Source organism: Typopeltis vanoorti, chromosome 10, assembly GCF_054136105.1.
Source record: "Typopeltis vanoorti isolate ZY-2024b chromosome 10, IOZ_Tvanoo_1.0, whole genome shotgun sequence".
Lineage (NCBI taxonomy): Eukaryota > Metazoa > Arthropoda > Arachnida > Uropygi > Thelyphonidae > Typopeltis > Typopeltis vanoorti.
Genome location: NC_143558.1, coordinates 76,344,227 through 76,886,717, shown reverse-complemented (window position 1 = coordinate 76,886,717; position 542,491 = coordinate 76,344,227). Strand labels below are relative to the sequence as shown.

General features: G+C 35.8%; 3 protein-coding genes and 1 non-coding gene across 13 annotated transcripts; 2 read left to right on the top strand and 2 right to left on the bottom strand.

Annotated features, from left to right (window-relative positions):
• Positions 1 to 20,844: 20,844 nt before the first annotated feature.
• 7B2 (Secretogranin_V domain-containing protein 7B2) lies at positions 20,845 to 68,562 on the bottom strand. Of its 3 annotated transcripts, none has more exons than XM_090399369.1 (7): positions 68,468 to 68,562; positions 41,307 to 41,651; positions 35,001 to 35,129; positions 32,531 to 32,736; positions 29,182 to 29,232; positions 25,018 to 25,065; positions 20,845 to 21,309 (listed from the first exon to the last, which is right to left on the bottom strand). In XM_090399369.1, the coding sequence occupies exons 2-7, from the start codon at positions 41,644 to 41,646 to the stop codon at positions 21,238 to 21,240; spliced, it is 846 nt and encodes a 281-aa protein (XP_090255495.1). In that variant the 5' UTR covers positions 41,647 to 41,651; positions 68,468 to 68,562; the 3' UTR covers positions 20,845 to 21,237. The 3 variants fall into 3 exon arrangements, with proteins under 3 accessions (XP_090255495.1, XP_090255494.1, XP_090255496.1); XM_090399368.1 differs by lacking the exon at positions 25,018 to 25,065 and adding an exon at positions 24,123 to 24,191; XM_090399370.1 differs by lacking the exon at positions 25,018 to 25,065.
• Positions 68,563 to 173,144: 104,582 nt separating this feature from the next.
• LOC150102523 (uncharacterized) lies at positions 173,145 to 433,902 on the top strand. 4 transcript variants are annotated; one of them, XM_090399320.1, is made up of 21 exons: positions 173,145 to 173,283; positions 175,520 to 175,585; positions 180,907 to 181,067; positions 184,303 to 184,455; positions 212,819 to 212,905; positions 219,577 to 219,709; positions 227,398 to 227,420; positions 245,919 to 246,014; positions 258,205 to 258,455; positions 279,174 to 279,348; positions 305,215 to 305,301; positions 310,202 to 310,261; positions 317,094 to 317,170; positions 334,723 to 334,789; positions 345,575 to 345,603; positions 354,841 to 354,910; positions 365,068 to 365,145; positions 373,311 to 373,364; positions 396,631 to 396,743; positions 404,733 to 404,766; positions 433,285 to 433,902. In XM_090399320.1, the coding sequence occupies exons 4-21, from the start codon at positions 184,318 to 184,320 to the stop codon at positions 433,375 to 433,377; spliced, it is 1,665 nt and encodes a 554-aa protein (XP_090255446.1). In that variant the 5' UTR covers positions 173,145 to 173,283; positions 175,520 to 175,585; positions 180,907 to 181,067; positions 184,303 to 184,317; the 3' UTR covers positions 433,378 to 433,902. The 4 variants fall into 4 exon arrangements, with proteins under 4 accessions (XP_090255446.1, XP_090255444.1, XP_090255447.1 ...); XM_090399318.1 differs by lacking the exon at positions 180,907 to 181,067; XM_090399321.1 differs by lacking the exons at positions 175,520 to 175,585; positions 180,907 to 181,067.
• Positions 353,865 to 353,936, bottom strand: TRNAQ-CUG (transfer RNA glutamine (anticodon CUG)). The gene has a single exon. It is a non-coding gene; the product is annotated as a tRNA-Gln (tRNA).
• A 39,683-nt stretch (positions 433,903 to 473,585) lies between the features above and the next one.
• Positions 473,586 to 540,086, top strand: LOC150102522 (chloride channel CLIC-like protein 1). Of its 5 annotated transcripts, XR_016548922.1 has the most exons (4): positions 473,586 to 475,145; positions 498,137 to 498,210; positions 517,039 to 517,603; positions 539,681 to 540,086. XR_016548922.1 is itself a non-coding variant. In XM_090398937.1 (3 exons), exons 1-2 carry the CDS (start codon positions 473,611 to 473,613, stop codon positions 498,204 to 498,206), a joined length of 1,605 nt encoding a protein of 534 aa, XP_090255063.1. In that variant the 5' UTR covers positions 473,586 to 473,610; the 3' UTR covers positions 498,207 to 498,210; positions 539,681 to 540,086. The 5 variants fall into 5 exon arrangements, 4 of the variants coding, with proteins under 4 accessions (XP_090255063.1, XP_090255062.1, XP_090255060.1 ...); XM_090398937.1 differs by lacking the exon at positions 517,039 to 517,603; XM_090398936.1 differs by lacking the exons at positions 517,039 to 517,603; positions 539,681 to 540,086 and adding an exon at positions 529,068 to 529,550.
• Positions 540,087 to 542,491: the final 2,405 nt, after the last annotated feature.

Below are 542,491 nucleotides of genomic sequence, written 5' to 3'. Positions count from 1 at the left end.
CCGAAACCTTCCAAGTCAGGCCTGTCCAACAAGACTGGATGTTAGAGTAATCCTTAGCGGGTTCACAGAAGAAACAACTCGGTTGGATGAACTTTTGAAAACCAGTGAAAACTCATCTGATATGCTCTGGGAAGAATTCATGGTTAAAATACAGGCCAAGAAGTCTGGTCTCAATTAGAAGATGAAAAAACCCATGGATATCAGATTCAACAGGGGATAAAATCGAATGGCGAAAGTTAGAGAAACAAAGAGACCCAGGAACTGACAAATATTAGATTACATAGAAGAGTCATCTGGCAGTACAAGAAAAATGTTTATGCTAATAAATGCGAAGAGAGAGAGAGAGAAAGAGAGAGAGAGAGAGAGAGTTGAGGAGACATGATTATAAAAATTTGTTTTGCTTAGTTCGTGACCTAAAGCACATATTTAATCCCAGATTAAATGTCATCAAAAACAGGAATGGGGCAGTGCTAACGGAAGAACTGGAAATCAAAACAAGAAGGAAATAGTGATGAGATGAACTGTGTAGCCAGGAGGATAACAAACTTTATAGGAGCCTATCACCAGGAAAATTTCAATTTGAAACGTTCTTCACTAAGTCATGAGTTTAAGTGAAGAAGGTTTAATCTTAATTTAATGGCTTAGTCTAGACATTTATAGATTATTTTATGCAGCCATGGAAGGCTTTTGATATGTGTGCATATCAAGAGCCTGAAGGACAGTCTGATAGACAAATGCCATCTGTTTGGATTAAATCAGTCTTTCTGAAAGTTTAATCTAAGCAATATATGGAACGAGACTATGCAGCGTACACTCGTTCCATGGCGTAAGAAAGACTTAGTTTGAATTCTGTGATTTAGAGGAATTTTTGTAGCTTTTTTTTTTTTTAAGATGAATCATGAATGTTTGGTATGAAAAAGTAAAGTATGATTTTCTTATAGATTTTTGTTGTTGTAAATTCTCCATTGAATACTGCTACTCTTCAATTTTTCAGAAATTTGGACTGAACTCCCTCGTGTACATATTTTCATAAATAAAAAACGTTAACGGATTTATTTTATTTTTTTTATTTTCATAATGAATACCTCTTAGCATTAATGTTTTAGAATTTGGACAGCAGCAAGCTCTCGTGCGAATCTTCCGGTTCCTTCGCCAGAAGATTCGCAACTATGGAGAGTTTATGTGTATAATAACGACACAAGAACAAGGTAACTTCCATTATTCCCTGTTCCTAATAATGGCTAGTATTATTGTTAAACAACATTCTGTGGTCGATATTTTCCGAGCTGCTGCGTTAAAAATCTGATTTTTCTTTCTTGAGAACAGAGAATCTAATTACCGTATTTTTCTATGTATAAGACGCACCTACGTATAAGACGAATCCTACTTTTTCGAAACCAAAATTAAGAAATCAATATTGCAAACATTTAAAAACAGAACATATTTGATTTTTGTTATTATTCAAACTTTGAATTTCAAAGTATATTTAGTACTTAGGTAATATTTTTAACATGCATACTAAGAATACTTTTGCGTAATTGATGCCTTTTAACTTGAATTTTGAAGAATATGACAAACGTTTTTTGTTTTTTTTTCAGACATTTTTATTGACTAGTGCTCAAAATATTGTTAATGTACTTACCCCATCAACAAGTTGCAGGCGCATGAATGCTTTCAGTTCTGATTGGTTTATTCAGAATCAGCAGTTAACACGTCAATCGACAGAGTTAATAAAGGCTAGGGATTGGCGGAAGCCTGTTCGTGGAGACAAGGTACCGGCAGTTTCTCCACGGCAATTGCGGGTTTCTCAACCGGTTACCCCCGTGTATAAAAAGATCCCCCCACCCCCAATTTTTGGTCTAAAAATTTTAGAAAAAAAGTATCGTCTTATACACGGAAAAAATGCGGTAGTTTCTCAAAAACTCATGTGACTCGGATTCCAGTTGAGAAAATGAGTAGAACGGATTATTTGGCTGTTAGTATCCAGAAACGAGTCCTTCATATCTTTCTTCTGCCGAATTGTGATGCTTCCAAAATCATTGACACATGATAGGCTTAGCTTTTTTTGTGATAGTTAAGGGCCTGGTTGACGCCGTTCTCCATTTAGATATTTTATTTTATTTATTTTTATTTTTAATGCAGAGCTCATAGTAAATACCTGCCGATATTTCTGCTCAAATCATTACTAACATTATGTTCCAACGGAGGGTCGTGAATAAATTCACATACAAGGAAAGAGAGCAAACAAGACATAAGAAAGTCCTATGGACTGGATTGTGATACCTTCACATTGGTTCAGTATATAAGAGTATAGAGGTAATCTGAATATTACAAAAAATAATAAATCCACTTACGCCTTTTAGTCCTGAAAAGGATAGACTAGGCCATTTAGTTTTCTGAAACAGATAAATGGGCCTTTTTTTTTTTATCTAGAAACTCCGGTTTTCAATTTTTCAATCCTGTAACTCAGGTACTAAAATATATTGTTAGAGTTATGGATCTAGAAATGGCCGTAGTTGTTTGCCTGTTTTGGTGAAAAAAAAAAAAAAAACAGGAGGGAAACCTATTATCTCGTATGAGATCTGATAACTTATCTTGAGTTATACATTAGATAGATATACCATTTGAGCAGGATGCAAATTTGGTCGTGTTCAAATCACGTGAGGTGGGTGTAAAGCTGTAGCTTTTCTCAAGCAACTCCTTCTTTTAGAAATTTTTGCTTAGACAGATACAGTACTGTATATTCTCGTATTTATATACAATATCAGTTGGAGTATCAAAGTTGGATATGATTTGAATTTTTGAGTGGAATGGCAAACGAATACATCCTGTCAGCAAAAATGATTTCCATTATTTGAACAGTGCAAGTATTTGAACCAAAACAACGTAAACACTCATCAGACCGCAGCGAAGAAGAAGACAGATTACAGCGTTCATATTTTTAACAAATGTGGTGCAGAGAGACATGAGAAAGGAGACTAGCTTGTACAAAATCAATTCCACAGAAAAGTAAACTTGCAGAAGAGTGTGATCTGAGATAACAAGAGAAGAGATAATATCCACAGCATATTTGGAAGAACTGGTAATAAAATGGTTAAGGATATTGAGAGTGTGGAAAAGATCATCTATTATTAAGATAAGCAGGTGGATAGTTATTGCTAACTGGAAATATCTCAGTATTTTTTGTAGGTTTACCAGTGTAACTGAATAATGGAACTCTCCCAAAGAATATCTCATCACTGTTTTGATATTTGGATAGCAGAATTCAAAAAGATTGGCGTGATCATCAGAGAAAGAGAGAGAGAGAGAGAGAGAGGGAAAGATCAAAATAGCAAATAAATATACCGAAATGTGAAAAGCATATTTGGCGACTTAAACGATAAAATAGGACCGAAAGTCATATTCTGTGAAGCATATTCCGAATAGTTAAGACAACAATGTTGATACGACTTCAATTTCTCAGAGCTACATTAGTTAGTTCGATTTTTTATGGCCAGGTGGTGCTCACAACTTTATGTACATGTTGCATACACTACGCTTGCTTTGGTTAAGCCACACAAGTTGGAGAATCATATTATGACAATGGTTTCTTTAATGGAATTTCGATATGTTATCTATGTTTGCTGCGTTTTGGGGATTCTTGCATTTCTTCTGGAATTTTGATGTCTGATATGTTTGATATTTTTTCTGTTGGTGATCCCTTATCTGCATTGAGCTTATAATTATACGTTTGACTAATGAAACAAAGGGACATGTAGTATGAGAGCAAACGAATTGTAGAAATGTCTTGTATATCAAGAAGACTCAACATACTGGCCACTGTGTGTGTGTGTGTTTGCATTTTCCTCCCAACTACCAATAGTAAGCCAACCAGGAGGTAATTATTTCCTACGTGCTCTATTGCAGCGCTTCCCAAACTGTGGGCCGAGGCCCCCTTGGGGACCGTAGGTTTTGTTGACGGGGGCCGTGAAATAATGAAAACAAATTGAAAATGTTTTAAGACTAAGTAGAATTTTTTTATCTTAAAAGAAACGTATTTAATTTTTATTATTTATTATTTCTTTTTTGTTATTTTTTATATTTTAATGGGAAAAAATCACAAATTGGTGCGGGTTCACAAATGTTGCTTCCTGCGTATTTCGGCGCTTAATGAATATTAGTAAATATATGCTTATTCATATAAGTTTCATTTCAAAGCAGAAATCTAAGAATTGCAGTTTCAAATATTTCACTTGGAATTGGTGTAGCAGTATTGAAACAAATCCATCACATTAAATTGTTGTTAAACTTCTTTTATGTTTTTAATTCTTTCTTTATTACTAATCGTTTTACGCTTCATGTGCTTGTACTGCAAATGTACAATAACAATATATCTATCTATATAAAAATATGAGATAATGTGCCATGTGTATATAAGATGTTAAAAATGTAATATTTGCATTTGATTTTTGCAATATTCGCTGTGTATGTTTTGTATTGAATATAAATACAATAAATATTATAATAATATATGTCTATATTACGATTTTGTTTCGAAGGGGGCCGTGAAATATTTTAATTTTTGCCTAAGGGGGCCCTGACATCCAGAAGTTTGGGAAGCACTGTTGCATATGATGCATATAGTACATGCAGCTTTCAAGTACTAATTAATATTTATATTTATATATCAATATTCATCTATACATTTCTATTTTTACATCTACATGCACATATTCCGACCTTTACATCCATTTCTATATTTATATTTTTCAATGGCGCACTCAGGATTTAATCTTGTGGGGGCGGAGGGGGGGGGCTATGACTGAAAATCTGCAATGATCGCCAATACATGATACCCGTGATCTCCTCTGGCCCGGCTTAGGTAAACGAAGTAGCTCGATCCGCCAGAGCACTACTTCGTTCGCCTTGTGTTCGCAGTGGCCATGATTCCCATGAGCTATATGGTATTTCGACCTTTTGTGACCGCTAATTCGTAATTAGTATAGAAATAGAAGACACAACACAACATAAATAAAAAATGAATTTTAATTAGGAAAAGATTTTTGGAAAATTTACTAGTGTTTTTTCCCTTTTTTGGGGGGGAGAGTGCCAGGGCCCCTTGTCCCCCCCCCCTCTGGGTGCGCCACTGATATTTTTATATATACATATATTTACACTATATAATCCACACGATATCAGTAATTTATGTTACATTACAACGACTAGAACTTGATCTTATTGGAAAAATTAATTAATTCTGAGTAATAATTTTGGATAAGTCTCTGTTTTGACAAGGACTCATCGAGGGAGGCTGTAAATTACCCAACCCAGCTATCATACTTAACCTACCCTTGAATTAATTCACACTAGATGCACTCACTACCCCTAAGGCAAATTATTCCACTCACTCACTGCTCTCTGGGAGAAAAAACCTAGCTCTTACCCCTTTCTTGACTGCAAATAAATTTAACTTCCATGGATGCCCCCGTGTTCTCCCTCCACCTTCCATATAACGAAAAATTTCATCAGCTAAAATGCTATAACACCCATTCAAAAGTATAGACTTCTATCATATCTAGGGATCCCAGACGTCCCGTAAAATATGGGATCGTCCCGTTTTTGGCTAACCCGTTCCGTTGTCCAGAGAAAACTCTTCAGGACAGCTTTTTGTCCTGTATTTTAGAGTTCAAGGCTGAATATCAAAATCGATCAGTTACAATTTCTATTCTATTACAAACATCGCTAACAATTTGATTTACTATTTGTTTACTTATACTAAGTAAAGTGTGTGCATAATAAACCTTACCACGCACACACTTGGAAAGTTAGAATTATTTTGTAAGACTGGCATATGTGATGGATGAGCATACTAAACTTTCACCCTCAGTCATAAGTGTCCCGTATTTTTTTCCAATGTACGGATCCCTAATCATATCACCCCTCTTTCTCTTGTTAACCAGAGTCTGTAATCCACATACTCGCAATCTGTCCTCATAATCTAAATCCCATAATCCGAATATAATCTTTGTAACTCATTCTACAGTTACAAATGGAACCCCGGAGACCAAATCTGCGCACAGTAATCCAAGTGTGGTCTTATCAAAGCCTTATGAGGCAAAATTACTTCCTTATCCTAACATGTCAAGGTTCGTTTCAAATTCTTCTCGAACAAATTGTAGGAGTTGGTTTAGTGTATTTAAACATCTAATATTTTAAACAAATTTTGTCTGCTAATTTCATCAACAGCTTCTCGTAATGAATAGAGTGTAAGTGTATTTCTTTTTGAAATTCTCTTCTCTTTTCCATTATTAAAGAGCAAAAGTTAGAGTCAATGCGCAATTAGAATTTTCGGAATCCATTTTTTTCCCTAGTAGTTTGGTTTCTGCAATACTGTTTAGCTCATTTTTTAATATACCTGCATACTTTCTATACCCTGCATCTAGCAGACTACTTCCCCTATAGTTACTGCACTCATCTTTATTTCTTTTTTTTATGATAAATTGAGATAAATATAACCACTGCTTTTTTCCAAGAGTTAGGAATCCAAAACTTATTAAAGAATTTCTGGAGTGTTTCATTAAATATTTCATGTGCATTTTTTGTACACTTCCATATTGTAATTTCATGTTGTTCTATTTATTATTTTATTCATTATATTTTTTAGTCCTGTATTGTAATATTTTATATTACATTCTTTTTTGTTTAATAAAGTCGAACTTTTCTATTATCATCAATCAGATGTTTTGAAACTAGGTTATCTATTTTTCTAAGTCTATTGTTTGTATAATTTTACATTTCGTTTATTTCTTTATTCATGTATTTTATTACTTTTTTGTTTGTCATTTTTGGATGTGGCTTTGATATATCATTTTCTAGTTGTATTACAAAATTGTCCAACCCCTATATTTTTCCCCTTCTTACTTCTCTTTTTGCAATAGCACCAATTGTTATTGTATTTCTGATTTAAATGGATTGGAATTTTGCGCTTCTTCTTATTATATTTTCTATTTCTGTGTTCTAGTTACGTAGTTCTATTTTTCTATGCTATTCACTGTTTACTCCTAAGCTTAGTGTTGCTGTTTTTGTCAAGATTTGTTTTAGATTTTCCCATTGACATTTGATTCTTGTGTGGTTTCTGTTTTTCATCAGTTCATTTTTCATATTGCTACATAGCATGGAAATCTTGTAATGAGCACATTTTGTAACTTTGTTGCTAGGCATTTTCTATTTTATTTATTGTTAGCCATTTTGGTTTAAATCGGATTTTTGCCATTTATCTTATAATGATAAGAGCATAATTCAAAACCTAGATATGCTCTTTCATCTCGGATTAACTCAGCTATCTTAAAATTTTTGCAAAAATTTACAATTAATATACAATACTTTTCTTCAGTTTTGTGTCATGATCATAATACTAGTTCTTTCCAGCATTTAGGTGGCTCTAAACATAACGCAGAGATTAAATTTCGCTTGTTTGGTATTTGCATGATTTCAGAAAAATGACTGAGCACAGAGTATCATAACCCGCAGTAAATAGAGTATACATTGAATGAAATAAGATTTTTGTAGAAAGAAGAAATGTGGACCCTACTTATATCCACATGATAAAAGAAATTAACAAAAATCAGACCACACAAATAACCCTATTTGATCAACCTATAAATATAGATATAAAGAGAGGGGTCCATCAAGGCGATGTGATCTCCACACATCTATTTACCAGCACTCTAGAATACATTCTGAAAAAAATAAACCTAAATAGAAGAATAAGCATAGATGGTGAAAAACTACAAATCCTTATGTTTGGCGATGATCTAGTACTGATATCCCACAAACCAGAAGACCTAGAAGAAATGGATGAAAAAATCTACACAAACAGCAGTAAGATAGGCTTAGAAATGAATCTAGAAAAAACAAAATGGATCAAAAACATCTACACAAGTTATAGTCACCTATGAATTAATAACATTCCTATAGAACAAGTTAACTCCTACAATTACTTAGGACAAACAATAAAAATGAATAACGATTTATCTGAAGAACTTGGAAAAAGAAAGCTGCATGGCTACCATTCAACAGACTAAAAGAAACACTTGCTGATCCAAATCTTGACATCCCTGCAACGGCAAAATTATTTAACAGTGACATTCTTCCATCACTCACATATGGATCAGAAACATGGAACACGACAAGAAAAGAAGAGACTCTCAGAATAACTCAGCATGCGATAGAACGTAGGATTTGAACATCAGAAAAATGGAACATGTTAGAAACACGGAACTAAGAAAGAGATCAGGCATAAATGATGTGGTAACTGCAATATATGAAAGCAAGATGAGATGGGCAGGTCACATTACCAGACTCAGTGATAACAGATGGACATATAGAATACTTAACTGGCAATCAAGAATAAAGAGAAAACCAGGAAGACCACCTACAAGATGGGAAGATCCAATAGCGAAATCTATGGGTAAAACATGGAAGAGAGAGAGGCTCAAGATCGAGATCGTTGGAGGCATCTTTGTGACATGCACTCATGGAGAAATCCTGAGTGAAACAGGCCCATTAAAGTAATCAAGGTAAGAATAAAGCTGATAAAAGACCACAGAGAGCAATGATGGAGTTTGTCTTTGATATAGAAGGTCAAATGAAAATATGTGCCGTTATGATCTTCTGATTAAGTTACCATCTCAATATCTTTCCTTTGTTGTTTGCAGTCGGGGTTACCATTAACCTCTCTGGTTAATCCTTTCTCTTCTGGAAATATATAGTATAAAGAAAATAACTTCTCCAATCCTCTCCAGATGGTTTTCCATAGGTTATTTCTGGGAAAATGTGATGAACAACATTAACAAATACTCCTTCAGAATGTTTGCTGACAATCAGTAAATATCCAGATCATTTCGAAGGAGCACAGAATTTAGTTGATCGATTTTTTCATTATTTTGTAGAGAAATAACCAGGGGCAGCTCGTGCATAGGCACTGCGGAACTACAAGCACCCCCAATTTTTCTCGATATATAAATATATTTATTAATTATTTATATTTGCTTGTAATATTTAATTTTATCATCAATAATCCTATACAATTCTCTTATTTTGTATAAGAAATAATAAAAATCTATCTTGTAGCACTTAGGAGGACGAAGAACTAGCAGCACTGTGTTTACCACACTGTCATATTGCTACGCGAGCAAGCATATGCACGTCATGGTGAGATGCGAGCTATTAGCGTAATGCGGCACTGTCCGTCGCGCAGTTCCACTGTTGTTTATATGCAGTGTGCGTCAGTAGTAGAGTGTTCGTAGTGCTTATCGTGTTTACACCATCTCTTTAAATATGTGTCAATGTCGGGTCTCCCGCGATGAGTCTTTTGACTCCATGGAGACACCGTTAAATAATAATAATAATAATAATAATAATAATAATAATAATAATTACAATTAAAGGATTTAATTGTAATGTCCAAAAATTGTAAATCCATTCATAAAAAAAAAAAAAAAAATCAGCTAACGCCTTTTTATTCCCGTATATACGGGAGTAGGCGAGGCCATTCAGCCCTATCTAACTTTTGGAGACTGAGTGGGCAGTTCAATCTCCACTGGTACCCAATCAGAGACAGATGGCCCAAGGCTATCACTAATTAAGCGGTACGCAGTGAAGAGAGACGGCTCAAATGTGCCGCCATCTCGTGGTCTCTAACCCTAACACAATATATTTAATGTCTGAAATAATGTGGGTTCTACGGTCGATTTTCTTGAGTTTACAGGACGAAAAACCCGAGTTTCCGGGAGGAAAAACCTGCTTGCCCGTGCCAGAGATCGACTAACTCGGGAACCGGTCGAAAAAAGGCTTAGAAAAATTTCCTCTAGTCGCCGACTAGACTCGAAAGGAATCGATTTTATTTTTAAGTAATTTTGAATTATACTAATCTGTATAATTTTATCGATAATAAACAATATTTTTTTCATGATACAAAACAAGAAGAATATATTTTAATTTTAAGTAATTTTTAATAAGGCCTGTGTAGCTCAGTGGAAGTGACACTTGCGTCTTCTGTGCTTGGTCTCTTCAAGTCAAACTTAAGTTCAAGTCTAGTTGCCGACTGGAGGAACTTTTTCTAAGCCTTTCTTCTGCTGATTCCCGAGTTAGTTGATCACGGGAAAGCGGGTTTTTCGTCCCGGAAACTCGGATTTTTTGTCCCGTAAACTCAAGAAAATCGACCGTAGTATCCACATTATTTCAGACAGTAACCTATCTTGTTAAGGTTAGGTACCAATGATGGCAGCACTTGTCTGCCAGCCTCTTCATCGGTGCCTGCTGTAATTAGTGATAGACATGGGCCACTATATCTGATTGGCTACCGGTGAAGATTGAACTGCCCACTCAGTTTCCAAAAGCTAGATTGGGTATAAAGGTCTCGCCTACTCCCTATAAGGGAATAAAAGGCGTTAGCTAATTTTTGATTTTTTTTTTTTTTGTAATTTTGAATTATACCAAACTGTATATTTTTATCGATAATAAACAATATTGTTTCATGTTTAATTTTTTTTTAAATTTTTACCATAATTTTGATATTTTATCCAAACATGTATACACTTTACTTACAGTGTGTATGTATATTTTGAAAGGTGCAGCACCCCACGATTTCAAGCCACGAGCAGCCACTGGTGATAAGCAATATCTCAGTTACTCCCGAATGCATGATTATTTCGAGACGGGGGGAAGGTTGGTTAAGACTATTAGAACGTCGTCATGATTGCCATTATTACTGTTATTTACTAGGTAACTAATAATGTTACAATTACTTCGTAAAAGAGCCTGCTTCTTATACGTGAGAAACTTCTTTGAATTAGCCTTCAGAATTGAAAGTCTTCACAGCCTGAACCAACATTTCAGACTGTGAATACAACAATGTCGAAATAACGCTTAATGAGACTTGGTTTCGACTGATCTAACAAGCTTGTATCGTTTCTGGATTTCTAAGAATCATCTGGTGTATACAGTGCCATTTGCGAATTTTTAAGAATGTATATTAAGTTGTAATCATTTCTAATTGACGAGAATGGGCTTTGTCATGGAAATGTTGACGAGGAGAGGACGATTTCGGACCCATCATATGTGTGAAAAGATGCCTACATGTATATGACATTAGAGAAAAACCGAGATCTGCAAGTTGTCCAATTATGTCAGGTAGACTGCAGATAAGACTATGCAAAAGAACAAATAGGTAGATTATTATGTTTGTACACGAATGCTAGGAGTATCAGAAACAAATGGGTAGAGTTTGTTGCCTTAGTCAATATATTGCAACCTCAGATTGTAGGTATTAGTGATACCTAGCCATCAGAATCAGACATACTAACTGGTATCTAGTTAGTATGTCATGATACACTAGTATCTGTACCCTTGACACTAGATACACTGGTATCTAGTGTCAAGGGTACAGTATTTTTAGGAAGGATAGGAGAGGAGGGGCCGTGCTGCTAATTATATCTGATGACTTGAATCCAGTTAGAGTTGAGACCTACGATTGTAGTTCTACCACTACTAACAATATTTCATGCGGCAGTAAGTTTGAAGCCATCTGGTGTGAAGTGGAATCTGAAAAGATCAATTACATAGTGGGGTTTTGTTACAGACCTGGTGGTTCAGTTGCTAGTGATGAAGATTTTGGAAAAATTGGTTAGACCTCGCATTCAAAAATGGGTTGATTGACAGTGAATCTCTACTTTGTAATAAACAACTTGGGGAAGGTCAAGTTTTAGCAACTTGCTCACATTCTATAACAATGTTACCATTGAACTAGACAAGGGGAATGGATACACCATGATACTTTTGGATTTTGCTAAGGATTTTGACAGAATACAGCATGATAGACTCTTGCATAAATTGGAGAAAATGGGTTTGGGTTATAAACTATTAGAATGGATAAGAAGATGGCTGATTGACAGATATCAAAAAGTGCTATATGGGTGATCTGAGTCTGCAAGATTTAGATAACAAGTGGTGTACCACAAGGATCAGTGCTTAGTCCACTGTTATTCAATCTGTACATTAATGATATTGGGAAGGATTTTACAAGCGACATTCAGCTCTTTGCTGATGATGCTAAGATAGGTAGGTAGGGTAATCAGAAATGCTGCTTATATGCAGTACTTGCAGAATGATTTGAATATTCTGGAATTATGGAAATGGGAAAATGGGTGTCATTTCATTTTGTCGGTAAATGTAAAGTCATTCGGCGTAATTCGATATCCCATGTCGTATTATATTGGTGGGATTATGCCAGAAGAAAGTGATGAGGCTAGGGATCTTGGAGTGTTAGTAGATAGAAAGTTGAAGTTCGGAGGCCCATGTGGCAAAGATTACAAATACAACTCAAATGATAACTGTAATGCAGAAACGAACGCCACATGTAAAGATAAGGATGTTATTTTTGCTCTCTTTACAAGGCCTTTATAAGACTTCATTTGGATTATTGTGCACAGGTCTGGTATCCTGGTTTCCGTTGTGATTCTGATATATTGGAGAGAGTACAAAGGAGAGCTGAGCGATACTTTCTGATAGCTTACATAAAGAAAGCAGCTTGATGTCTTCAACAACCACAAGTGTATACACATGTTCAAGGTTTACATATTATGATAGTTTAATCTTTATAAACACCTAAAGAATGAACAAAAACTAGAGTAGCCATCCTGTCAGAAAAAAAAAAAAAAACATAATACGTAAACTATTGGTAGGTGCATTACCAAACTACTAAAACATAGAATAAAATCGTACCAATTTGACACAATATGATGATTATAATAGAAAATATTGTTACAATTATATTCAGGGCCGTCACCAGATTAGATTGCACCCTGAAGCAAACAATTAAATAACGCCCCTAATGTGGATTATAAGACAAAAATGTAAGAAAATCTCCAATTGCTATTTTTTACAAGAGAAACATTAATGCTAAACGATTACGTAATAATATTAATTAAATGTTTGCTCTATGGGGGATATCGTACAATAAAATAGTTTATAAGCTCTTCTAAATGTAAATTATAAGCTATGTCCGCCTCTGTCGATATAGTTGCTAGACCAACCAATCTTTCTTGGGCCATTGCTGTTCGCAAATAATTTTTAATCAGTTCAAACTTGGAAAAACTTCTTTCAGTACTTGCTACGCTAACAGGAATTGTTAGCGTAGCAAGTACTGATACCGCAACATGGTTGAATGAGCTCCCTTATTAAGCAGCGTCGGGAGGCAGGCTGCGTCTATGCAACACCCTATCGACGGTACTAATTATATTTTATAGTTATATTATGTGTATATCAAAATATTTCATTTCTTATAACAAGTGTATTAAAGATATTCACTTATCCAAACGACTCTGCGAATAAAATGAGGGAGTTTTGAAAATATAGAACTGTAGGCTTCTTACTATAACTGTAGCCACTGAGTTAAATGTGAGTATTTCCATCCGATGAGATGCTAGACAGGGTAATTACCAGCAGGCTGAAACTCAAAATTCGCTAATAAGAAAGCAAGTTCCCTACAGGAAGAGTCCTTCACATATACTGACGCGAAAATTAACTTAGTGCGAACACTTTGTTAAGAACTTTTCTCGATTCTGCTAATCAATAAATAAATAAATTCTCTTTCTTAGATATGTGAGGGTGCTGCAAAATTTGAAGATCATATTCCGTTGGCGAGGAAATTTCAAATAGTCAAGAGTCCACTATCATATTAGGAATTTCTTTACTTTGATGAATAATGCTCGGCTTCAGCATTGAAAATCAGCATCAAAATGCGGATTTTCAATCCGCATTGAAATATGCGGATGCCCATAAGCCAATACCGTGACTATCCACATAGCAGCCTTTATAGCAGTTTATTTGAGATGTTCAGGAGTCAGAAATATCTGAAAGTTTTCCGGTTCTTCCCGCGAGCTGGCTTTACCCAACAAGAGGGATTCAACATGCTGTCGGTACTGGCTGAAGGAAATGCTCCTACCGTCAGAGAACTGCACCTGAAGGAATTTTTCTTTCAACGTAGAAGTGTATAGGTAAGTTGGAACCATCCATTCTCCAAAAGCCCAAAAGCCTTTTCTTTCTTCACATGCTTATTTGACTTCCTTAGATGGCGATGTGAATTGGTTTTTGCTTGTAAGCAATTTCGAACGATGGTATTATTCCTTAAAAATTAATAAAATATATAGTTCATATAAATCATTGTTCAGTGTATGAATTTTGAAATATCTTTGCAGGTCTGAGGAATTCCCTAATATTCTTAGCAAATTCGAAGCCCTTGAAGCCGTCTCGTTAAACTATATCTACTTATCCGAGAACTTGCTGATAAAGTTAGGACAATCATGCAAGAAATTGAAGCGAATCAAAATAAAATGCATACAGTTGAAGACCACCGTCACGTATATCGGGAGCGGGTCTGGGTGCAAGTGTGAAATATCTTGCAATCGCTCGTGATAGATATCAGCATTAGTGAGTATAAACATCTCTTATTGTCGAGATAACTTTCAGCGTTTTTACTTCTCAGACTCGTTCTGTCATTTTAACCAGTCAAGAGGAAACCGTCACCATACAGTGACGGTTTCCACTGAGGTCAGCAGAGGATATACTTATGATATATCATTCTCAATTTAAAAAAAAAAATAAGTAAATAAATAAGATTTATCGGTCATTATTCGCCTATCGGAACCTGGAGAACTCACTGCATGTTCTATTTTTCTGTTTCTTTCCCTTTCAGACGATGTTGTGGACGCCCAGGCTCTACGCAATATTCTTTGCCAAGGCATGCATCTCCGTGCCCTGAAGTACTGGTCAGTGTTCAAGCACCCCAGAACAGCTGCAAATGTGAATGCTTTCCTTTCCCATCTGCAATTCACGTTTCTCAACAGCTTGGGTAAGTACTGATCACAATTTTTTCTAATGTTCGCACTCTTCATTGGTTTTTATTGTGTCGTCTAAAATGGATTAAAGCAATTAAACATCTCATGCATGCATTAAAATTGTCTCGCAATTTATTTATTTTCCTGAAAATAGAGCAACATCTTGAGCTAAACATATATATGAATGTGCTGTTAATTCATTATTTATTTCTTGTTATCATTATTTATTTATTATTTGTTATTTTTATTATTTTTTTCGTATAGCGGAACTTCGACTCATGTACGAATGCAACATGCCTCTGCCCATAGCACAATTACTGGACTTGGTAGAAAGTTTCAAGAATTTACAAATCCTAAAATTGGGAAGTATCATGGCTGAGGAGCTTGTAATTGGTTTGTGTGAGAGACGCATACGGAATCACTCGAGTGAGTTAAAAGCCAAAATATTCTTATTTTTATCATTAACTTGTTTATCTTGTCCCTCGAGTTTATGTAATACGTAAATTTCATATGCACTTATTTTTTATTCTTTTATTATTATTATTTTATGATACTCACACCCACGAATGACTATTAGTCATTCGTGGGTGTGAGTATCATAAAATAGAATAAAATAGAATGACTATTAGTCATTCGTGGGTGTAGTACATTTTTTACTGTGGATGAGCTACGGATATTGTTTCTCTATTGTCATCAATTTTTATATATTTATGTATTTTTATCTGAAGATCAAACATGGAATCTTTTCAAACCACTTCAGGCCGGCAATAAACGGGGAAGTGAACTCACACCGGCCAATGAAATTTACTCCTGCGCTTATGCAAATGTTCTTTTAATTACGAATTCTTTTCCTAAATAATATATATTCGGAAATATTTACCAGAAATATGATTCGATCTGATTTGTTTTTTCTCAATTAGTTGAATATTTCGCCAAAGTTTAAAATTACATCACATAATCGCTGTTTATCAGATGTGATATTTTATTCTGCTTTATTATTTTTCCCTACAGCTTTATGGGCAGTATTCTGAAGCAACTTCGCTGTTATCAAGGTGAATGTTTGTCTTGCACTTGTGGACCTAACGCTGCCTAAAATTGTGGTTTCTGACAAGCCTGTAATTGCTTACACGGCAGAAAAAGAAATTATTTTATCTTCTGTGATAATCAAAGATCAAAAGCACTTCAGTTAGTTATTATAATCTAGATTCGGGACATTAGTTCTGCTTTTCTGTTAATACATTATTCTGATAAAAGGAATATTGTTTCTTCTTTACACTATCCATATAAAAACAACTTTATTCGTGAAAGGAAACCAGTTATGCTACATTTCGGCCGAATGAGGCCATGGACTCAGTAACAGCATCAATCTCAAGGATTATTCTCGAATCTCACTTGATACTGAACCATATGAAAGAGTAAAACTTCCATCTGCGTGTGTGTGTGTGGAAGTTGTACATAAACTCAGAAGGAAGTTCACTCTGGAAACAGACTTGAAATCTTAATTTCTCAAGTGTGTTATTCTTATGACCTCTTTATAGACACTATCCATGAGTAATTTCATATTTACATTGCTATTAATGAATGTCTTCTCTTCTTCCAGCATATCAAAGATTCAAATGTTCATCCATGTCCACAACGTTTCAATGATTGCAGAAATGAAAGCTCTGTCAGCTTTACTCAAAAGTGATCTACGAAATATTGGAGTAGAATCAATTTTTGTCGTAACTCGTCATAAATATTAGTAATAATTCTAGAGAAGCTCACCATTATTTATATTATTATTATTCGGACTGCAAAATCACTGACAAAAGAAGAAAAATACAGAAAAATGGTTGGTTTTTAATAAAAATATATGTGCGTTTATATATCAATAAAAATTGAAATTCGTTATTTCTAGTGGTTATTTTTTTATGTGCCGAAAAATAATTAGAATTTTTGAATATAAATTTCATTCAGCTCGTATTTTTATTATTAATATTCTTCAGCAGCCTAGCGGAGTAGAAATGGAACTGCCCCAATGTCAGCAACTCGCAAAGATAATAATAAATTAATTAAAAATTACAGCCTAAAATTTATTTTTAGCCTCACTTCTTCTGAAAGGTATACCTAAATAATCATGGGAGGATAGATGATTGTTGTTTCGCAGAAACTTCAGACTCTTTAGAGCTGTCACGAAATAATAATAATAATAATAATAATAATATGTGCTTTCGTGAGTATTTAAGGTGTGGAATTTATGAGAATAGTAATAAAACTGAAAAAAATAAAGGGAAAAAAGCAGTTCAGTGAAGAACCGACATATGAACAATATGTACCGTATGAATTTACATATGTTAGATACATGAGATAGGAAGAATATAATTCAATAAAATAAAATTTTGATTTAAATGTGAATATAAAAATATATAAAAAGACTAATGAACAAAATATTAGTATAGATAGAGAAAAAAACAGAGTACGTATTTCGCTTTTAAATTACAAATCATTATACTCGTATTATAATGATAAAAAAAAACATCAAATTATAAAACCAAAGATATTACAGTATATGTATAACCAGCGGCGGCACGTGCATAGGCACTGCGGAACTGCAGCACACCCAATTTTTCTCGATATATAAATATATTTATTAATTTATTTATATTTGCTTGTAATATTTAATGTTATCATCAACAATCCTCTTATTTTGTATAAGAAATAATAAAAATCCATCTTGTAGCACTTAGGAAGGTGAAGGAAGCTAGCAGCACTGTTTACCGCGGTGTCATATTGCTACGCGCGCAAGCATATGCACGTCATAGCGAGATGCGAGCTATTAGCGTAATACGGCACTATCCGTCGCGCAGTTCCACTGTTGTTTATATGCAGTATGCGCCAGTAGTGGAGTGTTCGTAGTGCTTATCGTGTTTAGTCCGTCTCTTTAAATATTTGGACATTAGAATTAAAGGATTTAATTGTAATGTCCAAAAATTGTAAATCCATTAATATATAATAAATAAAATCCATTCCTTTAATTGTAATTAAAGGAATGGATTTTATTTTTAAGTAATTCTGAATTATACTAAACTGTATAAATTTATCGATGATAAACAATATTTTTTCATGAAACAAAACAAGAACAATATATTTTATTTTGAAGTAATTTGGAATTATAGCAAAGTGTATATTTTTATCCATAATAAACAATATTTTTTCATGTTTCATTATTTTTTTAATTTTTAGCATAATTTTGATATTTTATCCAAACGCGTATGTATATTTCGAAAGTTGCAGCACCCCCACGATTTCAAGCCACGAGCCGCCACTGGAAATAACATAGGGACAATACATCTGTAGTTAAATAGATTTATATCTCTTTTATATTATGTTGGATATGGACAAGTTTTCTATGAAATTCATAGAAAATCCCAATTTTTTATGAATTTTTCCTGATCGCTCACCGATAGAAGAGTACAGAAGAAAAAAAAATCAAGTGTGAATTCTTTGGGAAGGTATTTTCCTTAGCGAGTGAAGTAAATGTTTTAACTGTATCACATTTTTGATCTTAAGAAATCCACCTTATATTTTAGAGACCAATCTAGATGTAAAGGCTTGGAAACTGAAACAGCAAACACCCTGTATTGTTGATGCTTTGGAAAGCACCTGTGATCACAATCAGTTTTGTTTTATTTTATTTTTTATATTAGCCTTACACACGAGAGATTTAAAGACATATGACACGATAGTGTCGTATGTGGGAAAACAACGGTTGTCTATGAAATGAAAGGATAACAAGATCTCTGTTCTTACCTCACGCAGAAGACGTTCACTTTTGAAGCATTTCGGTATAGCTGGATGAAAGTGTTTGGCATACTTATGGGTCATATGAAAATGATTGATTCCATTGAATAGACGAATGGTAGTTATATCATTAAATATAGACTAAACCTGAAATTTCGTTATTTGCTATAATTTCCAGAAATTCAGCAGAGTCGAAGCGAATTTATCTGCCTATTTCATTGTTTAAAACAAGTGTAGTCGATCAGGTTTCATATAAAGTTCTCTTCAAAAGTTTACATACAGTTGTGTGTGATATTTGTACCTCTCAAGAGGGAGGAGAACAGACTTTTGAGGACTGCATGCTCTCGTTCCCCATTATTTGCATACTGGCTTCTCAAGGCAGCTTCCTGCACATCAATCTTCTCTGGTTAGTTTTGACTGCCATTACTTAGAAAAGCTGTTAATTGTCATAGAGATAAACTACTAACATCTAACACAGTAAAATATTAATGTGAAATTAATCGACTTCAACCTGTGTGTGTGCGAAAGAGGGGGGGGGAATAATTCACATCCAATTAAATTAATTAATTTTCAGTAAGTGATCTTCTGTAATGGTGTTTAATCTGTGCAATTAACACTGCAATTTCAGTTTCCCTTATACTCATCTGGAAACTCATATTAAATTAAAAATTAAAGCAAGTTGCTTACCTTGTTTAATAAAAACAGTTTTATTCGTTTTATTAAAATGCTGTTATAAGCATGCAAATTTTATGTCGAATATCAGTAATTCATTTGATTAATGTCTTTCAGTACCCTTCAGTAATGTAGCATGCTTTCCATTTTCAAAGTTTCTAAATTGTTCAGTTTTTTTTGTATACTTGTCTGTTTATCTTTTTTGTAATTCATTTGCCTTGTTTTTATTAACATCTGCTTCACCAGAAACTCTCAAGCCAAGCGAATCAGAGCTCTCCATTTCTTTCTATTATCTCACATTTTTTTCTTTGTGAAACTTTTCCAGTTCAGGTTTATTTTTTCTAAATCTTCTCTTAGCTGGTTTTTCCACCGTTTTCCATGTCCCTCTCTCAGTCTTTTTCCCTTAAGTTTCATTTCATACATTCCTCTTGGTATTATTCTTTAATTCATTCTTATTATTATACTGCTTCAAGCAAGAGTTCGCAAGCATTTCTTCTTCCAACTTTCTAGTTCCAAAACATTCATAATATGTACTTTTCGTATTCTGTCTTTCCTTGTTTTTGTCAATCAACATTGTCCTCAAAATTGCTTGTATTCTACTTATGTTTCTTTTTGTTAGTTTCTATGTCCCTTCTACATAAGACAAAATAGGCAAAAAGTAACTTCTGTTAATCAGAAACTTATACTTCAATGGACCTCTCTGTTCCAAAGTAAGCTACTTAGACGGAAAGCTTTAACCTAGTGTAATCTTGGATTTCACTAGGATCCTAGGACTAGCAAAGACCTTGTGATCTTTGCTAGTTCCAGGAGGTCACAGACAGTTCTCCTGGTTATCTAGACATATGATGAACAATCCAGAACTTCTAGACAATTCCACCATTAATGTGTTGCAGGAAATTACTGTAATAACTAAACGACCGGATAATTTATAATACGAGCACTGCGCCGCGATAATTAAATTCATAACTACTCACTTCAGCTCTATTCAGCAGTAGTTATTACCTGTTCGATATACTTCATAAACTTCAGGTAAGCTCCTTATATTCCGAGGAGATCAATGGTACCTAAATCAACCAGACTAGTGAGATAAGAGCGATTCTTTTGGAATTGATCAACCAGATCACACATTTCTAGAACACCAAGTGAAAGGTGGAAGTTTTATAATAACTGGAACATAAAAAAAATTCACTTTGCTTATTTTAATATGGCGACCTCATAAAAAAAGAAAATCTTCGACAATATCGTTTCAAACAGCGGAAATTGTAAATTCCTGTTATATGGCTAGTTTAAATGAACAATACTTGTTCTCGATGTAGTGCAATCAAATCCAGATATGTCTATTAGCATGATAACTTAGATTTGAATAAATAAACAAGAACCAGTTTTAGTAGCTGTTTTACAGAACGTGACATCCATGGTTTGATAATTCATTTCATCTTCCCAACTAAAGAGCCGAGAGAGGTAGTATCGTTCAGGTAAATCATGTATATCAGAGTAAGTAACTTTCGGCAAAATATAATTTATTGCGTAAATCAAAAGCTTATATATTAATATACATCTATAAGACAGTGTCAGATATGTACATACATATATACATACTATACATATATGTATATATTGGAACTGTACAAAATTAAAACATTGATGCACATATCCAGTGATAACAAAATATAGTTACGATATTACAGTATGATTTAACCCACAAAACGGTACTTGACGGATCATAATTGAAATATAATTATTTACCCTACCGAGCTTACATAGAAATACAAGCATAGAAATTATACATTGATCATAAAGTGAATTTTAAAACTAAATAATATAGCATAATTCAAATGACAAAACCATATGTAATGTAAGTTCTGTTATTGATTTTTTTTTGTTTTGATTTACAGAAGAATATTCTGTACTACAGGGCATGTCTTGGAGCTTTCTTGGCAACAACTGGGAGTTTCTCTCCTTTCAAATATGGATTTGTAGCCTGAAAACATTAAAATCAGCCACTTTCATGTTTATGTTACCATAAATACAATCAAAATAATATAACGATTATTATTATTTTAAAAGTAAATATTAAATATATATTATTATATATAGTAAAAATTACAACTTTTAAATTTCTAATTTAATATGTTAATGACAAAAATATTTCATAAAAATATTTAATAAAAATAAAGGATAATATTGACCATTCATTCACGCTTTCCAGAATGGGCTCTCGTTGTCCCTTTGGTGGGGAGTCCACATTTTGAAATCAGTGTATCATTTTTTTTTTTTTTTGAGCGGATGGAAAAAAATGTTACACGAAGCCAAATCTAAGGAACAGAGTGACAAATGTAATTGTAATGTAGTAAAGTAGCTATTTGTATCCTAAACCTAAAGTGGCATGAACTTGGCCGAAAATACTTCATGTTCTGCTCTCTGATGTCTTACCCATAAAGTGTGATGCTGTCTGGCTTTTTATCATATGAGATTCATATAAACCCAATTAATGGCATAATAGTGCAGTTAATATATCTATTTAATCAACTATTTCTGTCACTTGCGTGTGGTTTATGTGCGCTTTGCCTATTTTGCTGAATCTGTGTTTCTGGAAAGCAAATCTTGTATCTTTACATGAAATCGGCTATTTCATCTCCACATGAGAAGCCCAAAGGTTCTTTTCATCCCAGTTCGAATCGAGGTATTTCCAAGCAAATGGCAACATCATCGCTACTGTACCACTGGACGAGCTACAGGGACTGCGTCATGTACAGATCTTCAGTTAAAATCGGGTAGTAAGAGCGTATGGAAATACCAAGATCCCACTATCATTAAAATAATTAATTATTGATCATTTCGAAACAAAACTGCGCACCTTTTCAAGTTGATGGTCATCCAGAGGTTATTCGCTCTTTAAAGTGATGGTGCCACTCAAAGACCAGTATAATTATTTCCATAAATCACGTTTTCACTAATCAGTTTTGTCAAGTTGCTTTATACTTTGAATGTCTAAAAAATCTGCACGAAACGAAATCGATATCACATAGCTAGCTGACACTGACATCGAAATATCCGATTTCTATACTTTTTAAACAGACCTCGTTCGTATTATAGGCATACAAACGTACTGTATACCTACAGTCCTCAAACTCTAACCTTTCACACCACGCGCTTACAAAATAATTATTCTCAACTTAATGTTGAATTCAAAGAATTTGTTGAAAAAAATATTTATATCGAGACATTTCCAGCTATAGTAACAATGGAATAAAAACAGTCCAATATTAAAAATAATGATCATAATGCACATACAATTTTCAAGGTCAAGTACATAAATAAACAACACTGCACTGTACTGTATATACTAGCCTGAAACAAATAATTTATTTTGCATTGAACTTAACCATCTAGCCTCCAAAAACTGCATTGTAATAATCTTGTAAATGTGCAGCTGAGCCTATCTACTCTTCTATTTACTGCATTAACGATAACCTAGTGGAAAACCTCAAAAACATCAACACATTTTATAACTATGTTAACCAAAGTAATTAGACAGTGGAAGCAAAACTGAAAGAAAAAAGGGTTGTTTTTAAAATTCGAAGTAAACATTTAATCGTCCTTTTCTTTTCAATTATAATAGCTTGCAATTCTATTTTGCAATTTCGTAATCTTATGCCAGGTTCTTGCGGATATCTGAGTGGGACTGCCTCTGAGTCTACAACAGTTCTACATCGCTAGAGGATTGTTTTTAAATATTTAAATAAATAAAGTTATTACAATGTTTTTTTAGTTTCTAAAACAGAAATTTTAGTAAGAATCGAATTTCCTCCTAATTACTCCAATTACATTATCATTAACAGGGAATTCTGCAGGGTAGCAAGCTGATCCTGATTCGAAATAATAAAATAATACAGTAATAATAAATAGTGCTTGTGATCATTGTTTAGAAGTTTCTTACCGACAACATCATCTTCCCCAACTGGTAAACTTCGTGAGAATTTTCTCTTTAAAGATTTCCTTGTTCTTTTCTATATCCTACTAGATGATTTCATTGTCTTACCATCATTTAAATGTATACACAATTAGTTAATAGTTTTATCCTTTTTAAATTAGGAATTAGGCTGGGACTAGATGATTTTAGGTCATTCTAAATTTACATTTATTGATTAAGAAATCAAAAATCTTTGCCCTTAAAGAGATGGTTGAGTGCCAGGCTTTGATCGTAATCCATCTAAAAAGTATTATCCTCTGCATTGAGGAACTTATCTGTGTGTTAATAGATTTGCGTGTGAGAAACAGAGTTATAATTTCTTTCAACAAGCAGTTGGGAAAACAAATAATTCAATAAATTCAATGATTCATTGTATTTATAAAAACGTTATTTTATAAATACAATGTAGTGAAATAACAAACAGTATACTATTAAATTAAAACACTTCTCTAACATAAAATACAAAGTGAAGTATTATTTAAAAGTTAGTTGATTGCAGTTACAAAAGACAAACTAAATAAATTATTATCATACAAAAGCATCATGCTATAAAAACACACTCATAGCTTTACAGAAAGCCGTGACAGTATTGCAGAATATTTCCACACACACACACACACACACACACACACACACACACACACACACACACACACACACACACACACACACACACACACACACACACACACACACACACACACACACACACACAACAGACATACCAGCATAAGCATACATGCAAAAGGAAATTGTGCAGTTAGATAAAGGCGTTAAAGCAAGTAAGGAGCCAAGAACAGGTTACTGTGAGAATCACTCACAAGTTGCCTGGCCTTGTGTCCTGACTTCTTCGCCACCTTCCTCAACTTGTTTAACTGGTCTTCATGCAACTGAAAGAGAAAAATCATGAACACTCCATTTCAGTAACAGATTAAATATTTAAAATGATGAATAAACGCCATATACATATCAATGATACTGTTACATAGACAGATGCAATCAGTTTAATGCTAAAAACTAATATGTTAAAAACTTTTGCCTTCCATCCCTTTATATTAAAATTTAAAATAGAAATATTAAATTAAAGTAAACATATAAATTATCGAATTACCTAAATGTTCTGTGCAGATGTAATAAATATGAAGTTATGATTAAGGCCGTTTAGTGGGATTATTATAGGAGAAGAGTGCACGGTTTCTTTTGCAAAATCCTTAAAGTCACAGTTCATGTGCACATTTAGTTTCGTTCTAGGACGCCAGGAGCGTTTACGAAGGGCAGCTGACGTAACTCTTACGAAAGGGACAGGATTTTTTTTTTTTTTTTTGGTGTGTATGGGGGGGGGGGAGTTAATCAACCCATCACAGCATTAATTAGCTTTACATGAAGACAAGTATTTCACGACTGACTGGCAGAACATTTATGTTTAACATTTTAAAGGAAGAGTGAAGAAAATTTAAGTCAAATTGTGGAGCGTTCCTGAATTTAAAGTTAGAAAATCGAGGACTGCGAAACCAGTGCATTCCATATGATACACATGTCGTTAGTTATTTATGATGTCGAATTTTTATTTTTTTATCCTTAAGCAATTTAATAATGGTATTTTTCTTCGTGAAATTGACAAACAATCCAAACACAAAACAACAACAACAACAACAACAACAACCACATCAAAGACACAACACAGTCTATTTATATTATAGTTTTCAAATTGCTTACATCAGCAAATCCCGACTTTTTTGAGTCCAATGCCTTTTCAAATGACCTCTATAAAAAGTGCTCATCAGTTTATCAATAGCACAACATTATAAAACAATATAATCTAAGTTTATGTCATATAAAATGCAGTCATACCCCGAAGTTACGCGGTAGGTGAGACCAACAAAAAGCGCGTAAGTCGAATTCGCGTAACTCGGGGTATAATTTTGCATTTCATTTATATATACAAACATACAAAATATTAGTTAATTAGGACCAAAGATTTACAAAAACGCCTATTTTTTTAAGAAATATAATTATGATTGTAGTTTTTCGTACATAAAAAAAAAGAAAGTTATTTCGATGTCGATGGTTTCATAAAATCTAATAGATTCGTCTGACAGTATAATGTCTTTTTCTTGTCACACAAAATTTCTTCATAGCAAGCTAATAGTTTTTTTTTATTCCTTGCCTTGTGGCTACAATTCGTTCCTCGTTAGAATCTATGTCCTCCAAAATCTGTAAACCTTTCTTTTATGATTGTTCTTATTGTGGATTCCTGTAGATCGAACTTCTTTGCTAGCTCACAAATTTTCATTCCGCCTTCAAAATCCTTACTAATGTTGAGTTTTGTTTCCAAAGTCAATGTTTTTCTTTTCTTGCTAGCTGTAGAAGAATCGGACTTGCTTCCTTTGGACGACATTCTTATTTTTTATGTGATAAAATTTTTATCAAGAACATAACATTAAACAATCGTAAGGTTTGTAGACTATAAAAATCGTGTATGAATGGAGACCGCGCGAAACACGTCAGTGCTTGTTCACATGTGCGACACTGGCGAATGCGGCCGGCGCCGGAAAGATACGACTAGTGGTGAGGCGTGAAGCAGGACTGGAATACGTACATATAAGAAACCGCGTAACTCCGGATTCGCGTAAGTCAGGGTATGACTGTAATAGGTACTATGAGCCAGTAATTGTATTTGCATAAGCATCATATTAAAAGTTTTATTATTATTATTATTATTAACATTTTATTATCTGAGAAATAATAAAATGTTAAAAAAAATTGTTATTACCGTAGTAAATAATATAACTGTCTATATGAAATTATGGAATTCTTACAATACATCTGCATGAAATTCATGTAATTGATACATATGCAAGTAATATTACATTTAGCCTTTTAAAGGAAGAATGAAGGAATCTAAGTAAAATTGTGGAGCACTGTAATCTGTAACCCTGTGTGAAAAGCTTATGGAACACCACGGTGTTCACACAGGGTTCTGTATTTGGACTGTGCGCGCGGTTAGCCTAGTGGCTGTGCGCTTCGCAACCATATGACTGGGGAAGGAGTGTCCCAGGTTCGATTCCCGTCGAAGACGTGAAGAATTTGAGGATCTTCCTCAGCTATAGCCAAGTTAGCCGGTCTTCGGCGCGGGCAGTAGGGTTTTTCCGCCAGTTTATCTGGCGTTTTTCATCCCGCAAGCAGGCAAACTGGCCCCCCTGAACACACACGGATCTACAGCCATTAATACTTAACCCCCCATGAGGGGGCTCAACTCTCCCCAATAGGGACCGTAGAGAAAAAGGGAAGAAACTCCATACGAATAAATAAATAAATGTATTTGGACTACTGCTGTATTGTTTGTATATTAAATTGTTTGAAGATAATGCAAAATTACGTAGAACACTATCAACATAATTGATGTTGATATTTTATAGTATCACTAGGGGGGATACACCCCCCCTGGCACCTATGGCGCCTCCCGTGTTCCGGACTGGTAGGCCGTTCCCATTGAATTCTGATGACTCAAATTTTGAAGACTCAACACAGGGTAGCCCCTGAGCGTCGAGTCTTCAAAAGGGGGACTCCTCCCCCTTGCGCCTACGGCGCCCAACCCCCCGAGTTACGGAATGCTAGGCCGGTTCTCCTTAAATTCTGATGACTCGAATTTTGAAGACTTTTGACGAAAGGGATCCCTCCCTCTGCGTCCCCCCCCCCGAGTTCTGGAATGGTAGGACGGTTCTCTTTGAATTCTGATGACTCGAATTTTGAAGACTCGACACTCAGGGTAGCTCCTGAGTTTCAAAACGTTCCAAAAAACGTGACATAAAAAGGTTCATCATTTTATATATATAGGGTAGATTTAAATAGACTGGGAGTATGGGCAAAGGAGAACGGATATCAATTTCATGCGGCAAAGTGTAAGATTAAGCGATTTGGAGCGAAAAGATTGCCAGGTGTGTACCATATTGATGGAACTGTATTCCAGAAAACTGATGAAGTCGGGTATTTGGGAGGTGTTGGTGGATAGGGAGTTGAAATTTAAAGGATATATTGGACTAAAAAAAGGACAAAAGGGCTAAAATAACATATAGGATTATCTGGGCATTGAATAGCACCTTGGTGTGCAGAGATAAGCAAGTTATTATTCCTCAGTGGATTACTGCGTGCACAGATCTGGTAGCCTGGGTTTCTTGGGAATGTGAACGAGGTGAAGCGGATTCAGCGGCGAATGACCAAGATGGTAGCAGGTCTGTGTGATTCTCCAAATGAGAAGAGAGTAGATATTTGTGAGTTACTGAGATTGGTTGATGGGCGGATGAGGAGGATATGACATAGACATACAGTACAAGTTGTTTAGAGGTTTTATAGGACTGATGTTGAAGAAATATTTGGGTACATGTAGTGGCTTTGCTAGAGTTTTTGCCGTCCGGGGCGGTCCCTGAGTTTGCCGCCCCTCTCAATACACACCGAAAATACTACAAAAAAAAGTCAAAACGACGTATAGGGTAAGGTTCAAAGTGCCGCCTGGGATAGACTGCCCCCTCTAGCTACGCCACTGCATGGATGTCATTTTAATGTGGCAAAGTGTAATTTTTTTTTTAGCCAGATCAAAAGTCTAAAACAAAAGTCACTCGAAGGACTGTGTCGATTTCATGGTTGTAGAAAGTTTTTTCCCCATTTGGTTATAAATTAATTAAAATTTGCCAATAAATTATATTATTGTTTAATCCGTTATACAGGTATAAGCAAACAAAGTTTTCTCGTGAAGTATCTTCACGACTAGGTTACGTGTATGTTGAGACTGATGAATTAACATCTTTTGACTTTTGAATTAATTAAACATTGGGATTTATTCTGGATCTGTTCCTGCTGAAGAGGCCTCGAAAAGGTCAAAATCAATCTGAGATGTGCTCTCCCATAATACATAGCATTATTTTGGTCCACAAGGAAGTATGCTTTGGATTATGAGATGCTAAGGCGATTGATGTGAAGTCAATACCTTTATAAATAAGTAGGTTAATTGTGAAGATACTTCATGCGCAAACTTTGTTGCTTACATTGGGTAATTGGATTGAATTGTATTACATTAGATTATGAGTTTTTACAATTTCTTGGAAAGTTTACTTCGATTGTTATGAATTGTTTCGAATCATGGCCTAAGCTGAGAAGGCTATGAAGCTGGTCTATTATGTCTGTTAACTGCTTGGCCTTCAGGCTGGTTGCCTTTTTCTAGATGAAAACTCGAGAAGAAAAACTAAAAACTACTACCTCCACATGAGAACCGACGAACTCATTTTCAGATATTGACTCCATTCTGAGCGAGATTGGACTTTGACTTCTTAGGTCTTCTCTCCATTGCAATTAATCTGAAAAAACATACGTATAAACACACTCTACCCTAGCATGGAATCGAGATCCTTTGGTCTTGTGCTGTATGGTGACACAAAAGAAATCAACTGTGCACCCTTGATCCGCACAAGTTTTATATACGAACGTTTGTTTAAATAAAATTATCAGAAATTATTGCATCGCCCAAGTTTAAATGGGAATGATTGCCCTTCCTTATGAAACATTTGAAAGATTTTAATTATTAGTAAATTTAATTACAAAAATTATAATGTTATATTATTTCTCAGGTTTAAACTAGTCAGTTATCAGCCTTCTAACTCACGGTACTTAAATGTAAACGGAAACCCCGTTGTTCTATCTTTTGACATTTGTTTCTTTATGTCACTGATGGCGGACTGAAATATCTAATGATTTCATATTATCAATAATGTCCGGTTTCCTTGTGCATTCGTGTTCGTATCTAAATTAAATATGTCACAATCCCTCTGAAGTTAAGTGTTTTATACGAGCAGCATTTTTAAAAACAATAGGATGTAATTTACCTACCTTAGGAGTAAAAAACTTTTTCGCCACTAGATTCTTATGTTCTCCTTCAATCTGTAAGAGCATTAGAATTTATCTTAGTTACATTGGTCATCCATGAGCATAACAATAATACAAAGAACAGAAGATATCTTAATAATCCCGCTTCATGCTGAATCCCAAAATTATACAAAAAGTCCTGTAACATGCAGAGCAATATATACAATTTAAGCAGTGGCTTTTGGCATTAGGCAATAACACGAGGTAAGATAATTATCAGTTTTTCCACTGAAAACTTATGTGAGAAACGCATGTTACATGGGTAAGATATCAACAAACAACTTGTCTGTCATATGAGGTTACAATAAAAAGAAAATGATGTTAGGAAGAAGAAAATTTCTGAAGAAGGGTAAATAAAAAAACTGCCTTCAATGTATTTATTAAAATTAGCATAATACTAAAAGAGTAATTTCTCAACAAGGTCCATGTTCAATGGTGTGCAACCTTCTGTGGAGGAAAAACAATAATCAGCTGAGTGGAATGTCACATATGCGCTGACTTCTTTTACTTCTTAATTGTTCAATATGATGGCCTTTGAAAGTTTATCTGCATGGCTCAAACTGGATAATATGATAAAAGATAAACTGGAGATGCTAAAAGATTTGAATATAAAAGATGCTGTATGGCCCTGAAAAAAATCTAGTTCCCCCCCACATTTTGGCTAGTTGTATGATCTGTATTGCATGTAATAACGCATTACATCTTGACAACAGCCTTCTCAGTTTAGTTCGAATCGCTAACTCCAGCTTGTCACAGAGAATCTTTCTAAATGTGCACTGTCTATGTTACATCTCCCTTTTCTGATACTACCCGAGGATTAGTTTTTGTTAATCCCAAGAATAGAACAATCTCTCTCAATTGAAAATTGTTATCTGAACATTTTCTGAACAGAGGATGTTTCCGTTTCCAGACTTGGGTTGTTTACTCTCCAGCTAGACACCATAATCAAGGGCGCTCATATAAATAGCAACTGATGATAATATTGAGACGTCTGTTCACTTAATCTTATCATCATTTGCTGATTTGGATATAGGAGATCTGATCGTGCTTCGTGACATTTGTTCTGTCATTCTGAGATCTGAATCCACTCTCATACATATTACCGCGCCAAACCTTTTTTGCTATACTGTACTGAAAGTCTTATAAATTTTGTACATCTTTATCATACACTTCCATTCACAGGGAAATCGAATCACAATGGATGCTCTTTTTACTTGATGCATGAAGTCACCGATTTGCTGTGTTTCACGCAAACAACTCAGCAAGACAACTGATAACGAAAGATCAACAACCGCACTTAGATAATGAGCTCCAACATTCACTTTTGCGTGCGCTTTCACAGTGGAATCACTCGAAAAAAAGTTAATAAAATCACACACACACACACACACACACACACACACACACACACACACACACACACACACACACACACACACACACACACACACACACACACACCAACTTCAGGGTGTCTTTGCAAGGAGTGCGTGTCAAGATTCATAGACAACTCTAATATAGCGTATTTAACTGAATTAAATAGTGTAGTGCATTTAGACCCTCCGTAGCTCAGTCAGTGTAGACGAAGCCTTTTTATCGGAAAGACCTGGACTCGATTCCCGTCCAAGAGGTAGGGAACCTAATCTGGTCTCTTTCAACTAAAGGTGAGTTTTTCCGGTTTCATACGGAGGTAGGGGAATTTTTCACCTGAAACTCGGTGTTTTTGTCTCCCAAATAAAGGCAAACCGGTTTCCGTGGACACACACTTCTACAGTCATAGAAATTGTTCTCCCTCCCCCCCTTCCAAACGCCAGATTCTGCGACAAGCCTGTTGCATGATTATGCGACTGTTTCCCACAGTCGTATAATCATAGCGAATCCTGCACCACGCGGGATAAAAGCGCTAAAGAGGAATTAGAAAAAGAAATGGTGTAGTGCATTTAAATGACAGAATTTCTCCTGAACATGCTGAGAGTAAAAGTAGCCGTGTGAACTTGTCATAGCAACTGTTGGTTTCTGAATCTGTCGAGGCTGAGAAAAGTATCTTCAAAGTAGATGCCGCGAAGAGATGAAGAAACACATCTCGAATAACTTAACATCTGATCTAAATAAGATCTTATTTTACAAACATGGGGATGCGTATCTTGATATGAAATTGCAGAGGACAGGATAGTATACCACTACCATTTATTTCTAAGGAGTTTCCGGTTACTCTCTCAGCGCATATTTTCTTTATATCGTAATTTATGACTATCGTAATAAAAGACTAAAAATTAAAAAGCATTAAAAACAGAGCTATAAGTGGAAACTTTATTCTGTACTTATTAGATATTAGACTATTATTGATAATAGTCTTCTGAAGTTTCCAAATTATAACAATATCCGCTTAAAAAAAAAAACACTTTCAGTCAAAGTTAAAAATCCCCGTAAGATTTTAAGTCTTGGTCTGTGATAGATATGCTTCACAAAATCCTCAAACATCTGGTTACTTATAAATAAAAGAAAATCTTAAGAACTGAATGAGATCCCTTAAAAACATAAAGACACTTTTTATTTTATTTTTGTTTTGTTTTCTTCTTTTTTTTTTGTTGTTGTTGTGAGACTCTTTTTCATAAAATAGAGAGATTCAGAAATATCTCTACACATATATTCGGATATCATGAAAAGCACTTTTTTTTTTTTTTTGAAAGATTATGTTTTAGGTATAAAATATCAATCTGATATATCTACCCAACTAGCCATGACCCGTTTTTTGTGACAGAAAAAGCACGTTGACTGGTAGGGTAGATATATTAAAATGAATATTAGTATTAATAAATTGTTTCTCATTTAATTCTTGTTCTGATCAGAACCGACTGTATGTTTTTTTTGTCGCCCCAAGCAATAACTTTAGCCACTCGAACTTTTTTTGCTGACTTGCTTTTTTTTCTTCAAAATTAAAAAAAAAAATGCCAACAGAAAAATTTGTATCCTATTAAAAAAAAAACTTTTGAAATAATTATTTTTTTTTATCATTTATAATTTTTAAATTAAAAAATGAAAACAGTAAAAACTTTTCGGTTTTAAATTTTTATAGCAGGAGGGGGAAATGTATTTCAGTATAATCATAGTTACAAAATTACAATACTAAAGACGTTATCATGGAATGTTGCTCTTGTAAATATGCAGCTCCAAGCATTCGCTTGCTCTTCTGGTGCCTAAAAGTCCGTCATAGCTCTCACAAGACACCAGTGTGCTATAGGACCTGCAACTTCTCATTGTATGGAGGAATGACATATTAAATAATTAAATAAATATAATATCTAGTGATTACCTGCATGTTCTGAACGATGCGATTCAGTGTTGAATCCATAAGTCCCTCATTCTGGATCGACCGAGCTAATGCATCAATTTCATTCTCCTGAGTGGTTCCAGGACAATCAAACATGTGTTCTGTATCACACATGCATTCCTGAGCAGCTTGATATTCTCGGCTAAAAGCTGCTGTGTTAACGAAGTCAATCAAACAACCGTCTTCAGCTGCAAAAGCAGTTGTACAAACAGTATTGAATAGGCAAAATACAATTTTTGGGGGGGGGGGAAATAAAAGCGAGTTTAAATAAATATGAACCGCATTGGTGAATTGTAAATAATCTTAAACTTGCGCATAGTCGCAAAACTGAAATTATAACTGTAGTCCATTGTTTGTTAATTTAGATCAATTTTAGAAAAAATCGCAAAGCGATTTATTTGTTTAGTTATTATTATTTTTTTCTGTCAAGTTAATGTTTTCGATGAAAGCCTAGTAGCCTAGCCTTGTGGATAAATGAGTCCAAGGAAAGAAGGAAAATAAAACTCAATAAATGATATAAAAGCAAATGACAATAAATAAATACCCCATCTTCCATTAACGTGTTAGGCTCGATTGTCTGTCACTGTCTGACTTAGTATCTTGGCTTGCATTAATTTTATTTTTGCTGTGATAGGACGATTAATTCTATCGTCACAGACTACTATGTCTGTCATTACACGAGTTCTTCGGCCGTCGTACAGTCTGCTTTACAAGAGGGAAAATTTTTAAAACTAATATTTAATATTATTATTTTTTAAAACCTAATATTTATTTATTTATTTATTTTAAATATTAATATTTAATGATTCATCATTTCCGTATTATCGACCAGTTTCGAAACCGTCATATGAGAAAACCAAGCGAGTTAAATTCGCTTTTCATCCAAAATAAACAACTTGTTTAAAACATGAATAAAAAGCAGTCCAATGGCATTTTTCTTGAGGTGTACATGGATGTCAGCCGTTCTGTAAGGGTTTCATTATGAAAACAAATTCGTTTCTCAAATAAATAAATAAATATATATATATAATAATTCCATGGACAGTTTATTATGTAAAGTTTTAAGAGAGCCTCAAAAAAAGATTACCTGATAAACAGTTCTGCGCATTCCATTAAAAATGAAATCAACAGAAGGAATGGAACGTTGATGGTTATGTGCTTAGCTACGAAGTGGAAAAAGAGGAAAGGCACAATGCTAATCTAACGTTCTCTAGGCTTTCAATCGATAAGCAGTTAGAATTTTTGAGGAGCGTACAAACGAAATAAGATTGCTGATACTTTAATTTGCCACTGTGCGCAAATTACTTTATCTGTTAAATGAAGTAATTCTGAGAGCGAAAAAATATTACCATGGCGTTAATAAATATATTTTTTCATTTTTATTAAAATTCTAATGGAAATACTAAAAAATTGAATTATTTTCTATTTTATTGAAAAAAAATTGTATTAATGTTTGTAAAAGGTGGATCTGTTTTTAGTAATGCATGACCGATATACTAATTTACCTAATTTTTATTTGTTCTTTTTGATTCAATAGGTTTCCCAAGTAATTTTCTTAATTGAATGCACAAATACTACAGGAAATTAATTTAAGTTAAATTAACATTAAATTGCGCACAAGAAAATGAACTTGTTTAAATAATAATAAAATTAATCTCCTAATGCTTTTTATTCTAAAGGGAGTATTCAGAATCTTTTTAGACTTAACTAACTTTTGGGAATTAATGGGGTGGTGGTCTCTACCCATAATCATGGGCGATAGTTGCAAGTTTTGTCAATTTTTCTGAGTTGCGGTTAAAAATCCGAGAGGAGGAAGAACCCCCCTCCCCCCCAAAAAAAAGATCGACTACCTTCTATTGAAAAATACACTTAGTAAAAGTTTTATGGTTTGTTACTCGACTTGGACCTGTTCCGGTCTTTTTCTGACTGCCAATAGCTACGAAAATCGAATAATTACGCTAGAGCTACACAGTTAAATGCATTTAATGAAAGATAGGCTATTCTCTAACTAGTTTTTGGAGAAACACTTCTTCAAATATAAGAGCTTTCCATATGGTGATCAAAACATTACAAGAAAAGAATGAATAGCAGCCAATTTTTATTTAAAAACTGTTTTTTTAAATGTTTTATTTTTTTTAAAAAATGTTTCTAATTTACAAAGCGAAGCTTTATGTGAGTTTAGCATTATTAATTAGCTCAAAAATATTAAGAAAATATGATTTATTATTATTATTAAAGCTAAGATTTATTAATTCTTTAATGTTATTTATTAATTTTCATGTTTCACGTTCCTATGCGTCACGTTATATCAAAGAATCATTAATATTAAAAAAACTAAATATTAATAATAATAAGGAACACATTTATTTTTAGAAAATTAAAATTAATAAAGGTAAGCATTTTTAATGCATAAATTTTAAAATACACTATAATTCATGAATTTTTCACCGACCTGAATATCCTATGGGACAGGGGTTTGGCGGATTGCAATAAGCAGGCAACACTCCGTCACTCTTAACCACTTGAACGTTTTGTACACTTCCATCGGGTTTCAGCCTCTGGAATCCTTCACCAGCGCCACCTGTAAGATGAAAAGAAGTTGATATAATTTCATTATATCAACTTCAGCGTTCAGAACTGAAAACAGAAATTTAAGTTACTTTTCTGTTATGAAATTCGGATTACACTAGTGGCAGTTTCGTACGATGCCAAGGTATTTTGTTTCGTTAATCTACTGAGGTGGATAATGTCCAAGTTTATAGCATTTCGTTATATTTTCCATGATTCAAAGTAAGCACACAAAATCATTTTGTTCAAGGTTTTTAATGTTGGTTGGGATAATTTCACCACTACCGTTCGAAGTATTAGAATTTCGGAAATTCTTCATTACAATTATGGAATGTTAATTATGGGGATAGGTTGGGAGATGTAGAGTCTGGTAAATCGGAAAAGAAGGCATGTCAATGATTGACACATATCAACCATTCAAAGAAACTTACCAGAACTGACTGATGTCAAAAAGTAGAGAAAAGACAGAGTTCGAAATTGCATAAATTGCATGAAAGGTACAGTGGGTAATAAGAGGATGGCAGATTTTTTTTTTTTTTTCATGATGCGTAGTCGGTAAATGGAACATTTCACAATGAGACAATAGGTCAGTTTAAGGCAACACATGACAGGTAACGTGCCTTTTAAGATATATTTCCTTCTCTTATTTGACTCAGATGCTTCTCTGACTCCATGAGATATTTCCGATAGCAAAAATATGAACGTAAATATCCAGTCTAACTATTCAAAACAAAACAAAACAAAAAAATGGACGTAAACAGTGAAAAATCAGATGAAAATAATGTACAGTAAGTATGATAAATATTTAAATATTCTTGAATGTAAACAACTGTGCTATGCATGAGTATTCCTAGCAAATAAATAAATAAATAAATAAAAATAAAGTACAATATAACTTAATATTTCATTTATTATGTAACTGTAGAATTTGATTTAATACAATAGAGTAAATAAAGTTGGTTCAGTAGGCAGCCAGTTGAATAAATTTATATGGAATAGGAGAGAAATTATTTGAACACCGCATAATTTACGGTGTGTTCAGACCAATTTTAACTAATGGATCTGAGAGCTAGGTTAAAAATAAAGCAGTTGATCAGACTGATTAGACTACAGATGACAAATATGAGAAATCTGAGAAAAACTATGGCTGTACAGATGGCAATAAGGACAATATCATATTAAAGATGATATCACAAAGCAACTGCACAGTGTTACTTTTAGAAAATGTGTGAACCAGTGGCGTAGCTAGGGGGGACAGAAGGGGAAGTCATCCCCGGGCGGCACTTTGCGGCCCGGGGATGACTGACCCAAGAAATCTTGTCATACTGTCTATAGAACAGCAATTGAGTGATGAAATAGACGTCAACAATGTCATCGACGATTTTGCTAACAGAAAAGCAAGAAACATAACATTTCAGAATGTTGGAATTGAAGTTTTCTTTCAAAAATAAACATAGTGTATTAATTTATTTCCCTGTATGTCGTTTTGACTTTCTGAAGTATTTTTGGTGTGTATTAAGAGGGGGGGGGGAAGCAAACTCAGGGACCGCCCCCGGCGTCAAAAGCTCTAGCGACGGCACTGGTGTGAACAGAGCTAATCTAAGGTCACTTAAGCAAAATGAGAGAAGAAAGGTTAGCAAAACAGTTGTGTGATATTATTTCTGAAAATCTCGCACGTCGGTTCTCTAACAAGTCAATATAGCATGTGTATTTTGCAGTGGGCGATGCAGTGGCGTCGCGTGTCCATTTAGGTTGAGCGTGCTGTTGGGTAACTTATGCAACTCGCGGTACAAAATTCACGTCAATTTGACCGTATGATTGCATTTTAATTGATGTATGAAAGTTTTAAGAGTGCATAGCGCATCAACGTTCATCTTAATTGGTCCAATGCAATTAATTGTAGGATAACTTCGAATACTTTAATTTATCAATTAATATAATTTTAAACATGGAAAGCATAAAGGTCAAATGAACGACAGCTGTTTCACGCGCGTCATTCATGTGAGATGCATAAAGGGTTTACGCTTCGTGATGAGATTAGATTATCATTGGCAAACACTAGAGTGCGACAAGGATAATTTGAAATTTGATACGATTTTTAAATACAGCCATATAATGCGCACAGAAATCGGAAAAAAAGTAATAATTCTTTTATCGGATTGAACCAAAGAAAGGCTGAAATAACTCGTTTAAATTACTTATTATACACAGGTTCCAACCTCATTCGACTATAATCATGCAATCGGCGAAAGCGCAAGTACATCGTCGACACTGTTTCCCATTGTAAATATGAGCAAAAAAAAAAAGTTAAAAGTTATAAATATATATTAAAAACTTCTCTATATCGGTGTCATAAACACGTCAGTTCACACTTCACGAACGTAAAACAGATTAAACTCATGACAAAATAAGAAAAACAAACAAAAACAACAACTCATGACAAATGACAACGCTCAATTGGATTGCTTCAGACAATAACCAATCATATCCTGCCTCGCCTTCTGAGTCGTTTAAAGCCACTGGAATTATAGGCAATAGGAAAAGATTCCGTAACACGTGTGCACCACAAGATAAAACAAATCTAAACAGATTAAATGGGGCAGTAAGAGCTGCACTCAAAGCTCATAGAGACCAAGTATGGGATGAAAAGTTATCCTCCATTTCACCTACTGATCACTCTATCTGGGGGCTACTGAAAAATATCAAAAACAAAGACAGATCCCTTCCCCCAATATTCTCTGACCAGGGCCTTGCTCACACAGATGTAAACAAAGCAGAAGTTATAGCATACAATTTAGAAGAGCAATGCAGGCCTTCGTTTGGAAACCTTGACTTTGACCACATATATAAGATTCACAGCAAGGTCAGACACTCACTCAAACTTCCTACCACCAGCACTGACCATATTGCACCAACATCACCTGCTGAGATATATGACATTATTAAAAAAATAAAGAACAAAAAAGCTCCTGGGCCAGACGGCATTACTAATCGGGTGATCAAACTTCTGCCCCGAAAAGCAGTAGTGCACCTGACCAATATAATAAATGCAATTTTAAGATTTCACTATTTTCCTTCCACCTGGAAACTGGCTAACGTAATTCCTATACATAAGCCAGACAAAGACCCACACCTACCACAAAATTATCGTCCAGTCAGTCTCATCTCCAATCTGGGTAAGGTTGCAGAGAAAGTCATCCTCTCACGACTCCAAACCTCAGTAAATGACCTAAACATCCTCCCTAAAGAACAGTTTGGTTTTAGGCAACACCATAGTACTACGCAGCAAATCCACAGAATTGTCGAATACATCACCACCAGCTACAACTGGCGCCAGTGCACAGGAGCTGTTTTCCTAGACTTATCCAAAGCATTTGACAAAATCTGGCATTTGGGACTCCTGCACAAACTTATCTCAGCCGGTACCTCACTAAAAATGGTTCATTTAATCCATTCATATCTTCAGAATAGATCAATGCAAGTAAAAATCAACGGTTCTACATCCTCCCAGCGCCACATCGTTGCTGGAGTGCCGCAGGGATTTCTACTGGCTCCATTACCGTTCTCTATATACATGTCAGACATCCCGCACAATCCGATGACTTCCATTTTGGCCCTGTATGCGGACGATACGGCAATACTAACTAGATCTCTCTCTCAGACCCCATTTCATTACTAGAAAGCTTCAAGAAAACATTCTAAAGCTGGAGGGTTGGTTCTCTAAGTGGAGATTGGAGGTCAACCCCCCAGAAAAGCTCAGCCATTCTTTTCTCAAAAAGGCCAATGTCTCCTGTAGGAGATGTGTTACTATTCAATACTAAAATTCCCTGCCAGACAGAAACAAATTACCTGGGTGTAATTCTCGACAAAAAAAAGCTATCTTTCAATCAGCACACCAAGTCTGCATGCACAAAGGCATCTAAAGCCATAGCTCAGATCTATCCGCTAATTAATAGAAATAGCAAGCTCAGCAACAGAATCAAATCGCAACTATACCAGATGACGATTCGTCCTATAATCACCTATGCCTCTCCAGCCTGGGGCCACACCTTTAATACTAACATTATCAAGATACAAAGAGTGCAGAACAAGTGCTTAGAATGATTCTGAACGCTCCGTGGTATGTTAGAAACAAAACTTCATAGAGATGCAAATATTCCCTATATTTTCTCTTTTCTACAATCCTTAGCATCCAAGTTTTTCCTAAAGACGTCCACACACCCCAACGATTTGGTTCAGCAAGCTGCAGCATACGAGGCAACGGACATATTCAAATATAGAAGACCAAAAGCTATATTAGCATTCCGTAGCGATGCATAATCTCCATGCCCATTCAGGGCGAGCAAACTGCTCATACATTTTATCCTCACTGTAACCACAACAGATAGCAGGGAATATGAAAAGCATCTTGCTTCACCCCTAAAGACATAAATGTCAATTGTCAATTTGACAAGTTGCGTTATCTGCACGTCTGTTTAAAGGGCGCTAAAAGGTGTCTGTATTTGTGACCGCACACCCGAGCTATTCACGCGAATGTGATGCAATGTTTACGCGTCAAAAAGTGTCCGCTTCATTAAGCATTAGTATACTGTTTAATTTTGGGAATCACGTAAAGCCGGGAAACAATTAGGGGAGTCTTTAACAGGAATAAATGCAAAAATATGATGTCGATGATACTGCTCTTTCGTGGGTGAGCACCACACACCCGGAATATTCGCAGCTGGTGTGATGCCAGAATGGCAGGGGGAAAAAAACTCAGGGTTAGTCCACCATCTAAGGAATTGATGCAATAAGATGTTGCTTAAAAATCGAAATATACATCTAACAAAATCGGAGTTATTGGCGCGCTGATAAATGAAAGACTACTTTGGATGAACATTATAGTTATTATAAATTTATTATATATCCTTCCTTGAGGATAATATTATGGAGTTGTTGACAGCTGTCAATAAATTTCTGATACTTTCTCGATATTGGTAAAAAAAGCTGTGGAAACAAAAATGATAACAAAAATAAATAAAATAAAATAAAGTAGATTCTTAATCATTTCGTTATCGTCAGGAAAAACCATACTACCACTAAAGACAAACATGGAAATTCGGAAACAATTACATAAATATTAGTTCCCTTAGCATTCTTGTTTAGTATACCGTTTATTATAAATCTAATAGGCGAAATTAGACTGTCTGCTGTACATATGCCATTTTGGCATATGTACAGCAGACAATGTTTATTTGCTCAGTTTTGGAACTCCAGTCGTCCGATTAAAACCAAAACTGGTAAAGATTCGACAGAGTGTATTTGAAATACTAAATACATTAGATTTCATTAAGTACCAAATTTTATGGTTTCTTGATTTAAATCAACACTGAGAGAACAGAAAAAGTCTAGCACATATCCTAATACTACATTTTGTTATATTCTACTTAGCCACATTTTGGTTATTACTCTGTATTATTTCGCAACCATTTGCCAAAATGTTCTCTTTTAAATGGTCTGATTGTCACTAGGATAAAGTGCGCAATCTTGAAATTTTGCATCGACGAGGTCACTGATATAGCGGAACTAGTACTGTTATATACGAATATAAAGACTAAGAAAAAAGAACAGAAGCGAATGAAGCATTTTCTCTTCCATTATGACTCTTCTGGTCAATCTATCATTTACAATAGTACCAGTAAAAGGCATGGAATTTGAATTTGATTACGTTCTCCTTATCCACTCTACTTGGTCCTTAGTTGTTTTCCTGTTCAAATCAAAAGTAATTTCAAGTGACAATGGTATTACGTGTTCTGCCACTCAAAAGTTAATATTTTTGGATGACAGAAAAAAAAAGGCATCAACTATAACTATAGATTTCTAGACATGCACTTTTAGAATGCCTCTAAATTACTCCATTGATTTATAAGAAGACTGTCGAAAAAATAATTAAATTTTTCTCTTTTATTTTATACAGAACGGATGAATTTTTGAAAAATGTTTCTTTTGTATAAAGACACATTAAACAATTGATGATGATTTATTAGCCATCGCCTTAAGAATCATTAAAATATTTGGATAACTAAGTACATCTGAAAGAATAAAAAAAATTAATCTTAAAGATACATTAAAACTGAATGTCCCGAAGAATGCTATGAATATTAATTTGAAAACAATGCTCAATGTATTCAATACGTTTAATTTCCCTTACCTTGCATATATTGATGGCCCCACAGAGAGCTGTGTTCAAGGTATTCTTGATCTCTTAATGAGGGTTCTCGTCCAAGTAGACCATCGTGACGTGGCCGAAACCGATCTGGATGAACATCAAATTGCTTAGCTACACGATTAGGAGGAAGCTGCGGCTTGGAATGAGATAGAGAAAGATAATCTTCTGGCTGGTCGCTCAGTTCTCCTCCCATTCGAGCTACTACCTCTCTTAACAGAGAGTCCGTTAGGGAGTCTAACTGATCAAACGATTTTGCAAAGACATTGATAGGAACTATAGCCAATGCAAATCCAAGGAGCAGAGAAGACACAGCTCCCTTCATTATAACTGTAACAAAGAACCATGTTTTGAAAAATATATTTAGCCATGATATCGCACTATTATTTTTCACAGTTTGATTATTTTTTAAAAAATGACTCGCTTTGAGCTAATATATAGTTGTGTGAAAATCAATCAAATTAAATAGTTCTCATTACTTCTTTATCATGATTCCCCACATAAATGTCATAAACGTTTTGAGTATCTATTTCAGTTTCTTCTTTTAGATAATTAAAAATAAAAAATAAAAATAAAACATATTTAATCAACCCACCGATATAGGAAAAGTAAGTAATGTTAAAGGTCTCAATCTGCTCTCTTTTGGAAATGAAAGGAGTAAGAGGATTTAGTTTATTTTTTGTTTTAAAATTTTTCTCGAATAATGACCAACTCTTTCTGAGTGTATTGTCTGAAAGTGTATTTTGATCCCTCTCTTTTATGCAATCTGAAAAATTAAACTGATCACATTATTTTCGGTTGTCTGTAATATTGATTTTTTAACACTTTATTATGTGTGAAATAAATCACATACATATAATGTAAATTTTAAGCAACAATACTACATTTTCTTTCATGTGACTAAAGAACTGATTGTAATTAATATTATTATAGTATTCATAATGTGCAATTGATATAACAGAATAATTCCTGTATTATTAGTAATAATAATAATATTAAAATAATAATTTACTATTGTAGTTCACAGTTACACAATAAAATATGATTGCGTGTTATTACAGTTTACATTGTTTTTTCAAAGTTTGACAAAATATGGTCATACAGAGAATGTATAATATGTACTATACAGAAAATATGATATATTACATATATTTTCTGTTTAGTACAAACCTATAGTATATATATATATATATATATATATAGTTACTATGGATGGTTATTTATAGTTTGCAATTGGATAAGTTTACGTTTTTTAACAGCATTTATAGTATAACAGTAAGTTATATATATTTTACAATTTTTTCTTTTTTAATGTTTTTAACTAACTACAGCACTTCAATATAATAAATAATTCTGTTTTTTTGTTGATCTTGGAAGAGATGTAATGTCTCTGCTTGCATCCTCGAAGCTTTTTAATGAGCTTATCTCTGAGGATAACACCGGCTAGAATATGTATTTTTTTTTATTGATTTGATTTCTGTGTTGGAAGTAGGCTGATGTTTGGGAGGTCAAATGAATGATCTGAAATGTCTGATCAAAGTGAAATTGCCAGTACGTTCTGATGTTATTGCATCTCTGTTGGTGGTTCACATTCATTTTTATTGTGGTCTCCTTTTTGAACTAATTAGGAGACTTTTTTTTCGCTGTGGCAGCCAATAATAATAATAATAATAATAATAATAATAATAATAATAATCGAAGTTGGCAGGCTGTGGCTTAAACACACTAAAATGATCCCAACAGTTATCGGTGCCCTTGGCGCAATTTCAAAGAAACTATCCAACTATTTACAGCAATTAAACATCAACGAAGTGACCCATATGACGTAGAATAAACAGCATTACTTGGAACAGTCCATATTTCACGACGCTACCTGACAGACTATTCTTAGATTCTTGGGTAAAAGCTGAATTGTTCTGTATCACCAGTCAAATTGTTCTTTAAATAATATCTTGTTTTGACTGTGTATCAATTATGTGAATAAATAATAATAACAATAATAATAATAATAATAATTCCTATAAGGCCTTCCATTTCCCAAAATAATAGGCGATCCCATTTGGCTCTAATTAATCTTTTTTGAAGAAGATAGAAGCCATACTTTAGACAACCTTTAGACAACACTAACAACTGCCACAAGGCTTTCAGTAATTTCATAGCCATATGGATAGGAGAATATTTTAGACAACGTCTGCCATTTCGCAATCGCAAACCTAACATTATATGTTACTTTCAAAAGAGTGAGAATTCGATTTTCTTGAATAACAGGGTTAAATATCTGGCTATGTTATATAAATATGCGCGTAAATCATATTTTTGAAAGTAATTCAGAATCGCATTTATAGAAAAAGTGAAGAAACTCTTAGTGAAACACAATTCGGCTTTCGGAATGGTTTTGGTACTAGAGAGGCCCTTTTCTGTACCCAAACATTGATACAAAAATGCATAGAAAAACAGAAATCTGTCTTTATGTGTTTCATAGATTTTGCAAAAGCATTCTACAAAGTCAGACACACTAACTTAATAGAAGTCCTTCAACAAATAAGGCTAGTCGAACAAGACATAAGACTAATAACAAATCTGTATTGGAATCAGTCAGCTACAGATGGCTATGAAATTACTGATAGCCTTATGGCAGTTGTTAGTGTTGTCTAAAGTATGGCTTCTACCTTCTTCAAAAAAGATTAATTAGAGCCAAATGGGATCGCCTATTATCAATTAGACAACATTACCACCAGTGATATTAACATCAAAAGAGGAGTGAGGCAAGGATGTGTGCTCTCACCACTCCTGTTCAACATATACGCAGAGGTAATCTTTAAAAAAGCATTGGAAGAATGTCCAGAGGGAATCACAATAAATGGAAAGATTGTTAACAACCTACGATATGCAGATGACACCGTGCTAATTGCAGATAACATTATAGATCTACAAAAACTCATTGACAGAGTATACATAGAAAGCCAAAGAATGGGAATAAATATAAACAAAATACATGAATAAATATAAACAAAATACAAGACAAAATACATGATCATCAGCAAACATCCAGCCTCATCAATGAAACTGACACTCAATGGGAAAAATATTGATCAAGTGTCAAGATATAAATATCTTGGTTGCTGGCTTAATGAACGGTGGGATCCAGAAATAGATATAAAGACAAGGATTGAAGTTGCACGGCAGTCCTTCATGAAAATGAGAACACTATTCTGCAATAAAGACCTAAACATGGAAGTCAGATGCCGAATGCTGAAATGCTGCGTGTGGTCTATTCTGCTCTATAGAGTTGAAACATGGACATTGAAGGCGACAACCATCAAGAAAATCGAAGCCTTTGAGATGTGGCTATACAGAAGAATGCTAAAGATATCACGGACAGAAAAAATTACCAATGAAGATGTCTTAAAATCCATTGGCAAAGCTAAACATCTTGTACAAATAATCAAGAAACGAAAAACATCATATCTTGGCCATATCATGAGAAACACAAATACCAACTTCTACAAACTATTTTGATAGGAAGAATTGGTGGCAAAGGAACTAGAGGAAGAAAAAGAATATCATGGTTTGACAACATCAAGACGTGGACAGGAAAGAGCAGTGCACAACTGCTCAGATTAGCACAAGAGCGCAGTTTGTTCGCCAAGATGGTCGCTGACCTTCGATAGAAGATAGCACAATAAGAAGAAATCATAATCGCATATATAAGTTTGGCTTCAGTCCCTTTGTTTGTGGTGCCATGAACATTGAACTCCCAGAGATATCTGAACATTCTGGACAATACAATACTTCATACTTGGTAGAGTTTCTACGAAACTGACCATGGTCTCTTTTAACAAGGCAGTGCACCGTGTCATAAGGTTGCTGCTATAACTGAGTGGTTTATGGACACGAACACTTGACTGGCCTCAACAGAGACCTGATCTTGACCCTATTGAACATCTCTAGGATGAACTTAAGCCTCGGATGAGGTCAAGTGACGTCCGTTCTACAACTGTGCAGAACCTTATTACATGCCTACAGGAAGAATGGTTCAAATTTTCCATTGATTGCTATCTTGTGCTTGTGGAAAGTATGCCACGTAGGATTGCTGCAGTCAACGTAGCAAAAGGAGGTCTTAAATCTTATTATGATGGGCGCCATCGCTGTTTCTGACACTATGGTGTGCGTTTACTTCTTTCCAAGTACTGTGTGTATAATTTCCCAAATTCTAATGTGAATAATGAGAAGAAATCCTATTATATTCTTAATTCAATTATTCGCATTTTCTACTCAGCCATGACCAATTTCAATTATTGGACGACAAAAACGGATGAATAAGGCCTGTGTAACTCAGTGGAAGCAAGGTTTGCATCCTCTGCGCTAGACAACCCAAAGATAGCCTTAAGTACAAGTCTAGTCGCCGCGCTGACTGGAGGAACTTTTCATAAGCCTTTCTTCAACCATTTCCAGAGTAGTCGATATCTGGTACAGGAAAGCTAGATTTTGCGTCCGAAAATTCAGTTTTTCTTTCCGTAAACTCAAGAAAATCGACCGTAGAACCTACACTATTTTAGAAAAAACGTATTCTGTGGTACCAAGAGATGGCAAGACTTGTTTGTCAGTCTCTTCATCGGTTGCCTCTTATAATTAGTGATAGTCTTGGGGCACAGCTATTTCTGATAGTCATCTGTGGAGACTGAACTGCCCACTCAATCTCAAAACGCTAGATAGGGTTAAAAGTCCTCTGCTACTCTCTATGAGAGAATGAAAGGCGTTAGCTGATTTTTTTTTTTGTAAGCGGGTAAACGAGGATAATAAAAATGAGTGGATGAGGGCTAAGCGGCAGCTCTTCATCAGTGTTCATTGTTCTTTTTTAAAAACTCTTTCATTCTACGACTATCGGATGTGCTCTAGGAGTTTTGTTTGTTTATTTAAATACCCTCAAGATACTGAAGCTTTCTGGTTAATTCTGGAGTTCACAATTGCTTACGGTCAATTTTTATGATTATTTTCCTCATCTCAATTATAGTAACTTTACATTGACTGCTGTGGGTTTCTTTTTCTGAATGATAATAAAAACTGTTTTTTCTTCTTCTTCTTCTTATTATTATTATTACTGAAAACAATTTATCGAAAGTTATTGAATGACAATTTACAGAAACAAATAAAATAATCAATTGCACAATGTATAAGAGTAAAAGTAATTGCTCGAAAATAAAGTTCTTCGATTCTGCAGTTCGCTGAAATCGTAACTTTTCGGATGGTGTGTCATCGAAAAGCTACAATTAATAAAAGCGTTTATTTGACATAAGTAGTTTGGTGTGGCATTACTTTTCTGGCAAAGAAAACTTTGAAAAGTTATAAATTGAGTGATATAACTATACGAATGCCTGATGCATTTCATAAAAACAAAAGGAGCGATTTGCAACCTCCCTCTAAACTGAAATATTGTTAAAATATTAGCTCATATTATCTAGATCCTTGAAGTTCTAGTATTTTAATTACGGATCATATATTTTATAAAATAAAAAAAAATGGAAAAAGTCATGAAAAACACCATGTTGAGTAAAACCAAAAACAACTTCATTCTTTATTGGTATAACTGTGGTGGTATTGAAGACAATTACTTAACCTAGACATTATTCTCCTTATATATGTTATGTAAGACGGGTGTGAGTAAATTTTATTTAGAAATATTTTTCTAAGTTTTTAAAAAGTTTCCATAGTTTGAAAATAAAATATAATCTGATAAAACTGTAGTTTGAATAAGCAGCTAAACTTCCCCATCCCCTCGAAAAATAGTTGAAATAGCTCAACTTTTTTTCCCCAAATCGTTCTTTTTTTACCAAAATAATTGGACACAAAAGTAGATTTAGTTTGTTTAGGTCGTTTCCTCTCTGTAGGTCCAAAATTTTCGAAACAAATAAACTATAACAAAGGTGCAAAAGAGAAAGAAAGAATGAGAGAACAGTCAGTTGTTAAAAAACGAAATAACAAAAATACTTTGAACTGTAAACATTGTACAGCCATATAAAATAAAGTGTAGATAATATACTAATTTGGAGGTAGTAATCATTTAATCTTCTCATACAATACTATCATAGTTTTTAAGATTCATTTTATCCGTTCAGCAATATGTATGTTATTACGGGATATCTATGAAAAAAACTGAAAAAGAGAGCCAAAAGGCTTCACTTCGGCAATGCAAAATTATTCAAATTAAGTGGATATTGAATCCAACATTATTTCATAGCCGAATATAAGTATAGAAACTTCAAAACACTTAATTTGAGTAATCTATGAAAAAATATTTTTATCTGACACTACCTCCTTATCAGACCGATTAACTCACCTCAGTTGGAAAGTTTGATAAATGTTCATTGTGTTCATGATAGGATTCGAATTCAAGTCTACCATCCCACGGGCATCATTGAAACCCATTGAGCTATGGAGGCCCAATGTTCTAAAACTGGACAGCATAATTATTAAGTCTCAATAATCACCTACTCATGTTATCTGTATTTGACCGAACAACAAGTCATTGAACGATAATTCATTGTAAAAACGATTGATCGCAAAAAAACAATTCACCGATTAGTTTCGATGAATTCCTTTCATAATTCATAGACATAGCTACTTTCCTGCTAAATATGGTTTAAAGTATCATTACCTAATTTTCAGTAATATTGCCTAAGTAATGTGATGTGACTGAATTATGAAAGGAATTTATCGAAAAATATCGCTGAATTGTTTATTCGATCACTCTTTTTATGACGAATTGTCATGCGACCAACCATTGGTTGGCGGATTGTTTATTCGATGAATTAGTTTTTTAAATGAATTGCTTAGATCAGAAAAGATAAACTGTCTTTGAGTAAACTGACTTTTGATGAATTTTCATGAAACCGATTTATTGACAAAGCATTCATAGCCACTTATGGAAATTCATTCCACTCATTCACCACCATTCGATCAAAAGATCCCCGACCTGCCATCCCTGTTAACCATTACTTCACTCAACTTCCAATGATGGCCTCTTGTTCTTCTACCGCCCGACATATATCGAAAAATTTCTGCTACATCTATTCTTTATAAACCTTTAGTAATTTAAAAGGAAAGTGAATATGATAGAAGCATATAAACTGCTGAAGGTTTCGATCTAAAAGAATAATAATCCTCTCTCTCTCTCTCTCTCTGAAATTTTATTTTAGCCAAGAACAGAGGTTTATCGATAAAATATGAAAAGATTTACCGTTTAGTTAATTGTTATTAATTATATTATTTTTCAATACTTGTAGAGAATTTTAATATTAATTATTCAATAAAGCTATCATATCACATCACCACTTTTCATTTATGGCAGAGCCGTTCAACAGAAGTATAATTAGTGGTACACATACCTGCCACTGAATTAGAAACTTCGCAGAAATCAGTGTTCCTATGGGCACTGGATTACCAATACCAATCCTCTTCATTTCCTTGCGCATAATTTGATGAGTATGGATCAGGAACAGCCTTCATTAAATGCTTCGCTGAATTGCTGCACACATGAAGTACACAAAAACTTTTGGACCTACAGAAAGGAAACGACCTAAACAAACTAAATCTACTTTTGTGTCCAATTAAAGTTTATCCGTACAAGCCTTCCAGAGGACAGCTATCTCGTTTTTAACAGACTGAGTGTCTTAGGCCACAGTTATTACACCTCTTAGACAGCAGTACGATTTATTTTTCCGCTGATTAAACATCCGGTATATCCCACCTTTTTGAGAAACTAGCCAGCTCTGCTTTTTTCAAAATCGTGACTCCGGCCAGACGAGCAAACCCCAATAAGCCGTTTATCGAACTCAGAGAGATTCTTTGTTTTTCTCATTGTGATCGACACTCTTGACGATTACTGACTATCATCATTCTTAAATAGTTGCCTAGAACACGTCACCACGTGTTCTAGGCTCACGTATTTAACCAAGTATTTCATATACGCTGAGTAAGTGATGTTTATGTATATCTGCATAAAGTTTTATAATTCAGTGGGAGGGTATGTGTACAGGCGATGGTATGTAGTAATAATTAAAGTTATTTTCGTGGAGTTTTCAAACAAAGCTTGTTACCTCTGTAGTAAGTTATCATCTACACTGATTATCATACATGGGTGGTCTTGAGAGGTCTCGGCCTAACAATGAAAAAACTAATTTATAATTTCAAAATTATTTTTATTTTTCAATATAATCTCCCTTAAGACGAATATATTTATTCTAGTGATGCTTATCATTATTCAGTCAGTGATGCTTATCATTACCATTATCCCGTCCCTGTAGTGGTTCTCAGTAAGATCTGCAAAATACCCCTTTACAGCTACAATCGCCTCTTGATTCAAAGAAAAACACTGACCAGCAAGGAAGAGTTTTAGTTTTTGGAAGAGATAGAAGTCAGAGGGAACCAAATCTGGGGAATAGGATGGATGTTCCAACAATTCATAGCGCAGTTCCATTATTTTTCCCATTGCCATAACACCATCGTTTGCAGGTTCACTGTCCTGATGAAAGATGTCGATTTTTTTTCTTCTGCAAGATTCTTTTTTCTAAGTTGGTACATCTGTTACATCTCATAAGCATCGTTGTGAAATTTCATATCGATGCTTATTTCGGTCTTTTCTCACGAAGTTTTTCGTCTATTCTGGTTAAAAGATCGGAATATTATTCTCCGGTTATTGTTTTACCCTTTTCAAGATAATTAATAAACAAAATACCTTTAGCATCCCAAAACACCGATTCCGTGACCTTTCTTGCTGATAGAACCGACTTTGGCACTGAAAGATCGGCTTCTGTCCACTGTTTTGACTTCTGTTTGGATTCTGTTGTGTAATGGTGAATCCAAGTTTCATCCATAGTAATACATCGATGCACAAAATCGGTTTTATTCTTGCTAAAACGCTCCAAGCACTGTTTTCATGTGAGTGCGTTTTTGATCTGCAGGGCACCCATCTTGCGCAAAGCGCTTTCATTTGCAATTCTTCATGCAAAATGTATCCTACACGTTCTTTTGAAATGCCTATAGTCTCAACAATTTCACACATTTTGACTCGCCGGTCATAAAATACCATATTGTGCTCTGATCAATTATTTCTGGTCTTGTTACATCTTTTGGATCATCTTCAAAGCTGGTACGGCCACGTTTAAACACGACAGCCCATTTCTTAATTGTCGAAAACGAAGGAGAAGAGTGTCCATAAACTATTTTGATCTTCGAATGAATTTCGTTTGGAGTTTAACCCTTCTTTTACAAAGAATTTTATAACCGCACGATACTCAATTTTATCCATTTCAAGGGATACAGACACTTTTGCTTCCGACAGCTGTATAAAAAAAACCCTACTTGATAGAATGACTTGAAATTTCACATCGATGCCTATGACAGATGTAACAGATGTACCAACTTAGAAAAAAGAATCTTGCCGATAGTGTTGCCATTTTTGGTTGAGGCCGAGAACGTTTCAGACCACCCACGTAGCATCTTTCTGAATGTTTATCTTGAGAAAAAAAATTATTTTATGTGAATAGTTAACTTTATTCGTTTTCAATAATAAAATTACATGTTTTTGCTGCTTATAAAATGGGTCAGTGGTATAATAAAACAATTCACATTCCATAGAAAAGAATCAAAATATTGAACTAATTAACAACCAAAAATTCAAAGATATATCAATAGTTTTAAATTCGAGAACCAAAACGTATATTTGAACTTCGCAAATTTTAATTTTAAGTTTTGATTCGACGACTATACAGTAATAATTAAAGTTAATTTCGTGAAATAATATTGTTTACATTTTTTTACCTATTCAATCCCAGTATAAGTTTTTTTTCCTATTCAATCCCCTCCACTGAAGTGATACTGTATCGTGATGATCCCGCAGAATCATCTTTGCATTCATTTTAATTAGTGAAATATATAATACACATTTTTATCGCTAGGTGACTCAGTATATAAAATCAGTTTGAATACAACGCTGATCTTCATATTAATGTAATAATAAAGCAAATAATACATCATTAACCATATACACTATATTTTTGTCTATGTAGTTGACTTATATAAGGAACTAATCAAATTGAAAATAATATCCCATTCGTTGTATATAAATTATGATTATAAATTACACTTACGTGTTTGTATTATGCTATTATCTTGCATATAAAAATAAAACTTTTGGGCTTCATGAATGCGCAAATATATGCTTATTTCAAGTTTTGTTCAGAATTGATCAACAACAAATCTCGCAACCTAGTGAGAGAAACAAGAAACGTATGTTGGCACGATCTCTTAATAACATTGTTGGAAGTTTATCAATATCAATATGTGCAATTCTTTGTTTGTTTTTTTATGTGCGTATTCGTTTTGAAGAGGAGTGGTGTTACGTGAGTTATTTCTGGCAAAATTAGTGAGTATTTCTATGTATGTTGAATATATTTTCCGTGATTTGAAACACTTATATTAAAAGCATAGTAGTAAACTGAAAATGCAGCTTAATATTACGCATGAAGTCGGCAAAAGTCTTATGACAGCAAATAATGGTTTTATGAATGTTGGTATATAATAATGTACTAGTAGTACACAGTTTAGCATGAGTATATATAATTCAGATCTGCTTATAGTCTGTCTCGATAAAAATTTATTGTTGATCTTAAAATTCAGATGCATTATAGCAACAATATGCAGATGTTGAGATCAGCATAGTCAGAATCTCATGTTATGGTTATGCGATAACTGCTTTCTGATATTGTAATACGTTAAGGGATTTGCGATTTTTCGAAGCCAAAGCTTAATAATTTTTATCTTCTCCTTCTGGAACAAACTTTCAGCTGGTCCTCTTGAGAGTTTCAATCTTGGTTACTCTACAGCTTGCTTAAGGCCTTCACAACATTTTTATTGGCTTCATAAGCTTTTTCCCTCCCCTGAATTGTGATCGTACTTCTGCTCTCTCTCTCTCTCTCTCTATAATTTTATATTTTTAATAAAACAATATAAAACAGTTTCATTTATTGTAATTTTACCATAACATTTCGGAACGAGGGAAGGCAGGAATCAAAATTTATTCTGTCAATAGATTAAACTTCAGTACGGTGGGAAACATCAAGTAACATTGTATAATAATTTCCAGCCTTGTGTTTCATTTTGTTGATGATAGTTCAAGACTAATTAGTTATTTAATCTTCGTCAGTGATAGACCACCCGAAGAAACACCCAGGTTTAATTCTAGTCGTTGACTAGAGGAACTTTTTTTAAAGTCTTTTTTCGATAGTTTCCCGAGTTACTCGATCTCTGGCAGTGATAAGTGGGTTTGTTCTCCCGTAAATTCGCCGACCTGGTTGTCGTATCCGCCCACCAGCCAAGAGGCTGCGGGTTCGAATCCCGCTAAGGTCATGGATGATTGTGATTGCCCTACTGACCAATTACCATATGTACTGCTGTGACATGTCCTGCCGCAGTATTACATTTGATATCTTTGTGGCATAGAAAAAATAAATCAAAAAATTAAAGATAGAAAGAAATTATATACTTGGTTTAATCCTTTATCCAAGTGTAAGCAAACAAAGTTTGCGCCTGAAGTATTTTCAGGACTGGGGTAACTCGTCACATCACTTGCCTTAGTATCACATAATGTAAAGTACGTAGTCGCAGGACATAAATCAGGCAGAGGGTGAAGCTTGACGCTTTATATATTCCCTGTTGTCTGTTTCGGGAGCAGTGATGGGAGAGATTTGTGAGCTATTTTAGCTTGCCCTAAGTGGGCAGAAGTGGTTACACGTCGTTGAGTGTTAGGATGGCTTTCGGTCTTTTATGTTTCCACTGGTCATTACGGTCATAGTTTCTGGTTTGTTGTATTAGTTGATTTGGATGCGTAGATGTCTGCATAAAGAATTTTTCTACTGTGGAGCGTAGTGGTGGAGAGATGTAGGGGGATATTTATGTCCCGGTGGATCTGGGCGTTCCTGATGAACCACGTTCCTGATGGCGTCCAGGATCATTCGCAGGCACTTGTTCTGTAGTCGTTGTAGCTTGAGGATGTTTGTCTTGGAGGTATGGCTCCAGGCTGGGGAGGCGTATATAACTGTAGGACGGATCACTCTCTTGTAGAGAAGAATTTTGTTTCTTGTGCTTAGTTTGCTGTGTCTGTTGATCAAGGGGTACAGCTGGGCGGTAACTTTTGAAGCTTGGGTGCATGTGCTCTTGATGTGGCTGTTGAAGCATAATCGTTTGTCGAGAAGTATTCCGAGGTATTTTGTTTCAGTTTTCCAGGGAATTTTAGAGTTGAACAGGGTGATGTTACCTTTGGGGGATGCTCGTCTTCTTGTGAAGAGTATCGTTGTGCTTTTCTGGGGGTTTAATTGTAGTCGCCAGTCTGTAAACCATTTTTCTAGATTCAGGATGGTGTCTTGTAGTTTTTTGATTCGAGATGTGGTTGGTGGGATATGGCTAGTATAGCCGTGTCATCTGCATAAAGAGTGATGGTGGATGTGACAGGATTTTGAGGGATGTCTGCCATATAGATGTTGAACAGGATCGAGGATAGCAGTGATCCTTGAGGAACTCCAGCGAGGATTTTCCGTTGGGTTGAGACTGTTTCATTGATTTTGACTTGCATCCTCCTGTTTGAGAGGTATGATTTAATCAGGTGTATCATGTTTAGTGGAATGTTTGTGATGATAAGTTTGTAGAGGAGGCCTTGGTGCCAGATCTTATCGAAGGCCTTTGAGATGTCTAGGAAGACGGCTCCGGCGTGCTGATTCCAATTAAATCCTGTGGTGATGTATTCTACCAGTCTGTGGATCTGTTTGTTGGTGCTGTGATTTTGACGGAAGCCAAATTGTTCTTGTGGAATGATATTTAGTTGTTTGACATGATTTTGGAGTCTGATGAGGATGATTTTCTCTGCTATTTTTCCTAAGTTGGACAGCAGCTGATGGGACGGTAATTTTCAGATAGGTGTGAGTCTTTGCCTGGTTTGTGAATTGGGATGATGTCAGCTATTTTCCATGACTGAGGGAAGTGCTGCCAGTTGAGGATGGAGTTTATGATGTTTATCAGATGTGCTATGGCTTTGCGTGGTAGTGCCTTGATGAATTTCTTAGTGATACCGTCGGGACCTGTGGCTTTTTTTGATCTTGAGGTGGTTGATGCCGATTATTTCGGTAGGTGAGGTAAGCATTATAGGGCTTGGATTGTCATCGGGATGATTTACTGTGAACTTGGCTTTACGATGGATCTTGTATACATGGGTGATGTTTAGGTTCTCATATGCAGGACTGCATTGTTTCTCTAGGTTTCTTGCTATGGATTCAGCTTTATCAGCATCTGTGTATGCATGGTGCTGTTCTGCTTGGAGATGGGGGAGGAATTTGCGCTTGTTCCTGAGGTTGTTTAAGAATTTCCATATGTAATGATCTGCTGTGGAGATGAGCTTGTTGTCCCATTGTTGATTCCCGTGGTTCTGGAAAGCTCAGATTTGTTTAGTCTGTTGAGGGCTGTTTTGTCCTGGGGAGCACGTGTGTTGTTGTATCTGTTTCTTTGTCTGTTTTTTTCCCCTTATTAAGTCCATGATTTCTTCCGGGAGACGGTTTTATTTGTGGGTAATCGTGGATACTGTGGCTGCTATTATGGCTTTATTGATTTGATTGGTGGGGTTGTTTATTGCCGTGTCTATTTCTTCCTTGGCTTTTATATGGGGAACCGGACCAATGTTCTGATAGCACTTTCCTAAGTTTCTCCCAGACAATGGAGGTTTGGGGGAGGTGACTGGTCTTTGTCCCCTAAGTGAAGAAGGATTGGGTTGTGATCTGATGATAATTCGTTCAGTGCTTGAATGCTTTACTGGTATTTGATGTTGTGTAGGATGGCGATGTCTAGGATGTCGGTTGTGCCAGTTGGGCTGTGGTGGGTTGGTTAGGTGGGTCCTGTTACGACAGCATTATTTAATCGTGTGTAGCTGAAGATGATACGGCCATTTTTATTTGTGGTTCTGCTGTTCCAGGAGGGATGTTTGGAGTTTAAGTCTCCAGCGACGATGATGGATTCATTTATACCCAGTCCAAGTCAGAAAATAGCAGGGTCTTAGCAGGGGAGTTGCAGGCGGTGTAGATTTTAAGTCTTCCAGTTGAGTTTGTGTGGACTTCGACACCGGTGAGTTCTAGGTTGGAGGTTGGGTATTCCATTGTGCCTGATGGAGTTCCTGATAAATATGGCTGTAACACCACCTCTGTACTCCAGTCGGTCATTTCTATACAGTGTGTAGACTATCAGTTTTGGATTGTCTGCAAGTCTTAGATGAGTTTCATTAATTAGGATGATGTCGGGGTTGTATCTGTGAGAGAATTCTTGATGCTCCAATGTCTTGTTTTTTAGGCCATTTGCGTTCCAAGCGGCGATCTGTAGTGAGTCTGGAGTAATCTAGTTTTATTCATTAACAAGCATTGATAAGATGGTTTGATGTTCTTTTAGAAATCTTTTTGTGGAGTTTAGTGAAGGGTTTGACTTACTGAAGTCTTGAAGCATGTTTGCCAATAAGGCTGTTGTCATCTTTGGAAGAATTTGGTCCTGCTGGATATCTTTGGATGGGCGGGCAACTGAGGGAGACGTCGACTCTGGTGCCTGTGGGCAGAGTTGAGAGATCTGTTTCCTTTTGTCTGTTTTGTTCTTAGGGTAGTGACTGCAGCCTCTGTAGTTTGCCGGGTGGTGGGACCCTGCAGTTCGCGCATTTGGCTGGTGAGATCCTGGGTTTTGAGCAGGTTGCTGTGGGGTGGTTTTGTCCACATTTGAGTCATTTGTAGTCTGCTCTGCAGAGTTTCTTTGCGTGTCCGTATTTCTCACATCTGTGGCACTGGCCCGACGAGGCTCTTTTCCTTAGTGGTTCAGTTGTGATTTTCAGACCAGAGATCGTTGTTATGTTGTATATGTTCTTGTGTGTGTGTGTTAGGTATCTCTACGAGTACTAGGGGCATTGGACTCTTGTCGGCCCGTAACATTCTGCTAAACTTGACAGGTGGGAGATCGTGGAGGCGGAGGTCTTCAGTTATTTCATCTGTGCAGATGTTTTCTGTTACTCCCCTGAGTACAACTTTTAGGTTTTTCTCTGACTTCAGTGAGTAAGTGTGATATTTAATGTCTAACTCATCCATGATTTTTGTGAGGTGTCTGTAGTCGCCTACTGTGGCAGACCGGATTTTAACTCCGTCGTCTACGTTTTTTGCCCATGAATAGCAATTTGGTGGTTTTGCATAATAGGCCTGAGGGCCGTCCATCGTTCTTTTCCCCGTAGTACAATTGGCGGGACTTTTTCATTGTTGGGTGTGGGGAGGTCAGTGTTGGGGCATCTTCTTCCATCCCCTCGTTTACCTGAGTCTCCGCTGTTTTACGCTTTTTTCGAGCATGGGTTTCTGTATGGTCTTTTGGTGTGGGAGCAGAGATTATCAGGTTCATCTTCCCTTCTTCCCCTAGTGTTGAGTTGTCCCCTTCTGTGGAGTCATCTGTCACTGAATATAGGTTTAGAAACCCTGGCCACTCTACCTCAAAATTTTCAAGTTTTTTGAGGAAGTCGAGCGCCAGCTTCTTATCCAGAGATTGGAAAAAGTTGGGGGGACTTAAACTGTTCATGTTTAAAAGTATTCAAATATGCTTACCTGAGAAATATATATAATGGCGAAGAGAACAGGAAAGGGCCAGAAAATTGCATCAAAAGTCAAAGTCTTACCTTGTACTCCACTATCAAAGAAGATTCACAAAATCTAAAACTCACTAATCACCACTGAAATCAAAAACATTCTTCGCAACAACAACCATCATGCCGGTCTCCATTCAAAACTCAGAATCACTCCCTTAATCATAATCCAAGTACGTAGTCGTCGCATTATGGTAAAGTCATATTTTCATATACGAGTAGCCAAAAGGTGTCACACCCTATTATTAAAATACTCTGAATTAGAGGTAGTTATAAGTTTTTTTCACTTGGTTATACTATAAATTAATGATACCAAGAAACTATATACTTGTTTACTTCAAGCGAAAACTTTGTTTGCTTACACTTGGATAAACGAACCGAGTATATAATTTCTTGGTATCTTTAATTTATAGTATAACCAAGTGAAAAAACTTGCAACAACCACCTCACTATTTTAATAATACGGTGTGACACCTTTTGACTACTCATGTATGAAAATATGACTTGAGCATTATTTCAAGCTTAGTATCACCTCTGGGTCTGGCTGCCACCGATGAGACTTTAATGAAGCTCGAAACTGTTCTGGGTAGTGACCCTTCCCATAATGCATAGTATTATGCATACCCGTATGGATATGTGCTTTGCCTTATGGGATACTAAGGCAAGTGATGTGAAGTCATCAGCTTCTATATACGACTTGCCCCAGTCCTGAAAATACTTCATTTGCTAACATTGTTTGCTTACACTTGGATAAAGGATTAAACCAAGTATATAATTTCTTGGTATATTTAATTTATAGTAAAACTAAGTAAAAAAAAAAACTTCCAACAAAGAATAAATCAAATCAAATCCCATGAACTGAAGAAAATCAATCATAGACTCTACACTGTTTTTAGATCATGACATACCATGCTAGCAACGTGATGGCAGCATTTCTTTGCCAGGTCCTTCACTGGATGGGACTTAAAATTAGTGATAGTTTTGGGCCTTTGGGCCAGCTATCTCTGATTGGCTAGCGGTGAAGATTATACTGCCCACTCAGTCTCCAAACAAATAAGGCTAAAACTGCCTTGCATACACCCTATAACGTAATAAAAGGCGCTAGCTGATTTTTTTAAACTTTAAAATTAGTTTTTCTTCTTCAGAGAAGAATTCCCAACTTTCATTATTGTTAAGGTTTTCGAGTTTTGATTTAATTTTCAAAACAAGTGATATATAAATTCGCCTTACCCTGTTTTTTTCTTTCCTTTTGTTTCCTTATTTTAAATACTCCACTCTGAATTACAGCTTTCTGCCGAAATTCAATGCGTACAAAATGAAGCTTTCAACGACCTTGCGCGCTCAGCACGCACGTACACACACACACACACACACACACACACACACACACACACACACACACACACACACAGTTAATACCTTTTCTCTTTTCACAAAATGCGCATGCTGATAACCGATAAAGGACTGACATGCTACATAGTAATTGACGCCTTCGCGGATTGTGACTGTAAATTGTGACTGTATTGTAAAATTTATTTGTTAAAACTTTGCTTTTCTGAAATTAAGAAATTATGTTCAATGCCTTCCTCAAGGAAAGAAAATATGAAATGAAAAGCACTAAACTTAGCTTTGACTCAGGAAATGACAACTAATTACTGTATCTAATATTAGTAAATATCACGAAATTTAATTACTAAACTTAATTGATGCTATTTTGATGAAAAAAAAAAACTTTTCTCCTTGCCTGTCGGCCACAGTTGCCGATTTCCGATCTGTATTGTTTCTTTTCTACTGATAAAAAGATAGTTTATTTATTTATTTTTTCATTCCCTTTGTTTCGTTTTTTTGTAACCAATGATTGCGGTCTTTTGTCGGAGACCGTAATTGGGCAATGAGCTTTCATTTGAATTGGATGTTTTAGGAAATTTAATCCGAATATAGCATGGAAAGGTTGGATGAACTTGAGAAGTTAATTTTAATATTTACCGGGCATATTGATTAGTTCAGCATCGAGGACTGCTCAGTAAACTGCATACTGTGGTCTGCTTTTTCCTTGTGTGATTGGGTAACTAGTTTCGCTCTCTCCCTCCCTTTCTATTTCTTTCTCTCTGGGTGCATGTATACCCAGAGCACGATTGCTGCCATTGTTTTGACTTTCTTGCTGTCTTCACCGTGGTTATTTCTTGTTTTCTATATATCTACCAAGCAAATATTGAAAATTATTCACATAATTTTAGCCATAAAAGTTAGTGATTTACATTCTGTCTTCCAAATCTAAATTTAATTTCCTGAATATTTAGATATGCTCGTAACATGTCACAGAGATTTCCTACAAACGGGTTAATAAATGAATTAAGGCTAACTTCGAAAAAAAACCCACTTAAACTATTGTATTGCTCCTACACTAAATTTTATTATCTATGAAATCATTTTACGAAAAAGCAAACGAAAAAAGACATAAGTAGAGGTTTTTTGACTAGATGACTTAAATTCACCAACACAAAATAAGTTTTACTAACTCATGATTATTATGAATATTATTACGAGTACTGAATACTCATAATACTCGTGTATTACGAGTATTCAGTTACGCATGTAACTACATTAGCAGGAAATTTAATTTTTCAGTAAATTTATGGGAATTGTTAAAATTTTTATACCCTTCATGTATTTTTTGTATTATTGCTAATTAAACAGTTCCGTACATACAATGCTTGGAAAGAAGTCAATGGACACCATAATGTGAGCGACAAGCAGCCATGCGGCCCATCCTTAATAAGATGTAGGACCTCCCTTCGCTGCGATGGCTGCAGCAATCCAACGGGACATACTTTCTATACGAGTACAATAGCGATCAATGGGAATTGTAGACCATTCTTCCTACAGGCATGTAACGAGGTACTGGACGTTCCAGTTCAACCCAGAGATGTTCAATAAAGTTGGAATCAGGGCTCTGTGGAGGTCAATCAAGTGTGGTGACGTTCATGTCCACAAACCACACAGTTACAGACACAGCCATATGACATTGTCTTGCTGAAATAGACAATGGTCAGTTTTGTAGAAACACCACAGACAGAGGTGTAGCCAGGGGGGGGGGGAGGTCTGCCCCGGGCGGTACTTTTAACCTTTTTGAACTTTTGCAGCTAATTCTAAAATACACTCTCCAGAACTCATTTCCAAATATTGTAATACTACTGCGAAATTTCTTCACAATTGTTGTGTTTCTAGTTGTGAGAGGAGTTTTTCTAAATAAAATTGATTACGAATTACTTGCATTACTATGAAATAGTCTTCGCCAATGTCATCGACGATTTTGCTAACAGAAAAGTAAGAAAAATAACATTTTAGAATGTTGAAATTAAAGTTTTACTTAAAAAATAAACATAGTGTTTTAATTTATTTTCCTATACGACGTTTTGACTTTTTGTAGTATTTTTGGTGTATATCGAGAGGGGCAGAAAACTCAGGGACCTCTCCGGGCGAAAAAAGCTCTAGCTACACCACTGACCACGGAGTAGGAAGCATTGCATTATCCAGAATGCCCAGATACCTTTCGGAATTCAGTGTTCGTGGCCCAACCAGGAAATGCAAAACCAAACTGAGTTGGGATTGCACTCTGGTAAGAGACGTTTTCCAGGCATCCGCCACACCCACACCCGTCCATCTGCTCAGTAGAGGGTGTAGCAGGATTCGTCGCTCCATAACACAGCTTTCCTAGCTTCCACACGTACCACTGCACATTCTCTTTGCACCACTGAAGACGATGCTACATGTTGGTTCAGTAATGTGGGGCTTGCATGCGGTCCTACTATGGAAACCCATGTTGCGAGCCTCGGTTCTAAATGTTTTTTGCAGCTTTGTGTTTCCACTCGATGTCGGGAACTCCGCATTCGACGTGTTAGACGACAAACGGCGATTTTTACATATTATCCTTCGTAGCACTTTATGGTCACATTCGGTGAGTGTGGTGGGTCGTGAGACCCATTGCGGGTCTCAGTTGCAGTTGACTCCTTGCACTTCCATCTCAGTATAGTATGGTACCACTGTTTGTTGACCTGGGGGTGACCTAATTTGTCAACAGTTTGCTGAACAGATAAGCCTGCAACATGGTATTCTATGACAACACCTCTTTCAAATTCCGTCAGTTCTCTTCTTGCTGCAGTTTCACCCGGACACAGATGCACTGACCTGGGAGCATCATATTCCTTCAATTTATACGAGCTACAAACACGTGACTCGTTACATCGCACGAAGCATCTTGTCCATGGGGGTTTGCTGACTAACGAGTTTTCAGAAATCAGTTATTTCTAACCAGTATGTTTCATTTTTATAGCAACCTATCTTTCTTAATTTTTCTAATTTTTATAATTTCTGACATAATGAAACATGAAATTTTAAATCATTAGATATTGGAAAGATTGCATTTTAAATGTTTCATGAATTCAAATGGAATTCTTGATTATCGTGAAATAAGGACACCATATTTTTAATGAATAAATTGAATGATCATAATACAGTATCTAATATCTATAACAGTATGTAGGCGAATGGTATCTATAACAGTATGTTAGCTCTGCCACAGATGACCTCCAGCGGACCCTGGATAGGTTTGTAGCTTTTTGTGCAGAAGCTGGCATGAAGATCAGTGTGGCCAAAACGGAAACATTTGTGATCCCAAGACAACCATCCCAGTGCGCTCTACATGTGAGTGGATTCCCACTGAGGCAGGTGGAGACGTTGAAATACCTTGGGTCCATATTCACGAGTGATGGAAAGTGGGAGTAGAGCTAGATACTCGAATTGGATCAACAAGCGCAATATTTCGGGAGCTTGGCCGTTCGGTAGTATTGAAGCGGGAGTTAAGCCAGAAGACAAAGCTGACTGTCTTCAACGCAGTCTATGTTCCCATCCTCACCTATGGTCATGAAAGCTGGGTCATGACCGAAAGAATGCGGACGCGAATCCAAGCGGCTGAAATGAGGTTCCTTCGAAGGGTTGCGGGGGCTGACAAAACTCGATAGGATCAGAAGCTCTGCAATTCCGGAAATCCTCAATGTTCAACTGCTGCTTCTCCGTGTTGAGAGGTCACAGCTACGATGGTACGGGCACCTATCAGAATGCCACAGGAGAGACTCCCCAGCAGGCCCCCTTTGCCAAAGATGGGAGGCCACGGGGAAGGCCAAGGACTCGCTGAGTAAGCTATATCCAAAACCTTCGGTGGACACTTCTGGAAGTCCCACCAGAACACCTGAGCTTGGTAGCGGAGGATGGTGACAATTGAAAGTCCTTCTTGCAGCTGCTTCCTCCACAACCCAATTAGGAAAGGTGGGCCTTGAAGGTGGATGGATGGATGGATGGATGGATGGATATATTACAATAAGAACCATTTGGCTAAAATACATTTTACGGCATTTATTTAGCTCATGAAGTGTAATTCACGCTTTCAGGTTCATTTATTTCTAAGCAATAAAATTACCATACAATAAAAATATTTTGCCATAAAATTACCTTATTTTCTTTATTAACTCGCAAGTTCTTAGGTAGTCTCATTTATTGTAATTCATTGGTAATCAGTGATTATTCCTAAAATAAAGTAGAACTATACCTTAGAAATATGAATATCTGTTTTCCGAATTTGAGGTTAAATGCCATGGAAGAAAAGAGTATGAAAAGGCTACAGAATATAGGCATACCTTCTATATAATAATTTAGTATAACAATGTTCTTTGCACTACAAACGTTTCTTTCCTAATGTCGAGTTTTCTCATTTCTATTTCGTTCGCACACCAGCTCTGCAGTCATCTTGCTACGTCTTGTTTACTAATATATTTTGAAATAAATTTTATTTTGTAGCATTTTCATGGTTTCATTTTTATTTTTATTACTTATTTTAAATCGCACTAAGATGATTTATTTACAACTAGCCTGCATCTGATTTTAAGTGATGTTAATTTGTGTTAATTCATTTTTATGCAGTATATATTTATTCGTATGTTTCTATTTGAAGCTTAGTTTTATATTTGTAACCAAAAATCAATCTCGAAATAGTGCAGATAGCAAAAGCTATTTTTTATTTTTATTTTTTGTAAAATATAATAGTTTCTACGATAATATTTCTAGAGACTTATAAGGCTTTTCTCCATGTTGTTTGAGAAATAGAGATCTCTCGAGAGGTCGCAAAACAAAAGAAAAACATAGGAAGGAAAGAGCTAGTTGGCCGGTACATAGTATTGGGTGAAGGATGTCAAACATTCCTTGGAAGCAAAGCTCATAGCGGAGCTTTTTCTTCACAGAATCTGCTCGAAACGAGTGTTGCTGAACACTTGAGAAACAGTAAAATTTATAATTTTTTATCAAAGTTATCAGCCGTATCGTGGTGTACTCTAATTCATCATTTCAGACATCTTGAAAGCTTTTCTTAGTTTTGGGCAGTGACAGCGAATGATAGCATTGTAATACTAAAACCTATAGATTATTTGCTAAAGAAGCACCCCTTGTATTAAATCATTGGCTTTTATTGCGGTTAAACATGAATGATATGCGTTCAAACATACATTGAAAAAGAAATTATATGAAAAAGGTAATTTTTGGCATACCTTTGGAGGATCCTCGTGTTTTCCTTAAAATTTTCGATGAAACAACATCGGGAAATATAAAATCGGTAAAAATATAATCTGAACTCTTAAAGCAATAATGAGCTATAAAAGGAGATTAAAGACCATCACTTGGATTAAAGATGAATTAGAGCTTTCTTCAGAAGAGAATAGAGCCTCCGTAGCTCAGTATAGATGAAGCCCTTTTGTTGGAAAGACCTGGGTTCGATTCCCGTCAGTGACGTGAGGAACCTTTGTCTGGTCTCTTTCGACTAAAGGTAAGTTAGCCGGTCTCCTACGGAGGTAGGAGGTTTTTTCGCCCGGAAACTCGGGTTTTTCGTTCCCTCAGAACAGGCAAATCTGCCCCCTGGACACACACATGGATTACAGTCATGAATACGTCCCAGCCGTATGCCGGTCCCGAGCCCGGATAAAATTTGGGGGGGGGGGGAGCAATGGTGAACTACCCTGTAAAAATCTCACCAGGGATACTTTGTGAGCAATACCAACAAAAGTCACCTACGGTGGGAAACGACTGAAAGGGAAAATCAGTCAGTCAGAAGATAATAGAGTAAAGATTAAAAATTATGGAAATTAAAAACAGAGGAATATATAAAATGGTGCCATGGTGGACTCATTTGAAGAATTAACAACTGAAAATTAAAAATAGGACATAAAAAAAAAACAATCTCACATTCTTAGGCCGTTCTGAATAGATGCAGATTTGGAAACACTTGAGGGGGAATGAAAGTTATTCCAGAGAGTTGATGTGGATAGCATGAATGAATAAGAAATCAAGGAAAAGAACACGCAGGTTTGTAAATATTGACAGTTTGCGACTGAAGTCAATGGGAATAATGAGTAGATCTGTTTCAGTTTTATAGGCTTTTCGGAAGGTAGAGGACTGAGGAGTGTCAGTTAGTTGAACAGCGCTGATAGAAGTATTTAGAGAATATAGATAATGGCATCAGGCCATTTTGTGAGATAACGGTCGGAGTAAGTTGCGAGAAGAGTCATCAATTGGCTGAAATTTCCTCTTCCAGATTTTAGAGAGGTTATTGGTGCACTTGTTCAAATGTGAAAATAGTATTTCGTAGTCGGATTTGGAATTTGAACAGTGTTAGCAGCCTGACAGGTGATAAATAACGTTCTAAGTTCTCGAAAAGTGCGCTAAGGTTTTTTGAACACTGAGGAGACTACGGAGATAATATGTTTGTGCCAAAAAAGCTAACTGTTATCTAAGAAAAGAGACCTGGTATAGGTATTATTTAAAAAGCTATGGAGGTGATTTCAGATATTGTCCTCGCCTCATGAAATATCCCATGGTATTTAAATTATTGATATGGAGAAAATAATCCGCTGAGCACTTCAAAATTTGAGAAAGTAGGGTGAAAGAGGTGCACTGTCGTCATCAAAACTGTTCTCTGGGTTTGGAATCGGGCTATTTTATATAGGAGAACGAAGTAGGCGGAAGAACAGAGCTCTGGAAAACTCTTACAATTGGTGGAGAAATATGAAAGAGGAAATCCGTCAATGATGACATAGAGAGTGAATATCCACGATGGAAACTGGCTACCCAATCAAAAAAGAGACCATAATATGACAGAGTTTTATCTCTTACTTCGAAATATCATATAAAAATGGATATTTTAACATTTATCATTCATTCGTGTCATTTGAGCGATGACATAAGCGTTGTAATTATTAATGCTCGAAATGGACAGAAGCGTTTGAAATTTTATGTAATGTTTCTCATACAATTCCAATTATTCAGAACTCCTTTCATTAGGACCTAGATTCGAAACTAAAAAAGGCACCAAGTGAACGACATCAAAGAAGACAACGTTTTTGTTCTTGCTAGTTCATTATGGTAATTCACTAATTTCGAAATTCGCTTCAGTTTATATTCTGTGTTCCACGTGACAATACACCAATCGAGGGCGAATGAATTCTTCGCCTTTTTTTTTTCTTTGGGATGTTTGCCCTTCTCAAATTACGTTGAAGTTCTTCTGAGACCTGTTTTTGTTATTATCCTGACAGGCATCACCGTTTACACTTTTTAACACATTGGCCTTGATTTCAAATTCGTGTCATTTTCGTTAATGCTGTACTGTTTAAGTTTAAGGGAAATGGTAAATCCCGTATTATTCTACAGCCGGATAAGAAACTCGGATCGAAATCCTAGAGTTTCATGCCGAAAAAACTATCGGCGAGCCCAAGTGTAAATAATCACTTGGGTAGTACAACACCAGGGCAACTCGGAGCAAAGGTGGAGCAAGATCCATCACTATCCTTAATATTCTCTCATAATGTAAAACGCAGCTCCTAGGAGATGTATTACTGTTTTACATTATGAGAAGAGGTCACTACCCAGACCGGTTTCAGCCCTTTTTGAGGTCTCATCAGTGAGTAGGTAGACCTGAAATATCAAGCTTTTAAGTGAACCGAACTTACAAATACCTCTACTAACGAATTGCTGAACTGGTGTACTTATATATTGTTATTACTACGATAACAAGCAAAAAGGCTATTTTACCGGCGACATAAGTTAAGTTTAAGGGAGATGGTAAATCCCGTATTATTCTACAGCCGGGTAAGAAACTCGGATCGAAATCTTAGAGTTTCATGCCGAAAAAACTATCGGCGAGCCCAAGTGTAAGTAATCACTTGGGTAGTACAACACCAGGGCAACTCGGAGCAATTATATACTGTAGTGTTTATTTATTTATTTTTATTACTGCTTCCTAGCAGTCTTGAGTGTAATGCAGTGAATGCTAAGGTACAGGGGTACCAAGTTTTTACAGCCTTTCTGAAATTAATTGAGTTTTATTATTTTTATTGTTACTTACAGTGGATTATTTTAAAATTCCCCATCTAAAACAGCCGGCATACTCTGTCTGCATTAAAAGGCAAACAGGTGAAATATACATTATAACCAGTATTATGAAAAAAAAAATTCCAAGTCTTGACAGTATAAAGTTATTGAGAAAGAACTAAACAATCTCAGCGTTCTTCTTTCTAAAAGAAGATTGAGCCTTGTTTATAAATATTTTGCGTATATGCGCAAGTAACTAAGATTGATATTTGTTATTACATTATGATTGCCATTTATGTATATTTTCAGGAGAATATTTCTGTTTACATTGGCTAAAAACAGTGTAACCATCTGTCCAAGACTGACTTTCTTAGCCTGCGCTATTCTATTTTACAGTGGACAACTTCATTTTTTATTATTGGTGCTGGCTGAGCACGGCGTGTATATATATGAGAGAGAGTATTATCTTTTTTTATCTGTCTACTAAGTACATAATTATGTGTTATGATATGACAATTGAGAGGACAATTAGATGTTTGACTAATAGATGAAAATCGGGTGTGTTTTGACACTATTTTGTTACCGCAGTAATTTCCCCTTGATTTATATATCACAATGAGTGGTCTGTTGTAACCAAGTAACTTTGCGTTTTTTATTTCCATGAAAAGGCGGAAACTTAGAGGACATTTATAGCCATTGATAGGATAAATTAATGTCTTATAAACCTTATTTTGGTAATAATCGACAGGTTAATCCTACCTGTAGAGTCTGTGAGAGTTGTCTGTTCTGCAGTAAGGGAAAATTTAATATTTTTAAGTTTCTCTCTAAAAATAATAAAAAAAAATTGTTTATCCTAAGAAAATATTGCATTATTTCTGATGAAAACACAGTGAATCATGATTTATGAAAATTTCCGCACAATAGGTCCCCTGATTTTTGTCTCTCCTTTAGCAAACAGGAGATGAACGCATATGGAATATTATTATCACGAATAAGTAGTTAGTGTAAGGTTAGAGAAATTATATTGTACAATATATCTTATATTTTAAAGAATCTAGAATAGTTCTTACTCAGCATGCGCGTTTTGTTTTGGCATACCTCTTTCCTTATATCTGTGTTTTCTGTTGAGTTTCATGTGGATGTTCTGTCTCTACCCTTCCCTATGGGTCACTCGTTAAAACCTGCTGAAAGCTACTGTGAAGTAGTAGTGGTAGTAATGTTTTATTATTAGTATGATAAAACTATAACTGACATCTACAACGTGGAACTTTTTAAATAGATTTTTAGTTATTCGCATAACGTGTGTTTGCATGATATTAATTGTCATAGTAAGCTATATTTCTATTTTCGCACTTATATTTTGACAAAATGCATTATATAGTGATAAACAGTGTATATATATATATATATATATATATATATATATATATATATATATATATATATATATATATATATATGCCATATGGAATCCAATCCTTAACTATTTATTTCATTATGGAAATATTAATTGCACGCAGTCAATGTGCGAGAGAGGGAGAGAGACAACTGACTGATGACGTCACACCTGCTGTTCTGCACACAGTCTGAAAGTCGTCTAGTTTTCTTCTTATTGATAATTACTATGTATTTAATATGTTAGAATTATCACTTATATCAACATTTTGCATTGACTTTATGAAGAAAACAAATATAGAAACTTCTAAAGGGTTCATAACCATATTGTAGTACCATTCCTATTTTACATATTACATAACTGACTACAGTTTTTATGGACTTTTGCTAATGGCAATTTTTTCATCTTTAACAGAATCTATTCATGAATATGATTTTGTGTAGAAAACATTTTGTTCGCTTTTCATAAAAATATCCCTATTAAGTAATCCCTCCTGTTGAAAATGTTCGTAGTATACTAAACTATGAAGTCAGTCGATCGCTATATCCTTATAGTATATCTACGCTATATTTGCATCTTTAATTAGTTATATACATATATAATTTCTTCACAATAAGTTAAAGTATTAATAAACAACAAACTCACCTGTATTCAGCAATGTTATGTTACTGGATTTCGCAGAATCCTCGCGCCGCTAAAGATGGCGTACAGTAAGTAGAATACAGGAAGCTGCAGCGCCCTACGTCACAATTAATCGATAATGCAGCAGGACGAATGTCACTGAGCTACGCTAGCGGTGTTAACAACTACGTCAAAGCAGCTTAGGACGCAGGAATGATCAGTATACTCTACTAACATTCAAGGGGGAAATCTAGTTCCTGCTTTTAGGCCCACCTTCATTTAAATGCCGCACATTTACACGCTAACTTATCATCATCCTTTATTACGAGACGAAAACCATGCGGGTCATATATGGGAGGCCTTTGTTGTTCTTTAATTATGTCGCTTGCTAGCAGACGATATTTACCACCCGTGTTCTAAACAGGCTTCGTACACCGATGCAGAGTAGATTAGATCCATACGCGAAGAAAGGATGTCTGATAATGAATCAGCTCACTCTGGGGGGTGCAGTGAAGGTGGTAGTTTATTCATTTAGTTGGCAAAATTTGTATATAAAGTGAGTTTGAATGGCGGGTGTGTCCCATAGGAGTTTTATTAGGAATAAAACCATCTCTGCGTGTATTTGACCTTTCCAAGCATTGAATATCCCAAGTTGTGAGTTGACACTGACATTGTTATAAAGGTCTACTGTAATGAACTTCTATTATTAATTAATAGTGATCTGACCTTTTATTTTCTTTAACGACTTTCTCTTATCTCTATGTAGACATTCAGCTGAAATTTCATTTTCTTGCAATAAACTGAGCCAGCCGAGATTTTTTCTTGCTCTTGGGAACAATTGAAACTTCAGCGGTTGTTCTGATAAATTATGCTCACAGGGAAACAAATGACAACATTGTCACTTTGTTTGAACACTTGCAAATATTAAATCAAGAATTTCATGCCGGAATTCAACTTTCTACGATGTTTTATATCTGTTGAACAGACACTACGTTTACATGCTTTAGCAATGTAATATATTTTATTTTTTTGTTTCTCTTGGAAGTAATAATTTAATTTATATTTTAGTTATAGTCTATACATCAACATTTAAATAATTGAAAATGTTTTCTAAAATTCTATAAAAAACATACTTCCTTTAACTGTTCTGTAGTAATGATATACTGCATTATGATAAACATCTCTCAAGCAATTATTATTAGCATACTGTCACACTGAATACTCTTGTTTTACGAATGAAGAAAATTTACACATTATTAGTCTCCAATTAAGGCTTCTTCGAATTAAATACTTTATTTAAGACTAATTTCATAGAATACCTTTCACTCACTTCTTTTCAGGCAGAAGCATATCATCACCCTATTTTTTTTATAAACTGTGCTTATGGCTACGTTTCCAAATACAAAATATGATTTCTTTTATTTCTGTACGATTGGACAGAACTAAAATAAAAATTTAAGCAGAAACACAGTTTCATTTTCATTATACGCCATTAAAATAATATAGTAAATAAACTCTTACTAAATTCAGCATTCTTAAAAATATGTACAATCACTTCAAACTATACATTAACCCAGAGTGTCTCTAGCTATTAGCACTTCTAAAAATCATCATTTTCATGTAGGATACGGACTTCGCGCTAAAAAAATCAAAATTGAAATTAAAAATTTATTAACACTGAAGAATTAGTACAAATACATATATAATGCAATAGTGATCCAACAAGTATTTAGAACAATATAAGTGATAATAGCAGATAGTAAAAGTAATAATTATATTTTAAAAAATGTACAATTAATATTCGAGTGATGATATGGAGATTGATAAGTTAAAGAAAAGACTTAGGAATAAAGAACAGAAAATGAAAATTGACTAGAAGGAACTATACAATGTGTGTGTAACCAAGGGCCATAGCCATGCTGGTTACTATAAAAATGCAAATAAAATAGTAGGCGTTACACTCTCTATAAAATAAAACCATTGTATCCATGAGGGTACACGTAAGATACAGCATATAACTGAGGCATAACATGTAACATTTAGAGTAATTTCCTATAATATGCGTAATATTTAGTCCCATAAGGTAGTCTCTCAATCTTTTTCTAACCACGTATTCTTGATGTTACAGACTATTTCGTTAGACAATTTATTCTAGCTGCTTGTTTCTAATTGCTCAAAACGTGTGAAAATTTCTTTGTATTACGAACTACCAACAAGTTCCACATAATCTCATTGTTATTTCTTACATATAGTTTAGTTTCTGTAATGACAAAACGGTCACTAGTTGAATATGCGAAGAGATCGGTAATAGCTTTGATTATTCTATTTTGAATTTGTATCAAAGGAAGCAGATTGCTGCAGCAATCTCAACCCCAACAGGCAATATCATACAGCAGTGTAGACTTTACCCATGAACAGTATAAATCATATTAAAAATTGTATTTTTTTACAAATACAGAAGAACACGTATATCAACTGTTATTATGCAGGAACGTTCTGTAATTAGCAGCGAAATTTAACTCCGGTGCTTAATGATCTTATGAGGGTCTTCCAGATATCAGTTAGAATTAAACCTTGATTTCTGTTGAGGTTGTGTTTAGAAACGCTCCATGCCTATTTAAAAGATTTCCGCTCCCGAAACATAAAAGAAGCTATAGCAGTCATCCGTTCTAAACGCAACCTCAATAACCGCAAACCTTAATGAAAATCAAGGTTTAATTCTAGCTGATATTTGGAAGACCCTCATAAGATCATTAAGCACGCCAGAATTAAATTTCGCTGCTAATTACAGAACGTTCCTGCATAACAACAGCTGATATCATACCCGCTCCATGCGTTTGATGTACGCGATCTTCTGTATTTGTTAAAAAAATATACAATTGTATTTGTTTATTCCTTCAGGAACAGTTTAAATTGTTTTGTATCTCTTTTATACACCCTGATGAAGCCAGACAGCTAAGTTGGCGAAACTTTTTTTTTTTTTTTTTTTACTTAGTATCAATTATTAAAATCCTTCGGCCAATATACAACCCAGTTTATATTAATTTCTTTAATTTCTTGTATAGATATTTAGTTTTATCGGTATTAATTTAAGGGCGTTATTGCTAAAAAAAAATGCGTATACTCTTATTATTTAATGATACTAAGTATTGTGGTTTCCGCGGCTGCCAAGCGTATCCAACTGCGCTTTGCAACTAACAGACTATACTGTGACAACCCAAATAAAATAACAGACATTACTAAACCTTCTATGATACTTTTGTGAATAAAAGTGTAAAATACTCTGCATATCAGTTCAAAACAAATGCTGGAGTAAGATGAGGATGCAACCTATCATTAGATTTATCTAGTTTGATTTTTGAGAACGAATTGTCATTGGTCGTCGACTACGAAGATTCCAAAATAAATATTATGATATTATTTATACTTAATAAATTTGAAAATTTGCAGAAGATAACTTCTTATTTCAAACTCAAAAGAAAATTTATGGAGTAGAGATAACGTCAAGATGCAAAAGACTTGAACTATATCTCAGTCTAAAAAATGTATATGCATTAAGAAAGATACAGTATAGAAGAAATATAAATAATATAGATAAAATAGGACTTGAACAAAATTAACTATAACGAGACATGAACATGAAACGTAGGTAAACCCTTTCTGCCTTTGGCACGATTATACGAGTTCGCAAAATCTAAATATTCCAGAATAAGGAACAAATTAAAGATGTATTAAAAGATAGTTGTTAGAGCAGAAATGAGTTGACTCAGAAATATGCAAGGAGTAACCAAAATAGATTTAAGCTGTAAATACGAAGAGGCCGCAGTGATAACAAGAGTATATCTGGAAAATGTTCAGTGACGTTATCGAGAATTCCGGAAGTAATTCATAAAAATGAAGATAAAAGATCAAGAAGGTGAAGGTGTGGTTTAGGTGAGAATTGCTGCCAAAGCAACTAATGCATTGAGACTGGCATAAATCTTCTTGTTGATTAGTATATTCTTGAAACACTGGAACTCCCATTGAGGAGAAAAGTCTCCGTCTCTCTGGTATGGGACCAGATATCTCGCCTTCAGCTGAAAAGTTCGTATGAAGACTCTTTGCGTCCTGGACGAAATTCGACAGAACTTTCTTAATGATGCGAGATAGGTAAGATTGTAAAGAGTTGATTCGATCTTATTTTTTTATTCACGTGATAGATCATAGTTATCTGCATATTATGTAATTACACTGTTGTCCACATAGCTGCTGAAAGATAATATTGATCCTGACCTTTAAAAAAAAACATATGGTTTGAAAGATGATAATGTTTGACAAAAAGTGTAAATATCTCGTATTTTGAAAATAATAAATATATATTCAACAAAGAAGCGTCTAAGAATTTAAATTTTTAGATAGTAGAAAAGAAGGTATATGAAAAGAAAGGTAAATCTTCGAACGGTTCTTGTTCTTCGTAGATCTTTTATTCTTCTAACAGGTGATTCATAATATTAATCTGATGCCGCTCGCTATGTTTATTTAGTCATTCTATAGAGAAATTAAAAGATTTTTAAGACTTCTCATAATTTTTATTATCCAGTCAACGTAAGTTTTATAGTAACTGTTCCGGAGCCTTAAATGTTAGAACATGCATAATTTTGTTCGCTTTATAAAACAATGATAAATATTTTGGATAGCTGATGTCTCCAGGTATCATTTACACTTTGAAACCTCGTATCTACTTCCGTGAGATTTGGAGTAAGTCCACGCTCTCTTTTACTGTTTAATCCTATAGATCTAAACCATTATAATCTCTCTTACCGATTATCTTAATTACCGATTATTTCTGCATATAAGATTGCTATTTCAATTTTAAAAAATCTGGCTATTTGTCTGTCCCTCTTTTTTTCACTTCCCGCATACCATCTTGCTGTCATGACCACATCCGGACTTGATTGGAGAATATCTAATGGTAACACTTACCACCAATTGGGGAGGTGCATGTGGTATTCAGCAGCAATGATATACTTTGCATCAGATACCGAAAAGCATGTTGCTTCCAACCATGTTAGTCACAAATGTCACACATCAACATCTGTGATTAGACACGTTGTAGGATTTATGGGAAGGTAGAGATTTTCAGTTTATGGGAGGGGTAGAGCAGTGCAGCAGTACTACTTTCATTAGTGCAGTAGGAATACCATTATGTTGTTCACAGATGACTTGTCCTTTAAAAGGATTGAAATCATCCAGAGAGTTAGCGAGGAGTTTATTTATTTATTATTATTATATGTTAGGCTAATTTCATTATTATTATCATCGAATATGTAAGAAATTGTTGATGATAAAAATCTCTTATGTTGTTTTTCCTGCATTGTATTTATACACCACGTTCGTTTTACGATAAATTCCAGACGGAATATTCACCTTTATATGAAAAATGGGATCCTTAATTAAAGCATATTCACAAAACTAGATCAATACTTAGATCAAGTTGAGTGAAAACATCGCCATATCAAATATGCGTGATAAATAGAAGGGTTGTGAGAATGTGTCAAATGAAGAATGGGTTACAGTGGTTGTCCCACTATTTAAAAAAAGTGCAACTTTTCACCTTCCGAACTGGAAACTGAGGAAGAATGACGACTCGTCAACTGGATCTAGATATTGGAGTAGATCACATTATAGTTATGTGTGAAGGATATATATATATATCGTCTCACTCGTTATCGATTGTTCCCTTGGTAAATATACCAGCAGGATTTTCTGGTTACTACATGTTTATAGAAAAAGGTTATCCATATAGAATATTATATTGAAAGAATATAAACCGTAAGTACATAAAGATACAAAAGGTGATTCTTGCACTATTTTTCTTTAATTCTGCTGGTTCTCAAAGTATCCACGCTTTCATCCTGTAGACTGGCATATGTCTCTGAGGAAACACACACACACACACACACACACACACACACACACACACACACACACACACACACACACACACACACACACACACACACACACACACACACACACACACACGTAGCAGACAAATACCTCATGGACTTAGGTATTTCGTCACTAATTCACAATGATCCAACCTCTCCCTCTCTCTCTGTTCATTCCTTTAGAAAAATATTAGCGCATTTGTGTGACAACTCTCAATGTGTGTAATAAAAATGTTCGCATAGGGAACGTGACGAAACTAAAATTGATAAGGTTCGGAAAGCAATATAACTGAAAAGATTCTGAAAAGAAACACGCTGAGATGGTTCAGTTAATTATTTTCAAGATTGAAAGCAATTCCTCCATTTCTGTTTTCCATGCCAGGTTTTTAGATATAGGCATTACATTTTTTTCTTTATTTTTCATTAAATTACTATGCCAGATACTTCACTGCTTTCCGCTATCTAGTTCAGCAAACACATTGCTGCTGTATAATTCATTTATTCTGCCACTCGCGAAGTAGATTATTATTCAACCCCTTCATGAATAAATTGTAGTTTTCTCATCTACTGAATGCTAGAACTGAACTGCGCATCAAGCATCAATACTTTCATGCCATAGGTGCGACTAATAAATATTAATAATACGTGAGTGCTTGGCGATAACTCTTCTATCAAATATTCATGACACAGTTTAAATTCCTCTTTTAGATCTGACTAAAGTTCGCAATCTTTGTTTGAGAAAACGAATTAAAGCAAAAAAGAAAGCCGTTTCTACATTTTGTAGAAGCCATGACGTCGGAATTCTGACAACTAGCCCAATGGGAAAAGCAGAGTATACACAAAACAAAGTAAACATAAAATATTAAATATTTTTAAGTGAACAAAGGCTGCTGTTATCTAAACAGTGTGTTTCTATCTACATTTTTGTTGTTTAAGACTATTATTCCGGGTTCGTGACAGGAAGACGTTGACAAACGAATTCAGAATAACCAGGAAATGTCTTCCAACAAACAAGTAAAAAGATACTGTGCATATGTGTGCGTGCGTGCGTGCGCGCACGCATGCCCGATAAATGTAAAATCTACAAACTCCGATTTGCATCAGTTTGTAGTTTCATATTTTATGTTATATTGTATATTTCATAATAGTCTGCATATAGCAATAATTTGTAGCGGTGTGACATGGTTCATTAGTCAAATGACGAAACCTCAGTTAACATATTCTCGCACCTATATGATTTGACATTTGGAAGCAGCTTTATTATTTATGACTAAAACCTACTGCAAAAGCTTCAATTTGGATATAAGATATCAAAGTAAGTTTTTTTTTTATTTATTCATATGGAGTTCCCCCCCCCCACCATTCCTCATCCGTACCTTAGGTCTGGTTGTGCCCTCCTAATGAGAAATTAAATATGTATTTTATGACTGTAAATCCGTGTGTGTGTTCACGGACCGGTTTGCCTGTTTTGAGGGACGAAAAAACACGAGTTTCCTGGTGAAAAACCCTTTTCTTCCATACGAGCTGGGTAACTCACTTTTAGTCGAAAAAGACCAGATAAAGGTTCCTCACGTTCCTGGCTGGAATTGAACCCAGGTCTTTCCGACCAAAGGGCTTCATCTATACTGACTGAGCGACGGATGCTCATTAAAGTAAGTAAGATATTAAAATGGAGGATATTATGGATCCAACCATATTTATAGCCAGATATAGAAAGAAACTTAAAAGCTTCGAAATTTACCAGAGATCATGGAAATACAATTCAGAGGTTATGGGAATAGCATACCAAGGCATCAGATGCTACCTAAAGGATACAAGCTGTCCAGGAGCCCATATATTCATCTTTTATTAGTGCTCTGCGGCTTTATAGCTATTTTGAATTGTTGCTTTTTTATCAGAGACCAGGCAAAAATTCTCTGTTCAGTACCTTAACAATCCTATGTCAGGAAGTTATCTTCATCATAAGTGAAGATACGGTCAGAGCACGTGTCTTTTAAGTTGTGCATACCAAGGCAACTCCAATGCCGAAGGTTGTATGCTCATAAATCTAATTAATTTCGAAACTTTTAAGATGCTTTCTATATCTGGTTATAAATATGGTAGAGTTTCCGTATCTTAGTTGGTATAGACAAAGCCCTTTGGTCGGAAAGACCTGGAATCGATTCCCGTGCGTGACATGTGTCTGGTCTCTTTCGATTGAAGGTGAGTTAGCCGGTCTCATAAGGTTTTTTTCACCCGGAAACTCGGGGTTTTCGTCCCTCGGAACAGGAAAACCTGCCCGTGAACCCACGGATCTACGGTCATAAAAAACACATACTTAATCCCTCACTAGGAGGGCTCAACCAGTCCTAAGGGACGATCGAGGAACGGGGGGAACCCGATACAAATAAATAATTAAATATGGTTGGATCGGCAATATCCTCCATTTTAATAATGCATTATTTACGTTATACGTATTTCTTTTGCCTTATGACACGGTTTTTTATGCGAGCATGCGCAAGAAATGTAATTTCTTTGCAAATTTGATACTTGATTTTGTTTTAAATTATTGGCAGTTTAAATCATTTCATTTCACACAGCCATTGAGATGCCTCACCATTGACACCTTCACACGCTTGAAAGTTCCTGACTGGTATCTGATGGCCTCCTGAGTATGTGCAACAGGTTTCTGTAATTCATGAACATTCTTTCACTTGCTAGAAGCTTCAGTAAATGGTACGAGTAAAGCATTTTCATGCAGGACCTTCCATATATTGCTTTGGCGACGCCCTCTTCCATTGCAATCAATTACCTACTGAGTGGATTTGTGCCGCTAGTTGCAGTGTTTTCTTTAGTTTCTGGCGTCTCACAATTCTTTGTCCCCTTTCTTCACGTCTTGGTTCAGAAAAACTGTACCACGCTCAAATAGGTGATGAAGACGAGTAAACATTGAAGAGCATGGAATTTCATAATGACCAAGGAAAAGCCTCTTTATAAAGCCGACATGTTTCAGGTAAAGTTCCGTTAGCACATCCATAATAAAAGTGCATATCAACCAATTCAGGAAACCTGAACTTACTCTCCATTACAAGCACGGACGTGTTACTTAGAAATACTAAAATAGAATCTGCCACTTGACTAGAAGGGCGAACCTGTTAGACTGAATGCAGACTCCAAGCATATCTTGCATGAGATTTTAGTTGTTTATAATCTCGTATTTATCAAGTTGTGCCTGTTTGCTTTGCATGTTGTCGGTGTTCATGCAGTACATACGAAGGGCTGTATCTTGGAAATACGAGTTGGCCAGAATCGGTTTCGTTCTATGTCCAAGTTTATCACAAAGACGTGGAATCATGCTATATACATATAGTATTGATTTAAAACAATAGTTTTATTGTAGTGATAATCTCAACACTGATCAGGTAGTGGATTACGAAAAAAGAGGGAAAAAAATTACCTGAAAATTTTAAGTTCATTTGCTGATTATAAAGTTACATTTCCTGACCATCCATTCATTAGTGATATGACAGCACTTCTCCAGTAAGCTAAGCTAAACCATAGCCTGTACTTGCATATATCATAAGTAACTAGAGCTGGAACAATATGTATATATTGTTCTTATCATTTTTGTATTGAAATATCTTATATCCTCTCTTATCTATTTCCTGATAGCATTGCAAAGTTCAGTATATTCTATGTTTCTTACACCATGTGCATCTTGCTTCATGTTTCTTCTTTTTAATATTAGGTCTTTAGTTTCCTTTTTTTTTTTAATTTGTCTATTTTTTCTCTTTTTGAATTCCCGGATAAATGTTGCAGTTGTCAATATTCGAAATTGGGTCTCCATTTTTAATGTCTTTTTTTTTTTTTTAATTTACCTGAAATTCTTTTTTTTCCCATTTGCAATCTTTAAGATGTTTCTGGTTTACTTTGTTTTAAATCAGTTTTTGTTTTTCCATTCTTAGGTTTATCACTCTTTTGCCTTGGACTAATCTATGATCTTGATTTAATCTTACTTTGTTTATGATATTTATGTCTTGTACTATGTATGATTTATCTGTTAATATAAATCATATATGTATATTCATTATTCAGTATAATCATTTCATTCTTGTTTATTCCATTTTGGGTGTCTCCAAGTCCATTTGTTTTGAAGTTTCTTAATGAAACAAATATTCATTATTTTTAGATTTCTTTCTTCTGCAAATTCCACTACATTTCTCACTTTTCATTTCTGGTGCGAATACCATTAATTCCCATAGATGCTTCATTTGGATTTTTCTTTTTTTCTACCATCGCATTGAAATTTCCCATCAAAATATTAAAATAATGTTTACCATTTTCTATAAGGTGATGTATTTAGTGATAAATAAGTTCTACGTTTTCATCTGTATAACTACATGATCAGTATACTTATCAAAATTAGGAGAATGGTAAAGGCTGAAAATTAAGGCGGCATTTTGTGACAGCGTAATCTTTAACTATATAAATCCATAGATTTATATATATGGATTCAAATGGAATCCTGGTCTTTGCCATGGGATGTCAGACCTGACTACCAGTAGCTGAAATTATTGCTCTATCGTCGTTTTCCTTTCCTTTTAGTTACCGGCCTGGTTAGCCGAGTGGTTAGCATATCCGCTCTTCAGCTAAAAGGCTGCGGGTTCGAATCCCGCCGTGGGCATGGGTGTTTTGATTGTCTGTGAAAATACTAGTAGTGATGGTGGACAGTAGATGGCGTTGGTATATATGAGGTTGAGTGGTGGAGACGGAGAGTTGTAGAGTAGGTGCCCTCCCTCGATAAGTCTTGGACTCCCAGGAGGCGTCAAATAATAATAATATTCATAAATGAGCATAATTAATCAGCAGTTTAGGTAGTTTATTATGCTAATAAAGAGAATAGGTGAATCAAGAACAAGCATACCAAAGTACCCTCTAAGCTGTTTAATAGGTCAAATTGCTTTTTTAAGTAATTAAACAATTACTTAAAAAAGCATAAAGTGAAAAAAAAGTGATCAGAAGCGAGAGAACTTAGGTCTTTCACTTCTGAATACCAACATAGTGCCATAAAAACAATAACGTCCTGTTATTCTTTTATTAAACAGGACACCAGTCCTGTTTAATTGAATAAAATTAATTCATTTGTTTTGGGTGTGTAGTGACTATTCACAAAATTTCACTGATTGTTTTCATGTGCCAAACACTTGCTGTTATATCTTAATCTAGATTTAGTCTAAGGAGATCAGTCTCACGACAATTCTGAGACTGCTGTATAGAAAAAAATGCAGCAATATAACTGGAAGTTTTTTTCGAAGATCAACTTGTATTCATCATGTCACCATTTCGCTGAGTAAGTGTGATGTTCTTGCTTACTAGGTTCTTATAACCACTAAAAGCTAATGGAACACTGTATTAAACAATTATCTGAAAGTGCCGAGTAACGTACTATTTGAATTTCCTCAACTGCTCATCTAAACCAGGTTTGTGAAACACGCAGCTCGTATTCACTATTCATTCCAGCGAAGCTAGCTTTTAAAATTTCATATATTAAATGAGATTAGAATAATAAATAAATAAAAAGTTATGTATTGTTTAAACACAGCAGTACTGGCGCGTCCATAAACGAAGTACGTATTACAACTTATTATACAAATGCAATTCGTTTTTATTTGTATTTATTTATTTATTTATTTTGCCCATTTCACTGCTTTATCGTTTTTAAAATAAACACTAGAGAGAAAAGCAGAGGTTTAAAGCAGCGCCGTCTGGTAGTAGAATCTTAAAATGAATTCACAAAAACTGTACTGATTGTACTGGCTCTTCGACAGATCACATATATTGGTCCGATGTTAGTACAGTACTATGTTTTTGCATTTCTGTGGCTACACTTTTTTATACGCTTCTAACTTCAAGACTTCAGAACTATTTTTTTTAATTAGATGCTTTTCATCATCATAACGCTAATTACGGATATAGACCATATTGGTGTGTCCAAGTCTGATTATCCATCTAACATCCTCTTTTGAGGTCTACTCGTCTTTCTCTTTCCAATTAGTTTATATTTTATAAATTATTTAGGATATCCAGTGTTGCCCATTCGATTTACATGTTCTGTCCAATTTTGTTTGTAATTGTTTAGATTTTCTTTTATTGATTGTTTTTTTAGTTCTTTTAAAATATCTTCGTTCCTTTTTTTTTCTAATGTGTATTTTGCAGTCCTTATGAATCTCATTTCACTTCTTTTCATTATTTTTTATCTTGTTTGTTTATTGTTTTTTGTACAATATTTGAATTGAGTGTTCTATTTATCAGGCCTATAATCTGTAAAATTTTTGAAGTTTTTAATTTTATCTCTTTTTCTCCTTCATACGATATTTCACATCTAAGATGATTGAAAGTATTTATCTGTTCTATTATTTTATTATTAATAACTGTTTTACTTCTAATTGTAGTTGTTCACAAAATGCCATTGCTTTAGTTTTATCTATGAATATTTTCATTCCAAACTGTTTTACTATAATGTTTAAATTATATATTGTTCCTTGTAAATAGCCTTCCTTATCTGATATTATTACCTGATCGTCAAATAATAACGTATTTATTTTGTTATTCCAGAAAATTCCTACATCTGAATTATTTGGCGTGTTCCAGTGTATTAATATTTCATTAATATAAATATTAAAAAGTGTTGGAGACAGAGGGCATCCCTGTCTTACACCTTGGCTTACAGATTGTTTTTCAAAAATTTTCATTTATTTTTATTTTTATTTCATTATCTTTATATATATTCAATATTGCATGGAGTAACATATTAGGTTTATTTAATATTTTTAATATATTAAACAGCATATGTATTTTTTATTTTGTGAAATGCATTTTCACAGGCTACACACTGGCTAACAAACTTCTGTAGCAGGCTAAGACACTTATATATCCTATGACTAGCCTGTGTATTCACAGGTCAACACACAGGCTACAGTCATAGGATATACGGCAAGAAAGGCAACGGGAAACCACCTTCCTCATAATCATTTCCCTAGTATGGTAGCATATAGCTACCCTCACCAGCCGTATGACTGAGAGAATAGAATAGAAAGTAAATGCATTTTCATAATCTGTAAACAAAAGATGAGTTTCTAAATTCAATTCTCTTCTTTTTCTCTATAAATAGTTTTAAACAAAAAGCTGCATCTATTGTAGAGCGTCCTTTTCTAAATCCATTTTGACATTCTCATAATATTTATTCACTGTATATTTTCAATTTTTCATTAAGTATTCTACTATATATTCTGTAGCATGTATTCAACAAATTAATACCTCTGTAATTAGCAGGTTTGTTTTATCTCCCTTTTAAATACAAGTATTACTATACTTGTATTTAATATTTGTATAATGGAATACAAGTATTACTATACTTGTATTCCATTTTATTGGTATTTGTCCATTTGTATATATTTTATTTAAAAATTTAATAATCTCTGAAATTTTTTCGAACAAATTTATACAATTGGAGTTTATCCCATCTTTTCCTAGTGATTTACCATTTTTTTTATTTTACTTAGGTTGTCGTTTAATTCTTTCATTGTTATTATATCATTTCAAGCGTTTTGTAAGTTTTTGATGTACTTTTTTTTGATATTAGCATTATATGTTCAAAGATCTGTAAAGTAATCCAAGAATTCTTTTAAATCTATTTCGCAATTTATATTTGCAGTTTCTTTTATATCTGCATTCATGTGCTTGAGTATTTTGTACGCACTGGGTCTTATTTTGTATATGTCATTTTTAGATACGATACAAATTTTTCCCAGCTTTCTCTGTATCTCTTTTTGAATTCTCGTTTGCTATCGCTCGTCTTTTTTGTATACAATTTCATTTTTTTTTTGCTATTTAACCAACTTTTAAAGGCCAGCTTTTTATTTCATTGTCCCATATATGAATATTTTTTATCTTTATGATATTTTTTGTGTGTTCGTATACTTTCATATGCTGCTGGTGTAATCATTTTTTATATTATTCCATTGTTTTTCGATGTCTTCATTTTCTTGTATTTTTTCTAATTAGCTATTAATCAATCTTCTGCTGGTGTAAATTTCTTATACTTGAATCGTTTAGTAGTCTTACTTTGTAATTAGATTTTGATTCTCTAGTTTGTTTATTTTTTTGTATTTTTTGTAACCAGTTGGAAACCTTAATTTTGCCTGCACTAAACAGTGATCTGTGTTTATTTCTAGCCCTCTTCTGACTTTAATATCTAGGAAGAGGTTTGCTGCTTTTTCATTTACTATAAAATAGTCTATTATTGATTTTTGTCTTCTTGCACACCATGTATATTTATGTATATTTTTATGTTTGTAGAATGCATTCATTATTTTTAAATTATTATATATATTATATAATCAATAGCCTGTGTAGCTCAGTGGATATGGCGTTTGCATACCACGGCGCTTGGCCGCACGAAGGAAGATTTGGTTTCGAGTCTAGTCGGCGACAAGAGGAAATTTTTCCCAAGCTTTTTTTCGACCGGTTCCCGAGTTAGTCGATCTCTGGCACGGGCAAGCGGGTTTTTCGTCCCGTAAACTCAAGAAAATCGACCGTAGAACCCACATTATTTCAGACATTAAATATATTGTGTTAGGGTTAGGGACCACGAGATGGCGGCACATTTGAGCCGTCTCTCTTCACTGTGTACCGCTTAATTAGTGATAGACTTGGGCCATCTATCTCTGATTGGTACCAGTGGAGATTGAACTGCCCACTCAGTCTCCAAACGTTAGATAGGGCTAAATGGCCTCGCCTACTCCCGTATACGGGAATAAAAAGGCGTTAGCTTTTTTTTTTTTTTTTTTTTATAATCAATGAGTCGTTTTCCATTTTTGCTCACTATTGGTTCTCCACATTTTTCTATATTATTATTAATTTTTTTTCATTACTATTTTGGCATGAAGATCTGCATCTATGATTATATTGTCTGTTTTATTTAATTTTTCATATATTCCTTGTACCTGTTTATAAACATCGTTATTTTCTTTTTCTTCTTCGTGGGCATACACTCAACAACTATTAAATTTGTTTTATTTAATTTTAATCGTACTTCTAATATTCTTTCATTCCAGTATGTATTAATTTTGCATTAATTGATTTATGGATCCAAACCTTTACGCCAGCTTTTGCCCGTATTTGCTTGTCTACTCAACTCTATATGATTTGATAATTAGTTGTTTCTTTTGTTTCTGTAAGAACTGCAATTTCTATATTTTCTTCATTTAAAATTTTATCTAATTCTTCTTCTTTATGTGTTATGCTTCTGATGTTCCATGTAGCATATTTCATCACGTTTTTCTCTTTCCAAAGTTTGTTAACCTTTTCCAATTTGCGGTCTTTTCCCATGTTTTCTGTTCAGTTTAGATTTCTTTGAGACTTGAATGTAATATATGTTTCCCTGTGTCAAGTTACTAGCATGACGATAGGCATCATATCGTCATGCTATTTTCTATTCTGCCATTTTCTATTATTCCTATTTTTCTATTTTCATAGAAAATATTCATTGACATAACTTTAACGTTATTTAATATGTAAACTGAGTTGAAAAAAATTAATTAGCTTCCATTTTCTTGAATACTGTGTGCTAGCGACTAACTACGTGGTACAGCAATATATAAAATCATGAGATGCTATGCTAAATGTCCGCCGTATACAATACTGGAAATGAGGCTTTATTTAGTGTTAATCCATTTCCGCCGTAGGGTGCCATATTATTTTGCGGGATCGAAAATCTTAGTTTCAGGGGAGAAAAAATCCTACTCCTCCATATAAGACTTGCTAACTCATCAGCATTTGAAAAGACCTTATAAAGGGATTATTCCAACCAAAATGCATCGTCGACAATAACGGGCTACGGAGGTTGTACTCATCAATCACTTCTTGTATTGCAACGCAACTAGAACATTCAGGATCAGTTGTAACCGAATTTACATAATTGAAAAATGTACGTAAATCTAATTGTGAAAAGAAGCAGACAGGTCGTAACATGGAAAGGGATAGAAAAGGTACTGAAAACGATTCAGTGCATCAATGAATTTTTCAACTAAGATTTCAGGATCTTCGCAGCTGTAGAAGTTTATGCCAGAAAATATTACGTTACTGAAAACATCATTCCAAAGACAGCACTAGTTTGATTTTGATTTGACTAGTGTCGAGTTCACTGTGATTTAATAGTAGACCATTGGAACACTGTGATATCACATGACGTATGAAATAATGGTATCACATATTCTTCAAAACGTTCTTGAAGATTCCATGAGAAAGTTATTCGTCAAATTGTATTTTTGGTTTGTCAAGAGTAGTAGCAACAGTGTTATGTATGGATGTTTCGCAATATGACGAAATGGCGGACGAGGTAACCAAAGACATATCCAAAACCATCCTAAACATATCTCTAAAAATTCATCAAGGTTGATTCAGCCGTTTCTGCGTGATACCTGAAAAAAACCTACATCATTGGAACTTTATTTATGTTGGAATGGGAAGGATTTATTATTCTTCAAATTTTTTCTTTTTTTATTATTCTTCCCATTCCAACATAAATAAAGTTCAAATGATGTAGGTTTTTTTCAGGCATCACGCAGAAACGGCTGAATCAACCTTGATGAATTTTTAGAGATATGTTTAGGATGGTTTTGGATATGTCTTTGGTTACCTCGTCCGCCATTTCGTCATATTGCGAAACATCCACACAAAACTTAAATTTGACAGGTCTGTAAGTTGAAATGGCGAGAGTTCGAATGAATACAGTTTTTTTGATGAAACGGAGTACTAATTTCTAGCGGATTCATACCCATCTAAAAATGTGGAAAATGTGGAATTGATGTGAACACAATTAGACGTTTGGTCAAACCTTAAGGATTGACCAAACGGGTAATGTAGTGGTCACTTTTTGAACTTCCTGGAAAGAATCGCCACGATCAATTCAGAACGATACTCGGATAAGTTGCAAAAACAAATAAAAAACGCATCCCTATAGTCCACCAGAAACATGAATTAAGTCCTACTTTTCCAACTCCCTTCTTCGCACCAGTTTTGTTTGCACATTTGGGCAATGTACAAACAAAACTGCACTGGCAACATTTGACTGGACCAGTCCTCACTATTCCTCCCCTAGCGCGATCTGATATCCTCTGACAGTCGTTTGTTTGGCCATCAGAAGGATGCACTCTAAGACGCCATTTTGCGGATGATGAGTACCTGAAACAACCTGATACAGTTCCACATCAGAGTGAAGACTTAATCGGCATACACTGTCTCAGTGAGAGCTGGAAAAAGTGTATAGAGAATTATGTAGACTGTTGAAAAATGACAGAATGCTCGCGAAAGATGGAGAATTAATCCATGTGAAAGCCATTGTTAAATAAATATTTTCTTAGGAAAAATGGAGGCATTACTTTCGTACTGACCCTCGTGTGTACGAGAAGAACCTATAAATTGTTATATAAGAACTTATAGGAGCCTGTTGATATTTTTCTTGAAAAACTTCGAAGTTGTATCTGTTCGGAAACACCGTGAAGAAGGTTCTTCCAAAAAAACTGAAACAAACGAATGAGAGAGAAAAGCCTGGTAAAGCCTCTTCGAGAAGCGAGGAGAAGGAATAGTTTACGTCACCTTGTGCGTATTGCTTACGTACTTTTGTGAGCAATATGTAGAAACTCCTAGCGGTTTAGTGGCATTTATATTCACAAATTTTGGTAATTTTCCCGCAGTTTCTGCAAAAAAGCTGTTGTTAATAAATTATTGAAATATTTACCTTTCAATGGATTATTGTCTTTTCTAATTAATGGAGCCTTCTCTTTAAACGATTCCAATAATTTGCGAAAATCAACAAATTGCGCTCATAAACAGAATGAAAAATTCAAAATATTATTTATGACGTTGAAAGTCAGGACCGCAATAATTTACATGTGCCGTACAGTAAAGCTGATGCAGCGAGCCATTTCAGTGAGTTTAGCTGGCGTGACATTTAAATTATGGACATGATAATATTTATCTCTTGAAAGTATTTACTCTTCTCTGAAATACCTCACCTCCGGTGTATTTCTTTCTACGACTTTTCACGTACTTCTTTCGAAAAATTTAATCACGTATCTAATGACATAATAATATCATTAGAGTGAACAAAAATATTTTACCAGCTTTTTTTTTTTTTTTTTTTTGAAGAATGAAAATTGGATCTGGTTAAAATTATTTGATTTGAAAGTAATGTATACTAAATAGATAAAGATGTTTCGGCAGTTTTTATTTATTCGAAAACGAGATATGTTATTAAATCTGTGTGATATTATTATTATGTAGGAACCTTCAGAGAATCTGGTTCTCATCGACAGAGGGCTAGAAAGGCATAATTCCTCGATACCTATCATATCTCTTCTTAAAAACATTCACAGATGACGCAGTCACAGTGTCAACTGGTAGATTATTCCATTTACTCACTACTCGCTTTGAAAAGAACCTGGACCTCACATTCTTCCTGATAACATCATTATTCAGCTTCCATGGATAATCCTGGGTTCTTCCCCACCTGCCACGTGCAAAACATTTGTCCTGTATTCTATACTGTGGGAACCACTTACTAACTTATGTGTTGCTATGATATTTCTTTTTCTCCTTCTGTTTTGGACTTTGTCTTCATATGCAAAGTTCCACAAAACAGATATTATCCGGTGTTGGACCATTTCCACTGTTTCCTCATCTCTGGGAACCCATGTGATTATATTTGAGTACACTCTAGAAGATGTGGTCTTATCATGGCCTTGTAAACTGGGAGAATAAGTTCCTTATCCCTACAAGTTAGTGTTCTTTTCAATATTGCATCATCCGATCTGATGTCTTTGTCAATGCGGCCTATAAACTGTAACTCACTTCCTACCCACTATTACCTCCAAATCTCTAGCTTCATCAACCATTTGCAGCAAATTCCCATTGATGTAATACTCGGTCTGCAATGGTTTCGTTCCATAATGCATAACCTTTACTTAGTAACTGGCAATCATTAATATTTTCTCAGAGAATCAAAATCCTCCTGCTAGGATTCTGTAGCTGAAATATGCCTATATATTGTTTGTATATACCTGAATGCTTCCCTCCAGGCCATTCTAATATAATTAATACAAGTTAAACAGGAGTGGTCCAAGCACAGAATCCTCTGGTATCCCCCAATTGGTCATCACCATCATTTTCTTTGATTCAGCACCTCCCTACGTCCCTCTTTTATACCTGTTAAATTTTTACCACCCATGCTCTAATCCATGCTACAAACCCATATCCATACCTCTGAAGTTTTTTTATAACCGCATGTGTGGAATTCTCCCTAATGCCTTGGCAATATCTAAAATATGATTGGGCAGACAGCCCCTACCTTTCGTATTTAATAATATGCTGATCGATTTAATAATAATAATTATTATTACATTTAATAATAATTTAATATAATTTTAATAATGCATATTATCTGTATGTGTGAGTGTCTGCGTGTTTATTAAATATGTTTCATACATATTTAATAAATGCGGTTTTCTACATTATTAAATTTAATAAATTTAATCATGTAGAACTTAATAGGTTCTACATTAAAATATTAATGTAGAACCTATTACATTTTCTCCCTCTGTATTGTTTGGATACGAAAAGAACATTTGGTATACAAATACCAAGTTGAATATCATATTTAAAATATGCTTCAAATGTTTACGGTAAAAATAAAAGAAGAGGATAAGTTTTAAATATTTTGTTAATTATATGCGTCTAATGATGAAAATTGTTGGAATATTCAACCACATCTTTATCGAATTTCATTAAATGAAAACGGAATGCTCACAATTAAAGCATGCCTTGCACTTGATGTTGGAGCGTTTCTTGAAAAAAAAATAACTATTATAAAAAGAGACAGAAAAAAAAAAAAAAGGAAAAGAAACAGAAGGCTATTCTACTTTCCTTGCTAAAGTGCTACTCCAAAGCAGCACTTTTCGTTGTTAAACTCAATAGCAGTTTTGAATGTGACTTTCTCTGGCAGGCCACAATTACAAATATTATTTCCTCTCTGTCTCAACGTATATACCGTTACTATGGCGATAGCACTAAACCTGATTGTTGTTGGCGTATGGCGTCTCCTAGCTGACAACATTCGCTGCCGCACAAAACCACTCAGACGAAACTAAAGGCAAAGAAGTAAAAAAAAAAAAAAGAAGTTGAATCTCGTTATGTTATGGTGTTGTTATCGTGACGTAAAAGTAAAATGCTGACGCCATGGTTACCTGGGGCAACGGAGAAGAAGGAGACTCTAATTGAGTTCTTGCAAGAAAAAACTAGTTTTCTATAAAAGTATTCTCACCTCTTGAACATTGCAAGATTATTAAAAGTTGGGAAACACTCAGAACGAAGGAACAGAATGTAAATAAGAGAAGAAAATGTAATAGTTAAAATAACTTTTAACTTTTGCAGGTTTTTGCTAAGAGAAAGGTTCTTTAAATGCCGCATTTAAGAGCATGATTTCTGAAGTGATGAGTTTAACTTCCAGCATACTCGTTTGGAAGCGGATTTTTTTTTATTCATAAACATAAGATGAATGTTCAGATGTAAAGAATGTTAGAATACCAAAGAAGGTGGGAAGTTAACCGAATCATTACGAATCGTCAGTGTCATGAGATAATCTGAATGCAAAAACCTCAAAGATAAAATATAATAATTAAAAATAGAAGCAGTGCACAGGAAAGAATGAAAACAAGTTGGAAAACTTTAACGATTTCAGATCACATACTCATATATTTCTGTTCTTCGAACTAAAATCACAATGAGAACGAAGCACTCTAAACCTTCTAAAACACAGTAGGCTATTTTGACTTCTGTTTTCTTTTTCTTTTCTTTTTTTCTCTCGTCAGTTTTATTTTTACGTCGGATAATGTAATGCATTACTTTCCAGTTTGAAGAAACTATGATTATAAGGAGAAAGGGAAATAAGGTTCTGGATTTATAAAAGTCATCATATATGTAAATTGAGATTTTGTGATCATTAAAGTGCGTAAAATAAAACAAAAGAATTCAAGTCGTTTAACTATAACCTTCGTTTTTCACTGTTTTACACTGTAAAAGTTCAGTGTAAAAATTCCTTTATAGGATCATTTTGCATGTTATACATGTAAAATCATTCTGAAAAGGTCATAACAAGACCTTTTAAATAATTTTTTATTAGAACAATGATTGTGTCACAAAATGTTTATTATACTCTTCAAAACTAGGTTTAATATTTACTTAAGCGAAATGAAGAATGGTAGCAAAGAATGAAATTTATAATGATGTGATTCCGGAAATGTTTTCGAAATATTTTTGCATAACTCTTAGGGCTTTGAATGCCGAAAAATGAGTGCTACCAAACAATATTTAGAAAACAAAATTACTGAAATATTACTTTAGCCCAACCAGAAATCGCATGCTTTTCATTTTGCCTAAAAACGATCAAGAATTTCATTCCTGTTGCCTGATTGTTAAAATAATTTAACTGTCAATATTGGCATTAATTTATTAGAAGAAGACTTGGACAGTGTTGCATAAATACAATGACTGTGACATCCAAATTCTTGAAAACACTGTATACAGTATTAATCATTTTCGGTATTAGACGCATGTCTGTTCGGCGAAGACTTAACTTTTCATTTGGAGTCTTTGCTGAACATTAAGCTATTTAAGGAATTATGATAAATTGTAACAAAAATACTTTCCACATTTCATTGACTCGTGTCTATCTTCACGCCCTCTCCCCTTCCTGGTTTGCATTTTCAACTAGTGTAAGCACATTATAAGCGTAACCAATTAACAGTTCCTTTTCACCCCACTAAGAATACCCTAATTTGATTAGCAGCAGATGCTCCACTTCTTTACCCGTTCCGGGTTAGTGTAGCCTGACTATTCAAAGTCTATCATCTGTCGTTTAACTCCAAGCGGAATACGATGGTTTGCTAAACTAAGGAGAATGATAAATATTCTTACGGAATCTGTAATGGCTAGATCGATAGCGCCAGCGCCGTTAGAATATCCTCCTACATGACTGAATTCTGTTCAGTTAAATTACTTTGATAGTACTAAGATGGATGAAGTCTGTGAGTTTTTTTTTAACCCTTTCTGCCCTAGTGATTACTAACTGTCTTGGCTTTCGTAGTCCATATTACTTGCCGAATGATTCCAATTTGTATTGTACATCGTAGTTCCATTTCTTTAATATAATAACAGGTATGTATTATACTTATAAATCTTACCAATATCGGTTTTTATGATTTGGTAGAATAATATGCATATATTGGATTATAGAGTATAAGCTCAGAAGTTGAATATTTGCTACTAGAATATAATGATTCCATATGGAATCAGTCGGTCAGAATTCCTATCCTGAAATGTATTTTTCATCAAAATACTTGATACTCTTGCTTTTTTAGACCTAAAGACAAAATAAATAGAAAGAAAATTTTTTTTCATTTGGAAAAAAAAATTCAGGTCAGAAAGGGTTAATTTTATTATTTTTATTTTTTACTTTATGGATGGAGCTGATGTTTTTGGCGAAGAAGTGAGTGAAAGTGGATTTCGATTTTAAAATGCTTGTCTAGCTTTTTTTTTTTTTTTTTTTTGAAGATCGTATTAAGTAGTGTTTGTGATTTTAAGTGTGTGTATGGGGGGGAGGGGGTTCCAGAGAGAGGGAGAGATATTATCGATGACAACCTACTTGAATATTCAACAGTATTTTATTATGATGCAGTTTTGTAAAAAAAAAAAAAAAATAATACGCAATTAGGTGCAATTAACTGTTAAAAGGAAAGAAACTTAATATTTGCAGAGTTAAAATTAATTTTGACTTAAATGTTTACAAAGTTGTCCTAAAATATAATTTTCTGAAATAACAAAAAGCCAAAACGTTTACAAACGTTTTTTATATCAGCAAATATTCTGATCTCGTCTGACTTTCAGAAAATAAGACTGCTTCTTGTATCAGGTTGCTTAAAAAGAAACAAAGGAACAAAAGAAATCTGGAAAGATATTTTTTGATCCCCTTTTCTCTTCCAAAAAACTGAACTCCGGTTAATTATCGGCAGATTTCAGATAAATCTGATAATCAGATATCAAAAGAAAATTGTTGTTTTGAAAAAGGAATTATAAATCAAAAAAAAATAAAAAATTGAGAAGAATTTAGGTATTATTTTCTCAAATATAAGAAAAGTACTATATTTTATTATTACCAACGTTGTGGTGCTGCTGAATAGACAATGAGTTGTGGTTAGTCGAAGCGGTAATTAGGTTCTGGGTACATCCAGCATTGGTTATATCAAATTTCCTAAAGCTTACGTCAGCAGACCGTTTTAAGTGAATTTCCTTATAACCGGAGTATGGCGAAATCACATTTTAAAATAAAATTAAACAATAATTCAATTTTCGTCATTTACATAATTAAGTGATATTATATTATAAAAGCATATGATTCCAATTGGTATTATTAATTCATATTCCATTCATTTGCCGCCTTCTGTTACTTTTTGGATATAATTCGGATTTTTTTTTTTTTTTTTAATTTGCGACATGAAAATCCAGTCAACTTCCGAATGTGACGGGTACTTTTGAAAGAAAAAAAAAGTCTGTTAAGATGGAGATGATAGTTTTTCTTGAAAATTTGGGCTTTTAAAAAGAAATCTGAAGCAAATACACAAGATTAACAAACAGTGTTCGCTCCATCTCCTTTAAAAAAGCATTTTAAAGCGTACGTATAGAGATATTCTTCTTAGTGAAAAAATAAGGATAGATTAATGTCGAATTTTTTCCGAACTACAAGCATCATAATAGGAATAACGATTTAAAATTGTTAAGTGTTGTGCGATTATAGGATATTAATTTCATGTTTGTACCCATTAATCTGCTTCTTTGTCGTTATCGCCGATTATAGTATGACCAAAAATTGTTTGTTTGGGTTGGTTCGAATTAGTGTGAAGTAACCAAGGGTATGAGGAAAGTATGTTCCGTCTGTTAATTGCGTGTGTTCTTTCGCCAGTTGGTCTGTTTTTGCGAAATAAAAAATGGGTTTCTGGCGGGGGGGGGGGAGTTTGGAAACCCTTACTACCTTCATATGAAACTAGCTAACTCAACTTCAGTTGTAAATCCCTTCTTAAGGTTATTCTTCTAACCCAGGTTCTTTCCAATCAAAGGTCCCGTTACTAGAGGCTATGTAAAAATAATAGCAGCAGTGATGCCATACTCGATATACAAATCGTATTCAAACACATGTTAACAAGGTTATCTATTCCATGTTTCTATTAAAATTCTTCTTCTTCTACTATTATTGTGTTTGTTTATTTTTTGGAACTCGATGAAAATATGTGTTATTTATTGTTCCCGCATTTGTCATATGTCTAACCTTCTCTGATTTTTCTCATTGCTGAGGAAGGCATCCTTCCTCCCTCGCCCTCCCCCCAATTTCCTCAGTGAGGGAAGGGTTGGGCTCACTCTTCCCATAGTGTCTCATTCCATCTTGAGCGAGTGCATATATTGTGTATATGAATGAAGGACATTACTAACACCCATGCCCAAAGCGGGATTTGGTCGGAGAGCGAATATGTTAAACACTCGGCTCAAAAAAAAAAAAAAAAAAAAAAGGCTGTCACCGTTATAAATACTATAAATACATAAAATGTATAGAAATACTAGAACTTCTCCCTACGTTAAATATTGCCAGTTTCGTTCTCTGTTTTTGTCAGTTCAAAAGATCGAAATTTTACAGTTTTTGTTTCTTACGTTTTCACTTTGAAAGTGGCAATCTGTAAGAATCAAGGTTCCGTATCAGTGGCAAGCGTGTTACTACTGAGCGACGGACGGCTCGCCTATTTCATTTGAGACGACGTGATTATGCTGTGAACACCGAAAACACACTACTACAACGTGCATGCCACCTTATGGATGCAGGTAGAACTTTTCACTGCTATGGAAACTTTCAGTCAACATTGTCATAGTCAGTTAATCAAACAACGAAAGTGTTATATAATATGGAGACAAGCCTCGCACAGTGAAAAACACGCGGAATATGTCTTATTAATAGCGTCCAACTTTACAGCTCTGTAAATGCAATTTAACAATAAGTAAAATGTATGTGATCTACTCAACAACGCTATAGTTGAGGTAAATTACTGTTGAAGAGCTGTGAGAATCGTTTATATCCGAGGATCCATTGCAACTAAGGTTTAGTGATATTTAAGAAGGTTTAGGTATTTATAAGACACTAGTAAGACACTAGTGTATTACTAGTGTCTTATTTATAACCATATGAAAATAGGTCTGAATTCTTAAAATTATACTGTACGTTTTTATTTCAGGCATCGGATCTTCCAAGAAATATGTAAAACGAAATGGCAATGCGTTTGATAATTCATTTGTCCTTTTTTTTGTCTTACGTTAAATCTCTGTGTGCATGAAGAAAAAAAAAGGATCTCAAGTAATTCTTTCTTGCAACAAGACGCCTTGAAGAGGGAGCTCTCTTTCTCTTGGTTAGCCGGTCTCATATGGAGATGGCAGGGTTTTTCCTCCTGGAAATTCGGGTTTTTCATGCTGCAAAAGAGGCACACACACACACACACACACACACACACACACACACACACACACACACACACACACACACACACACACACACACCGGCCAGAAGAACACATGCAATTTACAGACATAAAACACTGGCCTCATAGCCTTAGTTTCTTCCGCGTTAAAATAATATCAAAACAAAACAAGCAAATAAGTTCTTTCGGTTTCAGCTTAGTGAATGGGATTTCTCATTAAACTTTAACTTTACGTTTTGAAATTAAACGTTTAGAAAAGTTAGACCGACTTCGTGGAATGTCACGCTCTCTCCACTCCTCTTTTACATTTATTGCTCCTTAGCACAGTCGTTACAACATTGAGATATTTGCTGTTCGGTTAAAAAACAAAAACCCTGTCTTCGTTTCCCTTCTAGGAGAGGATTTGTTTTTATTAAAAATGGCTTTTCAGTGAATATGAGTTAACTGGTTTCATGTGGCATGGTTTTCCTCTCGGAAACTCAAAGGAAAACATTTCCACGCTCCACGCACGTTTTCTTGTTTTGCGCTTTTCATCCACAAAATTGTCCTAATGGTCTTAATTTGTTGTGGCCTAATTCCAACCAAACGAATCACTCTTTCTCGGAGTTAATGCAACGCATCACATTTATCACGAATCATTCTTTGTCCAAGAATAACTGTAGTGTTAGCAATAAGTTGTTAAATTGAGAGCCAAATGTTTTCATTAAAAGCCAACCACGTGGAAGTTTACGAAAACGTAAACGGATGGAAAACATGACTATAGGCTAAATAAAGAATCAATATACGAGAAATCGAAATTTTAAAATCCTTTAAATCGCACAGTCATGTAGAGGTTGGCGAGCTCATTAGAGAAGGTTTCCCTAGTTATTGGAAAATACACAGCACGATATGTAGAAAAATCTCTTCACAACAGATATTCATACACAACAGATTCATTCTCTCTCTCTCTCTCTCTCTCTCTCTAATTAGCCTTTTAAATTAGTCCATGATGAAAATGCGAAATGTTGCCCTAGGTAACCGATGGAAATTCTCAGATATAAGATCGCATATGACTTTTATGATTATTTGATAAAATTACGAGTTCTAAAACTGTAGTAACTGAGCTACTGTCACCATAGCAGCAAAGATAAACATAAATGCAAGCACACATAATAAGACACTTCTCTTCTAGTACGTTGAATGTCGTGAAAGCTTGTGATTATCATTTTCATACGTTTTGTGAATATAAAACTTTTATTAGAATTTTTATATTTAAAATAAAATATTTGCACTTAATTATTTTTATCGTCAGATATACACTATGAAATGAACAATAAAAATTCAACGTATTCCTTTTTCCATTTTTTTCATTTCCATTATTCCATTAAACCCACCTAATAAAAGTTAAAATGGAGGGAAGAGAAAATCAACTGAATTCAAAATCGCCAGCTCACTGCATCACATACTGTAGCAAGCTTATCTGTTAGCCACAGCCATGCCATGCTCATAGCATCAAGGATAAGAATAATAATATCGTCAACTAGAACCTATTGCTGTGTAATTCCCTTATCGCGACCTCTTTACACTCGTCACCAAAATCTTAACTGTAAGTTCACGCAGGATAATTAATTACGGCTGCGAGCTATTCATTAAAAACCTTTAAGGAAACTCGTGCAATTACGTTTTCTAGAAAACTTAATGGGAGTCTTCATAATGGAATGTATAATAACCACTAAGCTCTCTGAGGAAATTAGATTTACGAAAAATAATTACTCGTGTCTGTCTATATTGTTTACAAGAGAGCCACTTAGACAGCTGCATGACGTCATCAAACATATTTTATATTCTATTACGATGCCCCGTATCTTCTGCCTAGGGGGTGAACAGGAGATATTTAATTAAACAGGGGAAGGGTGTACATTTAGTTTAATTGTATTTTCTCCACAGAATGCTCGTGGAACATGAAGGAACTTCCGTGATACTTTGGATTATAAGATTCAGTAAACCTTTGCGTAATGATCTTCGTAACAGATTAGATATTACTTGTTAAAGGCTTACTTAACACTCTCTTTTAAGCATGTTATGAAAGTCTTAAATCTTTCTCTCCGCACGATGTCCAACAAAATATTCCGACGCTTTCACGGTGTTAATTAAAGGGATAAAGAAATGTCAACGCTTCGAAGAAGCGGGCAATTTTTTGTTATATGAAATCGTTCTTTCTTAATTAGGTTCACAAGTTCAAAAACAAGTTGTAATAGCGTTTACTAACTTATGCTCGGTCTCGTGGTCTTGGTACCATGGGTGGACTATGGATTAGATAATTCAGGAATCCTGCACAAATAAGATTTGAATCCACAGGCTGCTGCATAGAGTGCCGACGGTGTTCACTGTGCCCGCCCACCTCAGCATTTGTATGTGCGCTTGCGTGAGTGTGCGTTCTCATGCAAATTTAAGTTGTTTTTTTTTTGCAAATCGATGTCCCTAAATATTCAGAAGATAATAAGCAAACTCGACACTGTAACCCATGTGATTGATGCGATATGTTTATAATTTATATGTATCTACACAGTATGTCCTTTAAATAACTAAACAAAATTTGTATAAAAATAAAGAGCAATTATAGGAAGATGAGAATAATTTAAATTTGTTTATTTATTTTCGATGTAATATCCCCTTAATTCAGCACAATGTTTACATTGCCTATACAAATTTTGGAAACACCACTAATATGCTTCTAAAGGCATAGCATTAAGCTCGCGGTGCTCTCTACGCGGTGACCTCCACCGAGTCAAACCGACGGCGTTTGAATTTCGTTTTCAATTTCACAAACAAAGAAATCAACAACAACAAAAAAAATGTCCGCTGGTTCAAATCCGGCGAATATGATATGATGGGCGTTTGAGCAGTATGGTGGATTTAGAAGCGAGAAACCTTCAAAAGGCGAATGTATTGCCAACATATTGCAACAACCAGCTCTTTGTTCTGCACTGCTCCCGTCTCACGTGTTGATTCAGACATTGCATGACATGGAAACAGCACCGTTAGCTGTTTTGGCACTTCCTAACAAATGTTATATCGACAATTATATGAATGTTGAAGAAAACAATCAGCATTGTTTTGACTCCAGACTTCTACAGTCAATTTTTTTGCTTTCTTGGAGAAATCGGCGAACGCCATTCCATTCTTTGCTTTGGTTTCCGGGTCGTAGTGGAAGCACCACGATTCAAGTCACGATCCTGTCTAGAATGGTACGATCTTGGTCAGCTTCTGTTCCATTTTCGAAATTTTGAGACGAGATATTGACCTCCGCTCATTCAAATGCCATTTATCCGAAAATTAATGAAGCAATCTCAACCTGAATGTGCTCATTGGAAAGGGCATATCTCTAGCGGTTAAAATGATACTGTTTTGCTCAATTCTGTTTACAATACGCTCATAAAAATGTATTTAGTGGGAACACTGTGTATATAATATTTTCTTTCAGAATATTTCGCATACATGTATATTGCTGTACTTAACTTGGAGCTATTACTTGAAAAAATACTTGGTCACTTTATATTCATCGTATCCATGGAGAACACCTGCATTAAAAGCCTCCATAACATAGTCGATATAAATGAGTCCCTTTAGTTGGAAAGACCTGGATTCGAATCCAGTCGAGGATGCGACGAACCTTTATCATGGCTTTTCAACTAGTGGTTAGTTAAACAGTCTCATACGGAGGTGGATTTTCCCTTCTAGAGACTCTGGTTTTTTCGTCCCGCAACCAGGCATACCGACTAGTAGAACACCTGCAATTTATAGACAAAATAATAGGGCTAACCACCTTATCTTAGAATTACGGCTACGAAAACCAAAGATATTTGGAAGGTTGAACGCTTAAGTGTCTGTTTTAATCACTGATGATGACCTGCATTCTCTATTTACCTTTATAATTTGCTCTTGGCCTCCATATAATTAATTCAAATCTAACAGTGCCGTTATCAGGATAATTTTTATCACTAATAAGTTATCTTAAGAGTAATCTTCTTTCTGACTCTGCACAGCTGCTATCGTCCCTGTAACCCCCCCCTCCCTCCCACACACACCTGAAATATTCCTGGAAAATATTTTCGGAAACTCGTTTCGATTCGGTCATTACGTTGTTCTGAATGCATTCAATGACATAAAATGAAATCCTTTCGATAATTTTCAGTTTTGCGAGCATTTACACCTTCACAGACAAGACACGAACATGTTCTGTGGATGTTTATGAATATCGTTAGGTGAGATGAATTTCACTGGTTAGTAACGATATTTATTTGGGCAAAATTGTTTTGGAAAGATTTGTGCGGAAACTGCACATTATTATTATGTAAAATTCTGTACGATATTCAAGATTATATAAGACATTCTAAACCTCTAAACATTATTTACAGATTGTTTTGTGAAGTGACAAATTTATAAGAACCATTTCCTTTTCTATAGAACAAAAAGACTGGCATATTCTAAAATTTATCTCACCTAAAATTCTTACTAGTACTTCAAAGAAAAATCTCTTCAAATAATTTTATTGCAAATTTACCTGTGACTCATGCAATTTCATATTCTAGCATGTGCCACTTCTCTAGTATACTGTGATGTATCGCACAAAACTCAATCAGTTTTTGTTATGGTCTCTGACCTTATATGTCATTCATTTCCCTACTGAGTCATTTCACTAAGTGTAACATGAATAGTCATCCGAACGATGAACTTTATAACTGTATTCACGTTACTACGAATCACGACAGGTCTGCTTATTAAGCTGAACATATGAATCATTGAAATGTTAAACAAATGTTTACATTGTTTAGCAAGGAGCATTGTGTCTCTTTTTGCTACATACTATAATACAAATGCATGTTTAGTTTCAGAACTAATAATATTAACGCCATCTCTCTAACAAAAAGGATATGAGGATATTGTCTCTTATCCTTTTTTTAGAGAGATGTATAATCCATCACGTAGAGAAATAATCGAAGACACTCATAACAAGTTGTTTCGTAGCCACGTTCTTGCATAGTTCAACTGTTGCGATGGCATTCTTTATTACGATTGAAACCTTCAGTGTTTTTGACTGAGGTACTGTAGACATTTTTATATCTGTTGTACCGCCTAGAATCTTACCCCATTAGTGTTATGTGTTCTGGAATCTTTGGGTTGTAGTCCTCTTTGCAAGGAAAGGATAGGAAATGAGGTCCATGAACGAGGGTTCATCGATTAGACCAATTGCATTCTTTTGGACAACATCAAGAATTTTTAAGAAGATTTTTGGTGTACCTCTACATGAGAACATTATTCGAAGATTGGACGGATTTGAAATTTGCACGATCTTACATAAGAAAAAGAAATTACATAAAAATAAAGTATATTTTATGCAGAAGCATACAAATAAACAAGAAACTTGTATTCACCGAATGCAGCAACACATAGCCTAAACACAGAGAGCTTCAATTTACGACGTACTGTATATTTTGACTACTATTGGAAAGTTGTACAACGATGAACGCTTAAAATTAAATTTGCGATCAGCCGTGTAGGTACCATTCAACTATGAAGCAGTTTTCTGTAGAAAGACATTACATTTGTATGAAGTTTGGGACGGACAAAATCGTAATTTGAAAACGCGAAAACAGTGCAATCAATAAAGAAACTGGATGCGATGAGAAATTATCATTTTCATACTTCACATCATATTTTTTTTTAATTTCCTAACGACGGAATTTCCCATTCTACTGCAGTAGCCTCATTAATTTAATGATATTCTTTTACATTCTCGAAGTTATAATTATTATGAAGGTAAAATCAGTAATCTTCTATCCTAAAGATTGACTAACATTGAAATTGGCCGGAAAAAAGGCCCAGAAAGAAAAAAAGTTCATCATATTCATCAAACGTTCATCTACTCAGTGACTAGAATAAGAAATCCCAATTTCTTTTACGTCATGGAAGTAACCACTATTCTACAGTCTATTACAAATGCCTTTATGTGTGTGTTCATGCATAAATGCACGTGAAATATTACAAGAAGAAAACATTTGTATTTCTTAAAATATAAAGAAATCAAACTTAAACAACAAAGATAAGATATCTACTGTCAGAAATTAAAGTACTTTTATCTTTTTCGAATGAAGTCGCTTGTCTAATGGAGTAAAGGAAATCGTTGTTTATAAAGAATATATCCTACACGGAAGGAGTTAGATTACTTCTAGTGTAATGTTACAGTTATTACTGTACTGAACTCTACTTCAGTAACGTTTCATCTTTTTATTTATTTTTTTTATCTCAGTATACCTTGAAGGAACGTGCGCACATTCTGCTATTGATCTGTTCTCTGAACTTACGAAGGAATCTTCGCTGCACTATTCTCTATACATCAATCTTATGAAAAATGCATATCACTTTCATTGTTTTCATTACGCATCTGTCATCTTTAAAATTCAGTAAGAAATCAGGAAGAAGATATGTAAGTTGCATCTTTCAAATAATTTCCGAGGAGTTTGTTTTTAAAAGAAGTAATCTTTTGATTTATTCGAAACAAAGGGATTTGGTTCGACAATATGAAAATAGATTTTTAATATTCACTAACCGTTTGGCTATATCGTTTTTTTTTGACAAAATTGTGCATAATTCAGAACCATTAATATGGTTGCAGAGTTTCAGAAATAGTGAGGCAAAAACTGTCATTAAGTGTGATGTATCAGTAGGATTTGATTATGATGAACATTGCCATATCTGCTAGTTTTGTCCAAAATCTCCTCGAAACTAGAATTTTCTTAGAACCTTTTAAACTATTCTTTGGACAAAGGTGACTGATGATGAAACAGATACAATTCAAAACTTAGCAGAACACTAAGAGTAGTGAGCGTTTGCTTTTTTCACTCGGTGATCAGTTTCATCATCAATTACATTGCTATCTATATAGAGCAATGATGCTGTCATTGGCTCACGATGGACTAAACTTCAGTAACTGCTGCGATCACAAACAAAATGATAATTCTAAACTTTTCTTGGCTTTACTTTGACGACGATGACTATGAGTTAAATGCACATATACATCTTTATAGATAATTCAGTGGGCACTGTCCCACTGATCTGGAATCATCCATCATCTTTCTTTTAAGACTTTAAAAATACATGGAGATTATTGGTCATTATCCATTCACACTACAACTTCAAATCCACTGAACTAGCTTCTCCACTTTTATTCCATCAGCCTCTGTTTTATGGAATTGCCCTCTTATCAAATTCTCCTCAGGGACTGCAGTTATCCACCAAAGAACACGAACAGGTCCTCCTCTCTTCTACCATCTAGCTACACAAGATACTATTCTGCCATATATTCTCCGTACTATATGATGACGTTAAGCTTTCGGAATGTTTCTGTTTTGTGTTCACAGCGGTTACTGAAGAGTTTAGTCCATCATGACAACATCATTGTCCTATATAGATAGTAATGCAATTGATGATGAAACTGATCACGGAGTAGAAAAAGCAAACGCCCACTACTCTTAGGTGATTATTATTATTAGAATATGTGAATGGAGTTCTAGGCTTTATCATAGGAGACCAATTCTGTCCCTTGCAAAGCTTATCATACTTCTACTTCAAATCGTTTACCGTCAGCTCACTCAATACTTCCTCTTACATTCGTCCACCACTCCTCATGACAAAAATATTTTCTCTGCTTTCTTAATAACTACATTTTTGCTCGCCTTTCAAGGATAACCATTCTTTTTCCCAATGCTAATATGTATTGAAAAATTTTCCGTTTGTCTATCCTGTAAAATTAGTTTACTAACTTGCGTGTTTATGTCACTTTTTATAGTGATCCCCAAACACCAGAAATCCAAAGATATATCTCAAGAATACCATGCATGTAAATTGGTTAAAAAGAAAGAAGAAATGAACAAGTTTATTCAAAATATGAAATTTGTATTCACTGGGGAAAAACAATTGTGTGGGGCTGTTCCGAAGAAGGAACAGCTTTTCATATAGGAAGATGGAAAGAAAGAAGCTGAAGGAAAATTGGTTCGATATGTTTGGAGGTGAATGTACGGATGTTGATCAGTGGCTGTTCATGTTCTTATATGATTAGAGAAGACCGGAGGAATGGCGGCCAGTTCTGTGGACTGCCATCTATGAAAAGACATAAAAAAGACATAATACAGAAACAGCGCCTATGAGAAAGCGACTGGAGGGGAGTCTCTAACAGAGAGACTCCTCAAATGTTATAAGTTTGGGCGGACTGGGAATTTATAAAGTGTTCGGAGTTGGGCAGAATAAATAGTGTTTGAAACGAAAAAGAATAAAGAATATCAGATTTTTGGAGGCTGAGGAATCAATGGATGCAATATGTTTATTCCAAAAAAAAAAAAAACTAGATGTAAAAATCCGCCCTAGGAAGAAAACTGATATTGACTGGAAATCCAAACATTATCAGAAATAAGGAGTGAAGTAGGATTTTTCTTCCGGGAAGTAAGGCAGGATTGTACTTTGATAGCTTTGAACTAGAGTATCATCATCTCACTTGAGAATGGTGAGGAGATCAATGTTCAAAAATTGGTTATAGAAGATCTTGAAGCGTGAATCATTTGAGCACTACAGAGTTTTTCGAATGAAGAAGATAAATGAAAAACAGTGCCATCAGCAAAACTATAAATAGGATTTGAAATTAGAGAAAGTGATTGAAGTATATGAGGAAGAGTTATGGGCGATAGTACAGAACCCTGGGTATTTCAACATTCATAAAGATATCTGATGATATGAAGCCATCCCCCAATGACAAGCAGTGCAATGAAAGAAAACAGGAGGGAGACTGTACGATGGTAGCTTGGTGAGATGATCTCAATGATAAACACAATCAAATGCCCGTGGAAGTATCAAAAGCGACCAAATGTTTCTCCAAATGTTTCCACGGCCTGTGCTCAAGGTTGGGTAAGGTTGGCGAGAATGTCTGCTATAGAACAATGGTATACATACTGGTGATCGCTAATTAACAGATTGGTCCCTAGGTAGTGAATAAGCTAGTTGTTGATTACTTTCTCCAGCACTAACTTCTCTTTTAAAAAGTATTGAGATGAAGGAAATGCGACAATAGTTTGACTGAATTTTATTTCCTTTTTAAGGACTGGGTGGATATAGACTTGCTTCTATGCTGTTAAGTAGGCGCCAGATGAGTATTCCACTTATATAGGATAGGTGCTAATTCTGAGCACAAGTTTTGATCCCAACTGAATGGACACCACCGGACCAGGAAGCGTATTAGTATCAATAGAGTCAGAGTTCTTGAATAGTTTGGTCACCTAAACAGGAGGTCAAAAGAATTATGCCAAGAGATCTTATCTTACCGATGAAAAATTCGAGTTTCCATCAGGAAATGACCCTGCCACCTCTGTTACGAACTAACTTATCTTCAGATGTGGTCTTATGCAATAACTATTATCGTTGTGATTTTCTGTAACCAGTGTTTACATAAAAAGTGGCCGCGCTTGAACCGGCGTCGCAATACATGTGAATCGTAATGAGATATTTGGTGGTATTGAGATGAATATTGAGGGCTGTCAAACTTTGTCCATCATAGAAAAATATCATTGGAATAGGAAACATACTGAAAAGGTAAAAGACGAATATTAAAAATGAAATTATTATTATTTATAAGCAAATTGGAATTTTCATATTTCTGAATTTTTAGAAGTAAAAATGGCATCCACAGAATTAATTGATGGAACATTTATTTGTTTAACTAATACTTAATTGTAAACAAATTGTTTTTGTTTACAATTTTTGATTTGTTTCATTTTGATTAGTGCCCTTTGGAGAAGCTTTAAATTCCATCATTTATGGCCACCTATCTTGCACGTTATTTTAAACATGCAATCCTAGTGCTCTAAAGAATATTAGAATACAAGAATACTACAAAAATGAATAAATCTAAAAGATGAAAAATTGCAAAAGCAATTAGTAATGAGCCGACACTGGGTTTATGAAGGTTCATAAAAGCTAAATGAAACAATTAAAACAAGCAGCAACAGCCACTTGTAATAGCTGGAAAAGCAAACGTGCATTAAAATTTAAATAAGTTGAGTTGGATAAATAATTAATTTTAAAAATAATGTCTCTGAATGCAGAATTTTAAAAAAAAATGTCAGAAATTCTCACAGATGCAACATGCATTACATACAGTATTCTCACAGAGGCTGACATACAGCGACAGTATACAGTTAAGCACCATTTGAACAAATGCCTTTTTTTTGTTAATTATGTTTATTAAACCGTTAACTCATCATAATGGAGAAATCTTTTTACCTTTATAAATGATGGAAACAAAACTGCTATTGCAAATGAATGCTTAAGTGCTTCAAGAGTATATTTTCCCAATTTATAATACAGAAAAATATTAATTAAGAAATCTTTCAATTAATTTCTTTGGCCTGTAAGAAGATGGAATAGAAAATGCAATTAACGAATTTTTGTTTTTTTATTGAAATATTTTTGAGTGCCAGTTGGATATCTCAAACTCTTTTTCATTAAAATATTAAGCTGTGTTATTTAACACAACGATACTTCAATTTTATGAGAAAGTTTTCTTCTTCAGTATTATACTTCTGAATGACGGATTATAATTTAAGCGTTTCTCAAAAATGTGTCAACATAATGGAGAATTTTTGCTGTGTAGTTTTTTAAGAGTAAATTGAGTTTCAAATATAAGTTTAGAAAATGGATAGTAATGCAAATCGATCGATATCAGTATCTTTAACAGTGTAAATTCCTTTTTTTTTTACTTTTCCAACAAAACGTTTTTGCTTTTTTCTGTTTTTTTGAAAATAGAGGCCGTTACCACGTTAAGCTTTGTTACTGCTCTCACAGACACCTACCTATCTTCTTCATGCCACCAGATTACTAATCGTCCTCGGCCATCCTCTGTATCAATAGCTATAATGCGGTATTCCGATAGATCGTTTTCTAAAGTCTAGTCCTATCACTATGTAGTCATTGTACTTATCCAATTTAATTGTCACTTTATTATCAAATGTGAGTTTATTATAAAATGTAAATGTAAAATGTGGTTTATTATTAGATTACTAAGACAACATGTAGCCTTGACAAAGCAGTATTGTCCCACCATAAAGTTTTATATCACTGTTTGTTCTCTCCCAAATTCTAGTTCTGACCAACTTTTTTTTCCACAGAAGCTCACTTGGCTTGTAATTTATTTTCTGCATTTATGAAGCTAGCGTGGTTTGTAATGTCCATTATTCTTCACTAGACTAGATCATTGCTCTTTAGCTGTGAAATTGTAATCTCTCTCGATACTGAAATTCAGTTGTATGGTGGTATTATTTTGGATTTCAATGCATAATTGCAGTACCATGTTTTCTTTAAGAACCTGCAAAACACACACACACACACACACACACACACACACACACACACACACACACACACACACACACACACACACACACACACACACACACACACACACACACACACTTTTATTGAAAATATGCTTTTTAATGTATATATGCGATCAGTCTGAAAATTAATCACGTTTCAGCGTTATTTATTTCAGTATTCCTTCTTTTTTTAACGTACCTCGGTTATAGCGAATTTTCTCTCTGCATTCGTATATAACTGAGGTTCCTGAAAGAACCTCAACTCGGAAATTTTCTTTTACTCTTGTTAATAAGAATCAAAGCTAAGTATTCATTAAAATCTCGAACCTTATTTTACATTATCAAAAGGGGTTACAAAAGAAAGATAAAAGGACCAAACAAAATCATTATCACCTCGAAAATGCAAATACGGAATATAATGGGTAGTAATGTGTAAAATTTACTCGGTAGGTGGCACTTCTTGTGCATGACTAAACACAAAACTCTATGATGAAGATAAGCTTGGGACATGGGGACATCAAAAAAAAAGAAAAGAAAAGAAAAAGAGCTGTCAGTGCACTTGATAAATGGGCTTTGCCGAGACCTCTATTCACCGCACACTCACGTCAATAAAACTACCATTATTAGGTTGAATGCATCACTCCAAAATCCCTTTATAACAAAACTTTGTCACCCTGGCAACAGCGCTTAAATCGTCAGAACTGACGCTCACCAACAGTTCTAAGCAAGTACTCTACATAAAAAAAGTATATTCAGGAAACCAACATCGATACAAAGGATGGTAATAAACATATACGAAAAAATTACGGTTGGTCCTCTAGAGGGAAAATCAGTTATTAAGTCAACAGTCGACATTGCCGTTATCTTTATGTATTCAAAACTGCTGTAGATAGAACCAGTGTTTTCTCATGAGTTATAAAAAAAATTCGTCTATAAAGGTTACAGTGCTATTGCTTTCAGGAAATAAACTGGGCAGAAAAGAGATGTTTCCTTTTCAGAAAAATGCGAACTTTTTTTTCGAATCGCCCCCGAGCCATTTTCTGCATAAATAGGCACTAAAATCTTATTTGATGTTTAAAAGATACCGGGACATTATGAGTAGTTTACAAGAAAAGGAAAAAATATCCTTGTAGTAAAGAAAAAACACCTTCAAATTTATTTTAACTGACTTAATTCGATCATTTTATTTTTACTGGAATTTTCTTACAATAGAAAGAGTCAATAAAACTATCGTTATTAGTTTGAATGCATCACTCCAAAATCTCTTCATAACAAAACTTTGTAACTCCGGAAACAGAGGTTAAATCGCCAGAAATGAACAACTCCAAATATTCGGTGTGTTTACAGTTGCACAGTGAAATAGTAGTCATCATCAGACCACATAGCTTTTACTTTATGTGAATTAATGATGAATTTAACTTCGATCTAAAGCGAAGTAATAAAAGTTGTTTCTCATTGCGCTGTGTGTGTGTAAGAGTTTTCTTTTACTAACGAATTTGCTCCTCTTTCTAAAATTCTGGTTACTTTTAGCAGTGGAATTGTTTTCTTATGACAGATTAATATTTTGAAATCTTTACTCAGACGTAGATAATTAATGCTAAAGAAAATAGTTCTCTCGGCTGGGTGATCAGCCACATCTGTGTGTCATTTCATCTCTTGACACGTCTCTTTCATTAGAGAAAGTAAATAGCCGCAAGTCTCCGAATCCAACCCCTACCATCGAATATTTACAAAACTAACATGCACGCAGGAATATGTAATGAACTCATTTATCATATATTATAATGGAATTTCCTACGTGTGCGTTGCCTTAAGCTGCTCTTTTTAGTAAATTGGACAAAGGATATGTGCGTTTCTGGTAATGACTTATGGATTATTTTTTTATTGTTTGTGTTTGAAGACAGCATTCCTAGAAAAATAAATAATTGATTTTGAGGGATATTTCTATAGAAACGTCTAATAAATTTCCCATAACTTAACTGATTGTCGAAGATATCTGAGCTGAGGAATGCTAACGATCAGCAATATTCTTGCCACAGTCTTTTATGATTTAGTTTATTGAGCATATCTCAGAATTTTAGTATCTAAAATACGTATTAAAATTGGTAAACTATCTTTCAGAATATGTATCGAAAAGTTTATATATGAAACTATTGAGTTTTAGTCCGTAGCGTATAATTTTTGTTTTATTGAATCACATACATGAGAGGTCGAACGACCTATAAGCATATCAGTGTTGTGCCTGGGGTGCAGGTGAAGACTCGCAGTTTATTGACATTATTTTGAAGAGTTGTTTGGAAATGCCTCTTGTGAAAGGTTGTTCCAAAGGACGTAGGTAGATGGAATAAAAATGAAAACAAAAAGCGGGTCTGGTGTGTTTAAAATTGTACAATTGTACAGTAACGTATACAATTTTAAGTACGGTGAAGGGGAGTGGGGACTGGTCAGCTGCTTCTCTTGTATTAACAGATGCAACAGAAAGTGCAGGAATGACCATTGAAGTATCTATAGAATAGACACAAAGCTGAAACGTTGTGTCTGTGGGAAATAATAATAATAATAAAATTCTAATGCATTTTCATTTTCCAAAGTTAGGATTGTTTTACCCATAACTCTTTTTGCACGTACTGTATCCGCATGTGTTTACTGTCAATTTCGCTGTATTGCGAAATTAAAAACCATTTCCTGTGGTCGGTACTTTGGTTACAGACAACATGACAGTCGAACACACCCTATTATACATAAGTACTTCAAATTTACACATTAGGTTTAAAAGAATATTGTGAGACCTTCCTATTTCATCCAAACCAGAGAATCAAATGATATCCATCTTGAGAGTATGGGAGATAATTATCGGCAATGGCAATACCCAGCAGATACTCTTCTCTCAAGGTTCATCTCTAGAACCTCGTGTTCTCTTGCTGAGCAAAGTTAATTAGTTAATCAATTATCTAATTAAGTCAGGCCTCCAGTCAGCAGCATAGCTCACATCTGGAGACGAACGTCGTCTATTCTAAAGATTTTCACAGACATACGAGGGGGGTGGGGTCTAGAAAGTTCTGATAAACACCTAGAACACAGATGATATTAAAGCAACTGATATAATCACAAGAAAGAATATACTAGTAGCAGAGTTAAAAAGTTAAAGGTTCTTATATCCTCGTATGTTCTTTCTTGTGGTTATATCAGTTCCTTTAATATCATTTTTGTCTAGGTGTTTATCAGAACTTTCCGGATCTCCCTTGCATATGCTACAGTAGATTTGAACCCACAAGCTTTGTGAAAGCGGTTGCTCTCTCCCCTCGACCGACAACTGAACTGACGATTAGTTCATATTTGGTTATGGAGATGATATCCATATATAAATAATAATCTAAGACATGGACATCCTATGAGTTTGTATGAACTCCAAATAAAGTATTCTGCCTAATTAATGCACTAGTCAAAGGAAATATACGGGATCGATAGAAATTATTCTTTCAGTTAGTGGAATCGTGAAGTAGCTTACATCGAAGGTTAAATTCTGCTACGTACTACTATTAAGAAATTTTAATAATTCCTTTTGTAGATTTGATACGGCTTTGTGGCGCATATTTCGATGGATATTTTATCCGATTTTTGTAGATCTTGTTTTCTGATGAAGTCTTTTATACGATAGTAAAATATGTAAACTCACAGGAAAGTTCATAGATGTACACAAAACGATAAAGTATGCATGTATATTCATGGAAATCCTTTTTTTTTTTGTTCTTATTCCACTTTTTAAGAACACCTTGGATGCAGCTCTCCAGTAGGTAAATAAAATACACATATACTACCTAATGAATTATATATCTTCAGGAAGGATATAGGTTGTGGTTGTTTAAAGAATAAAAAAGACTTAATTTGGCTTACAGATCTGGAATATCATTTTAACTTTCAGATTTTACAATGGATGACTGACCTTGTGTAATTCGTGTGAAGTTTTAATTGAAATAACTGATGGCTGGAACAAATTAATAATAATTTGTTCCATCCATTAGTTATTTCAATAATAATAATAATAATACTTAAAGGGTTTTATTAAATAAGTAGTTTATTCAAAGTGAATATAAAATTTAACAGTGGGAGAGGGTGAAACCATTTTGATACATATAGATATCAAATTTCCAAAGGTAATTTAAAATTTATTTTTACAAATGAAGATATTCAAATTAGCATTCTTTGAAGACAGAAATTATGATGATCATATATTGGAAGTATAACAATAGTTTTCGAAATAATCATCAGATATGCGTGTGCATATTTGAAGATTTGAATGTGCATATACAAGAATCAAGCTTTGTTTTTGTTTTCTTTAAAAAAATTTTTTTTTAAAAAGCTTTGTTTTCTTTTAAGATGGAATACGAAAGAAATCACGAAAAGAAGTTTAGTTCCGGGGATCTCACCTCGACCAAATTAGGCTGAATTGTCTGTCATTGGTCAGATAACTTGACTTTCATAAAATTAATTTTTACCTTGATAGAGCGGTTAGTCCTGTCAACAACGTGTTCGAAACGGCCATTTATTCTACCGATTAACTTACTTTCAGTCGGAAATCGAGTTGATCGGTCTTATAGCAAATTCTGAATTCTAGCTGAAGTTTTCCCAACAACTAATGGACACGCTGTCCTTCGAGCTGAGCATGGGAGCGCACTTATAGTTATCGTAAACTTATTAGCTGCTTCGCCATTACACGTATAGCTATTCAAATCGCATCACCTCATAGTTTTGGAAACGGACAATAAGCATATAATAGATGTCAGTAGTCAAATATGTACCGTGCATAAACCTTGTGATCCCCGCCAGTGCACTTATGGGATTTGAAGTCACGTATTGGTCAGTGTCAGTAGTCTCCAAATAACCATACTTCCCTGAGAAATCAACATCAGAGCTACCGTGTTCTCACAGAAGCGTTTCCGGCATAGCAATTCGCTACTAATGTCACCTACCTTAACTGAATCGGAAAGTGCTAATGCTTGACAGTAAGATAACAATCCATTCATTGATGTGACACAAATCATTTGTTTGAAATGTGTGCAGGCCACTTATCAGCAGAAACTTCCTCGAATATCAGAATATCTTCTTATGATGTTACTTAATATGCCGTTGCTTAATGTTTTAGGAATAATATGTTCATTTACTTTATTCAAATTAAGTGGATATTGAATCCAACATTATTTCAAAGCCGAGTAGAGAAACTGCAAGAGTTTCACTCCGAATATAGATAGAAACTATAAAAGTTTCGGCGGATCCAAGCGTAAGCAAACCTTTTCATGTCAGGGGCAACTCGTAGTAAAGGTGGAGTAAGATCTGATCACTATCCTTAGTATTTTCCAATAATGGGAAACACATCTCCTAAGAGATGTATGATGTTATACATTATGGGGCAGAATCACTACCCAGACCGCTTTCGACCTTTGTTCATGTAAAGGTGAGCGGGCTCTAAAAATAAGACGATCCCGAAAGATCGCCCAACTCAGCGTTGTTTCACTCAGTGACAGGCTCACCCGTCACCTAGAAGAATTTCTCAGCATTGGCTCTACCTAGTGGCTGACCCCACCACCAAGCAGAGCCATAATCTCAGCGGTGGCCCCACTCAGAGACAGACAAAAACCTACCCACAAGCAGAGCCTCTCGGGGCCAGCCCCAAACCGGTTTCACCCTTTGTTGAGGTCTCATCAGTGAGTAGGCAGATCCAAATTGTAAATACTCAGGTTGGAGTGATGCAGAACATACTTTACCGTACGAGTTGTCAAAAAAGGTGTCACATTATGAAAAGCACCAAGAATTACTGAAAATAAAGAGTCAAAAGGCTTCACTTCGGCGATGCAAAATTATTCAAATTAAGTAGATGTTGAATCCAACATTATTTCAAAGCCGAATAGAGAAACTGCAAGAGTTTCATGTTTCGAATATAGATAGAAACCATAAAAGTGTCGGCGGATCCAAGCGTAAGCAAACCTTTTCATGACAGTGGCAACTCGTCGTAAAGGTGGATTATTTTGCATCGCCGAAGGGAAGCCTTTTGGCTTTCTATTTCAGTAATTCTTGGTGCCTTTTGTGATGTGACACCTCTTGGCAATTCGTATGGTAAAGTATAACCTCTGCATCACTACAACCTGAGTATTTACAATTTGGGCCTACTCACTGATGAGACCTCAACAAAGGTCGAAACCGGTCTGGGTAGTGATACCCCCATAATGTATAGCATCATACATCTCCTAGGAGATGTGTTTTCCATTATGGGAAAATACTCAGAATAGTGACCAGATCTTAACCCACCTTTACTACGAGTTATCCCTGTCATGAAAAGGTTTGCTTACGCTTGGATCCGCCGAAACTTTTATAGTTTCTATCTATATTCGGCATGAAACTCTTAGTTTCTCTATTCGGCTTTGAAATAATGTTGGATTCAATATCTACTTAATTTGAATAATTTTGTATCAACGAAGTGAAGCCTTTTGGCTCTCTATTTCAGTAGTTCATTTACTTTGTTTAAAATGAAAAACACCAGCAAACGTCATGTGGTAATTACACACTGTTCCTTTTACACTACGTTGATTGTTGAGGTTTACGTTATGTTTTCCATACGTACGCTTGCGCGTTGTTAGCATTTTCTCTAAACGTCCAAAAACTGGTCAAAATCAACACCTTTGTGTTAATTTTGAACATTTACTTAACTAAGAAGATGTACATTTTGGTTTTGATTTATTTATCTTTTATATATCTATTTATTTAAAAGGTAAACAAGTATGGATCTGTTCAATTTAATTATTATTCATCTGATATAGTCTTTTTATTACATTTTAATTAGGTTACAAATAGTATCATCGGACAATATCGCAATTCCAGTTCGATATATTTCGCAAGTTTTATTCAGGAGACATATTTGTTTAAGTGTATCGGATTTGGTTGGAAACTTTGTATTTCCTCATCTTTCATTCTGCTCAATTTTTAGTTTTAGATTTTTATGTTACTGACAGCTAATGCTCTGTTCTTATTGTTATGTAAATCTTGTGAAGCCATTTTTTTCAGTTTAACGTGCTTTCAGATTTTAGTTGAAATAAGTTAAGGAAAAAATGTAGCGGATAGTAATTGCAGCAAAGATAGAACTAATACGTTTTACAATGGATGTCTAACAAGGTCCAGAAACTTCCTAAACAATTTAAAGCTGGCAGCTGCTTAACATATATTCCAAAGGCCCTTTTAATTTGATTATCCACGAGCAGATATTTTGTCAGCATTAATTATCTTGTATTGTATGACTGAAATGTGTATTAAATGACTCTTTCGGCATTATTGGATCTGTTTATTACATCTGTTAGGTACTTGCAAATTTTAGTATATTCATAATCGCAAATGATGCATTTTTCATCAATAATTAAATAATTCATAATATAATCATTAAAATGATCAATTGGTGTGTGCGTGCGTGTATATATATAGTTACCTTAGTTAACAACTGGTTGACTAATAATATGATTAGCAGCATTGCTAATCCAGTATATATACTGATAATCAAGATTCAACGTGCAAAACCTATTGGCTTTGGGGATTTTTACCACACTTTAAAAATAATTTCTTGTGTTGATTTGTTATTATTAATTAATCTCAATGATTTTTTCCACTTTTTACGTTTTTGTTATTTCTCTCTCGCCCTTTCTTTCTATCTCTGTGCCTCTCCTTTTTATCACCTTCATCTTACCTTCCAGAACGAGATTTTAAACAACGTGGAATCAACTCTCATCACAAAAGCGACTTTTCCATTTTGTCCGAACCAATAGTAATTCAGTATTGATCTTCTCGGACCAACCGCACTATAACGTATTGAAAGTAATGTGGATGAGATACCCATAGCAACAACTCTACCACCCACGCAATCTTAGAGGTCATACAGTCCTTGATGCGATGTGACCGTGAACGTGCGCCTTGACAGCGAGTAGGAGGAAGTGGATTACATGTAGGAATAAAGATGTGGAATTAGAAGAGGAAAAAAAATGACATAATCCTCAGACATTTTCATCAGATGAAATGAACTGAGTAGTAGTAATGATAGAGGACTTCTAAATTCGAAAGAATGCGATCCCAGATTCTTTTCCAAATATCTGATAAAAATTATTTGATGAATAATCAAATATCTCTCAGTATATTATGTTCAGTAGAATGTGGGTATCCTATACCAAATTCCTGTTATTACGATTAAATTGTATTGGTTTCAGAGTGTAATTAATCTCGACTTTAGAATTTTATTCGGTCGATTTTAATGTGACGTCATGCAAAATGCTTTTCGAAAAACATATAGTAATGTTTTTGCTAATATTATGAAAAATTACGCAGAAAAAATATTTTTTTAAACCATTCATTAAAAGATTTAAATTGCGTTTTCAATGAAAATTTTGTAGTAAATTTTTAAATTTAAATTTAAATTTTTAAATTATACAGGGTGATCCATAAGTCATGAAAGGGTTTAATATGTGAATACTTTCTTGATTATTAATTTTTCCACTTTTTATTTTTCAGGCATTCTAAGAAACATTTGGGAAATTAATCATAGAAAAGTTCACAACCCAACAACGAACCAAAAGTTTGAACTTTTGGAAAACATTTTTGGCGAGCAAATAATTTCGTAAAGATTTTCAATTAATTAGTCATTACATTCTCCAGATCTGACGGCTCCTGGCTTCTTCCTATGGGACTACCTGAAGAAAAGATGTATGCGAACAATCTCCAAACAATGCAACAGTTGAAAGAGAACATTCGTGCAAAATTAGGGCGCTGCAGCCAGAAACATTAACACTTCTCATGGAACATGCCGTAGAAAGGGCCCGACTTTGTGAAGCCGAAAATGGTAGGCATTTACGTGATGTGGTTTTTCATAACTAATAAAAATTATCCAGGTTCTATATTTCATTATAACAAAAAAGAATAAAAATAATTAATAAATAAAAACGTTATTAAATGTTTAAACCCTTTTGACTTATGGACCACTCTGTAAAAATCATGTTCATCATATTCTTATAACATCCGAGGAAAAAAGTGATTCATATGCTAAATTTATGTCAACTCATATGTTATATTTTGCTTATTGCCTAGATTGGAAACTTCTTCGTATTGAATTCTTGAATATCTTTCTTCAAGATCTTCGTTGTTTATTATTAACATTTTTATTATTCGACTGGTAGAGTATTTTTGTTAGAATACTCACCATACAGTTTAAAATGTATGGTTGAAATTCTAACAATAACCTCCATATAAATGCTTAGTTTTAATCACTTTTGCTACATGGCTTATTAATTAATAATAGAAATTAACAGTGTTGTTAGAAGGATTATTTTTCGCTTTCGTTAAGCTGTTGTTAACCTTGATCTAACATGAATCTTGTTTTCAGACTCACCAAAACATTTCCCCTTTACAATCTGTCAGCATATGTCTGATATGGAAAAATATTCTTCATCCTCGTTCTTTATTTTATAGAAAGATTTCTAAAAGTTATTCGTTAAATTAAAATTTTCGTTAACATTTTGAATAATAAAAAAAAAACTTGGTTATCCAAAGAAGCTGTGCTCTCATTATTTGCTACAAAGTGTTTACATGTTTCTTATGACTACACATATCCTACTATTTTGTTATCTCTCGCAGCTGCTGTGTTCTCAGGGGGACTTACTGTGATTTTTAAAAGCTGTTACGTTTTGTGACAAAAAACTCATCTTTGTTTACGTGTACCATCACATTTTCAGTTGATTTATTAGCCGCTATTGTTTACCTTGTTTTACGTGGTCAGTTCTTTGTCGGTTTTCTTAACTATTTTTCCATTTTATTTTTTTATTTTTTTTAGGATTTCATAGTAACTTTATTTCTCAAATTATGCTCGTTTTAGTATCTATACCTGTTTGTGGGAAGCAACGAGCCTCTTTCGCAGAAACTGCATCTCCTCTTCTTATTTCGCTTGGAATATTCATATTTCACTTTCGTATTTCCTTATCATTTTACCCCATTTTTTTTTCGCAAAAATGTATCTGCATAATGATCCGCCACAGACTCAGACACCAATAATAAACTATACGCTAGTCATAATAATATGACTTATCATGATTCTCATTTGATAACATAATGAAATACAGATTTTGGTATTGACTATCTACAGTTTTACTTTTCTCATTTTTCAGTGTTGCCAACCGATAAAAAAATTATTAAAAAAGATAACAAGGATATCGTGTTAATTTTATTCAAGATAATATAATGCGCAGATAAAAACAACAAAAGACAGTTCAAGAAAAAAATTAAATAAAAAGAGTCTATGAAATATAAGTTTATCTTTTCGAATTTGAGGAACTTTTGAATTCTGAATGCGTTTACATTTAAAAATAAACATGAAATTAATGGTGAGTAGCATAACCAATAATTACGAAGAATTGATAGTAATGAATTTATGAAACTCTTTTATTTAAAGTTTTATTTGTCTCTTACTTGGTTTCATTGTCTATTCCAGTTTTACTCGATATTAGTGCAGATAAAACTATTGAGAAATGCGTTCTTTTCACGCCTGAATTCTTTCCTTTATATTATACTGAAGTCAATGAACGCACGTGTCGTAACATAAAGGAGCCAGTTCACTGTGCTTGATATCCAAGCAAAAAATAAAAAAATAAAATAAAATAAAATAAAAATCAGATATCAGCTTATTGAAGTAAATTTCACAATATAGCGAATTTCCAACGTATTGTTTGTTATCTTGCGTTCAACCATACTAGCGTCGAGGAGTACTAAAATATTGAAGGACACATTTTCGAACAGGAATCTGCTTTTGTCACTGCAAACAATAAGCCTGTTATTTTGCTTTTTATAAATAAACTATGATAAAGCTGATGTATATATACAATATTAATGGAATAATAAATAATTAAACAGAGGCTTCATCTTATGCTATCAATAACTAAAAAGAATCCGATAATCGGAAAAAAAACAGAAAGATCATATTAGAAGTACGACGCATTTAGTAAATTATGTTGCCGAAATCTGTTGACACATACATTGTGGAAATTTAGCCTTATTATTATTGTTATTATAAAAAACAGACTGCTGAATAATTGCTAAATGTAAATCTTAACGATTACACGCTTTCTAGAGTAACCTATTTTCAAGTATATATAATGTGGAATATAAACATTCATTAAACTTCACGATTTATTATAGTTGCTTGTACATCTCTCTATAAAAGAAGATTGAAACTTTTCCTCTCTCTCTCTCTCTATTCCTTGGAATTCAGGTTGCGAAATGCCTTTCAGAACAATTTTTATTGCTGCATTCCCAATTTGGTAGTGTTGCTTTCTAACTGACGCAACTTGTATTCAGAGTTAGTAGTGAACATGCTCTTCGGGAATCTAAAAGGTGACGACTTTAATGCGATCTATAATACTGTAATGCAACCGGCAGGGGTTTGTTGAAAAACTTTGTAACTCTTGCTATTTTCAAAGCGAGAATCTGTAAGTCAATTAGGCAAGTTGGAAACGCGTGTTACTAGAAAAGTAAGGAAGTGACAGTTATTTTATTTCTGTTTCTAGGATTCGTTTCACAGTAGCTTTTATTTCAGCGGAATGCAAGTTAACTAACCCAAACTTGGAGAAAACGAGCCGACGTAGCTGTATATTGTTGCGTGTATAAATGCATGTATGTTGTTTGTTTTGTGTGTTGTTTTGACAAGCTTGCGTCTTTTGTAATTTGCTCTCTTAGACATTTGTAAGCAATCACTATCGTTATATGTTCATTCCTTTTGTATTCGCAGCCCAATCATGATTGCAATCAATCCTGGTCAAATAAGAAATGACTTTAATTTCTTATTAACTGCATCGTTCATTAAGAAAACATTTAACTCCAGTCATTTGTTGATTACTTTGGTCTTGACGGAAATAAAGAATAAAAATCCATTAAGAAAAGTACTTAATCTTCTCTGTGCTGCTAGTGTGGTAGTTTAGGTTTCTTCTGGAAAGTCGATTTATCGACTTTTTTTTTTTAGAGAGCAAATTTAGAATTAGGAAGTCGAAAGAAAATTAATGCGTCATCGTAAATAAAATCTGAAATTAGATGAGATTTAGAAAACATCTCATTGGAGCGTTTTAATTAGTGGTTGCTGAATATAAATAATCTTTTTCAACGGAGGTTTATGTATTTTAATTTGTGTGGTGAGTTTGAGCGCTTCAATTTATCTCTTGTATAACGTTTAATAAGGTTACGTTGTATTTTGAATTTCCAAAAAAAAAGACTGTTTGTTCGGGAAAACGTGGGGGGGGGGGTAAAGGGAGTTTATACCACGCTTTTTGTTCCACTTCCTGTTTTGTTTTTCCACCAAAGGTTGCAAACCTATGGTACGTTTAGCGCACCAGAGTGAACTATGGGTTAAATAATCCAGAAATACTTCTAGAACTTCTTAACTTTCCTTTATTGAAATATCAGAACGCACTTTTAACTAATAGTTTTTTCTTGACCTTTAAAATTTTGCACTCTGGTAACTCTTTCAACAATAATATTAATGTGCAGTAAAGCTAGTGGAATTAATATATTGATCGTAGAGATTGTGGTCTATCGACTTCGTTTCTTAAATATGGTCTTAAAAAGAATTACTTGCTGATAATAGAATAAATTATTAAAACTAAAGATTACCGACGTAAACTTATCATTTTTATGAGATAATCGCAGTTTTATTATCTTTGAAAAGCTAATCATCAAGTAACCACGGGTCTAACCACATATTCAGGTTATGCCACGCTTTTGATTTCAATTCCTGTTGTTTTTTTTTTTTTTTTCACCAACGGTTGCAAACTTTGGTATCTTTAGTATACGTGAGTGAGCTATGGGTTAGATAATCTAGAAACCGTTCTAGAAACTGAATCTGAAACTTTTTAAGCTACTTCAGGCCTCCAGCAACAGGTTGGTGGTCGTACTGAGTGATGAAAACCATCTGCTATCTAAAGCATTCATAGACATCCCAGAAATTAGAACCCATTACCATTTGGAGAAAAGAAGCGCTATCCACTCTGCCATTCGGTCGTGCAATGTATTTATTCCTTCTTATTCATTTGCGTTATAAATTTGACGCAGCAACAAGGCGTCTGTACTGCTGAGTTGAATTCGTTTTCGAACCCTTTCCAGATTTTGAATAAAATTACAAAAAAAAAGGAAAAGCACATTCTTGAATTTTTTTCCTCTTTCATTTTCGATAGTGAGCACTACAAATAAAATGTATGTGAAGAGAGATTTTGAAAGATCTCTTTTACACACACACACACACACACACACACACACACACACACACACACACACACACACACACACACACACACACACACACACACACACACACACACACACACACACACACACACACAGAGAGAAAGAGAGAGAGAGAGAGAGAGAGTAAACGCAAGCCGGAGGACGACACATTTCGTAGGGCAATCTTTTTCAATGCACTATACGCTGGTAACTTCTGCCATGCATTGACTATTGTTCTAGATGTTCTAGTGGACTGTTCTCTGGTTGGTAGAAGTGTTAAATGATAATAACATCGAGCATGTACTCTTTGATTTTAAAAAATGAGAGCTCTTTACAATAAATCATAGACTGAACTTATACCGTTTATCCTTGACTGTTATTAATTTAATTAACAAAAATAGCAGATAAGTTGAAAACTGATAGGATAATATTAGCAGAACTAAATCTTAAAGTAGCATTCGATATAAGTTGATGATTCGGGAAGATTAGGATTTATTATTTATATACTTAATATTATACAAATGCATCAGGGTTTTCCTCTCAAATTCCCCCGGGTTTTTCATACTGAAAAGTAGATAAACTAGTCATAGAACACACGCATCTAACATATACGATGCATTAGTCTCTTAGTCTTAATTCCTTGAGTGTAATTAAAACTACAACACCATCTTATATGCTTATTAAGATTTTAATTTCGGCTGTTACTCTCTTACCACTTGCCGCAAGCGTACACTTGTTATTAATAGTTCCTATCAGTGTTTAAGATCTTATTATTGTAATAATGTAACATGTAGAGCAGGCGTGCATAATCGCATTTGTAATGTCTTCTGACTTATCGGTCTTAGACGTTTTCAGGTTCTTTTGACCAGAAGAGTGGTGGCTCTGAAGTAATCTCTGCAATGGATGACTTGGTTCTTTTTTCCGGATGGTTTATATTGAAAGAAGTGTTTGGGTAATCTTATTTTTGCATTCTTTTAACATGCTCATTCGGTTGTGTCTATATTTATTTAATTATTTATTTTTCTCTATGACCGGTTCTTGGTTTAACTCTTTCATTATTTCTTCATTTATTTTATGATCAAATAGGATATATTTTGCTATTTTTCCATAAATGTCATTTTAGATGCTATTAATTATTGGTCATCTTTTTATTGCCCTCTAATGTATACACACATAATGTATCGTATACTGTCTAAATAATATATGAAGGTTTTACGATACACGGTAATTTAGTATTAGATGTTTTTGTTCGTTCTTTCCTTTACTACGAAAAAGTATGTTGTTTATTTACTCTTTTCTCATCACTTTAGTATATGCACATTTGAATATATGAGGTATAAATTGTGAATGAATTGCATAATTTCACCAACCGGCCGGTCTGAGACCACCACCCTACTTATTGGAGGCCTTGATTTTTGGTTTCTTCTTACAAAATTATATTTTATCCTTCCGATAAGATTTTGTCAATATTCTTATCTCGTGTACGTATCTCATCTTGAAAACTCACTAACGCCTATCTCTTATGTTCCTTGTTTCAAGTATCTCTTGACAGTTACCGTGACATTTCCGTCAAGTACTGCCGCTTTTCCATTACCACTTTTTTCTGGTTTGTTTAGCATGAAAGCGACTACTTTCTGTGCTCAGTAGCTCCTCTTAAGCGCCAGAAGTCTATAGCTGCGGACAGTCATCTTTTAAGTGCAGTAAATTTTTTTGACCTTCACGTACAGAATAAAAAAAAGTCTTTACGTTTTGTGTGGAAAGTTTCTTGAAAGCTCTCTTTGAAATGTCTCCCTTCTTTCCACGCTTTCTGCACAACAATTAGAAAGGATTTCCGTCTCCTAATAACAGAGAATAACAACTGGGAACGCAATACCATTGCGACATACGTCAGACTAAAAGCTCTCTTATGAGTCGAGCCTTTTATCTAGCAGGACCAACTCATATCTTTCCACCCAATCTGTTTTAACTGTCTAATCAGTTTAGCTATCGAATCACACGCGCTATTAAATTAAATCCAAGTCCTCAACATTGAGGTGCCGCCTTTGGTGTGTTATTATCTGAGCTGTCCTTAATAGATAAAAGGAAATAAAAGTAATCATTTTTTTGTTATCACAGAAGACAACTTACCTTCTTTAATTTTCTTTCCATTATGTTATAGATGTAAACAGGTTAATCTTAGGAAATAGTCCTCTTTCAAAAATTTATTTTCGTTCCGTAATTTATTAGTAGCTTCTAAATTTCGATGTATTCTGATTTTTTTGACATTACATTCTGTCTTGTATCAGCTGAATATCACAGCTACGTGTGAGATACGATAGGTAGGAATAGTAAGTGAGTGATTTCTCTTTTCTAATTTCCGTACTGACAGAAAATTTGTTCGTGTATTTTAATCGTGTATATAAACGCATTTTCTTGTTTCCTTTTTTTTTTAACTTACATTTACTCTTGGTGTCATTCCAAATAATTTACGCGTATTGTGCACTAAGCAGACAGTACAGCCATTTATCAAGGAAAGTACTACGAAAAAGTATGTTGTTTATTTACTCTTTTCTCATCACTTTAGTATATGCACATTTGAATATATAAGGTATAAATTGTGAATGAATTGCATAATTTCACCAACCGGCCGGTCTGAGACCACCACCCTGCTTATTGGAGGCCTTGATAAGTTCTGTTTCTCTAGAAAGGAGTTTTGGGATGTGTAAAAAAAATACATACAAAATGTATAAAGACTTTAGTAAGCATCGTGGGGAATCCCAGATAATAAAACTCATCTACCACCTTAAGTCATGTCCGGTCAGCTGTGCCACAGGGATTCGGACCTATGACCTTAGGGGGGATTATTAGAGAATGTTATTCAACCGATATTACTTCATTATGAGTTTACATATGGAATGTTAGCATTATAGCTTGAGAATTGTCATATAAATGCGGTTTAACTGCTCACGTGTTTATTATGTTCTGCGATGTTTGAAATGACTGTTGAGAAAGCACGGAATATTTGCATCGAATTTTGTTTAAATCTCAGTAAAACTTTTAAAATGTCGCAAACAACCATCATCAGGAAAACTCCGTCGTCACTGTGTCTATAGATCAAGACAAACATCAGTAGTTCGTTTCTGCAGATCACACTGGCAATGAACAGTATTACTAAAGATGACCTTGGAAGCTTAAAGGATGTTTACCGATAACAGCCAGAAAAATCACAGGCGTAGAATTGGTTCCATCACCAAGGTAATGTTGCAACACACTGCGTCGTCTAGGCAACAGTTTGGGCCAAAAATAACGTCTGCAATCTGTACCCTGCTTACACACTCCAGAACAAGCTGTCTGTTACTTTTTTTTTGGTTGATCCGTGTTGACCGCGATCTCAAAGAAAGATGATCAGTGATCGTTCAGAAGTAACAGAAACTCTCGGTGTATAAATTCGGAAGGGGACTGACTACTTTTTGCATTTTTTACTTTGCTGAACAGTAACGATGAAACGAATGCCTATTTCCCTAGTCCATTTCTTCGGTCACGTTAAGAGATATTTTGACAAGCACTAAAGAAATTCACTGAGACTGAATCTGAGGTACCAACGTTACACCAACATTTAGGAACATTTCATAAAATGCATAAATCGCTTTATTATATTCGTTTTGATGTTGCTGTATGCATGTTGCTCCCACTCACGGAAAGTTTATTTGTAAACCTATAGTAAATTCGTACCGTGGGCGGGCTAAATGAGACAATTTTGCTATATCTAGGTAGAATTTCGTATTTAGTATATATACTAAAACTTGGCACTGATCTCAATTTAGGTTTAAATTTAAATTCAGTAGTGAAAGCCTTTTGATTTTCATTTCTGTCTTTTTCTTGCATGCATGCACATCTTCACACTTTCGCTAAGCCATTTACTGCACTTTGGGACTTGCGGTAGTGGAAAGACCACCGTTTCGAGCATAACATACAATTATTCTCTGACGAATATTTTCGTAATCGCTAGATCTGTAGTTGCAAAGTAGTAATTAAAAATGCGAACATAAACTTTATTAAGGGGCGTAATTTTTGTGGCAGTGATTATTTTTATATCAACTCCCATAACCGAGAGGTTAAAAATCTTATAACACAAGAATGCTGTGTGAGCGTTCTTGTAGAGTTGGGAGTTCACTGGTAAAAACAGTACGAGGAAGGCTGTTCAAAAGAAAAAAAAGCCGCATGGGATAAATGGAGAAGTTGGTGTAATGTGTTTGGTATTGAACTCTGTATGGAAGTTGGCCAGTGGCTGCTCCCGTTCCTACATAAATAGAAGAAACCGAAGGAATAACTGTGGCCAGTTCGATGGCGCAACGTCCATGAAAGTACCTATAAAAAGGCATAATTCAAAAATAGAGTGGCTACGGGAAAGTAACTGGAAGAAGTGTGTGTGTGTGTGTGAGAGAGAGAGGGGGTAACCTCAAAGAAACGATTGCGTATTTCCCTAGTTCGTTTTTTCGCTGTGATCACGTTAAGCTATATTTTGACGAAGTTTAAGAGACGTCTTCACTTAGACTAATTCGACTAATTCCGTAAAATGAAGGAGTCTCTCTCTGTGGGTGTTAGAGAGAAAGGGTCATCTCAGAAGGACTGCTCTCGTCTGTATACAGTAAAAATTCTTATGGATATTTTGGGTGCACCATCCTAAATGTGAGAAAAATAGTCTAAATTTTGAACGAATTTTGGGTTTATAAATTGTTAGACATTAAGAAGGAGTATTTAGCGGGGAAAATGCATTTTATTTTCGTGGGGAGGGTTCAGAAGACAATGGATATGATATATATATATATGCCTGGATAATATGAAAATATAGATATGAAAAAATATAGATATGAAATCCCACTGATTTTGACTGGAAATCGAACATTATCACACGTGCGAGAGAGAGAGAGAGAGAAGTAGCATTTTTCTTGCGAGTAATAAGACAGGACTGTGTTGATAACATCGAAATTCGCTATTGGGAATGGTGGTAAAGTCGATTACTGTTGAGGCTTTGGTTATGGAGGATCTTAAGCTTTGCTCATTTCTTGAATAGAGAAAAGGAATGAAGAATACTGACATCAGAAACTATGGATAAAATATTAAGTTAGAGAGAGAGAGAGAGACACATTGATGTCTAAGAGGAAGAGAGTAAGCGAGAGTGCAGATTTCTGGGATATTTGGCAGATTTCAACTATGGTAACATTCATTGGAAGGAGGAGAGGACACATGTGAGGAAGGAACTGGATTTTATGCAGTTATTAAGGGATAGCTATCTGAGACAGCATGTAATGGAACATACTAGGGGTTCGAGAGTGCTTAACCCAGTAATAGCATCTGAGAATTTGACTGTAATGAATATGACCATGCTGCCACCAATTGGCGAGAGTGATCATAAGGTCCTGATCTGGGAGATGACTAAATGTGTGAAAGTTTCGATTAAGACAGGGTACATGTGCTGGTAAGTATGACAAGCTTAAGAGATTGCTTGGTTCAGCGCCATGGCATGTAAAACTGCAAGGGCTGGATGTTGATAGTGCATGGGAAGTGGTCAAGGAGCGTTTGCAGGAGGTAATGGCTGACTCTATACCTAGAGTCCGAATAGTAAATCAAGTAGGGGTTAAATGGATAAATAACACCATTAAGCTTGAACTGCAAAAAAAGAAACAACTGTGGAGGGAATTTAAGGAGAAAGGTGACATGCAGGCACACGAACGGTATAAAGCGCAGGCCAGAAGGGTAACGAGTGTGGTAAGAAAAGCAAAAGGGGATTATGAAAGTAAATTAACCATGCAAGCTAAAGAGAATCCCAAACAGTTTTTTCGATATGCTGCAAGTAAGAGAAAAACTGTATACTGCAGAATAATTTTAAGGAATGCCAATGGTAGGGAGGTCACTGAATCAGTTGATATAGTGGAATTACTAAGTGAGCACTTTGCAAGAGTACATCATCCAGGTGGTGACATTGAAGGAATGACGGAACCATTAGTTTATACGGGAATTGTGGTGAATGAAGTGGAAGTGAATAGTCTATTACAGAACCTTAATGTGAATACATCTGTCGGATTGGATGGTATACCAGCACGGGTCTTACGTGAAGCGGCTAAAGAATTGTCAGTGCCCTTAACCATATTGTTCAATCTGAATCTCGGGTCTGGTTTAGTCCCGAAGGGGTGGAATGAGTGGAAAATAGTTCCACTGCATAAAGGAGGATCCAAGACTGCTGTTGCAAATTACGACCGATCAGCATATCAGGAGTCGTTGTCAAGGTCTTGGAGAAAGTAGTCAATAGAAAAATACAAGAACGGATTGATGAAAATGAGATACTGTATATGGGACAGCATAGTTTTGTGAAGGGTAGATCATGCCTCAGTAACTTGCTCAAGTTTTATAACACAGTGACGGCTGAACTGGACTGGGGTAATGGTTTACATTGATACTGATGGACCTGGCTAAGGCCTTTGACAAGATACCACATGGAATTCTAATCCGTAAACTGCAACATATGGGGATGGATATAGGATTGGTGAGATGGATAGGTGGGTGGTTGATGGAGAGATATCAGAGAGTAATTTATTCAGTCCAAACAGTCCAAAAGACGGCCTGTGGTGTCTTTTGGACTGTTTGGACTGAACTAGTGGTGTGCTGCAAGGTTTTGTACTTGGACCACTGCTGTTTAATTTGTTCATTAACGATATAGGGAAGGATCTAAAAGGAACAATTCATTTGTTTGCTGATGATGCAAAGTTGGGTAGAGCAATAGTGAACGCACACGATGTCAACATTTTGCAGGATCATTTGAATATGTTGGAGGACTGGACTAAAGAGAATGGATGTCAATTTAATGTGGCAAAATGTAAGGTTATGCATTTTGGGGTGAAAAGATTAACAGCAATATATCACATTGGTGGAACTGTACTCCGGGAGATTGATGAGGCCAGGGATTTGGGAGTGTTGGTGGATTGGGAGATGAAATTTAGGGGGCACATTGCAAAAGTGGCTAAATCAGCTCATTAAATCACTTGGTTGCTGAAGAATACATTGAAGAGCAGAGACAAGCAAGTTATTGTTCCTCTGTACCGAGCCTTGATAAGACCTCATCTGGACTACTGTGCCCAGATTTGGTCACCTAGGTTCCTTCTTGATGGGGAGGAGGTGGCGAGGATCCAGAGGCGAGTGGCCAGATGATAACAGGTCTATGGAATGAACCTTATGAGAACAGGTTGAAGATTTGTGGGGTGCACAAATTGGTTGATAGGCGGAAAAAGGGGGGGGGATATGATTGAGACATTCACATTACTGAAGGGTTTCTATAAGATTAATTCAGAGGATGTTTTTGAGAACAGGGCTGGTGGTGGGAGGACTAGGGGCCATCCATGGAAGCTGGGAAAGAGTGTGGTTAGTAAAGGTGTTAGAGCTAGGTTTTTTACTTTTAGAGTGGTAAATGAATGGAATAAGCGACCAGATTCTGTTGTGGGTGCCATGACTGTGAATGAGTTCAAGGCAAAGTATGATAGATACTATGTGAAGGTCGAATAATTGTGATGGACATGATGTTCATGGCCCTCGATGAATCTAAAGACCCTTTGGAGTTACCAGTAGTAATAATAATAATAATTATTATTATTAGTAGTAGTATTACTAACAGCAAAAGATTCCGCTTTTTCCGGCTTGTTCAGTGTGGTAAGAGAAGGAGATATTGATATTCGATCCCATTTAGGAGACAGAAATGATCTATCTAGAAATGAAATTCTCAAATCCGGTATGACCAAATTCCTACTTTTTATCTGAACAGTACGTGTAACACCAGAAAGAAGAAATGGAGAGTGAAGGAATGTTTATAAGTTCCCTCTTGACGTGATTTGGTAAAAAGAAGAAATTTAGAAGGAAAGAATATCGTGAATAATGTATGAAATTAAATTGAAGAGAAGAGATAGGAGGAAGACCACCTAACCCGACAGATTTTTTTCTGGAGCAGTTTTTGTTTGTTGATCAACAATACGTGTCACGCTGCTACTAAATGCCTTTAAGATCGGGTTATGTTTGTGACTGAAACAGCGAAGAAAAATTAACTCAGCAGACTATTCAGTAGTAAAAAAACGTGATAAAAGCAAGTAAACTATATTTTTGTATGTGAATCCACAAAAACTTGTAAATCCATAACATATTAATACCATCAGTGGATGAAGAGATAAATAATCAGGGATCTCTGTTTTAGAGACAAACGTTTTTTTTTCAGCCCACCACTACTGTTTTGCTGCCTTCATAGTGTTTAATCCAAAATTTTCAAAATTCTATAATCAAAACTGAAGAAAAACAATGATACTGTATCCATCTTTTTCTTTTATATTTTTTGTTCATCTATTCCACTACCTGTAACCTTACTTTGCAGTCTGCTAGGCCTACAGTTGACACTGTGTCCAAACAAGTTACCTTTTCGCTACCAAATATAAACAGGCATTTCTTAGCAAGTAACAGTTAACTGCCATATCAACCCTCTGGGATAAAGGTAATACATTGTCTACTTTATGAAGTGACAGAAACACTGGTGGATACAAATGTGTGCATGCATTTGAGCCATCCATCACTTTACCACCTGTCAAGACAAGCACGGTAAATTTTTGGTTGGGACAGTTGCTGTAAACGAAAAATGATATATTTACTTTAGTAAGAAACTGCTACAAGTATGTCTTTAGATCATTTTCGATATTTTGATGTAGAACAAACAAACCTTATATACATTTGATTTATACGTGTTACTTTTCCTAAAAACTTTGTATATATCATACAACTACAAGAACTTTATTTGGAAATAAAAAAAATACCTTCCGATTTAATCTTCATATAGAACGGTGTTTCTGTATCAGATAATAATTTTACAGGAAAACAGTGTGAGAGGAATGTTTTGCCTTCTGATTACCATCACAGAAAGATAAAAGAATTTTCTGAATTTCTAATTATTAAGAGAACATGTAATTTTACTCGTCGGAAAGACTTTATCATTCTCCAACAGTAGGAACTATGACTGACAAATGTTATTTTATCTTGAAGATGGCATTTCAAACTATACAAATGCCCGAAGAAAGCATTTTTGTAATATATACGTAATCGAAATCCAAAATATACGGTCCATATTACGCAAACTAAAATTTTATTTGAAGTAAAACATAACTTACATTCATGTGTAGAGTATTTTTCCACGTCACAGAGACACTTTTCACGGATTAATATCAATAAACTTTACGGAAGTTGTGTTCTGTGCCGTTGTCGAACACATCTCATCGAACTGAAAAATCTTTCAAATTCACTACCACCAAGATGCTTCTAAAAAGGACCAAACATGCAGTTTTCCCACTGGATAGACTAAATAGAATTGCAGATGAGAGGGTAACTCGCATTTTCTCCAAAAATGCGTACCGTCCCTGGTCAGAAAAGAAATTTAAACCTCTAGGTAGTAACTGCTTTTCATCCCAGTGAAACACTATTATCTTGCATATTAGATGCCATGTTTGATTCTGATTTCAGCCCCTCTGCTCTTCTTGTAGTGGGAAGGCAACATTTAAGAGGCACACAAAACACACTAGGAACCTAGATCCTCCTCATTTGATGGTACTGCAGTACAGCTATTCTGGAGTCTGGCCTCTGTCCGAACCGAATGTGATGGTAACGCATCAGGAGGCTTCTCGATTGACTTGGAAATGATCAAGTATAGCAAGTAATTACCGCAAATATCCTTCATTCGAGGTAATTACCTGCGAATGAGGGATACTGTCAACGTCATACAGTGAAGAGGAGAGTGGGTATTCTGTGTGAAAGACATGTTCACTAGTCTTTCATCCGCGAACTAAATTTTACATGTAAAAACTGAGGGCAACTAAGTATAATATTGAAGATTTTATAAAGCATTAGGCATTACTTTTAAGCCTATTCTAGTATATATATACAAGCAATTGTAAATTATTTTTTGGTTCAGATAAGTTATATTTGTGCAATGTATACCGTATATTGCACAAATATAACTTATTTGAACCAAAAGCTAATATCGTCATTCTTCGTAATAACAATTTCCATTAACCATACATTTAAATCATGCTTTTCACTGATATGAATAAAACTACTTTTGCTGATTTAGTTAGTTATCATCATCTGAATCCATAAACAGTGTCTAGTTAATGATTAGATAAATAACTGAAATCCGAAAACTGAATAGATGCCCATGTTCTTGAAGACAGAGTAGCTTATATTTCTCCAATCACATTGAAAGATTGCACAGAAAATGCTTTATTATTCAGAAATGTAGGTCTATTTTGGATGTACTCGCTGTACAAATTACTTCATTTGCGAAGATCTAGTTGACGTAATATATAAATAATAATATTCATGTATCTCTAACACCCGCAGTTGAACTACAGAGTTGTAAAAAAATGAAAATGTAGTCGGTGAATGGATGAAATTAAGTGCTCGGGTGTTAAATGAAGCGAGTAAACAAGAAAGTTTCCCCAAACTTTGAAGTTTTCGAATAATTATTTAATTTCAGAACTCATTAATCATCGATGCTATCATCCGGAAGGGTAGAAATTGTTAACATTCCAATCCGAAAAGAAGGATGTACATAACTCTTCTTAAAACATACAGGTTCGTGAATATTCTATATTCATCTTTGTTTCTCACGCGAACACATAAATAATTATGAGTTTCGTTAGCTCAGTCTGTGCTATCGACAGTACCCTTTGGCTGGAAAGAGCTAGGTTCGAATCGCGTCTAGACAGTGAATGTGTATAATTAATAGCTGAGACAGGTTAACTCTCCTTCAGGTGAAAGTGAAGTAGTCTCTTTCATACGGAAGTGACAGTGTTTCCCCTCCCAGAAACGGGTTTTCATCCGCACGACAGAAAATCTGACCCATCATAGCGTTTATTAAGTTTCATAGTTACTAGAAAACTGTGACAGACCATTAAGCTTACATGTTAAGTAGGATAAGAATAAATAAGTATGATTATTATTATTTAAGTCTTCTGCAGCCACCAAAATTGGGATACCATGATGTAAAAAAAAAATTAATTCCTGGTATATTGAAATTGCTGTTATCTGTCCTAAGCTTCAAAGTCTATTTGAAAATGGTTAATCTCAGATCTCACAAAAAAAAAATTGTTGGAGTATTCGGAGTAAGCTCAGTGTCATGCTTTTTTTATACTTGGTTAATAAAGTGTCATTTTATTAATACTAGCATGTTATTAATAATAGCAGTAGAATAGTAGTATACTAGTATATTACAATAGTTGTTTAATGGAATTACGGTACAATAGCAGTATAGTTGTATAATACTTCAGTATAATAGCACAGTAGCAATACAATTACTTCCAAGCGATATAATTTCAAGCTTGTGTAATGCATTTAATTTCTAGTTTGAGATTACATCTTTCTGCTGCAGCAGCCTACTGCATTTGGCGGTTGCCTAACTAGTCCGTGTGAATGATAGCTTCTGACTTCTTTATCTTCCTTCATTAAGGGACCATGACTGAACCTTCGGATGCGTGACATGACTTTTCCTGATTTTATAGCACTGAAATAGTTCAGTTGAACCAAAAGTAATCTTTGATATGTATTATTATGTCTGACACCAAGGATTAGTGTCATTAACATACCTGTAATTTTTGGACAGCATATTTAATGCGACTAAATTAAAACAGTTTTGAATAAATTTGTAATTTCAAATATTTCAGTGCAACCTATGCACTGGTCTTATTTAAAAATGTTTGCTAATGAATGGACTTCATTTATTATGCGTTTCTATTCTTGCTTTCTATTTCAAATGAATACGGGAAGACCAAGTTATTGTTCTCTCTATAACTTGATGTTTAGCTTGTAATTTAGTTTGAGACTGACACTAATGCTCACGAGACAGTAAATAATCTAGATAAGTTTAGAGTTTAAGCCATCTTGCCTAAAACTTTATCTAAATATGTTGTTATCTATCAAACTGGATTACGTCACTTACCAGACGCTTATTTGCATTTCTCGATGACAGTTTTATTTCCTGACGGCGTTTGCGTTAAGTTTAGATTTGCATCCTAACACATTACGTCGGGAAATTTTCACTTGAATGTGGCTAATGAGGTTTTCTATATTTGGGTGTTAAAATGGGGGCCTATTCACTTCCGCTTGAAGGAAAAATCTTTGTCACCAGAAAGTTGAAGTTAAGCTCTAAGATGGATTGCGGTTCACATTATAATTCTTTCGCATAATTCTCAGTTTATTTCACTTCATTAACCTCAAATGGAACATTGACCATTGAAATAATACATAGGAAAAGAGATGAGACATCACTGTTTTGCCTAGACTTCTTCGAAATAATTTATTTTCCCTCTATAACTAGGCGGGCCGAACTGGTTGGCCGAGTGATTAGCGTATCTGATCTCCAACCAAACAGGCTGCGGGTTTGAATCCCGCAATGGGCATGGATGTTTGTGATTGTTTTCAAGTGGAAGATGAATTTCATCATCCGGTGTGAGACCACTACCCTGCTTATTGGACGCCTGAAGTGGTTTAAAAAAGTTCCATGTTGGTCTCTAGAGCAGGGTTTGCGGACCAAGTAAAAATTACAAATATATATATGTAATATAATATATATATATATATATATAATATATATGTGGTGATCAGCTTTTACTCGGTTGTTGTACATTTGAAAAAAATATAGATTTAATGACTATAAAACCGAGATAACATATAAAGATTTTAATGATAAATACTACTGGTTTCGGCATATAGCAGCCTTCTTCAGGTATTTATAAAGGAATACTAATAAACATTGAATTATCTAAACAAACTGGAAATTACAGGTACAAATTGCCTCACATAATCGATACATAAAAACGTTGTATTTTTTCAAGTTGTTCAAACTGGCGTGCCATTGTTTATTGCAATTGTGCGTGCAGGTTCACGTGAACGCCAATATTGAATAATTGCAGCATGGCTATCTGGGATGTTATAACTTAAATTGTTGTTTAAGTGGACCGGGTTCAGCAGGATTTCTCTTGATTCTACAATTTTCCTCTCAAACTCATCATCACAGCGAAAGATATTTTCTGATCTATTCCAGCAAACGGAGTGGCTTTGTTGGTCATCATTAGGATTATTTGAAAAAAGAACATGACTGGATAACGCAGTTACATGAGATCTTTTATAAGAGATGTCTCTCTTATGCTCTTCTATCCGTTGTTCAATAGATTTGTTTGTTTGTCCAACGTATGGGATATTGCAATCGCACCACAATTTATATACTCCAGGGTACTTAAGGTTGTGATGAGTAGGTTTTGGATGGCTGATTAGAGAACGGATTTTAGGAAGTGTGGTGAAGAAGGTCCTGATATTATATTTTTTAAGGACTTTAGCTATTTTTTTGGAGATTGTGCTAATGTATGGAATGGAGATGCTACCTTTAAAATTAATAGTCTCTGTTGTGCACTGCCTAGGAGGATCCAGAAGAAATTTCTTAATTGTTTTTTCGGAGTATCCATTTTGTTTAAAAATAAGAGTGAGGTGATTCATTTCTTTTTGTAGTTCATCTTGATCATTTAAGAGAGAACGTGCTCTGTGTCCTAAGGTAGATATAGTTCAAGTTTTTGTGGTGGAAAATGATGAGAAAGATTATGCAGATATCTATTGGTACGCGTAGGTTTTCTGTACATAGAGATTTTTAATCTTTCAGAGCATCGTGTAAGCATAACATCCAAGAAAGGTAAGGAGTTATTATTTTCTAGATCAGCAGTAAATTTTATATTAGGATGTTGGATGTTTAGATGACGAATATTGGCGTTCACGTGAACCTGCACGCACAATTGTAATAAACAATGGCACGCCAGTTGGAACAACTTGAAAAAATACAACGTATTTATGTATCGATTATGTGAGGCAATTTGTACCTGTAATTTTCAGTTTGTTTAGATAATTCAATATTTATTAGTATTCCTTTATAAATACCTGAAGAAGGCTGCTATATGCCGAAACCAGTAGTATTTATCATTAAAATCTTTATATGTTATCTCGGTTTTATAGTCATTAAATCTATATTTTTTTCAAATGTACAACAACCGAGTAAAAGCTGATCACCACATCTATAGCCTAAATGACGAGGCGTCTCTAATGAACATACAAAGGAATTTTAAAAAAACATTGAAGAAAATAGGATTGAAATTAACAGTTTAGTTTTCCTCAAACGTTGTAAGTTCCATACAGTTTTTCCCAATTTCATCTCTTTTAAAGAAAGGATAACAACGGAACGCGCTAAAAGAATCTATCGTAAAGCTAAGATGGATCTCCTCAGCGAAAGAATTGCAGACACAAAACGTTCTTTAGCTTTTTTGTTCAGCACTAAAAGATCTTTAACTCAAAAACTTGAAGAAATTATGGATAATGTTAACTTACATGATTTTATCATTAACAGTGAAGCACAAGCCACACGAATACAAAACAAGAATAAATATACTCTTATCAAGAAATTTAATAATCTAATAAGGACACAAAACAGATATGGTCATAGTGAAGCCCGTATTAATCCTGAAAAGGTAGTAGTGAACAAATCTTCTTATATGTTAACGGATGCAGAAACGGATATTCTTAGCAAAGGTCTCAATTTTATTCCCTCGCCAAAATTTATCCCTAAAGAATCCCTCCTTACATAAATAGAAAAAGCAAGTTCACTCATTCCTAATCATTTGGCGAAACCTTCGTATTGAATCGATTTTCATTATAAATAATGCCAAATCTCCAACAGATAATATTTCAGTGGCTGAAAGAAGAGCCCTAAAAAATCTGAAACAGAACAGTAACATTATTATTTTACCTGCAGATAAAGGCTACTCCACTGTCATCCTCAACTCCGAAGATTACCACAACAAAATGCTTCAATTACTTGGAGATAATTCAATATATTCAATTCTTCAGGAAGATCCTACAAGAGAATTACAAAACCGTACAAACAACTTGTTAAAGACTGCGAGTGAACTTCCTCATAATGTTCGCCTCTCATTACGCTCTCTACATCCTCTTATCCCACGCATCTATAGAGTTCCCAAAATTCATAAAGAAACCACCCCTCTTCGCCCATTTGTGGAAGGAATTGATTCACCTACATATAAACTTTCAAAATATTTAGCAAAGTACCTCAAGTGTTTCTCCAATAAATCTTCATCTTTCATCAAAACACCACAGAATTTGTTTCTCATATTAAAGATATTCCCATCGATGAAAATGACATTCTAGCTAGTTTTGACATTATATCTTTATTTACTAACGTTCCTACGGACGAGGTACTTACATTACTACAGGACAAATTATCCAAAAAAATGTTCACTTTATTAAAGCATTGCATTCATTCTGGTTACTTCAGATATCAGGACTCCATTTGCAAACAAAAACAAGGCCTGGCAATGGGCAATCCTTTGTCCCCAGTGCTAGCTAACATCTTCCTTGAAGATTTTGAAAAGAAAGCCATATCTTCCTTTCTCATTTAAACCAAAAGTTTGGAAAAAATATGTTGATGATATATTCATTATTTGGAATCACGGGCACACATCTCTCACAGATTTTCTTCGTCATCTAAACATCCAACATCCTAATATAAAATTTACTGCTGATCTAGAAAATAATAACTCCTTACCTTTCTTGGATGTTCTCTAATCAGCCATCCAAAACCTACTCATCACAACCTTAAGTACCCTGGAGTATATAAATTGTGGTGCGATTGCAATATCCCATACGTTGGACAAACAAACAAATCTATTGAACAACGGATAGAAGAGCATAAGAGAGACATCTCTTATAAAAGATCTCATGCAACTGCGTTATCCAGTCATGTTCTTTTTTCAAATAATCCTAATGATGACCAACAAAGCCACTCCGTTTGCTGGAATAGATCAGAAAATATCTTTCGCTGTGATGATGAGTTTGAGAGGAAAATTGTAGAATCAAGAGAAATCCTGCTGAACCCGGTCCACTTAAACAGCAATTTAAGTTATAACATCCCAGATAGCCATGCTGCAGTTATTCAATATTGGCGTTCACGTGAACCTGCACGCACAATTGCAATAAACAATGGCACGCCAGTTGGAACAACTTGAAAAAATACAACGTTTTTATGTATCGATTATGTGAGGCAATTTGTACCTGTAATTTCCAGTTTGTTTAGATAATTCAATGTTTATTAGTATTCCTTTATAAATACCTGAAGAAGGCTGCTATATGCCGAAACTAGTAGTATTTATCATTAAAATCTTTATATGTTATCTCGGTTTTATAGTCATTAAATCTATATTTTTTTCATATATATATATATATATATATATATATATATATATATATATATATATATATATTCCCTAGCACAGTTGGTTTCGACTAAGCCGTTTGGTTGGAAAGCGACGGTTCATATCCAATCTAGAATGCAAAGATGATCCTATATCATAAATGTTGTGTTGAAGTTGAGTTATTAGGTATCGTATGGAGGTGGCAGGGTTTTTCTTCCCGAAAGCTCACGTTTTTTATCATTCCGGGTAAACCAGGTAAACTCTCCAGGAGACACACGCAATTTGCAAACAAAGATATATATATTTTTGGCATAAACTTTTTTAAAATCTTATCCTAAATTATAGGCAATTTAAATGCAATTTGCACATTTATCAAGAGTTAGCTTTTTTACGAAATCCATTCTGGACATATTATGTGCCTTAAAAGTACAGAGGATTATTATTATTATAAACTTAATTTCTACTACAATAGAAGGATTAATCCTCTCTATATAGATAGTTTTATATGTTAGTGGGTGTGCGTGCTTTCTTTTTTTTTATTTCTTTCGCAGGACAATATCCTTAAGTTTTTCTGCAAGAAAACTGCATCTCTGCTATGTTCATCAGAAAGGGGCAATTTTAAGTCCATATAAAAGTTCATAGCATCCTAAAGTATTCAGGATTATCCTTGTAGATTGCACTATGAAAGCTTGTGCAGAACTATTAAATCCTATTAAACCGAACTAAAAATACCAATAATAAACATAAATAAATAAAAATCGCCTAATAATTTTTCTGGTGGATAGACTTGGGTTCGATTTCTATTTTTTTTCATTGTATGCTGAAGGTAATGAGCTTTGTTCCAGCAACATTAAGAAATTAGTAACATTCTCTATTAAACAACTTATTCCACTCCTTTCTACTACATAGAAAAATAGTGTTTGCTTAAGTTTAGAAAAAACGATAAAAAGTTCATTCTGAAGGTTGTATTTAGAAGATATAATCTTCCACATTCAGAAAATACAAGCCCGCATTAAGAGTGGTTTTGGTACTGTGCTAAAAGACACGACCTGGAAAAGAATTCGTATATTCGCCTCTTATGCTTTTAATTAAAGATTTACTGGTCTGACGTTTTCATCTTGTTGGTTCTTATCACAGACCAGAGCAATAGCTCACATTTGGAAGATGTATTTTTATAAGCGAACTTAAGCGAGCGTGTTGATAAATGTGTAAATTGCAATTAATGAAAAGATCCCGCAGAGCTTTAACTAAACCTCATTGAAATGAAAGATAATAAATACTCATTGTTTTCTTCCAAATTGGCAGTGTTGCCTTAGAAATCGAATATACAAGCTCAATGGCCTGGTTCACGTGTTTTAAATAGTAAAATACTATACCCATGAAGAAGGTCGAATTTTTGTAATTAGTGATCACTTACGAACCCTTTATAGTTTGTCTAAGATAAATGCTATGCCTATCTGTTGTAAAATAATATATTGTTAATGTGTTATGCTCAATGGGCTGCAGGAACAGTGCAGTTCATCCTATCTGCATAATGTGGTATGTCTTTCAATTGCATATGTTATTAGGCTTGTTTGTTTGTTTATTTTTTGTATGAAAACCTCTTACACTACTATATAAGACAGGCCAACTCAGTTTTAGTTGAAAATAACTTATAATAAAGTTCTTTCGCATCTTAGCATTCGAATCTAGTTCTTTCCATCCAAAGGATATCGTGGTTACCGACTAAATTATGGAGGCTTTATATAAAATAATAATGGATATTTATTATTCTTCCTTTTAATAAGGTTTGCTTCCAAGTTGAAGCCCTTTAGGCTATTTCTTTTACATCGACTAATTCATTTTTCTTGTGTCCATGTGTTTATGTGTCTGTGTCCCACCTACGAGAGATTGTCAACTTATCTTTTAGTATATTTAGCACTAGCAAAGAGTTAAGAGTTAGATCGTTCGGAAATTATGCTCTAGACCAAGTATAATATAATATAATATACATTTTGAAGTCACTCATCCCTCCAGTAGCAGAGTGGTTTGTAGTTATCTTGCACCGAGCAACAGAAATTGTCTAGCACCTTAACGCTTACAAATACTCATACGGCCGTGAGATTCGAACTCACAGTCTATTGGTTGGAGAGTGGATACGCTGAACATCATAAACAATTGCTAGTACTGTACCTTGATGCTTTAAAAGGAAGAAGTGTGTAAATAAAGAAAAGCATAAGTCAATCAAAATATGACTATCCTCTTATATCGCAAGCGGCCATTCCGCTCCACCAGGTGACACTTGTATAACGGTAAAAGTTAGCGTACACCACACTGAAGATGTGCTACATACTCTTCATTCGAAGGTGCTGAGAGATGTCGCAAGGAATGTGATCTGACAGACTTCAAAAGAGATATTATTGTAGGTATCGGTTGAAGGTGACAGTATCCAGAAAACTGCAAGCTGTTCAAGTAATGACGTAGTTAAGATGTTCCAAGAGTGAATGGGATACTGGGAAGAACAGCAATCGCTGGGCCACTGGTAGGGGGCGTCCACGTCTCATAATAAACACAGGCTGTCTAACCTTTCGCAAGCCCACCGAAGAAAATCTGGAAATGTTGACTATAAAATTTAACCAGAGAATGAATGGCATTGTTTTCCAGACAACAATCCAACATACTCTCCTCGGAATGGAGAGTATGTTGGATTGTGTTGGAGAATTGCAATCTTAAAGTTCATCATTATGTGTAAATAACATCTATCTACAGTTTGCATCCGAAGACTGGAAAAAAAAGTTGCATTTTTGATACCCGCAGACCATATTATGATTGCTACAAACTACCTATCCATTGTGACTAATCATGTACACCTCTTCGTGGTAACTGTTTTCCCACATGTCGCAAGTGCGTTTTCCAGCACAATAATATGCCTTGTCATTTTGTCCGTATCATTCGAAAATGGTTTGCCAAAAATGACATCGATTTTCTGATGTTACCATGGCCGCCGGATTTGACTTATGGATTATGGTTCGAGATCTCCGAAATTTGACTGCTTCACCACGAGCATTTGCCGATCGATGAGAATCAATCCCGACTTGGTATCAATGTTCATAGGTTTTATTGGGTCCATGCCATCCCAAGCACATAATGGTAGTTCTGGCAGCAAGAGGAATGGCCTACGAACAACTATGACGGTAGTCATATTATTTTGACTACGCAGTGTATAACAGGTCATTAGTTTCTATCTTAGTTAATTTGTACTTTTAAACGGTGTCTTCGCATTATTTTAGCATGAAAAAAAAAACTGTGCGATTGTTATTATGGAAACCACGTGTTTTCCGACACATCCAATTCCATAAAACACAATTAACTAAACAGTATCGATTATCCAAATATCTTTGTTTAGATTATAAACATAGGACTTATAATTTTAATAAGTAGAATACAGGAGAACCTCGCTTAATGCGATTAATTAATCCACCAATTAATGCGCGTTAAGCGAATACAATAAATAATAGAAATAATTATAATTCAACCATCAATTAGCGTAAATTTGGAAAAAACATTACAGTAAAGCTATATTAGAGGATAAAATCAAAGTTGATAAAAATCAATTGCTTAAATTTTTATTTAATGTCTAAACATTTGATTGCGCTATTTTTTTTACAAAAAAATTAATTAAAGATGTTTGAATCTTGCTCGACCTATTCATTTTGTCATGTAATTTGCAATAGTTGGCGATCGCTTTATCAAGAATTCGGCGGACTTCGAAACTTCGTTCGATATCAGGATCAGCATCAAACAAAATTTCATTAGCCTACTCTCTGTGATTGAAAATTAGTTCAAGTTCTTTTGCAGTTAGCTTCTTAGTCATAACATTCTCTTCTTGTTCGCACTTCTTATCTTCTTCTTCATATGCACGCTGTTCTTCTAGTTGAAGGAAATCATTCTCGCTTAACTGTTCTGAATGAGAATCAAGCAAGTTTTTCACATCTTCATTATCCCGTTCATTAAATGCAAGTTCTTTTCCAATTGTACTGATTTCTTTAATAATGTTAGATCTTGGATTTTGCGCACGATAAACTAACATTGGCTTGAGTTTAAAGTCGCTTTCTTCATTGCCTCCTAATAAATGCGTAAGACGATTTTTTGAATACTTTATATCCTAGTTGAGATGCTTCAGTTTTAGCTAGGAATGTTTGTTCACATACACTTCCAAAAGAGACCAATTTGGTCGACGATGAATATTTGCCGATTATCATAATCACCCCTTCCTGAATTATGCTTTGCAATTCTTCGGGAAACTTGGCCAGAGAATCTTTATCAGTAGTAACAGATTCCCCAGTTATTCTTACGTTATGCAATTCAGTTTGATTTTAAAACAGTCAAGCCATTCTAAACTTGCAGTAAAGCTTTCACATTCCTCTTGAAATTTGGTCTCTTTCAATGGGGTAAAATAATGAGAACTTTTGCCTAAATATTCCCTGTACTAAGAGGTATTCTTGTTTGGTTATAATCCTCAATCCTGGGCGATAGAAGACGCTCCATCTCAATCATTAAATGGCTTCTATTTCGGGTGATCTGCATTCTTAAAGAAGCAGTAGCAACTTTTCCTTGTTCTCTGTATTCTATGCTCTCATTTAATATAGTCCAAACTGTAGACTCGCTGTATCCCATGTCTCGCATAATCATTGTATTACTAGCGCCACGTTCATGTCTCTTAATGACTTTCAGCTTTTCCGCTCACTGCAGATTGGGAACAAAAAATTTCGCGTAACGTAAAAGTTCGCATAATGTAAAAAAATCGCGTTAACTGATTAATCACTCGCTTAGAGTGATACTATTTCCCGCTTAAAGAGGGAAATAGTATTACTCAATCGTGCTAAATGATTATCGTGCATATCGAATTCGCGTTAAGCGAAGTTTTCCTGTATATCAAACTGAATGATATTGTACGAGAATAACTATAATGCTATTATAAATAAAGATACCAGTGTGACTGATACATTTATCATAAAATATTTTCTCTCAGTTAGGTAAGAGATCGATGTTATTGCCCTATGTAAGACCACCGCCTTGCTTATAGGACGCCTGAAGTAACTTGAAAGAAAAAAAAATCATTGTTTGGTCTCTAAAGCAGGGTTTCCGGATTATGTTAATTAAATAATTGCATCCCCCCATGGCAGTAATGTTCCAAAGATTTATCGCATTTCAGGGTTGGAGTTCACAGATAAATGAATAACAGAACGTGAAGCTTATCAAAAGAAAAAATTATGGAGACTTTCGACTTGCTTTTCTTATTGATAGAGTGATAATAGTAAAAGAATCAGTTAAAGTAATATGTAAACCTTAATTTTAATCTTCCGTCGCCCACAGTATCAAATTCGGAACAAATAAATACTTTGCCGAACAAATAATAGGAAGAACTAAGCTCTAAGATGATTGCCTTCTGGTCTATAGTGCAAGACCCCAAACTAACATCAAGCGGGATTAACTAAACAAGAGCAGCAATTACAAATTATCGACCTAAGTGCTATTCGCAAATGTTATCAAAAGGCTTTCATTACTTCAGTATAACAGTAGAAGAGGTTAATTACTATCACAAACGTATGCGGTGCTAATGCGTTACATGTAACAAACTCTTCCAGACATAGTTTCAGCCATAGAACAATCACGAAGTCAATTCTCTCGTTAAAATTCACTTCATTATACAGAACTGGATGTACTGTGCTAGAAATGCCTCCCATTAAATGTATACATGGAAACATCTGACAGCGGATGAGAAAATTAGCCGAATTGGTAATACGTTAAGCTTCGATATACTGTATTACATAAAACTAAATACCTTTTTTCACAGCAGGACTGCCCTGATTTTTTTTTTTATCTAAGGGATACCACGAAAATTCCAGTTACCCAGGAAATGTGTGCATGCATTCAAGACTGAAAGAAAGAAAAAAATCTTTATATAACTTTTGTACTACGGCTGTTGACTAAGTTAATAGTATAGTATTATAGTAGTGCAGAATAAATTTTATTATTACAAAAGATTTTTAATATTCTTCTTTTATTCTTTATTATTATTTTTTTTTTAAATTTACATGTTTATTCTTGCAGTCTTAATTTATATATCAAAATATAGTGACCGGTAAGTTCACTCAAATTTTCAACGATATTCAGTGATAAAAGCAGCAGATGAGTAAGGTATCTCTAAATCAGATAGGTGTCATCACCAATCAATAAGTATAAAGCACTTACAAAACAGCAGTGGAATGCTTTCGTGATCGCTATTTTAGAGCTGAGACCAACAAAATGTTAACAGACTCGGTTTAAAGATACCGAAAAATGTCTAATAACGTAATAACAGGAGTGAGTTAAAAAATTTTAAATATACACATATTATTGTTTAATTCGGCCTTAACAATTAAAAAATAATAATTCATTTGATAAGCGATAACTATGCGACAAAAAACGTCTTATTTTTCTAATATGGAGTCAAATGATCTCTCAAGTTGAATCTTAAAACTTACTCAGATTACACGTGCTTATTTGATTTCTTTTATCAAATTTTAACTGTACTGGTATTCATAACTCGCTACCTTCTTCAGTCAAGGAAGAAGACGATGGTCAGGATAATGACTACTGTTCCACCTAAGTCTGTTTGAATAATCACTTGACAAAATTTCTGTTTCTATTTAATCAGCAGCGAACGTCTCTAACAATCAATACCACCCGTGTATTAATTAGTATAGAGAAATAAACTTTCTTCATTTTGCTCTCCAGATACTTTCTGATATCAGTCTTTAAGATGAAGTTGCATCAGACGCCGACATATCTAGCAGACCTAGATATTTTGATATCATATTTAACAGATGAAAGCCTCAGACGACAATCAGGAAAAAGAAAGCAAACGTCGGCGCCTAAAATATCCTGTCTGGAATTTGGTTTCCTTCAATACTTATCTTTTAGAAAGATGAAGTACTAGACAAATGTTATTGAGGAGACAATACATGTAATTTTTTTCCAGCATATTTAACGGATTGCTAAAAGTAGTCGCCGCACAAATGTATATCTTATGTAGCTTTAAGGAAGCGAAAAAAAAAACTTCGTTGTCTGTTTCTCTAGTCATTGCTTATCAGCTCACATCTTCATAAAGAAGACCCTACGGTGTCTTCTTTAGAAGTTTTAAAATATGTGTCACCATAGCTCCGACTACTGATAACGGAACTTGGGTTTCATGTGATTATTATGCTTATCTGAAATACTTGATTACATTTTTTTTCAGGTCATTGCACTAGAGTGCGCTGTTGTCTATAATTTTTATTTCATCTTATATCATCTTGTAGTTTTTTTCTTATTGTTTGCTTCACGAACAGCTAGATGACATAAAAAGAAATAATTTTAAGCGGTGCGATGTTCCGTTTTTATCATGTTTTGGATATGTAATCTTTTATGTGTACCCTGTGTCTTCCTTTTCTTTTCATTATGATTTTTTAGATTTTTTTCGTACCTGTTTTTCTTAACGTAGCGCAAGAAAAGAGTTAATTATTGTGTGTGTTATACGCCAATCCAGTAGGATGCTTTATAGATACCACAGTATATGTAAGTAACTGAAAGACAATGATATTTTATAAGTAGAATATTTTAATGATATAACTATAGCTGTAATAGATTTAATTTGGATCCTTGGCGCACGAGGCGGGAAGAAAGAGTTTGAATAAATTATCACCCTTTTGTAACTTTGCGTCTTCTTTTGTTTACGCTTTATCCCTAATGATCTAGTATGTGGATAAAAGAATACTTTACCGCCATGTGGTAATGTAAATTGGTTTTCGAAAATCGAGTTTTCTTTGGATAGGATAGATGAATCCTACGTGCATATTGTTTTTAAAAAATCTTTGGCTTTTACGCGGCTAACATCAATTTAAAATTTTAAGAATGTAGCTTTGTATAACAGACTCAACAACTACTCCGCTTTCTCACCTTACTATATATATATATATATATATATATATATATATATTCTTTATAGTAGGAACATTCTTTTTATAATAATCTTTATTTATTCAATCTTTGTATTTTGGGGCAGCAAATTAAGCTATTTATTTATAATAAACATGACAATCTAATTCAGTTACGTGTATACCAGATCTAGTTATTTCTACCTCGAATGACAATCAAGTACTACTTTTATTCAATACGAGATCCTTACATAGTCCCTAAATCCCCCCCCCCCTTGAGGCTCATTTTCTCTGAATGGTCCTTTAAGCAAGTTTGATGATTCTCTTCTGTTAAATGACTTCCTTAACAGCAGTCCTATAAAACCTGGCTATATCAGTCTCCCAATTGCTTTCCAAAGCTCTGTGGGAGATAAGTCTCCGAGACAGCTGTTCAAGAGAAGCGGAGAGATAACTGTCATTTTTTGTACTTTTCACATCAGCTATAGAGGCATCGGACACGAATTCTTCATGAGAGGTGATATGTACTTTCAATTTAGAGTACACATTTTACCATGCCTTATAACAATATATAAAGCATGTTATAGAGATTTACCACTTCTGCGAATGAAAAAAAAATCCATTAAACTTCTTTACTAAAGCTTACCTGAAGTTTACTCTGTCACTTTTTGTTCTATAGTGCCGTCAGACCCAGAAGATCGAAAGTATCTTTATTTTCTCAATAATTTTGAACAAATTTCGCTTATGATAAATGTTTACTGATATCTCTTTTTATAATTGTAGGTTTCAAATCATTTTAAACTTATTGGATTACGTTGTCTTGTTTATAGTCCTTGGTAATGAGGCAGTTAAGCCATACTAAAGTATTGTGGAACAAATCTGCCTGTACATTAATAAAATTCTTTCGAGGTTGTTAGCAGGGATCGCAGTAAATTTTCTTGAGGTCATTCTTGGGTGAAAACTTAAGTAGTCTTTAACCGTAGTTTTGTCTATTAGGAGAGCATTAGCTCACTTCTGATGACTGTTTCCCTGTTTTATACCATAAATGTTTCTAGGTTAATGAAGAAACTCTATCGCTAGTGTAGGTTCAGAAATGGAAATGAACGACTGGTGTTTCCATCTTGGAGAAGAATCGGATCTTCGGTCGAGGCTTCTTGCTTATCACTCACCTATTATAAAATTTTATGAAATTGTTCTGAAAAATTTAAGCCGTTTCTTGCAGTCACTTCGTAATATTTTGATCTGCCATATAAACAGGCTCTTTTTTATGACGTGCCTTCTGCAGTTTGCAACTAACTTGTCAACGTTCACTCGGGAAGAGAATTGCATGTGATAGTAAATGATTTATCCTTAAACTTCTCAACTAATATCTCAATATTCGTTTTTCTTCTTATATAACATCGATTTTCTTCGCTCGAATGAAAATCCTATTTTACTTTAGATAATATCTTAATATTCTTTTTATTTCTTTCGGTAGGCTTTTAATCAAGTCTGATGACGCTCGTCTGCTAATGATTTTTGACAGTAACTCTATATTATACTCAAGTTGTTTTTCAAACTTCTGTTGAGAGATAAATCTCAGAAATAGCTAATAAAAAAAGGTCTGACTCAAGTTTTTGGAAATAAAAATAAATAATTTTTATTTATTTTCATTTTCATTTTTATGCTTTTCTTCGCTCTCCATCTCATACAGAAATGGCAATACTTACATCCTCCCACACAGTCAAAAAACGGTCACATTGAATAACAGACATAATATACTTCCTATATAGCTTCAGTGGTTTCGTCGGTAATCACCTGCTCTACGGAAACTCGACCCCCCCACCACCACCACACAAAAGGATACACTTCTTAGACATGATACACATGGCTCTTAGCCATAGTTGGCTCACATAATATTAAACACTTACAACCATGTGCATAAATCTATATAAAATATAGTTTCTACAACTGAGGGAGTGACTATAAAATTTTAAAAATACTAAATAATCTTGATCAGAATGGACCATTAATCAGAGACCTCGCTCTCTTTTTTTACTGATTCGCTTCACTTCACCGCACACCTGTTTCTTTCTCTTCCTCTTTTACTCTGTATTTTTTTCATAAAACCTTTTCTGTGACTCTTAAGCCAAATTGTTAATATATAATTCCGTCATTCTCTTTTAAACCTGTTTACAAATGTGGAAACAGTCATAGATCATTCCTAGCATATATCCCAATTGAAAATGATACTTTATATGTAAATAGCGCTTGATATTTCCAGAACAGAAGAACAATACCTCTAGAACAAAGTTGTCATCTCCCAAAATCAGTACTAGACATCTTTAATAAAACTATGAATTTTGAGTTTTGGAAGGGGTTTTGACTCGAAAGCAAAGAAGGAATCTGATTTAACAAAAGCATAAGAGTTGTGTTAAATTAGAATAAAAATGAATTGAGATTTTATAGTAGTGCGGAACACAAGATTTTAATCTGTCCAGGATTAGCATATTTACTTACCATAAAACTGCCAGCGGTGAAATTTGCACTTATAATTTTGATTAGAACAAATTAATCAATTACATCATCTACATAGCAGTCTAAGCCCTTTGAAATTGCAAAATTGCAAATTAATACGCGTCTCATATACCAAAGTCCATGAACAAACCTGATTGCTATACGAAGTTTATAAGAATAATTTCATATTATGCTTATACCTGAACATAGAAGTGAAGCATAGATCATCGGGAAGCAGTGCGTTATAAGTATGGCGTATTTAAATTTCTTATGAAGATAGTCCTGTTTGTTTGTGTGATAAAATCGAAATACAGGTGAAAGATTTCCTAAGAAATATATTTCAGGAGAACTGTGCATTGCGTACTGTACTACCAAGATTGCTCATCATACTTCCACATTCACAAAATTTGCATTCTAATCCACAAAAGAGGATGATAATCCTCCCCAAGTTTTGTTTGAGAGAAGAAGAAACAGAAACGTGTAGTATCATATTTTTCACTTGGAGTGTTTTCCTTTTATTTTTATAATTCTTTATATTCCAAAATAAGAACAGTGTGATTCGATATGCTGTTATGGTGAATGCATTGAATAATAAAACATATCAGAAAAACTTCACCTTCACGACATTCGGTTTTTGCTATTTATTATTCATTTATGTCTTCTTTTTATTATGTAGTATATTTATTATTCATATTTGTATATTTATTATCTGTCCGCTCACCGTGACAATCGAGGAAACGAGATTCTTTTAGAATTTTAACTGCTCTTTTATTGATGTTTTCATCCGATAAAGCGGATGTTCTTAAAGTATATTAATCATTCCGTATACTGTTGAATAACTATGCATTTGATGCTGAAATCTGTGTATTTGTCTCGAGCAGATACGTTGCAATTTCAAAACCTGTTGTATTCAAGATTATTTGCTTTGTCATGTTTTATTGATTTCAGAAGTATCACCAAACGAGACGACATGCGTGTCGACTGAAGTTCACTTATAGTTTAGGTTATCTGGATATGTAAATTTATTCAATGGCTATTTTATTCATAATCTTCATCTTGATTTAATTTTGACATGTTTATTTTTATTTCAAAGTGCTTTTTATTAATCAGATCCATTACATATACTATCGCTCCTACCGTACTTTATTGACACATGGCAAATTTAATTTTGCCTGCGCCATAATCCCCTACGCAATCATCAGGCTTTGCGGGATGTAGCTGAAATAACAAAACGAATTACATCTTGGCATCTGTCAAGAAGGAATTTGTTACATCGCTGGTTATGATCATGAAGTAATAAGTGAATCTCTCTCTCTCTCTCTCTCTCTCTGGAAATATAATATTATTTCACCATATTTTGTTCCGGTGTATTGTGAAAACTTAAAGGTCTTTCAATTTTCTTGTATATAATGCAAACAATATACTCTCGTAAATTTTAGTAAAAGAAGGATGAAAAAAAAACATTTTGTGCTATCTTGGTTGTACAAAAGAACGTATTCTCCTCTTCTTAATGCATACGTAATTTTGGATACTTATTTACTCACAAACCTTGAAACTTTGATATATATCAGAAAATTATCATTTCTTTAGTCTTTCATTTGACCTGTTACAATCAGATAGGCAATGCAAAACGCTTCACATAATTGGTTACAAATGTGTTTTTTCCGTGATGTTGCCCCATCCAGCGATCTTTCGTAAAGAATGTGGGTGTCATGATTCTTTCGAATAAATTTCCTTCAAGGAGGTAAGGGGAAAGTAATCTTGTGTAACCACATTTTCAGGAGTTTTATTAATCAATGTCAAAGAAGAATGGCTGATAAATAGAGTATTCAGTATCTACTCTTTGAGATCCTCTATAGATGAGAGCAATAAACAGTGTGAAATATGAATTATGATAAAAAAATTACAATCTTTTATTACTTTCAAAATAGAGGCATTCTACACTTATCTGTGAATTATCTGCTCTAGATTATCCGTGAAGATTTTTCTTTGCTGTTAGTCGATAGTACATCATCATCATCATCATGCTTTTCAAGAATTTAGGCCTGTTATGGCCTTAGAAGTCATCGTTGAATCACTTTATAGGACAATCCTGGTTTTCCTAATGGCTTGTATTTTAAGGCTTGTTTTGGTAATCTTTCTATTTTTATTCTTTGAACATGTTCCATCCATTTATGCTTATATTTTTTAATTTTTTCTATTACTGATTCCTCGTTTAATATGCTAACCACTCGGCCAGCCAGGCTGGCCGAGTGGTTAGCGAATCCGCTCTCTAGCCAAAAGGCTGCGGGTTCGAATCCCACCGTGGGCATAGATGTTTGTGTTGTCTGTGGAAATACTAGTGGCGGTGGTTGGAGTTGGTGTAGTTGCGGTCAGTTGGTGGATTAAGACAGAGCTGTATAGCAGGTGCCTTCCCTCGATGAGTCTCTGGACTCCCTGGAGGTGTCAAATAATAATTCTTTCATAATTTCTTCGTTTCTTTTGTGATCAAATAGAGTATACATTGCAGTTTTTCTCATAAACTTCATTTCAGCTGCTATCAATCTTTGTTTGTCTTTTTGTTTTATTGTCCAGATTTCACTTCCATACATTAGGACTGGTAAGACTAATGTATTGCATACTTTTAGTTGGTTTATTTTTGAACTGGATTTGGTTTAAATATAGAGTTATTTTTATTTTTAAATATTTTTAAATTTTTAAATTTATATGTTTTTTATTTTCATATGTAACTATACAACCTAGGTAGTTAATTCACCAGTTCCAAAATCTTGTTATCTGCACCACTATTTTAGTTCTTACTGGATCTTGTCCTTTAAAGGCCATAGTTTTTGATTTTTCTGTTGATTTTATCATACCATAATCTTTGGATATCTAATTTAGATTTAAAATAGCTTTCTGTAAGTTATTTTCAGAATTTGTAATTATTATTTGGTCATCAGCAAAAAGGAGAGTGTTTAAGTTCACAGTAGGAGAAAGTTTAATACCTTGATGGAAATTTTTATTCCATTTTATTATTATTTCATTTACGTAAATATTAAAAAGAGTTGCTGAGAGATGACATCTCTGTCGGACTCTGGTTTATCTCTCTCGTATATGATAGCTCATGATTTAATCTTATTTGTATTTGATTATTTTCATATATACTTATGATAGCTTTTGGGATATTATTTGGTATCTGTCTTTCTTTTAATATGTTAAATAAAATGCTTTTAACTTTGTTGAATTCTTTTCCAAAGTCAATAAATGTAATATGTGTTTCCAAATAGTATTCTCTTCTTTTCTCTATTATTAATTTTAGGCAAAAGGCCGGGTCTATATATGATCGTCCTTTTCTAAATCCATTTTGTACTTCTAAAATAAAGCCCTTAGGATATTTTATTCGTTTTTTATTTAAAATTCTGCTATATATATTTTATAACAGAAATTTAGAATACATGGAATACAGTGTACTATGGTACATTAATATTAGTAATAATACATTTGTCTCTAGAGAAGGGACTCTAAAGATCAAACATAGAACTCTTTCAAACCACTTCTGGAGGAGAATTGTGGCTCACACTTGACGAACAAATTCATCTGCCACTTAAAGGCAATCTTGAAACATCCATTCTAAGGTGGGATTCGAATCCACAGCTTATTGATTGGAGAGCGGGTATACGCTAAAATATCACTCGACCAAATAAGCCAGCTTTTTTTTTTTACTTCGTTTGAATTTGAACCTAAACTAGTATAAAGATATTGATTGATATTCCGTAGTACATTTTCTCTTGAGAACTTACTCTCGTTTCAACGTTAAGGAAGATAAAATGTACTACGGATTATTCGAAAGAAGAAAGATTCCTCCTTTCTACTTCTTCGCGTTTTCATAATTGTTTTTGAGATCGGCGTCTTAATGTTGATTTGACTTACCTAAATTCCAGCCATTCGCCTGTCATCTGATAATAAATCTTTTTTGTTTACCCTTAAAATCTAAATAAAGTTACGGTTCTACATAACTTTGCTGTATGGGGGGGGGGGGGGTGGGGGGGGGGGGGGGTGGGGGGGGGGGGGGGTGGGGGGGGGGGGGGGTGGGGGGGGGGGGGGGTGGGGGGGGGGGGGGGTGGGGGGGGGGGGGGGTGGGGGGGGGGGGGGGTGGGGGGGGGGGGGGGTGGGGGGGGGGGGGGGTGGGGGGGGGGGGGGGTGGGGGGGGGGGGGGGTGGGGGGGGGGGGGGGTGGGGGGGGGGGGGGGTGGGGGGGGGGGGGGGTGGGGGGGGGGGGGGGTGGGGGGGGGGGGGGGTGGGGGGGGGGGGGGGTGGGGGGGGGGGGGGGTGGGGGGGGGGGGGGGTGGGGGGGGGGGGGGGTGGGGGGGGGGGGGGGTGGGGGGGGGGGGGGGTGGGGGGGGGGGGGGGTGGGGGGGGGGGGGGGTGGGGGGGGGGGGGGGTGGGGGGGGGGGGGGGTGGGGGGGGGGGGGGGTGGGGGGGGGGGGGGGTGGGGGGGGGGGGGGGTGGGGGGGGGGGGGGGTGGGGGTTTCTTTTTCTCGCTAATTCTCTCTCTCTCTCTTTTTTTTTTATTATTAATGACTGATTTTCTATCACTAAAGTTAGGAAATTGTTATAATCAGCTGTTACTGAGTATATATATATATATATATATATATATATATATATATATATATATATATATATATATATATATATTAATTAACACCTCTTCCAATATTGTTTTATCGTAACTAATCCCTCGTATTCGTGACTGCATCTTTAGATGGATTCTGTCCTAACACACGCGTTTTACTGTTCTTCACACACTGATGATGTCTTACGATACTAATAATATTTTTATTGTTGTTTTCGTGTGTTTACATAATCATGGAAGCTCCATAATTCTCAGTATACAAGAAAAGTGATGGGAGAACAAGACACCATCCCTGAAAAGTATAGAAAGATCTCGCGTAAAGAATAGACTTAGATTTTTTTTTTTTTTCACATGGCGGGTAGTGAGTGGAATGCACAACTGAAAGTGTTTAAAGCAAGGTATGATAGATAGCGCAGCTCCCGCGAAGTCTTGCGATGTCGTGGAGGCCTAGAAAAAACACTAATACTAAAAGTACTGCTCGGTGTTATGACGTTACTCAAAAGAGCGACATTATTCAAAGACTGCAATAACATCTCTGAGTAAGGTAAAGTGCTGCTCTAACTATCTGTGCAGATTTCTTCAGTTGATGTCAAAATTTTTTACACTGGTGGAATCCTATCTCTAGAACGGAAAGGTATTCCTAAATAACTCGTATTGATTACTTTATTGTCTAATGGACTGTTATTTCTGCAACATTTTATTAGACAATGATTTATGGCATAGAGATGCGCGCTATATCTGATAAATTACTGGTTTTCCCTTATTTGGCTATCAACAATGACAGTCAAAGTGAAGTATATATCGATTTAAACCAGCTGCTGCTCTCAGACAGTACACTATGGGATCAGACCAAACAGTTGTGACTTTAATCCAAACATGCTTGTTTGGATTTCTGTACTTCCTGTTATTGTCTGATGGAATTTCTCAACTTAATTAATGAAATATTGAAAGTAATAAGAGAAATTTGCTATGAAATATTATTATATGAAAAATGCAGCAAACTGTTTTTATATAGGTAATACCACTAGTCAAGCACGGCTCTTGCTAATTCAAAACTAATCTGTGCGCTGTTGTTATTACTGAATTCGCGATGCACAAAGGAGAAATCATAAACCCATAACACAACAGTGCTATATGTGGAGAAGTGATCGTGAAGTAAGCAGGAATCTGTTAATATGTTTATGGAAAAGCCCACTTGGGAGAATGGTGGGAATGCTATTCTTCCAAAAAAAAAAAAAAGTTAGATGGAATGGAAGAAAAGGATGAGAATTTGATTCCAATTCCTTCATATAATTGATAATATCAAGTATTTTGGACTTGATGAAAATCTAGGATACTGATAAAGATTATTTTTTATTATCAACCATGAGTATTTAAGCTTTGCAGTGAAAATTGATTAACAATCAGATGGAGATTTTTTACTCTAACATCACATATCGATAATTCACGAATTTGAATATCAAAGATTCTTCATGACGAAATAAACTGTATAACTGTTAGGGCTATCTAAAATTACCTTTACGCTTTGTCCATCTGTTCATATGCATATTATTCAATAACAGTAGATCTAATGTTATTGGAGCCTCCGTAGCTCAATCAGTATAGACGAAGCCCTTTGGTCGGAAAGACCTGGGCTCGATTCCCGTCAGTGACGTGAGAAACATTTATCTGGTCTCTTTCGACGAAAGGTGAGTTAGCCGGTCTCATACGGAGCTTTGGGTTTTTTCACTTGAAAACTCGGGATTTTCGTCCCCCAGAACAGGCAAACAGTCCCCGTGAATATGCCAGTCACGAGCCCGGATAAAATTGAGGGGTTGGGGAAATCACTGGTGAACTACTCCGTAAACACCTCATCAGGAATACTTTGTGGGCAAACCTGCAAAGTCACATACGGTCGGAAACGACTGAAAGGGGAAAACCAGGTATTAAAATTGGGGGGGGGGGAGATCCTCACAATTTCGGTTTTAATTAGACCATTCTGATAGGCAAAATTTGAAACACAGCTTCAAGTTCACTCAACAATAATGTAAAAGAATGTTGTTGTGAAACGCACATTTTTTTTTTTTTTTATCTCGGATCATTTTTTTAGGAAAATGCATCGCTTAGGTGACCTTATGCATTTGATTCTTTCACAGTCAAAAAAGTAATCATTATGTGCTTGATGTTGGAAAGGATATACCTGAATTTCTTTGACACCAGAATAATCAACTTTTTCTGATGATAGCTGTTTTCAACATTTCAAAGTTCTTTAAAGAATTTAAAACAAAACCCAACCGGATGCCAACTTTATAATCAGTTGGCATCGGATTTTGTTTTACTCAAGATCAGTTTTCTCTTCTTAATAACTCTTGGTGACAAGGCCAACTAGACTTACCATTATAATGTATAAACGTAATTAACGCTATAGGAGGATTTATTTCAGTCTTAAGAGTCTGCTATATCTATCAATCGCGTATGCACTCTAGATATTTCTTTTAGGTTAAATATATTTATACCATTAGGTATAAAAGTTATCGCTGCCTAAACGAATTTCAAATCCCAATCTTCATAACCTGAGGACGCATTTGCTAACGGAAGGGCTACATATGTACTTCGTGGACAATGTGAAACATGGATATACGAGGGTGGTCTGAAAAGTTCTCGGCCGAACAATGAAAAAACGAATTTATAATTTCAAAATTATTTTGATTGTTCAATATAATCTCACTTAAGACTAATACATTTATTCCAGCAATGCTCCAGCGTCATTATCCTGTCCCTGTAGTGGTTTTCAGTAAGATCTGCAAAATCTGCAAAATACCCCTTTACAGCCGCAATCACCTGTTGATTCGAAGAAAAATGCTGACCAGCGAGGAAGAGTTTTAGTTTTGGGAAGAGATAGAAGTCAGAGGGAGCCAAATCTGTGGAATAGAGTGGATGTTCCAACAATTCATAGTGCAGTTCCCTTAATTTTTCCATTGCCAAAACACCTTTATTGGCAGGTGCATTATCCTGATGAAAAATGATTTTTTTTCTTCTGCAAACCAGGTCTTTTCTCACGAATTTTTTCGTCTAGTCTGGTTAAAAGATCTGAATAATATTCCACAGTAATTGTTTTACCCTTTTCAAGCTAATTAATAAACAAAATGATTTTCGCATCCCAAAACGCTGATGGAACCGACTTTGTCTTTCTTTTCTTTATTTTTTTTCGCTGAACAACCGGCTTCTGTCCACTGTTTTGACTGCTGTTTGGATTCTGGTGTGTAATAGTGAATCCAAGTCTCATCCATAGTAATAAATCTACGCACAAAATCAGTTTTATTCTTGTTAAAACGCTCCAAGCACTGTTCAGAGATTTTCATGCGAGTGCGTTTTTGACCTGCTGTGAGCAAGCGTGGCACCCATCTTGTGCAAAGCGTTTTCATTTACAATTCTTCATGCAAAATATATCCTACATGTTCTTTTGAAGTGCCTATAGTCTCAGCAATTTCACGCACTTTGACTCGCCGGTCATCCACTACCATATCGTGCACTTGATCAATGATTTCTGGTGTTGTTACACTTTTTGGACGTCCTTCACGTGAATCATCTTCAAGGCTGGTACGGCCACGTTTAAACTCGGCAGCCCATTTCTTAATTGTCGAAAACGAAGGAGATGATGTCCATAAACGTTTATGAACTTCGAATGAATTTCTTTTGGCGATAAACCTTTTTTAAAAAAGAATTTTATAACCGCATGATACTCAATTTTATCCATTTCAGTGGATACAGACAACACTTTTGCTTCAGACAGCTGTATAAAACAAACTACTTGATAAAATGACTTGCAATTTCACATGAATGCTTATGACAGATGTACCAACTTTTAAAAAAAATCGTGCCGATAGTGTTGCCATCTATAGGCGAGGCCGAGAACGTTTCCGACCACCCTCGTATATTAATGGAGACAAATTCAGATGTTGGCAGTTGTATTGCTCTCTCTCTCTCTCTCTGTCTCTTGGGATCCAGCAGTGCCTGCCCTCCATGCCCTACCACTAAACCACTGATCTTCAATGAATAAGCAATAAACAAAACACTCACATTAAAAAAATAATAATAAAATAAATAAATAAATATAAATAAATATATATATATATATATATATATTAAATTATATCAACATAAATATCACTGATATTAAGAGGGTGCGTATTCGTGCTAAAACCTTCTTTCACACTATTATAATGAGAGCACTGCTTTTCCTATAAAATAAGTTTACTACAAATTACGCGCTGTTTATCGCTAGCTATTTACCCTGCTTTGTTCTCTGACTGTCTTTGAGTGCTAAGTAATTTAAATGTCGTAACAGGAAGCTGTCGTACATTGAACCAATCACTAGCCATATTTACGACGTCTACCATTTCCTGTTTGCAACACACATAATCCGCATTTACGGATTCAGATCAACTAGTCTGCTCTAGTTCAGCTGGAATGACCACCAGAATTGTCAGTTTAATTTACTGATTTAGGATATACTTCAAGATGACTAAACTAATCGCATATATTTTTGTTTTACAACTCTTTCTTAGACAGGAGTTGCCATTATGTCGCCAGTGGATGTGATAAAAACTCAGATATTTTTATATCAGTTATTTCAGGGGGGGGGTGTTTTTTGTTGTAATTCATAAATTTCACTGCCTGTTGGAATAATTTGAGTTTGATCAAATAGTTCATAATCACTTAATACCACAGGCTTTATTTGGAGTTATTTTAGAAAATATACTTGCAATATGTGTGCTTTAAAAAAAAATTAATAATCCTCAACGATAATTTCCTCAACGAATGTGCATTTTGGACCAAGCGGAGTAAATTTCATTATGCATAACTCTAAAATGCGGTTTGTAGAGAGAACGTTTAGCAACCTTAATGAAAGCGTTACCGATTTTGATTATTCTAAACCTCCCAAGACGCACACCAAAGATTTTCTGCTGTTAGAAGGAGAACAAATTGTAGTTACTTGCCAGACATAAGCTGAAAACATTGGCTTAGCACAAGGGTTTCCAACCTTTTTGTTTCCTAGAGCACATTCTAAAATACCGATAGGGCGACGGGCACAATCTATTTTTTCAAGCAAATTTTTTGAATTCGTTTGTTAAATGTATACATACAAAGTTTACATTATAATCAAATGTTTTATTAGTTAAAAGTTTACATTATATAAAAATTTAAATATATATATATGTAAGTTAGTGTGATCTTTGGCATAGCATTTCATTGGCGAGTGCTTCATAATTAGGAGAATATGATGATATTCCAGTTCTTAAACTTGAATGAACAACTTCGAATGCGCGTCTACTTTACATTGTACGCGTTTAATACGCGTCATGTGTCATTAACGCATGCGTCATATAGCATGCCATGAATTGTTGCGTGATTATTTCAAACTATACGGCACACGGTTGAACAGCGGCAGGCACACACAAATTGGTCGACGGGCGCCATGGTGCCCGCGGGCATAGGGTTGGGAACCCCTGGCTTAGCAGGATCGACCACACTTCCCGATCATAAACTGCGAAACTGTTCGCTATCACAACCTAAGAGTACAAAAGCCTCTGATCATAATATCAGAAACACTTTAACCTGAAAAGTGTTTATATTATTCAAATTAGAGAGCTCTAGATATTAAATAGATTTTCCTTCGAGATGCTAAAATAAAAAAGAAAAGGAGATATTGGAAGAGATATGTCGACATGGCAATGCATAGGAACAAATAATGTAGCGATTGCCATCTTCATTTTACTTTTAAAAATTTCGATTACCCACTGCATTTTTTTTTTTTTTACGAGACAGCGAAATAATTTTCATAGAATTCATAAAATGATGACATCGTTTCATCTTAATTTCTAAATGCAAGAATTTCTAGATGTATCATTTAATATTAGGAAAAACTTCAGGTCAAAAATATTAGATTCTTTAATGAAAATAATGTAATATTTTCTTTAACTTTTATGAAATCAGGATAACCTAACTTCTCTACATATTTATAAATACGATACTAGTCTCCCTACAAAATAAACAAATAAAATAAAATTGCACTTGTTCATTTCCCTTTTTTTCGTGCTACGTGAATGCGCATATCCAGGCAACTGAAAATGAACTAAACAAAGTGGAACTGAAAGCTTACGAATTATGTTACAAGTCATTATTATATTCATAGTTAACGATATTTTAATTAATATTTCAAAGAAAGTTGATAAAATGCAAAATAAAATGATTTATGCAAGCGTAATATAGAAACTACGAATAATTCTGAAATTTCATAATTTCTCGAGAGAAAAATCCGTAAAATAATAATAGAGAAAATAAATAATCTACCCTTACCGACTAAATCAAAGAGAAACATCTGTTTCAAACAAAGATTTCGGTTTCGCGTGTGGCACCATGCTGCATTCCAAAATTTGATATCATTTCAAATATTGAAGGAAAAAAAAAAAAAAAAACTGAAGTCGTGATAATTCAAATGCCAGTGACATAATTTCAGACATCGATATGAACACTACTAGATCAAAAAGAAACATAATGCCAGTAGAGAGAAATTTATTAGTATTCATTTCAATTTGATAATGCCTAAGCGTTATTAAAGGTATGTTAGTAATCATTTTAATTCTAATAGTGCTGTGCAAAGGTCTGTAGAGCTTAGTGGAAGTGAGCGTTAGGCTGACCTGAAGAAAGACCAAAGTTCAATTCTAGTTCCCGACCAGAGAATCTTTTTTCTAAGCCATTTCGATAGGTTCCCGAGTTAGTCGATCTCTGACACGGCTTGGCAGGTTATTTTTCACCTTGGGTCTCGGATTTTTTCTTTCCTAAACTAAAAAAAATCGATCCTAGAATCCACACTATTTTAGACAATAACATGTCGCACTGAATGTTCCGGAAACCTGGTCCACAGCAGGAACCTTGCGGACAGTGTCGTTTGACTTCTTTCGCTACAGCTGTGTTTTTAATGTCATAGTTGCCCTTCTGTCTGTAAAATAATTTTTGCAAGGTAGATAACATTTGAAATCTCTTAATTGATTAAGTATGTCTGGCCACCACCAGCATCGAAGGCTCCTTGTACATCGAGTGAGATCAGTAGTGCGTCTTTTTTTTTTATATGTGGGAATAACTAGCAATACCTAAGAGCATTTGTCGATTTCCCCGAATTCATAATAGTTTAAAACGAATGCCTAAAAAGAGAGCGATTTCCTTTATTATGGAAATGCTCAAAAATTATGCCTATAATCAAATCAGGAAAAAAAAAAAAAACATTCGACTTAATTAGCAAACACAGGCGAATCAGACTCATAAATGTTGCTGGTAACGTACTAGAAAAACTTCTGATAAACCGAATTAATGCACTTTGTCTATTCAAGAAACCTATTAAGCTGCAGCTAACATGCATTTAGACCTCAGTCAAGCACAGCAGACGCAATTATGGAGGTTAAAGAATTCACAAATGAGAGTCTACAGCAAAATCTTTTTTTCCATGATTCTGTTTTCGCGTTTGTAATTTTGGACTGATCGCTGTATTTGGCTTTATGGAAGATCTAGCTTCTCCCCTGTCTTAAATCTTGATTATTGTATGTTCTTTGATATAGTCTTCTGAGTGCGTTTACGCATTTTCTTAGGACTATTAGTCGTCGTTCCACCAAGGTACTGATTTTCTTCCATCGACATTTAGCTTATTGGTTGTTCTGAGTGTTTGGTGGCTGAATTTTTTCGGACCTGATAACAGCGCAGAAGCAAGGAAGTATTTATCGGCTTGTGCTGATGCCCAGATGGCTAGGTTCTTGTTTAAACTGAGCCGTTCGCCAATTCCATTGAAGTGATGCTCTGAGATTAGGCATGCAAATTCTCTTTTTAATGCTTTTACAAATATGTCTAGATTAGTTTTGTTGGTGAAGTACTTGATGTTAATGCGATGGTTTGTTTTGTATATTCAGTTTAAATTTTTGTTACTGATGATGAAACTTAATATGCGATGATCAGAATAGCTTTTCTCTTCTTCGCATCTCTATTCGGAAACCGAGGGTGAAATAGCGTGATTTGCCATTGTCAGATCAATGAAGCTGCTTCGTCTGATATTTTCAAAACAGTCGTCGTTTAGTATGTGTAGGGAATTTGATGCTAAAAACCTTTCCAGATTTTTACCTCTATTATTTGAGCTCTTGTTAAACCATAAAACCGAATAAGCATTACTATCCATTCCAAGAATTAGGCCATGATTGATTGTAAATTCCACGAGTTGCCCATTTTTTCTAAATTATACTTTATGTCGGTATGATAGTCTAGATACATACTCGCAGCTTACGTTTAATTCCGCTATACGTAATTTCGATAAGTACCAAGTCCTCATTGCTGTACTGAGAAATCAATATTGCCTCAGAAGATATGGTATTACTTTAACCATGGTTGTGAGTTCGGTTACATGTTCAGAGGAAGGGGGGGGGGAGTGGATGATGTATTCGTTGCCACTGGATGCCAGCCGGTCGTGTGGGGGGAGAGGGGAGGAAGTGATGGAACGAGAGAGGCACGTGTTTGTTGTCCACTGGGTGTTTCCCCGGTCGTGCGTATGGATTAGGGAAGTATCGGGAGGATCGCGTGAGAGAGGGGGGGGTGAGATGAGTGAGGTATATTTTCGTTGTTCCCTTGCTTGTCTACTACAGTAAACACAAAATTATCAAATAGGCATTTCTCTACTCCTTCTTTCGATGCTACAATAGAAAAAATATATATCTCCAGTCGTGTGTGGGGGAGTGGGAATGTTTTTGTATCCCTTAGCCTTGTAGGGAATTCCCTGGCAAATGCGTCTATTTTTGTGGGATGATGATGTAAATTTATACACGTATAATATTTTGATGTGGTGGGAAGAATAGTTGGAATGTCCGTTTGTCTAATATTGTTTCTTTATGTTATGGTTTGGATTTTGAGCGGTGTGTTCTTCTTATGTTTTGTGTCTTTTGGAGGGGAGAGTTAGGTAATTTTGTTGGTACATGCATTTTTGTTTACTTATTTTAATGCTCAGCTAGATGGCGTTGATGTTTTGGATATACAAATATCATTCTTGGGTTTTGCATTACTTGCAGAAGATGGTTTATTTATTTCAGATTCTGATTGATTTCTTGAGGGTTCAAAGAATTTTCTGTATGCAGGATTGAATATTGGTAAGGTTGTGATTAAATTATTAGTTTTATTTATTATATTGATGTTCAGATGCACTAATGCGTGATTTCTTGAGGATTTAATGATTTTTCTATTGTAGCGTCGATTGCCGGAGTTAAACAAGAAATGACACAGTGAGAAATACAGAATGAAGTTGAAATCACCCGAGGGAAGAAAGAAGCATAAACACACACTATAGGAAACACAAAATCATCAAATAGTCATTTCTCTACTCCTTCTTTCGATGCTGCAATAGAAAAATCATTAAATCCTTAAGAAATCACAAACTAGTGCATCTGAAGATCAATAAAATAAATGAAACTTATAATTCAATGACAGCCTTATTCAGTCCTACATACAGAAAAATCTTTAAATCCTCAAGAAATTAAGAAATAGTTGTATGCCGGGCTCTTTGCTTAGTGCCATATGCTTGCAGTCTTTTTTGGTTTGGCATGCTTGTTATGATTTTGGCAATTTATACAGTTCATGTCGGACTCAATTCGTGGGAATTGAGTCCGACATGGTGAACTCTCTGAATTAGTGTTCTTTAGAGGAACGGACAGATTATTTTACCCCATAGTCCCGTGTGTGACGGTTGAACTTATTGCAGTTAAGGCAGCTAAAAACGCTTACGTAGTCTGCACAATGGCACATTGTTCAAAGCATTTTAACTCCCGTATTCAGCAATTTGGTGCTCATTGTAGGATTGATTTCAATAATTGAGTTTCTCTTGTTCGTTTTTTTTTATTTGTCGTGTGTGTGTGTGTGTGTGTGTGTGTGTGTGTGTGTGTGTGTGTGTGTGTGTGTGTTATTAAGAGAGAGACTTCTAAGTAGTCAGGACTCATCTTGGAAGACCACATATCATCATTACCAGCTGTCATATCTTTTCTTGGATTCACACTGCCTGCACTCGCCAAATCCAAAGTTAATCCATTCCAATCACTCACCATTCTCTGAAAGAAAAACCTAACTCTCACTTGTTTCTTTACTGCATTCATTCTTACCTTTACATCTCCATAACGCAATTAGAGGAACATCAGGACATTTCATCCTTCGATTGGAAAATACCAGAGTTCGATTCTCGTCGCGATGAGAGGAATCTTTATTTGGGCTTTTTAAATTGAAGGTGAGTTTAGCCGATCTCATATGGAGGTCGCAGGGGTTTTCTCCTGAAAACTCGGATTTTTCATCCAGGCAAATCAGCAACGAAAACACGCAATTTACAGACAAAAAATACAACTTGTTGTGGTAATAGTAGGTGGTCGATGGCGTTGTGTGTTGGTAGTAGTTGAAGGATTTAAATAGGGAGATTGTGAGTTGGAGTACAGCGAAGTAGAGTTCCATTCCACAATGAATCCTTGGAAGTATGTAATAATAATAACTACTTTCATAGATGCCATCTCTCGTCCTCTCCTCACATCATCATCATTAAATGAAAAATTCCATCTAGGTACCGTATATCAGTGCTTCCCCAACTTCTTGATGTCAGGGCCCCCTTTGGAAAAATTAAAATATTTTACGGCCCCCTTGAAAAAAAATCGTAATACAGACATATAATATTTATTGTATTTATATTCAATACAAAACATACACAGCGAATATTGCAAAAATAAATGCAAATATTAATATTGCATTTTTAGCATCTTATATACACATTTGATATGGCACACTATCTCATATTTTTATATAAATAGATATATTGTTATTGTACATTTGCAGTACAAGCACGTGAAACGATTAGTAATAAAGAAAGAGCTAAAAACATAAAAGAAGTTTAATAACAATTTAATGTGATGGATGTGCTGCAATACTACTACCCAAAAAGTCCATATCAGATGAAATATTTGAAACTGCAATTCTTAAATTTCTACTTTGAAATGAAACTTATATGAATAAGCATATATTTACTAATATTCATTAAGCGCCGAAATACGCAGGAAGCAAATTTTGTGAAGCCGCACCAATGCATGATTTTTTTCCATTAAAATATAAAAAATAACAAAAAAGAAATAATAAAAATTAAATATGTTTCTTTTAAGATAAAAAATCTACTTAGTCTTAAAACATTTTAAATTTGCTTTCATTATTTCACGGCCCCCCGAACAAAACCTACAGCCCCTAAGGGGCCTTCCAGACGTTTTTGTAAGTCTCAGTCATATTCCTCTTTATCCTGTTTGTTAATGTTAAGGACATATAATAGCATACGAGCCGAGGCGTCGCTCGGTTAAAGAATGCCTCGCTGTTAACATCAGGGAACCAAGGCAAACAGCAGAAAGTCACCTACTTGAACAAATAGAAACTCAGTATAGCAGAATTAATGTTTTGACCATCAGTGTAAATATCAACGAAATGAAGTAGAACTAGCAAAGCAATTAGAGAATTCGAAAAACTCTGCATATTTTTTTCATCTAGAGAACGAAGATTAAACCCTTGTCATATTTCTAAATGAGAACTATAAAAGGTTATATTCAGGCAACAGTGGTGAGAGAAAGGAAGAATTGCGAGGGTGGAATAATTTCAAAATGATTTTTATTTTTCAACATACTCTCCCTGAAGACTAATACATTTATTCCAGCGATTCTCCAGCACCATTATCCCGTCCTTGTAGTGGTTTTCAGTAAGATCTGCAAAATACCCCTCTACAGCTGCAATCATCTCTTGATTCGAAGAAAACAGCTAACAAGTGAGGAAGATTTTAGTTTTGGAAAGAGATAAAAGTCAGAGGGAGCCAAATCTGGGGAATAGGGTGGATACTCCGACAATTCATAGTGCAGATCCCTTAATTTTCCCATTGCCAAAACACCTTTGTGGGCAGGTGCATTGTCCTCATGAAAGATGATTTTTTTCTTCTGCAAACCGGGTCTTTTCTCACGAATTTTTTCGTCTAGCCTGATTAAAAGATCGGAATAATATTCTACAGTTATTGTTTTACCCTTTTCAACATAATTAATAAGCAAACTGCCTTTAGCATCCCAAAACACCGATGCAATGACCTTTCCTGATGGTGGAACCGACTTTGTCTTCTTTGAGGCTGAACAACCGGTTTCTGTCCACTGTTTTGATTGCTGTTTGGATTCTGGTGCGTAATGGTGAATCCACGTCTCATCCATAATAATAAATCGACACACAAAATCAGTTTTATTCTTGTTAAAACGCTCCAAGCACTGTTCGGCGAGTGCGTTTTTGACCTGCTGTGAGCAAGCGCGGCACCCATCTTGCCCTTTGTAATTCTTTATGCAAAATATATCCTACACGTTCTTTTGAAGTGCATATAGGCAGTTTCCCTCACTTCGACTGGCAGGTCATCCAATACGATATCGTGCATTTGATCAATGATTTCTGGTATTGCTACACTTTTTGGACGTCCTTCGCGTGGATCATCTTCAAGGTTGGTACGGCCACGTTTAAACTCAGCAGCCCATTTCTTAATTGTTGAAAACGAAGGAGAAGGATGCTTTTGACGGATGTACTGACTTCGAAAAAAAAATCATGCCAATAGTGTTGCCATCTATGGTCGAGGCCGAGAACTTTTCAGATCACCCTCGTATAGTGGGTGTAAGTACTGGAGTAGGAAAGGCTGGCTTTCCTTCTAGTGAGAATTAGTTGATCACAGTGTAACTCAGTCACAGGTCGGTGTTTGGAACCGGAGAGCATGAACAGGAATCTAATTATGGATAGGAGTCTCAGTGATTATCTAGTTGGTGCAGTTGTACAAGATTGAAAGTATCGAATTCTACTTACTGCTAGAAGTATACAATTTTGAAAATAGATAAGCGAAATAATGCTATCTAGGAGAGAAAATTTCTCCCAAATTCTGATTTATTAAGAGGAGGGAAGAGATGATCTCTGCAGTATATTTGGAAAGATATTTAGTTCAGAAAATATCAAGATTATGTGAGAGTTGAGAGAACTTATCTGGTGTTCTGGTTACTTTAAATATCACTTACGTTAATCCACCGTTTACAACAATTACTTCATCATCTCTTCCAGTTTTGTCGTTAAAATTGGACTAGGTCAGTCATTTTGAAGTTTTGATCTTTAAAATTACCTAACAATGTGACTTCACTGGATAGCTTTACTGCAGAAAATGAAGCTGCAAGTGGTAAGAATGAAAGAAATCAGGATGATTTTTAAACTTTTTCATACCGTAAGAAACAGCACATAAATGGTGCAGAATGGAGCAATGAAACTTTAAGACAGAAAAAAATCAGCTAACGCCTTTTATTCCCATATATATATGGAGAATGCGAGGCCGTTTTAGCTCTAGACAAAATAGTTAAAATTAGGAAAGTACATTTGACATTCTCTTGGGCATGGAACATCAGACCATACAAATGCAGAAAAAGTACAGCCATTGTGGTGTGAAGGAATAGTGCAGCCTCCAGTTTTATTAGTCCTCAGTAATTAGGCATTTGGAATTATATATTCAAGATAAATGTCTTATAAATCTTGCTCTTTAGCAAGCATTAAACTAACCTAATTGGTAATATGGCCACGACAATTACATCACTGACAATTAGAAATGCACGTATTCTCATAATATTACGAATTATTGAATTATCCACTAGTTAAATATCAGAAAATTCGGTTTCGGATATTAACCTGTAAATTCGTAAATTGGAGGAAAGCAATAGAAACAAAATAATGTGACTGATATAAATTGACTTTGTAGCTCAGTCGGTATTTACGATGACTTTTAGTTTGAAAGATCTGCGTTCGAATACTCTATAGCAGCGTTTCTCAACTTTTCTAAGCCCAAGGACCAGTAAAAGGCCTAAAACAATTCTACGGACCACTAACTCATGTATTTTTTTTTAAATGTATGTGGGGATTACCAACATTTACATATACAACATATACATATACATATTGTATTTACATATTTACATACAACATTTATTTTACATATACATAAATATTTACAAATACATACGGAAATATAATTAAGTTGGAAGTAAACGATTAAAAGTGTATCATCACTGAACAAAGTTTTAATTTTTATTAAACAAATAAAGGTATCAGTTTCCGATATACTGTGGCAAATGAATGGGTATGTCAGCGTTCCATGTTCCATTCGCTAAGTGCGTTGTGAGACGAGGGAAAAATGTTGTTCTTATCTTACTCCTTCATAATACTGAATACGAACTTGACATTCATGGATTCCATCATGGATGACATCCATTATCCTGTCAAAACCATCCCCTGCATATACCAAAAATTTCACTGAGAACATCCCAAAACCATTAATGCCCTTCCCCCCACACACACGCATACTTCCCGCCGTTACGAATCGTCTTATTTCCCCGAGGAGTTTTCCATGACCAGCAAAAAAATGTAAGACATCCTGTTATGTGAGGTTCTTCCCGATATCTATAAACAGTCCAACCCACGATGTCAGTTGCAAAGTGCCATCCACGTGGTCGGACGCATTTTCCCGCCAGCAACCGTATGCCATATATGCCGTACACATGTGATTTGTACTAATTGTGTTATGATGGTGGTTTTAATTATATCCGTCCTGTTTTATCCAGAGGCACAACAGTGGTCATCGTAAATCTGGCAGATTCATTAATCGTGTGGTGGTTTTATTTATGTCCGTCCTGTGTGCTGCTTGTATTCGTTACATTGTGATGTGTGTTTCTGTACAATCCATGACTGTACGGATGTTGTTGTCTGCATGCGACAGATTCGGTGTGCTCGGCCGCATATTCCCGCAAGCGACCGTACGAGATACGGAACTTCGCTAAACGGGACGTGGGCAGCTATCCTCCTTGCCAGCAGAGCTAAGCCTCACCGTGACATCACTTTGTGTAACTTTCGTTTCATCCTCGATTTTGTCCGATTTTGGAAATGGATTAATTCCAAAATCAGTAACGAGATTAATCGGAAACTGTAGTCAAAATAAATAATATGATATAATTATGTTATTACTTACTTTTAATGGGATGGTTCAGCTTCTCGGCCTTTGCAGAGTTGCTGGATATCTGGCTCAATATTGGTCAACTTCAGTTGAAGATCGGCACACACAATAAGGCGATTTCTGTATTTTTTTTTTATTTGAAGGAACGATGAAAATCCTTTCTCACAAAGATAGGTTATATAAAACTGCATGACGATTTTCAGTGCTTCTTCAGATAATTAGGGATTATTCACTTCTCACTGAAGGCGAGATCCAGAATCCAGCCAAACCAAGATCACAGAATTACATTTTAAGCCTACTATCACTTGAAAGCTCGATTAACTTTTTTTCGATAACGAAAGGTCGTTCTCGTGACTGTAAGCTTGAAATTGATCTTGAACACACAGAAATTTCTTATAAAAGTTATTCGGAAAATACGTTTCAAAATTCTGTTTCAGATTTTTGAAGTGGTCACAAACCCTTTTCAGAAACTCAGAATCAACAAAAAGATCATTTTCCACTAAAAAGGATTCCAATGTTGTAAAAGGTGCAAATTGTCTTTCTTTTACATAATTAATCCATATAACCAGTTTTTTTCTCGAATGCCTTTATTTTGTCGTAGGCATCAAGAAAAGTTAAAGAATTTCCCTGAAGGGAGTGATTTAGTTCATTTAATTTCGAAAAAGATCTCTGAAAGATAGGATAGTGTTGATAACCATGCTTCGTCAACAAAGAGTGATGCAAAATTAGAATTACTTTCATTTACAACCAATAAAACTCCATGCCTTAATTGAAATGAGCTTGTTAGTACTTTGCCCCTGGAAATCCAGCGAATTTCAGAATGAAGCAAAAGTTGAATATATATTCACTGTCCATTTCATTGCAGAATACTGAAAAGAACCTGTTATTTAGTGGTCGAGCCTTAATAAAATTAACTAGCTTTACAGCGTTGTATAGCATAGTTTTAAATTCTTGTGTAATTTCTTTGGAGGCCAACCTTTCCCTATGTATGAAACAATATATCCGATTCATATCCGGAGCCACTTCCTTGACCATAGAAACAACCCCACTGTGTCTGCCTGTAAGAGTGCGAGCTCCATCCAAACAGAAACCCAGAAGCATTTTCCACACTGGATCACTTTGTGTATTATGTAATTATTGAGAGTGTGAAATATTTCTTCTCCAGTTGTTTGGGATGACAAAGTTCTAGAAAACAGAATATCGTCATGAATGTTTTTATCATGCGCATATCTTACGTAGCATATGAACTGTGCATCATCTGTAACATCAGGAGTCTCGTCTATTTGTAATGCATAATAAGAGCTTTTCTTAACTCTTTCTATTAACTGAGATTCTATGTCACTTGCCGTATCATTAATTCTGCGACCTACAGTGTCATTGAAAGAGGAGTCAAATCAACATCTTTTAGTAACTTGCCAAACATAGTTTTTGCACATCTTTTATAGCTGGAAGTTGTAAATTTTCCCCGATAGAATGAGGTTTCCCTGTTTTCGCTATGCGCAAACTTAAGAGATAGATGCTTCCAATGCCTTGCTATTAATCGAACCCATGGCCGAACATCTTTCCATGATTTAATGTCGCTAAGCATCGCTGAAATTGGCTTCTTCTTCTTTTTTTAATTTGCTTATTTTTCACATCATAATGTTTAGTTTCTAAATGTCGGAGTTTCGTAGGTTTCATGCACTCTTTCGACAACACTTCATAACACAAAACACATTAAGGTTTCTGTTCACTTTCATCTCCAATCCAAGTAAACCCCGAATTCCAAATATGAACTGCTACATTTCCTACTGTATTTTTTCTTTGAACTGCCTGTTTCTTCTACTTTAATAGTATCAGATTTACTCGCCGTTACAACACGTTATCACAATTAGGGTTAGCATCACCTGTTTCATTTGCTCTTCTTTTCAAAGTCCTAGTTCTAAGCCACTTTTCCATTATTAAAAAACGTTTCCGAAAAATATACAAATATATAAATACTCGGGTTAACTCACGACACGCCTTGTCCAAGAATCATTTAGCACTTTTGAAAGTATACTGCGCCTTGGTTGAAGGAAGAAAATCTTCAGTAATAAAAATCAATAAACAACAAGCAATTGGTTGGATAACACATGTTCACTTCAAATCTGTCCGCGCGGTTAGCCTACTGGCTTTGCGCTTCGCAACCATATGCCTGGGGAAGGAGTGTTCTGGGTTCAATTCCCGTCGCCGATGTGAGGAGCTTAAGGATCTTCCTCAGCCATAGCCAAATTAGCCGGTCTTGGGCGTGGACAACAGGGTCCCCCCCCCCCAGTTTATCTGGGGTTTTTCATCCCTCAAGCAGGCAAACTGGACCCGTGAACACATAGGGATCTACAGCCATAAATACATGAGTCCCCCTCATGGGGGGTTAAGTATTTAATTAATTTAAGTCTGCCTGCGGACCTCCTGTCCCATCGTCGCGGACCATCTGTGGTCCGCTGACCACAGATTGAGAAACACTGCTCTGTAGGATGCGAAGGATATTCATTATGGATTTTCAGCTGAGGATGAGAGCAGATCTCCAACGGAGAAGAGTTTTTCTTTCTGCAAACCCGCAAACTGGGCTAAAGAAGTATAAAAGTTAACGAGGTAGATTAATGCAGTGTAGTTTACTGTATGTGGCGGTCGACGAAGATAAGAATACAGTTCAATGAAAATGATAACAAACCAAAATGGGATAGTATAAGGGGTCAAAATAGATGTGGGGGATAGGGAATTTCTGCACTTTACGTACACTAATGCCAGGAGTATTCGGAATAAGAAGGAGGAATTTTTGGCCTTGGTTAGTTCTTCCTGGCCACAGGTTATTGGCATTAGTGAGACATGGCTAACAGAAGATGATATAGTTAGTGGGATAATGTGAGGGATATAGAGTATTCATGAAAGACAGAGAGAACAGAATGGGGAAGGAGTGTTATTGATTATAGCGGATGAACTGCAGCCAGAGAGAATAGAAGTTCAATTTCAGGATAGTGAAAATACCACATTTGAGGCTATCTGGTGTGAGATTGAGATCAGCAGAACAAAATTTACAGTGGAGTGCTGCTATAGACTAGGCGATGGAATAGATGATGGAGACAATATGCATAGGCAAATAGACTCAATGAGTGGAGGACAGATAATTATTATAGGGGATTTCAACTATGGTAGAAACCTCAGGAGGGAGGAGAGGACAAATGGAAGGAAGGAAATGAATTTTATGCAGTTACTAAGGGATAACTCCCTGAGACAGCATATAATGGAATACCCTAGGGGTTCGAGAGTGCTTGACTTAGTAATTGCATCTGAGAAATTGACTATTATGAATATGACCATATCGACACCAATCGGTGAGAGTGATCATAAGGTCTTGACCTGGGAAGTGGCTAAATGTGTGCAATTTTCAATTAAGACAGGATACATGTGGAATTAAAGGGCTGGTAAGTATGACGAGCTTAGGAGATTACTTGGATCAGAGCCATGGCATGTAAAACTGCAAGGGCTGGATGTTGATAGTGCATGGGAAGTGGTTAAGGAGCGTTTGAGGGAGGTAATGACTGACTGCATACCTAGAGTCCGGGGAGTAAATCAAGTGGGAGTTAAATGGATGACTAACACCATTAAGTTTGAGCTGGAAAAAAAAAGAAACAATTGTGGATGAAATTCAAGGAGAAAGGTGACTTGCAGGCACAGTACAAACCACAGGCCAGAAGGACAGCTAGTATGGTAAGAAAAGCTAAAGCATATTAAGAAAGTAAATTAACAATGCAAGCTAAAGTGAATCCCAAACAGTTCTTTCGATATGCTGCAATTAAAATAAAAAATGTATACGGCAAAATGATTCTATGGAATGCCGATGACAGGGAAGTAAATGAATCAGATGAAATAGTAGAATTACTAAGCAAACACTTTGCATGAGTATATCATCCATGTTGTAATATTGCAGGAATGAGAGAACGAATGGCTGATACAAGAATTGAAGTGAATGAAATGGAGGTGAATAGTATAATGAACCTTATTGTAAATACATCTGTAGGGGTGGATGGTATACCAGCTCGAGTCTTACGTGAAGCGGCAAAGGAACACTTTGTCAGTTACCCTGACCATATTATTTAATTAAAGTCTCAGCTCTGGGTTAGTCTTGAGGAGGTGGAAAGAGGAGAAAATAATTCAATTGCATAAAGGAGGTTTCAAGACTGCTGTTGCAAATTACCGACCGATCAGCATGTCAGGAATCGTTGTCAAGGTTTTGGTATTAGTAAAGAGCAAAATATAGGAATGGATAGATGAAAATGGGATACTGTATGGAGGGCAGCATGGTTTTGTGAAGGGTAGATCATGCCTCTGTAACTTGGTCACGTTTTATAATACAGTGACAGCTGAACTGAATTAGGGTAATGGATTTACAGTGATACTGCTGGACTTTGCTAAGACCTTTGGCAGGATACCACATGGAATTCTAATCAGTAAACTGCAGCACATGGGGATGGATATGGCATTGGTGAGATGGATAGAAGAGTGGTTGATGGGGAGATACCAGAGAATATTTTGTTCAGCAGCGGAGTCCAAAAGAAGGCCTAATAGTGGTGTGCTGCAGGGTTCTGTTCTTGGACCACTGCTATTTAATTTGTTCATTAATGATATGGAAAAAGATCTGAGAGGAACTGTTCATTTACTTGCTGATGATACAAAGTTGAGTAGAGCAATAGTGAATGCACATGATGTCCAAATTTTGTAGGATGATATGGATAGATTGGCAGTCTAGGCTAATGAGAATGGAATTCAGTTTAATGTAGCAAAGTGTAAGGTTATAAATTTTGGGGTGAAAAAATTAGCAGTATATCACTTTGGTGGAACTGTACTCCAGGTGGTTGACGAAGCCAGAGATTTGGGTATGTTGGTGGATAGGAAGTTGAAGTTTAGAGGCACATAACAAAAGTGGCTAAATCAGCTCATCAGATCACTTGGTCACTGAAGAATACTTTGACGAGCAGAGATAACCAAGTTATTGTTCCTCATTAACAAGCCTTGATAAGACCCCCATCTTGACTACTGTGCCCAGATATGGGCCTCTGGGTTTCTTCTTGATGGGGAGGAGGTAGAGAGGATCCAGAGACTAGTGACCAAGATGATAGCTTGTCTATGGAATGAGCCTTACTAGAACAGGGTGAAGATCTGTGGGTTACAGAAATTGGGTGATATGATTGATACATTCAAATTGCTTAAGAGTTTTTACAAGATAAGTTCAGAGGAAATTTTTCAAAACAGGTCTGATGATGGGAGAACTAGGTCATCCATGGAAACTCAGAAAGAGTGTAGTTAGCAAGGATGTTAGAACTAGGTTTTTTACTTGGAAAGTGGTGAATGAGTGGAATAAGCTGCCAGAATTTGTTGTGGGTGACATGACTGTAAATAAGTTCAAAGCAAATTATGATAGATACTCTGCTAATGCCGAATAGGTGTTCTTGATATGATGTCTAGGGCCTCCCTCGATGAGTCTGACTTCTTAGAGTTGCCCATAATAATAACAATAATAATCTTGTGTGGCCTCTGCCAGGAGTCCTGGTTCGCATGGGGATAGCAGATATAACCACAATAATAATAATAAATAAATAAATAATCAGCTAACAATTGTTATTCTCTTATAAGATGTAGGCAAGACTGTTTTAGCCTCATCTAACTTTTGGAGACAGTGTGCAGTTCTATCTCCACTGGTAGCCAGTCAAAGATAGCTGGCCCAAGACTATCGCTTTTTATACAAGGTACCGATGAAGAGAGGCGGCTTAAAAGTGCCGCCATCTCTTGGTTCCTAATCCTAACACTATGTTTTACTGTGCGAAAATCGTGTGGGTTCTACGGTCGATTTTCTTGCATTTATGGGACGAAAAACTCGCGTTTCCGGGAGAGAAAACAGCTTGCCCATGCCTTGCCTGAGATCGACTAACTCGGGAACCGATCGAAAATAAGGCTTTGTAACAGTTGCTTTAGTTGGGGAATAGAACTGAACTTATCACTCTTTCTTTGGGCGATATAGGACCGTGGACGTCACATGCCCTTTCCACTAAGCTAACGTATCCCCTAACAGCATTATCTAGTGGCAAAGATATTTTATAGCAGAAAAAAAAAAAAATCAGCTAACGCCTTTTTATTCCCGTATATACGGGAGTAGGCGAGGCCATTTTAGCCCTATCTAACTTTGGAGACTGAGTGGGCAGTTCAATCTCCACTGGTACCAATCAGAGACAGATGACCCAAAGCTATCACTAATTAAGCGGTACGCAGTGAAGAGAGACGGCTCAAATGTGCCGCCATCTCGTGGCCCCTAACCCTAACACAATATATTTAATGTCTGAAATAATGTGGGTTCTACGGTCGATTTTCTTGAGTTTACAGGACGAAAAACCCGAGTTTCCGGGAGGAAAAACCTGCTTGCCCGTGCCAGAGATCGACTAACTCGGGAACCGGTCGAAAAAAGGCTTAGAAAAATTTCCTCTAGTCACCGACTAGACTCGAAACCAAGACTTCCTTCGTGCGGCCTAGCGCGATGGTGTGCAAACGCCACATCCACTGAGCTACACAGGCTCGATTATTTTATAGCAGTATTTATTTTATTATATTTATTTGCTCAAGTGTTCTCTTTTTAGTAGCAAATGATACATATATTCTAAACAAATCCCATATGGTTAGAATTAGTGGTGGTCATCAGAGGCACCATAGATCAGTTGGTAGAGACAAGCATTTTTTCCCCCGTCTAAGACGTGAGGAACGTTTTTCGGGTTTTTTCAATGAAATGATCAGTTAGCCAATCTCATACAGAGTTGCAGGTTTTTACTCCCGAAAACTCGGATTTTTCGGCCCTCAGAATAGCAAACTAGTTCTTCCATGAACATGCAGTTCTAGACATAAAATACCTCCTCTTAAAGCGATGCGGCACAGGAATGGCACACTGGCTGCATTAAATTGCCTAAAGTCCTTAATCAAAGTCTCGACCTGTCTTTGACAAATGAAATGGATGGACAGATTGTGGTCATTGTTATCTGCAAAGATGAACTCCTAGTGAACTCTCCTGTGGAAATGGCATTTGCATCCATAGCGCTAGGCCGCCAGAAGAAACCATTCTAAATTTGATTTTAGTTGCCGGCTGCAGAAACTTTTTCTGCAGCCGGCAACTAAGCCTTTCTTCGACCTTGTTCCCGTTTTAGTCGATCTCTGGCACAGGCAAGTGGTTTTTTCTCCCTGAAGCTCAGATGTTTCGTCCTGTATATTCAAGAAAATTGACCATAAAGCTCACGTTGGTTCAGACAATTATATATAGCTTTAGGTTGTACAGCGAGTTGACAACACTTATACAGGGTGTTCGGGATAAATTTGACAGTTTCGTAAGGAAAAAGAAAATCTTCTTTGTATCTATTAAATTTAATGAATTGACAAAAAAACATTACAGGCAGAGTTAATTACAATACTATCAACAAGATTTACTCAAAATAACCACCATTAGCATCGATCACAGCTTCAATTCTGCTTCGGAACCTCGAACAAGCTGATGCTACAGTCTCCCTGGGAAAGGCCGCAAAAACTGTTTTAATTTTATCCATTAACTGGGCTTTTGTATTACTGGAAGTGCGATTGGTGTCTTTTTCAACTGCGCCCCATACAAAATAATCCATGGGGTTAAGGTCTGGGGAGTTTGGAGGCCAAACATTTGGACTGGTGAAGTCGTAGAAATTTTCAGATATTACTAATACGGCCTCGACTACTCCCTATTGGGAATAAAAGGCGTTAGCGGATTTTTGCAGATCGGGAAATCCACAACCGTATACTTCACATAATTGTGCTTAATTTCTTCGTTACCTGGTGTGATCTTTGTAACATGTAATGCATTTAACAACCATAATAAAAGTTTTATAATTCCCTAGAGCTGTATTCATAAAATTTGATTTGGTTTAATCATTAAAGTTATGTTGTCATTAATAACCGTTAGAGGGTCCAAAAGGTTTGCCTTATTGGTTGTGCGAATTGAATCATATTTTGAGATGTATTCTAGAGAATGATGTTGGTCGTGTGTGTTTCTAATGTTATGTGGATTTTTTTGTGTAGTGTTTTAATATAATACAGTTATTTTAATTGACTTTCGAATTCATGTACCACAACAATTTATGCTGATATCCTCTAAAATTGGAAGAAAATGTGGTAATATAAAACATAATGATAAACAAAATCTGTTTTGTTTATTATTAAACAAAAGTAGCAATGATCGCTAATAATATAGAGCTTTAAATCATACCAGTTTATATGCATATGATTTTAATCCTTTGTATATGCTACACTTACAACATACAGATGAATAAAGTTGTACAATAGGTGTCCTCCCGCGATGAGTCTTCGGACTCCTTGGAGGTGTCACAAATAATGAATACTTGTTAAGAATAGAACTTTTTCGTTTATATTTCTCGATGTTTTTTTTTTTTTGGGTAGGTTATTATGATATAATAATAGTGTTATCATCATTACTAGTACATGGCACCTCTATGGAGTTCACTCAGCACTGAACAGCGCTGCATGATCCGTCGTTACATTAGCATCAACCACCTACATGGAAATTTTGTTTATTAATTGGCTATTCCTATTCCGTAATCATTTTTCAATCATAGTTTACTAATGTTGAAAATTTTACATTGTCTTTTCCTTCTCAGAGTAGATAGATCTCATTAATTTTTACAACCATTAAATATCTACTCTCATTTTACTGAATTTGTTAACAGAAATTCATGGGGGAGGGAGGGAGGGGGAATTCCAACACATAATTATATCAATAGGTTTTATATATTGTTATTGCTTTCCACACTGCATAAGGTTTGATGTGCAGGTAAATGATTTTTTGCACTGGGTACAACAATACACCATATCCTGATGCAGATTTGCAGGTTTTTTTTTTTATTTTTTTATATTTTTTTTATTATAATCCTCTGAAAGTACATAAACCTCTCATATATGATGATGAGAGTATGAAATAGGGATTATAAAATATTGAAGAATTCTCTAGGGATGAAACACAGTACTTTTGCAGAGTGAAAGAGGACCAGAAGTTGGGTATGTGTTGAACTGAAACAGTTTCTCATATGTTTACGGATTTGAAGAATAGTGGAAGATGATTATTCTCCTTGATTAAATATTGTTCTTTTTAGTGATTTCCTTCATGTTTAATATATTTTCATTTCTTTCTGTTAACTAGTTGATGGCTAATAGCATGGTTAGTTAATTCATCTCTGGTAGTTGGTTACTGTATCTGTTGAGCATGCTTACTCATGCACTCCATCATTCTTAAAATTAATGATGTGTAGTTGCAGTGCATGTTGATAACTGGTTAATTTTTGTTAATTAAGTTTTTTTTTGCATAAAAATAATTTAGAAGCTCATGGTTTACCCTGTTATAGATTATTTCTTTTCTTTTCATACCTTCAAGGATGAAAAGAAAATATATAGTAATAAAAGATTTTTTTTTTTTTAAACAAACAGTTGCAAAGTATTAGCACTGGGTTTTTCCAGAATCACTGACCCTTTCATAACATTTTAAAACAAAATAGAACCAAAACTGAAATTTATATAATTAAAAAGCATTACTGCACCACATTAATATATCAAATTAACTAATAAGCTTAGAGATCAAACATCAAGACATTCAATTTTCATTTCACCTTAATTTTAATTGCAGGTATAATTTAACAGTAAATAATTAATCTGATAAATATAGTAAGGAAATAAGCATAGAAAATCTTTAAAAATGCTATACTTTGTATTGACATTCTTAACAGCGATATACCATCGTTATTACAATTACAAATATAATTTTTTAAGTATTAACTCATGAACTGTAGGAGCAAAATAAATGACGTAATTTAATAATGGAAAAAGTGAGACTCCTAGCATGTGAGAAGTCCTAGCATGTACTTTTTAGCGAAAAATTTACCCAACATTTTAAAATAAGTCGAAGTTCTCCTCTCAGTGGTCACATGCTTGCAAATTGTGCATTGTGTCCAACAGTTTTGGACTGCTGGTCATTTTGATTGCCACAAGATTATTGCCACATCCTCTCTGCCTACTTTGAAATGTCCACTTAAACTATCAATATGTTTGTACTTAAGACAGGGCCTCATTCTCAAGCTGTTCATGCATTTCATATGATTCCAATTTTACACTGGTTTCTGACAGTGACATGAGGCATAAGGAACATCCATACAAAAAGGAGGTGGGGAGTGATATGAGGCAAAACCGGTACATCTTGGTGATTGCCAAGACCACACTTCTATGCTTCATTATATATCTTTTTTTTTTTTTTTTAAATTCAGTCTCATTACATTTTTGTTACACTTTGTATGTATTTATGTTCAAGGCAAACGTTAATAGTTCTTTCTGTCTTTCTTTCCAGAGTTGTCCAAGTTGCAGACACCTGGCCAGGGCTTGAAAAAAGCACTTGCCTGCTTGTCCATGATGAGTGAGAATTTTTAGTTGATGATTAAGTATTTTGAGCCTCTCAAATATGACACAGATTAACTAGCTATTAGCGACACAGTAATGTGTTATTTTCATTTATTTAAAAAAAAATCAGCTAATGCCTTTTATTCCCTTATTTTTATTTTATTTTATAATGTAAAATAGAAATAATTCAATTACTTATAACAGTAATTGACTTATTTTGTACTCATTGGTGGAATATGTAAAATTTGAACCATTAACTGTGAATATTAAAACTTGGAAAGATGAGAAGTATTGGAGAATTTTTAACATTTTCCTACAATATATAATTTCTTTATACTGATATTAAAAATATAACCTAAATGTCTTTCAAATGTTTTCCCAGTTGTCCTTGCATCTATAACAGCACCACTTCAATCTGGCTTCCAAATTTTTGGAGCCAGTCAAAAGTCAGAAAACCCAATTAATGTAGTTAATGTGTGTAGGCTGTGTGGATGTTTGCGTGCTAATTTCTTTGTTGTGGGTATCATTAATTTTCAGTGGTCACTTGCAGAGGAGATGGCAAAGATGCATGTAATAATTTTTGTAATATCACTTTATGATTGTCTAGTGGTTCAGATACTGGATTTTTCATTGTTAATTTTTTAATACCCATCTTTCAGGTAGAGAGAGTACATGAAGAAACATGTACACAAGTACAGGGTGTCCCATAAGTTCCTAGATATTTCAGTAATTCGTAAAAATTAGAAAAATTGGTATATCCGAGTGCAGTTTGCACTAAAGTCAATTGCAATGAGAGGGATTTGTTTTGGTGGAGAGAAAAAAGTTACTTGAAATTTTCACCAATAGAGGGCACTGTACCACATGTATCATTTGCAGATATGTGCAAATGAGAGTCTAAAATGCAGGATGTACTGCTGACAGCTCATAATGAATGCATGAAAATTCCCAGTCATTGGGGATGAACAGAATTGTTTTTGTGAAAAGAAAAATTTGTTGCTGTGATGCTTACTTTGGTGGTATGATGATTATGCACAATGAAGGAGGTGGAATAGTGATATTTTTGCTATGCCAGTGATTCTTGCAGCTTCCCATGCACTGCTTATACTGCTTGTTGATTGTGCCGCTAGGGCATTTATTTGCGATACCACAACGCTGGTACGGGCTTTGGATAACACTGGTCTACATGTTTCAGGGTGATCTGACAAATTTCCAGTTTTCTCGAAACATCGTATTAGAGACTGTGTTCTGGCAAGAGTGATAGGACCTCCACCTTTTTTCATTCTTTTCTGCATTCGAAACTTTCGTAAAATTTCCGTTACTGATTCTCCACTTATGTAAGACAACTTCACTAACAATATCTTATGTAAGTGGGGAATCAGTAACGGTTTGGTTTCTGTTCTCAAACTGTTCCATTTTTTCTTGAATAATGTTTGTGTATTTTGGTCTATAGTTCACATCTGAGAACTGCTGTTCAACTTTTATTCACTTTAAAACTTTCTTACATGCTCTTCTTTTCAATGAAATTCAATTTTATCCTACTCAAGACTAAATGTTGATCATTTACAATTTCAAATCCTCTATACACTCTAGTGTCCTGCACCAGTGAGAGAACATCACTATCAACATAACTTAGTCAGTGAGACTTTCTTATTCCTTGCATCTTCTCTCCATGTGAATTTGTGCACATTTTTATGTTGGAACATTGTGTTAGTAATAACTAGTATGTTCTGAGCAGAAATCCAACAGCTATTAGCCATTATTATCAGCTTTGCTCTTTTCTCCAAATTTTCCCAAAATACTTTTGTATGTCTGACAGTCATTTCCTACTCTATTTAGATCCCCAACAAGCAGGACCGGTGGAAGCGGGCATGCAGATTATGCGGCACATGCGGGCGCCGCTACGATGGGGACGGCGCTACCAGGGAACGGTTCATTAGTTAATTTTTAAGAAACAAAATTTTTATCATAAAAACAAAAAATTCTTAGAATGATCAATATTAAAATAAATAAGGCTGGATACACCGAATAAAAATTTTTTAAAAAATGTATATTGCCTCCTCTTTGATCAGCTGGCTGTTTACAATTTTGCAGCGAGAGCAGACTAAATGCTTGCTTGCAGAATGTTGTGTCTACTGCAATCTATCTAAAGTGAAACGGTGAAAGGTTTTTATGCGCAGAAACGAATTTTCGTACAAAACATTTGTTGCTAGTTAACCAGTCATATGGCACGCATCTCAATAGGCTACTGACAGTAGCGGAGTGGCAACTATTATTTCATCTCTGTGTCATGTTATTTAATAATTTCTTCTGGGTATAAAATAGAAATGGAATCAAAAATTTATAAAAAAGTTATTAGGTGCACAAAATCGTGTCATCTGCGAAAGAAGCAGATATTAAGAAACAAACTGGGGCTCTTAATAAATTTGTTAAAATATTAAAATATTCTCATTCAGATTATAACCAACTCGATACATCAGAAATCACAGTTGGAGAACTGTGCACATCATCCAGTTTGCATGAAAGTACTATTGCAACTATTGAACAATTTTAAGTGAAAAATAGTTAGGATTTAGTCAACCTCAACAAGATTTAGTTGTAGTTGACCACGAAACTAACACATTGTTAGTCTCTGTAAATTTAGAAGATCCAGGTGAATGGGGAAATATTGATGAAAAATTACGAGTTGTTTTAATTGAAATGGGGCCTGTTCAAAAGAAAAATATAATATATTCCAGAGATACATGTGGTCGTAAATTTGGCGACACGTATTATAATAGAAAAATGGAAAATGGGAGCTCGTGCCAAGAACATGGCTCATTTATTCCGAAACTTTAAATTCTGTTTTTTGCTTTTGTTGCAAACTTGTCGCACCTACTGAATTAACTGAATCACCTATTGAGTCTTGTAGAAGGTTATTACGATTGGAGAAATGTAAGTACAACTTTACATAGACATGAGACTAGTTTAACTCGCATGAAAAATTTCTTTAAATGGAAGGAACTTGATAAAAATTAAAAAAAAGAAAACTACTATTGATTTCCAGACTCAAAGCATGTATGAAATGGAAAAGAATCATTGGACGAGTGTTTTAGAACGCTTGATTGAAATTATAAAATTCCTTGGTAGTCGAAATTTAGCTTTTTGTGGATCATCTGATAAATTATATGAAAGGAATAATGGCAATTTTTTAAAATTACTCGAACTGTTTGTGAAGTTTGATCCCGTTATGGAAAATCATGTTGAAAGGGCCCTACAATGAAACAATAGAGTACACTATTTGAGTACAGACAGTCAAAATGAAATATTGGAAACTTTAAGTAATGCAATCAGGGATACAAGTTTATTATAAATTCGAAAATCTAAATATTATTCCATAATTTTAGACTGCACACCTGATGCAAGTAAAACAAAACAAATGACCATTATTATTCACTTTGTTTCCTGTGACAATGGAATTGTCAAGATCAGGGAAAACTTTTTATGTTTTGCAGATATATCAGATTCCACAAGACGTGGTTTATGTGCAACAGTAATGGAATAACTGGAAAAATGGAACATTCCCATTGAAGACATGCGAGGTCAAGGGTATGACAATGGGACAAATATGAAAAGGAAAAAATATGGGCTCCGAAATTTGCTTTTGAACAAAAATCCTCGAGCAGTTTATGTGCCATATGCTGCTCATAGTCTAAATTTAATCATTAATGATGCAGCCAAAGTGAATGCAGATACAATTAGTTTCTTTGCAATTATTCAAGAAATATAAAATTTCTTTTCATTCTCTTACAAACATTGGGCAATTCTTTTAAAGTTTATAAAAAAAATTACCATTGAAACAGCCATCAGAAATGCCTAGTCAACATCCCCGGTTTGTTACATTTAGCAAACCGTGTGGCTGTTCTGTCAAAATTTATTTAAGAAATTTCAAATAATTTAAATTTATATTATCATAAAAGAACCACACATTCCTGGATCGTTACAGGGGCGCTTAGATAGAAATTGCATGCGGGCAGCAAAGACCCTAGCGCCGGCTCTGTCAACAAGGACCAACTTTTCCTTTTTCATTGTCATTTGCTTTCTCTAAAGCCTCAAAAAATTCCTCCACTTCTATCTTAGTAGAACCTTCTGTGGGACCAACCATAGGCACAAATAAGTCTCATTGTCCAGTTCCCCATTCTGATATTTGTCCACATCACTCTACTTGTTATGCCTATCATTATTATTATTATTATTATTATTATTGTTCCTGGAAACTCCAAGGAGTCGACAGACTCATCGAGGGAGGCCCTAACATCATGTCTGGAACAACTATTCAACATTTACACAGTATCTATCATATCTTGCCTTGAACTCATTCACGGTCGTAGCGCCCACAACATCATTCAAGAAGATTATCCTCGTATTTAGTGTTGAATACTATAGCTACTTCTTTTCTCTAATTGTTATTGCCTGAATATAACATTTTGTATTTAGTGTTTAGAATGATCTCACCAGTTTTTGTCTTTTTTTTTTTTTTGTTGTTGTTGTTTTAGTCACTCCTATTATGTCGATCTGGTACTCATCCAATTCCTCAGCCAGCTTCATATTTCTCTGACATTCAGGCTTCTTCTGTTAATAGTACCGATCTTGAACACTGGTGATGTTGAGTTTGGATGTATTTCAAGATTTGTTCTAATGGCTGACTTTTTGCCATTCACCCTTGTTCCCTGGCAAAAAAAAGGGCAGTACCCCAGCTGGCATGAAATTTTGTCATTTGTACCATCGTTTTATGTTGTAGTTTAAGACAAATTGCCAGCCCATCCTTGTTCTTAAGTATCTAGGTAGATATCTAACAGGGTGCATCATGAGAAGGTGAAGATTAGACATTAGGTACAGAAGCCCTGGGCGGTACTCTGCATTCCTTTTAAAGGCTACGTGGCAGTCTCCTCTTAGTTATACGGCTTTGACTCTTAAGCACCCCTGCCAAATATGTTACAGCTATTATTCAATATAGTTAGAGAATCCTGGAGACTTGCATGAAATATATATAGGAGTATATCATCTGCATGAACAAAGAGCTGAGTTAGATATCTCTGATTCTAATATCAGATTTAATGCCACTTTCTTTCATATTTTGATCCATATAGAGGACTCGACAAATTATGCAAAACCCCACTCGCAAGTGAAAAATTTACTTGCCAGACCCCCCCCCCCATTGTTTAGTATGTCCTAATAACTCAGTAAGAGTTCTATGAAGTGATTAGTTATGTTGTATCTGTTTTTTTCTTAAAAAGATATTGTTTAGAAAGTTGTTTTTTTTATTAAATAAAAGTATTCTTTTGTCTAATCTGTCTGCAGCTACTCACCATGGACGAGTGAATTTTTTGATCCTTGCATCTAGATGATAATTAAGAGTGAAGATCGCATGCATCCTTGTCTTACACCTGATTTTGCATCAAGCCATCCTTCTGTATTAACTAAGATTCTAACTGCTGAGTTAGAACTTAAATATAAACTAGGTATTGTTCTGTATAATATTCCATTTACTCATAATTGAAGCATTTTGAAAAGCTTTTCTCTGGGCGGTTGTCATATGCCTTTTGTAGATTTACAAAACTTAAATACAGATCCTTGCTATATTTCCATGATTTCTCAATTATTTGTCATAAGGTGAAAATATGATCTTGAGAACCTCTCTTTGGCCCGAATCCAGCTTGATCTTATCCAAGTTTCTCTTCCACCATGTTTCTCAACCTCTTCTCAAGTATGCTTGCACAAATCTTACCTGGAACACTTGGAGAAATTCCTCTGTAATTTTCACATTGAGATTTTTTTTTTTTTTTTATGAAATTTTTGAGTGCTCTACTTTACTTGAGTCATCAGGAATTCAACCTTCTAACCAGGTTCTCTGATTTATGCAGTGTAGCAATTGCAAAACTTCTATACCTCCATATTTTAGCATTTTGGTTGAATATCAGCTACTCCTGCTGCCTGTCAACATTTCAATTGATAGCTTTTTTTTATATCTCAAGTATTGATATGTACTCCTGTTTGCATTTGTTTTCAATATTTTCTGCTACATTTCTTTCACTGCTTATTTCATTTAGATTTGCTTAGATGTTCTTATTACATGTGTACTTTAGACATCTTCAGTTTTCATGTCACCTGTATCATATTTTCAAGTACTATGTCCTCCATTTCTAAGCTTTTACACATAGCTTGGTTCTTTTGCATTTTTCTGTGTATTCTTTTAGAACATATGCCAACTTATTTGCTGCTAGTTTTCGGTAAGCTTTCTTCTTTCCCAGGACTGTTCTTTAATTTCTTGTATCCACCATGCTGTTCTTATTTTTCTATCCTTTCAGACAACTTCACCACATACCTTCCTAGATGAATCAGTATTTTCTTCTGAGTTTGCCACTCAGAAAAAACACTGATTCCAAGATTTGGTTCTTGTTTTAGAACAGTTTCATTTTCATTTATTCATGATATCCATGTTTACGATTTTTGTGAAGTCATTCATGCCCATTATATTCATGATAATAATGTATTAATAATATCTAATATTAATTTCTTGGAAATGTGGATGTCAGTAGTTAGATAATCTTGAATTCTACTGTGGAGATAATTCATATCTAGATGATTTTACTCTCATCTCTTAATCATCTTTAACAACTCTGATAAATTGCTAGTCTATGTGATCAAGTGATTAGAGCATCTGTTTCGCACCATCAGTCTAATTTCTAACCCTGTTAGTGCATGGAAAAGTTAAGAAATACTTGTGAGAGTTAAGTGGTAGATGATTGCATTGCCTAAGAAAGGAGATTATCTTGAAGTTGCTTGCATTGCTAAATTATTTAATCATTGTACACTCAAACTCCTAATGTGCTATAGGTTTCCAAGACCTCCGAATTCTGATCTTTTCATTCCTTCCTTTGTCACCTAAGGCAAAGGAAGAAATGAAATGATGACTTCGATCCTCAATATGAGTGGATACAGGTCGCCAATGAATTGCAACAAGCACCAACTCTCACTATTTTAGATATGTTTATCACTTGTCTACTATTGAGCAATGACTTTCAGTTTATTGTAAAGCAACTTGAGGACTTGCATCATGATTTCACCTGCATCCTGGGTTATTAAGCATGTCAGCAAGTAGACAACTCATTTTACTTTTATTATCATATCATTTGACCTCAATGGAGTCAAGCAACAAAAGCCTCAAGAACTTCCATAACTAATGTTCTAAACTCTGGTCTCCTTTCTGTTCTTCAGTGGGGTAGGGATAATCTTTTGAACTTCAGTGCTACTAAAATGCAGTTCTGTAAATTTCTTCCAAGAAATATCTCACATTATTATTGTTATCCAAATTGCCACACATTTATCATAGTTTCTGTATCTCCAAAAAGTTAGTCATCTTTTTCTACTCATGAAACTACTTCTCACCTGTATGGGTTTTAACACTTATAGATCTCAAATTTGTTGAGCCATGGAATACTGCTCACTAAGCTTGCTCAATGTTTTGCAAAAGATGCCAGTTTGATTAATTGATGACTCTCTCACAATTCACTTCAATCACTCTCATAGACATTCGGTCTTTTCCTTATCTCTTCTGTAAGGTAGCTGTTCTGCAAAACTGACCATTGTCCCTTCTCTTTATTTCAAGACCAATAACAAGGGCAGCTGCCATCAATTATCCATTTCCTATTAATCTCTAAATGCACTGAACCAATTTTCCTTTCATTATAGTTGTCTGTAATGAAAGAGAAGTAATGTGGGTCTAATATCAAAAAAAAAAAAAAAAACCACTGATTCACATGTCCTATCCACATTCTGACATCTTTTCATTGCCAACTTCTCCTATGCAAATATTTCTATAATATGATCTTGCACATCCCAAATTATAGATTCTTGAAACACCACACCCTCATCCCCCCCCCCCCGTTCCACGCGTCTTCCTAATACTTTCACTCATTTCCATTGTTTCCCATTCTCTCTCTCCATTTACATTTGTTTTGCTTACCTCACACTTCTGTATGTTTACTTTTATCATACTGAATGGAAAGTATGCACTTAGGTTATTTAGTATGAATTGGAAAAGGATAAAATAAATGAGCATTATTGACTCATTGTCAACATGCTGATAGAATATTTGCATAAAAACAGTGGTTTAATAGTTTCTACTGATGTGTACATATCTGCACATGTGCAGCTTTTGCCAAAAATAGGAATCATCATGTGTTCTAGTTTTCATCATGAAGTCTATAGTTCTTAATCAGAACTATAGAGCATTGACTGTACATTGGAATAATCTAATCATTGAATAAGGAGAGGAAATAAAATTGCCCAGAGGAATCTTTTGAATAAATGTTATGGTGAACTTTTATATCTTATGAAGCAAAAGTAATCATTAAGGAAATGAGTAGCTCTTTCTTATGGAGAGTGGAAGACAAGTGGAATGCGTTATCTGAAGAAGGTGATGAGTGCATCATTACTTAATTATTTTTAAAATATGGTATTGACAGGTGTAGAGAATTTCAATTATTCTCCTTTAGTGAATCTCGTGCTCACTGTAGGCATGCTGAAGCTACTCTGTAGAAACAAATCTTTCAGTGGATCTCATCAAAATGCATTCGTTTTGATACTAAACAGACTATAGCAGATAAAAAGAAAAACAACTTGTTTATTATAAACATTAGCATTTAAAATGATTTCAGGTAGTACCAAATTTTAAATAACTTTTATATTTCCTAGAAGTGGAGAGAAGATATGAATACTACAGAATCTGGAGATAATCAGGCATGGCCAACTGAAGTATATGTTAATTGCAATCAGTCATCCCACTCTACTCATTCAGTAGATGAGGAAGTAGTTCACAAAGTTACTCAGTTATCATCACTTCTTTTGGTAAGTATTATCATTATATTCTGTGTTGAATTTAAAACATCAAATCTGTCTCTTGCAAAAAAAAAAACATCAGTTATTTCAATAAATTTAATAAATTATTATATAACAATTTACAGAAGTTATTAAAATAACCAATATGCATATTATCTCTTGCCAATCATATCTCATTCATTCTACTGTATGCTGGCTTTTCAGCTTAATTCTTTGAAATAATTTTTGATTGCTTTCATATTTAATAATATTTTTTGCACTCTTTCATTCATCTTTGTCAGCCTGGTTGGTGTCCCATGTGTTCTACTGCTTTCCAACAAACCCACATTTGCATTATAATCAATTACAATATTATCTCAACTCTAACTATAGCAAACACCACTGACAAACTTTCCCACTATAGCAAAATGCTGAAAAGACCCAACCAAAGTCTTACAGGTACACTGCTATGCAAAAAGAAATTCACTATAGCAAACTATCCAACTATAAGAAACTATTCCTCTGGTCCTTATGAGTTTGTTACAGTGAGAGTCAACTGTAATTATTATGCTGTCTCATATTCCTTTATTCATTAGGCTTCAGACTTTATATCCAAGTAAACTTGGTATTCATAAACATAGTTGTTGCTATGTAGGGTGATCGATCTTATCTCCACATAATTAATTGCCTTCTAGCAGAAACAGTCAACCAGCTATTTCTGTCTTTGAATTATGTATTCTGGCTAATTTGTCTGTTTTGCAACAGAAAAATTCTACTACCTTCTGCTGGCTAATGTGTAAACTAAATGGTTTACAGCTGAATACTTGAAGGTTGGATCTTTCAGATTCACGCTTGTAATGCCATTTTTATCTGCATCATCTTGATTGATATGAAGCCAATGGAGGCGAAGAATGGTAAAGTAATGGAAAATTCTAGCTCAAAATTTGTTTGATAACAAAAATAAATGAAAAAGATCAATTGCTATGGGAAATGAATACATTTTAGTAACAAAATAGATTTAATACATTACTACTATTTTGGTAGTAAAACAATTTAATATACTCAGAGTTGAACCTTACTTGGTCCTGCAGTTTTTATTAACAAAATAATTAAATTATTTCGTTTATACTGAGAATGTTGTCTTGGCTGCATACCTAGTCTAGCCATAAATACTGTTAAACAGCACATATGCCTTTAATCTATCAGTAAATCATCTACAGCTTTCAGCACATACAAACCACATGTATAAGTGCATATAGCAGCACTGAATGTTCCCCTTTTGCTTTCATGCACGGCCAAAGTCTGTGAGGCCACATATTGATGGCAGCATGCACAACATTCAACAGAAATGCCGTTGCAAAATCTCTTGCAATACATTAAGTTAATGCATTTTTTGAGTTTGATTTTACAGAGGTTTCCAAATGTATATAAAATAGAATTTATGTTGTAATAAAATAAATGTAATAATTTTACTGTAAAAATGCATAATTTAATGCCCATTGAGCTGTATGTAAAACAAAAAGAGGGAATTAAACCAAATTAGAACAATGACTAAGCAAATACAAATGTTCGCAAGGTCCTGCGAACATAAAAACATGCTCCCATGAATGGAGGGATCCAAAGTGATGTCATCATGCTGGCGGGAAATCCTCGAAACTACATTGTAGTAACAAAGGATTAGTAACGATATAAAATAGGACTGAGGCAGGCCAGCAAGGTTCTCGATTTTTAGATTCCAAGTTTTGCCCTTTTTTGGAGAACGGAGTTCCAGGTGTGTGTGGAGACAAGGCTGTTATATGATGGAGCTCCTGTTTGAATGTATGGACATGCTAGGAGAGTGCTACTACCCGCAGTCATAATGGAGACTTAAGCAGGTCCTTTCCAGTTACCGATGGAAGAATTCCCATAACGAGAGCCGCTACATTGTCCAAGAAACAATCGTAACCTATGGTGAAGACAGACTGAAGTATTGTGCAATTGACCAAATATGTATGTTAAGGGCTATTGTAAGTAGGCAAAAATTTTGTTAATGCTTTGTAAAGGTGAAACCGGAATTATTATATGTAATGAGTATGCTTACAGATATTCGTTAGAAAGGTGTTAAGTAATGAGTTTTGGTTACAAAGGGTAGATTGATTGTAAGTTTGTACATATGATGGAAGAAATTAAGCTAAGATATAACTTAGGGAATAGTTATATATTTAATTTAGATTAGTTAACAATATGGAGGGGGGGGGGGTTCAACAAGTTGTATGTATATAGTCAGTTGTATGTTGCCCCTGTTGTGTTTTGATAGGCAGAGAGAAAGAGAGAGAGAGAGATATATATATATATATCTCATTTCCTCTTTGATGTGTGTATATTGTACATTCTTTCTAGGTTTAAATAAAATGTTTTGTTTGTTTAACTACCTTGCCTGATCTATTGCCAATGCACTATCTCTAAAAAACTAGAGAACTTGCATGTTCTGTTGATTAAGAATTGCCGCGACTTGCTATCGGAAAATATGTGTATTAACTGATATCTTGCCTGTATTCCTTGCCTTAATTCTCAAACTACATTAATTCAATTGGAATGATGCAGTTGTTAAAAAAATAAATTTTTCGGTATATTATTTCTGGGAAAATTTTCTGATTGATTAGTGTGAAAATTGGTAACCTGCATATCGTAGATAGGCTAATAACTTAAGGTCTGTTTGCTAGCAGTGGGAACAGGAAATAAGATTAAGTAGGATTAACAGTGAGAGATATGTTAAGCAGATTAAAGTTAATTTAAGAATAAAGTAGCATAGAGTTAGCTAAGACATAAAGTGCTGGGAGCGTAGCACGTAAAAGATTAACAAAGGTGCAGTTGAATTTAAGATACAAGAATAAATAAATAGAATATCACAATGTTGCAGCAGACAACCACCACATCATATAAAATTTATACACTGTCGCTGCTCATTCCAAATCCACCTTCAGGCTTCTGCTGGGATCTTGTTTCTTGCAGGCCACTCTCTCAAGCTCTGACAACAATTTGAAGTCCAACAGATTCAGATCAGGATTTCCAGATAGCCAATCAAATGGTGATATGTGATTGGGCACATTCACTTTCAACCACTGTTATGTGGTCTTCGCCTTGTGTGCAAGGACTGAGTCCTGTTTGAAGATCCACTGTCTTCCATGAAACAAGGTGTTGCTCAGGGGCCATACTGCAAAGGACTGTTATCTAGTATTTCTAAGACAGCTTATTTTAGAAACGACAACCAGCATCATTAAAAGTATTAACATTTGGAATTTTTTAAGAAAAAAAAATGCTACTGAATTTTTTTTTGCCACACATGTAAACAGTTTGTATATGGTGAAAATATAGCTCCATATTTCTAAAACTTAGAATAATTTCAGCAGATAACTGAACAACTGATTGTAGATTGCATAGAAATAGTATGAAATTATTGGCTTACTTCTTTTGTCAAAATGATGAAGTGAAGTAATTGATTTTGAGCACTGTCGGTAAAAACTCTGAAACCAGTAGAAAACTAGACAGAGTAGTTTTTTTTTTTTATAATTCAGAGGGGGGGGGGGGGAGAATGTAGTTGGAAAACTTCAAACTTTGCATGAATTTTGAAACAGTCTTTATAGGATATGTTTCATATATTTTTTCACATATTTCACATCTACAGTAGTTAAGCACCAGATATTATAGGAACATGCATCCTACAAAAACAGTGAAGAAAAAAAAAATCATCTGTTAGAATTTCGAACAGAATGAAATTTCAAATGAACTGAACCGAGCTTTTCTATTTATATATTATGTAATGGTATTTTCCAACAAAAGAAAACAAAAGTCCATATTTATTTCAGTAAATGTTATTTTAAAAAAATAAACCAAATTTAACATAATGGTTTTCAGTACAAATATTTAAAAATTGCATGAAAATAATTTCTGCAATATTGTAATTAAAATGAAAGAACATAAATTATCTTCTTCCATTGGAGAGATTGATCTGTGATCATTAAGATTGAGTATTTATTTTCACACATGTGAAATTCGTTTTTATTTTTGGGAAGAAATGCAATAAATACAATTGTGCAGAAAAAAGTTTAAATATTGAAGGACAATTGAACAGTATACTTTGAGTCAAGTGACACAAAGATTATTCCAGGACCGTTAATCCACTAATGCCTCTACAGTTTAAGGCAGAATGCTGATATTTTGTTCCATGAATAATCCTAAGATAGCCTGATTATATCACTTACATCGGCCTATTGGGAGGTTAAAAATTATTTTAAAATGTTACTGGGGAAAAAAAAAAATGCTATCAAGCAACATTTATTGAAATAAATATGGTTTGAACATTATTTTTTTTTCTTGCACTACTCCAATATATGGAAATATGCATGTTGTGTAATTATGCTTATAGATCATCATCATCATGCGTATCAAGGATTTAGGCCTAGCATGGCCTTAGAAGTCATCGTTTAAGAGGAAGTCCTGGTTTTCTTTTTCCTAATGGCTTGAACTTTAAGGCTTGTTTTGGCAATCTTTCTGTTTTTCATTCTTTGAACGTGTTCCATCCATTTATGTTTATATTTTTTAAATTTTTCTATTACTGGTTCTTGGTTTAATTATGGCAATTTGGGATTTAGCCGACCAAATTGTATTCTTATTGGTTAAACCAAAATAAAAAATGATGGTACAACATGACAAAATTTCATGCCGGCTGGGGCGTCGCCCGGTTAAACAAGGCCCCCGTTGTTTTCGCCAGGGAACCAGGGCGAACAGCGAAAAGTCAGCTACTGGAACAAATCTGAAAACAAACCCCAACTCAACATCACCAGAGTTAAAGATCGGTACTATCAACGTAAGAAGCCTGAATGGCAAAGAAATGGAGCTAGCTGAGGAATTAGATAAGTACCAGATCGACATAATAGGGGTGACTGAAACAAAAAAGACCAAAACTGGTGAGATCTTTCTGAGCAATAAATACAAAATGTTATATTCAGGCAATAACAATCAAGGAAAAGAAGGAGTAGCCATAGTATTCAACACAAAATACAAGGCTAATCTTCTTGAATGGCAGTCAGTCTCAAGTAGAGTAATGTGGGCAAATATGAGAATGGGGAACTGGACAATGAGACTTATTTGTGCCTATGGTCCCACAGAAGGTTCTACTAAGGTAGAAGTGGAGGAATTTTTTGAGGCTTTAGAAAAAGCAACTGACACAATGAAAAAGGAAAAGTTGGTCCTTGTTGGGGATCTAAATAGTAGAGTAGGAAATGATTGTGAGACATACAAAAATATTTTGGGAAAATTTGGAGAAAAGAGCAAAGCTAATAATAATGGCAAATATCTGTTGGATTTCTGCTCAGGACATGGACTGGTTATTACTAACACCATGTTCCAACATAAAAATGTGCACAAATTCACATGGAGAGAAGAGGCTAGGAATAAGAAAAGTCTCATTGACTATGTTATTGTTGATAGTGATGTTTTCTCCCTGGTGCAGGACACCAGAGTGTACAGAGGATTTGAAATTGGAAGTGATCACTATTTAGTCTTGAGCAGGATAAAATTGAATTTCATATTGAAAAGAATAACATGTAAGAAAGTTTTAAAGCGAATAAAAGTTGAGCAGCTCTCAGATGTAAACTGTAGACTAAAATACAGAAATATTATTGAAAAGAAAATGAAAGAGTTTGAGAACAGGAATCAAACCTTGGAGATTCAGTGGCAAACTCTGAAGGAAACATTGATTGATTCTGCCAGAGAGACATGTGGTGAGGTTGTGTGCAAAGATAAAAAAATCAGAACTCCCTGGTGGACACAGGAAGTTAAAGAGGCAGTGAAGGAAAAGAAGAAAGCATATCAAAAGTTCCTGGCAAATAAGTCAGCTTTTACTCTTACAGAATACACAGACAAATGTAAGAAAGCTAAACAGTGTGTAAAACTAGCTAAACAAAAGTCATGGGAGGACTTTGGCAAGAATATAGAAAATAAATATCAAGAAGGTGGCAAAATATTCTGGAGGTTGTTGAAGAAGCTTAGGAATGGAGGAAAGAGTGCTGTAAAAGGAATTAGAGATGATAAAGGTGAAATGAAAACAGGAGAAAAAGATATCCTTGAAGTATGGAGTAATTACTTTGAAAAACTGCTAAATGAAACAAGCAGTGATGACAGCACAGTGATAAAAAACACTGACCAGGCATGCAGTCAGGAATACATATCCATACTTGAAGTAGAAAAAGCCATCAAAGGCTTGAAATGTGGAAAGGCAGCAGGAGTAGATGATATTCGACCAGAAATGCTGAAGTATGGTGGTATAAGAGTCTTACAGTGGCTGCACTGCATAGTTCAGAAAGCCTGGACAGAGGGACGAATTCCCGATGATTGGAGTAGAGCTCTCATAGTACCCATATATAAAAAGGGAAATAAAACTGAATGTGAGAATTACAGAGGTATTTCCCTACTGAGTGTTCCTGGCAAGATCTATGCAAGTATACTTGAGAAACGGTTGAGAAGAATTGTGGAAGAAAAGCTTGGTGAAGAACAAGCTGGATTCAGGCCAAATAGAGGCTGTCAGGATCAGATCTTCACTTTACGACAAATAGTCGAGAAAGCATGGGAATATAACAAAGATCTGTATTTAAGTTTTGTCGATTTGGAAAAGGCATATGACAAGGTGCCAAGAGAGAAGCTATTCAATACGCTGCAGTTATATGGTGTCAATGGGGCATTATATCAAGCAATACTTAGTCTTTATTTGAGTTGTGAGTCAGCAGTTAGAATTGAAGGAAGTACAGGAAGATGGTTTAATGTTAAATCTGGTGTGAGACAAGGATGTACATTATCCCCTCTGTTATTCATTATCTATATGGATCACATTATGAAGGAATGTGGTATTAAACCTGATATCAAAATTGGAGATGTTAATGTCAGCTCTTTGCTTTATGCGGATGATGTTATACTTCTAAATAAATCCGCTACAAGTCTGCAAGATTCTCTGACTAAATTGAATAGCTGTTGTAATAGATATGGTATGAAGGTCAGCAATAAAAAGACAAAGACAATGAAAATAGGCAGAATCATTGAAAATGTCAACTGTGTTGTGAATGGAGAACCTGTGGAACAAGTAAAACATTTCAGCTACTTAGGCACAATTTTTACTGAAGATGGTAAACTAAATATAGAAATAGACAACAGAATCAGCAAAGCTGGTATGGTGGGAAGTCAATTGAATAAATTCATATGGAATAAGAAAGAAATTAGTCGGAACACTAAATTAGCTGTATACAAGACTGTGTTCAAACCAATTTTAACTTATGGATCTGAGAGCTGGGTCAGAAGTAAAACACTTGACCAAAGACTAGAGACCGCAGATATGAGAGTCCTGAGAAAGATTAGAGGCGTGAACAGATGGCATCAATGGCAATATCATATTAAAAATGAGGATATTAGGAAAGAACTTGACATTGTCACCATCCAGGAATGCGTTAGCAGAGCTAATCTCAGATGGTATGGTCACTTAAATAGAATGGGAGAGGAAAGATTAGCAAAACAAGTGTTCTCTGCCAGGTTGGCAGGAAAACGACCCAGAGGAAGACCAAGATATAGGTGGATTGATACGGTACAAAGTGCCTTAGATGATAGAAATATAAGATCTGATAATGTTGGAGTCTTGACAAGTAACAGACTGATTTGGAGGAAAATTGTAGATAGGAAGTTAGTAATGATGTAATTTTTTCATGTAGTACTGTCATATCCTGTACACCCCTTGAGGGTACATGGCAGGAATTTGATGATGATGATGATGATGGTTTAATTATTTGATAATTAAACCAAGAACCAAGAAATAATTAAACCAAGTTTTGTTTTAATTATGAAATAATTTCATAATTTCTTCGTTTCTTTTGTGATCAAATAAGAAATACTTTGCAGTTTTTCTCATAAACTTCATTTCTGCTGTTATTAATCTTTGTCTTTTTGTTTTATTGTCCAGATTTCACTTACATACATTAAGACTGATTAGGGCTAATGTATTGTATACTTTTATTCTGGTTTGTGTTTGAACTAGGTTTGGTTTAAATGTAGAGTTAATTACACCTGTTATTTTTAAATATTTTGCAATTTTTACATTTATACCTTTTTCATTTTCAATAAAAATTAGAATAATGATCATTATGTGATCATACATCCTAGGTAGTTAAATGAATTCACCTGTTCTAAGATCTTGTTATCTATTATTACTATCTTAGTTCTTGCTGGATCTTGTCCTTTAAAGGCCATAGTTTTTGATTTTTCTGTTGATATTATCATACCTTAATCTTTGACTATCTCATTTAGATCTGAAATACCTTTCTGTAAGTTATCTTCATAATTTGTAATTATTATTTGGTCGTCGGCAAAAAGGAGAGTGTTTAAGTTCACTGTAGGAGAAAGTTTAATTCTTGTGGATGCTTAATGCTTATAGATTTATATACATTTCTGTTGTTTATGAACAAGACATTATGTTAAATTGTATTACATTTTCATTTTAAAGCTAATTTTAAAATATTACAAATTTATATTCAGTAGTGAACTGTGCAGTTGAAAAACAAAACAGATTATTATTGTTAGAACACAGAAAGATACAGAAATAATTAATGTTTATTAATTTATTAACTGATATTTCATTGGTATTATATCCAGCATCTTCAGAGCACAAAAACAGTTTGTCAGAGTACAAAAAATGACAATATGGTATAACGGTGGGACTAATTTAAAAAAAAAAAATTGACGGACAACACAAGGAACCATAGTCCTAATTGGCACCATTGATATAGGGGTTAGATAAAGAGGGGGGGGGAAAGAAGTATTAATTTGATCTCAAAATGACTGTCTCCAAGATTTGTGGTAAATTTATACAACCATACTTGTTGAGCAGTATTTGGAGTATGTTTTAAAGCTACTGTTGGTTCCAAAAACAATCTCTCTGACTTATAACTTTTATGTAGCACTTTTGTTTTCTTCCATTTGATCCTATGTGAAAGGGTATCCAAGGCATCGTTTGCTAGACCCTACTGGCTATAATGATAGTGTCAAAAGTATTTTTATGTTCCACAAGGCGAATGTCAATGTTTCTTCTTGTTTGTCCATAGTAAGCTAGGTCATAAGAACAAGGCACTTCATATACTCCTGGTTATGATAAAGAAGGGAGTTTGTCCTTAGATGAATGGATGAAGAGTTGCCAGTTTGACATAAAGTTTATATATGCTGCACAGCTGATATTTATTAAGTACTGCAGGTATCTTTTTGGATGTGCCTCGAATGTATAGGATGGTATGCTGTAGTCTTGCGTGATAAGCAACAGAGGGGATTTCGGGGGGGGGGGGGAATTTAGTATTTTTTGCTATCCTATGGGGGATTAGGATTGTAGCTATTGGCTAAAAAAAGTGTGACTTAAGTGCGTTCATTGGTAAGATCATTGCCATTGGAACAGATAGCTCTAGCTCTGTGAATTAGTGTTTTTATGATACCATACTGTTGATCTGGATGATGGTGGGAATGTTTGTGCAAATATCTTCCTGTATGTGTGGTTTTCTATAAACAGAAAAAGATAATGAACTATCAGGAAGCCATGTGATTAGTGTATCTAGGAAGGCAGACAGTGGTTAGCTTCCTTTTCCATTGTGAAGTAGATTTTAGGATGTTGGCTATTTAAATGCACTAAAAGTGTATCCAATGCATCTGAACCTTGTGACCTAATAGTAAACACATCATCAACATAGTGTAGCTGAACCACTGGTTTGAGAATGGCTGTATTCATAACTAGGTTTTCTAAGTGTTATATGTAGAAATTGGCTAAAGGAGGAGAAAGGCTGTAACCCATTGCTATCCCATCTAGTTGTTTGTATATCTTTCCTTTCCATGCAAAATGACTTGATTGTACTGTAAATTTAAATAATTCAAATATATCTGGGGGGGGGGGGAATGTGACTTTAGCAAATCAAAGGTTTCAATTAGCGGTACATTGGTAAATAGTGAAGTAGTGTCTGAACTTTTTATGATATGGTTTTCTAATATACTTTTTAGGTGAACAGAATTTTTAACAAGGGAAGGAGAAGTATTTGTGTGTGTGTGGGGGGGGGGGGAATAGTAATTTAACTAAATGTTTAGCAAGTTTGTAGGTGGTACTTGTGTATCTGTCAGAGTAGCAAATAAAGAGAGTTGAGTGTGAGTTCCTTTTATATTCTGCATACTTAAATGATGGAGTCATCAGCCTGTGGAAACGTAACCTAAATAAGTCTTACAGGTTATTATAAAATGATGGCTTGCAAGTTATTGAAGAAAGTCACTTCCTGGCCAAAAGAAACAGTTAACAAACTCAAGCCGTTACATGTTAAAACATCCAGAATATATGGAGCACCTAAAATTCACAAACAAGGTATACCCCTACTTATATTGTGGATGGTTTTTTGTATTTCCTTTTATAATTTATTTATTAAGAGGTTAGCTAACTATGCCAAGTTATTTCACAAATCTTATGCCAGTCATTACCATTCCAAATGACTCTCTTATGGACACTTATTACTATTAAACTAATTCTTATCAGTCCATCTATAACATATCTCCTAGATTATAAAAGGAAATGTACAATAAACCATCCACAATATAGCGTAAGGGTATACCTTGTTTGTGAATTTTAGGTGCTCCATATTCTGGATGTTTTAACATGTAAAGGCTTGAGTTTGTTAACTGTTTCTTTTGGCCAGGAAGTGACTTTCTTCAATAACTTGCACACTTTATTCTTTTGAGAGTTAGTAGGATATCACAATTTATGATTTGGTATGTATACTTATCTTGTAAAAGTATGTGCATTTTGTTAATTTAGGCGATTTTTATATAGATATTTATATAGAGGATATTATCATAATATTAATCCTACCAGCTGCGCATTATTTAAATATGATTTTTATTAATTTAATCCTGTATATAGAAATGATCTCTGTTCAACAATTTAATTTTAATTTATTTCCGAGTGTACCTATATATATTATATGCACAAGAGTTCGCTCCAATTGGAGCAATGACCTCCTTTTTTACTATTTCTTTCAGAATCCAAATAAATCACTGACTCAAGACCAAAATACAAAATAAACACATTTAATATAACAAAAAGAATATATATACACTTCAAACAAATATTACATAACTACAAATTAATTGGATCCAAGGCCTTTTAAAAATAAACTTGCACTTAAGACTAGACTAAACACTTTGTTTTCACAATGACAAAATGTTCATAACCAGTTTCTTTCTCTGTCAAGGCCCTTTTCCGAAGATATGTGACTTTATTCTTCATTTTCACAGGATCCTTTCTCATCACTCATGTAGCACACATTAATTCTTCCTAACTCAATTCTGTCTCTTTTTAGTAGAAATAATAGTTAGATCCAGCATCCTTAATACAGATGAAACTACCTAATCAGAGTTTTCTCGAACATTCCTTTAGAACTTAAATAGCAATTTTTACTTTTATTCACTAATGTTTATTGACAGTCTTAATCTTCCACTTTAAAAAAACTCATAGTTCTACGATTCTCTTTTCAGAACCTACTATAAATCTTTCAATTAGCGTTTCCTCCGATATTCATTTTAAAACGCCTATAGGAATATTTTATTTATAAATACTTATTCCACTTTCAGAATATACTATTAATTTTCTTCCAACTGTCACATAAAAAAACTCAATTTCCTCCGAATCTAAATGTCTGCCGGTCTGTGTTCTAATTTTCTCTCCGAACGCTATCTTGTTTACTCTCTCGTTGCTTTGATACCGAACTTGTCAGCTGTCAATCACACATCAAACTTCTCGGCAAGCATGCACACTCCATGAAAGTGGCAAGCGAGAAACTAGGTATGATGGCTGGCACATTGTCTCTGTTAGCGACAAGAGAATGTCTCCATAAAACACAACTTTTGATAATTTTAAATTACAATAAAATTCCTGTAAGTAATACAAATATCAAATCCAGTAAATACATAAATTTTTTTAAATGCTTTACATATCACTTTGACAAAGCAATTTCAATAACGGGCACATCGCAATTGCCGACAGTGTGTGTTATGAAACTAAAACTAATAAACATACTAACATAAATAATACGTAAAAATATTCAGAATTTTAAATTAGGATTATTTTTACATCAGTTTCATCTTTCTCTGAAAATGTTTTTTTTAAAAAAAATTTTAAATATTTAAGCTATATCTAATAAAACTGTTAATGCTTATTCCTTAAAAAATAACATGATTCCTGCTGATCATTATTTACACTCTCGGAATCACTAGTTTCAGAATTATCTGATGCTAGAGATAATTCGGAATTTTCTTCTTTCAATTTACTATACTTACAAATTTCATTTCTATACTTTTCAAATATTTTATTTAAACTATTTGAATTATGCCCTAAATCTACAGAATCATCACTATCAGAATCAAATTCTACAGGTTTCTAAGATTCTACAAGTTGAGATTCTTTATCCTTATTAACGAAATTAGAGGTATTTTCACATTCCTCTGGCTTACTTAACTCTATATTAACTAATCTATGATATTCTGCTATAATTTCATCAATGTTAGATTCAGTTTGATTATCATCACTCTTACATTGTACATTATCTGAATTATGTATCTTGGGATTTCTAAAATTTCCTGCACTAGGTTTTGTTTTATCCAAATTTCTTAATTTTCTCCCTTGCTGTGTATTTGAAATATGAGGTTTAAAACTATTTCCTTTCCTACTATTTGATTGTGAATGAGATGCACAATTAGTATCAGGAAAACAACAATTATCTTTCAATACTTTATTCATATTGTCTCTTAATGTAACTAAATTTCTACTCCCTAAAATGTACCTTTTTAACCTATCAGAGTGTACATTTATAATTTTACTAGGATTTTTGACATCTTGAATCCTAAAATTCACACGAGAAAATTTCGCTAAAATTCTTTATGGACCTAAAGCTTTCCTTCCTAATTTCCCAACCTTTTTATACTAGATTTATCATCTAACAATACTAAATCTCCTGGTGCAAATGACTTATACTTTCTAAAACGATTTATATACTGCCTAGTTTTTTGAGAATTTAACTTACTTATTTCACCTACTAATCTGTGAGTAGTGGAAAATTTATCTACAATTGTTTCCAGATACTCATTTATGTCATTGTATCCTGCATTAGGAATGACTGAAACACGTTCATTAGGAAAGATTGGATCAGAGCCATATAAAGCAAAAGATGATTTTTCTTTGATCGCAGAATGAAAAGCAGATCTGCATGTAAATAATGCTTGAGAAAGATATGTGTCCCAATAATTCATTTTAGTGTTTGCCAAATTGGAAAGTATTTGCTTTATATTTTTATTCAGCCTTTCACACATACCATTACACTGTGGGTGGTAAGGTGTAGTAAAATTCTTCCTAATATTGAGTAATTTACATAACTGTAACAACAGTTCAGATGTGAAATTTGCTCCTTGATCTGAAAGTAAGGTCTGAGGATTTCTATATCTGCAAATAATCATATTCAAAAACTTTCTTGCAATAGTCTTTGCAGTTTGATCCTTCATTGACACTGCTTCAGGAAATCTAGTTAGCATATCTATGGCTACTAGAATGTACCTATTGCCTTTTTTTAGTAATTGGCAGTGGACCTACCATATCAATAGCAACAGCCTGAAAAGGTCTAGTTGGAATTGGAAATGGTTGTAGTGAAGCTTTTCCTCTAAAAGGGGATCTTATTTGGCACTTATGGCATGATTTGACATATGTGAGTATTTGCAGGCGTAGACTTCTGTGGCTCAAAAGATATATTTCGGTGATTACACCACATTTTTTATTATTCAGTTATACAAAATACTGAAATAATAGTTCCTGACAAGTTTCGTAAATCATAGGATTTACATCTTCAGGGGGGTAAATAGTATAACTTAAAGTTTAAACAAGAGAATTAATAAATACAAATCATAACCGTCTGGCTATTCATAAAACTCAAATAACAGAATGCAGATATAAAACGTTATTGACGTTGAACAATACTGGACGATGTCACGTGTTCTTGTTCTCGTTCATACAGTCCGGGCTCAGATTGAGGTAGATATTTTATTAGAGCTGACCACACTTGATGGAGAATTAAACCTTGATTTTTATTGCATTGGGTTGGGTTTTTTAGCATATTAGCAGCTTCTTTAAATTTTAAAAACGACGATGTCATACATAGAAAACAACAGTTATATAAGAAAATTTAAAGAAGCTGCTAATATGCTAAAAAACCCAACCCAATGCAATAAAAATCAAGGTTTAATTCTTCATCAAGTGTGGTCGGCTCTAATAAAATATCTACCTCAATCTGAGCTTGGACTGTATGAACAAGAACATGTGACATCGTCCAGTATTGTTCAACGTCAATAACATTTTATATCTGCATTCTGTTATTTGAGTTTTATGAATAGCCAGACGGTTATGATTTGTATTTATTAATTCTCTTGTTTAAACTTTAAGTTATACTATTTACCCCCTGAAGATGTAAATCCTATGATTTACGAAACTTGTCGGGAACTATTATTTCAGTATTTTGTATAACTGAATAATAAAAAATGTGGTGTAATCACCAAAATATATCTATATGTGAGTATGTCACTCTTCATACCTTTCCAGATGTAACGATCCTTTATTCTTTCCCAAGTTCTAGAAAATCCTTGGTGTCCTGCCAAGTCAGAATCATGGGAAGTGTACATAATCCAAGGAATCATTTTAGTTGGTGTCAATATTTTCACTTTCAATCTTCCATCTTCCATTTGTCTAGATAAGAGTAACCCATCTTTATCTAAATATAAGTTTTCCAGGTTTAAAAATGTATCCAGTTGAGTTTCATCCTTCAATACTGCTTCATAAATAGTTTTGAGTATGGGATCATCTTTCTGAGCTTGGAAAATCTCATCCTTTTCCCAGATTTCTGAACTAGGTTCCTTATTCTTTAGAGTCTCAATATTAAACACTTCATCATTATCATTAGTGTCTTGAAAAACTTCAGGAGACTGCTCTAATTTTCCTTTGTCACCTGATGTCCTGTCTAAATGGCATTCTAGTCCACACAAGGACACTGTATTATCAACAAAATTGCATGCAAAACCATGTCGTTTCAGAAAATCAATTCCAAATATTACTTGTACATTTGGATTTGATGATTCTGGAAGAACTATTACTGGATGACAAACTTTCAATGCAAAACAAGGAATTGAAATCATCATCATCATCATCATCATCATCAAATTCCTGCCATGTACCCTCAAGGGGTGTACAGGATATGACAGTACTACATGAAAAAATTACATCATTACTAACTTCCTATCTACAATTTTCCTCCAAATCAGTCTGTTACTTGTCAAGACTCCAACATTATCAGATCTTATACTTCTATCGTCTAAGGCACTTTGTACCGTATCAATCCACCTATATCTTGGTCTTCCTCTGGGTCGTTTTCCTGCCAACCTGGCAGAGAACACTTGTTTTGCTAATCTTTCCTCTCCCATTCTATTTAAGTGACCATACCATCTGAGATTAGCTCTGCTAACGCATTCCTGGATGGTGACAATGTCAAGTTCTTTCCTAATATCCTCATTTTTAATATGATATTGCCATTGATGCCATCTGTTCACGCCTCTAATCTTTCTCAGGACTCTCATATCTGCGGTCTCTAGTCTTTGGTCAAGTGTTTTACTTCTGACGCAGCTCTCAGATCCATAAGTTAAAATTGGTTTGAACACAGTCTTGTATACAGCTAATTTAGTGTTCCGACTAATTTCTTTCTTATTCCATATGAATTTATTCAATTGACTTCCCACCATACCAGCTTTGCTGATTCTGTTGTCTATTTCTATATTTAGTTTACCATCTTCAGTAAAAATTGTGCCTAAGTAGCTGAAATGTTTTACTTGTTCCACAGGTTCTCCATTCACAACACAGTTGACATTTTCAATGATTCTGCCTATTTTCATTGTCTTTGTCTTTTTATTGCTGACCTTCATACCATATCTATTACAACAGCTATTCAATTTAGTCAGAGAATCTTGCAGACTTGTAGCGGATTTATTTAGAAGTATAACATCATCCGCATAAAGCAAAGAGCTGACATTAACATCTCCAATTTTGATATCAGGTTTAATACCACATTCCTTCATAATGTGATCCATATAGATAATGAATAACAGAGGGGATAATGTACATCCTTGTCTCACACCAGATTTAACATTAAACCATCTTCCTGTACTTCCTTCAATTCTAACTGCTGACTCACAACTCAAATAAAGACTAAGTATTGCTTGATATAATGCCCCATTGACACCATATAACTGCAGCGTATTGAGTAGCTTCTCTCTTGGCACCTTGTCATATGCCTTTTCCAAATCGACAAAACTTAAATACAGATCTTTGTTATATTCCCATGCTTTCTCGACTATTTGTCGTAAAGTGAAGATCTGATCCTGACAGCCTCTATTTGGCCTGAATCCAGCTTGTTCTTCACCAAGCTTTTCTTCCACAATTCTTCTCAACCGTTTCTCAAGTATACTTGCATAGATCTTGCCAGGAACACTCAGTAGGGAAATACCTCTGTAATTCTCACATTCAGTTTTATTTCCCTTTTTATATATGGGTACGATGAGAGCTCTACTCCAATCGTCGGGAATTCGTCCCTCTGTCCAGGCTTTCTGAACTATGCAGTGCAGCCACTGTAAGACTCTTATACCACCATACTTCAGCATTTCTGGTCGAATAACATCTACTCCTGCTGCCTTTCCACATTTCAAGCCTTTGATGGCTTTTTCTACTTCAAGTATGGATATGTATTTCTGACTGCATGCCTGGTCAGCGTTTTTTATCACTGTGCTGTCATCACTGCTTGTTTCATTTAGAAGTTTTTCAAAGTAATTACTCCATACTTCAAGGATATCTTTTTCTCCTGTTTTCATTTCACCTTTATCATCTCTAATTCCTTTTACAGCACTCTTTCCTCCATTCCTAAGCTTCTTCAACAACCTCCAGAATATTTTGCCACCTTCTTGATATTTATTTTCTATATTCTTGCCAAAGTCCTCCCATGACTTTTGTTTAGCTAGTTTTACACACTGTGTAGCTTTCTTACATTTGTCTCTGTATTCTGTAAGAGTAAAAGCTGACTTATTTGCCAGGAACTTTTGATATGCTTTCTTCTTTTCCTTCACTGCCTCTTTAACTTCCTGTGTCCACCAGGGAGTTCTGATTTTTTTTATCTTTGCACACAACCTCACCACATGCCTCTCTGGCAGAATCAATCAATGTTTCCTTCAGAGTTTGCCACTGAATCTCCAAGGTTTGATTCCTGTTATCAAACTCTTTCATTTTCTTTTCAATAATATTTCTGTATTTTAGTCTACAGTTTACATCTGAGAGCTGCTCAACTTTTATTCGCTTTAAAACTTTCTTACATGTTATTCTTTTCAATATGAAATTCAATTTTATCCTGCTCAAGACTAAATAGTGATCACTTCCAATTTCAAATCATCTGTACACTCTGGTGTCCTGCACCAGGGAGAAAACATCACTATCAACAATAACATAGTCAATGAGACTTTTCTTATTCCTAGCCTCTTCTCTCCATGTGAATTTGTGCACATTTTTATGTTGGAACATGGTGTTAGTAATAACCAGTCCATGTCCTGAGCAGAAATCCAATAGATATTTGCCATTATTATTAGCTTTGCTCTTTTCTCCAAATTTTCCCAAAATATTTTTGTATGTCTCACAATCATTTCCTACTCTGCTATTTAGATCCCCAACAAGGACCAACTTTTCCTTTTTCATTGTGTCAGTTGCTTTTTCTAAAGCCTCAAAAAATTCCTCCACTTCTACCTTAGTAGAACCCTCTGTGGGACCATAGGCACAAATAAGTCTCATTGTCCAGTTCCCCATTCTCATATTTGCCCATATTACTCTACTTGAGACTGACTGCCATTCAAGAAGATTAGCCTCGTATTTTGTGTTGAATACTATGGCTACTCCTTCTTTTCCTTGATTGTTATCGCCTGAATATAACATTTTGTATTTATTGCTCAGAAAGATCTCACCAGTTTTGGTCTTTTTTGTTTCAGTCACCCCTATTATGTCGATCTGGTACTTATCTAATTCCTCAGCTAGCTCCATTTCTTTGCCATTCAGGCTTCTTACGTTGATAGTACCGATCTTTAACTCTGGTGATGTTGAGTTGGGGTTTGTTTTCAGATTTGTTCCAGTAGCTGACTTTTCGCTGTTCGCCCTGGTTCCCTGGCGAAAACAACGGGGGCCTTGTGTAACCTGGCAACGCCCCAGCCGGCATGAAATTTTGTCATGTTGTACCATCATTTTTTATTTTGGTTTAACCAATAAGAATACAATTTGGTCGGCTAAATCCCAAATTGCCAGCCCATCCTCGTTCGTTCAGTATCAAAGTAGATACCCAACAGGGTGCACCACGAGAAGGTGAGGATTGGACATTAGGTCAGAAGCCCTGGTCGGTTCTCCGCCTTCCTTTAAAGGCTATGTGGAGGTCTCCTCTCACTTATACAGCTTTGACCCTTAAGCACCCCAGGAATTGAAATAAAAACATTTATTTGCTTATCAGCTGAAATTTCTGATTCAAATATACCCTTTAATTTAATTGGACAACTTAAAACTGAAATGTCATTTGGAATTAGAGATTTAATTTTGTTAAACAAACTATAAGAAATGAGTGAAATATGTGCACCAGTGTCAAGTAAGATTTCCCAAGGCACATCTTCAATAAATCCTTGTAGAACTGTCAAAGGATTATCTCCATTAGCATAATGAGCTAATGCTACATCAAACTCTCTTTCAGGGTTGGAGCTGTCTTTAGCTTTACCAAGTCTAATGAGTAGTTTGACATTTCTGTCCTTGCCAGTATGATATTGGAACAATAATTATTTCCAGATTTTTCTTTATTCTCTGATTTCTTATGTTGAAAACAAGATTTTTCCCTAACATAACAGTCTTTATCAAAATGTTCCAAAATGCTTTATTGCATCTAAAGCATTCTGGAACATATCTCCTATGAGATGCTTTATTCCTGTCAATACTTTTAGATTCACAAGAGAAAGCTTGATTATCTGTAAGATTCTTGGATATTGTTAGATCCGATATCATCTTAAACAGAAGTTCCTGTCTTTGTACTATTGGTCTCTGTTGTCTTTCTATTTCTTCACTAAGAAATGTTTTCAGTTCCTCTAATTTTCCCAAATCATGTAATTGTATCTTGGAATCAGATTCTGGAACATCTTCAGTGAAATTCACAGAAGTTTCCTTAGACTGTTTCTTTTTCTTAGCACCTTTTAATTTATGAAATTTTCCTTTTCTCACTCTGTAGCCATAATGCTAGGAGAATGAGTTTCAATATACTGAAAAGAGTTTACCTGTTTATTATTTGCAGAATAAAATATATCTTTAAGTATCTCTTCCTTTTCCTTAACAATTTCAAAACACTGTTCAAGATTTTTAACCTTTTTCTTGTATGCTGTTTCTTTCAAATTATCTTTAAGGCCAAGCCTAAATTGATTAAGCAGCAACCATTCTAAAGAGAATTTCTCTTTAGATGAAACATTAAATTTATGAGCAATGCTCCAAAGTCTGTGTTAATACTCTGAAACAGACTCATTACTACCTTGAGTGCACTGATGAATTTTCCAAATGTTAAGCACTAATTCTCTTACACTGGAAAATTCTGATATTAGCAGACTTTAAATGTTACATAACTGTCAGTGTCTCTCAGTAAAGGAGATGTGTTTAAGAATGTTTTGGCTTTGCTCAATAATTTATTACGAAGTATAATCAACAAATGAAAATCTGACCATTTTCCTAAATCTCTAATTTTTTCTGCATATTTAAAAAATGTTTCTATGCTTTCACTACTATCTCCTGAGAAAGCAGGTATTACTAAAGTTGGATTAACAAACTTAAAAAATTCCTCATCTTTAATTGAAGAAACTTCACTACTAAAATTGCTATCTCCTGTAGCCATTTTACTTGAGTCAAGATTTACTTTCTGGATTCTAAAATAGTTAAGTCATAACCAATCCTGTCATCGACTGCACCATTGTTAATATCTAGAGATTATATTATTATTTAGAGATGGTTATATTTAGGATATTATCATAATATTAATCCTACCGGCTGCGCCATTATTTAAAGATAGGATTTTTATTAATTTATTATTATTATTATTCCTGATACCTCCAAGGAGTCCGAAGACTCATCACGGGAGGACACCTACAACTGTCTCAACCACTACACCGAACCTCTACTACGAATCATCTCCATCAACGATATCTACCGCCCACCTCCACCACAACTACTATTTTTTGTCTATAAATTGCGCGTGTTAATTTAATCCTGTATATAGAAATAATCTCTGTTCAACAATTATTTTTAATTTATTTCCGAGTGTACCTATATATTATATGCACAAGGGTTCACTCCAATTGGTGCAATGACCTCCTTTTTTACTATTTCTTTCAGAATCCAAATAAATCACTGACTCAAGACCAAAATACAAAATAAACACATTTAATATAACAAGAACAATATATATACACCTCAAACAAATATTACATAACTACAAATTAATTGGATCCAAGGCCTTTTAAAAATAAACTTACACTTAAGACTAGACTAAACGCTTTGTTTTCACAATGACAAAATGTTCATAGCCAGTTTCTTACTCTGTCAAGGCCCTTTTCCGAAGATATGTGACTTTATTCTTCATTTTTACAGGATCCTTTCTCATCACTCATGTAGCACACATTAATTCTTCCTAACTCAATTCTGTCTCTTTTTAGTAGAAATAATAGTTAGATCCAGCATCCTTAATACAGGTGAAGCTTCCTAATCAGAGTTTTCTCGAACATTCCTTTAGAACGTAAATAGCAATTTCTTCTTTTATTCACTAATGTTTATTGACAGTCTTAACTCTTCCACTTTAAAAAAATTCACAGTTCTACGATTCCCTTTTCGGAACCTACTATAAATCATTCAATTAGTGTTTCCTCCAATATTCATTTTAAAACGCCTATAGCAATATTTTCTCTTATTTATAAATACTTATTCCGCTTTCAGAATATACTATTAATTTTCTTCCAACTGTCGCATAAAAAAACTCAATTTCCTCCGAATCTAAATGTCTGCCAGTCTGTGTTCTAATTTTCTCTCCGAACGCTATCCTGTTTACTCTCTCGTTGCTTCGATACCGAACTTATCAGCTGTCAGTCACACATCAAACTTCTCGGTGAGCATACGAACTCCATGAAAGTGGCAAGCGAGAAACTAGGTATGATGACTGGTACGTTGTCTCCGTTAGCAACAAGAGAATGTCTTCATAAAACACAACTTTTGATAATAATTTTAAATTACAATAAAATTCCTGTAAGTAATACAAATATCAAATCCAGTAAATATATAAATTTTTTAAATGCTTTACATATCAATTTGACAAAGCAATTTCAATAACGGGCACATCACAAGTGCCGACAATGCTTGTTATGAAACTAAAACTAATAAACATACTAACATAAATAATAAATAAAAATATTCAGAATTTTAAATTATGGTTATTTTTACAGTAAGATATCATAATTTATGATTTGGTATGTATACTTATCTTGTAAAAGTATATGCATTTTGCTTTCACATTCAGCTAAATTCATCATCACAGCTACATTATCTTTGTCTGCTTTTGTTATAGCGATATTGTTATTACTGTGTAGCTCTTTTAAAGCATTGATTTCTTATTTTTCCAACATAGATGGCTCCAATTAGGACTTCAGTTCCTTGTGTTGTCTGTTATAATTTCTTTAAACTAGTCCCACTGTTATACCAAGTTGTTTGTTTTGTGTACAGTGACAAACTCTTCTTGTACTCTGAAGATGCTGGATATAATACCAGTGAAACATCAGCTACCATTAAAATAAATTAACATATACTGCCAACATGTAAGCCTTTCCACTCATTTTAGATTATTAATGTTGTTGCTGTTATTTGTAAAGTGTTTGTTTCAATAATAATTCTATTTCTTAACCGTTGTAAAATATATACTGAAATTATCTGAGACATGTCCTACGTGTGACTGGCAATAAAATAGCGAGAGTGAATGATAGCGAAAAAGGATGCAATATTTGAAGTTTGAGCTGGTGAAGATGAGGTGGATGTGGAGTGAAATGAAGATAACTGTAGATATGTATGAAAGAGTGAAGAAGACAAACAAATTATGTCGGTATAAAAATTGTAATGAAAGATCCTCGAGTGGCATTGTATGGCAATTCAATTATTAGAGGTGTGGTAAACACGAAAATGCACAAGGTTTATTTTTCTGGAGGTAAAATGAATGGAGTGATTGTGGTGTTGGATATGAGGAGTAAGTGAGCAAAGTAGTTGGTAATAGGGACAAATGACTTGACTGGGAACAAGGAGAATGTAAGATTGGATGTCAGGAGGTTGTTGAGAGGATAAAAGATAATAGTGTGATAGGAAGAGTAGTCAGTGTGTTGCTCAGGTATGACAGTGATGAGATTAGGTAGAGAGCAAGAATTATGAATGACATGTTAGCAGAAATGTATGCAGTTTGTTAATGTGTAGAATGAATTTGAAAGAAGAATTGAACTATATAAGAGTGATGAACTGTATTTGAATGGTTTTGGTGTCAGTCATTTGGAGAGACTGCTGCTGGAAGAGAAAGTAATGAGTGTCAAGAATGAATCTGAGCAAAAAAGCATTGTGAAAGAGCAGGAGAGTAAGGAAGGGGAGATTGAAGTGTTGCTTAGGAATGAAGAAGTGGACAGCATAAGTATAGAAAATGGGAGAACAAGTGTGTAAGACAAACAGGGAAACGTGGAGACTCTGGGTGGATAGAGGAACACAGCGTGAGAAAGGTTGATGCTCCAAGAGGATGTGAATGCATGTGTAGACAAAAAGAGAATGGGATGATAGGGAAATGTAGGGAAAACAGTTGGATTTGAAGAAGGTTCTGAATGAGTATGGAAAAAAACAAATGGCTCGAGGAAAGTATGGAGAAGTCATCTAACAAGTGGTATCAGTGAAACTTGTTATAGATCCAGGAATGAGCTGTTATTATTGTATACGAATGCTAGAAATATCAGAAACAAGGGAAATTAAATGGTTACATTGATTAAGTTTATTCAAAAATTGTTGGAATAAGTGAGACATGTTTGGAATCCAGACAGGAATAGAGATGGAGGGGTATGATGTATTTCATGAAGATAGAAAGGCTAAAAAGGGAAGTGGAGTGCTATTGATGATAGGAAAAAAAAGAGAGTTATGTTCATGCAAGGGTGAAATAGTGATAGTGGTTTTGAGGCAGTATGGTGTGATATATAGAGGTGAATAGAATAAAATACTTAGTCGGATGTTGCTGTAGACCTGGTAATGTGGAGGATAGTGACCAGGAAATCTATAAGCAAATTAGCCAGGCGAATAGGAAAAGAATGATCATTATGGATGATTTTAATTATAGCAATATAGATTTGGATGAAAAAATAACTGGAAGTAAAGAAAATGAGTTTTTTGAGGGGACAACTACATCAGGCAATATGTAACAGAGGGCACATGACGATTGAGGGTTTTGGATTTGATCATCTCATCAAAAGATGTTATTATAAATGAAGTGTCAAATCTCCCTCCAGTTGGTGAGAGTGACCATGAAGTGATTACCTGGGTAGGTGCCAGCCATGTGAAGAAAGGTTTTATATATATGGAACCACAAGGTTGGTGATTGTGAGAAGCTCAAGAGGCAGCTGGGAGCTGTAGCATGGAATGAGGAGTTGGATGGAAAGGAGATCAGTGCTGCTTGGGTGATATTCAAAACTATCTAGTAGAAGCAATGTCTAAGTGTATTCCAAAGGTCAGAAGATTAAATAAGGTAATAATCGATTCCATTAGGAATACGAAGAGCAGGTGACTCTGTTGGTAAGGGTGGCAAAAGTTCATTATGAGCAGCAATTAGCTAATGAAGCCAAAAACAGTCCTAGGGATTTCTTTTGATATGTAGCCAGCAAAAATAAGAATAATTATTACTGGCGGGAGGGTGGCTATTCATTTGAAGCAATGTGGTGTGGGATTAAGGCCAGCAAGACAATATATACAGTTGGTTGTTGCTATAGGCTAGGGAGTTCCACAGATGATCTGGAAGACATGCATTGCCAAATTAGTACAATTAGTACAGGTTGTGTGATTATTATGGGGGACTTCAACTATGGAGATTTAGGCTGGAAGGAAGAAAGATCACATGGCAGGAAGGAAATAGAATTTACACACCTGTTGAGAGATAATTACTTATGGTAGCATGTGATGAAGAGGACTAGGGGTGGGAGAGTATTGGACCTGGTTAGGTTCAGATGAGCTATTCATAGCCAAGGTGACAACATTACCTCCAATTGGTGAAAGTGATCATGCAGTCTTGACTTGGGAGATTGTAAATCATGAGGAATATTCTATCAAGAAGGGGTATTTGTGGAACTACAAGGCAGCTGTTTATGACATGCCTAGGAAGAAGCTTAAATCTTTACCATGACATGAAACACTGCAGGGTAAGGATGGTAGTAATGCATGCAATTTAGTTAAGGTCCATCTAGAGGAAGCAGTATTAATTTCTATACCTAGGGTAAGGAGGGTTTAATTGGGTAGAAGTTAGATGGATGAGTAATATCATTAAGCACAAGCTGAAGAATAAAATGCTGTTGTGAATATATAAAGAGAAAGTGACCAGAAAACTCATGAACAGTACAAGGTTCAGGCAAGAAAAGTGACCAGTATAACAAGGTAGGCAAAATCAGTTTGAGAAGAATCTGGCTGAGCAGTCCAAAGGAAATCCCAAAAAGTTCTTTTGTTCTGTGGCAAGTAAGAAGAAGAATGACTATGAAAGATTAACCTTAATGTGAGTGATGATGATGGTCAGGAGAAGACAGAAGCAGGTAAAATAGTTGAGTTACTGAGTGCTACTTTGCAAATATATATCATCCTAGTGAAGTTACTGCTTTAACCTATGTGACAGACACTAATGTGGGAACAGAGAGGTGGATGAATTGGAGGTTTTTAGGATACTGCAGAATCTCAATGTAAATACAGGTGTGAGATTGGATGGGATATCAGCTAGGGTTTTGTGGGAATGTACAAGGGAACTGGCAATGCCTTTGACATGGCTGTTAATTTAAGTCTCAGTTCTGGTAGAGTTCCAAGGGAGTGGAAAGAGGGCCAAATAATTCCTTTGCATGAGGGTGGTTCTAAGACTACAGTAGCAAAATTATAGACTAATCAGCATCTCAGGTGTGCTGGTAAAAGTACTAGGAAAATTGGTATAAAAGAGTATAATAAATTTAGTTTAATCCTTTACCCAAGTGTAAGCAAACAAAGTTTTTGCCTGAAAATATCTTCAGGACTGAGGTAAGGTGGTGCAACTCCAAGCAAAGGTGGACCAAGCTCTCATCACTCCTTGTCTCAGTATCTCCCATAATGCAAAGCACATCTCCTTGCGGACATGTATACTGCTATGCATTAAGGGAAGGGCCACTATCCAGACCGGTTTCAACCTTTATTGAGGTTTTGTCAGTGGGAGGCAGATCCAAACATGGAGATACTAAGGCAGAAGAATAGGTGAGGTCATATTTACCTATAAGAGTTGCCAACAGGTGTACCACCTTATTATTGAATTACTCTGGATTTAGAGAAAGATGTTGGAAGTTTATTTTGCACTTGGTTAGACTATAATAAATATAGTTTAATCCTTTATCCAAGTGTAAGTGTTGCTTACATGTTATAAAAAACATCTAATATGTGTAATTAATCGTCAATAGGCTTTTACTCTTATAACTTATGTACCATTACCCCTGATGATGTAAGTCTTATGATGCACAAAACTTGCCAGGTTTTAATTTGTTCATATTACAATGTGGTCTCAATACCAAAAACTATCTACAGAAACACAGAAACCTACATGCACATTATAAGATAATTAGAGTAAATATGACTAACTAAGTAATTAGACACGGCTCATGTACACCATGGAAAGATGTATATAATTTCACTATCACTTTCTTTAATATGATTACTCAGAGTACAGGTAACCCTCATATAATGCAGATGTTAGGTTCCACAGAAATGCCATGTTACATAAATCGCGTTATGCGAGACTCAGATCACATAGAAAAAGTAGGATTATGTTCCGAAATCGTCTTTTTTTTTTTAATTATATAAACAACAATGACATATCCAACAAAAACATATTTTTATTTAATTCAGGTAATTCATGTAAGTTAAGAAAACATAGAAACTATGAAGCAAAATGCATGGTATAAACTTATAAAAATACAAATTGTACATAAACTTAATTGCCCATAATGCATAAATGTTTTAGGCAAAATAAAATAAAGTGCATAATTTAATCGTCATCACTGTCTTCAAAATGAACATTTCGTAGATGTTCTTTATTTATGAGTGGCCGGACATCATCATCACTTGAAGAAATCTCTTGGATATCATTTGTATAATTCTCATTGCATTCTTTGGCTGGTTTAGTTATCAAGAACTCAGTGATAAGACTTTGCTTACCACTAGGCTGCAATTTTTTATTAAGTTCATAATATGGAACTAAACAAATATCCAATTGTCTCATGAATTTTCCGGAGCGCTCCATTGAGGGATCATTATCCATAAAATAACTTCCTAACTTTCTTGCCAAGTTCAATCCTTCTACTAATTTCTCTAATCTTCGGCAGTTCAATCCTTCTACTAATTTCTCTAATTCCCTGCCATTTGGTTTGACGTCATCTATTAATTGTACCAGTCCCTCCTAATTTAAATCTATTTCCCCTTCAATTAATTCACTAATTTCGTTTTCAACCATATCACAAAAGTCCTCTAAGTGGCCATTACTATAAAAATTAATTTTTACATAAAAAAAAATTATATATTATATGTAACTCACCAGAAAATAAGGTGCTCGGTGTGAGATTAACACACTTATGATTTTTAATGCGCTTTCCTGGCAGAAAATGAAGACAGCTTTCAACAATAAGCACTTTATACGGTAAACAATTGATGTGCATGCATACTAAAGGGTATTTCCCCTAATATAAATTTGCTACTTATAACTACTTGCATGATATGGGCAGGCACAAATTTAACAAAGATAAAATTTGATTTTTAAGTCATGCATGAAAAATAAATGAAAAGATAAAGGGTTACTACAATTTGTAGACCGTGCTATATCGAAACCGTGTTGTATAAGTATTGTGTTGAACAAGGGTTACTACAATTTGTAGACCGTGCTATATCGAAACCGTGTTGTATAAGTACTGCGTTATACGAGGGTTCGTGTACTTACAATATCCCTGTAAAACAATAATTGCAATTGCCTTCAGAATCTCTTTACTATTCAGGAAATATGTGGATCACTATGAGAGCTCTGCTCCAATCATTTGGTATTCGACCCTCTGACCAGGCCTCCTGAATTATGCAGTATAAATACTGTGAAACTTTTATATTTCCATATTTGAGCATTTCTGATCAAATATCATCTCCTCCAGCTGCCTTTCTACATTTCAGGTTTATGACGGCCCATTCCATTTCTGCATTTATTAATTATGAAATGAGCTGATTTCATTGTACAGTACTCTGTACGTAGAAGGGAAAACCCACAAAGGAAAACAGACTCCCTGTTGAGATAAGTATTAGACAAGCACTATATATTAGAAAACCATAAACTGGCACCCAGCTTAATTTTGTGCCATCACATGGTCATTGCTTAGGCATACTTTCAGATGCTCCAACCAAAGAGCTATATCTATACCAAGAAAAACAGCTTTAGATTATTATACCTTTACTAGCAAAATTTGCAGTTAGGCTGATTCCTAGGGAATGTTTTGTGTGCTTGAGGGAATCCATTTCATTATAGAAGGGTGCAGTGTAATTCTTCACTCTACATCACAGGCTGCTGTGTAGAGATCAGTCATAATGATTTTTTCTCCACATAATCTCTGTTATTTCTATGGTTGATATTTGTCATCTTCCCTTTTATAGAACCAAAGTGGAGACTGAAATTTGAAAATAGCAGGTGAGACTAAATTGCAAGATAATTAGTGAAGCAGCTGAAACTCATTTGATAAGAAAAAAAATTAATGTCTTCAATACATAGAACATCAGCCTCTTTCTATAAAACTGCTATTGAAATAATGCTTAATTATTTTTCTTTACCTTAACAGAAATAGTTTTTCCTAAAATTACCCAAAGCATATATCATTAACTTAGATGAATATGAAATGACTAATTGATTTTTTGTTGCAGGGTACTCAGATAAATTTGAAAAGTATTGACAGCCAACTTCATAATTACAAAGAAAAGCAATCTGTTCAAAATAGCATGATTGTTAAGGTAAGTATCTTATTTTTCAGAGGTTGTAAGTTAAGCATTCATTTATTTTGCTATTTTTTCCAGTATTAAATCATGATGCTATATTTTAATGAGCTGTGAATTCTTAAGCCTGCTGATATTTTGCTTGAGTTCAGTGTCCAGCATTGTGGGGATCTTAAATTATAAGTAGAGAAACACAGCTCTTGGACTAGGCATGCTATTCTGAAACAAAATGAAAAGAAGCAATTACAAGAAAAGTAATAGCATGATGACTGATATTGTAATTGCTACGTGATTACTGTTCCCCCAATATGAAAACAATAGCTGATGATGAAAAGACACAAGAACCAGAATATGAAATAATATGGACCAGATAAATAGGCTCCCTTATAAACAAAGCATAGTCAACAAACTTGTTATATATTCATGCATATCAGATTGTTAGCACACATTATTAGTATAAACATCAGAAAAGAAAATAATTAAAATCATACAAATACAGGGTGTTCGGGATAAATTTGACAGTTTCGTAAGGAAAAAGAAAATCTTCTTTGTATCTATTAAATTTAATGAATTGACAAAAAAACATTACAGGCAGAGTTAATTACAATACTATCAACAAGATTTACTCAAAATAACCACCATTAGCATCGATCACAGCTTCAATTCTGCTTCGGAACCTCGAACAAGCTGATGCTACAGTCTCCCTGGGAAGGGCCGCAAAAACTGTTTTAATTTTATCCATTAACTGGGCTTTTGTATTACTGGAAGTGCGATTGGTGTCTTTTTCAACTGCGCCCCATACAAAATAATCCATGGGGTTAAGGTCTGGGGAGTTTGGAGGCCAAACATTTGGACTGGTGAAGTCGTAGAAATTTTCAGACAACCATTTTTGACTTTTCCCAGAGGTGTGGCAAGGGGCCGAATCCTGCTGCCATACATACGGCCTACCATTGGCTACCCTTGTTATCCAGGGCTTGACTACAGTTAGCAACTCCACGAACAAAGCCCGAATTCCAATGCCAGGGTTCTTCAACACCTGTTCCTGCAGATTTGCGAGGAATTCTGCTGTACGAACGCAATCAGATCGTCTGCTAGGGATCTTTCTTCTTGCTACATCCTCGTAGTCACCATTGCAAGTCTCTAGTTCATGCCTGATTGTTTTTACTGTATTCAGGGAGCATTGGGCAGCAGTCGTAATATCCTTATTTTGATGGCGGGCACGAATCATCATGATACAAGTTATTCTCTTCCATGATTCAGGTGGGTTCCAGCTATCCATCCTTTCTGACATCTTGTATATGAATGAAGAAGGGTCCAAACTTTTAAATGAAGAGAAGTGTGTGTTAATACATGTAACTTACGGAAAAATATAATTAATTATAAATATGTCAAATTTATCCCGAACACCCTGTATATGTACCAGCCAGCAGTGAACATTAAGTTGAATTCTATAACAATGTCTGTCCAGTACAATATAAGCTCCTACCACAATAGTGTTAGGAGATTTTAATTCATCACTGGAAAAAAAGTAAATAGGATGTAAAATGAAATAGGAGAATGGAATAAATGAGGAAATATGATGTCGAACTATATAATGAGGAACGAGTTGAAAGCTATGAACTTATTTTATAAGAAAAGACCAGACAAAAATGGGCAAACAAAAACCGAATTAGACTATATTTTATCATCTCATGTGTGAATATTTAAAGTTTTTTTTTTTTTTTGTCATCACCAATTCTAAATATTGTTACATAAGAAGTGATCACAGAATATTTAGAGGGAAAATAGCAGTAGAAGCAGCAAGATGAGATGGAATAAAGCAAATGTGATGTATAGCACATTAGCAGCCGACAAAAATTATACAAGGAAGAAACTAAAAAATTGAACAATCTAAGAAATACCATGGTTGAAAACAGAATTCTACAGCTGGATAATATACAGAAAAGTATTAATTTAATCATTATAGAAATTATACATAAAATGGCTTAAAATAAAAAAATTAAAATTAATATGAAAGTCCTATAAAAATGCAGAAGGGAAAACAAATATGACAGAAATGGAAGAAGACAATTATTATTACACTGCAGTAAATACAAATATGAAAGGCTATTCCTTGAATCTGCCTCAGCCCTGAAAAACTTTTTAAACCTCAACAAATTTGGGCGCATGAGACTGATCCAAATTTGGGAAGCATACATCCTAAGATCTTCAGCCCAACAGCCAAGACTATCCAATTCAGCCAACTAAGGGTGCCATTTAGGACTCAAAGCCTGACTTTAGTTGCCTTTTGTCAGTCTCATTTGCCCACTGTTAATACCTGCATGCATATATCATTGTTTTTGTGATCTCTGATGATGGTAATGTTACATTGCCGAAATATAGGAAAGTATTAATTTAAAGTTTTTATTATTAATATTTTAGTATATGTTGTTATTTCTAGAAAAATAATAGTTAGGATTATACGTTGACTCATATCTATCAGAAAAAATAGAGCAAGTATAAGAATATGTATATCTTGGAAGAACTTTCATATCAGGAAAAAGATGCATTCATAAAGAAATGAAAAGAATTCAGCTAGGCTAGATGCTTGTGGCAAACTGGAAAGAAAAAAAAAAAAAAAAATCCTGTGTAGTAAATTAAAACCTGAAAATGAAGTCAAACTTTTCAATCAATGTGCCATTCCAGTTCTAATATACAGATCAGAGACATGGCTAGTAACCAGATAATGGATAGAAAGAAAAACAGTATAAAATAAAATGAAAAAAGTCATACTAAACATCAGACTACAAGATAAAATAAATAATGAATATATATAACAAGAAACAGAGGTGTTGAATATAGTGGGAAAGATTTTAAGTTGGAAATAGGCAGGACCAGTGGCACCCGTGTAAAGGATTACAAATGCCTGAATGACCAGAAAAGATGAATGACCTAGTTGAGATAGTTGAAGAACATTGGCATTAGAATACCTTCAACATAGAAACATGAATACAAATAGTAGCAACCCATAACCAAAAATAGTTATAAAAAAGGCTTAGAAGAAATCCATATTACATGATAAGGTGAACTAATAAAGACTTTAGTGAGATCACATTTGACATCAGGTTTCGAACCACACATTCCAACATCTTGTATAATCTGTAGATTTTACTGTATTGCTGAAATTCCTAGCTGTCCTTTGACCATTGTCAGTACATATAGTTCTGAGATTCCAACTCATCTTCTGCTTAGTGACTTGTCAGTGCAAGTAGTTGGTCTTCATATACGCTTATTAACATTGATAGGGCAGGTAATCTTATCTGTATAGTTTTTCTCTCAGTTGCATGAGTTCTCTACTAGGTTTTTGCCTGGTAGAAATAAAAATTCCTATTACTTCCCTATGAGACTTATCAGTGCAGGTCAGCTTACTTATCTACAGTTGAAAAGTCTTTAATAAACATTCTACATTTCCTATATGGGATTATAATTTGTCTTTTCAACCCAACGACAGTCATTGCTGAATGAGCTGTAGAGACATATTCCAGTGTATATATTAGCACATTATTGTATGTGGACCATATGCATTTCAGGCTGCTGATTAGTTAGACAGTGATTATGAACTTTTTCTACTACTCACGCTTGAGTATTGCACTGTTTGAAAGGCTGTATGTTTTGCATTTATTAGTATAAATTTTTGAGGTTTTTTTTCATTGGCTTGACAACACTGTTTTCTTTTTTTTGATCTTTTTTAAAATAGTGCACTAATTTCAAACAAAAAAAATGGGACATCAAATGGGGGGGGGGTTAAGATTTCTTCAAAAACATTTTTTTAAATATTTTCAGCAACCATGTTTCATTGTTTGAATTAAGGAATTCAGATCCAGAAGTTTTATTTCCAACTCTGGAAAATAAAATGGTAAATGACATGATGTTTTAACATGAAACAAAAAAGTAAACTATGTGAAGAAAATAATACATTTAGAACAAGGCTGAAAATTCACACACCACTTGTTTCTGATAACTCACTTGTGGGAAGTGAATTTCTGGAGCCCTGACAATCAGACTTACCAAACTTCAGTGAAGTCCAGTTTGTTTTGCAGCAACTCTGAATATATATATACTAGGGGGGGGGGGGCTCTGCCCCCCTGATGCCTGCGCTGCCCCTCACGTTCCAGACTGGTAGGTGGTTCTCCTTGAATTCTGATGACTTGAATTTTGAAGACTCAACACTCAGGGTAGCCTCTGAGTGTCAAGTCTTCAAAAGAGGGGCTCTTCCCCCCCCCCGGTGTCTACGGCACCCAACCCCCCTTAAGAAGTTATCACGAACTCCAAAACATTAAAGCCTCTAGTTGCTTCAGGCACATGCTGCTTAAGATATTTATCTCTCAGAAACTCAACAAATGTGCTTTCCTTATTCTTATACACTATCTCCTTCCATTCTATATTTCTGTAATTAAAGTCTCCAATCAGGATCACCTTCTGTTTACATGCCCAATAAATTTGCTTAAACGTTTCACAATCAGTACTCTCTGCATTCCCTGGCCTGTAACAGCATCCTGTCAGATATACTAGCCAATTAATTTCAACTTCGCACTTTGTGGATACAATTCCTATGCAATCATTAACAGTATTTCTCCTCCCTCCTCTTTTCACCTTCCAGAAAATTATATATCTTTCCATTTCTATTCTATTTTATTTTATCAATTATTTATGATAAAATAAAGTAAAATAAATTTAACCATTAGAGGTGATTTTCTGTGGCCATACTGACTCAACCAATGCAACAATTTTTTATTCTAATAAAAAAAAAATTATTCTAAAAAATCTTAAATCTTACATTTTTTTGAAATTTTCTTAAAATTAATTAATTAAAAAAATAAAAACACTTGAAGGTAATGACTACTTTCCTTTTCTGGATGTTCTCAGTGTATAGAAAACCAACTCATATTGTAAATGTGTTAATTCTGCTTCACATCATCAACCCTGTTGGCATGATTAAAACTTTACAGAGCTCTTAAGATTTGTTTTATTTATTCTCTTTTAAATAATGAATTGTCATTTATTGGAACTAGTTTCACCTCTAATGATTAAATTTATTTTACTTTATTTTATCAGAAATAATTGATAAAATAAAAGATTATCAGAGAAAACTGTAAGAATTGACCTTCAAGTTTCTTAACATCTAGTTTATAAACTGAATTCCTTCCTTCTGTCTCTGTGAAAGACAAATATCTTCCTCTCTCTTATCATGGAGTTTACAGGATCCCTTGTTCTTGTGGGCAGATATGTCATTCTGCTCAGAGGTCGGATTCATCTGGAGGAACATTGAGCACATTTTATTTCAAGAGTGATGTGGTTTAGCTGACCTTGCCCTATCAACTAGGCATAGAATTCATTGGAATAAAGCTAAAGTTCTACACATTCATCTGGAAAGTTTATATAAGTTGTGAAGCACAGATTAACAGTCCTAACCTCAACAGAAATGATTGCTTTAAACTTTCTCAATTTTGGGAAGTCATCTGAAATAACACTCCTCCTTCATGTATTTCATAAAATTGTAATTATTTAAATGTATTTGTTTGAATTCTAATAGTTGTAGATGGAGTTATCCTCCTGCAGTTGATAGCACATATATTGCCATGCACTTTCAATTTAAGTGTTGTTCTTATTGTGTTTATCTCTTTTCAGCTATGTTGATAATGGGTATAAAACCTAACCAAAAATTCTGCAAATATTAAATAATTTTTCCTAACATAAGTGTCATTAGATATTTTAATTTTATTATTATATCATCCACTTATGTCTTGAATTTTAAGCCTTCTGTGTTTGTAGTGCCCACCACATCTTCACTTTTGGGATGATCTCTTTCATAGTGTAGGTATTCATTAGATGAACTACAACCCAAAATTTAATAATTCTACCTGTTGTAGATGTGCTGATATGTGGAATGTTTCTTTGAAAATATGTTGAGAACAGTTTCAACCTATTGAGTGAATTGTCATACATATTTTCACATGAAATTGTATTAAATACAAAATGGGTCACTGATCTTAAACCATTACTACTGCAGTCTGTTTTGAAACATCTTGTGAACTGTAGACTAAGATATCCAACTTGCATGGGCAGTTAACTTCATTTAGACTTCATAAAAATTTTGTACTTTTAAATGCTATCCAAGGTTTCTCAAGAAGTTCTTGGGTATCTCGTTGACTTTGGTTTTTAAATTTCCAGGTGCTCTGTCACTTCACTCAATTGAAGTAGAGTTTAAAATTGATTTTACCCTTACTTGGGTGGATCAATCCAATATATTTTTTGCACGTGAATTAAGTTTTGACATGTCATTTTGTCATTGAAGTTTTTGTTGAATGGCTGCTCTCCTGATACCTGTTTCTGGAATGGTATGAGCTTGTATGCACACATTTCTTAGAGTAGGTGAACTATCTTTGGTTAGGTAACTATCAGCAATTGGTATGAAAAATATTTGCATTCAAAATATCTTTTCTTTGGGGGGGGGGGGGGAGCATATGCTTCCTGTGTTGTCTATAGATGTAATTAGTAATTTTGGAAAAAAAAAATGTTATGGAGAACAATGAAATATACAAATATTGAAATAAAACTAAAATTTACCTGAAAAGTAACATTTTGACATTAATGAAAAAACTTTTAATAAGAAAACAATGTTATTTTTGTATGATGTTCTCCATTTTCAGTTACGACAAGATCTAGACACATGCCTTCAGCAGTTAGGAGTTGATAATGAAGAATTATTATCCATAAAGAATCAAAAAAAATTTCCACTTACAGAACCGCTAGCATCTAGTACGCCTAAATTTGGAAAACATGGTTAGTAAAATCATCTGTTTTCATGTGCTTGTAAATGCAACATTGTGTAATTACTATTTCTTTTGCCTGTTTTCTGTGGCAGCTTACTTAAGACAAAATACATTTCATATGAATAATCTTATAAACAATGATGTAGTAATCGTGATTATGTTATACATTAGCTTATGGGGCTGAAAACCAAAATGCTAAGTTAGTGACCTCAACAACAGAGTAAAAAATGAAAGTCACATATATACAGAAATGTTTGGAGAAAAAGCTGGGCTTATAAACATAAATGACAAGTCCTTTCTTTTAGTGTTCATTTTTGAAATTATGGGTTCTATAACCATGTTAAAATAACTCTTTTTATTATCCCGACGTTTCGATTTTCATATCAAGATCATCATCTGGAGCATACATACATATACAAGACAAGCTGTGTTACATTTCAAACCGTAAGCTAGAGAAACAATGATTTGATCACATGCTACTCACTGGCATGACCTCTAGTGAAAAAAAAAAAAAATAATAATAATAATTACATCAAGCTAGATTTAATTTATGATTACATGAATAAACATTCTTGCTTACAGATGGTTTTCCTTCTAGTAACAGTGATGTCCTATTTTTATTATTACAATTGCTATTTTAGATTTTTTTTTAAAAAAAAATTATTTATAAATGACAACATGAATAAACATTATAACAAACCAAAAGGCTATTTTACCAGTGATAAATTTAGTTTAAGGGAGATGGTAAATCCCGTATTATTGTACAGCCGGGTACAAAACTCGGATTGAAATCCATCAAATCCTAGAGTTTCGTGCCAAAAAACTATTGGCGAGCCCAAGTATAAGTAATCACTTGGGAAGTACAACACCAGGGCAACTCAGAGCAAAGGTGGAGCAAGCCCCGTCACTGTCCTTAATATTCTCTCATAATGTAAAACGCAGTTCCTAGGAGATGTATTACTGTTTCACATTATGAGAAGAGGTCACTACCCAGACGGGTTTCAACCCTATTTGAGGTCTCATCGGTGAGTAGGTAGACCTGGAATATCAAGGTTTTAAGTGAACCGAACTTACATATACCTCGGCGATAGTTTTTTCGGCATGAAACTCTAGGATTCGATGGATTTCGATCCGGCTGTACCCGTACCTGGCTGTACAATAATACGGGATTTACCATCTCCTTTAAACTTATGAATAAACATTCTTTCTTATAGATTTTTTTTTTTTTTAACAGTGATGTCCTTTTTTTTTAGTATTAAAGTTATTTTAGATTTAGGATCCTGGATTTTCTACAGTCCTGTTGATAGTTGTTCTTAGAGAGGAAGGATTCATGGGACGAATATATGCCTTCCATATGTATGGGATTTTTAGACCATCATTATTGTTTAGATTGGGGTAGTTGATAACGATCTCACAAGCTTCCTTAAATTTGCATTCATGCCATGTTTTGGTGTGATGTAGACAATTAATACTTTTCCAGTCAATTCTATGTAAGGTGTTCAGGGCATGATCAGACAGGCCAGCTTCACCATAATTATTATATTTCATGTGTCGTTTATGTTCTTTTTGTCTGATCGGAATTGTGTGTCCTGTTTCTCCTATGTATGTTATGTTGCAGGTACAGTAAATACGGTATACTCCAGGGTGGACCAGCGGAGGGAGTGGGTTTTTGAATGATTGAGTAAGCTTTTTAATTTTGCAGGAGGTTTAAAGGTGGCTTTGAGGTTGTATTTTTGTAGTACTCTGTTTATTTTGTCTGATGTCCCTTTAATGTAGGGAATGATTATAGTTTTATTGTAGTCTGGTTTGTCTTTGTGTTTTTATTGAGGTCTTGTATAGAATTTTGTTAATAGTGTTTTGGCTGTATCCATTTTTTTTGGAAAGTATTGCTGATCACTTTAAATTCGTCTTTCAGCACCTGTTCATTGGAGCAGATCTTCAGAGCCCTGTTTTTTAGGGTATTGATGACACCTAGTTTTTGTGTTAGGTGGTGGTAGGAGTTTATGTGTATATATTGGCCAGTATGTGTCAGTTTCCGGTAAACAGTGAAGGAAAGATTGCCCGAGGGGAGGTGTGCGACAAATGTATCTAAAAACGGCAGATTTATAGACTCAAAACAAGAAATATTATTGATTGTTGTTAGTTTATCTTCAGATAGATACAAGAGCATACAGAGGATTTGAAACAGGTGAAACCACTGGCCTAGATTCTGCCATTTTCTTTGTATACTATTCCCCCCCCCCCAGCTCTCCTTTGTTTCCTGGGAATGGAATAGGGAGTTATAGTCTTTGTTTCACTAAATTTACTATTTTGAACTTTGTGCTATAAAAATTTATTTCTCTGATTCCTAGGGGTTCACATTAGTGAACATCTTGAAAGTATCATGCAGTATCCCTACATAACCATTTATTAATTATTACCCTCCCTAGTTTAGCATTCTTATACTACAACAGTTCAATATTCCACCTCAGATCATTTTCGGTATCATTAACATACAGATTGACAGTAGCGGCGCCAGTACAGAGTCCTGTGACACATCATTAATCACCTGGCATCTCTTTGATAATAAATCCACCATATAGTACTGTCTGTCGTCAGCCTTCTTATCTTTTTCACTAACTTTATGCCCGTTTCATTTGCTCCAACTTACGTAATAGGGTTCCATGTCATATCCTGCCAAATGCATTTGTTAAATCTAGCATTGTCATGGTGGCTGTTTCCTGTACCCAGCTTTTCACTTTATTGAGAAAGTGATTACTAAAACATGGCCTCCTTTTTACAAAGTCAGGCTATCCTCCATATGTTATCGTATTCATCTGTTTTTTAACTAGCTTTTCTAATACCTTAACTGCCACTCCTGAGATACTAACTGGCAATTTGCTACTTTTTCTTTTCACTTTCTTCATATAATTGGACTGTCTGGCTCTCTTCTATTCCTTTTGAACTATGCAAGTTAAAAATACATATCTCACTTTCTGTGGCATATAAATATATAAAATAAATGTTGGGAAGGTTGCTAAGAGATTGCAGCATACTTGCAGCAGAAACTTTAGCTGACATAAAATTACCTCTATCCCAAAAACAGTATTGACATATAGAAGCATGTTGACAAAGGATTAAATTAAAACAGCATATTTATAAGGGCATTGTCATTTCTCTTGCATTTTCCATAAATATGGAGTGATATCTCATCCGGTATCATGGCTGTATTCACATTGAGATTTCTTAATACCCTAAAAACCTCCAGTTCGTCTACCTCTTTTTTCATATTGATCCCTATAACAATAGTTGCTGCATGATCTCCAAATCGATGATACACATTTGCAACATGGTTACTTAGTAATTCAAATCTTCTTCTCCTGTCACTTCTCCACAGCATTAATTAGTTATCCTTCCATAATCATCATCACTTTTTTATGCCACATAATGAAAGAACCTTTTATGATTTCCTTCGGCCTGCTTAATTAATTTCTTCTTGATCTGATTATGCCTTCTTCAGCCATGCTAGTTTGTGCTGCATATGTGCTTGCTGATCACCTTTCTCCTTATATGTTGTCTTTGCCTTTTTCAGAAAGCTAAACTAGCTGACCGTAAATAAAGGCAGAAGGTTTTTTTTTTTATTCAAATCCCTTAACTCGTTCATAATGCTTTTTTTTTTTTTCTGAAAATCGCATTTAAGGATGCTACTCGTTAATTTAATACTCGTGTTTCACTCTCTCCTGACCCTGTGAATGCATATATGTTTGTGTTTGTATTTCCTGCATCTAAAAAAAAAAAAAAATACCAGGTTAAACTCCAGGTTAGGTTTGTACCATGAGTACCATTAAAGTATTTCTGGTTTCTTTCTAGTATATAGCTTGAAAAAGAATTCCAGCTTCCCCCAAACTATTAAAACACATATATTGTACATTCATTTATATTTATGTCTAGAATAATACAAAAGAAACATTGTTTAATTAAATAACTATACCAATATAATTATTTACATGGAAAAAAAAAATTCTAAGAAATACACTTACTCCCTCACACTCACATATTTAAAATTTAATTTCAGAAATAAAAAATATCATTTAACAAGGAAACAAATTTCTTTACTAATCCTCTCTAGGATTAAATAAACTATAGCTTTTAATATAATTGGTTCCAGTAAGGAATCTTCTCAGTTTGGTTTAAAGTTTACATTCTTTGAAAATAAAGAATGTCATCATTCTCTACCTCTGTAGCTTCAGAGATAGATAATTCTCAAGAAAATCTTCAGTATAGATTCTTCTCGGGAAAATTAGCCTATGCTAGAAAGTATAGCATGAAGAGAAAATACTTAAACTGTTTGGAATTTACCCTTTCCAAAACTTAGCTATTGTATATTCCTTTACTACAAAAAAAAAAAAAAAAAAAAAAAAAAAAAAAAAAAAGATATTCAAAGCCTTCTACTAGATTTTTATCTTTTGATGGTCATGCATCATTTGAAAGAAATAAATACTTTCAGATAAGCCATAGGTCTCTGTTCATTCATATAACCCTTTCTTCTTTCAGCATGGCATCTGTAACCATGTTACCCAGCCATGTTTCTGCTTTCATTGTTCACTGTGCTTCCCAATCTGTGCATGCATGCCCACTTCAAACTGCTAATATTGGCCAAAAAAATCCTTAAATTATGAATATTGTCAACTTCATACATTGTCTTTGTCGCCATTATGAAATGTTGAAGTTTGCATAACAAAAAAAGTTACAAACCATTTTAATAACAATCAGATTTTACAAATGATTTATTAACATTAATTATTTATTCTCTTCATAGATGAGAATTTAATTATAATGCAAAATTAAATTTTACGACAGTATTAAAAGAAACTATTACATTATGGTAAACAGAGGGGGGGGGGTATATGTGTGGTGCCAATTGGCATCATATATATTAAAAATAAAGATAGGAATAAACTTGACATTGTTAGCATTCAGGAATGTATCAGAAGTAATCTCAGGTGGTATGCTCAGTTAAATAGAATGGGAAAGGAGTTGAAAGGTTAAGAAAATAGGTATTTGATTCTAGGATGAATGGAAAAAGACCCAGATGAAGATTCTGTGGAGTGATGCAATTAGAACTGTTTTAGGAGAGTGAATTATAAGATTTCACAATATTGAGTACTGACAGATAATAGACAATTTCGGAGGACATTTGTTGATGGAAGTTAGTAATAATGTAAACCTACCACATAGTACCAGTCCTGTATATATCTTTCAGGATATGTATCACGTATTTGATAATAATAGAAATATTAAGATTCATTCCTTTGCCTATGCAGATGTTATTCTTTCTCATGTTGAAGTTTAGTGAAGAAAATGCACATCTAGAGATAATAATAATATAGTTACTAACTAAATTTATTTAGCTAATAAATTACTAATCCAAATATTTTGCCTTAGTTACCAAGCCATCTTCATGTGCACAAAGAAATAGAACTAAGTACATGCATACAGGAACACCAGCAGAAAGACAGTATGAAAGGCAGGACCCTGTAGTGCTGAAGATCTCAAAATAATGATTTCCCATATTTTAGGTAAAGTGAGGCAGGCTAATTTGTTCACATTTGGTAAATGCCAAAATGCTGTGGCAGATTTTAGAAATGTTGGTGGTTCTTTCTGTTTGTATGAAATAGAAAAGTTTGTTGGAGCAGTGACTGCTGTAGACCCCAGTATGATCTAGATAATGGATAGCATCTTTTGGTGAGTGGATAAGGATAGCTAATTTTTGGTGTAGCTTGAAGGCAGCCTGTATACTATACCATTTTAAAACCAGTGTCATATGGGCTTCGTGCTCTTTTATGGGAGAAAACTGATACCACATGCACAATGTTGGCTGACACACAGCACTATACAAGCACTACAGGATAATCTGGCAACATACTGAACTCCTAGCTTTTGATGATTTTCTTTCGAATCATCTCCAGTGATTCAGCCATGAATTCTTTTTTGGCTGAATCACTGGAGACATTGGAAATTTTGGGTGAATTTCTACCTTTCATTATCATTGGTAGTGCATTTTTACAGATGGTTTTTGGTATTGTGAGTAGTGAGAGTATGGGGAAGGGGTACATTTAGTATTATCTTATGATTAACAAATGTTAAGTGCTGTTTTTGTAACATATGTTCCCAAGTTAGTTGATCTCTGGCATAGGCAAGCGGGTTTTTCATCCTGTAAACTCAACAAAATAAACCACAGAACCCACGCTATTTCAGACAATAACATATTCTGTTAGAGTTAGGATCACAAGGTGGTAGCACTTGTTTGCCAATCTTTTCTCTTAATTGGTTTCATTAGTCTCCAAAAATTAGAGCTAAAATGGCCTCAACTACTCCCTATAAGGGAATTAAAGGTGTTAGCTGTTTATATATATCTGTTAGCATTGAATTGTCTTTTCTTGGATAAAGGAATTTCAAGAAGCAGTCAATGAAAAAGAAGAAATCATGTACAAAATTGCTGGCGGGATAACAAATCGGCATGTTCTCCTGAATAATGTACAGATGCTAGAAGCTAGGCTGAAGGCAGCAGAACAAAAGTTGTGCAAATATTTTTGAAAGAATGTAGAAGATAAATATCATAATATTGTTATTGTTTTTAGGCTACTAAGAAAGCTTAGAAATGGTGAAAATAGTACCACAGAAAGGATTAAAGGTGACATAAAAACTGAAGATGTTTTAGGTATATCGACAATTACTTTGAAAAATTATTAAATAAAATTGCAGTTGGCAGATCTGTAATAGAGAATACCTTTGAGGAAGGCAGACTAGATTTTTTTGCTATTAAGACAAAAATAGATAAATTATGTAAGTACAGGGATTTCCAAGACAGAAAAGTAAGAGCTGATCAGATCACAGGCCTGACAAATAATAGACCAGTTTGAAAGGAAATCATAGGAAACTAATGTTGTACTCTCATAATCTGTGCACTCCTTGAGGATACAATTGATTCATACTATAACAAGGTATCAAAAAATCCTAACAGCCTCATGGGCAAAGTGCTATTCTAAAGAAAATTTCCACTTGAAAATTAGCCACTAAAGGCAAACTATTTCTCTGGTCCCAATGAGTTTGCTGTAATGAAATTTGACTGTGCAAACCAGAAAATGGTTGTCTTGTCAATCCAAACAGATCTAACAGTCTACTTTGACTTGGAGATTTTAATAACATTTGGGATCTTCATTTCAAAACCAGTTTTGATGAAATACATTGTTGTTGATTACATTACATACTTGTTGCATGAGATTTTTAAATAATTTTCCTTATTTATCCAATCATGGGAATAATACAGCCCATGGCTACACTGATTTTTCCTGCAATAAAAACATAAAATTGAGTTGAGTTTGTAAGAAGTTATGCAATAAATCTTTATCTTACATTTTAATATACAAGGTGGTCTGGAAAATAGAGCAGTTGCCAAAAAAATAATTATTTTGATTGATTTATTTTTTTTATGTTATTCATTGATAATTTTGATTTCAGAATCACCAGTTAGTGAAAGGTCTGAACCATGTAGGTTCAAATTTTTATGCTTGAATCGAGTCTGTGAATGCCCTATTACTTCTGGACTACCCTGTATATGTATTAGCCATTTAGCCTAATATTGTTGAATACTAAATTAAAAACATTACTGCATTTGTTAAATCAACTGAAATATATGTTTGTTGTTAATCTTTACAGGAAAAACAGATTCAGTTAATCAAGTAAGTGTGAAAGCTAAATGTTAATATATAAATTTTTGGGGAAAAAAGTATATATTTTTAATTCAGTTGCCAAAAGATATGAATTAAAGACATATAACTGAATTTTATTTTCTACTAGCCCGTTTGCGAATTGTGCTACATTTTTTTTCAGTAATACAAGTAGTGCTGCTTTTGGAGTTTAGTTGTTTTTTATATTGTGTTATTTTTGGATTACCGAGAAGGCGAGGTCAGAGTCGGACATATCTAGATGGAAGAGAATAAGATAAGTTTTCATTATCTAGTATAGTTAAATATAGTTTATACTTATAGTATTGCATAAGTAAATTAGCTTACAGTGGAGTGTATAACACAGTATAGTAGAGTGCTTAGTATTTAGCATTTAGTTGTAGTAGTTCCTCAGCACTATTTGAATGATGGTGGCAGCCACAGCTCCAATTGAGGACTCTATTTTGCGTAACATGATACAGGATTTTGTGTAATGCAGTGCATGTGGTATGTGTCCTGGCAGGTGAGAGAAGGGGGGAATGAATATATGTGCAAAATGTAGGCAGTGGGAGGAGCTTAGTGAGTTAGATATTATAATAACTGACTTCGTTACGTCAGGGGCGGGAGAATCTCAGCCTAGAGAGACAAGTAGTGTGATATAATGAGCGGAATATGAATGAGAAAATAAAAATGGGGAGTGTGGAAGGCTTGAATGATTGTGAAGTTTTCTGAGATTGTCTTGATTGGGAGGATGAAGGGCAAGCAAGAGTGGCTAACTTGCAGAGAGAGAGAGAGAGAGATGGATGAACTAAAAGAGGAGGTGGAATGTCTCGGGAATGAGGTTAGAAGTATGAAAGATGAGATTAGGCGAAAGGAAGAGATGAATGCAAGGCTAATCAGACTAGGAGTGACAGAGAGAGATGGATATGATAGAAGAGGAGAGAATAGAAACAGTAGAAGAGAGAGTTATGGGAATGATGGAAGAGGAGCGAATGGAAACAGTTGGCGAGAGGGAATGAGAAGAATGCGAGGGAGTGCTTGGAACCTGGAATAGAGTGATGCCAGGACAGCAGGTAAGTAGGGGGAACACAGAGAGAGAAAGGATTAGAGGGGGAGAGAGAGAGAGAGAGTGAGTGAGGGATGCAAGTGAGCAATCAAAGAACAGAGTGGTAAGAGGTGTGATATATGGAGACTGGATGATCCATGGTCTGCATGATAGGATGCCATGATTTGCATCATGGTTCCTCCAGGCAAACATGATGCCATGTTTGCCTGGAGGAACGATAGAAAGTGTGACTATGGCAATTAAGCATGGTGAAACTGTTGATGAAATGATTGTGATGGTGGGTACATGTGACATGCGAAGAGTGTAAATCGAGTGGCGAGAGATCTGAGATTCAACTTGAAGAAAATGCAGACTGGAAAGATAGTGTGTATGTTAGCCAGATATGTTAATGAGGAGCTTAGCAGTAGAGCAGTAATAATGAATAGCATAATAGCCGGAATGTGTCGGAAGAGAGGATTGGAATATGTAGCTGCTTGGAGGGCATTTGAGGACAGAAAGGAACTGTATGTGAGAGACCGCTTGCATTTGAATGAGGAAGGATGTAGACATCTGGAGAGATTGCTGTTTTCTAAATGAGTTAGTGTGTCAATGCAGGGAAACTAGAATTCTCAGAGTGGATGGTAGCAGGGATGGGTGCTTGGGGGAAGGGGGACGACATCAGGTAACACTGGGTCCAGTGGGGATCTGGAGGAGATGATAGGTATAGAAGCAGCGACATTTTTATGTTTTATATTAATGCCAGGAGTATCTGGAATAAAGGAGATGAATTGGCGGCATCCCAGTAATCTTGGGATGCCGCCAATTCATCTGAGACATAGTTGATAGAAGATAATATAATAACAGGAATAGAAGTAGCAGAGTACAACATTTTTCGGCAGGATAGGAAGGGAAAATGCAGTGGTGGAGTACTGCTTGTGATGAGTGATGACTTACTCTAAGAGTGGAAGATTTGGAAGACAGTGACACTAATGGTTTTGAAAGCATGTGGTGTGAGGTAGAGGTGGGCAAGAGATGGAGCACAGAGAGTGGGGAGCAGGTGATGTTTAGGCAGTTGAGTTTGGCAAGTGCAAGAAGAATGGTTGATATGGGAGATTTTAACTACAGCAGTAGTATAAGCTGGGAAGAGGAAAATGCATGTAGTAATAAAGGAATGTCCCTCAAGAATTTCTAGAATTCTTGAGGGCTAGATATCTTAGGCAACATGTAATTGATGGAACAAGAGGTTCAAGAGTTTAGTTTTAGATTTGGTCATAGCATCAGAAGAGCTGATAACAACTGAGATGACATCTCTTCCCCCAGTTGGAGAGAGTGACCATGCGGTTTTCACTTGGAAGATGAATAGACATACAGGAGTATCAAAGAAAAGGGAATGTATGTGAAATTATAAGTCAGGTGATTTTAATAGTCTTAGATATTGACTTTGGGCAGTTCCATGGAGGATGGAATTGGAAAGCCAGGATATCATTAGTGCTTGGGAAATTCTGAAGGAATATTTGTAAGCAGCAATGGTCAGCTATTTCACGAGTGAAAAGGAGGACATAACTTGGTGTAAAGTGGATGACATACAATATTGTTATATCCTTGTGGTTTACTGTTTAATATGTGTAATCTCTATATTTCTATTGTATTAACTACCTCTTAAAGCTCTTTCAATCTTAAATCTTGTCTTGTTTTAACCCTTAACTATATCCCTTGTCCACTGTGCCTTTTCCCACTTAAGTAGGGTCGCTGTTTGTGGCGAGTCTCCTCCACAACTTCCTGTCTTGGGCTGTAGCCACATCCAAGTTCTTCATCCTCAAGTCCTCCTCCACCATCTCCCTCCATCTCTTCTTTGGCCGTCCACGCTTCATCCTCCCCCTGCACATCCATCTGCATGACCTTTCTTCCCACATACTCTTCCTCCCTCCTCATCACATGACCAAATCATCTCAACCTTGCCTCCTGTATTTTTGCCCCTAAGTTCGACTTTCACCATTCCCATTACATAGTCATTTCTCAGATGATCCTTTCTGGTCACACTGCACATCCGCCTAAACATTCTCATCTCTGCTACCTCCATCCTTTTAGATTGATCGGCACCCTCATATCACATAGTACTCCAGCCATATACTCCAGACGTATACTCTGTCTTACTTCTGCTCAGTCTCATACATCTCTAACTTTCCAGTTTAGCTGCCACTTCTTCTCTTGATTTTGCACAACAGCATGATGTCATCTGCTTACAACATAGTCGAAGGCGCATCTTCTCTCACTTCCTCCATCACAATATTAAACAGGAATGGACTTAATGCTGACCCTTGAGACAAGCCAACTGTCACTAGAAAACTTTCTGTCTCCCCTAGGCAGGTTCGAACTCTTGTCTTCACATTTCTGTACATCTCCTGCACCAACCTGACATATTTCTCCGGTACCTTCTTCTCCCTCAGACACCTCCAGACTTCTTCCCTTCTCTATCATACGCTTTCTCCAGATCAATACGTGTGTAGAGGGTGAACTGCCATGGGTTCCCCCCTCTCACCCCCCTTGCCAATTTCTATATGGAAGATTTCGAAAAACGAGCCATAGACTCAGCCCCACTCAAACCCTCTATCTGGCTAAGATATGTAGATGATGTGTTCTCTATTTGGCCTCATGGCCCAGACACGTTAGACTCCTTCCTCAGTCATCTCAATAGTCTACATCCAAGAATCCAGTTCACTATGGAAAAGGAAAAGAACAATTGTTTACCCTTCCTAGACACCTTAGTCACACGCCTGCCTAATGATACACTTACCTTCACCGTATACAGAAAACTCACACACACAGGCAGATACATTCACAAACTCTCCCACCACCACCCCTCTCAACAATATGGCATTATTAAAACTCTTACCAAGAGAGCCCACAATCTTTGTTCCAGTGGAACCGCCCTCACTACTGAGCTTAACCACATACACAGCACTTTCCTCTCCAATGGCTACAGTGATCACAGTATCAAAAAAATAATCAACTCCTCCCCCATTCCCCGTCCTTCTCGTCAACAAGATTTTAAAAATGCCATCACCATACCCTACATCCGTGGCACATCCGAAAAAATAGCCAAGATGCTAAAACAGTACAACCTACACACAGCATACAAGCCCCACCGCAAACTTGCTACCCTTATCCGTTCTACGAAAGATCAGCTCCCTCCTCTCTCTCTGCCTGGAGTTTATAAAGTACCCTGTTCCTGTAAGCTGGCGTACTTTGGACAGACAGGCAGATCAGCATCCATCCGTCTAGAGGAACACAAGTCTTATATCTTCAAACACAACTATGGCCATTCAGGCTTGGCTGACCATGTTTTGGACACCACCCACAGGGTATCATGGAAGAAAACCACCATGCTCCACCACAGCAAATTCAAGAAAGAGAGACTTTTCTTAGAAGCAGCAGCAGCTCTCAAAAACCAACCAAATCTCAATAAATACGGTTGCATTAAGCTTCCGAAGATTTGGGAAACACTCATCACCAGAGTTCCCACCTTACATTCCAGGCCACCTACTACTGCCCTTAGAGGGCGCTCTACCTAGATAGGACTTTAGTGTCACCCACGTGGTTGGGCTTAGTATTGTTTGTTATTTGTGTATATGTTACATTAATTGTTTTTGTAATCCCCGTAGATGTCCTAGTGACTAGGACAAAATATAGGAAGTATTAAATTCTATTTTAATTCTTTGTGAGTGTTGTAAAAAATCCATTAAACCTCCAACATGATCTCCAGATCAATAAATATCAGATGTAGCTCCCATTGTTTCTCTCGAAACTTTTCCATCATCTATCGTAACCGAAAGATAGCATCTGTCGTCGATCGACCAGGCATGAAGCCAAATTGCTCCTTTGCAATCTCCGCCTCCTTCCTCAGTCTTCCATCAAGAACCCTTTCTAGGATTTTCATTGTGTGGGACATCAACTTTATTCCTCTGTAATTCTTACAGTTTTGTGCATCCCCTTTACTCTTGTAGATGAGGACAAGAGTACTTTCCCTCCATTTCTCGGGTATATTTTCCTGTTGACAAACTTTTATTAAAAGGTCCCACAGCAGGTCAATTCCTTCTTCCCCCAGTGCCTTCCATGCCTCCACTGGGATCCTGTCAGGGTCCCGATTTTCCATTCTTCATCCTCTTTATGGCTTCCTTCACTTCCACTCTACTAATGTTCTGTACCATTCCCTCATAAGGCTCCCCATCTTCTCTGTGAGTCCTTGCATTTTCTTCATTCAAAAGCCCTTCAAAGTATATTCTCCATCTCTTTCTTATATCCACATCCCTCCTTAATACCCTTCTTTCAGAGTCTTTGATCTGCCTCACATGTACGGTGTCCTTTGATGCCTTATTTCTACATTTTGCCAATCGATTAATCTTTCTCTGTCTTTCCGCTGTTTCTAATTGATCATAAAGGGCTTGATATGCCATGGCCTTCCCCTGTGCAACAACTGTCTTGGTTTCTTGCTTTTTTCTCTGTCCTCTTCCACTCCTGACTCGTGCCACTTCTGCTTTGCCTTCCTCTTAGCCATCACTGCTTCTTTTACATTATTATTCCACCACCAACCCTCCTTCTGCTCTCTAATCTTTCCGGATGTTTCGCCAAGCATCTCAATTGCACAGCTTAGAATTGCTTTTGAACTATGTCTCCACCAATCTTGTACACTTTCTAGTCCATCTGAAATCCTCTCTAACACCTTCTCCCTAAAATGGTTCCTCACACTCTCTTCTTTTAAGCAAAACCACTTAATTTTCTTCCTCCCATGACTTCCAAAGGTTCTTATCTTCGACTTTATTTTAAAGTCTGCGCACAGCAGCCGGTGTTGCTGCGCCACTTGATCTGTTGGGATTACCTTACAATTTGTTACTGCCTTAAGATGTTTTCTTCTAGTCAAAATGTAGTCAATCTGTGAACTATTGTTGCCACTTCTAAATGTTGTCAAATGCTCCTCCCCTCTTACAGAAAAAGTTCACAATTGCCAGATCAAACGCTACTGCAAAGTCCAAAATCCTATCTCCTTCCTGATTCATCATTTCCACTCCATGGCCACCATGCACCCTTTTACAATCCCTATTCTGTCTCCCTATGTGTCCGTTCAAGTCTCCTCCAACAATCACCATCTTGTTTTCTTCCAGTTCCCTCATTTCTTCATCTAGCACGTTCCAGAATTCATCTTTCTCTTCTGCTGTACAGCCAACTTATGGGGTGTATACACATAAGACGACTAGTTGTTCTTCTTCGAGGCCCAGTTTTATTCGCATGATCCTGTCATTCCTCCTACCCACTTCCAGTACGTTGCCCTTCATTCTAGAACAGTTTATATCCATCTCCCAGTTCCTTTGCCTTTCCTCCTTGTCTCCTGCACACATAAAATGTTCAACTTCCTCTTCCTCATCATGTCTGCCACCTCTCTTCCCCTTCCAGTCATGCTTCCAACATTCAACGTTCCCACTTGCAACATTCTCTCCACTTACTGGGCTCACTTCTTTAACTGTACCTGCCCTTGATGCGGTAGCCCTCGTCCACTTCTCGCAGCTGTTGGGCGATGTGGCTGTGCATCGCTTATGGGGTAAGCCCTAGCCCTTGTATCACTTTCTTTTCGACTCATTTAATCATATCTAGAGCTGGCAATAAAGTTTTATGACTGCATGTCCTTCCTGACGTCTACCATCGCAATTTATCTGGGCTTGGGACCAGCACCTATTGGGGCTAGTTTTCCCCCCCTTTAGTGGCTGCAATAGGCGAAATGACATAGCAAGATAGGAAAGATTCACCCCTAGCCCTTGAATACTCTAATAGCATTGGGGGTAAGGAGCAAGAAGAGAAGAAGGAAGGGGTAGAGGACTAGGCTACAGATAATATAATGATATATATTACATGAAGTAAGGCATGGTCCACCATCAGGTACCTCAGGTTTGCCATGCCCATACTCACTAAAGCGAGCCCATGAGGAAGTACTCTAAAGTTTGATCATTACTCTAAAATTAGAGTACTGATCTTGAAGCTTGAGATGTTTGAGCACTGCAAGGTTTATTGTATGAGTGGAGAGTGCTATCATTAGCAAAACTGTGAATAGGATTTAAGATCAGCGAGAGAAATCTATTTTATATATATATATATATATATATATATATATATATAAGGAAGAGGGTTAGTGAAATAGCAGAATCCAAGGAACACTTGTATTAACAGGAAAATCTGAAGTTAGAACACCTTCCACTATTACACATTTGTGATCCAATTATAATCCATTTACAAAGTGGGGAAAAGCAGACTATAAGATGGCAATTTACTGAGGAGCCCTTGATGCCAGCCCTTATCAAATGCCTTGGAATTATCTAGTGCAACAGCACAATTTTGGATTCTCTTAACTTTTCTATGGGTGTGTTCAGAGGTGGATGTTGTAGGCCAGATCTGCTGTGGATCTTGATTGGTGAAATCCATAATGTTGCTCATTGATTAGATTGACAGTTCTTCAAATATTGAAGAATATAATTGTTGATGACCTTCTCTATTACTTTGGGCAACACTGAGGTGAGAACAATAGATCGTTAGTTGGATGGTGGACAGTTAGCACTTTTTTTTTGGAACAGGTTCTACATGGGTGGTCTGAAATGTTCTCGGCCTAACAATGAAAAAACGAATTTATAATTTCAAAATTATTTTTATTTTTCAACAAAATCTCCCTTAAGACTAATACATTTATTCCAGCAATGCTCCACCCCCATTATCTCATCCCTATAGTGGTTCTCAGTAAGATCTACAAAATATCCCTCTACAGCTGCAATCACATCTTGATCCAATGAAAAACGCTGACCAGTGAGGAGGAGTTTTAGTTTTGGATAGAGATAAAAGTCAGAGGAAGCCAAATCTGGGGAAATAGGGTAGGTATTCCAACAATTCATAGTGCAGGTCCCTTAATTTTCCCATTGCCAAAACACCTTTGTGGGCAGGTGCATTATCCTGATGAAAGATGATTTTTTTTCTTCTGCAAACTGAGTCTTTTCTAATGAATTTTTTCGTCTAGTCTGGTTAAAAGATCGGAATAATATTCCCCGGCTATTGTTTTATCCTTTTCAAGATAATTAATCAAAAAATGCCTTTAGCATCCCAAAACACCGATGCCATGACCTTTCCTGCTGATGGAACCGACTTTGTCTTCTTTTCTTCTTTGGCACTGAACAGCTACCTTCTGTCCACTTTTTTGACTGCTGTTTGGAATCTGGTGTGTGCTGCTGAATCCACGTCTCATCCATTGTAATAAATTGATGCACAAAATCAGTTTTATTCTTGTTCAAACGCTGCAAGCATTGTTCAGAGATTTTCATGCGAGTGTGTTTTTGATCTATGTGGTACCCATCTTGCACAAAGCTTTTTCATTTGCAATTCTTCATGCAAAATATATCCTACACATTCTTTTAAAATGCCTATAGTCTCACTAATTTCACTCACTTTTACCGCTGGTCAGCCATTACCACATCGTGCACTGATCAATGATTTCTGGTGTTACACTTTTTGGACGTCCTTCACGTGGATCATCTTCAAGGTTGGTACGGCCATGTTTAAACTCGGCAGCCCATTTCTTAATTGTCGATAACGAAGGAGAAGAGTATCCATAAACTTTTATGAACTTCGAATGAATTTCTTTTGGTATTAAACCTTCTTTTACAAAGAATTTTATAACCACACCATACTCAATTTTATCCATTTCAAGGAATACAGCCAACAGTTTAGCATCTGACAGCTGTATAAAAAAAAACTGCTTGATAGAATGAATTTCACATGGATGCTTATGACAGATGTACCAACTTAGAAAAAAAAATCTTACCGATAGTGTTGTTATTTATGGCCGAGTCGAGAACTTTTCAGACCACCCACGTATGTGGGCTTGCTTCAAGCTGTAGGGTGGATGCCAGCTGAATATAATATAGTGTATAGATGATAAAGAACAGGTGTTGATTCAGGAGCACATCTCTTGAACACAACTGGGATTCTATCAGTACTGGAATCCTTTTTGGTTTCCAGGTTGTTCAAGATTCTTCTGATGTGTTTTTGGCAGAAGGTTACAGGAAACAGGAATTTGGTATCCTAGGTAGAAAAAGGAAGTGATTTGTCTTTATCTGTGTAGGAGTTGGATGAGAAGAATGATGCCAGGAAATCAACCTTATCTTTGGATAAGGTGTGTCAATGCTACCATTTGGATGAGGAAGAGGTGGAAGCATAGAGTACAAAAGTTATGCCCAACTGCTTTTGCGAAGGACTAGAAACCATGACTCCCTTTTGTGCAGGTAGTATGTTTTCTACATTGATCCCCATCAAAATCAGATTTACTTTTTTTAAAAAAAATTACGGTTTTGCAGGTTTCAGTATAGCTTACGAATGAAGCTGAGGCTCTCAAGCCAGTCCCAATAACAATTATTTTTACTTTCTTTCTTGGACCACTGTGGTTGTCCAAGAAAGAAAAAATCATTTTCCATTTTTGGAAAATTATGGTTTGGAAATTGTGGGAATTTTGAAAAGAATGAGAGTGAAAGCATTTATTCCAACATGGATAATTTCTGTAACAAGTATCTGGATCTGAAGAGTGGAAAAGAGAAGTAAAACTCATGGAGATCTTCCCACTTGGCATTGTTATAATGCCAAAATACACAAGTTTGTGAATGGGCTGTGATGAGGATGTTCCAGAGATGAAACTTGGATGAGATGATCTGAATTGCCAAGAGGAGCAGTCACCTGTACAGTGTAGTTGAAAGGGGACCTGGTTAAGAAAAGATCCACAGTGTTGGGTGTGTTTGTGGAGAGGTTGTCAGGGATCCTGGTTGGAAGATAAATGATTTGTTAAAAATCGTTACTTATAACAAATATTTCTGCTTCTCTTCTGGCTTGAAACTGGACCCCTTGCCCTGGGAACTAAGTATGGTAACAGCCACTTCAGGCCACAAATAAGGTGGAGGTATCTCAGATACAAAACGTTGTCTTTCCCATTTGTTCAACATAAAAAGGTCTTTAACGTAAAAAATTGTAGAGGTTATGAATCATGATAATTTTCATGATTTTATCTTTAACAATGAAGCGCAAGCTACATGGATACAAAATAATAATAAGCTTAACCTTATCAAGAAGTTTGATACTCTTAAGAGAGTACAAAACACATCTGTTCCTACTAAAGCCTTTATTAATCCTGACAAAGTTGTAGTAAACAATTCGTCACATGTTTTAACAATTGCTGAAAAAGATATTCTAAGCAAAGGTCTAAATTTCATTCCCTCACCTAAGTTTATTCCAAAAGAATCTCTGCTTACTAAAATAGAAAAAGCCAGTTCACTTATTCCTAATCATATGGCAAAACTTACCGTATTGAATCCATCTTTATTATCAATAATGCTAAACTTCCAAGAGATAATCATTCTCCTGCAGAAAGACAGGCCTTAAAGAATCTTAAAAAGAACAAAAACATCATTATTTTACCTGCAGATAAAGGCAATGCCACAGTCGTCCTGAATTCTGAAGATTACCACAATAAAATGCTTCAATTGTTTGAAGACAACATTACATATTCAATTCTTCAGGATGATCCAACAAGGGAAGTACAAATCTGCACAAACAATCTGTTACAGACTACATTTGAACTTCCTCACAATATGCACCTTTCTTTACGTTCTCTTCACCCTCTTGTTCCACGCATTTATGGAGTTCCGAAGATACACAACGAAAACAACCCTCTTTGCCCAATTGTGGAAGGAATTGATGGTCCTACTTATAAGCTTTCGAAACATCTTGCAGAATACCTCAAGTGTTTCTCCAATAAATCTTCATCGTTCATCAAAAACACCACAGATTTCGTTTCTCATATCAAAAATATTTCAATCAGTGAAAATGATATCATAACAAGTTTTGACATTACTCATTATTTACTAACGTCCCTACTGAGGAGGTATTAACATTACTTAAGGACAAATTGTCTAAAAAGATATTTGCTTTATTAAAGCATTGTATTCAGTCTGGCTACTTCAGATATAGGGACTCCATTTACAAACAAAACCAAGGCCAAGCAATGGGCAACCCCTTTATCCCCAGTTCTAGCAAACATTTTCCTGGAAGATTTTGAAATAAAAGCCATATCGTCCTTCTCATTTAAGCCGAAACTTTGGAGACATTATGTTGACGACATTTTCATTATATGGAGTCATGGACACACATCTCTCATGGATTTTCTTCAACATCTTCACAACCAGCATCCTAATATAAAATTCATTGCTGAACTAGAACGAAATAACTGCCTGATAGATTTAAAATCCTATATACCGAAAACCAACTCATACTAACAGATATCTGCACTGTCAATCTCATCACTTTCCGCCACAAAAGCTCGGAAATATTTCTACCTTAGAATGCAGAGCACATCATCATCAAATTCCTGCCATATACCCTCAAGGGGTGTATAGGATAGGATATGATCGTACTACATGAAAAATTTACATCATTACTAACTTCCTATCTACAATTTTCCTCCAAATCAGTCTGTTAATGTTGGAGTATATCTGTCAAGACTCCAACATTATCAGATCTTATATTTCTGTCATCTAAGGCACTTTGTACTGCATCAATCCACCTATATCTTGGTTTTCCTCTGGGTCGTTTTCCTGCAAATTTGGCAGAGAACTTGTTTTGCTAATCTTTCCTCGCCCATTCTGTTTAAGTGACCATACCACCTGAGATTAGCTCTGCTAACGCATTCCTGGATGTCGACAATGTCAAGTTCTTTCCTAATATTTTCGTTTTTACTATGATATTGCCATTGATGCCATCTGTTCATGCCTCTAATCTTTCTCAGGACTCTCATATCTGCGGTCTCTAGTCTTTCTTGTTCTCAAACTCTTTCATTTTTCTTTCAATAATCTTTGTGTATTTTAGTCTACAGTTCACATCTGAGAGCTGCTCAACTTTTATTCGCTTTAAAACTTTCTTACATGTCATTCTTTTATATATGAAATTCAATTTTATCCTGCTCAAGACTAAATAGTGATCACTTCCAATTTCAAATCTTCTGTATACTCTAGTGTCCTGCACCAGGGAGAAAATATTACTATTAACAATAACATAGTTAATGAGACTTTTCTTATTCCTTGCCTCTTCTCTCCATGTGAATCAGAACACGATCTCTTTTAAATGAACCAGATGAACTCCAAAAAGAAATTGAACAACTTTCTCTTATCTTTAAACAAAATGGATATTCTGAAAAAACAATTAAGAAATTTCTTCTAGATCCTGCTAGGCAGCGTACTACAGAAACTACTGATTTTAAAGGTAGCATCTCAATACCTTACATTAGTTCAGTCTCCAATAAGTTGCCTAAATTCCTTAAAAAATACAATCAGGACGTTTTTCACTACACTCTCTAAAACTCATTCTCTTATAAGCCATCCGAAGCCTATTCATCATAACCTGAAATATCCGGGTGTTTAGAAGTTATAGTGCGACTGTAATATTCCTTATTTTGAACAGACTAACAAATCTGTTGGACTGCTTATTTAGGAGCATAAGAGAGACATCTCCTATAAAAGATTACATGCATCTGTGCTATCCAGTCATGTTCTTTTCTCTAATAACCCTCATGACGATCTACAGAGTCACTCAGTTTGCTGGGATAAATCCAAAAACATTTTTCACTGTAGTGATGAGTTTGAAAATAAATTCGTGGAGTTCAGAGAAATTGTCCTTAATCCTGAACATTTAAACAGCAATTTGAGTTATAACATCCCTGATAGCCATACTGCAGTTGTTCAATACTGGCGCTCATGAGAACCTGCAAGCACGCATACAACAAACAGTAGCACGTTAGATAGAACGACTTGGAAAATATGTTTTTGTGTCAATTATGTATTGCATTTGTTGCCTGTAATTCTCAGTTTTTTGTAACTTCAATTTTTTATTACTGTGTTCTACCTTTAGTGGATACCTGAAGAAGGCTGTAAAAGGCTGAAACTAGTTGCATCGTTATCATTAAAATTTAATATTTTATCTCGGTTTAAAGTCATTTAAAATTTATTCAAAAGTAAAACACTTGACCCAGCTCTCAGATCCATAAGTTAAAACTGGTTTGAACACTGTCTTGTATACAGTTAATTTAGTGTTCCGACTAATTTCTCTCTTATTCCACATGAATTTATTAAACTGACTTCCTACCATAGCAGCTTTATTGATTCTGTTGTCTACTTCCATATGTAATTTACCATCTTCACTAAAAATCGTGCCTAATTAGCTGAAATGTTTTACTTGTTCCACAGGTTCTCCATTCACAACACAGTTGACATTTTCAACGATTCTATCTATTTTCATTGTCTTTGTCTTTTTATTGCTGACCTTCATACCATATCTGTTACAACAGTTATTCAATTTAGTCAGAGAATCTTGCAGACTTGTAGTGGATTTATTTAGAAGTATAACATCGTCCGCATAAAGCAAAGAGCTGTCATTAACATATCCAATTTTGATATCATGTTTAATACCACTTTCCTTCATAATGTGATCCATATAGATAATGAATAACAGAGGGGATAATGTACATCCTTGTCTCACACCAGATTTAACATTAAACCATCTTACTGTACTTCCTTCAATTCTAACTGCTGACTTACAACTCAAATAAAGACTAAGTATTGCTTGATATAATGCCCCATTGACACCATATAACTGTATTGAATTCAATAGCGTATTGAATAGCTTCTCTCTTGGCACCTTGTCATATGCCTTTTCCAAATCGACAAAACTTAATACAGATCTTTGTTATATTCCCATGATTTCTTCACTATTTGTTGTAAAGTGAAGATCTGATACTGACAGCCTCTATTTGACCTGAATCCAGCTTGTTCTTCACCAAGCTTTTCTTCCACAAGAACACTCAGTAGTGATATACCTCTGTAATTCTCACATTCAGTTTTATTTCCCTTTTTATATATGGGTACTATGAGAGCTCTACTCCAATTGTCTGGAATCGTCCCTCTGTCCAGGAATTCTGAACTATGCAGTGCAGCCACTGTAAGACTTATACCACCATACTTCAGCATTTTTGGTCGCATGTCATCTACTCCTGCTGCCTTTCCACATTTCAAGCCTTTGATGGCTTTTTCTACTTCAAGTATGGATATGTATTCCTGACTGCATGCCTGGTAAGGGTTTTTGATCACTGTGCTATCACTGCTTGTTTCATTTAGCAGTTTCTCGAAGTAATTACTCCATACTTCAAGGATATCTTTTTCTTCCGTTTTCATGTCACCTTTATCATCTCCTCTAACTTCTTTTACAGCACTCTTTCCTCAATTTCTAAGCTTCTTCAACAACCTCCAGAATATTTTGCCACCTTTTTGATATTTATTTTCTATGTTCTTGTCAAAGTCCTCCCATGACTTTTGTTTAGCTAGTTTTACACACTGTTTAGCTTTCTTACATTTGTCTCTGTATTCTCTAAGAGCACAAGCTGACTTATTTGCCAGGAACTTTTGATATGCTTTCTTTTTTTTCCTTCACTGCCTCTTTAACTTCCTGTGTCCACCATGGAGTTCTAATTTTTCTATCCTTGCAGACAACTTCACCACATGCCTCTCTAGCTGAATCAATCAGGGTTTTCTTCAAGGCTTGCCACTGAATCTCCAAGGTTTGGTTCCCGTTGTCAAACTCTGTCATTTTTTCATCAATAATCTTTGTGTATTTTAGTCTACGGTTCACATTTGAGAGCTGCTCAACTTTTATTCGCTTTAAAACTTTTTTACATGTCATTCTTTTCAATATGAAATTCAATTTTATCCTGCTCAAGACTAAATAGTGATCACTTCCAATTTCAAATCCTCTGTACACTCTGGTGTCCTGCACCAGGGAGAAAACATCACTATCAACAATAACATAGTCAATGAGACTTTTCTTATTCCTTGTCTCTTCTCTCCATGTGAATCAGAGCACAGTCTCTTTTAAATGAAACAGATGAACTCCTACAAGAAATTGAACAACTTTCTCTTATCTTTAAACAAAATGGATATTCTGAAAAAACAATTAAGAAATTTCTTCTGGATCCTCCTAGGCAGCATGCTACGGAAACTACTGATTTTATAGGTAGCATCTCAATAACCTTACATTAGTTCAGTCTTCAATAAATTGTCTAAAGTCCTTACACAAATACAACATCAGGATGTTTTTCACTACACTCCCTAAAGCTCGTTCTCTTATAAGCCATCCGAAGCCTATTCATCATAACTTGAAATATCCAGGTGTTTACAAGTTATGGTGCAACTGTAATATTCCTTATTTTGAACAGACTAACAAATCTGTTGGACTGCTTATTTAGGAGCATAAGACAGACATCTCTTATAAAAGATTACATGCATCTGCGCTATCCAGTCATGTTCTTTTCTCTAATAACCCTCATGACGATCTACAGAGTCACTCAGTTTGCTGGGATAAATCCAAAAACATTTTTCGCTGTAGTGATGAGTTTGAAAGGAAAATCGTGAAGTCCATAGAAATCCTCTTTAATCTTGAATGTTTGAATAGCAATTTGAGTTATGACATCCCTGATAGCCATACTGCAGTTGTTCAGTAATGTTGCTCACTAGAACCTGAAAGCACACGTACAACAAACAATAGCACGTTAGATAGAATGACTTGGAAAATATGTTTTTGTGTCAATTATATATTGCATTTTTTGCCTGTAATTCTCAGTTTTTTGTAACTTCAATTTTTTATTACTGTGTTTAACGGTAAACACAGTAATAAAACTAGTTGTATCGTTAAAATTTAATATTTTATCTCGGTTTAAAGTCATTTAAAATTTATTCTTTAAAATGTATCATTAGAACCGAGTAGAAGATCAAGAACACACACACACACACACACACATATGGATAGATAGATAGATCAGTGGCCATGGTGTTGCACGTGCATTCCTACCGCTCCTGCCTTCCCCCACCTTTTATACGTTTATCTGCAAAGAAGGACTTCGTCTTTTATATAGGTATATTCTCCAATCTAAGAGCTATCTACTCAGTTGTGTACGCATAAGTGTAGTGATAAGTGATTTATGACAGTTTTCTTCTCCTGGTATACGAGTTCCTATATATCTTCAATTTTGATGCCATAATTCCTTCTCCGCCACCTGCACTACTCACCTGAGGCTATAGCCGGCGAAGGATTACCCGCCATGGCAACTGCACATTCATGTACTACCAAGGATTTAGTAATTCAAAAACCCCCTAAGACTTCGGACCGGGAAGGAAGAGCAAAGTTCACTGCAGCTATGGACATGGAAAACAGGTCAGTCAATTCAAAATCTTACGCTAATGTTGTATCTAATGGAAATCTCCTATTATCTCCCAAAACTGATCTCACACACGAATGCCACATCAGCCAGCAGTAAACCGATTAACGTAAAAATAACTGGCACTGTTACCAACGTCATTTCCCGAGAAAATGGAATTGTTATTTTTGCCACCAAATAAAACATCCCATTAGAAGATTATCTGACAGCGATCGCCAAAATTGTGCCAGCAAAAAATATTACTGATGCTTCCCGTATGGCTGGTACTGTGCAGGTGTATTTTAGCCACATCTCATGGGCACAAAACGTACTGCAAAAAGGCGTAGATATCCGCAATTATCACTTCGAAGCAGCACCAATAGCACTGGGCCCGAAAAAGTAACAGTATCAAATGTTCCCCCTGAAATTCCTCATCAACTCATTAGATTCATGTTATCAAGATATGGTTTTGTCACAAGAAAAATACGCACATTGTCAGCAGCCACGAAGAAGCCTGAATTTGCCCATGTCAAAAGCTTTCGAAGTCAGGCATTAATGCACTTTCCAAACAACGATGCACTACACAACCTTCCCAAAATTAATCGACATGGACATAAATGGAATAACCTACACTTTCCACTTATCTTTCTCATCACAGTGCTTCTTCTGTCATGAAGATGGTCCATTAGGAAACAATGTAAACAATGTCCTCAACAGTTCATCAACAAACATCCCAGTCCAGAATAGCAAACCAGTTGAACAGAATAACATCATACATGAAGAAAAATCAAAGCATAGGAAAAAGTAAACCAAAAATTCTCTCCCCATCACGAACTTCAGAGGAAAGAAAATCCCAAACTGGAAAAGACAATGCTCATGTCGCTCTTGAACACCTGCCAAGTAATGAGATCCAAGGCTCTGATAGCGAAGTCTCACAGCACGAAAACACGAATCCTCCCAACAGAGATAACAAGGACGAACTAATTAAAAGCAATCCCAGACCCAGTCACCAGAATCACCAACCCAGCCTCCCAGTAATTCAAAACCTCACCCTATAGAAGAAACTACTCAAAATGGCCTTTCATCACCTGCAGCCAGCCAAGGAGAAACAGAGCTCCCAAATGATGAGGAAACTGTACTTCCACATGACGACCTAGAAGAAGAGGAAGCTGAAGGTGAACTTCCCCACACTGAGGGTTCCCTAACCACGAAGCAGCCGTCATCCTTCATACAGAAAGTGAGAGGCTCTCCTCACAAACTAACTATAGCCCTTAAATATACCACAAGAATCCCGGAACTAATATCTCAACTTCAGGATCTACACTCGAAACTGAAATGTAAAAAGAGTAGAGCAGAGGTTAACAGGAGTAAGCAAATCTACTACCTAATTAATGGTAATAGATTTGCTGGGGGGCGTTGGTGTCAGGGCAGCGGAGCCCTCCTAATATATATATATAAAGCAATTTTGATTCCGTGTTGAGAATATAAATTGTTTCCATCATCAGAAATAATGAATATAACTAGTATATCAATCAGAAAATCTGCAGTCGAAACTAATAGCTAAACTGATAATACATATAATTTAATATAGTTTTTATTCTGCCACGGGCCTGCTGTTGGCCACCTATGATTTAAAGCGTAGTCAGTGGGGAAATGTGACTTTTCCATATTGATTCACTAATTTTTGCATTTCATAGGAACATCTCTGATATTTTTGCAAATTGTTTTGTTTAATTTAATTTATAAAAGCTTTTTTAAATTAAATTAAATAATTTTCAGGACTGGTTGTCCAAGTGGCAGTTAGTATACCTGCTCTCCAACCATCTGGTCATGGCTTCAAATCTTGCTGTGGTATTGGATATTTGTGATTGCCTTTAGGTGGGTGATGAATTTGATTGCCCAGTGTGAGACCACTGTCCTGCTTATTGGATGCCTGAAGTTGCTTAAAAAAGGTTCCATGTTTGGTTTCTGTACTATATAAAAAATAAATAAAAAAAATTATAAAAATAGAATAAAAATTCCATAGCTTACTAATGCACTATAGGCTTACAACCTTTCATGAGTGGGAATCACATAAGAATAAATAGTAATGAAATAAACAAAAATGTTTTTTCTTGCTTGTTTTATTTAATTTTCCCCCCTCTCCCTATTTATTTAGTCACAAGAGAGTGATACTGACAGGGATAACAATCAAAGAGACTCTTCAGTTCCTAGGTCTAGTGAACCAGAAGATATGCAGGCTTCTCTACCTTTGGTAATATTTTACTCTTTTCAGTTTCTCTCTTCCCTTCCCATGTTTTCACTAATTTAGAAGAAAAAAAAATTCTACAATTTCTTTTGTTGATCACTAGTACATATGGCTTTTTCTCTAATATTTAAAAAGATTGTGTTGAATATCATAAGTAGTAAATGATTGATAATAGATGTTTTAAAATAGTTTAATCAAACTTGTCGCTGTTGAATAAAATTGAACAAGATCACATTTCTTTTGTCATGAAAATACTTCTTACAAAAGTGTTTTCAGATAAAAATAATAATAAGAAGAAGAAGAATTATAAACACATTAACACAAGAATATTTTAATGTTTGCCAAATATTTCAGTCTGAAACTAACAGACTATCCTCAGTGGCTTGATAGGAACAGTTTTTACAAGGTGGAATACAAATAATTGATCATTCAAAAGTAGAACGAGCCAGGTGATGTTACATTGCTAAGCATTAAAGAGAGGTAAATTTCATCACAGTGATGAATAAATTATAGGTATTAATTCGCAATTTCATATAACAATCTTAATTTATAAATTCAATTAAAGATAACATAAGACTAATGTAAGAATTAAAGGTCTCAATTAAAAAAAAGAAGAAATTTTTAGCATGTTATCCGGATTAAACTTTCCCATATTTTTGACAAGGATATACAGTCATTTCGATTCAAGTTATATTCAGAGTGCATCACGAAGTCGAATTTTACGATATCTTGTGGGAAGATGTCAGCAAGTAATTGTAAAGTCTCTTTGAGAGGTACGTTAGTATATAGAGATTCTACATCGAAGATACAAGATATCGTAAAATTATTCGACTTTGTGATGCACTCTGGATATTTCTTGTGTCAAAACAAATTCTACAACCAAGTGGAAGGAATGGCCATGGGAAGTCCACTTTAGCCAACTTTTATTTGGAACATCTAGACGACGTCCTGTTTTCATCTATATTCCCTCAACCATCCTTTTTGGGTTAGATATATAGATAACATCTTTTCAGTGTGGCCTCACAACAGAGATTCCTTACCTTCCTTTTTAGCCAAAATCAATTCTTACATCCTCGTATTAACTTTACCATGGAGATTGAAAAAGACAACAAGTTATCCTTTTTTACAGTTTACAGAGAACCCACTTTTACTGGATGTTACATTCTCAAACAATCTGCCCATCATCCTTATCAAAAAACAGGAATCATGAAATGTTTAATTCGATGAGCTAGAACTAATTGCTCAACTCCCCATGAATTACAGAAAGAACTTTCAACTATCAAACATCACGACATCTGTTCGATTCCTGCAATCCAATCCGGAATAACAAAGAATGAATACGTCAAGTTCCAATTCCATATATTTCTGGGATTTCAGAACCAATTTCAAGAATTCTGAAGATATATGATTTAACAGCCACTTATATCCCTATTAACAAAACTTTGTCTCTGCCTGGTATATATCAAGTTCCTTGTAACTGCAATCTGTCGTACTTTGGACAAATTGAATTCTCTATAGAAAAAAGAATACAAGATCATACATTCTTCACAACAAATCCAATAAGTCTGGATTGGCACAACACGGGATAGAGACAAGCCACAACATTCTCTGGTCCAAGACTCGCCTTCTACACAGATGTCACTATAAATTCGAACGCCTATTCAAAGAGTGCTGAGGCCTTACTTCAATGCCCTAACTTGAATCGAAATGACTGCATATCCTTGTCAAAAATATGGGAAAGTTTAATCCAGATGATGCACTAAAAATTTCTTTTATTTTTAATTGAGACCTTTAATTCTTAGATTAGTCTAACGTTATCTTTAATTGAATTTATAAATTAAGATTGTTATATGAAATTGTGAATTAATACCTATAATTTATTCATCACTCTGATGAAATTTTACCTCTCTTTAATGCTTAGCAATGTCACATCACGTGGCTCGTTCTACTTTTGAATGATCAATTGTTTGTATTCCACCTTATAAAAACTGTTCCTATCAAGCCACTGAGGATAGTCTGTTAGTTTCAGACTGAAATATTTGGTAAGCATTGAAATATTCTTGTGTTAACGTATTTATAATTCTTAATTTAATGTCACAAGTGCCTCTCAAGAATAATAATAATAAAAATAATTGGCCTGATATCCAAAGATAGTATAAGGTATTTAGATCAATCCTCCTCTCTTTCCATGTTATGAGGTGGCCCTACAACAGTGTTTTCTTTCAATGATGCATATGTGGACTACCATGGCACCATCATGTTTCAGGCATCTAAGCATTCATTATTATAATTGGAAAATTCCTTGTCACATCTGTAAATGAAATTTGTGCATTGCATTATCTTTTATACTGTAAAAACATGCTAAACATTTCTTTTAAAAAATTACAATCATACCATCCAGAAAATATTTTTGTCACCTCTAGATTAGATGTAAATATGACCATTTGATAATAATATACATTTTCACTAATTATTATTATGTATGAAATTGACACAAATGAATGAGTCAGTTAACGAGAGTCAGATTCTGCAGTTGATCTTCTATTTTATTTGGTTAATAAACATGATTTTTTCTTTTAGAAACCATTTATAATTTGTATAACTGCACAAGTTTGTTAAGATTAATGACTGATATCTGCTGTTTGTGTGCTGTAAAATGGGAATAACTTTTCCCATATCATACTGCAAAATTTTGTTGTTCTTATTGCTTGACTAATCATATGAAGATTTAAACAAAAGCTTCACCATTAACTTTGTTGAGGTTTTCTTTTCTCTTAAATGATATCATTTTTAATAAATTATAATAATGGGATTTGCTCTTAAATTTACTATAAACAAAACTTCTACCATGTTTTGCTGCCCACTAACAGCTTCATCTGAAGATCATACCAGAGAATGTTTAAAGGGGAAAAAAAAAATTAACATTTTTAACAGGATTTGTTTTGAAACATATAAGTGTAGTAATAACATGGATTAGTCATATGCCTCAATTACAAAACATTTAAACTGTAAATGCTTCATATGGTTACTAGCATAATAGGTGTCTGATAGGATTCATGTATGAGTGCCTGCCTGGTTTCTGTTTAAGGTGCATGCAATCATGCAACTTACAGAGAATGCCTTTCAGGTAAGGCATTGAGGCAGAAGGCCAATTCATGATGTTATAAGAAAAAGAAAAAATGTGATCACTTTTATTTTATATTCAGTGTTGTCCCAGTTTTCTTTTTTTACAGATTTGAAAACTTCTTCCATTCTGTCTGATGTAAGCTTTGCTAAAGGTATTTGAAATCTTGAATATGCCAGGATATTTTTCAAATTGAATGCTGTCTTTTGGTGAACATAGTAACTTCTGTAGAGTGTGTTCATAGATGTACATGTTATACAAATAATTTATTTTATTTAATTTCCTATATTCCCATAGCATGCTGTGTAATATAGAGATTGAAAATAAAGGTCCGGGTATTTTGAAATTGGTTGTTTGAGAGATGACAAGTTTGATTATTGTTACTTATTTTTTAATGATAGAAAAGGCATAAGATTGTCTATCTTGTAATTTTGTAGTGCCATAAATATGAAGAAACTTGCTGATATTGACTTTAAATAGCCATGAGTTCGCAATTTCAGAAAACATCAGTGGTTCTAAAAAATGAAGAGAGGAGAGAGAGAGAGAGAGAGAAACAGACAGAGGAATGAATGAAAAAAAAGTTTATTTCAAGGAGTAGTTTGTAGCTAAACTATAAATGGGAAAATGAGTACATCATTTCTGAAAGACTTGGTACTTTTATGCATTAAGGGAAGGGCCACTACCCAGATCAGTTTCAACCTTTGTTGAGGTCTCGTCAGTGGGAGCCAGACCCAGAGGTGGTGATACTAAGGTGGAAGTAATGGAGAAGTCATATTTACCTATACAAGTTGGAAAAATGTGTCTCACCTTATTATTATATTACTCTGGATTTAGAGAGAGATGGAAGTTTTTTCCCACTTGGTTAGATTATAATAAATTTAGTTTAATCCTTTATTCAAGTGTAAGCAAACTTTGTTTGCTTACACTTGGATAAAGGATTAAACTAAATTTATTATAGTCTAACCAAGTGGTAAAAAAACTTCCAGCCCTGACATCAGTTAATGGTGAAAGTGACTAAGTTCTTGAAGCTCATTATTGATTGGTAATCACAAATATGGATTTTGCCACTCTTAATTTGTATCAGATCTTCTGGCTAACATTACCTACTTTCTTGGACAAGGTCATTTCCAGAGTGTGTAATCAAGTCTGGCATAGAGGCCTTCTTAGGAGAGCACAGTCATATAGTTTATTTTATGCTTTTTTGTGGTCCATCTCCCTCTTTGGATATTCATTACATCACAATCTGCATGTTTGTTTATTTTATTTTTTTTTTATTCTATACCATTCTTGTTTTCCTTATTTTTCCTGCTTTTTAAATATTATTATTGTTGATACTTTTGTATGATGCCAAGAAATGCTCTTTTGAAGTTAAAAAATGATAGAACAGAAGTTAACTATGAAATTTTCATATCCTGTATTCTTCTCTCTACTTCTGAGGCTTTTTTACTCTCCTATCTTCCAGACTACCATCACTAGGATCCAGTTCTGTGTTTGCCATGCAGTGTTGATTCATGGACATCCAGAAAAGGAAATCCTGGTAATCTTGCTATTTTGGCCTCTACTTCGGTATGTATGTATACATGAAATGGAGGAAGTTGTGGATCTCTAAGTACGCTTGTCATGGCCTTGAAGAGTATTACTCAAACTGCACGAAGAAGGAGTGGGGAGAACAGAAACAAGAATCACTGCTCTGAAGATCAGACATGGAATTTGTCACTTCAAATCTCCAATAAGCTGGGTGTTGGTAGTTCACAGAGTGATGAACATCTACCACTTAGTGAAAGAGATCATCATCAAATTCCTTCTATGTGTCCTCAAGGAGTGTACAGGATATGATAGTACTATATGAAAAATTTACGTCATCACCAACTTCCTATCCACAATTTTCCTCCAAATCAGTCCGTTACTTATCAAGACTCCAACATTATCAGATCTTAAATTTCTAACGTGTATGGCACTTTTTACCATATCAATCCACCTATATCTTGGTCTTCCTCTGGGTCGTTTTCCTGCCAACCTGGCAGAGAACACTTCTTTTGCTAATCTTTCGTCGCCCATTCTGTTTAAGTAACCATACCACCCGAGATTAGCTCTGCTAACACATTCCTGGATGCTGACAATGTCAAGTTCTTTCCTAATATCATAGTTTTTAATATGATACTGCCATTGTTGCCATCTGTTTGTGCCCCTAATCTTTCTCAGGACTCTCATATCTGCAGTCTCCAGTTTTTGATCAAGTGTTTTACTTCTGACCCAGCTCTCAGATCCGTAAGTTAAAACTGGTTTGAACACTGTCTTGTATACAGCTAATTTAGTGTTCTGACTAATTTCTCTCTTATTCCATATGAATTTATTCAGTTGACTTCCTACCATACCGGATTTATTGATTCTGTTGTCTATTTCCATATTTAATTTACCATCTTCACTAAAAATCATGCCTAAGTAGTTAAAATGTTTTACTTGTTCCACAGGTTCTCTATTCACAACACAGTTGATAATTTTCAATATTTCTGCCTATTTTCATTGTCTTTGTCTTTTTAATACTGATGTTTATACCATATCTATTACAACAGCTACTCAATTTAGTCAGGGAATCTTGCAGACTTGTAGCAGATTTATTTAGAAGTATAACATCATCTGCATAAAGCAAAGAGCTGACATTAACATCTCCAATTTTGATATCAGGTTTAATACCACTTTCCTTCATAATGTGGTACATATACATAATGAATAAATAACAGAGGGGATAATGTACATCCTTGTCTGACACCAGATTTAACATTAAACCATCTTCCTGTACTTCAATTCTAACTGCTAACTTATAACTCAAATAGAGACTAAGTATTGTTTGATATAATGCCCTATTGACACCATATAACTGTAGTATTTGAATAGCTTTTCTCTTGGCACCTTGTCATATGCCTTTTCCAGATCTACAAAACTTAAATACGGATCTTTCTTATATTCTCATAATTTCTCAACAATTTGTTGTAAAGTGAAAATCTGATCCTGACAGCCTCTATTTGGCCTGAATCCAGCATGTTCTTTACCAAGCTTCTCTTCCAGAATCCTTCACAACTGTTTCTCAAGTATACTTGCATAAATCTTACCAGGAACACTCAGTAAGGAAATACCTCTGTAATTCTCACATTCGGTTTTATTTCCCTTTTTATACACCCTCTGTCCAAAAAGAAACCGAACTTTTCGAAAATAGAAAAAACTAGTGGTGCCATTTCTTGTATCTTTTTGTTGTCGAAAGCGGCAACCTTCATTGTGGTGTTTCAACTGTTTATGACATTTGTTTCATTAGAAGCCGAGTTATAGTGCCAAGAATGAAAGTGTGTTTTGACGAACAGTCGGAAAATGAGTTTCAAACAGAGAGCTGCAATTGACTTTTGTGTTAAACTTGGTAAACGTTTTACCGAAACGCTTCAAAAAGCATACGGAGATGAATGCTTATCCCATACTCAAGTTTACGACTAGTTTAAGCGATTTCAAAGTGGTCGTGAGATCTTGAGGACGATGAAAAGTCGGGCCATCCAAAAACTGGACTGAGCGAAGTTAACATCCAAAAAGTGCGTGATTTCATCAAAGGAAACCTGAAATCATCCGTGAGTTTGATTGAAGATGAATTGGGGATTCCAAAATCAACTGTGCACAACATTTTGACTGAGAGTTTGGGCCTTCGTAAATTGAATTCGTGATTTATTCCCCCCAAGGTGACCGATGACCAAAAAATGTATCGAATTGAATACTGCAAGGACCTCATTAAAATTGCTCGTAAGGACTCAAACTTTCTTGACACGTTCGTTGCTGGTGACGAAACGTGATGTCTTGAGTATGATCCTGAAACAAAGCACCAGAGTGCTGAATGAAGACCACCAGAAGAGGGGCATCCAAAAAAAAATCGCTTGGAGAAGTCAAAAGTAAAGACAATGCTGATTTGTTTCTACGATTCCAAGGGCATTATCCACAAAAATTTGTTCCGCCTGGACAAACAGTCAATGGTGAGTTTTATCTCAAAGTTTTGAAGCAATTGATAGCGAGAATTTGTCACATAAAGCATGAATATTGTGATGAAGGCAACTGGTCACTTTTGCACGATAATGCACCATCGCATTGTGAGACAGTTTTGAGCAAAAACCAAGTTTGTGTGTTGGATCACTCACCTCATTCACCTGATTTATCACTCTGTGACTTCTTTCTCTTCCCCCGACTTCATTTGCCGATGAAAGGAAAGCGATACAACACCATTGAAAATGTTCAAGCAGCAGTAACTACGACCCTCAACAGTATCCCAAAAACCAATATAAAAAACTCATTTAACGAATTAAATGACCTTACCAAATGCTGTATCAAAGCTGAGGGAGAGTATATTGATTGAAATAAATAATTTGAATAATTATAATTGGCCTGTGTTTTATTTTCTATCAAAACTTCAGTTTCTTTTTGGACAGAGGATGTATATGGGTATTATGAGAGCTCTACTCCTGTCATCTGGAATTCATCCCTCTGTGAAGGCCTTCTGAACTATGCAGTGCAGCCACTGTAAGACTTTTATATCTCTTTTCCTTTCTTTTAGGCTTACACGGTGATCAGAATACATTTTGGCAAATTATAGAGAAAACTACCGTGTTTGAGTAAAAGAGACTTTTATACCTCCATATTTGAGCATTTCTGGTTGAATATCGTCTCCTTCCACTGCCTTTTCACATTTCAGCCTTTTGATGGCATTTTCCACTTCAAGTATTATTATTATTATTATTATTATTATTATTTCGGGCAACTCCGAGGAGTCGACAGACTCATCAAGGGAGGCCCTAACATCATGTCAAGAACAACTATTTGACATTCACACAGTATCCATCATACCTCGCCTTGAACTCATTCACAGTCATAGCACCCACAACAGACTCTGGCAGCTTATTCCACTCATTCACCACTCTCCAAGTAAAAAACCTAGCTCTAACACCCTTGCTAACCACATTCTTGCCCAGCTTCCATGTATGGACCCTAGTTCTCCCACCACCAGTCCTATTCTCAAAAATATCTTCTGAATTAATCTAATAGAAACCCTTCAGTAATTTGAATGTCTCAATTTCCGCCTATCAACCAATTTTTGTAAACCACAAATCTTCAACTTGTTCTCATAAGGTTCATTCCGTAGACCTGCTGTCATCTTGGTCACTCACCTCTGGATCCTCTCCACCTCCTCCCCATCAAGAAGAAACCCTGGCATCCATATCAGTCGCAATGCCCAGTAAACATTTTTGCCAACGCTCCAGCTGCCGATTTGCCCTGTGTATCACTCCGCATAACCAAGCTATCTCACTCATTGCATCAGTCTCTTCATTTTTATTCTCTGATAATTCATTCATTCATTCTGTATGTTTACCTTCATTCTCACTTTCAACGCCACTCTCACAACTATCTGGTACTACCTTGCAAATATCGCTATTTTCTCGATTCTCATTTTTGACAACGATATCACTCTCACGACCTGATACACTCTTTAAATCCTCACATTCTTTACACTTTCTGCACACATTCACTCCACTATCATTGTTTAACCAGACTCCAATCGCTCTCCTCAATGCATACATTTCGCAAACGGTACACTGAATCAAATCCTTTAAATTAAAAAGTATGGATATGTGTTCCTGATTGCATGCCAGTTCAGTGTTTCTTTATCACTGTGCTTCACTGATTGTTTCGTTTAGCAATTTTTCAAAATAATTACTCCATACATCAGGGATATCTTTTTCTCTGGTTTTCCTGTCACCTTTATCATCTATAATTCCTTTTACAGCAGTCTTTCCTCCATTTTTGAGCCTTTTCAACAGCCTCCAGAATATCTTGTCACCTTCCTGATATTTATTTTCTATGTTCTTGCCAAAGTCTTCACATGACTTTTTTTTAGCTAGTTTTTACATGGTGTTTAGCTTTCTTACATTTGTCTCTGTATTCTCTAAGAGCACAAGCTGACTTATTTTCCAGGAACATTTGATATACTTTTTTTCTTTTTCTTCACTGTCTCTTTAATTTCCTGTGTTTACCATGGAGTTTTGATTTTTTTTATCCTTGCACACAACCTCACCACATGCCTCTCTGGCTGAATCAATCGGGGTTTTCTTCAAGGCTAGCCACTGAATCTCCAAAGTTTGGTTGCTGTTCTCAAACTCTTTCATTTTTTCTTCAATAATCTTTGTGTATTTTAGTCTACAATTCACATCTGAGAGCTGCTCAACTTTTATTCAAATTCAATTTTATCCTTCTCAAGACTAATTAGTGATTACTTCCAGTTTCAAATTCTCTATGCACTTTGGTGTCATTCACCAGGGAGAAAACTTTACTATTGACAATAATGTAGTCAATGAGACTTTTCTTATTCCTTTGCCTCTTCTCTTCATGTGAATTTTTGCACATTTTTATGTTGGAACATGGTGTTAATAATAACCAGTCCATGTCCTGAGCAGAAATCCAAAAGGTATTTGCCATTATTATTAGGTTTTCTCTAAATTTTCCCAAAATATTTCTGTATGTCTGCCAATCATTTCCTACTCTGCTATTTAGATCCCCAAACAAGGACCAACTTGTCCTTTTTCATTGTGTCAATTGCTTTCTCTAAAGTCTCAAAAAATTCCTCCATTTCTACCTTAGTGGAACCTTCTGTGGGACCATAGTCACAAATAAGTCTCATTGTCCAGTTCTCCATTCTCATATTTGCCCATAGCACTCTACTTGAGACTGCCTGTCATTCAAGATTAGCCTCTTATTTAGTGTTGAATACTATGCTACCCCTTCTTTTCCTTGATTGTCATTGCCTGAATATGACATTTTTTATTTATTGCTCAGAAAGATCCCACCAGTTTTTGTCTTTTTTGTTTCAGTCACCCCTAATATGTTGATCTGGTACTTATCTAATTCTTCAGCTAACTCCATTTCTTTGCCATTCAAACTTCTTATGTTGATAGTACTGGTCTTTAACTCTGGTGATGTTGAGTCAGGGTGTGTTTTAAGATTTGTTCCAGTAGCTGACTTTTCGCTGTTTGCCCTGGTTCCCTGGCGAAAACAATGGGGTCTTGTTTAGCCTGGCGACGCCCCAGCTGGTATGAAATTCTGTCATGTTGTACCATCATTTATGTTTTGGTTTAAGCCAACAAGAATACAATTTGGCTGGCTAGATCCCAAATTGCCAGCCCATCCTCGTTCATTCAGTATCCAGGTAGATACCTAACAGGGTTCACCACGTGAGGATTGGACATTAAGTGAGAAGCCCTGGTCGGTTCTCTGCTTTCCTTTAAGGCTATATGGAGGTCTCCTCTCAGTTATACAGCTTTGACCCTTAAGCACCCCAGTGAAAGAGATTTGTTCACTAAATATAAATAACTAACCAATTATAAACATTGACTGTATACATTTGTAGCCCAGTAAATAACTACGTGGGAGGGCTAATCCACTTATCAGTGGATTCATCTAGGTATGACAGGGATACATGTGAGTAGATGGAGTAGCAAATCATCTTGTAAAATTTATTGTTTTTGTTATGTATATTTATTTCTATTTTTTTTATTTATATTTTGCTTGGTTTTCTAAGAATTTTCTTTTATTCACTGATGATCAGTATACTCTTTTTACATAATAATAAATAAGAATGGATAATTCCAGTCATTGTCAGAATTATCCACCCTTTCATTAATCCTATGTTTATTTCCTTTTTTTTTTTTTTTTTTTAATTTAGTTTAATTTTTATTTATTTATTTTTGTCAGTGGCTCTTCTCCCTTATCAGTAATAAGTATCTCATATATTCTAATATTTTGTTTTTGTTGGAGATAGTTCACCCCCTTAATACATAGAAAGATTTATTTTTATTCAAGGGTAGGTGAATTTTTACTTATTATGTCTGTTCTTTTAGAAAACTGGAAACATTAAATCCCTATTAGACACTGTAATGCAGAAACATGAAAAAAAGTAGTTTTATTTTAACTAGCAAATGTTATGCTATTTGCATGCTAGAAACAGTTTTATTGTAGTTGCAAAACACAGTATCTAAGTAAATTTGTCCTAATGTCCTGTTCGAAATTTTCAGTAGCAGAAAAACACAAGCTGTTTATAATGTATTTACTGGGTACAGAGAGCACACAATTTATGTAAAGCAAATATTATAAAGTAAAGAAAGATACATGTGTGTGCATTGTGCATACATGTGCATTGTGTCTATAAAACTTGAAATCAGTTCGAATTGCATTTGAGATTTTCGACATCATTAAGATAATTTTACAAATAAAATTTTGCTAAAAAAGTTTCAACTAGCATGTCATTATAGGCATTTCTGAAAATGCAACTGCCCAATTCAGACGCAGCATATATATGCCTAAAGCTAGTGTCCTCCAACAGTTTACACATGTGGACACTGCCTGCAAATATGTTAAGATAAGCCTTTTGTAGGAAAATAAGTTATGAGACTTTTATGCAGATTTCTAGTCAGGTTGATATTGAATTACAGCTAACAACATGATTTACAATAATTTTTAATGAACGTCAAGAGAAAGATATTCAGAGAAGATTGAATAAGTATCTGAGTATGGGAAATTTAATCATATGATAATAATTGTAAGCTGATGAATTTATGCAATGAGAGAAAACAGGATTTAATTTATAATTTAACTTGAAGGGCATATATAAAAATGGATAGCAAGAATTTCAAATCATGAATGTTGACATTCCTGCTTTTTAATAAAACGCATTGCATACTAGTTGTGATCAAAAAAAAAAGTCATTTTCTTTGGTATACTCTCATCAAATAAATAAACATTCAACAGTTTTGCATTAGAATTGTATACTATAATTGGCAACGAACAGCAAGTTGGAAAAAAAATTGGTGAATACCAAATACTGATAGCTTCACACATTATACAATAGATGTTAAATGTTAAGATGGGTATTTTTATAGAAACAATTTAAAAAAAAAGTTTGACAATGGTATAGAAATTTCATATTGGCATATTTATAATTACTAATCTTTGTTCTCCATTTATCCTTAAAACTAAATAATTTCTTTTTTTATATAGAGAAGAGAAGTAGAGCAGCCATCTGTGCCTATTTCATATGTATCTGATATCATGAATGAGATTAGATCCTTGTTACAGCAACTGCGGGAGGCTGTAGCACCTCAAGTAGATGGGAAACCATCCTCTGAATCATTCACTAATTTATCATCAGGTCCATCAGCAGTTGCTTTTCCTGAAAAGAACAAGGATTTCATAGACAAGGAATATATGATGGAAAGCTTAAGAAGAAAAGCTCGTAGAATTATCAGGCAGTATGAACAATTGCAGCATTATTATTATAACAGTATAAACAAACAAGTGCTTAAATTTTTGTGACATAAGTAAATTATTTTTAAAAATTAAAATATTACATATTCTAATGATGAAAGTTTCTTCAACTTGGTTATACTATAAATTAAAGATGACAACAAATTATATTCTTGGTTTTATCTTTTATCCAAGCGTAAGCAAACAAAGTTTGTGCATCATGACTGGACTACTTGTATATAGAAGCTAATAACTTCCCATCAATTGCTTTAGTATCCCATAATGCAATGCATATATTTACAGATATGTATAATGCTATACATTATAGGAAGGGCCACTACCCAGACAGGTTTTGATCTTTATTGGGGTCTCATCTGTGTGGAGCCAGACACAAAAGTAATACCAAGGTTGAAGTAATGCAGAAGTCATATTTCCATATACAAGTAGTCCAGAGGTCACACCTTATTACTAAAATACTCTGGATTAGAGAGAGCTGTCGAAAGCTTTTTTCACATGGTTATACTATAAATTAAAGATGCCAAGAAATTATAATCTTGATTTCATCCTTTATCCAAGTGTAAACAAACAAAGTCTGCACTTGAAGTAACTTCATGACTGGGCTAATTGTATATAGAGACTAATGACTTCACGTCGACTACCTTAGTATCCCATAATGCAATTCACATGTCCTTATGGACCTGTATAATGCTATGCAACCTTCCCACAATGCAAGCAAGACTACACTGCTTGGAAAGAAGTTTGAGGAACAAAAAGTCACGATGCCCACCTTAATAAGATGTAGGCCCTCCTTTCACTGGAATGACTGCAGCAATCCAACAGGACATACTTTTTACATGTATGTGATAGTGATCAATGGGAATTTTGGACCATTCTTCCTGTAGGCATGTATTCCTCTCTTATTCTCACCCGACACTCGAGTTCATCCCACAGATGTTCAATAGGATTGAAATTAGGACTCTGTGGAGACGATTCAAATGTGGTGACATTCGTGTCCATAAACCACACAGTTACAGCAGCAGGCCTTATGACACCATTGTCTTGCTGAAAGAGACAATGGTTGTTTCCATAGAAACGCCACAAAGTAGGAAGTATTCCATTGCATTGTCCACAATATTCAGATACCTCTTGTAGTTCAGTATTCATGGCCCAACCAGGAAAGACAGGACCATACCATCACGTCTCTGAATTTCATAATTCGGGTTACACACTCTAGTAAGAGATGTTCACTGGGCATCTGCCACACTCACACCCATCCATCTGCTCAGTAGAGGGTGTAGCATGATTCATTGCTCCATAACACTGCTTTACAAGCTTCTGTGTCCCACTGTATACACACTCTTTGCACCACTGAAGGCTTTGCATGTTGGTTCAGGTATTATGAAACTTGCATATTACAGTCCTACCATGGAAACTCATGTTGTGAGCCTAGATGTTTTTTTGGAGATTTGCATTCTGGCCAATGCCCAGAACTCCAAATTCAATGTGTCAGCCGATAAATGACAGTGTTTATATATTATCCTTCATAGCACCCTACAGTCATGTTTGGTTAGTGTGAGGGGTCATCTGCTGCAGATAACACTTGCAGTTGACTCCCTGCACTTCCATCTCAGTATGGTATCACTGACTGTAGACCTGGGATGGCCCAATTTGTCAGCAATTTACCAAACAGATAGGCCTTCGACACAGCATCCTATCACAGTGCCTCTTTCAAACTCCATCAGTTGCCCTCTCACAGCCATTTCATCTAAACACAATGTGCTGACTTTGGAGCATCATATTTCTCCAATTTATACCAGCTACAGACATGTGTCTCATTACAGGGCAGAATGCATATGTTGCCCATGGGGTGACTTCTTTCCAAGCAATGTATATATTGACTATGTTTAAATAAAAATTTTAACAGAAATATAATTTCTGCCACAGTACACTCTGGTTTGAACAGAATTTTTTTAAGTAACATTGCTCATTTTTTTCTAAACTAAACAACCTAGCTCTACTACAAGATGTCTCCTATCAATATATATGCAACAGCTCTGTGTTGAATCCTGATAAATGCCTTTACAAAGACTAGCAATACTGCTGAGTTACCATTTCCCTAATCCAACTCCCTTGTCACCTATTATAAAAAGAGCAAATTACTAAGGCAAGACCTACCCATTGTAAAACCATGTTGCCACCAATTTCTCCAGCACCCTAAAGCACGTCTGAGGTGCTGATTGGCCTATTATTTGCTACTTCTGTTTTGGAGTGGGACTATTTTTCCTTCTTTTTATTCTGTAGGCACCTTCCTAGTACTGAGGCCTAAATTAAAACACTAAGGTCAGAGGAGCTGATGATTTGTAAAAGGGGGTCTATTTGTGTTTATTAGTGCCATTTTAAAATGTGGGTCTATTTATGCTATTTGTAATCTCTTCTGTTGCAAACTCTTTTTATTTTCTATTTTCTTCTATACTTCGATTTACTTCTTTTATATCTCTATTCTTCATTAACCTTATTCAATCATCATCAAATTCCTGCCATGTACCCTCAAGGGGTGTACAGGATATGATAGTACTACATGAAAAATTTACATCATTACTAACTTCCTATCTACAATTTTCTTAAAAATCAGTCTGTTACTTGTCAAGACTCTAACATTATGAGATCTTATATTTCTATCTTCTAAGGCACTTTTTACTATATCAATCCACCTATATCTTGGTCTCCCTCTGGGTCGTTTTCCTGCCAACTTGGCAGAGAACACCTGTTTTGCTAATCTTTCCTCACCCATTCTGTTTAAGTGACCATACCACCTGAGATTAGCTCTGCTAACGCATTCCTGGATGCCGACAATGTCAAGTTCTTTCCTAATATTCTTGTTTTTAATATGATATTGCCATTGATGCCATCTGTTCACGCCTCTAATCTTTCTCAGGACTCTCATATCTGCGGTCTCTAGTCTTTGGTCAAGTGTTTTACTTCTGACCCAGCTCTCAGATCCATAAGTTAAAACTGGTTTGAACACTGTCTTGTATACAGCTAAATTAGTGTTCCGACTAATTTCTCTCTTATTCCATATGAATTTATTCAATTGACTTCCCCGCTTTGTTGATTCTGCTGTCTATTTCCATATTTAATTTACCATCTTCACTAAAAATCATGCCTAAGTAGCTGAAATGTTTTACTTGTTCCACAGGTTCTCCTTTCACAACACAGTTGACATTTTCAATGATTCTGCCTATTTTCATTGTCTTTGTCTTTTTATTGCTGCCCTTCATACCATATCTATTACAACAGTTATTCGATTTAGTCAGAGAATCTTGCAGACTTGTAGCAGATTTATTTAGAAGTATAAAACTATGATTGTATAACCTTATTCAATCCTCACTTTAACTTTATTTAATCCTTTCATGTACTCTATTAACTTTTGTATCCTTGCTCTACCTTCACTATTCTTTACCTATACCGGAGATCACTAGAAATTTATTTTTGATATAACGACTGCACCACCAGCAGTCGCCTTGTGGTATAAGAAATATCAATACTTCCAGTAAAGCTTGCTTTCTATCTTAAGGTCTTTCTTAATAATATTTTACAGTCGTGGCTAACACTTAACTTCAATTCGTAACTATTTGTAAACTCCCCACTCACAGGATCGCGTTTAGTTGGAAACAGTGCATTGCGTAAAAGATCAAGTGGCACTCTTTATAAACAAAACAAACGTTTATTTATACTGAAACAATTATACAATTTACACATTAATAAACTACTACTTCTTACTCCACTCTAAGTTTAATACTTAAAGGAAAATTTCCTTTAGAAAATTTACGTACACTTGCAACAATAATACAAATCATTAAACAACTAAAGAGAAAACTATCAGCCCATTTACAATTTAGGAATTATCATGCCTTGTTAACTATAACTATAAATTCCATGTTTCACTTTATATAAACTTCTCTTTATGCAAACTATTTCCACAATATATATAGTAACTTTATAAACTTATCGTCCTTCTAAAACAGTCTCTCATAACATTGATAAAATTACACTGAAAATAAACTCACGTGACTTCCTTTTCTCTATAGTGCACTTGTTCACATTTCCTTTACAGATTCCCTGGCTTCTTTTCCATATCAGGTTTTGGGCTTTTACTTGCAGATTTCAAGAACACCGATATTTCGTCGACGAATGGCTGGTGGGGCCTGAAGCACAAATTTCCCGGCGTTTTGAGACTCGGGCGATGGTCGAGCCCTCATACTGGCAGTGCATTCGGTCCATTGCTGCTGTTCCCATGGTAATTAATCGGCTCCTGGGCTTTCTACTCAACATCACTCGAATGGGACGAATGTCATGGATCGACGATACTCTTTCCTCTTTTCCTAGTGTCGATGTCGATAATTTTTCTAATGCCTTATATTCGGTTTTCACGGGGACCCTGGACAAAGGTTTGAGGCCCTCCCCAAACATTCCCACTCAACCTCTTGACCTTCTCTTAAATGCAGACTTCTAGCTCTCCCTGAAGTACACCTTTAATCTCATTATCAGAACGGCATAGCCATGTTAGATGTATGCTGCCCCTTTTAACTCTAACCTTGAAGGTGCTATCAGACTGGCATGTTTCTTTTACATTGTATACTAAATACTAACATCAATATATTTCCGATTTCTAAGGCATTGTCCTTGAACTTCTACTTACACAATTTAGTATTTATGCTAATTCAATACATTCAATATTTATGCTAATTCCTCCAGGTTTTAATATATGGGCTTTTAGTATTACTTATATAGAAAACTACAATATATTTCCGATTTCTAAGGCATTGCCCTTGAACTTAACATATTCATATATCTTCTGTTTACACAATTTAGCGTACTAATTCCTCTGGGTTTTAATACATGGGCTTTTTGTATTATTTACATAGGAAATTACAAGTTTACTATTGTGAATTTTGGATGTGACCCCTGTAAAAGTCGATGCAATAAAAATGGAGAAATTTATGCTGCATCGAATTTTACAAAGGTCCACCCCTTCACAAAAAAAGGGGGCAAGCAGAAAGGAAACGCCCTAATGTTATAACTGCAACAAATTTGGGCACATAGCCTGATTCTGTTTTCAAAATAAGAGGAACTTTAATAGAAACGTGCACTTTGGATTGAATATGCTGTTTACTAACCACCATCCCACAAGCAAATCAAGGAAATTAAGAAGAGAATTTCAGGAACAACACAGTAAATCCATGACTGTCATTCAAGATAGAATAAAGGGAATACAGTGTGATGTCTTGTTAGATACTGGATCATTGTTCAGAAGATTGAGATCCAGAGTATCTAACTGTGTTACAAGACTGAAAAGGCCTATTAAGCTAAGTGGAGTCACAAATCCCAATATTTATGTGCAAAGGAAATTAAAAGTAAACATTTGGTTGCCTGTTTTCAGTTTGAATGTCTTACCTCATGAGCTACTCATTCTCCCAGAGCCCGCTCTTGACTTAGGACTCAACTGATACTGGGAACCGACTTTTTAAAGAGTCACGGTTTCTCATGTAATTTCAGCACCCAGAAGTTTCCCTGATGGGAGTAAAGCAGGCTACTCGTAAGGGAGATGCTCAGATATTTCGAACAGACAGAGTCAGTGAGACTAGCAGGAAGAACAACCACAATGATAGAGGTAATAAACAAGCTGAGGTGAGTGGGAATGTAAGCAGAAAGGAAGAAATGATCCCTCAGTAATTAGAAACAACCAACAAGATGTGGAGAAAGCTTTTCACATGTCAAGTGTGAAGATGGCAGTAAGTCAAGTGGAAGATATAGAGCTCACAGGAAGTAATGATAAAGGCATAGTGGTAATCAACCTTATAGAGAAAGAAGGACGACAGACATCCTACCAGCTCAGGCAACAGGGGAAATAGAAGGAGAGCAGGGGTATCGTAAAGGGGTTAAGCACACAAGGAATGATGACAATCATAAGTCACAACATCAAACGCACCAGAGAGAGCCCACAGATCAGACTGACTGCCTTCCCGGCTCAAAATTAGATGGCAAACCTGTGTCCGACCCAGAGAATGCATGAAACACGACAAAGAAAAAATTTTCATTCACATTCATGGCTTAAAATTTTTTCATGAAGGGGTGGGCCTTTGTAAAATTCAATGTAGCTTAGAAATTTACAAGCATTTTACATCGATTTTTACAGAGGTCACAAAAGTTTATGTTGTAAAAATAAACTTTGTATAAAGAATGTATATATTCTGATGGGAAATTAACCTGCTCAAATGTAGTGAACAAAGAATGTCTAAAATTAGTAACAACAAGAGAAAATGCTGTGTCACTGGAAACTGTATGTTATTGTTTTAACTAAGTGCTTTGAAAACCTTTGTTTACAAGCTCTGTGTATGCCCACTTTCAAGGTCATTCTTAAGAGGGTCTGCATGGGTCAGACAAGGTTCCGCTGTCCGACAAATCGGATTTTGAAGTACGCTTGAGATAACAAAGAAATGGTTAGCTTTATTATCAGATCAAGGAGTCACACCAAATTCTTTGGGGGTCTCAACCCTTCATACAAGGTCCAGAGACGGAGAAATAAAAGGGCGTAGACGAGAACATCGAGCATCAGCAGTCGAAAATAGAGGACACGACTGTATGGCTAGAGCATGCCAGAAGTCGGATATATAGACAATGTTTACAATAGGTAAAAAGAAAAAGGAGCCACATTATATTGGTTTGATTCTGTTACTTTCCCCACCATCTGCACTTTAAATTTAAAATCATCTCCTTTTATTTGCCACATAATGAAAGAACTTTAAGATTTCTTTTGGCCTCATCATCTAGCTTTCTCTTATAATTACCTTCGGCCTTCCTTCCCATACAGGTCATCCTTCTTTCCTGTCTTGTACTACTCATGGGCATGCTGATCACCTTTTTCTTTATATTCCCTCCACAACTTTTCCTTTGTCTCCAACTCCTGCTTAATGATATTCATCATCCATCTAACTCCTACTTGATTTATCCTTCTGCCTCTGGGTATACATTCTAATATTGATTTCTTCAAACATCTCTTGACCACCTCCAAATTCCTATGCCATGGCACTGCTTAAAGCTGACTCCTCAGCTTGTCATAATCACCTGCTTTGTAATTTCACATATACCCATTTTTTTTAACAGAAAATTCTACATGTCTAGTTATATCCCAGGTCCCTACATGGTCACTTTCCCTAAGCAGAGGCAGCATTTCATTGGTTGCTGTTAAGTTCTGTGATGTTCTATGACAAGACACTAGCTTAAAGCATACCTTGTTGAACCTTGTATCCTCTCCATTCCATGCTTCCTCAGGTAATTATCTCTCTGCAGTATGAATTCCATTTCATTGCTTTGAAAGATTATAAATTTGAAAGCTGTATAAATTCCATTTCATTACTTTGAAAGGTTGCTAAATGAAACAAGCAGTGACAGCACGTTCAAGAGGAATGCAAGCAGAAGTACATATCAATACATTAGGTAGAAAAAGCCATTAAAAACCTGAAATGTGGAAAGATAGCTTGAGTAGATGATAGTCTACTATAAATGCTCAGATATGGAGGTATAAAAGTTCTTCATTGGCTGCACTACATAATCCAGATCAAATTTTGAATGATTGCAGTTGAGCTCTCAAAGTACCTTATTGGTAAAAGGGAAATAAATCTGAATGTGAGAATTACATTAAACCCAGCAGTTGTCTTGCTAAGGTTCATATAAAATAAATGCAATTGTGCATCTGAAGAGGCCAAGACAAATTGTGGAAGGGAAACTTAGAGAATGAAACGCTTGGTTTATGGCACATAGGGGGTTGTCTGGATGAAATATTTACTTTATGATCAGTGATCTAGTTTGGATACTGAGACATTGGTTATCACTCATATTGAAGTTTAGTGGAGAAAGGACAAGTCTAGAGATGATAATTACTAAATTTTATTTAGCTAATAAATTACTATGCCAGTATTTAGGCTTGATCACTAAGGCATCTTCTTCCTGCTGGTGTGCACTCAAGCACACCAGCAGGAAGGCAAAGTGCTGTGGGGTATCTGATGACTTTCATTCAGATACACCATATTTTATTTTTTTTTTATAAATCAGGAGACCTATGTATTAAACAATCTTAAGGGGGGGGGGGATGAAAGAAATTGAGATAATTAAAGATATATTTCTTTCCTTCCTCTTTTGTTTACTATAATGTAATACTTTCTTTTAATATTCTGTTGCGAATTTTAATTATCATTATAATTAAATTTACTTGTCTCTGTGTCTTCACAAAGAAAATGACAGTTATGTTGGGCCAAAAAATATCAAGGAATTATTATTTAAATGTCTGAAAAATATAGTAAAACTGTTTTTCCTACCCTAAAAATTTATTTTACATATTGTTTCATCCTACTACACAGGGTGAGCTTAACTAGCAATTTGAAGTGAGTATGTGTGCTTGCAGACATTGAAGCAGCACAGCTTCAGATTTTTTTTTGTTTTGGTTGTTGTGAAGATTAGAATGAGAATGTGAGCTCTCGTTTAGAAAGAGACCCCTATCTGAAAGTATTCTTCTTCTTTCAAATGGTGATCAGCAACCAGAAGATAAAAATCTAGAAAGCTACTAATATTGTTTTATTAAAAGGATAAACAGTAGTGGTTTGGGGAGAGTAAATTGTTATAATTTTGGTCTAATGTTTGTCTGCTTAACCCTCTGTTTATTCTAGTCAACAGAAGAAACTGAAGTCGGAACATTTCACTTTGCTGCAAAATAGAAAATATTTTCTTCTAATATTAGAGACCAGAAGGAAACTGCATTCTAGCAGAAGAAATTAATTGATTTCTTTAGTAATGAAGGAATTGTTTAGAGAACTGCCAAATCCAACACTTTATTCTAAGTGTTTACTCTCCATGGATGACTTTCTGAAGCAGGGTAATTTTTCTGATAATTGTTTGCACTGAAATCTACTGAGATAGGATAACATTATTTATTTTGGAAGGAATGTTGTCTGAATTAGTTAGAAGCTCTCCCGTATTGGAAATTGAGTGAATTGGTGTATTGGAAAGATAAAATTAATCCTACAAGGGATTTTCAAGCAATTTATTTTGTTTCATTATTAGAATTTTTTTTTATTATTCCTGAAATTAATTTGTGTGAGAGAAGGGTTATCTCTCATGGAATCTTTTTAAGTTAATTTTATGTAAATAACTAGATTTCATTATTTTTTATATTAATTAAACAGTGTTTGGGTATTACAATTCTCTTGTCTTATTTATCTGACTAAGAGAAGTGGATGTAATATATGATATTTATTTATTAAGTTGGGGAGAAACTGGAGTGTTTTAAAATAAATAAATATATTGGAGAACATAGGAAAGATTGACTTCTATTTGGGTTTATAGGTCAGGTTTATTTTCAAACTAAGTTATACCAACTAGTTTCGCCAACTATAGCTGTTGGCTTCGTCAGGGTAAAAGATATATAGATGTAATACCACTTAAATAATAAAACTGTTACACTAAAACTCTAAATGGACCGAATACAATTGCATTTTTACAAAAACAAAACGCGTACATCACACGTATAGAGCGTGTATGATCTCACTTGTTGTTATGTAAGAACGTTCTATAATTTGTAGCAAAATTTAATTCTGGCAAGTTTAAAGATCTAATGAGGGTCTTCCAGATCTCAGACAGAATTAATCCTTGGTTTCTAAGGTTTTGTTTTGAACGAATAACTGCTGTGGCTTCTTTTATCATTCGGGAGCAGAAATCCTCCTCTAAGTAGGGCATGGAGTTTTTGTCCCATTCTATGGTATGGTTTGTCCTAGAGAAATGAAAGGCTAACCCCGATTTTGTCTTCTCTATTATTGTTTACGTCTCCTATGTGTTCCTTTTTCCTGATTTCAAAACTTCTAGAAGTCTGGCCAATACAGTTCAAGCCTCACGATCAGGGGATGTTGTAGACTCCAGCATATTTGTAAAACGGATGACTGTTCTTTTGGAGATCTTAAGAATCGGTGGATGGTCTTTGAAGATTTAATGGCCACTCGTATTCCATGCGGCTTGAGGAGTCTGGCAATCTTATTGGAAGCTGTCCCCATATATGGAATTACGATAGTGAAATTATAATGTATATCCTCAGGCTGTCTTTGTAGGGGTCACAGAAAAGTATCTTGTGGATCAGTTTTCTAGGATAACCATTCTTTGTAAGGTTATTTGATATTAGGGATAGTTCATCTTTGAGGTCTTTATCATCTGTCGTAATGAGAGAAGCCCTATTTTTTAGCATGTGTACAATGCTAAGTTTCTGAGAAATGTGGTGTGAAGAAGTGAAGTGCAGGAATCGTCCTGTATTGGTTGGTTTGCGATAGGCTGCAAGGCTGATGCGTCCATCTGTTTGTTTCTTGCTTAGAAACTCGAACAGATCCTTTTCAGTGTTTTTCCAAACAATAAAAATGTCATCCACATATCTCCACCACACTGCAGGTTTAAGGTCCAATTGAGATAAAATTTTACTCTCAAATTTCTCCATGAAGAGATCCGCACAAGGTGGTGAAAGAGGGCTTCCCATTGCAAGGCCTGATAATTATTGATAAATAGTTTTATTCCATAGGAAAAAGTTGGATTTTAAACAATGATGGAACAGAGAAGTTATGTCTTGTGGGAAGAGGCTTCTTAAAATGTCGATTACTTCCTCTACTGGAATGTTGGTGAATAAAGATGTAACATCTAGGCTTGCCAGAAGATCTGTATTGGAGATCGAGATGTTGCTTAATTTCTCCACGAAATGTTGTGAGTTACATATGTAAATATCCGAATTGCGGATGTGTCCCTGCATCAGCTTTACAGTCTATTGCAAACCAACCAATACGGGTCGATTCTTGCACTTCACTTCCTCACACCACATTTCTCAGAAACTTAGCATTGTACACATGCTAAAAAATAGGGCTTCTCTCGTTACGACAGTTGATAAAGACCTTAAAGATGAACTATCCCTAATATCAAATAACCTTACAAAGAATGGTTATCCTAGAAAATTGATCCACAAGATACTTTTCTGTGACCCCCCCCCCCCACACAAAGACAGCCTGAAGATATACATTATGATTTCACTATTGTAATTCCATATATGGGGACAGTTTCCAATAAGATTGCCAGGCTCCTCAAGCCACATGGAATATGAGTGGCCTTTAAACCTTCAAAGACCATCTGCCAATTCTTAAGATCTCCAAAAGACAGTCATCCTTTTTACAAATATGCTGGAGTCTACAACATCCCCTGATCGTGCGGCTTGAACTATATTGGCCAGACTTCTAGAAGTTTTGAAATCAGGAAAACAGAACACATAGGAGATGTAAACAATAATAGAGAAGACAAAATCGGGGTTAGCCCTTTCATTTTCTAGGACAAACTATACCATAGAATGGGACAAAAGCTCCATGCCCTACTTAGAGAAGGATTTTCACTCCCGAATGATAAAAGAAGCCACAACAGTTATTTGCTCAAAACAAAACCTAAATAGAAACCAAGGATTAATTCTGCCTGAGATCTGGAAGACCCTCATTAGATCTTTAAACTTGCCAGAATTAAATTTTGCTACAAATTATAGAACGTTCCTACATAACAACAAGTGAGATCATACATGCTCTATGCATGTGATGTACATGTTCTGTTTTTGTAAAAATGCAATTGTATTCGATCCATTTACAGTTTTAGCATTTACGTGGTATTACATCTATATATGTTTTACCCTGATGAAGCCAACAGCTATAGTTGGTGAAACTAGTTGATATAACTTAGTTTGAAAATAAACCTGACCTATAAACCCAAATAGAAGTCAATCTTTCCTATAATTCTTGTGGTCAAAAATAACCGAATAATACTTGTGGTATAAACCTAACCTATTTTTATGGATGTGGAACACAATGAAATATATATGAACATACCCACATACATATGTTTCACTTTAAACAGTATGAAAGGCAGGGTCCTAACTGGCACCCTCTATAGGTGTGGTGATGGAAACTTACTAAAGGTCTCAAAATAACAGTCTCGTATTTTAAGTAAGGTGAGGCAGCTGAATTTCAGTAACAGACCTTGCCATGAATATGAATGACGTGATCCAGTGTGGAAAAACCTCTTGGTTATATAGGAACAGGTATAAATCAAAGAGATTATTCCTTGAATCCTCTGCAACATTCATCTAATCTGAACAAATTTGACTGCCTGACTTTAATTAAAATATGGGATACCATAATTTTGAGACCTTTCCCATATGACACCAATCCCGTAAACAGTGCCAATTAGGAGTGTATGATCCTACCTTTCATAATCATCTGTGTTTGCTTCTTATTAGTGTACCTGTGTGCATATGCTTAATTATATTCTTTATGCCCATAAAGATGCTGTAGTGAATGCAAAATATTGGCATAGTAATCTATTAGCTAAATAAAATTTAGTTAGTAATTATCTCTGGATGTGTTTCTATATGTTCTCCAGGAGATACATAGATATTTACTGATGGTGCAAAAGAATAGGCAAGGTAATCATGAAGACCAATAGTTGAGAAATCATGAAAATATAACAGGGATCTGTATTTAAGTGTTGTAATCTGGAAAAGACATGGTCTGTCCATATTTGGAGATGTAAATATTTACAATAGAAAAACTGTTCAAATGTTACAATTATATGACATAAATGGGCTGATATATTCATCAATACATAGTCCATATTCAAGTCAGATTTGAAGAAATCAGAAAGATGGTGTGATGTAAAATGCATTGTGAGAGAAAGGGTACACACTGAGATTTATCTGTATGGATCATGTTTTGATTAAAAGTGGTATCGAGTCTGATATCTGGAATGAGTTCTTGGTCCATTGTTTTACAGCCTTTACATTAATGACGTTGGGAAGGATTTAACAGGAGATGTAAATATTTACTGATGACGTAAAGATAGGCACAGTAATAATGAATGCAATTAACATGCAGCACTTACAGAATGATTTGAATAAATTGAAATTGTGTGCATGTGAAAATGGCTGTCATTTCAACGTTAGTAAATGTAAATTATTGCACTTTGGCATAATGAGATATTATCCAATGTCATATTATATTGGCAGGATTATGCTGGTAGAAACTGACCAGTCTAGAGATCTTGGAGTTTTAGTAGTAGATAGGAGGTTTAAGTTCAGGGGCCATATATATAAAGATTGCAAGTACAACTCGGAAAATAATTGTAATGCTGAAATGAAGCTTAACATGCATGAATAAGGACATCAGTTTGCCTCTTTACATGGCTTTAATATAACTTCATCTGGAGTACTGAATGCATATTTGGTTTCCAAGGTGATGCAGATAAGTGGGAGGGGGGAGTTCAAAGAACAGTGTTAAAGAAGATATCAGGACTGTGAAATGCAGATTATGAGGAAAGAGAGAGAGAGGGGGGGGGGGAGAGAGAGTGAAAATTTGCGAGGTGTGCAAACAGGAGAAGAGTGATTATGATGAAACCCACAAACTTCTAGAAGTGTTAAATGAGTAGAAAGGCTTATGTGTTGGCAGTACATGTCAATTTATTTAACAGTATTGATTCATAACACAAAATAATAAGAAAATAGTTAATATTTATTAGCTGATATTTTGCTTGTATTATATTCAGTATAGTTCGCCCACCGATTAGAGGTCCCTCGACACTTCTGCGCATGTCAGAAAAAGGAGAATCCATTCCGATAATAGGGTAATCAGTCTGTCTTCTGGGATGTAATAATAAACAAACTGAGTTTGTTTATTATTACAGGTCAGAAAATTTAGCTTTTCTTTTACGAACATTACTGTTTTTAAAGTGTAACTATTTTGCTTGTATAACAGTTGGAAAAATGTACGTAGAGTATTAATAAAATTAAAAAAGGTATAGCATAAAACAAAAATGTAACTAAGTTTATTTTTAAAAAAGTTTTCTATAAAATAAAAATAATTATACAGAAAAACAGAAATTATTTCAAATGAACTTAGATATTCTAAACTTACAGTTGAGAGAACTGAGACACTTTAATGTCCTAAACTGATTAATTATTTATGACTTGCTGTGACTCTCAATAGCAAGGAAAAAAAAATGTTGGAAAAAATACCATTGTCAGATTCTTTTAATCTTCAGTCATCTGAATCGGTGTCTGAATCGCCATCACTTTCACTTAAACTGATCACCAAAGGTTCGCACAATTCTTTGATAATTCCGTCTCTATCCCAATATATATTTTCCAATGAGGTTACATGAGAGCAATAATTTTCCCTAGTTTTGAACAGTAGTACTCTCAATCGCCTGTTCTGAAAGCTTAAAAAGTTTCGACATGTCAATATCTCCAGTTACGTTGCAATGGCGAATGAAACTTTCCGCTTCTGCCCAAACATACCCAATAGCATTAATATCACAATGATATGGTGGTAGCCTCAAAGCTAGAAATCCATGCTCTTTGAGCATCGTGTCGAATTTAAATAGTTTAGTTGTGGGCGAGTTTCTTTTGACAAAATTAAGCAATTTCATTTTTCGCATATCTGGGGAATGAGAAATGTTATTTGCAGAGAGCCAATCCGTAAGAACTTGCTTCTTATTCGACCAATTTGGAACTTTGTTTAATCGAATAGAGTGATATGAAGCGTTATCAATTATAACAACATCATTTTTAGGAAGGTTTGGAATCAGTTTTTCTTCTGCCCACTTTTCGAAGATCGTAGAATTCATTTGCCCATGGTAATCTCCAATAGTTGAATTGGCTTTGTATAGTAAGTTTGAATTCGCTATAAAACCCATTTCTCCACCCGCACACAAAATTATTATGCACTGCGAGGCATTTCCCGGTTTGTAGCACTCCACATTCTTCTTTAGACTGCCAACATTTTCCATAAGTTAAATTACTATCAATCCAACTTTCATCTAGATACACAATCGGTCTTTTCTCCTCCCTGAAACATCTTATTGCTCTCGTATACTGCGTTCTACATAAAACAGTGTCACTTCGCTCGATGATAAGTTTTCTTTTATTCTGGGACTTTTTAAAATAAAATCCGATTTCATGAAGTATTTTCCTTAAAGTTTCTCTTTTCAAAGAAAATTAATTTTTTCTTTAAGCACAGGAATCAATTTCGGAACAGTTGGCACTCTTTTCTCGAACACGTAAAAATCGTGAATAGTTCTTCTTATAATGTCAACATCAAAATCGTTCAAAGCTACGGTTTCGATGGTTTTCTTTCTCTGGCGCTTTTTTTTAGGAGATTTAAATTTTGGCTTACCTTCACCTACGAATTCTTTTAACAGTCGACCCCGATATGCCTGCAATTGCACTTGCACGTTTTATGACTTGAGAAAGGGGAACAAGAAGACGGCCTTCTGACAATTCTTTTTCGCAGAATGTCAGCACATTATTCAATATTCTTTTGTAAGAGCTACTGAAACTTGTAACAATAGAACTTGTTGACTGTACTAGATCCATCATACAAATTAATAATAAAAAAATAATGCAAAAAAGGAACAACAAAAATAGCTAGTACCTAGTACAGCGACAGACAAGAAAGCACATGATCTCGCATGTTGGTGACCAATTCGTACATCCTTCATTTCTTTCTCCCCTTCAGCATGAGTCGACTATTCTTGGCACCAAGCCAAGAAGGGATCTATAAATGGTGGGCAAACTATATCTTAAGAGCATAAGAACAGTTTGTCACTGTAGTTTAAAAAAATTGTAATGAACAACATTACAATTTTTTGTAATATTGTCCATTACAAAATATGGTGCCAATTAGGAACTAAAGTCCTAATTGGCACCATAAATTAAGAGATAAAGAGAAAGAAAAAAGAAGTATTAATTTGATCTTATCAATTTTGAGGTTTGGAGTATGTTTTAAAGCTACTGCTGATTCCAAAAACAGTCTCTAACTTATGACTTCTGTTTAGCAGTTTTGTTTTATGGGAAAGGGTATGCAAGGCAGGTCAGCTAGACCCACCGGGCCATAATGGTAGTGCCAAAAAGTATTTTTATGTTCCCAAAGGCGAATGTCAATATTTTTTCTTGTCTGTCCATAGTAGGTCAGGTCACAAGAACAGGGCACTTCATATACTCCTGGTTATGATAAAGAAGGGAGTTTCTCCTTAGATGAACAGATGAGAGTTGCTAATTTTACATAAGGTTTAAATATGCTGCATAGCTGATATTTATTAAGCACTCCAGATATCTTTTCAGATGTGCTTTGAATGTATAGGATGCTAACAGTTTTGCTGTAGTCTTGTGTGATAGGCAATGGATGGGATTTCTGAGGAGTATTTAGTATTTTTTTCCTATCCTATGGGGGGTTATAGCCATTGGCTAAAAACGTGTGACACAAGTAAGTGAGTTCAGTTGTAAGAGCAGTTGTCATTGCAACAGATAGCTCTAGCTCTGTGAATTAGTATTTTTAGGATAGCATACTGTTGAGCTGGATGATAGTGTGAATGTTTGTGCAAATATCTCCCTGTATGTGTGGGTTTTCTATAAACAGAAAAAGGCAATGAACTATCAGGAAGCCATGTGATTGGTATATCTAGAAAGGACAGACAGTGATTAATTTCCTGTCCCATTGTGAAGTGGATTTTAGGTTTGTTGAAAGTTTATTTTTCGCTTGGTTAGAATATAATAAATTTAGTTTAATCCATTATCCAAGTGTGAGCAAACAAAGTTTGTGCCTGAAAGTATCTTCAGGACTGGGGTAAGGTTGTACAACACCAGGGCGACTCCTTGCAAAGTTGGAAAAGTTGGAGCAAGCTACCAACACTCCTATCTCAGTATCTCCCATAATGCAAAACACATCTCCTTGCGGATATGTCTAATGTTATGCATTAAGGGAAGGGCCACTACCTAGACTAGTTTCGACCTTTATTGAGGTCTCTTCAGTGGGAGCCAGGCCAAAGTGGAGATACCAGCCAGAAGCATTAACAAGGTCATCTCTACCTATAAGAGTTGCCAAATGGTGTGCCATCTTTTTAATAAATTACTCTGGATTTAGAGAAAGATGTTGAAAGTTTATTTTTCACTTGGTTAGAATATAATAAATTTAGTTTAATCCTTAAACTAAATTTAACTAAATTAAACCAGATTAACTAGATTAAACTAAATTTATTATATGGATTTTAGGTTGTTGGCTGTATAAATGCTCTAAAAATGTATCCAATGTGTCTGGACCATGTGACCAAATAGCAAACACATCATCAACATAGTGTAGCCAAACCACTAGTTTGAGAGTGGCTGTATTCAAAGCCAGGTTTTCTCTGTGTTCTATGTAGAAATTTGAAAGGGTGGAGCTCATTGCTTTAATCAGTAGCAGTTTTAAAACATACTCCAGACCTCAACACGTATAGCTGTTTTAATTTACAAAACTCTGAGACACAGTCATTTTAAGATCAAATTAGTAGTTGTTTTCTATCTCTTTATCCAACAATTGATGGTGCCAATTAGGACTTGAGTACAATATGTTTTTAAACATTGCAATTTTTTCTACTATTGATAAATTTAGTTTAATCCTTTATCCAAGTGTGAGCAAACAAAGTTTGCACCTGAAAGTATCTTCGGGACTGGGGTAAGGTGGTACAACACCAGGGCAACTCGTTGCAAAGGTGGAGCAAGCTACCAACACTCCTGTCTCAGTATCTCCTATAATGCAAAACACATCTCCTTGTGGATATGTCTAATGTTATGCATTAAGGGAAGGGCCACTACCCAGACTAGTTTAGACCTTTATTGAGGTCTCTTCAGGGAGCCAAGCCCAAGCCGAGATACCAGGCAGAAGCATTCGCAGGTCATCTCTACCTATAGGAGTTGCCAAATAGTGTGCTACCCTTTTTTAATAAATTACGCTGGATTTAGAGAAAGATGTTGAAAGTTTATTTTTCACTTGGTTAGAGTATAATAAATTTAGTTTAATCCTTTATCCAAGTGTCCAAGTGAGGTCTCTTCACTGGGGCTTGGCTCCCACTGAAGAGACCTCAATAAAGGTCGAAATTAGCCTGGGTAGTGGCCCTTCCCTTAATGCATAACATTAGACATATCCGCAAGGAGATGTGTTTTGCATTATAGGAGATACTGAGACAGGAGTGTTGGTATCTTGCTCCACCTTTGCAACGAGTTGCCCTGGTGTTGTACACCTTACCCCAGTCCTGAAGATACTTTCAGGTGCAAACTTTGTTTGCTCACAGGATTAAACTAAATTTATTTTACTCTAACCAAGTGAAAAATAAACTTTCAACATCTTTCTCTAAATCCAGCGTAATTTATTAAAAAAGGGTAGCACACTATTTGGCAACTCCTATAGGTAGAGATGACCTGCGAATGCTTCTGCCTGGTATCTCAGCTTGGGCTTGGGCTTGGCTCCCTGAAGAGACCTCAATAAAGGTCTAAACTAGTCTGGGTAGTGGCCCTTCCCTTAATGCATAACATTAGACATATCCGCAAGGAGACGTGTTTTGCATTATAGGAGATACTGAGACTTTGCATTATAGGAGATACTGAGACAGGAGTGTTGGTATCTTGCTCCACCTTTGCAACAAGTTTCCCTGGTTGGTGTTGTACCACCTTACCCCAGTCCTGAAGATACTTTCAGGTGCAAACTTTGTTTGCTCACACTTGGATAAAGGATTAAACTAAATTTATTATACTCTAACCAAGTGAAAATAAACTTTCAACATAGTTCCACTATTATACCAAATTGTTTCCTGTACTGTGACAAACTGTTCTTGTACTCTGAAGATGCTTGGTATAGTACCAACAAAATATCAGCTAATAAGTTAATAAATATTAATTGTTTTCTTATTATTCTGTGTTGTGATAAAAGGGTCATACCAATAGATAGAATTTTTCATTTTATGGAGGGTGGGAAAGGATAAGAAGACATGCATGGAAGTTGAGAATTAATGCAGTCAAACAGATGAGAGCTAGTTTTTTTTCATAGAGCGGTGTGTGTGTGTGACTGGAATGTCTTGCCTTTAGAGGTTGCAAGTACAGATAGTGTGAGTGAATTCAAGAAAGGGTATAATGTGGTGGCATGAGTGATATGAGTCCTTCCTTAATTGGCCCCTGGTTACCTGGATGTCTCTTGTAATAATAATAATAATATCAAAATTTGATATGATAATCACAGGCTCTTTACTTTATTCAAGTGATGTTATTCTCGTAAATAAATGCATTACAAGTTTGTGACATTCCTTAACTAACATCACTGCTATACAAATTTGGTATGAAAATTACGAACAAAAATTGCATGAAAGGATGGAAGCATTGCTGAGAAAGAACATAAAAAATGTCAGTCTCATTCTGATGAGGAGACCTATAGAACAAGAAAACCTTTTAGCTATTTAGGCAGTTTTTTGTGAAGTCTGCAAAGTAAATATGGAAATAGACCACATAATAAGCAAAACTGGTATGGCGGCGAGTCAACTGAATAAATTCATATGGCATAAGAGAAATTAAGTCTCAGTAGCTCAGGCAGTATAGATGAAGCCCATTTGGTCAGAATGGCCTGGGTTTGATTCCCATCCATGATGCGAGGAACCTTTATCAAGTCTTTTTGACTAAAGGTGAGTTAGCTGGTCTCATATGGAGGTGGAGGGCTTTTTGGCTTGGAAATCCAGGTTTTTCATCTCTCTCAAAACTGGCAATCTGGCCCCATGAACACACACTAGAGTCATAAAATACTTACCTGGCAAGAAAGGCAATGGGAAACCATCTTGTTCCATAATCATTTCTCTGGTTAAGTAGCATACTGCTATCCTACTAACCAATAGTTTGATAAGGACTATACAACAAAAAAATAGAGAAATGAGTCATAATACTAAACCATCTGTATACGGTTCAAGTTCAATATATGGATCTGAGCACTGGATTAGAAATAAAACATTTCATCAAAGACTACAGACAAGAAATGAGAATTGTGAATTTTGCCTTTGATGCCATCTGTTCATGCCCCTTATTTTTCTCACAACTCATGTTTTGTGTCTTTGATCAGTTGTTTCATTTCTTATCCATTTGGCTAATTTCTGTCTTATTCCATATAAATTTATTAGACTCTTTCGACATTCTAGTTTTGCTGATGCAATTCTCTGTTTTCATATTTAATTTGTAGCTTCACTAAATTCTGTGCTTAAATAGCTGAAATAATTTACTTGATTCATAGGTTCTCTATTCAGAATTCAGGTGATATTTTCAATATTTTTATTGATTTTTATAGTTTTTCTTTCCAGATTTTTACTGCACTTATTCAGTTTAGTTAAGAATCCTGATGACTATTACTAGATTTGAGTATGAAATCATCTGCATAAAATATAAATCTGAGATTAATACCTCTGATTTCCTTCCTAATGTGATCCACATAGATAAATAATAAGATAAGTTGGGGATGGCATGTGTATCTTAAATCTGATTTTACCATCTTCTCACACCACCTTTAATTCTGACTACTGACTTATAATATAAATATAGGCAGTCCACTGCTTTGTATAATCCTGTTTATGTCAAATAACTAGCATTTTGAACATGAATCAAAACATTCCAAAGTGATAGATTTTACTAATGTTTGTATAATTACTCAGAAGATTTACTGACTATATAACCATCCATCATGATGGATTATCATTGTGGTAATTATGATCATTGTTATGAAGTTTTTTTTTAATTAAATTAAAAAGTACTTTATTTTTTTAACATACAGGTGGAAAGAAAAATGTCTTAGTTATCAAGAAAGAATTGAAAAGAAGGTTGTGGAATTGCAAAAGGTGGAAGAAGAAAAAGATGCCTTAGTAGAAAAATTGAGTATGTTGGAGGATGAACTTCACTGCAGTCAGTTAGAAAACCGCAGGCTAAAACAGGAACGGGAGCTTGCAGAGGTATGTATGATCAAAACTTAAATTTCATACCATAGAGACACAACTTCCTCTCCTCCCTCCCTCCCTCCCCCAAAGGTTACTGGTTATAAAATTAAAATTTCAGGTTCTTCATAAAGAACACATCACTCTTATCTGAAACACTTACATTATTTTATGCCACCTCCCTTCAGTCTGAAGATTTCCTTAGGACAAGACAAATTAACAGCAACCTAGTTTATAGATCAGATTGTCAGGAAAGTTTCAGTATTGGAAAAATTAATTGCATAGAATTTTTCAAGTAGTTACTTAAATGTTTCTCATTTCTCTTACAGATGAATTTTTTTTTTCAATTCCAAGGAATGAATTACTTTGTAGAATCATATCATTTATTGGAATATGAAAATGTTCATCATGCTTCACTGGATTTGATTGTTTGCTAAGTAGTGTTGTTCAGTTATCTACCCATCTATGGTCTATCCATGGGAAGCTGATAAATTTGCATACGAACACTAATTAATTTAAAATAAATTAAAATTTTCACATTTTATCCTTGGGAATTAATTTTTTGTGTGTCACATAAGAGTAAGTGATAGTGTTGAATGTGGGTGTGTAGAAGTATGCTACAGCTGTGTTTGTGTGTGCTGCATGCTAGAAAGTAATGACTGATCCACACACTCACTTATTCACTACAAGAACGCATCTTTAAATGCTGACACTCAGAAATCATATCCTTAAATAGCATAATTGTTTGCTTGATTCACTTCCAATTAGCCATCTAAATAAAATATCTTCATTAAATAACTAAACATACCATGAAAGCAAGATGTTACTACCATATAATCAGCAATAAACAGAACTATTGTTATATGAAGAGATAAAGACTGCATCTAAGGAGGTCAAAGGATCCACAAGCATTGTGTGATTGTAAAGTTCATTTCATAGTGTGGCAAGTTTATTATTTTAATTATGCTGTGAAGAGAATAGAAATTATAAAGTTTCTTCATCTTTATGGCTTGAACATATAAATAATGTCACTCTCTTATTATTAAGGGAGACCTCCAGGGAGTTAGGGACTCATCAAGGGAGGCCACATATCACCTGAACCAACTTCATACCTTTCTCAAATTCATTCACACTACCTGCAGTTACCACCTCCAAAGGTAATCCATTCCAATCACACACCACTTGAAGAGATCAAAATTTAGTTTTCATCTTCTTCTTGACTGTATTCATTATCAACTTTCATGGATGCTCTCTCTTCTCCTCACCCTCTGTGAAATGGAAAATTCCATCTGTACACCCCATTCACATGTATGTAAGTTTCGATCATATCTCCGCCTGTTTGCTAGTATCTGCAGTCCACAAATTCTCCGTCAGTCTTCATAATGTCTATTCCACACTCCCAATATGATCTTTCAAAACTCTCCTTTGCATTTGCTCACTTCACTGTATCAGTATCACCACGAAAACTAGAAGACCAGAACTGCATACAATAGTCCAAGTGAAGTCATATCAAGGCCATGTAAAGAGGCAAAATAATTTCCTTATCCTAACATGTCAAGATCTTTTCTATATGGTCCTTCAGCTTCAATTTGCTATCTATTATAACTCCAAGATCCATAACCTAATCATATTCTTGTATCATAATCCTACCAATATAATATGACATTGAATATCTCATCACACCAAAATGCATAACTTCACATTTACTGTTTTCACATTCTCATAATTCCAGTGTGTTCATTCTGCAATTACTGCATATCACCTACATTCCTGATTACCCTGCCTATCTTTTATATCATCAGCAATTAGTTGTATGCCTTCTGTCAAAATTCTCGATGTCATTAATGTAAGGATTGAATAACAATAGACCAAGTATTGATTCTTGTGGTACACCACTGGTGGTCACCTTAAAGCTTCCAATCTCCCATATACCTCTTCTTTATATCTGTCAATCAGCCATTCTTTTATCCATGCTAATATTTTATAATCCAATCCCATATTCTGTAATTTATGCACAGTTATCATACTGTAGTCTGTCAAAAGCCTTAGCTAAGTCCAAATGCATCATGATGTATCCATTCCCCTTGTCTAACTAAGCAGTATCATTATAAAACATGAGCAAGTTTCTTAAACATGACCTTCCCTTAGTAAACCCATGCTATTCATTACTCATAAATTCTCTATGAACCCATTTCTGTATGCATGCTCTTACCAGCTATTCCAAAACTTCATCACCACTCCAGAGATGCTGATAGATCGATAGTTAGATAAATCAGTCTTTGTACCACCTTTTTTTTTTTTTTTTTTTTTTTTTTTTTTTTTTTTTTTTTTTTTTTTTTTAATGGAATTATCATACATTCATTCCACTCCTGTGGAATCTTCCATTTTCTGAGACTCTAGTCATATAGCCTGGTCAAAGGGACAGCCAGTTCATCTGAACACTCTCTTAGCATACCCTGCTAATATCTTATCAGTTCTTATTGCTGAAATTCTTATTCAGTTTGTGCAACAGCTCTAGTACCTCCTGCTCATACACCTGAATTTCTTCATCCAGTGAAGAGGTAGTAGTGAGCTCAGTGTTCGTACACCAGGTTTTGTAGCTTTTAGCAAAATAAGCACTCATTAGTTAAAAAATCTTTTGTGCAAGTCACCCACATTCCATCTGCATTATTCTTTCATATTCATTCCTTTTTTGTTTTAATTGCAGTTTAATGGTAGAATTCTTTTTAGTTGTCTAGCTTGCAGAGCCAGTTTCTTTTCCTACTCAACTTTCTATACAATAGCTTTTTAGCTCTTCTGGCCTACTCCTTCAAATTTTCATAACTGACATCATTCTTTTCGGTACAGTTTTTCTTTCCACGTCATCTTTTTCTTAATAATGTCTTGTTTAATAAGTTGCACATCCGTTTCATACCTACCATATTTATTCTTCAAAGTCTACAGACACATTCTAATATTGCATCAGTTAAGTATTTTTAAATGCTTCCCATGCACTGCCTATATACTCCCCATCCAGTGACCAATACCATGGGTCAGAACCTGGTATACTCCTCAGTTGGTCATAATTTTCTGCTTTGTAGCTTAGCATGAGACATTCCTAAACTTCGCTACTTTCTAATTGGAGGCAGAACAGTCACATCTTTTATTGAAACACCATCTGACAGCCTCCATAGCTCAGTCAGTTTCGACAGTGCCCTCTGGTTGGAAAGACCTGGTTTTGAATCCCATCTAGGATGCGACAAACTTTTATCAGTGCTTTTCAGCTGAAGGTGAGTTAGTCAGTCTCATACAGAGGTGGTAGGGTTTTTCATCCCAGAGAGCAAGCAAACTGGCCATTAGAATACACATAATTTCACTGGCCTCATAGCTGAGTTGCTTTGGCCATAAATCTAAATAAACCAAACAAAAACCCTCTGACACACTTTAACCTTGAGTTCTTTCTATGACATGCTGCTTGAGGAAGTTGTCTCTCAAAAGCTCAAGAAATTCGGTTTCATTCCTCTCGTGAGATGTTTACTGCCAACTAATCAGTGTTCGAATAATTAAAGTTTTCCCCATAATGATTACTTGTTTTGCATTCATCATCTTTATTTGTTAATGTATTTCTTTTTCACTAGTAACTGATCCATTAGGTTTGTAACAACACCCCACTATGTATTTGATCTTGTTAGACTCCACCTTACTAGTACTAAATGGCTTCAAGCTCAGATTTCCAAAGTGCATTGGGTAACATTTACTAACTTTGAACTGAGAGCCATTTTCACTTGCTCACAGTTCCAGCTTATTCAAATCATTCTTCGAATACGGCACAAAAGTGGCATTCCTGATTATCCTGCATGCCTTTTAATTATAAGGAATAAGCTGTATGCTGCTGTAGTTGAGCATGTAACTCCCCCCCCCTCCTCTGATGATGTAATTGAATCTTTCACTCTTTGAGTTTTTTCTACATTCATTGCAAATCCTTCCCACTGTCATTAATGTAAAGATTGAACAATGGTCCAAGGATTGAGACTCCTTGATTGTCGACTCCTTGGGAAACTCCAAGGAGTCGACAGACTCATTGAAGGAGGCCCTAACATCATGTCAAGAACAACTATTCAACATTCACACAGTATCTATCATACCTTGCCTTGAACTCATTCACGGTCGTAGCACCCACAACAGACTCTGGAAGCTTATTCCACTCATTCACCACTCTCCAAGTAAAAAACCTAGCTCTAACACCGTTGTCAACCATGCTCTTGCCCAGCTTCCATGCATGGCCCCTAGTCCTCCCACCGCCAGTTATATTTTCAAAAATATCTTCTGGATCAATCTTATAAAAACCCTTCAGTAATTTGAATGTCTCAATCATATCGCCCCTCCTTCGCCTATCGTCCAATTTCTGCAACCCACAAATCCTCAACCTATTCTCATAAGGTTCATTCCACAGACCTGCTATCATCTTGGTCACTCGTCTCTGGACCCTCTCCACTTCCTCCCCATCACAAAGAAACCCTGGTGCCCATAACTGGGCACAGAAGGGCACAGTATACCTTAACGTCACCTTAAATTTTGCAGACTCACATTCTCTCTACACTAGTTTTTGATATCTGTTAAGCAGCTATCCTCTTATCCAACCTATTAGTTTATATTCCAATCCCATATTTATGCAACAGCCTTCCATCCTGAATCCTGTCAGAAGCTTTAGCAAAGTCCAAAAGTAACATGGTGCATGGTGTAACCGTTTGCCTTGTCTAACTCAACTATGGCATTATTATAAAATGTAAGCAAGTTACTTTACTTCTCCTTAGTAAACCTACACTATTCATTGCAAATTACTCTCTCTCTCTGTCAACCCAATTCTGTATGTGATCTCATACCATTTTTACAAGATCTTCACCACTCCAGAGATACTGATAGGTGGATTAATTAGACAATAGGCTGAATTAGGCACATTAGTCTTTGCACCATGCTTGTGCAGTGCGATTATCACACATTATTTCCACTGCTATGGAAATAATGTGTGATTTGATTCTCAGCACAGCTTCCCTGTGCTGAGAATCAAATTACATAGCGTAAAGGAATGGCCATTTCAGCTGAACACTCTTTTAGCATCTCTGCTGATATCCAGTACCCATCACCAAATTCTTATGCAATTTGTGCAGCAGCTCTGGCACCTCCTTCTCATACACCTGAGTTTTTTTAGGAGTGAAATGGTAATAGTGAGTTGTGTTCCATACACCAGGTAAGGTTGTTTGCTTTCAGCAAAATGGGCACCTATTAATTGAATAATCTCTTCCGTATCTATTACCCACATATCATCTGTATTCGGTAGCGTTATTCTTTCATACTCATTCTTTCTTTTACTTGCAGCATAACATTAGAATCTTTTGGGTTGTCTTTAGCTAGCAGATCCAATTTCTTTTTCACATGTATCTAATGCACTGCAGATGTCATTCTCATCTAACAACCAATACTACAGGACAGAATCTGGCATACTCCTCAGTTGGTCATAATTTCCTGCTTTGTAGTTGAGCATGTAACCTTTCCTGATTGGGAAGGTTACATTAGCCACTTCCCAGGTCAGTATAGCATGATTTTATTGTCACCAACTGGAGGTAGAACAGTCTCATTTTTAAACGAACCCCCCCCTCTAATGATGTAATTGAATCTTTCACTCTTTGACTTTGAGTTTCTTCTACCACATGCTGCTTCAGGATGTTTCCAACAGCTCAGTAAATTTGATTTCATTCTTCTCATGAGATTCCACCACTACCCAATCAATTTTTTGATAATTAAAGTTACCTATGATGATTACTTATTTAGCAATCATCAGATGGATTTTTCAATTAATTTCATCTTCACCAGCAATGATCCACTGGGATTAACAACACCCAATCATGTATATTTGATCTTGTTGGACTGCACCTTTTTCCAGATAGCTTCAAAATCACTGCTGCATCAAAAATTACTACCAATATTGCAAATATAGCTTCCTACTCTAAATAGACCCAAATCATCTGATATCATTAGTGGCACACTCCTCTCTCTCTCTCTGCCATTCTTGTTTATTCTTCCTAAAAATACTGTATCCTTTACACTTGATAACAATTAGTATATCTTCCTTTGATAGTCAAGTCTCACTAACATCTATCTGAAGCCCCAACATATTCACCAATTAAGTATAAGTTCAATTTAATTTATGAAGCAAGACCAGTTTTCATGGGAGATATATATATATATACACACACACACACACACACACACACACACACACACACACATATATAGGAAGTTTTACTTTTGAAGTATAACAAGGTATGTTATACTTCACAAGAAATTATATTTTTGTTTTGTTTATCCAAGTGTGAGCAAACAAAGTTTGTATCTGCATATGTACAAGTTGTGAAGTTACTTTACATACAAACTTTGTTTGCTTGAGTAAAGGATTAAAAATAAGAATATATCTTGTCAGGTGTAATATACTTTGTAACCCAGCCAGTAAATGCTCTACTAGTATCTCTGATCTTCTCTCCTCAACCTGTGGGTTAGTGGGTAGCATGGGCTGTTGATAGTGGTCTTCTGTTTTGTATTATTAGTTTGTCTGGTAGCTTCATCCATTTTTGATATCATTCATGTATTTCGTTCTTGGTCTCCCTCTACCAGATCTTCCCTCCATCATTCCCTCACTCAAATTTGTAGTCCAGTCCAGTCTAAGTGTCTTCATAGATGTCCTATCACATTATTTCTCCTTTTTTTCTAATGTATGTCTCTTGTTTTCTTCTGCCTTTCTTAATATCTCTTCACCTGTACTCTTTCTATCTATCTATGCAGTCTTTAGCATTTGGCACCAACACCACATCTTGAATGCTAGAATCTTGATGTCTCTGATCCATGGAGGGCCACACTCCAAACAAAGCTTTTAATAAAGTGCTTCTTTGTTCTCAGTGACTTACTCTTTGATGTTAATAGTGTTCTGTTCTTGTTAAATGCATTTTTTGCTTGTGCTATTATTCTCACATCTCTTCCACTGCTCCCATCTGATATTATTAGACTTCCTAGGTAAGTAAATTCTTTTACTTGCATTAATCTTTTCCAATCTATTGTGATATTTATGATTTGCTCTCCATTCCTGATACTTTTCATTACCTTTGTTTTTTCTCATTGATTTTCATCTTGCATATTTCATTTAGGAGCTTATTCATATCTGCAAGTGATGAATAATTTCTCTGTCATTTGTCTGATTTGATGAATAATTTTTCAGTTATTTCTCTGTCATCTGCAAATCTTATTGTATTAAAAGTAGTGGTGAGAGTCCATACCCTTGTTTAACATCCTTTCTTATTTTACCTTCTTTCCCTTGTTTTCTTATGACTGATTTGATTTTTGTATAGTTGATAAATTAGTATTCTGTCATTGTAATCTTATCTTCAGATTTTTGAGGACTTTGAACATTATATTCCAGTCAATGTTTTCAAAAGCTTTTTCTATATGAATGAATGCTGTGAGTGGGTGTATTTATTTTAAGTGCTTTTTCTGTGATCTGGAGAGTTAGTATAGTTTCTCTTCTCTGTCTATTTCTTCTGAAGCTAAATTAATCATCAGGTAAGTGGTCTTCTATTTTTCTTTCAATATGGCAATAGCTAATTCTAGTTAGAATTTTAAGACTGTGGGGGTAATAGGCTTAACATTTGGTGATCTTTGCATCTTTGGGCTTTTTTGGAATTGCTAACATAATGCTCAAAATCTGTTAGGATTTCTCCAGTTGTGTATGTTTGCTGATCATTTTATGTAGTTCACATTTTGCTTACTTATCTAGTGCTTGTAGAATTTCTGCTGCTTTAGATTTTTAGTCTTATCAAAAGAGCCTTATCAAATTCTGACTTTAAGAGAAGTGGTTCTTTCTCATCTTTTAATACTTAGTTCTGCAGTGTATTGCACCCATCTCTGCATTATTTCATTGTCTTCAATTAGCATTTTTCAATTGGTACTCTTGATTATGCTCAGTGTCTTTATCCTTTCTCTGAATTGTTTTTGTATATTGTTTGCTCTTTCAGTGTTACTGCTACTCATGTTTTAATAACTAATATTTAAGGAATTGACAGCGTATACTGGAAATATAGATTAAATAAACTTTAATATACACTTTCCGATATTTCGGCGAACGTTACGTTGCCATCTTCTTGGGAACTTACTAAAAAGACACGTGCACACAAGTACTAATACAACAAATGAGACTGAGGCTAGGACGCTAGCGTTTTCCTAAAGTCTTGATGGTGCCCCCTGCCGGGCTATATTGGTAGTTCTTGGCCTTTGGGCTGAAGTTCTTTTGATAAAAGTTTCCCAAATTTGGGGCAGTTTCATGCATCCAAATTTGTTGAGGTTTGGCATGTTCCTAAGGGCCGAGGCTGATTCCATGAATAGTCTTTCATACTTGAACTTGCTGCGGTGTATTACTGTGGCTTTCTTCCATCTTATTCTGTGGCGAGTATCCAGAGCGTGGTCTGCAAGCCCAGAGTGGCTGTACTGGTGAAATCGGATGTAATCCTTGTGTTCTGAGATTCTGATATTTGCTGTCCTGCCTGTTTGGCCAAAGTAGGACAGTTTTCTCTTGGTTTTCTCAGTTTATAGAAAACCCACCCATACAGGCAGATACATTCACCAACAATCCCACCACCCCCCCCCTCACAACAATATGGAGTTATTAAAACATTATTCAACAGGGCAAAAATAATCTGTTCTAATGATCAAGCCCTAACCTCTGAACTAAATCACATCCGTGACACTTTCTCAGCCAACGGCTACCCCCTCCAAAAAATCCAAAAAATACTTAACCCAGTTATCCACAACCCACCACCCCCTCCCCTTCACAAAAAAGATTACTCTAAATCCATCACTATTCCCTACATCAGAGGTACCTCAGAAAAAATCAATAAAATCTTAAAAAAACGACTTGACCACTTGTTACAGACCACATAGAAAACTGGCATCCCTTATCCGCTCCACCAAAGACCAACCACTTCCCCTAGACCTACCTGGTGTATACCAGGTCCCTTGCAGCTGTAAACTGTCCTACTTTGGCCAAACAGGCAGGACAGCAAATATCAGAATCTCAGAACACAAGGATTACATCCGATTTCACCAGTACAGCCACTCTGGGCTTGCAGACCACGTTCTGGATACTCGCCACAGAATAAGATGGAAGAAAGCCACAGTAATACACCGCAGCAAGTTCAAGTATGAAAGACTATTCATGGAATCAGCCTCGGCCCTTAGGAACATGCCAAACCTCAACAAATTTGGATGCATGAAACTGCCCCAAATTTGGGAAACTTTTATCAAAAGAACTTCAGCCCAAAGGCCAAGAACTACCAATATAGCCCGCCAGGGGGCACCATCAGGACTTTAGGAAAACGCTAGCGTCCTAGCCTCAGTCTCATTTGTTGTATTAGTACTTGTGTGCACGTGTCTTTTTAGTAAGTTCCCAAGAAGATGGCAACGTAACGTTCGCCGAAATATCGGAAAGTGTATATTAAAGTTTATTTAATCTATATTTCCAGTATACGCTGTCAATTCCTTAAATATTAGTTATTATGTCTAACCAGTGTATAAGCCTCTCAACAAGAATAATGATCATCCACGGAGATCTCTTCGCACGCAAGGCCCGCCATTACGGCAAACTGAGGCTGAAATTATCCAGACAACTTAACCGTCTGGCATTCCTAAAACGCTGCCGGGATAATCATGTCATCCCGAACTGTGTTAAATTCAAACACCGCTTCATCTCACAGAAAGCTCTCCGTATTTACAACCGCACTAGCCAGGCATTACTTCGGGAACAAATTACCGCTACGTGCGGTTACCTAGCCGATATAAACAGCGTTATAGGATGCATTTGGATGCATGAAACTGCCCCAAATTTGGGAAACTTTTATCAAAAGAACTTCAGCCCAAAGGCCAAGAACTACCAATATAACCCGCCAGGGGGCACCATCAGGACTTTAGGAAAACGCTAGCGTCCTAGCCTCAGTCTCATTTGTTGTATTAGTACTTGTGTGCACGTGTCTTTTTAGTAAGTTCCCAAGAAGATGGCAACGTAACGTTATAGCAACGCTGGAAAACGAGCTTTCACATACTCTGCATCACGAGCTTTGGTCGGTCCTACATGACGTCTCGTGTACGGCAGCTAAAAAAGAATTTGAACGAGTACGAAGCCGACATATCAACAAGTTTGATAAATTAACAAAGAACTCGGCGTCGAAACTACAAACCAACACTGTTGTTAACCTATCGTCAGCTACCTTAAAGCCAGAAGCAATCCACGCTCTGTCACGTGGTCACAACTTCGCCATTGCTCCTAGGAAATTACCGGCCGAGGAATTAATGATTCAAATTGAATGCGGGATTCGCCACCTTCCAACCCACATTGCCAACGACATTAGATTGGATGTAGCCTGTGTTCTCAATAAAGCAAAACCTCCAAAATCCAACATATCCATTAGTGAATACAAGGCACTACAAGAATTGAAGAGAAACAAAAAAATAGTGATCACCAAAGCGGATAAGGGGAACGCCACTGTGGTACTCAATCTTAAAGACTACACAGGTAAGCTCAAGGCTTTATTATTAGATCGCTCCACTTACCTCCCCATTGATTACAATCCCACCAGCTCACAAATCAGAAAACTCCATAGGCTCCTTAAGAAGGTCACTTCTTGGCCTGTGGAGATTACCAACAGACTAAAACCCTATAACTCTAGACCCCCCCCGCATATATGGGCTCCCAAAAATACACAAAGAAAATGTGCCATTACGTCCCATAGTGGATGGCATTGATTCCCCCACTTACAAACTAGCCAAGCATTTAGCCAAAGCGCTCTCACACTATACTGGCAATACACCATCACACATAAAAAACTCAGCCCACTTCAAAGCCAGTATAGAAAACCTTACACTTCAACACAATGACATAATGGTCAGTTTTGATGTCTCCTCCCTATTCACGAATGTCCCTCTCAAAGAAACCTTAGAGCTAATCCAAGCTAAATTTCCTCCCGATATCTCAGCCCTATTTCAGTTTACAATGAACTCAGGCTATTTCGTTTGGCAGGAAAAACTCTACAAACAGATAGAGGGGACAGCCATGGGTTCACCACTTTCCCCACCCTTGGCCAACTTTTTCATGGAGATGTTTGAAGAGAAAGCCTTAAACTCAGCCCCACAAAAACCTACCATATGGCTTCGCTATGTTGATGATGTTTTTGCCATTTGGCCACATGGCCCGGATTCACTCCTCTCCTTCCTAACACACTTGAACAACCAACACCCTAGAATCAAATTCACCCTGGAAAAAGAGGAAAACAATAACCTCCCCTTCCTAGACACACTAGTCACCCGCCAACCTGATGGAACCTTGGTTTTCTCAGTTTATAGAAAACCCACCCATACAGGCAGATACATTCACCAACAATCCCACCCCCCCCCCCCTCACAACAATATGGAGTTATTAAAACATTATTCAACAGGGCAAAAATAATCTGTTCTAATGATCAAGCCCTAACCTCTGAACTAAATCACATCCGTGACACTTTCTCAGCCAACGGCTACCCCCTCCAAAAAATACTTAACCCAGTTATCCACAACCCACCACCCCCTCCCCTTCACAAAAAAGATTACTCTAAATCCATCACTATTCCCTACATCAGAGGTACCTCAGAAAAAATCAATAAAATCTTAAAAAAACATGACTTGACCACTTGTTACAGACCACATAGAAAACTGGCATCCCTTATCCGCTCCACCAAAGACCAACCACTTCCCCTAGACCTACCTGGTGTATACCAGGTCCCTTGCAGCTGTAAACTGTCCTACTTTGGCCAAACAGGCAGGACAGCAAATATCAGAATCTGAGAACACAAGGATTACATCCGATTTCACCAGTACAGCCACTCTGGGCTTGCAGACCACGCTCTGGATACTCGCCACAGAATAAGATGGAAGAAAGCCACAGTAATACACCGCAGCAAGTTCAAGTATGAAAGACTATTCATGGAATCAGCCTCGGCCCTTAGGAACATGCCAAACCTCAACAAATTTGGATGCATGAAACTGCCCCAAATTTGGGAAACTTTTATCAAAAGAACTTCAGCCCAAAGGCCAAGAACTACCAATATAGCCCGCCAGGGGGCACCATCAGGACTTTAGGAAAACGCTAGCGTCCTAGCCTCAGTCTCATTTATTGTATTAGTACTTGTGTGCACGTGTCTTATTAGTAAGTTCCCAAGAAGATGGCAACGTAACGTTCGCCGAAATATCGGAAAGTGTATATTAAAGTTTATTTAATCTATATTTCCAGTATACGCTGTCATTTCCTTAAATATTAGTTATTATGTCTAACCAGCGTATAAGCCTCTCAACAAAGCTACTCATGTTTATATCAATTACTTTGCATCTTTGTTCAATTCATTTTTCTTTTGTTTTCTTAGTTTCTTTGTTCACCATGTTTTTATATTTTCTATACTTTTTTTTTTGTGCTTTCTTCTTTGTGTCATTAGCTCTAATATTTTTCCAGTAATCTATGGCTTATATTGTAATTTTTCTTCTTTTCCAAAGTGTTTATCTGCAGCATTTATTTCTCTCTTTAGAGATTCCCACTTTTCATTAATGTGGCTTCGGAGAATTTATTAATTTGTCTGTTTCTTCTTTAAAGTCTTTATGACATTTAGATATATTTTTTTTATTTTAGATATATTCCATGTTTTGTGTGGTTTAATTATGCTTGATTTTTTCCAATTGTAAATGACTTGTCATGACTGGGGTATGGTCACTGTTCACATCTGCTCCAGGATAACTTTTACATATTTTCACCTTGTTATGATATATTTTTTGATGGTTATGTAGTCTAATTGATGTTGTTCTGTGTGACTGGTGCAATCCATGTGTACTTATCTTTTGGCTGTTGAAATAGTGTATATGATGTGATTAGGTTGTTGCTTTTGCAGAATTCTGTGAGACTTTCTCCTCTATCATTCTGTTTTCCAAGTCTGAATTTATCAATAATCTTCTCCCTCTCCAACAACTGCATTTCAGTCTCCCATCAACATCAAGTTTTCATGATCATTTACTCTCATTAGTACTTCTTCAGTCTGTTCATATACTTCTATTTCCTTTTCATGGTATCTTGTTGGCATGTATATTTGTATAAGTGCTAGGTCTCTTGGTTCTGCTTGAATCTTAATAATGATTATTCTTTCATGATATTCCAAAATGGTTTTAATATCTTATATCCTAATTTCTTATTTACCAGGAATCCAACACCTGTTGTCATTTGAACCCAAGCAAATCATTCTGTAATCTCCAGTCCAGAAATCTCCACTGTCTAGCCTGGCCATCTTACCTAACTCCAAGAATGTCAATGTTCATTCATCCATCTCAATTTCCATCTTTAAGTTTTTCTAGTTTTCCACATTGCTTCATGTTTCAAGTATCCATTCTGCAGCAGATATTTTGCTGAATGATGGCCTGAGAGGTCCTGTGATGATTTCCTCTCCTGCCTGGGGACAGCCCTCCAATTTTCAGGAGAGCTGGTTTCTTTTACTTGGTAATCCATTAGTTCAGCTTCCATTCTATGGAAGCTGAACTTACTTCGGGGTTTCCTGTTTCCTTCCACCTCACAGTGATGTAGCTATTAAAAACCTCCAAAGTCCATGCCTATGTTTGTCTGGTCTTGAACCTCTCAGTTATCCTTCTTCAGCCTTAATCCGGTACTGGTAGCATACTGGATTTATGGCAGCATTCAGTCACTCACCATGATAGTGCTGTCCAAGTTTTTTGAGGTTTTAAGTTGAGCAGAGCTGTTGTCTCTGTTCCTCCCCCATCTTGATAGCAACTGCTGCTATTGTTCCACAACTGCTTATTCATCAGAGGGACCTCTGCTTATGTTGTAGCTAACCTCCATATCTAGAAGCCATTCCACTATCTGCCACATGTGGATGTTACTAGTGGTAGTCAGCTCTGCCAATGGGATCTCTGATCTAGAGTATATAATAATATGGCAATATACTGCTTTATTACTAGTCTATAGAAAATATATGGCTTCTGCATTACTTTAACCTTGGCATTGTCCAGGGTCTGGTCTTCTCATAATATTGAGGCAGTTGGTGGGAAGTCAGCAGCTCTATATACAATTTTACCAGATTAAAACAAGAATATAATTTCCTGTCAAGTATAATATACAGGGTGTTCGGGATAAATTTGACATATTTATAATTAATTATATTTTTCTGTAAGTTACATGTATTAACACACACTTCTCTTCATTTAAAAGTTTGGACCCTTCTTCATTCATATACAAGATGTCAGAAAGGATGGATAGCTGGAACCCACCTGAATCATGGAAGAGAATAACTTGTATCATGATGATTCGTGCCCGCCATCAAAATAAGGATATTACGACTGCTGCCCAATGCTCCCTGAATACAGTAAAAACAATCAGGCATGAACTAGAGACTTGCAATGGTGACTACGAGGATGTAGCAAGAAGAAAGATCCCTAGCAGACGATCTGATTGCGTTCGTACAGCAGAATTCCTCGCAAATCTGCAGGAACAGGTATTGAAGAACCCTGGCATTGGAATTCGGGCTTTGTTCGTGGAGTTGCTAACTGTAGTCAAGCCTAGATAACAAGGGTAGCCAATGGTAGGCCGTATGTATGGCAGCAGGATTCGGCCCCTTGCCACACCTCTGGGAAAAGTCAAAAATGGTTGTCTGAAAATTTCTACGACTTCACCAGTCCAAATGTTTGGCCTCCAAACTCCCCAGACCTTAACCCCATGGATTATTTTGTATGGGGCGCAGTTGAAAAAGACACCAATCGCACTTCCAGTAATACAAAAGCCCAGTTAATGGATAAAATTAAAACAGTTTTTGCGGCCCTTCCCAGGGAGACTGTAGCATCAGCTTGTTCGAGGTTCCGAAGCAGAATTGAAGCTGTGATCGATGCTAATGGTGGTTATTTTGAGTAAATCTTGTTGATAGTATTGTAATTAACTCTGCCTGTAATGTTTTTTTGTCAATTCATTAAATTTAATAGATACAAAGAAGATTTTCTTTTTCCTTACGAAACTGTCAAATTTATCCCGAACACCCTGTATATATAATGCATTTATGACAAATATAAACAAAAGCCATTTTAGATCTAATTTTTATATTATGAGCGTGATCTATACAGATGCTGTAGCCTTACTTTACTTTTAAAGACATTGCCATTGTTCATTGGTTTCCCTGTAGTCCCCTTCTCTGCTGTGAATGTCATTCCAGGAGCCTTCTTGCAACTCTCTGGCTTACAAGTTGCATCTACTCCTCCTCTCCATGTAAGTCAAAGCCTTCCTCTCCTCCATCTTCCTGTGGTGGGGACCAATTCAGCACTCTCCAGGACCATTTCTCCTGTGACATCAGTTGACCATGTCCATTAATGTTCTAAACATATGATTTCTGATTTGCATTCAGTTTCCATCCTTCTCCCTATACATCAGGCTCTACTTGTCATTTGAATTATGATCTTCTTGGTTTCCTGTTGAATGTCTTTACTCCATAGCACACCATTCAGTTGCTTAATAGCATTAAGAGCTTGGTTGACACGGTCTTCTGTATCTTTGTCATATGTTCTTGACTTATGAATAATAGACCTTAAGTATTTGAAATACTCTACTACCTTGACTTTACCAACTAGACAATCTAGTTGGTAAAATTTACTTTTAGACCTCCTTTGCTGTAAATATCACCCATTTTCTTCATGTTAAAATATTCTGATTTCAATCAATTATCACATGATCTCATCAGCAAACAATAGTGAGTGAATGAATGAATGACACTATTTCCACTCTGTTTCCATAGCTTTACATGAAGCATTCCAGTTCGTCTAAAACTCGAGATGTAAGTGAAAAAATTCATCATAAAATATTAATAGCAGAATCACTTGCATTTAATATTTTTATTTATGAAATTTTCAGCTAAGTTTCATAGCCGTTGTCAATACAGTTCTCCTTCAGCATATAGTGCACATAATATCATGTACTTTCAATTAAATTGTTCTTTTTAGAGTTTTCCTATAACTGTATTGACAATGGCTATGAAACTTAGCCAAAAATTTTAAAAATAAGTGATTCTGGTATTAATATTTTATGATGCATTCCTGTGTTCCACTGCATCAGATAAATATTAAACAGGTTTGGTGACATCCCACATGCTTGTCTCAGACCTTTGGATGTTACAAACTTAACTGATACCAGTTCCCTCATATTAAACAGCTGCTCTGCACCTTCAATATATATATATATATATATATTCTCTTAATCAAATCAATGATTGACTCACTCACATTTGTCTTCCTCATCGATCCTCCCAAGGTCTGCTAATGGAAACTGAATCATAGGTGTTTTCGAGAGCCACAAAGGTCAAATATGTTTCCTGCCTTTTGGCAATTCTTTTTTCTACAATAATGAAAATATTATCAATACACAGGATTTTCCAGCAGTAAAGCTAGCCTATTCATCTGACACACACACAGAAGCTTAACCAAAGAATTAGTGTGATGGCTGATGGAAGCCATCACACTAATTCTTCTGTAATTTGAAGGGTTATTCTTGAGTGAATGTGGAATAATGCCAAAAAAACTTCATATATTAAGTACTGCTTTAATCATTTGCATATTTAGATATTTTTTGATTATTATGATCAGTTATATTCAGGCAATGACAATCAAGGAAAAGAAGGAGTAGCCATAGTATTCAACACAAAATACGAGGCTAATCTTCTTGAATGGCAGTCAGTTTCAAGTAGAGTAATGTGGGCAAATATGAGAATGGGGAACTGGACAATGAGACTTATTTGTGCCTATGGTCCCACAGAAGGTTCTACTAAGGTAGAAGTGGAGGAATTTTTTGAGGCTTCAGAAAAAGCAACTGACACAATGAAAAATGAAAAGTTGGTTCTTGTTGGGGATCCAAATAGCAGAGTAGGAAATGATTGTGAGACATACAAAAATATTTTGGGAAAATTTGGAGAAAAGAGCAAAGCTAATAATAATGACAAATATCTGTTGGATTTCTGCTCAGGACATGGACTGGTTATTACTAACACCATGTTCCAACATAAAAATGTGCACAAATTCACCTGGAGAGAAGAGGCTAGGAATAAGAAAAGTCTCAATGACTATGTTATTGTTGATAGTGATGTTTTCTCCCTGGTGCAGGACACCAGAGTGTACAGAGGATTTGAAATTGGAAGTGATCACTATTTAGTCTTGAGCAGGATAAAATTGAATTTCATATTGAAAAGAATAACATGTAAGAAAGTTTTAAAGCGAATAAAAGTTGAGCAGCTCTCAGATGTGAACTGTAGACTAAAATACAGAAAGATTATTGAAAAGAAAATGAAAGAGTTTGAGAACAGGAATCAAACCTTGGAGATTCAGTGGCAAACTCTGAAGGAAACATTGATTGATTCTGCCAGAGAGGCATGTGGTGAGGTTGTGTGCAAGGATAAAAAAATCAGAACTCCCTGGTTGACACAAGAAGTTAAAGAGGCAGTGAAGGAAAAGAAGAAAGCATATCAAAAGTTCCTGGCAAATAAGTCAGCTTTTACTCTTACAGAATACAGAGACAAATGTAAGAAATCTAAACAGTGTGTAAAACTAGCTAAACAAAAGTCATGGGAGGACTTTGGCAAGAATATAGAAAATAAATATCAAGAAGGTGGCAAAATATTCTGGGGGTTGTTGAAGAAGCTTAGGAATGGAGGAAAAAGTGCTGTAAAAGGAATTAGAGATGATAAAGGTGAAATGAAAACAGGAGAAAAAGATATCCTTGAAGTATGGAGTAATTACTTTGAAAAACTGCTAAATGAAACAAGCAGTGATGACAGCACAGTGATAAAAAACGCTGACCAGGCATGCAGTCAGAAATACATATCCATACTTGAAGTAGAAAAAGCCATCAAAGGCTTGAAATGTGGAAAGGCAGCAGGAGTAGATGTTATTCGACCAGAAATGCTGAAGTATGGTGGTATAAGAGTCTTACAGTGGCTGCACTGCATAGTTCAGAAAGCCTGGACAGAGGGACGAATTCCCGATTATTGGAGTAGAGCTCTCATAGTACCCATATATAAAAAGGGAAATAAAACTGAATGTGAGAATTACAGAGGTATTTCACTACTGAGTGTTCCTGGCAAGATCTATGCAAGTATACTTGAGAAACGGTTGAGAAGAATTGTGGAAGAAAAGCTTGGTGAAGAACAAGCTGGATTCAAGCCAAATAGAGGCTGTCAGGATCAGATCTTCACTTTACGACAAATAGTCAAGAAAGCATGAGAATATAACAAAGATCTGTATTTAAGTTTTGTCGATTTGGAAAAGGCATATGACAAGGTGCCAAGAGAGAAGTTATTCAATACTCTGCAGTTATATGGTGTCAATGGGGCATTATATCAAGCAATACTTAGTCTTTATTTGAGTTGTGAGTCAGCAGTTAGAATTGAAGGAAGTACAGGAAGATGGTTTAATGTTAAATCTGGTGTGAGACAAGGATGTACATTATCCCCTCTGTTATTCATTATCTATATGGATCACATTATGAAGGAAAGTGGTATTAAACCTGATATCAAAATTGGAGATGTTAATGTCAACTCTTTGCTTTATGCGGATGATGTTATACTTCTAAATAAATCCGCTACAAGTCTGCAAAATTCTCTGACTAAATTGAATAGCTGTTGTAATAGATATGGTATGAAGGTCAGCAATCAAAAGACAAAGACAATGAAAATAGGCAGAATCATTGAAAATGTCAACTGTGTTGTGAATGGAGAACCTGTGGAACAAGTAAAACATTTCAGCTACTTAGGCACAATTTTTACTGAAGATGGTAAACTAAATATAGAAATAGACAGCAGAATCAGCAAAGCTGGTATCGTGGGAAGTCAATTGAATAAATTCATATGGAATAAGAAAGAAATTAGTCGGAACACTAAATTAGCTGTATACAAGACTGTGTTCAAACCAATTTTAACTTATGGATCTGACAGCTGGGTCAGAAGTAAAACACTTGACCAAAGACTAGAGACCGCAGATATGAGAGTCCTGAGAAAGATTAGAGGCGTGAACAGATGGCATCAATGGCAATATCATATTAAAAATGAGGATATTAGGAAAGAACTTGACATTGTCAGCATCCAGGAATGCATTAGCAGAGCTAATCTCAGATGGTATGGTCACTTAAATAGAATGGGAGAGGAAAGATTAGCAAAACAAGTGTTCTCTGCCAGGTTGGTAGGAAAACGACCCAGAGGAAGACCAAGATATAGGTGGATTGATACGGTACAAAGTGCCTTAGACGATAGAAATATAAGATCTGATAATGTTGGAGTCTTGACAAGTAACAGACTGATTTGGAGGAAAATTGTAGATAGGAAGTTAGTAATGATGTAATTTTTTCATGTAGTACTGTCATATCCTGTACTCCCCTTGAAGGGTACATGGCAGGAATTTGATGATGATGATCAGTTTTTGAGATATTTGCAGATCTTTGTGTCCATTGACATTACAATGATACTAAATGAATGAGCTACAACTTTTGCTTCTCCTTTTCATCATGCGATTGCTGTCTCTGTTTTCTTTACCTAAAACCTTCTCCAAATAAATAACAAATAATTTAACTGGAATAAAGGCTGTTGTTCTTCATTCCACCCAAACACCAGACATTCATATGACAAGTGTAGCTTGAGACTCTAGATTTCTAACCTAGAGCACATTGCAGCTCACAAGAGTTGCAAAATGGGGAAAAAAAATCTGATTTTGAAAGATCCAAATGCAGAAAACTTTTCTGTTGTTTAATGGCATTCAAGCCTTCTAGGCCTTGCCAAGATCATTGGGTTCAGCAACTGCCCATCCATGCTCCTGCCCTTCAGTCATCCTGGTGGTGCCATCATAACATCACTCAAAGGTAAGGCAAACCTCCTAGCATGATTTTTCTCTTCCAACTCCTGCATAGATGACCATGCAAATTACTTCTCATATATATCTCATGTTATGTATAGCGTTCTATGCTTTCTCTAGACTTTCATCAGAAAAGAATAAGAATTCCAAATATATATCTCATGTTACGTATAGCTTTCTATGCTTTCTCTAGACTTTCATCAGAAAAGAATAAGAATTCCAAATAGCATGGATTGTCTTCTGGACCTAATGGTATCACACTTATTGTACTAAAAATTGATTCTCCAGAATTAACACCTATCCTTATATCTTTTCAATCTTTCCTTCTTGAGTATACTAGACAGCATAGAAATAATCCTATATTCAATTCAATCCAGAAGGGGGAAAAAAGTAAATCCATACATCAAACTGTCATCCAGTTGTTCTCACTTCATTTCTCTGAGTAATCAAGGATGTCATCAACAGCTGACTTCTTCAATATTTGGAAGCCACCCAACTAATTCTTGAAACTGGCAGTATGAATTTTGCCGCTCTTGATCTACAGCCAATCTCCTAGCCATCACCACTCCACCTTTGAACATAAGTTATCGAAAGGTTTAGAGAAATTGATGTCACTCTTGATATTTCCCGTACATTTGCACAGGTCTCACACAGAGGCTTACTCACCAAACTACAATCTTATGGTTTGCCTTATATCCCTTACAGTTAAGTTACTAATTTCCTTTGGGTTTGGTTTCCCTTCATCTGATTTCTCCAATATTACTAGGGTACCCCAGAACTCTGTACTTTGGTTTTCCTCCTGCATATAAATGATCTTTTCTTATGGATCTCAAAACTTATCCATGAGAAAATAAAAGATTGTGCAACTGACGACAGTACACTCCATTTCTGTTCTTAATTTGACAAACCTTATAGCACACGATAATTCAACGTTTGTAATATCTTCCATAACCAACACTTTAAATGGTAGTCTTTGCTATTTTCATTAGCAAGTTCACAAAAGTTATTCTTATCGAATAACCTTGTGAACTACATTGCTGACAAAACATAATCCTTACTTGTTTCTCCCAGGAAAGTTCCCACGTCAGCTTCCCCTTAAAGTCCAGATCTCCAGACAAGATTAGATCTCTCTTTTTTGTGCTGATTTTCAGCCCTAGCTTCTCCAGCCTCCAAAATATAGGTGTCCTTACTATTCAAGACACTACTTCTCACCTATTCAACCATTGCCACTCTATAAATTGCAAATTTGCCTAATCTTTGTCCCAAAAACCTCCCCAAGAATGCCCCCACCCCATTCTCTCTCTCTCTCTCTCTCAGATTCACTTCAGTCCTGATCAGTCTTTTCTGTTTTATGCCTCTTCTATTGGGCATTGTTCTGCTAAACTCATCACCATTCCTCCTCTTTTTTTCTGAACTATAAGAGCATCAATGACTACTGATCATCAACCACTTACTGTCTGCATCTAAAGCTAATGAATGAACTTATCTTCCTCTTCTTTATTTTCATCTACCTCTGCTTTCAGTTACCTTAATGTTTTCCCCAAAGACTGCAACCATCATCTCTCAAGAAACACACAAGCAGATCCCTCTTTCACTTTAACTTCTTGTTTGTCCACATGACAATGATCTGCAATACATTTTATGATTTTGTGTGTGTGTGTGTGGCATAGATTCAATTCAAATTCAATTCAATGCATAGAAAGCAATTCAAATCTGAAAACACACCATCGATACTATCAACATAAGAAGCCTGAATGGCAAAGCAATGGAGCTAGTGGAGGAATTAGATAAGTACCAGATCAACGTAATAGGAGTGACTGAAACAAAAAAGACAAAAACTGGAGCGATCTTTCTGAGCAATAAATACAAAATGTTATATTCAGGCAATGACAATCAAGGAAAAGAAGGGGTATCCATAGTATTTAACACTAAATACGAAGCTAATCTTCAATGGCAGGCAGTCTCAAGTAGAGTGATGTGGGCAAATATCAGAATGGGGAACTGGCAATGAGACTTATTTGTGCCTATGGTCCCACAGAAGGCTCTACTAAGATAGAAGTAGAGGAATTTTTTGAGGCTCTAGGAAAGCTACTGACACAATGAAAAAGTAAAAGTTGGTCCTTGTTGGAGATCTAAATAGCAGAGTAGGAAGTGATTGTCAGGCATACAAAAATGTTTTGGGAAAATTTGGAGAAAAGAGCAAAGCTAATAATAATGACAAATACCTGTTGGATTTCTGCTCAGGACATGGACTGGTTATTACTAACACCATGTTCCAACATAAAAATGTGCACAAATTCACATGGAGAGAAGAGGCAAGGAATAAGAAAAGTCTCATTGACTATGTTATTGTTGATAGTGATGTTTTCTCCCTGGTGCAGGACACTACAGTGTACAAAGGATTTGAAATTGGAAGTGATCACTAGTCTTGAGCAGGATAAAATTGAATTTCATATTGAAAAGAATGACATGTAAGAAAGTTTTAAAGCGATTAAAAGTTGAGCAGCTCTCAAAAGTTAACTGTAGACTAAAATACACAAAAATTATTGAAGAAAAAATGAAAGAGTTTGAGAACAGGAACCAAACCTTGGAGATTCAGTGGCAAGATTTGAAGAAAACCCTGATTGATTCAGCTAGAGAGGCATGTGGTGAAGTTGTCTGCAAGGATAGAAAAATTAGAACTCCATGGTGTACACAGAAAGTTAAAGAGGCAGTGAAGGAAAAGAAGAGAGCATATTAAAAGTTCCTGGCAAATAAGTCAGCTTGTGCTCTTAGAGAATACAGAGACAAATGTAAGAAAGCTAAACACTGTGTAAAACTAGCTAAACAAAAGTCTTGGGAGAACTTTGGCAAGAACATAGAAAATAAATATCAAGAAGGTGGCAAAATATTCTGGAGGTTGTTGAAGAAGCTTAGGAATGGAGGAAAGAGTGCTGTAAAAGGAGTTAGAGATGATAAAGGAGACATGAAAATGGGAGAAAAAGATATCCTTGAAGTATGGAGTAATTACTTTGAAAAATTGCTAAATGAAACAAGCAGTGATGACAGCACAGTGATAAAAAACACTGACCAGACATGCAGTCAGAAATACATATCTATACTTGAAGTAAAAAAAGCCTGAAATAGATGATATTCGACCAGAAATACTGAAGTATGGTGGTATAAAAGTCTCACAGTGGCTGCACTGCATAGTTCAGAATGCCTGGACAGAGGGATGAATTCACGATGATTGGAGTAGAGCTCTCATAGTACCCATATATAAAAAGGGAAATAAAACTGAATGTGAGAATTACAGAGGTATATCCCTACTGAGTGTTCCTGGTAAGATATATGCAAGTACTTGAGAAACGGTTGAGATGAACTGTGGAAGAAAAGCTTGGTGAAGAACAAGCTGGATTCAAGTCAAATAGAGGCTGTCAGGATCAGATCTTCACTTTATGACAAATAATGGAGAAATCATGGGAATATAACAGAGATCTGTATTTAAGTTTTGTCGATTTGGAAAAGGCATATGACAAGGTACCAAGAGAGAGAAGCTAATCAATTTGCTACAGTTATATGGTGCCAATGGGGCATTATATCAAGCGATACTTAGTCTTTATTTGAGTTGTAAGTCAGCAGTTAGAATTGAAGGAAGTACAGGAAGATGGCTTAATGTTAAATCTGGTGTTAGACAAGGATGTACATTATCCCCTCTGTTATTCATTATCTATATGGATCACATTATGAAGGAAAGTGGTATTAAACATGATATCAAAATTGGATATGTTAATGACAGCTCTTTGCTTTATGCGGACGATGTTATACTTCTAAATAAATCCACTACAAGTCTGCAAGATTCTCTGACTAAATTGAATAACTGTTGTAACAGATATGGTATGTAGGTCAGCAATAAAAAGACAAAGACAATGAAAATAGGTAGAATCGTTGAAAATGTCAACTGTGTTGTGAATGGAGAACCTGTGGAACAAGTAAAACATTTCAGCTACTTAGGCACGATTTTTAGTGAAGATGGTAAATTACATATGGAAGTAGACAACAGAATCAATAAAGCTGCTGTGCTAGGAAATCAATTTAATAAATTCATGGAATAAGAGAGAAATTAGTCGGAACACTAAATTAGCTGTATACAAGACAGTGTTCAAACCAGTTTTAACTTATGGATCTGAGATCTGGGTCAGAAGTAAAACACTTGACCAAAGACTAGAGACTGCAGATATGAAAGTCTGGAGAAAGATTAGAGGCATGAACAGATGGCATCAATGGCAATACCATATTAAAAACGAGGATATTAGGAAAGAACTTGACATTGTCGGCATCCAGGAATGCGTTAGCAGAGCTAATCTCAGGTGGTATGGTCACTTAAACAGAATGGGCGAGGAAAGATTAGCAAAACAAGTGTTCTCTGACAGGTTGGCAGGAAAACGACCCAGAAGAAGACCAAGATATAGGTAGATTGATATGGTACAAAGTGCCTTAGATGATAGAAATATGAGATCTGATAATGTTTCAGTCTTGACAAGTAACAAACTGATTTGGAGGAAAATTATAGATAGGAAGTTAGTAATGATGTAAATTTTTCATGTAGTACTATCATATCCTGTACACCCCTTGAGGGTACATGGCTGGAATTTGATGATGATGACTTGAAACTCAAAGCATTAAAGCCATTATTCAATTTTTTTGTTTGTTTTTTAACAAGGTAAAATTTAAATAATTTTTCGGACAAGTTGATGTTGTCTTTGTGGCCACAATACTTCATTATTTTCTTTTTTTATCACTTTGTTATCACTGATCAGTGATAACAAAGTGATATGCTTTTCTAGAGGAAATTTATTAATCAGCATTATGATTTTAATGACTGGTGCTGTATTTCTGTTTTCGGAAAAGTAAGCATCCACATGTAATCTAGAATATTTTTAATAAATTCCCACTTCCTTTAAAGAACACTGAATATAATTTATGTAGTTTTTTAATAAAAAAAAAAAGACTATATATATATACTTAGATAAGTATATGCTGTGTTTAGAATGACTTTTTACAAAAATTTTTGAAAGAAAGACAAACAGCATGTATTCAAAGAGCTGAATGAACTCATCTAGTGAAAACATTTTTTTATGTTGCTCATGCCATGAAAGTTTATTTGCAAACCTGTGGTACATTTTGTGCAGTTGTTGGGCTAAGGATATTATATGTATATATATATATATAAAATAAGAGAATATATATTCCCTTATTTTATCAATTTGGTATATTTTATACATATTCCATAAACTCTGCTCTAGAGACCAAAAATGGAACTTTTTCAAGTCTCAATCCTCCAATAATTGTGCCAGTGGTCTCACATTGGGCATTGTAATTCGTCTCCCGCCTGAAGACAATCACAAACATCCATGGTGGGATTTTAACTTATATCTTTTGCGGTGAACAAGCATTTTCCTTAATAAAACTTAGCAGAATAGGAACTTTGCCAAAGAAAGCAAAAACAGCATATCCTGTTGAAATAGTGTTCATGAAGTTGTTACTACTTCAGGTAATTGATAAAACTTTTTTTTTTTGTTACTTGTGTGACTTCCATCCATGAAAGAAAGGTTGTAAAACTATAGTGCATTAATATTGTGAGTGAGCTAAAATTTTCTATTCATTTATTTCTTATTTTTATTTATTTTATATAATCTGGGAAACCCCTTTCTTTGGAGACCAAATGTGAAACTTTTTATCAAACCACTTCAGGTCTTCAGTAAGCAGGACATGATCTTATACTATATGATGGAATTCATCTCATCAATTCATTTACTAATTAATAATAGCTTAATAATAATAGTAATATGAAAAACTGCTAGCCTTTCTCATCAATAATGTTTTAATTTAATCTAAGATTATATAAAGTTATTTCATTTGTTTATATTAATTTAGATTCATAAAAATGAGCTAGAAGCATTAAGGAATAGGTGGAAAACATCACAGCAAAAAATTTCTGAACTGGAAGAAAAAATTCAAAAGGTAACCAGACTGAATTTGGATCTTATATTGTGATTTATGTGGCACGTGTGTGTGTGTGTGTGTGTGTGTGTGTGTGTGTGTGTGTGTGTGTGTGTGTGTGTGTGTAGTATATTTCAGTGCTTACATAAATGTAAGATATATATGACATAGAATATCATTTTTAGACTGGAAGTAAAAATAACTGGTCCCTTAAAAAAAAAAAAAAAAAAAAAAAAACCTTCCTTAATTCCTCTACGAAGCTAAAAAAAGCTAATGCATCGTCAGTTTCCTCTCCAGAAAATTGTGGAAAAACTTGTTGAGGATTTATAGTCCTGAAGAATTCACCATCATCCATTCCTGTACTAGATGGTTGATTCATACTTGTATATTAATTCACAAAATTTCAAAAGTTCACAAAACAAAAAAAATTTTAACTGCCTGATTCTAATCCAAAACTTGCTCACTTTAATTCACTGTATTGATCAATTAACTGGATGAATTAAATCCTGCAGGCTGTGCCATTGTTAAATATTGTGTGTGTTTGTTCTCTTACTTTAATTTTGTTTAATATCTATACCTTAATTTGTCTTGTATGATTACCAATTGAACTTCCTTGTCGCTTTATCGTAAGCTAAGAGTTACTTCTATCTTATGGCCGCAATTAGTAAGGATCACGTGTGCAAGACTTCAAGAACAAAGAAAGTGCTTCGGGCTGGAGCCAAATTCTTTGTCTGATTTACAGGTGTTATATTTTAATTTTAAATTTTGGAAAATTTGTAAGTCAGCTGTGCCACCAAAACTGTAGGATAAGAGAAATATCTCCTTCTGTAGAATAGAACACCCAGTATGAAACATCAATTTCATCAATTCAAACCACCGTCACAATCTAAGTTGGTTTCTGACTAAATAATGGAAAGTTCTTACTTTTCACGAAGTCTGGTCCTCTCAGGTCGATTCGAGCGATTATCTCTTCTTATTTCCATTAGATCTCGTCACTGCACTAGGACATCCCTTTCGAAAATTGCAAGACCTCTTTCTTGTTATCAGCGGACAAATTAATTCCTACAGCTTGGACGTTCGGCATCTGGTTCCTCCTAATATGACTTACTTTAGCTGCATCGTTCTCCTGGCCTTTGCTTCTTGAATGAAGGTCTCCGATTGAGATAACTATTCATCATCCATGATTCTAGTGAAGCTCAGTTGCCATTACTGAACATTGTACTTTCTGCAGAACTCCTCGGCTTATGGTGACTTTGATACGTCATGAGTCCGAACTCTCCTGTCGGAACTCCACGTGACTTTCTTGTCCATGAACAGAACTTCACTTCAGAACGTACTCGAACTCACAGGAATGGAAAAAACAAAAAGTGTTGTCTTGACTTAGCATAGTGCTATTTATTTGGTTCCAATGACCTTCCTCTTTTCTTATGTAGTAATCCCCTGGGACTCTTGATGTTCTGCACCCATCACCCTTATCGATCGGTGCACTCAGATGGGAAACCCCCTATGTAATGCCGACCTTCACATTTGAAGTGGCCTTAGAGGTCATGACTTAATCTGTCTGGAATTTTAGTTGACTAGAGGTATACTTAGACACAATTTACCTCATATGTAATTTCCTTTGTTCTTATACAAGCTTTTTGATTTCACAATATTCAATAACTTCCAAAAATTATTATTTCCAAGTTAATTAACATCAAATTTTTCTATTAATGCACAAGTATTTTTAGTGGAATTTAGCACACTAGTAAAATCAGTATATAAGGTGCTTTGATATAAAATTCCTTTTATACACTATTTTACAACACATATATACAAAGAAACAAGCTGCACTACAATCTAAATGACATGCCAATCAATGACACAATTCTTCTCCTACTGACCAAATTTATGGCTCTCTTTGTCCATGTACTACGTTCCGGTTACTTCGTGTAGCAAAATAAATTTTACCTACAAAAAGAAGGTACGGCCATGGCTCACCTCTATTCCCCCCCCCCCCCCCCCAATTGCTAACTTTTATAGGGAAGCTTGTGAGCAACATGCTCTTGATTCCTTTACTCTAAAACCTGCAGTTTGGCTTAGATATGTTGATGATGTTTTCATTATCTGGCCACATGGTCACCAAACTTTAAGCACGTTCCTTAGCCACCTGACAACAACATGAGTACATACAATTATTATTGAAATTGAAAATCAGTACTCGCTCCCTTTCCTGGACACACTAGTCACACATCTTCCCTCAGGCAGTCAACATGAGTGCATACAATTTATTATTGAAATTGAAAATCAGAACTCGCTCCCTTCCCTAGATACACTAGTCACACATCTTCCCTCAGGCCATCTGCCCTTCACTGTTTACCGCAAGCCTACACATACTGGCCAATATATACATGCTAACTCATATCACCACCCTTCGCAGAAACTTGGAGTCATTAACACCCTCAAAAACAGAGCTACAACAATTTGCTCTAATGAACACGCTCTTAAACAAGAATTAAAAATTATTAACAATACATTTATAAATAATGGCTATAGCAAAAATGCGATTAATAAAGTTTTTCATAAAACTTCATCAAAAAATAATATAGATTACAGGAAAGCTATAGCTATCCCATACATTAAAGGGTTATCAGAAAAAACTAATAGAATCCCACACCATTACAATCTTAATACCACTTTTAAAATTATAAAACATGTTCAACTCCTCTAAGGATCCTCTCCCCATTGGCACATCCTGGAGTTTATTGCAACTGTAACTTACCTTATACTGGGGAAACTCGATGTACAATCCCTATCCACAAAAAAGAGACACAAACGACACATTATATTTAACCATTTTGGTGAAGCAGGCCTCCCAGATCATGCTCTTAACACCCTACACCAAATTGATTGGAAAAGCAATTTGCATCATACAAAAACCTGGTACGAACTGAAATTTAAAGAAGCCTGTGAAATTTTGATTAACCACCCTAATCTTAACAATTATGGTGGCATAAAAATCCCAAGAATTTGGATGACACACATTCAGCCCACTTCATTTCCTGCAAACTCTGACTTTAGGACTTTAAGGAATTTTTCAGCTTTTATTGGCCACTATCCATCCAGTTGGCTGTAATTTATATGTATACTTATATAAGTAATAATATTTTTTTTTTCCTTTTTGTAAACATGTTGCTCACCAGCTTAATTTAATTTTGTGACCTAATGGATAATAATAATAGGACTCTAGCTTTGATGTAGTAAGATTTTTTTTTTCTCCCAGAGGCCAGGCCAATAGTTGTAACGGTTGGTCGTAACTTTAGCATGCCTTGTAGATTGTAGTGCAGCTTGTTTCTTTGTATATATGTGTATACTCTAGATGATGACCTTAATGTGAAGGTCAAAACATCGAGTGTTTATTTTGGTTTATATTAAACTAAAGTTTTACCCTAACATGGTAGTTGTTTCCATAATTTGCATAATGTATAGTATTATACAGTGAACAAGTTATAATATGTACATGTTCCTGCCCAATGCGTACTGGACTTACAAAATCCCGATCACTTGAAAGTGCACACCTGCCTACACTTCGCTTGTTAAGACCTGTCATCGGGCTTCAACACTGATCGGCTGTAACTTGCATTTTGTACATTTCCTTGGAAAATAAAGCAACCATTATAACCTTTGTTTACCTTATAGAACAGTTATATCATCAAAATTTTTGATGATAAATTTTTTTCAGCACCTAATTTTTGTCCTTTATGCTTTCACTGCCCCCTTACTTCAATTCAACACCCCCTTTTGCTCATGAGGCCACTACTGCCCCCCCCCTGGATTGTTCTGGCACCTCCAATGGGGTGGTACCACCCACTTTGGGAACCACTGGTCTAGATCATTCCATTCCATTCTGGTCAAGGATTGAATTCCAAATAATTGGAATAGTGCTCTCATAGTGCCCATCTATAAAAGGGAAAGAGAACTGAATGTTAGAATTGCAGAGGAATTTCCCTTCTGAATGTTCCTGATAAGATTTATTCAAGTATATTTGAGAAAAGGCTAAGAAAAGTTCTCAAAGGGAAGCTTAGAGAATAACAAGCTGGGTTCAGCTGGATAGAGATTGTCAGGATCACATTTTCGCTTTAAGACAGTTAAGAAATCAAGATAATGAAACAAGAATCTGTATTTAAGTTTTATAGATCTGAAAAAAGTGACAAGGTGGAGAGAGATTCAAAATGCTACAGTTATGTGGTGTATATGAGACATTCTATCAAGCAATGCTTAATCTATATTTGTTTTGTAAGCCAGCAGTTAGAATTGGAGAGAAGGTACAGGAAGATGATGTTAAATCAGGTGTGAGATGAGTGCATTTTATCTCTACTCTTATTTATCATCTATATGAATCATATTATGAAGGAAAGTTGTATTAAACATGATATCGAAATTGGATATGTTAATCTCTCTTTACTTTATTTAGATAATGTCATACTCCTAAATAAATCCAGTATTAAGTCGTCAGAATTCTCAGACCAAATTGAATTAATAAATTTGATATGAAAATTAGCAGTAAAAAGATGGACAGTGAAATTTGGCAGAAATATTATGAAAACATCAACTGCATCTGGCCATATGCAGTTGATGTTTGCAGTGTTTTCTATAAGTTCCCCACAAGGTTGTGAAAACCTGTAGAACATGTACAGCTATTTTGACATAGTTTTTGGTGAAGATGGCAAATTAAGTCTGGAAATAAACAACAATAAGCAACCTAATAGGGTAGGAGTCAACTGAATAAATTTATATGCAATAAGAGAGAAATTAGCACTTAACAACTTATGAATTTTAGTGATGGGTTAGAAACATTAGTCAGGTGGTCATAAATCATGTTATGTTCATGTATTTCATATATTCTTTGAGTTGTGTGTTGAGGATTTTTTTCTCCCCTAAGGAAAGAAAATGTTATGAAGATGAGTCACGAAAACTGAAAGTTGAGCTATCGCAGTGTCAGGTAAGTAATCAGTTGACATTATCTCATTTTTAAATTATACTTGCCAAGAAATTATATTCTTGTTTAATCCTTTACTCAAGTGTAAACAAAGTTTGTGTGTGTGTGTTAAGTATCTTCATGATGAGGCTACCTCTATATAGAGGCTGTTGATTTCTCATCAATTGCCTCAGTAATGTGTATAATTTGATGTATAGAATAATGTGTTGTCTTTAGATGTATATAATGTATACCAATATATACATCTGAAAGGAAGTGTACTTTGCATTATGGGATACAGAGGCAATTGATGAGAGGTCAGCAGCCTCTCATGTAGCCTTGTCATGAAGATACTTGACAAGTAAACTTTCTTTGCTTATACTTTGGCAAAGGATTAAACAAGACTGATTTCTTTAATTTACTTCGTAATCAAATGAAAAAAACTTTTTTTTTTTTTTTTTTTTGTTGAATAATGCTGTGATGCTGTAATCATTATTTGATTAATATATCTCAGATATTGTTTGCGGATAAGTAAGCCATTTACTATATGTATGTTTGCTGTTATTCAGTTTATGTTGCAGTGCATATAAACATATTTTTGTAGTTAGAGCTTGTGCAAATATACAATGGTATAAATTTAATGAGAACCTCCATAGCTCAGTTGGTATAGAAACCCTTTAGTCAAAAAGACTTGGGGTCAATTCCTGTCTATGACGTGAGGAACCTTTATCTGGGTCTCTTTTAATAAAGGGGAGTTAGCTGGTCTCATATGGAGCTAGAGGGTTTTTTCACCTGGAAACTCAGGTTTTTCATTCCTCGGAACAGGCCTCTATGAACACACACACATCTACAGATATAAGACACTCCTGGAATAAGGCTTAACCAACCTATTTCATAGGATTTTTGGTTTCACTCAGTGTAAGTGTGGGGGTCTACGCGTAAGCATAAATCGGGATAGGATAATTCCAATATTTCCAGGATATTCGAAAATAGTTTCAAGGGCATTTGATTGGGTCTTGTCCGGAGGCCTGCTCAGCAAGCTATCACGTTGTAGTCTGTCTTCTATCCTTAGCAGTTAGGTCATTATCTTCCTCTCTGGTCATACACTACTTTTGCAAACCTAAAATTCTATCCATAGCTTGCTAATGATGATACACTCCATCCCACTTCATTTCAAACTGATGAGCAGACTTATGAAAATAATGGATTTTAAATGTTAATTTCAATATCTATGACTATGACAGGAGAATATTTCAAAGAAGTGTCATCCTCATGGATCCAGTCTGTAAAAATAATCATAATTTACAATTATGAATTTTTTATAGTTATTTCTCAATGTTAATATATTATTACTTTTGGTTTCGTAACATGTACATTGGCACTTGCGATGCTCCCATTATTGATATTATTATCGTCAAAATGAAATGTAAACCATTTGAAATTTTGATGCACTTATAGATTCTTAAGTTGTGATACTTTCAAATTTTTTTATTGTAATATAAAATTGGTAAGTGTTTGAGGTATTTGTGGTGGTTTGTTTAGACATCTGTTTTTTAAGCTAACAGAGACATGTCAGCCATCATACATAATTTCTTGCTTGCCATTTAATAGAGTGTGCATGCTCGCCAAGGAGTTTGATTGACAGAGAGAGTGTTTGGTATCAGGGTAATGAGAAAAACAAGAGAGAGCTAATGAAAGTTTAAGAACACAGACCATAAAAATTCTGTTCTTAGAAATTTAAGTTTTTCATGACAGGAGAATATGAATAGGAGATTCTGAAAAGGAATCGTAGAACTGTGAGTTTTAAACTGGAGGAGTTGAGACTGTAAACAAATTTAGTAAATGAAAGAAGATATTGGAGTCGGCGTTCTAATTTGAATGATTGAGGAATGGTGAATGAAAAGTTTCCTTTTCTGTCTTAAGGACATCAGATTACTCGGATTATTATGGAAAAAGTAATTGGTGCAATTTGAAACTGTAAAATGGCTTAACATGAAGAGATCAACTCAGATATGTTGTTTATGAAGTATTGGAAAAAACTTCTTTCTCTGGTACAAAAATTAGTGAAACTTCAAGAGGTAAGAATATTTATATTTTAGTGAGACAAGAGGAATAATATTGTGTGCTATATAAGGGAGATAAAAATGGATCCTATGGAAAAGAAGAAGAAAATTTTGTATTTTTGGAAAGGGCCTAACAAAGACACTGACTCTGAACATTTTTGTTGTTGTGAAAACAAGGTGTTTAGTCTAGTAGACATGATTATTAGATATGTCTAGTAGACATATGTCAAACAATCCAATAATAGAATGAACGATTTTAGTATAAGAAAATCTCTAAAGTGTAGATTTATTTTAGAAGACCTTGGATCCAGTTATTACTGTAGTTATTTATGTAATTTCATTTAAATTGTATATATTGTTTTAGTTTTATTAAATGTATATTTTTTATTTGTTGTTGAATCAGTGATATTCTGAATTCTAAAAGAAATAGTTAAAAGTCATTGGACCAATTGGAATTGAACCCATGTGTAATTAATAAACACTTGAGTAAAAATCTTTTTAACAGAGTTATAAACAAGTCCATTGTTATTCAGTCTTTACATTAATAATATTGGCAAGGATTTAATAGGTGACTTACAGCTGTTTATTGATGATGCAAAGATAGGCAGCGAAGTGACAGAGTGCTTGCAGAATAATTTGAATAAAACTGGAATATTGGGTATGTGAAAATGGCTGCCATTTCAATGTTAGTAAATGTAAAATTATTCACTTTGGTGCAATGAGACATTCAATGGTTGACTATATTATTTTGTATTATGCTAGAAAAACTGATCAGCAGGGATCTTGGAGGTTTACTCGATATGAAGATGAAGTTCAGGGATCATATAGATAAAATTGCATTAAAATAAATTAAAGATGCCAAGAAGTTATATTATTGGTTTCATCCTTTATCCAAGTGTAAGCAAACAAAGTTTGTGCATGAAGTAACTTCACATCAACTATATGGAAATATGACTTTTGCATTACTTCAACCTTGGTATCACTTCTGGGTCTGGCTCCCACTGATGAGATCTCAATAAAGATCAAAACTGGTCTAGGTAGTGGCCCTTCCCATAATGCATAGCATTATATATGTCCGTAAGGATATGTGCATTGCATTATGGGTTACTAAGGCAATTAATGCGAAGTCATTATCCTCTATATACAAGTAGCCCAGTCATGAAGTTACTTCATTGGCAGACTTTGTTTGTTTACACTTGAATAAAGGATGAAACCAAGAATGTAACTTCTTGGTATCTTTAATTTATAGTATAACCAAGTGGAAAAACTTTCAACAAAAGATAAAATTGCAAATATAGCTCACAAGGTAATTTCACTGCTGAAATAAACACTGACATGCAAAATAAGGGAGTAATTTTGCCTCTTAACTAGGCTTTGATATGACTTCATTTGAACTATTGTGTACAGATCTGCTTTCTTGAGGTGATGCAGATACAATGTCGTGAGTGTTAAAGACAGTGTTATGACTGTGGAATGTTGATTATGAGAAGAAATTGGAAATTTGTAGACTGCAGATCCTGGTAGACAGGAGAAAGAGGAGTCGTGATAGAGATCTACAAACTTTTCAAAGCTTTATAATGGATACCGATAGTTGGAACTTTTTATTTTATGGAGGGTTGTGAGATAATGAGAGGGCATCCATGGAAGTTGAGAATGAATGCAGTCAAGAAAGGGTTAGAGCTAGATTTGTCTCTCATAGAGTGAAGCATGACTGGAATGGCTCACCTTTGTAGGTGGGGTGTTCATTTAGTCTGAATGGTATCACGTAGTGTAAGTAATGTATGGCCTATCTGTAATGATTACCTAGAGTTCTCTTGTAACAGTAATAATAAGGCAAAATTGGTGTTATGCTGGTTTTTTTTTTTTTTTTTTTTCATTGGTTCAGCCTGCTCACCTTTTTAAAAATGAAGAAAACTGCAGTTTTGGTTGTTGTTGTTGTTTTTTTGTTTTGTTTTTTTTGTTGGATCTTTAAACTATATCCACTTCAAAGCATAATTTTTAGGACCCTCCCTGAATGGTGTGAAATAAGCTAATTGCATGTTGAAAGTTTTTTGTCATCAACATTAATATGAAAGCATTTTTTTAAAATATGTATCTCTGGCACGGGCAATTGCGTTTTTTCCTCTGTTAAACTCAAGAAAATGTACTGTAGAACCCACAGTATTTTTAGACATTAAAAAATATATATATTGTGTTAGGGTTAGGTACCACAAGATGGTGGCACTTGGTAACCATCTCTTCACTATGTGCCACTTAATTAGTGATAGCCTTGAGTCATCTATCTCTGATTGGCCACCAGTGGAAATTAAACTGTAAACTCAGTCTCCAAAAGTTAGATGGGGCTAAAACGGCCTCGCCTACTCCCCACTCTATAAGGAAATAAAATATGTTGCTGATTTTTTTTATACCAGTAACTTAGCTATTCTGGCACTGCAATTTCATATCGCTTGGGTTTGCAAAGAACAGGTGCACTGTAGTTTGAATGCATACAAAATTTTGTTCTATTTTTGATCAGTTTTACATAGCAGGGTAATAAAAAGGAGTATTCACTACCTAAATGTGGTTTATTATTTCAAAGGGATGATTATGTTATCAATTGTAATAGCAATTCTATAGCGTGTCAGTTTTAATAGTTAAATCATCATAAATACAGCAGATGTAATAATTCAGTCACATAGAAATAACTTTTACTGCTGAGCTCTTAAAGTCCAACAATGGTGGATAGCAATATTTTTCTCATCAACTGGTGCATAGCTGTGATAAATTCTTGTCGTCAATTTCCTCTACTTTTAAAATTTTTTTAGGCACCTATCTTTGCAGTATAAAATATATATAATATATACAGATGCTCATCCCCACATGCTGCATTGTCCCAGTTCCCACGTATCTCTTGCTGTGAACACACCTATATAGCATTATGCTTATTTTCAAGTTTTTGGTGTTTTTTCTAAATATTATTCACATGCCTTTGAATCAAAATATGAACCATCTCGCAAATGTACTGCAATCGATCTAGAGGTGAAATTATGGATAATAAAGAAATATGAAAGTGGATGAAGCTCATCAGGTATAGCAGTGACAATTTCTTGTTAATATGTTGTGTTGCCAGCACTAAAGTGTGTCAAATTGTAAAATATATTTGACATGTTTAGTGTTTAAACATTGTCTAACTGTGGATATGTATCTTTTACATATTACAGGATGTTTATAAATTTTTTTACTATTTAATATTTCTGCATTGCATTACATGTTCATTTTTTGTATATCTGTTTGGCATGACAAAGTCTGTTATGAAAGGTTGGTGGGGGGTTTCCGACTTGGGTAAGAAGTTGTGAAATGGTCGACTTACATAAGTCAAAGTGGGTGTGTGGGTGTGATAGTTTTGCTAGAACAGAAATTGAACATGACTTACAGTGATAATATGTGGGTTTTAGTAGTCCTTTGCAAGCTTGCTTTGTTTCCTTAAAAAAAAAAAAACCTTGATATATATCAAATTCCTGATATATGTACCCTCAGCTGGGAGCATAGAGGGTATTATGATAGTACTACATGAGAAGTAGTATACAACAGTTTTCCTTCAAATTAGTCTGTTATCCATCAAAGCTTCAATATTGTCAGAACTCATGTTTCGGTTTTATAATTTAAAACCGAAACATGAGTTCTTAATATGATAAAAAACTTTTTATCGTATTAATCTACCTAGATCAGTGTTCCTTTCCATCTTTGCATCTCTCAACTGTTTTCCTAACCTTTTTTTCTCCCATTTTGTTTAAGTGACCATACAACCTTAGATTAACTTTCGTGTGACATCTGATTCCTTCCTAATATCCTTGTTTTTAATATGAACATGCCAGATCTGTTTCCTGTTTTTTTTTCCCTCTGAACTCTATCTGCAATCTTCAGTCTTTGATCAAGTGCTCTATTTTTAATCCAACATTAGTTAAAATTGGTTTAACACCACTGTCTTGTATACAGCTAGTTAAGTGCTTTGAGTGATTTCCTCTTTTATTTCAGATAAATTTATTCAGTTGGTTCCATACTAAGTAAATCAGCATGTGCTCTGAAGAATACAGAGCAGCGTGTAAAAGCAGTTAAACAAAAGTCATGAAAAGACTTTAGTAAGAATATAGAAAATAAATATCAGGAAGGTGGCAAATGTTCTGGAGAAGTGGTTAAAGCTTAGAAGTGGAGGACAGAACTGTAAAAGGAATCAGATGTGATGATAACTTGAAAACTGAAGATAAATATATTCAAAAGAAACAAAAAGTGACAGAACAGTGATAAAAAATAGCCAAGAGGAATGTACTCAAGATTATATATCAGTACTTAAGGTAGAAAAAGCCATCAAAAATATTCAATCAGAAATGCTGAAATATTGAGGTATGAAAGTTTTACAGTTGCTGCACACTATAATGTAGAATCGTGATTTTTTTTTTTCCCCTTCTCTCCTTGATAAAATTGACTATACATTTGAAAAAGTAGGTACTTATCGACAGAATATTACAAAAGTTATATTGTTAGACAATTTGTAACGTAGCTGTTGCAATTTAGTTGTTACAGTTCTACAAAAAAAAAAAAAAAAGGGTGGGAGTATGCACTATCTATAATAGTAAGTTGTTCTATCTAGTCAGGCTTCCATAACTGTTAGTTGTCTCAGGAACTTGTATGTATAGTTCATATACATAAAATAAAGGGTATTCTGTATTTATTCTCACAATAGAGAAGTTGATAAGGTAACAAGCTTTATATCTTATTTCTATATGAAATTCTAAATATAGTCTCTCTCTTTTTAGAATGAATTATGCAGAATTACACTTGAATTAGAAAAGCAAACAAATGGAGAAATATCTGTCTTTCAAAAATATAAAAGGTAAATGTTTATAATAAATTTTTCTATAAGCAGAGCAGCACTTTGATTTTATATAGATTGGTGAAATGAGATATACACTATCTACCAATAATTATTTGGACACTTTAGCAATATTGAGGTATGAAAGTGACATTTCACAGTTGATACCAGCAGGCGAACCAGGTGAACCTTGATTCATCTTTCCAGAGTACCATTTTCCACTGATCAATTGTCCATTTCACATACTCATTGCACCAGGCCAGACAAGCTGCCTTGTTCGTTATTGTGATGTTCAGCTTATGTGCAGCTGCTCTTCCACGGGAACCCAGTAAATGGAGTTCTTTTTGTACAGTATTAGTGCTCACCATAGTGTTACTGATGCTCTGGAACTCATCACAGATGGTCTGTGCCGATTGTAGCTGGTTTTTGCATGCCACCCGTTTTAACACCCTGTTCCTTTCAGTCATTTTTGGCAGCCGCCCCAGGTATTTTCCTGTACTAGTGATGCCGAAATGTCTCCATTTGTTGATCACATCGTCACCTGTTGATTTTGGATGGTTGAGTTGAGCAGCAATGGCATGTACGGACATACCACCAATGTGACAGCCCATGATGACATCTCTCTCAAAAGTCACTAAGTTCATGTTGTGTTGCCATACCACCTGTATTCAACTGCTATGCTATGCTACAATGAAATACTGCTTCCTACTATCTGCACACTGTAATTTTTATGTTAACAAACCTGGATTATTCTATAACTTCAAATAACAAGGGTGTCTGGACAATTATTGATAGACAGTGTAGTTACTATCTTGAATTCCTTAAGTAACCAATGTGAATGACAAATCTATTTTGGTGAGTGTTTTCTGAAAGCTTGAATCAAAATGGAAAAGAAAGAAGGAACAGAAACTGTACCTAGTTACAAAATGACTGGTTTTAGGAACTATATATATATATATATATATGTATGTATATACAGTGGCGGCTCGTGGCTTGAAATTGTAGGGGTGCTGCAACTTTCAAAATATACATACACTGTAAGTACAGTGTATGTATATACAGTGTATGTATATATGTATGTATATACAGTGGCGGCTCGTGGCTTGAAATTGTAGGGGTGCTGCAACTTTCAAAATATACATACACTGTAAGTACAGTGTATACGTGTTTGGATAAAATATCAAAATTATGGTAAAAATTTAAAAAAAATTAAACATGAAAAAATATTGTTTATGATCGATAAAATTATACAGTTTAGTATAATTCAAAATTACTTAAAAATAAAATATATTCTTCTTGTTTCGTTTCATGAAAAAATATTGTTTATTATCGATAAAATTATACAGATTAGTATAATTCAAAATTACTTAAAAATAAAATCCGTTAATTGTAATGTCCAAGTATTTAAAGAGACTGAGTAAACATGATAAGCACTACGAGCACACTACTACTGGTGCAAACTGCATATAAACAACAGTGGAACTGCGCTACAGACAGTGGCTCATTACGCTAAAGCTCGCATCTCACTATGATGTGCATATGCTTGCATGCATGGCAATATGGCACTGGTAAACACAAGATTTTTATTATTTTTTATACAAATAAGAGAATTGTATAGGATTGTTGATGATAAAATTAAATATTATGAGCAAATATAAATAAATTAAGAAATATATTTATATATATATATCTAGAAAAATTGGGGTTCCACTGTTGCCTATGCATGAGCCGTCCCTCTATATATATATTGGTTTAAACCAAAATTTCAAATGATGGTACAACATGACAGAATTTCATGCCGGCTGGGGCATCACCCAGTTAAACAAGCCCCCCCCCCCCCCATTGTTTTCTCCAGGGAACCAGGACAAACAGCAAAAAGTAAATAAACAAATCCTAAAACTTACTCCAGCTCAACATCACCAGAGTTCAAAATTGGTAATATCAACATAAGAAGCCTGAATGGCAAAGAAATGGAGCTAGCTGAGGAACTGGATAAGTACCAGATCGACATAATAGGGGTGACTGAAACAAAAAAGACAAAAACTGGTGAGATCTTTCTGAGCAATAAATACAAAATGTTATATTCAGGCAATGACAATCAAGGAAAAGGAGTAGCCATAGTATTCAACACTAAATACGAGGCTAATCTAGTTGAATAGCAGGCAGTCTCTCAAGTAGAGTGATGGGGAACTGCACAATGAAACTTACTTGTGCCTATGGTGCCACAGACGGTTCTACTATGGTAGAAGTGGAGGAATTTTTTGAGGCTTTAGAGAAAGCAACTGACACAATGAAAAAGGAAAAGTTGTCTTTTTTGGGGATCTAAATAGCAGAGTAGGAAATGATTGTCAGACGTACAAAAATATTTGGGAAAATTTCGAGAAAAGAGCAAAGCTAATAATAATGGCAAATAACTGTTGGATTTCTGCTCAGGACATGGACTGATTATTACTAACACAATGTTCCAACATAAAAATGTGCACAAATTCACATGGAGAGAAGAGGCAAGGAATAAGAAAAGTCTCATAAATGGAGGAAAGAGTGCTGTAAAAGGAATTACAGATGATAAAGGTGAAATGAAACAGGAGAAAAAGATATTCTTGAAGTATGGAGGTAATTACTTTGAAAAATTGCTAAATGAAACAAGCATTGATGACAGCACAGTGGTAAAAAAACACGTACCAGGCATGCAGTCAGCAATACATATCCATACTTGAAGAAGTAGAAAAAGCCATCAAAAGCCTGAAATATGGAAAGGCAGCAGGAGTAGATGATATTTGACCAGAAATGCTCAAGTATGGAGGTATAAAAGTCATACAGTGGTTGCACTGCATAGTTCAGAAGGCCTGGACAGAGGGATGAATTCCGGACGATTGGAGTAGAGCTCTAATAGTACCCATATAAAAAGGGAAGTAAAACTGAATGTGAAAATTATAGAGGCGTTTCATCTGAGTGTTCCTGGTAAGATATAAGCAAGTATACTTGAGAAACGGTTGAGAAGAACTGTGGAAGAGAAGCTTGGTGAAGAACAAGAACAAGCTGAATTCAGGCCAAATAGAGGCTGTCAGGATCAGAACTTCATTTTACGACAGATAGTTGAGAAATCATGGGAATATAAGAAAGATCTGTATTTAAGTTTTGTAGACCTGGAAAAGGCTTGTGACAAAGTGCCAAGAGAGAAGCTATTCGAAACGCTACAGTTATATGGTGTTAATTGGGCGTTATATCAAGCTATCTCTATTTGAGTTGTAAGTCAGCAGTTAGAACTGAAGGAAGTACAGGAAGATGGTTTAATGTTAAATCTGGTTTGAGACAAGGATGTACATTATCCACTCTCTTATTCATTATTTATATGGATCACATTATGAAGGAAAGTGGTATTAAACCTAATATCAAAATTGGAGATGTTAATCTCAGCTCTTTGCTGAGATTAACTTTGCTTAGATCTTATACTTCTAAATAAATCCACTACAAGTCTGCAAGATTCCATGACTAAATTGAATAGCTGTTGTAATAAATATGGTATGAACATCAGCATTAAAAAGACAATGAAAATAGACAAAAACATTGAAAATATCATCTGCATTGTGAATGGAGAACTTATAGAACAAGTAAAACATTTCAGCTACTTAGGCATGATTTTTAGTGAAGATGATTAATTTAATTATGGAAATAGACAACAGAATCAACAAAGCTGGTATGGTAGGAAGTCATTTGAATAAATTCATATGGAATAAGAGAGAAATTAGCCAAAACACTAAATTAGCTGTTTAAACCAATTTTAATTTATGGATCTGAGAGCTTGGTTAGAAGTAAAACACTTGACCAAAGACTAGACACTACAGATATGAGAGTTGAGTCCTGAGAAAGATTAGGGGCATGAACAGATGGCATCAATGGCAATATCATATTAAAAATGAGGATATTAGGAAAGTACTTGATATTGTCAGCATCAAGGAATGCATTAGCAGAGCTAATATCAGGTGGTATGGTTACCTTAAACAGAATGGGAGAGTTAAGATTAGCAAAACAACTGTTCTCTGCCAGGTTGGCAGGAAAAAGACAAGGAAGACCAAGATATAGGTGAGTTGACACAGTAAAAAGTGCCTTAGAAGACAGAAATATAAAACCTGATAATATTGGAGTCTTGACATTTAACAGACTGATTTGGAGGAAAATTGTAGATAAGAAGTTAGTAATGATGTAAATTTTTCATCTAGTACTATCATATCCTGTTACACCCCTTGAAGGTATATATATCAGGAATTTGATGATGATGATATATATATATTGTTATGTTTTTTATGTTGTGTTCTTTATTGGGCTATAAACCGACCCTTAGTGATTAATGTCAATAATGGGACAAAATTTAGGTAAGTGAGTTAGGAAGCAGGAATTCCATTTCAGAACATAGTGCTTTTTTTTACTGTTGCCATATCACTCTTCTGATAAGCAGGATATGGTCTCACACAAGGCAATGAAAATTATCTACTTAAACTATAGATTGGAAAGTGTACTATTCACTTGTCAGATTAGTGGATCTCTCTGTAGATCTTCTATTCTGTATACTATAGATCGGTGAAAATCATAATCTACAGTGATTTAGTTTAGGAGTTTTTAGGATAGATATAACTTCCAGCAAATTATGCAGTAGTGTATAATGCTATTAAATCAGAATTCTCATGCCATTTTAGAATAGAGGGAAAATATTTTAAAGAAAAAAAAATTCATTTGTCAAAAATCTGAGATAGTAGAAAAAAGAAAGACAGCAATGAAAGAAAGAACCATTTCTTCTTGTGAAAAAGGCATTTCTTGAAATTTTCAATGATGGTAAGAATTATCAACAGAAAAAAAAGTGGAACTAATAGAAGAATTAGAGAAGTGCCATGTTGACATGATTAGTGTTACCAAGATGAAGAGAACAAGTGAGCTACCTTTTAAATAAGTATAAGATGTTATATTCACACAATAATTATCAGAGAAAGGGAAGAGTAAAAAAAAAAAAAAAAAAGGAAAGACTCAAACTCAACTTCTCAGCAGAATTGAAGATAGCAACCATCGATATAAGGAGTATTAATGGAAAGGAAATCGAGCTTGCCATGTAGATGTAATTGGCATCACAGAAATAAAAAAGCCAAAAATAGGTAAGATTTTATTAAATAAAAAGTATAGGATGTTATATTCCTCACTGCCTGGGCAATAATGATTAAGGAAAGGAAAGAATAGCGATAGCATTCAACACCAAACATTATAAACTTCTTGATTGGAAGGCAGTTTCAAGTAGAGTTATGTGGGCAACCTTCAAAATGGAAAATATATAATGAACCTTATTTGTGGCTATGGTCCCACAGAAAGAATCTCCTAAAGAAGTAGAGAAATTTTTCGAGCAGGCAACTTACATAAAGAAAATGGATAAAGTGCTACTTGTTGGAGAGTTAAACAGCACAGTACAAAGTTAATCCCATCTGGCATATAGAAATGTTGTGGGAAAATTTGGAGAAAAGGGTAGGGCTAATGATAACGTTAAGTGTCTGCTGGTTTTCTGCTTAGCATATGGACTTGTCATTACTAACACCATTTTCCAACATAAAGATGTGCACAAGTTCACGTGGAGAAAACACACAAGAAATAAGAAAAGCCTCATTGATTGTTGATAGTGATATCTTCTTGCTGGTTCAGGATAGAAGAGTGTACATAAGATTTGAAATTGGAAGTGAGCATCACTTAGTTTTAATTAGGATAAAACTGAATAGCACATTGAAAAGAACAGTATGTAAAAAAAAAAGTTTTAAAAAGAATTTAAGTTAAACAGCTTCTACAGATAAACTATAGAGTCAACTATACGAACATTGTTGAAGAAAGAATGAAACAGTTTGTACCATCGTTTTACATTTCATTTCAGCTACTTGGGCACAATTTTTAGTGACGATGGTAAATTAAATATGGAAATAGACAACAGAATCAACAAAGCCAGTATGGTAGGGGTCAACTGAATAAATTTATATGGAATAAGAGAGAAATTAGTATAAAAAAAAAACAAAAAAAACACTAAATTAGCTGTATACAAGACATTCTTCAAACCACTTTTAACATATGGATCTGAGAGCTGGGTCAGAAGTAAAACACTTGACCAAAGACTAGAGACCGCAGATATGAGAGTCCTGAGATAGATTAGGGGCATGAACAGATGACAATATCATATCAAAAATTAGGATATTAGGAAAGACATTGTCAGCATCCAGGAATGTGTTAGCAGAGTTAATCTCAGGTGGTTTGGTCACTTAAACAGAATAGGTGAGGAAAGATTAGCAAAACAACTGTTCTCTGCCAATTTGGCAGGAAAATGACCCAGAGGAAAACCAAGATATAGGTGGATTGATATAGTAAAAAGTGCCTTAGAAGACAGAAATATAAGATCTCATAATGTTAGTCTTGACAGATAACAGATTAATTTGGAGGAAAATTGTTCATAGGAAGTTAGTAATGATGTAAGCTTTTCATGTAGTACTAACATAATATCCAGTTGAAGGTATGTGTCAGGAATTTGATGGTAATGATGATGAAACAGTTTGAAAACAAAAACAAGCCTTGGAGTTTCAGTGGCAAATTGTAAAGAAAGCACTGATTGATTTGGTTAGGGAAGCATTTGGTGAATTGGAGATTTGGAGTTGTCTGCAAGGATAGAAAAATAAGAACACCCTGGAAAAGAAGAAAGCATACCAAAAGTTTCTAGAAGGTAAATATTAGGAAGGTGGGAAAATGTTCTGGAGGCTATTGAGAAAGCTTAGAAATGGAGAAAAGAGTTCTGTAAAAGGAATCAAAGATAAATCACATGAAAACTGAGGATAAATGAATATCCTAGATGTCTCGAGTAATTACTTTGAAAGACTGTTAAATGAAACAAGCAGTGACAGAGCTGTAGTAAAAAATTTTCAACAGAAAGGCAGCTTGAGAAGATGATGTTCGTCCAGGAGATGCTCAAATATAAAGTTATAAAAGTGTTGCAGTTGTTACACTGCATAATTCAGAGGACCTGCTAAGAAGGGTGCATTCAGATAATTGCAGCAAAGTTCTCATAGTACCCATCTATAAAAAAGGGAATAAAACTGAATATGATAATTACAGAGGAATTTCTCTACTAAGTTTTCTAGTTAAGATTTATGCAAGCAAGCATACTTGAAAGAGGCTGAGAAATTGTAGAAGAGAAACTAGGAGAAGAACAAGCCAGATTGATGCAAAACTGTCAGGATCAGATTTTCACTATATGACAAATAGTTGAAAAATCATGGGAGTATGACAAGCATCTATAGTTAACTTTTATAGTTCTGGAAAAGGCATATGAAAAGACAAGGCGCCCAGGGAAAAGCTTTTTGAAACATTACAGTTATATGGGATCAAGGGAAAAGGCAGTACATAGTCTTCAGCTGTTAGAATTGAATGAAATACAGGAAGATGGTTCGTTATAAAACCAGGTGTAATACAAGGATGCACATTATCTCCACTCTTATTCATCATCTATATGGATCACATTATGAAAGAAAGTGGAAATTTAACCAGATTAAGAATGTTTGTACAGCTAATCTTAAGTGTGATATGGTCACTTAAATGGAATAGGAGAGGAAATGTTAGCAAAACTGGTATTTGTTGTTGTTGTGGTGGTGGTGGGGGGGAACTTGGGTAGGACCAAGACCTAGGGAGGTCGATGCATTTCTTAGTGTGTTAGAAGACCAAAATTCTTATATTAGAGACAAATAACATGCATGATTATACGAGGGGGGGGGGGTCTGAAAAGTTCTCAGCCTCGACCATAGATGGCAACACTATTGCCAAGATTTTTTTTTTTTCTAAGTTAGTACATCTGTCATAAGCATCCATGTGAAATTGCAAGTCATTCTATCAAGTAGTTAGTTTTATGTAGCTGTCTGATGCAAAAGTGTTGTCTGTATCCCTTGAAATGGATAAAATTGAGTATCGTGCGGTTATAAAATTCTTTGTAAAAGAAGGTTTGACACCAAAAGAAATTCATAAAAGTTTATGGGCACTCATCTCCTTCATTTTCGGCAATTAAGAAATAGACTATAGACTGCAGAGTTTAAACGTGGCTGTACCAGCCTTGAAGAGGATCCAAGTGAAGGATGTCCAAAAAGTGTAATAACACCAGAAATCATTGAACAAGTGCACGATATGGTATTGGATGACTGGCGAGTCAAAGTGCATGAAATTGCTGAGACTATAGGAATATACTTTGCATGAAGAATTGCACATGAAAAAGCTTTGCGCAAGATGGGTGCCGCACTTGCTCACAGCAGATGAAAATCTCTGAACAGTGCGTTATAACAAGAATAAAACTGATTTTGTGCATCAATTTATTACTATGGATGAGACTTTGATTCACCATTACACACCAGAATCCAAACAGCAGTCAAAACAGTGGACAGAAGCCGGTTGTTCAACGCCAAAGAAGACAAAGTCGGTTCCATCAGCAGGAAAGGTCGTGACATCGGTGTTTTGGGATGCTAAAGGCATTTTGTTTATTGATTATCTCGGAGAGAATAAAACAATAACCGGGGAATATTATTCCGATCTTTTAACCAGACTACATGAAAAAATTCTTGAGAAAAAACCCGGTTTGCAGAAGAAAAAAATCATCTTTCATCGGGACAAAGCACCTGCCCGCAAAAGTGTTTTGGCAATGGAAAAATTAAGGGATCTGTACTATGAATTGTTCCAACAATTCATAGTACAGATTCCACCCTATTCCTCAGATTTGGCTCCCCTCTGACTTCTATCTTTCCTTGCTGATCAGCGTTTTTCTTCGAATCAAGAATGATTGCAGCTGTAGAGGGTATTTTGCAGATCTTACTGAGAACCACTACAGGGACATGATAATGGTGCTGTGGCATCGCTGGAATAAATGTATTAGTCTTAAGGGAGATTATGTTAAAAAATTAAAATCATTTTGAAATTATAAATTTGTTTTTTCATTGTTAGGCCGAGAACTTTTCAGACCAGCCTCATATTTACCACTGTTAGCTATATCTGTCGAGGATATATATATATCAATAATATCATCATCATCATCATCATCAAATTCCTGCCATGTACCCTCAAGGGGTGTACAGGATATAATAGTACTACATGAAAAATTTACATCATTACTAACTTAACTTCCTATCTACAATTTTCCTCCAAATCAGTCTATTACTTGTCAAGACTCCAATATTATCATTATCAGATCTTATATTTCTATCGTCTAAGGCACACTGTACCGTATCAATCCATCTATATCTTGGTCTTCCTCTGGGTCGTTTTCATGCCAACCTGGCAGAGAACACTTGTTTTGCTAATCTTTCCTTGCCTTTTCTGTTTAAGTGACCATACCACCTGAGATTAGCTCCACTAACGCATTTCTGGATGCCGATAATGTGAAGTTCTTTCCTAATATCCTCGTTTTTAATCTGATATTGCCATTGATGCCATCTGTTCACGCCTCTAATCTTTCTCAGGACTCTCATATCTGCAGTCTCCAGTCTTTGGTCAAGTGTTTTACTTCTGACCCAGCTCAATAATATCAATATAAATCAATATATCAATAATATATATATATATATATATTATTGATATATATATATATATCATTGGTGTCGCTTGGTGTCGCACGGATTAGATCGTCGGCTTGTCGAGAGCTCCTGGAAAGATCAGTATTATTTTGTGTTAACATTAGATATTTTACCAGAATTTTAAGTAGTATTGTTTGCTTTTTGATTCTTGGTGTGTCTGTGCAATTTTTGCGTGTTTTCTGTTATTTTAATTATTATTTTTAAGAAAAGATAGCGTACACATGGCACCGATAAAGAAAAAAATGGCGGCCAGGTCGCCATGCTTGCTTAAGAGTTTTGATGTAAAAGAATTTATGCAATGTGCTGTCTGTGAGATGTATGCCTTGCGAAGAGCGGTAGGAGTCTGGTTAGAAAGTGATAGTGGAGTTAATATGTGTAGAAAGTGTAAAGAGAATGAGGACTTCAAGCGTGTTTCGTGTATCGAGACTGATATCGTTAACGGTAGTCAGAATGTAGAAAATGGCGGTGTACTAGAGAATTGCGTGGTAGTGCCAGATATGTGTGAGAGCGTCGCTGAAAGTGTAAATGAAGGTAGAAACACCGAAGGAATGGATGATTTGATCGATAATGAAAATGGTGAGATAAATGCGAGTAGCGAAATTGCCCGTTTACATGGCGCGATACACAGAGCCAAACGACAACTGGAGCGTATGCAAAAATGTGTGTTGAACGTACCGACAAATAACCGGCGGAAGTCTGTGACGGCAAAAAATAGAATGTACGTAAACGTCAATAAAATGAAGGAGCGAGTGCTGTATGGGGATTCGCTATTAAGAGGCGTAATAATTGAGAGTTTAACGAAGTCATACCAGCCGGGTGCGAACATAAATGACGTCAGCGAATCTATTCGACTGCAAAAACAGAGGGTGAAAGAGATGATAATAGTGGCAGGAACGAATGATTTGAAAGAGGACAAAATGGAAATGATAGAGGATGTGAGGGAGTTGTTTGAGGTAGCAAAAGAGAAGAGTGAGAGAGTTAGGATGGTGAGTATCTTACCGCGGTATGACAGCGAAGTGTTTAGAAGGAGGGCCATAATTGCCAATGACTTTATGCGTGGGTTATGCATGGAGAGTGGTGTGGAATTTGTGGATGTGTGGAATGAGTTCGATGGGCGAAAGGACTTATATAAGATGGATGGGTTACATTTGAATGGAGTTGGTGTACGGAGACTTGAAAGAGTGTTGATGAATGATGTGGAAGTGGATGTACAGACTCAGGGAAACTAGATTTATTAAGAGGGGGGGGGAGTAGATATGCAGACTTTAGGGGGGGCAGTTAAGTGTATGAATGAGTATATTATGCCCGGGCGAGTACGACGGACAACAAATCAGAATGGGATAATTAGTATAAGGAATCAAAGTAGGGATGGGACAAATGGGCTTCTGCGATTCATGTACACTAATGCCAGGAGTATTAGGAACAAGAAGGAAGAGTTTTTGGCCATGGTTGGCACTTCCAGGCCACAGGTTGTCGGTATTAGTGAAACATGGCTGACAGAGGATGATAAAGCTAGTGGGATTGAATGCGATGGGTATAGCGTGTTCAGGAGTGACAGGGTGAATAAAAAGGGGGGAGGAGTGTTATTGATGATAGCTGATGAGCTTCAGCCAAGGAGTATAGAATTTGAACTGCAGGATGGGGAAAAAAGCACATTTGAGGCTGTTTGGTGTGAGATACAATCTAGCAGAACAAAATATACAATTGGGTGCTGCTATAGACCGGGTGATGGAGTGGATGGTGGGAATAGTATGCATAAGCAAATAGAAGAAATGAATGGAAGGAGGGTAATTATTATGGGTGATTTCAATTATGGTAACATTGACTGGAAAGAGGAGAGGGCACATGGGAGGAAGGAATTGGATTTTATGCAGTTATTAAGGGACAACTATCTACGGCAACATGTATTGGAAAATACCAGGGGGCAGAGAGTGCTGGACCTAGTAATTGCAACTGAGAATGTAGCTGTAACGAACATGACCATGTTGCCACCAATTGGTGAGAGTGACCATAAGGTCATGACTTGGGAGGTGGCTAAAGGAGTCGAATTTACAATTAAGACAGGGTATATGTGGAATTACCGGGCTGGTAAGTATGACAAGCTTAGGTGTGTGCTTGGCTCAATGCCATGGCATGTAAAACTGCAAGGGCTGGATGTTGATGGTGCATGGGAGGTGGTTAAGAACTGTTTGCAGGAGGCAATGGTTGACTGTATACCAAGAGTCTGAATAATAAATCAGGTAGGGGTTAAATGGATGAATAACACTATTAAGCTTGAGCTGCAAAAAAAGAAACAATTGTGGAGGGAATTTAAGGAGAAGGGTGACCATCAGGTGCATGAACAGTATAAAGCTCAGGCCAGGATGGTAACAAGGGTGGTAAGAAAAGCAAAAGCAGATTACGAAAGGAAATTGGCCATGCAGGCTAAAGAGAATCCCAAACAGTTTTTTCAATATGTTGCAAGTAAAAGGAAAAATGCTCATGGTAGAATGATCTTAAAAAATGCTGAGGGTAGGGAGGTAACTGAATCAGTCGATGTTGTGGAATTACTGAGCGAGCACTTTGCAAGAGTATATCATCCAGGTGGTGGCTTTGCGGAAATGGAGGAACCAACAGCTTATACTGGAATTGTGATGAATGAGGTAGAGGTAACTAGTCTATTACAGAACCTCAATGTCAATACATCTGTGGGATTGGATGGTATACCAGCTCGTGTCGTACGTGAAGCGGCCAAAGAATTGTCAGTGCCCTTGACCATTATGTTTAATTTGAGCCTCAGGACTGGGTCAGTCCCAAGGGGGTGGAAAGAGGGGAAAATAGTTCCACTGCACAAAGGTGGTTCCAAGGCTGCTGTTGAAAATTACCGGCCAATCAGCATAACAGGAATCATTATCAAGGTCTTAGAGAAAATAGTCAAGAGGAAAATACAAGATTGGATAGAAGAAAATGGGATACTGTATCGGGGACAGCATGGTTTTGTGAAGGGTAGGTCATGCCTCAGTAACTTGCTCACGTATTATAACACAGTGACGGCTGAACTGGATAAGGGTAATGGGTTTACAGTGATTCTGCTGGACCTTGCTAAGGCCTTTGACAGGATACCACATGGAATTCTAATCAGTAAATTGCAGCATATGGGAATGGACATAGGGTTGGTGAGATGGATAGGAGGGTGGTTGACGGAGAGATATCAGAGAGTGGTTTACTCAGGAGTAGAGTCCACTAGACGGCCTGTGACTAGTGGTGTACCACAAGGATCTGTTCTTGGACCACTGCTGTTTAATTTGTTCATAAATGATATAGGAAAGGATCTGAGAGGAACAGTTCATTTGTTTGCGGATGATGCGAAGTTGGGTAGGGCAATAGTGAATGCAGATGATGTCAAAATTTTGCAGGATGATTTGGATAGATTGGAGGTCTGGGCTAGGGAGAATGGATGTCAATTTAATGTGGCAAAATGTAAGGTTATACATTTTGGGGTGAAAAGATGGGAGGCAGTTTACTGCATTGGTGGAACCGTGCTCCAGGAAATTGATGAGGCACGAGATTTAGGAGTGTTGGTGGATAAGGAATTGAAATTTAGGGGACACATTGCAAAAGTGGCCAAATCAGCTCATCAAATCACTTGGTTGCTGAAGAATACGTTGACAAGCAGAGACAAGCAGGTTATTGTTCCTCTGTATCGAGCCTTGATAAGACCTCATCTCGACTACTGTGCTCAGATTTGGTCACCTAGGTTTCTTCTTGATGGGGAGGAGGTAGAGAGGATCCAGAGGCGAGTGACCAAGATGATAGCAGGTCTGTGGAATGAACCGTATGAGAACAGGTTGAGGATTTGTGGGTTGCAAAAATTGGTTGATAGGCGGAGGAGGGGAGATATGATTGAGACATTCAAATTACTGAAGGGTTTCTATAAAATTAATTCAGAAGATATTTTTGAGAACAGGGCTGGTTGTGGGAGGACTAGGGGACATCCATGGAAACTGGGCAAAAGTGTTGTTAGTAAAGGTGTTAGAGCTGGGTTCTTTACTTTTAGAGTAGTGAATGAGTGGAATGCGCTCCCTGAGTCTGTGGTGGATGCTGTGACAGTGAATGAGTTTAAGGCGAGGTATGATAGATACTGTATGAATGTCGAATAGTTGTGATGAAAATGATTTGGGGCCTCCCTCGATGAGTCTAATGACTCCCTGGAGTTGCCCGTAATAATAATAATAATAATAATATATACAGGGTGTTCGGGATAAATTTGACAGTTTCGTAAGGAAAAAGAAAATCTTCTTTGTATCTATTAAATTTAATGAATTGACAAAAAAACATTACAGGCAGAGTTAATTACAATACTATCAACAAGATTTACTCAAAATAACCACCATTAGCATCGATCACAGCTTCAATTCTGCTTCGGAACCTCGAACAAGCTGATGCTACAGTCTCCCTGGGAAGGGCCGCAAAAACTGTTTTAATTTTATCCATTAACTGGGCTTTTGTATTACTGGAAGTGCGATTGGTGTCTTTTTCAACTGCGCCCCATACAAAATAATCCATGGGGTTAAGGTCTGGGGAGTTTGGAGGCCAAACATTTGGACTGGTGAAGTCGTAGAAATTTTCAGACAACCATTTTTGACTTTTCCCAGAGGTGTGGCAAGGGGCCGAATCCTGCTGCCATACATACGGCCTACCATTGGCTACCCTTGTTATCCAGGGCTTGACTACAGTTAGCAACTCCACGAACAAAGCCCGAATTCCAATGCCAGGGTTCTTCAACACCTGTTCCTGCAGATTTGCGAGGAATTCTGCTGTACGAACGCAATCAGATCGTCTGCTAGGGATCTTTCTTCTTGCTACATCCTCGTAGTCACCATTGCAAGTCTCTAGTTCATGCCTGATTGTTTTTACTGTATTCAGGGAGCATTGGGCAGCAGTCGTAATATCCTTATTTTGATGGCGGGCACGAATCATCATGATACAAGTTATTCTCTTCCATGATTCAGGTGGGTTCCAGCTATCCATCCTTTCTGACATCTTGTATATGAATGAAGAAGGGTCCAAACTTTTAAATGAAGAGAAGTGTGTGTTAATACATGTAACTTACGGAAAAATATAATTAATTATAAATATGTCAAATTTATCCCGAACACCCTGTGTGTATATATATATATATATATATATCAAGAATTGTTGATGATGATTATAGAATAATTGCCAAGCATATGCAATTATTAAATTTAATGGAATGAAAAGTACAAGTTCATAAAAAATTAGCATACTGATTGTTTTTGTAGAATTTTTGAAGAAAAATAATTCATTTATAATGCTTCTAGTAATGGATTTTTGTAGGGAAAATAATGAAATTCTGATATGAACCCTTAAGGGGTATATATACAATGATAGTACTGCAGGATTAAATTTGCATTATTACCAACTCCTGTCAACAGTTTTCTTTCCAATGAATTAATCTGCAACTATCAGATCTCCAGTAAATATTGGTGAATACACTATTTCAGTCTTCTAAGACACTACTAACAAAATCAGTTCTTAGATCTTGATCATCTTCTGGGTTATTTTTTTATTATCAAGACAATCAAACACCTGTTTTGTTAACAAATTGTCTTCTGTTCTGTTTGTGATTAGCTCTTTTCACACATTCTTGACTATTAATAATGTTACATTCCTTTCTATCTTCATTTTTAATGATTCACTGAATTAATTTTTCTTTAAACTCTTATGTCTATTGTTCAGTCTTTGATCATCTAAAAAAATAGAGATTTGTTGTACTAATCTTTCTGTGGTTACAAATCTTTATAAGTGTATTTTTTATGTAACCCACTCACTGAGAATTGCTTTTTTAGGCACTTAATAATACAGTAGATTCTGATTAAATTGGGAGACACACTTGGACTAGAAGCATTTTAGCCCAATTAAGCAGCTGCTCCAATTATGCAAAGTTTCATGTTAATAGTTAAAAAGATATAAAAAAGACAAACTAACATTTCACTCAGCAACAAGTCATTTATTCAAATTAATTACAACAGTGAAATATTTAAATGTGTATTTATATTTAATATCAATATCTGCAGAGACTGGTTGACTTCAATGTAATCCTATTAAAACAAAATACACAACACATCAAAAAATGTTTGATATTTAAACATTTAATTTTATATAACTTAGTTTAATAGCATAACCTACATTTCCATCAAGACACACAACTTACTTTTGCTATAAAATCATCATGACCCAACTTCTTAGCTAGTTCCTCTGACTTCTTTTTTAACATTGGACTGCTGATTCACACTCCTTATCCAGTTATAATGGAGAACCACTGACCTTACCTTCATGCTTTCATTTTTGGAATGTTCCCTTTTTTCTATGGCATGTGCATTCTTCTGACAGTTTATCTTGCTGTCGTACAAGTATGCAATTATAGATTTCAGTACTCTAGTTATCTCCTGCAGACAACAATAACTGGTATTGGGCAAGTGACCTTTGGTCTACTAAAGCAGTTTTTTGGCTAATGACAAATTTTAATCTGGCATCTTGGTAAAGATACAGAATTTTAATAAAATTAAAAACAAAATTATCAATAAACAGAACACTGAAAAATTTCTACACTTTTTTGATTAGCCATTGGCTCATCAAATTAGTTTAGTGCGGTTTAACAACTGCACTAAACTAATGCTAATTAGAAATTGTTCCCATTAGAATGTAATAATACACTGTATAAGCTGAGTCAGTGAGAGGAGTGATCAATCATTTTTTTTTGCCTGAAACAGGAGGAGGAACAAAGCTGATAACTCATTTTTAATCTATAGTTTGCCACAGTATGAGCTTATTGTTACAGTAAGCCTTAAACTAACTAGCCATTTATGATTACCCCAGAGGCATAATCTTGAGTGCTACATCTCCTGTCCAAAATAAGTGAAGAAAACTCTGGCAATTTTCTCAATTTGGTTTGGTTCTTTATGGTTTGTTCCAAATAAATGGCTGCATCAATTAATCAGATAAAAATATCAAATTAAAAAAAAAAAGTAATATATGTGTGTGTGTGTGTTACCTGCAAAGTGTGAAAAGCAGGCATTCTATAGAATGCCTAGGCGTTTTTTGGCAAAGTATGAAATGTCTGTTTTTTTTTTTTAATATTTTACATACTTTCCCTGGGCATTATATAGAATGACAAATACTATTTTGGATATATTTTCATTTTGAACTTTTAAATTTTTGCCGCCATGGGAACGTTAGGTGCTGGCAGTTGTTATGAGTGTGACAGATGATAGTTTTTACTGACTTGGAACATGACAGCATTTGCTGGCATGGGGGAGGTTAGGTGCTGGCGGTTATGAGTGTGACAGACGATGGTTTTCACCGACTTGGAACTGCTGAAGGAATTTTAAACCAACTCTATGCTAGATCACATTTCACTTTATGTCTCAAGGACTTACTGAGAGTTGGAGATGTTCTGGAATAGCATTTTGAATTGCACTTAACTGCCTTTTTCATACAAAAGCACTTCAAATTTCGGTACTAGGTCTTGCAAGTACACTTCATGAACCCTTGGCCGCTACCATGGACTGAGCGGAAGCAGCTGACCGGAGAGCTATTTCATGGTCAGGAATGTCTCCAACTCTCAGTTAAGTCCTTGAGACATAAAGTGAATTATGGTCTCTTGAGACATAAAGTGAATTGTGATCTGGCATAGAGTTGGTTTAAAATTCCTTCAGCAGGTCCAAGTCGGTAAAAACCATCGTCTGTCACACTCGTAACAACTGCCATCACCTAACCTAACCTCCCCATGGTGACAAAATTTAAAACTTCAAAATGAAAATATAGCCAAAATAGTATTTGTCATTCTATATAATGCCTCGGTATTCTATACAATGCCAAGGGAAAGTATGTAAAATATTAAAAAAAAAAACAGGCATTTCATACTATGTAAAATAATTATTCATTTTACAGAGCTGCTGATGAAAATGCTACATTACAGGAAGACATTAGAAATCTTAAAATTCAGCTAGAAAGTGAGGTAAGATATGAAATGAGGTTGAAGTAAAATATTTTGAATTAATTGTGATTATTCGTTCATTTTTTTTCTTCCATTTATTTTCTTATAAAAACTTCAGTTGTGTACTACAAAACAGCATAGTTTCTTGTTATTACATTATAGGATTTAACCAAGGCATTTAATGTGAAGTCATCAGCCTCTATATACATGTAGCCCAGTCATGAAGATGCTTCATGCACAAACTTTGTTTACTTAAGTTGGATAAATGATTAAACAAGAATATAATTTCTTGGCATTTTTGATTTATAAATTATTTTCAATCAAAAAACTTAGTGACCAATTCGTTGTGAGTCTTGTCATTCCTGTGTTCTTTAACAAGTTTGTTAAGGTCAGGCAATAGCTGGATTTTAACATGGTGACAACAATTATGGACCAATTGGCCATGTTCTAGTGCAGTTGAATGTGCATCCCAAAATTTGCATGCACCAAATAGCTGAATTGATAGGAATAGCTTGGTATCATTCATACAATTTTCACTTCAACACATGCTCTAATACTTTACTTGCGAGACATCAGTTTGCAGTAAGAACATTCCATATAATTGCATAGTTTTGTGTAATAGTTGGACGTTAAAACTATAAGTAATATTTCTTTATATGGTTAGGGGGGGGGGGGTTACAGGAGAGAGAGTGGGGAAAATCAGGTGAGCAATCAGTGAATGGAGTGGTAAGAGGTGTGATGTATGGAGACTCGATGATCCGTGGTGTGCAAGATAGGATGACAGAGGAGTGTTTGTCTGGAGGAACGATAGAAAGTGTGGCTATGGCAATTAAGTGGGGTGGATGAAATGATTGTGGTGGTGGTGGGCACGAATGACTTGAGAGGCAGTGTAAATCGAGTGACTAGAGATCTGAGATTCATGCTTGAGGTTGTACAAAAGAAAATGCAGAGAGGAAAGATTGTGTGTGTGTGTTACCCGGGTACGATAATGAGGAGCTTAGCAGAAGAGCAGTAATAATAAATAGCATAATAGCCGGAATGTGTCAGAAGAGAGGATTGGAATATATGGATGCTTGGATGGCATTTGAGGACAGAAAGGAACTGTATGCAAGAGACCGCTTGCATTTGATTGAGGAAGGATTAGACATCTGGAGAGATTGCTGTTTTCTGAATGAGTGGGTGTGTCATTGCAGTGAAACTAGAATTCCTGGGGGGGGGTAGCAGGAATGGCCTCTTTTGGGAATGGGTGCTTGGGGGAAAGGGGATGACATCAGGTAACACTGAGTCCAGTGGAGTCTGGAGGGGATAACGATAAGTATAGAAGCAGTGACATTTTTATCCTTTATACTAATGCCAGGAGTATTTGGAATAAAGGAGATGAATTGATGCTGCTGATAGCATCAGCCTGTTCAAAGATTATTGGGATCACTGAGAGGTGGTTAATGGAAGATGATATAATAACAGGAATAGAAGTAGCAGGGTACAGCATTTTTCGGCAGGTTAGGAGGGGAAAACATGGTGGTGGAGTCACTTATCATAAGCAGGTGCTTATGATAAGTGATGACTTATGTCCTCCAAGAGTGGAGGCTTTGGAAGGCAGGAATACTAATGATTTTGAAAGCATATGGTGTGAGGTAGAGGGTGGGCAAGACAGGATATTTAGTGGGGTGTTTCTACAAGCCAAGTAGCACAGGTGAGGAGCAGAAGATGTTTAGGCAGTTGAGCTTGGCGAGTGCAAGAAGAATGATTGTCATGGGAGATTTTAACTATGAGAAGAGAAAAATAGATGTAGTAATAAGGGAATGGAATTTCTAGAATTCTTGAGGGACAAGAAGCAACACAGGGTTCAAGAGTTTTGGATTTAGTCATAGCATTAGAAGAGCTGATTATAACTGACATGGCATCTTTTCCTCCAGTTGGAGAGCGTGACCATGTGTTTTTGACATGGAAGATGACATAGACATGCAGAAGTATCAAAGAAAAGGGAACATATGTGGAATTATAAGGCAGGTGATTATAATAGTCTTAGATATCAACTTGGGGCAGTTCCATGGAGGGCAGAATTGGAGGGCCAAGATATCATTAGTGATTGAGAAATGGTGAAGGAATATTTATTAGCAGCAATAGTAAGCTGAATTCCACGAGTGAAGAGGCGGACACAATTTGTTGTAAAGTGGATGACAAACAATATCAAACAGGAACTGCAGGTGAAAAAGAGATTATGGAAGAGATATAAGGAGAGGAGTGGAGATCAGATACATGAAGAATATAAGATTCAGGTCAGGAGAGTGACTAGTATGGTGAGAAAGGCAAAACTGGAATATGATAAGAGATCGGCACCAAGATCCAAAGAAAATCCTACGGAATTTTTTAGCTATGTGGCCAGTAGGAGGAGAAATGATTGTGGAAGAATGACATTGTGGGATAAAAATGGGAATAGAGTGACTAATGCAAAGGACATAGTGGAGTTGTTTATTGGAGTATTTAATCCTGGAGAAGAAGGTTTTAATACTAGAGGGGTAGGGCAGGTGCAAGGTGCAAGGGTGTCCAAATACTGAGTACTCTGGATGTCAGTAAAGTAGTGGGACTGGATGATATTTCATCATGGATTTTGAGAGAATGTGCCAACGAACTGACAGCTCCTTTGACCTGGCTTTTCAATGAAAGTCTGGCTAAAGGAAAGGTACCCAAGGAATGGAAGGAAGGTAAGATAGTGCCATTGCATAAGGGCAGTAGCAGACTGGAAGTGTCTAATTATAGGCCAGTTTGTGTGTCATCAGTAGTTTTTAAGATCTTGAAGAAATTAGTGAGGGACCATACAGCATTGGGCAGATGAGGGTAATGTTATCTGTGAGAATCAACATGCATTTGTAAAGGGCCACTCTTGCTTAAGTAATATTATTGCCTTTTATAATAAAGTGACAAGAGCTGTTGATTAGGGAAATTCATACACAGCCATTTTTTTTTTTTTTTGACTTTGCAAAAGCATTTGACAGGGTACCACATGATAAGCTGATATTTAAGTCACAGCACATGGGATTAAATGTTGGGTTAGTCAACTGGATTCAGGATTGGCTGTCTGATAGCTATCAGAGAGTTGTGTACGGTGGGGAAATATTAAGGAAGCAGAAAGTTACAAGTGGAGTTCTACAGGGCTCAGTACTTGGATCTGTATTGTTTAACCTTTAATATTAATGAATTGTCAATGGATTTCAAGGGGATATTCAGTTGTTTGCAGACGATGTGAAGCTGTAGTAATAGTACAGATGTGGGGGCCCTGCAAGAAAATTTGAATAAACTAGACAGATGGGCAAATGAATGGGTGTTTCGGTTTAATGCAGCAAAATGTAAAATCTTGAAGTTTGGGATATATCAATGGGAAGCTGCATACTCGATTGGAGGAGCTGTAGTGGAGGAAGTAGGAGAAACAAGAGATCTGGGAGTGATGATTGATAGGAAACTGAAATTCAGGGGGCATATTGCAAATGTGGTGAAGGCAACCCAGAGGATTGCTGCAATACTGAGAAGGATGCTGACCTGCAGAGATAGAAGAGTTATCATTCCATTGTATAAGACCCTGATCAGACCACACTTAGACTATTTTTTTCGAATTTGGTCCCCAGCATTTGAGGGGATAAATTAACTGTGGAAAGGGTGCAGAGGCAAATAACAAAGATGGTTTCAGGACTGTCCAATGTTAATTATGAGGATCGGCTGAGCGAATGTGGGCTGCAGAGTTTGGTAGATAGAAGGAGAGGTTATATGATAGACTTTTAAATTGTTGAGAGACAGTTACAGAGTGGACAGTGGGGAGTTCTTTCACTTGGTGGAATAGCAAAAAGTAGCGATGACAAGGGCCATCCCTGGAAAGTACGAAAGGAAGCTGTGAGCAAGAGGTTGATGAGTTTCTTTGCATGGAGGGTGGTGGAACTGTGGAATGCATTGCCTGATAGTAGTGAGAGCAAGACTGGTCAATGAGTTCAAGGAGCGGTATGATAGGCTTTGTGTTTCCTAGGAAGAACCTCCTGCGATGAGTCTCTTTACTCCATGGAGGCCTGAATAATAATAATAATAATATTGGCCTTTTAGATTGAAAATTTACATACATACATCTTCAAGGCCCACCTTTCCTAATTGGATTGTGGGGGCAACAGCTGCAAGAGGAACTTCCAATGGTCATGATCCTCTGCCACCAAGCTCAGGTGGTTACTACTCCTAAAGGCAAACTATTCCACTCATACACTCACTGCTTTGTGAGTGAAAAACCAAGCTCTTACCCCTTTCTTGACTGTGAACACACTTCCATGGATGCCCAAATGTTCCTCTCACCTCAACTTCCATACATACATACATCTTCAAGACCCACTCTTCCTAATTGGGTTGTGGGGCAACAGCTGCAAGAGGAACTTCCAATGGTCACGATCCTCTGCCACCAAGCTCAGGTGTTCTGGTGGGATTCCCAAACGTGTCCACCCAAGGTTTTGGATATAATTTATCCAGTGAGTCCTTGGCCTTCCACGTGGCCTCCCACCCTTTGGCTTGGCAAAGAGAGCCTGCTGAGGTATCCTCTCTTGTGGCATTCTGACCAGGTGCCCGTACCAACATAACTGTGATCTCTCAACACGGAGAAGCAACGGTTGAGTATTGAGGGTTTTTCCCGAATTGCAGAACTTCTGACTCTGTCGAGTCTTGTTAGCCCCACAACCCCTCAAAGGAACCTCATTTCAGCCACTTGGATTTGTGTCCACATTCTTTTGGTCATTACCCAACTCTCATGACCATAGGTGAGGATAGGGACATAGACTGTATTGAAGACAGCCAGCTTTGCCTTCTGGCTTAACTCCCAATTCAATACTACCGAATGGCCAAGCTCCTGCAATATTGAGCTTGCTAAGCCAATTCGAGTATCTAGCTCTACGTCCCATTTTCCATAATTCGTGAATATGGACCCAAGGTATTTAAACTTCTCCACCTGCCTCATTGGGACTCCACTTACATGTAGAGTGCACTGGGATGGTTGTCTTGAGACCACAAATGTTTCAGTTTTGGCCACACTGATCTTCCTTCCGGCATCTGCACAAACAGCTACAAACCTATCCAGGGTCTGCTGGAGGTTTGTGGAAGAGCTAAGCAGAACTAGGTCATCTGCAAAAAGCAGATGCCCAATGCTACATCTTCCAATTCTGACACACTCACTGCCTTAGCTGTGCCTATCAATCCAGTCCATAAATATTATGAAAAGGAGGGGTGACAGAACACACCCTTGGCGGAGGCCAACGGAGACTGTGAAAGGTTCAGACTTTGTGCTGCTTACCCTGACACAAAACTCTGGGCATTCATACAGGGACTTGATGGCAGCTAATAGTTGGCCATCCACTCCATACTCCTGTACTACTTGCCAAAGCTTATCCCGAGGAATCCGGTCATATGCCCTCTCCAAGTCCACAAAACATGTGTAGACATTCTTGGCATATTCCCAAGATTTCTCAAAAACTTGCCTTAAAGTGAAGATTTGGTCAGTTGTGCTTCTACCAGGACGATAGCCACATTGTTCTTCCTGGAACTTTGACTCAACTATGCTCCTGCACCATCTTTCCAAGCACTTAGCATACACTTTCCCAGGCAGGCTGAGCAGAGAGATGCCATGATAGTTACTGCAATCCTTCTGGTCTCCCTTCTTAAAGACTGGTATTATTATGCCTGTCTGCCATTTCTTTGGTGCTCGCCCAGATATCCAAGCAGCCTGACACACTCGAGTCAGCCAGAGAACACCTTGATTTAAGGCTTTTAGCATTTCGGGCTGAATTTCATCATCGCCAGCAGCCTTGCCCGATTTTAGTGATTTTATTGCTCAATGGACCTCTTCTGCTGTGAGACTAGTCATTGCCCCGATCTGCACCTCTTGGATGTCCACAGCTGCTGGGCCACCCGGGTTAAGAAGGCTCTCAAAGTATTCCCTCCATTTATAGAGGATATCCATCTTGGTTGTTAAAAGTGTACCATCAGAGGCCTTAATTGCTCTTGCTGTGCACTTGTTCCCTCGAAGGCGGCAGATGGTCTGCCAGAATACTTTGTTTGCATTTGCATAGAATGAGTCTAATCTTTCTCCAAAAGATTCCCAAGCCTTCTGCTTTGCTGTCTTAATGCCTCAGCAGCAGCTTTTCATGCCTCAGCATACCGCAGATACATCTCAGGTGACCTGACCCTGAGCAATGTGAGGTAGGACTCCTTTTTTTTTTTGCCCGTAGGACTCCTTTTTTTTTTTTTTGCCCGGACAGTTTTTTGGACTCCTTGGTGCCACCAAGGTGTCCTTTTCTCACTGCCTGTTGCCATGCCGAGAAGCTTTCTGCCACAGCATGAGGGTGCAGAGGCAGTGACAGCTTCCATTCCTCCTCAACATCTGCAGTATGCTTGGGAATCTCTTTGAACATGGAGGAAATGTCATCTGCAAAATTCTTCCTCAGAGCCTCATTTTCCAATGTCTCCCATTTCACGCAGTATAGCTGCTTAGGCCTACCAGCATTGATGGTAGCATCTGGTTTCTGAAGCCGTAGAGTGCACACAACAAGGTGGTGGTCAGTTGACAGTTCTGCCCCTTTTCTCATACGAACGTCCAACACTGAGGAAAATAGGTCTGCTGAGACTATAAAGAAGCCAATCAGAGACCTTTGTTCTAGTGTATCCCTGTACCAAGTATACTTATGGACTTCTCGGTGCTGGAAGAAGGTATTCATTATGGACAAGCTGTTAGTACAGCAGAAGTCCAATAATTTCAACCCATTTGCGTTAAGGTCAGGGGCACCGTTCCTCCCAACCACACCCCTCCATGTCTGGTCATCTGTTCCAACATGTGCATTGAAGTCACCCATTAGTAGGACTGATTCCATGTCTGCCACCCTGTCAAAAGCAGAACCAGGTTGCTGGAAGAGGCAAGAGTGAGAAAGTGAAAATCGTTAGCATTTAACCTCACTATGATAAAAATGAATTAAAAAGAAGGGCTATGATGGCAAACGATTCGATGTGTAAGCTATATAGAAGGAATGGATGTGTGGAGTGAGTTTGAGGGGAGATTGTATTTGTATAAAAGGGACGGCCTACACCTGAATGCTGAAAGTTTATTTTTCACTTGGTTAGAATATAATAAATTTAGTTTAATCCTTTATCCAAGTGTGAGCAAACAAAGTTTGTGCCTGAAAGTATCTTCAGAACTGGGGTAAGGTGGTGCAACACCAGGGCGACTCCTTGCAAAGGTGGAGCAAGCTACCATCACTCCTATCTCAGTATCTCCCATAATGCAAAACACATCTCCTTGTCTAACGTTATGCATTAAGGGAAGGACCACTACCCAGACTAGTTTCGACCTTTATTGAGGTCTCTTCGGTGGAAGCCAGGCCTGGCTCCCACTGACAGCTCCCACTCTCATACTTGGATAAAGGATTAAACTAAATTTATTATATTCTAACCAAGTGAAAAATAAACTTTCAACATCTTTCTCTAAATCCAGATTAATTTATTAAAAAGGTGGCACACCAATTGGCAACTCCTATAGGTAGAGATGACCTGCTAATGCTTCTGACTGGTATCTCCACTTGGGCCTGGCTCCCACTGAAGACACCTCAATAAAGATCGAAACTAGTCTGGGTAGTGGCCCTTCCCTTAATGCATAACATTTGACATATCTGCAAGGAGATGTGTTTTGCATTATGGGAGATACTGAGATAGTAGTGTTGGTTGCTTGCTCCACCTTTGCAAGGAGTGCCCTGGTGTTGTACCACCTTTCCCCAGTCCTGAAGATACTGTGTGCAAACTTTGTTTGCTCACACTTGGATAAAGGATTAAACTAAATTTATTATACTCTAACCAAGTGAAAAATAAACTTTCAACAACAGGGCTAAACTTATCAGTTCAAATGCCAATACCCTAACCACAGAACCAGACCACATTCTCAACACTTTCTCAGCCAATGGCTACCCCCGCCCCTTCCCAAAAAAATCCAAAAAATATTGAAACCAATAAACCACAAACCCCCTCCCCCCCCCCTCTCACAACAAGGATTACTCTAAATCCATCACCATACCCTATATCCGAGGCACCTCGGAAAAAATTACAAAAATTCTAAAAAAAACATGACTTAACTTCTTGTTACAGACTATATAAAAAATTGACATCCCTTATCCGCTCTACTAAAGAGCAGCCCCCCCCCCCTCCCCTAGACCTACCTAGTATATACCAGATCCCTCGCAGCTGTAAGCTGTCCTACTTTGGCCAAACAGGCAGGACAGCTAATATCAGAATTTCAGAACACAAGGACTACATTTGGTTTCACCAGTATGGCCACTCTGGTCTTGCAGACCATGCGCTAGATACCCGCCATAGAATACGGTGGAAGAAAGCCACGATAATACACCATAGTAAATTCAAATATGAAAGGCTTTTCATGGAATCAGCCTCAGCCCTAAGAAACAATCCAAACCTCAACAAATTTGGTTGCATGAGACTGCCTCAAATTTGGAAACCTACATCAGAAGATCTTCAACCCAATCGCCCAAGAATACCAACATTGCACACTAGGGGGCACCATCAGGACTTTTAGGAGAAAGAATAGCTTCCTGCTTCGTCCTCATTTACTGTTTGTTGTGCTTGCATGCACTTGTTTTTAAGTTCCTGTGAAAATGGCAACGTGACGTTGCCGAAATATTGAAAGTGTATTAAAATTTATTTTAATGTATATCCTAGTATACGTTGTAATTTCCTTAAGCTATTTAGTAAAAATATAATATCTTAGTTACTCAACTCTGGTTCCTTTCCAGCCTGAAAGCCAAGATAAGCATATGTTCCTGTAGTCATAAAATAAATTTCTTATCCTTTCTTGTCATTATGCTTCTTATTGTATCAGTAATTTACTGTGTTAGTCTAGCAACCTTTAAATTGTGTTTCTTGTAATATGACGCTCAGTAAATTCCAGGCAACCAATTTTTGCTGACTGGTTTGACTGAATGTTTAGCATATCCTCTCCAACCAACAGGTTGTGGTTCGAATCCCACCACGAGCATGCATGTTTGTGATTGTCTTTCGGCATAAGATGAATTTCATTGTTCAGTATGAGACCACTGTTCTGCTTATTGGATGTCTGAAGTGGCTTGAAAATAAAATTCTGTGTTTGGTCTCTAGAGCAGGATTTCTGGACTATGTAAAAAATAAATAAAAATAGAAAAAAAATTATAATTACTTCAAATAATAATAATAATATAAAAAGTCTTAGCCCACTCATAGTACTAATGTACTATAGCAGCATTTCCCAAACTTTTCCTATGGTGGAACACTTCGCAAATCCTGAAATTTTAACGGAACACCTTGGTTGGAGTTGAGTATCATCAGTCTTGTATTCAGTGTAAAGCTAAGCACACACTATCGCCGAAGCAAGATGTATTGCATCGCAAAAATATGACAGCGCTCACTACAGATGTGCCGGGCCACAGCGCGTTGCATCGACATTGCTTATGACCGCACGTTTCCTAGAATAGATGCCTCCGTACTTCACTCGCGCTCGGAGATGTTGTCAACCGCAGGTGGCTGAGTCAAGGCCAGTGCATGTTGGCCTTAATAGCACAATCCACATGCAAAGTGAGGAGCACCTAATTTTCAAACATGTTTGAACTTGTTGCAGCATTTAAAACCATTCCAGGCTCATGTCAATTTTGATAATTTTTCACAGAACACTTATTCACTTTCTGCAGAACATAGTTTGGGAAACCTTGTACTATAGGCTTACAACCTTCAGTGAGAGGGAAGTACATTTAAAAAAATAATAAATAAATAAAAATAGTAATATTAAAATAGCTGCTGTTGGTCAGAGGAATTTTGCCAACTTTTGCAATATCCTCGTAGTCTGTTTAAATCAGCTATATCACTTTTATTTTATTAACTATTTCCCCTCCACAGTTTTGTCTAGATATTCCCTTTTAGATTGATCATTTGCCATAATATTAATGTACAAATTAAATAATAGTCTGAGTAAAATTCCCTGTAATACATCATTGGTCACTTGCCTTCTCTTAGATTTTGTTCTGTATACTACTCTTTCATGTCTATCCATCTTCTTATACATGTTACCATGGATGTTTATGAAAATCTGTGGAGAAAATTTTCACTGCCTGACCTTAAACCATCAACCTGCTTATTGGAGATATAATATGACTTGGTGAAAAAAAAAAGTATTCCTGGAATATTTAACCTACCATGGTGTTAATGTGCTTATAAGTTACAAACTTTTTTGGATGTGTTAGCTGTTGAAAAGTATAAAGTTTCAAAAGTTGTAAATGTTTTTAAAGAATAAGATTTTGGATGTATAAACCATATTGCCAGTCCTTAAAGCAAAGCCATTATATTAATAATTTTCAGAAGAAGCATGCATTCTGAACTATTGCTGGTGTCCTATTTGCATCATCTTATTTGGGTGTAACTTCATCTTGACAGCATATGAAATGTATTTAAAGGAATGGAGAATATGTTGTTGCTTTCTATTTTTTTTGGGGGGGGGGGTTCCTTAGTCATTCATGGTTACTGCATTCTAATTTTTTTAATGAATATCAAATATGGCATTATATATTATATTATATAATATTATATATGACAACTGCATAGTACCTTATGTAGTTCTCATATATTTAAATTTGCATTTAATATTGCATTATTACATCCATGTAAACTAGTTCTTTGTATCAGGAATCAGCTTGGATGCTATCCACATTGTCTTGTTTTGACTGTGTGATTTTAAAAGTTGCATTATTTTTTATTCTTTTTCAGGTTGAAAATTCAAAACAACAGTCACAAAAGTAAGTTCATTAAATGCGTAATTTGTATTAAAGTATTAAGGTAACTGAAACTTGTCATTAAAAAAAAAAAAAAAAAATATATATATATATATATATATATATATATATTTATTTATTATCATTGTTTTTGATCATACCATTACTGTACCTTCAAAGTACAGTATAGGATATTGTTTACGTTCCTAATCTGTTAGTTGTCAGATTTTATGTTTTGATATTAAGTAATTTAAACTTTTTCATTTATTTAAATCACCATACTGTCTTTGATTTGTGCTGCTTGCACATTTATTTAAATCACCATACTGTCTTTGATTTGTGCTGCTTGCACATTACTGAATGCTAATGATATCAAGCTCCATTCTGGTGTCTTCATTTTTAAAATCCTATTATTCATGCCATGCATTCATTCCCGAAATTTTTCATCGGTTGCTCATATCTGAGTTCAGTAATTGCTTTATTTCAAACCAACTTTCAAATCCATAAGCTTTTAACTCTGTCATGTTTACTACCACTTAACTGTTTGCTATTTCCTATTCCATAAATATTTCTATTATCAATTTCTGTTTTAATTTTCTATCTTTACTGAAAACTTGGCTGGAATAGTTGACATGTTATCTGCAATAATTTGTAATTCTGGTGGAAAATTATATATTGGTCATCAATATCAATATTATTTAAGGAAATTAACAATTTATATTATATATTAATTAGAAAAAACATCTAATTAATACTTCCAGTATTTTAGCAAAGTCAAATTGCCATCCGAGAATAAAGAACAAATTGATATATGCACGTAGGCACTTATATAGGGTAAATGAGACTGAAGCAGAGACAACAAAGGTTTATTTATTAATTTAATTTTTTAGTTTTGTTTATTAATTATCTTGACAAGGGTAAAACAATAACCGGGGAATATTATTCCGATCTTTTAACTAGACTAGATGAAAAAATTTCTGAGAAAAGACCTGGTTTATGGAAGAAAAAAAAATCATCGTTCTTCAGGACAATGCACCTGCCCACAAAGGTATTTTGGCAATGGGAAAATTAAGAGATGTGCACTGTAAATTGTCGGAGCATCCACCCTATTCCCCAAATTTGGCTCCCTCTGACTTCTGTCTCTTCCTTGCTGGTCAGTGTTTTTCTTCGAATCAGGAGGTGATTGCAGCTGTAGAGGGGGTATTTTGCAGATCTTACTGAGAACCACTACAGGAACGGGATAATAGCACTGGAGCATCACTGGAATAAATATATTATTCTTGAGGGAGATTATGTTGAAAAATAAAAATAATTTTGAAATTATAAATTCGTTTTTACATTGTTAAGCCGAGAACTTTTCAGACCACCTTCGTATGATATTTGACCAGAAATGCTCAAATATAGTGGAATAAAGATTTTATAGCTCCAGTGTATAATTCAGTGGACCTAGTTAGAACATCAAATTCCAGATGATTAGAGCAGAGCTCTCTTAATTACCATCATAATATCCCATTTAATTATAGAGGAATTTCTGTAATAAGTGTTTTCAGGTAAAATTTATGCAAGCATACTTGAAGTAGCTAAAGCAAAATTGTGGAAGGGAAATTTGCTAAAGATAATGCTGGGATAAAACCTAGTAGAGGTTGTCGAGATCAGATTTTTCATTTTGCAACAAATAGTTTAGGAATTGTGGGAATATAACAAGAATCTGTATTTGACTTTTAGACTGGAAAAATATATGACATGGCACCATAAGAAAAGCTGTTTAGAATACTACAGTTATTATGTGGGGAAAATAGTGAATTATACAGAGCAGTATATAGTCTATATATGAGTTATAAGTCAGCATTTGGGATTAAAGGAAGTGCAGCAAGGTGGCTTGATGTAAATTCAGGCATGAGATAAGGATGCGCTCTGTTCCAACTCTTATACATTATATATGTATGGGTCACATTGTTAAAGAAAGTGGCATTAAATGGGATATTGGAATGCCTATGATGATGGATCCCTAAACAAATCCACTGCAAGTCTGCTGGATTCTCTAACTAAATTCAATAACAGCTAAAACAAATTTGGTATTAAAATTAGCAATGAAAAGACCAAACTGGAGATAGGCAGGAATGTGAAAACTTCAAATGCATTCTCAATATAGACTTTTAGAATAAGTAATATGTTTCAGCCATTTAGGCGCAATTTTAAGTGAAGATGGCAAATTAAATATAGAAATTGACAATGGGATAAGCAAAACGTTTATGGTGAGGTGAGCCAGATGAATAAAATTTGTAAGCAGCAAGAGAGAAATTAGCCAAAACCCTAATAGTACAGTAATCCCTAGATTAATATGCCCCCTGATTAATGCGTCTTTTTTTTTCGATACCCAAATTCAATTAGTGTGCCTACATACATCTTAAAAATAAATGTTACAGATTTTAAAAATTTTCGATCTATACATATTTTTATGGCTAACTATTTAAAAAATCACTCACCAGGATGGAAATAATTTAGTTACCGATTTGAAACATTTTACAAAGTTATTTTTTAATGGCATAGTATACTATTTCCATGTACACTATGTTCCAAATTTATCACCAAAATTTATGTCTTCTGTTTTACATAGCATTTTGCTGATCATATCACGTGCAATTGTTTTCCTTACTTTTTTTATTTTAAATTATTTTCCTAATCTTTAATCATGAGTAAAAGAATTAGTAAGCAAAAAATAGAAGTGTGAAAATGATTCAAAAAGTAATCTCATTGGAAGTAAAACTTGAAATAATAAAGAAAAATGAACAAGGCGAGTCCAGAGCAAAGATAGGACAAGAACACAAAAATGGGTGAATCAACTGCTGAATACAAAGAGAAAGGTAAGGCTGCTTCGAGTTCATCATGCATGCACTCAAAATCGAAGTATTATAATGATTGAATTAGAGAGACTTCTTTTTACAGGGATCGAAGATTGTAACGAAAAGCGGATTTCGCTAAACGCTGGCCTTATTAAATCAGAAGCATTGTCTCTTTGTAACCTGGAAAGAAAAGGCTATCAATGATGGGAAAAGAAGAAGAATTCTACGTTAATGCTGGGTGATTTGAGTTTTCAAAAAGAGAAATAGCCTACATAATGTTCTAATTATGGGAGAAGCTACAAGTGCAGATATGGAGATATCCAGAGATTTTGAAGAAAATTGTGTAAGAAGGAAACTATTGTGATCAACAAATATTTAATGTCGATGAAACTGGCCTTTTTTGGAAGCGAATGCCTTCCAAGACTTTTCTAGCGGAATCAGAAAAATCTCAGCCTGGTTATAAAGTCTCAAAGTTGAATGAAATTACTTCTAGCAATATGCGAGCCTCTTCCACATTGTGCAAATGATTTTAGAGGCTTTTCAAATGAATCTAAGTTAATTAAATCTCATTCAGAGAAGTTGAGTGATTTTGACCTGCTAAATTTAGATACACAGTGGGAAGATCCTGAAGAATATGAAGAAAATTTAATCACTGACAAGTCCAAAGAGGTTTCACAGAAACAATTTGAAAATAGTTTTTAAGCAGCAATGCTTAGAAACTGACCCTGGTGAAGAGAGAACCAGTAAAATTTGCAGAAGAGGCAATTGGCACATACCGTCAGTTGTATGAAAAAAAGAAACAGAATGCCCGCCAAACTACGTTAGCTCAATTGTTTGTTAAGAAGCAGAATACTAAATCTATATTCTGAATATGTTTTATTGTCTTTCAGCTGAGATGGACCCTAATTCTTTTATAAAAAAAATTAAGGGTCAAAAAAGAAATCTGAGGAACGAATTATACGTTTTCCCATGGGTTATTATATTCTATTAGTGCATTTTCAATTAATGCACCTGTTTTAAAGAATGCATTAGGTGCACTAATCGAGGGATTGCTGTATAGAAGATCATGTGCAAACCAATTTTAACTTATGGATCTGAGAGTTGAGTTAGAAATAGAACAGTTGATTAACGAATGAAGACCACAGATATGAGAGATCTGTGAAAAAATTATAAAACATTATACAGCTAATTCAGTGTTTTGACTAATTTATCTCTTATTCCTTATAAATTTATTCAATTGGCTTGCAGCCATACCTGCTTTGTTGGTTTTGTTATCTATTTCCATATTTAAAGTAACCATCTTCATTAAAAATTATGCCTAAGTAGCTGAAATATTTTACTTGTTATATAGTTTCTCCATTCACAATGCAGTTGATATATTCGACGTTTCTGTCGATTTTCATTCTTTGCCTTATTATTGCTGATTTTCATACCAAATTTATTACAACAGTTATTCAATTTAGTCCAGGAATTTTGCAGACTTGTACTGGATTTATTTAAAAGTATAACATCATCTACATAAAGTATAGAGCTGAGATTAACATCTCCAATTTTGATATCAGGTTTAATACCACTTTCCTTCATAATGTGATCCATATAGATAATGAAAACAGAGGGGATAATGTACATCCTTGTCTGAAACTAGATTTAACATTAAACCATCTTCCTGTATGTCCTTCAGTTCTAACTGCTAACTTACAACTCATATAAAGACTAAGTATTGTTTGATATAATGCCCTATTGACACCATATAACTGTAGTGTTTTGAATAGTTTTTTCGAGGTCCACAAAACTTAAATGCAGATCTTTGTTATATTCCCATGATTTGTCAACTATTTGTCGTAAAATGGAAATCTGATCCTGACAGCCTCTATTTGATCTGAATCCAGCTTGTTCTTTACCAAGCTTTCCTTCCACAATCCTTCTCAACCATCTCTCAAGTATACTTGCACAAATCTTACCAGGAACACTCAGTAGGGAAATATCTCTGTAATTATCACATTCAGTTTTATTTCCCTTTTTTTATATAGGTACTATAAGAGCTCTTCTCCAGTCATCTGGAATTGATCCCTCTGTCCAGGCTTTCTGAACTATGCAGTGCAGCCACCGTAAGACTTTTATACCTCCATATTTGAGCATTTCTGGTCGAATATCATCTACTTCCACTGCCTTTCCACATTTCAGCCTTTTGATGGCATTTTTTTACTTCAAGTATAGATATGTATTCCTGATTGCATGCCAGTTCAGTGTTTCTTTACCACTGTGCTTCACTGATTGTTTCGTTTAGCAGTTTTTCAAAGTAATTACTCCATACATCAAGGATATCTTTTTCTCCAGTTTTCCTGTCACCTTTATCATCTCTAATTCCTTTTACAGCAGTCTATCCTCAATTTTTGAGCCTTTTCAACAGCCTCCAGAATATCTTGTCATCTTTCTGATATTTATTTTCTAAGTTCTTGCTAAAGTCTTCCCATGACTTTTTTTTAGCTAGTTTTACATGGTGTTTAGCTTTCTTACATTTGTCTCTGTATTCTCTAAGAGCACAAGCTGACTTATTTGCCAGGAACATTTGATACACTTTTTTCTTTTTCTTCACTGTCTCTTTAACTACTTGTGTCCACCATGGAGTTTTGATTTTTTTATCCTTGCACACAACCTCACCACATGCCTCTCTGGCTGAATCAATCAATGTTTTCTTCAGGATTTACCACTGAATCTCCAAGGTTTGGTTCCTGTTTTCAAACTCTTTAATTTTTTTTGGAATAATGTTTGTGTATTTTAGTTCACAGTTCGCATCTGAGAGCTGCTCAACTTTTATTTTCTTTAAAACTTTCTTGCATGTTCTTCTTTTCAATATGAAATTCAGTTTTATCCTGCTCAAGACTAATATCTGCATCTGTATGCAATGAGACTATTCTTATTCCTTGCCTCTTCTCTCCATGTGAATTTGTACACATTTTTGTGTTGGATCATTGTGTTAGTAATACCCAGTCCATGTCCTGAGCAGAAATCCAATAGGTATTTGCTTTAGCTTTATTTTGTATGTCTGACAATCATTTCTTACTCTGCTATTTAGATCCCCAACAAGGTCCAACTTTTCATTTTTCATTGTGTCAGTTGCTTTCCCTAAAGCCTCAAAAATTTCTCCACTTCTACCCTAGAAGAACCTTATGTGGGACCATAGTCACAAATAAGTCTTATTGTCCAGTTTCCCCATTCTGATATTTGCCTACATCATTCTGCTTGATATTGCCTGCCATTCAAGATTAGCCTCGTATTTAGTGTTGAATACCATAGCTCCTCCTTCTTTTCCTTGATTGCCATTGCCTGAATATAACATTTTGTATTTATTTTTATTGTTCAGAAAGATCTCATCAGTTTTTTTTTTTTCAGTCGCCCCTTATGTCAATCTGGTTCTTATCCAATTCCTCAGCTAGCTCCATTTCTTTGCCATTCAGGCTTCTTATGTTGATAGTACCAATCTTGAACTCTGGTGATGTTGAGTTGGGGTGTGTTTCAGGATTTGTTCCAGTAGCTGACCTTTTTGCTGTTCGCCCTGGTTCCCTCGTGATAACAACAATGGGGGGATGACTTGTTTAACCCGGCAGCACCCCAGCTGGCATGAAATTCTGTCATGCTGTACCATCATTTTATTTGCGGTTTAAGCCAATAAGAATAAAATTTGGTTTGCTAAATACCAAATTGCCAGTCTATCCTCATTCATTCAGTTTCCAAGTAAATACCTAACACAGTTCACCATGAGAAGGTGAGGATTGGACGTTAGGTCAGAAGCTCTGGGCATTTCTCTGCATTCCTTTAAAGGCTATGTGGAGTTTTGCAATAAGAGTATAATTCTTATCTTTGGCTACTAAAGTCTTGCTTAGTTATTAGAACTTAATTGTGATTTTGCATGGGCTTTCAAAGTTTTGTAATGTTCATGCTGTATGTAGACAAATGTTTATGAAATGTTGTCAGTAGTGAGGGAAGCAAAAGTTACTGCTTTGTGTGATAAATTCACTTTGTGTGATTAATTAAATGAACTTACCTCAGTGTATAACAGATTGTGATAGGAAGAAGTATTATCAATTTGAAATTATAATTAAATAAACTTTACTGCACTGTGAAGAAAGAACTTATCATCATTTCAAGTACAGCGCAAAAGCAGAATGGCTTTGCACACTAGTGGACTGGAATGTAAGTTGATCTACCGTATATTTCGTAGCATGCACAGAATATTATTGTACATTGCTAAGTGTTCAGCTATTCAGGGAGTAGGAAAGGAACATAGCAGGAGAAAAACTGTGGAGTTTCTGTATCTTCAATATATATGAAGTTTGAACAGAAGTTAGAAATGGAAGACCGAGAGAGGATTTCCTATAAAGAGATAAGTGTAAAGTTTCTTGTAGTTATTAATCCATATAGGATTTATTTCAGTTAAAGCTGAATGGAACTTTGTTGATTTCTAGTTCAAGTAGAAATGGCAGCAGTGAAGTTTGTTTATTTTATTGTATTAATTGTATATTTTATATTTGTTTATTCTCAGTCTTATAAGTGATACTTAACAGTGGACATGGCTTAGTTCTTTCTTCAGCAGCTTTCATATAGAAGGCAGAGTTGTTCTGAAGTTTTAAATTTGTTAATAAGGTTTTTAGAAGAATGTTGAGACTTTTACATAGAAAGTTAATTCATTCTAAAGTTGGTTTTTAGTACTTTATTCAACGGAGCTTGCTGCTACTTTCATATAGAAAGTGAAGTTGCAGAAGTGTCTTGGATGAAGATATGTTTTCTTTAATGTTCTGTGATTTTAAAATGTAAGAAGAATTTGACTATTGTGTTGCTGCCATGTAGATACTGATTTTGTGTTAGTCTTTCTGGAAAGGAAGTTGTGCACATTTTTTTTTTTTCCTGTTGTAATCTGAAGAATGCATTGGTGCTTGCCTAGATAAGTTGTGTTGATTTGATGTTGTACGTGTTTGTGTTGTTTGTAGATTAAAGATTTTTATTTTGGTTACGAGAGTGTGAAGACTCAATTTTTCAATGGATTTAATGAGTTAACAGCTTAATTTAAGAGATTAGGTTACATGTGACATATCCTGGAATAATAACCTGTGTACAAGGTCAGTTGGGAGTTTAGTTTGTGTTTTCTTTTTATTTTGTGAGTTTTAACCACTCAGAATGCAAGGGAGAAAATAAAAATACATACCCCTCCCGCACACACAAATTTATTATCCTTTTGCATGCAACTAAGACCTAGATATTTTTATTATTATTATTATTATTATGACACCTCCAGGGAGTCCAAAGACTCATCGAGGGAGAGTGTGCCGACAGCATCGAACGATTGGTCCCCTTCCAACTACTAACCGCGCTCAAACTTACTTAACTGAGCTATTAGTAGCAGAGGCTCTACCAATCGACTAACCTTCGCCGGCAAATTTCAGCAGGTTCCACCGAGACTTGAACTCGGATCGCTGGATTCAGAGTCCAGAGTGCTAACCATTACACCATGGAACCACTTATCTTTGTTTATGAAATTTTTGAGTTAACAGCTTATTATTTACAAACTCATTATTCTGTAAATGAACATTGTTCCCTTTATGATGCTTATATATATATATTTTTTTTGCTTTTTTTTCTCTCTCTCTCTCTCTTTCTCTAATAAGTACAAGAAAGAGAGAGAGAAAAAAATGAGGAGAAGTAAGAGCATGCTTCATGTTAGTTCACTTCTTGCAGTCTTTCACCTTCTTGGGACCTGATTGGAGTGGTTAAATCAGTAATTTAATGTTATTAGTCTCTTTTTCCCCTTCAGGCTAGTTTCTAATGTCTTGTTAGCTGTAATATGGGGACTTAATCAACTAAGGCTATGAAGCCAGTGTATTCTGTCATCATCGCTTGTGTTTTTCTGGTAGGTTTGCCTGCTTCCAGGATAAAAAAAATCATTCCACTTCAGTATGTATTATACTGGTTAATATTACTTTTGCTTGAAAAGGCCTTATAATTGTTTGTATACTAGACTAGATTCAAACTCAGATCTTTTCAGCCAAAGGGCATTGTTGATAGTGATTAAGTTATGGCAGCTTGAAAAAATAGTCTAAACAATGTTTACTCCGTTATTGTGGTAACAAGAATAATTGTAAATTTGCCCTTACACAGCATCGATTTGCAATAACTTGTGGCTTCTTGTGTATATGAAAATGTGAATTGTGTGACTTTTGTAGGAGAGGGGTCTTATTAATACTTCATTTCCCATCAGAAATTGCTGATTGGGAAGATTTTTCTTACCTTATTATTTGCAAACCTGCTTTATTTGTTTGCATTCTTATGAAGACTATGTGGTTCCATTTATTATAAAATTATTTAGTAGTCATTTGGTTTGTTTCTGATATTTGTATTTATTTTGATCTGTTTTACATTACAGACTCTTGGGAGTACTGCAAGACTTAGAGAAGGTAAAGGAGCAGAAGGGACAGTTGCAAAATGAATATAAAGTATGTGTACTAAGTTGAAATGAGTTAATAGTAATTTTGTAAGTATTATTAAATAGGAATTATTTTCCAAAGATCAAGTAATTGTATTTTTTTAAAATACAAAACACTTCTTTTATCACAGTCATTTTGAAATCTAATAAATCATCCTGATAAATTAACATAGGTAATAAAACTGCTTTTGTGTTAAAGAAATAGTACCTTGCATGTGTGTGGGTGTATAAAATGTATGAACATGCATATCACATTGTAATGAGCTCATGCATTCTCAAATATCAGTTTGAATTTGTGACTTCAAGCTCTTGAGTTATTATATAGGAATCTGATGTTTTGGTGTAAGTGTAGCAAATACTGGCGCAACAGAGGTAAGAAACATTCAAGTGGAATGCAATTAGGAGTCCATATTAATACTAGGTAGAAAATCCATGAAACATGAAATTTAATAAGACAGATGAAGTAGATTATATTTGACTAGAAATACTCAAATATTGAGTTAGAAAAACTACAGTGCTACAATTCACCTTCTGAATTATGCAATAATTCAGAAGATGAATTCTAAGTAATTGGAGTAAAAGCTCCCATAGTTCTCATTTATGGGAACTATGAGAGCTTTTTTTCCTACCATGAAATTTATGCAAGCATACTTAAGAATCAGCGAAGAAAAATTGTGATTTCAGGCCAAATAAAGGAGTCAAATTTTAACATTAAGACAAATAGTTGAGAAATTATGAGTATATAACAAGATTCTGGGTTCAGTATTGTCGATCTGGAAATAGCATATAATACAGTGCATTTCGAAATGCTACAGTTCTATGTGGTAAATGGAATACTATACAGGGCAGTACATAGTCTATATTTAAGTTATAGGTCAATACTTAAAATTGAAGGACATACAAGAAAATGGTTTGATGCAAAATCAGGTCTAAAACAAAGGGTATAAGTGTGTGTGTGGGGGGGGGGGGATGATATACGTTTTATTATTATTATTATGTGACACCTCCAGGAAGGCCAAAGACTCATTGAAGGAGGGCATCTACTCTCTGTTTCCATTACTTACTCAATCTACAAATTACAACGAACTGCAATACACCAACACCATCTACTGCCCACCACTACCATTTTCACAGACAATCGCAAACATCCATGCCCACGGCGGGATTTGAGCCCACAGCCTTTTGGCTGGAGAGTGGATATGCTAACCACTCTGCCAACTAGGCTGGTGATTTTTTTAAGACTGCTTAATACATAAATCATCTAGTAATATAAATAAATAAATAATGATGTGTGTGTGTGGGCATCTACTCTGTCTCCATCACTCACTCAATCCACGAATTACAGCAAACTGCAATTACACCGCACCATCTACCACCCACCACTACCACTTTCACAGACAATCACAAACATTCATGCTCACGGGAATTTGAACCTGCAAGCTTTTGGCTGGGCTAACCACTTGTCCAACCAGGCTGGCAATTTTTTTAAGACTGTTTAATACATAAGCCATCACTTACTCAATCCATGAATTACAGCGAACTGTAACTACACCAACACCATCTGCCCACCACTGCCACTTTCACAGACAATCACAAACATCCATGTCCACGGTGGGATTTAAACCCGCAGCCTTTTGGCTGGAGAGCGAATATGCTAACCCGGTTGGCAATTTTTTTTAAGACTGCTTAATACATAAATCATCTAGTAAAATAAATAAATAATGATGTGATGTGATGTGTGTGTGTGTGAATGAAACTCATCAGATGCTCCACTCCAATCGTTGAGAGTGATCATGCAGTGTACACTTAGGAGGTGACATTATATGCAAGAACTTTGACTGAGAAACTGCATGGTAGAGAAATATTGTGTGGGAAATTAGCCAAAAGTTGCCTGGAGGGAATTCTATCTGACTTCATTTCCAGAGTTAGGAGAATTAATTGCATATGAATTAAATGAATGAATAACACTTTAAAGCAAGAACTGTATAAAAAGAAAATTGATAGTGTGGATCCATGCAAAGAGTAATGATGAGACTCTGCAACAGTAGGAGAGCAATGACTATGGTGAAGAAGGCAAAATCATATTATTCAAAGAAATCTAATAAAATTTTATCACTATAGGAAAAGAAGAATAACCATGGTAGGATAACTGTAGTCAATGTTGAGATTAGAACATTGTCAGATACATAGGAAATACCTGAGTTTTAATTGTTCATTTTAGTAAGGAACATATTCCAGGCAAACCCATTGAATGTTCTCAATGGATGTCTAAGAGTAAGTGGATGAAAGTGATGAGTTTAACATATTAAAGCTCTTATAAGACCATCAGTGTACCACTCATTCTTTAGTAGTCTGCTCATGCTTACAAGATTTTGGTAAGGCATCTGACAGGAATCCACATTCCAAGTTATTATACAAAATTAAAGGGACATGCTTGCAAAATTGACTTGTAACATGGATTTAGAAAGCGGTTGACCAACAGGTCAGAAATTTTAGATATCCAACTATGAGCAGTTATTCTTTTTTTCTTCAGTGTTACATGGTGATCAGCATTCATTTTACACAAATTATGTACTCTACAACTGTGTTTTATAACATGTTTACGAGTAACAATTGTGTTATAAAACACGGTTGTAAAGTCCATAATTTGTGTAAAATGAGCAGTTATTGTATTGTGGTACACCACTTTTACCATCAGTGTACCACAGGGTTCTGTAGTTGGATTGTTGTTTAACATGTCTTGAGTAAGGTTTCTGTCCTGGGAATTCCCAAGACATTTTCACACATTTTTATGCATTTCTGTTACACTTAGCTACTCCTAGTTGGTTCATTTATAGAATTACTATTATCAGGTGGTTCATTAGTTTTTTGGGGGGTGGGGCACTGCCAGTAGCTAACAGACTTTTATGCTGATCAATGTATGAAGTTATTATTTTTCATTTTTATTTTTAAATTTAGATCACATTGGGTAATGTGTTGGTAAGATAAAAATTATTATTTTGTAATTTTAATTTTCTTAATTTTATCACTTTGATATTAAAAATGAGGATATGATGGATCCATCCATATTTTATAGCTAAATATAGAAAGAAACTTTACAAAGCTCTGAAATTTACCATAGAGCTTATATGAAAATATAACCTTCAGCATAGGAATTGCCTTGGTTTGCTCTAATTAAAACACAAACTCTACCCAGGTGCCTGTATATTTGTTTTGTACTAGTGCTTAGATTCGATTTCTTTGGCCTGAGAGCTGTTTTAACTGTTGATTCTCATCAGAGGCTAGGCAGAGACCTAAAGAGAGAAAAAATCCGTACAATACCATATGCAGTCTTATGTGAGAAAGTCAAATTTATCATTAGTGAACTTTTGATAGGTGCATAAACAGTTACTGAAGTACAGAGTCAAAAGGCTTCAATTTAACTCTTTGACATAGGATTGCAATGTACTGAGAGAGAGTTTTTACTCTCTCTCTCTCTCTCTCTCTCGTGTCTGATGAGAAGAAACAGTTCAAAACTACTATCAGGCCATTGGAACCTAATTTAATCACTAATAAAAGGCAAACGTGGGCTACTAGGTAGAACTTGTCTTTTAAGTAATGCAAACCAAGCAACTCCAATGCTGAAAGCTATATTCTCATACTCTGGTAAATTTCAAAACTTTTTGAAATTTCTTTCTATGTTTGGCTATAAAATGTGGATGGATCCATGATATCCTCCAGTTTTAAACCTTGCTTATGCTAAATTGAAGCCTTTCAGCTCTATACCTCTGTAATTATAATTTTACATTTTCACTTTAGTTTCAAAATGAAAATAAATCAATCTAAAATTTGGAAACACTGTAAGAAATGTAAAAATTAGGAAGCAACAGTGCAGTTATTTTCCAAAGCGGATTTCATATAAGGAATTGAACACTATTGGACTGATAAAGCATTTAGAATATAATCATGAATCACATTTTAAAACAAAGACTGAGGAGAAAATTATGGAATTTATGGAAATTATAGATTGACTGCTGAAGATGGAATCTCAGTTCAAATAGTTGCCAGTAATTCTTTTATATATTCAAATCAATTTCAGGGTAGAATTATGTGTTACCGAATAACCAGTCAGTTATCTTAAAGTTAATTTTGAACATCTGTGAATGTAAAAAAAAGAAGAGAAAATATCAAAAAATTAAAGAATTAGCAAATCGGATCACTGTTTTAATCTTACTTTGGATGAGTTGGCCATTATTGGAAACAAAACATTTCAATATGGTTGTGCATTCAGATGGTGCAAAAGTTTTTAATTTAGGATTAGTTCACGTATACCAGAAAAATGTTCAAAATATTGTGCGTTTGTGAATGCAAGCAAAACATGTGGCTATAATGACAGATGGATGCAGAAATTTGGATGTGAAAACTTACTTGAAAATTTGTTCTGACTTCATCATGCAATTGTTGACATATTTATTTAAAATGCATCGGCAATTCATTATTTTAAAAAAAAAATTAAATATTTAAGAATATATCTATTAAAATTGATGAATTGATTGATTTCATTTCAGAAAAATTGTGCCCAAGACTCAGAAACCCTAGTCTTGAGACTTATACTTCGCATTCTATCAAGTGTAAGGTTGTGGGTATTGGGAAGGACATTACAAGTAGAGTACTGTATTACATTAATAGGAATTTGTTGAAAGTTGTCGATGAAGCTAAAGACATGGGGGGTGGAGGGTTATTGTGGATTTCAAGCTAAAGTATAGGAGTCACATTGCTATTGCTGAGGTTAATTAAGTCATCACTTTGGATATCTGTATTATTGAAGAGAACTCCATCTTCTAGGAATAAGGAAGTTATTCTCCCTCCCACTTTACAAGGCTTTGATAAAACCATATCTATCTTATGTATAGATATCGTCACCTGTGTTCCAAGAAAATAAGGAGACATTTGAAAAGATTCAAGGATGAGTAACCATTTCTAAATCACCTAAGGAATTGAACAACGTAGATCCGAATATAAATTAAATTATACTTTAATAAATATTTCCGATATTTCGGCAACGTCACGTTGCCATTTTCAAAAGGAGCTTACAAAAAGGCACGTGCACGCAGGCACTACAACACAGTAACTGAGAATGAAGAGATGAAACTATTGTTCTCCTAGAAGTTCCGGTGGTGCCCTCTAGCGGGCTAAGTAGGTGTTCTTGGCCGTTGGGCAGAAGGTCTGCTGGTGTATGCCTCGCAAATTTGGGGCAATCACATACAGCCAAATTTGTTGAGGTTTGGAGAGTTTCTTAGGGCTGAGGCTGATTCCATAAATAGTCTTTCGAATTTGTATTTGCTACGGTGTATTACTGTAGCTTTCTTCCACCGTATTCTGTGGCGTGTATCCAGAGCATGGTCTGCAAGACCAGAATGGCTGTATTTGTGAAACCGGATGTAGTCCTTGTGTTCAGAAATTCTGATATTCACTGTCCTGCCTATTTGGCCAAAGTAAGACAGTTTACAACTGCAGGGGACCTGGTATACACCAGGTAGGTATAGGGGAAGTGGTTGGTCTTTGGTGGAGCAGATAAGGGATGCCAATTTTCTGTAAGGTCTGTAACAGGAGGTGAGGTCATGTTTTTTTAAAATTTTGGTAATTTTTTCTGAGGTGCCTCGAATGTAGGGAATGGTGATGGATTTAGAGTAATCTTTGTTGTGGAGGGCAGGAGGGGGGCTGTGGTTTGTAGGTTTTAATATTTTTTGGATTTTTTTTTGGGGGGGGGTAGCCATTGGCTAAGAAAGTGTTGAGGATGTGATTTAGTTCAGTGTTTAGGGCCATGTCATTAGAACAGATTAGTTTAGCCCTGTTGCATAGTGTTTTCACCACTCCATATTGTTATGAGAGGGAGGGGGGTTGTTGGTGAATGTATCTGCCTGTATGGGTGGGTTTTCTATAAACTGAGAAAACCATGGTTCCATCAGGCTTGTGGGCAACTAGTGTGTCTAGGAAAGGGAGGCTGTTGTTTTCCTCTTTTTCCAGGGTGAACTTGATTCTGGAGTGTTGGTTGTTTAAGCGTGTTAAGAAGGAGAGGAGTGTTTCAGAGCCATGTGGCCGAATAACGAACACATCATCAACATAGCGAAGCCATATGGTTGGTTTTTGTGGGGCAGAGGCTAAGGCTTTTTCTTCAAAGGTCTCCATAAAGAAATTGGCCAAGGGTGGGGAGAGTGGTGAACCCATGGCTGTCCCCTCTATTTGTTTGTAGAATTTTCCCTGCCAAACGAAATAGCCTGAATTCATTGTGAACTGAAATAGGGCTGAGATATCAGGAGAAAATTTAGTTTGGATTAGCTCTAAAGTTTCCTTGAGTGGGACATTTGTGAATAAGGAGGATACGTCAAACCTGACCATTATGTCAGTATGTTGGAGTGTGGGCTGAGTTTTTTATGTGTGATGGTGTGTTGCCAGTATAGTGTGTGAGCTCTTTGGCCAAATGTTTAGCTAATTTGTATGTTGGGGAATCAATGCCATCCACTATGGGGCGTAATGGCACATTTTCTTTATGTATTTTTGGGAGTCCGTAAATACGGGGGGGGGGGGTATAGAATTAAATGGCTTTAATCTGTTGGTAACATCTACAGGCCAAGAAGTGACTTTCTTAAGGAGCCTGTGAAGTTTTCTCATTTGTAAGTTGGTGGGATTGTATTCTATAGGGAGGTAAGTAGCCCGATCTAATAGAAGAGCATTAAGCTTACCTTTGTAGTCCTTTTGGTTAAGTACTATAGTTGCATTTCCCTTATCCGCTTTGGTGATAAATAATTCTTTATTATTCCTCATTTCCTGTAGAGCTTTAAATTCCTTGTTGGATATGTTGGTTTTTGGTGGTCTTGCTTTGGAGAGGACACAAGCTACATCCAGTCTTACACTGTTGGCGATTTGATGTGGAAGGTGGCGGATTCCGCATTTGATCTGGATCATAATATCCTCACTAGGTATTTTTCTGGGAGCAATGCATTTGGCATTTAGCCAAAGAGCTCACACACTATACTGGCAACACACCATCACACATAAAAAACTCAGCCCACTTCAAAGCCAGCATAGAAAACCTTACACTCCAACATACTGACATAATGGTCAGCTTTGACGTCTCCTCCTTGTTCACAAATGTCCCACTCAAGGCAACTTTAGAGCTAATCCAAGCTAAATTTCTCCCGATATTTCAGCCCTATTTCAGTTCACAATGAACTCAGGCTATTTCGTTTGGCAGGGAAAATTCTACAAACAAATAGAGGGGACAGCCATGGGTTCACCACTCTCCCCACCCTTGGCCAATTTCTTTATGGAGACCTTTGAAGAAAAAGCCTTAGCCTCTGCCCCACAAAAACCAACCATATGGCTTCACTACGTTGATGATGTGTTCGCTATTTGGCCACATGGCTCTGAAACACTCCTCTCCTTCTTAACACACTTAAACAACCAACACTCCAGAATCAAGTTCACCCAGGAAAAAGAGGAAAACAACAGCCTCCCTTTCTTAGACACACTAGTCACCTGCCAGCCTGATGGAACCTTGGTTTTCTCAGTTTATAGAAAACCCACCCATACAGGCAGGTACATTCACCAACAACCCCCCCCCCTTCTCATAACAATATGGAGTGGTGAAAACACTATACAACAGGACTAAACTAATTGTTCTAACGACATGGCCCTAAACACTGAACTAAATCACATCCTCAATACTTTCTCAGCCAATGGCTACCCCCACCCCAAAAAAAATCCAAAAAATATTAAAACCTACAAACCACAACCACCACCCTACAACAAATATTACTCTAAATCCATCACCATTCCCTACATCTGAGGCACCTCGGAAAAAATTACCAAAATTTTAAAAACACATGACCTCACCTTCTGTTACAGGCCTTACAGAAAATTGGCATCCCTTATCCGCTCCACCAAAGACCAACCGCTTCCCCTATACCTACCTGGTGTATACCAGGTCCCCTGCAGTTGTAAACTGTCTTACTTTGGCCAAACAGGCAGGACAGTGAATATCAGAATTTCTGAACACAAGGACTACATCCGGTTTCACAAGTACAGCCATTCTGGTCTTGCAGACCATGCTCTGGATACACGCCACAGAATATGGTGGAAGAAAGCTACAGTAATACACCGTAGCAAATACAAATTCAAAAGACTATTTATGGAATCAGTCCCTAAGAAACTCTCCAAACCTCAACAAATTTGGTTGTATGTGACTGCCCCAAATTTGGGAGGCATATACCAGCAGTTCTTCTGCCCAACGGCCAAGAACACCTACTTAGCCCGCTAGATGGCACCACCTGAACTTCTAGGAGAACAATGGCTTCATCTCTTCATTCTCAGTTACTGTGTTGTAGTGCCTGCGTGCACGTGCTTTTTGTAAGCGCCTTTTGAAAATGGCAACGTGACGTTGCCGAAATATCGGAAATATTTATTAAAGTATAATTTAATTTATATTCGGATCTACATTGTTCAATTCCTTAACTGATTTAGAAATGGTTACTCATCCTTGAATCTTTTCAAATGTCTCCTTATTTTCTTGGAACACAGGTGACGATATCTATACATAAGATAGATATGGTTTTATCAAAGTCTTGTAAAGTGGGAGGGAGAATAACTTCCTTATTCCTTGAAGATGGAGTTCTCTTCAATAATACAGATATCCAAAGTGATGACTTAATTAACCTCAGCAATAGCAATGTGACCCCTATACTTTTAGCTTGAAATCCACAATAAGTAATATTTATTAAAGTATAATTTAATTTATATTCGAATCTGCATTGTTCAATTCCTTAAGTGATTTAGAAATGCATAACCAACGTATGAGCTTGTCTACGAGGATAAATAACCAGTATGATTACTGACATGTAGAATTGTGCGTATGAGCACAAATTGAGGAAACGTGATCTTGAGGAATAATTAGAGGAGATGAGGTATGATAGAAACATGCATATTAGTATGAAGCTTATGGGAGTTTCATAGTATAGAACAAAAGTGAGCTTTTTGAATCACGAAAGTTAGCTTTGGGGAGCAGTAAAGCATGTAAGGTCTGGGTTCTTGATATGATAGTTTTTTTTAAGTATGAGTCTAAATGCCCCTCCCTAAGTGACTTTTGAGAAGAATATCCATAATAATAATAACTGTAAACCATGAACTATTGCAAGTATATAGATATTATATATCTAGGCCTTGGGAGAACTAGGCATTTTAGAACAGTGCTATTGGATCAGCAGAATCATTAATTGAAAATTACTACCAAAAGAAAAAAAAATACTCTGTTTGGATTATTTTTTAAGTAGTGCAATGCAAAAGGATCTCATACTGATGGTCATGTATACTCTGTAAACTGATCACTTTTAAAACTTCTTTAAAAGCTTCATTAAAGTGCAAACCAACATGGAAGTTTTTTGCAACTGTTTCCTCAGTTCTTTTTCAATAATTTTAGATTTTATTTTAGTGGGCATGTCATCTCTTTTTAATAGCACCCTTGTAGCACACCTGCAAGAATGACTGACATATGCCTTTTACTCAAAGACCTGAATGTAATTCTCATTGCTGATATGACGAATGTTTCTTTGAAATAAAAGGATCCTGCTGAATGTGAATTATTTGATCTAATATAGTGGTGTTAATTATTTTCATCTCAGAGATGGATGAATATGTCTGAGAAAAACAGCTCATTTTTAGGTCCTTAGATCTGTAAGGGTCTTGAGTATAGATTATGGATAGTCTGAGGAATTAGGGACCTGTAAATTGCTTAAGGAAGTACTCTTAATTTATGGACTGGGGAATCTGGATTTAGGTTTGTTGAAATATCTAGGAATTCTGAATACAAAGATGCCTAGAACTGTATGCTGACCTGATGACTGTGCATTCTTCTTATTACATCCAATCAACCATCTCTTTTACTGTTGCTAGTCATATTAGTCCAGTGTAATATATTAGAGAATAATTAGTGGCCGTTATTGTTTTCTTGCTAATAGGTATGTAATAGTTAGTTTCATCAAGAGAAGTAGTACTCCTCCTTATCTCAGTCATGGCACAAGTTTGAAGCAATTTTTTACTTCTAAAATATCTGTTGAGCTTGTTTTTCACTTTAAGAATTCTAATATTGTACTTCTGTTTTATAATTTATATTGCTTTGTAATTTTCATTTAGACACTCCTTCATTATATTCATTGTGAAATCAACCTTATGGCTGGCTTATTCTCCAGTGACAATCCAGAAAACTTTCCAGTAAGTAAATGCATTATTATAAATTACAGTTTATAAATCTTTAAAATGTGTCATTTTCATTTCAATTACATTGTGGATTAACCTTAGTGTATTTATGATTTTAAAGATGTGAACCCATCAGTTTGAAGTAATGCAGTCAATTAAAATCCCGTTTTGTAAGTCATGATCATTCATTTTAACATCCTTGAAAAACCTGTGTTTCAATTTCTCTTTATTTTATTCTGTTGTATAATACCTTCCCAATTGATATTGTGGAACTACTTTCTGTGTTATGATCCAGTTGCACTTCAAATCACACTTTGAGTATTATCTCAATCCATTTTATATCTAATATTTATAATAATTCAGTAATATATATAGTACTTATATATTACACTGATGCTAGTATGAACGTATCTATGGAGTCAAAAGCTGGTGTGTAATAAATGCAACAACATATGCAGAACTCAAACAAATATCACTGTGAGTCTATGAGTCACTGAAACAAAGAAAACAAAATAGCTGAGAGCCTTCTAAGTCCCAACCAGTACTATAGGTATGAAGCTATGTTGAAAGAAATTTTCACTGTAACAAATTTAAGTACTTCAGAAAATAATAGAATATGCAAGAACCTTATGTTGCAGTATACCAAGGTATGCTGAAAAGTAATGCTCAGTACTTTATAAAATCCCAAGTTTTATACTTTGTGTTTTCAGGGAAGGTTACAAACTTTCTGAAAATTCTTTCTTATAAAACATTCACTTTGGCCTCATTCTTTCAGATTTTTAACAGTAGGAGAACATATTTCAGAAGATTAGACTAGAACTTTAACATTTTGAGTCCTAGACTAACTGTAAATATATATACATATCAATGTACATTTACATCGATAGGACTCAAAGTATTAATTAATGAACCTTCTTTAAGGCTAAGTAGGGTTTCAAGTGTTGATAGAAATCCCAACTGGAAAATTTATTGCAGGTAGGTACAACATGTATTTACAAAAGATTTGTTCTTATCTTTCAGAGGCGTAATGGAAACTGCCCTGCTTATTTTTTTTCCAAGTGTTGTTATTGGTAATGAGATTTGAGTCTGTCACTACAAACCAAATTCAAACACCAGTCTCAAAAATCATAATGAATTGTCCTCTGCACTAAAAAAAAAAAAAATCTTTCTTAGGTGCAAAAGTCTCAGAAGTTGTCTTTTAAGATGCTGAAAGCATAGGGATAATTTAAGGGTCCCAGTTGGATAACTGGAAGATTCTCCACATGGACTTTTAAGGTATGCAGAGAACCAATCAGGACTTCTTACCTAGGTGCATCTCCCCAATTAGTAGATATCTACCTGAATACTGAATGAACAGCAGTGGGCTGATAGTTTTGGATTTAGCACTTAATTTTATTGGCCTAAGTCAGAAACAACATTATGATACCGCATACTGAAACATCAGGCTAGCTGGAGTATCATCCAGTTTTGAAAGGAAAACAGAAAAGCACTAAAAGAAGACATCATCAAATTAGCAGAAGAATGCAAACATCAATTCTAAAAATATCGTCGTGCGCTATTGTTTTGGACCCATTGTTTCAGATGCCAACAAACACATCAAAACTAATAACAGCAATCAACAACAGGTTCAAAGACACTTGTCCCCAGTCATGCATATGTACTCGACCAGACCTAACATTTGCACAAAGGGGACAAGAACACCAGCTTTGAAGACAGCTTGAAGAAAAACGTCAAAATGGTGACAACAGTTGCATCATCGACTACAGACAAGTTAAATTGGTGCAAAAATCAAGTGATGCCACTAGCAGCCGCTACACAGGAAATGTGCAAGACCCTTGCAGTCAAACATATGACTCACAAAACCCTACATATACACTTTCAACATCCGTGGCCTAAACTCCAACCTTAATAGTGTCCACTACTATCTTCAGTCTACCAAATCCCACATACTCTTTCTGATAGAAACTCAAATCTCACTCCCACAGCACTATTCATCTCAACCTTCCAAACTACACACACACTTTATTTCCTTTCTACCCAAGGGTGGTATCTGTGCATACATCCACTCTGACTTACCTTGCCATAGAGCATCCAACCTAGAATCGCTCAATTTTGACCTTCTTTGATTGAAAATATCTCTTCCCAACTCAGTCAAATTCACATGCTGTCTCTATCGCTTCCATAATGCAACCAATCACTCTGGGTTCTTAATTTCTTCTCCTTAAAAATTGATTTTCTCCAGTCCCACTTTCCCAACAGCGAAATCATCCTCCTAGATTTTAATGTCCACAACACCAACTGGCTTTCCTCCTCCAGCTATACAAATCTTGCAAGCAGAGATGCTGAAACATTTGCCATCACTAATGGCCTTACACCACTTGTTCAGATGCAAACAGAATACCTGATAACCCAAACAACTCTCCAAACACCCTAGATCTCTTCCTCACCAATGACCTTTTCAAATACTCAGTGAATGTAGTGTCCCTCCCCTCCCTCATGCAACAACGCTTACACAGCTACTCCCATACAAGAGTAGTTTGGCATTATAACAGTGCCAAGTGAGACAACCTCCGCAACTTCTATGCTTCATTCCCATGGTTGGACTATTGCTTCCGGCCTTCCAACCCAAACACATGCACCAAACTTATAACCAAAGTAATCCTCACTGGCATGGAAACACACATTCCCCACAGTACTCTGACTTGTGATTCCTTAACTAAACCCTGCTTTTCCAAAAGATGCACCAAGACTGTTCAAATGAAAAACCAAACATACCATAACTGGCTCAAATCAAGAACTCCATCTTCCTTTAGAGCTTATACCCAAGCCTGAAATAAATGCAAAAAAGCAATCAATGCTTTCAAAACAGAGTTCGAATGAGCAAAAACCAAGAAATTAGCAGTCTGTCCAAATGGCAGCTGAGCCTTTTGGTCTCTCGCCAAAGCAGTCGGTCATAACTTCTGCCCAACACTATTCCACCCATATCATACCCAGATTGCTCTATTGCATCATCACTTACAGAAAAGGCTAATCTCCTGGCCTCATACTTTGCTTACAATGCATGCATAATTGACAATGGTGAATGTCCCCCAACCATTCCAGATGCCCAACATACAATGCCCACTATATCCTTTTGCCAGAAAGACATCAGTAAAATACTGTCCAAATTAGACACAAAAAAGTCTTCTGGCCCTGATGACATTCCTCCAATTGTCGTGAAGGTTTGTGCCAGAACTGATTCCTGTCTTATGTCGCCTTTATATACACTCTTACTCCACTAGTATCTATCCCACAGCATGGAAATTGGCCTCAATACAACCCACTGCCATCTAACTACCACCCTATCTCACTCATCTCATTCCTGTCTAAAGTAATATGGAGAAACCATCATTTCCCAACTCCTACACTAATTTGAAGGCAACCAGCTAATAAATGCCCACCAGTATGGATTCTGTCACTGCCAATCAAAAGGAGATCTACTCAGATATGTCACCCATCTCTGGACAAACGCAATGGAGAAGTATAGCGAATCTCAAGAGGTAGCACTTGATATCTCCAAGGCATTTAACCGGGTCTGGCACAAGGGCTTACTAAGCAGGCTGCCATTGTTTGGTCTGTCTCAAGACTTCTGTAGTTGGATTGCCAGCTTTCTGTCTGGATGCACAATATGTATGGTTCCTTATCCTCTCACCATTCAACTAATGCCACAAGGTTCCACAAGGTTCTGTCCTCTCACCAACCCTCTTCCTGCTATATATATATATCAATGACCTACTTCAGCTGACCTCCAACCCAATACACAGTTTTGCAGGCGATAGCACTCCTCTCTTTCTTTTGATAAACCTTACTCTACATAACTCATCTCAACCTACCAACCACCACTCAATGGGGTTCAGATAACCTAGTCAATTTCAATGCTAATAAAACCTAGTACTGTCTTATTTCTCATAAAAAAAAGAACCATTTTCTCCTAGTATTATTTTTGAGAACACCCATGTTTCAGACAATCTGAAATTTCTCTTCTTGGAATTAATCTGACATCAAGCCTCTCCTGGCATAAACACATCACAACCATTGCATCCTCAGCTTCTAAAATACTAAGATTTCTCTTTCACTCAAGATGTTACTCTACCCCTGAACAGCTACCTTATACAAATCACAAATCTGCCCAGCCATTGAATACTGCTCTCACAGTTAGAGTGGGGTACCTAAGTACCCTCAAAATGCCTGATTCAATACAGAAGAGAGCTATTAGATTGATTAATGACCCATCTCTTACTAACTCACTCTCCCCCACTCTCACAATAATTCCCCAATTTTTTGTAGTTTTTCAGATGTGCCTTGGATATACATAATGGAATGGAGACAGCTTTGGTGTGAGTCTGTTCTGGAGAGGTGGGGGGGGGGGTAATGTTTTTTTGGATATGGTGGGAATTATAGCCATTGACTAAGAAGGTTTTGTGAATGTCAGGTACCGTGGAGAGGGTGCTGTTATCTGAACGAATTACTTTAGCTCTGTTATATAAAGGTTTAATAATCCCATATTGTTGGCAAGGAGTGACTTTGTGAATGTGTCTACCAGTGCATATGGATTTTCTGTAAGCAGAGAATGCCAGGGATCCACCAAGCTGACATATAATTAAAGTGTCTAGGAAAGGGAGATTGTTATTTTCTTTTTCTAGTGTGAACTGGATCTTGGGATGGTGATTGTTTAGATGTGTTAAAAATATGTAGAGAGCATCCAGGCCATGTGGCTAAATGGAGAACACATCATCAACAAAGCATAGTCAAACAGTGGGTCTATGTGAGATAGTTTATAACTTTCACTTCTGTTGTGTCCCTATTTATGATTATTAAACTTTCCTTTTCTCCTTTCAAGTGAATCTCTATATTTTCTTCAATCAAAATTTAACTATGCACGAGTTATTACAAAATTCAAATATTTAAGCTTTTTCTCCCCTTAGTGTCCCTAATATTTATATTATACTGCGCCCTTCAGGACATTTAGTTTAAGATATATAATTCGAAAACAAGGAACAAAATACAAAAATATGTCTGAGTGTGAAACTTAAGCAGTCATGACCCTCTATCTCTTAACTTAACACATTAATTTCCCACGTGATTAGGTTCGTACGTTTTCCAAGTGGTGCATTAGGTAGCAATTTCAGACAACTGTATTATTAATGAACAAAAGTTTATTTAAAATCTTAAACATGGTACAATTCAATTTCTATTATATAAAACACAATTCAATACTAAGAATAAAAATTACAAAATTACACAAGCAAAATACAAGTATTAGGGCAAAATCCTATATGGGAATTTGTGATCATGCTGTCATAACAGACTTTATACATATAAATATACACATATAATCCTGGAACAAATTAACACTTTATTTAACCTTATACTAGTCAGAATGTTCTATATTGCTATAATACCATGAACATTAATGTTTATTTTCAGTTTACCTTATCTAACTTACAAAACATATAGGTTAAACTATCCTTTCGCTATACCCATACATACATTTGACCTTTAAGACACTCTCATATGAGATACCATGCGCATACATAAATTTCTAGCACATGAATGCTTATTAAATAATATAAACTAGTTTACTTTCATTATTCTACTCTGATTTGTACTAAAGTCCTAGTATAACTTCGACTGTCCAGTAATTAACAATGATTGCAACTATATTCAATTTCAATTGATACAAGATTTTACAGTACCTTTCTAGGACGAACCCTGGTTTTCACAATCTATACCTTTCGTGCTTGAAAAACACAGGATCTTCTATTCTATCATTATGAAACTCATCACGTGAGCACGGACTTCTGTATGGATTTTCTTTCCCTCGATACGAGTACTGGATGATGAGATACATAGACAATTTCTTCCTTCTTGTAACTATACGGTGTTCCTCATCTCTTGCAATAGGAATATGGGATCGAATTCTCGCACATTTTGTTTCCTTGTTGCGTCGGACGGAAATAACTCCTACGCCGTCACTCAGGAAAACATGTGTTACCTATACGAAAATTTCGTGAAGAAACTCTGAGGAAAAAAAGCCTTTTGGCAGGGGAGTCCTAACCCTTTTATCTGCATGGCCCCTATCGGCACCTTCTTCAATTCCCCCCCCCCCCCACTGGGGTCGATCTCGCTCACCAATTAAAGTCGTGTTTTTCTGCCCAAAACATGTTACGGTTCCTTGCACGTGACGACGTCTCACTTCGGGAGTTGACCTTGAGCGATCATCATTTGTTTTAAGCTAGCCTCTATACTAAATTAATCCCCTTTTTAGAATTTACTTGAATATTTTAATCTCCTTTTTTCAAGTGTTAAACTAACTTCTCACATACAAATTCTTATCGCTAATTTTCTTTGTCTTGCTTAACCTTTTTTTTTTTTTTTTGTAATAACAATCCCTTTTTTATTATTTAGATAATCAAACAATTTCTGCTATAATTAATTTTCTTGGATGCAAGCATATTTTCTGTCTTTAAATATCTTGTATTTAGCTACTTACATAGGATTTTATATTTTTATTTTCTTGTTACACCATGATAACTGAAATTTTACATTCTTGGTTATCAGGGTGTAACACTTCATTTGTTTCCATGAAGAAATTAGCTGGGAAGGAAGAGAAAGTGGAGAATCCATTGCTGTCCCTCTCTATTTGTTTATAGAATTTTCCTTGTTGTTTATCTCGTTGTTTTTATCTCTTTATTTAATTTGCTTTTACTGTATTAGTTATTTTTTCACTAGTTAATTACATTAATGGATAGAGTGTAGTATATGTACGAAAAACTGTTAAGACATGAAAGAAAAGTTTTGTGCTATATTTTTAAAGCAAAATTTTAAATTAATTAAATTAAATAGTTTTTTGATAACAAAAGAAAAATATTGGTTTCTATAAAAGATATCGTCGTCTAACTTATTGTCATTGTTTATACCTCATGGTGTTCTTCGTTGTTAACAGCGAAGAAGATCTTCAAAAACGTATGTGACCCCCAAAGTATATCACCGAACAAGGTCTAATAATAAAGAATTGGAAATGCAACTTCGAACATTGAATAACAAATTAATCTGCATTGTATACTCACACCTAGCTATATTATAACAAATATGTTACATTTTCTTTTCCTTTGTATTTTCGTTATTTTTCTAATAAAAATCTTTTTCAGAAAATTATAGGTATTTCAATAAACTTTATGTACAAATTGCTACCAAACATTATACAAAGAAGATATAACTTCTTGATAGTAAATTGCATACATAAAATATGTCACATGAGAAGAAGATAGATACTCATTAAGTAATCTCTGAGTGTTTGAGATAAAATTTGAACTTTATCTAATGATATTTAGCTAATGTGGATATTAACTAGTTAGTTTACACATTATCTAGTTTAAGTGTAAAGCACATTTATATTTTTCAACTTTAACTGAAAGGTACACGTAATGTGAATATTATGTAGGGATCTGAAGATAATGGAAATTCGCACATTTTTCAAACATAACATTTGGCATCTCTGATGCCAGATATTATGTTCTCATAAGCTCTTTAGTAAATTTCAAAACTTAAGTTTCTTTCTATATTTGGCTATAAAATATGAACAGATCTGTGATATCCACTATTTTAATATCTTATGTCAAATTGAAGCCTTTCAGTTCTATATACTTCAGCAGTCTTCTGCTACTTTTTTGTGTTGTTTTGGTGATTATTGCAATTCTTATGTTGTATTCTAGTTGATATCTCTGCAACAGAGCTTGAAATATTGCAGCTGTTACACCATTCCTTCATTATGTGTTCAATGCATCAAACCTGAACATGAGCTTTAACCAGCATCTAAGCCTGAGTACTTAGTAGTATTATTAATTATATGGTTGTGCTTCTGCAGGAATCTTTCAAGAGCCAGTTACTAGTTTTTAATAGAATTTTCATTAGCACAATATCTGTTTACATGAAATCCGAATATTCAAATTGATAGGGATATCTGAGAGAAATAGCTTCATAGTGCAGTGGCATTTTATTTGCCACTGATTAATCAGAAGTGCTCTTTCCTCTCGTTGTAAAATGACTTTGTCCTAATTAAGTGAATAAATTAACTGGTATGTTCTTGTGTGCATGTTTGTGTATATGTGTTTGATTTATTTTTCTTTTATTATAAATAGAGCTTGTCTTCTAAGTCATCCATGGAACCCGGTCAGATACTAGCTGACATACAGGTGTGGTAACTTATTTATTAATATTTAATAATATGGCTAAATATTAATTTAATACTTATTATTAGAAATATTAACTTTTTGTATACACAAAATATTATATCCAAGATTTTAATACGATAATTCCTTATGAGTGCTGTTCAGCCAATGCAAATTTTGATGAACAATATCAAAAGAAAAATCTGTGTAAAATACACAACTGCAATTTATTTCTAGGTGAACAATATAGTCAAGTGATGAGAGTTGTTAATCAGCTTAATTGCTATCTTCTCTACTGAGTCATGAAGTTTTATGGAGCTCTTAGGGAACACTATCCCAAATCTGAAAACAGCATTCAATAAATTTATTTATGATTTGTATAAAGTTAATAATTGTTCAGAGGTAAGTAAAATGCATAAAACTAAGAAGACCAAATAAAGAAGAATAAAGAAAATGAAAGCTGGCTATCCAGTTAGAGTGGAAAGTTAACCAAAGGCTGACAGTTTGAAATGTCAAAAGCAACTACACAGGTTTCTCCAAAGCTTTCCATGATATGTGTCCAGATGTAGGTATGGAGATTTGTCATGGATATTTAGTGGTGGAATCCATACTGACAGCTGTTGTTTAACAGGGTCTCTAGGTAATGAAATTATTTGTTGATGACTTTCTCTGTTATTTTACAGAGGACTGAAGTGAGTACAGTGAGCTGCTAGTTTAATGGCTGATGGACTTAACTCTGTTTTTTTAAATGAGGTGATAAGAGACTTGCTTCTATATATCAAGATAGTTGTCAGCTGAGTATAAAAATTATACATTGCTTGAAAAGAACGCATTGAACATGGCTGACACATTGAATGCAGAATTACGAGCATCAACACACACTCCGTGGGGAAGGTGCAAATGCCATGCGACATGTAACAAGTCGTGTTTTTAGACAATATAAATTGGAGGAATATAATGCTCTAGTTGAAATTCCGGTTGAAAGGGCTGCAAGAAGGGACCTGTCAGAGTTTGAAAGAGGCATTGTGATAGGATGTCATGTTTCAGGCCTATCTGTTTGGCAAATTGTTGATAAACTGGGACATTCCAAGTAAATAGTCGGTGATACCATACTGAGATGGAAGCACAGGAAGTCAACTACAAGTGCTACCTACAATGGATGACCCACACTCACTGAACATGACTGTGGGATACTATGAATGATAATCTGTAAAAATTGCCATTTGTTGGGCAATACATTTAATGTGGAAATGTTCCGAGCATTGACTGGAACATGAATCTCACAAAACATTCAGAACCAAGGCTCACAACATGGGTTTCCGTGGTATGACTGCAGTGTGCAAGCCCCACGTTACCTGAACCAACATGCAGTGTCGTCTTCGATGCAAAGAGTATGTACAGTTGGACGTGGAAGCTTAGAAATCTGTGTTATGGAGCAACAAATCATGCTATACCCTCTAACAAGCAGATGGAGAAGTGTTGGTGTGGCAGATGCTTTTGAATGTCTCTTACCAGAATGTGTAACCCTAACTATGAAATTTAGAGGTGGTAGTGTGATGATATGGTTCTGCTTTTCCTGGTTTGACCTCAGACCTCTTGTATAGTGCGGTGAACATTGAACTCTGAGAGAGATCTGAATATTCTGGACAATGCAATGCCTCCTACTTTGTGGCATTTCTATGGAACTGTCCATTGTCTCTTTCAGCAAGACACTGTACATGTCATAAGGCTGCTGCTGTAGCTGTATGGTTTGTGGAGATGAACATCATCATCAAAATCAACTAGCCTCCACAGATTCCTGATCTCATCTCAACTATATATATAGAGAGAGAAATGAGTATGACTTACTATGAATCTCCTACTCACTATCTCTATTTCCGGCCTCGAGAATGGTATACTTTTGCATCATCAAAGTCATCTGTTCAAAGAGCGTTATCTTCTTTCTCATTATTTCAAGCAAAATCAGTGGCATCGCATGCTCATTTAGGTTGGATGTGCTGTCGTGTGTCTTATGCAACCCATTCAATTCACATCAATTTGACCATATGATTGCATTTTTATTGAAGTATGAATTTTAAGAGTGCAAAACGCATCATTGGTTCATCTTAAATGGTCCATTTAAATTAATTGTAGGATAACTTTGAATACTTTAATTTATCAATTAATATAATTTTAATTTTTGAAAAGCATAAAGTTAAATGAAGAATAGATATGCTTCACACACACACTGCCATTTATTTGAGCAACGCAAAGGGTTTATTTCGTGGTGAGATATTAGATTATCATTGGCAAATACTAAAGTGAAACACAGGCAATTTGAATTTTGATACATCTTTTTAATACAGCTATATAATATGCACAAAAATCAGAAAAGTAATCACTTGAGAAATTATTTTTCTAGACTGAACCAACGAAATGCTGAAATAACTACTTTTACTCACTTATTTATACACTAGTTCTACCTTCTTCAACTATAACCATACATTAAAGATACCAAGAAATTATATACTTGGTTTAATTCTTTATCCAAATGTAAGCAAACAAAGTTTGCACCTGAAGTATTTTCAGGACTGGGGCAACTTGTATATAGAAGCTAATGGCTTCACATCACTTGCCTTAGTATCTCATAATGCAAAGCTCATATCCTTGCAGACAGTGATATGTATTATGGTAAGGGTCACTACCCAGACCAGTTTTGACCTTTATTGAAGTCTCATCAGTGGGAGCAGAGGTGATACTAAGGTTGAAGTAATGCAGAAGTCATATTTTCATATTCGAGTAGCCAAAACGTGTTACAGCTTATTATTAAAATACTCAGGATTAGAGATAGTTGTAAGTTTTTCCACTTGGTTCAGTCCTTTATCTGAAAATACTTCAGGCACAGAGGTGATACTTTACACTTGGATAAAGGATTAAACCAAGTACATAATTTCTCGGTATCTTTAATTTATAGTATAACCAAGTGGAAAAACTTGCAACGACTATCTCTAATTTAGAGTATTTTAATATAAGGTGTGACACCTTTGGCTGCTCGTATATGAAAATATGACTTCTGCATTACTTAAACCTTGTCTTGCTCCCACTGATTAGACCTCAGTAAAGGTCGAAACTAGTCTGGGTAGTGACCCTTCTCATAATGCATAGCATTATACATGTCTACAAGGATATGTGCTTTGCATTATGGATACTAAGGCAAGTGATGTGAAGTCATTAGCTTCTGTGTATGAGTTGCCCCAGTCCTGAAATTACTTCAGGTCAAAAACTTTATTTGCTTACACTTGGATAAAGGATTAAACCAAGTATATAATTTCTTGGTATCTTTAATTTATATAATCATGCAATTCTCAAAAGCTCTGGCAGATAATGGGACATTCAGTAGATCTTCGACACCATTTCCCAATGTCAATATGGGTGAAAAAGTTATAGATTATTTATATAAAATTATATATTAAACACTTGTCTATATCAGTGTCTAAACAAATCAGTTGACAACTTCATGCATGCAAAAACAGATGAAACTTTGAAAACAGAAACAGCAACTCATGGCAAATAACAATGTTCGGTTGGATTGGTCGACACAATAACTAATCACAACCACTGATTTCTGAGTGCTATTTTCTCAGGCACAACCTTCCTTGCATTTTGGGTGGTTTAAAATCATTGATATGCCAAGAATTTACCCACTGTGCCATCTGTTCAAAGGGCTCAAAGGTGTCAGTATTTGTGACCACACACCTGGGCTATTAACACAAATACGATGCACTGTTTGTTTCAAAGTATTCTCGTCATGAAGCATTGTTTAATTTTAGGAATCACATGAAGCCAGGAAACAGTTAGGGAAGTCTTTAACAGGAATTCTTGTAGCAAGATTTATACGTTGGTCATATAACAGGTAATTAACTTTAGGAAATTACAACGCATAAAACTGATATTAATTAAAGGAAACTTTAATGAATACCTACAATATTTCGGCAACGTCACGTTGCCATCTTCAGGAACATACAAATATGGTATGTGCACACAGGCACTAACAAAAGCAAATAAGGAAGAAGACAAGAAACTAATATTGTTCCTAAAGTCCTAATAGTGCCCCCTAGCAGGCTAATTGGGTTGTCTTAGCCGTTGGGCTGAAGTTCTCATGATGCAAGTCTCCCAAATTTCGGGCAGTCTCATGCACCCAAATTTGTTGAGGTTTGGAACGTTTTTTAGAGCTGCTAATGATTCCATGAATAATCTTTCGTACTTGAACTTGCTGCAGTGTATTATTTTAGTTTTCTTCCAACGAATTCTATGGCATGGTCAGCAAGCCCAGAGTGGCTATACTGGTGAAACTGGATGTAGTCTTTGTGTTCTGAAATCCTGATATTCGCTGTCCTGCCTGTTTGGCCAAAGTAGGACAATTTACAGCTGCAAGGGACCTGGTACACACCAGGTAGGTCTAGGGCATAGGTTGCCAAACTTTTTCGGGGCACCGCCCACTTTGCAAGACATAAATTTTGTAACACCTCCCATTATAACAGTTTGAATAAAACCATATTTCAAATATTTGAGACTGAATAAAACCATATTTCAAAAACTCAATACTGTACTGTCGACATTTCTTCTTATATTCAGACATAATGAAGTAATAAAATTTGCAAAAATATTCACAAAATAAAAGATTTAATTTACACTTTGTATGACTCCACTTATTTATCACACTTTCGACTGATGATTGTTGGCAAAGCACACAAATAATAATGAAACTTATTCCTAAACCACTGGTATTTATAGATTTGAAATCTAGCCCGAATCGACTTACATGCATTGCAAGTCGATTCGGGCTAGATTTCAAATTTTTGCGATACCATCGTACTCGTGCTTTGAACAAGTCACTGCAAGCACCCATATTCCTATAAAAAAAATGCTGAATTGAGTGAATTACCTACGTAATAGTTGACCGACATACTAATAAAGACATACTTATGACTTGTCTGCTGCATGGATAGACTAAAGCCTGTATGGCATGATCAATTTTTACAATAGCAAAAAATGAATAAATTTTTTAAGTATATAAAAAATAGAAGTTAAAATATCCTATATGACACGTTCAATTTTCTCATTGACATAGAAAATTGACATCTATTTCTATCTGACATGGTAAATTTTCAAATGATTAAATAATTGAAATAGAAAATTGATAAAAAAAATTGATCGTGTAAGACGGGCATAAGATGAATTAAAATTCAATATTTAAATTTTAAACGATTATCTAATCGCAAAATCACAAAAATAATTAATTTTTAAATATATATTATTAATTTCTTCTATAAAGAGCCACCAACCCCCTAGACCGCCCGAATGCCCCCAAATGCTTTTGATCCCACTATAGCCTCCCTAGAAGGCTTCAGCGTCCGCTGGGGGGTGGTACCACCCACTTTGTGAACTTATGGGCTAGGGGAAGTGGTTGGTCTTTGATAGAGCAGATAAGGGATGCCAACTTTTTATTATGTACTTCTTGTTATGGTCTATAACAAGAAGTTAGGTAATATTTTTTGAGGATATTGGTTATTTTCTTAGAGGTGCCTCAGATGTAGGGGATGGTGATAGATTTAGTGTAATTTTTATTGTGAAGGGGGGGGGGGTTGTGGTTTTAGTATTTTTGGGGGGTTGTAGCCATTGGCTAAGAAAGTGTTAAGGATGTGGTTTAGTTCAGTGGTTAGGACATCATCATCTGAGCAGATTAATTTTGCCCTGTTATATAGTGTTTAAATAACCCCATATTGTTGTGGGGGGGGGGGAGATTGCTGATGAATGTGTCTGTGTATCTGCCTGTATGGGTTAGTTTTCTATAAACAGAGAAAACCAAAGATCCATCAGGCTGGCGAGTGATTAGTCTAGGAAGGGGAGGGTGTTGTTTTCCTCTTTTTCCAAGGTGAACTGGACCCCGGGGTGTTGGTTGTTTAAGTGTGTTAGGAAGGAGTGGAGTGTATCTGAGCCATGTGGCCAAATAACAAACACGTCATCCACGTACCGAAGCCAAATAGTGGGTTTTGTGGGGCAGAGTTTAAGGCTTTCTCTCTAAAGGTCTCCATAAAGAAGTTGGCCAAGGGTGTGGGTAAAGTGGTGAACCCATGGATGTCCCCTCTATCTGTTTGTAGAATTTTTCTTTTTGTAGAAGTGGGCTGAGTTTTTTTATGTGTGATGGTGTGTTGCCTGTATAGTGTGTGAGCGCTTTGGCTAAATGTTTGGCTAATTTATATGTGGGGGAATCAATGCCATCCACTATGGACGTAATGGCACATTTTGTTTATGTATTTTTGGAAGTCCATATAATCGGAGGGGGGGGGGGGATCTAGAGTTAAAAGCTTTTAGTTTGTTAGTAACTTTCACAGGCCAAGAAGTGACCTTCTTAAGGAGTCTGGAGAGTTCTAATCTGAGAGCTGCTAGGATTATATTCAATAAGGAGGTAGTACAGTCTAATAGTAAAGCCTTAAGCTTACCTGTGTAGTCCTTTTGGTTGAGAACCACCGTTGCATTTCCCTTATCCTCTTTGGTGATTACTATTTTTTGTTTTTCTTCATTTCTAGTAGAGCTGCATATTCGTCTTTGGATAAGTTGGTTTTTGGAGGTCTTGCTTTGGTGAGAACACTGGCTACATCCAGTCTGACGTTGTTGGTGATATGGTTAGGAAGGTTGCGGATCCCACGTTCTATTTGGATTATTATTTCCTTGGCAGGTATTCTTTAAGAAACTAGGGCAAAATTGTGGCCATGTGAAAGAGCGGTGAGTGCTTCAGGCTTCAAGTTATATTTTTTCATGTGCCGACTACGTATTTTTACAAATTCTTTTGTTGCCGAAGTGCATGAGACGTCATAAAGAATCATCCAAAGGTCATGGCCGAGTGTATCTGAAAGCTCTTCCTCCAGCAGCCATAAGATTTTGTTTTCATCGTCAAGGAGGACGTGCGTCACAGTAATTTGTTCTCGTAGTACGGCAAAGCTAGTGCAGTTATAAAAAAACAGAGAGCTTTCTGTGAAGAAAATTGGTGCTTAAATTTAACACAATTTGGGATTACCTTGTTATCCCAGCAGCGTTTTAGGAAAGTCAGACGATTTAGTTGTCTTGATAACAACCAACATCCCAGGGTCCAGTTCACCTTGGAAAAAGAGGAAGACAACACCCTCCCCTTCCTAGACACTCTAATCACTCACCAGCCTGATGGATCTTTGGTTTTTCTCTGTTTATAGAAAAATCCACCCATACAGGCAGATACATTCACCAGCAATCCCACCACCCCCTTCACAACAATATGGGGTTATTAAAACACTATATAACAGGGCAAAATTAATCTGCTCAGATGACGATGCCCTAACCACATCCTTAATACTTTCTTAGCCAATGGTTACAACCCTCAAAAAATCCAAAAAATACTAAAACAAGGAACCACCCCCCCCATCTTCACAATAAAGATTACACTAAAACTATCACCATCCCCTACATCTGGGGCACTTCTGAGAAAATAACCAATATCCTCAAAAAATATGACCTAACTTCTTGTTATAGACCATATAAAAAGTTGGCATCCCTTATCCACTCTATCAAAGACCCAACCACTTCCCACCTACCTGGTGTGTACCAGGTCCCTTGCAGCTGTAAATTGTCCTACTTTGGCCAAACAGGCAGGACAGCGAATATCAGGATTTCAGAACACATAGACTACATCCGGTTTCACCAGTACAGCCACTCTGGGCTTGCTGACCATGCCATAGATACCCGCCATAGAATTCGTTGGAAGAAAACTAAAATAATACACTGCAGCAAGTTCAAGTACCAAAGATTATTCATGGAATCATTAGCAGCTCTAAAAAACGTTCCAAACCTCAACAAATTTGGGTGCATGAGACTGCCTGAAATTTTGGAGACTTGCATCATGAGAACTTCAGCCCAACGGCTATGACAACCCAATTAGCTCGCTAGGGGGCACCATTAGGACTTTAGGAACAATATTAGTTTCTTGTCTTCTTCCTTATTTGCTTTTGTTAGTGCCTGCATGCACATTGCATATTTGTATGTTCCTGAAGATGGCAACGTGACGTTGCCGAAATATTGAAGGTATTCATTAAAGTTTCCTTTAATTAATATCCGTTTTTATGCCTTGTAATTTCCTTAAGTTAATTACTAGTTACTTTAACAGGAATAAATGCAAAAATATAATATCGGTAATATTACTATTTCCGAAGTTGTGCTGCACCGCACACTTAATACACTCAGAATATACGCCCCTGATATATATTAATAACCATCTAGGGCAATGATTCTCAACCTATGGGGATGCACTCCCCCCCCCCCTTAGAGAATGTGAAGAAAGTGGAAATCGAGGAAAAACTACTTTATTGAAACAAAAGCATTTAATGAAATTATTTATTGCCACAGAAACATAAAATACACTCTGAAAATAAAATAATAACATGTATAAAATCCCTGTATTGAATAAACTAGTTATGCTTACAGGAACATATCAATATTGCAAGAAATACCGAATAACTAATTAAAACTAAACGATAAGGGGGTGCTAGTGGGTCAAGCGCTACGAACGTGTTTTGAAGAGCTCCTGATTCAGATAAGTTTTACTAGGAATAATTAAGTATATATGCGTAATTGTTTAAGTAAGAGCGGCTGTAAACGTTGTACGCTACCAATATTATTAGTGTGGGGTTTTTTTTTTCTTGCTTAAACTAAATACGAAAACGTTAATATTAAACCTAGTAACCTGCAGAGAAAAAAAAAAAAAAAAATGGCGGCGGCATTGTCATTCCAGGATTTTAATTTGGATTTCAGTCGGTTCGTTAAGTGCGAGGTCTGTTATATGTATTCCTTCGACTACATAAATGATTTGTGGATGTTTAGTGCGGATGGAAGAAGGGTGTGTGCGAAATGTGACCTGAACGAGGAATTGATGAATGCGAATATGAAGTTGATGACAGAAAGTGCTAATACCGATTGTGTCGTGAGTGCACGTTTGAAAGAAGATGGCGAGAAAGACAGGCGAAAAAATGTTAAAAAATCAGGAAAAAAGAAAAAGAGCGATTTGACAACCGTAACGGATGTTAAAAGGGACGAAAGTGAGGCGGAAAGAAACGAAATTGAGAGAACGAATGAAAGTAGAAATGGCGTGGTGCAGAAATCGCAAGTAAAAAAAATCGAAAGAATGAATGATAGTAAAAAAAGAATGACTGATGGCGAAAGTTGGACGCATGTTGGAACGAAAGTACTGAACCAAAGAAAGATGAATGACAGTAAAAGTGAGAAGAATTATAGCGAAAGTTGGACGCATGTTAGTCCGAAAGTACGGAACAAAGAAAGATATGTGAGAGTGAAAGTGAGAAGAATGATAGTGAAAGTTGGACGTATGTTGGACCGAAAGTACGGAAACAAAGAAGGATGAATGAGAGGGAAAGTGAGAAGAGGGGGTCGAGAGTTAGAAAGTTAGAAAGATTTAATGATAGAGTGAATGTGTCGCGAGGTTCAGAAGGTGAATTGGATTGAATGAAGCAAGAAATGAAATGGATGCGGAATGAAATTAAGAGAATTCAGGTCAAAACTATTAAAATAAATCATGATGGCATGAAAGAGATAACAAAAGATGAGCGAGTGGCATTGTATGGCGACTCCATTATTAAAGGTGTGCTAGAGGATAAAATGCACAAGGTATGTTTTCCAGGCGGTGAAATGAGTAGAGTGATTGAGGCATTGAATATGAGGCGGGAACGAGCAAAAGAGTTAATTGTATTAATTGGTACGAACGATTTGAGAGAGAACAAAGAGCATGTCAAAATGAATGTCAGGAGACTGCTTGGAAAGATAAAGGAGAATAGTGTGACAGGAAGGGTGGTCAGTGTGTTGCCTAGGTATGATTGTGGTGAAATGAGGCGGAGAGCAAGGATTATGAATGATATTCTGGCTGAAATGTGTGAGGAGATGGGAGTACAGTTTGTTAATGTGTGGAATGAGTTTGAGGGACGAAGTGAGCTGTATGGGAGCGATGGACTGCATTTGAGTGGTTATGGTGTGAGTCGCTTGGAGAGACTGCTGCTGGAAGGTAGAGAAGTGAATAGAGAGAATGAATCAGATCGAGAGGGGGGTGATGTGGAAGAGCAGGAGAGTAAGACAGGAGAGATTGAAGGAGTGGAAATGAATGTGGAAGTGAGTGGTATGAGTATAGAAAATGAGAGAATGGGTGTGCAAGAGGAGCAGGGAAACGGGGAGGCTCAGGGTGGACAGGGATACACAGCGTGAGAAAGGTGGGTGCTCCAAGAGGAGGTGAGAGAATGTGTAGGCAGGAAAGTAATGGGATGATCAGGGATCAAAAGGAAACAGATGGAATTGCAAAGGGTTCTAAAATGAAGAAGCAGAAAGGGAAATGGCCCCAGTCCAGCATGGAGAGATCACATCGAGTGAGTGGTATCAGTGGAACTAGCTGTAGATCCAGAAATGAGTTGTTGTGTTTGTATACCAATGCTAGAAGTATAAGAAACAAGGCGGATGAAATGGTTGCACTAATTGCGTCTGTGCACCCAGAGATTGTCGGAATAAGTGAGACATGGTTAGATGAGGATGACATCCTGACAGGAATAGAGATGGAAAGGTATGATGTGTTTCGTGAGGATAGAAGGGGTAAAAAGGGAGAGGGAGTGCTATTGATGATAGAGAAAGAGTTATGTCCATACAAGGTAGAGATGCAAGGGGGAAATGGGGCCAGTGGTTTTGAGGCAGTATGGTGTGAGATAGAGGTGAATAGAATCAAATACTTGGTGGGATGTTGTTATAGACCCGGTAATGTGGATGGTGGTGATAGTGAAATGTATAGTCAAATAAGCCAAGCAAATAAGAAAAGGGTGATCATTATGGGTGATTTTAATTATGGCAATATAGACTGGAATGAAGAGATAGCAACTGGAAGTAAAGAAAATGAGTTTCTTGAGTTTTTGAGGGATAACTACCTCAGACAGTATGTAACAGAGGGCACAAGAGGATTAAGGGTCTTGGATTTGGTCATCTCATCGGAGGATGTAATTATCAATGAGGTATCAAATCATCCACCAATTGGTGAAAGTGACCATGAGGTGATTACTTGGGTGGTTGCCAGCAGTGCAAATAGGACCCCTGTGAAAAAAGGGTATATGTGGAACTACAAGGGGGGTGATTATGAAGAGCTCAGGAGACAGCTTGCAGGTGTAGCATGGAATGAGGAGTTAGCTGGAAAAGAGATCAATGCAGCTTGGGGGATTTTCAAAAAATATTTAGTGGATGCAATGTCTAAATGTATACCATGGGTGAGAAGGTTAAATAAGTTAGGTGTGAGATGGATGAATAAAGAGATTAAGCATGCAATACAGAGAAAAAGGGCATTGTGGAGGCAGCATAAGAGAAGTGGAAGTAACCAATTTCATGAGTTCTACAAAGACCAGGCAAGGAGAGTGACTTGGTTGGTGAGAGTAGCTAAAGAGAGGTATGAACAGCAGTTAGCTAATGAAGTTAAAAAGAATCCTAGGGAGTTCTTTCGATATGTAGCCAGCAAAAGAAAGAATGATTATGGAAGGATGACATTGATTGGAGGAAATGGTATAAAGACAGCTGTTGCAGAATGTGTGGTGGAGATACTTAATGAGCAGTTCATAAAGATCTTTCAATCTTGTGAATGTGACTTCATGGAGAGATTAAGAGCAGTTGATGATGGGGAGGAGAGACTGACTGTAAGTGAGCAAGAGGTGTTTGGGGAGTTGAGTAAACTAGATGTAAATACGGCTGTGGGACTTGATAATATATCACCGCGTATTCTGAAGGAATGTGCCAGAGAGTTGACACCTGCCTTGACATATTTTTTTAATACGAGTCTTGCACTTGGTCAAGTCCCTAAAGAGTGGAAGGAGGGCAAGATTGTGCCACTTCATAAAGGAGGTGATCGAACTCAAGCATCAAACTATAGGCCTATCTGTGTGTCAGGTGTTGTGGTTAAGTTGTTGGAGAAGCTTGTGAAAACTAGGATCCAGAGTTGGGTTGACAACAATGGTATAATCTTTGATGGACAGCATGGATTTGCTAAAGGGAGGTCGTGTTTTAGTAATCTACTTACTTATTACAATAAAGTGACTGCTTCCTTGGACAGAGGAGAAGGATACACAGTAATATACTTAGATTTTGCAAAAGCTTTTGATAGAGTACCTCATGATAAGTTGACAGTCAAACTAGAGCAGATGGGGTTGGATATTAGATTAGTGCATTGGATTGGAGACTGGCTATCTGATAGGTATCAACAAGTTGTGTATGGGGGTGCAATATCCAGGAAAAGGAAAGTCACTACTGGAGTGCCTCAGGGATCTGTTTTAGGGCCATTACTATTTAACTTGTATATTAATGATATTGGCGAAGATTTGGATGGAGATATTCAGTTGTTTGCAGATGATGCAAAGTTGGGACGAACCATAAAGAGTAGTGAAGATGTTGTGGCCTTGCAAGAAGACTTGAATAAATTGAGTGATTGGGCAAGCAAATGGGGATGCGAGTTCAATGTTGCAAAATGTAAGGTTTTAAAATTTGGAAAACAAAGATGGGATGCAGAATTTATGCTTGGTGAGAATATATTGTTGGAAGTAGAGGAAATAAGAGATCTGGGAGTGATAGTGGATAAAGATCTAAAATTTAGGGGACACATCTCCAAAATTGTGAAGACAACACAAAGACTTCTGGGAATGATGAGGAAGACACTGACGTGTAGAAGTAGGGAGATTCTTGTTCCATTGTATAAGGCTTTGATTAGGCCACACATGGACTATTGTGCCCAGATTTGGTCACCTGGTTTTCAGAAGGATGAAGAGATGTTGGAAAGGGTACAAAGGTGACTGACTAAGGTAGTTTCTGACCTCTGGAATGTCGAGTATGAGGAAAGATTGAAAAGATGTAATTTGCAGAGTCTAGTGGAGAGAAGGAAGAGGGGAGATATGATAGAGACCTACAAGTTGGTAAGGGGTTGTTATAGGATCAATGGTGGAGAAGTTCTACAGAGAATAGTGGGAGATCAGGGGAGAACCAGAGGTCATACCTGGAAACTGTATAAAGAGGGTGTGAGTAGGGGAGTGAGAGGCAGGTTTTTTTCGTGCAGAGTTGTGAATGATTGGAATGCCTTGCCTGAGAGTGTGGTGTCTGCAGGGAGTTTGAATGTGTTTAAGACCCGGTATGATGAGATGTGTGTGAGATAAAAGGACCTCCTAGATGAGTCTTTGACTCCATGAGGTCTTGTTTTAATAATAATAATAATAATAATAATAATAATAACAATGAATCTAAAAATTAATGGCTTCCTTGGGCCTGTGTTTTAGAGCAAAGTTTTCATATAATGATGATACATTGGAAATTGACACTCTTAATTCTCTTTCTATATTAAACTTTTAAGGCAGCCACTGTAGAAAATCTTAACAAATTTAACAAAGATAAGATGTTGGAAATGGCAAAAGTGCATGAAAAGCTCTTGACTTTAGTGCAGAAAATTCATCAACACTGGCCCAAAATTCAAACAGTGATTTAGACAAATTGTCTTTTGATTTCACCACTTGAAGTGAAGTCTATAAATTGTTCCTCATCTTCAATTGAGAAACCTTCAAGGTAATTTGAAATGGTTTCCTAACCCACTCGTACATTGCCATTATGTTGTCTGTTATAAAATAGTTTCTAAAATTCTTTGTCAACATTGTTAAATGATTTTCAGTAGTTGCAAATAAAACTTGAATGTGTTGCTCTTCTGCCTTGTAGGCTTTGATAAATTCATTCACATTTGCAAACATTTCTCATTTTTGTTGCTGTATCTTTTTTGTTCCATAACTCTAGCTTTTAACAAAAAACATTAACTTTGTCACTCATCTCTAAGATATGCGTATTTTTTCCTTGGAGTTGCAGGTTTAATATATTTAGTCTCTTGAATATGTCCACCAAATAGCTCAATTTCATCACAAATAAGTGGTCTCTAAACTTCTCTACTTCTTCATGATTTTTCTCTTCCAAGAAGATCTATTTCGTCTCTTAATGCATAAACGTTGTAAACATTTTCCCTGTGATAACCATCTTGTCTCACAGTAAACTAGTAACACTTAAAGTTCCGCTCCAGCCATGTCTTTGCAAAGTTCAGAAAACAGTCTTGATATTAAGGGTCTCATTTTTATATAATTCACCATGGTTATAACCAGTGGTGAACTATGGAAATTTTAACAAAGGGCTCACATCGTCGAGCAGAAAAAAAAAAAAAAAAAGGCCTAACTTAGCCCTTATAATACTTATATTGCGACTTTGCAGAGCTTCTGACAGATATGATAATTCCTATAGGATATCAATCATTAATGCTAGATCTTTTAAAAATTCCAAGTTGAGAAGTTAGTTTAAAAAATTTATATTTATCATTCGATGCAAAATGCTTGCATAAAGCTGGGTAATTTCTCCACAAAGCAAGAACCGTTCGTAAACCACAAGCTGCCCATCGTGGTCCAAACACACAGCCGATCTTTAAAATTTCAATACCAGGGTCTTTTGCAATCGTATTTAATTCTCGTTGATTTTTTGGTGATTGATGATAAAAAGCATATAATTTATCCATAAATATTTCAAAATGATTTATTTTTTTGATGTTTTTTTATCGAATCGTCTAATGCTAAGTGTAAACGATGAGCGCAATGCCAAATCACAACGTTTGGAAATTTTTGTAGAAGTTTGATTGCAACACCTGATTTGTTTCCTAACATTACACTAGCTCCATCAGAACAAAATGCAATGAAATGATTTTTTATATAGTTATTAGAAAATCCATATGAATTTAAAGTAGCAATTATAGTAGCATGTATACATTCCACAGTGGTATTTTCTAATTCTACAAGATTATTAAACAAGAAAAACAAGGTGCTCGCAAGTTTGAGAAAAATTTAACAAAGGGCTCGTGCGAGCCCCTTATAGCTCACCACTGGTTATAACTATTGTTTACACAATGTTTAGACCAGGACTCATTTCCTTTGCAGCAAGAGCTTCTCTCTTGCAATCATGCAATGTGTCGAAATACATTGTGAGGATTTTCTCCTCACAAGGGCTTGTAAACTTTTAAACCTTCCAGACATAACTATCAGTGCAAATTCCAACACAATTTTTTCATTGTATGATTGCCTTGCATATAAAATCGTCCAGTATTTTGAACAATTTAGGTGCTGTGGCTCTTCTTTCAATTGGTTTACAAAACGATAACTCTTCAACTGCTGATAATCCATTGCAAAATCGAACATAAGCGATTAAATGACAGTCCTTGTTGCTATCTGTTGCCTCGTCAAACTGAATTGAGAATAACTGGTCACAAAGCTTAGACAACGTTTGTTGCCATATTTTCACATATATATCACCAATTTGCCGAGAAACAGTATTATCATTTGATAGAGGTATGTACTGTGGTAAAACTCTCCAAGCATAGTTTCCACAACATCAATCGCAGCTGGCAGAATTAGATCTTCTCTGATAGTGTAGGGCTTTTTGCACCTAGTTATTTTATATACAACTTTGTAAGAAACTAGTAAAGCTCTTTTAATTCTAGTTTTTGCTTTTCAAAACATTTCAGTTTGGTAGCAAAAACCTCTCACGGTTTGTTAATATACTCCTTATGACGTGTTTCCTAACATCTTTTTAAGTTCATTCAGTTTTACGCTATCAGTCACCAAAATTTTTGAACCAATAACACACAGTGGTCGTTCTTTATTTACTTCAGTATTTAAAACCGAAATCTAATTATTCTGCTACATGCTTTCTTGATTTTACTTTCGGAGTGATATTCTGTGAACCTGAATTTGTTGACATTGACGCTCCACAGTCGTCAGATGCCTGCTTATGTCCAATTAAAAATTTATGCTTTTTTTTTTACACTAGAAAAGATTGTTTTTATACCGTGTATCACAATCGTTATTTTACTTCTATCACAATAGAAGTAAAGTAACTCGAACTGTCGACTTCTCACCGTTAGTCACTGTTGCAATGTCACTGCTGTCTTGCCATTTCAAGCCTTATTTATACTCGCAGAAACATTTCCAGAACATTCGAGACTTCCTGTGATGAAATCACAAATGTTTCTGAAAGGCTGATATGATTCAACGGTCTGTTCGGTGATGCCAGATCTATACAATTTTCGAAAGATTTGATAACATATTTAAATTTGTATGAATATTTAAAAATTTTAATTCTTTTTGTTTTTTTTTTGTTGTTGTTTGTTTGTTTTGCTTACTTTTATGGGTTTTGTCAGTGTCTCAACACAAGAATTGCAGGGGTTGGGGGGGGGGGGGGGGGCACACATGAAAGAAGGTTGAGAAACACTGATCTAGGGGGAAAAAATCCTTACTGTATTGTAGGTTTCCAAAAACATTTCATGAATTGGAGCCATACACACGCACACACACATATATATGTGTGTGTGTGTGTGTACAGGGTGTTCGGGATAAATTTGACATATTTATAATTAATTATATTTTTCCGTAAGTTACATGTATTAACACACACTTCTCTTCATTTAAAAGTTTGGACCCTTCTTCATTCATATACAAGATGTCAGAAAGGATGGATAGCTGGAACCCACCTGAATCATGGAAGAGAATAACTTGTATCATGATGATTCGTGCCCGCCATCAAAATAAGGATATTACGACTGCTGCCCAATGCTCCCTGAATACAGTAAAAACAATCAGGCATGAACTAGAGACTTGCAATGGTGACTACGAGGATGTAGCAAGAAGAAAGATCCCTAGCAGACGATCTGATTGCGTTCGTACAGCAGAATTCCTCGCAAATCTGCAGGAACAGGTGTTGAAGAACCCTGGCATTGGAATTATTATTATTATTATTATTAAACAAGACCTCATGGAGTCAAAGACTCATCTAGGAGGTCCTTTTATCTCACACACATCTCATCATACCGGGTCTTAAACACATTCAAACTCCTTGCAGACACCACACTCTCAGGCAAGGCATTCCAATCATTCACAACTCTGCACGAAAAAAACCTGCCTCTCACTCCCCTACTCACACCCTCTTTATACAGTTTCCAGGGATGACCTCTGGTTCTCCCCTGATCTCCCACTATTCGCTGTAGAACTTCTCCACCATTGATCCTATAGCAACCCCTTACCAACTTGTAGGTCTCTATCATATCTCCCCTCTTCCTTCTCTCCACTAGTCTCTGCAAATTACATCTTTTCAATCTTTCCTCATACTCGACATTCCAGAGGTCAGAAACTACCTTAGTCAGTCGCCTTTGGACCCTTTCCAACATCTCCTCATCCTTCTGAAAACCAGGTGACCAAATCTGGGCACAATAGTCCATGTGTGGCCTAATCAAAGCCTTATACAATGGAACAAGAATCTCCCTACTTCTACACGTCAGTGTCCTCCTCATCATTCCCAGAAGTCTTTGTGTTGTCTTCACAATTTTGGCGATGTGACCCCTAAATTTTAGATCCTTATCCACTATCACTCCCAGAGATCTCTTATTTCCTCTACTTCCAACAATATATTCTCACCAAGCATAAATTCTGCATCCCATCTTTGTTTTCCAAATTTTAAAACCTTACATTTTGCAACATTGAACTCACACCCCCATTTGCTTGCCCAATCACTCAATTTATTCAAGTCTTCTTGCAAGGCCACAACATCTTCACTACTCTTTATGGTTCTTCCCAACTTTGCATCATCTGCAAACAACTGAATATCTCCATCCAAATCTTCGCCAATATCATTAATATACAAGTTAAATAGTAATGGCCCTAAAACAGATCCCTGAGGCACTCCACTAGTGACTTTCCTTTTCCTGGATATTGCACCCCCATACACAACTTGTTGATACCTATCAGATAGCCAGTCTCCAATCCAATGCACTAATCTAATATCCAACCCCATCTGCTCTAGTTTGACTGTCAACTTATCATGAGGCACTCTATCAAAAGCTTTTGCGAAATCCAAGTATATTACTGTGTATCCTTCTCCTCTGTCCAAGGAAGCAGTCACTTTATTGTAATAAGTAAGTAGATTACTAAAACACGACCTCCCTTTAGCAAATCCATGCTGTCCATCAAAGATTATACCATTGTTGTCAACCCAACTCTGGATTCTAGCTCTCACAAGCTTCTCCAACAACTTAACCACAACACCCGACACACAGATAGGCCTATAGTTTGATGCTTGAGTTCGATCACCTCCTTTATGAAGTGGCACAATCTTGCCCTCCTTCCACTCTTTAGGGACTTGGCCAAGTGCAAGACTCGTATTAAAAAAATATGTCAAGGCAGGTGTCAACTCTCTGGCACATTCCTTCAGAATACGCGGTGATATATTATCAAGTCCCACAGCCTTATTTACATCTAGTTTACTCAACTCCCCAAACACCTCTTGCTCACTTACAGTCAGTCTCTCCTCCCCATCATCAACTGCTCTTAATCTCTCCATGAAGTCACATTCACAAGATTGAAAGATCTTTATGAACTGCTCATTAAGTATCTCCACCACACATTCTGCAACAGCTGTCTTTATACCATTTCCTCCAATCAATGTCATCCTTCCATAATCATTCTTTCTTTTGCTGGCTACATATCGAAAGAACTCCCTAGGATTCTTTTTAGCTTCATTAGCTAACTGCTGTTCATACCTCTCTTTAGCTACTCTCACCAACCAAGTCACTCTCCTTGCCTGGTCTTTGTAGAACTCATGAAATTGGTTACTTCCACTTCTCTTATGCTGCCTCCACAATGCCCTTTTTCTCTGTATTGCATGCTTAATCTCTTTATTCATCCATCTCACACCTAACTTATTTACCCTTCTCACCCGTGGTATACATTTAGACATTGCATCCACTAAATATTTTTTGAAAATCCCCCAAGCTGCATTGATCTCTTTTCCAGCTAACTCCTCATTCCATGCTACACCTGCAAGCTGTCTCCTGAGCTCTTCATAATCACCCCCCTTGTAGTTCCACATATACCCTTTTTTCACAGGGGTCCTTGCACTGCTGGCAACCACCCAAGTAATCACCTCATGGTCACTTTCACCAATTGGTGGATGATTTGATACCTCTTTGATAATTACATCCTCCGATGAGATGACCAAATCCAAGACCCTTAATCCTCTTGTGCCCTCTGTTACATACTGTCTGAGGTAGTTATCCCTCAAAAACTCAAGAAACTCATTTTCTTTACTTCCAGTTGCTATCTCTTCATTCCAGTCTATATTGCCATAATTAAAATCACCCATAATGATCACCCTTTTCTTATTTGCTTGGCTTATTTGACTATACATTTCACTATCACCACCATCCACATTACCAGGTCTATAACAACATCCCACCAAGTATTTGATTCTATTCACCTCTATCTCACACCATACTGCCTCAAAACCACTGGCCCCATTTCCCCCTTGCATCTCTACCTTGTATGGACATAACTCTTTCTCTATCATCAATAGCACTCCCCCTCCCTTTTTACCCCTTCTATCCTCACGAAACACATCATACCTTTCCATCTCTATTCCTGTCAGGATGTCATCCTCATCTAACCATGTCTCACTTATTCCGACAATCTCTGGGTGCACAGACGCAATTAGTGCAACCATTTCATCCGCCTTGTTTCTTATACTTCTAGCATTGGTATACAAACACAACAACTCATTTCTGGATCTACAGCTAGTTCCACTGATACCACTCACTCGATGTGATCTCTCCATGCTGGACTGGGGCCATTTCCCTTTCTGCTTCTTCATTTTAGAACCCTTTGCAATTCCATCTGTTTCCTTTTGATCCCTGATCATCCCATTACTTTCCTGCCTACACATTCTCTCACCTCCTCTTGGAGCATCCACCTTTCTCACGCTGTGTATCCCTGTCCACCCTGAGCCTCCCCGTTTCCCTGCTCCTCTTGCACACCCATTCTCTCATTATCTATACTCATACCACTCACTTCCACATTCATTTCCACTCCTTCAATCTCTCCTGTCTTACTCTCCTGCTCTTCCACATCACTCCCCTCTTGATCTGATTCATTCTCTCTATTCACTTCTCTACCTTCCAGCAGCAGTCTCTCCAAGCGACTCACACCATAACCACTCAAATGCAGTCCATCGCTCCCATACAGCTCACTTCGTCCCTCAAACTCATTCCACACATTAACAAACTGTACTCCCATCTCCTCACACATTTCAGCCAGAATATCATTCATAATCCTTGCTCTCCGCCTCATTTCACCACAATCATACCTAGGCAACACACTGACCACCCTTCCTGTCACACTATTCTCCTTTATCTTTCCAAGCAGTCTCCTGACATTCATTTTGACATGCTCTTTGTTCTCTCTCAAATCATTTGTTCCAATTAATACAATTAACTCTTTTGCTCGTTCCCGCCTCATGTTCAATGCCTCAATCACTCTACTCATTTTACCGCCTGGAAAACATACCTTGTGCATTTTATCCTCTAGCACACCTTTAATAATGGACTCGCCTTTAATAATGGAATTCGGGCTTTGTTCGTGGAGTTGCTAACTGTAGTCAAGCCCTGGATAACAAGGGTAGCCAATGGTAGGCCATATGTATGGCAGCAGGATTCGGCCCCTTGCCACACCTCTGGGAAAAGTCAAATATGGTTGTCTGAAAATTTCTACGACTTCACCAGTCCAAATGTTTGGCCTCCAAACTCCCCAGACCTTAACCCCATGGATTATTTTGTATGGGGCGCAGTTGAAAAAGACACCAATCGCACTTCCAGTAATACAAAAGCCCAGTTAATGGATAAAATTAAAACAGTTTTTGCGGCCCTTCCCAGGGAGACTGTAGCATCAGCTTGTTCGAGGTTCCGAAGCAGAATTGAAGCTGTGATCGATGCTAATGGTGGTTATTTTGAGTAAATCTTGTTGATAGTATTGTAATTAACTCTGCCTGTAATGTTTTTTTGTCAATTCATTAAATTTAATAGATACAAAGAAGATTTTCTTTTTCCTTACGAAACTGTCAAATTTATCCCGAACACCCTGTATATATATATATATACACATATGTAAAGTATGATTTCATAAATCTTACCTAAGAATGGTCAGTATGGAAAGAATTTCCCTGCTGACTGTTCTTGTTCTCTCATGTTCAGTTTTATTTCCCTTTCTGTAGAGGAGGAATCGTGAGATCTCCAGCCCAATTAGCCTTCTTAGCTGATTTCTTTTGAATTATGCAGAGGAGCTACTGTAAAAGACTACTTTTATTCCTCCTATTTAAGCATTTCTGTTTGAATATTCTCCACCTTATATTTTCACATTTCAGATTTTTCTGAAATGTGGAAATGTAAGCTTATTCTACCTCGAGGATCGATGTGCACTCCGGATTGCATTTTTCTTGAATATTTCCAACCACAGTTCTGTCACTGCTTATCTCATTTAACAATCTTTCAAATTAACTACTCCAGACATCCAGAATATCGTTATCATTTTTGATGCCTTTTACAGTACTCTTTCCTCCAATTTGAAGCTTTCTCAATAGCCTTTAGAACATTTTGTCACTTAACAATATTTGTTTTCTGTGCTCTTACCCAAGGCTGATGTCTTTTGTTTGGCTAATTTTACATTTTTCTTTGCATTCCCTCAAAGCATTTGCTGGCTAACTCACCAGTAATTTTTTGGCATTTTCTCCTTTTCCAGGACTACTGCTTTCATTTCTTGCATCTAACATAAACTTTGAATTGTTCTATCCTTGCATACATCTTCATCATATGTCCATAGTTGAATCAATTAATGTTTTCTTCACTTTTTATCATTGAGACTCTTTGGTTTGGTTCTTGTTTTCAAACTCTTTCATTTTTTCTTGAGTAATATTTGTTTAGTTGAGTACTGTTCACCTCTAAAAGTTGCCTGACTTTAATTCTTTTTAAAACATTGTTACATATTTTTTGTTTTTAATATTTCCTATTTCAAATTCTCTGTGTGCTCTTGTACTTTCACATGAAGAAATCATCAACGATAGCACAGTGAATGACTTTTTTTTTTTTTTTATTTTTTTTTTTTTTATGTTCTCCCCATATTAATTTGTGTACTTCTTTATGTTGAAACATGCTATTAGTAATAACTAGTTATGTCCTGAACATAATTACAGAAGATATTTACCATTATTATTAGCTTTGCTCTTTTTTCCAAATTTTCCCAAAAGAGATCTGTGTGACAGATATTCATTTCCTACTCTGATGCTTAGATCTTCAACAAGAACCAGATGTTTTTATATCAATTATCCTCTCCAGTGACTTGAAAAACTCATATGGTAGAATCTTCTATGAGATTATAAGCATAAGTCTCATAGTTCTGTTTCTCATTTTGCTATTTGTCAATATCATTCAACTTGAATTTTCCTGCCAATCAAGAAGTATGTCTTTGTGTTTATTATTAAATATTATTACTACTTCTTCCTTTCCCATATTAATATTTTCCTTATATAACATCTTATATGTTATCTCTTATTTAATTATGTATTTATGTGCATTACTTTTATTACTTAAAATGCGCCATGAACAATGTGCATAAAATTCTCACTAAAACATGTTTCCAGAGCACTGATCATGATAAAAGCTGCCTTTAAACTGTTTTTTTAGCTACTACCATCAATAAATATATACAAATCCAAAATAGCTTATTTTAAAAATGCAGATTGTTTTAATTTAAATGTTACTGAAATAAAGCAGCCTATATTCAAGATGACTTTACTTTCAGTGCCATCTTTAACATTTCTGTTTAGCAGTATATTTCATCATTAATGAATTCTTACTAAACAGGTATCTTTAAAATAAAAAATAAATATAAAAAAAAAAAGCTGCATTTCTGCTGAGACAGTCTACTACTAAAATGATTTACATATACAAGAAAGGCCTGAAAAGTTCTGGTAAACACCTGTAACAAAAATTAATTTTGTCTTCTTGTTAGCCCAAAAGAAAAAAAATAATTGTTACAATTTGATGAAACATGGGAGATTAAAGAGTTTTAAGATATATTTTTTCTTGTAGTTATATCAGTTGCTTTATATCATTTTTGTTCTAGGTGTTTATCAGAAATTTCCAAGTCTCCCCCCACCTCATAATGCTTCCAAAACAGCATGTCTTTTATTAATTTAACAAATTCAAATATTATATGAAAAGAATTCAAAGATATTAAAATTCCAGTTTCTAGAATTTGTAGCATTTATATGTTCACTGATTTAAAAAAAAAAAAAAAAACTGTTCTGATTTTTGTAGAGCAAGCTTTCTTGGTCTTTAGAAGAAATAAGAAATCTAATAGTTCAAAAACAAACATTCATTAGAAACAGGTATCAAAGAAGGAATTTTCACCAGTCAGGACCCCAATCACGGTAATTAAATTTATCATTTTCTCTTTTTCCTTCCATTATAAAAATGTTCATCTTTTTGGAATTATAAAAATAATTTTCATTACATGATAACTTCATAAATTATTATATTGATTACTTAAAAATAAGTAAACAGTTTGGAGCTGTTGTCATGAGATCATATTTCAAATAAGGATGTTTCCTGTTTTCACATTTATTGACTGCAGTAACCACATTTGAGATCCTGTAGCTTTTATAAAAAATAAATAAATAAAATAAAATAAAAACTTCTCATGTTGAACATTGTAGATAATTTTAAATGATTTATTTTAAGTCAGATTTATAAATGCTGACCGTGTCTACTGAAGTTATTAACAGTTCTATCTTAAATTCGTTTGGAAAATAAGTACACTATACGTATAGTTTTATTTATATCAGTATCAGGCAAACTATGTTTACTTTTTTACTTTATAAGTGCAATATTTTGTTGCTTGTATGACAGTGATATGTTTAAAATTGATATGATATTGATAATATACAATTTTAGCAAATATTTCAGTGATGATATGTTTTTATTAACATTGCAACACTAATCTGTGATAGGACAAAAAATTTTAATTCGCATTAATTTGATACACCATTTGAAAGTATTTTTCTTGTACATGTACAAATATGTTTGTACATGTTGCATTCTTATAAAACTTATTACTACACAGCTGTTGGAGGCTATAAAATAGATTGTAAACTAGTTTACAATCTTATTTTTACAGCATATATATAAAAGTAAACAGTTATCTCCATCATACAAATCTGGGACCTTGATTTTGTACAAGCTACCTGTTTGTATATGAGAAGAGTGGAACTCTTTCTGGATCCAGTATTTTCACTCATCTCAGTTATGATTATGCATGATTTCCTTTTCACCCATATTGATATTCTAATAAAGCAGTTGATCATTGGCTAGGTTTTGCAGATATGATAGTTCTCGGGAAAATTAGAGGAAGGAGTAGATGGAATCTTTGGTAGAATTATATAAAATGAAGATATCAAGAAGGAACTTGACACCATTATCATGTGGTGTGTTGAAATAAATATGTCAAATGGTAAACAAAAGGTGGCAAAACAGGTGTCTGGCATCAGGATCTCAGGAAGAACCTTTATTTCTAACCCAATCCATAATTTAAATTTGGTTTGAATATTGTCTTGTATACTGCTGGTTTAATGTTTTAGCTAATTTCTCTCTTATTCCATATGAATTTATTCATCTGTCTTCCACTAGGCCCATTGCTTATTCTGTTCTCTATTTCCTTATTTAGTTTGCCATCTTCAGTACCAATAATGCCTAAGTCCTTGAAATATTTTACCTGTTCTATGGATTCTACATTGAGAATGCAGTTGATACTTTGTGTTATGCATATTTTGATAGTTTTGGGCTTCTTGTTGCTGATTTTCATACCAAATTTATTACAACAGTTATTCAGTCAAATCATACAATTTAATGGAATAACTACAGCACAAAGAGAAATAATTAAACAGCAGGTTTAATCGTTTCAATATTTTGTCTGTCATAAAGACATCCTAGGAATACAATATTAAACTTGTAATAACATTAAAATTGTAAATAGGCTAATTAAAGACTAAAGTCTTATGAGGGACATCTCTATGGATGCTGTTTGATAGATTTAGGTATTGGGCAGGAGGCCAAAGAATTATTTTCTCAGATTTTGGGAGATTTAATACAACCACGTTTATTAAGATTGGTTTGGTTTTTTTTTTTAATCTGTTACTGATTTTTAAAAAAAAGAAAAAAAAAAGTCTTTCAAGTTTGTATGCACTGTGGTGAAGCATAATAGTTTTGTTCCATCTGATTCTATGCAAAATATCCAAAGCATGGTCTGCTAGACCTGACTGACCATAGTTTTGATACCTGATGCGCATTGTGTTCATCTAGGTATATGTTAGCAGATCTCCCAATGTGACCATAATATGATAAGTTGCAAGAACAAAGAATCTTACAAACACCTGGAATAAACAGGGGAGGAAGTGGATCTTTAGGAGAGTGAAGCTAGCTTGAGATGAGGTTTGAAAACAGTACAGAGATTATATTTCTTTAAAGTTCTGGCTATTTTTTCTGAAGTGCCCTGAATATAGCAAATAGTAGTGGCATTACTGTAGTCTTTATGTTTAGAGGAATCTTGAGGAGGTAAGAAGATAAATAATTTGTAGATCTATTTGCATTGTAACCATTGAATAGAAAGGTTTGATGAATAAAGGCAAGTTACACTGTAAGGAAAGCTTATGTGGAACAGAGGTTGGGGGCTCTGTTAACAAGAGTTTTGATGACACCATATTGTTGAGAAGGAAGATGATGAGGAAGTTTATGTATCTACCTATGTAGGTAGGTCTCTGTAAAATGTAAAAGAAAGGTGCCATTGAGCAGATGTGTGGTTAGAGTATCTAAATAAAAAGATCAAGTTATTTTCTTTTTCAATAGTGAACTGGATTCTACAGTGCTGACTGTTGTGGTGGAGGAGGATAGTCTAGTGTGTCTGAGCCATGTTATGTAAATAGAGAACACATCATCAGTATATCTTAACCAAATTGGTTTGAGACTGGCATTATCAAGACCATGTGTTTCAAAATGCTCGATATAGAAATTGCCCAAAAGGGCAGGAAGTGAGGGAGAGCTCATGGAAGTACCTTCTATCTATTTTAATAAAGTGCCATTCCAAGAGAAGTAATTAGTATGGATAGCAAAATTAAAGAGATCAGTAATGTCTGGGGAGAAAGCATTTTTCAGTAAATTTAGTGTCAGAAAGGGGAATATTTGTGAATAAGGAGGTGACTTCAAAGCTCACCATAATTCTGGAAGATTTAAATAAGTGGAATTTTTTATATATAAGGAATTTTTTCTACTTCAAGTATGGATATGTATTCCTGACTGTGTGGCCAGTAAGTAGAATTAAAGATTTAGCTAACTGTTTGACTAATTTAAAGGAGGAAGGGGAATAAATAGCATCTTCTATCAAATAGAGAGAGGTTAATTGGTTTATGAAAGTTTATGAATTTCGAGTTAAGCCAAACAGTTAGCTAACTTTTTTAATTCCACTTACTGACTACCAGTGGCATTATGTGCCCATTTAGGTTGTGTGTGTGTGCTGTTGTGTTGCTTATGCAGCCTGTGTTACAAAATTCAATTTGCCCATATGGTTGCATTTTTATTGATGTATATGAAAGTTTTAAGAGTGTATAGCGCATCAGTACTCATCATAATTAGTTCAATGCAATTAACTTTGAATGCTTTAATTTATCAATTAATGTAATTTTAAATATGAAAAGCATAAAGGTTAAATGAACAATAGCTATGTTTCACGTGTGCTGTTTATGTGTGAAGCACAAATTGCAAAAGGCAAGTTGGGCAAGAAGTACATAATCTAATCTCACTTTGTGGCGAGATTAGATTATCATTGGCAAATGCTACTGTGAGACATGGATGATCTGAATTTTTATACAATTTTTAAATCATTGTCATCATCATCATCAAATTCCTGCCATGTACCCTTCAAGGGGAGTACAGGATATGATAGTACTACATGAAAAATTTACATCATTACTAACATCTACAATTTTCCTCCAGATCAGTCTGTTGATCTGGAGGAAAACTTGTTAAGACTCCAATATTATGGGATCTTATATTTCTGTTGTCTAAGGCACTTTGTACCTTATCAATCCACCTATATCTTGGTCTTCCTCTGGGTCGTTTTCCTGCCAACCTGGCAGGGAACACTTGTTTTGCTAATCTTTCCTTGCCTATTCTGTTTAAGTGACCAATACCACCTGAGATTAGCTCTGCTAACGCATTCCTGGATGCTGACAATGTCAAGTTCTTTCCTAATATCCTCGTTTTTAATATGATATTGCCATTGATGCCATCTGTTCACGCCTCTAATCTTTCTCAGGACTCTCATGTCTGCGGTCTCTAGTCTTTGGTCAAGTGTTTTACTTCTGACCCAGCTCTCAGATCCATAAGTTAAAACTGGTTTGAAAACTGGCTTGTATACAACTAATTTAGTGTTCCGACTAATTTCTCTCTTATTCCATATGAATTTATTCAATTGACTTCCTACCATACCAGATTTATTGATTCTGTTGTCTATTTCCATATTTAATTTACCATCTTCACTAAAAATCGTGCCTAAGTAGTTGAAATGTTTTGCTTGTTCCACTCCGTTCACAACGCAGTTGACATTTTCATTGATTCTGCCTATTTTCATTGTCTTTGTCTTTTTATTACGGACTTTCATACCATATCTATTACAACAGTTATTCAATATAGTCAAGGAATCTTGCAGACTCATAGCGGATTTATTTAGAAGTATAACATCATCCGCATAAAGCAAAGAGCTGACATTAACATCTCCAATTTTGATATCATGTTTAATACCACTTTCCTTCATAATGTGATCCATATAGATAATGAATAACAGAGAGGATAATGTACATCCTTGTCTCACACCAGATTTAACATTAAACCATCTTCCCGTACTTTCATCAATTCTAACTGCTGACTTACAACTCAAATAAAGACTAAGTATTGCTTGATATAATTTGGCCAGCCTGGTTGGCCGAGTGGTTTGCGTATCCGCTCTCCATCCAAAAGGCTGCAGGTTCAAATCCTGCCGTGGGCATGGATTTTTGTGATTATCTGTGGAAATACCAGTGGCGGTAGGCGGTGTAGTTGTGGTCAGTTGGTGGAGAGAAAGCTATAGTGCGGGTGCCCTCCCTCGATGAGTCTTGGACTCCTTGGAGGTGTCTAATAATAATAATGCCCCATTGACACCATATAACTGTAGCGTATTGAATAGCTTCTCTCTTGGCACTTGTCATATGCCTTTTCCAGATCTACAGAACTCAAATAGAGATCTTTGTTATATTCCCATGATTTCTCCACTATTTGTCGTAAAGTGAAGATCTGATCCTGACAGCCCCTATTTAGCCGGAATCCAGCTTGTTCTTCACTAAGCTGTTCTTCTGCAATTCTTCTCAACCATTTCTTAAGTATACTTGCATATATCTTGCCAGGAACACTCAGTAAGGAAATACCTCTGTAATTCTCACATTGTTTTATTTCCCTTTTTATATATGGGTACTATGAGAGCTCTACTCCAATCATCGGGAATTTGTCCCTCTGTCCAGGCCTTCTGAACTATGCAATGCAGCCACTACAAGACTTTTATACCACCATACTTCAGCATTTCTGGTTGAATATCATTTACTCCTGCTGCCTTTCCACATTTTAAGCCTTTGATGGCTTTTTCTACTTCAAGTATGGATATGTATTCTTGACTGTATGCCTGTTCAGTGTTTTTTACCCCTGTGCTATCACTGCTTGTTTCAATTACTACGAAGCAATTACTCCATACTTCAAGGATATCTTTTTCTCCCATTTTCATTTCACCTTTATCATCTCTAACTCCTTTTACAGTACTCTTTCCTCCATTTGTAAGCTTCTTCAACAACCTCAAAATATTTTCCCACCTTCTTGATATTTATTTTCTGTGTTCTTGCCAAAGTCCTCCCATGACTACATTTGTCTCTGTATTCCCTAAGAGCACAAGCTGACTTATTTCCCAGGAACTTTTGATATGCTCTCTTCTTTTCCTTCACTGCCTCTTTAACTTCCTGTGTCCACCATGGAGTTCTGATTTTTCTATCCTTGCAGACAACCTCACCATATGCCTCTCTGGCTGAATCAATCAAGATTTTCTTCAAGGCTTGCCACTGAATCTCTAAAGTTTGGTTCTTGTTCTCAAACTCTTTCATTTTTTCTCCAATAATCTGTGTGTATTTTAGTCTACAGTTCATATCTGAGAGCTGCTCAACTTTAATTTGCTTTAAAACTTTCTTACATGTTATTCTTTTCAATATGAAATTCAATTTTATCCTGCTCAAGACTAAATAGTGATCACTTCCAATTTCAAATCCTCTGTACACTCTGGTGTCCTGCACAAGGGAGAAAACATCACTATCAACAATAACATAGTCAATGAGACTTTTCTCTTTCTTGCCTCTTCTCTCCATGTGAATTTATGTACATTTTTATGTTGGAACATGGTGTTAGTAATAACCAGTCCATGTCCTGAGCAGAAATCCAACAAATATTTGCCATTATTATTAGCTTTGCTCTTTTCTCCTAATTTTCCCAATATATTTTTATATGTCTGACAATCATTTCCTACGTTGCTATTTACATCCCCAACAAGGACCAACTTTTCCTTTTCCACCGTGTCAAATGCTTTCTCTAAATCCTCAAAAAATTCCTCCACTTCTACCTTAGTAGAACTTTCTGTGGGACCATAGGCACAAATAAGTCTCGTTGTCCAGTTCCCCATTCTGATATTTGCCCACATCACTCTGCTTGAGACTGCCTGCCATTCAAGAAGATTAGCCTCGTATTTAGTGTTGAATACAATGGCTACTCCTTCTTTTCCTTGATTGTCATTGCCTGAATATAACATTTTGTATTTATTGCTCAGAAAGATCTCACTAGTTTTTGTCTTTTTTGTTTCAATCACCCCTATTATGTCGATCTGGTACTTATCTAATTCCTCCACTAGCTCCATTTCTTTGCCATTCAGGCTTCTTATGTTGATAGTACCGATCTTTAACTCTGGTGATGTTGAGTTGGGGTGATTTTTCAGATTTGTTCCTGTAGTTGACTTTTTTCTGTTTGCCCTAGTTCCCTGGTGAAAACAATGGGAACTAGGGTGAACATGAAATTTTGTCATGTTGTACCATCATTTTCTATATTGGTTTAAGCCAATAAAAATACAATTTGGTCTGCTAAATCCAAAATTGCCAGCCCATCCTCGTTTGTTCAGTATTCAGATAGATACCCAACAGGGTGCACCACGAGAAGGTGAGGATTGGATATTAGGGCAGAAACCCTGGTCGGTTCTCCGCATTCCTTTAAAGGCTATGTGGAGGTCTCCTTTCAGTAATAAAGCTTTGACCGTTAAGCACGATTTTTAAATACAGCCATATAATACACACAGAAATCGGAAAAAGTAATCACTTGGGAAATTATTATTTTTCTGGAATGAAGAAAAGAAAGGCTGAAATAGCTCGTTTTACTTATACAAAAGTTCCAACCTCCTTTGACTATAATCATATAATCCACGAAAGCTCTGGCAGAAAACTGAACATTCAGTAGATTGTCAGTACTGTTTTCCATTGTAAATATTGGCCAAGAAAGTGATAAATCATTTATATAAAATTACTTGTCCAAATTGGTGTCCTAAACATGTCAGATGATACTTAACACATGTAAAACAGATGAAACTCACAAAACAAAAAACAGCAACTCGTGACAGATGACAAAATTCAATTGGATTGCTTGACACAATGACCAGTCACATTCACTGATTTCTGGATGTTGTTGTCTCAGTGCACACACACACCCTGCCTTGCCTTCTGGGTGGTTTAAAACCACTGGAACCCTAAGAATTTGACCTGCTGCACTATCTATATGTTTGTTCAATGGGCTCAAAGCCTGTATTTGTGACTGCACATTGTGACTATTAACCCGAGTGTGATGCAATGTTTACACATGAAAAAGTGTACTCTTCATGAAACATTAATGTATTGTGTTTAATTTTAGGAATCGTGTGAAGCCAAGAAACAATCAGGGGAGTCTAACATGAATAAATGCAAAAATATAATATCAGTGATATTGCTTTTCCTTGGGTGTGCACTACACACCTAGCACACCCTGAATATATGAGGGGTCTGTGCCCCTACCCCCTGCGTTGTTCAATGGTCGACTGTATTTTAACAGCTCTTTCTGGCACATTTATTTATTTATTGTTAGTCCAAATGCCTTTCAGAATGTTTGTTAACAACTTTTAAAATGAAAACAATATTTAGCATTTTAAACTTTAAAATGTTTGTCTATGCAATATCTTCTTTACATACATTAAGATTGTAGTTATGTTTCTTTCATTGTATTTTCAGAAACTCAGGTAGGCCATCAGGACAAATGAATTATGTAAGTGATTTATATTGTAAAAAAAAAAAAAAAATCAGTAATTTATATATATATATATATAGAGAGAGAGAGAGAGATTACACACGTACATATATTTAAAACTACTTAAAATTCTTTTTAAGTTACTATCAAACGGCATGGTTGTGAGGAAGTCTGTTTTGAAGTACCTATATTTATTTAATTATTTTAACAGTTTTGTTTGTGATATCACAACACTCATGAAAAAATGAAAGTTCTTTTCATGAGAAGATATTTTCAGTGATACTTTGTACAGTAGTACAATTTTTGCCTTTATTGTTCAATTATCTCTAAAGCATCCCATATGATGAGAATATAAAGCAATTCTTGCTGCTCATATCAACACACAAGTAGCAAGAACTACCTTACATCCTCACAGGTGTCACTATCTATCTATAGTGTTGACAGAAGCTATAAATCCCAGAAATGAAATTTTCCAAAGTAATGATTAAAGAAGGAGAGCGAATAGGTCTGGACATTTTGGTGCATGTAGAGAAATAAATGCCTCCTTTTCCCTGAACAAAAAGTTATCAGAATATAGAATTTCCTGTAAATTTTTTTTTTATATTTATGAAAATTTTTTAAAAAGATATAAAACAGCTTACGTGTCTTATGGAAAATTTCTGGCTAGTTGGATAGCATGTGTGCTTAGAAAATATAGAAAAAAAAAATGTAAGCTCGTTCTTTTTTAAGGTAGTTAAATAAAAAAAAAAACATGAAAAATTTTAGAAAAAAAAACAAACAGAAAACTGTTATGAAAGCCCTTATTAAAAATAAGAAAGGAGCATTATAGAAGAAATCATATATAAAGATTATGTAAAAATTGAACAAGTTTTTAGAACTTTGACAGTACAAAACAGTATATGACTATGTAGACCCAAATTTATTGATAAGGTATATAAACAAATTAACTTACAGATCACGTTCACTGTAAAACTGATAATTCAGAGAGAGAGAGAGAGAAAATAACGATGGGTTTCAAAAGAGATGAGTCATATGCTAGAGTTGTATAGTGCAGTTGATATAAGGTTGATGCAATATATGATTGAAAAAAAAAATTGCTTACAATTAATAAAGATCAGACTTCCCTAAATTTTTGGTAAAGAAACAGTCATTCCGGCAGTTCAATTTAAGGCAATATAATAGTGCTTCAGCACTCACTTTAAGTAGGCCCTCATATTTAAAATGGCATTGATGTAAAAGATGGGTCTCCAACTAAAAGATTCTAAGATTCATTTTAATTTTGAATGTTTACTCAAAGAGAGCCAAAGTGCTACATAGATTTCACCCGAATATCTTTTCATACGTACTTGAACTGCAATGGCTATTTTCTTACTACAATTTTCAAAGTTTGATCCATATTCATTATAAACAGTAATTTTGTAATTTTTTTCATCTCTCAGAACAGACAATCTGACCCATGAACACACATGGATCTACAGTCAAAAATATTTACGTAGAAGTCCCTCATTGGTGGGCACAACCTCAACCCCTAAGGAGCTGGATGAAGAAAATTGGGGGGGGGGGGGGGGGGGGGGCACATGACAAACAACACATTGGAAAATGTCTGACAGGAGATATTCATTTGTTTGTTGATGTTGCAATGAGAGGCAGGGCCATCACAGATGCAACTGATATAACATTTACAGGAATATAAATAGGCTGGGAGCAGGGACAAATGTTAATGGCTATCAATTTAATGTTAAGAAGTGTAAAGTTATGCATTTTAGTATGATGAAATATTCAATGGCATATTATATTGGTGAGATTATGCTTGGAGTAACTGATAGAGATCTTGGAATTATGATGGACAGGAATTTAGAGTTCAAGGATCACGTAACAAAAACTGAAAATACAACTCAGGACAATTGCAATATTGAAACATTGATATGTAAGGATATGAAAGTCATTTTGCTTCTTTATAAAGCCTTGGTATGAACCACACTTGGACTACTGTGTGAAGATTTGGTCTCCTTGGTTTCAGAGGAAGAATGATGCTGTGAAAGGCTGCAAAGAAGAGCTACAAAGATTATATCAGGATTATTAGGGTAATTAGAGAATATGTAGACTACAGACACTGGTAATAAACAGGAGAAAGAGGAGTGATATGATGGAGGCCTATACATTTTTGAGAAAATATTATGGAATATCGATTGATAAAAGTTTCCTTATATAGAGGTTGGGGAGAGGACAGTGAGGTATCTGAGGAAGTTAAGTTTATGTGTGGTTAAGAAAGGTGTGCTGGATTTCTCTCTCACAGAACTGTGAGTGAGTAGAACAGTTTACCTTTTGTGCATCTGGTGTGAGTGATATATGTGGCTTCCCTTGATGAGTGCTTGACTTTCTGGAAGTCTAATAACAATAATAATATTAAAGGATTAAAAAGAATATAATTTTTTGCCAAATTTAATTTACTCATTAACTAAGTGAAAAAATTTTCTTCTAAGTTGTTGCAGCACACTTCCTTAAGCAGCATGTGACAGAAGCTACTCGAGGTCAAAGAGTGTTAGATTTCATTATAGTGTCAGAGGGCATTTCAGTTAAAGTTATAACTGTTCTGCTTCCAGTTGGTGACAGTGATCATGCGGTACTCACTTGGGAAGTGACTAAGTTTATGAATGTTCCATTCAGAATAATAAATTTAGTTTAATCCTTTATCCAAGTGTAAGCAAACAAAGTTGCTCCTGAAGTATCTTCAGGACTGAAGCAACTCGTGGTGGAGGTGGACTAAGCTCTCATCACTTGTCTCTTAGTATCTCCCATAATGCAAAGCACATCTCCTTGCAGACACGTATAACGTTATGCATTAAGGGAAGGGCCACTACCCAGATGGGTTTGACCTTTATTGAGGTGTCATCAGTGGGAGCCAGACCCAGAGGTGGTGATACTAAGGTGGAAGTAATGGAGAAGTCATATTTACTATACGAGTTGCCAAAAGGTGTCTCACCTTATTATTAAATTACTCTGGATAAGAGAAAGATGCTGGAAGTTTTTTCCCACTTGGTTAGACTATAATAAATTTAGTTTAATCCTTTATCCAAGTGTAAGCAAACAAAGTTTGCACCTGAAGTATCTCCTATAATGCAAAGCACATCTCCTTGCAGACATGTATAATGCTGTGCATTAAAAGAAGAGCCACTACTCAGACCAGTTTCGATCTTTATTGCAGAGTCAGTGGGAGCCAAACCCAGAGGTGGTGATACTAATGAACTAAATTTATTATAGTGTAACCAAGTGGAAAAAAATGGTGAATAAACTAAATTTATTATAGTCTAAGTGGGAAAAAACCTCCAACATCTTTCTCTGTTCCATTCAGAAAAGGTTATATACTGAATACAAAGCATGAAATTGTGACCAACTGAGGAGAATACTGAGTTCAGTGGAATGGGATCGGTTGCTGGATAGAAAGAATATCGACACAGCATGGGAAGTATTTAAACAATACTTAAATGATGCAATATCAGAATGTGTCTCGAGAGGTCGAAGAATTAAATAGGGTAGGAGGCAAGCGGATGTGTAATCATATTAATCAAGAGATTCATAAGAAAAGGACAACGTGGAAGGAATATCGTGTTCATGAGGTTGATGTCCGTTATGAATGTTATAAACAGCAGGCTAGAATAGTCACTACTGTTGTATGGAAAGCAAAGTCTGATTATTTAAAGAAACTGGCTCTGTGTGCTAAAGACAACCCACGAGAATTCTATCGATATGCTGCAAGTAAAAGAAAGAATGAATATGAAAGAATAACTCTTCTAAATCCAGATGGCGTGAGGGTTACAAATGCAGAAGAGGTTATTCAGCTAATGAGTGCCCATTTTGTTAAAAGCTATCAACCTGGTGTATGCAACATTGAGCTCACTGCTACCTCTTCACTGGATGAAGAAATGCAGGTGTATAAGGATGAGGTATTAGAACTGTTGCACAAATTAAATAAGAATTCAGCAATAGGGACTGATGGATATCAGCACGTGTGCTAAAGAGTATTCAGCTGAACTGGCTATTCCTTTGACTAGGCAGGAAATATTCCACAGAAGTGGAAGAAATGTATGGTAATTCCATTGCACAAGGGTGGTGCAAAGACCGATGTATCCAACTATTGACCAATTAATATCTCAGGAGTAGTGATAAAGATTTTGGAAAAATTGGTTAGGGCTCTCATTCGGAAATGGGTTGACAGTGAATATCTACTTCGCAATGAGCAAAATGGGTTTACTAAGCAACTTGCTCACATTCTATAACAATGTTATCATTGAACTAGACAAGGGTAATTGATGCACTATGGTACTTTTGAATTTCTAAGGCTTTTGACAGAATACAGCATGATAGACTGTTGCAGAAAATGGGTTTGAGTTATAGAATATTACCATGGATTAGAGGATGGCTGATTGAAAAAGTGGTATATTGGGAATTTGAGTCTGCAATATTTAAGGTAACAATTAATGTACCACAAGGATCAGTGCTTGGTCCACTGTTATTCGATCTGTACATTAATGATATTGGGAAGGATTTAACAAGCCAAGCGAAGTTCAGCTATTTATTGATGATGCAAAGATAGGTAGGTAGGGTAATCAGGAATGCTGATTACCATTCTTAACCTATCCCTAATAGATCCCTAACCAATTTGATTTGAATAGGCTGAATTATGGACATTGGAAAATGGATGTCAGTAAATGTCATTCACTTTGGCGTGATTAGATATCCAATGTCATATTATATTGGTGGGATTATGCTAGAAGAAACTGATGAGGCTAGGGATCTCTTTGAGTGTTAGTAGATAGGAAGTTGAAGTTCAGGGGCCATGTGGCAAAGATTGCAAATACAACCAAAGATTGCCTCTTTACAATGCTCTTGATAAGACCTCACTTGGACTATTTTGTGCAGGTCTGGTCTCCTGGTTTCCATTGTGATTCTGATATATTGGAGAGAGAGAGAGAGTACAAAGGAGAACATTAAAAATGTCAAGATTGTGGAATACTGATTATGAAGATAGATTGAGAATTTGTAGACTGCAGACACTAGCAAATAAGAGAAAGTGGGGGTGATATGATTGAGACTTACAAATTTCTGAAAGGTTCATATAGGATTTCAATTTATGGAGGGTGAGAAAAGAACAAGAGGGCATCCTTGGAAGCTGATAATGAAGGCTGCTAAGAGGGGGATGAGGGCTAGATTTTTCTCTTAGAGGGTGGTGTGTGATTGAAATGGATTGCCATTGGATATTATGAGTGCAAGCAGTGTGAATGAATTCAAGAATAAGTATGATAGCTGGTGTGTGTAGTTTGTGGCCTCCCTCGATGAGTCTCTGACTCTCTGGAGGTCTGTCTTAATAATAATAAAGTCACTAAAAAGCAGGAAGAATGTAATCAGGAGTACATATCAGGTAGAAAATACCTTAAAAAATTGAAATATTGGTTGACAGTTTTTGTAAAATAATCCAGAAGGCTTGGTTGGACATCAAATCCCAGAAAATTGGCATAAACTTCATCATACCAATGAAGAATTATAAAAGAATTTCTTTACTGAACATCCCAGGAAATGTTTATGCAAGCATACTTGAGAAAAGACTGAAAAAATGAAGGAGAAGTTGGTAAAAATAAGTTTGATTTATGTCAAAAAATCAAGGAATATAATAAGGATCACTTGTTTATGCTTTATTGAAAAAAAAAAAAAAAAAGATAATGTTGCAAAAGAGGGGGAGGAAAAATTCAAAACACTAAATCTGTATAGTGTAAATGAAACCTTATGCAGAGAGAGATATTTCAGATATACTTCAGATATCTCTGAAGTATATACTGAAGATATACTTCAGAGATATGCAAATCAGCAGTTAGTAATGAAGATGGTTTACTGTTAAATTAGATTTGAAGCAGAATTATATCCTGTCTGTATTGTTTTTGTAATCTATATAAAAATCTATTAGGAAAGTAATATATTAAACCTGATAATCAAACTGCAGATATACAGTCATCCCTCGACCCATGTCTGTTTGAGTTATGTCTTCTCGAAGATACGTCCGTGATCCTATAAGGGAATAAATAACATTTGAACAAGACGCAAGCTAGCATAAAGTAAAGCATGTTCAGTGGCAACAGCACTTTCAGCGGCAACCCTCCTTCAGCAGTTGGCATATGTCTTCAACAGTTCCTCTGTTGATTTTGTGTTTGAAATGGATTATTTGTGCATTTATCATTAAATATTTTGCGATGTTTTGTGCAACATGGCCCCTACACGCACAATCAAAATACCTAGTGAAGAATCACAGAAAAAGAGGCAAGCAATTGATCTTGAAATGAAGTTGCAAGTTATAAAGCAACGTGAACTAGTAAGCCCGTCAATGTGATTGCACATGATTTTGGATGGTCTCATTCTGTAGTGATGACCATTTTGAGAAATAAAGATAAAATCATTATCGACAAGGTCCTGTCGGTGATATGGAAAAGCTACTTGCATCATAGATGGTGGCCCTGAACCAAAAGCGCATACCCTTAGCACCGTGACCATAACCACTTTATTTATTTATTCATATGGAGTTTCCTTTCTTTTCTCCCCCATCCCTATTGGGGCAAGTTGAGCCCCCTCATTGGGGGGTTATGTATTTATGGCTGTAGATCTGTTTTGTTCATGGGGGCCGGTTTGCCTGTTTGCGGGATGAAAACCCCCAAGTAAACTGGGGGTCCACCATAACCACTAAGGCACTAAGTCTCTTCAACATGTTGAAGGAGAAAGTAGAACCTGATTATGACTACGAATTCAATGCTTCTTCTGGTTGATTTGTGAGATTCAAGCAGCATTTTGCACTGCATAATGTGAAAATGTATGGGAATCTGTAAGTGCTGATAAGCCTGCCAAGGATTTTGTGGAAAAATTGGATAAAATTATTACGGAGGAAAATTATTTGCCACAGCAAATATTTAATATGGATGAGTCGTCCTTATTTCGGAAAAAAATGCCCGAGTGGACATTCATCCACAAAAAGCTAAAATCTATAACTAGTTTCAAAGCTCTTAATTCCCCTGTTACGATTCTGTTACGGGTAAAGTGCCTGGATACAAATTGAAACCATTTGTGATATGGCACAGTGAAAATCCACGAATTTTCAAAAACCTGAGGGATGACTGTACTTTATTTATTCTGTGTGGATGGCATTATACCCATACACAGTTCAACTACAAAATTTCGAGCTTAGCCAAATTACATAATTGCTGTGGCAAACTTAGTATGAAAATCAACAATGAAAAGACCAAAAGTGTGAAAATAGAAATAATAATAAAATTATTATTATTATTATAAAATTCGAAATTTTTTTGTAAAAAACCATAACTAATAGTAAGAAGTTATATGATTTAGGATTCTTTCCTGAGGTCATCTGAGTAACTTATGTTTTTGAGTTTTGTAGAACAATATCACATAAAATTGTAACTATCATGTACTTTGCTATTAAGCTTCAATCTAATTATTAAACATATAATCTAATGTATAGTAATAGAAATCTATATAAACATGTAATAAACAAGAATTTATTAAAGTAAATAGTGAACACCAAACCATACAATAACAAAACATAATACTCCAAAACGTATTTTTATTAAAATAAAATAGTAAATACAACAAAAAACACAAGAACATCTGAATATAATACTCCAAAACATTTCTACAAAAAACAAACCTGTTTTTAATTTTATGTAATAAACTAGGGATGGCTAACTACATGTAATTTTGGAGCCAAAATAATTCCAGTAAGACTTAGAAGAGCTGCAACCTTTGATCGATGCGATAGTACGGGAGTAAATGTGTACACGTGCAATGCGAGGTGGGGAGGTAGGGATGCAGATCTCTGCCTGCCCGCCACAACACGTTAGTTACAATTTATTAAATCCAAATATAGATCTGTTTTAAATGATAAACATTTGAACTAGCTTGTAAGAACTCTTTGAATAATTACGCACCTAATTTTAAGTTTTAAGGAGCTAACTAAGAAAATGGATACAAGGAAGGCCTCTATTAGTAAATAAGTAAATAAAATTATTGTGTTTCAACTTTAAAATTATTCTAATTGTTCAAAGTAAACTTTATTTAATGTGTTTCTAATTAAACTTTTTTATTGCAGTAATTTTTATTAACCCTGTTTTTCTCTCTCTCATCTCTCTTTTTTTTATTTTGTTCCTCTTTTTTGTTGTCTCCTATTTTCTGTTTGTTCATTTTTTCCTGGTAGAGTGTGAAGAGCTGCGTTGTGGCCATCCCTGTAATAAACTTTATGCTATTCTTATTGCTGCGATGAAGGTTTCATCTGTTAATTGGCTGTGATATTTATTTTTTTATAAAATGCGCTTTATTAAAAGCTCGCTCAAAGTAAATTGTTGATGGGAATATTGGTTAAAGAAGTAGACCTACTATAACTTTTACATTCGCTTCAGTTGTTGTACAAATTCTTCCAAAATGATACTATTATCGAGTTTTTATCTTTAAAAAACATTTTTAATTTATCATCATTAAGGATGATAGATTAAAAATTTTACATTTGCCCAGCTAAGTAAATAAAACGTAAATTATTTATGGAATTAATTTTATTTAAATATTATATATATATTTTTTAAATCTTCTTGTTCATTGCATTGGGATTTTTTTTAATTAAGTTAGATATAATCTTTTTTTTTTTTTTTATAATCACTTTTCAACAAATTTAGTTTTATCAGTATCAGAATATCTTGCACATACTGGGATTTGACTTTTTTGTTTTGTTGTTACTTTCATCTAAGCATAAAATATAAAGAATTATTATTTATCTTTCACTTCTTTGCCTGTAAACATACTTAATTCCTTAATTTGTCATTGAATTGAATCATTACTGAGAGCCATATTTTTGAAATATTTTTCAGATTCTATGGCCAAAACAGCCAACTGATTACAAAAATTCATCATCGGTAAAAGGTGAATTTCTGAAATCAGACTCACTTTCAAAGATCCTGAATATAATTTATCATTTCTTGAAAGGAAAGTTGTCATTTGTTTCCTTCGAGAAGCCGTCATTTTTAAAATTTTCAACAAATATGTAATTAGCCATTTTTTTTCTCAACTTCTGCTTCATGAGTGTTGTAGTGACACTGCATAAAATTTAATTTGATGAATAGTTATTTTAACAAAATGGTCTCAGTGACATCATCCTTTGTTTTCATTTAATGTAATTAAATACATTTCTTGCCACTCTTGACAAAAAGTTTTTTTTTCTTCTCGAAAAGTTTGACTTCATTTCAATGCTAGCTGTGAAATACTCATATCACTTTCAGTACTCGTGCCTTGCAACTGCTGAAGTTTTATCTTCTGTTCTTTTCTTACCAAGAATATTTCTTATATCCATACTGAAATTATTAATAAAGAATAAAAATATGTAATAAATAAATAGTTTCACTAGCCAAACAATTTAAATTAGTAGTTTATAGAGCCCTGTAAAATACAACCTTTTTTTTAATATTGGGTTTTACTGACTTAGCTTGATTGGCTTCTGAACCATTCATATTTACATCCAACTCTCATGTAGTCAATTTTAGAGCTATGTATCTTTCAGCTTAAGGCCATATGTTAGCATTCTCTACAGCTTAAAAAAAGAAGAGCCAACAAATAAAGAAGGCTTTATTGTTTTCAAAATAAATGTAGTAAGTTTATTAAAACACCAGTACTCTGGATGAACAGACGTCTCATAATGTTGAATCTCGCTTTTTTGAAAAGTACATGTGATAATTTATTGTATATAAATTTATTTTCTTAATGTTGAAATTTAATAAATAAATAAATTTTATATTTAAGTGTTTGGTGGTTGCACAGAAATGTCTTGGTAGCCACATTTATCCACCACGGCTGCACTTGAGAACCACTGCTCTGGAGACAAAATATGAAATTCATCTCCCAAACTCTCGTAAACATTCAAGCCTCTGGTGGGATTTGAACCCACAAATTATCAAGTTGCTATATTTTGAAATATTAAATTAGGTTTGGTGGTTGCACAGAAATGTCTTGGTAGCCACATTTATCCACCACGGCTGCACTTGAGAAGCACTGCTCTAGAGACAAAATATGGAATTCATCTCCCAAACTCTCATAAACATTCAAGCCTCTGGTGGGATTTGAACCCACAGTTTATCGAGTTGCTATATTTTGAAATATTAAATTAGGATAATGTGGGGAAAGAAAAAATAAAATCTGTGACAAACTAGTACATTTATACTTCCAAAAATTAGGGTATGGGGAATAGAAGAATTAAATTTTAAAAAAATAAATAAATAAAAGCATGATGGTTACAAATTATCAGTTATAATAATTAGGTGCAATTAACAGTTGAATTTACCTAATAAAAGAACACATACTGAATATAAAAAAATTTATTTTCATATATTTCTTCTTGCTCTGAAATGGTAAGGAGCTGTTCACATGTTTTTTGATTTAAAATGAAATCATAAAATTGCAAACACTTGAAAGTGTTGAAAATTAAATTTAGTTAAAATTAATGCTTTCTCTGTATTTCAGTGCAGTTTATTTAGTTCTTTGGTTTGTTGAGATTAAATCCAGAAAAAAATTCATTCAGTGTTTCTCATCAGTTATCACCTCTGAGTCTGGCTCCCACTGATGAGACCTCAGTAAAGGAACCTAGTGAAGGAAGGTGTAGAAAATGTTCCTACTTGCAAACCTACAATTTTATTTTGCAGAAAATTTGTAGAAAATGGCAATTTTCTAGAAATTAATGCTAAAAGCAGTATCTACTGATACTGCTTTTAGCATTAATTTGTATTTTGGTTTGTATTATGGATTTCTGTTTAGGGCAGAGACTAGTTATTACTTTTTTCCAACTTGTCTGAATTCATGTGGAAAGAGCATGTGAAAATATATGTAATCAGATTTATTTAATGAAATTTGAAGAAAAAGGACAAGCCTAATAATAACAGCAAATACCTGCTGGATTTCTGATCAGGACACAGACACTAGTTCCATTGCTGACACTGTTTCCAACCTAACATGCATAAATTCATATGGGAGCACACACAGGAGAGGAAAGTCTTATTATATACATTATTGATGATATTCATATCTTCAGACTAGTATAGAATACAAGAAGAGCATTGGATTCAAAGCAGAAAATGATCACTATATTGTTTTAAGTATGATGAAGATTACTAACACATCAAAACTTAAAATGTGGTAAAAAAAAAGGTGAACGACTTGTAGATTTCACATCCCTCTATCTGATATATACAAATTTTGAATAAAAGTTATTTGAAATCAAGAATCAAAATTGTAAATGAACATTTTGATTTGACTGAGATGTCAACCTTGTGTGCGAGCTTAGGTATTGGATGTTATTCATCATGTTTAACAGTAGTGCACAAAACTAGAATAATAAATGAAATATTTATTAACTGGGTTAATATTTTGTTGGCTTTTTATGAGCATCTTAAGAGCACAACTTTTTGTCACAATAAAAGTGATGAGTATAGGAAATTGCTCAAATTGCAATGGACAAAAGTCATACTTTTTAATGACACACCTGTTCTAAGGGACAAAAAATCCGAGTTTCTGGCTGGAAAAACCCTCTACCTCCTTATGAGACTAGATAACTCACCTTTAGTGAAAAGAGGCTGCATAAAGGTTTCACAGCATAGACAAGAATTGAACCGGTCTTTCCAACCAAAGGGATTCATCCATAGAGGCTTACGTCCATGAATATTGGGAACTGACATACTAGGTTTTGCCATCTTGTAAATGTTCTTGAGAGTGACAAGACCTACAGAAAACTTAGTTTAAAAAAAAAAAAAAAGTGACATATCAACTATACCAGATTTTGCAGCTCTTTCTTTATGCTACTGCCATCCACAGAAGGTTTTAATCTGAAGTGCATTAGTACTGTGTATAAAGGGATTTTCATTTTTTAAAATATTAAGTCAAAAGACGGGGGTGCTTAAGGGCCAAAGCTGTATAACTGAGAGGAGACCTCCACATAGCCTTTAAAGGAATGCGGAGAACCGACCAGGGCTTCTGACCTAATGTCCAATCCTCACCTTCTCGTGGTGCACCCTGTTGGGTATCTACTTTGATACTGAACGAACGAGGATGGGCTGGCAATTTGGGATTTAGCCGACCAAATTGTATTCTTATTGGTTAAACCAAAATAAAAAATGATGGTACAACATGACAAAATTTCATGCCGGCTGGGGCGTCGCCCGGTTAAACAAGGCCCCCGTTGTTTTCGCCAGGGAACCAGGGCGAACAGTGAAAAGTCAGCTACTGGAACAAATCTGAAAACAAACCCCAACTCAACATCACCAGAGTTAAAGATCGGTACTATCAACATAAGAAGCCTGAATGGCAAAGAAATGGAGCTAGCTGAGGAATTAGATAAGTACCAGATCGACATAATAGGGGTGACTGAAACAAAAAAGACCAAAACTGGTGAGATCTTTCTGAGCAATAAATACAAAATGTTATATTCAGGCAATGACAATCAAGGAAAAGAAGGAGTAGCCATAGTATTCAACACAAAATATGAGGCTAATCTTCTTGAATGGCAGTCAGTCTCAAGTAGAGTAATGTGGGCAAATATGAGAATGGGGAACTGGACAATGAGACTTATTTGTGCCTATGGTCCCACAGAAGGTTCTACTAAGGTAGAAGTGGAGGAATTTTTTGAGGCTTTAGAAAAAGCAACTGACACAATGAAAAATGAAAAGTTGGTCCTTGTTGGGGATCTAAATAGTAGAGTAGGAAATGATTGTGAGACATACAAAAATATTTTGGGAAAATTTGGAGAAAAGAGCAAAGCTAATAATAATGGCAAATATCTGTTGGATTTCTGCTCAGGACATGGACTGGTTATTACTAACACCATGTTCCAACATAAAAATGTCCACAAATTCACATGGAGAGAAGAGGCTAGGAATAAGAAAAGTCTCATTGACTATGTTATTGTTGATAGTGATGTTTCTCCCTGGTGCAGGACACCAGAGTGTACAGAGGATTTGAAATTGGAAGTGATCACTATTTAGTCTTGAGCAGGATAAAATTGAATTTCATATTGAAAAGAATAACATGTAAGAAAGTTTTAAAGCGAATTAAAGTTGAGCAGCTCTCAGATGTGAACTGTAGACTAAAATACAGAAATATTATTGAAAAGAAAATGAAAGAGTTTGAGAACAGGAATCAAACCTTGGAGATTCAGTGGCAAACTCTGAAGGAAACATTGATTGATTTTGCCAGAGAGGCATGTGGTGAGGTTGTGTGCAAGGATAAAAAAATCAGAACTCCCTGGTGGACACAGGAAGTTAAAGAGGCAGTGAAGGAAAAGAAGAAAGCATATCAAACGTTCCTGGCAAATAAGTCAGCTTTTACTCTTACAGAATACAGAGACAAATGTAAGAAAGCTAAACAGTGTGTAAAACTAGCTAAACAAAAGTCATGGGAGGACTTTGGCAAGAATATAGAAAATAAATATCAAGAAGGTGGCAAAATATTCTGGAGGTTGTTGAAGAAGCTTAGGAATGGAGGAAAGAGTGCTGTAAAAGGAATTAGAGATGATAAAGGTGAAATGAAAACAGGAGAAAAAGATATCCTAGAAATATGGAGTAATTACTTTGAAAAACTGCTAAATGAAACAAGCAGTGATGACAGCACAGTGATAAAAAACACTGACCAGGCATGCAGTCAGGAATACATATCCATACTTGAAGTAGAAAAAGCCATCAAAGGCTTGAAATGTGGAAAGGCAGCAGGAGTAGATGATATTCGACCAGAAATGCTGAAGTATGGTGGTATAAGAGTCTTACAGTGGCTGCACTGCATAGTTCAGAAAGCCTGGACAGAGGGACGAATTCCCGATGATTGGAGTAGAGCTCTCATAGTACCCATATATAAAAAGGGAAATAAAACTGAATGTGAGAATTACAGAGGTATTTCCCTACTGAGTGTTCCTGGCAAGATCTATGCAAGTATACTTGAGAAACGGTTGAGAAGAATTGTGGAAGAAAAGCTTGGTGAAGAACAAGCTGGATTCAGGCCAAATAGAGGCTGTCAGGATCAGATCTTCACTTTACGACAAATAGTCGAGAAAGCATGGGAATATAACAAAGATCTGTATTTAAGCTTTGTCGATTTGGAAAAGGCATATGACAAGGTGCCAAGAGAGAAGCTATTCAATACACTGCAGTTATATGGTGTCAATGGGGCATTATATCAAGCAATACTTAGTCTTTATTTGAGTTGTGAGTCAGCAGTTAGAATTGAAGGAAGTACAGGAAGATGGTTTAATGTTAAATCTGGTGTGAGACAAGGATGTACATTATCCCCTCTGTTATTCATTACCTATATGGATCACATTATGAAGGAATGTGGTATTAAACCTGATATCAAAATTGGAGATGTTAATATCAGCTCTTTGCTTTATGCGGATGATGTTATACTTCTAAATAAATCCGCTACAAGTCTGCAAGATTCTCTGACTAAATTGAATAGCTGTTGTAATAGATATGGTATGAAGGTCAGCAATAAAAAGACAAAGACAATGAAAATAGGCAGAATCATTGAAAATGTCAACTGTGCTGTGAATGGAGAACCTGTGGAACAAGTAAAACATTTCAGCTACTTAGGCACAATTTTTAGTGAAGATGGTAAACTAAATATAGAAATAGACAACAGAATCAGCAAAGCTGGTGTCGTGGGAAGTCAATTGAATAAATTCATATGGAATAAGAAAGAAATTAGTCGGAACACTAAATTAGCTGTATACAAGACTGTGTTCAAACCAATTTTAACTTATGGATCTGAGAGCTGGGTCAGAAGTAAAACACTTGACCAAAGACTAGAGACCGCAGATATGAGAGTCCTGAGAAAGATTAGAGGCGTGAACAGATGGCATCAATGGCAATATCATATTAAAAATGAGGATATTAGGAAAGAACTTGACATTGTCAGCATCCAGGAATGCGTTAGCAGAGCTAATCTCAGATGGTATGGTCACTTAAATAGAATGGGAGAGGAAAGATTAGCAAAACAAGTGTTCTCTGCCAAGTTGGCAGGAAAACGACCCAGAGGAAGACCAAGATATAGGTGGATTGATACGGTACAAAGTGCGTTAGACGATAGAAATATAAGATCTGACAATGTTGGAGTCTTGACAAGTAACAGACTGATTTGGAGGAAAATTGTAGATAGGAAGTTAGTAATGATGTAATTTTTTCATGTAGTACTGTCATATCCTGTACACCCCTTGAGGGTACATGGCAGGAATTTGATGATGATGATGATGATGATAAGTCAAAAGACTTGTCATGGGAGGTACATGCTGTTACACACAAACCCATCAAACAATGCTTTAAACTCGTTCAATGTATCCACATGCACCACAGTGTCAGGCAATGCATTCCGCTCATCAACCACTCCATGCAAAAACCTGCTCTTTATGCTCCTGCTCACACCCTCCTTATACAGCTTTCAGTGATGTTCCCTTGTTCTATCCCTTCTACCATCCTATAAAAAATTTCTACCACATTAACCTACCAACTTAAATGTCTCAATTACAACTTAAATGTCTCAATTACAACTTAAATGTCTCAATTACATCTCCTAGCTTCCTCCTATTCACAAGGCTTTGCAAACTACATTCCCTCAATCTGTCTTCATATCCTTAGTTAGCTTAGTTAGCCTTCTCTGGACCCTTTCCAATATATTCTCATCACCTTGAAACCAGGAGACAAAATTTGTGCATGATAATCCATATTACATCTGATCAAGGCCTTATACCAGAACCTGTTTATTTCTGCTCATTGAAGTCCTTCACATCATTGCCATAATCTGATGTGATGACTTCACAACTTATAAAATATGACCTGTGAACTCCAGATGCTCATCCACCCCTACTCCAAGGTCCTCTTATCTTCTCAACTTCCTCCAGAATCTCCCCATCAATCACATACTTTGCTTCCCATTGTTGCCTATCAAATTCTCAAACCTTACACTTTGCAACATTGAACTGACAGTTCCAAAACTGTTGCCCACTCATACAGTCTATTCAAGTCCTGTAAGGCCATAACATCTGCTTGATTCCACATCACTCTTCCCAGTTTTGCATCATCTACAGCAGGTTTTATATCACCAGTTAAACTCATCCCAATATCATTAATATACAAAAATAATGCTAGTGATTTTCCTTTTCCGGGACACTGCACCCCCATACATAACTTGCTGATGCCTATCCAAGAACTGACTCACTCATCTGTCATCCAGTCCCATCTTCTTCAGTTTAGTTACCAGCTTGAGGTGTAGCAATCTATCAAAAGCTTTTGCAAAATCTAAGTGTACCACTATATATACATCTCCTTTATCCATTACATTCTGCACCTTGTAACTAAGATGGCAAAATATGATCTCCCTTTAACAAACCCATACTGACAAGCACTGAGAATACTGCTATTATCAACCTAATTTTGTATCCTAGTTCTCACCAACTTTTCCAATACTTTAACTACAACTCTAGATATATGGATTGGACTATAATTTGTAGCCTAGCCTGATCACCATCATTGTAAGTGGAACAATTTAACTCCCTTCTACTAATTTGGGACTTGTGCTGTTGCAAGACTTGTTAAACTGGTAGGCCATTGCTGACTCATTGGAACATTCCCTTAAGACACAATGTGATATGTCATCAAGTCCTGTTGTCTTATTAATGTCTAACTTACCTAACTCCTCATATACCTCTTGTTTGCTCACCAGTTAATCTTCTCTCATTTTTTCATGCTCTATGCCTTGAGCTTCTCCTGATGTCACACCCAGTGAAACACCCTGATGAGCTGCTCACTGAATACCTTAACTATGTCTCATTGGTCATTCTGGCAGAGTGCAAGTGCTTCACATGAGAGAGAAATTAATTTTTACTTATCTGGCCAAGCCCTGTACACTCAGACAAACTGCATGGCTTTTTTAAATTTTTACAAAGAATTAATTTATTCAAACACATTTCATTTTAAATTTGTTTATATGTAGATACTTGTGCATAGATTATTTTTATTCATTTATCTTCTTATAACTATTTATTAATACCTTGTAGAGAACTATTTATTAACAGTTTAATACTTTGTATGACCATTTTATCTTATTCACTAATTTATCTCCATATAAGTATTTAATTATTCATTTATTAATACTCTATGTCCTGGCACAGTATGACTTTTGCTGTCCTTGTACCATAAAACCACAAATCAATTAATCAATCAAAGCCTTCACAGTGTCCTCTTCTTCCAAATTTCATGTTTAATCCCCTCATTCGTCCATTTGATACCTACCTTATTCAGTCTTTTCACCTTCAGAATACATTCAAACGGTGGTGCTGTTAAGTGTCTGTCAGTTCCCAAGCAGCATTTATTTCTTTTCCGCTCAACTCCTCATTCCATTCTATAGCTCCATAATGATTCCTAAGCTTCTCATATCAAAAGCATGTAATTCCACGTATATCTTTTAGTCACAGAAGTATTCATGTGGCTAGCCACAACCTAGTTGATCACTTCATGATAACTCTTGACAACCGAAGGGAAGTGCAAAACCCCACTCACAATCACATTCTCTGAAATGATCAGATCTAAAACTCTCATTCCTCGTGTGTTCTCCTTCACATACTACCCAGGATAGTTCTCTCTTAGAACTCAAATTCATTTTTTTTTTATTCCCAAATACTATCTCTTCATTCCAATCCATATTGCAATAATTAAAATCACCTATAATAATCACTTCCCTTGTTCACTGACCCAAGTTGCTTATACATTTCTTCATCACTTTTTTTCCACATTCCCTCGCCTCTTCCTGTCAATCTCTACCTCACACTGCACTGCCTTAAAATCACTGCCACTATTTTCCTTTTGCATGTCTACCTTATATGGACATAATCACATAATTTTTCTGCTATGATCAGTAGCACTCTCCTTCCCTTCCTGTCCTTTCTATCCTTGCAAAAAAACATTGTATACTTCCGTTTCTGTTCCTGTCATGATATTATCCTCGTTCAGCCATGATTCACTTATTCCAACAATTTTTAGATGAATAAGCTCGCTCAGTGAAACAATTTCATCTCCCTTATTTCTGATACTTCTGGCATTTGTAAAAAAGCACAACAGTTCACTTTTAAGTCTATAACCAGTCCTGCCCAAGCCACTTGTTGGTGATGATTTCCTCACCACACCTGCCTTGCCCAGTCATCTTTATCACCGCTTACCTCATAATCTCCTCAGTCTCAACCACCTCTCCACCCCCCCACCCCACCCCTATCTATTCCATTCCTATGCTGATCATCCCCATACACACATTCACTATTACTTCCAATATCTATTCTCCTTATGCCATGCCTCTCTATCCACACACTCCCCCCCCCCCTCTCATTTCCGAATTTTCTCCTCTTCTCTCACACCACTGTTTCCATTACCAAGTACTTCAGTCTCATCCATTCCACTCTTCTGATCTCTCACTTCACTTCTTACTTTCTCTGATTTCTTGTTTACATCACTCATTGCACTTCCTTCTAGCAACAGTTCCTCTAGTTTGTTCACTCCAAAGTCATTCAAATGTAGTCTGTCACTTTTGTTCGAATCCATTCTTCCCTCAAATTCATGTCACACATCTACAAACTTCGCTCTCTTATCCTTGCATAGCTCTGCTGACTACCTCTCCAACCACACTGTTATCCTTCACTTTCCTCAACAATCTCCTAATATCCATCATCACATTCTCCTAATGTCCAACCAAGTCATCTGTTCCAACAAACTACCACCAGCTCACTTGCTTGTCAGCTTCTCATATTTAACACACTAGTTATTCTACTAATTCCCCCTCCTGGAAAGCACCTTATGGACTCTCTCATATATAACTTCCATATATATATATATATATATATATATATATATATATATATATATAAATATTATATTAGCCCACACACAAGGTAAGCTAAAGATTTATTGTTTTATTTATTTTTGCATCTTTTTGTTTTATATAATCAGAAAACCCTACCCAAAGTATTTGCCATTAGCAACTATCATCAGTCTCCCTTTCAGAATATCTGAACAACTCCCTCCAGTTCTATACTGTGGATTGCATTACCCCTCATAACTTAGACCACAACCTCATACAAGTCTCCTTTGCCATGTAACTGACTACTTCATGTAACAGTTTTCAGCCTCATGTCTTTTGGCACCACAAAAATGTCCTATGGAATGACCTCTGTGACTTCTCCTCCTCCTATGTTTTGACTATGCTTCATTTCTCCTGATCCAAATACCTGCTCAGACTTATAACAGAAATTCATTCCGACAGGAGTGACAACCTTTATCCCTCATTTTGCCCAAACTTCACTACCACTATCTAAGCCATAATTCTCAAAGTTCTCAAGTGTGCCCAATACAAGGGAAAAAAAAAAAAAAACACCATCCCATGAGCAGCTTAAGACCATGCTCTGTCTATATGGCAGCTTGCAACAACAACTGTAAAAGAACCCTTAACAAAGCTAAATCAGATTTTGAAAGGGCTAGTGCTGTAACTCACCTCATAGCAGTCTAGCCTTCTGATATCTCTTGCTTAGGTGCAACTTTTGTTTGCCCACGTTACCATTCTCCCATCCGGATGGAACCATAGCCACTAGCCACCTCACCCAAAGAAAAGGCTTGACTTACTAGCATCACTCTTCTCTTCACCTTGTGGTGCCCTCTGGATGATCTAATGACAGCGACATTTCTTCTTTTTCCCGTCATGGAGACAAATTTTAGTGATTATACTTATGCTACCGCTTACGGGGCAGCCGACACGACTCTTGATTTGGAAATGATGTCAAAGTTGAGAAATGAGCAAATCATTCCACCCATTACAAAAAATATTAATATCATCCAATGTAATTTAAATGGTATCGTTACCCCAGCAAGCAAAGAAAAACTAAATGAACTATTACTACTAGCTGACAAACATGATGCTGATATTATCTGCATCCAGGAAACCAAACTTCGACAAACCAACAGACTAAACATTAAAAACGATGAAATCATAAAACAAGATAGTATTCAAGAGGGCTTCTGAACTTATCCAAAACTTGTCATATAAAGTTGTTGAGTTAGACATAGTATCAGAAGGAACTGAAATACAAGGAATCCAAATACTGGAACCAAGTAAAAAAGCCATTAAATATATTCAGTTGTTATCATCCTCCTGACAAACCCGGACCAAATCTTTCCAACCTATCCCATCTCATTGAAGAAAACTCCATTATCTTAAGAGACATGAATAGCAAACACTTGTTATGGGGTTCTGAGGAAATAAACCCAAGAGAAGAAAACCTGAATAATTTCTTAGATGAAACAGGACTAATAACTCTCAACAGTGGAGAACCTACTTATCTTTCTCATTCTTATAGTACAAAAGATGCCCTAGATATCACTGCGGTGTCTCCTGATCTTCATGACAAAGCTATTTGGTCTGTTTTGGAACCAGTAGGAAGCGGCCATACTCCATTATTAATCAATCTGAACCCAAAAATAACTAGACCCACCCAAAAAAAGAAAATATCATTGGAACTTCCAGAAGGCAAATTGGGAGAAATACAAGGATGAAGTAAGTAAAATGCTGAAAGATCACACATACCATGACTTAGACAAAGACTATATAACTTGAAAGAATACTATCCTAAATGCAGCAAAGAAAAGTATCCCAAAGGGCCACAGGAGAAAAGTTATTTCAAACTACACAAAGGTTCACCATGAACTTGTCATTAAAATAACTAAACGAAATGAATTATTTAACATCTTAAAAATTTGAAGCTTTCCAGAAACCAGGATCGAGTACAACAAGATAAATGCTGAAATTAAACAAAAATATAATATATTATAAAGAACTAGGTGGCAAGAATTTTGCCACAACTTAAATCCAGACACTTCAGATACCAAACTTTGGAAACTGACTGCTAATTTACAAAGAGACCTACCAAAGGCAAGTGAGACTAACACGCTAAAAGATCCAGACGGAAATATCAAAATTGGAGATAGGAGATCACAAATACCTTATCCTTTCATTTTCAAACTATAAGCAAACTAGAAATGAATACTAGGAAAGACCATCAAATATCAAAACAGGCTCGACAGCAGAAAAATACTGCAAGCTCCCCAAAATATCAAAACAAACTTTTCTGGGATCTATTTACAATCTCTGAATTGTGAGATGCCCTGGAGCGACTAGATATAAATAAATCATGTGGACCAGATAACATACAAGAAATTATGATCAAACATCTTCCTTCCCTAGATTGGCTACTTCACCTATACAACAATAGCTTAAAACAAGGAAAAATTCCGAAAGACTGGAAGACAGCCACAATCATACCAATCTTAAAGCCTAACAAACCGCAAGACCAACCAGGAAGTTATAGACCAATTTCACTGACTTCAATTCCAGGCAAATTAATGGGAAAAATGATACTCCAACATTTGAATTACTATCTAAACAAAAATAGTATAGTACCACATTTTCAGGCTGCCTTTAGAAGAAATCACTCAACAACTGATCAACTTTTCTACTTAACCCAGACAATTCAAGATAACTTCCAGATTAAACCTACCAAATCCACCATTGCAGCTTTTATAGATTTTAGCAATGCCTTTGACAAGGTGTGGAGGCAGAAACTCTTTTCCAAACTTTGTCATATTGGAATAGAAGGGAAAGTTCTTAACTGGATCTATGACTTTCTAAGAAATAGAACAATTTGAGTTAAAATAAATAATACCTTTTCCAAGAAAGTGAAAATAAGACAGGGACTCCCTCAAGGTAGCATTTTGAACCCACTCCTTTTTTCCATCCACTTAAATGACTTAGATAAAAATATAAATAAAGTAAGAAAGATATCTATGTTTGCTGATGATTTGGTCCTATTCTTGGCTCACAACAACCTAGAAACAGCAGAAGGTCACTTAAACAAAGCCATTGAAAGTTTACTGTGAAAACCAAAAAATCAAAATTAACCCTACTAAATTAGAAATCTGTTTTTACTATTAATAACCACCTCAGAAAGTGGAGACCAAAGATTAAGCTAAACAGTCAACTAATTACATTTAATGAAAACCCCAAATACCTTGGAGTTACTCTAGATCCATCGCCAAGCTTCAATAAACATATCAACAATGTTGCAGTCAGAGCAAAAAGAAGACTAAATATCATTAAAAGGATCTCAGGTAAAGAGTGGGGAGCCGATGCTAAAACCTTAAAAGTCACATATGCCTCTATTATCTGTCCCATAATGGAATATGATTCACTTATCTGGATTCAAATATCACAAACCAGTTTAGACAAGCTTATAAAAATTCAGAAAAATGCAGCTAAAATGATATGTGGACTAAGGAATACAACTCCTGGAAAAATAGCAGAATTCGAATCCAACCTTGTTCCTTTAAAAATTAGGTGGCAAGAAAATCTAACTAAATTTGTAGAAAAAAGAGCCAACCTTGCACATCATAGAACAAGTGAACTTTTTAAAAACTGGAAACCAACAAATAGAATAAAGAAAAAATCAGCAATGCATGAAATCATAGAAAATAAAATTCCCTTGGATTGTCCAAATAAAATAGCCGACTACCCAGCATTTCCTCCAAATCAAGACAGGAAAAATATAGTTATCAACTCTGAAATAAGGAGACACATGAGAAAAATAGCTTAGAAAACTCTGAAATCTTGAGATCATTAGCCCTTTCAAAAATAATGGAATAGACCTGACTCAAAGATCTACACAGATGGCTTCGAAAATCCAAATGGCAATTCTGGGAGTGGCGTACTCATCTATGGCTCAGTATTGGATGCAACTCATACCATGCAGAATTAATAGCAATTAACACAGCACTGCAATATTTGGACAAACAAAACCCGAAGGAGTTTATATTTTTCACAGATTCCTTATCAGCCCTTCAAGCTATTAAGAACTGCTACACTAGCCATCAAGAAATATTTAGAGACATAGCAAAAAAACATAAACAAACCACATAAGGATTCTGAAATAATCTTCCAATGAATCCCATCCCATGTGGGATTAAAGGAAACGAAACTGCAGATGAAATAGCAAAAATGGCCACAACATCAAATGATGCTACAGATTTCGATCTTTTTAAAACCACCCAAAAAGAAAACATAAAAAGAACAATTCTTCAGGACATGACTCACCACTGGTACTCAGCAGAAAATCCAGGAGCTACCATCAACTCCAAGTTTAATCGCAGTGCCACTACCATGATCTCTCGCCTCAAGACCGGCCACACAAGACCAATTAAGTTTAGCAATGGCATAAAAGTCTTCCCCACCTGCAAAACCTGTAACATCGAGAAAGCATCACCAATACATTTGCTAAACTGTATGAATATTTCCAAATCTGAACTCTATAACATCCCTGAAAAGGTGCTGTATAAAATACATGAATTTGACCTCTATGATCTGGTGTAATAATACCATGGGATAATAAAAATTAAAAAAAAAAAAAACTCTTCTTTTCCAATTCCTGTTTGATGACTGGTAAAGTTATCCCACTTTACCAAGAACTGCTCACTCAATCATTCAGTCTTAGTCTCATAGAAAGAAATCCAAAGAATCCTTAATGACACGAACACAAACAAGACATCTGCTTGTGATGGTTTTCCACCTAATGTTCTGAAAACCTGTGCCCCAGAAATAAAACCTATCCTATATCACCTCTTCAATCTATCTTATTCCACTCACATGTACCCTACAGTATAGAAACTGGCCCATGTCCAGTCCATTCCAAAGAAAGGTAATAAAAGTCAGCCAACAAACTACAATCCAATTTATCTCACTTCTATTCTCTGAAAAACTATGTAGAAAATCAACACTCAATTCTACACACCATTCTGAGACCCATCAACTAATTATTGACGAACAATATGGATTCTGCCACTCAATAACCACAGTGGATCTTTTACCACTTACCTCTGGACTCAAGTCATGGAAAATTTCTGAGAAAGTCACATGGTCATTCAACATTTCAAATGCATTTGATTGGGTTTAGCACAGGAGCCTACTTGGTAAACTGCCATTCTATGGTCACCCACTCTCTTCCTTTTGTGTATAAATTACATCTTACTAGATTCAAATTGTATCTATAGCTTTGTAGATGAGTACACCTCATTCCTTCTTTGCATTTAACAAACCTTGTAGGGGCCATTTGTTAGAACCCTCAAGATCCACTGTGACCAATATCCTGAACTCTGATCTCTTAGCTGGACAACCTCCTGTAGACTTTACTGCACTAAAACTTCCAAACTTCTCACATCTCTTCCCCTTACTTTCAGTAATACCCTGATATCCAAATACAATCAGATTTTCTCTTCTTGGACTTACCAACACCTCCAACCTTTCTTATACAAACATATCTCAGCCATATTTTATCTATCTGCCAAAAACCTCAGTGTCTACCTCAGCCAACTAAACAAACAACACAAATGCATACAGTTCACAATTGAGATTGAAAAGCAGAACACACTTCCGTTTCTAGATACACTTGTCACACGTCTTCCTTCTGGCATCTTTCCTTCACTGTTTACCAGAAACCAACACATACTGGCCAATATATACACATAAACTCCTACCATCACCCAACACAAAAATTAGGTGTCATTAATACTCTAAAAAACAGAGCTTTGAAGATTTGCTCCAATGGACAATTGCTTAAAAATGAATTTAAAGTTATCAACAATACTTTCGTAAAAAAAATGGGTACAACCAAAACACTATCAACAAAATTCTCTATAAGATCTCACTAAAAAACAAAGATAAACTAGACTACAATAAAATTATAACCATTCCATACATTAAAGGGACATCAGATAAAATAAACAGAATGCTACAGAAATGCAACCTTAAAGCCACCTTTAAACCTCTTGCAAAATTAAAAAGCTTACTCAACTCATCCAAAGACCCACTCCCTCTGCTGGCCCACCCTGGAGAATACCGTATTTATTGCACCTGTAATCTACCATATATAGGGAAAACAGAATGCACAGTTCCTATCAGACAAAAGGAACGTAAACAACACATTAAATATAACTATGGTGAAGCTGGCCTTTCTGATCATGCCCTGAACACTTTACATAGAATTGTCTGGAAAAGCACCAGTTGTTTACATCACACCAAAACATGGCGTGAATGTAAATTCAAGGAAGCCTGCGTGATTATTATCAGCCATCCTAATCTTAACAATAATGATGATCTAAAAATCCCAAGCATATGGAAGACACATATTCTACCCAATGAACCTTTCTCCATGAGAGTTAACTATAAACAGGTAGATAATCCAGAATCTTAAATCTAATATAACAATTGTCATGTTAAATTAGGACATCATTGTTACTGTACGAAAACTATCTATATGAAAGAATGTTATCTTAAATAGAATATAGCTTTGATGTAGTTTCTAATTAATTAATTTTTATTTTTTTTTTTTCTATATATATTATATTTTCACTAGAGGTCATGCCAGTAGAATAACTGTTGATCAAATTATTGTCTCTTTAGCATACTGTGCGAAATGTAACTCACTTGTCTTTGTATATTTGTGTATACTCCAGATGATGACCTTAATATAAAGGTCAGAACGTTGGGAAATTAAAATAGTTATTTATAACACGGTTGTAAAGTCCATAATTTCTAAAATGAATGCTGATCGCCATGTAACACTAAAAGAAGGGAATCAGAAGTGTAACAAGAATGATTGGGTTTGATGTTAATAAGGCTATAGGAATGGATAACCTCACTACATATTTTTATGCAGAATGAATTAGTTGTTCCCCTGACGTTCAACAAAAGCCTTTCACATGGAAGAAGGCAAAATAGAGCCAATGCATAAGAATAAATCTGGGATAGATGTTTCTGATTATAGACCAGTAAGTATATTTGTAGTTGTAATTAAGGTATTGGAGGAATAGAATACTGGATTGGGTTGATAGATATGAGATTCTCTATGATGGTCAACATGAATTTTTGAAGGCTAAGATCTTGCATTTTATGACAAAGAAACTTATATACATTTATGTTCTTATACTTCATAAAAGCATTTGATAAATCATTGCATGAGTTGCTGAGTGGTTAGCGTATCTGCTCTCCAGCCAAAAGGCTGCGGGTTCGAATCCTGCCTTGGCATGGATTGGATGTTGGTGATTATCTGTGAAAAAATCTAGTGGTGGTGGGCAGTAGATGGCATTGGTGTAGATGATGATGGTGGTAGTTGCAGTTGGTAGAGACGGAAAGTTGTAGAGCAGATACCCTCCCTCGATGAGTCGTTGGACTCCCTGGAGGTGTCATATAATAATACACATTTTGCAGCACCTATCAGTACTCCTACATCCTGTCACCATATGTTGGTGACAGGATGTAGCCTATAGACCTGTAGCCAGTGATATTAACTCTTGTGGTAATCTCATCTTCTTTGTTAATATGTAGTTCCTGGACAGAGATTACATCAATGTTATTTGGGAAGCACCCTCTATATTAATTTGCAGTATCTGTAGGTTGAATTCAGTTTCTTTAATTTTCTGGTCAGTTTTGAAACCTTTTCTAAAAGGTCTGCTTCGTTTCTTCCTGTTACAATTTCCTTTCAGTTTACACATATTAGCTGGGAGGTCAAAAAATGACAGGTTCGGCTCCGGTAGTCGTGAAAGTTTAGCCACTAAAAACATCACCCAGGTGTACCACAAGGAGGTATTTCACAACAATTCAGCACCCTATATTATGCTGATTAATAAATGTGTAATTATAAGGACTGAACTTTTAGTATGTGAATACTACTGGATGAATCAAAAATTGGTATCATAAACTTATTAACATTGTTATATTGTTAGTAAATGCACATGAAAGAAAATAGCCTGTAACCAAAAAACTGAACATTGAAATGATTTGTCAAGAGAAAGGTCACTTACTAATCTGTTTTGCACTCTTGCTCAAAATTGAGAATTTTTAATACTTTTAGTCACTATCCCAAATGTGGGATCAGAAACTTGTGCAAATTTTAACTTTAACATTGTAGACTATCATCACCCAAAATCTGCTCTTCCTGGAATTGTCTTCAGATTGATTTTAAAATTTATTCATCTCATCTCATCTTCCTTATACCCTCTTTTACCTTGCGGTGTCGAGGGTCCATTGATCATCGGACCTCACTCCGTTTACAGGATAAGGTGGTCAGCCTTATGCCCAGGTGTATCCTATAGCCTGTAGTGTTGAGTTCTCAAGGCCAGTTTGCCTGCTTTGCGGGATGAAAAACCCCAGAATAAACTGGGAAAAAACCCTGCTGTCCACGCCCAAGACTGGCTAACTTGGCTATGGCTGAGGAAGATCCTTCAGCTCCTCATGTCACTGACGGGAATCGAACCTAGGACACTCCTTCCCCAGGCAAATGGTTGCGAAGCGCATAGCCACTAGGCTAACCGCGCGGACCTTAAAAATTTATTCTAGGAAAAATATTTCTCTATGAAACCCATGAGATCTTCTAAAGTTACACTCATAGCACAGAATAGAAAGGAACAGGCAGAGGACAAGGCATTGTTCTGGACACTTAGCCTTCAGTAAATCAAGACTAAATAAGGACAAAGATATCAAACTGATTTGTGAGGATTGTTTATTACCTTCTGATACCACTGAGTCAGTTAGATTACGCACTATAAAAAATAGGTATGCAACATATTCTCCTGGCATTATTATCTTCATAATGATGCAGAATTTGGTGACCAAACAAGCATCTTTGTTTTTAAAAATTGAGTTTCTGAAAAACTGGCCTGCATTCAGTTAGAAAATACGAAGGGTTAGAATTATTCTAATCATTTGGAATTACAAAAAATTAATGCATCACATTAAACATGCATATGGCATCAAGCAAAAATCTCTATTGCCGATAAGGTTATGTCTTTTGGGAATGGTAAAAGCAGCATTTTTTGAGCTCAGTAGTATCATTCAGTGTAGTGAAGGCAACCTGAGGAATATTGACCTCACCTGTAGTCAAATTTGAACTGTTTTTTGCCATTCACCTACCCAGGACTATTATGGTTGTGTAACATACAAATAAGTTGTCAAATATGCATATAGGTTTTCTGACCACTTTGGCTATTTTCAGGAAGAAAAAGTTCCACTTTTCTGGGGAAAGGGTAAAAATAAAATAAAATTTCTTCTATCACAAATGTGATTTTAAGCACGCACCTTATAGTCTTATATTTGAGCATTGTGGATACCTTTTTTTGATTAAATTAGTGTGAGGTTTGCTTTGTTTAGAATTTTTTTTTCATGTGCAGTAATTTTATATCCATAAAATTATAAAAAATATTCTGATTATAAACAGCTCATAACCTATGTATGGATGAATCTGTTATCACTGAAAGCCATTTTATCAATTATTCTGTTTGTATATTATTCTACCTGTTGTACTGAATCGCATTATTTTGCATTTCTCTATAGGAAAAATATTCAAACAGCAGAAGTCTCTCTCCGCATAAGCAAAGATTTAAACAAAATAACTGCAGCTTTTATTCAGAGTCTTCAAGTTCATGATGAAAAACCATTATATATAAAACCTTCTAGTCAAAAACTCTGAGTTCCAAATATGAAAGTATTAGTTGTATTTTATATATATATTAATTGAAATGACATTATCCATTATGCAAATATTTATTTCACCATATGATATGATTTGATGGGTGTAATATTAAATTTTAAAAACCTATACTAAATCATTTTGATAACCTAAAAACATGTCTTTAATGTGATATTTATAATATTTTTTGTATACATTTTTGTATATTAATGAGGCAGACAGTAGATGCTTATATTTTTGATTAAATCATTTCAGGAAGTTTTAATTTATGAACTTTCCAGCTGTGGCATTTTTATATACTCATATTGTTATAAAAATTAAAAAAAAAAAACAATTATCTGCTTGATTATTGTAAATATTTTTACAATTTCTTAGCATTTTAATGACAGAACACAATGAATGATATTACTGATTTTCTATTTTGCCATATTTTTACAAGAAGTCTCTGTATCACTTTTTAATTAAAGAAAAAATATTATAAATGTTTTTGTAGATTCTTCTTAAATGTTTTCCCTTTTCTAGTTACTTGATATCCTGATGTGTAAAGTACAACTCTATAAAATTGATCATTGGAAAAATTCACTCTTTCACTATGTAATAATGCTGATATCCCATATTTCAGCATCATCAGTAGACAGCTGAATGGCTTTAGAAGCCATTTACAATAGAGTATTAAGAGTGCATGAAGATTAAAAGATATTGGGACATAAAATCACTTAAGAATTTTTTATATGACAAGAAATAGTCAGTGTTGCATGTTACATACATGTAGTCTAGCAAATAAATTTTTTAGACTTCTGAAACGTTAATTTTCATTTTTGGTAGAGTCCATTCAATATGCAGTTATTCTGTCTGTTAGTCTTAACCATCATTTATCATGTTTGGTCATGAATAAACAAATTAGTTTGATATATAAATAGTGCTCCATTTGTTAACTATATGAATTTGTTTATTGGGCAGAATTAATAACGAAATAACTTTCTCACCGAGTAAAAATTTCATTTTATGGTTTGCATATATTAATTGTTTCAAGCACTTAAGTTAAATTTCTGTTTTCTGTCACATAAAAATATATAACATGCTATGATGGGCAGAATGATGAGAATATGTGTGAAAGAGTAACCATGTTATGTAACTGTGTTAATGAGAGGAATCTGCATTATCATGGAAATTATGAGGAGAGAATAATTGTGTGTTCATCTGGTTCAGACTTATTAAGCAGATGCAAGGATGTTGATGTAAGCAAGGCATTAGATAATGTTACATAGTGGTTTTTCTTTAAATCTATGTTCTATTATCCCCTCTTGTGCCAACTAAGAATGAGATCTCCAGTCTATCTCTCTGGGGCCATCTCCTTTTCGAACTCTGACAAATTTGTTTGTTCCAGCTGCACCAGTCAGAGTCCTAGGACAAAAGAATTCTTGCTCAGAGAAACTTTCCCAGAGTTCTAACCTCTACCTAAATTTGTTAAATATATATAGCATCTGTAGAGATCTCAGTTTGCAGTCATGGCCCTATCCTTTCTAATTATTCTATACCTTACCCTTATGCATAGGTTCAAACTTTTAAGAGTGGTAAATTAGTCTCATGCTCAAGCAAAACTCAGGCTTACATAGTAAAACATGTTTATTAAAGATCTAATGAATTTACAATTAGGTTTAACATATCAAAAGCTTATCACAATACCTATACCAAATCAACTGACAGTCATAAATGAACACTCTAGTTAATGAACATATAACTCATATCCTCTGGTCAATTAAAACACACTTAGCATGGGAAAATACAAGTTTGCAGTTTTAACTTCGAATGCTAACACAGACCCCACCACATTAATTAGGTCTCACACAAGAACTTAAGTCCTCTGATTACCAGTCCACTGGAGCTAACAAGTTACAGTGTGCATATAAGTCATTCAAAAAGTTCTCTAGGCAATTGTCCATTTTTCTTCGAACTAAAAACTGATTCACCCTTTTCCTCTAATGCTAATTATTAAAAAAATAAGAAAATTCTGTACATTACCACCGCCACATGAGGTTACCGTGTCCCCTTTGTCCGTCCTTTACTGTTAGATACTACTGCTTCAGTGGGTTACATCCACATGTAGGTCACTTTGCTTGTCACGTACAATGAGGGAAGTGACTTGCTGGGCAACGCTCGTCTCGCTAGTCACTATTGTCTGACTGCCCGTCTTTCTGGAGGAACCTTCCATTGTCTCATTCCGGTAGTGCTTCTACCAATGGCCTGAGTCGGTGGACGCCGTCATCTCACGTACAGCTCGCCTGATACTCGCCAGTTAGCAACGGGGAGAAACTTGCTGTCTAATGTCGTAGAATTCCCTTCCACGGTCAGCATCGTAGGTCCGAATGAAAACAGGAACAGAAAAAATGGGGGGTTAAACCATGCAAACCCACATTTATTATCTCTTGTTGCGCCTTCCTATTGGCCCCCTAAGTTATTTAGACACAACTCTTCTCCTGAAGAGCACCCTTTTCGGGGAACGCGAGTTCAATTCGCTTTCCATGAATGCCTTCGCTTCGGGCGTTACGCTTATCGTGGGTAACTCGCACGCAATCATTGGACTTTTGTTGCATTGACATACATTTTGCATAGAGTATTTTTTTCTTACTAGTGTTTTCAAATAACAATATTTCTATCTAGATAGACAAATTCCTCTTTTTTTTTGTACTTCATTTTAAGGTAATTCAATTATGTTATCTATTAACAATTTGTTTCTTTACTAACAGTACAAGTATTTCTTGGTTATTATTGTATTCTTGTTAAATCTTGAATCTTAAATCCTTTTGATGAAAAGGTGCTTATTCAAGATCTAACGAAGGTGCCTTTTTCTAAAAAAAATTTTTCTCTAACATTTTTCTTCTAAGTTTTTCTTCACTTCTCTGGAGATGACTCTTCCATTTTGTCTATGCTTTAACACGTATCTTAATAAGGGTGGGCGCAAAGTTTCTTCGCAAACTGATTCTCCTTCTTCCCCTCTGATGCTTCTGAGTTTGCTCATCTTTGTGGTTTATGTCTGAGGAATCTCTGTGTCTGATATATCTCGGAAGATATTCACTTGAGGAGGGTTGTCCCTCCTACCTTTTGATGCTTCCTCTCTTTAATGAGTGTGCCCTAGAGTAGGTTCTGATTTTGTTTCCCTGGCAACTTCCCCTTTCTCTTGATCCCCCCCCCTTCCCCAGATGTTCTCGAGCGAATCTCCCAAGCAAACCAGCCTATCCAATCTGCAATTGTATAGTTTCAGTCGGTCGGAATGCATGCTTATAATTTTTCCTTATCGTGCCCTTTCTCTAATCCCGAAAGTTACTGGAGATAGCTTCTCCAGAATTTCAAAGGGTCCCGCAGCACCCCCTTCCAAACCTCCCCCTTTCATCTTTCCAGAGTTCTGCTCTAATAGGACTAAGTTTCCCGGCTTCAGATCCTTGTATTTTCTTATCTTCTTAGCGTGTGACCTGGCACGTCGGGAACACATGTTGCTAGATTCAGCTACCAGTTCCTGCGCTAATCTGTTTTCCCTGATGAGGTTATTCAGATACTCGTCTATATCTGGGTGCTAGCCTTGGAACTTCTGAAATCACTGGGGAATAAAGGCTCGAAACCGTAGAGCACAACCGCAGGGTCCTCCTTGGTGACAGCATGGAGGACAGTCCTGCATGCAAAGAGAGTGTGTGCAAGGTGAGTGTCCCAGTCTGATACCCGCCCCTCTGCTAGCTTGGCGAGAGTGAGTTTCAAGGTCCGTTTCATTCTTTCGCACATGCCATTCTCTTGAGGATGGTATGGGGGTAGTAAACAGCTTCTTTATCCCCAACAACTTGCAGAGTTGCAGCATCACCTCAGCAGTGAAATTAGTGCCCTGATCTGATAAGAAAGTTTGGGGCATTCCATATCTTGAAAATATCAGCTTGAACAATTTGTTTGCTACGGTTTTAGCCGTCTGATCCTTCATGGTTGTGGCTTTAGGAAACCTCGAGAACATGGCGATTACGACAAGTATATACCTATTCCCCTTTGAGGAGGTGGGAAGTGGCCCCACAATGTCCATAGCCACAGCCTGAAAGGGATGTGAGGGGAGCAGGAAAGGCTGGAGATGAGCCTTGCGAGAGATTGTAGATTTCTGTTGGCATAAGTGACACATAGGCCTCAATATCATCTCTCTTTAATGAGAGATGATATTCCCTTCCACAAGTACCTATCCGTCACCCTCTTCTATAAATACCTTGATGTCTGGCTAGGTCCGAGTCATGAAGCGTGTATAGCACCCAAGGAATCATAACCTTCGGAACTAGAATTTTTTCTTTCCATCTTCCCGTGACGTCTTGTTTGGACAACAAAAGACAGTCTTTATCCATGTGTATGGTATCATGGAATACTTGATTTCATGAGAGGCTTTCCCCATTTGATACCCTTTTGTGCACCCGACCCCCCACATCGGATCTAATTTCTGGGCCTTAATTATCTCTTGTCTTTCCCAGGTCTGAAGCTGGAGGGGTAGGGGCTCATTTTCCTTATTCTCTTTGATCACTAGTATGAGGTTAATGATCTCCCTAATCACATAGGAGTCCTTCTCCGGGTTCGGATCTAGAGACCTGGACAGGTAGTCCGGCCCTACATTTGACTTCCCTGGAATATATTTTATCTCTACATCCTTCATAGATGAGATGAAGGATAAAGGCTTGTGGTCAGATCTTAGGTTGATGTGTTGCCCCAGTAGCATGTACCAAAACTTTCTGAGACTGTACACAATTGCCGGAGCCTCTTTCTCAATTACAGAATAGTTCCTTTCAGAAGGAGATAGCCTTCTGCTTATGAAAGCAGTCGGTTTAAAAACTTCTCCCTCTGCTTGCTCTAGTACAGCAGCAATAGTTGTCCTTGGAGGCATCAGTGGCAAGGAAGAATGTTTGCCCAAGCTTAGGATATGTGAGCACTGGCGACATGGTCAAAGCCTGGTTCAGAGCTTGGTAAGCACTCTGCTGCTTCTCCCCTCCCCATGAAAATTTTATCCCCTTTCTTGTCAGCCTTACTATGGGTTCCATTAGCTTGGAACATTCAGGAATAAATTTCCACTAAAAGTTGACCATTCCCAGATATCTCCTAACCTGTCTTACTGTGGAAAGGGGCTTTGCTCTCAGTATGGCAGTCACATTATCCTTGGAGGGAATTATCTCTGCTTCGTTTACCACATGTCCTAGGTATTCTACCTCCTTCAAAAAAAATTTACATTTCGAACACTTCAGTGATAGATGGGCCCTGCTCAGTCTGTCCAAAACCTTCTCTAAGACTTCCCTGTGTTCCTTTAAGGTGGATGAGTAAATCGGCAGGTCATCCTGGAAGCACAAAACTCCTTTACCCAACATATCAACTAGAACAGAGTTCATGAGACTCTGAAAACTCATGGCTGAGTTCCCCCTCCTTGGAGAAGTCGGCACAGTTGGTATTTTTGCCATTTGGTGGTAAAGGCAAAATACTTCCTATCTGCCTTCCTGAGGGGGATTTTGAAATAGCCAGAGTTCAGATCTAACTTTGAAAACAGTTTTGCTCCTTCCAGGCCGACCAGTAACTCCTCAATCTTGCACACAGGAGAGTCAGTTGGCTTGGTAACTTTGTTGACTTCCCCTAGATGTAACACAAATTTCAGATCTCCATTTGATTTCTCCATGAGTGTGAAGGGACTGTTCCAACGGGAGTTTGACCTCTCACTGATTCCCGCCTTCTCATACTCTATCAGTTACCTCTCCAAGCTGTTCAAGGGGGAGGTCTGATATTGTTTTACATATATTGGGGTGTCAGAAGTAACTTGCACTGCATGCTCTACCACGTTTGTGCAGGGGAGGAAACCAATCCCTTCCGTGAATACTTTGGGATATTGCCTGTATATATATTTTGGAAAAATTCTTTGAGCTCCCGCTTGACCAGATCGGAGTCATGCAATTTCATGGCATTTTGCATAAGCCTTTCCTTCCATTCAACATGATCTTCCTCCACTTGACTCACATCAAACTGCATGGTTTCTCGCATTTTGCTCTCATCACCGAGACTGTGCTTAGGCTGGAAAGTTCTTCCACAGAGAGATAGTGATTGATTTCCAAAATCACACACGAATTAATGCCTCTCTAAAAAAATCCAGACCTAGTATAATCTGGTTGCTCAGGTCTGACAATTCAGGGAGGATTATCACTTCATGTGTGAAGCTCACAGGGAAACAAGGCATGGATATCCTCACAATAGCCCTGGTGGTGGAAGAGAGCTCAACTCTGGCAATGCCCATGATTTTATGGGGGGTGTTATAGCTCGACTAGATTGTTGACACTCAGAGTGTTGAGCCTGCTAAACAATGAGTAAGGAATAACTGATACATGGGCTCCGGTATCTAATAGGAAGTTGCACTGAGTTCCTTCTACAAATCCCTCCACTAGGATCAGGGGTCTCCTACCTTGTATTCCTACTGGGCTCACGCTCTGCATTTTACAGAGCTTGCCTACATCTAGCTCCCTGTCACTCATTGGTTCGTCTCGAGTCGCAGTGAGGTTTTCCCTTTTTCTTCTTTCCTCCCCCCCCCCCTTCCTCCTTTTTTTTTCTTTGGATGGAACTCTATGTCAGATCCCCTTATTTGGAGCAAACTGGTTCTCGCCTTGCTGGGGAGTCCTCTCTTGCGACTGCTCTAGCACCAATTCTCTTAAATCAGTAGCCTGAGCCATGTCCTCCAACAGCCTCTCTCTCTCTCCCTGGCTGCTTTGTAGCACTCATCAAGGCTTCTCACCTTTTCCATGTCGACACTCTCTTGCAGTTCACAGGAGAGGCCTGACTGGAACTGTTGGAATGCCATCCACTCAAGATGGGTTCCCTCCTCTGGCGAGACTCTCAATTCTCAGGTGAGTATCGATATTCTGTTTAGATAATTACTCACTCCTTTCCCTTTTTCTTGTATGCACTTGTACAGTTCTCTAAATGTTCGAACAATCCCTCCTCTCCTGGAGAACTCAGAGACCACTATCTCTTTAAATTTTTTATAACTCAGGGTCCTTCTTAACATAGGCTGCGAGTTAAAAAATAAAAAATTCCCTCACCCTCCCTATTAGTTTGCCTCGTATCAGCACAAGCAGCTGTGGGTCGCTCCATTGGCCAAACCTTCCAAGTTCTTCTATGTATTCAGAAAACATTTTCATGTCATCAGTGCCCTCTCCAGAAATCTGAGGAAAAATCTGCTGCGGGGGTCTATAGTCTTAAAGAATTCAGAGTCGTTTATCTTAGAGCTCGACGGAGGAGACATACTTGTACTTTAGCTCGCACTGATGTACAAAGGTTATTTTTCAAATTTCTTTTGCAAAATCTCCTGATTGCTGTGCATGAGACCAAGACCAACTCACTGTGATTGATCCAATATTCTCAATTAATGGAACAAACACATCCTGTCACTGCAACATTGTTACGTCGTGGTTTTTCTTTAAATCTATGTTACTATTATCCCCCTCTTGTGCCAACTAAGAATGAGATCTCCAGTCTATCTCTTTGGTGCCGTCTCCTTTTCGAACTCTGACAAATTTGTTTGTTCCAGCTGTGCCAATCAGAGTCCTAGGACAGAAGAATTCTTGCTCAGAGAAACTTGTCCAGAGTTCTAACTACTACTTAAATTCATTAAATATATATAGCATCTGTAGAGATCTCAGTTTGCAGTCATGGCCCTATCCTTTCTAATTATTCTATACCTTCCCCTTATGCATAGGTTCAAACTTTTAAGAGTGGTAAATTAGTCTCATGCTCAAGCAAAACTCAGGCTTACATAGTAAAACATGTTTATTAAAGATCTAATGAATTTACAGTTAGGTTTAAACATATCAAAAGCTTATCACAATACCTATACTAAATCATCTGACAATCATAAATGAACACTCTAGTTAATGAGCATATAACTCATATCCTCTGGTCAATTGAAACACACTTAGCATGGGAAAATACAAGTTTGCAATTTTAACTTCAAATGCTAACACAGACCCCACTACATTAATTAGGTCTCACACAAGAACTTAAGTCCTCTGATTACCAGTCCAATGGAGCTAACAAGTTACAATGCATATAAGTCATTCAAAAAGTTCTCTAGGCAATTGTCCATTTTTCTTCCAACTAGAAATTGATTCACCCTTTTCCTCTAATGCTAATTGTTAAAAAAATAAGAAAATTCTGCACATTACCCCCTCCGCATGAGGTTACCGTGTCCCCTTTGTCCGTCCTTTACTGTTAGATACTACTGCTTCAATGGGTTGCGTCCATGTGGAGGTCACTTCACTCGTCACGTACAACCATTTTCTGCACTCTGCTGGGCAACGCTCGTCTCGCTGGTCGCTATCATCTGACTGCCTGTCTCCCTGGAGGAACCTTCCGTTGTCTCATCCTAGTAGCACTTTTACCGATTGGCCAAGTCAGTGGACGTCGTCATCTTGCTTACAGCTCACCCAATACTCGCCAGTTAGCAATGTGAAGAAACTTGCCATCCAATGTTGTAGAATTCCCTTCCGCTGGTCAGCATCTTGGGACAGAATGAAAACAGGAATAGAAAAAACAGAGGGTTGAAACCCTGTATGAACCTGCATTTATTATCTCTTGTTGCACCCTCTTTTCGTTGCAGAAGTTTTCTCGCGGTGCCTTCCTGTTGGCCACAACTCTTCTCCTGAAGTGCGCCCTTTTTTTGGGAACATGCATTTAATTCGCTTTCCACGAATGCCTTCACTTCAGACGTTACGCTTATCATGGGTAACTCACACGCAACCATTAGACTTTTGTTTGCATTGACATACATTTTGCATAGAGTATTTTTTTTTCTTACTAGTGTTTTCAAACAATATTTCTATCTAGACAGACAAATTCCTCCTTTTTTTGTACTTCATTTTAAGGTAATTCAATTATGTTCACTATTAACAATTTGTTTCTTTACTAACAGTACAAGTATTTCTTGGTTATTATTGTATTCTTGTTAAATCTTGAATGAATGATCCTTTTGATGAAAAGGTCCATATTCAAGAACTAACAATAAGAATATATATCTGCAAGTTGTCCAAATGGGTTACTCAGACTACATGTGAGCATACCATGCCAGGGGTACCAGAAACAAAGGAATGGACTTTGTTGCTATGATGAACACAAGCCTCACATTGTGGGCATTGATGAGACCTGACTATCAGAGAAAGATATACTAATTGGCATCAAGTGTATAAAGGGTACAGTTAGGAAAGATAGATAGGATAGCTTTTCTTTTAGGGTTACATGGTGATCAGCATTCATTTTAAAAATTTTATGGAATTACAACCGTGTTAAAAAAACTTTTTTTATTATCTCGACGTTTCGATCTTCACATCAAAATTATCATCTGGAGCATACATAAGTATACAGAACAAGCTGAGTTACATCATTAACTGTAAGCTAGAGAAACAATGATTTGATCACATGTTATTCTACTGGCGTGACCTCTGGTGAAAAAAAAATATATATATATAAATCAAAATAAAATAAAGAATAAATTTTTACATCAAGCTAAATTCTATTTTTACAATGACAGGAATAAACATTCTTTTAGATGGTTTTCTTTCAGAAACAATTGATGTCCTATTTTTAGTATTACAATTCTTAATTTTGATTTACAATACTGGATTTTCTACAGTCCTGTTTATAGTTCTTGGTGAGGAAGGTCAAATATATACCTTCCAAATGTTTGGGATTTTTAAACCATCATTGTTGTTCAGATTGGGGTGGTTGCTGATAATCTCACAGGCTTCCTTGAATTTCCGTTCATACCATGTTCTAGTGTGATGTAGACAGCTTGTGGTTTTCCAGTTAATTCTGTGTAAGGTATTCAGGCTACAGATAAATACTATATCAGATACAGATAAATACTATACCAGACTACAGTAAAACTATAACCATTCCCTACATTAAAGGAATATCAGATAAAATACACAGAGCACTACAAAAGTACAACCTCAAAGCCGCCTTTAAACCTCCTGCAAAATTAAAAAACTTACTCAACTCATCCAAAGACCCACTCCCTCCGCTAGCTCACCCTGGAGTATACCAGATTTATTGTACTTGCAGCATACCATATATAGGAGAAACAGGACGCACTATTCCTATTAGACAAAAAGAACATAAATGACACATTAAATATAATAATTATAGTGAAGCTGGCCTTTCTGATCATGCCCTGAATACCTTACACAGAATTGACTGGAAAACTACCAGCTGTCTACATCACACTAGAACATGGTATGAACGGAAATTCAAGGAAGCCTGTGAGATTATCAGCAACCATCCCAATCTGAACAACAATGATGGTTTAAAAATCCCAAACATTTGGAAGGTGTATATTCGACCTTTCTCACCAAGACCAACTATAAACAGGACTGTAGAAAATCCAGTATTGTAAATCAAAAATAAGAATTGTAATACTAAAAATAGGACACCAATTGTTTCTGAAAGAAAACCATCTAAAAGAATGTTTATTCCTGTCATTGTAAAAATAGAATTTAGCTTGATGTAAAAATTTATTCTTTATTTTATTTTAATTTATATATATATTTATTTTTATTTTTTTTTTTTCACCAGAGGTTATGCCAGTAGAATAACATGTGATCAAATCATTGTTTCTCTAGCTTACAGTTAATGATGTAACTCAGTTTGTTCTGTATACTTATGTACGCTCCAGATGATGATCTTGATATGAAGATTGAAACGTCGGGATAATAAAAAAAAAGTTTTTTTAACATGGTTGTAAATTCCATAAAATTTTTAAAATGAAAATAGATAGGATAGGAAAGGATGTGCTGCTAATGATACTGGATGATTTGAATCTATTTAGAGTAGAAAGCTATGGCTTCAATACTATACTACCTAACAATTTTTCATGTAATGGTGAGTTAGAAGCTAACTGTTGTGTGTTGTTGTTACGGACTTAGTGGTTTGGATGCTAACGATGATGAAATGCATTTCCAAATAAACATGATGACCTCAAAAAATGAGTAATTATCTACACATTGATTGGGTAATAGTAAAATCTCATGAGAACGAAGCCAAGTTTATTGAACTCTTGTGAGACAACTTCCTCAAGCAGCATATGATAGAAGGAACTTGAGATCATATAGTGTTTGATTTGATTATAGTTTCAGAGGAAGTGGGGGGGGGAACAGGGGATAGTTAGATACAACAGCTCTACCTCCAGTTGGTGACAATAATCATGCTGGTAATGATTTAGGAAGTGGCTAAGTGTATCAATGATCCATTCAGAAAAGGTTCCATGCTTAAATACAAAACAGGAAATTATGACCATCTGAGGAGTATACTAGGTTCTGCCCCATTGTATCATATGCTAGATAGAAAGGATATCGGCAGTGCATGGGAAACATTTAAAAAATACTTAAATGATTCTGTTTTGAAATATGTTCTTATATGCTAAGTGTGAAATAGATGTGTAATGTTATTAAGCAGGAGATCCATAAGAAAAAGAGGATGTAGAAGGAATACTGTGTGCATTAGGATGAATTCAGTTATGAAAATTATAATGAGCAAGCCAGAAGAGTTACAACTGCTGTACAGAAAGCTAAGTCTGAGTATGAAAAGAAACTGGCTGTGCAAGCTGAAGACAACCCAAAAGAATTCTATCAATTTGCTGCATGTAAAAAAAAGAATGAGTATGAAGAATAATTCTACTGAGTATGGATGATAAGTGACAGATGAAGAAGAGATTGATCAGCTGAGTGCCAGTTTTGTTAAAAGCTACCAACCAGAAGTATGTAACATTGAGCTCATTGCTACCTCTTCTTTCACTGAAGAAACTCAGCTGGTGCTAGAGCACTTGCACAAACTGAATAAGAATTGCTTATGGAATATTATCATGGATGCTAAAAGAATGTTCAGCTGACTGGTTGTTCCTTTGAATTGGATATATAATATAATGGATATATAATCCTCAAAACAGGGAAGATTCCTTAGGAGTGAAAGTAATCCATGATAGTCCCATTGCACAAGGGTGGTGCAAAGACTGATATGTTCAGCTATTGACCTATCAGTATCTCTAGAGTGGAGGTGAAGATATTGAAGAAGTTAGTAAGTGCTCATAAAGAGAAATGGGCTGACAAAGACTCTATACTTTGCAACAAACAGCATGAATTTACTAAGGGAAGGTTATGTTTTAGCAAATAGTTCATATTTTGTTTTAATGTTATCATAGAAGTTAGACGAGGGCAGTTGGATATATTTATACTTTCCTAATGATTTTGATAGAATACAGAATGGAGGACTGCTGCATAAATTGGAGAATATGGGATTTGAATTGCAAAATTTTAGTATAGGTAAGAGGATGGCTGACTGGCAGATATCAAAAAGTAGTATGTGGGGGATGTGTGTATGCAAGATTTAATGTGACCAACGATGCACTACAGGAATCAGTCCTTGATTTATTGTTATTCAGTCCTTACATTAATGACATTGAGAAGGATTTGACAGATAACATACAGCTGTTTACAGATGCAAAGATAAGCAGCATCAGCAAGATAGGCACCTCTCCTATTCGTTTAAGTTACCATACATGAGTTCTGTTCACCTAATCTTGAATGCTAGATATCATGTTCCTTTCTAATATCTTCATTTTTAACATGATTCTGCCATTGATTCCACTAACTAATTTATTTCCATTTCTCAGATTCATAGGTTAAAACTGGTTAGAAGACTTCCTTGTATACTCCAAGTTTCTTTCTCATTCCATGCAAGTTATTGAATTGAATTTAAGCCTTATCAATTTTGCTTATACGAGGGTAGTCTGAAAGGTTCTTGACCTCGACCATAGATGGCAACACTATCGGCAAGATTTTTTTTCTAAGTTCATACATCTATCATAAGCATCCATGTGAAATTTCAGGTCATTCTATCAAGTAGTTTGTTTTATACAGCTGTCTGTATCCCTTGAAATGAATAAAATTGAGTATCGTGCAGTTATAAAATTCTTTGTAAAAGAAGGTTTAATGCCAAAAGAAATTCATTCGAAGTTCATAAAAGTTTATGGACACTCTTCTCCTTAGTTTTTGACAATTAAGAAATGAGTTTAAACGTGGCTGTACCAGTCTTGAAGATGATCCATGTGAAGGATGTCCAAAAAGTGTAACAACACCAGAAATCATTGTTCAAGTGTATGATATGTTATTGGATGACCTGCAAGTCAAAGTGCATGAAATTGCTGAGACTATAGGCATTGCAAATGAACGTGTAAGATATATTTTGCATGAAGAATTGCAAATGAAAAAGCTTTGCACAAGATGGGTGCAGTGCTTGCTCATAGCAGATCAAAAACACTTGCATGAAAATCTCTGAACAGTTCTTGGAGCATTTTAACAAGAATAAAATTGATTTTGTGCGTTAATTTATTACTATGGATGAGACTTGGATTCACCATTACACACCAGAATCTGGACAGAAGCTGGTTGTTCAGTGCCAAAGAAAACAACGTTGGTTTCATCAACAGGAAAGGCTATGACATGGGTGTTTTAGGATGCTAAAGGCATTTTGTTTATTAATTATCTTGAAAAGGGTTAAACAATAACTGGGGAATATTGTTCCAATCTTTTAACCAAACTACACAAAAAAATTCGTGAGAAAAGACCCGGTTTGCAGAAGAAAAAAAATCATCTGTAATCAGGACAATGCACCTGCCGACAAAGGTGTTTTGGCAATGTGAAAATTAAAGGATCTGCACTACTATGAATTGTTGGAATATCCACCGTATTCCCCAGATTTGGCTCCCTCTGACTTCTATCTCTTCCCAAAACTAAAACTCTTTCTCACTGGTCAGCGTTTTTCTTTGAATCAAGAGGTGATTGCAACTGTAGAGGGGTATTTTGTAGATCTTACTGAGAACCAGTACATGGGTAGGATAATGGCACTGGAGCATTGCTGGAATAAATGTATTAGTCTTAAGGGAGATTATGTTGAAAAATAAAAATAATTTTGAAATTATAAATTATTTGAACGATTTGCTTTTTTTTTTATTGTTAGGCCGAGAACTTTTCAGACCACCCTCGTAGTATTATCTGTTAGATAAGTGTGAAATGTCTGGGTTATTATTACCTGTAACAAATAGCTTATATCTCTACCAGTAGATCATTGATAAGTTTTATTATATAACTTGTATTTTGTATATGTGTTAACACATATGTCAGATCTGATATATCATCATTACAAAATTTCAGAATACACTGCATTTAAAAGCACCTCTGTAGTGTAACTAGAAGAACGATGGAACAGTGCACCCTGTCAATTGAAAAAGAACTGAGGTTAATTTTGACATGATGAGAGGAATCTTTATATGGGCCTTTCAATTGAAGGTGAGTTAGCCGATCTCATATGGCAGTAGCAAGATTTTTTCTCTTAGAAACTTGTGTTTTTCATCCCGCATGCAGGCAAATCGACCATGAGAACACATGCAGTTTACGTAGTTTACAGACAAAAATACTGTTGTTGGTCGTAACGGTGTCATTGTATAATGGGTGGATTAAGTAGATGAGTCTGTGAGTTGTGTAGTGGTGTGGTGTCTCTTCCCATGATGAATCCTTGGGCTCCTTGGAGATGTCATGTAATAATAATAAAAGATTGTTTCTCCCAGAAACTTGGGTTTTTCATCCCACATGTAGGCAAATCAGCCATGAGAACACACTCAATTTACAGACAAAAATAGTATTATTGGTGGAAGTGAGTGGTTGATGGCATTGTGTGTTGTTGGTAACAGTGTTGTTGCATAATAGGAGGATTAAGTAGATGAGACAGTGAGTTGTGTAGTGGAGCAGTGTGCCCTCCCACAATGAGTCCTTAGGGATGTCACATAATAATAATAAAATATTGTTTCTACCTCATGAATTTATCCATATTTTATTGAATATAGAAATTTGTGTATAAAGTGTTAAATACCTCTATAGTGGATGGCTTGAAAATCATTCATGTTAAGACTTCACAAAGATTGATTCATGGATTAAATGGAATCATCCTAGAATCATTGTCATTTTATTTCATTTTTTTTTCTTAAATAATTATTACACATAATTATGGCTATGAGTATTTGATTTATCTAAGATTGTCATCATCAAATTCCTGACATGTACCCTCAAGGGGTGTACAGGATATGATAGTACTACATAAAAAATTTACATCATTACTAACTTCCTGTCTATAATTTTCCTCCAATCTGCTACCTGTCAAGACTCCAACATTGTCAGATCTTATATTTCTATTTTCTAAGGCACTTTTTACCATATCAATCCATCTATATCTTGGTCTTCCTCTGAGTCTTTATCCTGCCAACCTGGCAGAGAACACTTGTTTTGCTAATCTTTCCTCTATCATTCTGTTTAAGTGACCATACCACCTGAGATTAGCTCTGCTAACACATTCCTGGATGCTAACAATGTCAAGTTATTTCCTAATATCCTTGTTTTTAATATGATATTGCCATTGATGCCATCTGTTCATGCCCCTAATCTTTCTAAGGACTCTCGTATCTGCGGTCTCTGGTCAAACGTTTTACTTCTAATCTAGCTCTCAGATCCACAAATTAAAATTGGTTTGAACACTATCTTGTATACAGCTAATTTAGTGTTCCGACTAATTTCTCTCTTATTCCATATGAATTTATTCAATTGACTGCCTACCATACCAGTTTTGTTGATTCTGTTGTCAATTTCCATATTTAATTTACCATCTTCACTAAATATATTCCTAAGCAGCTGAAATGTTTTACTTGTTCTATAGGTTCTCCATTCACAATGCAGTTGATATTTTCAATGCTTCTGTCTATTTTCATTGTCTTTTTCTTGTTATTGCTGACCTTCATACCATATCTATTACAACAGTTATTCAATTTAGTCATATAATCTTGCAGACTTGTAGCAGATTTATTTAGAAGTATAACATTGTCCACATAAAGCAAAGAGCTGATATTAACATCTCCAGTTTTGATATCAGATTTTAATACCACTTTCCTTCATAACATGATCCTTATAAGTAATGAATAACAGAGGGGATAATGTACATCCTTGTCTGACAATAGAATTAACATAAAACCATCTTCCTGTACTTCCTTCAATTCTTACTGCTAACTTATAACTCAAATAAAGACTTAGTATTACTTGATATAATGCCCCACTGACATCATACAACTGTAGCATTTTGAATAGCACTTTGTCATATGCTTTTTCCAGATCTACCAAACTTAAATACAGATCTTTGTTATATATTCCCATGATTTCTCAACTATTTGTCATAGAGTGAAAATCTGATCCTGACAGCCTCTGTTTGGCCTGAATCCAGCTTGTTCTTCACCAAGCTTCTCTTCCACAATCCTTCTGAACTGTTTCTCAAGTATTCTGGCATAAATCTTACCAGGAATACTCAGTAGAGAAATATCTCTGTAATTCTCACATTCAGTTTTATTTCTCTACTGAGTGTTCCTGGAATTCGTCCCTCTGTCCAGGCCTTCTGAATTATGCAGTGTAAGACTGCAGCCACTGTAAGACTTATACCTCTATACTTGAGCATTTCTGGTTGAATATCATCTACTCCCACGGCCTTTCCACATTTCAGGCTTTTGATGGCTTTTCTACTTCAAGAGATATGTATTCCTGACTGCATGCCTGGTCAATGTTTTTTTACCACTGTGCTCTCACTGATTGTTTCATTTAGCAATTTTTCGAAGTAATTACTCCATACTTCAAGGATATCTTTTTCTACAGTTTTCGTGTCACCTTTATCATCTTTAATTCCTTTTACAGCACTCTTTCCCTCATTTCTGAGCTTCTTCAACAACCTACAGAATATCTTACCGCCTTCTTGATATTTATTTTCTGTATTCTTACCAAAGCCTTCCCATGACTTTTGCTTAGCTAGTTTTACACTTGCAACTTTTGATATGCTTTCTTCTTTTCCTTCACTGCCTCTTTAACTTCTTGTGTCCACCAATGAGTTCACTTTTTCTATCCTTGCAGGCAGTGGCATACTCAGTATTTAATCTTGGCAGCGGGGGGGGGGGGGGTAGTTGAGTAAACAATTTCAGAATACACACTATGCATTGAATAGTGTGATACCTGTGATCTCCTCTGGTCCGGCTCAGGCAAACGAAGTAGTGCTCAATCCATCCAAGTACTATTTCAATTTCCTTGTGTTCACAGCTATCGTGATTCCTGAGAGTTATAGGGTATTCCTACCTTATGTGACGGCTAATTCATAAGTAGTATAGAAATAGAAGACACAACACGACATAAATAAAAAAATGAATTTTAATTAAAAGATTTTTTGGAAAATTTTCCTTTTTTTTGGAGGGGGTGTGTGCCAGAGTCCCTTGTCCTCCCCCCTTCTCTTGGTCTGCCATAGCTTGCAGGCAACCTCACCTCATGTCTCTCTAGCTGAATCAGTCAATGTTTTCTTCGGGGCTTGCCACTGAATCTCTTAGGTTTGGTTCCTGTTCACAAACTCTTGCATTTTTTCTTGAATAATGTTTGTGCATTTTAGTTTATTAAAGTTCACATCTGAGAGTTGCTCAACTTTTATTTGCTTTAAAACTTTCTTACATGTTCTTTTCGATATGAAATTCAATTTTATCCTTCTCAAGGCTAAAATGGTAATCACTTCCAATTTCAAATCGTGTACATTCTAGTTTCCTTCACCAGAGAGAAAACATCACCATCAACAATAACATAGTCAATGAGACTTTTCTTATTCCTTGCCTCTTCTCTCCATGTGAATTTGTGTACATTTTTATGTTGAAACATAGTGTTAGTAATATCCAGTCCATGTCCTAAGTGGAAAACCAACAGGTATTCCATTTTTATTAGCTTTGCTCTTTTCTCCAAATTTTCCCAAAACACTTTTGTATATCTGACAGTCATATCTTACTCTGCTTTTTATCTAAGATTATATAAGCCATGATATTAATATAACTTGTAAAATAATTAAATTTGTTATTGTTTAAAGATATATTAATATCGTGGCTTGTTTTTCAGGATAGAATTCTCAAATCATAGTGTTAGAAAAAGTGCAGTGCTATGTTGTGGTTAATTTGTATACCAAAATGGTAATTGTTAGTAAATTTTAGTAAAGCAAATGTCATATTTGTTTGTTTACTATTTAATATGTTTTAACTATTTATATGAATATATAAATAGTTAAAACATATTAAACAGTGATTTTTGTACTGATTTGTATAAAATTTGTATCCAACTAATGTTTACAACTACCAGTTTATAACTCTAAATTTGTATGCTAATGGTTTGGGAATTAAGGCTTTGGATTCTGTATTATCGTAACTTAAATATTAAATGGCATTTATAATAATTCAAAGACATATGACAAGTTATTAGGAAATTTTTACCTTTTGCACCTTCTGGATTCACCTGCATTGATTCATATATATATATGTATGTTAAAGATACCAAGCCATTTTAAACCTGGTTTTACTCCATTTCCCAAGTAAGCAAACAGACAAACAAGTCAAGTTTGTGTCTGCAAATGTTGCAAGTCTAGCTGATCCTGCACGTAGCGCAAGACCAAGGCAACTCATGGTAAAAGTAGAATAAGCTCTGATCACTAATCTTAATATTTATCCTTAATGCAAAGCACATCTCCTGGAGGAGATGTATGATGCTTTGTATTAAAGGCAAGGGACCTTTTACTTTTACTATTCTATTTTTACCTGAGTTGCCTTGGTCTTGCACTACGTGCAGGATCAGCTAGACTTGCAACACTTGCAGGCACAAACTTGACTTGTTTGTCTGTTTGCTTACTTGGGAAATGGAGTAAAACCAGGTTTAAAATGGCTTGGTATCTTGAACATTTATTATACCCAAGGTAAAATACTTTCTACATTTATATCTCCTCCCGAGATTTTTATTTAATAAGGTTAAAACACCTTATGGTAACTTGTTCTGGTAAAATATTTATAAGCTCTGTTATTACTAAAATCTTGATATTTCTAGCCTGGCTCCCACTGATGAGACCTCAATAAAGGTTGAAACTGGTCTGGGTAGTGGCCCCCTTGCCTTTAATACAAAACATCATACATCTCCTCTAGGAGATGTGCTTTGCATTAAGGGTAAATATTAAGATTAGTGATCAGAGCTTATACTACTTTTACCATGAGTTGCCTTGGTCTTGCACTACCTGTAGGATCAGCTAGACTTGCAACACTTGCAGGCGCAAACTTGACTTGTTTGTCTGTTTGCTTACTTGGGAAATGGAGTAAAACCAGGTTTAAAATGGCTTGGTATCTTTAACATTTATTATACCCAAGGTAAAATACTTTCTACACATAAATATATATATATATATATATATATATATATATATATATATATATATACACACACCTGCTTAATTCTTTTCACCAGTGCCAATGTTTAAAGGTACATTAATCAGTTTTTGGATCAAGTTCTATTACTCCTTTGCTGACTCAAAGTGGTGATGATGATGATTTTTTTTTGGCCAAACAGCAGACAGTTTTGAATGAGCTTGCAACCCATCTTACATGTAACATACATTTTACACCTCCCCCCCTTCTTTATGTTCTTTGCACATCTCTCGAGATCTCTGATTTTTTGTCGGTTAACTGTAATGAGTAAGCTGGTCCATTAAGAAAACGAAGATATGATTTATTCCTTATGCTTCCCAATATTATAGTATGCCATGACTTTAATCCTTGCTTAGAACTATTCACTGATGATCATTTTCAGTGGCCATTGTCAACTCCCATTACTAAGCATAACACTTGCATCATCATCAGCGATGCTGGCATTAGGGTATGCAGCATTCTCAAATATATATACACACCTGCTTAATTCTTTTCACCAGTGCCAATGTTTAAAGGTACATTAATCAGTCTTTGGATCAAGTTCTATTACTCCTTTGCTGACTCAAAGTGGTGATGATGATGATTTTTTTTTGGCCAAACAGCAGACAGTTTTGAATGAGCTTGCAACCCATCTTACATGTAACATACATTTTACACCTCCCCCCCCCCTTCTTTATGTTCTTTGCACATCCCTCGAGATCTCTGATTTTTTGTCGGTTAACTGTAATGAGTAAGCTGGTCCATTAAGAAAACGAAGACATGATTTATTCCTTATGCTTCCCAATATTATAGTATGCCATGACTTTAATCCTTTCTTAGAACTATTCACTGATGATCATTTTCAGTGGCCATTGTCAACTCCCATTACTAAGCATAACACTTGCATCATCATCAGCGATGCTGGCATTAGGGTATGCAGCATTCTCAAAAAGTAGCAGGATTCCTCTAAAAGTAATTGGTATCAAATCCATATAACATGGTAACAAATCAGTAAATATTCTATTGTATTTGTTGGTTTGACAGGTGATTCAGTCAAAATACCTAGCACAAATTGTACACTACCTACTCTCGATCTCTTTTTGAACAGTTCTTCCAGATACACTGCAGGTCACCTCTCCTCTCCACTACTCAGATCACAATCTTGTACAAGTCTCCTCTCTCATAGAACACCGTGCCCATCCACTCCCAACCTCATGTCCTCTGGCACTCACTACAAAGGAGCCAAATGGGATGACTCTGGAATTTCTACTCCTACTTTCCTCGATTAGACTATTGTTTTTGTTCATCTGACCCTAACCTACAGAAATTATTCTCACTGGCATGAAGACCTTCATCCCTCCATTCAATCCATAATCCAGATTCACATTCCAAATCCTGGTTCACCCGGAAGTGTACCAAAGGAGTCGAAGAAGAAAATTTAGCTTTCCAAAGTGGCTTGCTTCAAGAATTTCAGCTTTGTATTCTGCCTGTACCGAAGCATGCAATCTGATTTCATAAAGGCCATCAGCAAAAAAAACTTGCCTCCTGTCCAATTGGAAGCTGCACCTTCTGGTTCCTTGCTAAGGCTGTTGGATGCAACGTTTGCCCTTTTACAATTCCATCCCCTGCTCTCATCGTGATGGCACTTTTCTTACTTCACTCCAAGATAAAGCTGACCTACATCACTCTTCCTCAAACTCCTGCATTGATGACCAAGGGAAATCTCCTACCCTACTGGAATCCAAGCACCATATGCGTCCTTTAGTTTTTCGACAAAAAGAAATCTGGAAGCTACTAAAAAAAAGTTGGATGCTAAAAAGTCTTCTGGTCCAGATAGCATCTCTCCTATCATTCTCAAACATTGTGCTGCAGAATGAACACCAATCCTGCGTCGTCTCTACAATCTACTATACAAATCTGGTACTTATCCAAGCAATCTCATATCCATCCTATTCCAAAAAAATTGTGATAAAAGTCACCCATTAAACTACCGACCAATTGCCATCACCTCAGTCCTTTCCAAAATAATGGAGAAAGTCATCAATAGCCAACTCCTCCACTACTTAGAGACCCAACAATTAATCAGAATCCATACTGGTGGTAGCCATTCAAGATCCACAGCTGACCTTGTGGATCTTCTTACTTCACCCACTGCTGGACATGTGTCATGGAAAGATTTAGAGAAACTTGTGCTGTCGTTCTTTATATTTCCAAAACCTTTGACCTTTCTTGTGTGCTTGGCCTGCTTAACAAATTGCCATCCTTTTGTCTCCGTGCCACCCTCTAATGTAGCTGGCTTTCTCTCTGGTCATTGGATGCAACTTTTGCTCTTTTGAAGTTCCACCCTCTCTCATCCATGACACCATTCTTACTTCACTCCAAGATAAAGCTGACCTTCTGCATCACTCTTTTCCTCAAACTCTTGCATTGATGACCAAGGAAAATCACCTTCTATCCTACTCGAATCCAATCACCATTATGCCTCTTTTAGTTGTCTGTGAGTTATGGTAGATGGCTCCTTCTCTTTAAGCTTCACCATCTATGCCAGAGTGCCTCAGGGCTCTGTCCCCTCACCTATTCTCTTTCTCTTATTCAAAAATGAGCTACTCTCATCACCACTAATCCTATGCACAGATTTGCTGCACTTCACTCATCCTATCCATTTGACAAACCATACATTACTCTGACATCCCAGACTACCAGATCATCTACAACTAGTACCTTAAACACTGACCTTCATACTGTCCTTCAATGGGATGATGACAACCTTGTCATGTTCAGTGCCACCAAAACATGACCTTGCCTTTTCTCGTGCAAAAGAGATCTCAGCTCAACTACCCTTAGTAAAACATACACAAATCACCAGACAAGATCAGATCTCTCTCTCTCTCTGCTTGGACTAACCTTTACCTCCAGTCTCTTTTGGCATAAACACATCACATCAGTAGTCAGTCTCCTTAGCATCCAAGAAACTAGGTATTCTCTTTCATACAAAAGGCTATTTTACACCCAACCAACTCCTAACTATATAAAAATCCCAAATCTGTCCATGTTTAGAGTGGTGCACCTAAAACTTCTCTTAACATCTTTGATGCTGTCCACAGGCAAGCAATCAGGCTCATTGATGATCCCTCTTACAGATTCACTTCAGCCTTTGTCTCACAGATGTTTATTCTATTCTACATATACTTCCATGGTCACTGCTTCAGTGAATTGGCAACTATCATTCCTTCACTTTCAGTTGTCCCTGTTAATACAAGAGCAGCAGCTTCCCACCATCCCTTTACTATGCAACTACAAATACACCAAACCTTTTCCCCCTCCACCTCTGGAACAGCTTTCATCATGAAGTACTCTCAAATGATCAATATATTAAAAAATAATAATTTAAAGCCTCTCGTATTTGAAGTATACCACAAATGTTTCTTTTTTTAATGTTTTTAAATATAGAAAACATTTGACATTGAAAAAATTATAAAGTTAATATATTTACCCAAAAAAAAAAAAAAAAAAAAAAAATATGAGCATAGCACACTTGAATAAATTAACTTCTGGTATCAATGATACAATGCTATAAGTACAGATTCTAAGTTATCTTAGGAACTTAGGTTCTCTAGTGAACTTCAAAAAACTAAGAATTTTTGAGTCTCACATTGCATCCTTTAGCTCTTTTACTTGAAGAAAGAAATTGTTATGATGTTTACCTTTCAGAGAAATCAAAGGGCCTAACATCCCTTCTATTTTTTTTTAATGATGCTGGCCTCATATTAAGAAGGCATCATCATCACAAAATTCTTCAAATGTCTCTATATAGGTGTTCGCAACAATTGAATTGGAGGATTTCCAACACTCTTGGCAAGTTCTGCAGATATATGGTACTTTTATAAGTGAAGTATCCTTATGTGTGAAATAAGACTACGGATTTTTTGTTTGTTTACTTGCTTGCTTGCTTTGGTTTTGAGGTGTTTATTCCCTTGCAGCTTTGTAATAACTTCGGTCTATACATCAAAGCTTTCGAGGAAGTTTAGTTCATTGAGATGGATAATGTTATCTGATACACGTTCAGAGGTTATAAACACCATATAATTTAACCATAGTAAAATTATATGGTGTTTAAAGAAATTAATTACTAAAAAACTTAGCAGCACTTTGGTGACACAGATGGAATGCATATAATTATTGGAGCTTGTATGGCAAGGCTGCAGGAGTGGATGGTATTCTCCCCAAGTTTCTAACATCTTGACCAACAAGGTTAAACATGGCTGCCATCCCTTTTCTCAAATATAACAACTGGAAAACTACCAAAACTGTGGTGGGATGCCAAAATAATTGCTGTGCTCAAACCAGGGAAAGATCCAAATATAATGTCAAATATCTACGACTTCCTTGCTTTGCTCTGCCTTTAAGCTCTTTGAATTCTCCTTAAGAGAATTTCACCACTCATCAAAACAGAAGATTTTAAGAGAAGTTTTAGGTGCACCTCCCAATTGAACAAGTTGGCTTCAGGCTGGGAAGAAGTTACTGTGACCAGATCCTGGCTCTGACAACGCAGATCAAAGCAGGCTTCCAGAAGAAACATAAATCTGGAGTCAGTTTCATTGACCTAGCATCAGGTTATGACACAGTCTGGATCAGGACCTCCTTCTAAAGCTAAGCAATATCATAAGGTGCAAAACAGCTTTCCAGCTTTTTGAATCCACTCTCTCCAAGGTGGAAAAAAGAGCAGCCGCAGACTCCTCTACAGCAGTTTTCCACAAGGCTCTGTGTTATCCCCTTTACTATTTAACATCTACATGTCTGACTTACTACACAAGTCTACCTCCTTTGCCTGCAAGGGTCAGCAGTGTTGCAGTGGGTCTCTCACCCTGGAGTCAGGATCCTGGACCTGCTATGGCTTCCAGGGTGGCCTTGGTGTTCTGCTCCTGAACGCACTCTTTGCTTGCCGGATAGTGGGCATCCATGTGTGGCTCCGTGGTGGTGGGGGGGGGGGGGAACTGGCACCGAGCTAGGGACTCCTTGAGCATGGATCATTCATCCTCAGATGTTTTAGGGACCCTAACAGGGTCCTGGCCAAGTGCTGCTGTCATGGATGCAACATGTGGGAGTGGAGGTGAGAAGCAGGGATGTCGGATGCTGGCATAAATGTACCAACCTTTTTAATCATTCATGCAATGGGTAAGGGACCAATTGGGGGGAGGTCACCCTTTGCTCAAAGAGGTTTGGAGGGACTGGCAGGACCTCCCAGGGCTTAAGAGGTTGCGTTCTGGTGGTGTCCTCATCCAAGGAATATGCCCCATGCTCTGTGCTGGCAGACGGGTCCTTGATAATAGGCCTCTCCCTTTTGAATAATAAAGTTGGTGCTTTCTTTCATGTGCCTGTCCGTTCATGTTCTTCAGTTGATCTTGCAGTCTGTTCCCCTTCCGTTCTTCCACTGCTCACGTGGGACGTTGAAGAGAGCATGCACAGAGGAGATCGCTTCCCTGTTCTATGCACAGTATCCTCACAGGAACCATGTTCATCCACACGAATACCTGTATGGAGGGTGGACCAGGCTGATTGGAATAGTTTTTCTCATCTTGCAACGTTTGATGCTGATATTATCAGTCAGGCTACGTGTGTAAAGGCTTAAGTGCTGTGAGGACATCATGTTGGAGGCTTAATGGATTTTTTACAACACTCAAAAAGAATTAAAATAGAATTTAATACTTCCTATATTTCGTCCTAGTCACTAGGACATCTACGGGGATTACAAAAACAATTGATGTAACATATACACAAATAACAAACAATACTAAGCCCAACCACGTGGGTGACACTAAAGTCCTGTCTAGGTAGAGCGCCCTCTAAGGGCAGTAGTAGGTGGCCTGGAATGTAAGGTGGGAACTCCGGTGATGAGTGTTTCCCAAATCTTCGGAAGCTTAATGCAACCGTATTTATTGAGATTTGGTTGGTTTTTGAGAGCTGCTGCCGCTTCTAAGAAAAGTCTCTCTTTCTTGAATTTGCTGTGGTGGAGCATGGTGATTTTCTTCCATGATACCCTGTGGGTGGTGTCCAAAACATGGTCAGCCAAGCCTGAATGGCCATAGTTGTGTTTGAAGATGTAAGACTTGTGTTCCTCCAAGCAGATGGATGCTGATCTGCCTGTCTGTCCAAAGTATGCCAGCTTACAGGAACAAGGTACTTTGTAAACTCCAGGCAGAGAGAGAGGAGGGAGCTGTTCTTTCGTAGAACGGATAAGGGTAGCAAGTTTGCAGTGGGGCTTATATGCTGTGTGTAGGTTGTACTGTTTTAGTATCTTGGCTATTTTTTCGGATCTGCCACAGATGTAGGGTATGGTGATGGCATTTTTAAAATCTTGTTGACGAGAAGGACGGGGAATGGGGTAGGAGTTGATTATTTTTTTGATACTGTGATCGCTGTAGCCATTGGAGAGGAAAGTGCTGTGTATGTGGTTAAGCTCAGTAGTGAAGGCGGTTCCACTGGAACAAAGATTGTGGGCTCTCTTGGTAAGAGTTTTAATAATGCCATATTGTTGAGAGGGGTGGTGGTGGGAGAGTTTGTGAATGTATCTGCCTGTGTGTGTGGGTTTTCTGTATACGGTGAAGGTAAGTGTATCATTAGGCAGGCGTGTGACTAAGGTGTCTAGGAAGGGTAAACAATTGTTCTTTTCCTTTTCCATACTGAACTGGATTCTTGGATGTAGACTATTGAGATGACTGAGGAAGGAGTCTAACGTGTCTGGGCCACGAGGCCAAATAGAGAACACATCATCTACGTATCTTAGCCAGATAGAAGGTTTGAGTGGGGCTGAGTCTATGGCTCGATTTTCAAAATCTTCCATATAAAAATTGGCAAGGGCGGGGGGTGAGAGGGGGGAACCCATGGCAGTTCCCTCTGTCTGCTTGTAGATTTTGTTGTTCCAAGAGAAATACCCAGAGTTAATGGCAAAGTAAAAGAGATCTAAGATGTCAGAGGGAAAAACGTTTTCTAAGAGAGATAAGGTGTCAATTAAGGGAATATTGGTAAACAAAGAGGAGATATCAAAGCTTACCAATATGTCTGTCTTATTCAAGGTTAAATTTTCTATGAGGGCTTTAAAGTGGGTCGAGTTTTTTATATAGGAAGGGGACCTTCTGGTGAGGGGGATCAGAGAGTTGCCAGCTGTTTAGATAGTCTATAACAAGGTGCATTGGTAGCATCTACTATAGGCCTGAGTGGGGAATTGGGTTTGTGGATTTTTGGTAAACTGTATATTCGGGGGGGGGGGGGGAGCGGAAATGTTAAAGTTTTTTCGTGACATCAGGGGGCCAGGAAGATACTTTTTTGAGTAGGATTTTTAGTTTGTTAACTTGTGTTTTTGTGGGGTCGTGTTCTAGCGGGATGTAGGTAGCGCGATCGCGGAGGATAATGTTCATTTTACGATTGTATTCACTGGTATTAAGAACGACTGTGGCATTACCCTTATCCGCTCTGGTGTTGACGATACTTTTTTTCTTTATGTAGTTTCAGGAGAGCCGTGCGTTGGGCATATGATAAATTACTTTTTGGCGGCGAAGAATGCGCGAGGATGTTGGCTATCTCCGACGGTAAGCGACCGATTCCACGTTCGATGTTCACCATTACGTCAAGCACCGGCACTTCCTTATCGCAAATTCAACCGCTCCAGATAGTAATAAACCTCTCTTCCAAATGGCTCAACGACGATGCCGTCAGCGCCCTTTGCCTCGGCCGTAATATTGCCGTCGCTCCGAAGGAAGTGCCGGTGCTTGACGGAGCTCTCCTGCAGTCTTACCCTGGTGCAGTGGAGCCTGGTGGCATCCATTATGAAATGATAAGACATCTGCCATCGTCTTCTATGGATCTTCTCTTATTATACAGTGGAGTACTTGTGGAGTTTCCTGTTCTTGGCATGGGTCAGTTGTCATTGCTGTGCCGAAGCCAGGAAGGGATCTAGTACAGGCGAGTGATTGTTGGCCCATTACTCTGGCCGGCTGTCTTTGTGAGATACTGGAGAGGGTGCTTGGTGCCAGACTTCTCTGGTGTTTGGAGGGTGGCAGTCTTCTCCAATACATGGTGTGGTTTCCGTGGACATCAACCATTTGGTTTGTTTGGGCTTTGGACCATTTGGTTCGTTTGGAGGCTTGTATGAGGGATGCATTTCTGGAGCAAGAGCATCTCGTTTCAATTTTCTTTGACATGGAAGGGGCTTGTGGTGCATCCTGAAGGTGTGGCATATTGAAGGACATCTGGGGGCCTGGGTCTCAAAGGATGCCTCCCTGTATTTATTAAAGACTTTCGGGTTCAGAGTGCAGGTGCGTTGTCTTGACCATGTCATCGAGCTGGGTGTGACCCTTTTTGCTGTTGAAATTGGCACAATCATTGAGCAGCTTCCTCCCACTGTGGACAATGCTCTGTATGTTGATGACTTTGCAGTTTGCTGTCACTCACGTGACATGAGGTGGCTGAAGGACTGTTTCAGCAACTGATTGATCATGCCACTCTGTGGGCCCTTGGTGGTGGGTTTGGGTTTTCAACAGAAGTTGGTGTCTGTGTATGCTTCTGTTGAAAATGCACTCATTACCCAGATTGGGAATGGGACATACTGTTGTTCCAGTGGCTACAGAGGCCAAGTTCTTGGGACTCATCTTTGACAGAGAACTTGCATTTCTGGCACACGTTCGTCAACTAGGAGAGGGGTGCGTGGGGCTTTGAGCCTTCTTTGCGCTGTCCTCGGCTGGGTGGGGTGCTGATCGAGCTTCATTGCTCCATCTTTGTCGTGCATTCAGGGATGGATTATGGATCCGGGTCTGGTTATGCAGGATAGTGGCCTGCGGTGGTTGGATTCTGTCCAGGGTGTGCGGGTGGCGGCTGGTGCCTTGCGCGCATCACCCACTCGGTCTTTATGTTGAATCGGATGAACCGGTTCTGTTGCTTCGATGGAAACAGTTGTCTCTTGGTTATGCCCCAAAAATAGGGTCTCTCCTGGATCATTCTACATGGACTGGTGTCTTCTCTCTGTGTTGCGAGGCTCAATATCACACGCGTCAGACTGTTATGCATCCTTTTGGTGTGTGTGTGTTCTGAAGAGGTTGGCAACATCGGCTGCACTAAACATTGGAACGTCTCTCCATGGTAGATTTGTGTACCATCCTGCAGCCTCTCACTTTGTCAGCTGCAGAGGTCTTGTACTCCATCATCTGTCTGCCTGTAGTTGTGTGAGGCACATGCTGATATCTTGCCCATCTATACTGATGGTTCAGGAATTAGTGCCTCTGTTGGCTCTGCTGCTGTTTCCTGACATCTGAAATCGAGTCCTGCCAGACTGCAGTAGTTATGCAGCAGAGTTGCATGCCATTCAGCTTGCGCTTGTGTATATAAAAGACGGCTGGTTGCTGGAAGTGTATAATTTGCACATACCCATTGAGCTCTACGGGTTGTCTACTCTCCTGTGTATGGTCCACATCCTGTGCTGCACCTGTTTCACAAAATGAAAATCCTTAATTTTGATGTTCAGTTCTGCTGAATTCCTGGCCACATCGGAATTGGAGGAAATGAGGCTGCTAGGTTGGCTCATACCTTTTCCACATACTGTTTGAGAGTTCCATGTGCGGACTACAGACAGCTTGTAAGATCAAAGCTAATTGATCAGTGGTAGTCAGAATGGTGGGAGGCATTAACATTTGGATTATATGATATTAAACCTGAAATTAGGCACTTGCATTTTAGTCGGCGTGCGGAGAGAGGGGAGGAGGTGGTTCTTGTTGGGCTCTGCATGGGTCACAGTCCCTTGCGCATTCTTATTTGTTGAGAGCTGATGACTCCCATGTGTGAAAAATGCAATACTATTTGTCATATTCTGGTGGAGTGTCAGCAATTTGCACGAGAGAGGAGTGAAATTTTCGTCTTTCTAGCCGGTCCATATGCACTCTTGGGGAGTGCTAGCAGACTCAGGTAGATTGCATGATGTTTTTAATTTTTTAGAAAGAATTAATGTACAGACACATTTGACTGTAAATTTGTTTATATGTAAATACTGTATTGCTTAACTTAACTTTTATACATACATATTATTCATTAGTTTAAATTTTGACCAATTATGTATTACTGTAGGACTTGATCATATATATTTGTGTTACCCTGTTGTAATTTTGTTACTATGTAAATACCACAATGTTAAAACTTAATTTTTATGCATATATGCTGTATAATAATTCCTTTCTGACTCTTTAAGTATTAGTATAATAATGTTTGTTGTAATCTTACTATATGTATATACTGCTTTCCTTGACTTGTTTTGTATATGCATATGTTAACCTGTACTGTTATCTATTTATGTACTCCTGAAACCTCTGCAATAATTTTGTTTATATGTAGATACTGAATTGTTTAATTTAAAATTTGTATATGCATTTTATTTACTAGTTTATTTTTCGAATAATCATGTATTACAGTAGGACACCTTGTCTATTTGTGTACCTTCTAGTAATTCTGTTTATACTGCATTGTAGCTCAGCAGATGTGGCGTTTGCGCACAATGATGCTTGACTGCTCGAAGGAAGGCTTTGTTTCGAATCTAGTCGTCGACTAGAGGAAATTTTTCTAAGCGTCTTTTCGGCCGGTTCTCGAGTTAGTCGATCTCGGGCACGGGTAAGCGGAGTTTTTTTTTTTTTGGAAACTTCGGTTTTTCGTCCCGTAAACTCAAGAAAATCGACCGTAGAACCCACCTTATTTCAGAGATTAAATATATATTGTGTTGGGGTAGGGACCACGAGATGGCGGCACGTGTTGAGCCGTCTCTCTTCACTGCGTGCTGCTTAATTAAGGATAGCCTTGCGCCAGCTATCTCTGGCTGCCAGTGGAAATTGAACTGCCTACTCAGTCTGCAAAAGTTAGATAGGGCTAAGCGGCCTCTACTCCTTATACGGAAATAAAAAGGCGTCAGCTGATTTTTTTGATCCATGCATATTGTATAATAATCTCTTGCCTATTTTTCTACTGCTGTAAAAGCAGCTGTTATAATTTTACATATATGCAGATACTGCATTCCATGGCTTCGTGTTGGGTATTTTGTGTATTCACTTATATTGCTAACTATTTTTATTTGCAACACACAAGGTCAGAGGTTATTACTACCGTAATAACCTCTGACCTTGTGTGTTGCTGTGCCCTCTGTGGCAGTTCTGTTTATCTGTAGATGCTGCTTTGTAGACATTGTTTACAATTTTCTATAACTGCTTATGTATAGTTGTAATAACCTTTAGTATGGCACAGTATGACTTGTGTTGTCTTTGTGCCCAATAAACTATAAACCAAACCAAATCTTTTGCCAACCTGGAAACAACCTTGAACACAGACCTCAACATCCCTGAGGTGTACTTCACAGTGGTACCTAAAGCCAAACCCAACAAAATCTGTGTTCACAGCATTCCACCTGAACAATTCAGAGGCAAATTGACACCTCAGCCTCTCTTTCTGTGACAAAATGGTAGAACATGAGCCTCACCCGAAATACCTCTGAGTGAGCCTGGACAGAAGCCTAACCTATAAAAGGCACATCACAAGCCTGTCCAACAAAGTTAACACGTTCATTGCCAATAGCGCGATGCGAGTTCTTACCAAACGGCCGATCACGCGTTATCGCGTGGACGTCGTTAACAAAATAAAAAAAGTTGGCCACCACACGAAATTTTAATTTTCAGCTTGGCAATGAAAGTGTTAAAACAAGAAATAATATCATCTCACGGCTTGCTGGAACAACCTGGGGTTGTGATACTGATGTTTTAAGGTCGTCTGCACTGGCCCTTGCATTCTCTGCAGCAAAATACTGTACCCTGTCTGGGAAAGAAGTACATACACTAACATTATAGATACGCAGCTAAACTCTACCATATGCACAATTAGTGGGACACTGAGAAACATCCCTCTCCCCTGGCTGCCTGTACTATCTAACATTGCTCCACCAAATATATGGAGAAGATAAGCCTCGATTAAATTATTTAATAAAGTAATGAGCAACTTGCTCCTGCCCCTGAACCAGACTGATAAATCCACCTAGTATTTGCATAAAATCACAAAACTTTCTGGTCCATGGAAGAACTCTCTTCGGCTGCTTTACCATCAACACCTAACATGTGGAAAGAACAATGGTCTAACAAATGGTTTCCTGGTTGAAGATCCCTGTGCTTTGCATCCTGGTTTTGCCCTTCCTAGGAAGATTTGGCCATTAATCAACAGGATCAGAACTAACCAGGACAGGTGTGGCTACCTACTACATAAATGGAGACTATCGGACCATCCTTATTGTGACTGTTCCCCGGATGATCACTCATATTGTGAATGACTGCTCAAGGCGCCAATTTCATGGTGGTGGCCTCCAGGACATCCATGCTGTGACAGATGAGGCCCTGGCTTTCTGTCTGGACATTGACCTGTAGCTGCTTTTGTCATGACACTTCGTCTATTTGTGTACTCATAAGAATAAATAAATTGGAGCTTATCATCACAGTTATCCAAAATCACTAGTATTTCTTAGATGAAGAAATAAATTAGATTCTAGAGCCTGCATAGCTATGTAAGCCAGCGTTTGCACTCAGTACACTATGCTATCTGAAGAAAGACCATTCTAAGTTGCTTTTAGTTGTCAACTAGATAAGTTTTTCCAAGCCTTACATCGACCAGTTCCTCAGACAAAGAAATAATAAGTAGCATTAGAGTCAGAGACCAGCAGATGATGGAAGTTGTCTGCCATACTCTCCAGATGCCAATTAAAAATCACTGATAGTCTTGGGTAAGCTATTCTGTGATTGGCTAGCTGCTAACTAGTTTTCTGAATGGCCTTGTCTACTACTTGCTTTGAGTATGAAAGTCATCAGCACATAAATAAATCATCTAACAGCTTTTTATTCCTAAGGAATAGCTAGATTTTTTTAGCCCTAACAAAATTTTGGCAATTCTGACCCATGTCACTAATGATTTACAAAGCTTGAAATGGCAGACAACTCTCACCATATTTTGACCCTAAGCCCTGGGTTGTATTGTCTGAAATATTGTGAGTTGTAATTTCAACTTCAGATGGGATTAAAATCTCAATTTCCAAGATGAGGAAACCTACTTGTGCCAGAGATCTCGTAACTCACGGACTGATTGTGTAATGGCTTAGGAAAATTATACTTGACAAGAAATTATATTTTTGTTTAATCCTTTAGCTTAGTGTAATAAAAGTTTACATGTGAAGTATCTTCGCGAGGTTACTTTTTTGACCAAGTGAAAACATTGTCTATATCAGCAAAAGTTCCACTAGATGGCGATTAGAATCAAACCTGTATTATTCTGATAGTCTAACATTATGATACCAGAAATCTCGCACGTCTAAACGCAAGTACTGGAAGAATAATTTTCAAATTCCATATAGTGTCAGGCTACTGTAAAAGGTTAAACTATTCAACGTGACTTTATTAAAAACATGCAAATGCAAAATCATGACATCTAGGAGGGCGATTGCTTAATTGTTATGCTTTTGCGAAGGAGAGATCGTTACTGACTTTCCTAAGAAAACTTCTGAAGATGATATAAATTCTGCAGGGTGTTTGTGTAACCGTTTCCAGTTTTTTTTTTGTGTGTGTGTGTGTGTGTGTGTTGTTCCCATTCACAAGAGATTATTTACATACCTATAGTAAATTTATACCATGGGCTAAGGATTTTTTTTTTCTATTTCTTAATCATTATTATATTATAAGCCTGTGTAACTCAGTCGATGTGGCGTTTGTACACCACGGCGCTTGGCCGCACGAAGGAAAACTTGGTTTCGAGTCTAGTCGGCGGCTAGAGGAAATTTTTCTAAGCCTTTTTTAGACCGGTTCCCGAGTTATTATTATTATTTCGGGCGACTCCTTAGACTCATCGAGGGAGGCCCTAAACATCATGTCCACACAACTATGCGATTTCATTCTCACAGTATCTATTATACCTTGCCTTGAACTCGTTCACCGTCATAGCACCTACAACAGACTCTGGCAGCTTATTTCACTCATTTAACACTCTAAAAGTAAAGAACCCAGCTCTAACACCCCTGCTAACCACACTCTTGCCCAGCTTCCATAGGTGTCCCCTAGTTCTCCCACCACCAGTCCTGATCTCAAAAATATCATCTGAATTAATCCTATAGAATCCCTTTAGCAATTTGAATGTCTCAATCATATCTCCCCTTTTCCGCCTATCAACTACTTTCTGCCACCCACAAATCTTCAGCCTGTTCTCATATGGTTCATTCCATAGACCTGTTATCATCTTAGTCACTCGCCACTGGATCCTCTCCACCTCCTCCCCATCAAGAAGAAACCTAGGTGACCAAATCTGGGCACAGTAGTCGAGATGAGATCTTATCAAGGCTCGGTACAGAGGTACAATAACTTGCTTGTCTCTGTTCGTCAAGGTATTTTTCAACAACCAAGTGAGTTGATGAGCTGATTTAGCTACTTTTGCAATGTGCCGCCTAAACTTCATCTCCCTATCCACCAACATTCCCAAGTCCCGGGCCTCATCAATCTCTTCGAGTACAGTTCCACCAATGTGGTATACTGCTGCTAATCTTTTCATCCCAAAATGCATAACCTTACATTTTGTCACATTAAATTGACATCCATTCTCCTTAGCCCAGAACTCCAATCTATCTAAGTCATCCTGCAAGACTTTGACATCTTCTGCATTCACTATTGCCCTACCCAACTTTGCATCATCAGCGAACAAATGAATTGTTCCACTTACATCCTTTCCTATATCGTTAATGAACAGATTAAACAGCAGTGGTCCAAGAACAGAACCCTGCGGCACACCACTAGTCACAGGCCGTCTTTTGGACTCTACTCCTGAATAAACTACTCTTTGATATCTCTCCATCAACCAACCACCTATCCATCTCACCAACCCTATATCCATTCCCATATGTTGTAGTTTACGGATTAGTATTCCATGTGGTATCCTGTCAAACGCCTTTGCCAGGTCCAGCAGTATCACTATAAACCCATTTCCCTTATCCAGTTCAGCCGTCACCTTGTTATAAAACTTGAGCAAGTTACTGAAGCATGATCTACTCTTCACAAAGCCATGCTGTCCCCTGTACAGTAGCTCATTTTCATCAATCCATTCCTGTATTTTTCCCTTGACTACATTCTCCAAGACCTTGACGACGACACCTGATATGCTGATCGGTCGGTAATTTGCAACCGTAGTCTTGGATCCTCCTTTATGCAGTGAAACTATTTTCCCCTCTTTCCACACCTTCGGGACTAAACCAGACCTGAGACTCAGATTAAACAACATGGTCAAGGACACTGATAATTCCTTAGCCGCTTCATGCAAGACCCGTGCCGGTATACCATCCAATCCCACAGATGTGTTCACATTAAGGTTCTGTAATAGACTAGTCACCTCCACTTCATTCATCACTATTCCCGTAGAAACTAATGGTTCCTTCATTTTTTCAATGTCACCACCTGGATGATATGCTTTTGCAAAGTGCACGCTCAGTAACTCCACTATATAGACTGATTCAGTGACCTCCTTACCATCGTCATTCCTTAAAATCATTTTGCCATGTACAGTTTTTTTCTTGCTTGCAGCATATTGAAAGAACTGTTTGGGAATCTCTTTTGCTTGCAAAGCTAGTTTCCTTTCATAATCCGCTTTTGCTTTTTTTTTACCAAACTCGTTAGCTTTCTGGCCTGCACTTTATACCGTTCGTGTGCCTGCAGGTAACCCCTTTCTTTAAATTCCCTCCACAGTTGTTTCTTTTTTTGTAGCTCAAGCTTAATGGTGTTATTCATCCATTTAACCCCTACTTGTTTTACTATTCGGACCCTAGGTATACAATCAGCCATAACCTCCTGTAAATGCTCCTTGACCACTTCCCATGCTCTATCGCCGTCTAGCCCTTGCAGTTGTACATGCCATGGCACTGATCCAAGCAATCTTCTAAGCTTGTCATACTTGCCAACACGGTAATTCCACATATACCCTGTCTTAATCGAAAATTCCGCACCTTTAGCCACCTCCCAGGTCAAGATCTTATGATCACTCTCACCAGTAGGTGGCAACATGGTCATATTCATTACAGTCAAATTCTCAGATGCTATTACCAGGTCAAGCACTCTCACACCACTAGTATTTTCAACTACATGCTGTCTCAGATAGTTATCCCTTAATAATTGAATAAAATCCTTTTCCTTCCTCACATGTGTCCTCTCCTCCTTCCAATCAATGTTACCATAGTTGAAATCCCCCATAATAATTACCCTGCTTCCACTCATTTTATCAATTTCCCTATGCATACTCTCTCCACCATCTATTCCATCACCTGGTCTATAGCAGCACCCAACTGTATATTTTATTCTGCTAGTCTCAATGTCACACCAAATAGCCTCAAATGAGCTCCTTTCACTATCCTGCGATACAACTTCAATTCTCCTTGGTTGCAGTTCATCAGCTATCATCAATAATACCCCTCCCCCCATTTTATTCTCTCTGTCCCTCCTAAACACACTATAACCTACACATTCTATCCCACTAACTATATCATCTTCCGTCAGCCATGTTTCACTAATGCCAATAACCTGTGGCCAAGAAGAGCCAATCAAGGCCAAAAATTCTTCCTTCTTGTTCCTAATACTCCTGGCATTAGTATACATGAAATGCAATGATCCCTTAGTCCCACTCCTATATTGATGCGTTATTCTAAATGGCCCATTCCCATTTTTTGTCCTTAGTGCTGGCTCGGGTACATTATATACATTCTTACACTCATCTGTCTCACTGATGTCTGCATATCCATTGCCCCCCCCCTCCTTGGTAGTTCTAGTTTCCCTGGTTTTACACATCCATTTTCACTTCATTCAGCAACACTCTTTCCAGTCTCCGCACACCAAGTCCATTCAAATGCAGGCCATCCATCTTGTATAAGTCCTTTCGCCCTTCAAACTCATTCCACACGTCCACGAATTCCACACCACACCGTCTGCATAACCTACGCATAATGTCATTTGCGATTATGGTCCTCCTTCTAAACTCCTCTCTGTCATACCGCGGCAACAGACTAACCATTCTAACTCTGTCACTCTTTTCTTTCGCTTCCTTTAACAATACTTTCAAGTCCTCTCTCATAAAAAATTTATCACCTTTCAATTCATTCGTACCCGCCACAATTAATAATTCTTTCACTCTCTGTTTTTGCACTCTAATACTCTCAGAGTTAGTCGATCTCTGGCACGGGCAAGCGGGTTTTTCGTCCTGTAAACTGAAGAAAATCGACCGTAGAACCCACATTATTTCAGACATTAAATATATTGTGTTAGGGTTAGGGATCACGAGATGGCGGCACATTTGAGCCGTCTCTCTTCACTGTGTACCGCTTAATTAGTGATAGCCTTGGGCCATCTATCTCTGATTGGTACCAGTGGAGATTGAACTGCCCACTCAGTCTCCAAAAGTTAGATAGGGCTAAATGGCCTCGCCTACTCCCCGTATACGGGAATAAAAAGGCGTTAGCTGATTTTTTTTTATTTTTTTATTCTTACCTCCCACCTTGGTCCAAACTTTTATGAACGGTTCAGTAAAATAGAAATCCGGCAAGTCTTCATATTCATTTCAAAAGAAATTAACATTTAATTCACTGAATAGATATAATACATGTTATAAGAAATTTTTACTGACATAAAATTAATCTTGATAAAATTGGGAAGTGAGTAGTTTCACTTATGATTGCTAACTCTCCTGTGAAAACTCTCCTTGGAAATGAAAGTGTTAACAAAATCATAATTTCATACCATTAATTCTAACAAAGATCTAACTCTCATCTATATATGACACCATTCAAGGCTATTCTTTCTATAATTCGCATACAGTCACAATTATCTTCACACTATTATTCCAATAAAGTATAGAGTTCCTAAGTTTCATCAACATAACTCGTAAATTTCTTTCAATGACGGCTCAGTCCTGAGTTGAAGATTTTACCTATATCTAATTATTGTCCCCTACACAATTTTACATAACAAATAAGAGTCTACATTACCAGTAGTTGGGGGACGCACGATGCCTTCATGGTACGTCCTTCAATTTCCAGATTTACCTCGGCTTTTCTACACATCAGTTGAATTCGGACATGACACATCGCTGACGGGGGAAGCAATTCTGGATCCCCGCACGCTCATCAATCGGCTGGGCATGGGTCATCGATCTCCGGCGTGATCTGGAACTTTACCATGTCAGGTCATTCCATAACCACTTGCTGCGATGACCTCACCATGGACTTCTCCGCCGATGACCACTCCAGTACAGGGAACAAGAAAAATAATGCCACGAGCTGGTGCCGCAGCGCCTTTTAAAACGCGCCCTATGTTTCTTGCCTACGTCATCCTGATTTCTCCCTTTCTTCACTGCTCGTCACTCCTTTCAGCACCTAGCGCCAATCTCTCCCCTAGCATGCTCTTCGGAGGATATCCGCGTTCTATTAGGTGCAAGTGCATGACTTCAGGCCATTACTGTGTAATCAGATTGTCCTTTGCCTTCAACATTGTAAGAGCACTTACATAGATTACACATAGTTTAAACTTCACAAAACACTTAATTATTTTCAATATGATGCGTTAGGTAAAACTTTCTTAAATATGAAGAAATAAATATCAGCTAAATATCTTAAATATCAGCTAATGCCTGTCATTCCCTGTACGGGAATGACAGGCATTAGCTGATATATCTATCTATAAAATCAGTTAATGCATTTTATTCCCTTATAGTGAGAGGGCGTGGCCGTTAAACCCTATCTAGCTTTTGGAGACTAAGTGGGCTGGCCTATGTCTATCACTAAGTATAGGCGGCGCCGATGAAGAAACTGGTGAATAAGTGCTGCCATCTCTTGGTACCTAACCCTAACTGGATGTGCTAATCTGGGTTCTATCTACGGTTTTCTTGAGTTTACGGGACGACGAAAAACCGGAGTTTCGGGGAGAAAATTACGCTTGCCAGAGATAACTCGAGAACCGGTCGAAGAAGGGTTTGGAAAAAGTTCCTCGTTCTTCTAGTCGGACACACACACACACACACACACACACACACACACACACACACACACACACACACACACACACACACACACACACACACACATGATGCAAAGACAAATTCCCATTGCCAATGAGTGTAATGTTCATTTGGGTAATATTACTGCGATTTTAAAGAAACAGGTACCTTTTCTTCTGACAGAAAAGGAAAATGTGGGCGAAAAAGGAAAAATTAGGAAAAAGCTAGTTAGGAAAAGCAAAAGGAGTTAAAAACTGTCTGTTTTTAACTCCTTTTGTAGACTTAAAAAGAGACTTAGCAGCTAGGAAGATTACAGTTGCAAACAAATTAATCCGTGTATTTTTGTTACGTTTTTTTGGTTTCAGTACACAATAATCTTGCTTTAGGTTTGCTATTTTCAGTTTCGATTTTAGTTTACTGTTTTAGTTGTACATTTTTAATAATGTAAACAATTTGACATTCGTTGTGTTTTATTCATTTTGCGTAGCTATAAAATGGATACACCTCCAAGAAAGGGTTTAAATATATGTACTCAAAGACAAATTTGTCTTTGAGTCATTGATGTGTACTCAGCACACATCAATGACTCAAAGACAAATTGCCAGTGAATCTGCGGTGTTGGTTTTGGGTACTATTAATGGAATTTTAAAGAAGTCTACGGTGACAGTACCTTCTCCAGACAAGGAAAATGTGTGACGAAAAAGGAAAACTACACTTACTCAAGATCGTTTACTAGTTAATAAAAGCGAAATTAATCAAAAATTGTCTGTTATCGACTTAAATAGAGAATTGGCAGCTAGTAATACTAATGTTTCTTACACGATAGTCCGTTGAAGATTGGAAGCAGAAAAGACTATTCACTGACTAAAACAGTTGATGATGGCTATGCAGAAAAAGAGGCTCCAGTAGGCAAAAGTGTACAAAGATTGAACTATTGGGAAGTGGGAGAAGGTGATATTCTCAGATAAGAGCCATTTCTTTGTCCAAGGAGAGCAGGTATCCTATGTTCGAAAATCAGCGGCTGAGAAGACTTCTCCACCTCTGCCTTCAGCAAGCTTCTAAACACTGATGATAGTGTGATGAAAAGTGACCAATACATAAAAATATTGTAGAAAAGAGTGTTCCCAAAGATCCAGAAAGACAAAGAACTCATCTTTCAACAGATTCTCGTTCAATGCGAACACTTCAGAAAAAGTAAAAGAGTTTCTTCAAAATCGCAACATCCAATTGCTTCAATGTAAATTAGCCCAATTGAAAATTTGTGGGCCATAGTGAAAAAGAAACTTGGAAAATTAAATTGTGATACAAAGGATAACTTAATATAATCCATTATAAACGTATGGTTTCGAGATGCAGAAATAAGTGAAATGTGTTCTGCGTTGGTAGGGTCCATGCTTAAGCGAATTAGTGAACTTATTAGGAACAGAGGAGCACATGTAAATTATTAAGTCAAGTTGAACTTCAGTATTTGAATCATCAGTTATCGTTTATTTCATTTATCTCTTCAGTGTTATCACCATCAAGTTACATCCTGAAACATGATTTTCGTGTAACATTTTCTGCTACGAATATCAATTTGTTAGCTTTGAAAATAAATGCATATTTAGCTTTCTTCCAAACAATTATAGACGTTTTCTCTCTCTCTCTTTTCCTTTCCTTCTCCTAGTAGGCGCCACTTGTTTATAAAAACGAAAACCGGTGTTTAAATATACGCTGTGTGTGTATTCGGTGAAATGGTGTTTGAAGTTTAGTTTTCGAAATGAAAGTATATTCTTTATTGTGTTTTTTCTTTCCACTGTGTATTTTGCTTACAATTTTGGAAGAATCAGTAGCAAAGAATGGTATGAAAATGCTTGAGACTACAAAACATTCAGATAGTCAGAGTTATCAAAATGAAGTAAGTGAAAGCTTTGACATTAATAAAGATGGTTGGGTAAATCCTTATGATATGTTCAATTATGATCCCGCGACGAAAAGTTATGCAAAACAAAGGTATTCAAAGAAAGCAAACGAAATGCATCGTCAATTACAACGTGAAAATTTCAATAAAAATGGGTTTTCTAAGATGGATCAACTTGAAAACGAAGGCACATTTGGTAAAGATGACTGTAATTGCAGTATTCTAGAGGCGAAACTCCATTCGTGCCAGAAAATGCAACAGCTACATAAAGAAAGTAGTATTAATGGATGCAATAGAGTTGAATTTGCTTATTTGAGAAGAATTGTACAGAAACTTGCAAGTAAGCTGGAAGATTTCTCGAAAAATATCTACGTTCAGTTGAAATTTGAAAGTGACAGTTTTCAGGTATTGGAATATTTTATTGATAATCCTTGTCAACATGTACAAGAAGTTGAGTTAGCATTGTCACATATAATATCTAATGCTATTGTAATTGAAACTGAAGAAACTTGGCTGAAAGGTATAGCCTTTATACTTACATGGAAATGGCCAGTTTTGATGCTGTTAATAATAGTATTTCTCTATTGGACATGCAAAACATTAATCAGTTTAACGTGGTCGAAGTGTAAACGTCTCTTGCCAGTTTTAACTTTCATAAGTGTAATTTGGAACTGGATTTGTCTTTACCAAGAAGAATTGGCCAAAAAACATGCTGCTGCTGAAAAGAATAACTTCTCATGTTACAGAGAACATAACTTAGGATGGTGGGAGTCTGTTCTTGTATGGATGAAATCAACTGTAACATTTTCTAGAGATGATTGTGAAGAGTACTATAAATCTGTACTTGTGGATGCTATATGGCAAGTGAGTCCATTAAAAGCCATTTCTGCTACTATTACTCAGTTTGTACTTTATCCATTTGGTTCAGTTGGATATCATTTGGGTAACTTTTTAAGAAATTTGTTTTCAGGTTTACCAGTGACGATGTGGCCATTAGTATTTACCTTTCTGTTAATAGTTGTGTTGGTACTGATGATAATGGTATGTAGGTATCGTTTGAAATTGCCATTTTTCTTAGGTGTGTTAGAACCAGCTCATACATATAATAGAATTCAAGAACTGAATGATTTGGCTGGCAATTCTAGTCATGAAGAATTAAAAGACAGTCACTCTGAATTAACCAAACTAAAACAACTTACTGATCACAATTCTGATAGCAAAATAAAAAAACCTGTTTTGCATGAACATGTACAAAACATGTGTACCGATATCAAAAAGAGTGACTCACCAAAAAGGAGTACACTTAACTTGACTACTTGCACCAATGTAAAGAGTGTATATGAAGAAGATGACTGCTTCTCTTTAGGATCATCAGTTGAACATTATGTAAACAAGTAAGTTGTAGTACAAGTTATTGCTACTTCCTTGAATAAAAATAAATTTTCATCATACATTTAAAAATACTACAGTTGAAATAATTATAAAATGCTCAAAAATTGGCGTGCTGATTGGGAAAGATTTATAGAAATGTTAGGAAAACTCACTGGAATGATATGATCAACAAAGATTTCTATTATTTGGAATGCATTTAAGGATATTTTTTTTATCTAAACAAAAAGAAAGTACATTTTATTAAGAAAGAGAAATATAAAAGGATTATTTGTAATATGCTTCTGTGGAAAATTGTTTTTTGAGAGTGATAAAAAAATCTTGTGCGTGTTTTTTTCACTTTCCCTTCTCATTACACACCAAGAAGCTGTAATTAATATTATAGCTTCATTTAGAGTTGCTCATTTACATCTAGTAATGCATAGTACACTCTATTTAAGGCATTGTCTTAATGTCACGTATTATGATGAGAATTCCCTTCCTGAACAATTTGAGCTTTTATTGAAATTAAAATCAGTCTAGAATATCACTGATTATTCCTACTGATGAAAGAGAGAGGCATGAAACTTTGGAAGTGGCTCAGATCATAATGTATGACAATATATATATTGCATTTGTGAGGTGGTGCAGTGACATAATAATCAAATATTTGTTGTTGAATTAAATCTTGGGGGTTTGGTTTGAATCACAGTAGATACAATTTAAAAAAAAAGGGAGTGTACTTCACATTATGAAATATGGAAGAGCAACTTGAAGGCAACAGCTCACTGAAAGTAGATTATTTGTGAATATGTGTGTGTGTCTATATATATATATATAAAAACACACACACATATTTTTTTTTTATTATAATAGGATAAAGTAGTATACAGCCACCTGTCACTATAGTAAATGCTATTATATCAAACTCATTATAACAAAATATTAAAAAGTTTTGATCACAACACACATATACAATTTTTTTCTAAAGAAAATTCAGTATAACAAATAGTTGATTATAGCAAACATTTTTGTTGTCTGTATGAGTTTGCCATAGTGAGAGTCAATAAACAAGAATACACCTTGTTAAGTATAATATTATGTTTACATATAAATTAAAGTTTAGTGGATATGAGGTGTCGTGACGTTCTATTTTCATGTTATGTTCTAAATCCGCCATCTTGGTTCAAGTCACTCTTATCAATATAACAACTAAATTGCAAATTGATCACCGATCCAAAAGTAGGGAAATTTATAATTATACTGCGCCACCCTATTCTTAGATTAGTCTATATAAAATAGTAGGATCAATTTTAATTAAGTTAGCAGTCTCCTCATTTATTTAGGCCGAATTATTTACTATTCCACTCGGGGTTCCTGCAAGATTCGAATATTTATGAACGGTGCAATAAAAAGGAATTCAGGCAAATACAATATTTAGATTAACAAAATAAAACATTTAATATATGATATATATAACAAATACAAGAATTCTGCTTTAAAATGAAACAATACAATCAACTTAATACATTTTGCTAAGTCACTCATGCCAATTCAATGTTCTAAACTTTCACATACAATTCACAGTTTCAAAATCACAAGCTTTCTTAACTCAAGTTAATAAAATGAAACTTCTTATTTAATCAGTCTCCACATATCTATCAGCTGTACTTAATGTTTAAAATTCACAGGAAGCACTAATCAAGGTAGACAATATTCCAAGCAATCTTATTCCGGACTTTGAACTTCGAAGATATGTTAATGTTAGAACAAACAAACAAGTATGACTACTCTTACCAGATACAATCTTCAATACATCAATTAATTGTGAGCACACCTATAATTTAACTTATTTACGTTAGCGGAACACATTAATAAAAATTCTCCAACGATTTAATTGAACTACTGTTAATCGCGCTTCACTACTCTAAAAAAAAACACATCAATAAGGCATTGATAATTCTCCTTGTTTACTTTTCTCAAACTAGTTAATTTCAATATAATTCTTCTCAGGGCAACATAGAATTAAGATGTAATCCTAGATACATCAATACATCAATTAATTGTAAGCACACCTATAATTTAACTTATTTACGTTAGCGGAACACATTAATAAAAATTCTCCAACGATTTAATTGAACTACTGTTAATCGCGCTTCACTACTCTAAAAAAAACACATCAATAAGGCATTGATAATTCTCCTTGTTTACTTTTCTCAAACTAGTTAATTTCAATATAATTCTTCTCAGGGCAACATAGAATTAAGATGTAATCCTAGACTAACTGGAACTAATCAGAATTTTCCATTGAATGTCCAGTTCTTTATTTATCCGGTTACAGCATTAATTTTCCTTTACAACACAGCTGACTTCACTTGCAGCTAAGTATATGATTCACTATGTTTTGGCTCACTTCTAAACACTATTCTGATGAATTTCTGCCCTAGAGAACTTATAATTTGCTTCCACTTCCTTTGCTTGTATCCTACCTTCCTTTCTGCTCCGCAAAAACTTCCTCTCTTCTCTCTAATTAAAAATCTTCTATATTTTTCTTCTCCTTTTAGTCCGAAGGTCACGATCTCTTCGACTCGTGCTTGTTTATTTCATGCGTCTCCATGACAACAAATGAACGCAAACATTTCGCTAATGTAATACGATGCTCTACTACTACATGAGTTATTACATAACATTAAATTTTCACAAATAAGAATAAACAGAATATTTGAGCTACTTAATCAGTTTTTCATTACGTATGGAATTAATTATAATAATACTTTTCTTTACATCTTATATATTTTAGTTATTACAAATTCTGCACGTATTATTGCTTAATAAATTAATAGTAGGTCAAGTTTAGAATAAATATTTAAATAGTAATCCTAAATTAAGGAATAATAAATAATTTTTATACAAATCATGATTAATACAAAATAAGTAATGTTAAATGTGAATGAAAAAAAATAAATTACACAACATAGTTTCATTCACAATTTAACAGAGGAAATTAGGTGATGTGACAGAAAAGAATAATAGGTGAGAAGAGAAGAACCAGAGACCATCCCTGGAAGTTGTAAGAGTGTGAGGAGTGAATTTTTTGCGTGGAGAATTGTGGGTGAATGGAACACATTATCAGCATATGTTGTTAAAGCAGGGAGTGTTAAGCATCTTAAAGTTCAACCTGATAAATATGTTGTCAGTTGAGTGAACCTTCCACACTGAGTCTGCTGAGGTCACGCAGGGTGTGATGATAATTTTTGTAAAACAAACCATAATTAATATAAATACCTCTACTGTGATGAGCACAAAAACTTTTTAATATTGATATTGCAGAGGGAGAATGTTTTAATTTTGAGTTAGAAGTTTAATGTGGCATTCACTGTATTGTAATTGTTCTCAGGAATAAATGTTTTTATCATCATCCAATCATTAAATTCATTCACTCTATGCACTTGCCATGCCCAAGGACATGGTGAGTGCATGGGGAATGAATCTGTTCAACATTAAGCATAAAACACACACCAGGTAATATTTCAATCATATCACATCATCCTTCTTCACCCTTTCCAGCAGATTAGATTCTACAGGTGCCAGTTCATCAATCTGCGATCTTGTCCAACAAGCTAAAGTTAAAAATCCACAAAATTTTGGAATAAAAATCAGGATATAGGTATATCCATATGGTATTTTAGTTTTACCTAGATAATTTTTTTTAATTAACAAAGCAATTAGAACCTACAGTAATAATTCTGTAGAATATTATTACATTCATTCCCAAAACGCTATGCGAGTGAAAAGATGCATAGGGTTTGTTTTCCAGGTGGTAGAATGAGTAGGGCGATTGAAGCATCGGATGCGAGGCATGCATGAGCAAATGATAGAATGGTATCAAGTAGAATGTAAGGATGGATGTCAGAAGGCTGTTAAGGAGAGTGAAAGATAACAGTGTTTAGGTAAGATAGTCAGCATGCCCAGGTATGATAATGATGAGTTAAGAAAGCGAGCAAAGATTATGAACGGTATGCTAGCAGAGACTGGGCGAGGAGTGTAAATGATGTTTGCAGGAGTGTGTGTGTAGGGGGGGATGATATTAGTGATGATAGAAGTGGAGGAGTCATATCAGAGGTTGAGGTCAGTGGGATTTTTAATTAAAAACAGAAATGAGCTGGTGTGTATATTTACAAATTGTGAAGTATTTGCAACAAGGGAAATTAAATTGTAGCATAGCATTGATAGTTTGTTCGCCCAAAAATTGTTAGAATAAGTGAGACATGGTTGAATGAGGATGACATTCAGACAGGAATAGATATGGAGGGATATGTAGTCTTTCATGAAGACGGACAACGATAAAAGGGAGGAGGGGTGCAATTGATAATCGAAGAGGAGTTGATAGTTGTACAAATAGTAACAGTAGTTTTGAAGCATGGTGAAGTGGAGGTGGGCAGGATGAAATGTGTAGAAGGGTGTTGTTATAGACCTTCTAATGTGAAAGGCAGTGAGAAGAAAAAGTATGGTCAAATTGGTGTGACTAATAAGAAAAGGAGTGACCATTATGAGTGATTTCAGTTATGGAATTATAGCATGAAATGAAGAGACAGCATCTGGAACCAAAGAGAATGAATTATTGAACTTCTGAGGAACAATTATCTTAAGCAGTACATAATAGAGGCCATATTTGGATTGAGGGTCTGGGATTTGATATCTGATCAGAAGATATAAATGAAGTTTCACATCTTCCTCCAGTTGGAGAAAGTGACCATGAAGTTATCACTTCAGTGGCGGCCAATTCTATTGGGATAGTTGTGAGAAAGGGTTATATGCGCAACTATAAAGCGGGTGATTATGACAAACTGAGGAGGCCGCTTACAGCAATATCATGGAATGAGGAATTAGATGGGAAGGAAATTGATAATGCTTATTCTTTCTCAGAACTATCTAGCAGAGGCAATCACTTATAGGTAGGCATGAAATGGATGACTGAAGAGTGAAGTATGCAATCTGGAAGAAAAAGTCATTGTGGAAGCAGCACAAGATAAGTGGCAATAATCAGTTACATGAGGAGTACAAAAAAAAAATAAAAGCAAGCAAGGAAGATAACTTGCTTGGTAAGGGTAGCAAAAGTGCAGTATGAGCAGCAGTTAGAAAATTATGCTAAAAGAAATCTAGGGAGTTTATTCAATATGTGGACAGTAGAAGGAGGTATGATTATGGGAGGATGATGTTGTTTATTATTTTAACGGTATAATAGAACACAGAAACTAAGTAAATAATTAATTTATTAACTTAATGCTGATATTTCGCTGGTGTTATAACCAGCATCTTCAGAGCACAAAAACACTGTTTGTCACAATACGCGAGACTAAAACAACATGGTTTACTTAAACAAAATTGTAGCAGCAACACAAAGTCTAGAGTCCTGATTTTGGCACCCTCTATCTGAAAAAAAAAAAAAAAAAAAAAAAGCTATCTCATATATTACTAGCGTCCTAGAAAAGTGCTAGTTTTTTCTTAATATGACTGTCTCCCAGATCTTCGGCAAGTTAATACAGCCATATTTGTTGAGATTTGGAGTGTGTTTTAGGGCTTCTCTCGCCTCTAAGAACAATCTCTCTGATTTATACGGGTTTCTGTGTAGTACTTTTGTGTTTTTCCAGTTGATCCTGTGTGCAGGGGTATCCAGAGCATGGTCTGCTAGGCCCGACTTCTCATAATGATGATTCCGGACGTATCTTTTATGTTCGTTGATGCGGATGTTCACAGTTCTTCCTGTTTTACCGTAGTAGGCTTGATTGCATGAGCAGGGTACTTGGTAGACTCCTGGATGTGATAAAGGAGGAATGCTGTCCTTGGGTGAGTGGATGAGGGTGGCTAATTTGCTACATGGTCTGAATGTAGTGCGTAGTTTATGTTTATTGAGAATTCTTGAGAACTTTTTGGATTTTTTATTTTATGTGGATTGTAGCCGTTGGCCAAGAAGGTGTGGCGTAAGTGAGTCAGTTCAGCAGTAGGAGCCTTGTCATTGGAACAGATTGCTCCCGCTCTATGGGTTAGCGTTTTTAATATGCCATATTGTTGAGAAGGATGATGGTGTGATTGTTTGTGTAAGTATCTACCTGTATGTGTGGGTTTTCTAAAAACTGAAAATGATAAGGAACCATCTGGGAGACGTGCGATGAGTGTATCCAGGAAGGGCAGACAGTTGTTGGTTTCCAGTTCCATAGTAAAGTGGATTTTTGGATGTTGGCTATTTAAATGTGCTAAGAATGTTTTCAATGTCTCAGGGCCATGTGGCCAAATAGCAAGCACATCGTCAACATAGCGTAGCCAAAGTGTTGGTTTGAGAGTGGCTGTATTGATTGCTTGTTTTTCCAGGTGTTCTATGTAAAAGTTGGCTAGGGGGGAGGAGGGGGGAGCCCATGGCTGTCCCATCAATTTGTTTGTATATTTTCCCTTTCCATGTGAAATATCCTGCATGTATTGTGAATTCGAATAGTTCGAATATATCAGGGGGGAAGTGTGACTTCAGTAGATTGAGGGTTCCTATTAGTGGTACATTTGTGAATAGTGAAGTGATGTCAAAGCTTACTATTAAGTCTGAGCTTTTTAGGGTAAGGTGTTGTAAGATGCTTTTTAGGTGTGCTGAATTTTTGACAAAGGAGGGAGAATTGTTTGTGAGAGTGGCTAGTAGCTTCGCTAAATGTCTAGCCAGTTTGTATGTGGGACTATTTATACTGTCCACAATTGGGCGTAGGGGTGTGCCTTGCTTGTGAATTTTTGGTGCTCCATAGATCCTCGGTGTTTTAACATGGAAGGGTTTGAGTTTGTTAACGGTGTCTTTGGGCCAGGAAGTGACTTTTTTCAATAATTTTCGTGCCTTATTCTTTTGTGTGTTGGTGGGATTGCGATCTATAATTTTGTATGTTGACTGATCTTGTAATAGTGTATGCATTTTGTTTTCATATTCAGTTGTGTCCATCACCACGGTTGCATTTCCTTTGTCTGCTTTTGTTATGGTAATCTGGCTGTTGTTGTGTAGCTCTTTTATAGCAATGAATTCCTTATGTGGGATATTATTTTTGGGAGGCTTGGACTTGATTAGAATGTTGGCCACATCTAAACATATGTTGTTAGCTATTGTTGGAGGCAGGTCGTATATTCCTCGTTTGATGGACGCCATTATTATGGCTTTTGGAACTTGCTTGGGAGTTATGGCAAAGTTGTGCCCTCGACTTAAAGCAGTCGTGGCCTCTTTGCTTAAAGTGAGTGACGATAGATTCACGACGACGAGGTCTTGTTGTAATTGCAGTCGTTGTATGGTGTTCCGTTGTTGGAGATTTTCAAACTTATTTTGGTGCCGGTTTTTGACTCTGTCGAATTCTTTTTTTTGCCGTTGCGTCGGTGATGTTATCTAGGATCTGCCACAGTTCTGTATTTAGAATATTATGCAGTGATTCTCGTAATGCGTTGATGGTTGAATTTGATTTTGCTAATTCCAGACGAGTGGTGTTAATCTGTTCACGTAAAAGCGCTACACTCGCTCGTTTATAGATGCGTTGGGCTTTGGCCGAGTGGAACTTGTTTTTGATTTTAAAACAGTTCAGTATTAATTCGGTGTCGAGGGCACAACTTTGCCATAACTCCCAAGCAAGTTCCAAAAGCCGAAATAATGGCGTCCATCGAACAAGGAATAGCGCCTCTGTAGCGCAATTGGAAGAACGGCGGTACATTGCGCCCTTCGATTGGAATAGGCCTAAGTTCGATTCTCGTCGCGACGGGAGGAATCTTTATCTGGTCGATTTCAATCGAAGGTGAGTTAGCCGATCTCATACGGAGGTAGCAGGGTTTTTTCTCCCGGAAACTCGGGTTTTTCATCCCGCATACATTCAAATCGGCCCTTGAGAACACACGCAATTTACAGACAAAAATTACTAGTTGTGGTGGTGTGGGAGGTGGGCGGTAGATAGCGTTGATGGAGATGATTCGTAGTAGAGGTTAGGTGTAGAGACAGTTGTAGGTGTCCTCCCGCGATGAGTCTTCGGACTCCTTGGAGGTATCAGGAATAATAATAATAATAATAATAATAATAATAATAATATGACCTTTCCTCCAACAATAGCTAACAACATACGTTTAGATGTGGCCAACATCCTAATCAAGTCCAAGCCTCCCAAAAATAATATCCCACATAAGGAATGCATTGCTATAAAAGAGCTACACAACAACAGCCAGATTACCATAACAAAAGCAGACGAAGGAAATGCAACCGTGGTGATGGACACAACTGAATATGAAAACAAAATGCACACACTATTACAAGATCAGTCAATACAAAATTATAGATCGCAATCCCACCAACGCACAAAAGAATAAGGCACGAAAATTATTGAAAAAAGTCACTTCCTGGCGCAAAGACACAGTTAACAAACTCAAACCCTTCCATGTTAAAACACCGAGGATCTATGGAGCACCAAAAATTCACAAGCAAGGCACACCCCTACGCCCAATTCTGGACAGTATAAATAGTCCCACATACAAACTGGCTAGACATTTAGCGAAGCTACTAGCCACTCTCACAAACAATTCTCCCTCCTTTGTCAAAAATTCAGCACACCTAAAAAGCATCTTACAACACCTTACCCTAAAAAGCTCAGACTTAATAGTAAGCTTTGACATCACTTCACTATTCACAAATGTACCACTAATAGAAACCCTCAATCTACTGAAGTCACACTTCCCCCCTGATATATTCGAACTATTCGAATTCACAATACATGCAGGATATTTAACATGGAAAGGGAAAATATACAAACAAATTGATGGGACAGCCATGGGCTCCCCCCTTCCCCCCCAGCCAACTTTTACATAGAACACCTGGAAAAACAAGCAATCAGTACAGCCACTCTCAAACCAACACTTTGGCTACGCTATGTTGACGATGTGCTTGCTATTTGGCCACATGGCCCTTAGACATCGAAAACATTCTTAGCACATTTAAATAGCCAACATCCAAAAATCCACTTTACTATGGAACTGGAAACCAACAACTGTCTGCCCTTCCTGGATACACTCATCGCATGTCTCCCAGATGGTTCCTTATCATTTTCAGTTTTTAGAAAACCCACACATACAGGTAGATACTTACACAAACAATCACACCATCATCCTTCTCAATAATATGGCATATTAAAAACGCTAACCCATAGAGCGAGAGCAATCTGTTCCAATGACAAGGCTCTTACTGCTGAACTGACTCACTTACGCCACACCTTCTTGGCCAATGGCTACAATCCACATAAAATAAACAAAATACTAAACACTCCTAAGAAACCCCTCCCACCATCCACCACAGAGAAGTACAACAAAACAGTCACCATCCCTTACATTAAAGGCACATCCGAAAAGATCTCAAGAATTCTCAATAAACATAAACTACGCACTACATTCAGACCATGTAGCAAATTAGCCACCCTCATCCGCTCACCCAAGGACAGCATTCCTCCTTTATCACATCCAGGAGTCTACCAAGTACCCTGCTCATGCAATCAAGCCTACTACGGTAAAACAGGAAGAACTGTGAACATCCGCATCAACGAACATAAAAGATACGTCCGGAATTATCATTATGGGAAGTCGGGCCTATCAGACCATGCTCTGGATACCCCTGCACACAGGATCAACTGGAAAAACACAAAAGTACTACACAGAAACCCGTATAAATCAGAGAGATTGTTCTTAGAGGCGAGAGAAGCCCTAAAACACACTCCAAATCTCAACAAATATGGCTGTATTAACTTGCCGAAGAACTGGGAGACAGTCATATTAAGAAAAAACTAGCACTTTTCTAGGACGCTAGTAATATATGAGATAGCTTTTTTTTTTCAGATAGAGGGCGCCAAAATCAGGACTGTAGTCTTTGTGTTGCTGCTACAATTTTGTTTAAGTACACCATGTTGTTTTAGTCTCGCGTATTGTGACAAACAGTGTTTTTGTGCTCTGAAGATGCTGGTTATAACACCAGCGAAATATCAGCATTAAGTTAATAAATTAATTATTTACTTAGTTTCTGTGTTCTATTATACCGTTAAAATAATAAACAACATGTTCGACGAACACATAAGTCTATCCACACGTTTATGGGAGAATGATGTTGGTCATTGATAATGGGAAAATGATAAACACCGAGAAGGAGTAGAGGCTTTAGGTTAGCATTTCATTAAAGTATTCCATCTTGTGATTGTAATATAGTGCAGAACTTGATAGCAGTGGGAATGGGGGAGAACCCACTGATGGTGAGTGAGCAGAAGGTATACAAGGAATTGATGACAAGATCATGGGACATGATGGTGTAATAGCACTTGTCTTGAGGGAATGTTTGAAGGCTTTGACAATGGTTTTAACTAAGCTTTATAACATGAGTTTTAGATTGGTCCGAGTTCCAAGAAGTGGAAAGAGTGCAGAATTATTTTGCTTCATAAAGGGGATGATAAGACTACGAATTATATGCCAGTCTGCTTGTCTGGACTTGTAGTCAAGGTGGTGGTGAGCTAGTGAAGACAAGGATTAAGAACCTCACTTGATTGCTATGTATTCTGTTTAATGGACAACATGGGTTTGCTAAAGGAAGATCCTGTTTTAGCAATCTGCTTACTTTTTATAACAAAGTGACGAATATGTTGGAAAGGGGGATGCATTACAGTAGTATATGTAGATTTTGCGATGATCTTTGATAACTTGCCACACGACATTCTAGTACTAAGGTAAATTGGATCAGATCAGGTTGAATTGGGGATTTGGCAGTTTGATATCAGTTTATTGGGGAGTGAAGTCACTGGTGGTGTGTCTCAGGGATCTGTTTTGGGACTATTGTTGTTTAATTTGGGGGTAAACGACATTGCAAGGAGCTTAAATGGTGATATGCAGTTGTGTGCCGATGATGCAAAGTTTATGAGTGTAATGAGAAGTAGAGTAGATGTTGTAGCTTTCCAAGAGGACTTGAGTTGACTGTCTGGATGGGCGAGTGTATGTAGATGTCATTTAAACATAACAAAGTGAAAGATTTTAAAATTTGGTTAGCAGAGACTTGATGCAGAGCATAGGATAGGTGTGGGTGATGGTGGATAGTGACTTGAAATTTTGTGATCAATTTTGCTAAAATTTTGAGTACAATCTAAGACTGGAGCAGAGCCATGGCATAAGAAACTATATAGAATGAATGCCATTAGTGTGTGGGAAGTGGTCAAGAATTGTTTAAGTGAGGAAGTATCAGAGTGCATATTCAGGATCAGTAGGATAAACTAAGTAGGGATTAAGTGGATGACTACCAATATAAAGCAGTAGCTGCAAAAAAAGAAAGCATTGTGGAAGGAATATAAACAACAAGGTGATCAGCATGCCCATGAGCAGTATAAAGAACAAGCAAGAAGGGTAACTAGTATGGTAAAGAAGGCTAAATCAGATTTTCAGATAAAATTATCTAAGTAAGCGAAAGTAAATCCAAAAGAGTTTTTGTTGTTGTTATGTGGCAAGTAAGAGAAAGAATGATTATATAAAGATAACTTTACTCAGTGCTGATGGTAGGGAAATGATAGTAGCGGAAGAAATAATTCAGTTACTAAGTGATCACTTTGCAAGAGTATATTATCCAGGTGGTGACTTAGCAGTTAACTCATGTGACAGACAGACAAACAGAGACAGAGATTGATATAGATTATCTGGAGGTACTCAATATATTGAAAAATATCAATGTTACTACAGCAGTGGACCTGAATGGTACTTCATCTTGTGCTACAAGAATGTGCAAGTGAACTGGCAGTGCTTCTGACAAACTTGTTTAATCGAAGTCTCAGCTATGAGACTTATCACCCAAACCAGCTGTCATACTTTCCCTTAAATTCATTCATGCTAGATGCACTCACTAACCCTAAAGGCAAACTATTCCACTCACTCACTGCTTGGTGACAGAAAAACATAGCTCTTATCCCTTTCTTGACTGCAAACAAACTTAACTTCCATGGATGTCCTTGTGTTCTCTTACATACCATATAACAAAAAATTTCATTAGATGATATCCATAACATTCAGAAGTTTATAGACCTCTATCATATCACCTCCTCTTTATCCTGTTAAGCAGGGTCTGTAATCCATATACTTGCAATCTGTCCACAATCTGTAAGTGCTAGATATCAGTAGCATCCTTGATTGCCCTGCCTATCTTCACATTGTTAGCAAACAATTGCACATCTCCTGTTAGACCCTTCCTAATGTTATAAATGTATAAATTGAACAACAATGGCCCAAGGACTGAATCCTGAGGTACACCACTAGTCACTGTAAATCTGGCAGATTCACACACACATTATACACATTTTGATATGTCTGTTAGTCATCCACTGATCCAAGTCAAGAGTTTATATTCCAATCCCATATTCTTCAGTTTATGCAACAGCCTTTCATGTGGTATATTATCAAATGCCTTAGTCACATCCAACATTATCATAGTGTGTCTACTCCCTTTATCCAACTCAGCCGTAACATTGCTATAAAATGTGAGCAAATTGTTAAAACATGACTGTCCTTTAGTAAACCCATGATACTTCTTGCAGAGTATAGCTTGTTTGTCTACCATTTCTGTATGTGATTTCTTACTGACTTCTCTAAAATCTTCACAACACACACCACACCAGAGATACTGATAGGTCTGTGATTTGGTACATCAGTTTTTGTACCACTCTTGTACAATTGAACTATCATACATTCCTAATTAATAAATAACATGTAAGTCCACAGTAATAACTTTAATTAATAAATAAGGTACAGATATTTCATACTAAAACTAATAGTATATCTTTAGTGTTACAAACAGATAGGAATGGAATACAAGTAACGAACATTCGGTGGATTTCCTATTAAAATACAATGTTGTCGCGAGCTAGGAAATGAAAGAAATTAATAAATAATATTTAAGATAATTGGTTTTTTAATCTTCTTCTTCTTCTGCAGCTTCTCCCACTTAAGTGGGGTCACTGTTAATGATGAGTCTTCCACATCCTCCTGTCTAGGGCTGTCACCACATCCAAGTTCTTTATCCTCAAGTCCACTTCTACCAGCTCCCTCCATCTCTTCTTTGGCCGCTCATGTTTCCTCCTTCCTTGCACATCCATCTACATGACCCTTCTTCCCACATATTTGTCCTCCCTCCTCATCACATGACCAAACCATCTCAACCTTGCCTCCTGTATCTTTGCTCCTAAGTTTGTAACTTTCACTGTTCCCCTCGCATAGTCATTTCTCAGACTATCCTTTCTGGTCACACCGCACATCCGCCTAAGCATTCTCATCTCTGCTACTTCCATCCTGCTGATGTTATTTTTCCTCAGGGCCACAGTTTTTATAGCATACATCATAGCTGGCCTCACTACTGTCCTATAATTGGTTTTTTAATGATTACATAAAATAAAAGTCTCCCAGATCTTCTAGAGAGAGGTAATCATTTTGATTTAAATTCGGTCGGTGTAAAATAGCTTCACAACTTTCTTTAAAGAGGCATTCATATTTGAACCTGCATCTATGAAGGAGAATAGCTTTATCCCACTGGATGTTATGGGTAGTGTTAATACTGTGTTGTGCTAGACTAGACTTCTGAGGTTTGTTGTAATCAATATAATATTGATGTTCTTTAATTCTTTTTTACACAGAACGCCAGTTTGTACAAAATAAGAAACATTGCATTTATATGGTATTTGGTCCACGCCAGCCAAAGATAGAGATGACAGTTTATCTTTTGTAGAAGGCAATAAGGAAGAAACTTTGTTGATAGGAATATACGTGGGAATCAATTGGTACTTTTTTTAAAATTCTACCTATAGGTTCTGAGATTCCTGGAATGTCGGGGATTGGAACTCTGCAGACTGTTGAAGAAACCTTAGGTGTCGGAACATAAGATTCAATTATCTGTTGGATTTGATTAGAGTGGTAATTATTAGATTCCATTAACTTTTTAATGATGGAAAGTTCTTGTAAGATTTCTGGAGAAGAGCAAACTTTATGTGCCCCTATTAATTAGAGATTTAAGAATGCCAAATTTTTGAGATGTGTGGTGAGCAGACTTTTTATGAATGTATCTGCCAGTAAATGTAGGCTTTCGAAAGACGCTTGTAGAAAAGGTACCAGAGGAAGTTCGAGTAAGTAGGATATCCAAAAATGGTAAAGTACCAGAATTTTCCTTTTCCATGGTGAATTGGATAAGAGGATGAAGCCTATTTATCTGTTGTAGAAAGGTAGAAAACTCATCTTCAGTATGTGACCAAATGGCAAAAACATCATGATGTTTTTGCCATTTGGTCACATACTGAAGATGAGCTTTCTACATCAGATAAATATCCTTCACCCTCGTATCCAATTCACCATGAAAAAGGAAAATAATGGTACTTTATCATTTTTGGACATCCTGCTTACTCGAACTTCCTCTGGTACCTTATCTACAAGCGTCTTTTGAAAGCCTACATTTACTGGCAGATACATTCATAAAAAGTCTGCTCACCACACACATCTCAAAAATTTGGCATTCTTAAATCTCTAATTAATAGGGCACATAAAGTTTGCTCTTCTCCAGAAATCTTACAACAAGAACTTTCCATCATTAAAAAGTTAATGGAATCTAATAATTACCACTCTAATCAAATCGAACAGATAATTGAATCTTATGTTCCAATACCTAAGGTTTCTTCAACAGTCCATAGAGTTCCAATCCCCTATATTCCAGGAATCTCAGAACCTATAGGTAGAATTTTAAAAAAGTACCAATTGATTCCCACGTATATTCCTATCAACAAAGTTTCTTCCTTATTGCCTTCTACAAAAGATAAACTGTCATCTCTATCTTTGGCTGGCGATGACCAAATACCATGTAAATGCGATGTTTTTTATTTTGGACAAACTTGGGCGTTCTGTGGAAAAAAGAATTAAAAAACATCAATATTATATTGATTACAACAAACCTCAGAAGTCTGGTCTAGCACAACACAGTATTAACACTACCCATAATATCCAGTGGGATAAAGCTATTCTCCTTCATAGATACAGGTTCAAATATGAATGCCTCTTTAAAGAAAGTTGCAAAGCTGTTTTACACCGACCAAATTTAAATCGAAATGATTGCCTCTCTCTCTCTCTCGAAGATCTGGGAGACTTTTATTTTATGTAATCATTAAAAAACCAATTATCTTAAATATTAATTATTTATTAATTTCTTTCATTTCCGTATGGATAGGGAGGTGACTGATAGATAAACATCAGGGGATGTTATATGGTGGAGTGGAATCAATGCAAATGAAGGTGAATAGTTTAATGCCACAGAAATCTATTCTAGGACCACTACTCTTTAATTTGTAAATTAATGATATAACTGAATTTTTGAGAGGGGGATATCAAGTTGTTTGCTGATGATGCGAAACTGGGAAGGGCAATAGTCGATAAAGATGATATAGATATCTTGCAGGATTATTTGAATAAATTGGCTGGAAAGATCATCCCAATATACAAGAAGGGAGACAAAAGAGATTGCAGAAACTACAGACCAATCAATTTACTCTCCCACCCTGTGCAATATTCGTAAGAATTATACAAAGTAGATTAAAAAAGCACCTATGAAGAACTGATAGGCACTGAACGAGCTGGATTTCGAGGAAACTATTCAACAATAGATAAGATTTTCACATTGCACCAACTAGCAGAACTCAGCTGGGAAGACCATAAGACCTATGCTGTTGTTTCGTGGCCTTCAAAAAAGCTTTCAATAGCATCAGTAGCGAAATTCTTCTTAAAGGTCCACTAGAAAAAGCAATAGATAAATATATATAGATTCTGATAAAATATTACTCTAAGATAAATGCAATAATTAAAAAGGACATGCTCATAACAGAACCCATAGAGATCCATAAAGGAGTAATGCAAGGATGTCTACTATCCTCATGCCTATTCATCATATATCTAGAAGAAGTTCTAAAGAATGCAATAGACAGTGAGTCTGGAATCAATATCAAAGGTTTAAATATAAGTAATATCCAATATGCAGATGATCTTGTTCTTATTGCAAGAACCCCAAATGAACTACAAAGATTGATAAACAAACTATAAATGAAACCTGTAAAATATATGACGTGATAATAATTTTTTATTTTTTTTAATTTTTTTTTTTACTAACTAATTTAAGGAAATTACAATGTCAACTAGGATATACATTAAAATAAATTTTAATATACTTTGATATTTCGGCAACATCACGTTGCCATTTTCAAGAAACTTAAGAACAAGACACGTGCATGCAGGCACAACAAACAGTAAAATGACTGTTTTTTTGTCATTTTACTGTTTGTTGTGCTTGAGTGCACGTGTCTATTTCTTAAGTTTCTTGAAAATGGCAATGTAATGTTGCCGAAATATCAAAGTATATTAAAATTTATTTTAATGTATATCCTAGTTGACATTGTAATTTCCTTAAATTAGTTAGTAAAAAATGCATAACCAACATCTTAGTCTTTCCACGAGAAAGACATGGTAATAAATATACAAAAGAGATGAAAATAGGGAGGAGCAAAACTAACATCTCAGTCAACCTAAATGGAGAACAAATAGTAGATAATTTCATATATCTGGGATCAAACTAACGGAAACAATAGATGCACTTGAAACAATCAAACACAGAATAGTGATAGGATGGAAAATTACAGAAAATCTGGAAAACAAACAAGATATCTAAACAAGCCAAAATCAAATTATATGAATTAATAATTATTATTATTATTGTTCCGGGCAACTCAAAGGAGTCGACAGACTCATCGAGGGAGGTCCTAACATCATGTCAAGAACAACTATTTGACATTGACACAGTATCTATCATACCTTGCCTTGAACTCATTCACGGTTGTAGCACCCACAACAGACTCTGGAAGCTTATTCCACTCATTCACCACTCTCCAAGTAAAAAACCTAGCTCTAACACCCTTGTTAACCACGCTCTTGCCCAGCTTCCATGCATGGCCCCTAGTCCTCCCACCACCAGTCATTTTCAAAAATATTTTCTGGATCAATCTTATAGAAACCCTTCAGTAATTTGAATGTCTCAATCATATCATCCCTTTCCCGCCTATCAACCAATTTCTGCAACCCACAAATCTTCAACCTATTCTCATAAGGTTCATTCCACAGACTTGCTATCATCTTGGTCACTCGTCTCTGGATCCTCTCCACTTCCTCCCCATCAACAAAGAAACCCTGGTGCCCATAACTGGGCGCAGTAGTCCAGATGGGGTCTTATCAAGGCTCGATACAGAGGAACAACAACTTGTTTGTCGCTGCATGTTAAAGTATTTTGCAGAAGCCAAGTGATTTGATGAGCTGATTTAGTCACTTTTTTGCAATGTGCCCCCTAAACTTCAATTCCCTATCCACCAACACTCCCAAATCTCTGGCCTCATCAATCTCCTGGAGTACGGTTCCACCAATGCGATATACTGCTGCTATTCTTTTCACCCCAAATTGCATAACCTTACACTTTGCCACATTAAATTAACATCCATTTTTCCTAGCCCAGTCCTCCAAACTATCCAAATCATCCTGTAAAATTTTGACATCCTGTGCACTCACAATTGCTCTACCCAACTTTGCATCATCAGCAAACAAGTGAACACTTAATCTCAAATCCTTTCCTATATCATTGATGAACAAATTGAAAAGCAGTGGTCCAAGAACAGAGTCCTGTGGCACACCACTAGTAACAAGCCGTCTTTTAGACTCCACTCCTGAATAAACCACTCTCTGGTATCTCTCCTTCAACCACCCTCCTATCCATCTCACCAACCCTATATCTATCCCCATCTGCTCCACTTTACTGATTAGGGTTCCATGTGGTATCCTCTCAAAAGGCCTTGGCAAGGTCCAGTAGTATCACTGTAAACCCATTACCCCTATCCAGTTCAGCCATCACTGTGTTATAAAACGTGAGCAAGTTACTGAGGCATGATCTACCCTTCACAAAACCATGTTATCCCCATACAATATCCCATTTTCATCTATCCAATCCGGTATTCTTTTCTTGTCTAATTTCTCTAAGACCTTGACAATGATTCCTGATATGCTAATCGGTCGGTAATTTACAACAGTAGTCTTGGAACCTCCTTTATGCAGTGGAACTATTTTCCCCTCTTTCCACACCCTCTGGACTAACCCAGACCCAAGACTCAAACAAAATGGTCAAGGGTACTGACAATTCTTTAGCTGCTTCTCGTACGACACGAGCTGGTATACCACCCAATGCCACGAATGTATTGACATTGAGGTTATGCAATAGACTACTCACCTCCACTTCATTCACCACAATTCCCGTATAATCTACTGGTTTATTCGTTTCTGTCAATGTCACCACCTGGTTGATATATATTTGCAAAGTGCTCACTCAGTAACTCAACTATATCAACTGATTCAGTTACCTCCCTACCATCGGCATTCTTTAAAATCATTCTGCAATGTACATTTTTCCTTTTACTTACTACATATCTAAAAAACTGTTTAGGATTTTCTTTAGCCTGCATGGCCAATGTTCTTTCGTAATCCTTATTTGCTTTTCTTACCACACTCGTTACCCTTCTGGCCTGCACTTTATACCGTTCATGTGCCTGCCGATCACCTTTCTCCTTAAATTTCCTCCATAGTTGTTTCTTTTTTTGCAGCTCAAGCTTAATGGTGTTATTCATCCATTTAACCCCTACTTGATTTATTATTCGGACTCTAGGTATACACTCAGCCATTGCTTCATACAAACACTTCTTAACTGCCTCCCATGCACTATCAACTTCTAGTCTTTGCAGTTCTACATGCCATGGCACTGAACCAATCAAACTCCTAAGCTTGTCATACTTTCCAGCCTGATAATTCCACATGTACCCTGTCTTAATTGAAAATTCCACACCTTTACCCACCTCCTAAGTCAAGACCCTATGATCACTCTCACCAATTGGTGGCAATGTGGTCATATTTGTTACAGCCAAATCCTCAGATGTAATTACTAGGTCAAGCACTCTCTGACCCCTAGTATTTTCCATTACATGCTGTCGCAGATAGTTATCCCTTTATAACCGCATAAAATCCAATTCCTTCCTCCCGTGTGTCCTCTCCTCACTCCAATCAATGCGACCATAGTTGAAATCTCCCATAATAATTACCCTCCTTCCACTCATTTCTTCTATTTGCTTGTGCATACTGTCACCACCATCTTTTCCATCACCTGGTCTATAGCAGAACCCAATTGTATATTTAGTTCTGCTAGCCACAATCTCACACCAAATGGCCTCAAATGTGCTCTTTTCTCTATCCTGCAATTTAACTTCTATTCTCCTTGGCTGTAGCTCTAGCTCATTAGCTATCATCAACAATACTCCTCCCCCTATTTTATTCTACCTGTCATTCCTGAACACACTATATCCATCACATTCAATCCCACTAGCTATATCATCTACAGTCAGCCATGATTCACTAATACCAATAACCTGTGATCTGGAAGTGCCAACCATGGCCAAAAATTCTTCCTTCTTGTTCCTAATACTCCTAGCATTAGTGTACATGAATTTAAGACACCCCCCCCCATTAGCCCCAACCCTACCTTGATGCCTTATATTAACAATTCCCACTCTGATTTGTTGTCCTTATTCGCTCGGGCATATTATATTCATTCATACATTCAACTGCCTCCCTAAGGACTGTATATCTACCCCCCCCCCTTAATAAATTTAGTTTCCCTGAATTGGCACATCCACTACATTCAGCAACACTTTCTCAAGTCTCCTTACGCCGTAACCATTCAAATGCAAGCCATCCATCTTATATAGATCCTTTCGCCCATAGAACTCACTCCACACATCCACAAATTCCACACCATTCGTCATACATAACCCACGCATAAAGTCATTCGCAATTATGGCCCTCCTTTTAAACATTTCACTGTCATACCGTGGCAAAAGACTAATCATTCTAACTCTCTCACTCCTTTCTTTTGCTACCTCAAACAATTCATTCAGGTCTTCTATCATTTCCATTTTATCTCATTTCAAATCATTCGTACCTGCCACAACAACCATTTCTTTCACCCTTTCCTTTTGCTCTCTAATAGACTCAGTTACATCCTTTATGGTTGCACCAGGTTGGTACGATTTTGTCAAATCCTCTACTAACACACCTCATACTAACGAGTCTCCATACAGCACTCTATCCTTCATTTTGTTCATGTTCACACTCATACGCCTATTTTTCCTGTCATACTTTTTATTATTGGCTGGTTCATTCAGTCGACTTTTGCTCATACGCTCTAGCTGCTGTTTTGCCCTTTGTATCACACCATTCAACAACGCGATCTCACTCATTGCATCTATCTCATCTTTTTTATTCTCTGTAAAACCATTAATACTATCATTCACACTCTCACAATTCTCTGGTACAACCTCGCCATTTCTTGTCATATCCCTATTTTCTTCATTCTGAAGTTTGACAAAAATATCACACTCACGATCCGAAATACACTTCAATTCCTCATTCTCCCTACATTTTCTACACACATTCACTCCTTTATTATCATCTAACCACACTCTGACCGCACTCCGCAAAGCGTACACTTCGCAGATAGTACACTGAATAATCTCCTTTACATTACCGTTCTTAAAAGAATATGGCGAACCATCATTACTCGTCACCATTTTCCTTCGTACTGGAGCCATACTTACTAGTAACGTATTTTATCAAATTATAAATTATAAACACCAAAAACACACAAACAGACGCACTAAGATACACAAGGCAAACAAAACTACGCAATATTAAAGTAAATTTATCAATGATAACTGAAAATAACGCTTATCTTATCAGGAGCTTTCACGAACACTACACACACTACGAATCCCTCTAGCGGTGACTTCCCAACATAGATTATGCTATAAAACACTTTAGGACACTAACTACACTAATAAAACTACAATAATATACTAAAATTACACAATTAAATCTAACAAAATATTTAATGAATCAACAAAAATCACAAATCTTTCAGGAGCCCTCTGACAGTACGTCTTTTCACCATCTAGCCTCGACACCAGACTCCCCTATTATTTATACCAGCAGTTATCTATGGAGCAGAAGTATGGACAATTAAGAAAAGAGAAGAGAAAAAACTGTTGGCATTTGAAATGAAATGCTTAAGAAAGATAAATAAAACAAGTAGGATAGAAAAGAAAACAAATAGCACAGTTAGACAAGAATTATTGTATAAGAAGATATTAGAAAACAACTAAGATAGTTCGGCCATGCTGCACGCATGAACAGACAGACTACCTAATATCCTAATAAATACTTTTACAACCGAAAAAAGAAGACCCGAGAGACCAAGAATCACCTGCCTGAAATCATTGAACAACATTTCATGATCTTTTCTTTTAGTTTCAGGATGCAGAACTTATAATGAATACTTTTTCGAAAAGCAAGGCATTTGGCAAAAATTATGAAAAAATATCGCTCGTTGCTACCTATAAACCCATCAACCAAATTCACAACTTGTCACATTCTCCAAAAGGCAAACTCTCACCAACGATGCTACTTAGCATATATGAAGAATCATGTACTTATAACTTGTCTTACCATGGACAAACAGGAAGAGCTATAAATAAATGTATCTCTGAACATCAAGACCATATCCATCTTATCAAATCTCACAAATCTGCCTTGCACGACATGGAATCAAAAATGCTAACCACAGGATCCAAAATGCTAAGCTAAACTAAATGCTAAATGTTGTCACCTCCACTGAGTCAGAGACTCATTAATGGAGGCCACATACTACACACACCAGCTATCATGCTTATCTTGAATTCATTCACACTGCTTGCACTCACAATATCCAATGGCAATCCATTCCATTGATCCATATATAAACATGAACATTTATATAGAGGAAGTGCTGAAGCTTTACTTCATAGACCTAATTTTTAATCAGAATGACTGTCTCACTATTCCAAAAGTTTGGGAAATTATCCTCAATTGTAGTACATAATTTATCTGTTATATTTTAATTTAATTTAATTAATTTTAACTTCAGCCCAGTAGTTTTAATCCATGAACACATGACTGTATATATAGAGGGATTCCAATTTAAGCATGTGTGCTACTGTGTTTTGAATTCAATTTCTGTTGTTATTCGATAATTGTACTGCTGATATCTTACGATACGTAAGATGAAATATTTACATAATAAAAAGGTTATTTATTGGGGCATATGAATGCTATTCTATAGTTGGAATGATTGGAATATTATTCTATAGTTATGGATACTCCACATTTTTCACTGTGTAAAAAAAAAAAATAAAAAAGTGCATGTTGTGTTTTGTACAGTGCATTAATACAAACCACCACCTGAGGATTGGATATTCCAGCAATCTTACTGTAGGGCCAGAGATCAAGAATGGAACTTTATCAAAACACTTCAGATATATCCCCCCCCCCTCCTCTCCCAGAGCTCTGGTTGTCATCTACCACCTAAAGATTTTGTTATATTTTATAACCACAGGATTATAAATAGTAAATTAGATTAAAAATAATGTAAATATCTTAATTAGGTTGATAGGGAAGACTCTCTTGGTGGTAGATAACAAACCATCCAGATATCCATGTACATAGTGAGATTTGAACCCACAGCCTGTTGATTCAAATTTCATTGTGTTCAAAATAATTACTATATCCACTCTCCATGTTAGAGAATGGATATTAATCACTTGGCTAACCAGGTGATATTTATTGCAATTCTATTTTTTGATCCTTTTGAAATTTCTATTTAATCAAATTGAAATTTTTATAATAAAGGTGTAAATATCTTAATTAGGTTGATAGAGAAGACTCTCTTGGACATGTCCTTTAACATTATATTATGAATATTATTGAAATTATGAAATAGATAATATAAAATTTGTTTAAATTTTGGTTTTTGTAGGCAGTTAAATGATTATGAAAACAGTACAGATAAAGGTAGCCCAATGGAATATGTTGAAGATCATGATTAATGAGGTAAGTGTCATAAATTTAATATTAGAACATAACTGTTGATTAAAAAAAAGAAAGGGAAAAATTTTCAATGTTCTTTGCGTTTTGATTTTCTTCTCAAATTGTTCTCTTGAACTGTTACTTTTGATTGAGATTTAAGTGTACACATTAAATTATAATAAAAAACAATGTTTATGTAGCATAGTTTATTCATATAATTTTTGCTCAGCATACTGTGACTATAGTCAGAATAATTTAAATAATGGAACAATAATGGAACAAATCAATAGGATAGAATTAAAAATGCAGATATGGTATTAGGAAACTGATCAGTTTCATTATATCTAAAATCCTGGCAATGGGTAGTAAAGGTATGCAAAAAATAATAATAAAATAAAATAACATTGATCAGTAATATTACTTCCTACAATGAAGATAAACATATCAGATTTGCATGATGTAATAATTAATGCTTTGCAACTTTTTATATACAGTCCTTCCTTGTCCATAAGAGGAAACCTTGTGTCTTTTCCATAGAAACCTATGTATAGAATTGATATCATGATTGTATTTCTTATGTTCTTCATGATAAAGAGTTGCAGATCTCTCTCTCTGAATAACTAGAATAAGACAGACAAATGCATTGAAATGCACTGATAAACAAGGTACTGATCTTTGTAGTTCTTTGTAGAACTACAAAGATCAGTACCTTCTAGAAGAAAGCTTCTGGACAGTGCTGCTCTATTACTCATACCTTATCTGAATACTAATTCTTCTGTCACTTATACTTGTGTTACTGCTCCACCATTCAAATCATACAAGGGGTTCTTACAACATATTGAGCAAAAATTCTTTGAATTTAATTTTATAGAAGTAATCTGTTGTGAATTATAATTTAATCTCTTGAACTGTGCTTATGTGTCATGAAAGTTTTACAGTAGATCAAGAAAGACATTTTAAGTCAATATTTTTTATATGAATACCATCTCAATAATGAATTCTACATCTCCAAATGGAGATGTGGAGTTGATTACTGGAGATGGTATTTAGAACACATACATTGAACAGTCTTAAGATTAGTCTTAACAGTTATTTAAAGGTGGAGTTAGTGTCTTTTGCATGTCTTATGTTATTCTTATGCTTCCAGATTTCGAAGCTTCGTTCCACATTAGTATCAGCATCAAACCAGAATTTTTTTAGCATACTCGATGTGATTGAAAATCAGCTCAAGTTCTTTCGCAGTTAGCTTCTTAGTCGTAATATTCTCTTCTTGTTCGCACTCCTTATCTTCTTCTTCATATGCATGCTGTTCTTCTAGTTGAAGGAGATCATTCTCGCTTAAATGTTCTGAATGGGAATTTAGCAACTTTCTCCAATCTTTATTATCCAGTTCATTACAAAATCCAATTTCTTTTCCAATTCTGCTCATTTCTTAAATAATGTTAGGCGTTGGATTTTGCACATGATAAAGTAACATAGTCTTGAGTTTAAAGTCGCCATCTGCATTGCCTCCTAATAAAAGCATAAGACGATTTTTAGATACTTTGTATTCTGGTTGAAATGCTTAAGTTTTAGCTAGGAGAGTTTTTGTTGGCATACATTCCCATAAGAGACCAGTTTCATCTTAAGCAAGGTTTTCCTGTATATATATTTCTGTTAGGTTATGGATTTAAGATATGTAATGAGAGTACATGTCTTATTTTATGACAATTTTATGAATATTTGCCAATAGTCATAATCACCCTTCTGAATTATCCTTTGCAATTCTTCAGGAAACTTGGACGCAGAATCTTTATCAGCAGTAGCAGATTCCCCAGTTATTCTTACGCTATGCAGTCCATTTCAATTTTTAAAATGGTCAAACCATCCTAAACTCACAGTAAAGTTTTCACATTCCTCTTGAAATTTTGGTCTCTTTCAATAAGGTAAAAATATTGAGAGCTTTTGCCTGAATATTCCCTGTACTAAGAGATATCCTTTTTTGGTTATAATCCTCAATTCAGAGTGATAGAAGACACTCCATCTCGATCATTAAATGGCTTTTATTTCGGATGATCTGCATGCTTAAAGAAGCAGTAGCAACTTTTCCTTGTTCTTTGTACTCTTTGGTCTTATTTAACATAGTCCAAACTGTAAACTCGTTGTATCCCAGTTCTCACAATCATTGTATTACTAGCACTACTTTCATGCCTCTTAATGACTTCCAACTTTTCCGCTCACTGCAGATTGGCGGAAAAAAATTTTGCATAACGTAAAAAAATTATGTTAACTGATTAATCACTCACTTAAAGCGGGAAATAGTATTATTTCACTCAGTCATGCCAACTGATTATTGCACATATCAAATTTGCATTAAGAAGGTTTTCCTGTATATATATATTTCTGTTAGGTTATGGATTTAAGATATGTAATGAAAGTATATGTCTTATTTTATGACAATTATACTTGTGAAAAGTTGTAAACCTCTCATGTTGCTATTTTTAAAAAAGGAGTTAGCAGTTTAGGTGATACAATAACTAAAAAAATAATTTAATTATTATTTCCTATATTTTGTATAAGTGAAATTGCCATCTTACGGTATTGGTCTCTGATTTCACCAATGCTTGGATTTTTGGATTAAAACAAATCACAAGCTTCTCACAAGTGTCATGTCATGTCTCATGGAGATCACAGATAAGTTGAAACCATATAATTCTAGTTTTCCCCAGATATATGATTTGCTGAAAATCCACAGAGAATGCCATTGATTCAGATTGCTGGTAACACTTCATCACACATTAAGAACTTAGTCTAATTTAAATCTATTACAAAAAACGTCATTCAATACAAGCTGATCCAGCACTTTCACTTGTTAGGTCAGTTCTTATTTTCTCCACGTATTATTTTTCGGTCCCCTATACAACTTTTTCTTCTTCTTGAGTATTCTGCAATTGAACAGGTTCTTCTCTTAGTAGCAAAAACTTTTCTTCCACTCTCTTCTGTTCTGAGCCTTCTCTTTCAAGGTTGTGTACCTGTCTCCATTCAGCATGTCATCTAGCATCATTTTCCTTACTCTTCCTCTGGGTCTTTTTCCATCTATTTTCCTTCGATGGAATCTGATGATTCCATTCCCTCTCAGAATATGTCTGATCCAGTTTCCCTTTCTTCTTTTTATCCTCCTTAACAGATTTCTTTCTTCTCTTTTTAAGACCTCTTCATTAGTTTTTATCTGTCCATTTGATTTTTTCTCGAAATCCACATCTCAAAGCTTTCCAAAATCTTAATTTCTTCTTTCTTCAATGTCCAAGTGTCACCTGCATAGAGGGCAACACTCCACACATAACATTTTATGTCTTTTCTTTAGGTTTCTATCCATTTTACTTCTGAATAAATTCCATTTTCTATTAAAGGATTCTCTTTGCATTGCTATTCTTGCTTTTATGTCTCTTTTACATCTTCCATCACTGCTAATAACACTTCATAGATATTTAAATGTCTTTACTTGATTGTCATAATCATCTGCGTATCTTATTGCAAATATCTGTCTACCTCCAATCTTTATTCCTTCTTCCAAATTCTCCAGTGCTTCTTTTAACATTGCTTCGGAATACATGTTAAACAAAATTGGTGACAGAGAACAGCCTTGTCTTACTCCTTGTCCAATGATACCTGGTTCTGTTGTACCATATATGTCTTTCACCATGGCAGTTTGTCTCATATATAGTGAAATAATTAGCCTTCTGTCTTTCCAATCTATACCAAGCTTTTCCATTACTTCCATCATCTTATCCCATTTTACAAAGTCAAAAGCTTTTTCAAATATATATAACAGATATTAATTTCTTTATTCACTTCCAAACTTCTTTCACTTACTACTATTAACAGTCCAATCGCATCTCTTGTTGCCCTACCTTTCCTGAAACCAAACTGATCTTCTCCAAGAAATTCTTCCACCTTAGATGCAATTCTTCGTGTTAAGATTCTCATAAGTATTTTTGATGTATGGGAAATGAGGCTTGTTGTTCTAAAATCCTTGCAGTTCATTGCATTACTTTTCTTTGGTATAGGTATACATATTCAGGTCATAAAATCTTTTGGTAATTCTCCTTTGTTATAAATTATTAAATTTATTATTTTGGTTATTTCTTCAGTTCCTTTCTTCTGAAATTGTTTCAAAAATTCTGCAGGTATTTCATCTATTCCTTCTGCCTTTCCACATTGTAGTTCTCTACTGGCCATTTCTACTTCTGTCTTCAAAATCTCTGGGCCTAGATCATCTTCATTTACCTTCTTTATATCTTCTAATGGCAACTAATTTAGTCTATTATCCTTGTCATATAGATCTTCAATGTATTCCTTCCATCTCATTAGGATTTTATTATTTTTATTAATGCTTGCCAAATATTTCAGTCTGAAACCACCAGACTATCCTCAGTGGCTCGACAGTTTATAACAATTTTTACAAGGTGGAATACAAACAATTGATCATTCAAAAGTAGAATGAGCTGCATGATGTTACATTGCTAATCATTAAAGAGAGGTAAATTTCATCAGATTGGTGAATAAATTATAGGTATTAATTCACAATTTCATATAACAATCTTAATTTATAAATTCACTTAAAGATAACATTAGACTAATGTAAGAATTAAAGGTCTCAATTAAAAAAAAAAAAACTTTTAGTGTGTTATCTGGATTAAACTTTTTCATATTTTTGACAAGGATATACAGTCATTTCGATTCAAGTTAGGGCATTGAAGTAAGGCCTCAGCACTCTTTTTGAATAGGCGTTCGAATTTATTGTGACATCTGTGTAGAAGGCGAGTCTATTATTATTAAGAGAGACCTCCAGGGAGTCAGAGACTCATCGAGGGAGGCCACATACTACACACACACACACACACACCCACACACACACACCAGCTATCATACTTATTCTTGAATTCATTCACACTGCTTGCACTCATAACATTAATGGCAATCCATTCCAATCATGCACCACCCTCTGAGAGAAAAATCTAGCCCTCACACCCTTCTTGGCGGCCTTCATTCTCAGCTTCCAAGAATGCCCTCTTGTCCTTTCCCCACCCTCCATAAATTGAAAATTCCATCAATTGAAATCCCGTATGACCCTTTTAGAAGTATGTAAGTCTCAATCAATATCACCCCCCTCTTTTTCCTGTTTGCTAGTGTCTGCAGTCTACAAATTCTCAATCTGTCCTCATAATGTATTCCACAATCCTGATATCATTTTTAACTCTCCTTTGGACTCTCTCCAATATATAGAATCACAATGGAAACCAGGAGACCAGACCTGTGCACAATAGTCCAAGTGAAGTCTTATTAAGGCCTTTGTTTCAGCATTGCAATTATCTTTTGAGTTGTATTTGCAATCTTTGCCACATGGCACCTAAACTTCAACTTCCTATCTTTTAACACTCCAAGATCCCTAGCCTCATCGTTTTTTTTTCTAGCCTAATTCCACCAATATAATACAACATTGGATATCTAATCATGTAGAAGTGAATGACTTTTCGTTCACTGACATTGAACTGACACCCATTTTCCCATGCCCACAATTCCAGCCTATTCAAATCATTCTGCAAAGACTGCATATCAGCAGCATTCCCGATTACCCCTACCTATCTTTGCATCATCAGCAAATAACTGTATGTCACTTGTCAAATCCTTCCCAATATCATTAATGTACAGATTAAATAACAGTGGACCAAGCATTGATCCTTGTGGTACACCACTTGTTCCCTTAAACCAACCTTGCAGACTCACATTCCCAATATACCGCTTTTTGATATCTGTCAGTCAGCCATCCTCTTATTCATGGTAATATTCTATAACCCAAACTCATTTTCACCAATTTATGCAGCAGGCTGCCATGCTGTATTCTGTCAAAAGCCGTAGCAAAATCCAAAAGTATCATGGTGTATCTATTCCCCTTGTCTAGTTCAGTGGTAACATTGTTATAGAATATGAGCAGGTTGCTAAAACATAACCTTCCCTTAGTCAACCCATGTTGTTCATTGCGAAGTGGATATTCACTGTCATCCCATTTCTGAATGCGGGTCGTAATCAATTTTTCCAAAATCTTCACCACCACTCCTGACATACTAATTGGTCGATAGTTGGATACATCGGTCTTTGCACTACCCTTGTGCAATGGAATTACCATACATTCCTTCCATTCCTGCGTAATCTTCCCTGTTCTGAGACTCATATTAAACATCCTGGTCAAAGGAATAGCCAGTTCAGCTGAACACTCTTTTAGCATACATGCTGATATTTCATCAACCCCTATTGCTGAATTCTTATTCAGTTTGTGCAACGGCTCTAATACCTTGACCTCACACACCTGCGTTTCTTCATCTAGTGAAGAGGTAACGGTGAACCCAATGTTGCATTCACCAGGTTGATAGCTCTTAATGCAATGGGCACTCATTAACTAAACAACCCCTTCTTCATCTATAACCCTCATGCCATCTGGATTTAGAAGAGTTATTAATGTACAGTTGTGACTATTCTAGCCTGCTGCTTATAACATTCATAACGGACATCATCCTTATGCAAACGGTATTCCTTCCACGTCATCCTTTTCTTATTAATCTCTTGCTTGTGGCTTGTCTCTATCCCGTGCTGCTATGCCATTCCAGACTTATCAGATTTGTTGTGAAGAATGTATGCTTGATGTATCGATGTTCTTGTATTCGTTTTTCTATAGAGCATCCTGTTTGTCCAGAGTACGACAGATTGCAGTTACAAGGAATTGTAACTGAAAATATACACTAGGCAGAGACATAGTTGAGTGTTTATCTGTAGAAGTGGGGAAATAGGTGGATATTTTGTTAATAGGGATATAAGTGGCTGTTAAATCATATTTCTTCAGAATTCTTGAAATTGGTTCTGAAATCCCGGAAATACTGTATTTGCCGGCATATAAGACACACTTTTTTTCTTTGAGCATAGGTCTGAAAAACAGGGTGCGTCTTATACGCCGATACTCAGTTTTTTATTATTTTCATTTATGGAAATTTTCTCTCTTCTGAGTTACGCATTTTGTTTATTGCTTCCTTGCTGTGTGTGTGAGAGAGCATTCCAGTTATGCAGAGAAGTGTTTCTCAAACTTCAGACATCTGCGTTCATATGATTGGTGCAATATTAACAAAAGATCGTGCTACTAAATGACAAAGACAAGCCGACAGTTGAGTTGAAATGCTAATTCTCTTCAACCGAATTCCTTATATAAATATCTGAAACACATTCACTATATATTTCTTCATTTTAACACGTTCACTCAAACAAAACCGTATGTTACACCAGCAACATATGGTTTTGCTTGAGTCATACAGCATTTTCTGTTGGAGGGGGACATGCGATTCATTAGTTAGTGCCGTTTTTATCCTAGTTGTCTCTAATTGTTGAGAAACATATTGCACAGCCTGCATATGTCATCATCATGAAATTCCTGCCATGAACCCTCAAGGGGTGTACAGGATATGATGATACTATTTCTATATTTAATGTACAGGATATGATAGTACTACATGAAAAAAATTACATCATTACTAACTTCCTATCTACAATTTTTCCTCCAAATCAGTCTGTTACTTGTCAAGACTCCAATTATCAGATCTTATATTTTTATCGTCTAAGGCACATTGTACCGTATCAATCCACCTATATCTTGGTCTTCCTCTGGGTCGTTTTCCTGCCAACCTGGCAGAGAGCACTTGTTTTTGCTAATCTTTCTTAATCAATCCAGCTCTCAGATCCATAAGTTAAAACTGGTTTGAACACTGTCTTGTATACAGCTAATTTAGTGTTCCAACTAATTTCTCTCTTATTCCATATGAATTTATTCAATTGACTTCCTACCATACCAGCTTTGCTGATTCTGTTGTCTATTTCTATATTTAATGTACAGGATATGATAGTACTACATGAAAAAAATTACATCATTACTAACTTCCTATCTACAATTTTTCCTCCAAATCAGTCTGTTACTTGTCAAGACTCCAATTATCAGATCTTATATTTTTATCGTCTAAGGCACATTGTACCGTATCAATCCACCTATATCTTGGTCTTCCTCTGGGTCGTTTTCCTGCCAACCTGGCAGAGAGCACTTGTTTTTGCTAATCTTTCTTCGCCCATTCTGTTTAGGTGACCATACCACCTGAGATTAGCTCTGCTAACGCATTCCTGATGCCGACAATGTCAAGTTCTTTCCTAATATTCTTGTTTTTAATATGATATTGCCATTGATGCCATCTGTTCACGCTTCTAATCTTTCTCAGGACTCTCATATCTGCGGTCTCTAGTCTTTGGTCAAGTGTTTTACTTCTGACCCAGCTCTCAGATCCATAAGTTAAAACTGGTTTGAACACTGTCTTGTATACAGCTAATTTAGTGTTCCAACTAATTTCTCTCTTATTCCATATGAATTTATTCAATTGACTTCCTACCATACCAGCTTTGCTGATTCTGTTGTCTATTTCTATATTTAATTTACCATCTTCAGTAAAAATCGTGCCTAAGTAACTGAAATGTTTCACTTGTTCCACAGGTTCTCCATTCACAACACATTTGACATTTTCAATGATTCTGCCTATTTTCATTGTCTTTGTCTTTTTATTGCTGACCTTCATACCATATCTATTACAACAGCTATTCAATTTAGTCAGAGAATCTTGCAGACTTGTAGTGGATTTATTTAGAAGTATAACATCATCCGCATAAAGCAAGGAGCTGACATTAACATCTCCAATTTTGATATCATTTTTAATACCACTTTCCTTCATAATGTGATCCATATAGATAATGAATAACAGAGGGGATAATGTACATCCTTGTCTCACACCAGATTTAACATTAAGCCATCTTCCTGTACTTCCTTCAATTCTAACTGCTGACTTACAACTCAAATAAAGACTAAGTATTGCTTGATATAATGCCCCATTGACACCATATAACTGTAGCGTATTGAATAGCTTCTCTCTTGGCACCTTGTCATATGCCTTTTCCAAATCGACAAAACTTAAATACAGATCTCTGTTATATTTCCATGATTTCTCCACTATTTGTTGTAAAGTGAAGATCTGATCCTGACAGCCTCTATTTGACCTGAATCCAGCTTGTTCTTCACCAAGCTTTCCTTCCACAATTCTTCTCAACCGTTTCTCAAGTATACTTGCATAGATCTTCCCAGGAACACTCAGTAGGGAAATACCTCTGTAATTCTCACATTCAGTTTTATTTCCCTTTTTATATATGGGTACTATGAGAGCTCGACTCCAATCATCGGGAATTCGTCCCTCTGTCCAGACTTTCTGAACTATGCAGTGCAGCCACTGTAAGACTCTTATACCACCATACTTCAGCATTTCTGGTCGAATAACATCTACTCCTTCTGCCTTTCCACATTAAAAGCCTTCGATGGCTTTTTCTACTTCAAGTATGGATATGTATTCCTGACTGCATGCCTAGTCAGTGTTTTTTACCATTGTGCTGTCATCACTGCTTGTTTCATTTAGCAGTTTTTCAAAGTAATTACTCCATACTTCAAGGATATCTTTTTCTCCCGTTTTCATGCCACCTTTATCATCTCTAACTCCTTTTACAGCACTCTTTCCTCCATTCCTAAGCTTCTTCAACAACCTCCAGAATATTTTGCCACCTTCTTGGTATTTATTTTCTATATTCTTGCCAAAGTCCTCTCACGACTTTTGTTTAGCTAGTTTTACACAGTGTTTAGCATTCTTGCATTTGTCTCTGTATTCTCTAAGAGCACAAGCTGACTTATTTGACAGGAACTTTTGATATGCTTTCTTCTTTTCCCTTCACTGCCTCTTTAACTTCCTGTGTCCACCATGGAGTTCTGATTTTTTTATCCTTGCAGACATCCTCACCACATGCCTCTCTGGCAGAATCAATCAATGTTTCCTTCAGAGTTTGCCACTGAATCTCCAAGGTTTGATTCCTGTTCTCAAACTCTTTCATTTTTTCTTCAATAATCTTTGTGTATTTTAGTCTACAGTTCACATCTGAGAGCTGCTCAACTTTTATTCGCTTTAAAACTTTCTTACATGTTATTATTTTCAATATGAAATTCAATTTTATCCTGCTCAAGACGAAATAGTGATCGCTTCCAATTTCAAATCCTCTGTACACTCTGGTGTCCTGCACCAGGGAGAAAACATCACTATCAACAATAACATAGTCAATGAGACTTTTCTTATTCCTTGCCTCTTCTCTCCATGTGAATTTGTGCACATTTTTATGTTGGAACATGGTGTTAGTAATAACCAGTCCATGTCCTGAGCAGAAATCCAACAGGTATTTTCCATTATTATTAGCTTTGCTCTTTTCTCCAAATTTTCCCAAAATATTTTTGTATGTCTCACAATCATTTCCTACTCTGCTATTCAGATCACCAACAAGGACCAACTTTTCCTTTTTCATTGTGTCAGTTGCTTTTTCTAGAGCATCAAAAAATTCCTCCACTCTTCTACCTTAGTAGAACCTTCTGTGGGACCATAGGCACAAATAAGTCTCATTGTCCATTTCCCCATTCTCATATTTGCCCACATTACTCTACTTGAGACTGACTGCCATTCAAGAAGATTAGCCTCGTATTTTGTGTTGAATACTATGGCTACTCCTTCTTTTCCTTGTTTGTCATTTCCTGAATATAACATTTTGTATTTATTGCTCAGAAAGATCTCACCAGTTTTGGTCTTTTTTGTTTCAGTCACCCCTATTATGTCGATCTGGTACTTATCTAATTCCTCAGCTAGCTCCATTTCTTTGTCATTCAGGCTTCTTATGTTGATAGTACCGATCTTTAACTCTGGTGATGTTGAGTTCGGTTTTGTTTTCAGATTTGTTCCAGTAGCTGACTTTTCGCTGTTCGCCCTGGTTCCCTGGCGAAAACAACGGGGGCCTTGTTTAACCGGGCGACGCCCCAGCCGGTATGAAATTTTTTCATGTCGTACCATCATTTTTTTATTTTGGTTCAACCAATAAGGATACAATTTGGTCGGCTAAATCCCAAATTGCCAGCCCATCCTCGTTCGTTCAGTATCCAAGTAGATACCCAACAGGGTGCACCACGAGAAGGTGAGGATTGGACATTAGGTCAGAAGCCCTGGTCGGTTCTCCACATTCCTTTAAAGGCTATGTGGAGGTCTCCTCTCAGTTATAAAGCTTTGACCCTTAAGCACCCCCTTGCAGATGTCTCTGTACCTTATTCAGTAATACAATAGGAACGTTTTATGATCTCGAACTTCACGGATACATTGAATTTTATTCTGTGTGTTAATGATACATAGCTTAAAATTGCCACGGACCCTCTGAAGACCTTTCACGTACCCCTGGTGGTACGCGTACCACACTTTGAGAAACACTGACGTAGAGTTCAGTGGATGCGCATGCGCTGTCATCGACGATCACAGATGTGTCCTGTTCGTTTAAACTTTCCAATTATGTTGCAGTTATGAATGGTGATAAATTTCTGCTGTTAAATTTTCTCTAAATTTCTTGGCAAATTATGGCTGAAAAACATCGGCATTGTTACAGTGTTGCATACAAGCTACGTGTAAGTGCGTATGCTAAAGAACATGGAAACAGGGCTGCAGAGAAGCATTCGGACCACCCCCCAACTGAGAAAATGATAAGAACTTGGCGGAATCAGGAAGAGGGTCTAAAAAAATGCAACTCACAGTAAACATAACCTACAAAGTGGAGCTGCAAAATGGCCAGAACTTGAGGCAGAACTAAATACTTGGATTTTAGACCACAGAAAAACAGGACTTTCAGTGTCTATATAAAATGATTATTCATGAAGCGAAAGTGATAGCCACTAACAGAGGGATCACCAACTTTACTGGATCAACATCATGGTGTTCAAGATTCATGAAGAGAAACCAGCTATGTGTATGTGGACTAAAACAAAAATATCACAAAAGATGCCAGCTGAATATGAAGAAAAAATGATTGAATTTCATTGATTAGTCATTAACGCAAGGAAATGAGAAAATTTTGAATAGGAAACATGGATGAGGTTCTGCTGACTTTTGATGTGCCTTCAAACAAAACTGTAGATTCCAAGGGCACTAAAAGTGTTACTATTAAAACTTCGGGGCACGAAAAAACTCCCTACACAATTGTTTTATCCTGCTGTGCTGATGGGACAAAATTGCCGCCACTGTTGATTTTAAAAGGAAGATGCTTCCCAAAGAAAAACTGCTTAAAGTAGTATTTGTACATGTTCACACAAAAGGCTGGATGGATGGAGGAGGAATGAAGTTATGGATAGATAAACTTTGGTCTAGGCACCCTGGTGGACTGTTGAAGAAGCCTGTCATGCTAGTATGGGATCAGTTTCATTCTCACAGAACAGACGATGTCACAAATAAATTCAAAGAATGGAAAACTCAGTTAGCTGTAATTCCAGGAGGTCCAACTAGTCAGCTTTAACCTTTGGATGTCTGTATTAATAAACCATTTAAGGGATTTATGAAGGAAAAGTGGAACAGCTGGATGCAGTCTTCAGATTTTGAGGTTACGCCATCAGGAAGAAGGAAGAGGCCTAGCATTTCGCAAGTTTGTGAGTGGGTCAAAGCTTCATGGGATGCTGTGAAAAACTGAGACAGTGGTTAAATCATTTAAGAAGTTTGGAATTAGTAATGCACTGGATGGTACAGAGGACAATTTGTTGTATGAGGACTCAGATTTTGATTTAGAAGAGGTTTCAAATGAGGTCTCTTCATTTAGCTCTGGAGATGAATTTCTGGGTTTTCACGATTAAAAGGTGGGTACTCTTTCCTAGTTTGGTTAGGTATTTGTTGAAAGTAGACCTACTTATTACTTTATATTTGAAATACTGTAAATTCATTATAATATTCAGTGATAAAGTTTTTTGTCTAAAAAATGTGTACAAAAAAGAGGGTGCATCTTATACGCCAGCAAATACGGTATATGGAATTGGAACTCGATGTATTGATTCTTTGTTGTTCTATATTGGATTGTAGGAATCGAACAGATGTTGTGTAGTTTTTTCAGAGAAGCCATTTATTTTCATGTGATGTTTGATAGTTTAAAGTTCTTTCTGCAATTCATGGGGAGTTGAGCAATTAGTTCTAGCTCATTGAATTAAACATTTTATGATTCCTGTTTTTTGATGAGGATGATGGGCAGATTGTTTGAGAACAGTCTCCTATACAACTTACAGGCAGTTAATAAGAGCAAAGTTAATTAATCCGTGGAAATTGTTGCAGAATGATTAACAAATAAATCATGTGAGAATAAGCCTGAAATTAAGCATTAAATCTGTAGATCAGTCATTTAGCTCATTCTTCTCTGTTGAGGGGTAATGGCTCATGTATGTGTGAACAGTATAGCACTTATCAGTTACACATTTTGGTGGTGCACCGGCATTTTACTTAAGAAAGGAATGCAATTTTTGTTAATCTGGGTGAGATTGTTAAAACTATGGTGCAAGTTTTAGAGAAACTTATACCATAGTTTTAACAATTATTTACACAAACACAAGGTAAAGATAATAATTTGTTATAGAGCCATATATTTCAGTCTGAAAATTACAGACCATCTTCAGTACAGTAACGAGGATATGAGGTGCCTGTGGCAAGTGTCTAACTTCCGCCCCTAACGCAGAAATGACAATAATTTTGTCGTGCAATATGTTAAATGCTTACTATTAACCTATCAAAATGAGTTACAGGGTGTTCGTTTGTGTAAAGCGGTGTATTGCCAAAATTTAAAAATACAATATAAAATAGTGGACTTTTATATCTATTTATTTATTTTTATTTTTTATGTTTTGCGCCTCTTTCACCATGCCCTCGTTACAGGCACTGACCATCTTCACTGGCAAAAACAGTTGATACAAGGTAGAATGCAAGCAATGCATTTAATTTGTTTACGTGTAAATAATCTTAAAGATTGCATATATATACTCAGACAGATCTGATCAGAATTGGACAAATTGCATGAATTTTTTTTAACTTTTTAAAAATAATTAATTTATAAATATGCAATTAATTATAATTGTAATTCACATGTAGATATGGCAGTGACTCAATTTTATTAAATTTGCTTTCATGTATATATATGATATTTACCTATTTAGCTAATTATTTTTTATTACCTGTAATGGTGCTTGGTAATGGTGGGCGGCATATGTGACTTGCCGTCCTTATACTAATAAATCTGAAACTAGCAACAACAACTGTTCTGTTTCTAACACATCTCTTAGATCCATTAGTTAAAATTAGTTTGAACACTGTCTTGCATGCTGTTGTTTTAGTGATTTTGCTAATTTCTTTCTCTTTTTCCATATTTTTATGCAATTTACTCTTCACCATATCAGCTTTGCTAATTGTGTTGTCTATTTCTATATTTAATTTGATATCTTAACTAAAAATTATTCCTAGAGAACAAGTAAAATTGAAATATTTTACTTGTTCTCTAGATTCTCCATTTAGGTTGCAGCTAATGCTTTTGCTGTTCCTGCTTGTTATCACAGTGTTTGTCTTTTTATTGCTGATTTTCATACCAAATTTTTATAGCAGTTTTTTTTAAGTCAAAGAATCTTGAAAGGTAAAAGGAAAATGAGATGAGATGAAAGAATCTTGATGATCTATCTTGGATTCGTTTAAGATTTAAAGACCTGAGATTAATTTGAAAGTTTATTTTTCACTTGGTTAGAATATAATAAATTTAGTTTAATCCTTTATCCAAGTGTGAGCAAACAAAGTTTGCACCTGAAAGTATCTTCAGGACTGAAGTAAGGTGGTACACACCAGGGCAACTCGTTGCAAAGGTGGAGCAAGCTACCAATACTCCTGTCTCAGTATCTCCTATAATGCAAAACACATCTCCTTGCGGATATGTCTAATGTTATGCATTAAGGGAAGGGCCACTACCCAGACTAGTTTCGACCTTTACTGAGGTCTCTTCAGTGGGAGCCAGGCCAAAGCTGAGATACCAGGCAGAAGCATTTGCAGGTCATCTCCACCTATAAAGGTCGAAACTAGTCTGGGTAGTGGCCCTTCCCTTAATGCATAACATTAGACATATCCGCAAGGAGATGTGTTTTGCATTATAGGAGATACTGAGACAGGAGTATTGGTAGCTTGCTCCACCTTTGCAACGAGTTGCCCTGGTGTGTACCACCTTACTTCAGTCCTGAAGATACTTTCAGGTGCAAACTTTGTTTGCTCACACTTGGATAAAGGATTAAACTAAATTTATTATACTGAGATTAATTTGTTTAGATTAATCTCTCTAATTTTGATATCAGATTTATTGCCACTTTCCTTCATTAAATTATCTTTATAGATGATGATTAACGGTGGATATGGTGTACACTCTTGTTTACACCTGTTTTTACATCAAACCATTTTCCCTTCTTTCAGTTGTCATAACTACTGTGTATAGACTACAGTAGACTCTGACTATGACAAACTTGTAGGGACCACAGAAATAGTTTATAATATAGTTCGTAATGGATAGTTTGCTGTAGTGAATCTCTTTTATAATAGCATTGAACCTATTGGATTTTTGTTGAAACTTCAGTGGTTTGTTATAAGGAGTGAATTTATTATACACTGCAGTCCTCCTTTTCGTTTGACAAACCTTGCAAAGCACAAATCACCATAACCTTCTACTACCTTAAAAAGCTGGGTGTGTATGACAAAAGGGACCTCCTAGATGACTCTGTAATTCCATGGGGTCTTAGGCCACTGGTAGATGTCGTGAGGGATTAAGGAAGACCATACTTTATGGTACAAGCCGTGGCATGAGTAGAAACAGAAGTAACAGAGATACTAGTTGAGAAACTGGCAGTTATACCCCCCCTCCCTCCCCGGCACTGGAATACTGAATCCTCTTGCTTCTTGTATATCCAATATAATATTTGAAGTTTAAAACTGATGTATGCAAAAATCTGTTTGGAATCAAAGTATCATAGGAAATACCAGATTTGTGACATATTAATATTTCTGTGACAAATGGCTATTGTGATATAAAGCAAAGGTTATATAAAGTAAGCATTGATGTATATTTAATTATGTGAATTAATTAAATTAAGTTAGTGGTATTAAACACAACACCACGTGAACAAAGTAAATAACATTATCTAGATGCTTATATTTTGCTAGGTTCCACACTAGTAGTAATCAAAGAACCCTGTGGTATTCTACTGGTCGCCTTCACTATCTTAGATTCAGCATCTCCATACATCACTCTTTGATCAGATAATTGCACTCCAATCTATGCCACAAGCCCAATATGCATATCCATTTCTCTGAGTGTGAACATTTTTCTTTCAAATTAATCTGTTATTTATCAGATCTACATTAGGGTCAATCAGATTACTAACAGTTTAGTTATAATCAATACCTGTTTCCAGGTATTGGTATGCTCCAGCTGTCATTCCACAGTTCAATTTTCTGATTTTTTCTACCTCAAGTAATTGATATGTACTCCAGATTGCATTCCTCATGAATATTTTTAACACACTGTTTGTTCATTATCATTTAATAATATTTCAGTTAGTTACTCCAGACATCCAGAATATCTTTATCTATGGTTTTATGTCAGTTTTATCATTCCTTCACATGTAAGCTTCTTTATATTCGCTCTAGAACATTTTGCTACCTTCATAATATTTATTTGTCTTCTTATCAAGAGTCTATGATGCTGACAAAACAGGTCTGTTTTACCATGCCACATCAGACTGTTCCCTGATCTATAAGCTTGCAATACTGTCATATTTAAAAAAAAAAAAAAAAAAAAAGCATTGGATAATGTTACCATTTTGTGCTGCTATGACATCGGGAAGTGACAAGCAGAAGCTGTTAGTTATTGGAAAAAAGTGCCAAGCCTCGATGCTTTAAAAGGCTTAGAATGAACAGCTTGCCAGTTCTGTATTATGCCAACAAGAATGCATGGATTACTTCTGTTATTTTTTCAGGAATGGCTAATGAGTTGGAATGCAGAATTGCAATGAAATTCAAGAAAAATTCTTCTGCTTCTGGACAACTGTGCAGCACATTCTCGATTAGATTGTTTGAAAAACATTCAACTTGATCTTCCTCCTAACACCACGTCCCCTAGTACAGCCACTGGATATGGGAATCATAAAAAATTTGAAGGCATTGTATTATGGAAGGTTGGTACACTCCATCCTTGAAGCAATTGAAGATCTACTGACAGCATCTTCAATGGCCAGAGAAATCAGTGCAAAGGTTACCATTTTACAGGCAGTACAATGTATTGCAGATAGTTGATGAGAAATAAGCAGCAAAACAATTCAAAACTGCTTTGCTCATTGTGGTTTTAAGAATTCAGACCAGGAAATGCCAGATATGACTGATAATGAAAATGAAATCATTTTGGAACTGCAACACATCAGAAATTATGAAGAATTTTTATGTATTGACAATAGCCTTCAATGTTACGATGAAAATGAAGATTGTGAGGATTCAATTGTTGAACAAATTGCAACAAAACACAGCCTGGAACACAAGGAAAATAATGAGGATGACACATGAACATCAGCGAATGACTAACTAGGAAGCCAGAGAATTTATTGCTGAATTACGACACTACTTTATACAAGAAGGCAGTCTTTTAACTGAATTAGATATAACTGCTGATTTTGTTCAGCTGCAGTCTAGAAAGGGACACTCCATAAATTTCTCCAAAATAATTGGTGGGGAAAATATGCTTCTTTGTTGATACCTATGCATAATTAACCTCTTTAGGGATACCGACACATATGTGCAAATTTAGAATTTTTAAAATAAAAACATGGTTATCAAAAGCATACCGAAAGTTTGTCTATTTTTAAACATTTTTAACTTTTTTGTGATATTTTAGCTTTTTCTATAAAACTTCACATAATTGGGGAAGCTGCTTAATTGGGACAAACTGTTCTAGTCCCAGTGTGTCCCAATTAACTGGAATCCACTGTATATAGTTTTCCTACTAAAAAAAATGATAAGTAGATTGAATTCTGAGTTCTTGTGATTATATTTTATTCAACAATAATGTGACTAATGAATCTATAATATTCACTAATTATCCCATGTACTAGTGTGTGTATATAGTATATTTCCTTGCTTGATCTCATCTCCTGAAAGCAAAATAAAAATAGCAGAATTGCTATGATTTAATTCTAAACAACTGTGTCCATTTCTCAAGATTTGTGTGATTTTGATATTTTCAAAATTGTAACTTCATTGCAACTTCATTTCTACAAATGAGTGTTTCTTAGTTTGTGGAAACCCAGAAATAATAATAATAAATAATGCTATTGCAAGTTTTAAAATTTGCATTCATAGGTATGAAAGTAAGTTATCTTTCTTTAGTCAGTTTCTTACTATGTAAGAGGAGTAATTTTTTACATAGCTTCTGTGCTAACTTAGTTTACCTTACCAAAGAAATATTTTCATGATGTTACTACTTCACTTCTGTAACTAACAAATAAGTCAGTTACTGTCAGTACATGGTGTTTAATTTTAATCCATAGAATTCCTTTTCATTTCTTTGTGCACTTCTTTACCATCATTTGTTTCATCCATTATTACAGTTTCAATTGGTTTGCTCAGCCAAGTGCCTGAAGTATCAGTTCCATTACTCTGCACCAAAATTTCCTCAAAATTTTTTCAACTATATTCCTTCCAACTCATTTATTTAATGATTAACTTGATCAATCAATTTAATTAATTGATCAATCAGTTAATGAAGCCACTATTTTTAAAAATAATGTTAACATGAAATAAAATTTCAGTCTTTTGGTAAGCTGGATTTAGTATTCTTCATTTTAATTTTTAGAGATAAATAACCTCTGGAAATATATCTGAGATTTTACTCAATACTTCATAAATGTCAATCTAGTAAAGGATCATAGAGGGAATGACAGAATTTCCACTAGGAACAAATATAAATTGGTGAGCAAACATGATGAAAAGTAACACTGCAACATCATTGCAGCTCATAAATGTATCTTCAGTCATTTGTAACAAAAGATATAATTATATGACCACTGAAGATTTCATGTTCTAGATACACATTCTAGAACATATTAGTATTTAATTTTTTTTCCCTGTTATTTGTTTTCCTGAAATCTCAAAGAAATTAGTTATCACGTGATCCATTATATATTAATGTTCAACATAGGAAATTTAGATTCTATTCGAGACTGACTGTATTAACTTTTAAATGAAGATGGTGATTTGCATTGTGAGAATTTTGTTTAAATTCTGTTTCAGTGATTTCTCAGTTATTTTGCTACATTGGAAAACTGATTTGCTGATCATTTAATTTAAAGTATGGTTAACAGGTCAAAGTCAAGGAGTTGGTTAATTTTCTAACTTACTCAAGGATTGGTTTACTAAAGGTGGGTTTTGGTTATTTAAAGATCAAATTATTATTATTAGTGTTGTTGTTGTACGTGCACATCCATGGAGTCCAAAGACTCATTTCAGAAGGCCCAAACTCTCCATACAATCTGCTTTACCACTTTTTGAACTCATTAACAAACAGTGTGCTAAAAATTGACTCTAGCAACCCTTTCCATTCATTCACAACTCTCCAAATGAAAAATCTAGTCCTCATGCCCTTACTAACCACACTTTTACTCACTTCAATAGATGACCTTTTGTTTCCTCCCTCTAGCCAAGTGCTGAAACATTTCGCCTGCATCAGTCCTATAAAACTCTAAGTAACTTTAATGTTTCTATCATATCCTCTCTTTTTCACCTATCAACAACTTCTGCAGCCTACACGCCCTCAATCTCTCCTTATAGGGAACATTACACAGACACCATCTTGGTTGCTCATCCCAGAATCCTCTACCACTTCCTCATGCCCAAGAAACCCAGAAGAACATACCTGAGCACAGTAATCCAGATGTGGACATATTGAGGCCTTATAATGAGGTCTCTACTTGTTAGTATGTTCTTCATAAGCTCAAGTGATCTTATGAGCAACCTTGGCGATATGTCCTCTAAATTTCAACTCTACTCCCCCCCCCCTCCAAATCCCTAGCCTCGGCTATTTCCTGTATATATATATTGCAATCATTGTGGTGCACCAACTTGTAATCTGTTTATCCCAAAATGCATAACTTTACATTTCTTCAGATTAAACTGATACCCATTGTCCATACTGACATAACTGGTCAGTATGTCCATACTGACAGTATTTAAATTATCCAGCAAGCTCTCCACATTGCCTTGATTCACTATTATTTTACTTAATTTTGCATCATCGATAATAACCTGAAAGAAAATTAATATTTTCTTTCAGGTTATTTCCTATATCATTTATGTACAAATTAAACAGTAGTGGTCCTAGCACTGAACTTTGCAGAACACCACTAGTCACCAGCTTTTGCCTGGATTCTGCTCCTCCTTATATCACTTTTTGATATCTGTTCAGCTGCCACCCTCTTATCCACATAACGAATGTCATATCCATCCCCCATTTGTGTAACCAAGTTTCATGTGGTATTCAATCAAGTGCCTTCGCAAAATCCAGCAGAATAATCACGTAGCCATTTTCTTTATCCAACTCAGCCGGCACTCTGTTATAAAAAAGTTACTAAGGCATGATGAACCCTTCACAAAACCATGTTGCCCCTAATAGAATATCATATTCTTATTCACCCATTCTTGAATTCTATTCTTTACCAATTTTTCCATTACTCTCACTGCCCACTCTTGAGATATTGATTGGTCTAAATTTTGCTACTTAGTCTTAGAACCTCTCTTATGAAAAGGAATTATTTTGCCCCTCTTTCCATTCCCTTGGAACTCTTCCAGAACTAAGATTTAAATTAAAGACCCTGATCAGAGGCATTGCCAGTTCTCTTGCACATTCCTGCAAAAAGTGAGCTGATATCCCATCTGATCCCACAAATAATGGAAAGATCATTAGAATTTCATTTGCACTAATTTAATTTAGGTATAGCAAGTTTGTAATATAATAAAAATTTCTAAACAATTTTTATAATATTGTTTAGAAATTTATTTTGTATATAACATTTCTCTGTATAATTAGATTATTTTCAAATGTATTACTACTACCAGATATTGTAAATAATGTACAAATTCTGTTGAATTATTATGCTTAGGTATTAGAACTTAATAGCACATAATTTGAACTTTATAATATTGTGATTATATAAAAACTTATTCAGTATGTAGTATTTCTTTTTTGTGCATTTAAATTTTTTCAGAAATGCTATGTTGTAAATAATGTAAATATTCCACTGAATCAATAAATAAAAGATATATAAATTTAATACTCCATATAAATATGAAATATTACTAGCAAAATGAGCAGCATACAATTTATCTTAAATTGTATACTGTGTGTATACTTAATTTCACTTTGCAGATTCTGTGGCTTTTTTTTTTTTTTTCACACACACAGGTCAAGAGAAGTTTGGAAAATTCTCATCATTTTTATATTAAATACTAAATTATTAGCATTCAGTGTGAGCTACATTGATGAAATGCCAAAAATTTTGATTTCTTCTAAATCAAGTCATTTAGAAGAAATGTTTTCATTTATTTATTATTTTATTTTTTTATTTGGGCATACATCATATTCTACTAAATTAGATTTGAAAGAGAACCACTGATGGTAATAATCGTGTCAGGTCTAATACAGGAACAAGAAAGAAAGAGTTTTATTTTATTAGTTTATTGAGTTTTTTAAATAGCTTTGTTGTCAGCACTTGAGCAGTTATGTGCATTATGTAATTTGATTTATGTATGTATATTTGGTGTATAAAAATTAGTGCATATTAGGAGAAGTAGAAGAAAATGAAATAATTTTTTTTTTTCATTTGTTTGCAGATTTGTTTTGCACACTCATTTACATGACTAAAGTATGCTACCTCTGCTCTCATCATACTATGAAAACTTAGTGTTCAGTCATTATTTATTTATTTTTTTTTATTATCCTCAAGCACTGATATGCTGCTGACCCATAGCACATAACCACTTTTTTTTTTTTTTCACAACACACCTACAGAAACTACAGACCAAGATATAACTTTTGATATACCATCACGGTATAGTATGTTTTTTTTTTTACTCAGATGCTACTAGAAAAAAATGTGTATGCTGGCTTGGCAACATAAAAACCTTATTACATAGACACTTACTACAAAAATGGTAGTAGCAATATGTTGACAAAATTTATAATAAATAATTCATCCGTGTATGAAATTCTAACTTTTATTATATATCTTTATAGAGATTTAGCATGATAGTACCATAAATAGGTGAAGAGCTAGGAGGAAAGACGATACATATTAAAAGATCTCTAACAGGAGATGTGCAATTGTTTGTTGATGATGTGAAGATAGGTAGGGTAATCAGGGATGCTACTGATATCCAGCACTTACAAAATTATTTGAATAGGTTGGAAATTTGAAATAGCTGTCAGCTTAATATTACTAAGTGTAAAGGTATGCACTTTGGCATGATGAGATTTCCAGTCACGTATTATATTAGTTAGGTTATGCTACAAGAAACTGATGAAGCTAGGGATCTTGATGTAATGGTAGATAGGAATTTGAAGTTCCAAGGTCACATAACAAAAATTGCTGTTGAAGCAAACCTTGACATGTAAGGATAAGGAAGTCATTTTGCCTCTTTATAAGGCTTTGATAAGATTGCACCTGAATTATTGTGAGCAGATTTGTTCTCCTGAGTTCTAAAGGGGATAAAGAAGCTGTGGAAAGGGTGCAAAGAAGAGTTACAAAAGTTATATTGGGATTATGGGATTTAGACTATGAGGACAGATTGCAAGTTTGTGAATTAGACTCTAGTTAGCAGGAGAAAGAGGAGTGATATGGTAGAGGTCTATAAACTTCTGAATGTGTGTTATAGGATATTGTCTGGTGAAATTTTTCATTATATGGAAGTTGAGGTTGCCTGGGAAAGTGTATGCTAAGTGCTTGGAAAGACGGTGCAGGAGCATAGTTGAGTCAAAGTTCCAGGAAGAACAATGTGGCTTTCGTCCTGGTAGAAGCACAACTGACCAAATCTTCACTTTAAGGCAAGTCTTTGAGAAATCTTGGGAATATGCCAAGAATGTCTACACATGTTTTGTGGACTTGGAGAAGGCATATGACCGGGTTCCTCAGGATAAACTTTGGCAAGTAGTACAGGAGTATAGAGTGGATGGTCAACTATTAGCTGCCATCAAGTCCCTGTATGAATGCCCAGAGTTTTGTGTCAGGGTAAACAGCACAAAGTCTGAACCTTTCACAGTCTCCATTGGCCTCCGCCAAGGGTGTGTTCTGTCACCCCTCTTTTCATAATATTTATGGATTGGATCGATAGGCACAGCCGAGGCAGTGAGTATGTCAGAATTGGAAAATGTAGCATTGGACGTCTGCTTTTTTTGCAGATGACCTAGTTCTGCTGAGCTCTTCCATAGATGACCTCCAGCGGACCCTGGATAAGTTTGTAGCTGTTTGTGCAGATGCCGGAATGAAGATCAGTGTGGCCAAAACTGAAACATTTGTGGTCTCAAGACAACCATCCCAGTGCACTCTAAATATAAGTGGAGTCCCTATGAGGCAGGTGGAGAAGTTTAAATTCCTTGGGTCCATATTCACGAATGATGGAAAATGGGACGTAGAGCTAGATACTCGAATTGGCTTAGCAATCTCAATATTGCGGGAGCTTGGCCATTCGGTAGTATTGAAGCGGGAGTTAAGCCAGAAGGCAAAGCTGGCTGTCTTCAATACAGTCTATGTTCCCACCCTCACCTATGGTCATGAGAGTTGGGTAATGACCAAAAGAATGCGGGCACGAATCCAAGCGGCTGAAATGAGGTTCCTTCGAGGGGGTTGTGGGGCTGACAAAACTCGACAGAGTCAGAAGCTCTGTAGTTCGGGAAACCCTCAATACTCAACCACTGCTTCTCCGTGTTGAGAGATCACAGTTACCTTGGTACGGGCACCTGGTCAGAATGCCACAAGAGAGGCTCCCTCAGCAGGCCCTCTTTGCCAAGCCAGAGGGTGGGAGGCCACGTGGAAGGTCAAGGACTCGCTGGATAGATTATATCCAAAACCTTGGGTGGACACATTTGGGAATCCCACCAGAACACCTGAGCTTGGTGGCAGAGGATCGTGACCATTGGAAGTTCCTCTTGCAGCCGTTGCCCCCACAACCCAATTAGGAAGAGTGGGCCTTGAAGATGTATGTGTGTATGTATGTATGGAAGTTGAGGTGAGAGGAACATTTGGGCATCTATGGAAGTGTGTTCATAGTCAAGAAAGGGGTAAGAACTAGGTTTTTCACTCACAAAGCAGTGAGTGTATGAGTGGAATAGTTTGCCTTTAGGAGTAGTAAGTGCATCTAGTGTGAATGAATTGAAGGGAAGGTATGACAACTGGTTTGGGTGATTTATAGCCTCCCTCAGTGAGTCCTTGACTCCCTGGAGGTCTCAGATAATAATATTAACATTCTATTAATATTATGCAAGTTGTACAATTTATGAAATACATATAAAGGGAAGTTGTAAAGTATAGTAGTAGTAGGAGTGAACAGAGAGCAAGAAAATTATTATAATCATTATCGCCAGACCGCCAGTTGGATTGAAAGACCAATTGTGGGATGTACTCACTATCAAATGCAGTGCCCAGCAAATCATGTTTCAAAGTCACTTGTTGTTTATTTTCTCATTACCTGCACCCAGGCAGTGAATTCCATTTGCTCAACACTTTCCAAGCAAAGTACCCTATCATTATCTTGTTTATGCTCTCCTTATACAACTTCCAGAAATGACCATCTCCTTCCACTCCATGAAATATCTGAAGAGATATGAATATCTTCAGATGGAATGCAAGTTGGTAATAGGTTTGTACTAGCTTTATTCTAGTACAAACCTATTACCAACTTGCACATTCGTCTCCTCTTCCTATCCATCAGAACTCCACATATGGCATTTCCTGAATATGTCTTCATATCTAACATTTCAGAGACCTGACATTTTTTTTTGTACTGTTATAGAAAAGATTAGATAAGAATGGATTACTCTTTCCACAATTTCTTCAGTTCCTCTAAAACTAGGTGATTAGATCTATATAAAGTAGGCCAAATGCAGCATAAAACAAGGTTCTAAGCCAGTGTTTCTGAACCTTTTTTGGATCATGCCTCACCTCAATGTCTCAAAGATCTTGATGCCCCACCTCAACATCTCAAAGATTTTGATGCCCCCCCCAGCATAATAGTCAGCCAAGTTCTGAAAAAGTATAATATAAATATGTACATGTACATTTTAGTTAAGGGATATTACATCCCATATTGTTTCATAGCTGAATAAGAAATTCAGAGTTTCATGCCGAATATAGTAAATATATAAAGTTCAGCGAGTCCAAGCGTAAGCAAATACCTGGATAGTGTTACAACTGACCCTTTAGGGAGTGCAACACTGGTAAGGGTGAAGCAAGCTCCGATCACTATTCTTGATATTTCCCCATAATGTGAAACCCAGCCCCTAGGAGCTGTATTACTGTTCTACATTATGAGTGAGAGAAGGTCACTACCCAGACCAGTTTTAACCTTTATTGAGGTCTCATCAGTGAGTAGGTAGACCTAGAAATACCAAGTTTGTAGCAAAACAGAACTTACATATATCCTACTATGAGAATTGCCAAGAAGGTGTCCTAATAAATTATTAATTATATGAAGAGCCAAAGGCTTCAATTCGGCGACATAAACTTATTTAAGTTAGGGGATATTACATCCCATATTGTTTCATAGCTGAATACGAAACTCTTTGAGTTTCTTATTCGGCTATGTACGTGTACATTTTCTAATTGCCCCCCCCCCTCCCCCCAAAAAAAAAAAATTCGAATTCTCCCTCTATGGACAATTTTAATATTTTTGTTGGAGGGGGGGGGGGGGGGGAGATTAGAAAATTGCTTTATAATTATCAAGCTATAATTATAAAGCAATATAATTATAACTTGATGATTATATCTGGAAAAGGCATATGACAAGGTGTCAATGGGGCATTATATCAAGCAACTTAGTCTTTATTTGAGTTGTAAGTCAGCAGTTAGAATTGAAAGAAGTACAGGAAGATGGTTTAATGTTAAAACTAGTGTGAGACAAGGATGGACATTATCCCCTCTGTTATTCATTATCTATATGGATCACATTATGAAGGAAAGTGGTATTAAACATGATATCAGAATTGGAGATGTTAATGTCAGCTCTTTGCTTTATGCGGGCGATGTTATACTTCTAAATAAATCTGCTACAAGCCTTCAAGATTCTCTGACTAAATTGAATAACTGTTGTAATAGATATGGCATGAAGGTCAGCAATAAAAAGATAAAGACAATGAAAATAGGCAGAATCATTGAAAATGTCAACTGTGTTGTGAACGGAGAACCTTTTGAACAAGTAAAACATTTCAGCTACTTACACACGATTTTTAGTGAAGATGGTAAATTAAATATAGAAATAGACAACAGAATCAGCCAAGCTGGTATGGTAGGAAGTCAATTGAATAAATCCATATGGAATAAGAGAGAAATTAGTTGGAACACTAAATTAGCTGTATACAAGACAGTGTTCAAACCAGTTTTAACTTATAGATCTGAGAGCTGGATCAGAAGTAAAACACTTGACCAAAGACTAGAGACCGCAGATATGAGAGTCCTGAGAAAGATTAGAGGCATGAACAGATGGCATCAATGACAATATCATATTAAAAACGAGGATATTAGGAAAGAACTTGACATCATCACCATCCAGGAATGCGTTAGCAGAGCTAATCTCAAGTGGTATGGTCACTTAAACCAAAGGGGGGAGGAAAGATTAGCAAAACAAGTGTTCTCTGCCAGGTTGGCAGGAAAACGACCCAGAGGAAGACCAAGATATAGGTGGATTGATACGGTACAACGTGCCTTAGATGATAGAAATATAAGATCTGATAATGTTGGAGTCTTGACAAGTAACAGACTGATTTGGAGGAAAATTGTAGATAGGAAGTTAGTAATGATGTAAATTTTTCATGTAGTACTATCATATCCTGTACACCCCTTGAGGGTACATGTCAGGAATTTGATGATGATGATGATTATGTAAATTTTTGATAAAAATCTATTATAAGAGAAATACATTAGGTTTATTTGGCTGTAACAGAATAATAATGAAATTTATCATTTGGAAATACTGTGTTGCTGTGTTGCACATTTTTCTTTCATCTGTCAGCTCCTTCCAACAGAAAATAAAATTCACTTTGGTAGTGGAAAATAAAGGGAAACTACCTCTCCTAGATGTTTTAACTTTTAAAAAAGCTGAAGAAGGTTTTCTCTCTTAGCATATACCAGAAGCTCACTTATACAAGTTATCTCCACTCATCCTAATTGCATTATATATCACAAAAACTAAGTATTATACAAACACTCAAAAAATGGGTGATCTCTATCATAAGAGATGGGGGGGGGGGAAACTGAAGGGAAAATTAGTCTCTACTCCAACTACTTGTGTGCAACAGATATTAGATTATGTAAATTTCTATTCCTTACATTGGTAGACTTTTGCTCAAAATCATTAGTCTCCTCAAATCTCATGACAGAAGAGTGGCTTTCAAGCCCATTTTAACTTCATGCAGTTCACTTTGTTTGTCTAAAGACCACAATCCTTGCTTTGTCCATCCTGGGGTTTATAATATTTCATGTTCTTGCAGCCTTTCTTACATACATCTTACATAGAAAATTTTGGAAATTAGACAGAACATATTGGAGACGCTAATTTCACTTTTATATTGCAATTTTAATTGCAAAATGAAATAATCGACCATGGTTATTCATTGAAAAGCCACACAATGAGAATCAAGAATTGCTTCTGTGTGATATTCGGAAATTGCTCACTGGATATTGCTGCATGTCAGACTTTAGTTTTTCAGCCAACTGTCTTACACACACACACACACACACACTACTGAATAATAGCTAACCTGTGCCAGCTCCCACACTCCACATGGTTCCATTGCAACTTATATATTGTAATGGTCCATACATGTTCTGTGTTTTGGTATTGCTATAGTTCATTCTGGCCTTTTATTGTATTTTTGTTCATCTTAACCCAGAAGAAGCCATAAATATATATGGAAAAAATGTTTAGTTTTCATTTTTATATTGTTATGGCCAAATAAACCCAATATTTCTCTTTAAAACCATAACTTCTTTTTTTTTCTACACATGAATGTTCTCATCAATACCATACTACTGTAATAATATCTAGCTTTTAATTCTATGATGATATTATTTATTTATTTTTTAAGTCGGCAGACTGCACCTTTGTAATATCTTTTTCTTATCAGTCGTAATACCGAGTTTATCGTCGTTTCTTGAGCTAGTTCTTCATGCACAAAACTTGCATGAAGAACTAGCTCAAGATTATTCTTAATCTTGAGCTAGTTCAAGATTAAGAATAATCTTGAACTAGCTCAAGTATAATACTTGAAGGATTAAGAATAATACTTGAAGAATAATTATTCTTCGAGTATTATTCTTAATCCTTCCAGTCTATAGTTTTACTCCCCCTTTTCTCTCAAGGCCGTGAGTAAGCTATTTCATGTGCTCAAAGTGTAGACACAATTGTTTCTGGCTTGAACCAATTCCCTAAGCTACCTTGCTGCATTTCCCTTGTATTGATCCTTAAAAATTTATTTTTATTTTCGACTGCGCCATTAAGGATCGTGTAAAAGAATTGTTTATCTTTCCTTTACATGCAAGGGAAACATTTAGCTAAGCACGAGAAATATCTCTTAAATTAACTAATTCAAGCAACTCCTAATTCTTAATATCAGTCAGTCATGGCTATAACTATTCTTTGGTCACACAGGTTCTATATTTTTATTAGACAGTGCATTGGTACGGCAAGATCAGGCAGGCTATTAACAAAACTAACATGTTTATTCATTCTAAGACAAATTAATTACAAAATTTAAGCTGAACATATCAATGCACATAACTATGTCTAATTCTCCATACGATCATTCAAGCATTTTTGCTTAAGCTTCAAGACAAAGACATTAAATTTTCACATAATTTTTCAGACATGTGGATAGACTTAAACACACTTTATCTTTACTCACACTATAAACAGGAAAAAGTTAAAGCATTTTAACCACATTCAATTTCTTTGCATTACACAACATTAGCAAATTCCTTAAAACTCTATATAATACTTATTCCCATTCAAACAGAAGTGTGGCTTTCCGACTTCTCTAATACTTTCTTTGTTAATCGACAATAGAACCGGCATTTGTCGCTTAATCTTCACAATCTAGGAATTAACATAAAATTTCTTACAATCTTGCCAACTCATTACGTATAGTCCTATACCCTAAAGGTATACAGGCACGTTCCGCTTCTTTCAAAATAGGAATTTCCGATCTGCTCTAGGTTATGGCAGCAATACTACAGCACACACATAGATCATCGAAGAATCATACGGTAGGACATCTCGAAAAGACCGTCTCCACTGCTATCTAACTTCCCATCTTCGTCGGAACTGCATGCTCAAAGGAGCGTGACTCTCCCTGTCCTTCAAAAGGCTTGGCACTGGAAACAACTTTGAAGCAACAGCCCTTTTGGCCTCTCAATTTCTGCATTTTATCTCCCTCTCCCGACCTTAGTCCTACAAATTAAGTCCCCCGAATCTACTGGAGGGTTTTCCTCCATCACCCACAGTATAGTTGAGTTTTTGCAGGAAAACTCTTAATCCAGTGACCTTCGCTATTTTCGCTAGCCTTAGGTCTATTTGTCTGATCCTGTCTGAACTTATTTTTTTGTTTTTTTTTTGTTTTTACATTTCTAGTGGTTCTTACAAAAAAATATTCTAACAGTTTGTTACCAGATTGAATGCAGTACATTCCTTAGTTATATACACAGAATTCCTTCACTTTCCAAATTTTAAAATCTTATACTCACAACATTGAATTGGTCAAATCTTTATGAAGAGCCACACTGTCCTTTTCATTCTGCACTGGGCTCTCCCAGTTTTGCATCTTTTGCAAACCCATATATGCAATACCCATTTAAACTACTAATATTATCTTTGACATTAAGATATAACAGTAATGAATTTAAAATAAACTGTTGACTTTCTTGTTCTAAGAAACTGCTTCCCTATATGCAATTACTCATAGCTATTAAACAGCCAGTCTCTTATCTCCCTTACTAATCTGGTTTGCCACCCTGGTGTGAAAGTTTTAAACTATTAAATAGTAATAATTACATCCTGATCATCGATTGTGGCTTTTGTAAAAATAAGACTGCCAGTGGTATCAGATTTATATACTGAAATCTAAGCACACAAGTAAGATCCTGGATACATGCATTTTGCTATCTATTCTCAAAATTCTATCTTAACTTCAATAATTAAATAGTCTTCACACCTCTATTTACAAAAATGAAAATAAGTTTAATAATAATAAAATTCACTGAAAAATAAACATACAATATCCTGAACTTTATCCATGGTAACTCGTCTTAAAATCTAAAATGATAATTACTGTATATGTCGGCATATAGGATGACTGGCGTATAAGACCAGGCCTAAATTTTAGGCTATTTTTAGGTTTTAAGCTTATGTCAGTTGTATAAGATGATTTCCCAATTTCTTCTTTTTTGTATTAATGCAACGTTAGGTATTCTTGTTATATCTGTTATTTTTATATCTACCTTTTTTTTTATTATCATTATTTTTTTTTTTGCATAGCATATATTTAGTATTTATGCGAATTACTCTAATTAAAAGTGATTAGACCAAATTTTAATTATTAATTTTGCCTTTTTTTTAAAATTTTAGGATTATTAGAATTGTTATTATTTAAAATCATGGAACCAGCAACAAAACGAAGAAAGTATGAAGCTCGATTCAAAATAAAGGTAATTGAAATGGCAAAGCAAACCAATAACTGTGCTGCTGCAAGAAAGTTTGACATAACTGAGAAGGTGGTAAGAGAATGGAGGAAGAAAGAAGATATTTTAAAAAAATTGCCAAAGAAAAAATGTGCAGTGAGAATGGGGATCACCCAATGGCTGCAACTGGAAAATCACGTTGCAGAATGGTTATTCGAACAAAGGCAGAATGGTTATCTTATACCAGGTGGTTTTTAACTTCTATATTGCAACCACTAGATGTCTGTTTGAACAAACCATTTAAAGATCACATGCAAGAAGAATGGAATAATTGGATGTTGACTGGTGAAAATTCATTTACAAATGGTGGATCTATGTGCACTGCATCATTTGATATGTTGTGTAATTTTGTGATCAAAGCACGAAATAAAGTAAAAGTAGAGACTGTAATAAAATCATTTAAAAAGTGTGGTATCTCTAATCTTATGGATGGTACGGAAGATGAACTGTTGTGGGACACTGATGACGATGAAAACTAAATCAATTCACCGGATTTGAACTGGAATCCATATGATGATCATTTAAACAATGAATCTGAAGAACTACTTTCAACAGATGATGAAGAAAATTAACATGAAAATTGAGGTTAATAATTGTTTTTTAAGACTTACATCTATTGTAATATTTTAAATAAATTTATGTAACAAAAAATTAATCTGATTTGTTTATAAACACTGCCTATTTTCTTATATAACAATGTATTGTAACTAACTGAATGTTCATCCAAGAAATTAAGCTTCCCTTTTTATACTTGCCGTTTAAGACGACTCATGATTTCGAGGGGGTTTTCTGTAGTATTTGAGAGTCGTCTTATATGCCGACATATACAGTAACTAAATCACATCTTATCTAGCTTTTGGGCCAAAAATATACTAGCTAAAAACAACATTGTCTCTTAACTGCATCTGGACCTTTCTTGAAAGAAATATTTTGGCAGAAACAGATCTCCTAAAAGCCACTTTATCTTGGAAATAACTGTAGATTTCCTTTTCTTAGTTATAGATATGAAAAGTTCAGACTTAACAGTAAAATCTTCAAATTTGAATACTGTCTAGCATTTCTCCTTTAAATGCTAACTAGAGAGATCATGGTAAAACATTCTTTCTGTTTTCATTTTCAAGATTCAGAATCTTTTTGTTCTGTATGAAGGATTTCCAAGGAAAAGTTATCAAACTTAAAAATCATTATCCATGCTGTTCTCCAAAACAGCTGTTAAATCACTTTTCTAATGAAACCTTTTAATATGAAGGTGAGTTAGCTAATCTCATAAGGAGGCAATGGGGCATTTTTTTTCTCTCAAAAACTTGGGGTTTTCATCCTGCATACAGGCAAATTAGTTAAGAGGATGCGAACAATTTACAAACAAAAAATACTGTTGTTTGTAGTGATGAGGGTAGATGGTGTTGATGGTAGTGTGTACTTGGAGAATTAGTAGTACGGGAGACAATGAGATTTCTGTAGTGGAGTAGAATGCCCCTCTCACAATGAGTCCTTGGAGGTGTCACATAATATATGAGAAACTTCATTTATCAAATTCCGAAGTTCCTATAAATTTCTTCCACATCTGTTATTCCAATTACCTTTGTAACATAACAGTGAAATAACTTTCAAAATTCTTTCTTTCTGAAAGACTGCTTTCAGAAAGAAAGCAGTCTACTCATGGAACTTTATTCTCACTTGTTCCAAAAACACTTCTCTTTCTCTCTCTCATGAAGTGAGACAAGATGCTGCTATTTCATGTTATCTTCACAGAGCTTTGCTTCAAAGCAGTAAAAACTCAGTTTCAGTAAACTAAGTAAGTCTTTTTAGCTTATTCATTTTAAACATAGCTAAACATTCAACTATAATACTAATTTTGGATACAGTAAACAACAAGCAAATCTTACTACATTCACTTCATAAGAGAAGCAGATGAGCAAGTGAGCTGTTGATGGTGGTTGTTGGAACAGTTGATTTGGTTGAACATAAAGAGCGTGTAGGAAAGTGAAAGATAACAGTGTGGTGGGAAGGGTGGCTGGTGTGTTGCCTAGGTATTGTAAGTATGATAATAGTGAGTTAAGATGGAAAGCAGGCATCATGAATGGTATATGTTGGCAATGCTGTGTGAGGAGAAAGAAGTGAAGTTTGTGAATGTGTAGGATGCATTTAAGGGAAGAATGGAGAGGAAATGTACAGAAGTGACAGGTTTCATTTGAATGGATTTTGTGAGAGTCAGGCTATTGCTGCAAGAAGGAGCAATGAGTGATATAAGCAAGAGAGTAGAGGAAGAGATGAAGCAAAAGATCAGAAGAGAGGAACTGTGATAAGACTGAAGTGATTGTAAATGAGAATAGTAGTACTGTGTGATAATGATAGAATGAGAATGCAAGATGGACAAGGAAATGGGAATCAGGGTGGACAAGGAGACACTATAAGGAGAGTGGATTTTGGAAGTAGCAGTAAATGTGTATATGAGGATGATCAGTATGGGAATTGAATGTATGGGATGTAGCTGAGTCTGAAGAGGTAGATAGGGTAAGTGTGATAAAGCCAATTGGGAATGGTTAGGTGTATGGCAATCACAACCTACAAGTGGCATGGACAGGACTGGTTATAGACCTAGAAGTGAATTGCTGTGTCTATTTACAAATGCCAGGAACATCAGAAATAACTGAGATGAAATGGATTCGTTGAGTTTATTCATTCAAAAATTGTTGGAATAAGTGGAACATGGTTAGATAAGGATGATATCCTGAGTGGAATAGAAATGAAAGGGTATGATGTTTTCTGTAAAGATAGAAAGGACAAAAACGGAAGGGGGAATACTTTATATGATAGCAGATGAATTATTTGCACACAAAGTGGAGATAAAAGATGTAAATAATCAATAGTGGCAATGGTTTCGAGTCAGTATGGGGTGATGTGGAGGTTGACAGAAAGAGATATTTAGTCAGATGCTGCTATAGGCCAGAGAATGTGCAGGATAGTGATGAAGAAATATATAAGCATCTTCAGTTAGTGGACAGCGGAAAGGTGATCATTATGGGTGATTTTACTTCCATAATTAAATGGAGGTAAAATCACCCATAAATAAATGCTATATCCTCATTCTAAATGGATTGGAATGAGGATATAGCATTTGAGATGAAAGAAAATGAATTTCTTGAGTTCTTGAGAGACAGCTATCTCAAGCAGTATGTAAAGGATGGCTCATTCACATCCTCATCAGAGGAGCTGAATGAGTGGGGTTGGTGGGATCAGGAAGTGATCACCTGGGTTGCGGCTAGCTGTGTGAGGAAAGGATATATGTAGAATTACAAGGATGGTGATTATGAGACAGCTTGGAGCTAAAGCATGGAATGAGGTGTTAAGCAGCAGGGAGATAAACACTGCTTGGGAAGTGACCAAAAGATACTGAACATTAATGTGCAAATGTATTCAGAAGGTTAAATGACTGATTAAATAAAGTAGGTTTAAAATGAAGAAGGTAACTCGGTAAGAACAACTGAGTTACCAACTCAGTTGGTAAGAACAGCAAAACTACGGTATGAGAAAAAATTAACAAATCAAGCCAAGAAAAACCCTGAAGTTTTCAGATATGTGGCAAGTAAGGAAAAATGATTACGATAAGATGATGAAAATGGTAACTGCTCCACACAGTTGAGGTATTAAGTGAACAATCTATAAAGGCGTTTCATCCTCATGAGGATGAAATCATGACAAACTGAAGTATAGAGGACATAGGAGAGGATGACTTAATTGTAAGCAGGAGATATATAAGAAAATAAATAAGCTTGCTATCAATAAGGTGATGGCATATCACCACATGTCTTAAGGCAGTGTTTCTCAAAGTGTGGTATGCATACCCCTGGGATACTCTGCAATTTTTGGCTATGCATAATTAAAGGAGTCGTATTTTTCAACAAATAGTGCAATTAGAGTCAACCTGGATAAAAACGGCACAAACTAATGAATCACCCCCCCCTCTCCAACAGAGTATAGACTCAAGCAAAACTATATGTTGCTGGTGGAACATATGGTTTTGCTTGACACCATCCCGTCGTGAGCATCTTAAAACTAAGAAATATATATTGAATGTGTTTCAGATATGGAATTAGGTTGAAGGGAATTAGCAACTCAACTGTTGAAATGCTAATTTGTCTTTGGTTCGCGCGATCTTTTTTTTAATACCGCACCAATCATATGCCTTCGCTGCTCTACGTATCTCAACTCTTGTAAATTACTAGTAATTTTTGCTTCAAATAATGGGAAAGAAGATGATGCTATTTGGGTAGATGACTTTGGCGATGCACACAAAGAAACTGTTCTCGATGCCAAAAGTAGCGATAGCGAGTAGGAGCTTCTTGGTAAGTCGCACCATTTTCAGTTTTTTTCTGAAAACTTTAGTTTCCGAAAATCCCCGCACATATCTCGCAACACGATTTTTTATCTTTTATTTTGGAAAAAAGTGAGAGTTATATTCGAGTAAATACGGTAATTTTTTTAGCTTTCAAATTCTTACGTATGGATCATTGGTTAAAGATTGGATTTATAAAACCCCCAAAAGAGAGCAATACAGCAAATACAAGTAGCTGTAAGCAAGAAGAAAACGTTGATATTGCATCTGGATCAAATGAAATTGATAAGGATGTGTCGTCTGACATCTCTAGAGAACCAACTAGGAAGAAGATGAAAAATCTTCGTAAGTACGAGGTGGTATAAAAAAGTTTCGACACTAGGTTTGTAACATGGCAACAGATGGCATGCACGCACAGTCACAGGGAGCACCTACCTTAATAAGTCAGTGTGCCAAAAGACATCGTCCTGTGTACGTTAGGAGCTGTGCAACTGATGCTTTTCTGACCGCCTGCATTACCCCATCTGCGATTTCATCATGGACAGCGAGTTAGAACAAAGAGCAAACGTGAAATTCGAGTATCAGTACCAGTGACGAAACTTGGGTGTATGGGAACGACCCTGAGACGAAGCAAAAAAAAAAAGTCTTCACAGTGGAAGAGCCCATCTTCACGACCGAAAAAGATGAGGCAGGTCCGCAGCTCGACCAAGTGCACGCTCATCGTCTTTTTTTGACATTCGCGGCATTGTGCATCGAGAATTAGTAATCAGGGGCCAGATCGTCAATAGTGATTTCTAGTGCCAGGTTTTAAGGCGTCTGAGGGAGGACATTCGGCGAAAGCCCCAGATCTGTGGCCCGCGAAAAACTGGATGCTCCATGACAATGCACCCTGTCACCGAGCTCTCTTCACACGTGAGTTTCTCGTCAGAAACAACATGATCTCACTTCCGCACCCACCCTACTCGCCAGATTTGGCTCCTGCAGACTTCGCCCTCTTCCCAAAGATGATGATCCAGCTCAAAGGTCACCGTTTTGACACCATTGCGGAGATCCATCGCGAATCAGAAGGTGCTTGACATGCTTCAAAAAGAAGACTTCCAGGACACATTCCAGAAGTGGCAAGAATGCTGGGAGTGCTGTATTGATATGCAAGGGGACTATTTTGAAGGTGATAGTGTGTAAACGTAGATAAATAAAGTAATTTCTCATAAACAGAGCTAGTCTCAAAACTTTTTGATACCACTTCGTATGGTATGAATTACTTGAAATATGGATTTTCATGGATGGGAAATGAAGAGGAACCTATTCCAAATTTTGTTCTATTAAAAATAAATCATATTTGTTGTTTACATGAACATATAAATTCAAATAAAATAGACATTTACAATGAAATATATTTTATTTGTTATTATTTTGATAAGGGCTTGGTAATGAAAATTTAAGAAGGCGGGTATGCGGGTATCTGAAGTTTGAGAAATAAGCCTTAAGGGAATGTTCCAGAAGATTGGCGGTAGCATTGGCATGCCTGTTTAATAAGTTACAACAGTACAAGTTCCAAGAGAGTAAAAAGAAGGTAAAATTGTTCGATTGCATAAAGATGACGATAAGATAGCAGGAACGTTTCTCCCTGAAATTCGTATTTTTCCATCCCCCCATACAGGCAAATCAGCCACGAGAACACACAATTTACAGACAATATATATATATATATATATATATATACACACACACTAGTGGAAGCACAGGGTTTAACCACCTTATCCTTGTGTTACAGTTGTGAAGTCCAAGAATACTTGGAAAGGTGGTGGGTGCTTAAGTGCCTGTTAGAACCACTGATAGGATATATGTACTACTGTGTGTGTGTGTATATATATATATATATATATATATATATATATATATATATAATTTAGGATAGAAACAGATGGAGAGAATTGGGAGACACCTATAGCAGAAGCGGCTATAAAAAAAGGTTAAAAGAAAAATATTTACTAGTGGTGGTGGTGGCAGGCAATAAATGGTGCTGGGTTTTGATGGTAGTAGTGTGGTGTAGACGGAGGATTAATAAGGGAGATGGTGAGTTGTAGTGGAGTAGTGTGCCCTCCCATAATGATTCCCAGAACTCCTTGGAGATGTCATGTAATAATGATAATAATAAGGCTGTGACTACAAATTATAGATCAATCTGTATCCCTGATCACCTGTATTTACTCTCTTACTCCACTGGTATCTATACAACAGCCTGGAAATTGGTCTATATTCAACCCATACCCAAGCAAGACGAGTCACTGCATCCAACTGCTGCCCTATCTCACTCACCTCAGTCCTGTCTAAAGTAATGGAAAAAAATCATCGATTACCAACTCCTACACTACCTGAAGGCACCCACCTAATAAATGACTACCATTATGGATTTCATTGCTGCCGATTAACAGGAGATATGCTCACGTATGTCGCCCATCTCTGGACATGCCATGGAGAAGTTTGGCGAATCTAAAGTGGTTGCACTTGATATCTCCAGAGCATTTGACCAGGTCTGGCACAAAGGCTTACTAAGCAAACTACCATTGTTTGGTTCTGTCTCAGGACTTCTGTACTTGGATTGCCAGCTTTCTGTCTATTTGCACTCTGTCTGGTGGTGGATGGTTCTTTATTCTCTCACCATTCAACTAATGCTGGGGTTCCACAGGGTTCTGTCCTCTTACCAATTCTCTTTTTGCTTTATATCAATGACCTGCTGCAGTTGACCTCCAACTCAATACACAATTTTGCAGATTACAGCACGTTGCACTTCTCCCTTTAATTTGATAAACCTTACTCTATACACCTCAACCAACAGAACATCAACCACCACAACCCTCAATTCTGATCTCCAAGCCATCCTCCAGTGGGGTTCAGTTAACCTTGTCATTTTATATACTTGGTTTAATCCTTTATTCAAGTGTAAGCAAACAAGATTGCACCTGAACTATTATCAGGACTGGAGCAAGTTGTATAAAGAAGCTAATGACTTCGCATCACTTGCCGCAAAGCATATATCCTTGCAGACATGTATAATGGGATACTAAGGCAAGTGATGTGAAATCATACCACCTACCTTTACAACAAATTGCCCCAGTCCTGAAAATACTTCAGGGGCAAACTTTGTTTACTTACACTTGGATCATGGATTAAACCAAGTATATAATTTCTTGATATATTTAATTTATAGTATAACCAAGTGGAAAAACTTCTACCTACTTTCTCTAATCCATAGTATTTTAATAATTAATAATATGGTGTAACACCTTTTGGCAACTCATGAAAATATGACTTCTTCATTACTTCAACATTAGCATCACCTCTGAGTCTAGTTCCCACTGATGAAATCTCAAAGTTCGAAACTGGTCTGGGTAGTGACCCTTCCCATAATGCATAGGAAGGTGTTTGGCTTCAAGCGCATCTCCTTGCAGACATGTATAATGTCTGCAAGTTATTGTGTCAACCAATCCAATTGAATGTTGTCATGAGTTGAGAGATTACTATATCCAATAGCTTTATTGCAAACAGCTGTTACACATGTTTTCTGGAACTGAAAATTTGAAAGTGGATGTTAGGAAATAAAAGCTAATTGTTTTTTCTTTTGCTTGTGGATTATAGCATCTGTTGAGGTTGCAAAGTTTTTTAACAGTATATAGAGACATTTTTATTCTAGTCTACAGAAACAACAGACAGTTAAAAAATATCTATTCCTGAATAAAAATGAATATTCTGCGTGTATTATAAGATGTTGTTCTACAACAAAATACCAGCATATGTGAGACTGATAAGACAGAACCGCTGATACTTAAAAAAAAAAACTAATGAATTTAGGATTCCCGAAAGTGTGGATAATTCCGATAATGATCAGATATTATGTATACTTCCACAAATTACAATCGTAAACTTGATTGAGATATGTAATCTTACAACCTCGACCCTGGGAACGCTTTGTCTGTCTTAAAATTTTATTATAGGTTGGCCTGTTGCGGGGCAGCCATAGAACACTTGTTTTATTGCAGTAATAAAACACGTGTTCTCTGTTTTTGGTTCGTCTTTTTCTGATTTGTGAACAGTGACCGGTTAGTTTGCCCTCTGTCTAGTAAAGTACAGAGTGAAGTGTGAATTGTAAATTTATAGTGAAACAAATTTTTAAAAAAAATACATTTTTGAAAGGTATTTTACTTGTTAGTTTTATGATTTTTTTGCTTTTAAACTGAAATAATTTAATTTAGGATTAATTAATTATTTGTTTAGTAATCAAATATGCTGGTCAATTTTTTAATATATGAAATTGTGCTAAAAACTATTAATTTTGAATACCTTCCCCCCCCCCTCCAAGAATGAAAGATCATTAAAATTTATGCAAAATGAAAATAATGTATTTATAGTTTACATCGACAAATAATTACATGAAAAAAGCTAAAAGACGTTTATTGATGTAATAATTATTTAATTAAATCAATAATTATAAAAATTTATTGATGTAATTATTTGTCTTCAACCTACTCTCCCCCTCCCCTCCTGGAAAACATGACAGCACACCCAACCGAAATGATCACACGACGCCACTGATATATATATATATATATATATATATATATATATATATATATTAAAAGAAGCAATTATTGTGCAGTTCTCACAATACAATTGTACTAAAATCTGAAAATAGTAAATCGAAACAGAATATAAGTTTACACTAATTTATACGAACAAAATTCTCTAGCAGAACATCTGTATGCATGTACTGATGGTTTGTAATGGTGAGCGAAGCAGATGGCATAACTGCTCTCCAACTGACAGGTTGTACGTTTAATTTTTTCTGAATGCTTTTAGACTGGGGATGAATTTCATTGCTTGGAGAAAGACCACTGCCTTGCTTGAAAGAGTACTATGTGTAGTCTAGAGAGCATTGTTTCTCGAGTATGAAAAAATATTAAAATTTAATATTTAAAAAATTAAAGGAATCCTTTTGCCAAACCTTTTTAGTACCAGTCTACTAAAAGTTTACAACTTTTGTGGGTGGGAATAACGTAAAAAGAAAATGCTATCCAGTTCCATCTGTCCCAGTTTGTCAATGGCCTTTGCACTGGATAATGGGGATGTTTTATAAGCATCCCCATTCTTTGATAGTCCATACAGACCCCCCCTCCCCCCCACACACATAGAATTTGGTTATGAACCCAGTTCTGCATCCTGGTCAACAACCACAACTCCAAATACATAAATCACTCTGTAATTTTAAGCTGCAATCTTAGCACCTTCTTTCTGAAACAGACGTTTTACTCTCCTTCCATTCCCTGTGGGAAGGTTCTTGCTAAATAAACACATGAAATCTGCTATTACTGACTTCATTGGCCGAGTTAGTGGTTAGTGTATCTTCCCTCCAGCAAAGAAGCTGTGGGTTCGAATCTCACTAGAGGCATGATGTTTGTGATTGCTCTATGCTCTTTGTGGAAAGGCATCTGAGACTCGACCACTTTTCCTAGCAGAAAGTTTCACTCTCAAAACCCCCATACAGCGTCAAAATGATGTTACATGTGAACAACTAACTAATCTGCTATTAAAACATTGGAACATTTGCATCTCAAGTCATCTTTTTTATTTTTCTTACTTTTACTTATAATCACCTAATCTCAGATGACTGATCAGGATGTTCCTTAAATACCACCTATTCATTCCTTCACCATTCTATCTTCACTCAAGCTTTGTGTAATATTGTTTAACAGATGTAAAATTTTTGGCCTTAATATTGGAGGCTTCATCATCATTACAGTTGAATAATAGAACATAAAGTACAAATAATAGAAGAATTTTAAAAAAAATGGGTGGAGGAAGTTTATCCTTGGGTGAAGAAATTAAAGTTGAAATTTTCCTGATAGCACAAAAGGATATTGAGAGGCATCAGACATTTTATCAATACTTTCCCACATTCCTTTAACATAAGGAAGAGGAACATAAAGGAGTTCTTCCTGAGACATAGGTAGGGTGCCTAAAAACTATGCATTCGTAATATTGGACTCATCAAAATCATTTTTTTAAAATAATTTTATGTAATCCAGCTTTTATAATAAGTCCTCTGTAGAACATAAAGTATGAGCATGATTTAATAAGATCTTGATAGTCCCAATTTTTTTCACTAGGATGATGATACAATGCAGCATGAATATAACTGTCAATATAAGTATCCTGGAACACTGAGAAATGTAGCTATCCATTTGACGAAGAATCAGTAAATCCTGAAAGTCTAACTGGTTATTTTATCCTCCTCTAGAATGAACCGACTCCTAGGATGAGTCATTTATTTTAAAGATAAAAAGTTCTAAATCTGATGGAACAACAGGACTTAAAGGAATGCCTGGTTTTGTAGATCTTTGGAAGACTATGTAATCGAGGAGGATGTGCAGAAAAGATCTTGATTTTTTTTTTCTTTAACTCATGTCAACTGGTGATATTATCAATCATTTTATTATGTTGACATAACAAATTAATACGCTACGTAATTATACCGAAATAGACTTGCTTTTAACGTGTTTTTAAAATGTACGCCACAACAACACAGCTCATTACAACTCAGTTTGTTTTCTTTGTTGATTGTTCATTGAGAAGGATGAATTTATATAAATTATCTGTAAACAATAATTTAACATGGAAGACAAATAATAAAATTCACGAAAACAAAGTAGGTAGCAGTGGAGCGAGATTCTCTTTTCGCGATGCACCCAGTCACATTCCGCTCTTTGATTTAGCTTTGCAATATAATTTTATATTGTATTTTTTAAATTAAGGTATCAAAAATCATTTTAATTATGTAAAGTGTTTAGTCATTTAATTGCACTGAGCTAGTTCATGTTGTGAACTGTGAAAATGAGCTCAGGATAATTACTATATTACAATTGCGCACTTAAGGGTAGTAAGAGTTAATATCGAACGAAATGAATGCATCGGTTTGATTAAAAATTTATTTATTTGAAAAGTTAATTGCAATTTGTTTTAAATGCGTATATAATAATGAAACATGTTTTCAAATGAAGCGCGTGACTGTAATGCGTAATTAGGGTTAATTTTTATCGCTTAATGACTGAAACGAAAATTGGAAGAGTGTCGCGTCGTGGATCATGCAAAGAGTGGAATTATTATTTATGAGGGTACTCCATGCAGTCTCAAGACTCATCGCGGGAGATCCATATTATGCATAACATAATACATATCATATATCTTAAAACTTATCAAACATCTTAAATTTATTCACTGTTGGGACGCTCACAGTCACCTCTGACAAATCATTCCACTCATTCACCACTTCAAGTAAACCTAGTCTGCACACCCTTACTGACATTACTCTTAGTTTGCAAGTGTGACCCCTTGTTTCTCCTCTACTCCCCATGTATTGAAAATCTTTTGTGTCAGTCTTATAGAATCCCTTTAGTGATGTATAAGTTTCTGTCATATCCTCTGCCTGTCAGCTAAACTCTGTAACCAACACATCTTCAATGTGTCCTCATAGGGTACTTTCCACGAGCTTGGGCACTCGTCTCTGAATCCACTCCACCACCTCCCGGTCACCTAGAAACGTAGGTAACAGAATCATAGCTTATAAAGAGGGATAATAACTTCCCAATCTTATCTTAAACATCCAACTAATCCTCTGAGCTATTTTGTCAACTATTGCATTATTATTATTATTATTTTAACGGTGTCTCCATGGAGTCAAAACACTCGACGCGGGAGACCCGACATTGACGCACTAACCATTATTTACACAATACCTGTCATACCTCTCCTTAAATTCATTCACAGTTGAAGCATTCACAACCACCTGGCAAAGCATTCCACCCATTTACAACCCTCCAAGTAAAAAATCTAGTCCTAACACCCTTGTTAACCACACTCTTACACAGTCTCCAGGGATGGCCCCTCGTTCTCTCACTTGTGAAATTGCAAGTTATTCTATTAAGTAGTTTGTTTTATACAGCTGTGTGAAGCAAAAGTGTTGTCTGTACCACTTGAAATGGGTAAAATTGAGTATCATGGTCATAAAAATCTTTGTAAAAGAAGGTTGAACACCAAAAGAAATTCATTCGAAGTTCATAAAGGTTTATGGGCATTTCTCCTTCGTTTTCTACAATTAAGAAATGTGTTGCCTACTTTTACCATCTTTGAAGATGATCCACGTGAAGGACGTCCAAAAATAAAAACACCAGAAATCATTGATCAAGTGCATGATATGGTATTTGATGACCGGCGAGTCAAATTGCTGAGACTATAGGCATTTCAAAAGAATGTATCGGATATATTTTGCATGAAGAATTGCAAATGAAAAAGCTTTGTGCAAGATGGGTGCCGAGCTTGCTCACAGCTGATCAAAAACACACACGGAAATATCTGAACAGTGCTTGGAGCGATTTAACAAGAATAAAACTGATTTTAGCGTCGATGTATTACTATGGATGAGACTAGGATTGATTATTACACATCATAATCCAAACAGTGTTCGGAGCCGGTTGTTCAGCGGCAAAGAAGACAAAGTCAGTTCCATCAGCAGGAAAGGTCATGGCATCAGTGTTTTGGTATGCTAAAAGCATTTTGTTTATTAATTATCTTGGAAAGGGTAAATCAATAACCGGGGAATATTATTCCGATCTTTTAATCAGACTAGACGAAAAAATTCGTGAGAAAAGACCCGGTTTGCAGAAGAAAAAAAAATCATCTTTCATCAGGACAATGCACCTTCCCCAAAGGTGTTTTGGCAATGGGAAAAATAAGGGATCTGCACTATAAATTGTTGGAACATCCACCCGATTCCCCACATTTGGCTCCCTCTGACTTCTATCTCTTCCCAAAACTAAAATTGTTCCTCGCTAGTCAGCGTTTTTCTTCGAATGAAGAGGTGATTGCAGTTGTAGAGGAGTATTTTGCAGATCTGACTTAGAACCACTACAGCGACTGGATAA

Bases quoted from the DNA above. Each gene is read 5' to 3' on its own strand.
- 7B2 (XM_090399368.1), bottom strand. From the start codon at position 41,646: ATGAAGGGAGCTGTGTCTTCTCTGCTCCTTGGATTTGCATTGGCTATA. The intron at 35,130-41,306 runs GTAAGGGAAATT...TTCATCTTACAG, and splicing joins GGGCCATCAATATATGCAAG to GTGGCGCTGGTGAAGGATTC. The intron at 29,233-32,530 runs GTAATCACTAGA...ATGCTCTTACAG, and splicing joins GCATCGTTCAGAACATGCAG to ATTGAAGGAGAACATAAGAA.
- LOC150102523 (XM_090399321.1), top strand. From the start codon at position 184,318: ATGAATACTACAGAATCTGGAGATAATCAGGCATGGCCAACTGAAGTA. The intron at 334,790-345,574 runs GTAAGATATGAA...ATTCTTTTTCAG, and splicing joins AAATTCAGCTAGAAAGTGAG to GTTGAAAATTCAAAACAACA. The intron at 354,911-365,067 runs GTATGTGTACTA...ATTTTCATTTAG, and splicing joins AGTTGCAAAATGAATATAAA to ACACTCCTTCATTATATTCA.
- LOC150102522 (XM_090398937.1), top strand. From the start codon at position 473,611: ATGAAAGTATATTCTTTATTGTGTTTTTTCTTTCCACTGTGTATTTTG. The intron at 475,146-498,136 runs GTAAGTTGTAGT...TGGTTTTTGTAG, and splicing joins GTTGAACATTATGTAAACAA to GCAGTTAAATGATTATGAAA.